General features: G+C 42.5%; 12 protein-coding genes and 4 long non-coding RNA genes across 23 annotated transcripts in view; 5 read left to right on the plus strand and 11 right to left on the minus strand.

The window, feature by feature from the left end:
* Window positions 1-14,792: 14,792 nt before the first annotated feature.
* LOC133145530 (uncharacterized) lies at window positions 14,793-17,306 on the minus strand. The gene is made up of 3 exons (XR_009710927.1): window positions 17,159-17,306; window positions 16,930-17,000; window positions 14,793-16,348 (listed from the first exon to the last, which is right to left on the minus strand). It is a non-coding gene; the product is annotated as an uncharacterized LOC133145530 (long non-coding RNA).
* Window positions 17,307-24,506: 7,200 nt separating this feature from the next.
* Window positions 24,507-28,853, minus strand: fam3c (FAM3 metabolism regulating signaling molecule C). 3 transcript variants are annotated; one of them, XM_061268872.1, is made up of 10 exons: window positions 28,735-28,853; window positions 28,225-28,261; window positions 28,017-28,121; window positions 26,747-26,773; window positions 26,546-26,666; window positions 26,351-26,409; window positions 25,734-25,784; window positions 25,324-25,408; window positions 25,123-25,249; window positions 24,507-24,913 (listed from the first exon to the last, which is right to left on the minus strand). In XM_061268872.1, the coding sequence occupies exons 2-10, from the start codon at window positions 28,238-28,240 to the stop codon at window positions 24,824-24,826; spliced, it is 681 nt and encodes a 226-aa protein (XP_061124856.1). In that variant the 5' UTR covers window positions 28,241-28,261; window positions 28,735-28,853; the 3' UTR covers window positions 24,507-24,823. The 3 variants fall into 3 exon arrangements, with proteins under 3 accessions (XP_061124856.1, XP_061124854.1, XP_061124855.1); XM_061268870.1 differs by having other exon boundaries at window positions 25,120-25,249; XM_061268871.1 differs by lacking the exon at window positions 28,735-28,853 and adding an exon at window positions 28,594-28,683 and having other exon boundaries at window positions 25,120-25,249.
* A 306-nt stretch (window positions 28,854-29,159) lies between these two features.
* Window positions 29,160-39,040, minus strand: si:dkey-159a18.1 (sortilin). Of its 2 annotated transcripts, none has more exons than XM_061268868.1 (20): window positions 38,650-39,040; window positions 37,823-37,885; window positions 37,669-37,745; window positions 37,511-37,607; window positions 35,297-35,464; window positions 35,085-35,199; window positions 34,930-34,989; window positions 34,684-34,820; window positions 34,527-34,610; window positions 33,282-33,342; window positions 31,861-32,013; window positions 31,689-31,786; window positions 31,529-31,628; window positions 31,296-31,470; window positions 30,889-31,082; window positions 30,625-30,817; window positions 29,856-30,120; window positions 29,689-29,795; window positions 29,484-29,601; window positions 29,160-29,397 (listed from the first exon to the last, which is right to left on the minus strand). In XM_061268868.1, exons 1-20 carry the CDS (start codon window positions 38,836-38,838, stop codon window positions 29,380-29,382), a joined length of 2,472 nt encoding a protein of 823 aa, XP_061124852.1. In that variant the 5' UTR covers window positions 38,839-39,040; the 3' UTR covers window positions 29,160-29,379. The 2 variants fall into 2 exon arrangements, with proteins under 2 accessions (XP_061124852.1, XP_061124853.1); XM_061268869.1 differs by having other exon boundaries at window positions 34,930-34,976; window positions 35,085-35,158; window positions 38,650-39,036.
* Window positions 39,041-39,765: 725 nt separating this feature from the next.
* On the minus strand, window positions 39,766-41,477 carry LOC133145583 (uncharacterized). 2 transcript variants are annotated; one of them, XR_009710940.1, is made up of 2 exons: window positions 41,265-41,477; window positions 39,766-40,378 (listed from the first exon to the last, which is right to left on the minus strand). It is a non-coding gene; the product is annotated as an uncharacterized LOC133145583 (long non-coding RNA). The 2 variants fall into 2 exon arrangements; XR_009710939.1 differs by lacking the exon at window positions 41,265-41,477 and adding an exon at window positions 40,917-41,258.
* Window positions 41,478-50,545: 9,068 nt separating this feature from the next.
* On the plus strand, window positions 50,546-61,939 carry impdh1b (IMP (inosine 5'-monophosphate) dehydrogenase 1b). Of its 3 annotated transcripts, none has more exons than XM_061268829.1 (16): window positions 50,546-50,727; window positions 52,191-52,289; window positions 52,393-52,464; window positions 54,486-54,534; window positions 56,533-56,634; window positions 56,709-56,783; window positions 56,870-57,076; window positions 57,148-57,235; window positions 57,295-57,494; window positions 57,587-57,677; window positions 58,103-58,198; window positions 58,361-58,504; window positions 59,784-59,928; window positions 60,017-60,160; window positions 60,239-60,322; window positions 60,982-61,939. In XM_061268829.1, the coding sequence occupies exons 2-16, from the start codon at window positions 52,192-52,194 to the stop codon at window positions 61,001-61,003; spliced, it is 1,617 nt and encodes a 538-aa protein (XP_061124813.1). In that variant the 5' UTR covers window positions 50,546-50,727; window position 52,191; the 3' UTR covers window positions 61,004-61,939. The 3 variants fall into 3 exon arrangements, with proteins under 3 accessions (XP_061124813.1, XP_061124814.1, XP_061124815.1); XM_061268830.1 differs by having other exon boundaries at window positions 52,396-52,464; XM_061268831.1 differs by lacking the exon at window positions 52,393-52,464.
* Window positions 61,940-62,004: 65 nt separating this feature from the next.
* Window positions 62,005-72,475, minus strand: prrt4b (proline rich transmembrane protein 4b). Of its 2 annotated transcripts, XM_061268826.1 has the most exons (5): window positions 72,369-72,475; window positions 68,400-69,201; window positions 66,455-66,535; window positions 66,257-66,343; window positions 62,005-64,392 (listed from the first exon to the last, which is right to left on the minus strand). In XM_061268826.1, exons 2-5 carry the CDS (start codon window positions 69,154-69,156, stop codon window positions 62,435-62,437), a joined length of 2,883 nt encoding a protein of 960 aa, XP_061124810.1. In that variant the 5' UTR covers window positions 69,157-69,201; window positions 72,369-72,475; the 3' UTR covers window positions 62,005-62,434. The 2 variants fall into 2 exon arrangements, with proteins under 2 accessions (XP_061124810.1, XP_061124811.1); XM_061268827.1 differs by lacking the exon at window positions 66,455-66,535.
* Window positions 72,476-75,090: 2,615 nt separating this feature from the next.
* LOC133145658 (uncharacterized) lies at window positions 75,091-79,476 on the plus strand. Its single transcript, XM_061269304.1, has 3 exons — window positions 75,091-75,330; window positions 75,492-76,015; window positions 78,837-79,476. The coding sequence occupies exons 1-3, from the start codon at window positions 75,305-75,307 to the stop codon at window positions 79,205-79,207; spliced, it is 921 nt and encodes a 306-aa protein (XP_061125288.1). The 5' UTR covers window positions 75,091-75,304; the 3' UTR covers window positions 79,208-79,476.
* A 96,721-nt stretch (window positions 79,477-176,197) lies between these two features.
* Window positions 176,198-179,895, minus strand: LOC133145098 (uncharacterized). Its single transcript, XR_009710822.1, has 3 exons — window positions 179,755-179,895; window positions 178,545-179,641; window positions 176,198-178,323 (listed from the first exon to the last, which is right to left on the minus strand). It is a non-coding gene; the product is annotated as an uncharacterized LOC133145098 (long non-coding RNA).
* A 7,565-nt stretch (window positions 179,896-187,460) lies between these two features.
* Window positions 187,461-298,764, minus strand: snd1 (staphylococcal nuclease and tudor domain containing 1). The gene is made up of 24 exons (XM_061268199.1): window positions 298,526-298,764; window positions 297,249-297,398; window positions 296,323-296,443; window positions 296,029-296,110; window positions 294,163-294,323; window positions 293,066-293,157; window positions 292,540-292,698; window positions 292,341-292,447; window positions 292,090-292,180; window positions 287,747-287,851; window positions 282,587-282,688; window positions 276,547-276,647; window positions 275,833-275,943; window positions 274,873-274,945; window positions 271,794-271,935; window positions 261,950-262,059; window positions 227,856-228,044; window positions 210,911-211,052; window positions 205,141-205,264; window positions 204,918-204,987; window positions 201,595-201,708; window positions 198,441-198,644; window positions 189,468-189,512; window positions 187,461-188,150 (listed from the first exon to the last, which is right to left on the minus strand). Exons 1-24 carry the CDS (start codon window positions 298,598-298,600, stop codon window positions 188,085-188,087), a joined length of 2,736 nt encoding a protein of 911 aa, XP_061124183.1. The 5' UTR covers window positions 298,601-298,764; the 3' UTR covers window positions 187,461-188,084.
* On the plus strand, window positions 200,013-209,634 carry LOC133145099 (uncharacterized). Its single transcript, XR_009710823.1, has 3 exons — window positions 200,013-200,884; window positions 201,018-201,092; window positions 208,235-209,634. It is a non-coding gene; the product is annotated as an uncharacterized LOC133145099 (long non-coding RNA).
* On the plus strand, window positions 244,205-249,227 carry lrrc4.1 (leucine rich repeat containing 4.1). Its single transcript, XM_061269153.1, has one exon. The coding sequence runs from the start codon at window positions 246,038-246,040 to the stop codon at window positions 248,864-248,866; it is 2,829 nt and encodes a 942-aa protein (XP_061125137.1). The 5' UTR covers window positions 244,205-246,037; the 3' UTR covers window positions 248,867-249,227.
* A 3,517-nt stretch (window positions 298,765-302,281) lies between the features above and the next one.
* hgfa (hepatocyte growth factor a) lies at window positions 302,282-324,590 on the minus strand. Its single transcript, XM_061269122.1, has 19 exons — window positions 324,338-324,590; window positions 322,245-322,407; window positions 322,046-322,158; window positions 321,534-321,648; window positions 318,280-318,422; window positions 318,081-318,201; window positions 317,883-318,001; window positions 315,918-316,089; window positions 315,609-315,742; window positions 314,385-314,478; window positions 313,154-313,293; window positions 311,671-311,700; window positions 311,460-311,592; window positions 311,308-311,382; window positions 310,184-310,321; window positions 309,988-310,094; window positions 309,782-309,915; window positions 307,656-309,432; window positions 302,282-307,312 (listed from the first exon to the last, which is right to left on the minus strand). Exons 1-18 carry the CDS (start codon window positions 324,399-324,401, stop codon window positions 309,256-309,258), a joined length of 2,172 nt encoding a protein of 723 aa, XP_061125106.1. The 5' UTR covers window positions 324,402-324,590; the 3' UTR covers window positions 302,282-307,312; window positions 307,656-309,255.
* pax4 (paired box 4) lies at window positions 304,270-307,597 on the plus strand. The gene is made up of 10 exons (XM_061269123.1): window positions 304,270-304,399; window positions 304,484-304,614; window positions 305,348-305,563; window positions 305,642-305,723; window positions 305,805-305,903; window positions 305,965-306,047; window positions 306,116-306,164; window positions 306,226-306,269; window positions 306,939-306,996; window positions 307,187-307,597. Exons 1-10 carry the CDS (start codon window positions 304,318-304,320, stop codon window positions 307,297-307,299), a joined length of 957 nt encoding a protein of 318 aa, XP_061125107.1. The 5' UTR covers window positions 304,270-304,317; the 3' UTR covers window positions 307,300-307,597.
* Window positions 324,591-334,142: 9,552 nt separating the features above from the next.
* cacna2d1a (calcium channel, voltage-dependent, alpha 2/delta subunit 1a) lies at window positions 334,143-384,849 on the minus strand. The gene is made up of 38 exons (XM_061268835.1): window positions 384,577-384,849; window positions 375,532-375,613; window positions 373,853-373,969; window positions 369,133-369,192; window positions 368,759-368,794; window positions 368,039-368,162; window positions 364,594-364,725; window positions 364,252-364,321; window positions 364,127-364,177; window positions 363,127-363,226; window positions 361,413-361,571; window positions 360,451-360,555; window positions 360,290-360,368; window positions 360,174-360,223; window positions 359,979-360,068; window positions 359,120-359,182; window positions 356,892-356,975; window positions 356,199-356,273; window positions 356,037-356,108; window positions 355,888-355,959; window positions 355,756-355,817; window positions 355,529-355,605; window positions 352,470-352,530; window positions 352,264-352,370; window positions 349,515-349,599; window positions 349,381-349,443; window positions 348,723-348,835; window positions 348,534-348,605; window positions 348,191-348,258; window positions 348,087-348,125; window positions 347,923-347,994; window positions 341,345-341,494; window positions 339,941-339,993; window positions 339,110-339,165; window positions 338,888-339,014; window positions 338,011-338,123; window positions 337,840-337,922; window positions 334,143-335,888 (listed from the first exon to the last, which is right to left on the minus strand). Exons 1-38 carry the CDS (start codon window positions 384,654-384,656, stop codon window positions 335,766-335,768), a joined length of 3,225 nt encoding a protein of 1,074 aa, XP_061124819.1. The 5' UTR covers window positions 384,657-384,849; the 3' UTR covers window positions 334,143-335,765.
* A 3,649-nt stretch (window positions 384,850-388,498) lies between these two features.
* pcloa (piccolo presynaptic cytomatrix protein a) lies at window positions 388,499-419,965 on the minus strand. The gene is made up of 26 exons (XM_061268547.1): window positions 419,537-419,965; window positions 417,202-418,387; window positions 416,131-417,123; window positions 412,649-412,834; window positions 406,668-410,631; window positions 404,854-406,367; window positions 401,961-404,019; window positions 400,905-400,952; window positions 400,345-400,427; window positions 400,185-400,260; window positions 399,335-399,460; window positions 396,356-396,464; window positions 396,209-396,273; window positions 395,963-396,150; window positions 395,838-395,888; window positions 395,616-395,746; window positions 395,264-395,290; window positions 394,748-394,841; window positions 394,382-394,453; window positions 394,054-394,306; window positions 392,269-392,436; window positions 391,790-391,931; window positions 391,638-391,693; window positions 391,432-391,566; window positions 390,878-391,023; window positions 388,499-390,814 (listed from the first exon to the last, which is right to left on the minus strand). The coding sequence occupies exons 1-26, from the start codon at window positions 419,749-419,751 to the stop codon at window positions 390,671-390,673; spliced, it is 12,231 nt and encodes a 4,076-aa protein (XP_061124531.1). The 5' UTR covers window positions 419,752-419,965; the 3' UTR covers window positions 388,499-390,670.
* Window positions 419,966-425,054: 5,089 nt separating this feature from the next.
* Window positions 425,055-425,130, minus strand: part of sema3aa (sema domain, immunoglobulin domain (Ig), short basic domain, secreted, (semaphorin) 3Aa) — a 24,821-nt gene continuing 24,745 nt past the window's right edge. Inside the window, exon 17 of the mRNA XM_061268543.1 lies at window positions 425,055-425,130. This exon is cut by the window's right edge and continues 1,858 nt beyond it. The gene's annotated coding sequence lies outside the window, so the exon portion shown is untranslated.

Raw genomic sequence — 425,130 nt, forward strand, 5'->3', positions numbered from 1 at the left:
TCATTACTAGAATTGCAAATTGTCTTCACTTTTAATAATGTCTTTTTTTTTTAAATATTTGACCAGTTTTTACTCGTCTAATTTGAAAACGAGTTATATTTGTCAGTTTGATTTGTAGCTTTTACTGCATATAATATGAGGTGCTCATACATTTATTTGGGTTGACGGTCATAATGGCCCTCCGAAATAAGCTATGACTACAATGCGGCCCGGGAAATAAAAAGTTTGACACCCATGTTGTAGTGTATTAAAAGTTGGTTGATCACCAAATTTGCTTGGGATTGGGGAAAAAAAGTGTTGAATCGGTCATAGAAGTGTAAAAAGAAGTTAACATATATTAACTTTAATGACAAGTCAGTTCTTGGGTGCTTCAAATGTGTTCAAGAATATTCTTCTGAGCAGTACGGTTTGTAGAACTTCTTATGCCCCCGTGCATTTCCATTCCAATAGCTCCTAAATTTGTTTTCCCCGTTACAAAAAAGTCTCATATATGGCAGCAAGTTTTTGAGACTGGTAAAAAATCTCTGACATGTGAATAAATTAGTTAGCCATTATTGATTGTTCCTCATAAAAACGATATAATGTCTAAACTAAATGACATAAAACTGCGACTACAATGCTGCTACTACTGTACGTAACGTTGTCAAAATTAACCGATTAATCGTCAAGTATTTTATTGTCAAATCCTTTTACTAAACTACTAAACTATCCATTACAGCCATTTCTTTACCTTTGAATGGTCTAAATCTTCTGTCAGCCTCTCAACAGCAATTATTCATCAATGTTTGCATTCATTTATGTAAACAAACAGCTTATCGTTTAAAAAAAACATCTGCCTTTACCACAGAAAAAAATAACTGCACCAGTAACTGATTAAGTTTCAAAAATTTTGTTGAGTACATAAATCACTTATGTGATCGTTTAATTTTGATTTACTTGTTTTTATCAATAAACAATACCATACAAATAACAATAAATAGTGGAAAACAGCTTTGTGATACACTTGTAAAATAAGATTTTATCCGATCAATTTTAATAAATATTTTTAACCTGATTTATCCATCAGTTGATTGGTCAACAGAGATGTAAACTCTGATGAAGGCGGAAGATCCCGCCGAAACATGTCAGGTAAATAAACCTAAAACAAATTGTTTGATATAGAAGAACCAGAGAAGTAATTGAAAAAGAAAAAACAAGATGAACCTAGTACAACTACAGAGATGTAAACCGTTTGTGTCTCTTTATAGCTCATAATATCACTATTCACACAGAGAGCTTTACCGTGTCACTTTTCAATTGTTTGCTTGGCCAATCGGTGCTGTCATGTTGCAATGATGTCAGCCAAGACCGTGGCTGGTTTTATCATACAAGGCCTAAACTTTACAACCATATTTTCAGGTCAGGTCATTCAAGTGAGACAAAAACAGGAAGAGAGGGGTCCAGTGAGTGACATCACTCTTCCTGTACTCTGACACCGGAAGGGTCTTGAGACTCGAGACTGGCAAGGGGTCAACCAAAACGACGTATCCAGGCATGAAAATCGTGTTGTTGGGCGAAAGTAGAGAATCAGTGGAAAAATACAACCAGAAGCTCCGCCTTGTTTGCTGCAAACAGTTATGGTGACCTGGCTGAGTGCTCTCTGCAATCAGTGTGCAATCAATTGGAGCACTCACTGCCCGGGCCCTCATGCTCTGAAAGTCTCATGTCCTGCAAAATGTGAACATCTAATATAAAGCAGAACATTTTTCATCAGAACACAACATGGCTAGCTTATAAATGTGATAAGTAGTGGCATAACACTTCCAACGCATTGACTCACTGACTCACTCTGTGTTGTTTGTGACGACACTGACGACTGCTCACCTCATTGCAAGTTCACACATGTGCTCACCCCCACGCACAACAACATGCCCGCAGTCACAGTTTCGCCCGAGGGTTTGGGAGAGTAAGCACACCTGGAAAATTCGCTTCCATAATGTTGTCTAACCTTTGATGGATCATAAATCAGTTAATGTGGGTTTGCTGTTTCACGCTATAGCTATGTTCCACCCCGAAAGTTAGATTGGTCAATAATTTGTTAAAAAAAATAATATCCACACGTGGACTAAAAGTATACATTTGTGAAAACAAATACTGAATTTAACATATTGTAAAGTTTCGGTGTATGTAATGTTGTGATGGAAAAATGAAACTTCAACTTTGCTTCATGAACCAGTTGTATTTTTTGACTCCTCAAGCTCGCACTTTCTGTTCAACATTTAAACCAATAATGTCACCTAGTAGATAAAAAACACAACAAGTTCATGAAGCAAATTTGAAGCTTCATTGTCCATTCACTACAATTGAATGTTTCCATACGCCACAGTTGCTAACTGTTCCAAATGCAGACCATTTTCTATAGTGTACAATTTTATTGTAATGATCTGAGAACCTCTGGACTGGTTCCATGAGGACCTGGTAAACTTTTTGTCGTAACATTGACAGATCATAAGAAAAATCGTTGTGATTTTTCATGCTGCCCACACATTCCACCCAGCAAGTTCTTATTTTTACAGCATTGCAAGCATTGTTTTCGTTGCTAAAGGGTTTTCAAGACACCAAAAAAAACGAGCCTTACTTTCCAACCTTCTGCTTTACAGTTCTACTTTAATGTTCTGTGTAACTCAGCATATTTTCCATGAACACCATTTCAAAGCCTTTCTTTGATGTAAACAAAGCATACTCACTTCCAGATGACCATTTTTACAAACTCCTACACAATTTGCCAGAGTTATGGGGAAACAAGACTCACAAACACAACTTTGGGAATCTTTCATTGCGATCTCATAGTGGATACTTAAATCAAAAAGATCCAAAACAGAAAACATCAGTGGGAGTAATTATTAAAACTGGAACGTTATTTCATTTTTGATCTTTGGGCAAATAGTGAACCACCAAGGTGACTACGAGGTCGTCAATGCGCAAGGGTGGGGCGTCCTAACTTTTAGCTCAGTTGCACTCATGAATGGAGGCTTTTAACTCCAAACCGCACGTGAGCGACAGAAAGGGAAAGAATGTCGGCTGCTTAATGACTGCACAGGAGGGGCGAGGCGTACTTTTTTCCACCAAAACACCGGTGGTGCGGAGGTTTATATGTGCATGCTCAGACACAACAGAGTTGCCACACAAAGGCTAAGCTAACGTGCCCATTCACGATACGAGACTAAACAAACGGGCTGCAAATGAAAACATAATGCAAACTTCTGGAATCCTCTAAGATGATCATCTTTGTGTTGAATTGATAAAATAGTCACTAATAGCGCTAACCACATCAGTTTCCGCGCTTCCTAAAGATTATATGATCATTTTAAAAACATCCCTAACAAAAAAGGAGCGACGTGAAATGGATGTGCGGAAAACACAAGTGACCTCAGCTGGCCGGGAGTTCACGGGCGTTGACTCACTTGACATCATATACAAATATTACCTTTGGATTTTCATTGCTTGATTCATAACTCTGAACTATGGTCGTCTTTTTTGTTTGTTTTGTTTTTAAGTTAACCCTCCGTCTATGTTTGTATATCTATAGCGACGACAAAGCATTATCTCGAGCTTGGTTCAGAAGGAAAATTTTCTTCCCAGCACTGTTAGGTGAAATACAGGCATGAACTGGTGACATTTTTGTTTACTAAAGGTCAAGTTACGTCATCTCTATGTCACCATCTAGTAGGGGTGTAACGATTCATCGATACACATCGATTAATCGATATAATGCTCTACGATTTGTTGGCATTGATGCTAAACGTAAACATCGATATATATCGCCCGTTTTTTACCTCGGACATTAGACGCGACTATTTTGAAATCCAGTTCATTGTTGCTTGCTTCCTTTTTCCGGGAGCAGTGCGCGGCGTGTTGTGTTGTGAGCAGAGCAGGCACGTGAAAGGGGAGCCGACAACTACGCGGCTCCTGGGCTGGTTCTATGGCTAGTGTCCAAGAAGACGAGGAAATTCGCTCCCCTTTGGGCTTCAAGTCATTCGTTTGGAACCACTTTGTAATTTCCTAAATAAAGAGTTTGCAGTACCTTGTTGATTTTGCGTATGAATTGTTATAAATCAGGATATTGTTCTATATTGATCGTAGAGCACTATATCGTGATGTATCGTGAATGAATCACAGCGGGCTTTAAGATATCGGCAAATATCGTATCGTGATTCTTTGTATCGATATGATATCGTATCGTGACAAAACCCGCGATTTACACCCCTACCATCTAGTGTTACAGTTTAGCTTAGCTTACCGCCGTATACCCCCGACTGGCGATTTTCCTGTACTGTGTTAATATAAATATGCAGGTTTTTTTGCTAAGACATCGGCCAAAAGTTCAGTTTTTTGAGACATGGTCATTAATTCTTTTTGTGGTATCTTACACTGGCATTAATTTAAGGTGCAAGCTAACCAGAGAAGCGATGCAAAACGAACACGGGAATGTGTATAAAGCATTTTCAAGATGGCTAATGCTAATTCCCGTCAGTCCTTCACTTTGTAGTTCAGTTGCAAGAGATTACCGCAGTGGCACATTGCACGTTCCCTGTCACGCTTTGACTTCCATGCAGCGGAAAGGCAAAATTTAGTCACCCTCACACACACTGAGATATAAATGCGTAAGATTTGATGAATATTACATGGTGCGCTTCTCCCACTTCTATCTGGGACAGACTCTTGGCACATGTCACCACAAAGTGAACAGCAATGTCGGCGTAGAGATGAACGCCACATGATATGCACTGCCTTGAGTGAATGTTTAACTCGCTCCGGCTTATTTTTAGCTGAGCTGAAACCGACACGCGGTGAGGGACGGTCTGAGCGTCCACAATTCAAGTAGAGTCGACTTTCACCTTTTGTGTGAATCTGCTCTGCAGATTGTCTCACATTAAAAAAGGAGTAAAAGGAGATTAGATAAAAAAGATATAAATGCTTCTCAATCTTTATCAAACAATCTCAGTGGCGTCATTCAAGGTCTTCACTCATGGCAAGGATTTATTTATCAGAGTGAATTAATTACAAAAAATATGACTATGACTCTTACATGTTGTCTGGCGTGATACATTGAAGCCAAAATGAAATAATAAAATAATTTGAACTCATTCACTGCCTGTGTATATATGTATATACATCTGAATATGTCTGTCTGTCCAGATAGCTAGCTAGCTAGCTAGCTAGCTAGAAAGATAGATAGATAGATAGATAGATAGATAGATAGATAGATAGATAGATAGATAGATAGATAGATAGATAGATAGATAGATAGATAGATAGATAGATAGATAGATAGATAGATAGATAGATAGATAGATAGATAGATAGATAGATAGATAGATAGATAATGAGATTAATATTGTACTGTTTAATTTAAAATATGCTTATATTATAGTCAAACATGTTTTTAATCCTAAAGTCAATATATACACTCCAGGCAAAATGTGCTACAGTACATACTGCAAATGGAAGGCCAAACATTTGATTACATTTTGTTCCATTGGGTCAGTTACAGTGTTTTTTTTTGTTTTGTTTTTTAATGGATACAGGCTGTGCAGTCTTAAGATCTCTTTACTGTCTTGTGTTCCCTGGAATTCTGTTTAACTGCCAAAATGAGTCTATAAAACAATGTCAAAGACTGATAGATGGTGTATGCTGATCTTATCTTTTATGCAGATAAGACTTCTTATTTCTTTTTTTTTTTTTTAATCAAAGGACACAGTCACAATGCTGCCTTTGAACATAACATTTTAAGCTCCACCCCCTTTGGAGAGAAAGATCCACAGAGTTCTGGAACGTGCTTTTCAATGACGGCACGCCCTCCAGTACGTGACGCATGCTACAAACTGCCTTCAAAACAGCTGGGGAATCATACCAGGCAGTCCTCGCCCACCCCAGCTGCCGTTTACAATCCAAAACCGAGCTGAGCGGGCAGTACTTGCCTGTCGTGCACATCAGCGGAAATAAACACACTTTCAGAGTCCTTAGGTGTCTTCTCCTTGTGGCGCCTTGACCACCGTGAAAAGTTGTCTTAAGTTGGTACTGTGTGTACTTGCGTGGGAAGTATGAGTCACAATGAGTTTGTCAGCGCAGTTTTCTTAAATTATAACGCAATGATTTCTCTTGTAGGAAATAGGAACGGGCGATATATATCTCTTGTTGAAAGTGCACATTTTGGTACTGCTCAACACATTCAAATGCAGAATGGTCTCTTCCACTTAAGAGGAATAAACACTTCCCCTCAAATAGAAGTCTGTTTTGTTTATCCTCGTCCCCTTCAGTAATTGTGTTTTAAGTACATTTACAGACAAGAGGCTACCGTTTTTTTCCGTGTATAGTGCGCCCCCATGTATAGTACGCACCCCTAAAAATGGCATGCTGATGCTGGAAAAAAGCTTGTACCCATGTATAATACGCACCGAATTTTTATGAATTTAAAAAAAAAAAAAATTTTTTTTTTTTTTTTTTTTTTTTTTTTTTTTTTTTTAAGTCCCAATGATCGTCACACACGCAGGGAGGCAATGGGTCCCATTTTTATAGTCTTTGGTATAGTCTTAACTAGGCTGGATGTAATTTTTTTTGTTGGCGTTGATTTCTCCGACTGCCCGTAAACGCACCACCGCGCTCCGTGCGCATGGAGCGTGTTTGAAGTGAACAGCAGAGAAGAAAGGAACAAGGCAAAGTGTTGTGAAATAAAATATTACCTGTAATACGGATTTAGGTAGAGAACTGAACTCTCGCTCTTTATATAGCTGACGTGTCTTGCTCATCCGTTCTGCGCATCTGTAATGGCGGCCTCCGTATGATATCCGGTTTGCGTGTGTGCGAGAGCGAGAGAGAGCGAGAGAGAGAGCGTGCGAGAGAACGCTCAACCGTAGCGCGCCGCCGACCGCCCAACTGCACCGGGCTGGCCGATTATTGTGACAGAGCCGTCGCTGAAATTTAGAAGATATTTTTAAAGTCCTGATGTACTTTCTAAAATGTAAGTGGACCTCAGTGCGCACTGCGCAGGGAGCTTAATTTGGTGCGGTCGCGCAACCGCAGCGCGCCGGGCGCTCACTGTCGCATTGCTTAAAGAGCGCCTTTGTGTTTTAGGATGAACAGCAGAGACCAAAGGAACAAGGCAAAGTGTTGTGAAATGAAATATTACCTGTAATACGCATTTTGTTATTTGCTGATTGAAACTGCTAATTAAACTGTGAATTGAAACTAATAGGAAGAAAACAACTCTCGCTCTTTATATAGCTGACGTGTCTTGCGCATCCGTTCTGTGCATTTTATTTCACAACACTTTGCCTTTCTTGTCTGCTGTTCACTTCAAACACGCTCCATGCGACCGCAATGCTCTCGTATCAGACGCTTACTCGATCACCTGCTCGTTTGCTGTCCCGTGCGCGCACGAAGCGCGGTGGTGCGTTTACGGGCAGTCGGAGAAATCAACGCCAACAAAAAAAATTACATCCAGCCTAGTTAAGACCATACCAAAGACTATAAAAATGGGACCCATTGCCTCCCTGCGTGTGTGACGATTATTGGGACTTAAAAAAAAAAAAAAAAAAAAAATTAAAAAAAAAAAAATTTTTTTTTTTTTTTTTTTTTTGTACCCATGTATAATGCGCACCCCGGATTTTAGGACAATAAATTAGTAAAATTTTGCGCACTATACACGGAAAAAAACGGTAAAACAAAATTACCATTTTCTGCAATTACCGTATTTTCCGAACTATAAGGCACACCGGACTATAAGGTGCACCTTCAATAAATGGCCCATTTTAAAACTTTGTCCATATATAAGACGCACCGGACTATAAGGCGCACCATTAATGCATTAATTTTCTGAGACACTCCTGTATAGGGGACGACCTTTCGCACCGACATTCCACGAACCATTACCATTGTGAATGAACTTGTAAATATGTAACTATATCCTTGACTATATCCTTTGCAGATAGGTTGATATTGCAAATGAGAATCTGTTGTCAATTGCACTACCAGAAAAGTTAAAGATTAAAATAACAACAAATTACCAATTTTATGAAAGTTGAAAGAATTTTTTATTAGATGTATTAAGTTTGTTTTATTGTTGTTATTGTTGTATGAATAAGAAGAGTAATATTGGTGTTTGTGACTGCAGTAAACAGGCCAGGTTGCATTTAATCCAAATCAAATCATTCTCCATTTTATCTTTTTTATTTCAACTTCAAATGCAACAAATTACTTTATAATCACAAAATAATGATCCATATTCTTTTTGAGTCATGATTCATAGTCTTCAGCGGGCCACTTATGATTGATTTTATGACACAATGCTTCGGGCCAGTTTAAATTTAGACGCGAGCCGCATTTGGCCCGTGGGCCGGAATTTGGACCATATATAAGGCGCACTGGACTATAAGGTCGGCTTTTGAGAACATTTTAGGTTTTTAGGTGCGCCTTATAGTCCGGAAAATACGGTAATTGTTAAAATATGCCCTTGAGTTTACAGGGCCAAGCAGTGTCTTTTTTCTTTCTTTCGAGACACGCCAACCACAATAAAGAAGACTGTCTCGAGTCACGGGACATGCCTAGACTTGTCAGAGGTGCTGCAGTGGGCCTGTGTCAAGATAATGAAGCTCATAAAAAGCTCCAGTTTTTCTTTTTTTCTTTTTCTTGCAACCTTTAAGATAATAATTGGATAAAGGAATTGAAATATGGCGTTGGTTTGTGGCTCCTTTGAGGTGTGTGTATGTGTGTGGGTGGAAAGCGGGTGTCGATATAGCACATGTTGTCATGGTGATGTCCACAGACTGAACACACCATGAATTAGGTTACGTATGGACATAGTGCCTCATATTGAGAATAAATAATTGCATTTGTTCAACAACAGATGGTGCAAAGACTCAGAAGATAAGATAATTGTACCAAAACAGAAGCCTGAGGAATGTCCAATTTGGAAAAGGCAAAATATCAAAGTGTTGATACATTGCGTATCATCACGTAACATAAAACACCACAGCAAAAATGTATAAATGTAAAATGATTGGCTTCCAATTTGATTCTGTTCTAAAAACGAATGTGAATTAATCGTTTTTAATCGGAGCAGTCGATGGGGAATAAATTTGCTTTACACTGTCCATGTCACTTATAACACTAACTTGAAGTCTGCTGCTGCGATGTTTGCACTGGTCTGTGTCATGCCATCGCATTCATCTGATATTCTCGCCATATGGCTGTCGAGACTCGCAGGGCTGCGGCGACAAAGACGCATAATCTGTACTTGTCAGCACGGGGCCCGTATAGAAGCTATGGAATGACATACGACATTAACAACAAACTGTTCCCCCCAGCTCTTATTATAATCCACATTCTTACAGGCCCCGCCCACATGGCAATATCTAAACTAAATGAATTAGAGGCGGTAGCTGCACTCAGGAAATTGAAAGGCTGCAGGGTGGGGGGAGGCTGTACAGGTACCGGAAAAGAAAAGACGGAACTAGATATCCATCAGGGTTAGAGAGGAAAATGGTAGACATTTATTCCTCAATTAACTGACTTTAATTGAGGAATGTTTTTTTGAGGGCTTTAAAAATAATGTTATCTGAATTTTAACCTACTCTGTCATTGGCTTCAAGTTTGAAATCCAAACAAACTCTGAATTTTAATACCCTTCTCTTTCTGTGATGAGCCGCGTATCTATTTTTATTCAACTGTAATTTATTTATTGCCATCCTGGGGCAGTTGACTTGCGTGTTTACTTTTCAATTCAATTTCTGGCACTCAATCCTCTACCCGTCAGCAATGTCTCCACTTAGACGAAAGGTGACAGAGAACGTCAATTGGCTTTGGGAAAGCTGTTGGCATCTCGCACAGCACTGTTGGAAGCCAAAATGGCCTCTTGAAGGACAGTCCGATAACATCTCTACAGGGGGCACCGCTTTGCTGTTTATCAGTCATCAGATAAGATGCAAAGAGATTGCCGTGTTTACCCAATGTTTTTTTTAAAATGGCTTTCTTGAAGCTTTTCTGTCGCAGAGTGACAGAAGCCAATATTATGCATGGAGGGTAAAAAGTCGGTGGACGGATGTTACGAGTGACCTTGCCTTTGTGTATTAGGCTAAAAATGGTTCCAGGCTAAGAATGGTTGTATGAGGTTGTTTATTTAAAAAAAAAAAAAAATTCTGTTTAATACGGTCTTTTGACAAACATTATACTCCAGACTTTAAACTCAACAATATAAAAACATTTTTTTACCATTTTTGCCATTTATAATGCGCAAAATTTAACTAATTTATTGTCCTAAAATCTGGGGTGCGCATTATACATGGGTACAAAAAAAAAAAAAATCTTTTTTTTTTATTTATTCATTTTTAAATCCGGATATCATACGGAGGCCGCCATTACAGATGCGCTTTCTTCTCTGCTGTTCACTTCAGACACGCTCCATACGAACACAATGCTCTCGTATCAGACGCTTGCTCGATCACCTGCTCGTTTGCTGTCACAATGTACCCTACACAAATCCGAAACATTTCTTCGGTATTGAGTATGCTTGCGCATGCGCAGTGATACTGACCGGAAGAATAACATCCGGTTGTTCCCAAAGATGATCTTTTTTCTGAAATAATTTTACGTTCACGGACTTAAGTAGGAGTCAAAATTTGGGTGCGTATTATACATGGGTACAGGCTTTTTTCCAGCATCGACATGCCATTTTTAGGGTGCGTATTATACATGGGGGCGCATTATACACGGAAAAAAACGGTATGCTTCCTAAGTCTTCCTTTTTGCACATGCAATTGAGGCCACACGGGTGGCTGAATTTACAGCCTCAATTTTAAAGACACATGACAAAGAAGCCAGACGCACATTGGAGTCTAGCCTAAATCCATCGTCACCTCGTAAGAACAGAGCTCCTCGGTCAGCCGTCTGTATTTATGAGAGGGTAATTCCTAGCGCGACATACTAAGTCGCCCCTCCCCTCTTCCCCTAAAAGCTACACTTTGAAGATTAACAATCTACTTTTGCTACCCTGACTTGTTCTTTTTCGGAATCTTTTTAGTCATGTTTGTTCCACCACGTGTATGTATGAAGGTTGGCTTGTCGATGATCAAAGGTTGGTCTGAGTGTAATTGGTCGAGGCATCGGCATCCGAGCGTTTCCGTCTTTGATGGTGAGAAGTGGAGTGTAAAAAAAAAAATCCCTGTCCCGCCTCTTCCTCACTGCAAAGTTAATTTGTTTATTCCCCCCATGGCAAAATAAGACGGCAAGACTTGGATTTGCAACACCAGAGCAGGAAGATGACGACACAATGACGGCAAGTTAAAGTAGCATTTTTGAGGCGCCATTCAAATCTTTGGCCCTGAGGATGTCCAAGACCATCTCAGAAATATGCTTGATGATGACACAACTAAATGATCACACTCGGAAGCCATCCATCTTGTCAAAAACGTCCTTCAGAATTACTGCCAGCCTCATTAATATGAGCATTAGCCAAAGCAGGCTTCAAGGCGCCATCAAGAAAACATATGGGCCAGGGTCGTATTCAATGCGTAATTTTTGAGTGCTGCGACATTGATGAATATGCTGGGAATGAACATAGGAGGAAGCCACAAAAGGGGAGCTGAGAAATTACAGTAGATTGAAGTAAACTGAAAGATGAGCCTCATTTGAATAGCGGGGCACTTCTGGAGAGGAATTATTCAATGCGTGCAGTGCTGCCAGGAAATGGGAGACAACGAAAAATGGAAGGGGCCCGTCCTACTTGGAAAGAGAATTGAGATTCTAATTGGGTAAAGAAAATAAGACAGGCTTCTTTGCTAGCATGTGGCTAATTCAAACCAGACGCTAATGCTACATTTGTAAGCCATATGCCGCTGGAAGCTTTTAAGGGCTGACTTCAGAATGTTACAGGACTCCAACAAAACATCGCCGTGTTATGCGCTAGTACTTGGATAAATCTGACTATCAGCATTTATTTTCGACTTCTCTGTGGATTTGTTTACAAGCAGAAGTTTGGAATGACGCTCTAGCACGCGTCACCATCTCCAACTTCCTGATTTTTCTGTAACGCCGCATCAGCGGAATACACACGAATCTGCTGTCCAACAAAATGAAACGATCATCTGACCGGACGGCAACTCAAATCCATCTGTCCCGTGAACTTCAAATTTGCTCGCCATGTTGCTATGGTTTTCCATTCTTACTCTCCTTGTGGAATACTTAATGAATATGTAATTAAATGTCACAGTTCTTACACGGCGGGAGATTAATAGTTGGCAAATCGAACAAATATTAACCAGGGGAACCTGCATTGATGTATAGCGGAGGCCCAAGGGACTGTCTACGTCTTTGTTCTGTTTGATGGATATAGCAATGAGATGGGAACTGCAGGAGGGTCTTTAATCTTCAAATATGACTGCGCATCAGCCATATTGCTCTTGAAGGCAAGCAGCGATGTACATAAATACATCACATCAATAGACGCGTCTTCTGCCATGACATAGAAATCCCGTCGGGGCCCAAGCATGAAATCATAAGTAAAGCAGGTTTACACCACCAATATTTCATGCAATGTTTGCCTCAAACAAAAACAAACAGTTGGATCGGTTCTAATCCCTCAGATTGCAAAATTAGCTCGGGATTTGCCGGGTGGGTGGGTTGTTCGCACTGAAGAGATCTTGCGGCATCCTTTGCAGTAATAGAATCTACTGCTAGATCAAAGTCAGGGAACTGGAGATCACATGGTAGAGTAAAATTTTAAAACTCTGCCAAAGCCAAACAACACCCATGTGGATCATCACAACTGTGTTGAAGCCAAAGTATTTTTTGTTACCATGCTAATAGCACACATTGGTTTACATGTAGGACGTCATCCGCAACACATCAATATCAAAGTAGTCTCCAGATAAGATCCTGAAAAAGGATCTTCATTCCCCCTCCTCCTGCTTCAATTTGCTTCCATCTGGGAAATAACGGACCGAGTACAGAGCGCCATGATGTCATCAAGTCGATCAATGGTGCCGCGGGGGCCGACTCGATGCGCTTTCTGCTAAACGTATTAGCGTCATACCTCAACGCAAATCTCTCGGGTTGAAAGCCAGTGTCTGCTTTCGAGCTGGTGTTGAGCGCTTCTAATAGAAGAGTATTCGGTACAAGTGTCACTATAGCGATCACAAGCTTCCAGGCTAAGTCAACACAGGCCGCGTCAATAATTGGATGCACTTTTGTAAGAAGAGTTTCTGTCAAATTTTGGATTGTGTTTCTATGAATCTGTGACATCATCACCAGTATACCCCTCCAAGCATGCTTTTTAATGACTTCAACATTAAATTGTGTCAAGTCCATGCCTCAGTAGCGCCTTCTGGAGTGTTAAAATATAATAGTACCGTTTTTTTCCGTGTATAGTGCGCAAAATTTTACTAATTTATTGTCCTAAAATCCGGGGTGCGCATTATACATGGGTACAAAAAAAAAAAAAAAAAAAAAATTTTTTTTTTTTTAATTTTTTTTTTTTTTTTTTTTTTAAGTCCCAATAATCGTCACACACGCAGGGAGGCAATGGGTCCCATTTTTATAGTCTTTGGTATGGTCTTAACTAGGCTGGATGTAATTTTTTTTGTTGGCGTTGATTTCTCCGACTGCCCGTAAACGCACCACCGCGCTTCGTGCGCGCACGGGACAGCAAACGAGCAGGTGATCGAGCAAGCGTCTGATACGAGAGCATTGCGGTCGCATGGAGCGTGTTTGAAGTGAACAGCAGACAAGAAAGGCAAAGTGTTGTGAAATAAAATGCACAGAACGGATGCGCAAGACACGTCAGCTATATAAAGAGCGAGAGTTGTTTTCTTCCTATTAGTTTCAATTCACAGTTTAATTAGCAGTTTCAATCAGCAAATAACAAAATGCGTATTACAGGTAATATTTCATTTCACAACACTTTGCCTTGTTCCTTTGGTCTCTGCTGTTCATCCTAAAACACAAAGGCGCTCTTTAAGCAATGCGACAGTGAGCGCCCGGCGCGCTGCGGTTGCGCGACCGCACCAAATTAAGCTCCCTGCGCAGTGCGCACTGAGGTCCACTTAAATTTTAGAAAGTACATCAGGACTTTAAAAATATCTTCTAAATTTCAGCGACGGCTCTGTCACAATAATCGGCCAGCCCGGTGCAGTTGGGCGGTCGGCGGCGCGCTACGGTTGAGCGTTCTCTCGCACGCTCTCTCTCTCGCTCTCTCTCGCTCTCGCACACACGCAAACCGGATATCATACGGAGGCCGCCATTACAGATGCGCAGAACGGATGAGCAAGACACGTCAGCTATATAAAGAGCGAGAGTTCAGTTCTCTACCTAAATCCGTATTACAGGTAATATTTTATTTCACAACACTTTGCCTTGTTCCTTTCTTCTCTGCTGTTCACTTCAAACACGCTCCATGCGCACGGAGCGCGGTGGTGCGTTTACGGGCAGTCGGAGAAATCAACGCCAACAAAAAAAATTACATCCAGCCTAGTTAAGACTATACCAAAGACTATAAAAATGGGACCCATTGCCTCCCTGCGTGTGTGACGATCATTGGGACTTAAAAAAAAAAAAAAATAAAAAAAAAAAAAATTTTTTTTTTTTTTTTAAATTCATAAAAATTCGGTGCGTATTATACATGGGTACAAGCTTTTTTCCAGCATCAGCATGCCATTTTTAGGGGTGCGTACTATACATGGGGGCGCACTATACACGGAAAAAAACGGTAGTCAATTATCCATCCATCCATCCATCCATCCATCCATCCATCCATCCATCCATCCAATCACCCACCCAAACCCATCAAACCCATGCACCCATCATCTCAGGGTGTGGGCGGACTTGGGCAGCAAATTCTGATAACTTGCCATAGAACCAAGAAACTTGTAATAACTCAGCTACACAAGGTCAGAGCTTGAATCAACGCCTTCTTTGTTTGTGAACTTCATCGACGTTTTTCTGGGCTCTATACAGTCCATGAGCTGTAACTTTCACAATCCCTGCCATGAGTATATCTGCTCACGGGCACGCAAAGGTTTAAGAGTTGGAATGATACTAGCGCTGACCTCAGAAATCTTATGAATAAGTGATAAAGCCATCACAGGGCCAGACATCAGGGACTAGTGGGAGGATAGAATCCTTAGCATGCTCACTGCTTGTTCTTTAAAAACAGTCAACTCTTTTTTTTTTTCACTTTTATCGTGCGAACTCAAATATTAACAACAATGTCAAAACCTGCATGTCAATTTTTGAGATAAAGCCAAAAAACTGTTGAAAAGATCTAAAAACCAAAAAGTAGCTGTATATCATGCGTTGGTGGCTTTATGTAACATGCTGTGGGCTTTAGATGCTGAAACTATGACTGGAAGCAAACCAAGGTTGAGAGTGGAACCAAAAATGCCAGACATATTACGGTAGAGCAGAGTCTATCCACATCCCAAAGTCAAATAGAGTGTCACGACTGAAGGTATAAAAGTGGGGAGGGTGCGGGGGTCTGGTTCAGGGAATCTGGAATTTACACTGATAGAAACAGACGACAGCCATGACCTGTCAACCTGTCCTGTGTGTGTATGAGAATGAATGTGAATGTCTCTTCTTGGATCCCCAGGGGTCATAAGGGATCTTCTCAATCAATGGGTCACACTTCATTAAAGCTAATTACATGTCGGAGACCAATTTAGAGGTGACCTTCATGCTAAGTGTGACACACACACATACCCACACACAAAATCATAGTCTTATGTTAGCATGTTAGCTTTCTATGTGGTTAGTTATTACAACAATTTCACTTTATTGTGTGGTAAATAAATACCAGGGTCTACTATCACAACATTCTTGCGGCAACTCGGTATGAGAGGGAGCTTCAGTTATTTATCTAGATTAGCCGCCGAGCCACACACACTTTCAGAAGGATTCCTTGGAGTTAGTGCTTGCTAATATCATTTGTTCTTTTAGCAACCACATACACAGATCTCTTCGGGGTAGGTCAATAAGTGCGTCGGGCATGGGTAGGGATAGAACTCAATTGACCTACATTGCAGACATAATCAACAATGGCCGTTTGACGAGTGTCCACACACACACACACACACACAAGTCCTTGTCATTGCACAACAAAATGTACGACAACCTAACATGCATCTGTCTCGCCGTCATAATAGCCAGCTTGTTATTAGCCGGCTAGCCCCGCCCCCTGCCAGGCAACTCACAGAGGGCTCAAAGAGGCCCTTTTATTTGTGTGCGGTGCCAAACAAAGCTGGCACAGAGCGGGAACGGAGTGGGCGCGTGGGAAAAGCGTGGCTGCTCTCGTGATCCAACACAATGCGCTTGAAAAGCCCTGCGGACACAAAATGCGATGAGTGAAAAGTCACTTTTGTGTTTATTGCTTTGGAGAGCAATGGATGAGCTACTATATAAATGATGTCATGGCAATGCCGAAAATGTCCTAATGGTCAAATCCAGTTATCCAGGTGAAAATATATTGGGTTTCTGTAAAATATCCAAACATTTGTGTCTGATTGTTCCCAACTGAGAAACTGTCTGCAACTGTGTTTGTTATGCATCCTCAGGTCATGATGAGAAAATGAAGCTTCAAATGTGCTTCATAAAATTCGTATTATGTAACTCCTCTAGATGGCAATTTCTGTTCGACACAATCTCTGTTGTACACTGACTTGCCATTTCTTAAACCATTTGCAATTTCTTAAACCCCCTATTTAAAGTAACAGTGCCATCTAGGGGAGTCAAAAAAACAGCTGGTTTATGAAGCACATTTGAAGCTTCATTTTTAAGTTGAGGACCTCAGGCTTTCCATCGGCCTAACTGATTAGCTCTCCTCTGTGATTTTCTACAGCACATTACACATAACACTGCACATAACACTTAACATGTGATCCGTAACTTACACAGCAAACTTACCATAAAATGTTTGGTTTCTCACAAGTAAGTCTCAAGTCATAAGCTTGAAATCTCAAGCAATTCTCAAGTCACTGTGAAAAAAATGAAAAATAAGACCAGTCACCAAATTTCAATCAAAATAAGTCATAAAATCTTGCTTAATCACAGCATATGTTGGCGTGATAATCAAATATTTCATGCTACAAAAAGTACATTATCCCAAAAAATATTCTACCAATCTTGACTTCACCTCATTCTGTGTTGCCTTCGTCAACATATGAGCTCTTTCCGAAGCCAAGTAGGACATGAACGAAGTTGAACATAGAGCTTATTCATCAACGTGGCTCTTACAGGGCCTTGCGATTTGGCCTTCTAACATCTGTACCAACTGTCCTCTGGATGACATACACAGATATGCACCAACTGTGTTTGGTTGCCTCATGGGCACTTGCTTCCTCAAACTTTTCCGAAACCATGCACAAGCTGTCTTCTCCGAGCAAAACAACACTTGATCGAAAGGAGAAGTTGTGCTTCCTCACTGTCACCAGACAAAAAATCATATATATATAAAAAAAAAATAGCTACACGTGCTATCCTTAAGCAAGAACAATGGACAAGTCAGATAGCAGAACTGAAAACATTTCTCTCACATCTGTGCTCAATCTCTAGATCCTCTCTTGGTACTCCCCTCAATAACAACCTGATTTCTCAACACAATTTACACCTCACCCCCCAAGGACACTCTGAGATTTTACATACATTAAGCCCTCGGATCGTCACTCAATACATTCGCTTGTGAATGCAGCGCAAGTGCGATCCTTGGGGAGAGTGGATCGTGAGTGAGTTGTCGCGTGTATTATACTTGCATTAACCGCTGAAGAAGGCGAGACAAATCCAGCATGCAAATTATTCTCAAAATAACACGCAAAAGTAATTCCTTAGACTTTTTATCTGTATATTTAACCCCCAGTGGATTTATATTGATTGCTGCACAAAATAAGCATTAAGGGCAGTGTTGAGTAATATTTCCGGTAATTAACTTGCTACGCTAGCTACGTGCGGATAGTTTTATCTCCGGCAATTGAATGGCATGCCTTAAAGAGCAATTAACTACAACAAGATTAATTCCTCCAATAATGTTGAATAGGAGGTGGCAAGAAGTGAAGACGGATGGCAGCATGTTGAGAAAAGCAGACCCGAGATTTATCGGGTATCGACAGTTTGGTCGTTAGCTTTAGCTTTAGGAACTGACGATTCTTTTCCAGGAAATGGAGTTTTTTTTACCAAAACCTTCTTGTGTATTCCAGAGATAAAGGAAAAGACAAACTAGGACCACGTTCTTAGTGTTGTAACACGAATCCTCCTGCAGAGGGGACCAATTATTTTAGTAATTGAGTTATTGTTTCGAGTCATTTTTTATGCTAAAAACTATCCCAGTCTTATGATTTCAGTCTCTTAAAGGTAAGAATTTTCGGAATTTGATAACCCTTCATTAAACCAGACTTATTTTTTTTTTTGTGTGTTTAATCAAAGCAAACATTTAGTTTTAATAATGACAATGACATCAATCATTTTGGGATATTTCTCAACTGTAGTTTTTAAGACACTTTTACGCAAATTATGTTGGATCCGATTATTTCATTAATGGAATAATTGATTAAATAATCGTTTTTAAAAAAATCTTTGATAGTGACAGTCCTAATAACATCACTTAAAAACAAACAAGCACATTGAAGCCTAAAACCTTTTGGAGGTTTGTATTCATTACAACAGTCATTTGGACCTGAAACTTTCTGTCTAAAAAAGGACAGATTATTAATGTAGGTATTTAAATTTAAGGGATTTACGTTTCAGTACTTGACAAAGGAATACGACTTTATTAATCAATTGATCATTTAAAAAGAGTGGATTCTTTCGCCTTCATTAAATAAACACTTGTGAAAATGGACACCATCCAATAAAATAAGTCACTGCAAAACTGCTTGCCGTCCTGTCTTGTATGCTATAATTATCAGCTTACTCGTGTGCAATACCAGAGATGCCAGATATCTGAGAAAATGACAGGCTTGAATACAATACGGCATATTAAAAGTAAATAGAGACGGCTTGTTTCTTTTGCCTTGTGGTGCCTGGCCTTTCTAGAAGAGCCGTGGGTGGGCGCTTTGTCTTCTTTACTTACCATACTGCTACTGTGTCTAGTAGACCCTGCATTGACAATGACAAAGGATATTCCAAAAGACGGTTTTGGATAAGAATCTGCTTAGTGATTCTGATGCTGTTACGTGGTTGTTGCCTTGACTGAAGAACAAAGTGTTTGTGCTTGAATGCCGTTGAGTATGCTAGAATTATCAGTCCACTGACAACACTGATGCCAGATATGTGAAACAACCACAGGCATCAATATAAAGTGGCACATTAAAGTTAAATATAATAGTGATGGGAAAATGAAGCTTCAAATTTGCTTCATGAAACAGTTGTATTATTGAGTCCTCTAGATCAGAAGTCCCCAACCTTTTTAGCACCATGGCTTGGTATGCAGTGCGCAATTTATTATTTTGGATAATAAGATAGGTTTCAATAGCTGTCTAGTATACTCCAATTATCAGCACGCTGATGCACATCGCTGGAGCGTGAGAATAGATAGCTAAAAAATGAGAGGCTTTATTATGAGGAGGCATTCGCAAGGTAATGATCGATGATTCGCCCCGTTTGGACAGGCTGCGGGGGCGTCGTCCTTGTGTTGAATATTACTCGCATGGTTCCAGCCCAGTTGCTTGTGTTTGCTCCATCCATAATGAGATTTACTCTTGATTGAATTTGAGGATTTCTCGCGGAGGCCGTCTCGGCCTACAGCCGAATGAAGCTGCTCAGAGAAGAGGGCTTGGGTGGTAGCCGAGCAGTTTCAGGTTGCAACACAGCTCACGTAACACATTTGTTATAAGGGGTGAGGGATCAGGGAAGTTATATTGTGTGCAGGAACAAACAGAGGTGTGTGTGTGCACAAAGATTAAAAACAGATAAAAATGAAGGTCAGGCATTCAGGAACAGGTTTTGACATACCCCGACAAAACATCTAGCTCATATTCTTAACACAACTCCACACCCACTGACATATTTTTTGCTCACTGTGTTGTTTTGCCACAAGCCACGCCCCCTTCCTCAGATCACCTGCTGTCAGAGGATTCTCATTGGTAAACTTTGTCTTAGATGGCGACACCCTCTAAAAGTTCACTGACCTCTATGTTTACAAACTATTGACGCACAATTTGGGGTGAGAATTTGTTGAAATCTTGTTGAAATTTGTTTGTGTTATGACTCAAACCCTTGCTAAGTTTCTTTATTGTCATTATCAGAATGCCAAATTTGCCAAATATTTTTCATCTCCCGAAGCCACTTTCATTTGGCAGCATAAACCTTAGGTAGACATGATTATCAAAAGTAGACCCACAAAAATCTCAAGACGCCATGCCTGAAAAGACACTTAAAGTCTGTTTAGTTTCAAGCAGCTAATTTGACCCTTAGCCCCCAAAGCCAGTTTCATGTAGCAACAGGAAACCTAGTTGGCATGTCTAACATGTGTAGACCCACAAAAGAAACCTCAGGAATTGAAGCCGCAACAGAAGCTGGAGGTCAGCCATTTTGCTTGCTTCAACTTTAGGGAGAAGTTTGACCATTGTGCTTTGCAGAGAATTTGTCCGATTGCTACCAGATTTGCAGCTAGATAACCGTTTTCATTTTTGTGATTGTGTGTGGGTGGAACACGATAACATAATTAACCAGATTTTGGCTAAGTTCCTAAGACTACACCTCCTGACACTGTATAGGTGCAATAACAGTCATACATATATACAGTGATCCCTCGCTACTTCACGTTTCGTTTATCGCGGCTTCACTACATCGTGGATCTTTTTTTTACAAATTAGAAAAAACATTTAAAAGTCAAAACAAAACTTCTAAATTGAGGAAACATGTATCTAACTTTTAGGACAATGTAGTATGGCTCTAAATGTTTGTTTACATTCATTTAGAAGTCCGTTTTCGCGTGTTAGCACGATCGCGAATTAGCTTCTTTCCGCTAACTCGTTAGTACTTCTTGTTGGTGACCGCACTTCGCGGATTTCACTTATCTAACCAATTATCCGCGATAAACGAGGGATTACTGTACATATATTAGGAGAAGGCATACACTTGTGTTGATCCAACTTGGTAGCACACCTGCAGCCTTTCATGGAAGCAAACATACACACCAAACAGCCTCACATTTGTACAGAGGCAGGGGGAAGTGAAACATACCATAAACTATAATGTATAGTCCACTCGGCAAATGGTAAAATAACACAAATTCTATTAGTGTTTTTCTCGCCCATGGAAAGTCAATCCAGCATTATAGCCCTGACACGCATGCGTCCCCAAAGAAAATACAGCCTTATGTAATTTGCTACTTTTAAACAGTCATAAAACATACTGCACACACATCCTGCAGTTTGCTTCTAGTTATTTTATATGAAAGAGCTACTACTAACAGTTTTTATTTGAGTAATTTATATTGCCTTCACAATAAAGGCATTCTATTCTATTGAATGTGATATTTAATATACTCATGTTCATAGAGAAAAAACATGTTTTGTTTTTTATTCTCAGGAATTATTTATATCTTTTTATTGGTGTCTGGTAAGTGCTACCAACAAAAATGGGTCAAAACAACGTGAACATTCTTTATAAGCCTGCCAGACTGATCTTTGGTGACATTTCCACCATGTACTACCATGTTGTGCTAGGCTGCTTGTCTAGACTGTTTCATAATGAATGGAGCCCACTTTGGTGGTCGCTACGTGTGCTCCGGATTAAAATCAGTCCCAATTTACACTTTAACCAAACTATGGTGAGTTACTTTTTGCCCTTGAACTCACCATGACAATATTAGTCGTTAGCAATGATGTAACGTTTTCTTGGACTTGAACTTCCTGGAATACTATGTCTTAGTAGTTGTGTACTCGTGTCTGGCTGAATGTCTTTATCTTTATGAATACTTGCATATTATGTGTGAAGCAAACCATATGATCAGATATTGATCAGGCTGAGTGTTTGGCTGTCTGCGCTGAGGTCAGCAGGCTCTTCCCACAGATCCTACACTGTGTAAACACAGCTTTTCGTTTGTCTACTTCGGAGTGTGTGTGTGTCTTTGTTGGGGGAGGCAATTACAGGATTGTGAGTTTGGGATGGAAGGCATGGGCATGGAGGTTATTAAGAAGAGAGACTGTAAAAAATGGGGTTTTAAGTTACCCGACTGGAAAAAAATGTTACTTTGTGAAGATAAACACGAGGGTGGGACTCGGTATAACGGTCCGCTATCAGATGAAGGGCAGATTAGGGGAGCGGTTACGTGGATTTAAATGTGGTAACCGCCAATGTTTATGTTAGCAAAGGGAGAAAATGGATGGCAGGTGTGTTTTGGGAACCAAAACAGTGTAAAGTTGCTGTAATTAAGTCCAAAAAGTAGACTTAACACAAACATAAGTATAGAAGCAGTTTAGAGACAAATAGAAGAAACAATTTTCCAGAAGAAAAAAAGAGATTATTAGAGATTATTATTATTATTAACTAATCTAATAATTAGAAGTATTTTTTTTTCTTGAAAATGTTATCAAACATATTTTTTAAGTAAAATCTAATATTTTTCACAATACTAGGCCAAAAATGGCTCTTCATTTAATGTAGTTTTTTAAAGCAAAAAATTTGTCCTGTTAGTTTTCTGAAAAAAAATTGCAATTGATCCTCCAAAAAGCAATTTTACAAGAAAAATAAATCATATCATATCGATTTTATTTTTGTATCCCAGTAGTCAGGATTTAAAGAGAAAAGAATCACACAACAAAATTTCTAATTTTCCTTAGTAAAGTATTTTTTTTTCATGAAAATGTTATGAAACATCTTTTTTACGTAAAATGTAATCTTTTTCATAATTTTCGGCCATAAATGGCTTTTCATTTAATGTAATTTTTTAAAGCCAAAAATGAGTCCTGTTAGTTTTCTGAAAAAAATTGCAATTGATCCTCCCAAAAGTAATTTTACAAGGAAAAAAATCATATATCGAGTTAATTTTGTATCCCAGTAGTCAGAATTGAAAGAAAAAAGAATCACACAACTAAATTTCTAATTTACATTTTCAAGAACCAAAAGACACTCTAATAGGAATGAAAGCAAGTAATCATATTAGATGAACGTCCAAATTCTAAAATAATTAAACGTTTTGCAGCGAAATCGCAGAAAAAAAACAGCACAACAACAGAGTTGAGGCGTTTTTTTCCCCCCCAGGTAGTATCAGAAGGTCAAAAAGCGGGTTGTGTATGATCACAACATGCATGCTTTGCAACCTTGACGTCTTCTAAGAGCTTTTTATGTTTGGGGAACTTCCTGTTCTAAATGCACCCAAACACTGATGACATCATTTGCCTTGTCTTGGCAACCTTCAAAGACCCAACAGACACCTCTGGCCAAAAGATGTACTACAAAAATAAAGTCTAAATTAGAGATAGAAAATAATTAAAAATGATGTGGAATAATGTTACTAACAATAAACTGGTGTTGAAATTTAATTTGTTTAGAAATGCTCTTAGCAAAGAGTGTAGATGTTTGCTGGCAGGTGTGGAAGATTGTTTTGGTCCAGTTGCTCTAGAGTAGGATTAAGTTCGCCCTTCAGGTCAGAGTTCAGAGGTGAGGGTTCAAATCTTGGTTATGTGACAGCCGTCTTTCTTTAGCAGACAGAGAGGAGGAAGGAAAAAGCGCCATGGTCTTTGTGTGTTCGCTTTGCCCTCACATGGCACATCATTAGAGCATGATGCAAGCAGAGATGTTCATCCATAATGCATCACCAAGTGTCTTATGTAAGGCCACTTGCGCTTGTATACTCTACATGTGATCGCTCTCAAGAGATATACTTTCAAACAAAAACTTGTTGATGTGGACCGGTTTTTGTTGTGCGTGCGGCTCCGGTTGGATTTTGAATTTAATTGGGATATTCCGCATAAAATATTAAATCGTCTTCATTTGAACTCATTTACCTATCAAACTGCCCCCACGGGTATATTGTCTCTACCCTAAAAATATATATATTGTAGTTAGGTGTGATATCTTCTTAGAAACGTGATTAATGGTTGGAAATGGCGACATTATGACCAAAGCTAAGAGATAAATGCTACTTCGGCGACCCCTCACGGTCAAATGATAAAGAAAGCGCTTACTTATGCAGCATCCAGTCAAGTCGCTTTACTGCCACCTAGCGACATCTCGAGGTATCACATAGCAGTTTACAAAATTAGGAACATTGAACATTAAACGTAAACAAACTGATGTGAAAGGGGTTCATTTAAATTTTTTAAACGGGAAAAATAATTTAGTAGGCCTGGGTGTCATTCATTGTCAATTGGAGCTTCTGTGGCTTTTTTTTCTAAACCGTTTGTAAGTAAAGCTGGTGTGGAAATTTACCTAAGCGTACATGGCAATTACATCTACATAAATATCTAATCATGTGTTTAAAGTGTAACAACCAAGTTCCAAAAGTTCTAGATTAATCATCAACCGTTAAGAAAACAATCCAACAATAACAAACCAGATTTATTATTATATCCATTGAACTCTCCGCAACAAAATATATTTACATAGTTCACAGTGAAGTTGGTACATTTTGGTTCAGGGTGAAGGCGAGTTAGCAGGCAACACAGACAGTGCAACAATAATAATAACAATAATACAACTGGATTAAGGTATGACGGTATTCCAGCAGATAAATCCCTTGTTATCAATGAGCTCCACTTGCATGTTCTCACCACGAGCCCTTTAGAAGATTGTTGGTGGTAAACAGTCTGATGGGATGGCAAAAAAAGGCGGGATGGTTCAAGAAGGTTGAAGACGAGGGTCAGTCCTCCCTTCGAGGCACGCAGCCTTCCATCTCTAGGACTTCAGGCCAGCCCTCGAACTTGTTGGTGTCTGCGCTGTTTTTGATGTGCTGCAACAAACATGGCAAACGAATGTTTAGGCTTCTGACTGGCTAAAATAAAAAATCACAATTAGCGATTGCTATGCTGTGGAATATATTTAATTATTCTAAATTAGTTTTATGGGACTCTAGTTTTTCTCTCTGAGACCAGAGTCCATCTAAATTTGTTTTCCCAACATCAAGACAAGCTTTGGCTAAACAGATTGTCCACACACTACCTGCTCAAATGGACTCTTAGTCTTGATCCCTTTCCCGCCAACAAAGATCCAGTTATCCCGGAATCCCAGGTTGTTAATAGCCGAGCTTCCCAAGTCCGCAATCAACTTCCGAGCTTCATCGTTGAGCCTAAAAAAAAAAACGAAATCAATTATCAATTAAAGGTTGGGATTCATGGATGTGAATACAGTTGATGTCCCTACTTGGTGGAGGGATCGTCGAAGGAAGCCATCATGACCACCGTCCCATCCTCAATTCCCTTCAGGAACTGAATGAGGGGTGCCACATCTAGGATGAAATGTGACACACTATTCTGTGCTCATGTTTTCATCTCTGAGGTTTCAAAATTAATCGATTACTCGACAGGCAATCAATTATAAAATTAACTATTTTAATAATCAATTAGTCATTGTGTAACTTAAGTGTCCAAATCCTCCGATTTCAGCCTCTCAACAATAATTATTCTCTGACTTATGTAGTCATGAAAACAAACTTTGTGAAAGCAGACTTTTTATCTTTTGTATTTATTTGCTATTTACAATCAATAGAATAATCAATTCTAAAAATATTCGATCGTGACAGTCCTACTGTGAAGTAGTAATATGATGCTCACTTCCTGCCCACATGTCGAAGAAGTCTGTTTTATTCAGCTGGCCAGTTCTTCCTGTGTAACAAGAAATAATTAGTTCAACCAAACTGTTACATCATAATGAATCCCATAAGAAGAACAAGACAGTCTCAAGATGCCTTGTTTGAAAATAAATAGGAAGATAAATATATAGGAATACCCACAGGAGATTTTGTCTAATTGCTAGACAGTTGGATAGCGCAAATAAATAATATTTTCATTTTTGCCATTGCGTGTTGTCGAAAGATGGTGGCAAAATTGAGCGACTTGTAAAACATAACATCTTACCAAGTCAAGGCCAGAACTTGAACAAACATCATAAAATTTGGTTGTTATGTGTAGACACACAAAGAAAGGTTAAAAGAAGCCTTGCCCAAGAAGACAAACATCTGCCATTTTGGATTAATGCAGCCATTTTGGCAGTGAAGATGGATGGCTCGCCATTCAACAGGAAACTCTTAATCAGTAAACTAACCAAGGTCAGATTGTAAGTTAACAATCTGTTTTATGAAAACCATCCCGTGAAGAGAATCGAAAAGTGAATGCAATCCATCGCTGTCGCCGGCATTATTTTGTATTCAAACATGAAGCTGTGGCATTACCGTTGACGAGGGCAATGTTAATTCCTCGTCCCACGTTGTTCTTCACGGCGCTCATGAGCCTAAAAAGAACAAGGTAGATGAGATATCAGATGTGTGTTTTGTTTCTCGGTAGTATTTGACTTCCTCATTCCAACACCTTCATCAAACACATAGTATTGCATTTACAATCAAATGAAGTCATAAAAGGTCACCTACATTTTGTCCTCCAGGCACATTTTGGGCCCAACCACGCTGGCTGCACCACTCGCCATCTTGAAGGCAAACTGACCGGCAGGACACGGCTTGGAAAGTCCACACTTGTGCCCAACTCGTTTGGCTGTTGGCCAATGCAGATTTTCCCTCAGATTTTTTGAGTGATCAAATGGTTGGCATTCAAACCACACAAAATATACTTACAGCCATCTTCCAAGGGACCCGATTTGCCTAAAAGACAAAAAACAAGACGTGCAAACAAGACATGGTGAATTTTCAGAATTTCTGAATTTCTTTTTCCGAATTTGGGGATAGCACACCAAATTGATGAATAACTCGTTATGAATTCAGAAGTGATTGTTTTTGTCAAATATTAAATTTAGTTTAAAAAGGTGATTGGTAATAAAAAATGCTTGAAATCTCTCAGTGCTTTTAAAAGTGAAGACAATTTACAAAATGAATACACAGTTTGCTTTTGTGGACCGCATAAATTGATGTGGCGGGGCCTGCTCTGGCTCTCAAGCCTTGACTTTGAAACCTCTGCATTATACTGGCCAGTGGAAAACTATCAGAGAGACTTAAGGAGATGCCTACTCATATACTTGAGTTTATTTTAGTTTTATATTTAATGTTAGTTACAATTATTCTAATGTTCAAACTAAAATGTATACCGTATTTTCCGGACTATAAGGCGCACCTAAAAACCTAAAATCTTCTCAAAAGCCGACAGTGCGCCTTATAGTCCAGTGCGCCTTATATATGGACTAAATTCCTAAATTCAAACTGGCCCTAAGCATTGTGTCATGAAATCAAGCATAAGTGGCCTGCTGAAGACTATGAATTATGAATCAAAAAGACTGCGGATCATTATTTTGTGATTATAAAGTCATTTGTTGCATCTGAAGTTGAAATAAAAAAGATAAAATGGAGAATGATTTGATTTGGGTTAAAATCTGACATGACGCATTAATGGTGCGCCTTATAGTCCGGTGCGGCTTATATAAGGATTAAGTTTTAAAATGGGCCATTCATTGAAGCTGCGCCTTATAGTCCGGTGCACCTTATAGTCCGGAAAATACGGTACTTAATGTTATTAATTCCGCAATAATTATGTTTCACTGTGTAAATAGCATATAATGCATAAGTGTACATTTATGGTGAACAAAACAACTACTGGTGAAAGCCCTTGATTTTTAGTTGTGGTCACTTGAGCTGCTTTACCTTTCTCCACATTGATGTTACTAGTCTAGCCATCAATTTCATTACAAAAGTCAGATAAAAAAAAAACACAGCTTGCCTGGTCGACTTTGCATTTGGGATGAAATACATAACTGATGCTACTACAGTCTATACTGGTGAGAGGGGCGGCCAGCAAATTTAAGGGGGTGGCAATTTTCACCCCTGGCCCCCTCTTTGGGGCGCTACTGGATCTGAGCATTTTGCATCCCCAGCTTCTCTGCTCCTCATCACTTACCCATCACGCTTCCCAGCCGGAACTCCATCCTTATCTCCAGCAGCTGGAACGCCAGATAGATGCCCACGATGAACGCGGAGATGAGTGCTGCCAACTTCAAAATACCTGGGGATAGAAAGAACCACGTTTGAGAGTTTCTTTTGTCAGTGTCCCTTGTCGGAATGTCGGAAATCATAGATTTTATTTTTCATTAAACTTGGGGGTTTACCTCCAGTTCGCACCATATTCAGTCAACTTCAGCCACCCTGAAACATCCCAAAAAAAGAATCGTTATAAAAATATTAATACTTAGCATCTAGTTTCTATAATTTTTTAAGGATCACTTCCTGTTGGCAAGCTGCTACCAAAAGTATAATCATTATAGAAATATTAATATTTAGCAGCATCTAGTTTTTAAATTGTTTTTTAACATCACTTCCTGTTGGCGAGCTGCTACCAAAAGTTGGTCCTCTTTCGGAGTGCCACTTGATTTCTACTAATTTCATTTAAAACACAAACAGTATATCTTCACGAATTTGAACTTATTAATATAGTTCTTAAATAATGTTTATTTGATATATTACTAACATGTTGGTACCTTAGAAAAGAATAGACGCGACCTCGTAACGTTCGTTCAAAGGACTCTCGTCGACGTTAATTAACAGTGCAATTAAAAGTGATATTTGCAAGTCTGATCAAATGACAATTGCGGAAATTTGATTAATTTTGTTTGTCTTACCAGTTTTACAAATAACGGCGGTGACAAGCAGACATTCCGGGTGTCGAATCCAGAAGTGACATCAGAGCTGCTTATTCCAACAAGCGCTCACACTTGACCCACCCCCCAAAAAAAGAAGCGTAGGTGGCAACGGGAAATACTAGACGTGTGTTTACTTTTTTTTTTTAAATAAATAAAAATAAACAAGCCTAGAGGTTGTTGCGATAAATGTGGTAAGATAATAGGTGGCTTACTTGTTTGAAAGTTGTTGTTTTTGTTTTTTATTGCTATAGTGAGACATCACACTTAAGAGATGATCTTTTTTTTACTTCCGGAATTCTTCTTCTTTGTTCAGTCAAGAGGTCTGCTACCCTGTAGCGACCTCACTTGGTACTTTCACCAAACAACAAGCAATGCTTTCAAACAAAGAATAAAGAAACGGCCCGTTTTTCTTTATATTATAACTTATATTGTGCATTATTTATTTAATAATAATAAAAAACATTATAAAACAAGAGTAGCATCCACATGTAATGATATCCAAATGAAACATGCACAAATCAAGGCTGGAGCGAAGTATATCAAGAAAATGAATGTCAATAAATAAAGTTATTTCATTTTGTCACAGCTCTTTAAATCCACTCTAGTGTCAGTCCAAAATGGGTTTCATTGCAGAAGATTTTGCTGGAAAAAAGACATCATTTTCATTCTAAATCATTTTAAAATTCCAACAAAAAAAATGTGCATTATTTAATGCGAGTGATGATTACATTATCTGAATCCCGAGGACAGGCCGTTCCATTGCTGCTGTTGGCACATTCAAGGTCCCATGTGGCTGCATTGTGATCATCTTGAATCTGGAGGTTGGAGAAGCGATACTCTGGTGCCCTGCAGGGTGGCAGTGTGAAACAATAGTCAGCAGAAATGCTCTGAAAATCTTTGAACGTGTTCCGAATGTACAACCGCTTAGCTCACCTGTACTGGTAAACTCCTCTTCTGATGGCAACCAGAGCAGAAACAATAGCGGCTAGGACGATGATGCCTGCGCCAGCGCACACCAATATCAGCACCATCCTCTCTTGCTGGAAACACAATAAAAGGTATAAAGGTCTTTTGAGTTTTTGGATTTCAAAGCTACTCACCGGTGTATCAAAGTGTGTCACTGGTGCAGTGGGATGTGGGGCAGCTGAATCAAGATTGGGTTTGACACCGCAAGGTCTGATGACAGTCTGGACCGCTAACTGAGAAGAAAATCCCCCCTCACAGCGGTCACTCGGGACCTTGCGATAGCCCGTCGTCAGTAGCTCATCCTCTTCTCCATTCAAGCACATTTCCAAGGTTTTGTTGTGCAGGTCAGGCTGTCGTACACACTCTGATGTGTTCTCGTGATGCTGATAGCCGTAGTCACTGTTTCAAAGGGTAACTTGTTAAAAAGGTGACAAAACTAATCGATTAATCGACACCAAATCGATTATCAAATTAATCGCCTCGTATTTTAATAATCAAGTCATTGCTTAGAGCCATTTTCAACTAAAGATTGTCCAAATCTTTTGATATCAGGTTCTCAAAAGTAATAATTCTGTAATTTCTCAAGTCCTTCATGAAAGGAGACTGGTTTATCATTTGTGTTTACTCAAAAGAAGACATTTGCATCTCCATTTACTGCTTGTGTAATATTGCTTAACTGTTTTTTAATCACTAAATAATACGAAATAAACAAATAATTGTTAATAAACACTTATCGGGAGAGGGACGATGAGTTTTTATTCGCAAATCGCAAATAAAATTATACCTGATTATTCAAATAATCGATGGACTAATCGATAGAATAATCTATTTTAAAAATATTCGATCGTGACAGCCCTAGTTTGCTACTGAATGAATCCATATGTTGCGATTTGATGTCCTCACCACAAAAAATCTTCTTTGGTGCACAGACAGGGACTTTCGTTCTTTATCGTGACATAGCCGCGACCGTTCCGACACACGGCTTGTTTCTTCCGTCTCCGGTATATTTCCTTGACACCCAAGATGCAGCCATCCCTCTCCAAAGCACCTCCCATTGTTGAGTGCGCCAACCACTCCTCATAATCTTGATCATCACCTTAAGGAATGATATCAGAATCTCAAGTCAGGGAGAATCAGCGTAAGAGTTAAGTTAATATTTCCACCCACACTCTCTTGTGATGAGGCTCTGGAAGTCGATGGTAATCGCCACCCACATGGGCTGGTTATCATCCTCGGGACGAAAGCCCCATACGCTGACGCTCATGGCCTTGGTACCTGGCTCAGAAGCCAGGCCAGCGAAGAAGAGGGGCTGCTCAGTGAAGTTGTACGACTTCCAGCATTGGCCTTCGTCTGTTGAGAACCTGAGGCACAACCAGAAATGTTTATCTCAAGAGGTGTGAATACAATACGAGTATCGCCACTTGGAAGCTGGTTTAGAACCTGCAGACAATAAAAAAGACCACAATAATGAAACCTTTTGGGAACCGATGTTGGGGACCTGCCAACTAAAATGGAATTGAGTTTGTGGATGACCAACAAGACCAGAGGTCAACAACAATAAGCCTGTTTCGTACTTGATCGTCTTGACTTTTCCATCACGTCGGGCCTCCACAGCTACAATGAGGCCGCCAGAATCCAGTATACTGTAATGGTGGGGACCCCTCAGCGTGCCCCTCCAGTTGTAACCCCCATCAGACGAGACAAACACATCTGGATACTGCCATGATGACAGGCAGTCACCCACAGAACCTAAACCACAAGAGAGTTATACATACACCTGTATCAGAAATAAAATTGTGATTGTTACCATGTGCGATGACCAGGCCGACAGCAGTGGGGTCGGACATGAGAAGCATTGGAACGATGTGATTAATGCGACTATGTTCTCCGTGAATATGAAGGTTGCACTGTGAAAAACAGTGATAGGTTAGACAAATATAAATGCAAATGAACCGCATTCAACGCACATTCTTCACTTCCTCGCCACATTCCACATTCAACGGTTTGGAAATCCGATGCCACGTTCCTCCCCGATTGAATGAAATGACAGATCTGATTCGCCCATCTGAAACAGCAAATGAAAACAAATCAAATCTCTGACACCGCGTCCAACACGACACCGGAACCGACCCGCCTTACCTTTGTCCAGTTTGTTGGTGAGGTACACGCCGCGGAGTGATGTGATGTTTCGGAAATCGCTTTTTCGTTGCCCGTCGAACAAGTGGCGCTCAAGGGATTTGGAGAAAAGGATGCCACGGTCATCTGATGTGTACATGGTCCCAAAGTAGGTGTCTACGGGAGTTTACAATCGTGTATGATTTTTGTCTGTGTCCTGAAAACCCTTGAGAGTCCAAAGATTTGCCACAATTAACCCCTCAATAGTGTAACATTGCAGTGTGTTTGTCTTAACTCATTCACTGCCAGCCCAGTTAAAATAGATCTTAGACGTCTATAGTCGTCATTGGGAATGAAGGGTCATAAGTCATAAATCTAGCCCAGGGGTCTCAAACTTGAGTCCTCAAATCCGCATATTTGAGAGTTTTATCTCTTTAAACCAGTGCTTCTCAAATAGTGGGGCGCGCCCCCCTTGGGGGGCGCCGTGCTATACCTGGGGGGGCGCGTGTGACCCTGGGGAACAGGCTTTTCTTTTGCAGTACTAGAATAAAGTGTAATTGCGCATCTTCCCAGCAGGGGGCAGTGGCGCTCTCATTGTTACTTCTGTGACGTTTGCGACAGTGCAACATTTTACGATTTACAAGACAAGTTAGGATAGTCACGGTGGGGAGGGGGGGCGCGAAAAGTTTTCTTCTTGCTAGGGGGGGGCGTAACAGAAAATAATTGAGAAGCACTGGTTTAAACACATCTGATCCAATTAATCAGGATCATGAACATTTGAATTAGGTGTTTTTCTAACAACAACTAGTGTAAAGATCATAAATCTAACCTCCATAAAGCGCCACAGTTCGAGAATCCTTGAGCTATTACATCTTGACTTTTGCAAAAGTTAAATAATTGTTACCCGTTTCTAATTGTGTATGTTTAGCTGTTGGTTTAAAACTTTACTAAAAAAATAGATGTCAAGTCATAAATCCGTCATGAAGGACAAGGTCAGCTGAAACAAACCACAAACACATTAAGAGTGTGTTTGTGTGTGTTCTTGTGATACACCCTGATCTCAAAATATGTTTGTCAGCAGGCGCAAGCTAAATCTCCCGCCCACTGCTGGTGACAAAAGATGTAATCTCCCTTGATTTATCTGAAGTCCAGTCAACTTAAAACCAGAATTTTTTTTAAATGAAGGAATTGTGGCTTTTTAGGAGACTGAGGAGATGTTAAGAAGAGTAGGAAAAAGCTTGATGGGAAAGAGAAGGAAAAGAGGTGAAAGGGAATAGTGTCGAGCTGGGCATGGTGTGCGCAAACACGAGTATGATGAAATGATTTGTCAGCAGCAGCCAGAACTCGTGAAACCAGTTCAGTATTTGCTGTTGAGTATTTCCATTACAACAAAGAAAAAACTGTATTTCTGCCAGGTTTTTAGTTATTTTCGTCTTTGTGTTTACCTCCTGGATTGTCCACATGCATAAAGAGCATGTCCTCATCTCCGTCCAAGATAGAGTAAAACTGGAAACACATACAAACGAGGATGGAGGAGGCATGAAAAACGTGTTTGACTCAAATGATATTTTTGGCTTGTCTAATTTATCTATCTATCTATCTATCTATCTATCTATCTATCTATCTATCTATCTATCTATCTATCTATCTATCTATCTATCTATCTATCTATCTATCTATCTATCTATCTATCTATCTATCTATCTATCTATCTATCTATCTATCTATCTATCTATCTATCTATCTATCTATCTATCTATCTATCTATCTATCTATCTATCTATCTATCTATCTATCTATCTATCTATCCATCTATCTATCTTACTCCGCCACTAACTGAGTTGAAAAGGAAAAGGTCATCCTTGGAACTGTGTCATCAGTTTAATCAACAGCTACAAGTAGCTAAATCCGATTAAAAGGTCTGTGATTGTGTTTTAAATCTGCTTTACGTTATTAAATTTCAACAAATTGTGCGAGCTGCATTTGGGAATGTTCCAATGTAGGCACAGCTGAAAAATGTAGGCTAATTGTACCCCTGAACTGAATGAATTTGATTTGTAGATGCTCACATTTGAGAATAAATGGTTTTCATTGAACAACAATGCTATGCTAACGTTGGGTATGCGTGTCCCATTAGCGTCTAGTTTCTAAGACAAGCACTTACCGTAATTTTTGGACTATAAGTCGCACCGGAGTATAAGTCGCACCAGCCATAAAATGCCCAAAAAAGTGGAAAAAAAAACATATATATGTATGTAAGTCGCTCCTGAGTATAAGTCGCCCCCCCACCCAAACTATGAAAAAAAACGCGACTTATAGTCCGAAAATTACGGTACTATGTCAAATTGTCCAAAGTGAACTCAGTAACAAAAGATAATTTCGATTTAAATCAGTAAAAAAGTGTTCTAAAGGCTAGAAATCTATAGGCTAATTCTATCCCAAACACGAGAACCGTAAATAGAGACGTTAAGCTAGTTAGTAGTCATTGGTAGCCAGTATCTTAGTCAAGGAGCATTATCCATTATCTTTAAGATTTATTCATCAAAATAATGTTAGCTGCTAGTAATGTTAGCCTTTTATGCTGAAAGCCTGAATGTGACCTTTTTTTCCGCACTTGGCTTCCTTTTGTTATTCGTAACTGAAACAAGATTATAAATATGGTTTAGTGAGGAAAGTTATGAAATTCTTACCTGTTCTGTGGATGCCGATGGGAGTAGCGCTCGACTGAAGGTGTCTCCTTGGTCGGATGAGAAATACATGACCCTTGGAGATCGCTGGCAGGAAATATAACACAAATGTCATCTGAAAGCATTATCTATAGCAGTGTGTTATTTGAAAATGTTTCACCGTATCTTCCATGACCGAGAAGAAGAGAAAAGCTCCAATGTAGCCAAAACTGTAGACATCTTCGTGGATGACGGTGAATGTCTTCCCGAGGTCTTTGGTCCTTTTCAGCTGCAGATCACCTCTCTCTTCTGCATCCACTACAACAACAGGAGACCAAATTTACTTGATAAATATAATGGAGATTTATTTTTAAAGATCCAGTTGAACTGGATAAATCATTTACAGCTGTAATTTTTGCACTCTTACTTGTGTCTGCTTTGCTGGAACTGAAGAACAAATTGATGCCAGCTCCCCTAAAGAAAGAGTCTAAAAATTAGACTTTCAATATTAACCCAATCTAAAAATGGTGTCTCATGTCTTTGAAACTGTGGTTTTGTGTGCCACATCCTGTTGATTCTCACCATGAGAAAGAATGCACTCCATCATGCACTTTATTCCACGCAGCGCCAAAGTCCAGCGAGAGCCACAGAGCACCCTGGAAGTCAGGAACAGGAACACACTGGTCGTGTTTACCCTCTTCTCCCAAAGGCGTGACATGTCATGAGTGTGCTTGCAATAACATTGTCTGCACTTTAAAAAAAAAAAAAGTAGATCAAACGTGTGTGTGACTCACGTCGATGCTAAGCGCCACCAACAAGTCGGGATTGAGGAAGTGGTAGGTGATAGGCTGAGCCAGGTGGAAGGGGAGCTGAATGAAGCGAAAGGTGGCACCGGCATCTGTTGAGGTGAAAATGATGCCGCCCGGATGGTCCACCACGGGTGTGTCAGCGGTTAATATCACCTGTTTCAGTCATACATACAGTTATGGGAATGGGAGTTTTGAAGACAGAGTTGAAGTACTTGATAGCACTTACCGTTTTTTCCCATGTATAATGCGCCCCCATGTATAATACGCACTAGGGGTGTAACGATACATCGATACACATCGATTAATCGATATAATGCTCTACGATTTATTGGTATCGATGCTAAAGGTAAACATCGATTTATATCGCCGTGTTTGACCTCGGACATTAGACGCGACTTTATTTTGAAATCCAGTTCATTGTTGCTTGCTTCCTCTTTCCGGCGTTGTTGTGTTGTGAGCAGAGCACGCGCGTGAAAGGGGAGGGGACAACTAGTCCGCGGCTCCTGGGCTGGTGCTATGGCTAGTGTCTAAAAAGACGAGGAAATTTGCTCCCCTTTAGGCTTCAAGTCATTCGTTTGGAAGCACTTTGGATTCCAAAGAAAAGATGGCTCAACGGCCAAGACACGTGCAGTTTGTAAATCCTGCCATGCGGTGATCAAATATTCAGGGAGCACAAATCTCGCCGCACATTTAAAGAAAAAACACGACATCAAAGTTCAGTGTTAAAGTAAGCAATTTGTATACTACAATACTCTTGTAATTTCCTAAATAAAGAGTTTGCAGTGCCTTGTTGATTTCGCGTATGAATTGTTATAAATCAGGATATTGTTATATATTTTTTACTAAAAAAAAAAAAAAAATCGATCGTAGAGCACTATATCGCGATATATCGTGAATGAATCGCAGCAGGCTTTAAGATATCGGCAAATATCGTATCGTAGTTCTTTATATCGATATTATATCGTATCGTGAAAAAACCCGCGATTTACACCCCTAATACGCACCCTAAAAATGGCATGTCGATGCTGGAAAAAAGTCTGTACCCATGTATAACACGCACCCAAATTTTGACTCCTATTTAAGTCCGTAAACGTAAAATTATTTCAGAAAAAAGATCATCTTTGGGAACAACCGGATGTTATTCTGCCGGTCAGTATCACTGCGCATGCGCTAGCAAATTCGATAGCGAAGAAATGTTTCGGATTTGTGTAGGGTACATTGTGACAGCAAACGAGCAGGTGATTGAGCAAGCGTCTGATACGAGAGCATTGTGTTCGTATGGAGCGTGTTTGAAGTGAACAGCAGAGAAGAAAGCGCATCTGTAATGACGGCCTCCGTATCATATCCGGATAAAAAAAAAAATAAAAAAAAACGTTTTTTTTTTTTGTACCCATGTATAACGCGCACCCCAGATTTTAGGACAATAAATTGGTTAAATTCTGCGCATTATACATGGAAAAAAACGGTAAATAAAATTGGCAGGCTGGGAGCCATTTTTGTGTGGCTGAAATGGGGCTCTGGGCCAAAGAACCATTGCTAACCAACAAAATAGCAAAGAAGACCGACCAAAGTGTGAAGTATTTCAAAATTGATTAATCGACAACAAATCAATTACCAAATGAATGGCCTTGTATCTTAATTAATCAATTAATTGTTTAGAGATAAACTAAAGATTGTCCAAATTTTCTGATTTCAGATTCTCAAAAGTAATAATACTCTAATTTATCTAGTCCTTCAAGAACGGAGACTTGTTTATCTTTTGTGTTTACTCACAAGAAGAAATTGGCAAACATCTGCTTTCACTTTGGAAAACAATGACCATCACTTTTTCTTGTATGGTATTCCTTTTTTTTTTAAATCACTAAAAAATATCAAATAAAGAAAAATAATCTAAACAGTAATCGGAGCAAAGTGTTTTCAAACGCACTTTAATGCAAGTAAAATTAAATTTGATTATTCAATTAATCAATGGAATAATTGATCAAATAATTTAATATTCAATAGTGACAGTTGTAGTTGTCCTAATATATTCTGAAAACAACAAATACCATTTTCTTTGGAGGAACATTGCCACTGCTAACATGCTAGCATCTACTAGCATTCAGCAGTTAGCACATGACTTTCAACTCACAGAACTTCCGGGATGGCTGATGATGTAGTGGTGTGCATGTGTGTGAGTGTGACTAAAAAAAACCTCACAGAACTTCCTGGTCCAACGCTGACTCCAAACTCCTCTTTGATGAACGTATGGTTGATGTTCTGCGAGATGTCGTGGAAAGACTTGCCGTAATCCGTACTGGAAAGGAAGATAGGATTGAAGAATAATGCATTTGTATGGCATGTTATTTGCAACTCACCTTCGGTAAAGACGCGAGGAGCCACCCTCGAGGAACGTGTCTATGGGAGCGCTGATTGTGGACAACACCAAAATAACCTAGAAAGATACAACTGTGCTTATGATACTGTTGTCCATGTAATTGTATAGTAGTGATGTTTTGTTGCAACACTCACCCCAGTACCATCACCGACCCACGTGAGAATCACATAGGAGCCGTCGTCGCCATTAAAGCCTGTCTGAAAGCGAAACCACACCAAATTAGCTGTCTAACTGCATTTAAAACCTATTTCACTGTATTGGCATTCCTTTACTTTGTATATCATAATTATTGCAAATGCATACAAGTTATTAATTAAATACAAGAAAAGTTTGGGATGAAACAGCAACAAAGATAAAATGAGCAAAGCATGTATTGTACCATACTGAATGGTGATTTCATTATCTATTGATGTATATTGTATGTCAATAAATTAAAATCTTAATTCAATTGTGTATTCAAAAACTGAGACTTGTATACAGTATGACTCAACTTTCTTCGTAAAGCATATATAGAAACAACCCACATACATTCCCTACAGTGAACCTTTTTTAAAATGGCATAACATACACAACAGAAGATCAAAATTATTTTTATGACTGGAATTTGATAGGACTTGAAAGTTTGAGAAGTAGTTTCCATTTTCAATTAATTCATGTAATTTTATAATTTCTAATTAAGCTTGACCAATAACAATATTCCCATTTATTGATATGAGCCTGTGCATGTAAAGTACCAATAAGGGGAAAACCTTGTTTATTTCAAGCATAAAACGGATCAATTTCAAGCTTATTGATTAAATAAGGTAAATTCACACCATTTTACTCGACCCACAATGAAAACCACCAGAAGACCACAAAATAGATCACGACCCTTACCTTGGGAACCACTGCTTTTCAATAATAGGAGACTGTGGACTTTGATTTCATTCGTAAAAAAGAACATGTAAAAGTAACACCTCACCTCGTGTGTGTTGTCGTCCAGAACTCGATGCTCGGCTGGGGTCAGGGTGACTCGGCACGACTCGAAGGCAGGACCCCGGGGAGCCCTCGAGGCACCCGCGGAGGTAGCGGCGCCCCTCCGCGGGCGAGCGCGCGCTTCGGCCCCGAAATGGAGCAGAACGCAGAAAGCCACGATTCGCCTCCAGATCATGACCGGTGCTGTAACCGCTCGGAAGCCCCTGTGGAGGTATCCGCGGGCGGGATGCGTGTCCTCCGAGTGGTCGGGGAGCGGCAAAAGGTGTGGGAGTGGAGAGGGAACGGCTCATTAACATGAAAAGTGCTGCGTCCTCCGCGGTGCAGGTGTTAAAGCCCGCATCTCCCTCACATCGGACTTACGCTGAGGGCCATTTTGCACACAAAGTCCCCGTGTGACCGACCTTAAAGGACACACATGTGGGCTCCACCAGCCGGGGAAGGCATTTTACTTCTTAACACAGTATTAATCGTGAACAATGCACACACGGGACAATTTTAAGCAAATTTCAGGTTTTGTAAACCTCAGTCCCACCTTGATTAGTGGGACTGAGGTTTAGTAGGTGTAGTAGATAAAACGGGCCACACGGGGGTGCTGTTTAGCGACGGGACATTTTAAGTATCCCTATGTATTCATATTCATTTTTAAATATTATCTAGAATGGCTTCAAATAAAGCTATTCGTATAATAGATACGCTAAATAGTCTTTAAAAAGTTCACACTTTTTATTAAATTATTTTCTTGATTTGTTATAATAAAATGAATTACAAATTGCAATTTTTCCAAAACCTGTTTCCGTAATTTACAATAACAGTGACAAATATGTTTAATCGCATCTGCATGGCCTCCGAGAACTAGTTTGCCTTCCACTGCCTTTTATGTTTAAAAATACAATGTTGGTGATGATGTAACGTTTAGACTCCAAAAGAGACAAAGTAAATGTTATTGATAGAACACAGCTGCCATTTGCTTAAGATCCAGCTATCAGACCTCTCTTTGTTTACATCATCATTCAAACAGCACCTATCTATATACAGTTTGAGGTCAAGTTTCTATTGAAAGGATGTTTATATCAGACAAACAATTAATCAAAAGCAAAACGTGTTTGAGAATGAAATCACTTGTTTTGTTCGTGATGCCGGTTTATTCAGATTTCACAAGTTTATACTGTTCACTTTGTTATGCGACAAACTGACAATGTAGATCATCACAGGCGTACATTTTAAAGCTACACACACAAGTAAACCCTTGGCAGGGTTGCCAGCCATTTCAGTTTGCATTAGTTAGGATTGTTTTTTTAAATTATGAGACACACCAAAAGATTTATCCTGAAATCATTCCCCCGTGCTGCTTGCAGCCACTTTATCATCTACATTACAGTACAATTCTGTCTTTGGCTCAGCAATAGTGCATTCCTGTCACATTTTTAAAGCTGCCACAGTTCCACGAAGTGCATCCGTCAGACATTTTTGGCCCTGTCTCATCAGTCCACGTGAAAGGTCACAGAGGCCCCTGCATGATGCTTTAGCGGAGGGCCTCTTTCTGTCTCCAGCATCCAGCGGCGGTCCTGGACATACATCAGGCCACCAAACGAGTCAGCCAGGCTGAAGATGAAGGCGAAGATGGTCATAATGGTCCCGAGGAAGTAGAGCTTCAGAACAGCTGGAACCATGGCCCGAGGTGAGCAACAACAACCCTGTGTTATGGAATATATGATCTACAATACATGAATATCTGTTCCGTCATCAGTCACAGTCAGTTAAATGTTTACAGTGTTTGTAAATGTATGAGGTCAACTGTGTCTAAATAATAAATACAATACAAATGGATCAGAAACAAAACTTTACTGCGTATGTATTTAGAGAAGTCACTTCGGCAGGGGAAAAAAAATATTAATGGTGCGTTTAAAATTTATAGGAAATGCCCCAACTAATGCGTGAAATACACGCTACTTGCTTCATGTAATAACCGATACACGTTTATTGCTTATAAATTTGATACTAAACTCCTTTTATTTGTGTATAAACAAGCACACATTACGTACAAGGTCCCAAATTACATCACGAAACAAGTCAAATTGGCGCTACATAGTCGTCTATGAGAGCACTTGAACGCACCAGCGGCTTGACTGCGCCGTATATGCAAAACGTGGACGTAAATTACAAAAAGGAAAAAAGAACACATTCGCGTGACATTTTAATTCATCTTTAAAACCCAAATGTTTGCGACGGTTTGATGAATTGCGAAGAACTCACTGTGCGTCTTGTTTCTTTACATGCCTGTCGCAAAGGCTGCCGAAGGTTTCCAACAAGAAGCCGAGACCAGCTAAGGTTCTAGCGGGTATTAAGTTATTACAAAATTTAAGTGTCTTTGAATTTGTCTTTTAAATAAAAGTGGTAATTTACTTAAGAGCTGGCTATCTCATTCGCCTGCTCGCATCTCGTTGAGGAGCGTAGAAGAGGGAAGCAGACAGAGGCTATTTCCGGTTCAAGGAGATTTACAATATAATGTATTTTTTTTTTTAACTTAGCACGTCTTTTTGTATCCTTCTCTGACGTATAAAACTAATAATAAACATTATGTAAAATATACACATCACTAACCTTAATGTCGTCGCTCAGTCTTACATGCCTCCAATCCCTCATCCACTTGAGTTGCTGTATCGACTTGTCAGAAGGGGAGTGGTTCCTTATTTGTTCTCATGCAAGTTGTGGACTTTCCCAAAAATGTCAGCTGTGGAAAATACAACCCCACAAACTAACTAGTCATCATTATTCCCTCCGGGTAAGTCCATGGTGTTGTAGAAAACATTTCACTATCCCAAATAAACACTTTTAAAATGCTTCTTCAAGACTTTATTCATCGCATAATACACAGGTGTCAAACTCAAGGCCCAGGGGCCAGATACGGCCCGCCACATCATTTTATGTGGCCCGCGAAGACAAATTGTGCATCAAATTCGTGTCGTTACTAGAATTGCAAATTTAATACTATCATTTTTTTATATATATATGTATATATATATATTTGACCAGTTTTTACTCGTCTGATTTGTAAACAAGTCGTTTGTCAGTTTTGTTTTGTAGCTTTTACTGTATATAATATGAGGTGCTCATACATTTATTTGGGTTGACGGTCATAATGGCCCTCCGAAAGAAGCTATGACTACAATGCGGCCCGTGAAAAAAGTGAGTTTGACACCCCTGTTATGCCATAACAAATACTGTACAAAAATTAACCTGGACTTCTGAAACATCACTTATGTGCATGTTTGGGATAACCCTTTACACAGTTGTCTTCAAAGTTGGTTTGATGCTTTCATGTAATTCACATACTGTACATACAATTAAATGCTCATGTTTATAGTAGAGCCATTATAAATCTAAATTTTAACTATTGTGTCCTAAAAGAGTGTGTCATATTATTTGATGAGCCATGATATCTACTCAGCACAAAGGTATTACTTGCATTGCAACAGTTGAGATGAATTAAAAACAACTCGACAATGTTTCTCTCTGCTTCCTGTCTTTCATAATAACATCAAAAACAGTCAGTGAAGTTTCGCAAGCAGGCTTTGTGAAACTTGTGCCAGAGTTTTTGCTGCAGCAGCTGGAGGATGGCCAAGCATTCAGACTGAAAAAAAGAGAAAATTAAAACCTCGTGTCCTGCATTGGAATGACACAGCAAAAGCAATGCTGGAGCTCAATTTGGATTTAGTAGTTACAGTATCTTTATCTCACATCTCAACATGACTTAAGACCAGTACAGTACCTGAATTAACTGCTGTTTGGTGTAATGACACACATTGTCGGACAGGGAAATATAACAATTATCCACGTATTACTGTTGAAGTCGAGTGAAAAATGCAAATCAGTCTAATAAAGGTAGAATAAAAACATTAAAAATAAAATTAATCTTTCAATTAATTTTTGTTTTGAGTGAAGACCTAATGACTTATTTTAATCTTTAGTTAAAAAGACTTAATTATAGTGAGACAAACATGTTTTTATACAATAATGCTAAGATGTAATTGAAAATTCTGACATTTTGACAATGAACTAAAAATACATTTAATGTAATAATAATTACCGTATTTTCCGCCTTATAAGGCGCACCTAAAAACCTAAATTTTTATCAAAAGTCGACAGTGCGCCTTATAGTCCGGTGCGCCTTATATATGGATTAAAGGGAAATGTACTTTCGGTAGTTTGCAAACACATTTGATTAAGGCTGCGTTAGACACATATAATCATATCAATATAATTTCTAGTAGTAGTGTGGTCGCTTAATAAGTGGAAAGGAATGTGCAGACTACATGAATTAGTTTTCTTCAAAGTATTGTGGAACAGGATGTCCAGAAAGGGAGTATATCTCAAGGCCGATGAGGAACGCGAAAAACAACTCGTCTTTGTGGTCCAGACACCTGTGCTGAGCAGGGGAAAACCCAAACGAGGAGGAGATGACCATCGACCATCGACCAATCACCACACAATATTTTGCATGCTTGAATATTCATATTGTGTTTCTTTAAAACTGGGCAACCCGGAAGAATGTGTCATCTTTTCTGGTCACGAAGGCACACCAGTTTTTGTGTTAAGGACCCAAGACCCAGGCGCCTGTATTAGCTTGCTTTGTCAGGATTAAACAATTGGTAAATTCGGCCTAATTGATCTACTGGTCTTCTCTTTGACAGAACGAACTCGCAAAATTGTTAGGTGCGCCAGTGTGTGGATTAGAACATAGCAATTCTTGTGTTAAGTGTTGATCACAATTTGGAGTCAGATCAATAGCTAAAATCCGTATCCTAACAGGATCAAGTGATGAATTTGTTGATCCATACTGGTTGTACACAGTGCTCTGCCAAAATGTTTTAGTACGTTTTAGTACGACTAGTAAATTACAAGGTCGCATCGCTTCCCAACATTACGGTAACTATAGTCAGGGGGCGTCACCAAATAGCTGTTGTACCCGCGAGGCTATTTCATTTCAAAATAGGCTGCTCCGTTAATGTTTCGAGTAAATCTACGGATCGATATGGAAGGGAAACATAAGTAAGTAGTACCAATGCGTTAGATCGAACTTTAGTCAGTTCCTATCATTTTATAGGAGATCGTTTGAGAAACGCGATTGTTTACACTTTGCTGAGGCTCATGGGAGATTGCGAGCTGGGGCTCATAGGAAATTGCGGATGGCTAATGCTATAACGATAGCTGCTATACGCGCGAGGCTATTTCAGGTCAAAATAGGCTGCTCTGTTAATGTTTCGAGTAAATCTACAGATCGATATGGAAGGGAATACCGCATACCGCAACCCTAGTCAACCTCAGTTTGTTGCAGTAAAGCTTCTATTTTATGCGCCTTATAGTCCGGTGCGCCTTATATATGGACAAAGTTTTAAAATGGGCCGTTCATTGAAGGTGCGCCTTATACCCCGGTGCACTTAATAGGGCGGAAAATACGGTACTAGCTCTTTGAATGTCTGGTGGTCTCATTTAAAAATAGATTTAATATTGTTAACTGAAAAATGTTAATTTTTTAAAAATATATAGTTTTCTAAACATGGTTCTTTTGAGGTATTAATGTTCAGTATGTTTCAGGTGTGTGGTTGTTTTATCTCATTCAATTGAGAACGTGTAATCATGTGAATTATAGAATTTAATATGCTTAACAAGTACTTTTAAACTGTAGAATAACCACACTGCTCAGCCTTTTCATGAGTGATATTTTAATTTACTTTAATGCAAATAAAATTGTATCTGATTATTCGATTAATCGATAGAATAATTGAGAAAAGTATTGCGTTTAAAAATAGTCAATTGTGACAGCGACTTGAATAAATGCTGTAATTAATAATGGAATTTTAAATTCCCCAAAATAGTTCAAAACAAAACACATGAAAGGCGGCACGGTGGCGCACTGGTAAGGAGCTCCGCCTCACAATGAGGAGGGTGTGAGTTTGATTCCACTTCCAGCCCTCCCTGTGTGGAGTTTGCATGTTCTCCCTGTGCCCGCGTGGGTTTTCTCCGGGCACTCCGGTTTCCTCCCACATCCCCAAAACTTGCTTGGTAGGCCGATTGAGCACTCCAAATTGCCCCTAGGTGTGAGTGCGGATGGTTGCTCGCCTCTGAATCAAAGTCAAAGTCAGCTTTATTGTCAATCTCTCCACGTCACAACACACAAAGAGACCGAAATTACGTTATTCTCTATCCCACGGTGACGAGACACATAACACGATAGACATACAAGTACGCGACACAATATAAAAACAAGAAGGCAAAAAATTCAAACAATCAATAGTAAGAGTGATGAATAAATAATAAATAAACAGATAACACAATAAATAAGAGGAGCAAAACGGAGCCAGCAAGCATAGCGCAAAAGTAAAAAACATCATAAACAAAAAGGCACAAACAATAAATAATAAGAGTAATAATAAATAATAAATAAACAGATAACACAACAAATAAGAGCCAGTGTGCATACAGACAGTACAGACAGTAAAAGTACAAGACGCTACGCAGAACGGGGGAGCGAGTTCAGGATCCTAACAGCCTGGAGTACAAAGCTGTTTGAGAGTCTGGTGGTGCGGGAGCGCAGGCTTCTGTACCTCTTCCCAGAGGGCAGAAGCTCGAACAAAGAGTGAGCGGGGTGACTCACATCACTCACAATCGTGGTCGCCTTGCGGGTGAGATGGGAGGTGTAAATGTCCTTCAAGGAGGGGAGCGAAGCACCAGCAATCTTACCAGCCGTGTTCACCATGCGCTGCAGGGCCTTCAAGTTGTAGTCAGTGCAGCCGCCACCCCAAACAGCAATACAGCTGGAGAGGACGCTCTCAATGGTGCCGCGGTAAAATGCAGTCATGACGGCCGGAGGAGCGCTCGCTCGCCTGAGTTTCCGCAGGAAGTACAGGCGGCGCTTTCTTTGCCAGTGATGCGGTGTTGGTGGACCAGGAGAGATCCTCACTGATGTGCACCCCCAGGAACTTGGCGCTGCTCACTCTCTCCACCACAGCACCGTCGATGGTCAGCGGCAGGTGTTGGGTGTGACCCTTCCGGAAGTCGACAACAATCTCCTTGGTCTTGTCGACGTTCAGCAGGAGGTTGTTGTCCCTGCACCACGTGGTCAGAAGGTCAACCTCCAGCCTGTATTGAGTTTCGTCTCCCTTGGTGATGAGACCCACCAGAGTCGTGTCGTCAGCAAACTTCACGATACGGTTGTCGCTGTAGGTTGCAGTGCAGTCATGCGTCAGGAGGGTGAAGAGCAGCGGACTGAGCACGCAGCCTTGGGGGGCCCCTGTGCTCAGCGTGATGCTGGCGGAGATTTTGTCGCCAACACGTACTACCTGTGGCCTCTGACAGAGGAAGTCCAGTAGCCAGTTGCAGAGGTAGGTACTGAGGCCCAGCGCGTCAAGTTTGCTGATGAGGCGTTGTGGCACAATGGTGTTGAAGGCAGAACTGAAGTCCACAAACAGCAATCTCACATACGAGTCCCTCCTCTCCAGGTGGGTGAGGGCCGAGTGGAGGGCAGAGCAGATGGCATCCTCAGAAGACCGTTTGGCTCGGTACGCAAACTGGAAGGGGTCGATGGTGGGGGGGAGAACGGATCGGATGTGCTCCATGACAAGCCGCTCAAAGCACTTCATGATGATGGGCGTGAGTGCTACGGGGCGGTAGTCATTGAAGCAGGACGGAGCGGGTTTCTTCGGCACAGGTACAATGGTGGCAGCTTTGAAACACGACGGGACGATGGCCTGCTGCAGGGAAGTGTTAAAGATGTCCGTGAAGACATCCGTCAGCTCACCAGCGCAGTCCTTCAGCGCCCGACCCGGGATGTTGTCAGGGCCCGCCGCCTTACGGATGTTGATAGCGGCAAGCGCCCTCCTCACGCTGTCGGCGGAGAGGCACAGGGGCAGCTCGTGTGAAGGGGGAGTGGCCTTTAGCGGGCAAGTGCTGTTCTGAGCGTCGAAGCGAGCAAAGAAGCGGTTGAGGTCATTGAGCAGACGGACGTCGCCTTCACAGCTCTGCGGTGCGGGCTTGTAATCCGTGATGGTCTGAATGCCTTGCCAAAGGCTCCGTGCGTCCCTGCTGTCCTTGAAGTGGGCGGTAATTTTGCACGAGAACGCCCTCTTTGCTTCTTTGATGCCCCGGGACAGGTCGGCCCTCGCAGTCCTCAAGCCAGCCTCATCCCCTGCTCTAAAGGCTTTGTCCCTGGCCCTCAGCAGCCTGAAGACAGCCCCTGTCAGCCATGGCTTCCGGTTAGCCCGAGTGACGATGGATTTTGAGAGAGTCACATCGTCAATGCACTTCCTGATGTAGGAGGAAACAGAGTCAGTATACTCCTCAATGTCTGTCCGATCGTCGCAAGTGGCAGCCCTCCTAAACATGTCCCAGTCAGTAGAGCCAAAGCAGTCACGCAGTGCATCAGAGGCACCCTCAGGCCACACCCGTACCTGCTTGCGAACCGGCCTGGACGCTCTCACCATTTGTCTGTATGCGGGCAAAAGCATAACAGTGATATGGTCAGAAAGTCCAAGATGGGGGAGGGGGGCGGCTTTGAAAGCTCCTTTATGCGAAGAGTAGACCCGGTCCAGGAAGCTGTCGCCACGCGTAGGAAAATTAACATGCTGGTGAAGCCTCGGAAAAACAGACTTCAGGTTAGCATGATTAAAATCCCCAGCGAAGATGGTGAAACCGTCAGGGTGCGCTGTCTCTTGTTCACTGACAGCCTGGTACAGTTCACTAAGAGCCGTGGTCCTGTCGCCTTCGATGTTGGAAGGCGGGATGTAAACCGCGACTAGCAGAATCGCGGTAAATTCCCTTGGCAGGTAAAAAGGACGGCACTTAATGATCACGAACTCCGCCAGTGGCGAGCAGTGCTTGCATACCACCACAGAGTCCCGGCACCATTCGTCACGGATGTAGACGCATATTCCACCTCCACGAGATTTCCCCCCTTGTACAATGGCCCGGTCCGCCCGATAGCACGCTAGCCGCTCCAGGTGTACGGCAGAGTCCGGAATGTTGACAGTCAACCATGCCCAGCGATTTGCTAGAAACTAGGGGTGTAAATCGCGGGTTTTGTCACGATACGATATAATATCGATACAAAGAACTACGATACGATATTTGCCGATATCCTAAAGCCTGCTGCGATTCATTCACGATATATCGCGATATAGTGCTCTACGATCGATTTTTTTTTAAAATAAAAAATATAGAACAATAACCTGATTTATAACAATTCATACGCAAAATCAACAAGGTACTGCAAACTCTTTATTTAGGAAATTACAAGAGTATTGTAGTATACAAAGTGCTTATTTTAACACTGAACTTTGATGTCGTGTTTTTTCTTTAAATGTGCGGCGAGATTTGTGCTCCCTGAATATTTGATCACCGCATGGCAGGATTTACAAACTGCACGTGTCTTGTCCGTTGAGCCATCTTTTCTTTGGAATCCAAAGTGCTTCCAAACGAATGACTTGAAGCCTAAAGGGGAGCAGATTTCCTCGTCTTTTTGGACACTAGCCATTAGGGGTGTAAATCGCGGGTTTCGTCACGATACGATATAATATCGATATAAAGAACTACGATACGATATTTGCCGATATCTTAAAGCCTGCTGCGATTCATTCACGATATATCGCGATATAGTGCTCTACGATCGATTTTTTTTTTTAAATAAAAAATATAGAACAATATCCTGATTTACAACAATTCATACGCAAAATCAACAAGGTACTGCAAACTCTTTATTTAGGAAATTACAAGAGTATTGTAGTATACAAATTGCTTACTTTAACACTGAACTTTGATGTCGTGTTTTTTCTTTAAATGTGCTGCGAGATTTGTGCTCCCTGAATATTTGATCACCGCGTGGCAGGATTTACAAACTGCACGTGTCTTGTCCGTTGAGCCATCTTTTCTTTGGAATCCATAGTGCTTCCAAACGAATGACTTGAAGCCTAAAGGGGAGCAAATTTCCTCGTCTCTTTGGACACTAGCCATAGCACCAGCCCAGGAGCCGCGTACTAGTTGTCGACTCCCCCTTTCACGCGCGTGCTCTGCTCACAACACAACAACGCCGGGCGCACTGCTCCCGGAGAGAGGAAGCAAGCAACAATGAACTGGATTTCAAAATAAAGTCGCGTCTAATGTCCGAGGTCAAACACGGCGATATAAATCGATGTTTACCTTTAGCATCGATGCCAATAAATCGTAGAGTATTATATCGATTAATCGAAGTGTATCGATGTATCGTTACACCCCTACTAGAAACCGGTTCAGGGTGTCCCCCGCCTACTGCCCGATGACTGCTGTGATAAGCTCCAGCACGCCCGCGACCCCCGAAAATGAATGGATGGATGTAATATTATTTTTTTTATCTCCAGTTTTGAATGAGCCCACTGTGTACAGTTCTAAAAAGGTTCGTTGGCATGGCTCCCTCCTCGTGACCGCGTCCACACTGCCGCACACATGACGGCCATTAGAACAAATTCATAGCGTGCACTCGCTTTCATTGAGGCCGGCTGGTCCCCCATTTCGTTTGCATGTGACGCCCTGCCTTTTCATGTCACGTGACATGAAAGGTAGGTCTTGTACGTTAGCATGTGGTGAAGGGCTTTAAGAGGATTTTCCATCTTAACTGTCACTGTCACCTGGTAGTAGTTAGTTACAATAACTGACAATGCCGAGGTTGCACATGTCTGTTGTTTGAAGGTTGAACATGAAGGCCACTCGGGGGGGGGAGGGTCATGTGACTGAATATAGGCATCACTGTATAAAAAAGGTTCGCCGTGAAATCCTCTTTGTCTGGATTAGATGGTTTCACACTCTCCTGTCCCGCTCTCTCTGCTCCAGGGCCTGCAGGCTTTGCTTTGTCCCGCTTCCCCATCACGGCGACTGCCAACTCCGGCCGGTGACGTGGCGCTTGGTTTAACATTACCACGGTGACACCCGCTCTCCGGGAGAATCTCCTTGGCGACGCCCCCCACCGACACGCCTGTTGTCTCTTTTCAAGCCAGGTGCATCCTGTGAGTCCTCGCTGCATGGGAACATCTCCCGCTGCTGCCAGATAAGCATATTTGAACAACAACTTTCAAGGTTCTCACGCATGGTCTTCTAAATGTAGCCAACACTTGGAAAGGGAGCCAAACATCCATCTTGAAGTGGGGATGGACATCTACGAGGGCCAACAGGTGGATCGGAGGAGGATGCCGGGAGACGCGCACACCAGAGGGGACCACTACGTCCGGCACGAGACGGCGGCGCAGCGCTACAGCGCTACCCGCATCCTGGCGGGGCTGGGCCCGGAAAGGTAGGACATTCCGATCCGAGGTTGCATGGTTCCAAGACCACTCCGATAATAGCTGCCCTCGCTTTAGCGCCTGGTGCTAGTACAAACAAGAATAAGCGCAAGCTTTTAAAAATAGGGCTCTACTGGATCACCGTGGGGCAATCCCGAGCGGGCTCGCAAAAGGAACCACTGAGCCGTATGGCCCGTGACCCACTTTCCGCCACTCAAATCAAATCCCTACCTCCTAGTCACCTAATGCACTAGTCAATTCTAACTATTTGAACAATGTTAAGAGTTTGGTGGCCAACTTTTGGGTTAGGTTATGCCAAGACTGTGGACTAATACATATTTCTTGTCTTCCCATATACAAGCGTTATTTCTCTATGTGGTGACCTATTTCTGCCTTCTCTGTATCCATTATTGTCAACTTTTAACAAGTGGAACACATAAAAAAAAGCAACTCCACACATTAAAAGTACCTTTTTAAAGGTACAATGTGTAGAATGTTTTGAGTTTTCAGTGTTCGTTCATTTTAAAAACCTACAATTCATTTCAATAATATGCACGTGTACATCAGCGAACGCCGTGACGTCACACATGAGCAGTGAAAGGGGATGTAACGAGGCGGCGTCTCCTTCCCTGGCTACATAGTCACCAACCCTGCACCGTGGCACTGAGCAGAGTCGAACACTCAGGTTTTGCCGTGCTTTTTTTGTTTTTGTTTTAAATCTCACGAGCCACGGTCGACGTGTCTGCTCTCATTTCTTAGAGGTAAAGTCACGCCGCCGTTAGCATGCCTATTAGCATCCTCACTACAACCAGCTGTCACATTTCACTACGAAGCCGGGAGATCGCATTACAACTTTAGGTTAACTCAGAACGAACCGGCGATTGGCAACCGGTTAAACAATTTTCCACCAACAGTTTAATTAACACGGGCGAGTTGACACCAGTGGACATGCTCACACTCGCCTGGCATGTTGCTAAAGCTAACCGCTAACTCTCGCTCCACATGTATCCTTATCCGCCGGTGCATGTGCTAAAAGTTTCCACTTTCACCATCACATGTGACGATTAGTTCTAAGATTCCAGTTGTGCAAATGACTGCCAATGATAGTAAGAATGAAATGTTGGCACCAGAGTATTTTTATTTACTGTTATGCTTGTAAGATTGTCAATATACAGTGCGATCACTAAAAATATTATGAATGTTTCGCTATATTATTGTATTTAATTGCCATACCTGTTTTCTATAACTGCCTTACGCTCACTTCAGCAAGTATTAACGTTCTAAATGTATCCCTTGCGTCACCCTCCACGCTGGCTTCACGACGACTTAACTTTACGCATCGAAACAGCGAACTCGCTTTAAAACCACACCAAAAATAGCGGTACCCCTCTCCTCTGTGAAATAATTTGCTTCCAATTACAGTCAAATGTTATCGTATGTTAAGTAAATAGACCTGTCCGTCAATTCGGCCTGGATATTGGTACGATTTTAAATCGTCATCTCTCGCTATGTAGCCTTTTGAAGAGCACGTTCCGGAGAAAGATGTTTTATGTTGACTCGCCTGCTAAGTAGGTCACGAGGCTATTTAATAAGTGTCATTAAAATCGAACTTGACGTTAAACAAACTAACATACTGCTACTTAGTGTAATTATAATGTCGAGATATTTTTGACGTTGTCACGTCGGGGTCCCGCGTCGCGACTGGAACGCTGTAATGTTGACATTCCCCTTTCTTATATCTTCGGGTCAAAATGTGTTTATTATACGTATGACATCATCAAGCGACGGTGGGTGCTCGACGTTTGTGTTTGTTTGTTATCAATTGACTGTTTGCCTCAAGATGTTTCTACGGCTGCCTCAAAACCTCTCAAAGGGGTACAGTTTTCAGGTTTTGTTCTGGAATGATTTATTTGTATACATCTTGTTGGCTGTCATAGGCATGCTATATAGATGTACAACCGATCAAACGTTGGAAGGAAATAGCCAAGGGAAGTAGTGCAATATTATAGGTGATCTATAAGTAATCACTAATAGAAATTACAAAATGAGGCCAATATCGTCAGAGTATGATAACATTTCAGCTCATTATGAGGCTTGTGTAGATATAGCCAATCAGGAGTTGGAGAAAGTAGTCGAGGTAAAAGGCACCGTAACAGAAAATTAGAAGTCAACATGCCCACTCGCATAGTGAGTTATATTTACTTTTACTTGTGTTCTATTACAGCATGGCAGATTACTTAATCAGCGGCGGCACCGGCTACGTCCCGGAGGATGGACTCTCGGCGCAGCAGCTCTTCTCCATCGGCGATGGCCTCACATACAAGTAAGACGTCAACCTCTTCCCCCTCCACCTTGCTTTTGGAAAGGCACACAATTGCACGCGTCATCACGTAGCGCTTTGTAATGGGCAACACGTTCTGAACCAGCAGATGTGACCAACACTCGGACGGTCAAACGGCTGAAGAGCTATGCTCTAAAGGAGAAGGGTTGACTTACAAGTGAGTAGAACAAGTCAGTTTCAAACTGCATACGGAATTATCATGATTGTCCTGATTCAAAGGGAAAAAGAAGAGAGCAGTTCGTTAAGGTCAATCACATCGTGACAACATGCTGAACGAAAGCGCAGATCTTATCAGGAATCAGATGTCGTGGGATGAGCAATGCTATACAGTGGAACCTCTGAAGTCAGAACAAATGACACTTTCTTGGAAAAGTTGAAAGAAAATGGAGTTCCCAGGAGGTCAGCAGATCAGGCTGGACTTGACTGCTCAGAACAAATAATTATTGATGCTAATGTAATTCAAATGTAGCTATAATCATTAGTGGACCAGCACAGGGGTGTCTAAAATATGGCCTAGGGGCTAGTTGTGGACCACAGTCCATTTTTAAGTGGGCTGCGGCATTTACTAAAAATGACTTTTGCTGCTCATAAATGATACAAATATTTTTTATATATAGTTTTTATATTTTAAGACAAGAGGCAAATTAGGTATTTACAACTGAACTAGTGCCATCGTTAATTATTTGCCTTAGAGAATGTTCATGCAGAAGATTTTACCAAAATATATCAACAAATTAAATAAATGAATTAAAAAAAGTTTTACAAAAAGGAAATTAAAGTAAAAAGTTGCATCCTTTGATTTTTCTGGATATGGATCTCGGAGGGAAAGGTTTTAACACGTCTAGAGAGAATAAGATGAGCCGTTTCCTGTCCACCCACCTCTTTTGCTTTTTTTAGTTTAGGAAGATTGTGTTTTGAAATGACATTTAGGAGGTTCCACTGTGCTTGTTAACTGTCATTGTGCAAATGCTCTATGCATTGCCTGTTGTACTTAATTATTTTTCCTCACTCTATTGATACTTGTCACACCTCTAGTTAGCATCCTGGCGTCCATCCAATATGGCAAATTTACAAGTCACATTTTATGACATAAGGCAAATAATTCCAATTAACTACCATGTGACTGATTTTTAAGAACGTGTTCCCCATTCACGACTTAATCGCGCGCATCACGGTCTTCCCCAAGGCTGCTCACATGACGATCTCAATTGAAATCATGTGAAGGGCAGGAGAGAACGGCGTGCTTCCCAAAAGTGCGTGACCTAGGGGCTCAGCGTCAAATTCCAGCCGTTCCAGTCCAAAGATTATCAGAAAGAGTCTCTGGCCGACAAGTCGTTGTAAAACCTTAAAATGGAGGTTTGTGTCCTAAAATGGCCTCCGGGAGATCATGCACTCAATGCCCTCTGAACTGCAAATCCCTTGGCGTGCCATAAATTCAAATATTTGTTCTTTAGGCCTTTTTGGCTATAACTAAATACTGGCTTCTTGACTCGAAACTAGACTGTGAATTTTGATATTTTTATGGTCCACACAGTTCACGTTGTACTGTAGATATTTAAAATGGGCAAACCGGCTTTTTCCTTTAAGCTAGGCCGCCGCTTTCACACAGCATTGTGAAAATCAAGACAACAGGGCACATTCCACGTGTCCTCATTGTTTCATTGACAAACTCATGATTTCAAGCAAGTTTGTTTACTGTGTCAGAGCTTAACTTAGCACTGGTGGCTCATTGCTAACAGATGCTTTTCTGGAATTCCTGCTGGCCTCCACACGGATATTTGTGGGCGTGTGTGTGTGTGTGGGGGGGGGCAAACATAACCGTTCAACCGTCTGTTTTTGGGGACAGTTAAAAAAAAAAAAAAAAAAAAAAAAGCTGATAAGTAATGTTAAGTGGTTAACTGGAAGTTAAGAGGAAAAAATATTTCTGACGTGAGGTAACATTTTGAGTCAAGTTACTCACTCTTTTTTAAGTTTAATTGGCACATCACAGAAATGAAAATGTAAATGAAAAAAAATAGTAAATGTGAACAGTGAAAACAAATTGCTGACTCGTAGGCACTCACTTCATTCTAATGATTCTGCCAAGACTATTTTTTCCCCTGAAGTTTTGGATATCACTCCCGCTTTCCTGTCTCATATTAGCCTCTGATTTTCTCCGTTTTTTTTGTTGTCTTTCAGTGACTTCCTGATTCTGCCCGGCTTCATCGACTTCACCTCAGACGAAGTGGTGAGTACGTTATGTCGGCGAAGGCGCGGCCTTATTCTCTAGTCGAGATGCACGTCTACGATGCCAAACCTCAGACCTGACTGCCAAATCGAAATAGCTTTGTTTATGAGATTTTCCACATTTGACGCCGCTCCCTTCAGCCTCGGTTGCTCATCTCACCCACCTCTCCCAGATGGTTGGCTATTGAGTAGATAATCCCCGAGGGGGGGATTTCTTTTCTGAGACAGCAAATATCCTTTCCCATGCTTTGTTCATCTCGTAGGGATTAAAAATGTACAAATGAGAGGAATAGCAAATTGACATTTATTTCATGAAATTTTAATGAAAACTGCTATATTGTGATAAAAAGGCCTTTTTCAGAAATTACGCATCATTTTGCAGAAATGGTATCAGCTTTTGCAGAAATGGTATCAGCTTTTGGTATTGGTGACTAACCACTCAACAACAAGTACTCATATCGGTCTTAGTAAAGTGGTATCGAACATCGCTATTTGAAACCATCTTGTTAAAAGTAAGCAATTAAAATACGTAACATTAAGCAAGAAAATTAATATGCATTTGATTGATAAACAAAATAATTAAGTGTATGAAATTGCCGTTGAAATAATACAAATTATTTCTATGTAGTAAGCAGAAAACTGATTTTTCATAAATACATATTAACTCGTGTAGATAAACCACACAATTCAATTGTAAAAATTTATTATTAAATAGTTATAAACGAAATCATAATTATAAAAAATATTGTTAAATAACAAAAATTAAATATTCGTGTACCACTTTATTTCAAGTGGAAAATAATGCAAGTATATTTTTATTAAAAAAAAAAAAAAAAGAATCCTGATTCAAATTTACCCCCAAAAAAATAAAATAATGGGTAATTCCACGGTTGGGTACCAAAGGGGTGTAGTGCTGCATGTTGATTGGCTGACAGACATTCTTTGCTTCCAGCTTACTGCGTTAACATCCTCTTACTTGCTTTTTTTATTTATAGATGTTTCACCTTTCGGTTGTTGCTCTATCGCGGCTTCACAGTCCCAGTCTTGTGTGTCCCAATTTGGCCTTTTTACAGTTTGCCCATTCATGCTTTGCAAGCAAAATTAAGTCCACATTTGGCTCTAAGTAGACCCCTGCTGCAGCCTGGACCGAGGTGTTACAGAGGCCATGTGTGTGTATGGTGTGCAAGTGTGTGTGGATGTTCACATATCCCCATCTCCCAGCTGGAATCTTACAGCTCAGTGAGTGTTCTCTAAATAGAAGTCTGAGGTGGCTTTTTTTTTCCGCCCTTGTCACCTTCATTGTGTGAGAAAAGCTCCCACTTGCTGCTTCACGCCTGTTTAATTCAACCTTTTCCCATGGGCCAGGAATGTTATTATTGTCACGCGGATACATTCCCCTGTGGGAACCAAGTATCATCATTGTTAGTAACGTCTGAACTTGGACTGAAAAAAGACGAGTTGGTTCATTCAGCTCTTGTTCCAAATTGGAAAAGCCGCCCTCTTGTGGCTGATGTGCACAACACATGGCTAGTGGTAATCTACTATTTGAACACGTATTTATTATTTTTTTTACATGAAATATTAATTTATTTTACAGTTTAAAAAATATTAATTATTTCTTGGCTCAGGGGCTTATGGTTCATCTCATTTTCCAATTGTGTGTAGTTTAAAAAAAAAAAGATTGTACGTTTGGTTTGTATTAGTTATTTATTATTTTGCTTGTCACGGCTTGGCTCATTGAAATAAACAATTTCTTGTATTTTTCTTAACCATATACTTATTAGTTGATTGACTAATTTAAGAAAAAATGAACAGTTTTTCATTTAGTAATAAATCAATTCAATCAATTCCTAATCGGATCTTGATTTTTGTTTTCCTATATAATTGATTTTTATTAATTTATGTTGTGCATTATGCATGCTTCCTTTTTAATGGCTTTGTTTAATTCAACTCTTTAGGATATCATTAGTTCAAGTTGTATAAATTTGATTCCTGTTAGGATTTAACGTCAGCGCTGACCAAGAAGATCACATTGAAGGCCCCTCTCATCTCCTCCCCCATGGACACCGTCACAGAGTCAGCAATGGCAATTGCAATGGCGGTAAGATATAGATCTGTATGGCCGCTTTAATTATTGTGATTATTCCATTTTAAAGCATCGTATTAATGTCATAGCTAATGGGAGGCATTGGCTTCATCCACCACAATTGCACACCCGAATTCCAAGCCAACGAGGTTCGCAAGGTCAAGGTATGCCAGCATTAACATCAACACAGTGGTTAATATATATATATATATTTTAATTCATATTTTCTATACATCTGATCATATTTCAGAGGTTTGAGCAAGGTTTCATCACAGACCCAGTGGTAATGAGTCCACACCAGACAGTCAGTGACGTGCTTGAAGCCAAAATGCGCCACGGTTTCTCGGGCATCCCCGTCACCGAAACGGGCAAAATGGGCGGGAAGCTGGTCGGCATCGTCACCTCTAGAGATATCGACTTCCTGTCGGAGAAGGATCACACCAAGCCCCTGGCGGAGGTTTGTGATCCGGGGAGATACGTATATTGAATATGAAAATATTTCTGAATTTTCTTCTTGTGCTGTTTAAGGTAATGACAAAGAGGGAGGAGCTGGTCGTCGCTCCGGCCGGTGTCACGCTAAAAGAAGCTAATGACATTCTGCAGCGCAGCAAAAAAGGTAAAAACGTCAAACTTAGTTTGTTTTCATTTGATGATGATGATGTCACTGTAAACCAGGCAAGCTCCCCATTGTGAACGACAACGACGAGCTGGTGGCCATCATCGCCAGGACGGATCTGAAGAAGAACCGAGACTACCCGCTGGCCTCCAAAGATTCGCGCAAGCAGCTGCTCTGCGGCGCCGCCATTGGTACCCGCGATGATGACAAGTACAGGCTGGACCTTCTGGTGCAGGCGGGTGTGGATGTGGTGGTGTTGGTGGGTCATTTTACTATACTTTATAAAAAAATCCTCACTCATTGTCACATAGTATTATTATTATTTTTTTTAAGTAAATATTTTCCTTTCAGGACTCGTCACAAGGCAACTCAGTGTTTCAGATCAACATGATCAACTACATCAAGCAGAAATATCCAGAATTGCAAGTGGCGGGAGGAAACGGTAAACCCCTGAATCAATCAATCAATCAATCAATCAATGATCAATAAACAAACGAACATAACTGCAGGTTAAGCCAGTGTTACATTTCCTTAATGTTGGTAGTTAGATTTAGTTGTTTAACCCTTAGATTATTAAAATCCTGTAAAACAACGATCCAATGGTTAAATTGTATGTATAATCTATGATAGAATTTGCAAAATGTTGTCTAATATAATTAATTATAGCTTCCATTTTTATCTAAGTATTTTTTTATTTTTATCTGCAAATGCTCTTACTGACTAAACATGGGCCATTTTTAGCCTTTGTTTTTCAACAATGGTCGTTAAAAAAAAAGAAAAATGCAAGTCAGGCCAAATCAATACTGTTTTGGCCTACACACCGTAGGTTGCTCATCTTTTGCTAAAATGGCCCCATTTCCTTCTCAGTGGTAACAGCGGCGCAAGCCAAGAATCTGATCGATGCCGGCGTGGACGCACTGCGAGTGGGTATGGGCTGCGGCTCCATCTGCATCACGCAGGAAGGTACTCATCTGGCCTTGTTCTCATGGTTGCCAGTGGTAACCGCAGCCCAGAGAGTCCCCTTGGTCACACCGGTTATCTTCCTGTTCTGGGTTGCCAAGGCAATGTCTGTTTCAATTATCAGCATCTGTTTGTCTTGATTCACTGCTATGTCGACGTTTGCAGTTATGGCGTGCGGGCGGCCTCAAGGGACCTCGGTGTACAAGGTTGCTGAATACGCAAGGCGCTTCGGCGTGCCGGTCATTGCTGACGGCGGCATTCAGACGGTGGGGCATGTAGTCAAGGCACTCTCATTGGGAGCGTCCACCGGTAAGAATATCCACAAAACAATATAATTTATTCTTTTACCACCACATTTATGACATACTAGACAGAAAGTAATGACACAAAATCAGGATGAGATAATTTTGAAGAAATTGTCAGTTATGCCAGATCATCCAAGCAAAGTTATCAAATTCAAGACTCATTTGTTTGACAAAGACAGGAAATAACATAAGACCGTGGGAAAGAAAGGGGAGACCCACAAAAATAATCTCTTGTAATAATATTGGACAAATTTTAAGAAATCATACCAAATACAGGTGTCAAGATTAATTGACTACTAATTGATTATGATCACCTCTTATATTTATAATCGTTTAGAGCCATTTTGAACTGTCTCGAATTCTCTAATCCTTCATGAAAGCAGACAAATTTGTCTTTTGCATTTTATCAAAAAAATACATTTGCAAACCTCTCTGCTTACTTTGGAAAACAATGACTAATCCTCCTTGTGTGATATTGCTTGATTGTTTTTTAGTTGTTTTTTAAATCACTAACTAATACCAAGTAAGCAAAAAATAATTGGTCTATAAACAGTCATCGGGAAACTTTTTTTTTTTGATGCACTTTAATGCAAAAAAAATTGTATCCGGGTACTGTATTTGATTACCGTTTTTTTCCATGTATAATGCGCCCTCATGTATAATACGCAACCTAAAAATGGCATGTTGATGCTGGAAAAAAGCCTGTACCCATGTATAATACGCACCCAAATTTTGACTCCTACTTAAGTCCGTGAACGTAAAATTATTTCAGAAAAAAGATCATCTTTGGGAACAACCGGATGTTATTCTGCCGGTCAGTATCACTGCGCATGCGCTAGCAAACTCGATAGCGAAGAAATGTTTCGGATTTGTGTCGGGTACATTGTGACAGCAAACGAGCAGGTGATCGAGCAAGCGTCTGATACGAGACCATTGTGTTCGTATGGAGCGTGTTTGAAGTGAACAGCAGAGAAGAAAGCGCATCTGTAATGGCGGCCTCCGCATGATATCCTGATTTTAAAAAAAAAAAAAAAAAAAAAAATTTTTTTTTTTTTTTGTACTCATGTATAATGAGCACCCCAGATTTTAGGACAATAAATTAGTTAAATTTTGCGCATTATACATGGAAAAAAACGGTAATCGAATTAGTGATTGTGACAGCCCTAAAACCAAATCATCCTAGCATAGTCTAGACGAGTCTAGCGCATGTCAAGCTCATGTTCTGGATGTGTTTGGCAAAGCACGTCCTATCTTCTTAATTCCCCCGTCTTTTCCCGCCACAGTCATGATGGGCTCCCTGCTGGCAGCGACCACTGAGGCTCCCGGTGAGTACTTCTTCTCGGACGGCGTGCGACTCAAAAAGTACCGCGGCATGGGTTCTCTCGATGCCATGGAGAAAAACACCAGCAGCCAGAAACGTTACTTCAGGTGCGCTTGTATTATGTTATATTACAATGCAAGTGGGAGGTGGAGAACTGACGAATCGTTTTGTTTTTCTCTCCCTCCAACATATCAGTGAGGGCGACTCTGTGAAGGTGGCACAAGGCGTGTCAGGCTCCGTGCAGGACAAAGGTTCCATCCACAAATTTGTACCGTACCTCATAGCAGGTATCCAACATGGGTGTCAGGACATCGGCGCCAAGAGTCTCTCGGTTCTCCGGTGAGAACAGCGTCAGTTCTTTTTCCCCACTGATAATTTAAGTAGCGGTTGCTAAACACGTATTTGCTGTGTTGTCAGCTCCATGATGTACTCCGGAGAGCTCAAGTTTGAGAAGAGAACCATGTCGGCACAGGTGGAAGGAGGCGTTCATGGACTTCATTCGTAAGTAGCATCTTTTCCGCCATTAGAAACTTTGAGCATGCTTTATGCCTAACTATTTAAATTTTAAAAATAAGATTTTTATTTTACTCATGAAACAGACAGAAGTCAATCCACATTTTGAGTGAATACGTTAAATGAAATGACACGAGAAGGTGGCAAAAACAAATAAGGTGTGCTTTTAAAATAATTTTAGAAAAGTTCTGGGACAGTCCCAAATTCTGTGTTAAGCTGAAGGTCTCTATCTGGCTATCCAAAATCTGGAAATAATTTAAAACAATTGTGCTGTATTTGAAAATTATGACCAGTAAAAATAATCCTGAGCACTTCTTTTGTGCCAAATAATTCTAGGATGGTCTCGAGGGAAAAAAAAAAAGCTTAATTTGGGCACTTTGTCATTTCCAGTACCAAATAAAAATGAAATAAAAATATGATGTTGGTCCGACCAGCATGTCTTTGAGCCTTTGGGTTGTCAACCAAAATAGACTTCTCACCATTTCAGCATGCTCAGTAATAGCAACACTCAAAAGCTTGAACAAAATGGCAGACTGTGTGGAGTCCAGCATGCGCTTGAGTGGGTTTTAATGCAGCAGCTCACCGTTAAACAAAATGGATACCACCATCCGGCACTAATTGTGTTTCCTTTTGTTTCACCTCAACAGTTACGAGAAGCGTCTTTACTGAGCTGCGGATGGGCCACCGTACCACCTTATTCAAAAAGAAAGTGACCAAACGTTTAAAAGACAAAGAAAACGTTGGGGGGGCGGGGGGGGTTTACACGCAACAAGCGGCACATCAGGGTTTCCAGATGTTTACGGTACTACGTTTGTCGTCGTTTATGCTTTTACGGGGTAAGCTCTCTTTGTTTACTTTGGAACCTCGGAGAGCCGCCTCCAATCAGCACAGTCAATCATTCACGAGCCTAAATATCACACAACGGGACCAAAAATTGAATCTAATCAGGTATGTTTCCACGAGTAAGTTTGATGTCAAAGCTGTACAGTTTCTTCGAGGTTTTGGATGGAGCGATGAAGGCTTTTTGATATGCATGTTTTTTTTTTTTTTAATTATTATTCCGCTTTGTTGGACCTGCATACGTACTGCCAAGTATATTTATACGTCCTCTTTTTGCAACGTCAAAACCGAAAAAGGAACCAGCCTGTTACCTTGTGTTATGCTTATCCTGTGGGTTTTTTTTTTTAACGACTTGTCATTTTTACCACAAAATTGCCTTGGCAAGTAGACAGGACACCCTTACAAAACAACTTGCTGCGCTTGTATCGCTGTGTTTTGTTGTGTTAAGTATATGATGTGGCCTTATACTAAGGCCATCACCGTTTTTACCAAAAGTACTTCACCCAGTGTTTGGTTGGCTTGACTAACAAAGTCTTGTAATCGAAAGCGTAGATGAAGATATAAGTTTAGACCTGCCCACATACAGACAGTATGACATGTTTTTTCTTCTTATTCTTTATCGTCCAAAATGGAGAAGACTACGTTAATGAAGCATTTGGTTTCTGGGAGATGACCTGGTTATCATTTAAAAAGCGCTGCAGACGGCAAACAGAAAAGCTGCTTTACTGTTCAATTTGGTGAAAAGAAATAAAGAGATTAAACTTTGCTAGTTCGCTGTCTTATTGGGAAACAAAACCACAGACATTTGTTTACAAATAAGATTTATTAGTGTGTATGCATTTCGCATATATAAATTAGTAAGCAGAGGATTGCAGTTCATGTATAAATATTTAAAGGAATGGCCAGCAGAGGACGCAGTTTACTCACTTTTGTGCTGAACTTCAGCAGGTTTCTTTTTTAAGTGCTTGCTAATACACAAATGCAGTAATACATAACCATCATTAAGTTAGGTATGTTATTGTGACTATTCTTTACAATTTTCTTTTGTCTTATTAGGCAGAAAAAGTGTAAAACTTAAGAACTACTCGTTGTTTTTGGACATTTTGGCACTTAAACCTGCATTGACATTCGCTAATGACCTTCTAAGGAAGCTCCTATTAAATGTGTTGTTTGGCAGCTTTCATTTACCCCATGCACTTGTAAAGCTGCCATCCTAAAAAAACCTTGACCGTTCCTCATGAAGTCCCCACATCAAGTCCATCACAAATCAATGGTCTCACTGCAGATACTGAGAGCATCAATTTGTCTGCAAGCGCTCATAAACTCCTCCTGCACCGATCGGTCGGCCTCAGATGACATATCCAGGTCCAGGCTCTCCTGCGAGGCGGCGCCCAGCGTTTGGTAGTGCTTCTGCGAGTTGCTCTGCTGCCGAATTTGTGCTTCTGGACTTTGACAGAGGACCAGTGATGAGTTCCCAATGGAGGCTCGATACGGGGAGCTGGACGAGGAACTCCCCCTCCAGCGCTCTGGAGACGAGCAACTGGAAGAGGACAGGGATGGAGATGGAGGACCCCGGACAAAAATCTTTCCTGCTTTTGATATGTCTGTGCAAGAGGAGGTCCGGTATAGGGCGGGATCATCTGAGAGGGGATGACAGAGGCCGGGAAGTGCGGAGTGGTTGTTAACGGATAAGTCGCTACTCTCCGTGGGCCTGGTTGTGCTAAAGAGGCTCATGGGAAAAAGCGCCTCGCCAAAGAGCGCCTCGTCGATGCTGCGACGTAGATTGATGGGTGAAGGCGGCCTCAGGTCTGTTGTAGAGTCACTCGTGAAGGAGGATCCACCTGACGGCTCTCCACCACCAAGATTCTGCGAGTCCTTGATGTCAGAATTTACTTCAAGATCTCGATAGGCCAGCGCCCTGTTGCTATGGTACAGGAAGTCCAGCCCATTTAGACTGCTAGACAACCTATCGTCCATCAGTGTGTAGAGAGGAAGGCTCTCTGTCTCGCCAAGGCCGACCGTGTCCACAATGGCAAGTTTCTCCTGCTGGCCGAAGCTCCACTGGCAGTTACCTGGCAGGATTACTGCTTTAGATGCCAGCAGTTCAGTCCAACAGCTTCCGGTTGACGGTAGCTGATCAGAGCAGTAGACGGGTAGCGCCACTACCAGCGCCAGGGTGAGGCAAACACCCAGTTCACACAGTCTGCAGCTGAATTGAAAAGCCCACCAGCACCACGGGCGGAAGACTTCTTCTCCCCCGGTGACCCCCGTAGCATTGAGGATAGCGTACAGCTGAAGTCCCGCGCAGGCCAAACAAAACAATGCAGATAAAAAAACCGTAACGGCTGCGCGATCCCAGTCGCGGCTCTCGGCGAACGGGCAACGATTGTAGCGCTCGGCTGGGGTGGGAGAAGTGTTGTTCAGGTGGTAGATGTGCTTGGAGTCTGCTCGCACGTAGACGTAGAATACAAAATAAGCGATGGACAGGAAGGTGGCAAGGGCTACAAAAGCTCCCCGGGAGATGAGCGACAGGAACAGGCAAAGCGAAGGTTTCTGCTGGTAGAACCTCAGAAGGGTTCCTGGACCGAAGGCAGCAGCAAAGTGCAAGGCAACCAAACAGGCTAAGAAGCAGGGTCTTTGAAAGGCAGAGTAGGACAGCTGCATCCTTGAGCGCATGGAAAGCAGAAGGAAAACCAAGCCGAATGCCGCCGTCAGGCAAGGGAACGGTGCCTCGTAGAGCATCAACAAAGCCGCGGTGGACGGCAAGCGGTCCTGGTGGCCGTATGCGTCGTATAATAGCGAGAAGGATCTGGTACCCCCGGCGGCCAGTAGAAACAGACTGACCAGACCAAAATAGCCACAACCAGATGGACACCTCAAAGGCAAGCAGAGAAGGTTTAGGGCTGATGCTAGCGTTAGCATCGCAAAGATGCAACCGGCGCCATACACGTGCGCCTCCCATGCTAGGCCCCAGGCTGCCATGGCGCTGTTCCAGTCCGTGTATAACGGAACCAACATGAGAGGAGACGAGAATACAGAAGTGCTGCTCGATTGGTTTGTGCTCGTGTTGGTCTTCATGTCCGAAGACGTCGATTCCCAGTCCCCCGAGAAGTTGCAGGCCCCGGGTTGTTCTTTATTGCAGTCTGGAAGGAACGTGACAGCCCCAGTCGTCAGGTTTGACACCCAGGCCTCTGTTTGAAGTTTTTGTGAACTCTCCACTGTAGTAACAAACAAAAACAAATACAAAAATTGGTATTTTTGACTCCCAATTAAGATATTCCTGCTACCACCCCATCAAGAAACATCGAGAACTACAAGAGAATCATTGCAGTCACGTATTCGGGCTCATCCGTCAATTTTGCTGCAGGCTTATCGTAGACCATTGGTGTCAAACTCATTTTTTTCGCGGGCCGCATTGTAGTCATAGCTTTTTTCGGAGGGCCATTATGACTGTCAACCCAAATAAATGTATGAGCACCTCATATTATATACAATAAAAGCTGCAAAACAAACTGACAAATAACTCGTTTTCAAATCATACGAGTAAAAAGTGGTCAAATATTAAATAAAAAGATATTTTTAAAAGTGAAGACGATTTGCAATTCTAGTAATGACACAAATTTGATGCACAATTTGTCTTCGCGGGCCACATAAAATGATGTGGCGGGCCGTATCTGGGCCCCGGGCCTGAGTTTGACACCCGTGTCGTAGACGATCAAAAACCAGACTCTCTTAATGGACCTCAGACCTCGAGCGTGATAACCCGGCAATACAGGCAATCTCGTTGTTTTGCAGGAAATGTGCACACTGCGTCAAAATAGATCCACAAAGCATGGAGAATACATTAGAGCTCAGATGTCGGCATAGCAGACAAACCCACTAATTGCTTCCCATAATAGCTGTGAGGCGGTTTCACACCTTTTTATTGGATATTTTTTCCCCACCCCTTCCTTTCTGGTCCCCTTAATTTGGTCATTTTGTTTTTGTTCACATGAGCCGCAGCCTTTAAATGGGACACTCCTTTAGGAGGGATTTTTTTTTTAACTGGGACAAGTGTTCTGCCCATCATGTATAACTTCCTCCAGGCACCAAAAAAAAAAAAAAGCCTGCTTTTATCGTACTTCAATGACGGAGCATTTTAGCTAGCAGTCGGCTTGTAACGTTTTGCCTCGTTTTAAGACTCTGGATTAAAGCAGCAGGTTGTAATGTAAATGTCAAAATGGAGGAAATATGACTCTGGGTGCCGCAGTTGGAATTTATTAGTCTGTTGCGGGAGCTTACGTACATTGTCGTTTTTTGCCGGATTAAAAACATGTTCTGAATGTCAGTGCCGCTGTGATGTCATCCGGCCTGAGCAGATAAAGAAGGTGTGGCTCGGAAATGTGTCGCTCCATGTTTGCTTTCCAGGGCGATCGGGATGCCACCCAAGCAATCAAGGCGTGGGTGGAAAACCTGACACTCGCGTCAATGTACGTCTAAGCTGACGGTCTAGCCCGGGTTTGGTGGACCACAGAAGAAGGACAGATTGCAGAATTTAAGTTCTGCTTTGTGCCGCTAGGTCATGTGACATTCCTTTGGGAGAAACTCGGTCATATCTGCAGTGCTCGGTTTGAAAACCCAACGACAGACTGCGGTATCTCTTCGAGTCCCAGCTGTTCACAAATCCACCTGCTGAGGCCACAAAAGCTTTGGACTGTAAAAGTCATCTTCACAACTTGTCAACAAGATTAGTTTCTCTAAAACAAGTGGCACATTTAACATCTATTTGTGGAGAAATCACATTTGCTATTCTGGAGCGAGCAGTTGAAGTGGGTTACAGCTGCTCCTGTGAACTGGGCCACATATTTCACCAGAGATCAATTTTCATCATGTCGTAACCCGTGAGGGAAATAGCAAGACAATAATGGCAGCGGCTCTTTTATTAGACAGCGCTTTCTCCATCGTATATTGTTGATGGTGTTAAATGAAGCGGTCTTCGCTGACGATTTGAAATGAGAAGATTCAACCTGCTGTCAATTAACAGATTGGACGGAATACTTGTGCGGTTTAAGGGATAGGCGAGAAGCATAAGTCTTAGCTTACCGGTTTCTCCTGGTTGAGACGCTGTTAGTGGCGATGAAACGTCCGTTGTATAACCGTACGGGGCCGCATCTTTCTCATCCGCCTTAGCTGTGAAGAAAGGAGCGGGTTAAGCGCTGGGTGGTTTCAGAGTGAAGACAGAAAATAATTGTTGAACACTACGCTGCACTTGGAGTGGAAGGACTGTGTATCTTAACCTACTTCTGTCAAATGGGTCATTCTGGCCTCCACTTTTATGCAGCCAGTCATCCATGGTGCGTGTGTGGTGTGGATCTCCGTAGTCTAATTGAATTGATGTTTCAATGGCAGTGCGCCGTGATGTCACAGTTTTAAACCATGTAAAAAAACAAAAAAAAAAAAAAAGCAATTTTCTACAGCAATTGGTCAGGCTGAAATTCAGGCGAAAATAGTATATATGTATATGCATGTATATATAAATGTGTGTATACTATGTATATATATATATATATATATATACGTACATATGTAGGTATGTGTATATATATACGTACATATGTAGGTATGTGTATATATATACACGTACATATGTGTATTTATGTGTGTATATATACATACGTATGTATGTACGTATATATATATATATATATGACTATAGACCTGTCGCACTGACATCTGTGGTCATATATATATATATATGTATATATGTGTATATATATATACATATATATATATATATGTATATATATATATATATATATATATGTGTATATATATATATATGTATGTATATGTATATATATGTATGTATATGTATATGTATATGTATATATATATCACAAAAAAGATCTAATGTATTGCCATATAAATAAAAGTGCGGTAACATTTGCCTGGCTATCACTTTTCACATTTTTTGTACACTAGCAATTAAATAAAATATTCACTTTAAATCACTATAAATACAGACACAACAACTTCTCGTTTATAGTCACACAAAATTGACCAAACTATCAAAATTACATGTACAAATGCAATATACAGTCATTTTTGTTAACAGTGAAAATGTATGCTTCTATTTTTAACGTCTGTCTGCATCTACCTGTGTCATTTTACCACTGTAATGGCTCTCAGCCAGTCCAGTGTCCTGTCCATGTGGTTTAAGCTAAAACGTCTCAACTGCTTGTCTTTAGCCACCCTTCAAATCTTAACCAAGTTTTCGAAATGAACGCAGACAGCATGGGGACGTCTTCGGGCAATGCTTGTACTATTAGCAACCTCTTGTATCATTATAAGCTCTGGTATGACAGTTTTCTGCTGCAAGAAGGCTCCGCCTTGTCAAAACTCTTCAGCTTTCAAAGTAGCCACGGGAGCTTAGCAGTTGTCAGGATTTGTACAAAGCTGACAAAAAGGCAGAGGGGAGGAGTGGGGAGCAGGTTCACTGTTCAGCTTTGGTGAACAGCGTCTGGCGAGCGTACGGTCCCAGCGGAGCTATGGATGTTTTCGCTGAGTGTGCGCTCAGAATACTGATACGTTAGCGTATCTGGGGTGGTCCCCTCCCCATCGAGGAACATGTAGTGACATTCCGGTTTGGTGTTTCTTTGGCGTTATGCCCTGGGACTAATGCATCCCAATGTCAGATCAAGGTATCTAACCCGTCTTAATTTTGGTAACACCAGTGGACAGATCTGCCAATCACAGGATCCCACCATCCCAATTTTAATCTTTTGATTGGTAATTGACTAAAGCCTCCCCCCCCTCCCCACAGGCTTGGATTAATGACGGATCATCTTGCAGACTAACCTCTAACCTGACATGACGGATGTGTCTGTTCCTGGAGGAGGGTCTTATCTTGATTACCACAGGTGGGGGAGGGGTTTTCGAGAACAGAGAGGATGTTTCCTCAATGTCACTTTCAAGCTTTCCCCTTTCAGGCAATCTATGAAAACAAACCTGGATCTGATACTTTTTTTTTCTTTGGCTGAGACATTTAAGATTTTCTTTTGATGCTGAATTCCAGACTTTCATCAATTTCATGTAGACTTGTATCGATTAGATCTTTGACATGCCAGAAATGCCCAATGATCGACCCGACCTCTGTGTCACTCGACTATTGAACATATGTCTGTCTGTGATCGATCCCTTCAGCCCAATCAATCCCGCTACAATCGATTTGTTTGACTTTGTTTACCTTCTGCTTTCAGGGCAGTAATCTTTCCACTGGCAGTGGTGGTGGTGGTGGTCCCCAAACTGGTGCTCTGAGTGGGTTGACTTTCTGCTGAGTCTTGTGCTTTCACCGAAGTGGTGTCAGGGGACGTCGTGGTTGGGTTGTTTGTGATTCCCATTCGAGTGTTCGTTGTTGTCTTGATGGGTGCAACTGTGTTTTCCGGTGCCATTGTTGTAGACAGTTTCTGTAAAAACTCATTTGTGTCAGAAGGATGGTGTCTCTGTGTTCCATTTTGTCCTAGCGTGCTTGAGCTGGTGGGACTCTGAGTATTTCTGATATGTGTTGTAACGGTTGCAACAAGAGTTTCTTTGTCATTTCTGCTGCGTGGAGAATGTGATGTTCCTGCTGGAAGACTTTCCGTCATTATCTCAGTTACGCCGGTTAGGAGCTGAGCAGAAGTCGTGGGAAGTTCAGAGGCTTCAGATATGATCCCATCTCCAGACCCGGATTGATCGATTGGGCCTGACAGGTCATGGCCGGTTGTGTTCAATTCTGTGGGCTGACTTTTACCCCCAACAGGATAAAAAGGCAGACGAAACGGCAGTGAAGGAAGAGACGGGAGCTTTGGCAGACTCCACCAGTACGAACTGGATTTCTTTTGAGATGGCTTTTCTCTGGAAGGTGTCGGTCCCCAGAGGCCCTCTTCATCAGCTGAGGCCTGCTCGTGAAGCAGAATTAGACACCAGAAGCACAAGGCCAAAGTCCGGTGGAGTCGAAGCATGCTGTCGTTGGTTCCTTGTAAAACGATTACATGTTGAAAAACGACCTAAAAAAAAACAGAAACCAACAAGACATGTGTGAGATGAACATTTTTGGAAGGCCACATCAATTTATTTGCCAACCCCCTTGGAGCGACTGATGGACTTTGCAGGTCCTAAAACTTTCTACCGCCGAAAAACACTCAAGTATTTCGGATTCCTTCAATTAGTGGTTTCCTTTGAGATGCTAAGGTCATTATTTACATTACACTGTTAGACTTCCATCAAAATAAAATGAGGGCGTGCTTGTACAGCTCAAGTACAGCTAAGGAACCTTGGTTTTCTTTGGCGGTTGAAAGTCACTGGACTGTTGCCTCAGTGAAAAGATGAGGGGACCAAAGGAATTCCCCCCCCTGCGAGAACAACAACCTGAAGCCCCCTCCCTTAAACCTCCGGCTCACCCTTTCTCTTGCTCCCACCCCGCTGGCTCTAAATCTCTTGTGTGTGTTTATATGGGAGAAAAAACGCCAATATTCCACCGTAACAAAATTAATTCCACATTAGTGGAGCTAGAAATCTTTAATCCGGACCACAGCGTGACTACAGAGGAAGGCGGCGGAGGGTGGGGAGAGGGGCGTGTCAAACTCATGCTTCCCACACACGCCCTACTTTTAGAATCTGATTTGTACAGCATTAAAGCCAACCTAGATGCTTTTCAGTGCAAGTTGTAACACGCAAGCAGTCCACCTACACGGCTTTGGAAGACTTTCATGCGCGTAAAAGTCGTACAGATGAACGTCTGGCGGGGGGATCTTGCCATCATGCGCCCACACACACTGTTCTCCAGTGCGCCCACACAAACACACTTGAATTTTAGATCGGAGATGATAGCTGGGAAGATGTAATTTTGAGTTTTAGGCAGGTAATTTAGCTTCACATCGTTTAGCCATTATTTACATGCTTGAGCCTAGCTGTTATTTATTTATTTATTTTAAACCCAGTTTCACTTTGACTTCGCATCACCTTGCATGTGTATCGGATGAACTCATGTCGGATGCAGGATCCTTTTTAATTTTCAGATTTCTCAATACATGGTGTTCACTTTTATTTCCCAGTTGCACCTCTGCACTTTATGAGTTCTCCTTCTCCATCCCAGCTTTTTGCTTTCCCTTGTAGTTTCCCATCTCTCTCTAGTTGTGTCATTAGCGCTGTTATTAGGTTTTTGGTTGCTCTTTTGCATGTTAAGACTGTCCTTCAAAATATTTTAGCTTGGCTGTTTTCCACAGTTAGATGCTAACTTTTTTTCATGTCAACTCTTCTGCTTAACTTGTTATTGTTAGCTTTAGCCAAATACAGCCCTGACAGATTTCCTCAATATTTTCAATTTGCTGTCTCTCTTTTATTACTGCAATGTTTTATTAGCATAATCACTCCTGCTAAGCTAATTGGTTATCCCCCAAGAACTCCAAAATAGCGTTGTCTCCATTCCCTTATGGCCAATCACCTTCTAGCTTCGCGTTCCAAATCTGTCTCAAAACTTGACGTGAAATTCTTTATATACTGCATTTTAGAACCTTGAACTTGTTTACGGTTAAGTGGCAAGCTAGCTGTGTTGGGCTATAATGCTAAACTAGTTATCATCATGCTACCTGATGCTCGCACCACTTGAAAAATAAAAATTACATTTGTTTTTACACAGAAATGTTAAATATTGTAATAAGATACGGGAATTGCTCCATAGTAGCAGCAATCTAATTGGCTAGCTACTAACCATCAACAACCCCCTAAACAACACCGCAGTGTGCCATTATTCGGCCTTTTAACTTGTCACATCATCCAATACTACTCCCTAAATCAAGGCATTGTCTGCTTTGACAGGCAACAGAGCAAATGGAAAGGAGCCATAAAAAGAGCGCAGCCAGTGAGAATTTACAGGCCTCCCTTCCATTATGGTGTAATGCTGCTCAACCAAGCAGAGCAGAAGCAGAAGAAGGTACGGCAGAAGGGTTCAAGCAAATCATTGACATGCCGTTGTCGAATTCTCAGTCCACGAGAGTCAACTGTACCACAATCTGCCTTATTGTCTTTTACGTTTGCTGCCAGAGTTGCTTTCATTAAGTGTGTAAACACTCCCCACTAGGCTTTCCAATGTCTCGGCTATCTAAATGAACCCGACCGCAAACAATACTTTGCTGATAATAATAGAGTGGGTAGAGCTTGCAAGAATGGAGGTACCACAGGATTAAGGACACCATGCCTGACTTTTGAAATGATTCTTTTTTTTACATTTTACGAGTCTTGCTGAAAATGTTTGATGGGGTTGAGGTCAGAGTTCAAATCAGCATGCTGTATGCTCTTGAAACAGATAAAGTCCATTTTACCCAGATGTTCCAAGAACTATCCAATGGTCCAAAAAATAATCTTGCTTAGACTTGAGTCCAGTCTACCCTTTCCGATCATTAAAAAAAAAACTGGCAACATCAGCGCCAATGTCTGAAGCCAGCGTCAAAGACTCTGGATCTTCGGCCATTGCACAATGGTCAACAAATTACAGTTCTGATACTATAGTATAATCTGGCAGGTTACCCAATTGAGATCAGCCCCTCAGTCCCTCATCTGTACTTTACATTCTGGTGGCTTTACACTTTGGATACTATGCCATAACTTGGCAAATACTTGGGTGGAAACCAACCCCCGCCATCCCACAGTGATACCACATCAGACCTTACGAACCGAAGATGTTTCATATCCGATACATCAGCAACCGTAGAATCGTTTGCCAACAAAATGAGCAACTAGTGGTTTTCCAAACAGACAAGATACAAGCCGCTCAATAGTTCCGGCGCGTCATTGACCATGACCGGGAGTCTCATCTCGAAATAGGCGGCAGCGTGATGTCACGCGTTGTCGCGTGCCACTACCTTGTCTTAAAGAGCATTGAAAGAAGATTAATTCCCTAAGTGATGTAATTTGTCACCTCCAATAAATGCCCACACCTTCAACTCCTAAAATCCCCAAACCTGTTGATTTTCCTCAAAGCTGTCAATCACTGCACCGCCTCTAATAAATGCAGCGATGGCTGAAACAAACCCCGGCGGACTCTCTCCAGACGCTCCGATTGCTCCGGATGCTAATCCCGGGGATTTGAGCACCTTGCTGCGTCTCGCTGCAAGTCACTGCCTTGCCAACAAGCCAAACACCTTCTCGCAATAGAACGCTTGCTTGAGTGGCTTACCTCCAGATGTTTGGGAGAAGCTGCAGAATTCCCAAAGCACCTTCGCGGTGTGTTAGTGTGCGCTCGCGCGCTGCAGGAGAGGCTCCGTCGTCGTGTGTCAGTGTAAATCCGATTGCACGGACTTGTAACCTCCCTCCCTCCCTCCCTCCCTCCCTTTCCATCCTCAACCCTCCCCTCCTTTCCCTCTCAGCACATCACAATGACGCTCGGTCACACCTCGGTAAGCAAATTGTTCATTTGCTGAAGGTCGTTATTAGGGATGAAAATAATGACAACAAATGGGTATAGACGTCTCAAGTCGATTTCTGTTCATATGTTTAAAGCAGAAATTTGAAACATTATTTTTTATTCCTATGTTTTGTTTAATGGCCTCCAAATTGAACACAAATCCCCATCAAAAATAATATAAGATTACTGTTGCCATATCAATTGTTTTCTTAAGAGTACAGATCTGAACGTGGTAGCTCAACTGTATATGCATATTTTGAAATAGTGGATTTATTATATTTATAAGCAGAAAATATCCAATAATTAAAGTTCTTTTAGAGCTACAAAATATTTACAGATGACAAGACTTTTACTCATGGGTGTTGGAATACCTTAACAATAATAGACCGTAGTACAATTAATAAAATAATAATGTTGGTTAATTCATTTTAATAATTTGAGGGTTTTTCTCACCAAGGAAACCAAACTCATTAGTAGCTTCTTAGGTCATCAATACAAAAATATACAATAGGACATTTACAGTATAATTAAAATAATGATGTCATTGTTTGTTGCGCATCAATCATAATTTCAATATCCACCTGTTCACCTGCTTTATGGCATATTTTGCTCATTTACCATGAATGTTGTGAGTGAACTGTAGTAACCGCCGTTTGCACGTCTCACATCCTCCATGTGATCTGCTGGAATGTCCCAAATATAGGAACAATCGCTTGAAACCACACCAGGGAAGCATAATTTCCTGAGTGGGTGCTCTTCCACCGCCCCCTCCCCCCCCTTGCCCCTGCCCCCCGCTCACCAATCAGCTCATCACAAGCTTAATAACATCTTTGACCTTGACTCTCCTTGCTATTCTAAACACGGGTACTTTTATCATGGAAATTCTTTTATTACCACAATTCCATTTAAAGATTTGGCAACGTGTGGCATCACCACTTTAGTTTTACATCTTTTTCTTGACATTCTATGTCAATGACAATAACAAAACACTCAAATAAAATGGCCATTGTTTCGTTACATTTCTTTGTGAATGATACTTGAATAGTCACAAAAAAAACCGGACTTTTTATGTCGTATTGACAAAATGATGAGTTTATCATTTTTTTGTAGAATGCTAGCTGTAACGACTAGATTAACATTGCCTGGACGTTTTGTGACATATTCCCAATGTTTTATAGAGTAATATGAGAATGGTCATGACAAGGGAATGTTTTTGTCACTCATTGCTGTTGATTTTTTGTTTGTTTCTACATTTCTTAAGAAATTAACCTACCTATCATAAAAAGTACTCATTTATTTATAGGCATACTATTAAATTATGACTAAATAATTATTTGAATCTTGGACTTTCCATGCACCCTAGTGTGCACTTTGCCACATATTCCTGTTTTATCAATTGACTGTTAAATCTCTTGGCTTGATTTCGGGCCTCTTTGTCCTTAGTCCAGTCCGACCGGCGGTCCTAACGCAATCTCTTGAGGACGTACAAAAAGTTGCATGAATGTGTGTGCGTGTGTGTGCATGTATATCCCGCTTTAGCGTGACAATAGCAGAGAAAGTTCCATTGTTTTTCCACTCTGTCCTGGAAAGTGTGATTCTTTTTATAGCATCATAATGGTCGCAACATATTTTGTTGTTCTACTAGGAAGTCCAACTTAACAATGTTTTTGAGTAGTTTGCACTGCATCATGTTTAATTAGCTATGTCAAATAGCATCTATGTAATTAGATGCCCGGTCATTAGGTGCCTCCTGCCTCCATTTGCCCTCTTCACTGGAACAATCAGGCGTCACACAAACAATAGCAAAAGGAAAAGCCCAGGGTGGAGTTGTGGCGGCAGGGTCCCCAACTTCTGAGGAGGGGGGTCCAAAACGGAGTGGAAAGTATTGTGTGTCTTCCGGAAATGATCTTCCTCATACTTGTGATTGGTCAGATGGCTTTCATGTTAAGTTTTAGGGTTGATATTAGCGCCCTCTGTCGCTATGCCATGATCTTGACGAGATGTAAATACAAAATCAATAAATTAAATGTACTTTTTTTTTTTTTTGTATTCGAAAAGGTCATAAATTTTTGTATTTGTATTTTTTAAATTTTAATTATAGTTATTGCTTTATATAATGCACGTAAAAGGCCGTTTTAGTCCAGTTTCAACCCAATATCTTTATTTTACAAATGTATTTAATAATTTTTAAAATAAATGTCTACTAATATTCTCCAATCCGAGATTATAATGGCCACAAATCCGTAAAAATCCGACCTCTTCCAGATTTGGCGTTACTCTCTCGCCACCATGCGGCCAACTGTCGAACTGCAGTCACCTGACGGTGCCGCCGTCCAGCCAGTTCAGTCCTTTTTGACCTTCCCGTTTCTGTATTTAGACTAAGGCAGCCACAACTTGTCCCGCGGGTTTATCTCAACTATAAATAAATTGATACGGGAGGATAAATACAGGACATGTAGGATGAAAGCGTCGTCCAATTCAAACGCTTCAGACCTTTCTTAACTGCGCAAGTGTTCAATTTGAGTCCACGCTTGCGCAGTAGCTCTCTTTTTGGTCACACCGAGCGTGGTAGCAATAGCGCGCATGCGTGTGTGTTGGGGGGGTTGTAGGGGTGTCACCGGTACAGTTTCCATCCCGGTTGCAATTTTCCGTCCTTCAGCTGGACACGACAAGCCGGCACCAGCAGGTAGCTCTGAACCGGAACCACCATGGGCAACCTGCAGCTCACCACTGGGTAATATATATGTTTTTAACTTTGCATACATAATATCTCTTTTTATATAGATGTATTCAGTTCGTTTTGTGCACTGCTCTTAAATAGGTCATGCTGACATTATACAATGTTGCATTGTAATCCAGTCATGCATGTTTTAATTCTGTTGTTTTCCCATAAAGGCTGTTTACAACCGGGGCGCCCCCACCTCAACCTGACAGCAGGTTCACCAGCAGACCCATCAGTAGAGGCATCACCTACTACCAAGCGTGTCACCCTTCGTCTACTTCCTCCGCTACCCATGACCCACTTCACGCCACTCTTTCATCACGAGCCTCACCGTCACCCCGGCCCCTCCTCCTCTTCTTCTCGTGGCTTGGGGCCCACCCGGGTGCGGCGGCCAAGTATTTTGACGCCTTCCTGGTGCGGGGTATGGACGTGCTGCTGGTGCAGAGTGGTGTCATGCACTTTCTGTGGCCCCGCTGGGGACAGAACTACGCGCTGGAGGTTTTGAAGGTCCTGGATAGGCCCGAGTTTTCAGGACGCCCCTTTCTGGTGTACGCCTCATCAATCGGGGGCTACACCTTCACGCAGGTGCTGGTCCACGTGGCGCACGGGCACGCCAAGCATGCAACTCTGCCTCACCGGGTTGTGGGGCACATCTACGACAGCCTGGTCGCTGGAACCCTGGAGCACATGGCAACAGGTGAGCAAGGGCCCGCTGCAGATCAGGTTAGGTGACCATCCAGTGTCAGAGTCAGACACACGCAAAATATTCTGTACCCTTTGCTATTGGCAAAGCAGGATCCTATTGATTTTTTGGTGCCTTGGAGAACAGGGCAACAGGGGAACTGGGGTCCACCGGGGATCAGGTGACTCAGTGCTCCTTTTGAACAAGGACCTGCTGGGGATTAGGTCACTCACAAGTTGACCTACTGCTATCCATGTGAAACACAAAACAGTCTGAGTGTTTTTGTGATTATGGTTGTCATTTTAGCCAAGTTTATTTTTTGCTTTGACTTGTGAAACTGTTTGCCATAACTGCTTTTTGAGCGTTTAGCTTCATGCTAATACAATGGGAAACATCATTGATGGGCTAGCGAATAGCATGAGTGTCATAGTTTTAAAAGCCTTTAAGTAATGGGTGTTTGGACACAAATAGTGGAGCAGCACATGTAGACAGACAATGTAACACTTCACGTGGATATGTCCTTTATCCTCTGTGAAGAATTAATCATAATATACTATTCAATAAATTAGAAAAATATGGGATAAGGGGATTAGTATTAGACTGGATAAAGGATTATCTGCGAGAACGGCAACAGTATGTAAAGTTGGGTAATCACTGTTCTGGATATTTGGAAATAGCTTGTGGTGTTCCACAAGGGTCAGTTTTAGGCCCTAAATTATTTATTTTGTATATAAATGACATGTGCAAAGTCTCTAAATAACTAAAACTTGTCAATTTTGGAGATGACACAAATATCTTTTGTTCAGGTGATAACATCCAACAAGTGAACAACAACAACTGAATGAGGAAATGAAAAAAAATAGTAGAAATAGTAGTAGAATAGTAGAAAGCCACACATTAAAAACGTAAATTCTAAGATTTCAAGAAGCATGGCAGTCATAAACTACAAAGCAAAATAATTAAGTCAAAGTCAAAAAGTCAAAGTCAGCTTTATTGTCAATCTCTTCACATGTCAAGACACACAAAGAAACCGAAATTACATTTTCTCTATCCCACGGTGACGAGACATATTACACGATAGACATACAAGTAAACGACACAATATAAAAACAAGAAGGCACAAACAATAAATAATAAGAATGATGAATAAATAATAAATAAACAGATAACGCAATAAATAAGAGGAGCAAAACGAAGCCTATGTGCATACAGCAGACAGTAAGCATAGCGCAAAAGTACAGGACGCTACGCAGAAAGGGGAAGCGAGTTCAGGATCCTAACAGCCTGGAGTATGAAGCTGTTGTTGAGTCTGGTGGTGCGGGAGCGCAGGCTCCTGTACCTCTTCCCAGAGGGCAGAAGCTCAAACAAAGAGTGAGCGGGGTGACTCACATCACTCACAATCGTGGTCGCCTTGCGGGTGAGATGGGAGATGTAAATGTCTTTCAAGGAGGGGAGTGAAGCACCAATAATCTTACCAGCCGTGTTCACTATGCGCTGCAGGGCCTTCAAGTTGTAGTCAGTGCAGCCGCCACCCCAAACAGCAATACAGCTGGAGAGGACGCTTTCAATGGTGCCACGGTAAAATGTTGTCATTACTGGATTATCATTCACTTCGTACACTTTATTGTTCTCTTGTCTTGCCCTATTTGCATTACTGTGCTGTTTGGGGGAATACTTCACTACAGCCACTTATCATTCTGCAGAAAAGAGCAATAAGGACAATTCATAAAGTCAACTACCGTAATTTTCGGACTATAAGTCGCGTTTTTTTTCATAGTTCGGGTGGGGGGGGGGTGGTGGGCGACTTATACTCAGGAGCGATTTATATACATATATATGTTTTTTTTTTCACTTTTTGGGGCATTTTATGGCTGGTGCGACTTATACTCCGGTGCAACTTATAGTCTGAAAATTACGGTACTTGGAACACACAAATCCACTTTTCATAGAATCCAAACTATTGAAATTCACTGACATCTTATCAAACAGCAATCATCATGTATAGGGCAAAAGCAAAACAACTACCAGACAATATCCAAAACTTATTTAGGAATCGGGAGGGAGGTTATAAGTTAAGGGGGAATCACAACTTCAAAATCTTAAACATAAGAACAACCTTAAAAAGTTTCTGTATAACTATAACCGGGGTCAAACTATGGAACAATCTAAGTGAGGAACTCAAGCAAAGTCCAAATATCCACCAGTTTAAAAGAATGTATAAAAATATGTTGTTTAGCGGGTACAAAGGCTAAAAGTGCCAAAGGGCTACACACAAGTAAAAATGAAACAGAACAATAAGTGTGAAAGTGTGTCTACTTGTGTTCTATTGTAGAATTACAGTATATGTTGAATCGTTGGTTTAATGGATAAAGTGAGAAAGGGGGAGGAATCTAAAAAGCTATGCTTCCTCCTACTCCTTTTTGAGCATTTTTTATTGATTTATTTACTAATGTATTATTATTATTATTATTAATTAATTAATTTAATTAATTTATTTCTATTTGTTGGTTTATTCTTTTGTTTGTTTGTTGTATGGACTTATGTGGCACTTTAGAGTGTGATTTGTTTTTTGTTTTTTTTGTTTTTCTTTTTTGTTTTGGATGTTCGAAATAAAGATATCAATCAATCAATTTAGTCAATCAATTTAATCAATCAATCAATCAATCAATCAATCAATCAATCAATCAAGATTATCTAATATTGCTGTGGGCTAATGAGGATCTTTTAGAATCTAGAATTTAGATAGTATATGCGATATTTGTTGGCTGGCTAAACAAAACTAATGAAAACAAGAATGGAACTGATTGTGATTGATGACATTATTCTATGTTCCCAGGCTTGGGGAGGACTCTGGTTCCCTTCCTGGAGCGTGTCATCAAAAGAACGGCCATGTTATATTTCTGGCTCTTCAAAGGCAGCACGGCCGATGTGTACCAGCGCGCCGTCCGGGTGTTTGCCAGCAGCCCCGTCACGGCCCCAGCGCTCTTCTTCTCCAGCGAAGACGACCCCCTGTGCGATGCTGACGCCCTGGTGGCCATCGTGGCCGGGTGGCGACGCAGAGGCATGACCGTTTACAGCAGAAAATGGGAGGTGTCCAAGCACGCCGCACACATGCGTTACCACCCGGAGGAATATCGACACACGCTAGAGGCCTTCTTGGACTCTCTGCCTTTGAGCCCGTCTCCTCACAGCACAAATTTACATTAAATATTTTATTACATCCATCCATCATCCATCCAGCCATCCCATTAATTCATCCATCCATTTTCTATCCTTCTTATCTATATATGCACAATTTAGTAAGAAATATGATCGATTTGTTTGTTATTGGAGCTACTGGTATGAAAACACCATAGTGGGTTTGGCAATAAATAAAAAAAAATTGGTTTTGATGCTTTATTGACATTGATATTTCAGAAATTTTCCGTTGAAATTTCATATGTACATTTGGTTCTATTAAATTTTATTAACATGAATATTTTTTATTTTGTACCTGTTTTATTTTAATATGTATTTAGATTATTCCTTTGAAATTTTAATAACATTATGTATTTTCAATACTATTATATATTTATATTTATATATTTATACATTTATATATACTTTAAATATATAAATATTTGCATATTTATATTTATTATTATTTAATGTTTAATTTCAATTTACATAATTTTGCATTTCTATTTACATCTCGAATTTATAGTGGGGTGTACAGTTCATTCTAAATTGAATTACAATTTTATAACAATGCACACATAGGCTTAATATAATCAATTATACATTAAATATACCTTATGAAATTGTATTCCCTCAACAGTGCTTGATTGTTCCTGGTTGCAGATCTCAATTTGTCCACAAGAGAGCACTACTCCCCTATGCTTGCTAACACTTTTTTTTCTCCCGTGTTTTAAAGTCAAATATATATTTACATTTCCATGAAAGAACATGTTTAATAGAAACACCAAAACAAATATAAGAACCGGATTGAAATATGAGTAAAACAATCCCAGCTGTTGCTCCTCTTGGGCGGACAACAAGGGACACCATATGGCGCTCGCTTGAATAGTATATAAGAAATGCTCTATTTTGTTTGTACTCCTCCAATGCAGTGAACCTGCGACCCACATCCCGATCAGGCAATGTTCCATTACCCCGAGCCAAAGGCAGTGTGTGTGTTTGTGTGTGTGTGGTGATAATCTATCGCAAGGTCAAAGTATGACAAAGACCAAAACAAACACTGTTCATGTTCTTGTAAGCAAATGTTTAATGACCATTGCAAGGTTAAAACTACCCTCTGCTTTTTATGATTGATCAAATACCCAGTTGCATACGTTTTGTTGTTTTTTTACACCGACGCTATGGTCCTGCGAAGATACTTTTTGGGGTAAGGGCTTCCTGGCTACTGCTTTAGGAACAGCAAGCCCAGACCGCAAAAAGACCCACACAGGACAAACTTGATCCCCTCTCGCTCTTCTGGATCCTCACTGCTGCCACCACCTGGACAGGTACAGTAGAAGTGCATTTCAGTGAATATACAGAAAACAGTGAGTTGCTTTGAGTGAGGTTAGTTACAATTACGTTTTTCAGGTCTGGAATTATATTTGGTCATGTTTATTGTGGTATTGAGTACATTATCAGACAGGGAAGCATTTTTTAAAACTTGGTTCATAATTGGGATTATATGTAATAGCAGGCATTGAGTATTTTATTTTATAATCTTTATCAAACATGTAATTATATTTGGTATCTCCTTTATTGCCTAACGTCAAACTTTATTTGGATATGGAGCCGTTTTAGCTCTTTATCGGAACCAGATTTAGTATTAGCGCTTAATCTGATTCAGACCTTTGTTGGGTGTAGAACCATATTTGGGAACAGTTTTTGTCTGTAGTCAGGGATGAAATAGTGAAATAGTTCTTTATTGGCTAACTTAAGACGTTGAACCATATTTGGTAACACAATTAATTAAATGATTATCACTTAACTGCTTTTTTTGGGGGGGGGGTGCATGTGATAATCTATCAGTTAAAAGAACTTTATTGGACATAATTTAGCCCTGGAAAGTTTTATGGGGGGGGGGGGGGGGTAAATAGTAATAGTAAATATAATGAAATATTTTATATAATACAGTGATCCCTTGCTACTTCGCGTTTCGTTTATCGCGGCTGCACTACATCGCAGATTATTTTCCAAATTAAAAATACATTTAAAAGTCAAAATAAAACTTCTGAATTGAGGAAACGTGTGTCTAACATTAAGGACAACGTAGTATTGCTCCAAATGTTCATTTACATTCCTTTAGAAGTCCGTTTTGGCGTGTTAGCACGATCGCGAATTAGCATTTTTCCGCTAACTTGTTAGCCTGCCCAGTACTTCTTGTTGGTGACCGTACTTCACGGATTTCACTTATATATATTTTTGGAACCAATTATCCGCGACAAACAAGGGATTACTGTATATAATAATATATTTATCATAGTAAATAGTCCCTTCTCAGGTAATAGAGAACGTTATAAGAATTGGGAATGTTTTTGGAAACATGCATTTATTCGAGATGTAGATTTTTGCACAAATATGTTGATTAAACACTCACCAGCTACTCCAATAGATACCTGCCCATTGCTTTAGCTGTTTCTCATAGTATGTTTACGTAAGACAAAATATTAGGGACACCGCAACGATAAAACTACTGCAACTAATACCTTGAAAAAAAAGCACACGTGAAGGGCATGACGGAGCGCCTTTCTCCGCATGTGTGGCCGTGACGTCACGCCGAGGCACCCGCGACACTTACCTCACCATTTGCGTCATACGTGAGGGAGGGGGGGGGGGGTTATGCAGCGAGGAATGGCGGGTGGTGGTTATACTGTCATAGCCTAATCTCTTCTCTGTATATTTCTTCATCTAAATATCGACTATCGAGAACATGTTGCCGGGAGAGCTCGTCCACGTACGGGCGTGCACGCGCGTTGCCGGGCGTGCTCGTCCACGTACGTATTACGCGCACGACGTGAGCTGTCCACGGTGCTGACCAACGGCGGTGAACGCCCCGAAAACAAACAACCACGCGTGACACAATGTGGAAATGTACGAGCGTGCGTGTGTATGCGTGCGCGTGCACTTGTTGCCTTCACGTAACGTCCACGCGCGAACGTTCACGTGAGTGCACGGTGAAACAAACACAATCTTCGTGCAGTTTTGACGGGAATGGGAAAGATGCTCACCCTGCATGTGGTCACCAGTGTTGCAGCGTCCAAAAAAAGAAAAAAAATCCCTGGAAGAATTTTGAGCGGTACCCATTTACGTGCAGCAGTGAGGGTGCATGCGCCCCACCACCACCACCAACGCGACCACCACTCCTGCGCTCACATAGCCGACAGTTCGCTATCATGTTTCATCTTCTTCATCCTCGTCATCTTCTTCGATGAAATATGAAAAAGAAAGAAAGAAAGCTTCGGACTCTCAATTCCTCCAGTCTGCTGCTGCTTCTTCTTGCTGGTGACCTGCATTGACGTCATTGCGTCATTAGGTTTCCCCTGGAAACACGGGAGAGCTAAAAATAGCAACACATTAATTCAAACCCCGGGCTGAGAGAGAGAGAGAGAGAGAGAGAGAGAGAGAGAGAGAGAGAGAGAGAGAGAGAGAGAGAGAGAGAGAGAGAGAGAGAGAGAGAGAGAGAGAGAGAGAGAGAGAGAGAGAGAGAGAGAGAGAGAGAGAGAGAGAGAGAGAGAGGGAGAGGGTGGTGGGGGTCTCATTTTGGAGGCTATTCTTTCATTATGACAAATTATTTTTAAATATGAGTTGAATCTTTTACTGTTTCATTTGTGTTCCTTTTTTGTTTCAACTTGTAAAGCATGAATGCACGTTGCAGCACTATGTAAACTATTTAAAACATAAATAAAAACATAAAAACCCATAAATATGTGAACTACGTTTTTAAAAAAATAATTCCCCTCCTCATTGGTATTTTATATTTGTGTTATATTTCTTAAATACTTTTTATTTTGGAGCCACGCATATTTTAAAAATATAATGCTGTCTAGAATTTACAGATTTACTTTTTAGTCAACGATCTCCCTCGTGCGGTACAGAAATGTACTATCAAGTTGTCACAAACTACCCGAAAGTGAGGTATCGATTCCTTTTCCAAAGAAATGTAACAATAGGTGACGTTATGTAAATAAACTATTTGCACATAGTATCATTTTTTTGTTCAATGTATGTGTACGCATTATTTTATAGCATTTGTGACTCCACACGTCTTTAATTGTTGGTACGTGGACCTCAAATCACCTCATTTCGCTTGTCGCCATTGGAAGGTAAGCTTGCCAAAATGCATTAATAATCATAATAATTGTGTCCCGTGTGTAGCGGTGCTGGATAATGATGCATTTTACTTCACTTAATGAGATTGTTAAAGTATATAAACTATGACATCCTTTTAGTACGGTTCGGCGTGTTCGTAATGACCTGTACGGCTCAATATGTTACGTCACACCCGCGGGGAAAAGGTGTTTTAATTAAATGTAAACAGAGAAAAAATGCGTTTTCCCCTTATATTCTACTTCTATGTGGCTAAAATTAGGCTATCCTGACAATTAGGTGATAATGACGTGTTTGGGATGTGTTTTGACGTGCTCACTGGCTCGAAGGCAGCGCTGCACCACTCACGCCGTCTGCTGGCCAAAGATGGCAACTACACGTAAATTGCTCTCATTTTGCACCTTTTATGATGATGCAGTAAGTAAGTTTCAACTGGTGACTCGGGACCCGTAAGTGGACCATTTTGAGTGGTGGTAAAAAATAAACAAATAAATAAATAAATGAAGACATAGATTGTTACAACGGTTATTGTTACATTTCTCTGCATCCTCGATTGATGTTACACAAATTAGTGCCAAAATAAATGTTGTGGTCATATCTTATGCAATTATCATATTTAATGTTTTTGTACATAGTCGTGTTCATCCTATTTCTGAAGAAGCTGCTCCGAGACTCACATGTGTAGTTGTTTAAAAATGTGCTTTACATGTTTTTTTTAATGATACATTTCTCAGAAAATGAGTTGTGACTTGAACTAAGGAATATTTCAGTCAGTTTAAGTGTTTTTAATGTGTCTAAAGCAAATGCAAAGGGTAAAATATTTAAAAAATACAAGGTCTCTATATCAGATTTTCACATATAATACGTATTGATTTCAATTACCTCGGGGGTTATTGTTAAGAGTCCTTTAAAAGGCTTGGTGACATTCTTAGCTATTATTATGATTGGTGTGAACGCTAAAGAGCTTTTTGCTGCATGTGGTCCTCCTCTTAGTCTCCTATTCCCAATCAAAACCTCTCAGTTTTACATTTATAAATAAACAACCCCCTTCCCTTCCCTTCATTCTCCTTTGGAATTGAAATGAGAGTAAAGATCTGAGACTAAACGAAGGTAAAGGTGGTGCCATGAGCAGAAACAGCCTTGCTTCCATTGCTCAAGCGTCCCTTATTTAAAAACGACCACCAGGGGGCAGGAGTGCTCAGGAGTGTACTTTAGTTTCCCCTCTCACCTCTTCCACCCCACCACCTCAGTCTTCACTGTGACTGCTTGGAGACAAACTGTACAGTACACCGAGACACAGGAATGATGATTTCCTTTGGGGTGGTGTAGAAATGATTACATCACACATTCTGCTTGTTCCCTCTGACATCACACCTGGAACAATGTCTTTCTGATCATTTGTCCCTGGAAGCTAACTCTTAGCTCATGTGTTAGCGTTATTTCCAAAAGGTACAGAGTCTTAGTTAAAAAAATTTAAGGGGCTGGACCCGGACCTTGGAAATTGAATGCTTACGGTGCACAACTTTATCTTCAAGGCTCTTTGCCCTCGACTTTTTGATTTTTTTAATCGTTAATTATTTCCTGCTAATTGCATGGATAAGAAGAGGACGAGGGTGGAAAGGAGGTCCCATGGGTCTAAATCCAATGAGTGTGTGTGTGTTAGATGCCAACACGGGCAAGGAGAAGCACAAATTGAAAGTCAAGGCTTGATTGTGGTTGTTGAACCGTACGACTATTTCCATTACAATTAAAAAAAAAGTGGTCATAGCCCAGCGACGCCCTTGTGAAACGTTAGTTCGAAAGGTGACTCTTTTAGAAATAATATTAAAGCCATTTACTCACTGTTGTTTTTTTTTTTTTAGAAAGGCATGAATGTTGTGAGTGTAATGAATGAACGAATATTGTAATTTCCCACACTAGCTGGTCTTTGAACGGCCCATGCGATAAGAACTTCAAAATCAATCAATAAAAATCTGGAAATGTTCCTAACAAGATTCCTGATTTGTTTCCCTACGATGATCGATATACCTTTGAGCAAGACAGCCAACCAGCAACAAGCAAATTTTGTAGCTCTGTCTTGGGCTGAAACAAATTAATTGATTCAATCAGATAATTCGATTCAATAATTAGCGGAAGAAAAATCCAACCAGAAGAAAACTAACAAGACCATTCGTACACCAATTACCGATGGCCACAAATCAGTTAACAGCCAGCCAATTCTACGCTCTCATTCGCTGATGCTCACGTCACTCACCAAGCCAGGCTCCGCCTTCTACACACTCGCACGTCACAGTAAAATACGTGTTTTTTTTACTCAATTTGAACAAATATAGTAGCTGCACCTCACATGTTCTTGTGTTTAATAAAAAGCTAAATCAAATTTTATTTGATTAATTGAGTCGAATAGCGGATAATTGCTAGAGCTGGAGTTTTGCCAATGTGTGGTATCTCAAAAAGAATATCCAGTTTCTAAATGGTTTTCTAATTTATTTTATTTCAGGAAAAAAAAAGCATAAAGTTTCTTGTCATGTTAGCTTTGGGGTACAAACTCTACTGGCTAATATTTTAGTATTCCAAGCGAGTTTAGCATCCGAAAATGGGCCGACGCTGTTTTTCTTAAATAGTTGATGCAGCAAGACAAAAAGAGTGTTCCGGTTGCCTTGGTAAGTGACATTTTTAGGTCAGGACATAAGTGTGTGCTTTGTTTACAAGGACTGGTTGCAGGGCACTGAAGCGCAGATGTTAAATAAAAAATAAATAAATATATTTGCTCATGTTGCGCATCACTTGAGTAAGTTTGTGCCTTTCGGTCTCAACTACATTCTGCCACAAAAATCTTGTGATTCTTATAAACGGCTTATTTAATTGATGGCACATACATTAAAACACACACATAAAAAAACCCCAACCATTGTGGTTTCAAACATTTGCCACCCAAAGGATTACATTCCATTTATGCATACTGAGTGACGGTAGGATTAATATTATCACTCTTGTCCAATTACTCTTGTCCAACTTCCATATGCAACCCTGCGTTTTCCATCTTGTTCATTTGTGAGGTTTACCTAATGAAGTGAAGGATGGCGCGTAATCGTGGATTCCTCTAGGCGAGTCCTCCAAATGGAAGGCCTTCAACTCCCCCAACCTCCCCGCCCCGCCCTTTCTGTCCTCCCCGCCCCTCAGCGGCGATCAATATGTCTTGTCGCTGCGCGAGTCGCTCAACGCTCGCTTATCTGGGTTCTATTAATATGCAGACAGAATGACACACAGAAGCGGCAGCCGGAGAGCCGACAGTTCATTTCCCCCTTTAGCCCCGGGCCAGCCAGTGGGGAAAACGAGGAAGTTTCAAAGGGTGAAAGGTCGACGTACAAAACAGCTGCTAGTGTAGCCTAATTGTTAGCTCAGACAAGAAGATCTCCAGCTATCTGTAGCTTACTTTTTTGTATGCTAATCTTGGGTTTGTATGAATTTCTTATAAATTTCTTATAAATCTTATGGTCTAGTAATTAGTAACAATTCGAAATAGTAGTCAGTGTTAGCAAAAAGCAGTTAGTGTTAGCAAAAAACCATTCAGGCTTCTGAACACAGGCACATCCCAATCAAAGAGGGTGTGCATACTTGTGCAACCGCATTTTTCTTTTTTGTTTTAAATAAAAAGAAAAGAAAAAAAACAATTGAGTTGTGCAGGTTAAGTGAGGTTTTGAATGGTTTATTTCTTTGAGGAAAATAAATTACAACTAATCAAATTTGCAAGCAAGTAGAGCTGCTTGATTATGAAAAACATTTGAATCATGATTATTTTATATGTGTTGACAAAGATCGTATATTAATGCATATTAATAATCAATTTTTTACAATTACGCCAATCTGTAAGAGTGTAATAATCGTAATTATAATTGAGTTTCGATTAATTCCACAGCCCTAGTCCAAAAAGCATGTACACTATTTTGTCATCTTGGTCTCCAACCGCAATAGCACTCAGCATAATCGCCATCATCCCGACCTGACAAATACCTCCGAGGTGGCCGTCCTGCGTGCTTCTGTCGATAGCCGTCAGCGGAATAATGGGGAGAATGATGCATCCCCCCTCCCCTACCCTCGGCGCCGTACGATGGTTTCCGCAGAGAAGCGTCCTAATGAGCTTGCCGTTTATGATAACGCGCAGCCCAAAGTGATGGCGAAACATAATCATCAATGCAGTCATCCTTGGAGGAAATCCAAAGCGTCGCATTGATCCTTTTCACGGGGCGCGAGCTGTCTGAAGGCACGTAATGGATGGTTCATCTTTCTATTGAGGACTTTTTGTTGCACATTTAGTGAAATATCTCACCGGCTATGGAATTGTTGGCGCATCTTGGAACGCTTATAACCACTTTCACGTATAGAAAACAATCTGTCGTTCCGAAATGTCCAGCCTAATAACCTCATATTCATAGACTAACCTTTTACATCATGGACACCAATTAACTTTATGTGCGCTAGTTGGAATTGACAAAGGTAAACAATTTGGCCTAGGCTGATGATTTCAACTTTTTTTCGGAGCTATGAAAAAATGCAGCAAAAGTGGAAACAAGCGCTTTCATTGTTTTTATTATTATTATATTTTTACTCAACCGCAGATGCGGCGGAAACACCTTTTAGGCGTATCAAGCAAAAAGTTTTGGCATATTGTATCGTCGCATACCTGGAGATTAGAACCTGGGAAGAACCAAACCAGCTTTTTACACCAAATACAAGTACCGTTTTTTTCCGTGTATAGTGCGCAAAATTTAACGAATTTATTGTCCTAAAATCTGGGGTGCGCATTATACATGGGTACAAAAAATGTTAAATTTTTTTTTTTTTTTTTAGAAAACAAAACCAACAACAGGACTGACCGACAAAGTCGTGGAACAAAAAGACAGGGTGACATTACCAAAGACAGGAACAGAAACCAAACAGACATCATGACAGTAACACATGCAATGATCCGACGGTGAGCGAGGGGCAGACAGGACTTAAATACAAAACACGTTACATCGATTGAGGTGACACAGGAAGAGAGGGGCGACGCGAACAGAAACTATGGCAACCTAGACACATAGCAAAACTGGGGACGAGACGTGACAAATGTCCCTCGAAATGAAACTTGAAATCACCAAGTTTTGGTTTCCAAGGGTGTTTTTATTCCTCTTCAACGTCTCTCCCATACAGAGCCGCCTTTTTCACGTCCGCACGCCTCTTTCCCGTGCGCGCACGGAGCGTGGTGGTGCGTTTATGGGCAGTCGGAGAAATCAACGGCAACAAAAAAAATTACATCCAGCCTAGTTAAGACCATACCAAAGACTATGAAAATGGGACCCATTGCCTCCCTGTGTGTGTGACGATCATTGGGACTTAAAAAAAAAAAAAAAAAAAAATTCATAAAAAAAAATTCATAAAAATTGGGTGCGTATGTGGTTAGGTGGCACCCATGCTGACAGCGGCTATCTGGATTCTCGTGGGCCAATTCAGGATGGGGGAACTGCAGCTCAACCTCCTCGAAGACACTGCCAGGACAATTGAGGGCTCCTTCGGCAGCCCTCTGCTATGACATGGACATCCACTTTTTATTTAATTGAGCCCTCTCTGCATCCATTTCAACCTGGTGATCCTGAAAGGGGGATCCTTCCATCTGTGGTCCCTTCTCAAGGTTTCTCATTTTCCCCTGCTAGGGTTTTTTAAGTTTTTCCTTGCCCTTTTGGGAGCTTAAGATCAGGGGATGCTTTGAGAATAATTGTCAATTTCTGTCTATGTGAAGCCCTTTGAGACTGCTTGTGATTTAGGGCTATACAAATAAACTTGACTTGACTTGACGTATTATACATGGGTACAGGCTTTTTTCCAGCATCAGCATGCCATTTTTAGGGTGCGTATTATACATGGTGGCGCACTATACACGGAAAAAAACGGTACTTTCGTTTTGTTACTACCCGATACTGACTACCAATTCCTGTTTTAGTTGTTCTAGGTTCATCTTGATTTTTCTTTTCAATTACTTCACTGGTTCTTCTATATCAAACAAATTGTTTTAGGCTTTATTTACCTGACATGTTTCGGCGGGTTCTCCCGCCTTCATCAGAGTGTCACTGATGTGTTTGTGACGCGTCTTTACCAGCTGATGGATGAAGGCGTGGCTCACCTGTCAGATTTGACAGGTGAGTCAATCCCTCTGCTGTCAGTTCACCTTTCCAAAATGCTGTTCCAGGTTGTAGAGAGCATAAATAATAAAACCAGTACTAGGACTCACGGATCAACACTGCAAAAACACGAAACAACTCGCCACAGAACTCACACACATAAAAGTACAGAAAGATGAAATGTTCATATCACATGACGTCATTTCACTCTTCACAAAAACGCCCACACAGCCCACCATACACATAGTACATGACAGACTATCAGTAGACAGGACACTCAAGAAACGCACAAATCTAACAGCACAGGACATCACCCAACTGCTTTATTTCATCACCACCTCCACATACTTTCAATACAGAAACACAATCTACAAGCAAAAAGAGGAATTCCCCACGGGAGACCCTCTTTCTGCCATCAAGTGCAATTTTTTTTATGGAGGATTTAGAACAGTAGGCACTCTTAACAGCCCCGGACACATACAAACCCACGCTATGGAGATGTTAGGTCAACACCATTCTAGAAATAACAAAAACAGGACATACACTACACATCACAGACCATCTCAACACCATAGACCCCACCGGCAACATCATATTCACTCATGAAGAAGAAACAGATCGATTTATTGCCTTTTTAGACATCAACATAGACCACACAGACAGCGGTGACATAAAAACAAAAGTACACAGAAAACCCACACACACCGACCAATACCTCCTCTGGACATCAGAACATCTCACTATACACAAATTGTCAGTTGTCAGAACACTATACGAATGCACAACAATAATCACAGGTCCGGAGGACATAACACAGGAAGAAAAATACATACATCACGCACTCAAACAGTGTCAGTATTTACAATGGGCAATAACCAACGGTGCAGAACAGGTAAAAAAAAAAAAAAAACACAGGAAGAAAGAAAGAAACAAACATGTAAACAAGAACCCAGCGGAATGGTGACCTTGCCGTATGTGAGAGGAATTATGGAACGCATCAAAAGAGCCATGAAAAAATACAACATAAGCACGCCTATCAAACCACATACAACACTCCGTCAGATACTGGTCCAAGACAGAATCAACCCGGAAAATAAATGCAATTGTATTTACAGAATTGCATTATTCCATGCAAATCATGCATCGGGAGACAGGGAGGAACTTCATCACAAGAAAAACAGAACACAAGAAGGAGACAGCAACAAAACAAACAAGAGCAATAAAACTACAAGCAGAACAGGAACACTACAAGTCAGCCATTACCGAGCACTGTAAAAGAGAAAACCACATCATGGACTGGGAAAAGGCCAGAGTCATCCGCACTGAAGAAAACAAACATCAGCGTTGGATCAGGGAGGCCATTGAGATCCGCAAGCGGGGCTCGAGGACCATCAACAGGGACGAGGGAGCCTACATGCTCTCTACAACCTTCCTATTCTTGCGTCGCCTTGACTGGATCCGCCGATCTACCTGCCAGGTCCATGGCCTCTTCAAGGGTCTGAGGGCCCTCGTAGGACACCATCTCGTCCTTGATATACTCCGCGAGTCCGTGGAGGAAGGTGCCGACGAGCGCCGGGGTGTTCCAGTCGCTCCCACGCGCCACCGTCTGGAACAGGGGTCTCCAACTCCGGTCCTCAAGGGCGCCAATCCAGCCTGTTTTAGGTGCAGCCCTACAACAACACACCTGATTCAAATGATCAGCTCATCAGCAAGCTCTATTGAGGCTGATAGCGATGCTGATTATTTGAATCAGGTGTGTTGTTGTAGGGCTGCACCTAAAACAGGCTGGATTGGCGCCCTTGAGGACCGGAGTTGGTGACCCCTGGTCTGGAACTTGATAGCGTACTGGGCGACGGATCTGCTGCCTTGGTGCAGCGTGATGAGTTCCTTGGAGGAGTCTTCCAAGTCAAACACGCGCAGGATCTCAGCTGCGAAGGCATCGAACGATGAACAGGCGGGTCCCTGCCGCTCATATTCTGCCGTTCCCCACAGCCATGCCTCGCCCGTAAGGTGAGTGAGTACAAAACCCACCTTGGCTGGTTCTGTGGCGAACGTGACGGGCTGGAGGTTAAACAAGACGCGGCAGTTTGTCAAAAAGGCCCGGACGTACATGGGATCACCGTCGAACCTCTCGAGGTTGCTGACTCTGGGCTCCGGGACGTCCATGAGCTGCCTGGGCGCCGGGGCAGGACGGGGAATGGAGGTAACGGCGGGCTGATCGGTGGGGCCGAGTGGAACGGTCGTGGACAGGCCTCCCGCAGATTGGGTCGCAGCAGCCAGAGGAGCCGTCTTTAAAGGGCCTTGAGAGCTTCTACCAGTTCTTGGTGGAGCTGATGGTGCTGCAGGAGCTGCTGCCGGACGATTTTTGTTAATGTTGCCATCTCCTCTGTGATCTTGCTAAGGTCCCACTCCGTGTAGGTCAGGCGGTCCAGGGCTGAGGGACCGTGCGCTGGTCGCATATTTGGTCAGTTTGTTCTGTCACGGAACAGAGACAGGACGACCAAGTGCAACACGATCCTTTATTGAAAAAGGGGGAAAGGGGAAGTGGAACGCTGGGCTTGTGGTCTGGCGTGGCTGAGCAGCAGAGGACAGCGCGTAGTCAGGTGGCGATCAGAAGCGTGGTCAAAGGATGAGCAAGTAGTCGGGACAGGCGGCGATCAAGGCGTGGTCGGTCAGTTTACAGAAGCAGTTGGCAACAGAGCTCGTTCAGGGGACAAAAAGGTAGTGGTGTCACGGGCAGGGTAAGTAGACCAACTGACAACCATTGGCAGAATACACAGAAGTTAAGTAGGGGACCTAATGAGCTGTAGCAAGTGCTGGCAATTCCTTGATTGGGGCTTGGCTGGAAGTCAGGTAACGCAGGAACGTGACATACAGTAATGTTTATCTGCTTTGGTGCTGCTAGTTTGGTTATTAACGTGGTTCAAATGGGCTCGAAATTTAGCTTTCCAATCGTCATGTCTTGAAAATGGTGTTTAATCGTTTTGCAAAGATATTCAAGGTATTTGATGCGACTATGTTAAAAAGTCTCGCGAGCTAGCATCTTCCATAAAATCCTTTTTTTTTATTCTCTCTCCCATACTGCTCTCCCTCCTCCCCCTTTCACCCCCTCTTCCTACTCTCCTGTTATAAACACAAACATTTTGGGCGCCGAGATAGTCGGCCGTCAGCGGGAATCATTTCGATGCTAATTTAACCGACGTCGCCGATAACCAAATTCACTCTGAGGGGACGCACGAGCGCTCGTCATCTTCACAGCTCTATTTGCTTTCATCCCTTTTTTTGATCCTTCCCAAAGCCGGCCACACTCGGATTTGAATCCAACCGCATTCCGCACACACCCATGCATACACAAGCATATTTTTCTTCGACAAAAAGGCAAATATTGTACAGCTGTTGCTGAAACACATCACAGCTCACGTGAGTATGCATAGGCACATAAATGATTAGTTGGAGTCGCTGTGTCCCCTCACGCGGGTCACGTACCAGGCGAGGAAGATGGACGTATGCATCAACTGCAAAAGAGCGTTACATCGATACACTTTCATCTTTAATGTCTTTGTGCGGGGAGGAGGAGAGAGAGCGGGATTGTGGGGGAATCCTCTGCATTGCAGCAGAGAGGCGGACTCCTATGGACGCAATGCACTTTACGTTTCAGTCGTACTTTGAGCCTCAAAAAATCTGCATTTTACTTATACATCTTACACAAACTGCCAAAATGGACTGATCAAACTGCAATGTCAAAATTCAAAACAGCAAATCTAATGAGACGCTAGCTCTAAAGTGGACTTTTATTGCCTCTCCCAGCTGAAGTTTGCTGTCAAATCAAACATCAAACCAAGACGGTTACATGCTGGGGATAGTCGAAAGTTAGCTTAATGCTAACTGATAATGGGAAACCCCAAAGATGTGCTCACAAATAGCATCCATGTTACAGGGCGCAACCCCTAAAGAAATAGATACTTGAAAACAAAGAGTGGAGCAACACATGTAAACAGGTAATTACTCACGGACATATATTCTTTATCAACTGCGAAGAATGACTAATATTACTGTATGTCTGTGTTATATTGCCCCCAGCTGGCCAAAGCGCACACAACAGAGGGCGCTAAATGGCAAATAAGCAAGGAATGTTTTTAAAATATTTTTCAAAATTCCAAAGTTTAGAACTTTTTTTTCCCATAGTTGCACTTTGACACTTAACTTTTGAAATGATTTTCCACTAAATTCTTGAAACTTTATGATTAAACCCTTTGGAACGAAACAGAACTTACAAAACACTACGACAAAATAATTAATTTGTTTACTAATCGCAATTTGAGCGCAAGCCATTTAATTTTCGTATTCACTTATTCATGTAATGCTCTGAGGACGTTTTCCTACTAAATACAGTGCCGAAGATGCAAATTCAGCTATTTTGCAGTCTTCCCCATAGTGTCAACCTGTATTTGCCTCGATGAGGAAATTGTGTCCACACAGTACAACACACACACACGCACACACACACACACACACACACACACACACACACACACACACACACGGTTGGGTTCACGTACCTTTCCTGCTCTCTCTTCCGCCTCTCACACTTTCGCCTCGGAGACCTTTTCCCGCCCCTGTCTTCTCCTTTTCCCATCATTACTCTACTTCTTGATACCTTTTGCCACTCCTGCTTCCGTTCCATCCCCCTCCCCGGAGGCTCCGTCTCCACGGTCGGGATCAGAGGCCGCCAGCACTCGATATCTCCCACCTTGTCAGGCCCTTTTATTGATCTCTCAGCCGGCGTCGAAGTGAAACCGGCATTTGTTTGTGATGTGTCTGTTGAGTGTTGCACACTAATCGATGAGGTATGATCATCATTTGTGTGTCGATGTGTCGGCGCCCTGTTGGCTTGACCCTTCCCGATTCACATTGGCGAATTCTCACGTTCCCCGATGGCCGTCTCAGATGCGTGTTAGTAACCTCCCCCCCCCCCCGAAAAAAACTGTTAAATAGCAATCGTGCTGTGTCATGCCATGCACTGCAGAAATCGTCCACTGGGGACAAAGGACTTCACCCATCACTTCAAATTACAACTTTAAGCATGACTTTATCTTTTTTGGTGCTGTTGTTTACTTAAATCTCAAGGTTATTTGGGAGCAACTTGATTTATTTACCATTAGCTTGTTTTTCTGTGTGTCCCCCCCCCCCCCCCCAACCCGTCTCCTGTCTGCCCTTAATGCTTTCAAGGCCGCTGAGTTGGCATGTGTCCTCTACACTTTTAGCACAACTTCCGGTGACACTGCTTGTACAGTGTGTGCGTGTGTGTGTTTGTGCGTTTGTGTTGACCTAGCTGTCCACGTACGAAGCAGGCAACGCGCAACGCTGGCCATTTGGCCGTAGGCTTCCGTTTGATGTACATTGTCATTGTCAAGACTCCTCAGTGGACACACACACACGTACACAACACACAAACACACACACACGCACATTAAGCCGAGTGTGCAGACAAAAGTGTCGGTGCAGTGCATTTGGGCCACCAGCCTGCACACCCATGCATTCAAAGTGCAAAAAGAAGGGGATGTTCTGACACAACACATTTGCCAGATGACTCTGGAGTCTCCTTGAAGAATCTTCTCGTCGTCTCGGTGGTCCGTCAAACCGCTGATGCACACGCATGCGCAACTCTCACTTTTGTTTGTTTGTGGAACATTACTTAGGACACGACATGGAGTAAAAATTCTAATAATCTTTTTTTTTTTTATATATAGATGATTAATCTGAAACTCACCATTTCACAAAACATGTTCGGTGTCTGAAGATATTTACAGTAAAATGTGAATTTTTTAAATTAAATATAACTAACCTGACTTGTCATTTTCTCGCAATTTTTTTTTAACCATAGTAGTTATAAAAGTCTTCTTTGTTTGTGCCTGCATGACTGAATTATACTGACCCCGGTGACAGATTTGTGCACACATAAGGTATTGCAAAGAACTTATAATGATGCACTGATTTACTGTTTAATTATCTACATTCTACTTGATAGTTATTTTTAAAAAGTGCTATTTCCTTTTGGGAGGAGGCTGCAACAGATTATTAGCATTTGCATTCATTTCAGAATTAAAACAAATGTTTAATATTTTAATTTATTTTTCAAAATATTTTTAACTATTTTAAATACTATTTTAATTAAATGGGATATTTCAATATATTATGTCCAGTATTTATACAAAGTACAGTGCAGCCTCGGTTTTCGAACAAAAAATTCGAGATGTTTTTGCTTCGGATGTCGGACGAAATTTCGGTTGTCGAACCTCGCGAAATGAGCCGAGAGGACCTGCATGCCAACTGAATCCGTTCGTTATTACATTCTCGTTACTCTGAAATTAAGCTCCCTGCGCACTGAGGTCCACTTAAATTTTGGAAAGTACATCAGGACTTTTAAAATATTTTCTAAATTTCTCTGTCACAATAATGCGACCAGCGCGGCGCGGTTGCACGTTCGGCGGTGCGCTGCAATTGCGCGATCGGACATAATCCGCAAATGAAAAAATGCTTTAAAAAGGCGTTTTTTTTTGCTTGGAACGGATTAAATTATTTTCCATTATTTGTAATGGGGAAACATGAGTCGGAATTCGAACGATTCACTTCTCGAACAGCCTTCTGGGACGGATTGTGGTCGTAAACCGAGGCTCCACTGTCTATCACAAATACATTTGTCAATATGCTAAATTTCCAAAGCAAATGTGACAATCATAGACTTAAGGAAAGTAATTTCCTGATAACTATTAAGAAAAACAATAGCAAATGTTTTTATTCACATTCACTACCTTATATTGCTTGTTTTTTTTCAGCATACAATCTCACGCCAGTCATCCGCGGGGGTCGTTTTGAAAGCAACCTTGAGTTCCTGGCAAAGGTATATGAATGACATCATTTTACAAAATGATTCATCCGATTCGTAAAGAAGCAATGTATAAGCTGCACAAAAAGAGACAAACTGTGAGTAATGAATGCAAAGTGGACTCTTGGTTGTGTAACGTTTCTGCACAGTGTGTGCAATCCATTCTGTGTTCCACGTTCCTGCCTCGGGGGTGCGCTCCTTTTCATTAGGAAGAGGGAGGGTGCAAATCCGTCTCAATTCTCCCATCAGGCCGTTCCTCACTGTCTCCCACTTGAAGAAAAGGATGTTGCTGCGATGAGCAGCGTTGCCAATTTGGCGTCTGCGCCCCGCCAACCCGTCTCTCCATTGTCCACTTGAAAAGTCAAAATCATCCCCTTCAGTGTTGACAATTGAAATGACGAATTGCGCCGGCTGTGATTGTGGTTGCCATGGCATGCTGCATTTCCACCTGGGAGCCAATCAGAATTCAAATGGCAATGAAACTGTGTCACTGGGGTGAGCCGCCAAATATGGGTGTGGCTTATCAAAGTTAAGCCAGTTTTCAATGCCAAACACAGACACTCACACGTCGCCAATTTAACAGATGTTACATAACTACAACGCTGTTGAAAACACCCTCCTCTGGAGACTAATGGAAGGCGCAATTACAGGAATGGAAGTTGGCTTCTGATGGCATAAACAAAGCTATAAATTTGTCAACCATCACCTCATCGCTCGTTCCCGCCGCGCACCGCTCCCCGGACATCCTCTGAGCCATGGAAAAATTCTCGCTCCACTGCGTCGTCCTCTCCTGCCCCCAAATTTTCCATCCGAGCTTGGAGGCTATTGTTCGCGAATAGCAGCGGCAACCTCTCCCCCGGCATCAAAATTTTAAGGCTAAAGGGATTGTGCGCGTCCTCTGCCTCATGTGTTTTTATGCCCACCGGATGTTTACTTCAAGCTCCGAGTGCTCGCTAGGCTAAGTCCGCCATTTGAGCGGCAGCTACTGCCAAGCTGCTTGTGCTAAGCACACTGCGCCGAAAGACGGAAAGTCAACAGCTCAATGCTAACCCGCATGGCCAAGAAGCTCCTGAATTGATCCACAAGGTGCACACCTGATGGTCTCATTCAAATACAGTGGTACAAGTTATGAGCTGGCAATTGGTCAATTTCTTTCATGCTTTGTTTTGCGAGACTACATTTTGTCTTGCAGTGTTTCAAGTGAAGCTACTGGTGAGCCACGCATGTATATCGAAATATAGTGGTACTAACCGGCCTATATTCTTTATCCTCTGTGTAGAATGACTAAAGGTTCCAGAGAGGTTCTGTGTATCTACTATAGGTACCTGTACAGTAGTGATGGGAAAATAAAAGTTCAAACTTGTTTTATAAATCAGTTGTATTTTTCGACTCCTGTAGATGACACTTCCTGTTCAACATTGGACTGACTTGCCATTTGTTAAAGCTCTTATTTAAACCAAAAGTGCCATCTAGAGGAGAAAAAATACAACTGGTTCATGAACCAATTTTGAGGCTTCATTTTCCTATCGCTCCAGGTGGCTAAGAAAAGTAGACACAGCATGTCAATGATGTCAAGTGGGTTTGGTCAAGGAAGTCAAGCCACAACTGTATCCGGAGTTTTTAGGTGTTGCATCTTTTATCTTCGTTGACTTTGTTTGGGCTCTCTTACACACATTTGCAGCTTAGTACACGGGGAGATTGCTACTTGCATGTCATTTGACTTGTGGATGAATTATGTCAAAAGTCCTATCCCCCACAACCGTTTGTGAGCCAGCTGTGACGGCGCGCTAATGACGCTGAGAAAGCACGCTGTCAGCACATCCTCTAAGCCGCCAGGGCTGCCGGATCACGCTTACATAACAGAACTGGCCTTGTCGAGCACTCGTCGTTATTAGAGGGCAAAATGACAGAAAAGAGGACAGATAGAAGAGGAGAGGTTCCGGAATGAAGTCAACATATGCTCGCTAAACCCCCACCCACCCACTTTGACGTATAATTTTCTCACTGATCCATTTTCTACTGCTTAGACCGTTCACCTGAATGCTGCATTACACCGTAAATTAAAATGTGCTGCCTAAGAGACGTCCAGTCAGGGATTTTCCATGTTGGGCTGGCCCTAGTATCATAGAGCACCCTAATTAAGCCAATCGCTAATTAAGGCCAATTAGAGGATTAATGAACATGTCGGGTGAGCGCAGGGGAGAGACCTCCCATTCGCTTCAACTACCCGCAGGCGTTCCGTCCTGGCTGGTGTTTCGGCGTGTCCTCTAAGACTTGTCCAAAAGTGAGGTTTCTTTGAAACAATCTCCATCTAATCTCCATTACTCACAAGGCAAGCTCACATGGGACGCCAGGAGCGTAGGAAATGATAATACGGGCGCCCTCCAAACGGCTCGCTGGCCTTGTAAAACAAAGTCGTCCGACTTAAAACATTATGAGGGCTGCAGCACATCGCAGCAAGGCGCTTTAAAAACGCAAAGCTGCCGAGCCAGCTTTCAGGAAACGCAGCCGTGTGGCTCTCTTATTTGTTATTGCAAAGGGGCGTAAACAAAACACTCCCAGGGTCCGCCCGTAAAATATTCTGAGATGCCTTCGAATATACTTGAGAGCAACAAAAAGGATTTTCTGTCTTTTTCACAAGGTGAATGAAATCTTCATCTTCATCAACCCCTCCTCCCGTCTCGCTCTGCTGTCATGTCTCCCACCGGCATCCCCGCGGTGCTCAGTGCTCCGCAGTCAGCTCCTTTGCCGTGTCGTATTTATACGCCTCTAAAACTCTAAGTACGTCTTCGCCAGACTCACTGCTGCACTATGCTATGCTGCTGTCACAGCAGTAAGTCTGGAAGGCTCCGGAAAGAAATAAGCAGTGCCGAACAGCCTCGAGGATGGCAATGGGCTTTCATCTATATTGCGCGTTTCTACCTTCGAGAGACTCAAAGCGCTTTGACATTTTCTCCTCATTCACTTACTGACACAGGAGCAAATGGGGGTTCACTATTTTGCTCGATGTGAATATACATAGCAACAATTCACACGGGTCAAAGTATTCGACAACGTTCGCTTCAAACTAGTGATGGGAAATGAAGCTTCAAATTTGAACCACGAAGCAGTTGTATGTTTTGACTCCTGTAGATGGCTGTCTCTGTTCAGCATTGGACTGAAAGTACACTGACTGGACATTTCTTAAACTTCTGTTTTCAAACCAACACTGCCACCTAGAGGAGTAAAAAAAAAGTGGTTCATGAAACAAATCTGAAGCTTCATTTTCCCACCATGACTTCAAACCAACATAGCTGACTTACTGGGCACTGAAAAGCAACAGTTCTTGAGACTCCTCTGTGGGTCTGGCTATAACAAACGTTTTCTGATTTAATCTGAGTTATTTACAGTAGTTTTCAGACTATAAAACGCACCAAATCATATGGAGCAGTTTTCGTCAATTGTCGGAAATTTCCATTGTGTTGTAAGGTGCATGGAAGGGAAACTTTAGTCAACGTCAATTCGACATCCATATGTAAAGTGCACCTGAGTAAATTTTGAGTAGATTACGGGATTTTTTATTACACTTGATAATCCCCAAAATATGGGAGTGGTGGCAAAGACTTTTTTCCAGAGGTTGCTATTGAGAGAGCTTTGGGGGCTTGGTTAATGTCTGTATAGATTCTTTGCCATCATTAATCAAGTAATCTACAAAAGTTTACTTGAGCCAATGGACTCCTGTATTTTTTTGTAATTTTGTAACAACGTTAAAAAATAATTGAACTAATTTGTTAAAACGCAGGTCGGTCTTGAAGTCCTGGGCGATCTCCCTGATCTGCTTCAAAGCTGTAATTAACTTCCTGTATGTTTTCCAGCATGAGTCCTAGAAGCTCTTCTGTGTGTCTGCTCATGATGAACATGTACGCGTTTTTTATTTATTAATATTTTTAATTAAGACAAAACAACAACCCAATATTAATATTTTATTCAGATTTGCATCAAAAACATCTAATGCCGTCAATTTCTTCCATGTTTTACAGCATTCAGGGTTCCATGGGACTTTGACCTTGCTTCGTTATACAAGCGTCCTCTCCGGTTTTACAAAGAAATCCTCATTTATATTCAGCATTTGCCGACGCGCTGCGTACTCCCTGACAAGCTTCTATGAGCTCTCCACGCCGCACGCAGCAGGAAGCCATCACCCCATGGGCGTGCACACTGCAGCGGCGTGAAGAGGGGGAGGTGGATGCACTTTCACTTTGGAGAGTGACTGCGCTATGACTGTGACGGAGACAACAAGAAGAAAAATGTGGTCGTTTTTAAGAATCAAGAGACATGGCGACGCAATGTGTTGTTTCCGCTCATTTCCTGACAGGGGCAGCAGAGATGCAGATCTCAGATGGTTACTGTTTGCACACACGAGTGTTTCTCACTTCAGTTTTGCCGACCTGGCCCAGTAGCTGTCGGTGCCCCCCCCTCCGTGAAATGCCGTTCCGGGCCATCTCGGGTGTTTAATAGGCGACGTTGTCAGTGAGCAGGTGATCTGCGCTGACAGTGCCGAGTAGGAACCAAGGCTAATTGGCACACACTGACTGGAGACCAAGTGTGGTCGCTACTTCTTTGTCTACAATCTTAAATCGATATCAAGTCGGGTGCAACACTGTCTTTCTTCTGTTTGAAATCATTTGCTGCGGCGCCCCAGCCATCACCGGCGTTAATTTAATTTAGTCCGAGCATGACATCAGCAGTCCAAATTCCTCGATTGCTGCATTCCGTGCTCTCTGGCCTTGATCAATATTTTAGCGGACGCATTACGCAAGCGTGCTAATGTGCTGTGTAAGTGTGCAAATGTGCCCGTGCTTGACATTTGGCTGAAATGTCTTTCATGCTGACACAGCCACAGAGGAGTGGCGCTCCCCACAGCTAGCCAGACCACACATAGCCCCCCCACACCCACCCGGAGACCATGACCGCTATGACGCATCAGTGCGTGCCCGCTGACAGAAGACGTCACGAGGATCATCGAGAGCACTTTGTGCCCTCTCTGCATCCATTTCAACCTGGTGATCCTGAAAGGGGGATCCTTCCATCTGTGGTCCCTTCTCAAGGTTTCTCATTTTCCCCCGGTAGTTTTTTTTTTGGAGTTTTTCCTTGCCCTTTTGGGAGCTTAAGATCAGGGGATGCTTTGAGAATAATTGTCAGTTTCTGTCTATGTGAAGCCCTTTGAGACTGCTTGTGATTTAGGGCTATACAAATAAACTTGACTTGACTTGACTTGGGGGGGGATCTTCCACCCTGGCAGACCATGTCTGTCACTACAGGTGAGTCACTCGCCTGCGAGGCCTGCTGTGGAATCAGTGCGCACAATCGTAAGTGAATCGTTTAAAAAAGTCAACTGAATACATTTAACGATTTTCAAATACTGCCTGAAAAAAACACAAATACCATCCATCCATTTTCTATACCGCCTTTTGTCGGCCCGCTACCAAATTTTAACCGCCTATACATTGTGTCGCAGTAGAATAGTGAGGAAAGTACGTCACTGTTTATTGCATGTCAATTTGACCTGGATTAATGCCAGGGTTGTTTGTCCCACGGATTGCCTCTATTCAATACTGGATGGTTCAAATCTCCTTCGCCTCTCAATTTCCTCCAAGCCCCGAGGATAATGAATGTAGCCTGTAGCCTGCGTACCGCCAGGCAATTAGTAAATAATGAACTCACTTGCTTTCTTTCCCGCTTAATTAAGTCCCCCCCTCCCCTGACAAACAGCCTCGGCTAGCCTCTTGATCAACTCCCCCACCGTGCATGCGCGATCCACTGAGGTTCCTCCATTTGAGGCCGCGTGGTCTCGACAGACCTCCCGGCAGTGCATTACTGTGCCCTTAATTGTTAGCATCACGCTAATCTGAGCCCCGAGAGCCTTGTAGTCGATAAGCAGTCAGCGCCAAAGAAACATCAGAGTGTGGCAGCTTGTATTTACTCGGGCAACGGCCAGTTTGGCTTTCTCGATCTATCGAGTCAACGAGTACCAGACGTGAACTTTTTGGTTATCTGGGTTTCGCTCGGACAGATGGCATCTCACTTTTAACATTTTGCAAGTGGGAAAAAAAATTAGTCGTGTATCTGAAATGTAAATATGTCTTAATCAATAGTTATATTGATTAGATGCCACGGAGGCTTATTGATTTTACGACATGTCAGCAGAGAATGCTTCCTTTGTCCTGCCTAGACGAGTTGCAATACAAAGAAGGAAAATGTTAGCTGTGGTACCATTTGGAGATTGGAGATTCTAAATGCCGTCCTTTTTTCTTTGATCTCCTTAGTAGAAATCAGACGTTTGTTGTGGGACGATTTTGAACTTCAAAATACAAACTTCACAGCACTTTGTACGTTACAATGTTTTCTGCTTAAAGTTCTTGCAGTAGAAGTCGTAGGAAGTTTGGTGCGTTAGTTTTTTTTAAAATGTTTTCTGCCTCAACGGGTGGGTAGCAGTCGTTTTGCGTCATGCCATTTTGAACTAACAAACAATCCTCTAAGTTGTTAATATTGCAATACGCTGTCTAGCTCCAACTCCTAAATTTTCTGCCTGGACGGGCAGCAGTACAAAATAAAGGAAATGCTGCAGTATTGTATTCCTGGATAGAATCCAAAGTATGCAAAACACAATAAAATGTGATACCGTTGAATGTAAAAAAAAAAAAAAAAAGTTAACAGTTGTATGTATTGTTGTATTGTATTTTGCTGCCTAAACGGGCTGCGGGAGTAATATTTGTTTTCCCTCCAGCACTTGATAAAAAATATGCAATAACATTTCTGACTCCATTCATGTCATCTGAATGTATTCTTATGTGTCGGGTGTCGTGTAGCCGCCCTGCGAGACGTGAGCGGGTCGAGTTGAGGCCAAATGGAGGGAAGATCAATTCCCTGCATTCGTCTTCATTAAGACTTCCCCTCTGGTGGGGGGGTTTGGAGAATTCTGAGGAGGCAAAAACCTTCCAAACTATCACGGGGCGAGACGCCAATTGGGTGTCAAAACGTCAAAAGGGTAACGCCGCCTTTGCCTCTTGTTTCTCTTCCGACCCCCCCCGCACCACTCTTAGCCTCCCAGCAGCACAGCCCATTTTCTGCCACTTTCAATTACGGGTTTCCAGGCTTGCGCTAACAAGCCTTGGAAGGTGCGTCATGCCATAGAAGTGCGCTAAGGGGGGGAAAAGTTTCTATCGAAATAATCAAGGTATTACTCAGTCAAGTTGTAGTTTCCTTTTCACACTTTTAAATTCAGACACAGACTTTATGTGACTTTTGTCATTTACATGACATTTATTAACCAATTATTTTCTTTATTTGGTATTATTTAATGATTTGAAAAAAAAAACCTGAACAAAAGTTAAGCAATATCATGTAAGATTGAGGGTCAAGGTAAAAGTAGATGTTTGCTTTGAGATAAATCTGCTTTCATGAAGGATGAGAAAAATCACAGAATTATTAGAATTTCACAATCTGTAGATAAAAAGTCTCTAAATTACTCGATTGTTAAAATGAGGGGGATCATTTGATAATCGATTTGCTGTCGATTAATCTATCAGTTTTGACACTTCTAATAACAAACCAATGGAATAAAACACAATAAACTGAATTCATTCATGGTGTTATAATTCAGCACATGAATGAGTGAATTCCAGTTGAGTTCATGTTTGTTGTCGCTAGTCCCGGCTCAACGTTGCCATGTAAGCAGGAAGTTTATCTTGCTATGATAAACTCAAGTATTTATTGCGTCATCTACATTTTTGCGCTGCGCTACTCAGATTATGCGCCAGTGGATTGAAGAATGGCGGGAAGGTGACTTCAGCCTGTAAGCAAATTGGATGGTTTCTTTTTCTACCTCTTTCTTTCTCACACACACACACACACACACACACACACACACACACACACACACACACACACACACACACACACACACACACACACACACACACACACACACACACACACACACACACACACACACACACACACACACACACACACACACACACACACACACTTATCCATCCTTTTCTCGTTTGATTCTCCGCTTATCCATCCATCCATCCATGCATCCATCCATGCATCCATCCATGCATCCATCCATGCATCCATCCATGCATCCACGTATCCATCCATCCATCCATCCATCCATCCATCCATCCATCCATCCATCCATCCATCCATCCATCCATCCATCCATCCATCCATCCATCCATCCATCCATCCATGCATCCATTCATCCATCCATCCATCCATCCATCCATCCATCCATCCATCCATCCATCCATCCTTTCCCTTATCAAGCTTCGGCTGTGTTCTCCAGTGTTCTGCGCTGACATTAAGCCGCTTAGTGCTCGTCTGGTGGTGGCGGATGCCGAGTTTTACTGTCATTCCCTATAAACAGGTACTTTGTGAGTCGCAGCCTCTGCGACTGCATTCCGCTGCGCGCGCCGTTGTGATTTATGTGCCCACAGCCCTGCTAACATAATGCACGCAGCATTGCGGGCAGCTCTCCAAGCGCACAATCTGAGCCCATGAATTATTCTCCCGTCGTCGCGTATACGCTCTACGTATTTTGTCTTTTTGCCATTACGGTGCCGTTGTCGTCTTTTTCGTCTGCCTTGTAATTTAGACCACGGGAACTTAAAATAAGTTCATTACCGGATGACACAAAATTGCATGTGCCTGAGGAGTAATAAAAAGAGCCACAACTTTAAATCGATAAATCTTGGACAATGTCAAAGGATTTGGCGGGCGTGTTAGTGAAGCAGATGGATTCATTTTCTACTTAAATGATTTCAACTCAATGTGTATTGTCAAGTTTATTTATTTATTTGTATAGCCCTAAATCACAATAGAATTGTCATTTATAAGTAATCCGTTTTGCCCAAAATTGACTGTAACCGCAGCAAATTAGTTACGCCTGAATTAATTTCGCCCTCTGCTGTCTGTGTAGTATAGACATAACTTGACATGATCAACAAAACTTGATCACGAGAGGTATCAAATAAGTCCCAGGACTTGGTCACAAATATATATTTCAGAGCCAAACTACACTTTTTGTCCTTCATTGTTGGCCATACGATCAACCAGCACTAGAGTTGTCAAAATTTGTTGTCGATTAATCGATCAACAACCAATCGATTATCAAATAATCGTTTTGAGTAATCGAGTAATCGTTTTGAGGCTTTTTTTTAATCTAAATACTGTCCAAATCTCCTGATTTCAGTCTCTCCAAATTAATGCTCAGATTTCTCTAGTCCTTGATGAAAGATTGATTTATCTTGAAATAAACTTTACCGCAAGTAAAATTTGATCATATTAGTATTCAATAAAACAATTGATAGAATCATTGATTCCAAAAATATTTGATACAGTCCTAACCAGCATGTCTTCAAAAATTTCATGCGGCGTATGTTTTTTTTCCAAGGTGGAAAAACGAGGTTGCAGGATCTGAAATCTCAAACTGTTCTGACCTCGCTTGTGTATTTCAATCAAAATCTTTAAGATTCATACGGCGGCCCGTTTAGGCAGCTAACTACATATATTATTTCACATGAAAGCCGATTACGATGCGACTCCATATTACCAATTCTCTTTGCTATCTCGTCTTTTGTCGTCTTTTCTTGCCTGGAGCTGGTTGAGTGTATGCTAAAGCTAAGCCTTGGGTGTGGATGTATAGCTCCTGCTTTTGCATTTTTAATTCCATCTGATGTGGAGCCGGGGGATTTGGCTGGCTCCTCTATGCCTCTCGCGCATGTGCCTTTGGAGTTGACCTTAGAACGTCTTCGCGTGCGCCGATTGCCTCCGGGTGGTTGCATTGATGCTGGCTGGCACCCCGATGAAAGCCACCAGGGGCAGCTGAACACTCAGCATTAAATGCTAAACATAATGATGTCACGTTTGGCATTTCCTATTACTGTTCACTCGCATTGTGACTTTTGCTTGTTTTCATTTTCCCCCTATCCCATCATTGCTAGTGTTCATTTGATCAGGCTTGCTGTTATTGTGACCAACAGCTTTGCCGTCAGGCTCCCGCAGAGCGCCGTCTCACGTGGATATTAGATCTGTCCATCATAGCGTTCCAAGTAATTCAGTTCGATTCTGTGAACCGCAAGAGTCTTATCCAGTCTTTACGGTACATTCTGTGTCTTTTAGTCCATACCTCTTACCTACTTGCTAGAATATTTAGAAAGGAACCAGGGAGAACTTCTCTGTCGAGTCCTTAAGTGGTGCATGACTGCAGACCTCGCCACAGGCGTGAAACAATTGCCAATGCTGGACGGAGAAAACAAGACGGTCAGTAATTTCAATCCACCGTTTTATAGATGAATGTCCCGTATTTTCTGGACTATAAATCGCTACTTTTTGCATAACTTTATGGTTTATAGTCCAGTTTATCTATGGCTTTTTTATGATATTGTAAGATAATTTGTTTTGGTAATACATGTAATAGAAATGAGGATATTTCATTTAAAACACCTGCCGCTTATAGTCCGGTGCGGCTTATATATGAACAAAACAGAATTTCCCCGGATTTTAGCTGGTGCGGTTTATAGTCCAGAAATTATGATCTTTTTTTTCTACTCCTGTTGCCAGTTGACACTCATACGATTGTGCGCAATCGCCCGAGCGCCTTGATGCAAACTCTGACGCGGGCTTTTTAACAATCCGCACTGTTGACCAGCTGAGGAATCGAGCCAGATGGTTTTACGTTGTTCCCAACAAAAGGGAGCCTATTAGCATTAGCGGGCTAATCTAGTTGCAGATACAGCTGGCGGATCATCAGGGGACGGACAAACAGATGCTGAGAGTTACCCAACCAGGGACGGGTACTTGACGTCAAAGCGACCACATGTACACTTTAGGAGGGTGACTTATTGGAGTTACAATCAGTCCTGGCGCTTGATCAGAAAATAATCTAACCACTATTTACTTAATGGAATGTTTTCATTAGTAGTGTGTAAAAAAGTAAAAAAATAATAGCTGGCCTTTAAAATTTTAATTTGGTGGTGTTTTTCACGGTTGCTAACTTGAGCACTTGCTTACTTCCGCCTCCAGCTCCTTTCTCAGAAGCTTCAAATTTGCTTCATGAACCACTTTTTTGACTCCTTAAGTGTTGGTTTGAATACAGAGGTTTAAGAAATGGCAAGTCAGTATACGATTCTGCACCTAAAGGAGTCACAACATCCAACAACTGCTTCATGATGCAAATTTGAAGCTTCATTTTCCATATCACTAGAGAACATACTAAATCAAGCGTATCGGCACATTAGGGTGTTTTGCGTCTTCGCCAGACTTTGAAGGTTAAGGTGAATCCAGAAACCTGTTGGTTTTAGGTCACAATTTTCTTGACCAGGAAGTATATAAACCCTTAGCAAGTAGGAGGAGCTCTTTTTGACATTATCAAAAAGTAAAGTACTTAACGACCCCCCGCGCCACACGTCTTACCAGCATCTCGTAAGCCCTTCAAAGCGGCGCAAAAGGCAAATTCGGCCAATAAAATCAGAATATGAAAGGACGTTGCAGAGGAGGTGATAAAGCTTGAAAAGGCCAGTCGCGTAAAATGAGTGAGTTTGCCATTGCACTCAGGCATTACACCCTCAAAGGCTCCTTAATTCTCCATTGCCGCACAGTCGCGCCATCTCCGCTCGCTTGTTGCCATTTATTTGCCGTCGCTTGTCAGCCCCCGTTGCCATTATGTCTCTGAAATATACTCAAGTGCAACAATACAGGCTGATTTACGGGACAACGTGGATTAAAGAAACGAGGAATGAGCAAACGATTTGAAGAGAGTAGATTAGCGGCTATATTTATCAAAGGCGGAGCAACGTTCGATGGATTGCAGATTAAAAATGACAATGTACTTCATAATATTTGATTTATTCATCCAGGTGTCTGCCTCGGTATGTTTCTATATCCTCTCGTCTGCTTACCCGCTAATCCCATAAAGCCTTCGCCAGCTTTGTTGGCTTCCGTTACGCCCGTCCCCTCCAGTTTACATGAACATATGCACAAACCACGCCCGGCCGAGCACATCATCCGACCTGCCCCTACGCCGCAATCCCAGAGGATGCCTACGTGACCTTGTCCCTGAACTCACGCTGACCTTTTCTTTATCCCCCACCCCCCCACTATTCCTATCCCGTATTCCTCTGAGAGAGTTTCTGTCAACCCCAGCCACCCAAAGTCGCTCCTTTCATCAGTCGTGTTTGCATCCACAGGTGGGAAATTAGTGGCGCTCCGTCTCCGTCGAAGCCATTATTCTCACATCGTTTGCTTTTGCTAAAAACAGATGGCATGTGGAAAAGTCACAAGGAGACAAAGTTTTATCATATCGCCTACGCGCCGAGACGTGATAAAAGGTCGTATCATCATGTGACATTTTACGCCAAAGTAGAGCAAGACGAATCTATATTTCTACATCAAAGTGTCTCAGATTTGTCAAGGTATGCTCTTGATCGATCAGTAAACGACTTTTCGTACAATCTGATGTTGATATGCTGGGAAACAAGAACCTTACTCATAGAGACTTATTTCATCACAGCCAATGCTGTAATATAAAACAAATACTTGACATTTTTTGGATTGCAATTGGAAAGTGGCAAAATTTGAATGGTGTAATGTCAGTGACACATTGTGGAATACTAGTTTAGCATATCAAGGTCTTCTTGCATAGCCGTGATTTTCCACATCCTTTGAGTTCCACATCCTTTTGCTTTGACTTGATCTCACAATCCAATTTCCTCCATCTGTGATTTTTTCTTTTGATACCTCTCTGAGGCACCGAGGGCCTTTTGGTCCTTCAAACTTCACTCGTGAAAGATGTTGACATTTTGGTAATACGCCACAATTGTTGATCCGTGTCAGCACTTTGACCTTGTTGTGTCTGCAGGGACTTCTCATCTCGATCCATCTGTATGAGCAAAATTTGTTCCGTTCCCCCTGTCTGTGTAGAACTGCAGTGGAATGGATTCCGGGGTGAACTTTTTCGGGTCAGCAACTCTATTAGGAACTTATGATTTCTTTTTGCGAGTAGATTTAATGATCTGCGCCTCCTTGAATGGATCTCATCTTCTTGCTGATGAATGCCCGGCGTGATCACAGTGCGAGAAGGCTGAGGCCAAAGTGCAAAGAGAACCTGGCACCGTAATGGCGGTCATTTGTCGCCGCCACATTGGCCCGGGAATTGAATACGTTCATCAGGTGGAAGAGAAACGGCTTTATTTAAAGCGAAATCCCTTCTGAGTCACGGTGAACGTATCATAGACTAAGTGTAGCTATAGGCCACGTTCGTGAAGGTAATTATGTAGCAGTCTGTGTGTTGTACCATCTTACGCTAATTTAGATAATTGTTACTTAAACACTCTATTCAGGCGCAAATAATCGGACGTTGTAATAAGTGTACAATCATTGGTATACAATTAACCAATCAACGAGCAACCACAAGGTCCTGAACGCCAATATCCTTCAGAAAGGAGAACATATACTTCCTCAAGCCATGTTTGGATCTGCCCTAGGGATGTTCGATACCACTTTTTTTCAGACCCATACCAGTACTCAATTCTTAAGTGGTCTCCGATACCGGTACCAAACACCAATATCAATAGTGACTCGGACTTTTGATGCATGGATTCACAATTTTTTTTCTTTTATAACAATAAAAGACGTAAGCTTGATAACAGTATCGATACCTGGTATCGGTACTTGCCCATCCCTAATCTGTACCTGCTCGTTCACCTTGGGAATCAGCCACCACTTGCACTTTTGTGTCTTTCACATCCAATTTGGAAAATGGTCCAAAAACCTGCTTGGCTTTCCCAATGAACACAAACTCATCTTGTAACCTGCACATTCTAGTCATCAAACTTACATTTGCTCAATCCATCTATCTTATGTTCAAATGGTGCCTAAATAATATCTAGCGTCATGGAGTCATGTCCCATTTTAAGTGACACATTTTTTCCCGATATGAAAGGTCACAGAGTGTCATGCAGTCTTATCAGATCCATTTTCTTTGAGAAAAAAGCAGCGGGGAGATAATGACGCAGGTGTCTGCATTGTCAATCAATATTCCCGGCAAGCTTCTTTTTCGTGCCTACTGCCTCGATGCTTGACCTTCACGAGTTGGGAACCCCCTCCCCCCCCCCCCCACACACACACGTTCAGAATGAATGCGCTGATGGGTTGCATGCTTGAGGGAGTCATAAATTTATACCCTCAGTCAGCACCACCGAAGGACGCCACTTTGACCAGTTAGGTCCCTCTAGAATTGGTTAATAGAGTCTGTTGCGTTGAATCCCAATGTCCCTTTCTATAGGCGCCACCAGAAAATGAGTTGCATGAAAATGGACGAGATGTCCGTTTTAGTTTTTGACATTGTAACACATTTAAGTACTTTTTGGATTTTTATACCATGATGACATTCATAATTTATTTTGTACAAAAATCCACAAGCGCAATGCGCAAAATTCAAATTTAATACGGCTTGTTTAATTTACACAAATCTGCACTTTGAACAGTTTTTTTTTTGCTGGAGCAGCAAACCAATCATCATCCGCTTTAATCAATTTCCAATCACTTTAAAAGGGAAAAAAAAGATGTATTTATTGATCCAAAGCACAAAAATCAATAGAAGAGGTGGGTAGTACTGCGCCTAAGCAGCCGTGTACTTACCGCAATCCGAGCCTGCGAACACACAATTCACTTTAATGGCGACGTGGACGAGTTTTAGAGTCTGCTGAATGGCTACGATGATTCCACAGGTAATTGGTGTTTTTTTTATACCTCCTGTCCTGTCCAATAAGCAGTTATTTTAAAAAAATGCATCCGTCGTACTTGAGCCCTCAAGGGGATCCATACTGAAGTTTGGTGGTGCCATCCAACAATACATTCTTGGCTGAGACGACATTACACGTCACGTGCATGAACCCACCCCCAGCTTGTCAAACACAAGTTGCAAACAAAAGCTAATTTAATCAGGCCGCATGGATTTGCAAAGCCTTACACGGAGAATCTCACTCTAATCCATTTGCGTCACTTTATGTAAGTGTCCACATGGTCACATCCGCATTACGCACGATCCTTTTGTGTGAATGCTAAAACACTTTCCCTGGACTGAAATTTGGATTTCCCGGCCAAAAATCTCACTGAAGTAAAGAGAGAAGGGGGTGTAAGCAGGTGGTGTGAAGAAAGTTTTCCTGCTATGACAGTTTTTTTGAAATGGATGATTTTTATGTGCTTTTTCATCCATCTGTGCACTCCCTTAACCTGACATTTGAGTGGAAAATCTGAAGGCTTTGGTCCGCTGAATGGCAACAACCTTCTCAAGGCTCTCGCTCTCTCTTCCCGAGCTTTACTTCAATATCCACAGTTGGGGTCATAAAAAATTTTTTTGAAGGTTATACAATCTTTTCCTTCCTCCTAGTTTTCCATTTGTCTTTACTGCCTTGTGATCCTTACTACATTTAAAGACTTTTCAGATATCTTATGCAATCTGCCCTTGATTTCCAAAAAGTAGCTGATTTGTACAGTACTTGTAACAAAAGGAAGGTATTCGCACTTTTTCCACCACAATATAAAATGATATGAAATTTCTTGCTTCACAGTTATAAATTCTGTGAATGCGAATCAGTCAACTTACTTTTAAAGAGGCAATTTGGAGAGAATTGAGTTGAATATCTTGTAAAAGCAATGTAAGCACAATAATTCACAATCAGACTTGGGGGGGGGTGAGGAATATTTTTTATGCATCATATTAGAGCTGTCACAATCCAATGTTTTCAGATTATCGATTATTCTATCGATTAATCGGATAAAATTAAATTTTGCATGAGTGTCTTTCAAAACCTTTTTCTCATTTACCGTAATTTTCGGACTATAAATCGCACCGGAGTATAAATCGCACCAGCCATAAAATGCCCAAAAAAGTGAGGAAAAACCCCATATAGATGTATATAAGTCACTCCTGAGTATAAGTCAACCCCCCCCCACCCAAAGTATGAAAAAAAACACCACTTATAGTCCGAAAATGACGGTACTCTTTATTAACCAATTATTCATTTGGTATTGTTTGGTGATTAAAAAAAGATTTAAACAAATTTTTAAACTAATTCAGTTATTTGTGCAGTGATTGTTTTCCTATGTAAACGCAGATGTTTGGAAATGTCGTGTTTTGGTTAAACATGAAAGAAATCTGTTTTCATGAATGATTAAAAAAAATAATGAAGGATTACTGTTGAGAGGCTGACATTAAAGGATTTGGATCATTTTAAATTAAACAATGACTTGAAATGGATGATTTTCATTCAATGACTATGAATGATGACTCGAATACTAAAATAGTGAATTTAATAATTGATTCGTTGTCGATTCATCTATTAATTCTGACAGTTCTACATTATTATATACATTTCAATTCCAGTCAGATTTTTGTTCAAACTCCTAAATTCCAAATGTATCATAATGTCAAAGGAAAAAGCCATAAAGACACATTTGGGATGCTCAGGAGCCAACGGAGAGCAAGGACGCAGCCTGTAATTACACCACTGACTGGGCTGCTCTCTAAAGCAGGGAGTACTGTTGTTCCTGGGAGAATAGTGCGTCCTCATCCATGCTTTTGTGTATGTTGTGAGAAAGCAGATAAAACCAATTGCGGTGTGTACCGAGGCACAGAAGTCCATTTACAGAAGGAATTGAAAGTGGTTTCGCTGTCCGGCGTCGCAATGTCTCCTGTTTGTGCAAACAGATCATATTTCGCACACAGAGTGAGTAGTTTGCCATCGGGCCTTTTGGATGCCTTGTGCAAATAAAACACAATTGCAACCAATAACGTCGGTTGTGAGATAAGCGCCAGGACGTACTCGATAGTCTCTGTGGTGAACATAATCAGAACTAGTTGCAGGCAATAGTTAATAAATAGAAAGTGTCACAGCACATGTTATGGTCCAATCTGGCCTTTGTGATAGAAATGGTCAAACCACTGCCACTATTTCCAACAAGCAATTGTGATTTGTCTCCGTTTTCCATCAGGCATGACATTTTTGTTTGTTTCCTGTATCGATTCATGTAGCACTGCAGGGACCCACTCCACCGATTCATGATTGATGCGCTCATCTATGGTTGGTTTATATTCATAATATTTATGGCATGTGATCTCTGAGTGGTTTTATATATAAGCAAGATTCAGACTGAAGATGTTTTTCAATACTTGAGATTTTAGAGAGGATTCCTGTGCCCCCTTTCCCTAAATAGTAGCCATTTCCATGTTGGGAATATTAGACCCTCGCTGTGTGTAATGACTATCGATTGCTGTTGCGGCTGAGCGAGTCGAGTGTGAGTCGTGCCAAGCTTGTCCCGCCTCGAGATGTGAGGCCCCTCGTGTTTTTATTGACATCGGAGCAGAATCGAATCGAAGCGGGTGTGGCGTCACACCTGCTGCACCATGGATGTTCCCGGCATTGTCTGTAATTTGATTGCCCGAAAGGAAACATGTTCAATTAGCGGCGGATGATCAAATTGTGGTTTTTAACACAAGTCTTGCTGTGTGTAGCGACATTGCCTCTGGCTTCCGCAAAGTTCACTTTAAGAGGCTTGTCTTTGGATTTGTCCTGGTGTTTCAGACCAGCTACCATTTTCTTGTCCTAGCTTTGTTTGTAATTTGTTTATGTACTTATTATCCGCACAATTATGTATCGTAGTGGCTGCCATGGTTGCACACCAGGGTGGCAAAGTGAGCATGAAAGCTTTGAAATGAATGGCCGCTTGCCCGAGTATGATTAATTGCTTAATGGAGAATGGCAAATGTAGGACAGAGTAATTAAGAGACGTTTGACTAATATTGGATGCTATGAAGTTTCCATGTTTGGTCCCAGCTGTGGAACTTTGCGAGGAAGATAGATTGGCAAATACGGTGTTACATAATCTCAGAAATCCAAAGGGTATCGTTTGCAATCCGTGTCCTTGAAGCGTTAGGATATTAACATGGGTGCTGTCATAACAGTAGTAAGGATTTAACCCCCCCCCCCCCCATCATGTTCCATCAAATAATGCTTAAAACATGAGGATACATTTGGGAATATTTGAACATGTACAAATTCCTGATGTTCGGCTAAGTATGGAGATTCTGTCTTGCAATCATCTATTTTCTTCTGCTTATCAGTTCGGGTCGCAAAGGCAGCAGCTCAAGAAGGGAAGGGCAGACTTCAATGCTGATCCATCATGTCTCGATTGTCTTCCCGGGGCCTCCTTCCAGTGGGTCATCCCTCGAGTATCTCACCAGGGAAGAGTCTCGGAAGCATCCTAACCAGATCCCCAACCCACCTCACGAGTCTCTTGTCGAATCGAATAGTGATGGGCGAAAATGAAGCTTCAAATTTGCTTCATGAACTAGTTGTATTTTTGAGTCCTCTAAATAGCACTGCTAGTTGAAATTAAGGGTTTGTCAGTTTACTTTCAGCCCAACGTTGAACAGAAAGTGCCACTTAGAGGATTAAAAAAATACAACCGGTTCATGAAGCAAATTTGAAGCTTCATTTTTCCATTGCTGCTGTCGATGTGGAAGTATTGTGGCTCTACTCTGACTCCCTTCCCCAAGCCTACCTATAAAGAAGACCCCTTACAACCTGTGACAGAAACTAATTACTTTTCAGTGTCAGCATTCCAATGCTATCCACCATCAACATGGTCTCATGAAACCTCAACGTCCACTTGGATTTTATACTGATGACTTTCACCAACAAATGGAGAGCGAACGTTTCCCATATATCTGGAAAAGGGCGGTAACTCGACTGGAGAGAATCTTAGCCCAATAAGTGCAAAATGCTGTCAATATATCAACCCTCCAGTTGAAATGATTGAAACATGTCACTTCAACTAGAAACTATTTTCGTGATGTGCATTATGAAGGTATTGGATGCCCCTCACAATCATAGGCTCACTATAAATAATCGAACCTATTCCGGATAGAAGATATGATGGAAGCATTTGCTCTTGCGGTTGTAATGAACGTTTCCCGTTTCTTGTCATTTCCTGCGATGTTTATGGCCCTTGGCGAATTTTGCCCATAATACAAATATGTCTTTCACCCACGTATCAGGGACCATCAGTTGTTAATATTCACATCATTCCATATGCCGAGGAGATACAAAAGTCAAGTAAAGAAAAAAAATGGGAGATAGGGAGTAGTGAGGTGAGGCGAAATAATATTTCCATCAGCGGGACAGCTCATAAATATTATAATTGTATGGTTATAGAAAAGCAGTGCAGGTGGTGGTGGCGGTCAGTGATTGACTTTACCTACCTCACCATTTGAATCAACGGCACACCGACGACAAGAAGTGATGATTCCTCCTAGCTACTTGCCCCCCCCCCTCCAAAAACCAAGAAAATGTCATCAATTGCAGTATCCTGGGAGTCCAGTCGCTCTTCCTTGGCCGTCTCCACTTTTAATGTGGCTTTAATTTGCGCCGAGACCCCCTCAAGTGTTGGGGGGGAGCCTCGGGCATAAGTGATTCCTTAAATGAAGCACCAATCACCTAATAGCCTCCCAATTCCCGCCACTCAGCGTGCTATCGGCCCAATCAGGACACCGCTGGGATGGAGACGCTTGACTTTGCTGGCGTCAGTCGTCTACTGCTTCCGTCAGCCAGAATTTTCTTTTTCTTCCATGACCCAGTCACCATTGACGGCTTTTCTGGCTCACCAAGCGGGTCAAATTGATAAAACCGAAGTCTTAAGGTCGATTCAACTGTAGCAAATGAATTGAGATTAGAGATTTTACAGATAAAATACGATCTTAAAGAGCAGGAGACAAACGTATTATAAGTCAGACTAGACTAAACTTTGAGAAAGAAAAAGCACTTGAAAAGCTGCAGACGTGATTGTCTGACTGACTGCTCATTGCGATTCTTTATGCTCTTTGATATTTTCTATCCATATTTAAATTTCCCCATATTCTGAAGCACTCCGTGTCAAGGTTTGAAAAATGTCCCAAAACAACCTTTGTTTGCATACATTGACAAATTTAGCAACCCATTAGGTGAGGATTTTATGCCTTTAAATACATCTTTAGAAATCTTAAATTGCATCAATTGCTTTCTCATTGTTTAAGATCTCAAGGCTCGACCGTCAATCATTTTTTTGACTCGTGATGATATAAATCTATTATACGCGTATCGAGTCAATACACAGATATTTCATATTCATGACTACGGGCTTGAAGAAATCTGCATATCTGAATGTTGCATGACAATTACTGTCTTACATAAGCAAACAGACTTTGTCCAATCCATTCGACATTTGTTGGAACTTACCGAAACCTCGCGCGACCTATCGTCAAATTACTGCCTCTGAAATGACCGTCAGATTAATCAGCGGGACTTCAATCAAAAGTCCCTGGGGGTTATTGCAGCAGTCTTGTAATATATTGCACCATTTTTGCAAGTGCAAATTGCCCACAAACAGAGATACAAAAAAAACCAAAAAAAACATGGAAAGCGGTCATCATTAAGTCCTGCAGGGATTTTTCAGGGACATGTCAGTTAAATTCCTGAATAGGAGTTATGTGTCCCCTTGCTTTTATCACTTGTGGCATAAAAATATATGCGTGATGTCCAAAAAGGAAGTTGTGGCATGCGTCCCGTGTATATTTACGACTTCACCCTTGGTTGAAACGGTGAGATGTTTCAACCTGTCCTTGCCGTCGTAAATTATCAGTAGTGATGGAAAATGAAGCTTCAAATTTGCATCATGAAGCAGTTGTATGTTTTGATCTTGTAGGCGGCTGACTCTGTGCAGCATCGGACTGAAAGTCTACTGACTTGCCATTTCTAAAGACTCTGTATTCAAAGCAACATTGCCACCTTGAGGAGTACAAAAATACAACAAATGGTTCATGAAGCAAATTTGAAGCTTCATTTTCTCATCACTTCCCCAAACGAAAAAATTCAGTCGTCATGGGGCTGTCCAAACTCGTATCGGCAAATCCCATCATACTTCAATGGAAAACACTTTCATAGTCTTTACTCTGAGACAGGGGTGGGCAAACTTTTTGACTTGCGGGCCGAATTGGGTTCTAAATTTTGACCGGGGGGCTGAACCAGGAGCAGATGGATCTAGTGTTTGTGTGAAGTAATATAAATGACAAGTAAAGGTCATTGCATCAAAGGTTTTTACTTTTAGTATTTTCCATCACTTCAGCGCCTGCAGGTTAGATTTATGAAATATGTTTATCTAATGAGGCAAAATCACATCCAACGGCAAACATTCTGACCAAATTCATCATCTTGATTGAATCAGTGAAAGAATACATCTAAATAAAGTAATAAAGAAATCAATAGTATTGTTGGTTTCCCTTTTTTGCTAGTGCATCATAGTCTGGAGTAAAATCTGTTGTGGTAATTCTTAGGATAGAGCCGAGGTGTCGGTCCGTTAACCTAGATCTGTGACGGGCTTTGTTGACGTTCATGTGGCTGAACGTCACGTCCCGTACGTCGAGCCAAATTGTCCACTCTTTTTTAACATTTGCCACTCAGTGTCCACCTTTCTTCGGGCCACTCATTTTAATGGAAGGATTCCAGGGGAAGGTTTGTGGGTGGCATTAGCGTAAAACTGTATCTGAAAACAAATTACGAGAATATTGACGTCACAGGAAATTCGGCACTGATAGATGAAATTACTACGTACTACTGAGTACGCACACGCACTTGTGAGTCAAACAGACACACTTTCTGTTGATTTCATTGAAGAAAAACTCATTTTTCCAACGTGTTTGAAATATTCTACACTCACTTGCTATTTTGCGTTTCTTCGGTGCAGCCATTTCTGGGGACTCGCCGTAAAAGTTTTTCTTTGCTCTATTTCATTTGTGTGGCGGGCTCCATCTAGTGTTGAAACAAAAGAAGTGCAACAGAGTTGAGCTAAAGCTTCTTGTGCGGGGGCTATATTCAATTATGTTTTCAGAATTTGCTGCGGGCCAATAAAAACTGGACCGCGGGCCGCAGTTTGCCCGCGGGCCTTAGTTTGGACACCCCTGCTCTGAGGAAACCACCGATTAATGATAGTTTGGCCAGGTCCATTCTCAACTTTGCCTCGAATCTGCATGCTAACTTGTCTTTTTTCCCGAAGGCTCAATAAAAATCCAATCATCGTCGCGGCTGCTGAAATATCGTAATCATCTCCGTCTACTTCTGCTGCCATGCGACTGTTTTTTTATTCCGCCACTAAAGGAGCATTTGGAAATTGATGTTTCAAACCAGGCAGGTCCTTCCCTATTTAAGCCTTCGCATTATCTAATCGCCGCTTGATTTTCGGGGGGCATATCTAAGTGGAATCAAATAATCTTTGGAGCTCTCGCAATACCTCAAACATTAAGATTCTGCATTAGGGGGTCTGAGTGGACTACTAATGTGCCGGCAATTGAGATCTTAAGTGTCCTTTCACAGTTTAATCAAATTGATAAGGCGGACGACTGCAAGGGCAATCTGACTGTCCTCTGCGTGGAGAGATCTTCAGCTGCGGACTATCGGTGTCGCTCCACCTTTCTGTCGAGGTAAATCAATTACACTTTAATTACTTGGATGGATTGTAGCCTTTGGCAGTGAGGCAACCATACCATGAACCCTAATAACCTTAAGATATTTCGACATAACTGCCATACATTATAGATTTGCTTTGTGTCCTAAAATCATAACAAATCATATCATATGCATATTGAATTCATTCAAATTCATGCAGACTGTACCACTGAACTGAAAATTTTGGGGGGGCAAGTAAAAGATTTAGGGGTGCACATTTTAAATTAATCTGCTAAGTAAAAATTGATCCCGCTCATTTTTACTATATTATTGATAAATTGGCTCGCGGTTGGAGAAGAAATTTGTCAGCGACAAAAAAAATTCAACAATAGTAATTATATATTTTAAAAAACCATCTAACTTATTGCGATGCTGTTTGTCCTGCATATCATTTTAAATCTGTAAAAAATTATTAGGCCTACTCACATAATAAAGTGTAAGACCTAGTCACCTAGTTGTTATTGGTGACATTGACCTTTATATCCGCATTTCAACACCGGTGGATTTGCACAACAGTATATTTTTTTCACACTTAACGAAGCGTAGAAATTATATACAGAATGTTTAATAGCGATTTTTGTGTGTTTATTTAAAAAGATAATTAAGTTGCCTATTCTTCATCTAATGCAGGGATGTCTTTTTTGTCGCGGGCCATGTCATAGTTATGGTCTCTCTCGTGGGACCAATAATACTATCTTATATTATATCACATACACATAACAGAATCCAGCATAAAAAACTTTTTTTTTTTCATTTTGAAAGTGGGGTTTAAAAAAATATTGCAATACCTCACTGTTTATAAAAGATAAGACAATTTACAATTTTGGTATTTTTAACAAGAAACATTGAGTTGACATACAAGTTGCCTTTGCGGGCCACATGAAATGATGTGACGGGCAGGATCTGGCCCCCGGGACTTGAGTTTAACATCTGAAATCTAATGGCTCCTTCACCCAAGCTCCTTTTAGTTATAAAATGAAAACCAGAACCATTTTTTGGTCAGTTCAGCGTTTGACCTGAAACCAACCAAATTGCATCCGAGCATACCTGCAACAGAATCGTGACCACCTTCCCCATCCATTTGCAAAACTGAATATTGAATATATGATCCCCTACCTATCTTAATTAACGATGATTTAGAAGTTTCTTCCATTTTACTGTCTCTCGTTTCCTTCTCTCTGAAGATGACACATTTTTATTATCAACAGTTGGTCCCAGCCCACCCTCTGCTATCTTTCTATCCCCGTTTGGATTCCATCAGAGGTGCCGCAAGCCTCTGATCATACGTCTCTGGCTGCTGTTTGCTGCGATAAAGCCGCCAGAGATCAAAGTCAGAGTTTACGTTATGACGACGGGAGAAAAAGATGACGAGGTACAGGAGAGGAAAAGGCACTGTGGATTTGGTTAAACGAAATGTCGACACTTTACGTGAACTCTCTTTTTCTTCCGGTGGAGATTTTGTTACACGCCTACCCAACCTGGATTAAGTAAACAAGACTTCAATTGCTCTGCTCAAACATTGCTGGAAGTACTCTCGCCGGACTCTTGGGAGCTAAACCAAGAGCTGCATCAGAGGCTATGCCTTAATGTGGTTGCTTTCTCTTAGTTTCTCAAACCATGAAGGACAGTGATGTGCCTCACTTTTCTTCTGGCCCAGTGCTAAAACCCCCCTAGGTAAACGTCAGACGGACCGCCGAGACTCATTGAAGCTCAGCCAACAGTGTATACAAAGAGAGAAAAAGAAGAAAAATCTCTCTAGCTCGCCCGCAAATGGAGTTTGACAGAATAAAAAGAAGCGACCTCCAGATGCCTCATCCAAATGAGCACCGAGCAAGAAAGAATTGAAATTTGTCACCGATTGTATTGCGGCTTCCAGACAGGTTTATGTGAAAGGAACGGATTGCAGAGGCCATACTGTAACTCTGGCAATTCCCTCTCTCCCCATCGCTTATTTGCCTTTTCTCCTCGGTCCAGCCTCTCATTTGTTCTCCTTTCTTTCACGCTCTCTTGTGTTCATTCTTATGCTTTTTTTTATTGTCCATTTCCTCAATGACACTGCTTTAATGAGCTTTTCCTACACTGTCTCTCGAAAGCCAATCTCTTTACCGCCATCTCGGTGGGATTTTCTTCCAATGCGCTGATAACTGCTGCTACTTTCCCCCCCCCCCCCCTGTTACAGTATGTTAACCTCTGTGGAACTTATCACTTGTTTCACTTTTTATTCTGGCAGCTTTTGTTGGTGTTCCTAGCTGTAATGTGTTAAATGGACACCGGTGCCGAGAGGCAATTTATGACTTAGAGCAACATTTTCAACTGGTTTTGTCCAAGGGACCATCATTAAAACCAAGAACTCTGGGACCACTGCCTTGGTGGAATATTTTTTTTAATTTTGTACCAAAGACGATAGACCTGTACAGGCTATTTATTTGCATCTGTCAATTTCGAGAATCTCAGCTACATTTGACATAATTTGGATGGGTAAATGATTCACAAAATTAGTTGGGAAATAAATCAAATCTAAATAATTACACAATTGTATTTTTTAGAAATGTTACAATTATTTTCCATTTCCAATTTCGCGGACCATCTGCGATACCACCACGGACCACTAGAGGGCTTCTGACCACAAGTTGACAATTCCTGATTTAGACAACGATGCAGGGTTTGATTTTGGGAACTGTAGTCACAAGACAACCCCGAGATGGGCAGGAAGCGAACGACGGGTGTCTCGACAAATCTGATCACCTTTTAGATTTGATAAACTCGCATGCTTGTTTATCCACTTCTCCCTCCCGGAGGTATTGATAAGAGGATCTATTATTTACAAGATGGCAGTTTTAACAAGCAAACACGTTTGGGTTTAACCGGCTCTAACAGGGATCAGATGGATAGGGTGGAGTGTCATTGATGCTAATCAGAGCTTTGCAGCTGCTTCCTGTGGATACGGAAGGATGCGTTGGACTTGATGGCGAGTTTAAATCACCCTCTTCTTCGGTCCCCTTAGAGCAGGGTCTTGTGAAGCTAATAATAATTTGTTTTCTTCTTGGGGTAACTTTCATGTAATTTTAGCTGTAGGGGAAACACTCGTAGTCACAAAGTCCAAAGTCCACGACACTCTCCAAAGTTGGTTTGTAAGAGAGAGCCAAGCTGGAATCGAACTTGAGTTCATTGAGCCTCGCAGCATGGTGCGTGGATGTGACAGTGACATCAGATGGGGGGTAAAACCTTTTTTTTTAGGCGAGGAATGTCTGCTTGTTTCCTCCGGGAGAAGATGGCTGTGTCAGAAGAAGTCAGTCAGAGACAGAAGTCACTTGATCCATCAACACGCGAGTGGGCGGTAAGTACAAGTGCATGTGCTTGTATGTGTCATAGCGCGTGCAACTTGCGCATCGGCGGCGCAGTGTGAGTTTTGACAGTAACAATGTCAGAGCCTTACAAACTGCCAGACGGCGATAGAGAGAAGTAGGAATCGGAATCTCTGCAAAGCTGCTATAACTCAATCATGTCTTCAACCGTGATCCATGTATGCCTCCTTTTCCCAGCTGACACTTCTCTTCTTGTCAGTCTTCTCGGTCTGGGATCGGGTCAGCCAAGTTCACACTCACCCAGCAAATGCTGGATTGTGTCCATTAATTTGTTCAACGCGTTAGTCAGTCTTTTTATATTCTTTCTATCCTTCCTAGAATAAGGGTGCTACGCTGACATTCATTGTTGTCAAGGTGCTACGGTTTAATGGGGAAATTTTCCACAATGGCACCATAGACTTGGTTGAGATTAATAGGCGACCCAGTGCCTGCAAAGAAGTGACTTTACCATAACAATGGCGACTATCTATCAGCAACGCAGTCCAATTGCATGTTACTATGAAATAGTCCATTACAGGCAACAAAGAAATCGTGGCGCCGCGCTGCCATCCCGATGCCTTTCCTGTCCTCGCTTCTTGCTCTAAGATAGAACCACGTCAAATGCAAGGACAGCGGCGTTCGTCGGAATTGCTCGTCACACGCTGGCAGATTACAGCGCCGGGTCGGGAAATGTAATGGAGTTGTTCATCCTAGCGTATTAGTAGGCTTGCACGTGACCTCCAAAACTCGTGCGAACACGAGCAACCTTTGACTAACTGGTCTGTTTTTTTCTGCTGTTCCATTGAATAGATTTATAGATGATAGATTTACTAGAATAGTATTTTTTTTTGTAGGGTTGTAAAGACTCGTCATCAGCTTCTTTCATATTGCTTAGCTAAGCCTGTGTTTTACTAGCCCGCTGTCTTGATACTGAGCGGTGAGTCGAAGTGGACCTGCAAATTCGCTTCCTCCTGTCATAATTTTCCGAAGCGTAACCAATACAAATGGCGGAAAGCCTTGTTGAAATGTGAATGTAAAAAAACGCAACGATTGTGTTAAGAACATCTTGGCTTAGCATAAATATGTGTAAAGAAAATGCAGACGAACAAAAAGTAGCAGATGAGTCGCATGTGTGCCAACCAGACTCACCAACATCGCCGCTTCTTCCAAATAATTGCTTTCTGCCTCTTTTTATGTGTTTGGATCTAAAACCGGAGAAGTGACTCTTTTATAGTCCAACAAATCTCTCCAGTCCTTTTCCATTTTGGTCTCTTCTCCTCATATCGCTTACCAGGTTCTTTCAAACAGTTCCCATTCTGTCGACATCTATCTGTGTTCACGTCTGTGTTCACCATCTATCTCATAATCTCTCTGCTTTGTAGCCATTTCACAAACATGCAAATGTAGAAGGCCTTTTTAAAGCATCCGAATCCCCGGGGATCGTTTCGCTGCCTGTGCGCAACATCCATCTCGCTAAACGCGGACGCCCGACGTAATTAGAATGTTGCTGGAACAAGTGAAGTCCTTGAACCTCCACCTTTCCTTCTTCCTTTTCCCTGTTGCCATGGCGCTCTAGGCAACTGGGTCCAACATGTGGCGAGCCACCCGCCGCCGCGCTCCATTACAGCTCGAGAGCTGCTGCTGCTGGTTTTTGCACCCTCTCCCGTTTTACTCTTGAGAGAAGGTGTGTCGTGATTTTTCCTCCTTGACATCAAACCCCACATCAGTACTCGTGCCAGCGGTTGTCTTAACCGCATCAGGAGGTGAAAGGTAACCCCTGCATTTTGAGCCAGGCGGGGATCTCAATCCACTTACTGTAGCTGTGAACAGAATAAAGATGTTTCACAGGGAAACATCCACGGCTTTTAGGCAGACAGCCACATTGGTATTTGTTGGATTCTTTTGATTTTCTGGTTTTAATGAGCACCACTAAATGAAAGGAATTTCAATTAACTTGTATATTTACAAGGGAAGGCAATGCGATCTGCCATTGACCCCAGTTGGGGTCTGTTGGGATTTTTTTCTGAAAAGGACTAATTACTTTTTAATGCTGATGATATTCTTCTTGGCGATGGGTGGTACAAACTCTTGTTTACTGCGGTATCCAACAACTTTCTTGGAAACTCTGTGACAATATTTTCATCTTCTGCTGTGTTTCTGGTCAAACCAATGACAACGGTTCAATCATCTTACAGTTGTTAAACTCATCTACTGCCAGCCCAGTGCAAAGTTATGTTAAGTCTATTCTCGTCATTAGGATGAGTGGATTAGTTAAGAGATCCCGGTCTTCATATCTTTATGACACCGGTGTCAAAGTCAAGGCCGGGGGGCCAGATACGGCCCGCCACATCATTTTAGGTGGCCCGCAAAGACAAATTGTGCATCGAATTCATGTCAATTCCAAAATTTCAAATCATTTCCACTTTAAAAAAACTAAGATATTGTTCACAATATTTATTATTATATTGGGTTGACAATTTTAATGGCCCTATAAAGCAAACTATGACTATGATGCAGCCTGCGACGAAAATAAATTTGACATCCCTGCTTTAAGATAAGACACACTGCTTTGTTCCTCTCGCTGTAATCTGCTTCGACCATGTCGTTGTTGTTCTCTCTAAAGCGGCATCCGATTATTACAAGGATGCTTATGCATTCTGGCAATAACCTTTCACGCTCACAGCCCAGGTCAGGCTTTCCACTTGAGTTACTTTGGACGTGTTTCATGGCTAAGGCTTGGACTCTCCATCACTGGCTGGAGGCTGTTGAGAAACCTGCCAAAGTTCCTGCATAGGACGCCCAGACCGGAGAATCTGGGCACAAGGCTCCACTTGGCACGAGGTAACTGAGAGCGGTAAGCACTTTGGATATTTCTCTCTCCCACTGCAATAAGAACCTCAAATTGAAGCATTAGAGTGGAGAGATTTGGAAAATGTTGGTGTTTGGGTGCTACCAACTTTTCGATGCCAGTGCTGAAAACCACAACGGATTGCTGCCACTGCACACAAAGTTGGGGACCTGTCGAGGATGAAAACAATGTGAAGTTCCTAAATCAAACCAGCTGACATGAGTAGTTTTTGGCTATCAAACAATTTGGACATAGAGCTTTGTTGGAAGAGTTTAGGCAAAGTTTTTGTGTACAGTGCCCAAAGACCCACTCGAGCAATCTTCGAGCAAGTGAAAGCTGTTGTAAGTGGGAAAAACCATATTTCTTTCCATTTTCACTTGTTGTGCGTGTAATGCCTTTGTCCATAAAAAAAAAAAAAAAAAAGTCAGCCGACGGGCGGTTACCAAAGGTGGTGAAAATGGCTGCTGGTGTGCAGGCCTCATTAAATTCTAAATGTTTCTTTTATTGCTCAACGAGAGCTCTAAACACAGAGGCTTTTTTGCCGGCACCATCCAATCACAAGCCTCACTGAGCTCTCACGCCGCTGCCAGGTGTAGGCGATCCATCTGATGACCGCAGAGGTCAAAGGTTTGACACAAGAACGTCGTCCTTGGCATCTCAATTTAACCCCCCCCCCACCTCATGTTTAATTCACCGCTCCCCCTGCGGCATCCCTCGATACAGACGCCAATCACTGCAGCCGGAATGTCTGCAGACGCCGGGTTGAAATAGTCATTGTTATTGGACAGATCTGTTAAATTGACATGGATGGCTTCTGCTGGCCCATTCCCCGAGGGCGGGTAAACTGTAAAAGACAAGACCAAATTCAATTCTGATAATCAAATCTGTGCGGCGTCTGTAATTTTTATTCATTGGAGCAGCATGAGAGTATTTTTTTATTCCCAGAGAAAGAAAGACACTTTATTCACTCCCCCCCCCCCCAAAAAAAAAGAGCCGGTATTGCGGCCAGGTACAGTCATCTCACCGCTTGCCTTCCTCTGGCACTTTAGCTCTCAATGCACCGCGCTCATAAACCTCACTCTCCCAATTTACTTTCCCTTTATGAGCCATTACCATGTCACGTTAGCTTTAGGCGAAGTGAAAAGAAAAGTTTTTGCTTCTTTGCTCCTGCAGTATCTGACACAAATCAAATGTCTGACTTACCCAGGCTCTCTTATCTGTGCCTTAAGTAAAGACAACTCACTTTATATGTTAAAACCGCTGCCGTAAGTAAAAGCAAGGCACTGTACACTTTTATTTACAGAAAGAAGCACGGTGAAGAATGAAAAGCATTGAGTCTGAAGACCATCTTTTATTCCTCCCGTTTTATTTGTGGTTATCATTTCCACTGCTTTCGCAAATCGGGAAAAAAAGGCAGGAAATTTTGCAGCCCTTGTTTCATGAACAACCTGAAAATGTAGCATAAACCTGTTCTTAATGAGTAGACCACAAAAAAGTCAAAAGAACCCATGCCCAGGGTACATGGAAGCTGCCATTTTATTTTGGAGCGGACGTTTGAGGGTGTTGTGACCCCCACCTCTCATGATGTTAATTGAGAAACGGTGGACCATGGCTGTGGAGGCGTGAAGGTTGGGAATTGGTGTGAGTGGGGACAAAGGGGCGCGAGGACATGCACACAAGCTCAAAACTAACTGAACACTCAAAACCACAGATACACAACATCACGGCACACACAAAATGGAGTTCTCTGACTCATGAGTTGGAGCCTTTTCCACTTGTCCACCACACTGAGGACAATGGCACAAAACACACTAGGACCTGTCTACAAGACATGAGACACCACAAACACAACTTAACACACCTCAACACAACTGACCACTTCCCATCTCTCCCAAATGTAAACCAGACAGTAAATTGGTGAACAGTAAATTCGTGAACATTTTAGTTTTCACCATCGTTTGTGGGTGTAGCATGACAGCATGTGACTTGTGAGGTTTATTGCTCAACATTTACGTTTCATCACGTGAAACATACCTGCCGCTGCTACTGTGCTCCAGAATGTTTGTGAATGTTCCACCCAACATTGATTTAATTATATTTAAACAGGTAGTGAAGTTTGCCAGTGACTAATCGTAGTCACCTTGATTAATGATATTTGTGTAGCGGCGGGCGGAAATTAGCCAGAAAGTGTTTTGTGTGTCTCTGTACACGTGCAGAGTTGACTTCAGGCTTTGTTTTTTCAGAACTGGGAGTTCTCCAGTTGGGTGCGGAGGGATAGACCTACCCGCCCCAATCATGGCGCAATCTGTTTGCATCACTGATCTCTGGAAAAACAGCCCATGAATCATCATTAGTTATGATGATAATTATTCACATTGCAGCACAGCAATCCTCCCCTCGGGTGTCAAAAATGTTGCAGATCATGTTTGTTTGCTGTCATATAACAAAATGGCAGCACCAAGTCTATTGAATTTATTGCAGCCCTTTAACCTTCACTGTTTGTATTCAATTTGTCTTAAAACCACATTACACTGACATGTAAATGAGCGTCTGATACGTACAAGCCCCTGACAAATAAGTTCACCGTGTTGATTAAGCCCATCAGAGGCATGCAAATGAGGGGAATGCAAAGCCGACTATGGGCCAAACTGGAAAAATGGAGTTTGAACAACAATGATGATGCCGTTCCTCCCATTTCCACAAGGGGGAGAGACATACAATTGGATTTCTCAAAACAAGTGAATGCCATTACTTCTCTGGTTCTTCTATATCAAACAATTTGTTTTAGGTTCAGACCTCACACTCTGATGAAGGCGGAAGAACCCGCCGAAACATGTCAGGTAAATAAACCTAAAACAAATGGTTTGATATAGAAGAACCAGAGAAGTAATTGAAAAAGAAAAAACAAGATGAACCTAGTACAACTAAGTGAATGCCATATTTATCTTAACACTGTTGCATTTTAACTCATAATTTCAAGCTACTTCGTCGCTGCTGGCTCAACATAATACGGTACGACAAGACTTAATATAGTCGGAAATGTGTCGGAAAGCTTCTTATGAGGTTGCCTTCACGATGGCATGTGAAACCGATTCATTATTCATGTTCCGCATGTCTTTACAAGCATCTGCTTCTATGTTGTCATTCTTAGTCTTTGGAGAAAAATAAAAACGGCCATACTGTGAGCACAAGCCATTTTCTAAACATGTAATGCTGCGGCGTATGTTCGGCAAGCTGTATGGATGAGTACGATCGTTGCTGCTGTGTGAATTAGCAATGGTTACGCTCAAATGATCCTCCCAGAGAGAGGGCGACACATGCCACCTCGTCTGCCATGCTGAGATAAGGAGATGTCATTTTCCCCCCTAATGTTCCACCTATTAGTTATTAATGGAGGCACAGTGAAAATAAGCTAGTGATTCCAGGAATTGCCTATCGTGTCCCAGCCGCTCAAAAAAGCAGTATGAAGACATGAAATCCATGTTCCTGCGTTCTTCAAAAGTGGTTATATTCCAGAACGCTTGACGTAGACGGAACTGGCTATGCAAAGCAGCCCTTTTGTGTCCTCATCCCAAGAGGCCACCATCCCTGAACAATCTTTTGAATGAGTCCCGCTTTGTGGTGCCACGATGGACCGCCATATCTGTGCGTTTCTGCTCGCCTGCCTTTTCTTATCGGACGCTCTCACACCTGCGGTGGTCCGCCAACGTCAAAGGACCCCAGACGGACAGGATGGATGTAGATAACCTTTAAATAGAAAAAGATGGAAAAAAAATGTGGTTCGACCAAAGAGGACACCAGAGACTACTGGGGATTGTGGTGATGGGTTGGCAGACGTGGCATTTTGTGTTACAAAAGGAATATAGACATCTGGCTTTTTAACAGGTACTATAGTGAGATACCTAAAGAGATATTTTTTCACGTTAGGATTGGTAAGTAAGTTGTGGAGATGTTAAAAATGCAAAGTGTCCCTTATGGTTCTGTTTTTAGTAGTGTTCCGAAATGAAGCTTCAAATTTGCCTCATGTAGCAGTTGTATGTTTTGACTCTTCCGACTCTGCAGCATTGGACGGAAAGTATACTGACATGCCATCTCTTGAAACCTGTGTATCCAAACCAACACTGCCACCCAAAGGAGTAAAAAAATATAGAACAAGAGGTTCATGAAGCAAATTTGAAGCTTTATTTTCCCATGACTAATTTTTAGATAAGCATAAGCAGACATCAGAACACTCATTTTGAGACACAGCCGAGTCAAAATAGGAACAAACATGATGGCAAGTAAATTGTGGCGATGCCACCAAAGGGTTAAAGGTGTCCAAGGAAAAAGTCCAAGGAAGGACTGTGTGAAGCTGCCTTGTCAATATCAATAGACCATATCTCCTAGAAACCGCAAAAATACTTTAGAATACACCTGGCCAAGTATGTTGTACCAAAGAGTAGCCGAGACATGGTCTCATCAAAATTCTAACTCAAACATTGGAACTTTAAAAGTGGATAGTAAAAAGGTTTAATTAATTAAAGCTGAGTCTGAAGGGATTGGAAGCAAAAGAGCTAAAAGGCACTAGCATTTTAAAAATGTAACGGCCAGCGTTGAAGCGCCCTTTTTGGCTTCTGCAGCAGGAGGTGCAGACAGAGCATCATAAATTCTCATTGAGGAGGTTGCCGCGCCGACAGCCCTGGAATGAAGCGTTCAATCGAAACAACAGCACGGTGTGTTGTGTCTACTGCCGTTACTCCAAAAATCGCGCACAACAAATGCAAATGCTCATTTGAACAACCAGTTGTTTATCCAAAAATATCACATGTAAATCTGCAGCAACGTTTATTTATTTTCATGGAATGGCGTCCAATTAAGCTAGTTCCACCCAAGCTTAGTTTAAATAATCACTAAGTCCAAATAAATAGACCAGGACACACTGATCAAATCGTTATAGAAATGTACCGTAATCTTTGGACTATAAGTCGTGTTTTTTTTCATAGTTTGGGTGGGGGGGCGACTTATACTCAGGAACGACTTATAGATGTTTTTTTTCACAAATTTTTACTTGAACATTAACACATCACTTACTTACAAGTGTAGTTGACCACTTCACATGTTATTTTTAGTATAGTTGATCACTTCACGTGCTTTGATATCTTTATCCTGAACATATTCAAAACATGAAAAAAATAGAGAAAAAATCAAATAAAGTAATTAACCTCTGGACGTCCTCTGTCACCAGGATGACATAAAGGACGAGAATTTGATCGATGGATTTAATGATTTGGAGTGACACAAATGGTTTGATAATATTGTTGTTTATGTGATAGTTATTTAAAATATAGTTTATATATTGTTGTATGGGCCTGTGGAATAATTTGAACTGCGGCGCGGCACACGGCATTGTTGACAAAGGACGATCGATGGATTTAATGAATTGGAGTGACACAGATGGTTTTATAAACGTGTTATTTATGCAATAGTTTTTTTAAAATAACTGAATGTTACGTCAGGCCCGTTTTCAGCTCCTTGTTTGTGTTTGTCACGTTAGCATACCGTATCGTTTAGCCTGTTGTTGCTCGTTCATGTCTGTCCTTGGTGTTGGATTTTGTCGAATAAATTGCCCCCCAAAATGCGACTTATACTCCAGAGCGACTTATATATGTTTTTTTTCACATTTTTGGGCATTTTATGGCTGGTGCGACTTATAGTCCGAAAATTACGGTATTATTTGTTTTTTTTCTTTTTTTAAATGGCTGCCATCTATAAACTAATATGTTGATAATTCCCTCAGTGCAGCAGGTATGTCTTAGACCGTAATGCTTATTCATTAGCACTCAGACCAGCATCAGGAAGCAGCGCGTAGTACCGAGCCACAGCTTGTGACGAGCGTGGCCGCCAGATGATTCGGAGAAGCTGATGAGGTCGACGTGTAGAACCTTGTAGCAAACTTGTCAAGTGTATGCTAGGCTCAAAGGAGGTAAGGGGGGGGGGGCAGAGCGGGCCGCTGGAGGAAAGTGATGAAAGCGTCCGGGAGGCAAAAAAGACTTTGAGTTCAAGTACTAATGAACGAGTGGAAACGTGTCGCAGTGCATGTCAATGCATCATTGCATCCATTACCTTGGATGAGGTTCTTTTGACTTTGGTCACCTCAGTTGCGTAGCCAAGCCGGGGCGAGCCGGGGCGGCGCCCCGGTCAGGATTCCCTGCGCCCCGGTTGAAAATTCGATTCTTCATTTTCATGCCATTTATTTCTTTCGGTCTTGCGCGAATGTGCTTGCACTATTCTATGTGCGTGATGTTATCCATTCACCGTTTGCCTCGCGGGCCCGGATGTTGTTTTAGCGATCAGCGAACGGCATGGGTGATGTTCGATTTTTTTTCCTGTGGGCGCGCGCCCCTACTGGAAAAATTCCTGGCTACGCCTTTGCGTCACCTGGTCATCAATTCAGAAACCGACCACGAATAATTTGTCTTGCCTTCTTTGCATTTGAGCAGAAAACAGTTTGAGTAATACTCAAGCTGTCTCCAACTGTAACGTGGCGGATTAAGGCAAAGTCGCTCGGCGGCCACAAGCAGCTCATGCGAGCGAGTCCTTGGTGCCGCCGGGGAAGACCGCACACGCTGCCAAAGCTCCCAACATGTGATACGTGGATTATTTAAACACCAGGAAAAAAAAGCTGCTTTTACCCAATTGATTTACTTGACAATAGCAAATGCCAAGAACAAATCTCGTTTGTAGAGAGCAACCTGGCCACTTGACAAACCATTTAGTCGATTCCCAGCCTTGTTTTTGCCTCAAAAACTCTTGTTTTCCGCACCGCAACTCCATTTCCTGGCAATCGCGGCTGAATTAAAAGGAATAAAAGACACGCATGCCAATATAATATCATCGCTCATGGGATTCATTCGCAACTGATCATGTCGCTCGCTTGGCAAAGGGTCAGCCAATTTTCTAACTTCCAAATAAACAAGAGACGTAATTGACTTTGCCGACTTGGCAGCAGACAAACAAGTTGGAGCGGACAAATTTAAAAGACGCCGCGGATTGTAGTAAAACAGTCAACGATTAACCGGGAATAAAATGACAAACAGATGGCGCTTGTCAACCCGCAGTGACCGCCATTAAGAGACGCTGCAAAATCCTCACGCTCACTAAAAGCCCATATTAATTCTCATATTTGCTCAATGAACCAGTCCGCTTCAGACGCGCCTCCATCAATATCACTTCTACCTTTCCCTCGAGGCGCCGCCATATTGGATCTTAACGATGCCTGCACCTGCGCGGGTGGCAGCTTCCCGCTCTGGACCGGCGCCATCGCTCATCATGGTGCTGGCACTCAGACTGGCAGGCTTGACCGGCCGGCATCTGTTTAGGGTTAGTTCGGGCCCTGACACCGAAGGGGCCGTCTGCCTGCGGCGATTTATTACCGGGCACGTTGTTTCTTCCCCTGCTGTGGAAAAAAATGTAGACTGGGTGCAGGGTTAATCAGAACTGATGTGCAGGTAGTCCTTGGGGGGGGATTTGGTCCCTTTAAGTGTTGTGTTGTCGGAAGCTGAGTGAAATAGGAACACGAGGGAACCGCCAGGAAGTTGACACGAGCAAAGAATTTGAGTGTTACCCACCGCTGCCATCTTTCCGTCTACCAGGAAGCTCCGTGTGGGACGCCTTGGAACATCTGGCTGCATTAGCTCGACCTTCCCCTTAGTGCTCGAGGACTTTCTCTCATCGGTGCTCTCTTTATCGCACTGAAACATCATCCTTTCTCTGGGAGTCCATCTGTTATTCTTTCAGGCCATTACAATTATGAATTGGCCATTTATTAATAGTAAAACTACCCACACTGGGACCAGGTGGGGTTATGATGTGATAACATCATTTGCAGTTAGCCTTGATCCTGTGAGATTTTACATAATTTTACTGTCAGGTCTGGGAGTGACATAGTTCTCACCGTAGTTGTCAAATGATGTGAACGAATTACCCGGCTTGCAGTTGTGTTAGCAAACAAGAAAGGTAAATTTTCATTTCTAGATGAAAGGACTGTCAGTCACATTGGAAAAAGCATCGCATGAGAACAGGACGTGCCTCGTGTGTTCTCAGAGTGTAAGTGAGCGCTTCAGCTCAAGTATAAAAATAGAATCGGTAGTTTTTATCCTTGTCCGGTTGGATGACATTTATGGCTGCGTCTCATTGTGTTCTTGGTGACATCTTTCAGTTTTCTCAGTTTGTCATGAGGAGTCAACGGTCGCCAGTCAGATATTTTACTTCTTGCCAACTTTCCCAGAGTTTTACCTCTCTTACTCTCAAGTCGTTCCCGGTTTCCTTCAATACAAGACTGAAGTTGAATTTTGCTGACACGGCACGCGGAGAGTCCTGCCAAGACTATAGGACATCCCACTCCAATACAGCTCCATCACTCTCATCCAAGCTGCTTCTCTACCTAGACTGGACCTGGCACGTGGGAGGCTGAAGGAATTGAATATACCATGTTGAATGGTCCTGCTTTTCTCTGTTATCTCCACCTGCCCGGAACGCAGCGTTTAAGATAAAGGATGGCCTGCCCTCCTCTCTCATGAAGATGGATCAGCTCCCACTGGAAGGTTATTCTGACCGGGCCTCTGCTTTCAGATTCTGGAGGAAGAAAAGGATGCCTGGAAACCAAGACCATTCCCACAAAGGCGTAGGCGAGTGTGTCGTTTGTGAAATTAACACAAAGTTAACGTGTGAGTACACTGGTCCTGACAAGACGGGTGTGAAAGTGAGGAACGCTAATTGCCCCGCCCCCCCGCTGCTTGATGTAGCAGTACCCAAAATCTCCACACTCCCTGACGTGGATGACATCCAAAAGGACGCTCATACTTGTTTTGCTATTGGTGAAAGTGTAGATTTGTATTGAATTCGTGTTTACCCGACTCTACAAATTTACAGCACTGGGCCATCCTCCATTAATTAGAAAAGTGCATCAGCAAGATTAACGCGACCGATAATGAAGTTGAGCTGATGAGGGAGGCAACATGCAACTCGCTGGATAAATGGTTATTACCGCCAGCGAGATTTAAAGACGCCAAGCCATAACAAATCCATGCGAGTCCCGCTTTGTGTTACAGCATGTGGCGAGTACAGTCACCATCTGTGTATGAGTGTGCGTGTGTCATCCTGGCACAATATGAGCCAGGACACACCAACTGGAGCAACGAAGAGCACAGATGAGCTTTGGAAGGTTTTTGGGAAAACTCAGATCCCTCTGCAAGATGTTTTATATTTGATATTGCCTCAGTGGCAAAACAAAATTAAATGACTTCTTTGCCATTTTCCTACACAGAGAGATTAGATATATCAGGGGTCACCAACTCCGGTCCTAACCAGCTTGTTTTAGGTGCAGCACACCTAATTCAAATGATCAGCTCATCAGAAAGCCTGATACTGATGATTTGAATCAGGTGACTTGACTTGTTGGCGCGAGGATGCATCCAAAACAGGTTGGACGGAGGCCAAGTTCTACGTTGATAATTGTAGTTAGTAACTACTAGTTACTGCACTCATTTTCCTCTTCTGTCTGCTTTCAAAAGTAATTTGACTGCATCCCAAAACAATTCCCCTTTGGAGAGTACGAAGTAATTAGAGTGTGGGTGCTTGTGAGCGTGTCATGACTCATACATTAATCTATCATTTTGCCGTCTCTTTTTGTCCCTCTTGCAAAGACGATTTGAGTGCGCATTTTAGAATCTGTATTGCACCCGCGAGAAGCCGGCAAAAATAATCGCTGCTTGTGAGCGATTCCTTTCAGTCTAGACGAGACCAGACTTACTTTCTTAACTAAGTTAAAGATTTTTAGTCCTTATTGACTTTCAATTTGGATATCTCTGTGATACAATCTCTGTGATGTTTCTACCAGCTGCCATCAAGTGACCTTTTGTTTTCCAAGATAGTCTAATTTAGAAAGGCAATCATGCCACTAGAAGCTTCTCTACTTTCCCACTAAAAAGTTCCTGTTTCTCTTCCCATGCCCTTTTGCTGCTCTGCTTTACATGCAAATGCTCACGTTATCCCGGTAGCCTCTTACGCACTGGTGCAGAACCTTCATCGACATTGATCTTGCCGCTTTATCTGCTCTGTGCTCCGTCCTTCTCCCTCTCATGCCGCCTAATGAACTCGCCAGCGCCTAATGCAGCCCCCTCCACGCTCATACCAATGAGCGTCAGCCCGCACCGCTGCCATTACCTTTTGATGTAGTCAAGCTAAGGTATGCACAGGTAGAGGCTAGGATAAAGGGTCTCAAGGCGGCGTGATTGGCAGACACATTTAAAGCTGCTTATTAAGTTCATATCAGCCTGATGGGTACAGCTTAGCCAGGGCTCCATTCTGGGGGATTCAGCAACCTTGTGTGAAGGGAATACCTCATCATAATAGCCAGTTTTCTCTTGAAATCGAGAATTCGAATTGTATGGCGTAGAAATGCGATTTATGTTTATCGTTAATCTGCTAACCTTTGCGACTAATTTGGTTAGCTAGCCACAATTTGCTTCTATTAGACATTGCCTTATGAGGACTCGCTCACCATAATCTCAATATTCCCCTGATTGTCAGTCATGTGGCAATCTAAATGTAAGAGGCTTGAAAGAGTCTCTTCACCTCGTGCTAAAGATGATTAGCATGACGTTAGAGGGGATGGCTATTTTCCGAAATGATCTGGTATTGCCCACGTAGATCTACAGCGTACAGTGTATCTACGCCGTTTGTTACAAATCAGTCAGTGGCTCTCTAAAAACCAGTTTGTCATATTTCGAAAGGAACCATGTGCTTGTGGACCTTCATTTCTCATCATTGTTCACGATTGATATGTTGGAGAGAGTCCATCCTGATTGGTCATAATTACGTTGAAGAAATGCACGTGGCTGGTACACCGTTCCAAAAGCATCCATTTATTTTCTCCTACTTATTCCATTCTGAATTTGAGTGAGAGGTTGGGAAAATCCAGGCCTGGTCTGTGCTTTTATTACCGTTTTTTTCCGTGTATAGTGCGCAAAATTTAACGAATTTATTGTCCTAAAATCTAGGGTGCGCATTATACATGGGTACAAAAAGATTTAATTTTTTTTTTTTTTTTTTAATTTTTTTTTTTTTTTTTTTTTTTTTTTAGAAAACAAAACCAACAACAGGACTGACCGACAAAGTCGTGGAACAAAAAGACAGGGTGACATTACCAAAGACAGGAACAGAATGACAGTAACACATGCAATGATCCGACGGTGAGCGAAGGGCAGACAGGACTTAAATACAAAACACGTTACATCGATTGAGGTGACACAGGAAGAGAGGGGCGACGCGAACAGAAACTATGGCAACCTAGACACATAGCAAAACTGGGGACGAGACGTGACAAATGTCCCTCGAAATGAAACTTGAAATCACCAAGTTTTGGTTTCCAGGGTGTTTTTATTCCTCTTCAACGTCTCTCCCATACAGAGCCGCCTTTTTCACGTCCGCACGCCTCTTTCCCGTGCGCGCACGGAGCGCGGTGGTGCGTTTATGGGCAGTCGGAGAAATCAACGCCAACAAAAAAAATTACATCCAGCCTAGTTAAGACCATACCAAAGACTATAAAAATGGGACCCATTGCCTCCCTGCGTGTGTGTGACGATCATTGGGACTTAAAAAAAAAAAAAAAAAAAATTCATAAAAATTGGGTGCGTATTATACATGGGTACAGGCTTTTTTCCAGCATCAGCATGCCATTTTTAGGGTGCGTATTATACATGGGGGCGCACTATACACGGAAAAAAACGGTAGTCCTCCTCTGGTGGCAGTTCCGTTTCTCCCCCAGCAGGTAGCGTTCCCACAGCACAGGCTAGCAATTTGGAGACTGCTCATTCGCGTAAACCTGATTCTAGCGGGCCAGAGGTGCTCCCTGGGGAAAGAGGATCAAGTTGACTTAGCAGATTTAGCCTGAAATGGAGTCGGAATCTGAAATAGATGTCCGTGACCTTCACCTTGATGATTCCAGCCAGCTGAGGGTGATGGGCATAATTGAGGCCAATGGGCAGGAAGGTGAGTGAGACCTCGTCGCTAAGCTAGTGACACACTGTAATAACTACATATCCCTACCGTCATCCCTCTCCTGCTTCAACTGACACAAAGTCAGTGTCCGCTTTCCCGAGTCTGTTAAGCACCTGGATACACGTCGATTATAGCTGACATGTTGCAATTAGCTGCATTCACTGCCGCTGATGGAGAAGGCCGTTTAGTTACCGTCACCCGTTAACCTGATCACACAAACAATTGATCCGTGTTCACAAACATTACCGGCCACTCCGTAACTGTTCTGCATGATGGGTTTCCTGCCTCCGGGCATTCCCATTTTTATCAGACTGCCTCATCAATCCATCTCCGACCTTCCTCCTTTCCATCCTCTACTCTGTCCCTTTCGTTTTTTTAAATACAAGCGTCGATGGAATGGAAAAGCCTTTGATAACTACAAGGAAGTTCGTTTGTGTACTTTTGTGAGAAGGGATGAGAGAGGATTATTTACCTTCTTCCTTTTTACTTTCGATTGCTTCATTATAAAACTTCCCTGATTTTACGGATGAATGACAAAATCCTTGAAAAGAGGACTTACCGTTTTTTTCCGTGTATAGTGCGCCCCCATGTATAGTACGCACCCCTAACAATGGCATGCTGATGCTGGAAAAAAGCTTGTACCCATGTATAATACGCACCCAATTTTTATGAATTTTTTTAAAAAAAATTTTAATTTTTTTTTTTTTTTTTTTTAAAGTCCCAAAGATCGTCACACACGCAGGGAGGCAATGGGTCCCATTTTTAAAGTCTTTGGTATGGTCTTAACTAGGCTGGATGTCATTTTTTTTGTTGGCGTTGATTTCTCCGACTGCCCCTAAACGCACCACCGCGCTCCGTGCGCACACGGCGGCTCTGTATGGGAGAGACGTTGAAGAGGAATAAAAACACCCTTGGAAACCAAAACTTGCCCCTCGTCGTGACTCGGAGCCGCAACAAATGTTTCGGATTTGTGTAGGGTACATTGTGACAGACGGCAAACTAGCAGGTGATCGAGCGAGCGTCTGATACAAGAGCATTGCGGTCGTATGGAGCGTGTTTGAAATGAACAGCAGAGACGAAAGGAACAAGGCAAAGTGTTGTGAAATAAAATATTACCTGTAATACGCATTTTGTTATTTGCTGATTGAAACTGCTAATTAAACTGTGAATTGAAACTAATAGGTGGAGAACTGAACTCTCGCTCTTTATATAGCTGACGTGTCTTGCGCAACCGTTCTGCGCATCTGTAATGGCGGCCTCCGTATGACGTCCGGTCCGCGATGGAGATTAAAAAACAAACAATATTTGACAATAACACACCATCGAGGATTGCACCATCGCATCAAACGATGTGTCGTCAATTATGAATTTTACTAAGTGTGTTGGGCAGGATGGCTGAATGCGATGCGCGATTGACAACAAACAAGAAGAAAGGTGAGTTTTATTTCGGGGGAGATTTGTCATGTCTCGTCCCCAGTTTTGCTATGTGTCTAGGTTGCCATAGTTTCTGTTCGTGTCACCCCGCTCTTCCTGTGTCACCTCAATCGATGTAACGTGTTTTGTATTTAAGTCCTGTCTGCCCCTCGCTCACCGTTGGATCATTGCATGTGTTACTGTCATTCTGTTCCTGTCTTTGGTAATGTCACCCTGTCTTTTTGTTCCACGACTTTGTCGGTCAGTCCTGTTGTTGGTTTTGTTGTACCATGACTTTATTTAAAAAAAAAAAATAAAAAAATTAAAAAAATAAAAAATTTAAAAAAAATTTTCTTTGTACCCATGTATAATACGCACCCCAGATTTTAGGACAATAAATTAGTAAAATATTGCGCACTATACACGGAAAAAAACGGTAATAGCCTTATTCCTCGGACTTCAAATGACTGAGATTCTTATCAATGTGGCTTAGTCAGCTCAGCCGTTTTACAACTAAAATGCGTAAGCCAGTAAAAGTCAAATGCCATTTGTATGAAAATGTTTCTGGTGCAGGAGGTCATAGGAAAATGTCGGGATGAATCACTTGTTAAGCAAACAAATCTTTTTGTTCAGATGGATACGCTTGAGCTATTGTTACAGTCTCTCTGTGCGATCATATTTTTTGTGTGAGGCTTTTACACAAATGGTGTCACCGCGTTGCGTTTTCCAGCTGCATATTTCATGCCCCCTGTTTGCTGAGCTCTTTAATTCTTATCCTTGCCGTATCTATTGCTTCTGTGATAAGGATCCAATCTTCCCCACAGGGATCATTAGTGTTTAATCTAATCTCATCAAATACCGCAGTTTAGAAACAAGGTATTTAGTCCTAAACGCCTGCAGGCTCATCAAATGTTTTCCAATTGTAATAGGCAACGTGAATAAATACCATAAGAGCAGCGTGTTTAGCGCTTTTGCCAATCGAGGATGGCAAACATTGTTTTCCGTTGTCACCATAAATTCCGATCCCGCTGCTGCCGTCCTAGATTCTCTGGTTTTCACGTAAAGTAAAAGTCATTCTACCACCGAGAAGCAGAATGGGAGAAAGGTTGAGATGGAGATAACTGGTGGATAAAGACTGGCTGAAAGTGATGCAGGACATACACAAAGGGAGACTGATAGAAACATATATAGTGGGTATAGGGAGGCAAAGATAAGACGGGGAGATTGATGCTGAGCGTGAAGAAAGCGGTAAGGAACAAAGCCGGGCGCGAGGAGGAGGCAATCAAAAAAGAAGGGTGCGGGACCGTGGTTGGTTCAGAAACATGAGGGGGGGCAGCGGTGGGGAGTTAGCTGGGTGATTTATAGGTAGGTGGCCGGCCGCTCAAAGTCAAGAAGCTTTATTCATTTCTTTCCTAATCTGGCTCGCGTCAACCAGACTCGCTTAAGGTGATGGGCATCGAGGTGGGACTGCGTGACCGCCAGCTCAAAGGTGATGAGGCCATCATGCACCAGCTAGCTTGGTAAGGTTACGATGTTCTATGTGACTTTTTTTTAAAGCTCAATCATTCCCCTTGTTCCCGTTCTGGTTTCTCTTATATACAGTATTTTGCCAGTTGCTAAGCTACAATAGTGTGTCCCCTGACACAAATCATCTGATTCCCTACTGAGCTCGGAAAAAAGCCAAGAAAACACCTTCTACCTCAATATCGAAGATACTTATCATGCAGTGAGGGAGGCCTATTGTTTCGTGTCACTCTCCTTCCACTGTATGAAATTCACTCTCTGAATGAGGCAAATTTGTTACATGGTAGAACATCTGACATATGATTGCCTGTTGTTCTCTTTCCCCCTGAGATAAAGATGTGGGACAAAACTTGAAATCCTGCTCTGGAATCAAATAAGCTTACCACACTGGGGTTGCCAATTTCCAAAATGTCTTCCGACGGGTTGAACTAGCTCGTGGTCATGGCTAACGTATATATTTTCTTGTGCGTTACCCTTAAAGTGGATCCAAACCAATTTGTGTCAAGAGTGCATCTCCGAACACTCTGGATGTTGGCGCTTGAAACAGAAGAACGGCGTGATTGCACCTGAGACGTGAGAGGGAAATAGAAAAGAATGGCAGATAATCACAGTGGAGATAGAGCCGTGATCGGTGGGAAAGGGAAACCGGGTTAGTGGTTGGAGTGTATGGATTGTCTTTTGACTTGTCGACACCAGAGAATTTTTTCTTGTCCCCTTGCCTCATTTGTCTTTTTGCACCCGATCATGAGTGGTGAGCATATTCTGGTGGATGACAAATGGATGTCATTGGCGCTCAGTCACGGCACCTGCGATTGCCCCTCGGAAGGAACACAAACTTTAGCATCTGCGTGGTTCGACTTTCCCAAAGATATCTGGCGAGTCAACAAATAAACAATACTTTGAACTTTGACTTGAAGGTTCAATGTGAAGGCAGCCAACCCTGAAGGCCAGCACAAACATTCTTTTGAGTACTACAGCATTTTATTTGGATTCCTGGTTCCAAGATACACATTTTCATTCCAAGTGATTACTCATCAAAATTAATTAAGCACAATCTAGCAATTTCCTTGTTATTGGAATAGCCTTTGAAATACAGTCATGACTCGTGAGTTTTGGCTTTACAGCTAATTATCGCCGTGGCTTTTGGATGAGCCAAAACAATACCGCAATGTCTTTTATGTTATTGTTCGAGTGCAGCTCATTATGCATTACATTTTAGGCCTCTATTGTCGCTGTGTAACACAATTAATGAACGGAAATTGCTTTAACACATGACCTATGGTGGCACCGGGACGGAACATATATGTCTCGTCATATCTTAACCTTAAAATGAATTCTTGCAGTCCTTTTTAAGAGTAAGCTGTTTATAATGTTAAGTCTAATGTATGTTCTTGTTCTTATTCTTCGGATATGGTCATTGTTCCGGCGGAATGTTTTTCCACCTACTTTGTCAGCATTCGCCGGCGTGCTTTTTATCATTTCCAAATTGCGTCTGGAGTATCTTGTGCCGTCGAGAAGCTCGGTAATGAGCATGGATTCTTTTCCTAGGCGGCGGCGGTGGCGATGGCGGTGGTAATGAATCTGAGTTGTATTTGTGTTAACAATGGATTTGAGGACGGGGGAACAAAGAAGAAGCAAACAGCAACTTTAGTTTTTGCACTCATTATTATTTTGGGGGGTGGGGGGGAGGCTATGGGTATGACCTTATTAAGCACATCAATTGGGATGACAACAATCGCCGCACACACACGTCTTGCTTCCCGCAAAATGGGAGACGCGGAGCAACCGGTGCATTTCCTGCATGTCAAGCACTAAATGTCATCTCATCTTGAGGAGGTAAGCGCCCTAAATGGCATCGTGGCATCATTTACATCCTCTGCAAGAAATGCGCATGCTTATTTTTAGCCCCCCGCATTTGGATGCTTGGTGTGTTTACTGTTAGCGGCAGCTCTTCTTTTTCTGGGTCACAGATGAAATATGATGCTTTTCAATTCAATCTTAGCCCTTTTAATAGTGATTCACCAAATTGGAAGAGAGAAGTGCCAGGCATCGAGGCAAAAGCAATGCCAAAAGAATTAAAGTAATTAATGTGTAAAATTTGACCTTGATCAGCAATTTCTGTTTGACCATCGGTGAATGGCTGCGAGTAATCACACGGGTCGGCATCAGTTGGAACAAACCTCGAGTCAATTTTTATACCACTAAGGCACCACTAGTTCCGCCCATTTCAATGTTTCTGGTCACCAACAGGGGTGTGGATTTCTTTCTGCTCCCATATCACACAAAGTTTTGACCATCACTCCAAAGAACCCAGTACCACCCCCCAGCACTTTATAAGCTCCGCCCCCAATCATAACAACCCCAATCAGAAATGTGCCGTTTTGGTATACCGAAGTAACTGGCCTTATTCACCCTTATTTTTAAATGCATGCTTCAGAAATATTACCACCACAAGGATTACGAGCATTCGTGTCATATTTTGAGACATATTATTGTCAACGTGGGGACCCCAGAAGTGGAGGGGTAGGGGGGGGGGGGGCTCCCAGCCCATTCCATTAGTTTCCTCGGCACCAGCGCAAACATGGCGCACCTCCTCCTGCAGTGCACCCACATGCTATAACGTAACCGCCATGGCTATCGCTCGTCTCATCGCTTACACTCTGCTCCCATTCAATCAGGAGCCCGTCACCGCCTCCGAGGGGGCTGCAGATAAAATTCTCATTATCTTAGCGCACAGAATTAAAGGGACGCTGGCAGAAAGGGTGGGCGCAAGCATGCGCTTGCAAGGGGAGCTCATGAAGATGTTCCAAACTGTTACCGTGGGAACAGTTTCCAACTCTCTCAAGGACAGTGTGCTTCGAATATATCTAGCAGTGGGCAATAGCTCTTGTGTTTGCTTATTACCTCACCAGGTGGAAAAAAAAACCCTGAGCCTATCTTCCAGCCGTGAGCACACAGAGACTGTAGAACTTTAAAATGAATTCCTCATTTATTTTTCAGTCAGCCTACACTAGATCCTAATGGAGGCAATAACCCAGCAACGGATTAACGTTTATAATCTGCATCATCGCCACCTAGTAGACTGGAATGGATAACATGTCCCTGGGATATTTTTAAGCCTTGGCGGAGGTCTACTGCCATTATTCAATATACATTTGTCATCTGCGCTATCTCTAAATAGTAGTGTGCATGAAAAGAGCAAAGATCAGAAAGATCTGTTAGTGTTGGGAACGTCGCCAGGGGAAATTTCTTTAGTGCATGAAGAGCCCATTGTTTATTCATGCCTCCTAAATTGAAGCGTGTGCATCCTTGAATTCTCCCGCCTCTTGTGTCTAACCAACGGTGAAGGAAGTTCCTCTAGGCCACCTGCAGTTACTAGCATCAAATAGCTACCATAATGAATCAATTGGATCAGAAGTGACCTCAAACCCTGTCTTTCGTCTCTTTGCGGTGGATTGACACATCCCTGGATGTGGCTTTTTTTGACCACGCCTTTTTTTCCTCTCACAACGTGCTATTGACCGCTTTCATTTACGCCGCCTATCGATGCCTCACCTGTTTCCATCTGGCGTCACTTCTTATTTGTTAATATGCGCCACACCGATCGCTCCATTCCACGCTGTTTTTTTTTTCCACTTGAGTGTTCAATCAATGGCTGACTGCTGCGGCCCGGTGGCAGCGCCTTCAAGAGGTGTTAGGCGATGAAAATGTTTATTGGAATAACATAATACGATTAGGCTTTGCAAACCTGGCCGGAATTAAAACGACATGCTTATGACGGACACCGGCTCTGCCCTGTGATGAGAAAGAATCTAATAAATCAGCGTAATTTAAAAGCATTGGTCTCTCCCGCCGGGATGCCGAGGACTCTAAAATATTTGTGGCACAACCGCAAGGACAAACGCTTTCTTTGGCACACGATGCTCAAGCCCTCCTCCTGCGCCTCTATTCATTAAAACACAAGTAGGTCACCTACAAAATGGCCGCCCCTTGGCCACCCTCGCCGTCCCCTATTCCTGTCAGCATATGTTCCTCTCGGGCCTCCGCCAACAAGAGCCTCGGTGATATTACACTCCGGCGAGGCACCCTGAAGACAGGCAGCCGGCCGGGAGATTTATTGCCGCTGTCTTTGAGGCTGCTTTTGCTCGCAGTCCATTTTCTGGTGGGCACCCGTTTTAATTACCCTAATCAGATCCTGGAAAGAGTAGAGGGACAGCATCACTAAAGATACATAATGACAGCAAAAAAAAGGAAAAACAAGACTCCGGGGAGTCTCGGCTTGTTTAGTCCGTGGCCACAATTTGTCCAATTTGTTTTGTTTTGTTGTGGAGTGACTCAGTCAGCGTGTCACTGTATACATGCATGTGTGTGTGTGTTTGTGATATCCCGAAGCATTAACCCAATTGGAGGGTCCAATTGGGCCAAACATGGCGCATTTTTGTTTTTGTTTTGTCTGTCCTCATTTTTGGAGCTCCTAGCTTATTCTTTATCATTTCATACATTCATCAATATGAATTAGTAGCCTGTAGTTGCACTATCCAGTGTTCAGGCTAAACTTTAGCTGAGGGCTTATTAAACTTTTTCAACATGGGGTTCTGTTTTAGCTTCGCCCCCAAGAAGCAAGACAACTGAAAAGATGTAAAGCAGTTTGATGATTCAGTACTTCAGCCTTGCCATGTTTTCATCAATTGAAAGAGATCTTTGAATTCGCTGTACAGGATTTGTACAATTTTGGCATTTTTGTGGTTGTCCTAGGAATGTAGCTCGTTATCGTAGCATACATATAACAATAGATACTATATAAATACGTGCAAGTCACACACTTCATCTGCGCAATGTTAATAGAAGGTATAGTAGTATTTCTATGCATAGATGCCATGAGAGTTAACCTAAATCTTTCTCCCGGAAAAGAAAAACTTGCTCACGCGCCCGCGCATAATCCCCGCACCCCCGCGTGCATATGCTGAACATTAACGCAGAGATTTAGCGTAGCCCCTGCCGGGCCGCCGTCAAGTTCCTCGCCGACCCACAAACATGTATATGGATAAGATGGCGTTGCGGCTCATTTGCATAAAGGATGATAGCAGCGGTGTAGCGTTAGCGTGATTTGTGATGCGTGCGTGCTTTGCTTTGTACCACACGCCACAGCGCTCATTCTCAACTTGCTGCCTCTAATTATGCTGCAAAACGTGAAGATCGTAGCTTAATTATCTGACTCTAAAAGCGGTATTATTAGCCGCTCTGAAACGGCCATGTTTCTTGACAACACACTCGTTGGCCTCCATACAATACATCTTATTTTCTGATAATCTTTCCCACTCATGTAGCTACACATGGCAACCAAAATATTAGGAACCACCCTCAGTATGATACATGACAGGGAAGCTTTACCGTCCGTCACTCGTCTTTAGAGACTGAGAGGCTGAAGTGCGTGTGGGTGTGCGCGTATGCGTTACACAGTGGCAGGGTTTGATTTCTACTTTGGCTGTATTGATTTTGTCAGTGTTCCAAGGGCACATCTCACCTCAGTAGCTCAGCAAAGGAAAACCCTGTCTTGTACCCTCCTCCTCTTTTCTGGCAACCAGAATTTCTGTCATCATACACGGTTAGCAGAATGTTCATGTAGCACTTAATATGTTCCTTGTTGGTGTAAGTCAAACCTCTCGTGAAATATTAAATTATGGTTTCTGTATTGTCTTAATAGATCTCAATCCTTTTTTTGACATGTAAGCAAACCTGACGGGCAGTGTTTGAAACAAATGAGAACATTGTAAATGATTAAAAAATATACCTTACCATTAAGCTGAATGTATTGGTAATAAGTGGAAGCTCTGTGTTAGTTTCTCTTCAATTTTCTTGATCCTAAGCTCAACTGCTTCTGTCTCATCATTACACTCCAAATTAGGTTTGTCATTCTTTTTTGCGAGTTTGTGGGCTTCCATTCTTGCTACAAGTGGTTTGACTTGTGTACATAGGTTGAATGGACCTGAACTGTAAAATCAAACTTCTTTCAGTCTGTTCGATTCAATATTTTTTGATCCGTTGTTTGGACGCTGCTGATTTAATTGACGATATGACTAGCATTGGACACAGTTTCTGTTCTCATGTGTTTCTATGAACAGCAATACCAGGAAGCACACTCAACCTTGTGATTCCTAAGGCAACAGATGAGCTCTGAGGACAACAAATGTAATGAAAGTGTGGTGCCATTGTCCTCGCTCTATCTCCCCTCACTTGGTCGGTTTCGCCGCTATTGTGTGTAGGGGTCCACTATGACAACTGGCTTGCTGTCACGCCACTTTGCCTTCGATGTGGTTCACATGTTGATAGAATGTCCTCATTGCGAGGCGTTTTTTTTGGCATTTATTTCTCACAATGCTCCTAATCTTTATCTCGACGATCTTCATTGTTTTGTTTTTTAAACACGATCTTTTTCTACTCTTGACTAGGGCTGTCAATATAAACTATTTTTCTAATTCATCATTCTGTTAATTTACTCTATCAATTAATCAAATAATTGGACGCAATTTTAGTTTGCATGACAGTGTATTACAAAATAAATTTTCTCTCTGACTCTATTTGGTATCAATTCGTGATGAAAAGAACGAAACGATGCGTAAATAACTAAGACACACAAGATGGATGAATGTACTCAACAAACATGATTCAGTTATTGGTGCGGTTATAGTTTTCTGTAGGAGATCCAAATTCCAGGTCTTTGTGTGTTTCCTCCTGGTAAAATCCCATCGATAAGAAAAATGTCAAATTGAATATTAGAGCACAAATGTCAAAGGATGTTTCAATTATGTCCAAAATGACGATTTAGGGCTGTTTACGTGGGCAGTTCACCTTTCTACAGGATTACACCAAACACCATTTTATGTCTGTTCGCTTCCCAGCTCCATCCTGCTTCCTATCGTTGGAGCTAATTGGACACCTGGGAAGACGCACCATCGCGCGGTAGAATGAGAAATGCGAATTGAGCGAGACCGAGCAGCGACAGGTCATTCGGTAAAGATGATGTTGGTATAATTGCCCATTTGAGGCTGATGTGAGCCGGAATAGGCCGACACTTCACTTAGTACACCTGTATTTTGGTTAGCATCACAAATAGTGAAGCTAACAACCACCATAATAAACATACTGTATTGTGTATTGGCTCTTTTATAGCACGTGATTAGCAGAGCAAAAGTATCGCTTTCTAAATAGATATCCACACGGCCAAGCTGGAATTTACCCAAGATCAATAGTACTCCATGGCCGTGCGCTTCGGATACCTTTTGACCTTTTACGTCTGTTTAAACTTTGCAGTGGATTCTTGCATGAGGTGCACTGCGACTCGCCAATTCACTCTGGAGACACGCTCTTCATCTGTCGGCCCACTCCATAATTTATAGCGCTTGTCACGGCGACGGGCGTCCGACGTGAGGTCCGCGGAGGATCGATAGCCGGCGACTGAAGTCGAGCCAGCGCGCTACTGCTCAAGTCCCGTGGGAAATAGAAGAGGCAAATAAAGTTTGTCAGGGTGCTTTAATCAAAATGTCATCGCTGCTCTATCCGCAGTAAAAATCTTAAAATTACGAGTATATGTGTCACTCACCAACCTTTGGGTACATTTCAAGACAAATCAAGATTTTTGGAAGTGTACTTATGTATGTATGTATGTATGTATGTATGTATGTATGTATGTATTTATTATTTGTATTTGTTCATTGAATAAATACATTTATTATATGTATTTATTATTTGCATTTATTTATTAAATAAATACATTTATTTATTTAGTGAATGAATAAATAATTATAATTATAATAATTTAATTATATTATAATAATTATTTTACTTATTTATCATTTGTATTTATTTATTAAATAAATACATTTAGCTTATTTATTTATTTAGAGAATGAATGAATAATCTATCTACCGTAATTTTCAGACTATAAATCACGTTTTTTTCATAGTTTGGGTGGGGGGGCGATTTATAATGAGGAGCAATTTATATGTGAATTTTTTCAAAAAAATTCCCAAAAAAAAGGTGAAACCGCGATAAATGAACCGCGATGTACCAAGGGATTACTGTAATTTGAATTTCAAGTGACGTCAGCAGCGCGGCGCGGCGTGGCGGTTGTTTACAAAAAGGACAAAGATTGATCACGGGGTGACAAAGATGATGAAGGGCCCCACGTACTACCGGCATCATTAGCGGCTTTGTTTCTAAGTGACATGGAGGACGAAGAGTTTGAAGTTTGGAGTGACACAGAAGGTTTGAAAAAGTATTATGGCTTTTACGCACGTCCGGTCCTACTCTATGGAGCTCTCTTTTACCTCCGTGGCTAGAAGTCGGGGGCCGGCGCTCGGCCGGGTGGCACAGATGGTTTGATAATATTATTGCTTATTTAATAGTTATTTGATATCTAATTTCTATACCGTTATATGAGCCTGTGGAATATTTTGAAGTGCAAGCGCCGTCAGCGGCGCCCACCCATTGTTGACAAAGGACGATCGATGGATTTAATAAATTGGAGTGACACAGATGGTTTTATAAACGTGTTATTTATGTAATAGTTTTTTTTAATAACTCTGAATGTTACGTCAGGCCCGTTCTCAGCTCTTCGTTTGTGTTTGTCACGTTAGCATACCTATCGTTTAGCCTGTTGTTGCTCGTTCATGTCTGTTCTTGGTGTTGGATTTTGTTGAATAAATTTCCCCCCAAAACGCGATTTATACTCCGGAGCGATTTATCCTTTTTTTTTTTCACGTTATTGTGCATTTTATGGCTAATGCGACCTATATTCCCGAGCGACTTTTAGTCCGAAAATTACGGTATCTATCTAATCTAATCTATCTATTTATCTAACTACCGTAATTTTCGGACTATAAATCGCATTTTTTTCATAGTTTGGGTGGGGGGGCGATTTATACTCACGAGCGACTTATATACATATATATGTTTTTTTTTACTTTTTTTGGGCATTTTATGGCTGGTGCGATTTATACTCCGGTGCGATTTATAGTCCGAAAATTACGGTAATCTATATCTATCCTAATCTAATACAATGGAGCCTCGTCTTTCGAACACAATCCGTTCCAGAAGGCTTATTAGGCACTATTGTGACAGAGCGGTCGCTAAAATTTAGAAAATATTTTTAAAGTTCTAATGTACTTTCCAAAATTTAAGTGGACCTCAGTGCGCAGGGAGCTTAATTTGGTCCGATCGCGCAACCGCAGCGCGCCAGGCGCTCAGTGTCGAATTGCTTCAGGAGGGTCTTTGGCGTTTTAGGATGGCTTTACTGCTCCCACTTGCTTCCTTTGGAGATATGATTAGAGTTGATGCAAACCTTAGAGCAGGGGTGCGCAATAAGTCGATCACGATCGACCGGTCGATCGCCAAGCCACTATTGATTTATTTATTTTTTTGCACTTGACACGTGTACAAACAACGGCGCTAACAACACAACACAAACACGCTAGCTCGCGAGTTCCAATTGTCAGAACCCCGTTTTTTCTCTTAAACTTAAGAAAAGGTATACAAATGAGTGGGGCAGCTGGCCATAGTAAGAAGTATCACTTTCATAGGGAATGGGAGGAGGACTTTTGTGTACTGTAACTCTTCAAAGCTTGGCTCTGCTGGCTGAGGTGTTTGCACAGGCACATTGTTGAAAAATGCATGAAAAAGCCCCAAGTACTGGCATCGTATTTCTTTTGTTTACTGGTTGGAGGTAAAAGGTAGCGTAACGCTGCAGGAGTGGACTGATTTAATGATAGCAAGATAAAGCAAAGTTAAAAACAAAGCATTGGCCGCTCGTCTTTCATACTTTTTGTTTACTGACAGATTGTTTCCTGCCTTTTCTCAAGTCCCTTTTGCCTGAAAAATACATTTCTGTCTAGCAGCTTTACCAGGTTTAATCTTATCAGTTTCTGAAGTTTGCTTGTTCAAAAATTGAGCTCTATTCTTTCCTCAAATGACAACTGCGCATATTCTAAGCTGCCAAGTATGCGAGTTCGACTTACTCAATTTAAACATTGGACATGACTGTGGCGTTGAAATGTCCAACTTCATTGGCAGAAAAACTGATATTGATGTGGCTTTTTTTTCATTCCTCTGGTGATTAATTAATTCATTTATCAGCGCTTGGATTCATTCCATGGACGTGTTTCCCTTTAATTGACAGTGATCGCTCAAACAGGAGGCCGCTAGTGGGAGCTGTGCCGAGGCAGGAGGATGTGGATCGGTGGTCACCTGACATTTTTTTTAGCCAGTTTCTGGGCCTTCTCTTGTGAGAATGCAACCATGTCTTGTCTTACACACTTGAAGCCTGCTTTTGACGTCCTCTTCCTCTTGTTAGCTTGCTCTGGTGTCTTGCTAAGCGTGACCAGCCCTCATCTTCACCCTGTTCCCCTGCCTGCCATGCCTGAGTGGTTCCCTGCATTCCCATTTGCTCCATCAGCCTACTTTGTCAAGACTTGACTGGACATCAGTGCTGAAATTCCTTAGGTATCATCTGCAGTGTTGGCGGCCATTTTAAATAATTCGTAATCTCATACGTAGTCAGACTACAGTTGTTTTACCCTCAAGGAACTCTGATCTTGTAGATAATTTCTTTATTATCAGTAAATTAACTAAGTTAATGTTTCAAGGTAAATGTGGCAACACTGAACGTCTCTTAGCATTGCACAGAAAACAACTGTTTCAAAAATATTTGCTGCAAGCTAACACTAAATCCAAAATGGTGCCCATGCGACTGACGGCCTCTTGCCCACAGTTGTTTGGGAATCTGCTCCAGGATAAGCCATAGAAAATATAGAATGCCAAATGTTTGGATTCTTACCACTCCCAAGTGAGGACTGTTTTCATGGTTGGTTAGTTAGCAGGATAACACAACACAATAGATTTCCACGCAACTTGGTGGTCCCAGATGGAAGAATCCATTTTGTTGTTTCCGCATTTTGCCGTTTGACGCCCAGCAAGAAAATATATTCTTGTCTACAGTGACTTCATGTTGTTGGGCCAAGGAGGTACCCATTAACCTGCAACAAATGTGGTTGGCCAAACTCTTGAGTTCCTTGAGGTCAATGGAACGTTCACGTCATTCATACTACCAGGAATATTTTCTTCTTTTGCTATAGAGTTCTAAAATCATAGTTTGTCAAAAAAACTTTGCCACCAATGTAAAACATGCTCTTCACAGAAACCTTTAACCACTTTTGATACCAGAGACTGTGTTGATGTCCCAGACTGTAAGTTTAACAGGTTTGCTGACCTCACTGAAACGGCAGCTGGCAACAGTCTGGAAAGATGTACATCCAACGTTGCCCGTGGCCTGACCTTGTCTTGGCACCCACAGCGCTCATGCCATCCCATCCGCCGTACTCGACTCCCCTTGACCCACTAAATCTGCGGAGGCAGCACTAATGCAGAGTGAAGGACTCTGATGTCTTCACTCGCTTTCACGGGAGAGGTTCGGTAGCCATGTGGAGCAACTGTTAACATGCTGAGTCAATCTATTGCACCTGAAGAATGTTCCATTAACAAGTGACATCACGCTCATGTGATTGATCCCTTGTGTAACACAAACTCTTTCAGATCCGATTACAGTATTTGTCATTTTGTGACAATACATTTAAAGAAATGGCTCTTGAAAAAACAAAAAACTTAAAAGACTTCCACTGGACCAGAGAATTTCATTCTTTGTTCATTACGCTCATGCTCGGGAAAAAAAATATATTTCATGCATGACAAGCTCCTGCAAATGATATTATGTTTATATTTCATCTGTTTGTGGCATCTGCGTGGATCATAATGACGAATAGCTCCTTACAAATGCCACGACTCGCCGATTCTCCGGGCTAAGTAACGGATTTTATTTTTTCTTCCATCCGCGGTTGTCAGTTTGCTGGCTTTGATCGGACCCAATTGTTTGGAGATGTGGATGTTTGTTTCTTCCGGCGACAAACTCATCTTGACAGTGTTTACTGCTGACTGAAATGTGGCTGTGAAGACGTCCCACATTGTAATGAGGCAGTAAAGGTTTGACGCTAAACAAAAAAAAAAAATCACGTTCTATGTCTCTCATCTATTACCGTATTGGCCCGAATATAAGACGGCGCCGATTATAAGACGACCCCATCTTTTTCTCAAGTTTGAAAGAAGACTTTTTGAACACCAAATTAAATTTTTATACAGAAAATAATTACATCTGAAACAAATGATTATAACAATATATTTGAGAGAAAAAGCATGTTATTTTGCCTCATTCAAATCATGCGAAAACTGTCTATCACATCTTAATACCTGAACGTTTAAATATGTAAACTAAAGTGCAATCACATTTGTAAATCAATGGCTTCTGGTTTTTGAAAAGTAAATAAACCAATCTACTGTGATAAAACAACAACATTTCAATAACTGCATTAACCATTAAAGTGAAGTCTAACTATAACTGTAGTTTTGAAACAAATCTGAATAAGGAAAAACATTGCAATAAAATAATGCAAACTGCTACCGCTATTGTTGGTGAGCCTGAGGACTGTATAGGGGGTTGGCTTGGATAGTTTTGCTCTTTTCGCCCCCCGGGTGTCGGTCAGAACACAGGAGGGAAGACGTGGTTCAGTTTTGATTGCTTTACTGAATTATTGGCAAAAAATAATAATGAATAACCATAAATGAAATACACTCGGCAACACACCAAACATCGATCGAGACAGCAAAATACATTTGCTGGCTACCGTTAGTCGCCGTGCCGCTGCGTAACGGCCACTCGTACGATGCGAGGCAAACTCAAAGGAGCACAAAGCAAACCGCGATCGGACAACACGATCACAGCAACATACTCAGTCGATACCAGCAACCTTTAACTTACCGCTGCACACAAGTGAAAATGGGTATAATGTCCAGACCCCGAATATAAGACGACCCCCACTTTTTCAGTCTTATTTCAATGCAAAAAAACTCGTCTTATATTCGGGCCAATACGGTATATTCTATATGGGAACCTTGTATGACTTGGTACCATTCACTTTTACTTTACACCCGTGTTACCCTATTCTTTTTTTCTGACCGCATGGTAGAAAAATCTTTTTTGGTAGGTCATCAGTGAATATCGTTTCAATTCACTTGATTTGCTGACCTCAGTTGAATTAAGATGCAGCAAACCTTGCTGATGAGAGCTCATTAACTGCCGGCAGAGTTCAAATTAACTTTTGACGTCTATACCCGTCAATGGTAGTGAATGAGTCAAAACACTCACCTTCACGGGTCAGTCAAGACTGAAAGGTGCCCATCAATCTATAGAAGAAAGACTAACTATGTCTGATTCTTCTTCCACCATTATCGTATTTTGAAAGTTGTGGCGCCAGGTGTCGATTAATTGAACAGGTGGCTCTCATTGATACCGTCGGGGTCAATAAGGTCTATGCTTACTGACTCTAATGATGCCACATATCATCTGCATCGGTCTTCTGAGGGTTTTGGATTGACGATTTGTAACCATGGCCGCTTCATCAGGCTAATCCAGCACCATTGATTCAGCCTTCATATTGCTTTGAGTTACCAAAGAGCTCCCAAAAGACCAGAGGTCATGAGTTTTAAGCCCAGCACGCAAATAAAGATCTCAGCTAGCCGACATTTAAAATAAAAAAAAAATAAAAAAATCCAAGATCAGATGTCACTCTTTATATCAGAGTCCAACAGGCCTGGCCATCTCTAAATAGATATACAAGCTAATCTCACCGCAGGTGTCGTCTCGTTTTGTCTGTTCTCGCCCTCACACCGGGCTGTTTATCTGACCTCAGCCCTCCGAGGTGCCGTTTACGCCACGGGAGGTGTTTATCGACCAGCAAAGTGATTCCAAAAAGACACTCGGCTTGTTCATTAAAAGTTCCAGACTCCTCCGTCTGAGAGACGATGGGAAGAAAAACATACTGCGGGGCAGATATTATCCGAGTCTTGATGGTGTTCCGTTTGATTGAATTCCCTTTGACAATCTTCCGTCGGTCCTGTTCGGATCCCCGACGGTCCAAGATTTGTTTCCCTCGCGATTGTGTTGGTGGGTTATTTGATCAGCTTTGTTAACACGCTGCAAATAAGGATGTTGAATGTTAAAAGGCTGTCAGTGGCCTACATAGCCGCTTCTGCTGGAGGTAGACCCGAGTTGTACCGTTTTTTTCCGTGTATAGTGCGCCCCCATGTATAGTACGCACCCCTAAAAATGGCATGCTGATGCTGGAAAAAAGCTTGTACCCATGTATAATACGCACCCAATTTTTATGAATTTTTAAAAAAAAATTTTTTTTTTTTTTTTTTTTTAAGTCCCAATGATCGTCACACACGCAGGGAGGCAATGGGTCCCATTTTTATAGTCTTTGGTATGGTCTTAACTAGGCTGGATGTAATTTTTTTTGTTGGCGTTGATTTCTCCGACTGCCCGTAAACGCACCACCGCGCTCCGTGCGCACACGGGAAAGAGGCGGCTCTGTATGGGAGAGACGTTGAAGAGGAATAAAAACACCCTTGGAAACCAAAACTTGCCCCTCGTCGTGACTCGGAGCCGCAACAAATGTTTCGGATTTGTGTAGGGTACATTGTGACAGACAGCAAACTAGCAGGTGATCGAGCGAGCGTCTGATACAAGAGCATTGCGGTCGTATGGAGCGTGTTTGAAGTGAACAGCAGAGACAAAAGGAACAAGGCAAAGTGTTGTGAAATAAAATATTACCTGTAATACGGATTTAGGTAGAGAACTGAACTCTCACTCTTTATATAGCTGACGTGTCTTGCGCATCCGTTCTGCGCATCTGTAATGGCGGCCTCCGTATGATATCCGGTTTGCGTGTGTGCGCGTGTGCGAGAGCGAGAGAGAGCGAGAGAGAGAGCGTGAGAGAGAACGCTCAACCGTAGCACGCCGCCGACCGCCCAACTGCACCGCGCTGGTAGCATTATTGTGACAGAGCCGTCGCTGAAATTTAGAAGATATTTTTAAAGTCCTGATGTACTTTCTAAAATTTAAGTGGACCTCAGTGCGCACCGCGCAGGGAGCTTAATTTGGTGCGGTCGCGCAACCGCAGCGCGCCGGGCGCTCACTGTCGCATTGCTTAAAGAGCGCCTTTGTGTTTTAGGATGAACAGCAGAGACCAAAGGAACAAGGCAAAGTGTTGTGAAATAAAATTTTACCTGTAATATGCATTTTGTTATTTGCTGATTGAAACTGCTAATTAAACTGTGAATTGAAACTAATAGGAAGAAAACAACTCTCGCTCTTAATATAGCTGATGTGTCTTGCGCATCCGTTCTGCGCATCTGTAATGGCGGCCTCCGTATGACGTCCGGTCCGCAATGGAGATTAAAAAACAAACAATATTTCACAATAACACACCATCAAGGATTGCACCATCGCATCAAACGATGTGTCGTCAATTATGAATTTTACTAAGTGTGTTGGACAGGATGGCTGAATGCGATGCGCGATTGACAACAAACAAGAAGAAAGGTGATTTCAAGTTTTATTTCGGGGGAGATTTGTCATGTCTCGTCCCCAGTTTTGCTATGTGTCTAGGTTGCCATAGTTTCTGTTCGCGTCGCCCCTCTCTTCCTGTGTCACCTCAATCGATGTAACGTGTTTTGTATTTAAGTCCTGTCTGCCCCTCGCTCACCGTTGGATCATGTGTTACTGTCATTCTGTTCCTGTCTTTGGTAATGTCACCCTGTCTTTTTGTTCCACGACTTTGTCGGTCAGTCCTGTTGTTGGTTTTGTTGTACCATGACTTTCTTTAAAAAAAAAAAATAATTAAAAAAAAAAAAAAAAATTTTTTTTTTCTTTGTACCCATGTATAATACGCACCCCAGATTTTAGGACAATAAATTAGGTAAATTTTGCGCACTATACACGGAAAAAAACGGTATTTTCATTTGTTTTTATCATCCAGTCTGAACTGAGAATGTGGAATTAATCGGAATTCGATTACAATGAGGATTATTCCAGTCAACGATTCCAAACTTGGCATGATCGTAAAAAACAATCATCCAGTTTTTAATAAAAGAAAAATCAATTTCCTGTTTGGTTATACAAACAGTATTTGAATTCATTTAATTGAATTCACAGATTTTTTTTAGAAAAAACAAACGTGATACGTTTTGTTGTTCCATGAAGATCTTATATAATTATAGTATTTAAAAAATATATTTTTCTTAATATTTTTACATTTAACCATTTAAATGTTTTGTACCAATAAATAAATGATTGTGTGGTAATAGAAAATTTAATTATGACCAAAATAACGATTATTATTTTTCTCCACGACCACAACTTTCATGATAAGGATATTCGTTTGCACCAATTTGCTTGGAAATTTTAAAAGCCTCCAGATGCCGTCAAATTGTTGTTTCCACACTGGCAGTACTTCAAACCACCTCTCGAGATTAGCGCACAGATTGGCCAAGGGTCTGAAATGGTGTGGATTTATCAATAAAGCTGTCGGGCTTCGATTGACCTGGCCGGGTGTGCTCCGGCATTAATCAGACCCCAGGCATCAATCTGGAGGTGCCCGCTGACACGTTGACCCAAACAAGGTTGGTCAAACTCTTGGCCTGAACAAGACACAAGCATACCACTCATCATCCTGAAAGCTGACCAGGTAGGAGAATGGATGATGTCCAGGAGTGGAGGGACTTCCTGTCATGGTTTCTGTGCTGCTGGTAATTATGGATAGTGGTCTAGGCCATCCGTCAGGGACAAGCGGCCGGGCAGATTGATACCAGCGAAGGAGCCCGGTCCTGTTATTTTCATCCCCTCTCCTGCGCTTAAGCTCCTCAGGATGTGATTTGGGAAATGGCGAAGCCACTCATCCATCAATTTCTCGCTTGTTTGGTTCCCAGTGGAAAAGCAGCAACAGAAGCAGCGCGACACCCCGAGCGCTCCAAAATTCTAAAGGCCGTTTTGCACAATGGTCAAGAACTGAAAACCAAATTCGAAGCAATTTAAAAGGTGGAACAAGAGTAGAACCACTGTGGCAAACATTTAAAATGTAGATTACAGGGAAAGGTAGTCGCTGATGATGCAAGAGTAGCGTGGGAGGTGAGTAATGACTGTGCTTTTAATTAGAAAATAATAACCACTCGCAATTTCCTTTACTTAATTACAATCAGCACACTGGCATGTATTAACTTCCTCTTTCTTTCATCGGTTGGATTCTGACCGAGATGACATCTGTCAGCCGCGTTAAGCTTCTTACCTGTTAAAAACCGGAGAAACAATTTCAAAAAGTCAGAAACTTTGGCAGCGTTTTGATGAGCATATGAGAGCTTACCCATCTGCTCGTGGCCACAGATGTTTGGTCGCCACGGCAACAGGTTACCCGCAAAAGATTCGATGTGTTTGTCGAGCGGGCTTAGTCTAATCTTCTGATTCCAAGTTATTTTCACTTTTGATGAGATGCTTGTTTACCTAATTTACGACGCACCTTTCGTCCCGGAGTATTAATTTCCGCGACGCTTTCCTGGCAGAGACCTTGAAGGCTCACCATGCTCTTTCCCTCTGTCGAACGTCCTCTATGTCCTTGTCAGGACTGCTGGATTGATGACCACGACAATTATAAGACAGTCAATCAACGACTCGCACATGAGGAGCCGGCCCGAGATGCATCTCATGAATATTGAATGTGCGTTTCTGCCACAGCCATTAAAGCCGCTTTGCACAAATATTGCACGGCGGAATTGTTGTGACATCGCCTTGTCATTTGTCACACCCCTGTATTTTGGACGTCTTTCTCTCAATCAACTCGACTAAGGGAGGTAAAAAAAAACAAGTATTCATACGTCACAAACATTGGCTTTGGAATGCAGAACTGTTGATGGACAAGCGTTGATTTCAGTTTATTCTTGCTGCTGCCTTTTGCCTGTGTTGATTCTGTAATGATTTGGATGTCAGCATTTGTCGATGAACAAGACCTCGCAAGATGTTTCGAGGGAAAACCTGTACGAAGATGGTTTCAAGATCACATTTTCATGTCTGGCACTGTGTGCATATCAAATCATTGGGTAGGACATAACATTTTATGCACTGCGAAAAGTATGTATATCAAATCCATACCCATCGGTAAATCGTCGTCAAACACATCGGAATCTAGTCTTCCCCAACCACGTTATATCAAACCCATCGATTTGATATGCTTGTATCAAGACCCACCGAACTAAATCACGCACATCAATTTGGAAAAATTTTAATAGAACACCCGAAAAATTTATTAATAATTAAATGTATTAATAACAAATATATTAACAATTCAAGGAAAAAATATTCCTCAACCAGATCAACTCATACCCGTTAATTGTGTATGCTTATCGTCAAGCAAATCACTTCTCGACTTTTATTGCTATTGGAAACATTTTGTGATTAATTTAAAGTGCCTAGTGGCAGAGTGTTGGTTTCAATTCCAAAGACGTTTAGCTCTATTTGCATAGCGTTAGCATGCAGGCACACTCTCTGTTTAAAACATTGTCAGCGGTCACCCAGCTCAGTGAAGGAATGCCTTTAGGCGCTTGAGTGGAAAGAAAGAAATGTGTGAATGTCGCCATACCCCCTCTCGCATTTTTCGTTTCATTTAGCACCTCAATCATTTCCAGTCGCTTTAAATCCAAATGTGTGCTCACAGAAGCGGTGCTATATATCAATACCGGACTGGTCATCTCACCTGCAAAGGAGCTAAATATACTGTAGGGCTTTTTTTAAAAAATTTATTGAGTTGAGGTTATTTCCCGTTGGCTATTTTTCCCCAGCGAGGAAGCTAGTGCAGGGATCCGCTTCATGAAATCTGCATTTAGATTGAACACAAGTCGAATCCTTCCTGTAAGCCTTCAAATGCTCGTCTTGTGATCCTAAACTGCATCCTTGATGATGTTTGGCTGCTCGAGCGCCAAATGAAGGAAGTCGGATGATGATGTCAGGTGTAGTGAGAGAGTCCGTAGAGGCCAGCGGGTGATGCTGGATCCGCGGGTCAGCAAAAATGGTTTTTAATAGGCCTGACTGAGGAAAAGTTGCTCTTCCAACAGCAGTGGGTTCTTGAAGTTTGCCAACATTGCACTTTAATTGCAAAAAAGAATATTCTGGAGCTACTTCCTGCAAAAGCTATCTTTGAGAAGCCCTTCATTTATCACTGCGCTTATTTTCCGGAATCACCTACCATGGAACTAGCACCCATATATTCAAATATGATATATTTTAAATCAGGAATGTCACTATTGAATGTTTTCAGTATAGATTATTCTAGCTCTTATTCCATCAATTAATCGAATAATCGGCTAAAATGTTATGTAAATAAAAATTAAACGATTAACGTACTCACCAAACATTTTGAAATTGATTCAGTTACTGGTGCGATTATTGTTTTCCGTAGTCGATGCAGACGTCTTGTTTTATAAAACACAAAATATTCATGAATGATTACAAACATTTATGAATAATTGCAGAGGCTGACATTAGAAGATTTGGACCATTCTAAGTAAAAAAAAATGTTTTAAACAAATACTCGAGTATTAAAATAGTTGTAGATTAATATTGTAATCAATTATTTGTCACCTAATCAATTAATTTTAACAGCTCTATTTCATATCTATTCATTATATCAATGAAAAAAAAGTTTTATTAAAAATAGTTGTCGATTAATATTTTAATCAATTATTTGTCACATAAGCAATTAATTTTAACAGCTATATTTCATATTTATTCATTATATCAATTTATAAAAAAAAATGTCTTTTCCACAGGGTAGCTGTTCTCATCGTCTGCACTGTAGTATCTGTGACTTCCATCGGTCCAAGATCTCCCATGCCAGTCACTTGAGTGTCATAAATTATGGAGAGCCACCCTTCCCACATTTAGAGTTTGTTCCGAGTCGACTTATGCAAACAGCGTCGGGGTGACTGACTAATGATGCATTTTGAAGTAACTCCGCTATAGCTAGGGCTAGTATTTGCCACTCTCACCTCATTAATAAAAGAAAAACAAGCACGCACTGGGACTTAATGTATAGAGACCATTTTGGTTATGATTATGCAAATCCGCCGTGAACGCCAGTGATAAAATTACAAGCGGGTTTAAGTGCCACTAATCAATAACGGAGATGCGGTTTTAGGAACTCGCCCGTGCACCGCTTCATTGGTGATACGGCACAGTGGTCTGTCATTCATTTTCATTAAATTCACTAAGTGAAGCCGACATCTGCTGTATTAAAAATGTAATTATCAGAATACATAAATATATAATTGCCACGACCTGCATAATTGATGCGCGCTAATGCAAAATGGGGAAGGTGCGAATCTCCACTTAGCAGGCACATGAACAATAGGTGGGCTCCAGAGTGATAATTGAGCCGACATGTGATTCCCAGGCTTGGGAAAATGTTAATCACACAAGACCGATCCTTCATTAGCCGCCTTATCCATAAAACGCCGTTCACCGAACTAGCTAGCGGTGAGGGATAGCTCCGCCGCTACGCCTATCGCATGTTCCCTGTCGCGGGGATTTGAGAGGAATGACTTCACCTGGGAAGCGAAATGGCCGCTCAGGCACGCGCTGGGCAAAAAATCTAATTATCTTTATGGTGATGAATACGTTCGCCGATGCGCAATACATCGCGCGGCGGCTCAGAAGCGATGCGTCCATGTGTCTTAGTAACCGGATCCGGCTGCTTATCAATTAATCATCCCTTTCATTCAACTTATATCACGCCATGCATATGATGGAAGCGTTTCTAAAAAGAGTCAGGGAAGCATGTATGTTTGAGTACTCTATAGGAGACTATCCTTCAGTCGCTCGACCGTTTCCCGCTTACTGTGAGTTTTCCGGCATGATCCGAGTAGCCAGTCAGGAGGCCGGCGAGCTGCGACGCATCAAGCCGCATTATCCCAAAACTATCCCCCAAGGCTCAGCAGTGTCGGAAGCCCGTCCGCGAGAAGGCCTCATTTTTCATCAGGTGACACATCCCCAACCCCATTCCGAGCCCGCCCCCCAACTGCTACAATTGCTTCAAATCCTATTTGTGCTCTCAGTGCAAAATATTGATATGATGATATATGGTGGTATATTGTGTCGTTATCACATTATTGCTACCGTGGCTGTCTGTTTGCTCACCGCATGACAAGTAAAACTGAATCTTTTTGTCAATACTTGGAAACGACCAATGGAAACAAACGCCTTTTCCAGTTTCATCAATATCACAAGTAGATTGGATGGTTTTTGTGGGTGACTTCCCAGTTTTAGAAGTTGCAGTGTATTATATTAAGTCAGACATAATCCCTGTATGGTTAACATATGGTCAACGAATTGTGAGTTTCTTTCCCATTAAGTGTGTCTTCCTCTTCGTATACATTGTGCTCTCCCCTCCACAATCCAAACCCTGTGGGACACCATTGTTGGCGGTACTTTTCATACTCTGACCAATGCTCCCAATTATCTCTGTGTCTTAATTAAGCCTTGTTACCACACAACGGCCATCCCTGGAGTTGCTTTTCCTAGTCCAATTCCACTGCAGTTATCCTCACTTGCAATGGGATGAATAGCTAATTAGCAGCTAACAGATTTCTCCCAGCGTCAAGCAAATCAAACTGTAATTAAAACTACCTATGGGCAAGGCAAGGCAAGGCGAGGTAGCTTTATTTACATAGCACATATACATACACCCCCCACACACACTGTATGTGTGTGCCATCAATATGGATCAGTGTGTTGTCAGCGCACTTGTCCACACTTGATGATTTCTTATTTTTGAGCTCATCGATCGCCTTGATGAAACCGCGCCCATGTCTGTGCTACATGCAAGTTTATTAGCCAGTGTTGGCTGTGTGCGTGTAGCGCTCTCTCTGGGCGTCTGATTGACAGCAAATCGCCTCCCAAGGCAGAAAATCCATGGCCTTCCTTGCCCCGGCTTTTACTGACTGCTGTCTTTCCCACACTTGATTTATTGTCATGCTAATTTCCTTGCTGTGGCGTTATCAGCCGCCAAGAGGGTCAGCGTCAGCAATCATCTTTGACCAGTCTGGGCGTTAAAATGGACGCAATTATATTTTTTCCTATACCTGTACAGGCAACAGGTTTCAAGTTAAATCTTACAAACTTTTTTAAGTTCATAATGATGCAGTTCCTACGGGGATTTAGTTTTTTTTTTTTTTTTTTACCGATACCAATCCTCATACCAATTATTAGTGGTTAAGGATAACGGACATTCTAAGATGACATTAATTTGCAATAAAAAGGAAAATTTTGGCATCAATCTTTTTAAATAATACAAACCCAACACTTAAATTAATTTAAATGCCAAAAGGACACGTTATTTCTTTCACTTCAGTTTGTTTTTTTAAACAAAAGTTCCAAAACAAAAATTGCAGTGAGTTCCAAGGGTCATCTTTTTTTTTTTTTCTACACACCCTTGCTTGAAGTTTAAAAAATGAAAATCAGCATCTCTCTTCTTTAGGTCAGCAAAATTGCTTGAAAGGTTAACTGCATCTGAGGGAAAATACCCCAATTTTAAACTGGTCACTTGCCAGCCATTGGAAGAATAAAAGGGCAGATGCCAATAATCATCAAAATGCCATATATCAACCCTGATAATCGGTCGATTATCAACCTGGAATGGCAGTTAAGAGCTATGATTAAAAAATCCACAGTTTTTCTATGGCGTAAAATCTTCCAAAATATATGAACATTAACTTGGTGTTTTTCTGCTTTTTGGTCAGATACCATGGTGCTTGGTGTATCGTAACCAATGCTGCTTACTAAAGACAACAACCCTTTAGGCTGCCTCTTCAAACGGCATGCCTAAGATGGAAAGCCATAACTGTCCTGAGCAGTGTGCCGTGAAGTCATGATTCATGTTAGGATGGCGCACCGTGCTGTCGGTGTGGTTCCTGGATAAGAACATCAACGCTTTGAAGTGTGGACTCGATTGGGGCTCCCTCTCTTCCTATCGTCGTCCCTCGTGTCAGTCTTGCAGCAGGTCTGATGTGCGTGGCTGACACATGACAATCTCATTTCCATCCAGGCGTGCTTCCTCGCAGGCGGAGGGCCTTCGCCGTGCAGTGTCACATTAAATCCCAGCCGGTGAGACGGGAATGGCAAGGTGACAGTGCAACCCATTCACCGGCATCATTATCTCCACAGTTGACACCCTCGGATAGAAATGCGGCGGCGCCGCGTAAATTTTAGCAAGGCGTGATCCTCGCGGCGTCCCCGACCGCTCTTCCTTCTGACACTCGGCCCGATTCGCTCGACGGCTTTAAAGTGACGCCAGCTCGACAGCGGAGACGGCGAGACTCGCACTGACTCGGATCAATCAAATCCAAACGATGATGAAGAGTCTGACTGCCGCGACGATGATCAATACCTGCGGCCTGCTGCATACATTGTTGCCTACCACAGCATTTCTGATGTTCAACCACTGGAATGGATGAATTGTCGATCCGGGAGTCCAGCTTTGAAAGACTGAGATGAGCCCCTATGTATTTAGTGGCCGTGAAGCCAATATCTGATGTAACTTGGGACCCGCCTGCCACGTGAAAGCAGGCCGTAAATAGCATCGCATACTCAACAATGTGTGGCACTCAACAACCCCAGCGCTTCCCAGAATATCGGTAGACAATTACCCCAAGGAGAGTGTCCCCCACCTTTCATTTTGCGTTTAGCTGATGAGATTTTGGCAGGACGCCGAGGAATAAGAGGAAAGCTCAAGCCCCGTCCAATTACGGCACGGCTGAATAGCTTTGGAAGGCCCTCATGATGGCGATGCCGGGGTGGCGGCTTGTTTGAATGGAAGTGCCGGGAGAAAAGGGGAAAATGAATTATTGATTGTAATTACACAGGTCTGTGATTCCATTCACTGCTGCGGGTGTGTGTGTGTGTGTGTGTGCGTGTGTGTCTGTGTGTGTCTGTGTGTGTCACCTGTTTATGGGATGCGCTTCGCTCATGCCTGAAGTTGTTAACACGGACTATTTAGTTTGCATCACAGCTCAGGATTTTGGGAATAAAAAGCCTTAATAGGGCACTGAAATACTGAATAGCCACTTATGGTTAAAATAGTAGCGAATATACCGTACAACTTCAGCTAGCCTTAAATAATCTTTAAAATAATCGAGAACACGGGTAGTTTTGGCCCGCAAAAGAATCCCAAGAAACTGTAATAAAATAAAAAGGGGAAATGTTTGGAATTGTCCTTTGTGGCAAAGAACAATTGGGGTCCTGGTACATTAAAGCCACACATTCCTAAAAGTTTCAAAAGCACTTGAGAATTCTAAAATAATTGCCCCCTTTTCCCCGAAACTTCATAAAAGCTGAAATATTTTTCTCGCCCTTACTTCTCTGGTCCTGTTATAATATGTAGCACAATGTCATGAATATTTCACTCAAGTTGATCCACAGACACAATTCCCATCCCAACGTTCCCCAATGCAATCATTATACAAAATAAGTGACAACAAGTGACAATGCATAGAACACATTTGCATCCCTCTCAAAAAATTCCCACTGACTAACTTGCCACATGTTACACAATCTTAAATTATAATTGCGTTAAAAATACCAGACAAAGACTCCGTGGAATTGTTTCAAGAGCACACACTTAAAAGTAACATCGTTAAACAGACATTAAAATAATAAAACTTAGAAAAAACAGACTCATTGTGAATATTGATGAGATGCGGTGCACATTGCAGCGACGCTACGTGCTCGTTTACAGCTACACAAAGTCCATCTTTTGGGATCTGCTTGTGGAACTTTGGTATAAACAAGAGAGCCAAAAAGCAACAACAAAAGACTGAGTCAATCACTATAAAGTGCCTTTGAGAAACCCTCACTCCCCCCCAAAAAAGTTGAGATTTTCCATTGAGCATATTCATTGTCATAGATGCAAAGTTGTCAGCATAATGTGTTGTCTGTGTGATATTGGCACTATACATTTAACTTCAAGTAGACGTGAGCGTGCTGACAGGGTGGACATTTTTGGCTAATGTTAGCATTTGTAGCAAGGTGACTGTGTACAGGTTAAAATATTTTTGGGCCAATTTACTGAAGTGGTTTTATATCTATTGATATTTCACATCGACAGTTTAGTTTGTGCAAATGTGATATGAGGAAAATTCCAAACAATGTTTTCAAATATTTTATATTGCAATCAATAATGTTTCAGCTGCCATTGATGAAAAAAAAAAAAAGTAATGTCACTGAGAACATCAGAATATTTCTTGAATGGCCTCCCACCCTGTAATGACAGGGAGATAAGCAAAATTCTCTGTATGATTATATAGTATTATATATTTTTATACTATTATATTAGAGTAGAATGTACATGATTGAAATGACTTGTTTCATATTTATTTATTTTTTTAATTTTCAATTTTTTTTTATTTAAATTAAATTTATTTTTTTTAAAAATATTGAATTTTCTGTGACCAATAGAACCATATAAAAATATTTTTGTATTATTTGATCACTTTTTACACACTGTAAATGGCAGCAAATTTTCTGAAGGACATAAAATCACAAACATCCCATTTTAAAATATATTTACATATATACAATGACCAAAACATTATTGTACCTATGTTATATAGTATGTGCAAATTTTTGTTTTTCCAAAGTTTACTTTTATAGCTGACAGTAATTCCAATTGAGCACTGGAGCAAAGGCATTTCATAAGCACCTGTTGAAATTTGCTTGGTGGGGAGCCTGCAGACAAACAACAAAAGCAGCAATACCTGTTCCCCACCTCAACATGAAGGGGAAAAAGAAGAGCGCAAAAAAAAAAAATCAACAATAGAAAACAATTAATACATCAGTTGGGAGATCTGATGAAAAAAAAAAAGAAAACAACATCTTTAACCTAATGGAGAAACTTTGAAAAATCAAGCAGAAAGAAGAAAAAGGAGAAACCAAAACAAAATGGCAGAAGAAGCATGTATTGTGTTATAAAGCACATCCGATAGTGGATGTGATGTGTCCCATATTTACTGTGCCGCAGCAATATTGTAGCATTTCCCGGGCCGGGAAGATGAGGGGGAGGGCGACCATTATTTTCCATGGAGTACATGTTGAATTTTGCTGAATAGGCTTTATGTTGTCAGATTGAATGCCTCCTTATTGTTTCTCCATCATCTTTTAGACACCTCAATTCCCCATGGAGAGAGAGATTGTGTATTGTGTGTATTAAAAGATAAAGCCCCCCCCCCCCCCACATACGCACACACACACTCCAAGCAGTGTGCTTACATGCCTCCCCTTTCCCTGTCTTTTCCATCTCCTCCCCCCCAAAATTCAATCTTGGTCACTGGAAGGCAGCAACCATTTTTTTTTGACAACGGCTGCAATAAATTTATTAACCGTCAAGATGGCTGCTATCTGTCCCAGTTTCATGTTATTGACTGATTCATGGCTTTCATTTGTCTGTTTTTACGTCCGTCTACTCATGTGACAATAACAGCTGAGTGATGGACTCCAACATGCCTGTTTGAGCAATGATGACGACAGGCTTGGGAAAATAAGAGTTCCCGCTGCGGCTTGCATGGGGTTATTAGAAAGGTTTTAATTGGAATTTTATAGAAATTGATTCAGTTTTCCACATCAAATACTCACCTACCGCTAATATTTGGTTTTGGTCCAACAAAAAGCTTCAAAATTTGCTGATTTACTTATTTGTTGTTGTTTTATACAGCTCTACATCAAATCTTATTTTTTATTTAAAAAATGCCCTTCTAAAGCTGTTTTAAAGAAATCAGAAACCCATAAATTAACAGCAAATAGGTAAAAATATAAAGTAGCGAGTATTTTATATTGCAAAACAATATTGTTGAAAAGGAAACGAAAATATTTCAGTCAACTAAAATACCGTTTTTTTCCGTGTATAGTGCGCCCCCATGTATAATACGCACCCTAAAAATGGCATGCTGATGCTGGAAAAAAGCCTGTACCCATGTATAATACGCACCCAATTTTTATGATTTTTTTTTTTTTATGAAATTTCTTTTTTTTTTTTTTTTTTTTAAGTCCCAATGATCGTCACACACGCAGGGAGGCAATGGGTCCCATTTTTATAGTCTTTGGTATGGTCTTAACTAGGCTGGATGTAATTTCTTTTGTTGGCGTTGATTTCTCCGACTGCCCATAAACGCACCACCGCGCTCCGTGCGCGCACGGGAAAGAGGCGTGCGGACATGAAAAAGGCGGCTCTGTATGGGAGAGACGTTGAAGAGGAATAAAAACACCCTTGGAAACCAAAACTTGGTGATTTCAAGTTTCATTTCGAGGGACATTTGTCACGTCTCGTCCCCAGTTTTGCTATATGTCTAGGTTGCCATAGTTTCTGTTCGCGTCACCCCTCTCTTCCTGTGTCACCTCAATCGATGTAACGTGTTTTGTATTTAAGTCCTGTCTGCCCCTCGCTCACCGTCGGATCATTGCATGTGTTACTGTCTGTTTGCTTTCTGTTCCTGTCTTTGGTAATGTCACCCTGTCTTTTTGTTCCACGACTTTGTCGGTCAGTCCTGTTGTTGGTTTTGTTTTCTAAAAAAAAAATAAAAAAATAAAAATTACATTTTTTTTTTGTACCCATGTATAATGCGCACCCCAGATTTTAGGACAATAAATTCGTTAAATTTTGCGCACTATACACGGAAAAAAACGGTATGTATTCCAAAGTGTCATCAAAGAAAATTAATGTGACGAAGCAAAAATGTTATATATTTAATATAATAAATATGTATGCTTTAAGTGCGCTTTGAGGTTGCCAGAAAATAAAACATGATTCCCATTTCTGTATAATTAACAAGCGTCACCATCTCCTCACAGTACATATGCGTCGTCAGACATTTTTAATGCGTGTGCCAAGTGTGCTCTCAACTGCACAGGTGCTGTCTGACGTGCGAACGGCACATCGCCCGTAATACGTACGCTCACCATCCAAACAGCAACATTGTGCAAATTGACTTGTTAGGTAAGCAGCGTTCCTGCAGATGTTTGAAATTAAAAACCACTCATGTTCTCTGAGGGCCCAACATCTGCGGGAAAAAAGAATTCATCTGGTTGACAGCTGCGTAACGTCAATTACGAAAGTATCGGTGAAGCTACTCGATGCGAGAGTTGTTAGAAGAACCAGGCCGTACGTGAAAATAAATAAATAGAAAAAAGAGAAAAACCAACAGGGACCAAGTGGATGACAGATGAGATGGATGGAGAGAAACTTGGAGATATTGGAGGAGCTCTGCCGATCATTTCCCTAAGGCGCGTCGCGTCACGTTCACATCCACCGACGCTAATGGGAATTCCCGGAAGACACAGGCTTTCGTCTGAGCAGACTTTGTTTTCCCTCAAAGTCCAAATATACCGTGTGTTCCATCATACCAAATATCACATCTCGCTGAATCTTGTTATCAGCAGAGCAAAATAGATTGTGAGAACATTATATTGTTAGTTACTCCCAGCAAAGTTGCTTGTCGGTATGGTAAGGCTTTGAAAGTAGTTTTTTCAAACCAGATATATTTGTTGAAATTTGCCTTTCGAGTCAGGATTGAGGTTTCAAAGGATAGTTTCTGAGGTTTGGTTTTCAAATTAAGGTTAAGTTTCAGACCTGGTTCGGGCTTTCGAGCAAAGTTTTGGATTTTAGATTAGAGATTCAAAGCCTGGTTTGGCTTTCTTGATTTCTCTGTGGCGGTCGTCATTCTCATCACCTTTCTTTGGTCTTTTCACAATTTTCCCGTCATGAAGTCGTCATGGAGACGCGTTGACCCGCCACTGTCACTTCTGTAGCCATGGCGGCCCGATCGTTCGATCGACACGCCGGTGTCATGACTGACACAGGGGACAAGTGACGGCTGACACGGATCGCGGACCGCGCACATTTACGCAAGTGTCGCTCATCACAGGAGCCTTTTTCAAAGCCGCCTTTTTTCCACGGCCCATTTGCTCCCGCCTCTCCCCTGACGGATTTTTCTGGAAGGGGAACAGCAGACAAGCACAGGCGCAAAATTGGGTTGAAATGATATCAGCCTTGACTTGCTCTCGGAAGAGCTCTGACATTTGGAGCATGTCTGGCGGGGCACTCGGTGCGGCGCTGAGTCACGCCCTTATTTGGACGCGCTCCCGGCGCAAGGTTTTTCCCCTGAGTGAGTGCGAGTTGACGCAGCTCATGAACATCATGTTTTGTGAGAAATGAAGTCCAAGCGGTTCAGGACGTGATGAGGTTTTTAGGTTAAGGTTTCAAACATGGCTTTCAAGGGTAGGGTTTTAATTTTGGGTGGTTAAGGTTTCAAAATAGGGCTTCAAGATAGTTGATATCTGGGCAGCTTGAGTTGCCGTCCCATTTTGTGTAAAGTAAATTCATAATCGCCCTGTGAAACCCTTGGGTGTTTTGCCGAGGTCAACAAATTGAAGATGTGCCTCCCCCGCCGAAATGACAGATGGCTCCAGCTGAGCGCAAACTGCTGACGACGCGTGACGTGACAGAGGAGTGCACGAGGACGACGAGATGCCATCGTAGATCCATTAGTGGCATCTCGGGGTCCTTCGAATCGATGCGGTTCCCATCCCTGCTTCGGCCCTTCGCGAACATCCGCTCGCTGCCGACGACACAAGGGCAAGTGCACACCCGCAAGGTTACCAAATAAATTATGCACTGAGGGACAAACACATAGCTGAAGTGCATTATATGAGTTGACACCTTGCCACATTAATTAGCACTTAAACGAGAATTGCTGAGGATTTCATTTGTAGGATGTACTGAAGTTTATTTGCAAAGCCGTTAACTACAAAAGAGTCTCACAGGCCCACTATTTGCAAAGATCAATGACATCCTCTAATCTAAACTAGAAACCGCAAGTAGACTCAAACGCCAAATCTTCCCAGTTACCCCCTCAGACGGGGGGGTGGGGCGGTAAAACAGGCCATTGTCCGGGTGTTCAATTATGTATGGCATCACCAGCCCCGCCCCTTCCCCACCTCCGCCGCCGCCCTTGACACCTCACCTGGATCTTCTAGCCCTGCTCCGCGTGAATATTTATTCTAAAGGTCTTGTGGAAAGAGATAACGCACAGGAAGTGTACTGTCGATAGATTACGGCTTCATAGGAGGAGTGTGCAGCCATCTGTTAGCGACGTTGGCATGTAACATTTATTGTTTGGTTGGGCAACTGCTGGTGTGTGTGTTTTAACTGCAGGCTAGTGTAGCAGCATGTTGCCTTATTTATTCATAAATTGACACTGCGTGCCAAGTATGCACCCTACTTTTTTCCTCTCTGCTTGACTCCATGTCTTAACACGAGCATATGGAATCATGACAGGCAGGAATGGCAGAACTTGAAATCAATAAATTGTGAGCTACAGTATATGACATTACGTGGTAGTGCCTTGAGATACAAATCGAATTCATTACACCTTACACCAAGCACGCAGATCTCAAATCCTCATTCTCCACTGGAATGAATGGAAGTGCCATTAATATGTTCCAACCCACCACCCAAAAACATTTTTTCTATAAACCATGTGGTAGTTACGTCATTAAATCCAATATAAAGAATTAAACAGTTTGAGAATCATGTTTTAAGTAACAAACATCGTTACGACCTTGAGCAAACCTTAGATGCGCTACCCTCGTAAACACATGTTTGCCGCTCAGTGAGATAAGCAATGGTTCTTTAGAAACATCATTCAAACTCAATAGTGCTTTTGTGAAACGGAATACTTTAAATCAACCTATCCAAATCAATCGGCAACTGAAAATGTTTACACGACTCAGAAAAAAGTCCTTTCATACTCAGCAAGACTAGCGATTGACGTCACTTGAAAAAATTGAAGCCGTAACCTAATGACGTTTTTCCGTAAAGGTTATACAGAGACCATATAAAGGTTAGATGCTTTGACCTTTGGAAGTGGCCCAGAATCAAGTCTGGACCAAAATCAGAAGAATCATAGATGCTGCAAGATGTATGAGGTGGCTAAATGTGAACTGGTTAGCGATTTGTTCCTACAACTAGTTGAAGCTCAACCGCCAAATTCTAATTGAGTCATTATTCCTGTCAGTCAACCCGAATCTGTCAGCCGGCTGTCAAATCCACAGTCATTCAACCTCCTCATGCGACAGACACCCTGTTCTAAATCCCCCAAAGGCACGGCAGCTCTTTTATATATTATACAACTATTAAAGCGCACAGCATCTGAATTATTTACCGACTTTTATGCGATGCTCCCGGGCGGAGGAGGTCTTTTATATCACTGTTGTTATATATTTTTTCCTTGCGCAGCATATCTCACCCCGTGCTGAGTATACTGTACCCCATATACTCTATTAGTCTTAATCTACGCTGTTAGCATCGAGCTAATTATATCCCCCACTCAGGAAGTAGATGTCAACACGGATGCTAATGGCTTTCTGTACAACACGCTTGTTGTCTTTGCTGCTTGTCAGGTGTGGATGCAAGTCATTATCGCAGCTAATCACCCCGCAAGAAACTATCAGTCATCAGTATCCCGAGTACCGCTGACGTGTAAAAAGGTTTTAATGGACGTGGAATTATAGGCTGCTTGCAAATACGACGTCTGCGGTTTTAGCATGAGGAATTAGTTGGCGTTTTGCCGTTGTCAAGTTATTATTAGTGGTGTCTGTAAGGGTATCTAAATTTGCTAAAATAATGGATCAAGAAAAAAAAAATCAAGGTATTTTTTACAATAAATAAAATGTGAGTTTAGGTTAATCTCAATTAAATATTTTAATTGCTTGACAGCAGTAGTTATGTCTTTGAAGGACAAAGTGTCGTCGCTACAATATTGCTATTCACCAACATCAGAAGGAAATCTAGAATGAAACGGTAAACAAGGCCCAATTGATTAATTGATCCAAGGAGTCCCAGTCAGTGTGTTCAGAGGGCAGTCAGTACTGGAGTGGACAAACGAAATACGATTGACTTTGATCTTTGTTTTGTTTTTTTTCCCATTAAGGTCGTCTTTCAATCGGGTGACCATGAAAGCGCCACGACTGCCTGAAAAAGCAGCACTTCATCAGCAGCATGGAGATGAGAGATGAATGTATTCAACCTGATCTGTATTCATGTCCTCATTTGCATCCTCCTCTTCCTCTGCCTCACACTGTTTGTTTTATTGCAAATTTAACTCTTCCTTGTTGGGAAGTGATAAGTTTAATCTTTACAGGCAGCCCAGGCAGGCATTGGAGGACATCACTGAAGGTTACAAAAAATAGAATGAGCCAATATTATTAGTTGAGTTGGTAAACAAAAGAAATGTCCTTTCAACAACATGAATATCGTTAAAAAAAAATCACTGAGGCCTTCAAATGAAACCTCGCGACCTGAGTCAAGAGTGAATAAAACATCACCGCAGCTAAAGCACGTCAGAAAAAGAAGTTGGTTTTGCTTTTGTGTGGATTCCGTAATCTCACAGCCATGAAATATTTCCACTTTCCAAACAAGCCCAGAGGTTCAATTATGAAGTCAGGGAAGAAGTGCTTTGACAAATCTGTCCTTGAAAGTATTTATCCGCTATGTCGTTTCCTTTTTTTTTTTTTGTACAATTCAGCCGAGTCCACAATGTGGCATTGATTGTCTGGCCTGATCCTCTTTTTCATGCCTGATGAGAAACTACGGCTTCTTAAGTGAAAGTTTCAACCTCAAGACTAGTTTTGTTTTACACTGTCCTCGTGGAGAATCAATAGACTTTGAGCCAAATGTCAACATTGGTTAGCGGGATAGCGGCAGGCGCAAGAGATAGGCCCGCATTGATTCCTTATGTAAGGCGCACGGTGACATTACGCTTCTTTATCTTCGGATGGAGAAGTCTCGGGGAAAAGGGCATTCCGATTCTTTTACCTTTACGGAAGAACTTTGGGGAGTGCTTTACCTTCCTCTCTAACTTCTCGCCCTTATCCCTGTGTCCTCCAACTCCGGATTTATCGATCGCTTGGCCAGATCAGAGCAGTGCTCACGAGCGGCGGCGTGCTGCCTTTGATCGACTATTAAGGAGCTGATTTTTTCACGTGTTCCGCCTCGTGCTGTAGGACGCGCTTAGCACTTATCCCTGGAGCCGCTTGCTGTTTGGACCTTCGACATACTTCTGAACCAATTCAATTGACTTTCAAAAAGAAACGCATCGAAACATTTTTTTCTGACTATGTCAATCAACATTAGATTAGTCAGTCATGTAAATTACCTGTTGGCTTTCCATAGTGAAAGCAGGACTTTGGATCATTTTGCAGATTAGCAGAGATGAAAGCCAAATCCATGAATTTCTCACCACTGACAATTGATCCCTGGTTCTTCACTCTTTCTGGAATTGTCACATGAGCACAATAGTGATGGGCAAATGAAGCTTTAAATTTGCTTCATGAAGCGGTTGGTGTATTTTTCTATTGGTTTAAAAAGTACCGTATTTTCCGCCCTATAAGGCGCACCGGGGTATAAGGCGCACCTTCAATGAACGGCCCATTTTAAAACGTTGTCCATATATAAGGCGCACCGGCCTATAAGGCGCATAAAATAGAAGCTTTACTGCAACAAACTGAGGTTGACTAGGGTTGCGGTCTGCACCCACTAGCCAATAACCAACGAGCCCTCTGTAAACAATCGCGTTTCTCAAACAATCTCCTATAAAATGATTGGAACTGACTAAAGTTCAATCTAACGCATTGGTACTACTTACCTATGTTTCCCTTCCATATCGATCCGTAGATTTACTCGAAACATTAACAGCGCGGCCTATTTTGACATGAAATAGCCTCGCGCGTATAGCAGCTATCGTTATGGCATTAGCCATCCGCGATTTCCTATGAGCCTCAGCTCGCAATCTCCCATGAGCCTCAGCAAAGTGTAAACAATCGCGTCTCTCAAACGAGCTCCTATAAAATGATCAGAACTGACCAAAGTTCGATCTAACGCATTTGTACTACTTACCTACGATTCCCTTCCATATCAATCCGTAGAATTACTCGAAACATGAACAGAGCAGCCTATTTTGACATGAAATAGCCTCGGGCGTATAGCAGCTATCGTTATAGCATTAGCCATCCGCAAAAACCAATGACCCTCAGCTTGCAATCTCCCATGAGCCTCAGCAAAGTGTAAACAAACAATCGCGTCTCTCAAACGAGCTCCGATAAAATGATCAGAACTGACCAAAGTTCGATCTAACGCATTGGTACTACTTACCTACGATTCCCTTCCATATCAATCCGTAGAATTACTCGAAACATGAACAGAGCAGCCTATTTTGACATGAAATAGCCTCGCGCGTATAGCAGCTATCGTTATAGCATTAGCCATCCGCAAAAACCAATGACCCTCAGCTGGCAATCTCCCATGAGCCTCAGCAAAGTGTAAACAAACAATCGCGTCTCTCAAACGAGCTCCTATAAAATGATCAGAACTGACTAAAGTTCGATCTAACGCATTGGTACTACTTACCTATGTTTCCCTTCCATATCGATCCATAGATTTACTCGAAACATTAACAGAGCAGCCTATTTTTACATGAAATAGCCTCGCGCGTATAGCAGCTATCGTTATAGCATTAGCCATCCGCAAAAAAACATGAGCCTCGGCTCGCAATCTCCCATGAGCCTCAGCAAAGTGTAAACAATCGCGTCTCTCAAACGATCTCCTATAAAATGATCAGAACTGACTAAAGTTCGATCTAACGCATTGGTACTACTTACCTATGTTTCCCTTCCATATCGATCCGTAGATTTACTCGAAACATTAACGGAGCAGCCTATTTTGAAATGAAATAGCCTCGCGGGTACAACAGCTATTCGGTGACGCCCCCTGACTACAGTTACCGTAATGCTGGGAAGCGATGCGACCTTGTAATTTACTAGTCGTACTAAAACGTACTAAAACATTTTGGCAGAGCACTGTGTACAACCAGTATGGATCAACAAATTCATCACTTGATCCATATATAAGGCGCACCGGGCTATAAGGCGCACTGTTGACTTTTGATAAAAATTTAGGTTTTTAGGTGCGCCTTATAGGGCGGAAAATACGGTAGTTGAAGAAATAGAAAGTCACTTTCAGCCCAATGTTGAACAAAGCTAGAAGAGTTAAAAATAGTGTTGATGAAGCAAATTCAAAGCTTCATTTCACCATCACTACAGCATAACATTAAGCTCAACTTTGTTGTGACAAAAGGCACATTATTTGTTTTCTTGCCAGGGTGGCCATTAACAATTTGTCACAAGTCACCATGCTAAGAAGGAACTTCATAGGGTATTTTATTGTTCAGTTCCCAGTCAATCGTAGTTCGTCTTCAGCAACAATACCAGAACCGCATTTATTTTGGAAGATTAATCAATTTTTTTGTTCACAATGTTGTCTATTGTGATTTTACGTATTATCTTATGTGCAATTTATTTGAGATCAAGTCAAGCTACTCTACAAAATTTTAGAACGTGTACTCCTTTTGAACCGCAGCAAGATATTTCTGCGGTCGTTTCTGTCGCATTCCACCCGCCATCTTAGCCAGTACTGAGTCTCCTTTTCTATCAAGTCCTAATAAATTGCCCTAAATTGAGACAATCGTTCCTGTGGTCCAACCCCACGAGCTAGTTTGGAACTGAGCTGTAATAGGCCATTTGTTGGTCGGCCTTCATGCCTGGTTAATGTGTTTCTTTGCCAAGGTGAGCCGGACAGAAGTATCAATTAGCCTGCAGTTGTTGGCGGCAGTGACGCGTGACAGTTTTCATCAGCTTGCTGCTGATGTTCTACATGAGTCGAGGAGCACGCGCTGCTGCTTATTGCCTAGCTGCGGTTAATTGACGGCATCTCAAGTGCCGTCGTCAAGTAGCTTCTCTGCTCCATCTTCGTCTTGCTGCAACATTTTGTTATTACAATTTTTTTATGAACGTCTAAGAGGTGTGAGTGAGCTGTGATTGATAAATTACGCCTTGCCGGTGGCAATTTAGATAAAATGCCTGCTACTTGGAGGGCTAGATGAAGGTCTGATTGAGACTTTTGGAGCTCGTGTTTGCTGTTAGTAGACATTATACTTTATAATAAGAGACTAGGCCTAGTTTGAAAAGAAATACAATTTGTAATTATGACATAATGGATTGTAAGGTTGATTTGGATTTATTTGACTGGTTCCACATTGACTGACAGAATTGGCAGAAATCACAAACGAGTGAAAATACAACACTATTACGCTGATTGCAGTTGTAATTACCGTCATTTTTGGACTATAAAATAAGATGCGCCAGCTAAAATTCGAGGAAAATCCTGTTTTGTTCATATATAAACCGCACTGGACTATGAGAGACAGGTGTTTTAATGTTTGATTTCCATATAAGAGAATATGCACAAATAATACAATATTATAAAAATCACAAAAAAAACTGTTGATAAGCCGCACCGAACTATAAGCCGCAGGGTTCAAAGCGTGTGCAAAAAGTAGCGATTTGGTATTCTGATTTTGTGTTCCATAGCTCATGTTAAAGGAACATCATTGCTAGTTTTTAGTTTCATTGTTTTTATTGTGCTTTTTTTTACTTCTGCCACAGCTTGACCTTTTTAATGACATCACATCTTGTAAGACAAATTTTAAAAGTAAACAACTTCAAATGGATGTAGAAGGACATGACTTAGAAAGACACAATGACTCAAACAGTCACTTCACATTCTGTAGGTTAACATTCTTGACTCCCTCGCCCACTTGCATGTGTCACTGCTGCTTTAATAAATGTTCCACAGATGAGTCCAATAGTCATATGCGTCACTTGCTGCTGTGTGATGTGTCGGATTTGTCTCTTTCTCAAAAACATGACACGTTCTGCACTTGTACAAGGACTTGTGTCGTGACGCAAAGAGAAAACCAAAAATAGTTCCGTTCAGTCACATGCCTTGTGGATAAATGGACCCTATTGCACAAAGCCGATTATTTTATGGTCTTTGTGTTCTCTACAAGTGTGTACACAAGGTCGTCACCAGCTTTGATTGATAATGTTTGTAAGCCCGAGAAAGTGTGTAAAAGTATCTAATTTCCTGTCCTGCCTCTGCAATCTGGCCTTGGTCTTCTCCACTGGAGCGTCTCCATTTGGGGTGGTGGTCAAATTTCGTCGTCATGCAGTTAAAATCTCTCAAACATGAAATTACCAACGTGCGCTGGAGTGAGTTTGTCGACTGCGAAGGAGTCAGGAGGAGAGGGAGGCGCGCCTCCGTTGACTTGACTTCAGTCTCATTATCCCGGGGCCTGGTTTATTTTTTTTCCTCTTTCCATCCGGTGACATTAAAGAGTCCCCAAAGTCAAGTGGGAAATTCAATTAAAGCCAATTTAATTGAGCAATTAAGTAAGATGACAGCAGGGCCGGCTATAATTGGATGATTGCAGATGAGATTATGTGCTATATTTATTTATTTTTCCATGAATATATACATTGCTTCCGCTGAATCATGCTACGGTTTTGCTACTTTAAAGAGTAATAAATAAAAGGTTTACAGAGTAATAAATATATATAAAAACTATTAAACTATGATGTTTCTTGATAGACTCCCTGTACAGTGTGCCAAAATGCGTAATATGACATGTTGAGACTCGAGTAAGAATAGTGCAATGTTTACCGTGATACTAAAAGACAGGTTTATCAGAAGTGGAAAGCACTTTTCGATTGGAGCGTACTCTCGCGCTGGCTCCTTTGCCAGGCAAGTGGGCAGATGTGATCTGGGCGGACAGAGCTGGAAGCCAGCCCGTGTTTTTGAGTTAAAAGGGCAGTGGGCGCATAACGCTGGCGCGGCGCACTATCAGGGTCTCTATAATCTCTTGCGCTGCACTGTCATCATGGCCAGGGTCACGGTCCACTCTGGAGAAGGAGAGCCGAGCTGACAGGTCTGACACCGTTGGGCTGGGCCCGGTCGGGCTGCGGGCCAGGCGGGCACAAGGACGAATGACATATTGCAGCGTAGCATTAGCATTTTGACTCTGGCAGCTCAACTTTCTAGAATGTATGCATCATCATTCATACGCTGAGTTGGATGCATGTGTCGGAATTAATTGAAAAATAATGAACAACGATTTTAAGAACAAAAGTGCCAACGAAGTGTAAAGTTGATGAGCCCACGGGTCAGGCAGCGGCGATATCCTCGTGACAGGGCGAGGCCTTTGGCTCTCCAAGGTCGGCTTGTATTTCCCACACGAAGACAGCGCAAGTTGGTTGATTACCGAAGACATAGGATGTACCTGCGAGCACAAAAATGCACGTACATGCAAACATACTTAAGAATACTAGATAAAAACAATCTAATTTGAGTTAAAAATTAGACTGACCAAGGAATTAGCATGGAAACTTGTAGATGTAACTGGTTTGACCAAACTTTGGCACGTATATTTTTGTTGCGAAACAATTTTTAATCCAGCAGTTCCAAGGGCGTACACACGCGCAGACGTGTACATACACTCACCCATGTCTGCATGTACATGTATGTTCATGATGGTGATGACCTGATATCATGCTTTTTTTCCATGGGAAGCATAGATGCAACTTGACTTGATCCAGCGTTGCCTGAAGAACAAGATGGTGGTGCAGCATAAGGGGTTTGACTTGTCTACACGCTGGTCCAAACTCTTCACACAACTTAGAAGTGACACGTTATTGTCATCAAACTAGTAAAATGACTTGTACTCTGAAGAAGAATTAAAAACAGATTACGATGGATGTGGTTGGCTGTCTATTCAGAAGTGTGGTTGGCAAAGAGCAACAACTCGTACATTTACCATATATTTATTTTCCTCCATATAATTCCCTCAAGAGAAATTTCAAACGCCTGTAGAAGAATGACTAAATACAAATAATAAATGTTACTTTCGCCTCCAATTGATTTTGATGAATCCACATTATTTGGCATATTAAATAATGAACACCTCTAATGTAGCATATTTACACCATATTTAATTGTCAACGCTTTCGTGTAGATTAACGGCGGATGTCTTTTAAAATGTGTTTATTAGTCTTATCTGTGCAAACTCCAGAGTGTCAGTGCGTTTGCGCTGCGCTCACACTGGCAGACATCCAATACAAATCAGATTTTTCCCTCCATAATTACAAGGCCCAATTCCCCTCAGAAGCTATCCGATTCCAAAGTTTTTTTTTTCTTCTATTTACACTACTGTGATAATTTTGATTCACATCCTAATTGTGCCACTGTAGACATGCAATGGCTCATCTTGATGATTCTCAACACATCGAGATCTAAAGTGAAATTAAAACGAGTTGAAAGTTGGAAGAACTGGGGTGTACCTATTATTTTGAACATTTTGCACACCTCGTTTGGTACACCTACAAAAAGAGAATAGAAGAACCCTGCATAATTGGAACACGTAATGCATCCATGCTTAAATATTTGACACATACTTTTTTGTATCAGCATCTTCATTCTGTTTGTATGTCGACTTCTTTCACTTTCTGTCATCTTATGGACAACATGGTGCTTAATCTCCGAGCTGAGAAGCATCATATTTAATCCTAATGCGTCCAAGGTGACCCTGGACACATATTGGCCTGGCGTATGGAGGGATGTTTTTTTTTTTTAGTTACGTAATTTATTCATTCTTATCATAAAAAACATTGTGTTGCAACACAGAAATGCGGAAAGAGGACAAAAATGGATGCACCTGCAGCAGCTGCGTCGGGCAGAATACGCTGACCGGATTTCGCGGATGTGATTTGTCGGAATAACAAATAGCATCATCTCAATGGTCGCTTTGGCCCTCTGCAGGTAAAGCGATTGATTAGCCACAGCAAGTTGAGCTTTGATGGTATGGTGGCCTTCTGGGGGCCATTGATTGATTTGGAAGTAGGACAGCATTTTCATGAGCGACTATTGATATGTATGCCGCAACCATCGTTCGCCTGCTGCACCATAAATCCAAAATCAGATTTTTCATACTTCATAGCTGTTGCATTAAATTATGTCAACAAAGAAAGTTGTGAAAACAAAAACATGCACTCGCAGGATGTCATGTGCATGCCAAAGATGTAGGAGGCGCCATTGCATGAAATGGTGTCTATCAGGTAACTGGAAGCGTGAAGAAGTAAAGAAATGTATTTTTACAAGTAATGCATTTGTATTTTTGGGAAAAAACACAATGTCCATGAATAAAAAAAAACGTAAAGGAGATACCAATGCATTTGTAATCAATCGCCGTAAATTCAAATAAGAATATATATATTAATTTTCAAATTTAACAAAAATGAAATTAAGTAACAATGTTAGAAGGGATTCAAATTAATATATATATATTCTAAAAACGGAGAAAATATCTAATGTGTTTCTTGGAAAAAAAAAAGTTAAAAAGTAACTGATAAAAATGTTTTAAAAATATTAAAATATAAATAAATAAAAATGTCCTTAAGCATAAATAAAATGAAATTATTTTGTGTTAAAAAAAAATGATCGCACCACGTTTCATCTAGAAATAGGTTTAGCATCAATTAAACTGACTCCAATTTTCCAATAAAAGATTGTTACAAATGATTTAGCTTTAGTAAATGAATGCACTAGCTCTCGTCTCCGCGACAGCACACTGATAGGGACGGCACGCTCAGCACTGTGTGACGATGTAATTCTCACATGCCTCTGTGAGTCCGTACATGCCGTCACATTAATTTGTCGAATTAAATGCGGCCGCCATCCGTGACGCTTTGGCGGCTTTGTGAGCGAGTCAAAGAGCGCTAACGAGTTCGCTATTTGTCGTCAACAAACGGTGCTCTAATTGAACCGCTTTTTCAAACAAACTGCTTCATTCAATCATTGGATTTGCGTGCTCTTATCCTCCATGTCGACAGGATAATTAACTAAATTACCAGTTGGAGGCATTCCGCTTTTCTCATATGAATTTAAGCTTGAACTGCATATGCTAACATTCCCACATAGACATTATGTTTTGTTTTAGTCATTCAATTTATACTCAAAAGTGGAAATTGGTTTATTTTAGACTTTTACACAATTCAGAAAATATGCTGCCCCCCTGTGGTTTGGAGGAGTAAATGTGTCGTGTTTCGTTTATAATGCCACTTACGTATTTATTTTCCCAGACATTGTGTGAAATGATTTGGGGCTTGTTTCTTTTTATTTACTTTTTATATAACGCGGAATCATATCAAAATGCTGATCATATATTTCAATGTGTTTTTTATTTATTTATTTTAAATACTTTGAAATTCATTCATGTAGTTTTAAATATAGAAATACATTACATTTGTGGAGTGGAGGCTGACATATCCGTACAGTGATTGCTGGTTGTCATGGTAATCAGTGCTGAGCACGTTTTTTTTCCCTTTATTTCTAGCCTGTGGGTGTTAATTAATTATGCAGTGTCAGCCATTACCCTTCATTTACAATTAAATTTGTATCTAATGGCCAACATACATGGATTCTATACCATATTGTACACAGAGAACGGAAAGTGGCCGCCATTTCCCTGCACTAACCCTCAGCCGCACTTGCTAAAGGTCAACCCACTGAAAGTGTGGCAAGCCGTAGTATGGCAGCATAAAGCCCATCATACACTTTTTTTTCTTTCCTTTTTATGAACATGTCATCTCTGCAGTCGTTCATGTCACAGAGGTGTCTACTCAAATCCAACAAGAACAAGATGGGGACCTTGACGAGTGGGGACGGAAAAAGACAGATGAATTAAATAGAATTATCTATAAAAAAAAAAAAAAGGAAACAATACCTTGACAGGACAGTCTTGCTCCTGATGAGATGGATAAAAACAACAATTGTCAAGATGAAATAATAAAATTAAAGAGCTGAATTGATTTGTTTTAGAATTGTTAAGACTTAAAACATTACCCTAAAAAAGGAGCAACTGACCCACCACCGCTCTGATGCTATTTCTTCTCCAATCATACATGCTCCATGCTAATTTCTAACATCTGTTAGCATCCTTCTTCTCGATTATCACAAGTTATTTAAAAACAACAACAAAAAGAACAGGCGTGATAATGGCATGACACCGTTTTTCACTTGATTCAGAAATTTTTAACTGTGGGTGGGGAATTTGAGTGCAATTGTGAGGAAGAAACCAAAAATGTTGCGATTAACTTCACGTGGTTTCCTCATAATATTTGAATAAAATTAAATATTATCCATTCATTTTGTGATCAGGGATTTCTGTTTTTCCGTTTGTTGGCCAAGCACCCCTCGTCCCCCGTTGCATACAAGCCACTGTCATGACAACAACAAACACATCCGAGCAAGCAATCCCAACCACCACCACCACCCCGAGGCAAAAACACATTTGATTTGCAAACAGTATTCAAGGCTCAATGTACACCATGGCGCCGCTGTGCTCGCTTTCGGGCGCTTCCAGCTAAGACATCTGCTGCCAGCGTGGAGGAACAGATTTAGTGGGGAGTAGGGGGGTTACACTCACCAGGGTCATCATCTTTGTCACTATGGAGAAGGGGGAAAAAAACAAACAAAATAAATCAATGAATCTTGCGTGACTTCAACTTAAAAGAAGAACCCCCTGTGACTGCTGTTGCTTCATCCAGCCCTGGAGGACGCCTGCATGCGTACGACCGGCGGGTTCCACCTTCAGTGTCTCACACACACACACGCTGACACGTACAGTTGTGCATGCTGTGCACAAGCCGTGGACCAAATTCGCATGCTAGCTGATGGCAACCGGTCACGTGGCGGTCAAGTGTGTGTGCTAGAAAAAAATTCAAATCCAATCATGACGACAAAATCCACTTGTTTGTGTCCATATGTCGCCATAGTGTCTTATTTTATACCAGGATGCTTTTGTGGAAGAACATTTCTCTTGCATAAAGCATTTATTTTCCTTGAAAAAAAAATGTGCCCAGTCTTTGCAGTGTTTTTATTTTTTTTGTATGTGTAAGCACAAAGCAGTGAAGCAGGGGTCATAAAGCAAACCAAATAAAAACATCAACAGCAAGTGTTATAAAAAGCCAAAAAAATATGACCCATCCTCAACCCATCTTTTTTCCCCGAGTACAGTCGAGACTTCAGATGAGTTTGATTCAATCTGTGACTACACTGATAACATAAAACACTTCTTAAATCATTTCCCCCCATTGAAATGAATGGAGGTGCTTTTAATTCATTCTGGCATTGAAAAAAACTGTTTATAATGTAATTATAATGGGAAAAAGCACTTTATAAATCTATTGTACTAGTACTTGTAAGTAAATTAAACTGATTTACCACATTTTTGTTTCATTTCAATGGACATTGTGTTTCGCAATCAACGCTACTTTTGATCCTATGGACAACCAATTGTCTGGCAGCACTTGGATCCAGTCGAACAGAGGCGTCTGCCCAAGCGCCTGATTAAAAAAGAAGCTTCCTAATTAGCTGCAAATAGAATGTCAGACAGGAAAACGCGCAAGCCGGCCTACTGGATAAACACTCCATGGATGGTGTAACGTCTGTTAGCCGGGAACACTTTGCCGGGCTGATGGTTTTGGCGGGCCCGGCGGCTAATTAGTGGAGGCAGATGAGAACACGACTAGCTCGTGTTCACGAAGTAATGACCGACGAGGAGCTTTCTTCCGGACCGGTCGCCGACACCTTGAACTTTAAACGCACTCACTGATCTTCCTGTTTGACGTGTCAAACGGCTACTTGCCCCTCGGGGGGAATGGCGTGCAAAAAGTGGCGGGCGTGTCCTTGGAGGATAATAAGGGCAAGATAACCTATCTCCACGGTAATCGAGGTGCCCGGCATCCTTTTAGCTGCGAGGCACCAGCAACATTTGATTTTGTTCTATTGATTTTCAGTTGGCGGAGACGTCAAATTAGCTGCATTCAGACGGTCGCCATAAGAACAGAACAGAAGAAAAAAAAAAAAATCGTGGAACATATCTAACATCTCCAGCGTAACCACGGCAACGTGTAGCTGGACTCTTTGTGCCAGACAGCGCGAGAACACACGGCACCCATTCCTGCCCGAGGAGACCGCACTGGCATGAGCAACTCCATGAATTTCATAGTGTATACATTATAGCATTGTAGCTTTAGCGTCTTTATTATTCACAGCTAATATATGCTTTAAGTCAAGATGTATTGTGTTGTCACCACTCTACCAGTCACCATTTTGAAACTAGCGATAATTATTTTCACCCAGTTGTAGATTTTCCTCAGGGTAGCTCACATCAGCACACTATCATTTGTATTCATAATTATTAAATCAAGAGTTCACATCGTCTTTGTAATCATTTTGTTTGTGTGTTGCCCTTGGCCTCCACGGCTCAGTGTCTCATTAAACGCTTTGCGGGATTTTGTGCTTTAATGAGCAAGCAACATCGCTGCTAATCGATATTTATTAATTACTGCCGGCGGGGGAAAAAAAAATCTCTTGGAGAAGGAAGAGCTCGCGCACGTTAGATCAGTAGCAAGAAAGTCGGACTGTTGGATTACAGCCTCCATTGATTTTAAAACACAAATTCCTCAATCGTGTAATGTATTGTTACCATGGCAACCAAATCACTGAACCACAAATGCAATTTGAAAACCTGACGCGAGATAGTGGCTCATTCCTAACTAGCCACCAAACTTGTAACTAGCCAATTATCGGGTTTGGAATGTTTTTCTTGTTTTGCACGTCTGACACGATTGATATATTTATGAAAGATAAGCTCGTTCATGGCGACCGAATTTCAGCCCAGCTGTTAAGAAAGGCAATTAGTGGCACTTAAAAGTGGTTAAAAGTGCTCAGCCTGTTTACTGCCAGCGCAGCTTTGTACACAAGATAGCCGCCCAAATTTGCATATGCTAATGCTAGTTAATTAGCTACGCTCCACCGGGTATTCCGTATTCGCTCTCACTTGGGCTTTTTTTCCCTCTTTTTTCTTGGATGACAAAGAGCAAGAATTCAATCAATCATGTAAAGGCTAATACATGCGCGACTAATGGCAAGGGGACAACTTTTAATGCCATGACAAGACCCCTGCCATCAATTGTATTATTGGAAGTCAGATATTAAAAGCGCCCCCGCCACATACACATGATCGCTGCGGTTGACCGCGAAATTAAGTTAAGCATCAGCCGGACCCTCAGGCGAACATGTTGGCTGTTTGACTTCAACGTGAGTTTGACGTGTACAACGAACCCATCAACTTGCCTTGTTATCCCATTAACGCCTACAAAACACAGTGATGGCAGAAAAAGGCGGGAATATAAAAATCAGTCGCTACTGTTTCATAATTTTGTGTCTGAAGTACATTTAAAAAAAAAACACTTGTAATTATTCATTTAATATAGCTGTGAGGGTTGCTAGGGAAACAGACAGTTGCAAAGGGGCGGGGCAGTCGCGCATGCCAATGTGCACCTGTCGCCATGGAGATTGACGATTCAAAGCTGTGGCTGGAGATGTGGCAGCGATTACTGCCGCTCTTTATGTTTAAAGGAATAAAAAAAAAAACTAATGATGCTTAATAATCATTGATAATGTGTTTTGCATGCTTTGTAAGAAATTTAAGCCACAAAATTTCTACACCAACATGACTTATTTATTCTCCCTCATTGACACACAATACAAATATTCTTAACAATAATATTACAAATGATTATGAACTATATCAATCTTTTATTAAAACAGTTTTATTACATCATGGCACGTTGAACATATTTATGGAATGTCGAGAGCAATGCTTGTTCTTGAGAAATAGTCCAATTGCAAAGGCCACCGATTGATAACATCGTTTTCTTTCTAAATTCCTCACGTCTGTTACTATACACAAAGACCCATCTATTAGCATTAAACATGCTAACATGGTAATTTCAGCTACCGAGCCATTTGCTTCAAGAAAGAATTATACATGACGGCTAATTATATATATAGTCTTATTATTCCACTTGACCATGAAGTCAATGTAATTCGGACGTCATGTTAATTTGTGAAATAAAGACAAGTTTTCCTGCTGCCTTACGTTAAATAGCAAACGTGTATTTAATGAAGGGACTTTTGAAGGAGTGGGTGTTTCACACAGAGTGGGACAAAGTGTGAACATTAGTTTTTTCACAGTTACGCTTAGTTTGGTATTTTTGACGATTGCAAAACTTTTAAAAAACACATGATGATTTAATTCACTGTTAGGTTCTATTTTTTTATATGGGGCAGTGATTGGGAACTGTGAATACTACCAAGCAACAAATATAAGGTGATCAAGAATGGGAATCTAAGCTATGCTGCCGATTTATGTTTCTGCTATTGTTTACATTACATCGAGGATTCTCACCTCATATTTGATTTGGCTGTCTCTTGAGAGCACCTGGAAAGGAAAGAGCATGGGATCAGGGAGGGATGCTAACATGCTAATCAGATGTAGCTTGTTTTATTGGACGTACCTGTGATGCGATGTTGCCTTCGCTGACAACTGGCAGCAGCAGTAGTAGAACGGTAAACAAGGCAGTGACGACGCCATCGCAATAAGTTCTTTTTTGTGTGTAATTTCAAAATCAATTTTGAGGCTTTGAATGCAAAGCTGAAAAATTAGTAACATAACACAAATTAACATCTTTTTCAAACGCACCAACAATATAGTCATAACTTGTGTGTGACGCATGGCCACAATGCAACATGAAATTAAAGTTAATTAAGTTAAACAAAGTTCTGAAGTCAAATTATGAAAATAAAGTGTCATTCTGAACAATATGGTGGGGCGCTTAAAAAAAGAATTGATTTTAAATTAAAAAAATATATATCAATAGAAAATAATTTACTAGTCAGAGTAGAGACCAAAATGAAGACCGAAATAAAAAAATTGAGCGATAGGAGTATAGAAATGTAATGAAGGTGCAAAAATAAAATAACGCAAAGAAAGTTAGGGCTAAAACTACAGTAATATTCATAACGCAAAATAGTAAATTAAAGAGACAAAATTAAAACCCCAAATAAACCAAGTGTTACGGTGAGCCTACCTCACTTTTATTTTTGCGCTAGTTTAAGGCCAAAGCGTTGTAAACATGCCAAGGCAGCCGCTCGTTGATGTAGTGCTTCACATAAAGCTGCATCGGCGAGCTAGCCCCATTGGTGCGTTGAGCGCGGCCGTCCGTCTGCCTCGTCGCCGTCATGGCGGCATTCATGAATTATGCCGTTAAGTGAGCTGCTTTACGCCAACTGCGCTTAGCGTTCATTTCAGGCGAAACGGCGCATTTACTTCTACGAGGGCTCGTATTAAATGTTTATGAGTGCCTCCGCGCGGACGTGTTTTATTTATATTTTATTGTTTTGGCCTGTAATGATAATTCAGTGGTTATGCTGCCACGCTGCGAGATTTACACGCAATCCTTTTTATAAATAAACGAAAAAAAAACATTCCAAAATAAAGAGGGGGGGAAAGGGGTCATTTAGTTGTTTTTATTGAGTTTTTTTCATAGAAGTGAGGAGACAAATGCGAGACAGAAAAGATGGCTTGCCCGCCAATGTCGCTACAGAATGAAGAGAGAAGATGGGAGAAAAGCCGCTGCATGGTGTCACTAGTTTTGACAACGACAAAAAAAATCGGCATCGCACGTTTACACTCCAAGACAAACAAAGACGCCCTTTTTGTCCTTTTATTTCCTCGCTAAATTCATTGACATCGAGGTTCATTGGGGGAGCAAAGTTGTTATCGCAAGAAAAAACACAGATAAAAAGAAACTGAACATTTGTCCTTGAAGAAAAGCAGTGATTGGAGGAGAGGCCGTCGCTCAAACGCCTCGGAATTATCAAATAGCGCGGGAAGTGAGCGCAAACGACACTAGCGTGCTTTTTTCTCTCCATGATATTCACAATTTAAAAAGATAAGACTGAGCGCATTTTTTTTTTTTTCATAATTCATTTGTCCAGTGTGTCCCCCCCCACACACACACACACCTTTGCACCGCTCCCCCCAATATGTCCAAGTTAGTCTTTGGAATGGCGTTGATTGGATGGTCGATTTTTGTCGTTTTTTGTTTTTGTGAAAATTCTTATGTCGCATCGACGTTAGCGCCTGTAGCCAAATTCTTCGGCGTCGTCGGCGCGGAAGTCTCCGTAGCGCCAAATGTTGAGCTGGTGAAAAAACAAGTCACATTTCATTTGACCATTTCATAGACCAGTACACACACCAAATTATAACATCTATTCGGGGATATTTCATTTTTTTTCTTCAGATGTTTCTTTTTCTGGTCTGCTTGGCTGTTATTGCCGTGATTCATAGCTAATTAGCGCCTGTGCTAATTAGCACCAGTTATTAGAAGAGGAATCAATGAGCCGTTTGCAGTGTGCATTTTTTTTTTTTTAACGTTTACCCCCCCTCGCCCCCCCAACATAGTCTAGCGCTTCCCCCTACGGTAAGCAAAGACAGCGGCACCCCCACCTCCATCGAGCACCAGTCATTGGGATTGCGCCAGGAGGTGGCGGCAGTGAGACTTCACTTTGGAAATGAACCAAAGAATAAGTACACTACAAAATGGCAACACGTTATAAAGAAGTCTGTTCTGAGCAGTTTAACTATTATTTATTGTATAGTTTTTACTCTGACATTATATAATAAAATATTTATGATTAATGATTTTTTAGTGTGTAATAAAAATGGCACAAGTATTGATCCTGGTTATCTGATCATATTTTATATATAGTTTCGTGATTTTTTAAAATATATGTTTTTAATATTTTTTATACATATGTAAAACATGTACTAAGACTGATTATTTTATTACCGTATTACATAAATTGCAGAGGTGGATGAGGTTTTGTTTGTTTGGGCTCAAATCTGACCTCAAATTTTAATCATAAATACAGTATGTATAAAAAAAACATCAGATTTAATTTTTTTTAAACGCATTTGACCTGTGTTTTAGAATATGAAAAACTACCATAATTGCATTTTTTTATTATTTTAAATATACTAGATATTTTACAAATATTTATTTTAATAATCTGTCAAAAGTTTTTTTTTTCTTAAATCCTCCATTATTTAAAAATTGAAGATCTAATTTTAGAGTCATATTTGGTGCTATAATCAGTACGTTTGTGTTAAATAACTATGTGTGTGTGTGTTTGTGTGTGCGTGCAAATGAGTTTCCAATTTTTGGTACACAATCAAACAAACACCATTGCATTCCACGTTGTGTTTTCTCTTCCCCGAGGAACAGTATGTCACCTTGTGTCACGCTTGTTCCAGTTTCTATCTCCACCATGCACATTGTCACACTATGGACTGGCGCTAACTACTGCAACCCATATGGGGCTGTGTCGCATAGTGAAGAAAAATGAAGCCTGGGGGAGGACAGGAGACACCGCCCGTGCGTGCGTGTAACAGTAATTAGCATTAGCATATTAATTGTGGAACAGTTCTAATGTAGATTCTAAGCAGGCTGGACTCACCCTGGCACTCTTGGCAGATTCTTGACTGTTCAGGTATTCCTTTACCTGCGGGCAGAAGAGAGGGAATGCATCATACGTTAAAAAAATTGGGGTTGGCAAAATGGATAGTATTGAAAATAAGGCTTCAAAACATTCAATGGGATACTTACACATTCCAATAGTGTTATGTTTGATTGATAATACTATCAAGTATCATGTGATCTATTCACGATCAAATACTCCGCATCACCTGCAACCGATGGGAGCCGGTTGCCGTTAGCGACGCTAACTGAAGTGCCTTCAAAGAAGCGCCACAAAATACAAATGTTTAAAAGAAAAATAACTCCAGCGTGTACACAAGGCTCTTGGAATATTTCTAATTATGTGCACGGCGGGAGGACGGTGTTCCAGTGCCGCCGCTGCCGCAACCGTTTAGTGTGAAAGGAATTGTTTGCGAGAGCGGGAATAAAAGAAAAAGATAAAGAAGACGAAGCAGTGTGGAGCATATTGACTGCTTCTGCTAGAGCAGCCTTTTAGCCTCGCTCAATGAAGCGCTCATGAGTAATAGGGAGGAAAAATAAAGGGGGGGTTAGCGAGTTAGCCTTTGAGCAGACGCGATCTTCGTCACGAGGAAGAGTCGTAAAGAACACAAGGTTTGTTGTACTTCTTGTCGAATGATAACAGTGAAAACAGTGGCGCTCTACACGTTACTAAAATGGCTTGCAATTTAGCTCCGCCCATCTGTCTCGTATACACACATCAAATAGAATTGCACGCCAACCTCCTATGTCTGTTATTGAGGTTTTTTTTTTGTCAGTCTACTCATGTCTACCAAATTTAGTGTTCATAAATGTAACTGGCTTCAGGGGCTGTGAATATTTAAAAAAAAAATTAGCCGAGTTATTACTGGTTATCAAACTTTGATGCCATGTTGCACCCAAAAAAAACCTTGAAGGCTATTTTGCATCAGTCTATGAGGTTTAACTTCGGTGGCAATCTTTGAGGAGTTGGTCATGCAAATTGTCCCAAACCATATGAAATGGTCTCTTCAAACTGAGATGGACTTCCTGTGTCATTTGATTTTCTTTTGTGGAGCTACTCCGGATAGACATACTACTGTCTTCATCATCTATTTATGCGCGTTTTGGTTTTGTTTGTTTGTTGTGAGGACATATTTCCAGAGTGAGAAGACCTGATAGGACAAACTACCCCCCACAATGAAAGAATTGTCGCTCCTGCTTAATGGAGGCGTTGTGCGTCTTATTATAGCAGCAGATGCGCTGGCATAGGCGCTGCACACTCTACACGGCGCTAACATCTGGTGCTCTTGTTCTCGGACTCGAGTGTTGCAGCGGCTGCGCGAGTCATCCGTCAAATCAGACTAAAAGAGATTTGTGGGGAGGTTGGCGGGGGGGATGTAGTCTTCGGGCCAGATGTCGTCGTAAAAGAAAAGAGCGAAGCAAGCACAATGAGCGCTGATGATTCCGCCGCCGTCTTCTATCCACCGACGTCAAGGACGGCCTTTCCAGTTACCGACAACTCAGAGAACCCCGCGGTGGACCGTTTTTCTCCTTTCAACGCGTTTCTAAAGCAGGCAAAATTGACAAAGGCGCTAAAGAAGGGCTAATCTGGAAATGACGTAAACAGAAAAGTTCATGCAAGTGCTCCTTTGTGACTAGGTTGAAGGGCCTTCAATTGAGGCAGAACGGAACAACAATATTGTGCAAAAGATTGCCAACAAAGAAAGAATTCATTCGAAGGTTGAGAAGAACTAATGAAGACTTTCAGTTGACGACGGAGAGAGAATTATGGAAACGTCGGGTCAAAGTCGACCCCTCAATAACGTCTCGCATTTTTGCAGAAATGATAAAATCACTAGGTAAAAGCATTTCTACGAACAATGTTGGAATTCAAGTGAAGTTTTGAAATTTCTTAAAAGTCTGGACAAGTGGAAGGCAAACTGTATACTTTTGCAAACGTCGGAAGTGCAATCGTTCCTGCAACCCGAGTGACAGACGCTGCAATTATGAGAGAGAGCTCGGCGAACTTGCCAAGCTAGCTGTTCGCCGAGCTGGCCGGCCGCCTCGCGCCGCATGCAGGTGGCGTTCTAAAGAGTGACAAATCAGCAGCGGCTTTTTGAGAGGTTGTGCCCGATCTGGTGCGTAGGATTCGACCCGGCCCGCTTGAAAAACATTGCAAAGAAAAACACTATGCGAAAGCAGATTTTGTTAGTGACTAATCAAAGTCACGGCACTGGGAAGCCACTCGGCCATGAAGGGAACAACGTCGCGTGTCGGGCCTTGCTCATTAACAGCGATGATGATAAGACGATCCGGCTGCCAGACTCGAGCAGTCCATCTCCAACCAACCAAATAAAACAAGCCCCGCCGCCGCTATTTCCCTTTTCCTTTTTTGGTTGCTTTTTTATCATTGTCCGTCTGACAATGCCTGTAGTTGAAATGGTTTGGAGTTGGCGTGTTGTCGGCACTCCCTGGGAGAGGTTCTGTCATTCAACATGGCAGCCGCATTAATACTGCAAGACCTGCGGCGGGGATTTTGGGCAGAGGAGAAGTCTCCTCGGGCAAATGCTTTGATATCAGCTGACCACAGCAATGTGTTAGAACCTCCATTTTAATAGACGGATGAGCCAGGATGCCATTTTACATCACAAACAACTTGTGTTTTGTTTTTTCCTTTTTACTGTAGTATTTGAGGTGCCCTGACGGGGCCTTGGTGTTCCTCCCAGCGAGGCTGTTGGGGGGGGATCAGGCGCTGTGCTGGGAATGCGCCATGACAAGCCCACCAGCATGTGCTCACACAAAGAAGGGGGGGGGGGGGGGGGGAGACAAATGAGAGGGAACATTCTAGACTAGGCTCCCACCCCCCTCGGGGGCACTGTGAAAATAAAAACACACAAATACGGAAGGCAGACATTTTACATGCTGCTGTGTCTTTTTTTCCTCATTTCTTTTTCAGCAAGGTCATAAAAATAAAGTTTCCTAACAGTGACCCTGAGGAAGTAAAGTGATTTTGAATTTTCTCAGATATCTTCCTATTTAATAACCATTTCTTATATAAATCTGTATCTTCAATATAATGAATTGGTTGATTCAGTCGCTCTACTTGAGTGCAATAGCATAAGATGGAGGCCGTGAAGCATTTCCACCCGATTTGAGACCGCCTCTTGGGCAGATCTTCCAGATGTTGCATGCCTCTATGTTCAATTGTCTGATCTCTTTGCAAAGATAACTCACGTTATTTTACCTGCAAAATTTACTGCAGGAATTTGCCACCAAAAATTTTCTTTGTTCCCAAAACAGGCCATCAGGAGATAAACTTTGGACATCCCTGCTACGTGTTTGACTTCCAGATGTGCATCCCCTCAACCGTGTGTGTGTGTGTGTGTGTGTGTGTGTGTGTGTGTGTGTGTGTGTGTGTGTGAGAAAAGTGGAAAGGGTCAGGGAGGACATGTCCGAAGGGTCTTTGGGGACAGAATGGTGTGAGCAGTCAATAGCAGGCAAGCAGAAAATGTCCATTAAAAGGCCCCCTGCATCTCTAACTCTGGCTTGTAAATTAGGTATTGAGCCATTGGTGGAAAGCGGTCATGCTGTCCGACATCCATGACACTCAGTGTCTGTGTGTGCGTGTTTGGTGACAGGATGGAGGGGAGCGAGGGGGGTGGTCTTGATGAGCTGTGACAGGCACTGGGGTTGAACAGCGAGGGCAGCGACCTGAAAGCCTGTCAATTGGTGTTCCGGAAACAGCTAAAAGCCATTTATAGATGACATGCGAGGGTGGGTGTCGGTTGGGAGCAATCGTGATCCGCATAACCCCGAATTTAACTCAAAGTGCACAAGTTTTAATACCAGGTTATTCCGACATTGGGGTCAATGCATGCGGAAGCAACAGGTGGCGCTCAAAGCTTAAGGCCTATTTTGCCAAATAGAGGCTGGAAGAACGCCATGTCTGGTAAAGGCACAGTATATTGCGCAAAAATCCGAACGACTTGGAAACTAAAAAGGGATGGACAAAAGAAATAACCTTTTTTTTTTTTTTTTTGGTTAAAATACCAAGTTAAGATTCATTTGGGAAAAGCCAACCTGCCTTATAAAAAGATCCAAATTCCCATGTGACAAGCAGCACATTCCAACTGTGATTAATGGAAGGCGGCATCCCTGGAGGCATCCTGGCATATGCGTGCATCCCCTTTTCCTCTCATTTCCTGTATGGATTCCACACGTGTGCTTAACACTTACCACCACCACCACTCTCCCTACTCTGTTGTTCCATCCTGCCACCAGCCATGAGTGCAATCATGCCGCGTCGGGACTTCCCTGATACGCCGGGGACTCGGCGATGAAGAAACAAGTCGGACAAATGGCGGGGCGGGATGCTCTTTCTGGCCCCTCAAAGCTATTCACACGAATAGCCAAGTGTGAATATGTAACATTTCCCAAGGCGCTAACTTGCTAATGCTATGCCGACTATCAGCTTTCTTAATAGACATATTCACACATTTGGATGAGTTGTACATTAATATACTCGATCTGTATATGTTCACGCCGGAAACATCTCGATCAATGCGGCAAGGTCCTTTGTTCAACATGATTGATGATAACTGAGAGGAGGACCTCTGCGTCTTTGTATCGGATTAACAATTAGCACGGAGAGAATCATTAGCTTGTAGCACTAATGAACTTTTGTTTGCGCTAACAGCGGTCAGCGGAGTCAAGAGGTGGAATTTGTTATTTCGTTTACGAGGATCTAAAAGAAATTGCGTGGCTGCTCGGTACAATATTATCAATAAAAGTAATTACATATAAAACGGCATACACAAATAAAATTTAACCAAGCAGATGCTAGCGGAAATAGCGCGGGCTACGACGAGCAGGGGAACAACCAGGAAGGGTTTGCCGACTAATGGCACATTTTTATTGTCCATTATGACACTAATTTCGCTTTATTTGAGATTTATTTCATCTTTATTCTCCATTGGTAAACTTCTCAACTACTTATGTTAAAATCGTACACATTGCTGATGACTACGACTAAAGGGCCCGACAGGCATCTTTCTATTTTAGTCGACAGAGCCAAGACAATTTAAGGATAGCTCAGTACATTCAGTGTGCCAGAGTGAGTGGATTCATTATGCCTGTCTCAGGTCGGGCAAAGAAAAAAAAAAAAAAATGGGACAAACTTAACAACTCCAGTTGCCAAGTTGACTTTGCATATTCAAAAAGGAGAAAAGTTTCTTTCCTCATTTGGCTTATCGAGTTTGGGTCACCGCTAGTTTTTTTTCCCGTCGATGCTCTAACACCCCAGAGAAAAATCAATGCGCACTAACACTTGGAATTTAATCTACGGGAACGAAATAGCATTTTATAAATAAAAACAGCAGCTGCCACAGGAGAGAGAGCGGATCAATTATATGCTTAACGTAGCTCCAAATCTACTAGATAATCACATATATTTTTTATTATGGAGACAATCAATAGCAAAATCGCTTTATAAAACTTAAAGAAAAAAGCTAATTAACTGAAGAAGCACATAATGAAGAAGTAAATTGAGCAAGATTCCCTAAGTTGGCTAACATTAAATAGATGTAGATGGCTATATTTTTCCCGCCCATTGACACCGCTCACCCAGATCCATATTTTTTAAGACTGCATTTGAAACTGAAGAGGCCCCCGGCTGACCAAATGAGCCCATTTTCATTTGTTTTACATGCAGTATTGTTTTCTGACCATTTGATGCGAAGGGATTCCCCAATATGCACACCAACAAATATAGATTGACTGTATCCACACTTTGACATCGCTCAGCAAGATTGCTTTTTGTTTTGAGGAGTGGCTCTGAGCCTCAGTAATGAACCCAGATGATGAGTAGTAGCCTCTCATATAAAGCAGCTGGTTTTACAAGACACAGCATGTTGGGCACTGTGCTGCTGATGCACCAAAACAAGCAAGAGCTAGCCAGGTGTAATGTGCGCTGCGTCAAACAGTGTTACGGCGGCATAAAAAGGGAATAGCGTCCATCTGCTCCGAGTGTCACGCGGCAGGTGCGCAACGACGACGCATGCCAGATGCGGGCAGGATTAATCTTTACATTAGACGGCCTGCATCTGCTGTACAGTCCGTGAACGCTAATCACGTGTATGGGACATGAGTGCTAGCGACTCGACGCGCTGATTTGTGATTTTGGAGCACAGCGGCATATTTATACGGTAATCCCGCACTTTATGGGGCGCACACCTCTGGGTCAGGAATATGACGCTTTTGTGGACACGGGTCGTTTCAGAAAAAGGACTGTTTATCCTTTGCTTCCAGATCGCATTTGACGTACTTGTCCATATGGCGGACAAGCGGCGTTAACCTTGAGCGCGGCCGCGACTCGACTGGCGAGCGGCGTTCGGGCGCGACGGCTAAACGGCGGCACCCATCTGTTACGCAATGTTTAGCACGACACATTACGACGTTGTCGTACTTCGGGTAATGAGCGAAGACCAGAGACAAATGACAAAAGTCACCCGAGATGAGTCTCAAGAGAGTTTGGGAGGAGTTTGCTTGGATAGCATGAAAAGCAAGGTTTTTAGCGTTTTATTATTGTGGTTAGGTGAGATCTGTTCAGTTGGATCAGTACATTTTCACATTTTTTAAAATAATTTTTCAGATTATACACGAGTGACTAGGGGTGTAAATCGCGGGTTTTGTCACGATACGATAAAATATCGATACAAAGAACTACAATACGATATTTGCCGATATCTTAAAGCCTGCTGCGATTCATTCACGATATATCGCGATATAGTGCTCTACGATCTATATTGTTTTTTTAATAAAAAATATAGAACAATATCCTGATTTATAACAATTCATACGCAAAATCAACAAGGCACTGCAAACTCTTTATTTAGGAAATTACAAGAGTATTGCAGTATACAAAGTGCTTATTTTAACACTGAACTTTGATGACGTGTTTTTTCTTTAAATGTGCGGCGAGATTTGTGCTCCCTGAATATTTGATCGCCGCATGGCAGGATTTACAAACTGCACGTGTCTTGTCGGTTGAGCCATCTTTTCTTTGGAATCCAAAGTGCTTCCAAACGAATGACTTGAAGCCTAAAGGGGAGCAAATTTTCTCGTCTTTTTAGACACTAGCCATAGCACCAGCCCAGGAGCCGCGTACTAGTTGTCGACTCCCCTTTCACGTGCCTGCTCTGCTCACAACACAACAACGCCGGGCGCACTGCTCCCGGAAAGAGGAAGCAAGCAACAATGAACTGGATTTCAAAATAAAGTTGCGTCTAATGTCCGAGGTCAAACACGCCGATATAAGTCGATGTTTACGTTTAGCATCGATGCCAATAAATCGTAGAGCATTATATCGATTAATCGATGTGTATTGATGTATCGTTACACCCCTACGAGTGACAAATGTTCACAGATTTGTGCAACTCCTGGTCAGACTCTGTTCCTGTCCATATCTGTTGTGTTTTCCTTTCTTGTTTTCCAAAAACATTCAAACATGTCTTGGGCAATTATGGTATTATGCGAACTAGGAATGGGTAAGTGTCAGTAGCTATGCTGATCCCAGCCTTCTTTCAATTCCTTAAATTAACAATACATTAGATTTGTCATTAATGTGTCCAATTTATTCAGTATTTTGTAGTCTTTAAATCATTTTGATCACATTTTTACTAACCGGTATTGTCATATCAAACATCGTATTTTGTTTTGTTACCCGCAGTCAATGTACAAACTTTCCTTCCTCCCCAATTCTAACCAACTGTAACGGTGAAAATACAGAAGATTGTTGCCGTTGTACCGAGAGCAGAGGAAATAAACAAACCTTATCAGTGTGTTTTTATTAACTTTCCCTCTAGTGGGAGTCAGCGATGGCCAGCGGGTGTTGTACATCATCCGTGGGATTGACTCGTACTCCATTTTAAAGCTTTCAAGTAGCATCATCTTCGTTTTTTGCGCCCGTACAAAATGAGCGAGATCTTCTTTGGAGCCGGGAAGCGGGGCGGAATTACGAGCAGCGTGGCTTACTTGCAAGTACGTCGGCAACGCTGCAGCTTGTTAAAACCTTTTCCGGATTGGAATATGGTTGAGGGGGAAGGGGGTGGGTGAAACGTCGGATGGAATGCAGAAACCGACGCGGAATACTAAAGGGAAAGCATTAAATGCAACCAAAGCAAGCGGCTCAGCTTATTAGACCGAGTTTTCCGTCCTTTGTCTATTAAGTCCATTACCTCCAGACCACATCGTGATCCTCTGGCACCTCTTTAGCGCCAAGAGGTCGAAACAAGGCACTTCAGTACACGTGGGGCCGATTATTCGTCAAAACTCATCAGTCATAACCGTATACGTTTGAGCGTTTACGAGCAATTAAGACGCCAGCGGACATATATCTCCGTGAGCTCGGCCGTTTACATTTTTAACTAAGTGGCAGAGTGACTGATATTGGCGAGCATTTGCCGGCTGTAATTGCAGACATGTAATTTTTCTTTATGTTAATATACCAGAGTGGGTCCATGGGGGAAATTATTTTAACGACCAGAAAAGTCAATGGGCAACATGGCGGCGCTGTGAGAAAATGTCTGCGGCAAGTCCTTTCTGATATGAAATAATAATGGCGTGGATGGAAATGTGCTCGTTATCGAACCGGCAACACTTAAGAACTCAAGGGGCCAATTTGCAAATGGTGGTTGCATATGGTATTGATTTATGCAGAATAAATAATGTGTGCGGCCGTAAATGGCAAAGGTAAAAACAATCAGCAAACATCGGCCATTAGGCTATTATTTTGAGCAATGTTTGAAGAGCCATGATTGGCTGATATAATCAGCCGGACGATTAACCGGCTGGGCCCTACTCATTAATAATTGTAAACTCTCCTTTTGGCAGTTAACTACGACATTGTACGAAAAAAATCAACCCATACAGCCTAGAGATAATCCACAAAGTCAAAACACGAGCTTGCGACACTGACCATCTTTTGCAGGTGCTTCTCTTTGCGTGCATCTACCATGACCAGACCCTCCTTGACCAGGCCAAGGCCAACGTCGTCCTTGGTGTCGCCAAACTGTATTGTGACGTGAGGGCAGGTGACGCCAGAGTACTCCACGTTGAGCAGGCACTGGCTGTTGTGGATGTCGCGCACCACGCAGTCCACCACGTCAGCCCGGGCATCTTCCTACAAAAACGGACGAGTCGAATTCAGAAATAATGCCGTGTTCAACCAACACGACTCAGAAGTTAAAACAAAAATGACATTTTGTCAAGCAGATGCTAAATTTAATAACAATCTTCAAAAGTAATTAGAAACTTCTCCCAAGCATTTTAAAAAGGTTGGGCAGTTTGAGCTAATTTCTGTTTGATCATATTTTAATGTATATTTTTGGCTCATCATGCTAACTAATCAATGATAGCTAAATCAAAAACACTGGAAAACAAAAAGAAAAATCAGAGCCATCGCCACTTTAAGCCCATCAATCTCCTCCCTCCCCTCCTGCCCTGGTCTTGTCTCCATGGCAACCCCTTTCCAGCAAACTGCCCTTGGATGTGTGTTTGTGTGTGTGTGTGTGTGTGTGGGGGGGGGGGGGGGGGCATTTCTGAATGTGCACTCAGATATTTGATTAAGTAAAAGATAACGAGTCCTTCTGAAAAGTGTGACAGTGTAAATGACAGCAATCAACAATCAAAATGGACACATTGAGTTGTACCTAAACAAGTGTCCAGCGTGACCATTTTTTTTTTTGTTGATTTGGTTCTCGTGCTACAGCTTCCTTAGTTTGTTTTGATTTATTTTTCAAAATCATTTTAGATCTGATAGAAATTCAACCTTCTAATCAACTGTTGGATATTATATCTAAATAACTGTTGGAACTGTTGGTTATTAAGGATGTTTGAGTTTGTGCTGTTTCAGAATGCACTCAAAAGTCAAACAAAAACAACCAACTAGTTTAAGCAACGTTTACCAAAAGTTCGTTTGAATGTTTGAGTAAAGGCTAATACCAAAGTATTAAGAGGCTTGTTTATGCAAAGTTCTTTCAGCTTTTTAACGGCTTGTTTTTCCTCCGTAGGTTGCCATGGTGGTTACACAAAAGTGTCTTTTTCACTTGAACTCAAATGAACTGAAACGAAGTGTTCCTTTGGTTACATCAGTATGTAGAAGCTAAAAATAGTAAAGCACAGATAAGGATGTCAAATACTTTTCTAATAGTTATTTTGGAGGCTGACTGGAATGCTGGATGACTTTTTGACTCCCATTTCAGGGGGAAATTTCTCTTTCCTGTCAACGACGGAATGTCTCTAACTCGTTCAAATCGAAAGAGTCCCAATTAAAGCACTTGTTGATGCTTGATGGTCTCAGCCGTTCTAATGTGCAAATGTTTTCATGACATTCAGAGTGCTCAAGTTAAAAATCCTCTTAAAAGCCAGAATGTCGTTGACTTTAATCGCTAATTAATTGACATTTTGTGTTTGTTGTAGAACTTTCACTTGGTTTGATTCATGGAGTCAGTGCGACTTAGCAGTGCGGCTTTGACAAGGCTGTCTTATTTAAAGAAAATAATAATCATTGATTTTGTAGTACGTCAGCGAGCTACTTTGATAAATTAACCGAGCTGAGTGCAGCCGGTCAACAGAGTCAGCGTTGTCGCGGCAACAATGCCCGGCGTCGCTGACTTTTCAAAAGGTGACTGCTTTTATTTCTGTCCAAAAGCAACAGCTGGAGAGAGTGATGTTTATTTGCCGCGAGGCGTGAACTCTCCGCACCCGGGAAATGGACGCCTGAGTGTACGCCTTTGCGGAGGTGAGGGTCGCACAAGAAGATAAGGTGGGTGCGATTTGGCCAGCTGAGAGCGACTGTCAGCTTGCAAGTGTGTGTGTGTGTTTGCAGTCTAGGTGACGCCTGTGAGCGCTGCAACAGATGGGCCACTTTAGCCGTCAGCATGCTTCAACACTCAACACACACAAAGACACCAAGTGACCAAGCACATTTTGGATACATACACCATGTTTATAATTATGCAAATGAGACTTTTTTTTGCCCACATTTTTATAGTCTATCCTAATGGCCTCATCAAGTCATTAAAAGTTACAACATAATCAGAATGTTTTTAAACAAACCTTTCTGTGATAACAGATTTTTTTTGTTCTGAAATTAAAAACATCTAAACAGGTCAAGTTAGATTCTAACATTGGGGCTTTCTTTGAGAGCAGCTTGGAGAATTTTGCATCCGTTTTTCTTTTTTCTTTCAATGTTTTACCAGGTAAGCCAATTGAGAACACTTTCTCATTTACAATGGTGACCTGAAGGCAAAGTGTGTGAAGTGTCTTCCCCAAAGACACAACGACATGTGACTGACAGAGCTGGGATCGAACCGCCAACCCTCCAGTTACCACTCTACTGCCTGAGCCACAGCCGCCACAGTCCGTTGAACTTGTTAATTTTTAGACAATATCTGCTTGAATCATTTGTTTTGTATTAATGGTTAATGTTTGGTTATTTGTCAAAGTTTGTATTTGAAAAATAAATGTTAGTGACTTTTTTTCTTTTTTTTAGATTTATTGGTACACAAATTAACCTACCACAACAAATGGAACAAAAGTACCGAAGATTGGTGCCAATGAGTCCCAGGTACTGTGAATCAGAACCCAATCGGTTCAAATGTGAATGTGACCCCCAGAATCTACAGACAACATTCTGATTGATACTACAATTGTGAATTTATCTGAAAATCCAGAGAAAACTGGTTACTTTGATTTTATATTTATATTCTTAAATACATTTTTTAAAATATGCAAAAACAATTAATAAAGCAATATTTTTATGGATAAATAATTATAACAAATTGAATTTGAAAATTAAAAATAATATAGAATATTAAGATAGGTTAAATAAAAATGATACCAATACTGAAAGATGTTTATGTATTGACGGGTATAATAAATGAGAAGTGGTTTGGAAAGACAGAAATATAAAATAAACAAAAAAATACATTCATAAACATGATCCTCCTCAACCTTGCGTGTCTTGTTCAAATTTGAGCGTGTTGAATTGTGTTTGTACACACTCAATGTCAAATGGATTTGGTTATGCTGTTCCGCCCCAAAACAGAACATCTATTTTTGTTACTTACGTCCTGCGGCACCTGGATGTAGGCGAGGGTGTACTCTGTAGCCTGTGCCGGCAGCGTTCTGGTGCTGAAGGCGGGCGGGATGGTGGCGAGGCGGGTGGACGACACGGTTTCTCTCTGGCAACGACACATATTGATTGTGTTTATTATCGTCATTTGTGTCAAGCTTCCAATTCGGGGCCGGGTGTCAGCTGGGGGTACACGAGGCTTTGGCAGCTGCCGGAGAGCCCGGAGTCAAAAAGCCGACGCGCGCCAGTCAAATACACGCTGAGACAATACGGCAGCCGTGACAATTAGCCCTGATTGCTGTGATTATGCCTCTGAATAAAGACATTTGAGTAATAAATGAGGCAGAGCTGTGAAAATAACTTTTTTGTGTCTGTGTGTGTGTGGGAGGGGGGGTATGATCCCCCCTCCCCACAATGGAAATGGCATGTTGCAAATGATGACAATTAGTAGCTCACGCTGTGTGTTTTTTTAGTCACTAGCAATTTGAATTTAGTTCTCCAAAAAAGTTGAATTTTAAGTGATATCTTCTACAGGACTGTCTCAGAAAATTTGAATATTGTGATGAAGTTCTTTATTTTCTAAAATGCAATTTAAAAAAAAAAAGTGTCATACATTCTGGATTCATTACAAATCAACTGAAATATTGCAAGTCTTTTATTATTTTATTAATGCTGATTATGGGTTACATTTTAAGAAAACTCAAAAATCCTATCTTAATCCACTAATCCATAGTGAACACGGCTGGTAAGATTATTGGTGCTTCGCTCCCCTCCTTGAAGGACATTTACACCTCCCATCTCACCCGCAAGGCGACCATGATTGTGAGTGATTGAGTCACCCCGCTCACTCTTTGTTTGAGCTTCTGCCCTCTGGGAAGAGGTACAGAAGCCTGCGCTCCCGCACCACCAGACTCTCCAACAGCTTCATACTCCAGGCTGTTAGGATCCTGAACTCGCCCCCCCTTTCTGCATAGCGTCCTGTACTTTGCGCTATGCTTACTGTCTGCTGTACGCACACTGGCTCAGTTTTGCTCCTCTTATTTATTGGGTTATTTGTTTATTATTTATTCATCACTCATTTTATTTATTGTTTGTGCCTTCTTGTTTCTATTTTGTGTCGTCTACTTGTATGTTTATTGTGTACTGTGTCTCGTCACCGTGGGATGGAGGAAACGGAATTTCGGTTTCTTTGTGTGTCTTGACATATGAAGGGGTTGACAATAAAGCTGACTTTGACTTTAAAATCTTAGAATATTTCCTCAGATCAAGTAAAAAAAATATTTATAACAGCAAAACAAAATCAAACATTTGAAAATGTTTATTACTGCACTCAGTACTTGGTTGGGAATCCTTTTGCACGGATTACTGCGTCAATGCGGCGTGGCATGTAGGCAATCAGCCTGTGGCTGAGGTGTTGCCCAGGATGCTTCAATAGCGGCCTTTAGCTCATTTGCATTGTTGGGTCTGGTGTCTTTCAGCTTCTTCACAATACCCCACAAATTCTCTATGGGGTTCAGGTCAAGGGAATTGGCAGGCCAATCAAGGACAGTAATGCCATGGTCAGTACACCATTTACTGGTGGTTTTAGCACTTTGGGCAGGTGCTAGATCATGCTGGGAAATGAAATCATCATCTCCATAGAGCTTTTCAGCAGATGGAAGCATGTAGTGTTCTAAAATCTGCATTTACTCTGAACTTGATGAAACACAGTGGACCAACACCAGCAGCTGACATGGCTCCCCAGACCATCGCTGACTGTGGTAACTTCACACTGGATTTCAAGCAACTTGGATTTTGCTCCTCTCTAGCCTTTCTCCAGACTCTGGTGCCTTGACTTCCAAATGAAGTACAAAACTTGCTTTCTGAAAAGAGGACTTTGGACCACTCTGCAACTGTCCAGTGCTTCTTTTTCATAGCCCAAGTCAGACGCTCATTCCGTTGTCTTGAGTTGAGATGTGGCTTGACCATGGGAATACGGTTATTGTAGCCCATTTCCCGGACACGTCTGTGAACAGTGGCTTTTGATACCTGCACTCCAGCTTTAGTCCACTGTCTTTAAAGCTCCACCAAATTCTGAAAGTGACTCTTCTTCACAATGCTGTTAAGGCTGCAGTCAGCTCTCTTGGTTGTGCAGCATTTCCTGCCACATTTACCCCTTCCAACAGACTTTTTGTGGATGTGCTTTGAAACTGCACTCTGTGAACAGCTTGCTCTTTGAGAAATTTATTTTTGTGTCTTACCCTCCTGATGGAGGGTGTCAATGAAGGTCCTCTGGACAGCAGTCAGATCAGTAGTCTTCCCCATACTTGTGATTTAGTTTACTGAACCAAGCTGAGTGTTTTTCAAGGCTCAGGAGTTAATTAGATGATTCAAGTGATTAGTTGAATACCCTACTAGTATACTTTTTCATGATAGTCTAATATTTTCAGATAGGATATTTGAGTTTTTTTAAGCTGTATGCCATAATCAGCAATATCAAATAATAAAAGGTTTGCAATAATTTAGTTGATTTGTAATGAATCCAGAATGTATGACATTTTTGTTTTTTTAATTGCATTTCAGAAAATAAAGAACTTTATCACAATATTCTAATTTTCTGACACAGTCTTGTATACAGATACAGAATTCTATGGACGCATTCCCGTATATTGCAGCTCAAAGCAACACGAGCAAATGTTTTACCAATCAATGAGCTCCTAAAATAAATAAATGCTTGAATTCTCTTAAATGGGCGACATGAGCAAGATAAGATAGCACAGTGTGACGAAAAAGTCTGTCCGAAAAAGCGCGCCGCTCCTTTAACGAGGCGCGTATATTAGACTAACGCAATCAAGTGCACTCTAGAGTCGAGGGAGAACACCTTCAACGTTCGCTACCAATCAAGCGCCTTCAGATTTATTGACGTCGTTTTAGAGACTCGCACGGCTGTTGTAAATGTGTCTCTTTTGAAGGGAAAAGAGGAGACAAAAGCCCTTTGTCTCAGTGGACAGACACAAGGTGATGCCCCAATGCATTGTGGGAAGTGACCCAGAGCACACTGGATAACACACGAGGAAGAAGTACCTTGGGTGATGCCATAAAAGTGCACTGGTTCGCGAAACGAGTCACACCCAGCCATAATTCAGGAATGAGGTTTTAGAATTATCTCAGTTTTCCAATACAACCATTGCGCCAAGCATAGCATAGCATAGCATAGCATAGCATAGCATAGCATAGCATAGCATAGCATAGCATAGCAACTGCTGCTCTGCCCGACTTTATGTTCATGGAAAACTCAAATCAAAGCGGTCCAACTCACTACTGTTTTCCGTCACTTACGTTGCCGTAGTCGATGTAGAAGACGTGCACTTTTGCCGCCGACTCTACTTTCTCCACTCGGGCTCTGTACCTGCAGGGGATAATATTTCTGTCATTATTCTGTTCGCGTCGCAATTGCATGTTTTCCACCTGGAGACAACTTTGGTTATTATATTGCAACCACAAACGCATGAGCAGATTAGAGCGGTCCATAGTGAAGTCCTGCTTTGATTCCGACACCTACCATTCACCATCGGCGAACTTGGCTATGCAGAATTCGCCCCGGCGTGGAGCGTAGGCTCCTTCTACGGGGGGCTGGGTGGCGAGCTCTGCTCGCATGCTCTCCATCAGACTCTCCAGCTGGCTTCCTAGCAGGGCACAAAGTGATCAACAAGAGAGAGATGTTGGGTGAAGCTATTTCGGTTCAATCATAGGGTAATTTATCAGGATTTCAAGAAAACCGGGAAGGCGAGCCCTTCAAGAGGGTCCAGCAACCTACCGAGACAAGGTCCCAAAATAGCTCAAAACCAATTTGCTCGGAACACTGAAGCAGCGAAAAAAAAATCTGGAGTTTTGGTATTCTGCTCATACTCAATGATTGCATGTGGTTGGAAAGTGTGTCGAGTCTGCAGATGCATGAATCAAAGATGCTTGTTAGCCAAAGAGCCTCAATGTCAGAATACAGACATAATATTGGATAAGTTCCTTTGGAAAAGGCGCCCGAGTCGCAGATGTAAACACATGGCAAGTTGCATGGCAATCAGTCTTGCATTACTCCCACATTGCGTTTCTTAAATCTGGCGGGTTAATGATATGCGCCCTCATTTCAATCTGCCCCCAGGTTACCTTCGCAAACGCAATGTTTGTTTTTGGAAGACGCACCCAGCGCATTTGCTTGGGTCATTTGCGGCGACCGCGTGTCGTCATTAACACCTTGAGCGGGGAGCGTATGTAAATAGTTACAGCAGGGTTATCTTCGTCAAGACAGGCGGCATAATTTTATTAACTTCAATCGTGGCTTTGCAAGGCTCGGGAGCCATTTTGGAGAGCGCGGATACGTCAACGATTTACAAAATGGCGTCAATCTTTTTGACGTATCTAGTTCCGCTTTGTGTCCAAAGAGACGGGGATACATGAACCTTGAGAGAATGCTATTGGTTCTATTTATGTAAATGACAAAGCACGTCCAGATGAAGAATAAAATGGACAACACAGAACTCAGTTTTGGGATAAAACTACAAAGCAAAAATATAATACAGTAATCCCTCGTTTATCGCGGATAATTGGTTCCAAAAACCACCACGAAGTACGGTGACCAACAAGCATTTGGAGCAATCGGCCGACTTCCTCACATGCTTCCTCAATTTAGAAGTTTTATTTGGACTTTTTAATTGTTTTTTAATTTGGAAAGAAATCCGCAATGTAGTGAAGCCGCGATAAACGAAACGCAAAGTAGTGAGGGACCACTGTATAATAATTCCATTATAATTCACCAAGCTCGTAAATTGGGGCATGGACTCAACTTTCTACATTGACTTCTGAGTGAGTTTACAGCGTCTAACGCCACCTCGGGGCCATAAATAGCTGGCGCCTTGGCCGCCAGCGCTAACGTGATTATTACAGCTTGGAGTGATGCAGTCAAAGGCCGCTGACAAGCGTCGCCATGGTTCGCCGCCTTTAACGAGACGATTTATGACCCCTCGCGTGCTTCTGGAGATTCACTCCGGCCACTTCCCGAGTCAAGTCCTGTCACGTCTGCTCCCAACATAAATCCATCACGGTCAATGTCTCAGAGATATTCAGCGCCTTCAAACCAAACATGGATACCCTTGATTGGGAAAATGTGAAGGACTCCTGCTAATTAGAACACAGATAATTGTTGCATTATTATCTGTGTTCTCCCACACCGTCTGTTGTCTTCCGGGTTAGAGCACGCTGGCGTCAGATTTGTTGACTGCCGCTTCTGTCCCGGACCGTGTCCGTTACTTGTTTTTCGTTTTCCCGTTTTCAGTGCACCCGTCTCTTCTTTTATTTTTCTCGTGTCTTCCGTCCACCTCACATCCCCGCAGCTCCGCTCTCACCTATCTGTCTCCTCTACCAACTACGTTAGCCAGCTAGCCAACAGCCAACTGGACAAAACCACCACCGGACCCTCCTGCCTCCCGACTCGGAGCCTGTGGCCGCCTGCTGCGGACTCGACGGCAGCTCTGGCCCGGCTCTCTGGCCTTCCGTCCGGCGTCCGCGGGGGACGGGCTCCACTCCCTGCGGGCTCGCCAACCGTGGCTCTGCTGTGTGCCGCCGTGGTGCGTTGGGGCCTGCCGTTCGAGCGGGTGCAGTCGAGGTCGACTGGCATCACCATCTGGTCCACTGCTCCGTCCACACGAGGCTGGGATCCTTCGCCGTCGCACATCTGTCCGGCATTTCCCCGATGGCTCACCCATCTCCTCTTTTTGGACTACCAACCCCCCGTCACCCCCACCTCCCGTACTGGCAACCTCAACAACCTCCGCTCCCGCCCCTCCTGCTCCTCCATCCATCCACTTTGCACTGCTGACCGATGTCCTGTTAACTATAACCTACTGTCTCTCTCCCCCGCCCCCCCCCTTCCACTCTTTTCTTTTTATTTTTTATTCCATGTAAGCGTCTTTGGGTTATTGAAAAGCGCTATATAAATTGAATGTATTATTATTATTATAATTAGCCGGGGAGTGAGATTTGTTGCTGTTGAAATATATAAAAAAAACGACTAAAATAAAAAAATCTTTTGGTCTTTCAACCCTAAACAGGATCGATTAGGCTTTCCCGGCTGGCTCCATCCTGTCGAATGCGTGTTTTCTGACATAAAGAACCCTCAAACCTGGTTGCCTCTTGGCTCGCATTATTCACACTTCCGCCTTCTACGCAGAGCAGCTGTTCATCACCTAATGAAGACCCCCCCTCTCCCCTCCCCCAACGGCCCTTCCTCTTCCAGGCAGGTCGCTCTTCAAAGCCTGAAACCCCTTTCCCCATCTTTTTTTAATCTCGACTGTTGACTTGGAATATATCTCAGGCGTTATGCGGCGGGCGATTCATCAATGGGGAAGCGGCGAGCCTGTTGCTCTTTTGGCCTTATGTCTTATCGGGATTATTTACCTGCTTTGGCTTTAATGACTTTCATACATGGCGCTTAATAGAATCCCACGCAGCCTTGGGATGTGCGGAAAAAGGCCACGGGAGCTACCCCGCTCTCTCTGCAAGGATGTTACGCTTAGATCTCGAGCTATAATTACATTATTTTTCTCTCTCAATGTGACAAACTGAAATGTTTGCATTTGTCTGTCTTATGTTTGCATTTTTAGGGTGAGAAGTTCGGTCATCCGGGAGAAGCTCGGAGTAGAGTCGATACTCCTCCACGTTGAGAGGAGCCAGATGAGGTGGCTCGGGCATCTCATCAGGATGCCTCCTGGACGCCTCCCTGGGGAGGTGTTCCGGGCATGTCCCACCGGTAGGAGACCTCGGGGACGACCCAGGACGCGCTGGAGAGACTATGTCTCTCAGCTGGCCTGGGAACGCCTTGGGATCCCCCGGGATGAGCTAGACGAAGTGGCTGGGGAGAGGGAAGTCTGGGAGTCCCTCCTGAAGCTGCTACCCCCGCGACCCGACCCCGGATAAGCGGAAGAAGATGGATGGATGTTTGCATTTTTTTTTTTTAAATCACCGCTGGATTAATTTGCCTGGAGCCAACATTGGCCATCAAACATTGATCATGTGATCGCTACTAAGCTGTTGTTGCAGCGCAAATTGTCACGATTGAGCTTGATCCTCCTTAGCGGGATGCTCGCTCGTTTAATTAGAACGCGCTTATTCTCTAAGTCAACATTCACTCAACTACGAGGACTACGACTTGGTCTCTTTGATAAACAGCTGATGTGGCATCCAATATTCAGACTGCAGGCACACACACCATGCCGCTAAATACTTAATGGGCTATATTTAGCACATTATTGTTGTTGTGTTTTTTTAATGAGGTTGGCAGCGGAAAAGTGGGAGTTTCTATTTGCCGGTCGCATTTGCTTGGAGTGGCCCGTGTCTTTGGAGTGCGCAAGGTCGCAGAGATCTATGCGGGTCCCCCACTCCAGACAGTAATTACATATAGCCTACAGAGAGAGAGGCCAACGCCGAGGGAAGAAGACAAAAAATAACTCGGGCGGGGTTGGAATGGTGTGATAGCCCTTTGAAGGGGAGATAATGTGTGTGGGGAAAGTGAGACAATGCCAGATAAATGAGTACATTAACAGATAAAGAGCCGTCCAATGAAGTGAGGATTAAGGCGCGCAATCCCTCACGCTGGCTGGCGATTTGGCAAAGAAGAAGAAAAAAAAAACGCTCCAAACGTGAAATTAATCACTTATCGAGCGCGTGTAAAGATAGCCATGCATGAAGAAAGCTGCACTTATGAGTTATTAAAAGGGGAATAATTAAAATGGGAAAATGGGAGGGTTGGGTTCAAGAGCCGAGTTCGCATGACCCGCTGAGGGGATAAAATGGGAATTTTCTCGAAGTCATTTGACAATCGCTAGGAAGATGAAAGTGCTGAGGTTATTTGGTGGGTCTGCACGTGCCCGCTCAAGTGCAAAAACAGCTGTGAGGCCTTTTCAGTTTTTCTTTATCAAGCCTGCACAACACAGTGATGGAGCTCGGTAGAATTTTTAAATCAAGCCCCTAAATCCTTTTTAAGTTTGTAACATAAAATTTTGTAGACATGCGAGTAGACCCACAAAAAAAGACATTTTGGTTTCAGGTGTCCATTTTAGGGGTCACTAGAATTTTTTGTGGGTAGAGCCTGGTGGCAAATTTTGATGACTCTCCCCAAAACGGGGATATCTGAAAACAAGTCTCTGCCGAGTGCCACGTCACCGTTCCGTAACGTAATTACAGTACGGTGCTCGGCTGCCGTGATTCTACAACAACACTTTGATGTGCTCTTCAAGGGCTTGCTATGACTTAATGCGGCTTTGAGCGAGCGTCAGCGAAAACGAAAGCGACCGAGAGAGAAGGAAGGACGGCGGGAGGGGAGGCAGGGCCAGTTCCCCGATGGGGTTTACGCTCTCGGACAGAATCTCGAGGACAAGTCAGTCTTTGAAGGACTTAAAATGGCTGCTTTAAACCAAAATGGCGGACTTCCAGGGCCTTTTGGAATACAGCCTCTGGACTTTTTTGTAGGTCTACTGATAGACAAATTTCATTAGAATAATTTCCAACATTTCTGTAATTTCAAGTCAGCCTTGATAATATAAAGAAAAAATTCAAGCGTGCTCAGGAGCTACTCGGTAAAACACTGCTTGATCATAGAAAATGTTTTAATGAGTTTGATACTACTATTCGTAACGAGTTATTAAATCCATGGGCCTCGTGGCAAATGACGCTGAGGGCGTCAGCCGCTCACTTCAATTGGAATAGCAGGTACTGCAGGTGGTCCTGGTTTTTATCCTCGTGTTTACACCTGGAGGGGGAGCGGAAGGTCGGGCTAGCTGTGTTAGCCGCAGGCACGACTGGGGGCCTTTCAACCTCCTCGTCGGGGCCTACAGCAAGATGATGAAAAGATGATCAGTCGCATGTTTGCGCTCTCAACCCATTGGCTTTGTAAAAGTGAGCAAATAATACTTAGCCTGAGTTTGTTGTCACTTGTGGCGGGTGCTACTCATCTAGAATTATCCGGGGAGGGGCGGTACGGAGAGGCTTTTTGGGTGAGGATGCGAGGGGGTTGGGGGGTCTTACTGAGCACAACACACCAGGAGATGTATTACGTGCCCATTCATTCATGTGGAAACATACATCAGCCGGTGTGGGTGTGCATCCAAGCGGGAGCAGCAGGGACTGTTAGTTCTCCAGTCGCAAGCGACGGGGTGATGGATTCCTGTCATTGCATCGCGATAACAACAAGCGGCATGTCTATGGCTGCGGGAAATTGGGGCTCTTTAACTTGGCCTGGTGTTTAAAGGCGAATAAAAATAAATGGAGGAGGAGGGACGTACCTGTCTCTACGTCTTGGGTGTACAAGTGGAGCATGTCGGTGATTTCCGTGACGTAGACGGGCTTGTATTTAGCCACGCGCTCTTTCTCCTCGGACACGTGCACAACTTCCTCCTTGGGCTTCTCCTCGTAGTTGGCCCACACCTACAACACACGAGACTCCACATCACACACAAGTCGGTGTCGGCGTTGCAAGAATGAGAGAGATTAAAATGGCATGAAAAGATGAAGGAGATTACATTCTCCATCATGTCGGAAGAGACGTGGGTGTAATGAATCGATTAATCGTTTCATTGATTCCTAAGAATTGTCATTCGTGTGGGATCGGTTGAGTCAAAATGGAGTGCTTATCATATGAATAAATATGTCTTACAAGACATCAAGTCATATCCAAATGGATGTATTATTATGCATGTCCTTCAATAAGTCAGAATTATACAAAAAGTGATGTTTTGTGACATAAAAACAATAAATGGAAAACAGTACATATACATAAAAATGCCATAACATGGTTCCTTGCTAGTCATTAAAATGTCTTCATGCAGAAAAACACCTGCGTACACTAAAGATAGCGCCAAACATTTTGTCAATGAAAAAAATGTCTTAGTATATACATCATTAAAAAATGTCATCATCAAACATGTCAGAATGATGTCTTGCAATAATACATGAGGGAGTACCTAATATTGTGGACATTTAATCACACAGCATAACAAACAAATAACACTTTGTTTCTGCGTTAGTGGAAAAACAAGAGTAGCCTTATTTTGATGGAAGTGTGTGTGTGTGTTTTATGTTACGATTGAGTGTAAGCAGGTTCCATTCTTCCCGCATTGAGGTTACGTCTCTTTTGGCTTCCCAGAGAGAAACGGGAGGGCAGGAGGCTCATTAGGAAGAAGTGCTTCGCCGGCGGCCACGTATCAAACCGCACAGATGCCAACTGATGTGTGTGTGTGTTTACTGTACAAAGAAACCAAGGTGGCGGGTGCTTGTTAAGGCAGAATGCAGCCGTTGTGTACTCATCTTTAAGAGCAGTAAAGCATGTGAACACACACAAAAGGTGAAGGGGAAAAAGGATGAAAGCGAGCTAATCATTTTTCCGAACTGTATTCGCGCTCTCTCTCCTTTTTAAAATATTACAGCAGACGGGTGATTTTTTTTTTTTAACAAGAATGAAACCACCGCCAAGGAGCTGCCCTGCCACCCCGAGCAGACGACGCAACCTTTCTTTGGCGTGATTATTGCAGCGCAAACGAGGCAACGCTAAAGTTTGGAGTTTTCCATTTTTTTTTGTAAGCCTTCTGGCTAATGATAGATGGGGCCGCGACGAACAATTAAAATCAATTATTCATTCCTCATCGTTGGTGGAGGTGTCGCAACCCTGGAACAGGGAGGAAGGGGTTAATTAAGACGGGGAAAAATGTGGCCATGCGTTGTAAACTCAGAGATCAACAATGAAGACTTTGATGCGGTCGAGAAGACAGGTAGCCGTGATAGACTAACTTTGGATGAATTCCCGAAGTGTCGGCTATGTGTGGCAAAGATTAGGCCGGGTCACCATTCATTAACCTGCTGACCATCACTAGGGCTGCTCAGGTGGGTGGGATATTACTGAAAGTTGTTCGGGCAAATTAATGAATGGAAGATCACGAAAAGACGATAATAGACACGAATGCAAAAAAAAAAAAAAAAAATCACTATCACATATTTTTAGAATCGATTATTCCATTGATTAATAAAATAATCACATACAATTGTATTTGCATTAAGATATATTAAAAACATTGACAATAATTACTGTTTATTAACCAATTTTTGTTTATTTGGTATTATTTAGCGATTTGAAAAAAACAACACAAAGTTAATATGACGTAAAAAAGAAAAGGATTGTTTTCCAAAGCAGATGTTAGCAAATATCTTGGTGAGACACAAAGACAAATCAGTCTGTTTTCATGAAGCACAAGAGAAATCAGAGAATTACTTTTGCCATCTTGAAATCAGAAAACTTTGACACTCTTTAGTCTCTAAAAGATTACTTGATTATTAAAATGTGAGGCAAATAATTTGATGAATTTGTTTTCAATTAATTGATTCATTTTTACCCCTAAACTACAGTATGCCACATACTTCTTAATGATAGCCTTTCATACAATAAGCCACCTTCAAAAGTATTGGAACAGCATTGTCACTTTCTTTCTGTTGCATACTGAAGACTTATTTGGGTTTCATATTAAAAGATAAAATAGTAGAAAAGTCCAGTTTTTATATTATGAAGTGTTTTAAAGTTACATTAAAAACGTGCTTTGGACTGTCCTGGGAGTGAATCACGAGAACCGCTGCGGTGTGCACACACACGCACACAAACACACACTGCCCAGGGCTGATGACCTTCCGTGAGCAGCCAACCATCCAGTTTGTTCCACTCGAATGCAGGTATATGACTGCTGCTCTGCAACTGCAGCCAGATGCTCCAGCCCAGCCAACGGCTGAGACACACCAGCATGCAGAGACGACGGACAAAACCAGAGTGACAAAAAGCGCTACTAACAGAGGCCGCTCAGCTCGCCCTTCGGAAACTCCCGAATGACCCCAGCTTTTATTTTGACGTCCGACGCAGCCATTTTGACAGCAAAGCAGGCGTTCTTTTGGGTTTAATCATCTCTGCCGCCGAGGACGCGCTAATCTCACACCTCCGATGCCAGACTTTAGCACTTTTCAACAGCAGGGATGCCATCAAAGCCAACAGATGAACCTATTTTTTTTTGTCCAACGTGTTAAGTTATTATGACAACCTTTAAAGTGAACGAGCACTTTCTTTTTCTCACTAACTTAGGGAAAGGCCTCTTAAGTGATGACTCATTTTTAAGTGCTAAAATGAGGGGTGGGAGAGGGACCGTTAATAACAGTTAGCGATTGATAGTAGGACGTAATTTTGATTTTGTTAGTACCGTAATTTTCTGACTCGAAGTCGCTCCGGAGTATAAGTCGCACCAGCCATAAAATGCCCAAAAAAGTGGAAAAAAAACACAAGTCGCTCCGGAGTATAAGTCGCATTTTGGGGGGCAATTTATTCGTCAAAATCCAACACCAAGAACAGACATGAACGAGCAACAACAGGCTAAACGATACGGTATGCTAACGTGACAAACACAAACGAGGAGCTGAGAACGGGCCTGACGTAACATTCAGTTATTTAAAAAAAACTATTACATAAATAACACGTTTATAAAACCATCTGTGTCACTCCAATTCATCAAATCAATCGAAAATCAATGTGCCGCGCCGCAGTTCAAATTATTCCACAGACCCATACAACGATATATAAACTACATTTTAAATAAGTATCACATAAACATCAATATTATCAAACCATGTGTGTCACTCCAAATCATTAAATCCATCGATCAAATTTCTCGTCCTTTATGTCATCCTGGTGACAGAGGACATGTCCAGAGGATATTGCGCTTTAAAGTGTTAATTACTTTATTTGATTTTTTCTCTCTATTTTTCATGTTTTGAATATGTTCAAGATAAAGATATCAAAGCATGTGAAGTGATCAACTATACTAAAAATAACATGTGAAGTGGTCAACTATACTTGTAAGTGATGTGTCAATGATAAAGTAAAAATTAGTGAAAAAAACCATATAAGTCGACCCTAAGTATAAGTCGCCCCCCCCCCCCCCACCCAAACTATGAAAAAAAAACTGCGACTTATAGTTCGAAAATTACGGTATTAAGGCCAATGAAAACGTTTTGTACAGCCAAATGTTATGAAATGTCAGCACAATAAAATTAAAGTTCCTCGTTAGCGTGAACCGCATTGTGGCGAAAGAAAAGGTTAGGGGGAAAAAAAATTATTGAAGTTCAAGTAATGTGTTTTACGTTTCTATTTTCAATTTATTTGAACTGCAGTGATGATTGATGCCCTATGAGGAAAGCCGATGTTATGAAATATATTCAATCTAACATTAAAACTAAGAATTTGTCACAAGTATGGTCTCACAACTTTTTTGTTGGCTTTTTATTATCAAGATGCTGCTATGATGTGATTTGTCATCGTAACATCAATCTCAGACAGGCCATGAAAGAGACGCACTATTTATCATGTTTTATTTATTATCAAGTTATCATTGAGGCACACCTTAAGTTGCCATTAAAACCACAGTTTTCCATGAAGCCATATAAGAAAAGCAGCACCTACCAAATGTGAACAAACCAACATGAATTTCGCTAGTTATTGAAGTTAAAGTTCAGTACTTTTTAGCTTTTTACGATTCAGAATTTTGTAGTTGGTCTCGGAGGCTTCACAAAGTTACTAAAGAGGTGCAACCCTCTGGAGAAGCAAGTCAACGACAAAAGGGGTCCAAGTGCAAATTTGCCGATTGATGGTGAGCAAGGACGCCTTGAAAGGCGAGCACAGGTGTAGCGAAAACACCGTCGCAGATGGGTGAGCCAACGCCAGACGGAGGAAGGTGGAGGCCACTTTGAACGCTGATTAAAAGGCGTGTGTCACTTCAATCAGTGTGTGTGAGTGTGTGTTTGTGGTCTGCTGAGACGAATCCAAAAGTAAAAAAAATAATAAATGAATACAAATTAAGTGCAAGAACAATCACAGAAAGGCCAACTGGAGCTTCCAAGTTCAACGTCCAAATGGAACATGTTGTATTGTTATGAATAATCACCCACTTCAAAATAAGAACGTGTCTCTCTAAAAGAACACCACATGGTCCTTCTGAATCAGTCGACGGTGGCAATCTTGGAATCGAGGGGGTCCGCACAACGCCACATCATACAGACGGCGTTGGAACTAGCACGCTCGCCATAGTCAATTCATTAGCCGATCGCGCTTTGAGAACAATTGAAATCAATATGAGCATGTTATTCATAAGAGTGCCCTTTGTAAATCAATTTAGACCCTATTATCTCCCTAATGAAACCTCGGTGGAAAGAATGGTTCATTAATTCACTGGATGACACTTTTCTTTCTTTCGGTTTCTTCCCCGTCCACTCGTCGCTTTTTTGGGGGGGGTCTATAAAACACAGCAAGGAGGCAGATGAAACGAATTTGATTGGTTTATAAAGTAAGAAGAGGTTCTTTCACACTGCCGAGTTGCTTTTCTGTAGAAATGACACGACACCAACGCAAGGGACCAAGTCGACCGGGGAATTTTATATCAGAGCTGTAAAAAGAGAATGGAGGCCGCCTGTGTGTAAGGTCATTTTTTGTTGGATTCGGTTCACAATTTGCAGAGGGTGGAGACACTTATTGTCAGTATAACCTGACTGTAGTAGACGAGTGAAATGATCTCTGGGGAGAAAAGGCGACATAAAATGGACATTTTTACTCATCACCTCTTTGATTTTTAATTAATTGTACATTCCGAAATTGGGTGATTTGCAAGAATTGGGATTAGCTAGCTTCTTGTTCAATCAGTTTTAATGGTGTAAAATGGGGTCCGATGTGACGCAAGGCCAAACACGAAAAACGCAGCTGCCGCACAATAGCGCCAGTAGACGAGCTGTAAAACAATAAATAAAAATTGAATGCCGCGCTGTTCGAACACATTGCACACTGTGATTTTCCAGGGCCACTTGGTTTACCATGACATGACTTTACAGACTATTGAGCAAAAGTGGAACGAGCTAGCGTGACGCACAATGCAAAAAAGCAATTTTGACGCAAATTGTGCGAGACCAGAGACCTAAAGGAACTGAAATGCCAAATGCCTACTTAATACAAGAATGGAGATAAGACGCAAAGGAAATTTACCAGAAGGGGCTATACAAGATGTGGTCTGATTATGTCTCGAGTGAAACAGCATGTGGCTTATTATTCAAGGTTATTTTCAATTGTATGTTTGTGATCAGAATCAGGAAGCCGCTTGTGCTAGTCAGAAGACTGATTGTACGATTTGCTTGAACTTGTAACATAGCCTGATCTTATAGCCTGAGTGTCAAAAAGAGGCAAACCCTTTGGCACCCGTGCCCCACCAATTTCCCTGCTGGCAGAAATGTTCACTTTCCAGAAGGCCTTGGTAGGGTAAGTACCACCCGGCTGCGGTTACTTAACAGATGAATTATGCATTGAAGTCGCGCAGGGTTGACGGATGAATGACGAGGCAGGCGTAAGGTGTAAGGGAGCCGGAGAGAAGTGGTCGTACAAAAGACAAGATGCTCCCCTCGCTGTCATATCGCGGCCAGCAGATGTTCTCGCCGTCAAAGCCCAGCTTACGCGGCTAATATGAGCACAGCCCCACACCGCCTCTCGCATATGAGAATCCGCACAATAAATTGAAGGTTCTTAACCGACCCGGGGCGATCGCAACTAGCTACACTTTCCAAATTGACACAAATTGATCCACTTTGACATGTTGGTGGGCTTTTGGGAGCGCGTGCGGCTATTCTTAGCGGCACCTGGCTGCCGGAATTCTCGCGTACGCCGAAAGAGGGCATGGTGTTGCCGTGGAAACAGAACATGTTGCTGCATATGTAATTGGGGCGAGGGGCTCATGCAAACTTAACACCTGTGACGACGTCCTCAAAGGCACCGCGCAAACAACAACAACACCGACTGGTATGCAAAACCAACCTGGAAGGTTGTGGGTTCAAACCCCGGCCGGGTCATACCAAAGACTATAAAAATGGGACCCATTGCCTCCCTGCTTGGCACTCAGCATTAAGGGTTGGAATTGGGGGCTTAGATCACCAAATGAATGCTGCTGCTGCTCACTGCTCCCCTCTCCCCCAGGGGATGGATCAAAATCACACGGGGATGGGTTAAATGCAGAGGACAAATTTCACCACACGCAGATGTGTGTGTGATGATTATTGGGACTTTTAAACTTTTTAATTAAAAAAAAAAAAACAGGTTGACAAACCCTGGAGCCGAGTTGCTCGGGCATATGGCGCCTTGTTTCAGTTGGGACTATGTTGGTTGTGACCTTTGACAATAGATTGTGTCATTTTAAAAGATAACTCAGGCCTTGACTTCAGAAAACCAATTAAAAAGTTTATCCATAGACATAAGTTTTGCCCATCTGTTCTTATTAGCCTCAACTTAATTCAAACTCAAAAGAACAAAATGTGTTATTCGTCTGGCATAAGTGATCCGCTAGTTTATTATTTCAATTGCGTAGAATTTCTTGAATGAATGTAAAGCATAGAGCTTTAAAAATCCATAAGAGATCCTGCCCACTACAATCTCCTTCAGGCAAAATATGTCAAATTTGTCAACAAAAGAAAATTGGTAGGTCGTTTGGGATCCACAGAAACTGTAAAAATATCTGCTGGTTATTTGTCATCTGCTATTAATAGAGCGTGAATGTGGCTTAAGATTTCAGACAGACTGAATAGTGTTGCTTGTTCAGGATATTGTTTCAGGCTTATGGCGAGGGCTGTCACAATGGACTATTTTTAAAATGGATTATTCCATCGATTAATCAAACACAATTTTATTTCCATTCAATTCCATTCAATTCATATATTTAAAAAAACCAAAAACTGATTCCTCTTTATAAGCCAATTATTTTGTTTATTTGGGAATATTTTGTGATTAAGAAATAACTAAAAGGTAAAGCAATTGACGCAAGAAAGATTGACGGTCATTGTTTTGCAACGTAAAAGCAGATGTTTCCAATATCATTCAATTAAATACAATAGATAAATACATCTGCTTTCATGGAGGACAAGAGAAATCAGAGAATTACTTTTGAGAGCCTGACATCAGAAGCTTTGGAGAGTCTTTATTCAAAAATTGCCCGTGCACAAATACTTCAAAATATGAGGTGATTAAACTGATAATCGGTTAGTTGTCGATTAAGTGAATTTTGATGTAACAAGTTTAGTTTATTTAAGGATTATTTTATTTTATTTGCAAGGCATGCGGCACTTCATTTTCTTCCTTTGATATTTTGGGGTTTTTGTTCTTGACAACCACTACGATTTGTTCAGCTTGAGTCTCAGTTTGGACTGTGGAGCCACTAGATGATTTCTTTTTGTCTACCCATGTCTACCTTAACAAACGGATGGCAAGCCGAATGCGATTCGGTCCCAAAGCAAACGTGGCCACCTGGTTAAGTATTAGCCACGGGTTTCAAGCGGATCCATCATCCAAGAGAGAGCGATCTCTCGGAATAAGAAAGAGGACAACCTCAAAGCCACTACGTGCAAGTATGCAATTTAAGGCCCAAACATCAACTTTTTAATTAACAGGGCACTCTTGCTCCCAGGTTGCCGTGGTGTTGCCATGACAACTGCCTTTACAGGATGCTGTTATCTGTCTCGCATGCACACGCGCTTGCTCTTTGGTCGTTTCTTTTCTTTTCCCGAGGACAACTCCTGATCATTTTTCTTTCTGATCACACCTTCCGAGAAGAAAACGGGAGGCAGTAGAAGATGAGGGTGGGATTAGTGGGACGGCAGGCATGCGGGACAGAGGCCCAGAGGTTAATGCCGATCTGGCGGCGGCAACCAAAGTGAATGGGGACAGGACGCTGGGGGTGGAATTGGTAGAAAATAACACCACATCAGATGTTCAGAACCCGAAATTGCTTTCCCCATCTGGGGTGATGGTGTCTGTGTGAGAATCGCAAAGTTTTGGCGCAGCCACTCCGCCAACCAATTAACATCTTTGTAAAGCCAGAATGCAGTTGGGGGTTCACACAGCCAACTGAAACGGAGAACAAAGACTCCATTGCCCCAAATTGGCCAGTTCTGGCTTTTTTTTTTTTTTATACAAGAGCTTTTTATGCCAACGGTCAAGACACTAATGTAGTGTTTGATCTGATGAATGCTCATGACGACAAGTCATTTTAAAGACAAAACTGCCCAAACCAGGAAAATTTGGAATTGCAGACAAGTCGAGGGTTGGTTTATGTAACGGTCGCTCCCCAAGGCTTGAGGGCAAGAAGAGAGACTCTGTAAAATGCACCAAAACACACACACAGCAAAGTGTTCTCTCTTTCTGACGACTTGGTGTTTTTTAGCACTCCATCCAGCCCAGTAGCCGGAACAAAGTGAAAGTAGACTGACCTCAATATGAAAGGACATTTGAGGAGAGGGGGGAACAGAAATGTCCCTCTAACATGAATGTTCTCTCGGAATTATGTCAAGATCTACGATGACGTTCGCACGTTTGACGGACGACCTTCAGGCCTCTAATCAATTGCACGGATTTATCTTGCCCTTATTGCTCTGTAAAGTTGACAAGCCTTCAAACAAGCACCCATCCATTTTCTATTAAGGGGGGTTCGCCTCGTGCGGCGTGCTCGCGTTCTAACAAGGTCACCACATGATGATCCTTGAGGTTTTCGTTTCACGGCCACAAGCGTTAACGAAGCGGTCGGTTGCGGGAATGAGAGAGAGAAAAAAAAAAAAGAAACTTCACGCTGATTAATACTCTGCGGACGTCTTTTGATTTGGGCTCAGTAATAGGACAGTGTGGGGCGGGCACTTCTTCCAATTAGGGTTTAATTCACTTTAGCGACTTGACGGCTCATCCCAAAACCAAAGAGGACATGACTGTAGTATATGCAAAAAATATAAATAAATGAAACGCCGAGAGACTAGCTCGTCGAGTTGCGTTTTTATTTTGGTAGAAAGTCTGCTGTTTCATTCACGACTTCTTAAAACTCCTCGTTTCTAATTCTTTGTTTCTAACTCAGATTGACAAACCTACCAAATTTCATGTAGCCAAGCCAAACTGCCTACAGTGACAAAGATACAAACCTCCAAGAGGCACCGCGCCAAATTCTGGGGTTCAAGCTCGGTCATTTCCAAGAAAGAGAAAGGAAGCCCTAAACGTTGACGAGACTGAGCAATTTCAAGAAGGCCCTAATGAATCAAAGCACTTAGCATTCACTTCACATTTGAGAGCATGGGAGGTGAACGGCACGAATGATAAATAGGAGGGATGAGTGTGAAACGGGAAATTTGGGAGTCAGACTGGAGGGAAGATGATGTAGAGTCACGGGGAAAGCGATTACTGTGGGAGAGAAGAGAAGGCAGGAAAGAAAAAAAAAAAAACCGAGGTGCATTGTGGGAGAGTGGGACGATCGAGGGGGTAATAAAGACAACTGATGAGGCGCTAGAATGCCTCTGCTGCCCCAAAGAACCTACCTGGAGAGTGGACGATGAGCCACTTAGCATTCCAACAAGGTCCACAACTAATGAGCACAATAAATAGGCCGAGGTTCGAGGATGATCACAAGCCTTGAGAGCATTTTCAAAGTGGTGCCCTTCAGAAGCAAATGCTTAACATTCTATTAGAATGAGAAAGGCAAAGAATCCACCCATCCTCCACTTTGCTCACATGGAGAAGCGTTAAAGAACCGCTAGCAGGCACACTAAAAAATGTCCAAGACGGTGTAAATGTCCAACTTGTCTGGAGAACAAACCGGCTGCTCGAATCTTTCGCTTACACCTCTGCGTTAAACAAGAGCGATTAAAGAAAGACATCCGCAGCCTTGACGGGTCGATGGCAAGAATACAGAAATGCCAATATTCAGACATCCTCATATCAAGTCCGAAAACGGACGTGGAGTCGTCCGCCAATCAAGCGCCTGGTCATTCACCACCAACAAAAGGCCAACTGGATAAAAGGGCTCAATAAAACGTAATGCCCTAACAAAAAGTAAGAAATTATATTGGATTGGGACCACTGACAAGTAGTAAGCATTTATAGGCCACTCATTGATATGATAACTAGACTTTATTATACATATTTGCCCATCTTCTATTGCCTCATTTCTATTGGCTTCACACTCCCGAGAGAAACAAATAATCAGCGAACGTGATTTCCATCGATGAATGTCCTTCACACTCGCCTTTATCGAAAGAGATGGGAGGAAATTGGGTTAAGACCCAGGAGGCAACTTTTGTGTTTTGCAGACGGAGAAGGTGACGAGGCTCGGCGTGTGTCATATAGCATCATGTTCCCTGGCGCTCTTTCACCTCTCTCATTCTTCTGCATCCCTAGCGCAGAAGGGGCGATAAGGGCCCGAGGCATTTCCGCACTAATGGCGCCCGCAAATCTGCCCCTGAGGACCTCCGCCAAGGAGTCGGCGCAAAAGGCCAAGGACACGGCGGTGATGCACGAGATGAAAAGGAGACGGTAATATGATGAGGATTCCAAGTAGCCTTCCGTGTCTTCCTGGGAATGCTTCTCCTTGTGGCTGGGTGAGTTCCGCAGATGACACAGTCCAAGTCAGCGTGTAATTCTCCAACTTGTGCCCATGCATAATTCAGCCCGTCACTGCTGCCTCATCCTGCGCGCCTCCCTGCAAGTTGCAGTCGCCCCTTGATCACAGGAACATCACCCTGGACGGCGCTCGGCAGGTGATTGCCATGTGAGCATGCGATGGCGAGCCGACGTGGGGGGAGAAAGAGGATAAATATGTGGGGAAGAAGCAGAGGCTGGGGTACACACATCACTGCGTCCCGCTGATCTGCTTCTCTGTCTTCCTGTCACCGCCCGAGGCGTCGAGGGTCCGGCATGCCGTCTACACGGGAGTGGCGGCCCCCAAGAGAGCGTCCGCACATGCTCCGAGTAGCTTTGAGTAAGCAGGAAAGAGACAGCTCGAATGGTGTGAGCACTCTGGAATTCAGATTATGTAATCCATACGAAAACGCCTCAGTCAGCTTTTTTTGCTTTTGTGTGGTCAGTGGTTCATTTCGTCAAGACATGGCACACACGCAAAAGACATTGCAGGACAGCAAATAGACGGCAATGTAAAGACTGCCGATCCTCGCTGTGTTTTTTTCCCGGAGAGGTCGAACGCGGGTGCGGGTCACCTTGTTCATTGTGACCACCCTGCTGCGGGCAATGACGTCTCCTCGCTGCGATCCCGATGTCCTTTCACTCGGCCCCCGCAAAAAGTCTGCAACCTCCATCTTGCGAGGTCACGGAGAGACTTTGTTACTATTCCGAGTACAAGGGAAATTTTAAACTATATTGTGTTAGTAGGGCCCATAAAAATATAGAGACAATCAATATGAAAGTGGCCAAAATAGCGGAGTTGAAGTGTGTGTATTGATTAAAATGTAAGGAAAAAATAAACAAGAGGCAAACTTCCTTTATGTTAGCAAAGCTGAGTAAGACTTTTTAGTGGGTTTTCTTATGATAGACATACCTGACAAATTTGATGTTGCCAAGTTTTTAAAGGGGGGTTCCATCCACAATTTTCCTGCATGCTAGGCACTAAGAATCCAATCTCTGTAGGCCAAACACAACTCAAGCAACTCAGACGTAAATGCCCTTCATTTGTGCGTGACTGACCGGAGAATGCAAGCGTTATTATTCCTTCCACTATAACAAAAAAAGGAGTCGAGTGGGACGGAGGAAAAAATTGCAACCCTGAAAGCATTTCTGTGGCTCGGGGGCATAAAGCAGCAGCAGCGAGCGTTGTATTAATAGAAAAGAGACTGTCATCCGTGGAAAACAAACAAGGCGACTTGTAGGAGATCCTCCATGAACGGTTTACCTTGTGCGTGCCACAAACATGAGGCAAACGATTGTCGAATGAGTCCAGGTAAAACACCGAGGTAATCAGATGCCACCTGACCGAGCGATACTGTAGTGCGGAGTGGCTGAAGTTACAACACAAGCCCATTAGGTCGAATGAAAGGCCCAATATCTGGATTTCTGCTAAGCCAGGTGCGTGATGTGATGGCCGCGATGGTTTTTGACAGAATGACAATGTGGTACGCAGAAGCTTTGTGTCGTAGCTGCTGAGCATGGACAGGGAATTCTCCCAAATGAGCCGCTACCAGGCAGATAAGCGTCGCTAAACTGGCCAATTAATCGGCACTTGGTATCGGCGACTACTCAAGATTTTAGTAGTCTTACAGGTGTATCAGTCTGAAAAATAAAGTGGTATCGAACATCCCTTGTAAAAATTACATAAGAAATTTGAGGTTTCTAATTAATTTATTTCTGCTGAGGGAATTCCTGAAATATTTTATATTTATATATTTTTTATTTATAAATGTATTTCTGTTGAGGGAATTCCGAAATATTTTATATTTCTAATTTGTTTTATAATTTTTTTATTTATAAATTTATATATACTTAACATTAATATTTTTAAACATATCGCGATATACTGTGACGTGAATTCATCCTTCCAACTCTGTGGCAACCGTTTGGGGAAAGCCAACAAGCATTCTCAAACAATCCTCGACTTCTACGACTAAATTGGCTTCAAAAGTGTGACGATTTTAAAGCATTAATGAAGTCTGTCATGTCGGTATTGCCACCCTGGATTGCCTCCAAAGAAGCGAGCTGAAAGGCACTGCCAAGGACGCATCGCCGTATTCAATGTCAAAACAAGGCTGCTTTGACGGCGGGCAGTGATGGATGGCTCAAGTATGGGGAGAGGCAGCGGCGGACAGGATCCGAGCTTTATGATTCCTGAAAAGATGAACAAAAATACACTCTGACCGTATTGCTCGAGGACCCCCTTGTGGGATCCCGACAGCAAAAGGGGGCGCAAAGGCCACGGTACCAAGCATTAATCCGGTTAGTGGGGATGGATTCAAAGATGATTAGTCGGTGGGGGAACGGAAATAAAAAGCCAGCGTAAGGATGTGAGAACAATGAATAGACGAAAAGAACTCAGCGAGGAGTACGAAGACGTGGCAATGAAAAGACGAGCGTCCCGTAACATGTAATGTCTTCAACGCGGGCTGTCATATCCTCTTTTGCTTCCTTCTCTACCTCCTCCTCTTTTCCAAACTGGCCCAATGGAGTGTGTTAATCTCCTTCAAGGTTGGGTAATTACAGCAGAAAAAGCCCTTGCTCAACAGAAAGCGCATTCAGGTTATTATTGAGAGCCCCCCCCTCCTATTGTTGATTTACCTATTCATAATTAGGACACTCCAATTACCAGCCCGTTTCCTTCCTCTGGCCGCTTTGCTTTAATTAGATTGCTTTGCTTTCAAGCCGCAATATTGACGAAACAAAGCAGTATCAAATAGCTTGACTGAGCGGGAGAGCAGAGGTTAAACTCTGCATTAAACTAACGCAACATTGTATCGTTGAGAAGAAAAAAAATCTTCCTTACAAATTTCAGCACGATGTATTGATTATTGTATTGCAGTGTATTGTTTACTTTTAATTGCGTATGCTAAAAAAAATCTTCCTTACAAATTTCAATACGATGTGTATTTCTGTATTTTTTTTTTCCAACATTTTTGTTTTTCTTTTAATTGTGTACCGTAAATTCCTGACTATAAGCCGCACCGGACTATAAGCCGCACCAGCTAAAATTGGGGGATATTTTAGTTTTTTTCTTATATAAGCCGCACCGGACTCTAAGCCGCAGGTGCACACGCATTTTTTCACAAAGAAAGACCGTTCACGGAAAGCGTTTTTAAAGTTTTAATGACATACTTTATCATGTCTTTCTAAACATTGCCTGTGACGAAGGGTTTAGAGCCCTTTGACGCAGGTCACCTAGCGTGCATTCCTACTAAAACTCATAATAGTCACAAGCAAGATACCGCAGTGTATAAAAGTGATCAAGTCATCACAAGAATCACGGAAAAAAAATCCTTATATAAGCCGCACCTGACTATAAGCCGCAGGGTTCAAAATTTTGGAAAAAAGTCGCGGCTTACAGTCCGGAATTTACGGTATGCTATTTTATGTTTGAATGGCAAAGTTGAGTGCCTTGAAAGGCAACTTATAAATAAAATGTATTATTATTTTGTCGACATACAACGCTTATTGTTTTTGCTTCACATGGGGAAAACTTCCTGTGTCCATATATGGTTCAACTCGTTTTTTTTCCCCACCAATCAATATTGGTCTGTCCCTACATGGTGTTATTGCTACAAATTATAAACCAATTTAAAGCTTTCACAGAAAATCTATTAAACTTTGACACTGGATTTTTTTTTCTGTAAAACTGCTTTTTTACCTCATAACTAGAAGGTCTGGATTTTTTTTTATTTTTATAATGACCCATTGTACCGACTATCGCTGCTGTTTACATTCTGAGTTGCAGCTATTGTACCGTACACATTTGTATCGTTATAACTCCTCTTGCTGATCATTGATAAGCTCCAGGGGTTTTTCCTGCATATAATTCACTCCACCGACTCTTGCTGCTGTTCCCCGTTTGCATCCTGATACTGTATATTTACTGCATAAACAAGTTCGCCATTACCAAGGCTAAGTCAATTCTATTCTATTGGTAAGTCCTGAAGCAACACGCGTATCCATAAACAAAGGCAGAGGTGCTTAACTTAAATCTTGAGGAACCAACTGTGCACAGGGCTAGTGTAGTGACAAGTATCCGAAATAAATTTTCAGCTGACACCCGAGAAATACAAATATGCTGAGCCGTCCTCTTTGGAAAGCTTCATTTGGAGCACAATCACTTTGTCCCACTGGTCTAATTGTAGTAAAACCTCATTGACTCCAACCAAACTAAGCAGTTTTGGGTTCCGGATGCAACTGCAGTCAGTCTGATCCTCCCCCTGTTGGCGTGGTGCTAACTCCCCATTGAACGGCAAAATTTTCATTACTGGATCCGCCTCGACATTTCATTGCGACAACCTCGTTTTCTCGGAGGGTAGCCTGACACAGCATGTTACCACAGCCGGAGGGACGCAACTAAAGAGCCGAGGCGATAAGAGGAAAGAAAAGGAGGCAGGAAGCCGCACCAGCCGCTACACCAAGACAAAGGCCAACCGTGACTTCAAACGAGGAAATAAAAGCAAACATCTCAGCTTTTTTTTTTTTGTTCTCCAGGAGGTCTCAACGGGTTAATTAGAGCACACAGACTCCCATCTCAGCTGCCTGCAAGTTGCAAACTATGCATTAACAACACACCCACCAGCGCGCACAAAACAAACAACTCGGGGCAGGGCTCGGACTGTGCGACATCAAACAAGATCACCGTCTGTCTGGCTCGCTGCTCTCAGGTTAGCTCAAGTCACAAAGCTGGCGGTCAAAGTCAAGCCGGCTCAACTCGGCGCGAGCGGAGGGCGGTCGGGTGTTGTCATTGGAGGTGTCGCCGGCCAGCCTTCCTGCGGCGGTGAGATTAAAGATGGCAGCGGCTGTATCTGGCAGAAATGTTTTTTTTTTTTCATTTGGAGACGACTGGACAAAAGCTCAAAAGCTTGTTAACTGGTGCACCTTGCCATTGCTTAGAGAAACATCCACGATACAAAGTGAAAAGAAAAGACCATTGGAGGTCTGCCCCCAAGTTCTTGTTAACGTAGATCTAACGTAACTTGTTAACGTAACGTAGACGCAAGACAAATCTAACGTCGAACATGATGCTTTGAAAAAAATTGATATAATTTTAGGGATAGAAAAACAAGGAAGTATGTATGTAGGTTACAGCCACAATATCGCAGTGACAAGGCAAAACGAACAAAAATGCTAACTTGCGCATAAAGCAGAGCAAAAAGACAACCATTCTGAGATCAATATTCGAATTTTGTGGGACACCCCCTCCCAGGGACCTGAACCATGAGTGTTGTTAAACAATAAAAAAGATCTATTGTTTGTCTCTTTTATGCAGCCAAATGTGTTTATTTCTTAAATTTATGAAGGCTGTTCCTGGCTGACGTAGGGTGTAGCGTACAGAAATTATTTTACGGTTTCCGGTCTGTCTTAGCGAGTCGATTTTCTCTCCATTAGTTGGCATACAATTTTTTACACAATATTAGTTAAGCTATGATTTAATGCGCTTCCAGCTGTAAATCTGTGAAAAGTGTACTCAATCACCCAAGTACCTAATGAGGGTGCTAAACACGCTAGCTGGGTCAACCTTAGGGTTAGCTTAGCAATTAAAAAAAAAATAGCTGAGCATAGCTTGTAGCTTAATCGCTGCTTATTGGTCTTAGGTGCAACGCCACAACAAACAAGCTTTAATGACTCTTATGCCAACATTTTCTAAAATAATAAACCGGTGAATTAAAATTGGCACACACCTTCTCCTTCCTCTGCCGGCACCCTTCCTCGGCCGTCACCAGCGTTTTGTAGTAGTTGCTTCGCTCGGCCGTGAAGTGGACCTTGGAGAGGGCGTTCTCTACCAACGCCACCGACAGGTTGACGCCTTCGATGTGCAGCCAGCCGATGAAGTTGCCCGCTTTGTCCATGTTCTCCACTTCCACCTCCACCTGGAACCCAACAGGGAGGAAAACATTGTGAAGAGATCTACAGCGCAGATTAGGTTTGAGGTGTCATTACAAGGAATCAATCTCGAAGGGGTTGGCAGTGTTCCTCATTGGAGCTTGCCATTGATTCTCTAATATGGATTTTGCCGCTGTGCTTTGTCATCACCAAAATGAACCTTTTGTTCGCAACATCTGCTGATATTTAGGGGTCAAAGCATGAGCAGCATGGAATTATTGTGGCATATGCGGTGTTTTTCGCAACGTAACTGCTCCGCAATTAGCCACTTGCAACTCATAACAAAATTTGTGCCTATTCAGACCAATTATCTATTCATTTGCCTTCGACCAGTAATGGGCGAATGAGTGGAAACAGCACAAAAAAAAAAGATTGGTTTTTTTTCCTGCAGTCAGCGAGAAAGCCAGAGGGCAGGTGCGTCGGCGAGATAGGAGGCCGAGTCCAGCGATTAGGAGCGCCGCCGGTTAATGCCGTGGCCACGGGGGAAATCTGCCAAGAATTAAGTTTGTAAACTGCTCGGCCTCGTCCGCCGCTCCCAGAAAAAAAAAAGTTTATTTAACGCAGGCATAATCTGAGGCATCAAACTTGACAGCGTGGCAATTTCATTCGGGAATCGCTCGGCTTTTCTGATCCGGGTCAGATCACCTCAACAGACATCAAAGAATTGAAAGCGTACTCAAGCCTTATCGACCTATGAATATTTCTGTACTCCCCCTCCACTATGAAGACTCTTCAGCACTCTGGGCGCAGTGGCAGTTACATAACTAGGCCATTAGGAATGAACTCGTCCACAGAGCGCCGTCAAACGGGGGTATTGGGGGGGATTGAAGGCAAGAAAAGGTTACCGGCTAAAGGCTAAAAGATGGAAAGGGGAATAGACAAAGAAAATGATTAGTAGCCGTATGTTATGCCATGTAGCCTAGCATAAGCGCCAAAAGCGGGTTTTACCATAAAGGGGTACTTTCTTAATTCATCTTGCCTTTTAATAGCTAAATATAACAGCGAGGAAGTCGCGAGGCGGCCTAGAAACTGCTTTGACTGGAGCCCAGATGGCTCCCAGTAGAGGCCCACTCCGTCGAGCCAAGATGGCTCCCGTCGGAACCCAAATGGGCTTCGGTAATCTCATAAATGCCGGGATTGTGTCGACACGGCGGATGGAAATGAGGCGACAGGGGGGACAAAAAAAGAAGAATACACACAAAGTTGGAAGTCTGCGAGTGTGTGCACAATATCGTACCAGAGCTCAACCGGAGCCCCAAGGTCATTGTTCAAAACGGTGGTTGATTTAATTCACTTAACTCTTTGGAAGTGAATGAAAATAAAAAAGTGAATGAATAAATAAAAAAAAACTGCAGTGGGTGACACCTGGTCAGAGCCAAAAGTTGCACTAAAACAAATTGAAAGCATGCAGCGGGATTGCATTTCAGAAATTAGTGTTGTTCACCCACAAACAAAAGTACAGCTGGGCCTTGAGATACGACTAACCCGGATAACAAATTTGGTTTCGGTTGAATGACTTTCTCTACTGCCCCTAGTGGCCAGAATATGCATGCCAGAAGGAACAGCACAATGAATGGAATTAAACAATTAAATTATGATGCTGATCGTTTCTTTACATGGAACCACTGCGCTGCATGTCCTACTTAGCTTGCAAAACCAAACCAACAGTGTGCGTATAGAGACATACAAGCCCAGGCTTCTGTTAAATGAGACATTTTTAGCCCTGCAGCAGCACGCGCCATCGCAGCCTTGATCAGATTTCAACCCAAATCAATATCTTGTAAAGGTGTCGCTTGCTGCGAGGAGATAATTAATCAAAGCTCAACCGCAAACAAAATCAAACTGTCCGAGGCGATGGATGAACGGGGGTGGGGTTGCTGAAGGGGGGAGGGTAGAAATCAATTAATGCCTGACTATGAAATCAAACGTGATTTTTTTCCAGATAGGGAAGACCGATTTTGGCTCCAAAGTTGGAGTCAATTGGTACCAGAGTGCTCCTTCTACATTTTCCAACATGGGCCGAAAAGGCTCCAGAGTACAGCAAGTGCGAGCCAAAATGGATGCTTGAAACCAAAATGGATGACTTGTACAATTCCGAGTGTGCGTCCTTGAGATTTTTTCATCTTATGAAATAAACGAACGCCGCATTTTGTGTTGAAACTGACTGTGAGGCTTGTATATTCTTTCCTCTTTTTTTTTTTTTGAAGACCTGAAAAGGTTAACCGTCACAATCAGAGGTCTACAAATACAAATCACCGGTGAGCTACACATGAATGAATCAAACAAACCACCATTGATGCTTAATGGCATTGACCGGGAATGTCAAGACCCTGTTAATGGAGCTTGTAATTAAAAAAAAAATCTTGGCTGGTAAAATGAGGTCTGTTCAACTATGTTGTTACCGCATAGTACGGCAAAAGTTGCCATGACAATTTAAGTCAGGTGGATTTCCACGGATACAAATTTCAGAATCGGAGAGATTTTCATTCCTCACAATTTGGAGGAGGGATGTTTACCTAACTCAGCCAAAAATGGGAAAAGCACGTAGCTGCTACCATGATTCTGCCTGCCAAAGAACAAACATCACAAGAAATAAAATAGGCAAGAGCCTTCAATGGAGGCGCCGAGGAGTCTTTGTGATGCCAAATGACCCGTGTGATCTTAATTTTCTCACCTTCTTCCTGCCTTCGCCAAAGCAAAATGACGAATAGTCCTCATAGGAGGCGGCCGCTGAGATCAGTGACAAAGACTAATGGGAGACCTCTTGGCAATATCGAGATTCAGCGTCAGTCGGATCGATACATAGTTTTTTTTTTGTTTTTGTTTTTTTGGGGGGCAGTTCATTAAAACGTAAACAAACATTACGGTAGGAATTTAAAATTCCAGGAGGGTTTCAAAAAAGGGGACAACCTTTGTCAGCAAACTAAATCATGCTAAATCTTTTTGGAAATGACTTTATGGATCCTAGATGAAATGAAATGAATGAACGGAAGCGACTGCTCAGGGCCTGGAGAGCCTGGTTATTAAAATCAATAACAGCAATAACTACAATTCCCGCTCAGTTTTTCTCTCGCTCGTTTGCCCTCCCGCCCAGAATGGTGGCAACATAGTATGTAGGTCGATGATTATTGAGCTACATTTGTAATGTAATAATATTAAATAATTCCTCTTAAGTGGTTTCAGGTTGAGGAAGCACAAATGGGAATTGGGCTGTGGGTGATTTGAGACTACTGTGATTGAAGCAAGAAAATGAACGGACTTTTCTTAGTATTTGTCTTGAATTTTTCCAGAGATTCAAAATTCATCGATTAATTGACAAGTAAGTAGTCCAATAAGTAGTCCAATTATTGTTCAGAGATATTTTTTCCCTTAGGACTGTCCGAATCCTCTAATGGCAGCTTTTCAACAGTAATTTTTGTTTTTGAAGTCATTCATGAAAACAAATCTTTTGTGTTTAATCAAAACAAAACATCTGCTTTTATTTTGCAAAATAATTTCTGCACCAAAAGTTGAATTAGTTTGAAAGGGTCATAATAATCATTATACAAAATTTAATAAGGTGAATCTCATGGACAAATTTTCTATTTGTCAATGCTGGAAAAATAATATTTACAAAAAAAAAAAAAAGCTTTCACAGGATTGAGATGTGGTGACAAAACATTCACCAGAGTTGACATTCAAGTGTTACCTTTCGCCGCTTTGTCAACCTTGCGGCGGTACGCATTCATATCAACTACAAGAGCTCCGGTTTTTGCGCTCACGCTCCACTTGCCGCCGCTCTACGAATCAAATTAAGATTTCATAATGGAATTTTAAATATTCATGCCTCCGTTGCCGCCGTGACAAAAGTGCGCCCGAGATAGCCCGATCCTACGTGGGGTGTATTAAACCACGCTCAACGGGATTACAAGCAAGCCGTCTGGAAAAATGTCTGTACATCGGCTGGTTATTCAGTCTCCGCTGACCACATTGGAGAGAAAATGAGGCAAAAGAAGGGGGAAGGGGCGGGGCAGTCGCGGCAAGGCCGTAATCATTCGTCTCCGCCTCTTTGCTTCATCCCCTTTCACCAGTTGACGCGGCAAATGGCATCGCCAGCCCGTGTCACTCAAAGAGCCATTTCTGTTCTCCCGGACTGTCTGCGCTGACAGATTGAGAGAATGAGGCAAACGGTCGTAGCAGAGACAGAGGCATTTTTCAACATGCCTTTTTTTTTGGGTCAATTTATGTGCGCTTGTCAAAAGCGGCGTGAGATGCGCACTTGCCGCGCAGTTCAACTTGAGAATGCAAGCTAGTGAAGAGACACAAATTCGAGTGTCTTCGTGCTTTAAGCTTTGGGTGGGAATCACGGAGTAGCAGAATCACACTACACGGTATTGCGATATTTTGCAAACATCGCTTAGCAGTCCAACAGATTACGAAAATAGCTCTTAGCGTTTTTACGATGACCAAAACCATTAACCAATAATGGGCCCTTTCTCAACTACCGTAATTTTCGGACTATAAATCGCGTTTTTTTTCCATAGTTTGGGTGGGGGGGCGACTTATACTCAGGAGCGACTTATATGGTTTTTTTTTTCAAAAATTAAAAAAAAAAAAAAAAAAAAAGGTGACACCGCGATAAACGAACCGCAATGTAATTACTGTAATTTGAATTTCAAGTGACGACAGCAGCTCAACGTCGCGTCAGCAGCAGCTCGTCGAGTCAATCCGACGTCAAGGCGCACGCGCGGCGATGTTGACAAAGGACGAGGAATTTGATCGATGGATTTAATGATTTAGAGTGCACAGATGGTTTGATAACATTATTGCTTATATAATATTTATTTGATATATAATTTATATATCGTTATATGGGCCTGTGGAATATTTTGAAGTGCAAGAGCCGTCAGCGGCGCGCCCGCATTGTTGACAAAGGACGATTGATGGATTTAATGAATTGGAGTGACGCAGATGGTTTTATTAATGTGTTATTTATTTAATAGTTTTTTGAAAAACTCAAAATCTCAGCTCTTAGTTTGTGTTTATGTCACGTTAGCATACCTATCGTTTAGCCTGTTGTTGCTCGTTCATGACTGTTCTTGGTGTTGGATTTTGTCGAATAAATTGCCCCCCAAAATGCGATTTATACTCCGGAGCGACTTATTTAATTTTTTTTTCGCTTTTTGGGGCATTTTATGGCTGGTGCGATTTATACTCCGGTGCGACTTTTAGTCCGAAAATTACGGTAGTGCATTTCCCCTCATTTATGAATCGCACTTTGACAGCCTGATACGGTTACAACTGTGAGTGGGCGAACGTGCAACATGAACCGTGACGCCATGAAACAAATGAACCTTGCTTCAGCAACAACAGGTGGTCAGGGCGGCCAAGACGAAAATGATCCGATTGCAGACGGGGGCAGATGTTATTGTGTCATTCCTACTTAGCGGCCGCCGAGTAAACAGAGTTAGTCTGTTGCCGGATAGCAAATTACAATTGGGTGGCAAATACCATTTCACCTCTAGTTGCCTTTTCTCTCGACCGCGGGCGGCCCCCAAGACATTTTTATGAATCTGTGTGGCATCAGATGCGAGAGCGCAAATTAAATTGGACTCGGGCCGAAAATGAGTGTGCATGCGTGCGTTCTCATCTTTTCCAATGAATTTCACCCATCAAAATGGAGCGCTGTAATGTGGCGTGTCGACGCGGTCAAAGAGGCTTAAACATCAGTGCTTTATTTGCGGTCTGTTACTTGGTTGGGGTGGTCTGGGAATTTCAAACCATCGTAAAAAGATCACGTTTTTCTTTTTGGTAAGAGCCTTTTCGAAGGGGTTTTGCTTTTGTCCTCATTTGCCCTCATCTTGGCGCCCTAAATGCCCGCCATAATCCAGATGCCGCTAATCAGTGCTAACTTGGAGAGGACACGAAGGATTAACGCTGGAACAGGGCGAAAGGACAAAAAGACAAAAGAAGGGCAACCATAAGGCGGAAAAACTTGTTCGTAACGATCGTGACAATGGATATTTGTCGCGTTTTACAACATATGAATGAATTTACTGGCCTTGACCTTCGCCACGGAGGTAGCTGTGATTTCAAAAAGCTTTTTTTTAGGCAGGGGTGTATTCTTTTGTCATTCTGGGCACTGGATAGAGATATGGGAGTATAATAGCGAGATAAACAAAGCATTGAAGATTGCAGAGCACCTGCACTCAAGAGGTAGCCGTAATTAAATGATCTGTATCCGAGTGTATCACTGATTACGCTTGATTCATTTGGCAGATGCACTTTTAACGGTATCCTCCGCTAAGATATGACTATTGTGTGGAACAATAGGTAGAACTCCCTTGAAAACAGGCGGCAGATTCAATTACCCCAACTATAGCCACAGGCAGACAACACTAGTAGCGGATTATGCAGGTACAAGCTTACAACAATTTGCCGGCCGCACTTCCTGCGCCGATATCCGATGAGACACCTTTTTTTAATTAAGTCGATGCCTTCGCCCACGGGCTGTTGTCTTGTGGCGTTTTCAGCTATACGCTCAACTGAGGCTTCCTTCAAACAAAACTCAAGTGACTGACTGAGTAGCATTTATTTTGTTGTTGTCAACAAACGGGACAAACAAATGGCATCCCTGCGGACTGACAAGTCATCCGCAGGCTAAAACACACATTAGAAGGCACGTCTGCACGGTTTCACTATTCGTGAGTGGTGGGCGAAGAAAAAAAAAAAATATATATATATATATATATACACACATTTCCACACACACCCCCATATATATATAAAAAATTCCCCTCTCACCCTCCGCGGGTGGTCTCCCACTCCAAGCTCGGGTCCTCTACCAGAGGCCTGGGAGCTTGAGGGTTCTGCGCAGTATTTTGGCTGTTCCTAGCACTGCACTCTTCTGGACTGAGATGTCTGATGTTGTTCCTGGAATCTGCTGTAGCCACTCCTCCAGTTTGGGGGTCACTGCCCCAAGTGCCCCAATGACCACGGGCACCACCGAGGCCTTCACTTTCCAGGCCTTCTCAAGCTCTTCTTTGAGGCCCTGGTATTTCTCTAGCTTCTCAAGTTCTTTTTTCCTGATGTTGCCATCGCTTGGTATTGCTACATCCACTATCACGGCCTTCTTCTGTTGTTTATCCACCACCACAATGTCCGGTTGGTTCGCCATCACCTTCTTGTCAGTCTGGATCTGGAAGTCCCACAGGATCTTGGCTCGCCCATTCTCTGTCACCTTAGGGGGTGCTTCCCACTTTGAACTTGGGGCTTCCAGTCCATACTCTGCACAGATGTTCCTGTACACTATGCCAGCCACTTGGTTATGACGTTCCATGTATGCTTTCCCTGCTAGCATCTTACACCCTGCTGTTATGTGCTGGACTGTCTCAGGGGCCTCTTTGCACAGCCTGCACCTTGGGTCTTGTCTGGTGTGGTAGATCTTGACCTCTATTGCTCTGGTGTTCAGAGCCTGTTCCTGTGCAGCCATGATGAGTGCCTCTGTGCTGTCCTTCAGTCCAGCTTTTTCCAGCCATTGGTAGGATTTCTTGATGTCAGCCACTTCACTTATCTGTCGATGGTACATCCCATGTAGGGGTTTGTCCTCCCATGATGGTGTCTCTAGCCACTCCTCCTCTGTTTGCCATTGTCTGAGACATTCACTGAGCACGACATCAACTCGGGCCTTTTCCTTGATGTACTCATGGATCTTGGCTGTTTCATCCCGAACAGTGCCTCTCACACTCAGTAGTCCTCGGCCTCCTTCTTTGCGGCTAGTGTACAGTCTCAGGGTGCTGGACTTAGGGTGGAACCCTCCGTGCATGGTTAGGAGCTTCCGTGTCTTGACATCTGTGGTCTGAGTCTCTTCCTTTGGCCATCTTATTATTCCTGCAGGGTATCTGATGACTGGCAGGGCGTAGCTGTTTATTGACCGGATCTTGTTCTTGCCATTTAGCTGACTTCTGAGGACTTGCCTTACTCGTTGTAGGTATTTGGCTGTGGCTCCTCTCCTTGTGGCTTCATCGAGGTTGCCATTTGCTTGTTGGATACCAAGGTACTTGTAGCTGTCCTCAATGTCTGTTATTGTTCCTTCTGGGAGTGAGACCCCATCTGTATGGACTACCTTCCCTCTCTTTGTCACCATGCGACCGCACTTCTCTAGTCCGAATGACATTCCAATGTCTGTGCTGTAGATCCTGGTTGTGTGGATCAGTGAATCGATGTCTCGCTCGCTCTTGGCATACAACTTTATGTCATCCATGTATAGGAGGTGACTGATGGTGGCCCCATTTTTGAGTCGGTATCCGTAGCCAGTCTTGTTGATTATTTGGCTGAGGGGGTTCAGACCTATGCAGAACAGCAGTGGGGACAGAGCATCTCCTTGGTATATGCCACATTTGATGGAGACTTGTGCAATTGGCTTGTAATTGGCCTCAAGGGTTGTTTTCCACAGTCCCATCGAGTTTGCAATGAAGGCTCTCAGGTTCCTGTTGATGTTGTACAGTTCCAAGCATTCAGTGATCCATGAGTGTGGCATGGAGTCGTAGGCTTTCTTGTAATCAATCCAGGCAGTGCACAGGTTGGTGTGTCGAGTCTTGCAGTCTCGGGCGACTGTTCCGTCAACCAGCAGCTGGTGTTTGGCTCCTCTGGTATTACTGCCTATGCCTTTCTGTGTTGTGCTCATGTATTGAGCCATGTGCACACTTATCTTAGCCGCTATGATGCCTGACATGATCTTCCATGTTGTAGGGAGACAGGTTATTGGCCGATAGTTGGATGGGACTGTACCCTTCGTGGGATCCTTCAGGATCAGGATTGTGCGTCCTTCAGTTAACCATTCGGGGTGAGTTCCAACTTTTAGTAGCTGGTTCATTTGTTCTGCTAGGCGCTCATGGAGTGCAGTGAGCTTCTTAATCCAGTAGGCATGGATCATATCTGGCCCGGGTGCTGTCCAGTTCTTCATACCTGAGACTCTCTCTTGGATGTCTGTCACAGTGATGGTAACTGGGTTCTGCTCAGGGTGGTTGCTGTGGTCTTCTCTTAGAGAGACTAGCCATTGTGCCTCCCTGTTGTGTGATGTGTTCTTCTCCCATATGCCCTTCCAGTATTGCACAGTCTCCAGTCTTGGTGGGTCTGCTCTGCTGTTGTTACCCTGCCATTGAGAGTACACTTTTCCTGGTTGGGTTGTGAAGAGCCTGTTTATTCGCCTGGCTTCACTTTCTCTTGTGTATCTCTTTAGGCGGCTGGACAGGGCTAGGAGCCTCTGTTTGGCAGTCTCCAGTGCTTCAGGTACGTTCATCTGGCTGTACTTCTTGGGTGCTGGTTTATATATATATATATAAACCATATATATATATAAACCATATATATATATAAACCATATATATATATAAACCATATATATATATATATATATATATATATATATATATATATATATATATATATATATGGTTGCCTATATATATATTAGGGGTGTAACGATTCATCGATACACATCGATGAATCGATATAATGCTCTACGATTTATTGGCATCGATGCTAAAGGTAAACATCGATTTATATCGCCATGTTTGACCTCGGACATTAGACGCGACTTTATTTTGAAATCCAGTTCATTGTTGCTTGCTTCCTCTTTCCGGGAGCAGTGCGCGGCGTTGTTGTGTTGTGAGCAGAGCAGGCACATGAAAGGGGAGCCGACAACTACGCGGCTCCTGGGCTGGTGCTATGGCTAGTGTCCAAGAAGACGAGGAAATCCTCTCCCCCTTGGGCTTCAAGTCATTCGTTTGGAAGCACTTTGGATTCCAAAGAAAAGATGGCTCAACGGACAATTAAAATTATTGTAAATAAATAGTTCAGTAATGCACTTTAAAGTTAATGGTATTACAAAAAAAGAAAGAATATTCATTTTTCTTTACTTATGAGAAAAAATATAGGAATTTGTTAAAGTTTAGTGTTAAAATAAGCACTTTGTATACTACAATACTCTTGTAATTTCCTAAATAAAGAGTTTGCAGTACCTTGTTGATTTTGCGTATGAATTGTTATAAATCAGGATATTGTTCTATATTTTTTATTTAAAAATAAATAAATAAAAAATAAAAATATTGATCGTGGAGCACTATATTGTGATGTATCGTGAATGAATCACAGCAGGCTTTAAGATATCGGCAAATATCGTATCGCGGACCTTTGTATCGATATATCGTATCGTGACAATACCCGCGATTTACACCCCTAACATATATATACCCCGCGATTTACACCCCTAACATATATATACAAGTGAATTGTTGCCCACCTCAAATAACCGCAATGTTCCCACTAAATACCGTGGCTCCGAGCAGTCTCGCAAGAGTCCATTAACTTGCAGAAAAGTGGGTATCAGTGGGGGAAAAAAAGCTCCAGGTAAGGCGCTGGGCACTTTTACACTCGATGGCTCCTTTTAATGTGTTATTGCATTTGAATAGATTTCAAACAGAGTGAACGCAGCCATTTCCCTGCCATCAATTGACCAAAAAACTATTGTCAAACTCGATTGCCAGTACATGAGTAGACATTTTGACAGCAACCAACACAGGAAACTAACTTGTGCACTCGTCTAATTAACATAAAAAACGCTCGTTAAATCTGCAGTTTGCATGTCAAGGAGGGTTTGATTACGTCATAAACTAACATTTGCTCATGAGGAACACAATCTAGAATGCAGCAGTGAATGTTTCTCTTCTTGAGTTGACAAACACCCCCCCGCCCAAAAAAACAACCTAAAATAATGTGGTTGCAAAAGTGTGCACACTCTCCAAATGGGTTGGGGCTATGTTTAAAATTATTCACCAAACACATTCAAATGTATGATAGCCAGGACACCTCAGATTAACCTTGAATAACATTCAGATGGTCCAGACATGACATCCGAGCAAAAGCCTAAATATTTTGTGCGCACATTGACTGCTATTTTGAACTGTTCTGAATTCCTTCCTTGTCCATGGGCTGTTATGACCGAGAAGTTCAAGCTTAATTTCATCCGACAGAAACAAAATCTCCCAAATACATGCAGGAATGTGTTGCTTCAAGGACTGAACTTCCAGAAACTTGTCAAGAGAGCTAGAGACCTCATCTTGGAGAGCCAGGAAAACAGCCAAGACCACGATTAATCACGATTGATCATGATTAAAACACCTTGAAAATTTTAAACCTGTCATTGAAGCCACGGCTAAACCAAAAATTGGCAGTGGACTGTAGCCTGGTTATGACTTTTGTATAGCAATAGCCGACACCTCTCCACTCAATCCGTGTGTATTCACCCACACAAACACATGTTGTCCAGTGCACAGGTACTCGGGAGAAGTCAATCGACATTAGACCCCGCCGCTCTCCTTAGCAACGGCGTGGGAAGGCCGCCTTTGATGGAACACGCTGCTGTATTATTGACTTTAATTTAGAAAGTGCTGCCTGCTGCTTTTTCCCCCCGTTTTTCCTCTTCCCACCATAACCCGGACCGAGCATGCAACCCTGCCACAAACCTACCTCCGGAGGGGATACACCTGATTGCACTGCTACAGAAAACACACTCAAGCAAAGAGACCTCTGAGTTAAAGGTTTGTAGAGGTTTTTAAAGGCACGCTGTGAATTCTCACCACAATTCATTTGCCGTTTCTTGTTGTCGGCCTGCGCCAACCAGTTGACGGCAGCATCCATCCACAGCATCGACTTTAATGAAGGTATTTAAGAGTTAAGGCATGTTCTGTCCTTGTAGGTATCGATGATTTAGGTGTTTCCTACCCTTGAGTCAAAACGGACACATACTTAACAGTCTACCCGCGAGTCAATTTGAAGGAAGAAAAAAAAGCCCAACATATCACCTTCACAAGAAGGGTAAAGGCAGATGAAGTTGGGAGAAGGAAAAAAAAAAAAAATCAACCCCTGGAAGAGGCATAAAAATGGCCGATGCGCAGTCCATTACTCAGGGACAACATTGGCCGGCGAGAAGGAAATAAACGTCAACGCGTGCTGACTTTATGCACACATAGTAAATAGCAAATTCTTACACATGACAAGTCCCCTGCTAAAATGAAGGTGACCAGCATGTACCTTACCTTTACTTCAATTGAGAAAGCAGAATGTAAAATTGCCTATTAGGAACAAATCTCACCGCAACAACAAAAATTGAAGTGTAGCTGGAAATGTGATATTATTTTTTAGAATTATATGCTTCAGATTTTGTTGGAACAGATGGGGGAAGCTGCCCTGACCTTAACCCCATCAACCAAGCACCTTTGAGTACAGAGCTTTAATTCAGTCACCAGGTCGATGTATAGGCCTCGGTCAGACTAATCCCAGTGCGACGTGAAGCGCGAGCGAGATTTTTCTGGATTAGTCGTTTGGACGCAACAGCATCGCAAAGGCGGTGACTTCCGATAAGCTTTGAAAGGATGCTTGGAGGTCAGACGGATAACAGTAAGGTTTCTATTCAAATGTGCCACAATGGCTTTATTGGAGATATTTGATAAAGAATATCTTGAAGGTATCGCAGTTTGCTTTTAAGAGCTTTAAACGGCTGATCTGATTACCTGCAGATACTCCGTTGTAAGACTACTTACTTACAGTGCCAGGACTCATCTATCAAGTCTACAAACTGTTTAAGTCGGCCAGATGACGACATCAAGGCGAATGACATTTTTTGTACCCTTTGTTGCCTAAAATCAAAAGTCACAATGCTGTCGGGACATAGAAGAAGAGAAGAAGCAGCAGGCTATCTCTACAAAGATGGCATCTTATCCGGCACCTCCAAAAGATTTAAACCTCCCGCTCCCATGATTTACTGTGTTTTACCTGCGGATTGCCTGGCAACAGAGACATCCATTTTCTCTGACATGTCAGTTCGCAACGCAACATTGTGATAAACGCATGTACAAAGATGTACAATGAATTTTAATGTGGCTAGTACAGGAACGAGAACGACAACTTTTTGGTGTGTGTGTGTGTGTGTCTGTGTGTGTATCGGCTCAAAACGGGGCACTCGTGTCGCCTTGATAGGGTTAAGGACTGCTAACGAAGCAGCGCCTTTTCTTCTGCTTCCAGCTAACGCAGCGCTACGGCTAATCCCGGCTCTGGCAGCCGCTAGGAACACAGCTCGACATAATGAAGCCCATTAGTCTGGAGACAATGGCAGCTCGCTAAAGCTCAAACATTGAATAACGCGGAATGAGATGCAAAGGAAACACTCATCCTTTTGCCTTCAACTGTCAAGACCTCATGCTGCCCTCGTTTGAGAGACTACAAATATGCTGAATGTTTTAATTTAAGAGTGAAAGTCAATTACAAAAAGGGAATGAGTTCAAGGTTTGTCTCACAAACCTGGCCAGACGGACGTTGCTAATATGCACTTATGGCCCAATATTAATCTCTAGAAAAGCTGCTGCTTGATTAAACTTGTGTGGCGCTTATGAAATGATATCACAAACGGGGAAGCTGTTTAAACTGTGACTGGTGTGTGTGTGTGTCTGTAATCTCTTAGCGTATTAATTCCTAGAAATGAAGATGAAAACGGGATGGACTATAATCTTTTTTTTTTTTGCCTGAAGGTCAGCGTCATTGAGTTGCACGTGTGTGTTTCAGTGGCTTAAAATAATATTGCATCAGCGCGGGCGGCGTAATCAAGCACTGGGACATTACAGGCCACTTAAAAGGCCATTCGAGTCGGTGCAAAAACTTCATAATCGTCCAAGACGTGGACGGAAATAGTGTGCCTCGTTTCCCCGCTGAATAAAAACTGTTTTAGGCAGCAAGTTCAAGGCAGGGTGATTACACTGTTTATTTGCTCAACACCACTTACGAATGACACCTCGACACGGTCGCTTGAATTTCCATATAAAAGAGCTACGGTGAAAATTGCGGCATAGCTGCCGAAACGGGAATTACAATGGACATGGTGGAAGAAAACCATGAAAGATTGGTGCAGTGCATAAGCAGCGTATAGAAGTCTCAAAACTTTCTAAGAGAAGTGTACCACATGCAGGACTCGCCTATGGACTCGCGCGGTGACTCCTTGATTACAATTCGTCCTAAAATGCAGATATACATTCCACTAATCTGATTGTCATTGGCGCTATGGCACACCGCAGGCCTTTTAATCCAAATGAAACTAGTGACACGCACACATATGCAAACGGACACAGGCTGCTGACCTACATGTGACTGGCCAAAGCCCAGATTTGCCAGCACTTGCCGCAGGGGGTGTTGGGTACGGTTTGTATACTCCCGTCCAAAGACCGCGACCGATAAAGCCACGCCAAAGTAGGTCGCGCGATACCCCCAAACCACATCCGGTGCCCTCCGGTTCTAGAGAGGCTCAAAAGAGCCTTTGGGTAGGCAAAGGGCATCGGGAGGCTGGCATTATGGTGTGAAGGTCCCACATATCTGACAGCTCATCGGGTCACCACCAGTCGGTCGGTCCTGGAGGTACGGCCTGACAACACTTGTCTCGTCAACGCCAAGTGTGAGTTTTACTGTGAACATATGGGGCCCGACTGTGTGACCTCGCTTCCTGGCTGCCGTTCCCCGTGCATGTGTACTTTACACTGGCACAATCTAAAGCGGCGGATCGACGCTCTAAATCTAACAGTATGTAAATTTGCCTTGGCTCGCGTTCTGCCTGTATTCCAGGTGAACGTTGTTCACTCAGGAAAAGTGATTTTACTTGGGTCGCCGCCCAGCCCCCGCACTCTGGGTCAAACTCTGGCTCTCTAACCCCCAAAGGTTGACCACATTAAAGTTTGACAGGCCATAAACTGGTTTCATGTAGCCACTGAGCAAGGAGATACCAGGAGAATCATTGAATCTTTGGACTGGATTGACTCATTCGCGGTCACCTGCTCACCAAGATGTGAAATACGACACAGACAAAGCAACTTGTCATCTACAACCAAACACATCTGCGACTTAATAGCCTAACGTCCCATTTTAGATCAGGCAATCAATGAGGAAGATGCAGTTACACAGCATCGCACGGGGCAGTCCTGCGAGGGGGAATCCCATTTCGGAGAGGAAGGCTTCACCTTAACGCAGGAATATCCCTTCTGCATACTCGTGCGAAAGCAATGTGCTCGATTGAAGCCCATTGGTATTCAATTGCGGTGAAGTAAAGAAGAAAGTCGGTGGGTGTATAATGCCGGTGGGTGTGTGCTTGTTGCGCCGGTGGGAATAGTGCACTGCGCTACAGGCGCTATGACCTTTTATGCCTGCCGTGCTTGCTCTTCCTCTCTTTTCCTTCTCCCGCTTTCACACGCTTATCTGCTAGCTCACACACACACACACACACATCCAGTAGCGCTGTCACAGCAAGCTTTAGCGACCATCAATTACCCACGAAGCTTCCCGGTTTAATGGACATGGGGCATGTACAAATCATCGGCGATATCGAAGTGATGGGACAGTAGGGTGCATTTGTTTTAGGCTATACTAACACAGGGGGGCGGAGTGGTAGAGCATGTCCCATTTCCTGCCAATTGCCTTCTTGAAAATGACCTTTTGTGGGATTGCAAGGTTTTGCTTCGGTCCAGGCGTTTAACCGCCATACATTTTGGAGGCTTTAATAGGTTTTGGAGACTAACTGCACGGACATGTAGTGACAAAAACATGACGTCAACGGGAAGCGCAACAGAGACGGACGGATTGGAAGCTTAGCAATTGGGTCTTCATAGGACCTGCAAGTTTCAACCTTGTGGGCTCTGGGAGTCCAAAAAAGGGTCTCAAGCTAAATATATGGCCTCCGTGATGAGGTATGGGAAATTGAATTAAATGCCTTGCTACTAGTATCACGAGTGACACAGTGAACGTTGAAAGGTGAGCCTGACAGCAAAGAAATACGAGGGTGACCTCAGGTGACGAGTCTTGGAGAGGGGAATAATCGTAGCTATACGCATATGGAACAATCTCCGGTAGCACAATGCGTCAGCACTCCATTCATGTTCTGCTAGTTTTCCCACTACAGAACAAAATGTGAAGGGCAAGACGGCATTCTTTTAATTTACCTCTTTACTCATTGTTGCTTCTTTAAATACCCTTAGGCCAGGCGACGAGAGCGCATTTCAAATAAAGAGTGCAGCGGGACAACAGGAGAAAACTGGTTTTTCAAGAGTTGCATCTCTAAATAAGGTCTGAGTGCTTTGAGCTCACCCAACTACCTCAGGACACTGCAGAGAGAGCGAGAACAAGAGCGAGAGAGAAAATGAGAGTGCACGAGAGAGAGAGTGAATGAGTAGATAGAGAGAGAGAGAGAGAGAGAGAGAAGAGAGAGGCAGAGACAGAGAGCGCAAGATCCAAGCTCGCTCACTCTCTCCCTTTAGCTGCTACAACGGATCCTTTCCACATCGACGCTACTGTTAACGTCACGCCTGTGAGCCCTGCTTGCACCCTGCGCTTGCCTTGGCTGCCTTGCTGATCTCTCCACCGGGCGGACGCAGCGTCGGAAAGGAAGCGCTGATCGGCGCCACAAGAGGAGCGGGGGTTTCAGAAGAAGAAAAAAAAACAAGAGAAAAGAGAGGACCAGAAAGGAAAAGGATAAAAGAACAGAGAAAGGAGAAACTGCGCACCACCCCTCCTTCTTCTAAACTCACCCCCCCACTCTCGATCAACACCACTACCACTCCTCTCCCCTCCTCTCCTACTTCTACCCTCCATCCCGCTCCCCCCCTCCCTTCTCTGAAGAAATTGACGGATTATTGGGAAGTGCGCGGGAGGCAGGCTGCAGCTGCTGCTGTGTGCGCTTGGCAAGGATGAAGCGCGTGCGTCCGCAATTTGCCGCACGGCCGCAGTGTGCGGCAACTTGACGAGAGGGAATGAGGGGATAAGGACGGCGGGAAAAAGCCGGGAGCCGCGCCGAGTCTTTGCAACCCCTGCCGAGTGCGCAGGAAAAGAGAGGAGGAAAAAAATCCAAGTGGACACGACGCCACATTGAGGATGAAAAGGTAGAAGAGCTGTCAGACTGACCAACCAACCAAATGATTGACCACTGAAAAGTGGGCACAGGAATATAAAGGAGGAGGAGGAGGAGGAGGAGGAGGGTGGGGGCTTCTTTTTTTTTTTTTTTACCCCCCGGATTGTCAATCTCACCTCCGGAGCGCCGCAAACAAAAAGAAAAGAACACTGGAAACAGGGACTGTGTAATTCCTTTTCAACCTTTTTATTTGGTCCTAATCTGACTATTTTGGACAATTGTGTACCACGACCAGTGCTATGGAAACCAGGATAAGGTGTCTATCGAGGGGATCAACTGTCGGATTCCAAGGACAAGCGAGGCAAGAGGAGCTGACTGCCAGAAGCCAGCAGTGGAGCATTGCTTCTTTGGAAGCCTGAGTGGATTCCTATGTACAATTTTTTTTTTCTTTTTGTTGTTGTTGTTGTTGCTCGAGAGACAAACGCTCATCATAAAGGGCCTTCAAATCTTTCGAATTGGATGTATGGATTTACAAAAGGGCTCATCCTGGTTTAGCAGGGCAGTTGTTAAAAGGCTTTACGTTGCTGCTCGGGGAAATACGTGCATCTCAAGTGAGTGCCACAGCTCTTTGTGAGGGGAAGCTATATGTCTCAGTTGAAGGACCTGTATTGTTAACTTGAGGTAGGTGTCTAGTGTTTCAACCCCTCTTTGCATCAGTTTGCGACACCCTATCTTCTCGACTTGTGTCTTTGTAATATGGCTTTTGCTTGCTTAATTGACCACCGTGTCCTTTTCATCCATGTTGCAATTCAGCCAGCACCCTCGACCCACTCCCCTCACTTGTGAGCACAGATCATGAGAATACATTGTTAACTCAAGATAAGTGTCAAAAAGTGTCATTATATCAAAATGTCCCCTTTCCTTCTTCAATCTCTTTAATCCTTTTGACTCTGGTCTCGGAAAAACTAAAGTCAAGTCAACCATCTCATCTTCCTGTGCCCAAACCCTCCGCTCCCCACACACACCACCACCACCAGCCCCCCAGATGATGCTGAATTATGAATGTGCCACATCATGAGTCTCCTGGGGAGGGTAGCTGCGCATCGTGCCAGGAAAACCGCTCTACTCTGTGTAGTGTTCCTGATGGCACGGGCATGGAGCAGCGCCTCCCTGGCCTTAGGGGCGGCAGCCTCTCAAGGACCCCAGGGCTGTCCCCCACAGTGCTCTTGCAGTAATCAGCAAGGGAAGGTGGTGTGCACCCGACGGGGCCTCACTCGCGTGCCCCCGGGCATACCGGCCAACACGCGACACCTCAATCTGATGGAAAACGCCATCGAGGCGGTGCAGGCTGACTCATTTCGCCACCTGCACCACCTTGAGGTGCTCCAGCTTGGGCGGAATGCCATTCGGCAGATTGAGGTGGGCGCGTTCAATGGACTTACCAGCCTCAACACTCTAGAGCTGTTTGACAACCGGCTGACGGTGGTACCCAGTGGGGCCTTTGAGTACCTGTCCAAACTAAGGGAACTGTGGCTGAGGAACAACCCCATTGAGAGCATTCCTTCCTACGCCTTTAACCGGGTGCCCTCCCTGATGCGACTGGACCTTGGCGAGTTGCGGAAACTGGAGTACATCTCAGAAGGAGCTTTCGAAGGCCTACAAAATCTCAAGTACCTCAACTTGGGCATGTGCAACATCAAGGGGGAGATGCCAAACATGAGTCCCCTTAAGGGTCTGGAGGATCTGGAGATCTCTGAAAATCACTTCCCCGTGATAAAGCCGAGCTCCTTTAAAGGCCTGAACTCACTGAAAAAGCTATGGGTGATGAACTCACAGATAACCGTGATAGAACGCAATGCCTTTGAAGACTTACCGTCACTGGTGGAGCTTAATCTGGCCCATAATAACCTGAGCGCCGTGCCCCATGATCTGTTCTCCCCGCTCAGGTACTTGGTGGAGCTCCATCTCCACCATAATCCTTGGAACTGTGGCTGTGATGCTGTATGGTTAGCACGCTGGTTGAGGGAATACATACCTACAAACTCTACTTGCTGTGGACGATGCCATTTGCCTGCCAACATGAGGGGTCGGCAGCTTGTGGAGGTAGAGCAAGGAGAGGGGGCTGCAACCCAGTGTTCGGCACCGTTCATTGCAGACGCACCAAGGGATTTTAACATCTCGGCTGGGAGGGTGGCTGAGCTTCGCTGTCGCACGGCCCAGATGTCTTCAGTACGCTGGCTCCTACCCAACGGGACTATACTGACTCACGCCTCGAGTCATCTGAGGATATCTGTACTCACCGATGGCACCTTACATTTTTCAAATGTCCTGGCTGTTGACACTGGCACATACACCTGCATGGTATCCAATGCAGCTGGGAAGTCCAACGCGTCGGCGTACCTCAACGTGAGTGCGGCCGAGCTCAACACCTCCAACTTGAGCTACTTCACAACTGTGACAGTGGAGGTCTTGGGGCCGACCACAGAGATGCCCAAACCCAAGAAGACGACGACGACATCTGCTTCTACTGCGGTGGCTGGCGTAGCGGGAGGAGGACTGGGCCTTGGAACGACCACCACAACTGCCTCACCCTCCGTCTTTCAGCCAGTGTTCATCTCCACACCAACTGTGTTGCTGCAAAGCACAGACAGCCCACCTGGTGCAGCCAAGCCATCTGCAGTGCCCGGACTCAAAGGGGCCACCGGCAAGCCTGGCAAGTCCGGCCCCAGTCTGGATGAGGTCATGAAAACCACCAAGATCATAATCGGCTGCTTCGTGGCAGTAACGCTGTTGGCTGCCGTGATGCTCATTGCCTTCTACAAACTGAGAAAGCGCCACCAGCAGAGGAGCACCGTGGCGGCTGCTCGCACCGTGGAGATCATCCAGGTCGACGAGGAGGACCTTCCGCCACCAGCTTCTGCGGCTCAAGAGACAGCTCTGACTCTACCCGAAATAAGAGACCGTAATAGCATACACAAGATGGACTATCTCAGTCACAAGACGGACTATAGCTACCACAAACCCAAGGCCGAATACATACCTCAGCCTGATTTCACCCTTCACAAGCCAAAAGCAGAGTACACAACGTACAAGCCACACATGGATTTCCATGGTCACAAGTCGGTCCAAGACTATAGCACTTGCAAATCTACGCCAGATTTTAGCCTCCACAGACAAAAGCCTGACTACAGCCCATTCAGACAGGACTACAACACTCACAAATCCAAAGCTGAAAACAGTCCATTCAAACCAGACTTTGGGACTCACCCAAAGACAAGGTCAGACTACAGCCCTTTCAAATCAGACTACAGCACTCATCCAAGGCAAAAGAGAGATTACAGTACCCAACCAAAATCCAAACACGATTACAGCCCATTAAGGTCAGACTACAACACTCAGCATAAACACAAGGTTGAATATAGTAGCCCGTTCAAGCACGACTTTGGTACTCATCCGAGACCTAAACCGGATTACAGTCCATATAAACCTGGCTACAGCACTCAGCCAAAACCCAAAATGGACTACAGTGTCCAGAAATGTAAACCTGACAGCAACTACAAAACCAAGGACCCTTACAATGCTTTCAAGACCGACTTCAGCCCGCACAAAGCGGACTTCAGCGCCTTTAAATCGGAGTTCAGTCCCCATGCTCAGAGACCCAAAATGGATTACAGTCCACATAGGGGGGACTACAGTCCTCATAAAATGGACTTCAGCACCATGAAGCCAAAATACAACACCTATAAACCGGGTGGTCACGGGGCCAAATGGACAGAGAACAACGTGGGGAACTCTTTGCCTCGAACCTTGCCCAGCACCATCACGACAATGGCTGAGCCCTTTGTCATTAAAACTCACACCAAGGAGAAAGTACAGGAGACTCAGATTTGAAAAAAAGGTTTAGACATCCCACCCTTATGCCCCAGTTATTGCCCATAAAGCCACACCCCCTATCCTGACCCCACTAAAATCATGCAATAGAATGCACAATGAAAAAAGAAGGGACAGAAACGTCTATTTTGTACAGAGCAGACGCAAAGACTGACAAGTTCTTGTTGTACATGCTTATAAATAAATATATATATATGGACACGTTGAAACTACCATGGGCTGGTGACAGAGAAACGTATATTAAAAAGAAAATGAAACTATTTTCTAACTTGTAACTTCTATTTAAAATAATGTTGTTTAAGAAACTGTCTTGACTTTGACAAATGAGGGTAGTGTTGTTTAAAAAAAAAAAAAAGGGGGGGGGGGGGGTTGGGCATTCTGTGTGATTTTTACACCGTGCTACAGAGAATGCAGTGATACGAGGAAATATTTATACAGAAAAAAAAAGTCCTTTCTTTAACAAAAACCTTAAAAAAAACAAAAAGGTCAGCGTTGATCTTTACAGGTTCATCTTGTAAAAGCACCAAGAATTTGTACCGTGCCAAATGTTATAAATGCAATAAAAAGATTTTTTGTAAGAAACACACAACCTAATTTGCTGAAGTTTCCTGTTCTCCTGTCGGTGTTACTGTAAAGATCAGCCAATTGCTGTTAGATACTGCAGCAAGATGCAGCGCTATTGCCTTTAACCCCGTGCGTGCTGAATGACTCAGATGTCCGACATGCTGCTTTTCCCTTCCCTTTTACTACGCTGGACATTACAGCTTGACGCCACAGTGCTAGATCATGCCAGTTCAATGGAACCCTACATTGACATCATTAAAGGTGAACGAATGGCAATCATAACAACAATAAGCGCATTGTTCACCCCGACCACTGATGAAGCAAACCTCTTCCGGGGTGAGAGATTTACGAGCTGATGTAATCGCACGTCAAAGAGTAAAAAGGTGATAAATTCGGGTGAAATAGCGATAGTGAAGACCTCATCTCGGCCGGAAAATATAGATCGTCATTTCCCTTTTCATTGCGCTGCCAGCTGTTGTGGCTTCATCAATCAGCATGATGGTGGTGGGGGGCGCTTAGGTCTCACCGTTAACTGGGCATTCTTCATTTCTGACACGATTGCCCCTCTTTATCATAACTTGGCTACGCAGATTAGCGTCTGACAAAGAGCAATAACATGCAACATATGTGGCAGTGCGCAGTTTGTCTTATCACTTGCAAAATAACAGCAAGGTAATGGCTACACGCCTACTTAAAAAATACACGGAATACAACAACGATTAACAACCAGTGTTTTAGGTCCAAATACTTTTTTTCCTTTGATATCTAATATCCGAGCGCATCCTGGTTCATTTTCTAGAACATCAAAAGTATTTTTATTTTTGTACAATGAATGTTTGGACACGCGTGCTTTCTATGTACTCAAAGAAAAACAGAGAACTTCAAAACTCCTCCTTGTGACACATCTGAAAGCTTAATTGTCAACAAATGTTGAAAATCAGGAGAAAGTAAAATGGAAGAAGCATCTATGCGACAAGACTGGTGGGGGCAAGTTTAGATAATTGGACTGACAAGTGGTGGAAAAATGTGTGTGTGTGGGGGGGGGGGGGGGGTTCGTACCTGCAGTCTCGCCTGTCTTTTTATAATCTGAGAAAAAGAGTTTAGTGGTTATCTTAGTGGCGATTAATGATGTCCCGAGAGAGGGAGAGTGATGCGAGTGTTAGTGTGGAATGGCACTTGAACTCGGGAGTTTGTGTTCTCGTCTTTTGTCAGAATGGGGGGAAAAAACAGGAAGGAACTGGATGTTCCTGCGCAGGAAGGCTTGTGGCGTCAGCAGAGGACCGTGTGATAATAACTCCGAGGGGGTCTGCTTTAATACCAAAGGGCTGCGGCTTAATTAGTACCTTGTCAGATGTGAGTTCCACTTCCTACTAATAATTGTCATTGGACTGTGGGGAGAAAGAGATTGGGGGGGTAAACCCACCGCAGTGCAGCATCCGCTCACTCGCTCGCTCGACCCGACAAAAATCACTTAGTGACATTGACGGAGGCTTTGCTCGCCGTTTCTGGCTTTGTGTTGGTGAGTCAGCCTGCGTTTGAAATATTTGCGTGCGTTTTGCAAACGCCATGAGAGAAAGCCGGTCAGCGTTTCCCTAGGGGGGGGGGGGTGATTTGAAAAACACAAAAACAACATTATCAAATGTGTTACGAGGCTGACATACCCAAGTAAAATATTTGATTCGTTTATGGACATGTATTGGTCTCAAACTGGTAATGTTACCATACATGACAATGTGCAAATTGCGCATTCCGGCTCATGAGAGCGTGACGTTCTCTCGTGTGTGTGCTATAAAAGGCCTCGTCATACTCATCAGTCAACGCGGCCGCGGGGTCATCCGTCAGCCAATGGGCTCGGCCGTTACTGAAGGGCACGTCTCCTTGGGAAACGCTCCGCTCCATCTCTCCCTCCTGTTTCTTTTTTTTCTCCCCCTACCCATCTTCCCATCCCCTGCTCGTCCAGTCTGTTTTTAAGCAGTCATGAAAGAAGAAGTAAATAGAGGATGTATAAAGTTACATAAAGATAAAAGCTCAAAGAACAAAAAGGTGATTTATTAAAAAACAAAACATACAAAAAAAAACTGGTGCAGCAAAAAGGGAGAGCAGCAGCACAGGGAAAGGGAAGTGAGCGGCGCAAATGTGATGCAAGAGTGCCAGCTACAGATGGAACGGGGGATATGAACGCCAGGGCCATGTGGCCGCCACGGGAGGAGGAGGACGGCGAGGGGGGGGGGGGGGGGTGGGGTCAGTGCGGGACATGAAAATGAACTGCTGATAGCAGTAATGGAAATGACCATTGGGACTAGTTAAGGAGTGGGAGGCGGGGGGGGGCTCAGAGAGTATATGAGAGTTTGAGGCGTGAGGTCAGCACAAATTTGGCGTGGGGGGGCAGGGGGCGCAATTACTGGCAAAATGCACACGTGCACGTGTGCGCTTTCTTTGAGTGGGCGACTCCATTTTACAGGTTGCACACCAATAACGAACAGGAATTAAAAAAAAATTAATGGTACCCGAGCACCTAACATGGGGTGGGCCACAAAAGTGCAACGGTAATTATTATTTTTTGGTTACTTTTAACACGATGGGATTTAATAGGTTACAAATGTTTTTAAAGGGTGTAGCATGGGAATTGCTGAAGAGCGTGTGTTGTGTTGTTTAAAAAGTCTGATTAAGGCGAAGTTGAAACAATGACATTGACGTAAGCAAGTCAGAAAGATCAACAGTGTCACTCATGAGACTTTAAATATTGGTATTGTTAAATATTTAAACGCTGTCTTCTAAGTTGCCATGCAAATTCAGAACGTCTGTAACTCAACAAGCCAGCAACCGCCCAAAACAAGCATCTTGACAATTAGTCCAACAGTCGGCACGCGGCTCCAAAGTACGTTTCAGCGAGCGCACACGTACACTGTGACTGGCCAGTCTGCTCGTGCAGGCTATTCTGAGGAGGCCTGCGAGCATGTTGCCGAATGAGTCAACATGAGTCAGGGCCAGCCGCTTTGGTCCTCATGTCAAAAACCAAGACTTTCACGATAATTCCACGTCGAGATATTGCTTCATACAATCGTGTCATTTTGTACAACTATACCAACATACATAGCCGTACCTTGGCCAATCCATTTCAAATCCAAAATTTGAGAAGCAAAGACAGTCATCTAACAGCAAGCAGCAGCTTGGCAGTGAACAATTCTTCAAAGAAGAGGTTTCAAGCTATTTACGATCAAACTAAATGTACAAATTGTGTAAATGTACTGACTATGTTAACAGTCACGTGTATTTAAATCATTCCCATAACTTTGCCTTTGGTAGCTTAGTGCTGACACACGACGCCATAGGTGAGCTAGCAAAACCGGTGTCTGTGTTTAAGCAACAAATATTTTAACATAAGCAGTAGTAACATTTGTAAATATATCTATCTTCTACTACTACTACTATTGAGGGGCTGTGGCCTTCTTACATTTATGTCTGTATTATAATGACGAATGAGGGGAAAAATGAATTAACCATGTTGCAGAACCTGTCTAATTCTTTATGTTATGTACTTCCATTCAATTAATAGATGTTTCTTAACCAACTTTTTTTTCATTTAATTAATAGATTTTTTTTATCAAATTTTTTTTCTTTCATCTGGTCGTCACGGGAATCTGTATGACTGAAGACTTAATGCTACGTTTACAAGGGAAATCATCACCCGTGTTTTAGCAGACGATGGGGGGTGAGGCGGGAGGGGAGGGCTTTGGTCCTGGGTAATCCTCGCTTTTTACGAGGGCGTCCGGCAGGTCGAGACTGAGTTTGCATCGTAAATCACGTCTGGGGCGAGAGGGAGAGAGCGGCAAATGGGGCATATGTGAGGAAGTGAGAGGGTATCGCTGATTAAGATCAAACACGCCAGCCAGTGGGGTCAAAGTTATTGGTTTTAAACTACATGGCATTTATTTTTAAATTTATTGCCCAGCGCAAATAATAACTGGGCTAGGAATACAGGACTGAGACGGCTTCAGATTATTGAAGTCATTTTTGTGCCACTAAAAAGAAAAAAAAAAACGTGCATTTATCTTTGGTCAGTAACAAAGGAATGTGTTTGTGGGGAGGAAAATAAGGAGATTGGTTTTCCGTCAAGTAAGCTGCGAGAGTTTTCGACGGGAGGGGTGGGGATTTCATCTTTTCTCAGCGAGGAATAAATGTCTGGCTGTAGACATTTGGGGGATTGAGCAGGGGTGGAATTGGGGTGATAAAATGGTTCCCTGCATTGCTGCAGACGTTGAAGAAAAAGGCAGCAGGGACCTAATACAGAAAAACAAGGACTGAAAAAGAATTAAAGCTGCGCGTTATTTATGATTTTCCATATGAGCAGGGCCAAGCAACTGGAGGGCATGGGGAAAAAAAAGTGTGAAATATTGACACTTTGCAGAGCTTGGAATTGTCACGAGGCGCCAGTCGGTCTTGAAAAAAGTTGACCGTGCCTATGCCGTGCTATGCTGAGCACGCCGCCGCGTGATGAAAGCAATGTCAAGATGAAAGCTGTGTGGATCACTCGCAAATTTTCATGTTGGGGCAGAAAATTATTCAAGCGCTGCTGCAATCGTGGGCTTATGTAAATAAGGACGGCATCAAGGTTGAGCGAGTTGTCAAATCAATGTTATTTCCTCTTAAGTAGCATCTGAGTGAGGGTGTTGCCTTTGATACATTATTGATACCACTGGATACAAACATCTGTGATGCATCATCGTATGTCCAATATATCAATCACCGTAACAAATTTTGTGCGTTAATGCCGTGAGTTACTTCGATATTCAATAATTTTCTGTATTTGGAATGAAACAGACGTTCGGCAGATTAAGACAGGGACGACGCTAAAAGTTTCATCAGTGAAAACCTCAGAGGAACTTCTGCATCAATGAGGGAGCAACGGGATGGGAGGGGAAAAAAACGGCAAAGACTTATTAGATGTCTTAAATCCGATATGGAAGGAAATATTAAAAGCAAAGGGAGGGAGGGAATCAATTATATTTCTTAAGACTGGAAGTAATCCGGAAAGATCCGGGCAAAATGGTTGGCCTTTCTTTCAGGAAATGATTTGTGAAGTTTTTGAGGTGTGACGTGAAGCATTTCAGTAAAAAAAAAAAGGAACCTCCTGAAATTTTTAGAAATGCTTACCTAATGAATGAATTACCCGTCAACACAAAGCAACTCAGCTGTGAAGCAAGCAGTGGTTAACCGACACGGTTACTTTCCAGCAATATATACAGCTAATATTTTAAGTTCGTAAAAGACAATGTTGCAAGTGAACATTGCATGACTCGGTAAAAACAAAATACACGGAGTCCTGAAATGACCCTTTAAAGCAGCCCCCGAGGCCACGTTGTGTCTGCAGTGAGCCGTGGCCCGTTTTTCCCCAAGTATAAAAGCACACTTTCTTTGAACGAGCCAATTTTCCTGAAGGGACAAGCGCTCCGTCGGGGCGAGCCGGCACGGAGCAGATGATTTTATAAAGACGTCGACACGGAAAGCGGAATCAACGGTTTTGCATGGAGAGTAGACTTGGCAAGCGCTCGGTCTCCCACTCGTTTGGCAACACGGGCACAAACTGTTTGCTCACAGCGGTACATGCGTCCATTAGCATTGTTCCAGGAGATAACTTGCTGTGCCCCGCTTTGAGTGTCACTTCTCCGCCAAAAGTGACGAAACCAAGGTACGAGGTGGCAGACGGAGACAAATACGGTGGCAAATGTATGGAAGCAAGTAGGGATACCAAAATGAAGATAACTAGCTGCAACATAACTTAATCAAACACATCACTGACCAGTTTTATCACGTCATTCGGTGGCTCTACAGTTGCTAAAAACATAATCCTAGCTTGTTTACACTCGTTTGAACTTGGTATGCCTCCGAATATCGGAGAAATTTGGAATATAACAAAACTATTCATTTTGTCCACATTATCAGTTTTTTGGGATATTGATGGTGGGGTCCTATGCTCACCATGGAAGCAAGTGTGTCAGGTTTTTAGGAGCTTTACAACCAGCGGGCATCTTGGAAGAAGCATGATAAGCTTTGCAAAAACCTTGGCTGGTGTTGAATCAAACAGCCCGGCCAGATGTTTCAAATTTTGCCGGAACGTCGGAACCAAATTGAGCCAACGTGTCAACTGATGAAAGCGACGACGATTACAACAATTAAATGTGGCTCTTTGCAGAAAAGCAAAGAAAACGTTGGCTTTGAAAAGATTTGAGCCGGCAACCAAAAGCTTTTCAAGACAGCTCCCGCCAGCGTTTTATGGAACCAGCCGAGAGTGTTTTCAAAGAAAGCACATGCGCATCTTTCCAGTCAGTTGCCCACTGCTGCCATTGTCATTATCTGAATTCAAAGCTCACAGCCCAATCCCCTGACGTGTTTTTTTATCCCGATAAGATTTCGCCAGGCTCGTCCTTCCTTTTATACACCCGACTCTCCTTTGGCAAAAACACGGGAGAAAAAGGGCCTGGGAGGTTGCGGGCCGAGGACGGGGAGTCGCTCATAGCTGACGGAGCAGATAGCCGCCACGTCTTGTAAAGAAATGGAAGGAGATGCTGAGATGGGCTAAGCTGGTCAAGGATTAACGCCTTTAAAATCTTTGCTCGTCACAGACTTCATTTTTATTTATTCTTATCTGTCAAGCTGGCGAGTGCGCAGAGATAATACAAAGTATGAAAAACATGCAAGCGAAAGGGTTAGGATTGGAAGACGTAATGGGGTGGAGGGTCAGTGGGGGGGTTTCTCGGTTTAACAGCGGCCGGATGCTGATAAGTATAAAAAAAATAACAAAGGCCCGCCATTTAATATTGAAAAACCAACAAGCTGTTTTCACAAGATAGTCACTAAGCAGTTGTTTTGCATTTCCATTGTCGCATTGCATGAACTACAGCTAAGGCCAGCCTAGATCTAATTGTGTTGAGTTGAGTTTCCAAACTTTTTTCCACGGAGAACCAAATTCAGAAAAAAGGGAAATAAAGAGGGAGCTACCGGCGCTAGTACTCAATGGAAAGATTTATGGTCACTGATTTCCAATGTAAAAGCAGATGTTCACAAAAATCAGTCCGCTTAAATGAAGGAATAGACAAATCCGAGAATTATTACTTGAGAGCCTGAAATCAGAAGATTTGGACAATCTTTCATTTCAAAATGTCTCAACAATTACTCGATTCGAAAACTACCAGGCAATTAATTCGATAATCGGTTCGTTGCCGATTAATTGATTAATTTAAAAGACTCTAATTCTGATGGCGATTTGTTTAAAAAAAGATTTAATAAGTGTAGAATAATGCTTAGTCAATAAATTTGGTGCGTCAAATATCCATTTAATCCACAGACTAGATTGTTGAGCAAGGCATCAAGTACAGAGAAATTATGATTCAATACATTCAATCTGTCTACATATCAATCACTTGACCCATCTTCAGTTGTGAATTAGGTCTAAATTGTCTATAATACTTCAGCCCAGAACAGCATTTCTTCATACAAATGAGTTCAATAAAACACCACGCTCCACTGTCAGAACCCAATTCAATACGTGCATTTCTACCGACAATGACAGAGGAGTCAAATAAGGCAAAAGAACTCGGGGTTAAAAGAGAGTCGACTGCTACGGGTGACCTGGCGAATCAAGTGCAGCACGAGAGGCATATGCATTATTATTCTGTGGCCCTAATTGACGGCAAAGCGTACCGCAATGCCCTTCAGGTAGGAGGGAAGAGTGCTGAGAGGATTCGGCTGGTCCCCAGGCGGCAAGTGACCGTGTCTTTGAACTGTTTGCAAAGTGTATGCTTATCAAGAGTGGCTGGCCAAGTTGCCATTCCATCACACACCCCAACGCAAACACACACTTGAAGCGCAAGGTCGTCCTCGTAAACGAGTCGGGGCAATAAAGCGGTAAGCGGGTTTCTCCCTTCGCTCTCATCTCGCCATCTCTATTCAGGCCCATCCATCTCTCCGCCGCCGTAATGGCATGAATGCAGTTATGTGGGTCGCCCTTTTCGCACCTCCGGGCTATAATTCACCATTTTCAAGGGTTACCCCCCCCCCCCACCACTACCCCCCTCACCCCCCTCTACTATTGCAAAACCAAAACCTAAGATAAGACAATCTCCGGCGGGAATCAGATGGTCAGTCCTGTTCGCCATAAAAGCTATTTACGCTCATAAAATGGCTTTAATATTTCCTCGGTTGCAGTTTTTTTTAAAAGGTCGTTATCTCGGGATACGTGGGATACATCTCCAGGCAGAGGAGCATTTTTCATTTGTTGGGGATGACCAGGATTCAACAGTGGGTGGAATGATGAATGGCTCATAAAGCAACAACAACACGACTGCGTGGAACACAAATATGATTCAACAAAGATTAACCGTACAGCCTGTAATTAATCTTGGAGAGAGGTTTTACAGAGTAAAACTGGCCTTTACACGGAGAGCTTTACATACTGTCCAAACTGGTCAAGCTGTTGATCCATGTTTATGAATGCGCTAGGGCGCCTCGTCTCCGTGGCCATAAAGCAGCAGTAATCTATGATATGAGGCTGTCTGCTGTCTGCACTGGTGGTTTGTTTAACTACAGAGTGTGGTGTGGAAAAAAGGACCCAGGGGGGCCGCTTGCTGTACCCCCCGCCCCCCCAACCATTCCACCACCCGTCTGTCTTGTTTCACTGGGCAGGAAACCACAGCATACATTATTCAACATCTTCCTCGGATGCACATTTTGCATGCTGATGGGTAGCATACGACGGGGGTGGTGGGAAAGGAGTGAAAAACACAAGCACTTGCAGGAAAGGTCGTTACGATGAAAGAGACACCACCAACACCTGTCGAGTTGCGGCAGTCGCATAATCGGCCTCGTGCCAAAATAAGTCCGGATCGGAATGGGAATCGATGAGAGCGCATGGATGCTGTCCCGTGGCGCACAAAAAGGCAAAATAAGAGAAGCAAAAGACGCTTGAATGATTCACATCAGTGCGAATCAGGAGAATGAATTGAAAGTGAATTGATTGCCGTTGCACTGCCCGCGTGATGGTTGAAGCGATTGACTCTAAATAATTATACACTTGAAGAGGTCAATTAAGATCGGAAAATCCTGCTGATTGGACGGGAAGTTCAAGAAAGCTACGCTCGAGTCATGAACGGCCCTTCAAAGCTGGAAGACTACAGCCACCGCTTCCAGTACATCTGATGCCCAGAACTGACGTTTCTGCACCAAAAACAGAGGTAAGGGGTGCACATCCTGCAATATCTTGATAGATGATTATTTAACTAAAAAACATTTCCACACATCCTAGTACGCAAGACATCCAGACTACCAGAAAATGGAAAAAGTACAGAAGCTTTGATTTTGATATCTTCCTCAGTCGTGGTTCCAAAATCAACTAATTGACAAGGAATCATTATCAACTTAATCGACAACTAAATCATTTGATTATTAATTTAGAAACATTTTTACCTTCTAAACATCAAATAATCTAATGTTTCTCTCTCAACGGTAATTATGCATTGACTTTTTTTTTTTTAGTCATTCCTGTCATTCTTTAGTCATTCCCGACAACACTCTTTTGTGAAATTTGTAAACGCACTAGTAACTGAAAAGGATGCCAAATGCCTTCTGGCATCACCAACAGTACAACATGAAGCCCTTTTGTGTGATATTGAGTGTTATTCAATTGTTTTTATCACTATAAATACCCAATAAACAGTAAATGGGGGGGAAACGGTTTTGTGATATACCTTCATGATAAAATAATATTATATCATATTATTACTCGATAGAATAATCGATCCTAAGAATATTCGATAGCGACAGCCCTAGTTCCATGTAATTATCGCAAACTCCTTTGGTTTTTGATATGAACCCCACAAAACTGAATTTCTGATCATACGTTGTCTCGGTACAATAAAATAAATGGGTTGCTTGTGTCTCAAAGGGCATCCGGCGCAAAAACTGTGCCAAACAAATCATACAAGTGACTCGCTGTAGACTGATGGGACAAGCTGATAATCGCAACAACTTCAAGAGCCAACAGATGATCAGACCATTGCGGATTTGATAAGAAGGGAGTACTCAAGCATAAAATCATCCAGATTATGTGTGTAACAAGGCTGTCAAGACTACTGTCATGTGATGGATTTGTTGCAATCGGCAAAAAGAGAGCAAAGAAGTAAAGGCAGACTCAGATTCCATCGCCTGACTCTAGTTACATAACAATGATGCCACCCCAATACTGTCGACCTCGCGAACGTCTCGGTCTCGACTCGTTAAGAATGCAGCACCAGTGCATTGAGAGTCGTTTTAAGGCCGGCTTCCGCTTTTTACGAATGCAACAGGACATGAGTGATTGTGCTTCGTCTGGAGCTGACTCATCCTAGAGAAAACACTTTTGACGAGAAAAAAAGACAAAACAACAACATCCCCCTCAGAGGTTAGGTTTTGAAGTCATAACTGGGGAGTACTGAGGGAAAACAAAAATCAACAAAGGCTCGGTTTGTCTGGGAAGGGGGAGGGGGTGCAGGTGAGAGAAATTGAACAGAAGATGGAAGAAAAAGCAAAAGGGAATGTCTGGGGAGTGATGCTATTACAATGTTGCCGACACACCACTGCAGGAAAACAACACCACACACACACGCGCGCACACACACGCGCGCACACACACGCAGACACACACAGAATGGCAAAAAAAAAGTCACAAGGTGAGGGATTAAAGGAAGATCAAAACGGTGAGCAAAATCTGTGGCAAGAAAGACATCGCAACGAGGCGGATAGAGTTTCTGTTTATCAAGTTTAAATGGAGGCAAAGCGGATCACACCTTCAGCCAGCTCCACATAAGTGGATCGGTAAATTGCAGAGATTTCGAAGCGTTGAATCAACATGGCATCAAGCGGACAAAAAGTCATTGATGACGCCTGTTGCTTTGATGAATGCCGCCAAATATCATTCATGAGAAAACGCACGCAATCAAACGCCATTCAGAGATTAATCCTTATGCGCGTCACATCCAGCAACTGGCAATCGAATCTCTGCAAGGATGGATCAAGGACATGGACCGGTTTCTTCTCAGTGTGCTGCATTAGATATTTATTTGACGCAGGGACTTCTTCACTCGGCCCTCATTAGCGGCACCTACTGCACCTCCTCTCACCTCTGTCCTTCCTTTTCCGCCTTCAAGGATCTTTTAAAGGCGGGGATGTTAGCAGTGGGCAGAGGCTTCTATTTTGGTCAGTTGAGAAAAAACAAACTTGGAGCAAGGTTGTTTAACCATCAGAAAATGACTACAGTTTCTTTGGCTTCGGATGGGGAGTCAGTGGCCCTTCGTTTTCATAAGGTTGTTTTAAATTGCGCACACCGTCTCTACGACATTAGAAAACTCAGCTCTGAATTAAGCTCAACTACAGAAATCCTGGGATCCAATCGTTTTATCACTGATCAGGCCCCAGAGTGGACCCTGACCTGAAGAAAGTCATTCCCTGAGGTGACCAGGAAAACGTTACACTTGGGGTTACTCTTTGAATAGAAAGCAGGAGATATGCATCAGTTAGCCTGTTAGCATTACCAACACGAACGATGCGTCCTGTTGTCACGTCGAACGGACAAGGTCTGCATAATCGCCAAGGCAACAAGGCTTTCTTTATCAAACTGTGTGCAACCCCCTAGCCGCCCCCCCCCACCCCACCAAAAACATTTCCATTACAATTAAACACCAAAGGACATGAGTGTCAGCCACCGACACAAAAAGGCCCTTTAAAAGCCGAGATAGCAATGAAGAGTGTGTGTGGGGGGGAGAGATTGTGTGTGTGTGGCCTGAGCAAGTAAGCGGTGGCGGGATTATAGCTAGCTCCCCAATCGTGGCTATGGTCCATTCGCCGCTTCCTATGAAAAAGCCATTAGCATATGAATGAACGGGCGCACAGTGGATGGAGTTTTCTTAAGCCTGAACGCACTGATCCGCAACCAGGTGAGCCGAGAACACACTGGAAGGGAATTTCAGTCGAGAAGAAGGTTGCCGCTCGTTGCTATTTTATTGAAGGTCGGACACGTCAAGCTTTAAGCGCCTGTAAGATTCGTCGACGCTGCCCCACTTCCTTTGTTTATCCATTTTTCCATTTGCTTTGCTTAAATAACCCCAGTTTCCGTTTACTGGGGTTTTTTTTGCCTTCTTTTGCAACTCGCGTATATTTTATTGCCGCTGTTCGTGTTTTTTATGCGCGGGCGGTTTGTTTTTCTATTTTCAAATCGATAAGCCCGTGATTATAAAGTGAGTTAAACCTCGGTTGTTTGCTCGTTTTTTGAAATACGCCACTTGGCTAAATTGGATTTTTGACATGGTGGCGTGCACAACAAAACAAGAGCAGAAGGGCTTTTTTTTTTTTTTTTAGTCCAAGCGGGGCCTCTCCGCAGTAATAAAAGTAAAATAGACATTGGTCACACATCATTGCGCCAAAATACACTCTCAGACAGAATGGCGGGTTTTAGCACCAACACTGAGAAAGCGGGGTGGTGGCTCTTACCTCTCTTTGCATCACCAGCTCTTTGGTGAACAGCATGGCCTCATCACTGAAAGGCTCCGCTACCTGCATGCCGCCTGGAGTGTTCCTGGAACTGCGTGGACACTCGATACCTGGGATACACATACAACAAAACCGCCGCTGGATATACGTAGATCCTGTTTATTTGCTAGAAATAGACATTCTGGAAAGGGGGGGGGGGCTGTTGGGTGTCTGTCAGGATAATAACGAGGTGACATGGTTTGAAAAAATGATTCAGGGCATCGAACTTACACGGCAGAGAGAAAGTGGGCAACTCCAAACTCCGAAATAATCCTGACAACAAGATCGCTTGCCTCAATTTCGTGGTTCTTGAATTATTCATCGGGAATCGAGCAAGCACTTTGCGACGTACTGCGATCCGTGGTGAGATCCCGGTTCCCAGGTCTCGGTTCTTGTCGACTGAAGTGATTTTTCGCTCACACCACGTTAGACTTGAAAACATGGCAGTCGGTTACAAGAAACATTGAAGGACCTAGCCGGCCGGACAGGGCAGAGCTATGTTGTGTTCGTTTGGATCAATGTCAAAAATGCATCCATCCATTTACATTGATCTGTAATAGTGCCTTCTCTCCCAAATTCTTTTCCATCCTGAAATTTTAGGCTCGTGCATTTTCAACTTCACGGAAGCTCCAGATCAATATACCTTTCCGCCCATTCATCCGATTCAAAGGCTTTTTGTTAAAGTGAACTGAAAGCCTGCCAGGCTGACTATGCGCCACCGGTTATGTCATTAACAAGACTGCGGGCGGGCGGCCAAAAAAACACGGGACTGGCGGCAACGTGGCGACTTTATAGAGTGCGCCAACTTTACTGGCTGGAATTTTTGTTAATAATGGCATAACAGAACACGAAGCATTTTACACACAAAACACCCACCCACCACAACTTGGGATCCAGACATAGAAGGTAGAAGGTGTGACCCAAATTGTTTAACTCCGATTAAGATTTTTTTCTTAAATAGCTCGCTAGTAATATACTAAGCTCCTCCCCACAGAGCACCGGTTGCCTTGGTGACATTTATTATTACATAACTCCCACCTGTCACCGAGCCAAACATCTGGCTCAGACAACTGCTGATTCATCTTATGTGACCCCCAGAGAAAGAAGACCTACACTGATGACAAGAGACACACACATACACACACAAGCGCCCCCCCCCTCGAGCGTACATGTCAATCCACCAAGCGACACATCAATCATCAGATGTGGTCTGGGAGGACGTTTGGAGTGGCTGCTTAACCCTGGTGTTCGGGTTTCTGGGACCCGTTTTCAGTTTTTAATCAAAAGAAAAAATGAATTATAACTTTTTTTTCCTCTTAACCAAATTTTCTTATACCTTCTGCCATTCGCAAATAAGGGGCATAACACTATCGATATGGCTTTACCAGTGTGGTTCTATCACAACTGATCAAGATGGTCAACAGATAAGCTGTTGAGAGGGTCTTGCAATGGAATATTTAGGGGACAGAAGCTTATCATGAGTAGAGGTTTTCGAATGTGAAAATCACATTTAGGAAAATTCAGTTTGCCCAGAAGAAGAGGATGCATACCAATTAGTACCAAAACAAAGACAAAGAGCCCATCAGCAGCCAGCACCAGGACCAGAATAAAAACACTTTTGTCATCTGGATGGCACTGAATACAGAGTGGAATGGGGAGAAACCCCATAGAAGACGCCTCTTTCCCAAGGAGCGGGTGATACCTCAAACAGTGCCGCATCTGCCGAGCCTGAAATAAGTGCGTGATGCTGTGGCAGTAAATGTCTGAGCATTTATGTCTTGCCAGAAAGGTGTTAGTAATATTTCTGATTGTTTTGTTATTCTAAGTCATATGCAGTGCATGCGGCAAATGTGAATATATATGCAACACGTGCACAATAAAAATAGTAACGTATTTTTCGGACTAAAAGTCGCTCCGGAATATAGGTCGCGTTGGCCATAAAATACACAATGATGTGAAAAAAAACATAAGTCGCTCCGGACCATAAGTCGCATTTTGGGAGAAATTTATTCGACAAAATCCAACACCAAGAACAGACATGAATGAGCAACAACAGGCTAAATGACAGGTATGCTAACGTGACACAAACACAAACGAAGAGCTGAGAACGGGCCGGACGTAACATTCAGAGTTATTCAAATAACTATTACATAAATAACACGTTTATAAAACCATCTGTGTCACTCCAATTCATTAAATCCATCAATCGTCTTTTATGTCAACAATGTCGGGTGCACGCAGCTGACGGCGGTTGCATTTCAAAATATTCCACAGGCCCATATAACAATATATAAAAGATATATCAAATAACTACTATATAAGCAATAATACTATCAAACCATCTGTGTCACTCCAAATCATTAAATCCATCGATCGTCCTTTATGTCAACAATGCAGGCCGGGTGCGCTTCAAACTATTCCAAAGGCCCAAATAACGATATATAAATTATATATAAAATAACTATTATATAAGCAATAATATCAAACCACCTGTGTCACTCCAAATCATTAAATCCATTGATCAAATCTCTCGTCTTTTGACAACAACGCCACGCGTCAGCCTCGTCGTTATTCCACAGATCTAGTATATCTATATTGTAGCGTTAACAAAGTACAAGGAAAGACGTGGGTATGGTAAACGGCTCCAACCCTAACCCTAACAAAACAAGAGTTTAACGAGCCAACAACTACTGAACTGTAACGATAAAAACATATACAAGTTGCTACACGAAATAAAATATATTAAATAATTATAACATAAATAGTTCACCGCCACACGGCCCCAAGCACCGGTGTCGACTTCCAGGCGTGTGGCGGCGCGGACTTCCATCCCCGGAGGTGGCACTTCCAGCCACGGAGGTGGAAGAGAGCTCCATAGAATAGGACCGGGCGTGCATAAAAGCCATATCCGAGCCCCATCCACCGTCCCCGGACAGCCACCCGGCCGAGCGCCGGCCCCCGGCTTCCATCCACGGAGGTGAAAGAGAACTCCGTAGAGTAGGACCGGGCGTGCGTAAAAGCCATGTCCGAGCCCCATCCACCGTCCCCAGACAGCCACTCGGCCGAGCGCCGGCCCCCGACTTCCATCCACGGAGGTGAAAGAGAGTTCCGTACAGTAGGACCGGGCGTGCGTAAAAGTCATAACAGTTTTTCAAACCTTCTGTGTCACTGCAAATCATTAAATCCTTCAAACTCTTCGTCCTCCGTGTCACTTACAAAGCCGCTAATGATGCCGGTAGTACGTGGGGCCCTTCGTCATCTTTGTCATCCTGTGATCGAATCTTTGTCTTTTATGTAAACAACTGCCGCGCCACTAACGTCACTTGAAATTCAAATTACAGTAATCCCTTGCTACATCGCGGTTTCACTTTTTTTTTTTAAATTTTGAAAATTTGTGAAAACATTCACATCCAAGTCGCTCCTCAGTATGTCGCACCGCCCCGCCCACCCTAACTATGAAAAAAACGCGATTTATAGTCCGAAAAATACGGTAGGTGAAACGCAGTAACGCGCTCCCGGCTTAAATTAAAAGCCCTTATTTAAACCAACAGTGCAATGTAGAGGAGTTAAAAAATACAACTGGTTCATGACGCAAATTTGAAGCTTCATTTTCACATCACGTGAAAATTCAGACAGTAGAGCAAGTTTTACTTCGCAACATGAAAGTTGGAAAACATGTCTAGAGGGTAAACCAAAATTTGTAATCCATCCATCCCCAACCCCACCCATACACTCAACCCACCCATACACCCATCCATCCATCCATCCATCCACCCATCCATAATTTCGTCATATTCAAAGAGATTATAAAGCCATTAAGTTTTTGCCACATTTTTTGCTTCAACTAAATAGACATTTTGCCGTACCTCCTTCCTTGACGAGTGTGAGCAGGCTGAAAAGTGGCGATTATTTCACTTAAGATTCGTGACGACAGAACAATTATGAGACGCCTTTGACCCCAATTAACACCATGAAGCAGTCAAATTAGTCTCAACACAGAGATCAAACTAGCGTTTCATATTCCAGACGTTTGGTTTGGCGTGCGGCGCACAAAGAAGAATTAGGGAAAAAAGACAAATTGCTCAAAGCGGCATGCTGTGCGGTGGCATCTCGCTGATACAGTAAACTCTGGTGTTCCGACTGACGGCTGCCTCATCCATTTTGACAGATTGCTGCTCCACATACCTTTCAAAGTGCCCTCCATCTGCCAAGGTCTCAAAATAAACAAATAAATAAATAGATGAATAACCGCCACGTAAAAGTTTCCGGGGGCAGTCATACCTGAGATACTTCGGCACGGCCGTAGTGCTTCTCTTTACCGCGGCACGCGTTGCTTTTATCTGCCGGCCTATCCTCTCTGCTTCACAGGTTCTTACTTCACCTTTTCCCCTTTCATCCGGGCTCAGAATTGCCCCTTCCTGTGCGAATAGCCTCCCACAAGGGCCTGTCAGAACTTTACGGAGCCTTTCAAGGAGTAGCGGGCACGACAAAAAGCAAAGGTGACTTGGAAGTTACCTTCAAGTCCAGCCTCTCCCGACTTGAAACAACAGCTTTAGGCAATAGGACGCTTTGAGGTGTCTCTGTAAGTGTTAAATGACTAGAAAGAAGTTAGCGGCTTCAAAGACCAGTCGACGCTAATCAGCAATAGATCTCTGTGTTGCCTGGACAGCCTCCCACAGCCTTGTTATAGATCATTGGGGGAAAAGAAAACGTTTGGCCATGACTGAATGCAGCATGAAAGGAACACTAATGAAAGAATACGACTAACGCAGACCTGTTTTGACAGCAGCCTGCTGTGAATGCATCTGTATTACACAAAAACCTCAACGTGATGACGAAGAGGGGGCTGCAAGTTGACATTTTGCCTTGAAAACAAATGAACGGGGCACTAATGGCTGCATGCAGAGGTGTCAAACCACTAATAGGAATGGAAGCTATAAATAAACAGAGCAGGAAAGAAGTTCATTTGTAGCACTCTGGGCTAATCTACGCTAATGTGTATATTAAAGACAAGGCTTGTTGTCTCATTTCTTCAAATCGACTTTCATGCTTCAATAGGCTTCTCAACATTTTGCTAATAACCTTTGCCTTGATATCAAATCCAAAGTACGTGAGTATACTTAGCACAGTCTTATTAGCAGACGATGTAAAATGATGCTCGCATGCAGATTTTGCATTGGCGAGGGTCTCCGCCGTTTCATCTTGCGGCAGGCGGCGCACAAAATGTAATTAAAAAACTATCAGCAGCTCGCAAAGACAATCAGTAGCAAATGACAAAAGTAATTAATACATACACGACACAGTTGCGCGCAATTAGGCCAACCGCCGATGTTTGTCCGGAAATATGAGCCATTTCTTCAAGTGGAAAGTTTCTTGGAAAAACATTAACGCATCATCATCTGCAATGGGAAGCAAAAGGAGATGGGCGCAAATCATTGCGGGGGTGCTGAAATGTATGGCCTTTATTGTAAAGTGCCAACGTACAGCGTATGCATTTTACCCTTTCGCCGGCCTTCCCTTGACTTCATACTATTTTCCTTACAACGCACTCACCGGGCACAGTCGTGTGCACCAGTAGCCGAGAAGGTCAAACGATGGTGTTTTTCAATGTGTCCTTGGGTTGACATTTTTCTCAAGCTGGGTTTTGATAGTATATTCAATTCTCTAAATTTGGTCCGTATTACATATGGGTTTTTTTTCAAGTTCATGTCCCCAAATCAACACGTGTTGATCAATCCAATTTCTAAATTTTGTATTTTCTCATTAGGACAACAGCAATGTAATGCCCTGCCAGGAGTCAAATTTCCAAAATAAAAGCATACAGAGTAATCACAGTTTCGACACATTTTTATTGGCCACATGGTGCCTTATTAAGCTGCCGCACTTACCGTAGTTTTGAGTTGAGTTTGGGTGGCGGGGCGACTTATAATAAGGCGCGACTTATGTTTTTTTTTTTTTTTTTTTAATGTTCAAAAAAAATTTAAAAAGAAGGGGAAAAAAAATAGTGACACCGCGATAAACGAACCGCAATGTAGCAAGGGATTACTGTAATTTGAATTTCAGGCGACGTCAGCTGCGCGACGCGGCGCAGCGGTTGTTTACATAAAGGACAAAGATTGACTGGACGGAGCTCTCTTTCACTTCCGTGGATTGAAGTCGGGGGCCGGCGCTCGGCTGGGTGGCTGTCTAAGGACGGTGGATGGGGCTCGGACAATGCTTTTACGCACGCCCGGTCCTACTCTACCGAGCTGTCTTTCACCTCCGTGGATGGAAGTCGAGGGCCGGCGCTCGGCCGGGTGGCTGTCCGGGGATGGTAGATGGGGCTTGGTCATGGGTTTTACCCATGCCCGGTCCTATTCTATGGAGCTCTCTTCCACTTCCGTAGCTGGAAGTCCACGCCGCCACACGCCTGGACGTTCGTTTTGTTAAATAAAGAGCCGTTTACCAAACCCACGTCTTTCCTTGAACTTTGTTAACGCTACAATATAGTTATATAGTAGATTTGTGGAATAACGACGAGGCTGACGTCAGGGCGCACGCGCGGCGTTGTTGGCAAAGGACGAGGAATTTGATCGATGGATTTAATGATTTAGAGTGCACAGATGGTTTGATAACATTATTGCTTATATAATAGTTATTTGATATATAATTTATATATTGTTATATGGGCCTGTGGAATATTTGACACAGAGGGTTTTATTAACGTGTTATTTATGTAATAGTTTTTTGAATAACTCTGAATTTTACGTCAGGGCCGTTCTCAGCTCTTAGTTTGTGTTTGTCACATTAGCATACCTATCGTTTAGCCTGTTGTTGCTTGTTCATGACTGTTCTTGGTGTTGGATTTTGTCCAATAAATTGCCCCCCAAAATGCGACTTATACTCCGGAGCGACTTATAGTCCGAAAACTACGGTAGTAAACAAGCACAAAATACATACCGTAATTTTCAGACTATAAGTCGCGTTTCTTTTCATAGTTTGGGTGGGGGGGCGACTTATACTCAGGAGCGACCTTTTTTTCACAAATTTTTACTTGATCAACACATCACTTACAAGTATGTATACATGTGACCACTTCACATGTTATTTTTAGTATACCATTTTTTTCCGTGTATAGTGCGCCCCCATGTATAATACGCACCCTAAAAATGGCATGCTGATGCTGGAAAAAAGCCTGTACCCATGTATAATACGCACCCAATTTTTATGATTTTTTTTTTATGAATTTTTCTTTTTTTTTTTTTTTCCAAGTTTCAATGATAGTCTCACACGCAGGGAGGCAATGGGTCCCATTTTTATAGTCTTTGGTATGGTCTTAACTAGGCTGGATGTAATTTTTTTTGTTGGCGTTGATTTCTCCGACTGCCCATAAACGCACCACCGCGCTCCGTGCGCGCACGGGAAAGAGGCGTGCGGACGTGAAAAAGCCGGCTCTGTATGGGAGAGACGTTGAAGAGGAATAAAAACACCCTTGGAAACCAAAACTTGGTGATTTCAAGTTTCATTTCGAGGGACATTTGTCACGTCTCGTCCCCAGTTTTGCTATGTGTCTAGGTTGCCATAGTTTCTGTTCGCGTCGCCCCTCTCTTCCTGTGTCACCTCAATCGATGTAACGTGTTTTGTAGTCCTGTCTGCCCCTCGCTCACCGTCGGATCATTGCATGTGTTACTGTCATGATGTCTGTTTGCTTTCTGTTCCTGTCTTTGGTAATGTCACCCTGTCTTTTTGTTCCACGACTTTGTCGGTCAGTCCTGTTGTTGGTTTTGTTTTCTTAAAAAAAAAAAAAAAAAAAAAAAAAATTTAAAAATTTTTTGTACCCATGTATAATACGCACCGCAGATTTTAGGACAATAAATTCCTTAAATTTTGCGCACTATACACGGAAAAAAACGGTAGTTGATCACTTCACATGCTCTGATATCTTTATCTTGAAAATATTCAAAACATGAAAAATAGAGAGAAAAAATCAAATAAAGTATTTAACACTTTAAAGCGCCATATCCTCTGGACATGTCCTCTGTCACCAGGATGACATAAAGGACGAGAAATTTGATCGATGGATTTAATGATTCGGAGTGACACAAATGGTTTGATAATATTGTTGTTTATGTGATAGTAATTTAAAATATAGTTTATATATCGTTGTATGGGCCTGTGGAATAATTAGAACTGCGGCGCGGCACACGGCATTGTTGACAAAGGACGATCGATGGATTTAATATATTGGAGTGACACAGATGGTTTTATAAACGTGTTATTTATGTAATAGTTTTTTTTAAATAACTGAATGTTACGTCAGGCCCGTTCTCAGCTCCTCGTTTGTGTTTGTCACGTTAGCATACCGTATCGTTTAGCCTGTTGTTGCTCGTTCATGTCTGTTCTTGGTGTTGGATTTTGTCAAATAAATTGCCCCCCAAAATGCGACTTATACTCCGGAGCGACTTATATATGTTTTTTCTTTCACATATTTGGGCATTTTATGGCTGGTGCGACTTATACTCCGGAGTAGAGATGCACCGATCCGATATCTGGATCGGATATCGGCCCCGATATCAACAAAATAGATGGATCGGGTATCGGAAAATGCAGCCGATCTGTGAGCCGATACTTTCCTTAATCTATTGGGACGCGGGCTACGTCATACGTCAGCAGCACGTGTGCCGCATGCCACGAGAGTTTTCTAAACAAACGCAAACATGGAGCGAACGTTCGCTTCTCTTCCCCGGGTTGCTAAGCGGACGTCAAACCCTGCGCGTTCGCTTCTCTTCGGGTTGCTAATGGGACGTCAAAGGCTGTGCGTTCGCTTCTCTCCCGAATGGGGGTGGGGGGTGGGGGTGGAGGCTAATCGGATGTCAAACGCTGCGTGTTCGCTTCTCTTCCGGGGGAGTGTTAATGGGACGTCAAACGCTTTGTGTGGCGGGCTCCATCTAGTGTGGAAACTGAGAAGCTGAGCTCAAGCTTCTTGTGCGGGCCATATTCAATTATGTTTTCAGAATTTGCTGCGGGCCAATAAAAACTGGACCGTTAGTTTGGACACCCCTAATTTAGAGCAAAGAACTGTGTAGTCTGCCTGATGCCATTGCCTTTGGTCTTTTCTGTTCCACATGTAGAGTTATGTAGCTTGTTAAGTCAACCATAATATCGGATCGGTATCGGGTATTGACCGATACGCAAAGCCACGGCATCGGTATCGGTATCGAAGCTGAAAAAGTCGGATCGGTGCATCTCTACTCCGGAGCGATTTATAGTCAGAAAATTACGGTACTTGGCGTGTTTGACTACTACGGAGAATGGAGACGGGTTCTTACAGCGTTGTGTTTTCAGAGTAATCAAACACCACTGCCTGTTGGAGCCCAATTTTGCTTTAGCTACCGGTCTAGTCCACCAAAAAGACTCAAGTGTGCTGGAAAGTGCCAACTTTCTACGATTTTTTTTCCCAGTGGGTTTTTATTCTCTCGTGGTTCTACTATTGTTGATAGACATGTTTACCAACATAAAATAAGCGATGCTGGAAAGTGTTTCAGGGGCTGACTGTTCTTATAATTAAGATGGGGAGAGGCTGAATGTTCAAACAATTCAGTTGGGGAGAGACAATTTTCAAACACACAGACAAAAGGACTGGGTTTCTTCCAGTGGTTGAGGCTCTTGCTAGTCTAATCATGCCTATCAAAATTCATGTAGCTATAATGAAACGGCTTTGGGGGCTGAAAAAATATATAAAAACAAACACTCTGCCGGAGGCGCATGGACGTGAATGAAAACTCTCGTGCGTGCGTAAATTGGTGCTCGGTTTGTGTGTACGCACCAGCGAGCAGGAAGGTGATGAGGCAAGTCTCTTTGGGCATGTACAGCTTCAGGCGAGAGCCACTGAAGACGTACTCGACCACCGCTTCCGAGCGTCCGGCCCGTTGCAGGAAGGGCAGGAACTGCTTGGCTTTCTGCGTTTCCTGGCGGATGAAAGAACGCAAGGCTGGGATTTGAGATGAAAAATAATTCCGCTGATTTATACAGCTGGTTAAAGGTACAACCAATATTAAATGTGAAGTCAGTCTAGCAACAAACAAGCAAAGGAAAAGCAGTCGAGTGTTGGTCGTAGTAAATAGGAGAACTTTTCAACTTTTTATCAAAAGCAACCGAAATAGACAAGACAGACGACACTGGCAACGACGGGGGACGTGCAGGCTTTTTTTGTTGTTGTTGTTGTTCTAGACATCTTTAAATCTTAGTCAGGCCTAATGAGGTCGACTTCTCAGTGACACGTCTGCAAGCTCATGCAATCCAAAGTAATTCCCAATCCTGCCTCTATCTCAGTCTGCAACAGTGACTCACATGGCTTTTTTTTTGGCAATGCCCGGGCCAAAATTACACGGAGAGAGAGGAGAGTGGGGAAGTGATGTGTATTCATGCAGGGCAGGCGAGAGGGGCTAGGAATCATAAACACTAAAAAATTATTTATTATGTGCCCACTGCAGGCAATAAGCATGTAGGCACAACAGACCAGTGAGTCACGGCCCGGTAGACTGTTTTTCTGTGTTTGTGTACGCTGTAGAGTAGCCGAAGGAATGGGAGCAAATTCTCAGAGGTAAGGGTGTTGGCGTTCAAATAAGGAAGCTCAAAAAATATTTGAGCAGTTTTATATTTGAGTGACTGCAAAGTTCGAGCAAAATTTTTGTTTTGCCCTCAGTAAATCTCTTGTCATCCAGTGTTGCTGATGCACTGGATGAGATTCTCAAGTGGATTTAAGTGGCAAGCAGAAACAGACATAATTGCGTCATCAGTGTAAGAATGACATATGTTATGCTGTCGCATAATGGAACTAAGTGGGAGCATGTGTCAATTAAAACAGGAGAGGGCCGGGAATGGATCCCTGGGGAACACCAAATGGAACGTTGCAGGATATGATATCAATGAGAAAAACTGAAAATGAAAAGCAGATACGCGCAGTTGCCATGCGATGATGTCATGCTATAGCTACTGCAGCTAGCGCTACAGCGCTATCCCGCCGAGCCTGACAAGCCAGGTCAGTCTGTAGCGTTCCCGCAATGCTGGGTGGGAGCGTAGCTAAGGAGGCACAAGAGTCCCCCGCCTGAACTGCACCCACTGCAGTCCAAAGTAGCCGCTCGAGTGGGAGCCCAGCGATGCAAGCGCTCTCTTGTTCACGCCGACACAATCACCGTGGTGCGTGGGAAGGGACGTAGCCTAGCTCGGCACATGATAGGAGAGATCATTACGCAACCTTTAGGAGGTACGAGGTGAGTCAAGTGCTTTATCCACTCTGCTGAGTCTCACACGTTTGGTGTGCACAAAGAACGCCTGCTCTATTTGAGGACGCCACCCACTCCATGTATATAATCTCTAAACTGACGTATAGGGAGTGTGTGTGATTCTGTGTGTGAGTGTGTGTGGGCTTCGAGAGATGGAAAGAAGGGGAGAAAGCGGACTTGTACTGATTGCTATTTTTGGTCCTTTTTTCGAGCTGCCCGTTACACTCGCTTAGCTATTATCGGCTAATGACGGCTACATTGTATCAACCAGATGAAACGTCCGCTACCTTGATTCATGAGTGAGCAAATTTGTGAATATTTCAAACTAAGAGCGCATGATTGGTTGTTTTTCTGCTTAATTTTGCAAGCCACAATTCAAGCATGAGGGGGGAAAGGTAATTAAGGTAGTGTGGTAGAGTAATGCCCTCACATGAAAGCAAGCCAAAATCACGGCAGTTTGAGTCATTTATAAAACACACAAAACCAGAAAACTCACAAGCAGCTGCTGTAGGCCACTACTCGTGCCCAGATGCTCAACTCAGCCAGAGCACACACACATTCAACAAAAATACTAGATCGTACACACAGTGGGTGCATTTGATATGAAAAAAATATATATATTTTATAACACTCCCTTTTATTATGCTATATTGTCTTTGTTAAACAAATAAAATTATTTGATAGTGTTGCCAGCTTGCCTAACGAATTAAACTCTTATGTGAAGGTACCACTGTATATTGCTTTGGTCTTCCATTATTAAAGCTAATTAATTATTGAGCAGCGGCTACACCACCGGCCGCAATTACTCAAGGCACATTGACTTAGCATGGCGGCTTAAGTTGTGTTGGCCGCCGATGAGGCGGGACTGTTTTCACGCCGACAGCATCGTGCCATGCCATTTGCAATGGACTACGAGTTTGCACTGAACAAATATGGCAAAAATACAGCTAAAGTACCCGAAGTTATGCAAAAAAGACGGGAGCCTAATTAATTTGCCCAAATGTCTCTCGAGTGGCCACGAGTACGATGTACAAGAGCGCTCAAGTGACAGAGACAATGAGGCGCTAATGTTCCCAAAGTTCAATTTAGAGTCTTTGGCGGCTTGGACTATTAAAGTGGTTCATTAAAATGTATAAGGCTTGCCTCTGCGACACGTGTCGAGGCATACTGGCCACTCCAGTAACTGTAAATCTGAGTAAAAAGGTTCAGGTTTCTGTCGGTTGGGTGGGATTTTGTCATAGTTGTGGCATAGGCTCTGATTGGAAGATGGGTTGGAAGCATTATTTACTTTCTGCATTAAAGGTCAAATGAACCCAAACTAAAATTGCCATACCAGAGGAGTAGAGCGAGACATTTTAGTGATTTTGCACAAAAATTCGGGAAGAGCAACAAAATAACCGAGTGGAGTCCCAACTCCCCATTAATTGTTCTCATCATTGCACACTGTGTTCTGGCTTGCCCTCCACCAACGCTACCCTATCATCGAGTCTGGCAAATGTGAACAGCTGCAACGGTGCACTGGGAGTTAATAAGAGATTTCCTGACTTCCTAATAACCAGACGATGCTTTAGGGTGTATTTTGGGGTGGAGGTCCATGCAAAGTTGTTTAGAAAGACCTACCCCAGAGATATCTGCCACTCTGTGAATGGGAACCTCCTTCTTGCTGTGCAGCCCCTTCCCGTTCTTGATGGCCCTGCAATCAAACCAAAAACATGAAGCCAACATGTCCATTTTTAAGTCTTTTTTTTTTTTTTTTTTCATGGGTTTTACCACCCCTAACTGGAAGCGGATGGTGAGTTCAAGAAGTCACTCAGCTTGGTGTCTCTAACCTATGATTGCAGCTTTTTCTCAGTGGGCTATTTAGTTTTTTTGCAGTCTCAATTTCAACATAATGGCGACTGTTTTATTAAACGCCTCAAGAGCAGGAAACGGTAGCAGTTGGCCGCTTTTGCTCTTGTGCGCTACATACCATGTATGTGTTTAATCGCCGGCAGGGAGAGAGGGAGGGAAGTTCCTTGAAGGCACTAAAAATACAAGCAAGCCTAAAGACAGAAACCTATCATCAGCTCTAATAAGACCCCTGCCGGGGGGAGGGAGAGATTAAGGGAGAGCAGGAGCGGAAAAAGGGAAGGCCAAAGAAGGACAGAAAAGCAACGTGCAAGAGGAGAGAAAAGGAAGGAAGGAAGCAACGGCAGAGAGAGGGAGCGGACTATAAAAGGAAGCTGCATCGCTCTACCTATACCCAGATCTTAATCTATGGCACAGTAATAAAGCTTGCAATAAATCTCCCCACTGCACCTCCGTATAATTATATTCATAGCAGCTGTATAAAGGGAGCCAGTAGTCGGGCACACGAGTGTGTATATGCGTGTTCCGAAATATACCAAACGCTTCCCGGGGAAACAACAAAAAAATGATCGGTTGTGACGTGCAACTAAAATAAAACACTGGAAAGCCATTTTAGATGGGGGACGGGGAGGGGGGGAATAAGCCCCAAGGTTAAAGTCAATTTCATTCAACATCCCGATTGTCAAGGTCACAGAGATTGTTTGCAAAACACAATTAAGGGTGGTTGCTCACCGGGCCTCCGCGGCAAGGAGCTCGTCGTAGTGCGAGGAGCGCTGGTCGTCGTCCTGTCGGTACCTGATAACCGTGGCCAGGCCTTTGCTGACCAGAGCTTCTGCGATGTTACTGTGGGCAACAAGGAGGCATAAGTATCCAGACATTTGGAGGTAGATTCTACTTAATCCCCAAATATGCGTTTCTCCAAGATTGTGTGCTCTCTTTGGCATTATAGCCCAGGTAGAGCGGATCAAAATTAATCGATTAATCGAAAACTGTTTATGATCGTTTTACCTTAGAATTGTCCAAATGTGAACCTCTCAACTATAATTTTGGGGTACTTATAGTATTCATTCATGAAAACAGATTATCTTTTGTGTTGAATCAAAACAAGATGTCTGATAGTTTGGTGAGTAAGACATAAACCAACTATGTGTTAGTTGTTTTTAATCACTAAACAAAAATAACAATCAACAAAAAATGGAGGCAAATGGTTTTGTAACGCGTTAATGCAAAAGTAAAAAAAATACTTAAATTAAGGGGGCAAGAATGAAAGGATTTCAAGGTTAAACACGTGCTAGTAATCACAGTGATTACAGTCAAACACCGTTTGAGTCTGCTTTCTTGCAGATCCCACCCCATAACAAATGTAACGACCATTTTTACACACGCAAAATGGCGTCATTATGCGCTGGGTGGGAATCCTGCTGCCTGTGGGTTACTTAAACTCACATTCCACCGATGGTGACTGTGGCACAGGTGCGCTCTGAGAAGGCAGGGGTGTTTTCGCCTGGGCCGGTTGCTGCTCTGATGTAGTCCACTGTCACGTTGACCTAAAAAAAAAATGAATGGATGAGATATTCAACTAAAAAGTACCCATAGGAAGCACAATTTAAAGTGATAGTCATTTTAGAGGGGGGGGGGGGGTTCTCAAGGTCACCCCCAGTCAGTGTGCATCATGTCAGACATGAGTGCAGCGCTCCCAAGAGGATGATTGCGAGTGTGTGGGTGGGCACAAGTCGGGAAGCCACACTACTCGGGCACCGCGTTCTCCCGAGACCAATTCAAACACCCAAGAGATTCGCTTTTGTCACATGAGCCGCGTGGAGCGCTTTCACTACGTGATACAAGTTCGCCGCTTAAAAGTACCGTGTGTTTCGAGAGAATCCAATCACAAGGTGCAATCAGACCGATCAAAGGAAGCTCATTTAAACAGTTTCACGCCGACCCGGTGGGATCGTAATGAAGACGTCAACTTAAGAGCGTCGGGCAGTGATCATCCAGTGTTCATTTTAATTGACTATTATTATTATTTTTTAAAAGGTTTGTTTTTTGTTTTTTTCTGGTAATAAGTTCAATTGTGGTGTCTAATGAAATCGCTCTTCAGTGGAGCATGGCAGCTCATCCCGCAGTAATGAACTCATTATGCTTAACTTTGGATCTTGGCTGATGGCGTGCAAGGTAAAAAAAAAAAAAAAAAAGAAAAAAAAAAAGGTAAGGGGTGGGCGAACATGAGGGTAGCTTGTGCATTTTTACCCATAAAATCCTGACAAGCCCTTGGGTTATTAAATAAGATAATTTTGTGCTTATGTGTGTGTGGAAAAAAAAAACTTCAATTGGCAGCCATTGTGGAATAAGGCTTATTTTCACGTCATAGATTCATTTAAGCGTTTCATTATTATGTGAGGCAATTAAGACAAAAGCTTTCTATGTTGCGTCCGTGCTGGTCTTTGAATTTAAATGGGCGCGCGTGGCCAGGCATGTGTAATTGAAAAAAAGAAACGATCTAATGAGACATGCGTACGATGAGGTGGGGGGTGAATAAAAAGTTGCGATACGTACTAAAAGCCAAATATAAGGTGGGGTAACAATGGCACATTGGTAAGCTAGTAGTCCGTAAAACAGGATGTGAAAACTATCAAATAGATTTTAGATCCGCTTTTGTTATCCAATCATTTCATGCTGTATATTTAATTATGTGAAGACAATTGACTTGTGTAAATTTTTTTTTCCCCAAAATGTCAACTTCTGCCATTTTAAAAAATTGACTGACTAATTTCTGTACTCATTCAACACAAAGAAATTAGAAGAAAAAACAAAAAGAATGCCACTGAATCTCTTAAGCGTTAATAACAAAAACGTGCGAAGGAGTGGGCGAAAAACTGAATGCTAAAACGTGCTAAGTAGAGAAGACAGGTGTGCCAAGACTATTATTCAATTTATCATCCAGACAAATAACATCCTCGTCCTATCATCACTTATCCTCTCATCAGGTCATTAAGCAAAAGAAATCAATAGCGGGAGTGGACGTATGAATTTAACGTGACATTTGGTGTTTACGTTCTGATTGAATATAACCAATCTCAGTGAAGAGAGAAAGGCGACGGTTATACTTTCAATTCTTTTTCCATATTCACACGAAGCGCTAACATTGCTAACGCGCGAGCAGCTGCACGGAACAGAAGCCACTTTGGAGCCCGCAGGATTATACGAATGTGCTCAAGCCTGATAAGTGGCTTAATGCAACATCTCCTTTGGACTTTTTTTTTTTTTTTTTTTGCTGTTGTTGCGGCGGCTGAGACCAAGGCATGCACAACAAGCACTACTTATAAAGTTAGCCAAATGGATCTTTTTGGGATTATGCCACCATGCAAACACAGCTGTTTCGGATCAGACATGGATACATCGTATGTACACACACACGCGTGAGAACCAAATGACAGGGAATGGAAATTACAGTACCTTGTATCTTACCTAAAATGTAACATAAGAGTATGTGACAACTCGCTGCACGCTCAATGATTCATCATCACAAACAATCAGCTTCGGGCAACAACAACAAAATATTTTAAGGGCACCACAACCATAGTACTATTATTTTTATTCTTACTATTCTAGGCTGTTTTGTCTGTTTTCCTCCACAGGTTTATTTTATTATTATTATTATTATTATTATTATTATTATTATTATTATTATTATTATTATTCATACAGTAAAGGTTTTTAAGAGCTATTTAAAGATTTTATTTTGTCAATTTCTGCCGCTTCACAGAAAAGGGAACCAGAAAAAGTGTCATATAGGCACTAACACACAACAAGACTTATTATTTTAGTGTTATTAGCAACATTAAGATGATACTTAAAACACCGCCAGTAGCGTTAAGTTCATTTTTTTTATAATGAATTCAAAAACAAGCCGTCCACTTTGGAGGTTCTACTAAGATTTTTTCGATACAAAATATACGCTAATCATCCTCAGAAATCAAACCTGGGCCCCACATTGCTGAAAGCAAAATTTAATATGCAAATGACACGTTACTGATAAGAGATGAAAATCACGGCGGTTTCCTTACAGAGACGATGAATAGCAGCTTTAATGACGAGCGAGCAAGCGGCGCTTTATTCTGCTGAAGTCGAGCCGCGCGCTGGCGCGGCTTGGAGCTTTAGCGCGCTGCTACCCATACTTTAATGCTGAGTAATGTCCTGGAGGGTTTAGTAGAGCTTGTTTTCTCAGCGCTGCACTCTGAGCTTAAGACGGGTAATACGACGACGAACAGGGGAAATGTGCCAAGTCAACCTTGCGACTGTAGATTTTTTTTGCCTCAGAAGGTGACTCTCATTGTCCAAGAATAGGTCAAAGCTAATTATCTTTGGCCATAAAAATAGATTCAACACAGAGCTGTTCTCCGTCTGTTCTCCGTGAGGCTTAGCGCTTCAGAGACACTGTGACAGCAAGTGGGTCGACTAAACTCCCCAAAACGCAAAGCGGTATGCTCTTGCACCCACCTCCGCCTGACGCGACTCCCAAGTAGGTCAAGGTAGCGCAGATGAACATGAAAGCCTCCGGGGGTTAAGTCGTTACGCTGGAAAATAAACACGCTCCCAAAAGCAGGCAAGTGATGGTTTAATCCATACTAATTCTTTTCCGGTTGCCAAGGCCACCAAGGAGGCTGCCACCTTAAAAAAGATTCAGGTTTTTTTGCACTTTAAAAATAAAACATAAAAAGTGTCATTTTTGCTGCTCAAGTTATAAAGAGAGGTGTTAAGATATACAGTCAAACCTTGAGAAGTAAATCGGTCGAATTCCAAATCTATTTTTCCCATTACAAATTATGGGAAAAAAAATGTAATCCATTCCAAGACTAAAAAAACACCTTTTTTAAGCAATTTTTCATTTGCACATTTTTGTCCAATCGCTCAACTGCAGCGCACCGCCGAACGCGGCACTGTAGCGCGTCGCCGACCGCGCAACTGCACCGCGCTGGTTGCATTAAAGTGACAGAGCCGTCGCTGAAATTTAGAAAATATTTTTAAAGTCCTGATGTACTTTCCAAAATTTTAGTGGACCTAAGTGCGCAGGGAGCTTAATTTGGTCCGATTGCGCAACTCCAGCGCGCCGGGCGCACACTGTCGCATTGTTTTAAGAGCGTCCTCAAAGTAACGAAAATACAATAACAACGAACGGAGTCAGTCGGCATCCGGATCGCGCGGTCGAGTTTTCTCGGGTCCTCTCGGCTCATCTCGCGAGTTTCGACCTCCGAATCTTTGTTCAACGACCGAAGCAAAAACATCTAGAAATTTTCGTTCGAATTCCCATTTGTTCGAGAACCAGGACGTTCGAAGGTTTGACTGTATATGATATATATCAAAACAAGCCTTGTTCCTTAAAGAGGAAGTCACCCATTTTGTTTTCTTTACATTAATATGTTGTGTGATCTAAACACAGCATTCCTGTCCTAATTGCCTTCTTTGGAAATACGAGTTAAGATTTTACTCATTACAGGGTCGGTCATTTTGCCACTTGCTGTCGATTCAAAATGATATCACAATTGCCGGTCTCAGGTCACAAACAATCATGACCCAGTTTCAGAAAACTGGTGAACTGTGATTGGTTGCGACGTGAGACCTGGCAAGTGCGATGTCATCTTCAGTTGACAACGAGTGGCAAAATGGCCGCCCCTTGAGATAGATAAAAACTAATGAATTTTGCCTGTTGAATTCAAATTCCGTGTTTTTGATGAATGAAACTAGTTGGGCTGCACAGAAGCTATTACAAAAGAATTGGGGGTTGACTCCCACTTTAAAACACTGGCATTTGTATAACGATTGTCCAAAGCGTCAAGCTATTGATTTAGCAGCGTATAGAAAAAAAAAAGGGCTCTCCAATTAAACATCAGTAGCAAAAGACACTTGGAGAGAACTCGTCATTGGCCTTTTAAAAGTGGATGAAGCTTTCGAAGCCTGCTGTTTACGTCAGTGTTGACGCCGCAAATTGTAGTGCCATCTTGTATTTTGGTTTCACACCTTTAAAAGCAAATTAGTTCATCCTAACCCACGCATGCCTCCATTATTCCCCTGACACAATGGTTACCCCAAAAAAGTCATTGTTCAAAGCCATCTTGCATCTCCATTTTAACGACGATGATTAAATACGACAGATGAGAGGAAATGAATGATCAAAGTGAACTAATGTGGCAGTTTTGTAAAGGTAAACGGGGGGCACTTTGTGGTTGGTGTGGCAATTCTAGTCAAACCGCGGTGGGTGCGTAAGCGCAAGTCTCAAGTGCTCTTTAGCTCAGCGGCAGCGGCGTGCTGGTGAGTAAATGACGGCAGTGCCCCTGAGGTCTACGGGCTCGGCAGATCAATAGACACGAGTGGGGCAAATCAACACTCCTTGTTTGAAAGGGTGCGCCCGAGACTTCCACTGCGCTACGATTACTTACCATTCACACAATCATGTTGCTGAGACTTTCAGATTTACAGCGGAGGGGGACTTTGAGCCGCCGTTTGGAGCTAATGTGTTGTTTTCCATTACAAGAACAGTGCCAAATTGGGGCGCGAGTACCTTCCTCAAGGGGGTGCGTGTGATTTTAAAGTGTAATGGTCGGACTGGTACAATTATAATCGCATGCTAATAAAGCGAAGCGGTCCGCCGGCTGTGTCAGGTGTGAAAATAGTTTGGGAAAGCCTGTTGTAGGAAGTCAAATATGGGGACAAATGATAACGCGAGCCATTAATCTATGACTGGGATTCTGTTAATTGTGGTGTGAAAGGCCTTATAAGTGGTGCACAGAATCAAAAGTCTTAAAAGAATAAATATTTACAGACTACGCTAGCTGAAAACAACTGCAAAATCGTGCTGGACTGGAGATGTTGCACTCGGCTTTGTGAGATGAATATAAATGTTAAAATTTTTGGCAAAGGCTGCGCTTGAAAATCACTAAGGGCAGAGTTAAAAAAGGGTTTCAAGGACATAGATTCTAAAACTCCAGGAGGTGCGTGGGCGCACAAGTGCAATGGCAACCTGGTATGGCATAAAAAATGACATTTACAGTCCAAACTCACTGAAATGGGCAATATTGATTTGTGGAGCACAAAGTCTGAAGGTACAACGAAGGCGTGCGTTACACCGGAGGGGGTGCACCTGCTGTGCCTTGATGTCGAAGGGGGTGCGTGGCTTCCAATTTTTGGATAGGGCTGTTGTTGGAAGGCACAAAGGCAACAAGAAGAGCCAATTAAAAAGATGTCAGTATATCGTAGTGCAGGCTCCCACCAGGGTGGGGGAGGGGGGGTGCAGGAGTAAAATTGAATTGGCAGCCTGTTCTAAAAATGACATTTACAGCCCAAATTGACTGAAATTAATTTGTGGGACACAAAGTCTGAAGTCTGAACAAAAGACAGTTGTGGAACACGAAGGACGTGCGCCAGCTGAGTTACGTATGCTGTTTGTTCATTGGCCACGTGTGCGACAAAGAGAGCTTTAACAAATCACCTTTTTCCCGATGAGTTTCTTCCTGAGGAACTCGCGAGCTTCGAACATGTAGGGGATGTCGTAGAGCGGACGGAATCGCTTGTCTTTGTCCTTGTTCTTCTCCTGAATGGAAGGAGGAAGGGAAGAAAAAAAAAATCATGAATGAGGAGAATACGCAGAATAATACGGCGAATAATAAGCTCGGCTGCGCATACTCTCGCTACTGCTACACAATAACTTGCCACAAAACACTCGCCCACGCTCTGACACAAGCGCCGCAAATAGAAGCCATTTGCATTTTGAAAAGAAGGACGGGGTTTGCTGCGTAAAAAAAAGACAAAGGCATGCGCTCGGTGACAGGTGCTTTTTTTTGGAGAGGCGGGAATTGAAAAAGAAATAAAGAAATGACAATGGTGCAGCTGGAGAAGAAAGGCGGGAGCTAAGGAAGACACAATGAACGCATGGTGGACAACTTCCTGATTTTTTTTTTTGATTGTTTCTAAGAACTTTGCCGTTGTTAAGTCTCACAAAGAGAAACTGGCAGCATCCAAATGAACACAGCCATGTGCGCAATATTGTGAAGATTTGAATAATTCCCCTTAATGTCTATAATAGAACGTAATTATGAGCACCGCCATTGAAATGCGTTTTTTTTTTTTTTTTTTTTTTTTAAATCAAAAATGATTTATTTGTTTCTAATTTCCTTTTCACATTTGGGATGTTAATTTTCTTTTAATACTTGCATGTTCTTACTTTTTATTGCACTTTAATGAAAACACACACGCTACACATGAAAACTGTAATTTGGTATTTCCAATATTAGTTCAAAACCAGTTTAATCTGATCCATATCTGCTGATAAAAACATTCACCGCTATATTTCCCTCATGTTTGTAGACACATTTTGGTTTTGGTTTAATTTGCTCTTATTTTTTACTTTGCTTTCATTACATGTTAATAAAAATCCACACATCACACACTGACACTCAACTTTGCAGTCACATCATGCCAAGGTATAATCTCATCTGATCCAGATTTGCAAATGTGTCAACTATGACAATAATTATATATTGACAATTTTTACTTTGCTAAGTTTTAATATTAGAATACATTTTTATTTTTGGGATTTTATTGAGTTAGAAACTGAATTTGTTCCATGAACCCATTAGTAACTTGAACTGTTCATAAATCAAGATAATGCTTCCCACTGAAATGGATGGAAATGCAATTAATTTATTCCAGTCCCAAAACAAAGTTATAGTTACCGGTAATAACTCGAGGTTCCACTGTAAACGGTGTTTTAGCAATAATACTCTTGGGTCACTTTGACCTGGTGAAATTTTACTGAAAGTGCCTGAAATGAAAGGATCCCAATAAGCATCTTATGAACTTCATTACGAACCATTTCCGCAAATCCAGTAATAACCCAATCATCTCGAGACCTTGCAATTCAATGCGGATCATTTTTTAAATTATTTCTTTAATTGACTTGCTTTAAAAAGGGTCAGTTTGACCCACTGCACCCACGATGGGTTGACAAAAGGAGAAATACTACACTATGGTAGCTCAGAACAATCTCTATTTGTTAATAGAAAGCCAATTTTTTTGCTCAGTAGATTTAATTGCAGCCTTCAAGATAATTCTGCGCATCCTGAATAGGCTGGACAGTGAGAACACCAAACAAGCGGCTAACTTCAACAGGGAAGTAAAAAGGATAGAGGGACGCAAAAGAAAAGAAAAAATCATTTCTGGACTAATAAGCTGTTTTGCGGCAGAAAGGCAGCCGTGTCACCGAGGGCTGTAAATGTCAGCACTCTAAGCCAATTAGGCGCAGGGAGCCAGAGATTCGGGGTGGGGGGTGCCAAAAGGTAGCGCTTCTCCATCTTTTAGAAGGTTAATGGCAAGCGGCGCGAGAGGTTTGGAGGCGGCGGTGACAGAAGACATGAAAATGAAGAGAGTGAGAGAGAGAGAGAGAGAGAGAGAGACACGTTGGACGAAGCTGTCGCCATTCAAGTAGCCTAGTTATTAGTATAATAATTATGGTGATGTCAAGGTCAGGAGGTGTTTCCAAATGAATGACATCAAGCTAGTCTAGTCCAACATATGTTACTCCCAAAACTGTAATATTTAACATGAAGTACTCTATGGAGATTAAATTGCGAAATCAAAATTTAAAATTAGTGGTGCTGTGACAATCAGCCACATGCTGCTTTACCTAAAATATTTGCACACCCCGCCCCCCCCCAAAATCATTGCAAACTTTGACAACGAGCCCAGACGGGAGATAAAAGTGACAACGGTGGCGTGGTGAAATTACCGTGACGAGACTAAGTCTGAGCGCATCACCCGTAAACCGAGCTAAAGCCGCCCGGGGAAGGCCGGCAGGGGAGAGCGGCGGCAGGGGGCAGGGGCGGAGTCTCGGCTCGTGTGTCTCAAAGCGTGACCCAGTAACAGCAGTTTGCGCTGGCTGTCCTGCGGTGGAAGCTCTCGTTCTATTTGGGGTAAATTCCCTTCGCCCCAAATTAGGCGCACTGCTCAGGAATGGTCTTTGACTCCCGTAGAGAAAGAAAGAGAGAGAGAGGGGGGGGGGGGTTTGAGGCATGACGCTGGCTGGATGATACAGCGGCAATGTGCGCAAGCTTTCCGAACATCAAAGGCGGAGGCATGACTCAGGGAGGATTGACGTTGGGAGGAGAATGCGCACGTGTTTTTTGCACGTTTTGTCCATTTGGGGCTCTCACTTTCTTTTTTTCCCAGCCATTTGAGTGCATTGAATGACGAAGAGAGAATTTGCCTCAAAACTAAACAAATAAATAGAAATCTCCTCGAAAAACATCATTCGATCCCACCCTGAGCCAAACGTATGCTAATGCAATCTTGCGAGATTTCAAACCCACACAGGGGTTAATCCAAAATGATGTCATCGCTTTAAATACAAGATTGCAGTTCAAAGTTCAAAACAAGTGAAGTTCGAGCCCAATTACGTGCATTGCGTTGTCAGCTAATGCTAATGGAAAGTGGCAAGAGACAAAACAAAGCATAAAAAATAATAATGGTGCACCAGTGACTCAGGATTTGGGCAGCGCTCCCTCCCTCCCCCCATCCAGTGTCATCTTCGTTCCAAATTAAGGGGTCAAGACATGTCACGGCAGGCCGGGGGTGCGCTGTAGGCGCACACATGTCGTGGCAGGATGCTCGGATTAAGAGGGACGGGGGGTGGGGGTGGGGGGCAGAAGTGTGGAAGGGTAGGAGTGGGGTGCGTTTAGGGCAGAAATAGCTACACGCTGCTTAAATTGCTTTAGTACCTTCATGTTTTATTATCCAGAGACCAAATATTCTGCATGTTGATTTTGCTCTTTCAGGGTGAATTTGACTTGTTATGTATGTTGTTTAAGCCTCGGAGGCGGTCTAAAGAAATTTGAGGGTTTGGGCTGACTGGTAGAGTGTGAGTTTTATATAGTGATGCAGTACGTCCTTAACCTTACTTTAAAAAGCTCATAGGTACAAAAACACAGCATGCAAGCGAGTGGACAAGAGCTAACAATGAGTCACTTGTTTGGTACTGGTACTTTTGTCCCTCTTCACTCTTTTTTTGACTCAGCTTCTACAAGGAAAGAAACTAAAAAAATATATATTAAAAAAGGAAAAAGAAAAAAAGGGGAAGAAGGGGAAAGACTTCCAGCTGGAAATGACTGTGCCGTTGCGCTAATAGTGAGAGGAAACATGCCATGTGTTAGTCTTACAACAATTACTGTAATCATCGCAAAAGGGGAGGGGCGGAGGAGCGGGTGGTCGCGGGGGCTTGAAAAGAAAGCAAAAGGCGAGGTCGGAGGGGCTGTCACACTCCATCAGTCCACGGCTAACATAGCGTTTGGCCTCGCTAACTCTGCTAAAGTACACACAAAGCACAGGAATATGCCTGCAGAATGCTCAGAAGTACCCCCCCCCAAAAAAGGTTTTGGTGGGAAGCAGAAGACACTCTTGCCTCATTCAATTCTTTTGGGTGAAAATATCTTCGCTGCGACTTAAGCAGCATGTCTCAGGTTTTCGGCCATCTGCCCGTGCCAGCTCACTGTCGATGGCCAACGCGGTGTCAAAAGTGGCAGTGCGGCCGAGAAACGCACCTGCCGCGACCTCTCGCTCACCTCCAACCCGCCGGCGAGCGTCCGTCCGTCAGCGCGGCGTCTAACAAGGCTAACGGGCCGTAAATGTGTTGACTTTTACGAGTACACTGTGCTTTCGGCTCGCCTGGAAGGGTTTGACTATTGGCAATCTGAAAGGGACTCAACGATACATATGCGACATGCATCAAATAAATATCAGTAATAGGCTCATTGCTGTCAGATAACTCTCCTCATCCGAGGGGCTGCCGAGCCATCGCGTCGCTGCACCGCTGCCATGGCGACGGCGAGTCGAACCAAGCAGACGGCAGGCGGGGGTCCTCGCTAAAAAAGCTCAGCCTGACTCTATTTGAAAAGTGCCACCAACCATTGAGTGACCAACAAGTGAGTGCCTTCGAGGAATCAAATTCAGATATATGCTCCCAAACTGTCTATAAGAAAGAAGAAAAGGCGCCATCGCTAGAGTCGAACTTCCAAAAAGGAAAACAATTCTGTGAGAGCTTTCAGGGTGACTTCAAGCAGGGAGTGCATGACATAATTCTCCACAAAAAAAAAAGGTCTTATTCTTGTTTGTCTTATGAGAAGCAATGCAGTGACTCACTGAAAGCGCTTTCATTTACAGACAGCAACTCCACAAATAAGTTATCCCACACTACTGTTATTATTGGCAAGAGACATTTCATTATATTTTTTTGCTGGCCTTTTTATTGACACCGGGGGTTTTTTTTGCGTCAGAGCACCTTGGTTACGACGAAGGTTGCCATGCGAGGTAACCAAGCAATATGAGTAGAGTTTGAATCTTAAGCTTCGCCTCGCTCTCTGCAGTGCTGCAAATGCTGGGCGTGTGCCAGCGGCGCCTCGGGGTGTGCCACCGGGTGGTCACGAAGGGTTCCCGCGGGCATTTCAACAAGGTTGTCGAGAGCCTTTAACCTTCCTGTTATATTTACCGCCTTCGTTTCTATGGTATGCCAAAAATGTTCAAAGGAAAACCACTAATGACATTAAAGTCTGTCGGCAACAGAAAACCAACATTAGCATGCAATTTTGTGTTTTGCACGTACCTCGCCCTCGATCCTGGGGGGCCGAATGCTGGACAGGTGAATGGTCTTATACTCTCCCGAGTTCAACTTGACCATGATGGCGTCGGCGTTGACAACCTGCATCACCTGCGAATGAGGAAGAGCGTTAAATAAAACAGAGTGATTTAGGAGGGAATGTCCCTTGTCAGTGAGGTTTGAAGGACGGGGCGAGGATGCCGCGTGATCCGAGGGAGAAGACGAGAGATTTAAAACACAAGCTGTCAAGAGATTGGTCGGCAGAGCGTTACACTGCTGTTGCAACCCCGAGCAGACGGCCATATTTTACGGAAATATCCGCGAGTTTGGCTAAGGACACAGATTGCTGATCTGATTGTGTTGCCCACTAAAATAAGTCACTGTCTCGACACTCTTGCGTTTGGGAAGCGGGCAAGAGACGCTACAGCAGATTTTGACACTCATCAGAAATAGCACAACAAAAAGAAACAAGCCAAACTCTGGACTTAGCTTCAAAGGCTAATTAGCACAAAAAAAGAACCTCCCCAAACTCTTGACTCAATTAAAATACAAGTTGGGTCCATTGTTACACTTTGCGAGCGGGCGGGTCAGCTACGTCGGTCCAAAATATCATTATCTTACTACTCGCGCGCAGCATTAGCATAACTCGTCGCACGGGGACTCGTGTGCCCGGCGACCAAATATCTTGAGTCATACAAGTCTGCTGGGGAAAATTATGCAAATCTCCTGAGATGAAAAGTCATCATTTAAAGTCATGAATACTAATGAAGTGGTGTGTAAAGAAAACTCGAGTTCTATAGGAAAAAATATATATTGGAAAGGCTTCCCCATGCTTGGACAGATTTGGGTTTAGCTCACAGAGGAGGTAGAACTCGTCTCGTGACGAGGACAGTACAAACAAGCCGGTGGGTCAAAACGAGCGCCACAAAAAGCCTCTCGTATCTTTATCAGAATCAATGTCATAATGGAAATGTTGCGAAAATAATTCAACGTTGAGGGCCATTTGAGATCATGTGTGTGGTTGTATGCTGTTAAGCTTAAAATGTCCACCCCGTCATACATAATGAAATAAATTGATTTAAAAATATTTTGGAAATTTGAACAGTAAACTTGCTGAGCCAAGGTCCACCATGTAACTCAACATCTCAATGGCACCTTATTGTGATATTGATACAGGTACAGGGGCAGAAAAAAACCCAACAAGAAAAAAAAACACTATCTGCGACTGAAAACATAAAAAAAAAAAAAAACATTAAAAACACAGCGCAAGCTCAACAGGAGCTTCATTTTTCATTCCAATAGTCACGCCCAACACCCAGCAGGGATCAGGAATTAAACTGGGCCCAGTGGCCGATAATACATCACATGCTTATCAGTGAGCCTACACAAGGTCACTGGGCGGCCCACGCACGTAAATAAGGCATTTAGCGGCTAATTAGAGGAAGGGGGGGTGGGGAGAAATTCAAAGCAACGCCCCGAATAGCGGGAGCAAAGATGGAGGATGGCGCCGTGTCATCGGATATGACAAAGATGGTGGGTCGTTGGAGGGTGTGGTGTGGGGGGGTAACTTGGTGTGACTCATGGCTTCAAGTCGGTGGGGCTTTAAGAGGTGGCACTCTACTGCCACCTACTGCCCGCCACTGTGCAAGTCATCAGCAGTGGCCAAGATCTGTCACAGCATAGTGAGATAGTATTTTTAACCCACAGGGTGGCAGAAGAAGAAAAAAAAAAAAGAGACAAGAGGAATAGAGACTTACTCATTTCTGGCAGCGTTTCCATCAAAACTACCCTGAGAGGTGACTCGTCACCGAAAAGAAATATACAAAAAATAGTTTATGATGCTGCAGCTAAATAAACGGGCCGTGTGAGTTTTCCAGCCTGCAGCATATGAGAAAATTGCGGCGAGTAAATCATGGGAATGACGTGACAAGTGGAGCTGCTCCAGTTTGAGATAAAATACTTGAACATGCTTAATGTCACTTCAAGGTGAAGTTTACCGTCAAACTAATCTTTCAGTCCGCTTGCCGAATGCTAACACACAATAGGATTCACTCGTTTTTTTTCGTCTGCATTGCGATATTATACTACCCTCCAGTGGCCAAGTTGCACACATCAGAGGAGCTGCCACAGATTAATCATGCTGCTGAGATGAAAGATGACAAATCCACACTGGTTCTCCCTTAAATATCTGTAGGTTTTCAAAGGGTGAGCAGTTTTGCTGTATCCTTCCATTTTATACTCGCTGAAATACTATTAGTACAGTTAAGAACTGTTACGGGGGAGGAAAACGAGGCAGGATGTATTATCAAGTGTCACGTCTTCTCCCCAGCCATGAAAGATGAGTAAAAAGCCTTTTACGCCACATCATTTTCACTCTATCACCTTGGATTTTTTTTTTTTTTACTGGGGGTGGGAAGGGTAGGACTTTCGGGACATGGCCTACATCCAGTCCCGAATAAAAAAAAAATGAAGAGGCGTCAGCAGGATTGACTTGTGGGGATTGGACCTTCTATGGACCGCCACTATCTCACCATCAGTCAAGTAATGGGAAGTGAAAAGCGGAGAGGAACGAGACAGATGGATGGCTGGACGGCCATACACCGGGGACAGATGGCACATATCTGGCGATCAGTGTGCTTTTTTCATAAGTCAGTTGGGGAAAAAGAAAAAAATACAATTATTTGATCAAATAATTCTGTTCATTGATGAGCTCCGGATGAGCACTTTGGTGTTCTCCGAGCGACGCCGCGCTGATTACAAAAACTTTGACTTGTTCCTTTCCCCTGCACCAAATATTGCCCGGCATATGCCCGGCCCGTCTTTTCGGGAGATCTGAGAGACAATATGAATGTTTCATTCCGCCTCTTTTGGTGTGCATTCATTAAGCGAGCTCCCTTGATCGCCAGCTTTTATGTAAGCCTCGGGCAAGCCGTGAATTTAATCAGCATGGTATAAAAAAAAGTCTGGAGGGAAATTGGGGGGTTTAATATTTTTATACTCTTCTACTGCATGTGAAAAGAATTAAGGCAGTAATGAGGGCTGAGATGTTGTGGAAATGTACAATATTATCTTACAGCGACGGCACTGTCCATCTGACTCCATTGAAGCTAATAAGTGCTGACAAGGAGGAGCTCATATCCTCTGCATTGAGGACGTCGTCTCCCTCTCTAAGGCCCCGGCCAATAACCTCCAAAGCTAATATGTGGCTGTCTTTTAGCAGGATGAGCCAGCGCTTTTGGGCCTAATTGGACGGGAGACCCTTTCAAGGTGGCCGATGACCGTCCAGTTTGTTTATGGTGAGAGGAGAAAACAAGCGTCGGGGGAACGCAATGGGGTCAGCTTTTCTTTTACCTTGGTGACGCTTCTAAAAGGTAATCAAGTCTTGCGTTTGAAACAGAGCGTTGCTGCGGCGTCGGCTTTTAGGACGAGAGAGGAATGTTCTTCACTCAACTTTAAGGTTAAAGCATTGTCGTGTCTCCAGTTCAAGCGCAGGGCAACAGGGTTCGAATTGTTTAGGATTTTCCATTATACTGTAATTTTTCTTCATTTTTTAACTGTTTATTTTTCAAAAAAATTCTTTTAGTTTTGTTTGAAATTAGGTTTTTTTATGTGTTTAAAGGTTAGTCCCTGAAAATTACAATAACTGTAAATTACTATTTCATATAATTATAGTTATAACATTTCAATTGTATTTCTTTATGAAAAAATACTGCATTTCATTCATTTTGTTTGGATTTACGATGTTTCTATGTTTATTTATTTTTAACAAATATTACTGTTTTCACACTTATCTATAAAAACGGACAGGACGTGTCAAGTAGAAAATATAAAACTATGGACAATTTCACGCACTTATTTATTTTACAAATAGATGCGAATCTTGAGTCTATTCATTTCAAAACTGATTAACCAATCGGAAGTTTTAAAACTAGCTTGGGAGCAGATCTGACTCTTCCTTTCCTTGCCGAGCCTCTCGGCGTTTTGTCGCCCCAATATTGAAATTCTATGTTGTCGACCAAAACGAGTGAAAATAGGCAAAAGATATTTTTGTGGACCTCTTCTGTTCAGCATCGATAACTATACTGCTGAGTTGCAGAAGGAAAAGCCGAGAGGCGAAGTTCGCGTGCAGATTAATTTCCGGCATTAAACTGTCTAGTCAGCTCATGCGTTTATTTTTTGTAATTTTTGACTGCATCGCACACTTAATTTTAAAGCTTTGAGTTTGGTAAGAATAGGTTTTGACGACGACTCATTGCGGTGTTTATCACGGTGTTTTTTTTTTCTTTTTCGTGTGATATCCTAAAAAGCATAGATTCCAGTTGACAGCGACAAAATACTTAATGCCTCACCTTGGCCACAAATTGTCTGTCCTTCTGGTCCATATTGGCTGTGGGCGCCACATAGTCCTTCCAGATGCGCACTTTGCGCTCTTTAGCAGATCTGGACACACACAAAAAAAAAGGAAGCGTGTAAGACGGCCGACAATCAAACAAAAAGGCTATAAAGAGACCCTCAGTCATTTTTGCTATGGAAGTGATGACCGATTGTTAGCTCACGAACATGACTCCCAAAATAGATCTCGACAATGTGTTTTTAGTACCGTTCAGCAGCTCTGAGTTTCTCGGCACCCTGGGTGTAGACGGCCATGGACCAGTCCACGCAACGGGCAAAGCCTTCCTTCAGCAGCAATTCGGTGATGTTGCCATTCTGGAAGGAAGGGTGAGGAGTAATTGCTGTGATTGAATGGATATTTGTCGGCATCGCTGCCAGGTCGGGTGCAAATTGTTCTCCTCTCTTACCGGGTGTAAGATAGTTCCAATGATGATCTGGTTAGGGCAACTCTCCAGGATGATTTGCACGTCGCGCTGTAGCAGCCGTGACTCAGTGAAGAACTTGGCCTCAGCGGCAAAGGACTCCGGGGACTCTGTGCCGTCCGCTTCTCGCTTGAACGTGGGACACTGCGGGACGCGAAAGCAAAAAAAAATAAAGAAATAATCTTTGTGCATTTGCCTGGTTTGCTCCAGCAAACTTCTTGGATGTCACCTTGACAGGATGCAAAAACAATGAGCATTTCAGCCGCCAGCATGAAGTATAAAATCTTCAAGTGGCAGATGAGTAAGATTATCTCAAGTGGTTGCAGCTCAGTCGAAAAATGAGATTGATGGTGAAATGTTGCCAAACAGATAAGACATGGCGGCGGAACAAAGAAAGACAAACGATCAACAGAAGTGATCTTTCATCGCCCCCTTTTTTTTTATATATATATATATCTTCCCATAACAAGCCTCAGATGAGCATTTTTTATTTGGATCAGTGAAGTGTTACCTTGACTCCAGACAGCATGACAGTGACCAGGTAGTAGTCGGGCAGAAGCAGGGCACGCACGACACTGCCGTCACGCACATGCTCGATGATGGCTGAGGGAGTGAGGACAGAGGCACAGGTATCTTTAGATAATGTTGTGTTTTCTCATGACAGCATTCAATGAACAAATATCAATTGCATATATATAATCTAAATTGGACAGAATGAAAAAAAATATACTATGTTGTCGAGGCCTATGTGTATATTAGATTAAAAAATATTTAAAATGCTTAGGAATCAATAGAAATTACAAATTTTTATTAATTTCCAAATAAAAAGTAAAAAATGAAAATATTGATAAATAAATGACTACTTTGAATTAATTTAGTCATGATCCTAATAGTAGTAAACAGATTCCCTCAGATAGCAAACGAATCATCTCAGAACAATCCATAAAATACATTTTTAATTAAAAATAAACTTGAATTGTGGAATAAATTAAATATTAACTATTGCGTAACAAAAATAATTACTGAAAGACACTCAATACATTTGTTTATACAGTAGAAGTAAAAAAATTTGAAAAATGAAAACTAGGTAATATCAATGATCGCACTTAAGGGAGAATTTTTAAAAATTTAAGATCAATGAGTCACTTGTGTGAGGCTAAAAAATTAGCATATTTTAATGAGAAAAACAAATCTGCTTGCTAAAACAGCACTGCAATTAAGCCACGTGCTAAACTGCTAAAACGTGTCATTAAACGAATAAATAAAGAAAAATCTCATGTTGTTCAACAAGGTCTTATGTTTGCATGTATTAAAAAGCCAGCAGGATGAGAGTCACCTGTGTGAAAGTCAATTTGCTCTTAAATGGCACTTTAACGTTTGGAGCACCATCTTTGCAGCATCGAAGGGCAATGAAGAGTCTCTTTTTCTTGCTCATTAGCTGGCCGACTCACAAGCCGTTGAAATGAGCTGAACGCTGTTAACGGCACTGAGCGCCACACTGAACATCTCTGAAGGTTGATCTGGCAGGGCACGCCGTTACACGACAACCTAAAGAGAATCTCCCGAGTCCCACAACCCAAAGAAAAAAAAAAACACGGGATTGCATACCGTTGACGGGCTTCTGGTGCAGGGAGTCCACAAAGTTGCGGGGGTTCTCGATGGTGTATTTGAGATCGCGGATGGTGTGCGCGCCGCCGCCTTCGGTCCATATGCCCTTTCTGGATGCTTTGGCCTGATCCTCTAAATCACACAGCCGCACCTGATCCAGACTAGAAGAAGAAACGTGCAATTGGTGTGACGTCAGGCGTGACACTCGAAAGACATTTTGGGCCAAGTGCAACAGCTAATTACTACTTTGCTACAGAAGAAAGAAAAAAGTTCCAATTCTGAATTACAACAAAACAATTATGCAACACACAAAACAAAAAAATGCTCTGGGAAAATTGAAACAACTTCAATTAAAATACCGTTTTTTTTCCATGTATAATGCGCCCCCATGTATAATACGCACCCTAAAAATGGCATGTTGATGCTGGAAAAAAGCCTGTGCCCATGTATAATACGCACCCAAATTTTGACTCCTACTTAAGTCCGTAAACGTAAAATTATTTCAGAAAAAAGATCATCCTTGGGAACAACCGGATGTTATTCTGCCGGTCATTATCACTGCGCATGCGCTAGCAAACTCGATAGCGAAGAAATGTTTCAGATTTGTGTAGGGTACATTGTGAAAGCAAACGAGCAGGTGATCGAGCAAGCGTCTGATACGAGAGCATTGTGTTCGTATGGAGCGTGTTTGAAGTGAACAGCAGAGAAGAAAGCGCATCTGTAATGGCGGCCTCCGTATCATATCCGGATTTAAAAAAATAAAAATAAATAAATAAATAAAATGGGGGGTTTATTTTGTACCCATGGAAAATGGGCACCCCAGATTTTAGGACAATAAATTAGTTAGATTTTGCGCATTATGCATGGAAAAAAACGGTAACTAAAAATACATACATGAAACAGATGGCTGAATGGATGGATGGCAAAATGACAAAATAAAAAATATAAATTTAGAAAAGGAACACAAAAAATTACAATGTATGGAATGCAATATTCATTCATACAATTAATGATGGAAAATAAGATTTCTCATAAAATATTTATAAAATAAAATATATAATAAAATAGATATAAAAAATATACACATAAAATAAAACAATAAAATTCATACGGTATAATTTAAATAGAAAAAAATAACAAAAAGCAGTTAAAAATCAAATGTATAAATTCAAACAAAAAATAAAATATATCGTAAAGTACATGGAAACATTCAGAAAATAAACATATCTAAGAAAACACTAAATATACAATGTCTACTTCCTAGTTCCTACAACCTCATCTCTCATTTCGACAGAACCACACCACGGAAAAAGGCTTCCGTGATTGTAACTCCTGCGCATCATACTTGGAGCCATTCCAAATGTTGCTAATCACCACGGCCAAATTGAACCATTTACATGCACGGGTGCGTCAAAACGACCAGTAGCTATTTCCTCCTAAGATGACAGTCAGCTTGTGAACACATGTTGGCCTCCAATGGGCAACGCAATCATCATAATCTTAATTATCCTCCCATAATCATCATTGGACAAAGTCACACTGGATAACTTACTGATGGAGCCACTGGGGTGAAACTCGGTCAGTATTTAGGTGTGCTTCGTCATTGGTCTCGTGACTTTAAGGTCTAATGTGGGGGAATCAGCTTTGACAGGAAGAACACTGCTGCCACCCTTTGGACATTGCTGATACTACCTGAGTCTCAACTTTTTCTCCCCAACAGTAGCATTTGGTTTGATTGGTGTGTTTGTTTCACGACTGCCCGAAACACGACTATTGCCTGCCAGCCACTGCAAGGATCTATGAGGTTCTCTTTTCAAATATGTTCACAAGCTTCAAGCCAGTTTTAAATTAGGAACGCCGTCTTACTTGTTGCCTCTGATTCCTTCTCGTCTCACCGTGGCGAGGCCCTCGTTCACCAGCGACTCGGCGATGCTCTCGCCCGTTGTGTCTGCACAAGGAAAAAGACTCCTGTTACGAGAGCGGGGACTTTGTCTTCAAAAATTAAATCAAATATGACCATAGAGATTAATCGAAATTGCACAACCCGTTCCGACCTTCCAAAAACGTAGGTTACTTTTTTTTTCTTCAACATAGTGCTTTATATGAAAACTATTTTGAGTACTTAAATTTTACCAGTGGAAACACAGTCAGCGTACCAACCTTTTCCCAGGTAGACCATGCCGTACTCGCGGCCCAATGGAGTCTTGATCTCCACGGTGAAGCACACCTCTTTGCCAATCAGCTTCTTGCGCAGGAACTCTCTGGCTTGAAAGGCCCACGGCTGCATCGAGCAACAAAAGAGAAATAAGAAGATGGAGACGCTAATCCTAATGTGAAACAGAGTCAGCAAAGACCAAAGTCTTTTCTTTTTTTTTTAATCCATTTAATTTTGCTTAGGGACTAGTTTTACATGTACACTTTTATGCTCACCATTACTGTGAAGGGATTCAATTAATACCATGATATGAATTTCAGGCAGTGCTGGCTAGGCACAATATGGCGGGGAGACAAAAAAGACATTTGCATTTTTATTGTTTACTTCTATTAGTATGACATTTATCACAGTTTTGGTCAATAATTTAGATTTTTACATATGGATTATGTATAATTTATGATTGACATTTTTAGTTTTATAATTTTTCATTTCATTTGTAGTTTGGGTTTATTATATGTTAAGTTTGAATTTCTGTTAAAGTAATGCTTCTTTATTTTAGTTTTATTACACATCTGTCCAATATAGTTTATCACATTTATAATTGCTTATTGTTAGAAGTTTTGAAAGTTGTTTTGACTTTCCTTTAGTTGCATAACACAATGAGTTTTCTTTATTATGCTTTTTTTCCCACACACAGTGATTAAAATCCCCTTAAAAGAATGTTAAAATATCACAACAGAGCAAGAAAGTTTTCACAAAGGTGAGTGACCCTGTAGCAATTAGATCAACAGTTTTTAACTGAAATCAACTCTGAAGTCAACCGACGCAATTGATCGCAATTATGCGGTTCAACTTCCTCCCACAAACACCGCCACGCCCAAAACAAAAGTGCTATCTTGAGACACATGTCAAACAAACAAAAGCAACACACCTCATCGGGTGTGTCCTTGGTGTCAGGCTGGCTTTGGGCCGCTCGCCGAGCCAGGGCACCTGCTCGGATGTTGCTGAGATTGATCTGGCGCTCCGGAGGTGGGCCGCCGCGAGGCTGACCGCGCACAATGATGGCGCACCCTGACAGCACCTGGATAAAAATGAACAAAACCTTAACAACCATGAAAATAGCGAGAGACAATGGATACAGAGCTGTCAAATGTCTGCCAGTTGCTATGGCGACAACTGGCCCGAGGGAGATGTTGGCTTTTGACAACCTTGGCATTTGTGTGGATCTGTGCAAATAGCTTATCTGGGGGGGGGATGTTGATCTAAGATGAGAGCGATAACTACAAAGAGAAAAAAAAATTCACACCATTTAACAAAATGCTAATTAATCCTGGGCATGGACTGAAAATTGATATTCAGAAGAGAATAGACTTTTAATTGAGTCACAATCGAGCGCTAGACTTGTGATTAGTGACCATACAAAATAAAAAATACTTGTCTTTAAATGTGAACACATGTGAAGAGATATTTTGCCAACGGTAGTCCAACTTCTGAGTCTTCTGATGTTCAGGTAGCGTAACTTTCATTAGAGTTTTTAATCAGCAAAACACAGGAACTATGCACCAGTAAGCGAGTGAGCGCATGATGATGATGTGCTTGAAAACAGTAGCTACGTGTCAGTCCAGTGGACGGGGGTAACGGGGGGGGGGGTTCCGAACATACGAACCCTTTAAAAAATAACAGTACTTTAAGCAATATCCGAACAGAAAAGGATTTAAAAGTTACACGAGTTTCTTTACAGCAACGAACTTGGAACGACAACTCCGAAGTTCAAAGTTCACGTCCCAGTCGTCCAGTCAACACTCGGGACAGCGTTAGCAACCAACCCCCTCCCCCTCACCCCCATCAAGATAACCGCTATTTAGCTGGGAAAGCTCACATCTGTCGCCCAACTAGTCCATTTTCCAAGTTGAAAATCCTACACAGCGGCAGCCGAACTTTCATGTCACTCGCCACGTTGCGCGTACGCAAGTTGGGGGGGGGGGGGGGGGGGGACAATACATGCACGTTCCAAACGTCATTTGGCAGCAGTACATTTTGCAGCGTGCTAATATAAGTTGCTAGCTCCAGCGCACTTTAGATGACACACTCCGTTCGTAAGACATTAATTGTCCGATGTCACAGCTAAATCCTAACTGTGATTTACTAGAAATCACGTCGCAGAAGCTAGCTGGCTAACTAGCGCCCACACATGAGGGGGGCTCTTACCATCTTAACTATCCCTCGCTGGAGCCCAGCAGAGGGAGCGGAAGCTGTCTGAGCAGGAGCAGAAACAGATGCCATGTCCAGCGGTTTAGAGGTTTGCGTGAGGCCGTAAGACAGAGAGGGGCAGACCGGGTAAAAGGAACCTGGGACACTGGAGGAGTGACTGCTCTATAGAAAGCCAAGCGAAAAAAGGCTGCGCGTTGGTCAACACACATGTAGTACCGGAAGAAGACCGTGACACGCACATACGTCATTTTAGCTACTCGAGCTATTTCCGTTCGTGAATGAATGGGAATGAACGGGGCAGGCTCGTGGCCGCGCAAGCGAATCAAATAAAGCACTTCCGGGTCACTACGTGAGACACGTCAGCACAGCTTGAAACGATTGTTTTCTTTTGATTTTCATTTACAAACAATATTGTTTTTGTTTATGTTCTTTTAAATCCGTATGACTACCAATTTGTTTTGATTCAGTTATAATTTGCATTTTCCAATGTCTCGTCAGGGGTGTGGGGTCATGATTGACAGCTTCCTCAGATTTGTCTCGTTCGTGTTGTGTAGTAAAGATGTATTTATAAAAATATAGTTTGTAATATTTATAAGATGGTCCTATTGCAACTTCTAACTTTTTCGTCAAATACACGAAACCGTTTTTTTTTGTTTTTTTTTAAACATTTGGGAGCGTATGTATCGCCGGTGACATCTACTGGTAAATCTTATTAACTACACTTGTAAAACAACGCTGACTTGTTTTACTCAAATCATACATCATAGCCATGTGATAATGAAGCAAATAAATTTGTATGACAGAAATATATTATAAAATGCACACAAATAAAACTATTTTTAAAAAATTGAAATTAGTTGTTTGTTTAATAGTACTAATATATTGCTCGACTTCATTATTCAACGTACAAAAATTTTGTTTCAGATTAAATCATCGAGTGTGAAATGTGAATATGCCAAATAGTCAATAGTATAAAACGATTAATAATATAAGACGTTTTATTCATGAATAAATAGCCCTTAATAGAAAATCCCAAAATGAAAATTCAAAATGAAACACGGTTTTAGGAGATCCTTCACAAAAACTTTTTTCGAGACACTTTAGAAAATTGTATATATTTTTAAATTGCATGGATAATACCAGTGAATCATTTTGAATGCTTCTCCCACTTTGTTTTTAATCAAATGTTAAGCAAGCAAGTTCCAAATCTATAGCCAGTCAAGTTTATCTGAATAAAGAAATAACATGGATTAAAGGCAACACATTTATAATATAGTCTTCAAAAATTACCGTTAGAATTGCATTTAGAAGAGAAACAAATGCTTTCAATTTCCCTCAATTCAAGATGGCGGCGCGTGCACACCCAGCGACCTCTCTCTGTCCCGCCCGAACGGTGTTTTGTTCGTTTAATGAGTGTTTGTCCGGCAGTTTTATATGTTCGTCTCGTCGTACTGAGTCGTGCTACAAGTACAGCAGGCAGGTTCTGCTCGACATCGGCGAAAGCGAGTTTTGTGGCATTCAGGACTTTGATGCGGGGAGATTAAAGGAGCTCGGACTGCTCCGTCCTGAAGCGTCGCCGGACTCGCCTGCTATTCCTCCCCAGGTTAGGAAGCGTCGGAAGCGGTGTGCGAGGAGGCTGAAGAGGGGCAAGCGCGGGGGCGTCCGGGCCAGGCTGGCGGCCAACCCGGCTCGTGCCTTCCATTCTTCTGGCGAATGTCCGATCGCTGAACAACAAAATGGATTACATTCGCCTACTGAGATCTACGAACCGGACAGTGCGTAACTGCTGTGTGCTCGTGTTCACTGAGACTTGGTTGACCGTCAACATTCCGGACTCTGCTGTACATCTGGAGGGGCTAGCGTGCTATCGGGCGGACCGGGCCATTGTACAAGGGGGAAAATCTCGAGGAGGTGGAATACGTGTCTACATCCGTGACGAATGGTACCGGGACTCTGTAGTGGTATGAAAGTACTGCTCAACAGACGGCGCACCCTGACGGTTTCACCATCTTCGCTGGGGATTTTAATCATGCTAACCTGAAGTCTGGTTTTCCGAGGCTTCACCAGCATGTTAATTTTCCAACCTGGTCTACTCTTCACATAAAGGAGCCCCCCTACCCCATCTTGGACTTTCTGACCATATCATTGTTATGCCGCATACAGACAAATGGTAAGATGATTGGTGCGTCACTCCCCTCCTTGAAGGACATTCACACCTCCCATCTCACCCGCAAGGCGACCACGATTGTGAGTGATGTGAGTCACCCCGCTCACTCTTTGTTCGATCTTCTGCCCTCTGGGAAGAGGTACAGGAGCCTGCGCTCCCGCACCACCAGACTCACCAACCGCTTCATACTCCAGGCTGTTAGGATCCTGAACTCTCTCCCCCCTTCTGCGTAGGGTCCTGTACTTTGCGCTATGCGTTATCTGTTGATTATTTATTCATCACTCTTATTATTCATTGTTTGTGCCTTCTTGTTTTTATTTTGTGTTGTTTGCTTGTATGTATGTCGTGTACTTTGTCTTGTCACCGTAGGATAGTGGAAACGTAATTTCGATTTCTTTGTGTGTCTTGGCATGTGAAGAGATTGACAATAAAGCGGACTTTGACTTTGAACTTGATATTCATCCTTTGGACCAATAGATCATAATAGGCTTTGATTGGTGTGTTTATTCCATTAACCCACTACCAGCTGTAATTACTCAAATTAGCCACAAGACGACAGCATTGCAACAAATTCTCAGTTTAGCCCTTTCTCTCAAGTGAATTTTCTCATCCGAAGACAGCATCACGACTCAATATGACCATAAACACGTTTTGATATAATTATTTATAACACATACCAAAATGTGTGATAAAGAGAATGTGTTACGTTTGCTTTATTAGAGGAAACACAATATAAATTAAAAATATATATACTGACCGTTAGGAACAAAGCATGCACCTCCAGAGCGCGCTCATAAAGATGCTCACGTTATATAATTATTGTGTTTATTTTTACGGTTAGCAGTGGTGTACTAGTGCACTGTAAACTCAAGTGCATTTTCTAATATTTTGGCTGTATTAGAACCGAAAGGAAAGTTGTACAACCCTGCAAAGCACAAATACAATAAAAAGTTTGTTTGAACATTTGAACTCATTATAGTTTGGCTCATCAAAACAAACAAGCAACTTTCAGAACCATAGACAGCTCCAATGCATTTATAACAAGCTGCTTCGGTGTCTGAACAGATTTTAATTATGGGAATGTCAAGTTATCTGTCATGGGATCATACAACACTCAAGGGACATCTCTAAATAATATATCATTTTTTTGCGTGATATGTTTTTACGTTTTCATACAAAATCACTGGTGCCATCAAATAAAACCATTCTACAAATATATAAAATGTGATGGTGGGTTATATGCAAGATAAAAGACAGCCAGGGCTAAAACTCTCAATAATAATCCAAATATTGATCAGGTAAGAACACGACCACTATGACTTCTGATATGGATCTCAAATTAATGTGTCTTTTGCGTACAGCTGTAAAAATATATGGTAATTTCTTTTTTGGACAGTTTTCACCGTTTTCTTTGGTTACGACATTGAGAATGAGCACATTAAATGTCATTATTTTCAAACATTTACTGAAACGGTAATTGACGTCACTTTGGAGTAGCTCACAAAGCAAGCATGACAATTCTGAGAAAGACGTTATTTGTCCCATAAAATAGACTATTATGAAATAAACACATGACTCAAATCGTGTTTCTATTAAAAGTGTGTTTATTATTATTATTATTAAAAACGATGCTGAGAAAAGGAACGCACTCTCCTTTTACGCACAATTCTCCCGGGGTGGTGCGCGCGCATCGGCCTCCTTTTCCTCGCCTTTTACGCGGCCGATTTTGACTAATTTCACATCGTTTCCGTGTCACAATCGACATGAATTTACGTGTAAAACAGCCCAAACAACGACATAGGATGCGTCGTTCGACCATCTTGCATTTTGGGACGGTAACAGTGGAGCCCCCTCAAAGTCGAACAGTCCAATCCTACCTGAAATTTACGCACAGGAGAGGCGCGGCTTTCCTAATCAAACTGCGACGCGTGCGTGGGATTTCGCGTGTGCACGCGGCACGCTATAAAAGTTGATAAATCAATGACAGCGTGTAATCAAAGAAATGGCCGACCTGATTGGAGGTGCGCTGGTTGGCAAGGAGATCCACACGGGCTCGGATCCATTCCACGCACACACACGGACGGTGCGTCCACTCATAGGTGGTTAATGTATAATTTGCGCCATATGGTTCTACTTTTTTTTTTTTTTTAATCACCACGCACTTCCATCTGTGTGGACCCAACTAATGATATTCAATTAGTCACCAAACAAGGCCCCCCCAAAGTCTCGTCACCACTGCGCCACGCGTGATTTTTTTTTCTCCCCCCCGAACGGTCCGCGGCGCGCATGCATGTACTAATATTTGCTCGTCAAATATTTCCCTTGGGGACGTTTACAGCGCATTTTATCTTGCGGGCAGCGTGAGGAACATCTGTGAGGGTGATTTTGGGCCCCCCACGAGCAAGGTGCCCTCGCGCGTTTGGCCCTCCTCCGTCCCGATTTGTTGACGTTCGCAGGGAAAATGTAATAAAGGCACTCCGGGATGGATTTACGAGTGATCAAAAGCACTTTACCATATGGCACTCGTCCTTGGGGCACATTTCCAAATGTTTGCTTTATGGAAATTCCCCTCCTGCTGCTGCTTCTTCATCTCCGCACACTTGAACGCAGCACGTGGGAAAAAGATGCAGGGGTCATGTGACCAACCACCCATGAAAGAAGTTTAACATTTCATGACGCTGAAATCTTGGAATATTTCACTTTCCTCCATTTTCATGTGTCATAGGTACGGGATGAAATTCATTTTTCCAACAAACATGAAGGCATCATTTGCGTATTTTGGTTATACCTGTAATTAAGGTATTTTAAACATTTTTAAAATTCATTTCACTTTCATTTTATGGTTGCATTAAACCTAGGGAACAGGTTGAAAGCTAACATAGAAAAAAAACGTTCTCAAAAGTGCCAATAAATTTGAACTGTTCATGAATGAAAGCAGATTACCAAACAATTCAATGCACAATGGGCACCATTTGGATTACTTTTGAGAAACATGTCTGCCATTATTTAGAAAAAGTTCAATGGGGACAAGTGCTTGTCATATTAGATAAAAAGTTTTTTTTTAATACAATGAATCACAATGGGGCGCCCGTTGAGGACTTTTAATGCACGAGACAAAAAAAAGTATCAACATAAAATCTTGTGTAATCCTTATTTTGTGTTCCTAAAAACAAGTTGCGAGAGGGAAAAATGTTGCTTATATAAAAAGCACTGCCGGGAATATAAACTCATAGTGCTCAATAAAAGTTAATTTTGATACATTTAATTGTGCATTTGCATGTTGTCCAAAATAAACTGAAGGATATTTCTGTGCTTCCTTGTGGTTGAAAGTTTATTTAACTCATCAGACCAAGATGGAAATTGACATTAGTAATGGCATATTTGCATTTTGGATTTATTTTTAAAAGCACTGACAGGAATTAAAAATAATAATAATATTGTTTGTGCTCCCTTCCTTATTTAGTGACATGACAAGACTGGGAACAAGATGAAAGTTGACATTTTTGTTCTTATTTGAAGAAAGCATGTAATCTAATATAAAGGCCTCTGGCTCCAGATTGAAATAGCCAATATTGACATTTCAGGTTCTCCCACGTCACGCACACGCTGAGCTATAAATAAGATGAGGAGGCGGCTAGAGCACCACGAATCACCTGCACCTCCAAGCGGGATGTGCGGGACGCATTTGGAGCAGGCAAATCCAGGTCAGCTATACTTTGGGTCATTTTGAGAAGGTGATTTACTAGGGAGTTGATTGTTGTTTGTGTTTTTTTGGGGGGGGAGAACAGGAGGTGGAAGTGTCAATCAATTAGGTGGGACGTTCCTTAACGGCAGACCTCTCCCGGACGCCAAGAGGCGGAAAATGGTGGAGCTGGCCTCAGAGGGGGTGCGACCAAGTCAGATCTCCAGGATCCTGAGGGTATTTGGAGCAGGGCAAGAATAATTTGGGATTTTTCATTCTGATTATTTTTTACTGTTATTTGAGCCTTTTTAATTGAGTTGTTTTATTTTATTTTTCACAGCAAGTTTTTTTTTTGTATTAGTTTTAGCTTTTGCCAAATGCAAGATTATTTATTTTAAGTATTGTGTAAGAAAGTAAATTACAATTCTTAAACAAATTTTAAATCTATCTTCTGTATGAATTAAAGTAATACCAAATTAACTACATTTAAAATGAGCTCATATGCTCATGTATGACAATCATCAACTGACAGCTATATTTGTAGCAATTTTAGTTAATTTCACTTCTTCATTTTTATGTTTTAAAAAGCATTTTTGTCTTATCATTCAATTTCATTTAAGGTATTTTCTTAGTTTTTCAAGTAACAGTCGTGCCTTGAATTGAGAACATCCTTTATGAATTTTGTGACAAAAAAATGGACACTATCTGCCAATAGGTAGCGGCAGAGAACCTCACGACATCTGGCCACTATTAGTTCATGTTACTTCACTTATCAGTTCATGTTACTTCACAGTGAACATACAAGTTTGCCAAATCTATGAATTGACATTATGAAATAGAACGTTATAATTTTGCTTCAATTCCTTGGGCATTGCCAAAACTTAAATGTTGGGTCACTTGTATCTCAAGGCGCCACTGTTATTTATTTTCCCGAATTTTGCCGAAAATGTTACACGGGTATCTTTTTCAGGTGTCCACAGGCTGCGTGAGTAAGATCCTGAGCCGATACCGTCTCACCGGCCTCGTCCAACCCAAGACGATAGGCGGAAGCCGGCCGCGGCTCCTCACACCTAGCGTCATCACCGCTATCGTCCGACACAAGCGGTACAATCCGACCATTTTTGCCTGGGAGATTAGGAAGAGTTTGCTGGATACCAAAAGCTGCAATGCCTCCAGGGTTCCCAGCGTAAGTCAAAGCTTGGAATTTTTATTAATTTTCTTCTTGAAGGACATTTAGCCGCATTTTAATGTTTCATTTCATAAGGTGTCGTCCATAAACCGGATTTTAAGAAGGATCCCATTGGAGGAGGCATCATGGAGCGATCCACACTATAGGGCTGAACATAGTAAGTTCTAATAGTTTGGAATTTCACCATCTTATCAGTATCGATCGCATTTCACATGAGTTTACCTAATTTTGGGGGCAGGCACAACCAGAGAAGAAGCCATGGTGACCAATCCCAAAGGTGCCCACCAGAGAATCCGGACCACCTTCACTCCTGAGCAGAGCAAAGTCTTGGAAGAAGGTGGCAATAAATTACAAAATTCGAGTCACAATGAATGAATTTTTTTTTTTTTGTACTGCAGAGTTTTCTCATAACCAGTACGCCGACGTGTACACCAGAGAGAAACTCTCAGCCCGGATCCGACTTCCCGAGGACACTATCAAGGTAGGGGAAGAAACTGTTCTAGGTAAATCGCTAATTCCAAAATGAACTTGCTATGTCTCCATTCCAAGGTGTGGTTCTCAAACAGACGGGCCAAGTGGAGGAGGGAAGTCCAACAATGTAAGTTTGTTGAATATCAATGGAAACTTGTGAGGACACTCAAGTATTTTGTCCTTCCCAGCTGCTGTAGATCCAAAAGTGCAAGGAAGCATCCAAACTTCACAGGTAATACCTCACACTATAAAAATATGCTGGTTTGTTACCATTAACCATTCACTTGGTAGCTGTGGATTCCCACCAGCTTGGGTTACTTTTACCCAAGGTTGGGTTAAAAAAAATCTACCAAGTAGATTGGGTTGAAGATTGGATTTGGGCAGGCTGGACCTTGTCATCATTTTGGACAGCTTTGTCATACAATTCAATAAATTCAATTTAGTAATGTAACATTTTTTGAAGAAAAAAATAAAAACGTTTGACGCTCTACTTGGCTCAAGTTGACCCAGTTTTGATTTGTTTTGTACAAAAAATAAAGTTGTTTTAAAGCAAAAGAAAATTGGGTCAAATTGACCCACGTAATGGGTCGGACCAATTTTGTACCAAAATTGGGTTATTTTCAACCCATCGGTTTTGAATGCAGTGATAGCATGGGAGCCAATTTCGCTGTAACTTTAACTAATCGGTAAATAGCTGGATCAAAATGACCGAAATTGTGTAAAAAAGCAACCGACCATATTTTGGAAGTTATTTCTTGAATCCCCAAAATTAGGTCAACTGCATAACCCACCAAACTGTGTTGTTGGGCTGGTCTGTTTTTCAGCCAATTTGTGTTATTTCTGACCCAAATGTTCATTACATACACTGTAGAAATATTCATGCTGCTTATTATGCTGGCAGATGACCACAGGACCTTCGTACTACAGCACATATCAGATGTTCCCCGGTGGTTACTCAGGTTTGTAAAGTTCAGTTTAGCACTAAATTGTGATTTAAGATAGTAGGGATAATGCCAACTGCAAATTAAAAAAAAATTGAAATACCAACCATAAAGTATTATTGTATTGCTACATAGATGCTATATTAATATGAAGCTACTAACAGTCCACACCATGCCACTAACCTTTGTTGGAAAAATCGGCCCTCAGGTTTTGGGTGGTCCACGTGCATCTCCGTCCCGCAGCTTGATCAGCAGCATCCCAAAGGCTCTTCTATGTTGACCCACTACCATCACAGCGCACAAGATAAGGCCTGGACTTAACCTGGAGCACCACCTACAGGAGGAACACAGATCACACCAATCTGCCTCAATGATTTCAATAAAAAGTTATTATTGCATTTTTGGCTTGATTTCTCGACAGTCACAGATAAACTGCTACTTTTTGAAAGAATTCCTATTTATTGACACAAGTGATGGTAATAAACCACGATTGGACGACTGGACGAGCGCGTCAACGGCGCGTTTAACATCCAGAAAGACGGTAACCGCCAATCATAACGCCACGGATCATAAGCAGAAGTAGATGACATGTCCACATGCTTGTGCTAAGGAAATGATCTGTGACCATTTTTAATGTTCGTGTAGTCATCCCAAGAATAAAAAAAAAAAAGTATTACCTGGAATCCACTCTCATATTTCTTGTAGTAATCTTGAAGTTCCCTTCAACAAGACAGAAGAAATACGATTAGTACAGCTATTGTCATTTATTAAATCATACGAGCGATAGGCGATTGTGTTGCATGGCACAATTTGTTTCCTTTTTTCTTTTTTTTATTAAAATGGGAATAACAAAGTGGAACAAAACACAAAACCAAAAAGTCATAGGGCCAAAAATAGCAGCTTTTATAAAAAATAAATTCAGCCAGTTGCTGTGATGTTAAAAAATATCATGTGATATTTACAAAATTTTACACTGGGCTATGTACAACGTCGGGCAATTAAATAAGAGTTAGTAAAAAAAATGAACACTTAAAAAAATGTGTTTCTTATTTGGATCGAGACACAGTCAGTTGAGGAAACTGTTATTAGGGGCTTACCGATATGGATATTTTAACGCCGATGCAGATTCTGACTTTCGGGATTAAATTAAGTGATTGATTAATTAAAAATATATCATGAATAAAATCTCTTTTTCCTTCCTCTTTTACAAAAGAATAAAAATAATTACAGGCAGGGCTTTTGACTGATTTACATAATTTTTTCCGTCAATATTTGTTAAATTTTACAGAGAGAATAATCAGCTGATTATTTTTGCCAATTTTTTTGGTAGAGTGAACATTCTAATGTCATTATATTTTTCTTATGTTTCAAAGTGTTAATATGTGTATAATAAAAAAATTGCAAAATTCTGATTGACTTTTGCGATTTTAAGAGGAAAAATCGGCCGACCAGATCGGTTGCGCCCTAATTGTTGCTGATACATTTAAAAACCACATATATTTTAAATGTTCTGAATTGCTTTTTGCATAGATGACATATTCAACTCAATTCCTTCAAATGCTCCATCACATGAAAAATCGATCCAGATGTTGTAAATAGTAAATAGTCCAAACCTAAACCAAAGAAATGACGAATAACCATTTAACTGACAAAGTTTCCAGCCAGAAACGTCTTCATTTAGCCAGGAAACCATCAGCCTCTTTTTGTGTGTATGTGCTCATCTGGTCTTAATTAATTCCAAAACCATTTGGACCGCAGTCGACAATAAATATAGTCAAGCTACCTCTTCTCTTTTTTAAATATATCAAACATCATTAGCGGCAAAAGGAAGCGATGGGAAGGGAAGTTGGATCTATGAGACCCATAAACTCGCGTTCGAATATCCGTCCCGTTATGTACATAAGGCTTCACTTTGCATGAAAGAGAAGAATAACCGATTGACCGCACACAGCCCACCAGGGGCCACGGCAGTTCCCTCCAGAAAGCGGAGGCATGTTTGCCTTGGCGAGGGCCGCCGCTCGCTCATGCTACAAGCATTAGCACGAGAACCTCGGAGCTTGACAGCAGCATCCAACCGCACGCCGAAGCTTCTTGTCCCTTACGGACCACCGTCCGAGTATTCAAGTAAATTCCAGGAGACGATTCTTAGTCACGGTTCGCTTCACACAATCTTCATTTGCTTAGTGGAGATTCCATTTGGTAGTCAGTGATTGTTTTCCCTGAAAAAAATAACTCCTCCTTGCAAAGTTTTCTTTTTTTTTCTCCAGGCCTGCTCGGTCAGTTCGTGTCCGGGCCGGGGTAAAGCTTGAAGACTTTGTAAATCCACTGTGAGTAGAACGCCACGTTGACGAAGAGTGCCGGCCGTGACGATGCACACTTGGTGCGCTGGATGCTCACACCCACCACCACACGGCGTTCCTGCTCCTGGCACACCAGCGGACCACCATTGTCTTTCTGGAGAAAGGGGAAAAAAACAAATCAGTAAAATATGAATTAGACTACCAAGAGACAGATGTTATTTTGTCCACTTGGGGTCACTATCCTCTTGTTTTGCTGTAGCGTCAGTCAGATTTTGGGTGCATGGCTTTAAAGGCGGGGCCTTGCCCGGTGAGTGATGTGGGTGTCAGCAAATGAGATAGTAGAGTTGAGCTGTTAACCTAAGACTTAGGTCCTAAGTGAAATGAATGTCTTCACGTTCATGCTTCTAAGAATCCCATCTGCTTTGGAGCATTATGTAAAATGAATTTGCATGAATCTGCTTTATGAAATCTGCCTAGCAACAAGCAAGTTAACACTCCCTTACTTCGCACACGCCTTCTCCTCTTTTGCCTCCGGCACAAATCCTTCTTCCTCCAGCGTCCCCCTTAATCCGCGAACATTTGTCGTCGTCCACCATCGGCATGGTCACGGCGTTCAACGCCCGTTCCCGTTCCTTATCTGCATAGCACAGCGATTGTGGGAAGGCTTCAGTTTTTGAATGCGAGTGAAAGCAAAACAAAAACAAACTACCTCTGGTTTCGCCCCATCCGTACATGGTGCAGTTGGTGCCCTCGGCGATGTGACATTCTTTGACGGGAAGATGAATGGTGGTGGCTCCCTCCGACACGGGCGCGGGTCTAGAACACGCATCAATCATAGTTAGTCATGCCGCGTGGCTTGACAATGGAGCTAAGGGCGCTCACTTGGAGGAATGTTGGCAACTCACTTGGCCAGTTTCAGCATGACCAGGTTGGATCCCTCCGGGCCGCAGATAAGGCGAGATATTTTAAGTCTGGGGTGACGCGACGACTCGTTCAGGTGGCGTAATCCCACCTGTACGCTGTATTCCCTCAGGTCGGGAACGCTGGCAAACACATTCAAGAAGAAAAAATATATATTTTAAAGCACATTATAAAGAAAGAACCACAAGGCCTGGATTTATATAAAAAAAGACAGATTAATTAATTGGACACAACAATTAAAATTCATGACATTAAAGCAATGAGCTGTATTCAAATTAATTTGTCAAAGAAACCAATTAAATAAATTAATAAATAATACAGTGAGTATATTCATTCAATTAATAATAAAATAACATTTTACTCTGTATAATTATATCATTTTATATCAAAATTTAAACAAAACTCATTATTTTTATGACTTACATCAATTAATTAATATGAAAGTACATATCAATTAATACTATACATTGAATTTATAAATAAAAATACACAAAGAACAGTGAATTATTTCTGTCAGACAACAATAAAACTAATTAAATGCATTAATAAATTCAATAACTACTGTACATTAAATCAACTATTATAAATTAAGTGAAATAAGAAATCAAATAAAATGTATAACTTTCAAAAACGAATTCGATAAACACATTAAATCAGTTAACTATACATTCGATAAAGGAATAAATAATAAAATTAATTAATTCAATCAATAGTTGTACTAAGTTCATTTTGTTTTTCCTTTTTAATCACTTCACTGGGCGGAAGTACACGGCGAAACATGTCAGGTAATGCACCTAAAATAATTTGTTTGAGATAAAAGCGGTTCAGAAAATGGTTGGATGGATAAAAGAACCAGTTAATTCAATCAAGTCGATAAACACTAAATTATATTAATAAATCAATCCCAAAAATAAAGTTTGCAAATCAAGCATCAAAAGTGTAAATGATGTAATACAGGTGAACAGAATACGTGACTTAAATTTTTTTTCTTCGTATATATACATATATACACACCACCAATGGTTTACAAAAACTACCCTGTACTAAAAATTGGTTGACATTTGCCCCCATTAAAGCCTAGTAAACGGGATTCGTCAAAAGTTCGTACCAGGATGTGAAGCACTGCTGGTCCGTCAACACCCAATCTTCTCTGATCAAAGAACCTCCACACATATGGATCTTTCTGGAACAACAGCAGGAAACAACACAAGATTATTTAACTCACGGGAAGTTGAAAACAACAACAGCAAAGCCTCTCACTCTCTCTGGATGCTGACAACCCAGCTCCCATCCGCCCCTCGCACGTGGTGGCCCCCGACGATGCGAGTGGTGATGTGGACAAAGCATGAGATCTTGGGCACGGTCGGTGCTGGACCGGGTGGCGTTTGCGTCGCTGGATGTCACCAGATAAGAGAGGCACATCACCACATGGGCTGCGGCAAGCCGGTGGAAAGCGGGTCAAACTACTCACCGTTTGGAGGTGTGGCTGTTGTGGAATCACCTGAACAAAGCAAACAAAGCAGAGCATGTATTTCCAAGCAATTTTTATTAAATACATTTCTACCACAAAAAATTAACTATTTCATTTGTTTTATTTATTCATGTATTCATTACTCACAGTGTACATATGATTTATATCTATTATACGATAAATAGTAAATACTTAATATTTATATTTATTTATCGTATATATTAATTTTTCTACATGAAAATTCACTGTGAACCAAGAAAGCTTTATTGTTTAAAGTTGGTCTGCGTTGCAGTCCCGTCCCTTTCTTAATTTCGGTTTCAATTGTGTCCTCTGAAGGTCGCTGTTTCGATTTCTTCAACAAAAATCTCGTTAGACAGAAGTTCACGACTGATGTGCAAATTTACTTTCAGACTTGTTTAGTTTTGTCGCCAATAGGTGTGATCGTGGAACTAATTCCAAATCCAAGCAATAAATTAATTACGATGATTGATGTTGTCTGCTACTCAGATGAGTTTCTCTGTCAGTCGGACTGACAAGCAGCAGTGTTGCGCGCTACATTGTTAACATTCTTGGCAGCGAGCGGGGTGTACAGTGTACTTGGCTAGCGGACTGTAAACATCAGGAGGCTGGCAGAGCTTTACACATCGCGCACACAACGAGAACTTCTGGTTTCCCAGAAGAAGCCTCGCAGCACAAGATGCTACTTGTTACACTGGCGGCGTATCTGCTTTCTCTGATAATTAGCCAGGTGGCCGAAAGGTGTCAAAACGCACCCGACACCTGCTTGCTCTTTATTTTTCGCACATTCCTAACATTCCCAAACACAATCCCGGCAACAGAGGCCTTGTGTGCTTTTTGGGACCCAATGTGCTGATCGAGCACAGATCAAACGCTTGGCACCTGGTCCAAAAAAGCGGATTTGTGGGCAAAACGCAAAGCCGGCCCTTGAGGCCCTGCCGAAGTTCCCACGTCGTCCGTTCTAATCAAGCCCGATGACATCACTGACCTTTCCCTTAGTTACGGTTGCTAAGGCGGCCAAGCTTTCCAAGCTGACATGAGAGATACGGCAGCGTGCCTGCGAAGGTTACGGTCATGCGCCGTGTCAAAGTGACAAGGAAATAATGCAAAACAAATCAAGATGGACGCCAAGGCACTTCAGATTGCAGAGCAAGTCAACCATCAACAAAGAAAGGACAGCAGGCGTAAGACCGCTTTGCATCATAGACACCAGAGAACATGTTGCGAGCACTAGCACCAAGCTAACTTAGGTGGCCAAAGACAGAAAGTAGGCAACATATTAGCGGCCTAACGTTCGCATTTTGATGACTAGCTAACACGTCAGTAGCAGTGAGCTGAAGGAACAGGCAAAAATTTTCCTTTCAGCCTCGCCAAATGTGTAGTTCTGTGTTGCCGCATGATTGAGGGGTTTGCATTTTAAAGGCTAATTAACGTCAACACAAATAAGGATGTGCCATCCACTCACAGGGTTTCAATTTGCAGTAATCCCAAGCCAGGCGAGTGTTCGGGTCAGTGTAGCACCACGGGCCATGTTTGTCCCGGTCAGGATTTCGGCAGTAGTTCTTGTCCAGCCCTACATGGGATAGTGTAGAGTGAGAATCCCCGCTGTAAAACACACAAATATAGATGCTCATGTTCTGTTTGTTATTTGGCAAACAGTGGATATCACAAAACACACACACTGCACGCTGAGCGGCCACCGTGGGGCACAAAAGTCGCATTTCAATGACTGCGGCGCGCCCGTACAAGGAAACGGCGGGTTTGGCCAACAGCGCTCATGGGACTTTGAAAGTATGCGCTCTCAGACCGCCAGGAGCCACGTCTTCCACGGTTCGCACTTGGAGGAATTCCCATCCAAGGAGCGCGCGAACCCTGTTCTCGCGGGTCTCCTGAAAAGCCATTACTGGATGGGACCGACACACACATACACACGCTCACGGAAGCACGGCAATTTGTCAAGAGGTGAAGATAATTTCACTTCCCAGGAGGATGTTAAACAAGCCGTGGTGCTTTTTTCCTTCCCGGGACGACCCCTCACCTCAAGCCGGGCTAGACTGGCTGGCGAGGGGCGCTGATTGGCTTTGATCTGCAGCCCCACGCCAAGCACTTCCCGCGGGTCAGGGGTCTGCTCTGGAACATGTCCATCTTCCCGTGCCGTTTTGGCTTTTAAAATTCCTGTAAATTAAGCCATTCCAACCTGGAAGCGTCAGGAATAATAATTGGGCTTAGCAGTGACCCCTGAGGAACCCCTAATTTCCTCCGATTTATTTTTTTGCTGTTTGTTTTCAAGGCTTAGCTCCATTCATATGAAAGGGATTTTCACATGGACAGAAAAAGGGGGGGACTTGTCCACTTGTCAACAAACACTCATCAGTTAGCAGCGAAGAATGTTCCTCCCTCTCTCGAGGAAACATTCCCAGTGTTTCGCCGCTTATGTTGGCTCTGAAATAAGCAATAGATTTGCACAAATGTAACGGGCACATGGCTAGCCTTGTTAGCTTAGCTGGCCAAATACTTATACCATAAAATTTGGGTTCACGAGCTAAGCGCTCCATTGACTATGGGGTCGGTTGATTATCTCAAATTTTTCTAAACATTCCTTCAATTGTTAAATCATAATGAGCTTCTATAAAGCATGCATTCAGAGAGCAAAAAAAAAAATCACAAAATAAATCAATAACTGCCACTTTTCTCACCTGTTGATGTGAAGGGACCAATTGGCGCAAGGAATCCCTGAGCGCGTGACAGCTAAGGTGCCCCGGTACGCCTCCCCGTTGTCCTCGTAGCATTCTACGGAAGAAGAAAACTTTGTTATTTCAAGTACATTTTCCTTCCCAGGGGGCCGGCAATCGGGCTTTCTCCTACAACGCCTAATTGCAATCAGCGAACGCGAGTGTGTGGGCTCATTCGTGAGGCGTGCTGTGCTCGTTTTTAAAAGTCCGCCGAGTGTTCTCAAAGGCAATAAAACATTTGAAATGGGATCAGAGCACGTGTGGTCTGCTTCAACAGAAAGCAGACAAACATGGGAAGTGACAGCGCTATCAAAAGTGTGTTGCTTTAGGCCTTCTGGGAAAAGGCTCCTCTTAGGCTGCGTTCAAGAATCCTGGGAAATTTGCAAAAACATGGAATTCCATGGTGTGGAACTAACTAAAGTATCACAACAGCATGTCCGACGATCGCCAACACAAGGTATCGATATTAGCGGATTTTTAGCAAAAAAAAAAAATGCTAATGAGAACGTATTGTAATATCCCACAAAAGGTCAAGGAAAGACAAAGCCTTTACTGAACACATTTAAGAAAAATATTCTACGTAATATTAATAACCACATTCATAAATGAGCTGTCACTCAACAAGCAAACTAGCTAATGGTTAGCCATTTCATTAAAATCCACAAACTGAGGAAAATAGTGTGGAATAAGACATACTATATCTCTAAAAAAAATCAGCTAGCGATAATCATCCATCCATCGATTTTCCAAACCGCTTAGTCCCCACGGGGGTCGCGGGTGTGAAGTGCTCAATCGGCCTAATAAGCATGTCTTTGGGATGTTGGAGGAAACCGGAGTGCCTGGAGAAAACCCACGGAGGTCCGGGGGAGAACATGCAAACTCCACACGGGGAGGGCCGGAAGTGGAATCGAACCCACACCCTCCTAACTGCGAGGCGGACGTGCTACCCAGTGCATCACCGAGCCGCCCGCTGGCGATAATCAAATCATTCTAAAATTTTCGCTTCAGCCCATAAAGAATTTAAACGAAGCATTAATGTATACACAAGATTTTTTTTTTTGCTTTCAATTTATGATACAACATGGAAATATTTTCAAGTTTTTTTAGAAGTGAATTTTTTTCCAGATTCCTCGCACATGTCAGCACGTGGCGGACACGTTGTAAGCGCTTTGCTCGAGAGTGATTTACCAGTTTTCTTGGCTGCCTGGGCGTCACACCTGGGGATATGCGTGCAGTTGGCTCTGCGCTGATTGGAATCGCTGGTGAAGCACCATGGGTACTCTGACCCGTCTGGGTTGCGACAGAAATTGTCACGCAGGTCCCTAAGAGAGACAAAAGCAAACATAATGACAGTATACAAAAAGACCATCATTTATCTGTTTGGCGTGGCAACAGTCAGAATAAAAAGACCCTTGAGAGAGAGAGAGGCTTAGCTGAATCCAAGATGTCAGGCCAAGGGGTGAGGAGGGGGGGGGGGGACGAGGGCGCATTACTCACTTGCATTTGAAGTTGTCTGGAAGAAAGAAGTGCTGGTGGGGAAACTGCGAGTCCCAGCGCTGACACGTCACCCCTTCAGGAGTTACGTTCATGGTGCCGCGGTACTCTCGACCCTTTCCGCGGACGCACCACATCGTGGCGTTCACATCTGGATCCTCCCTGGAGTCAGACTCTTAAAGAAAAGAAAACAAGAAAAAGGAAGATATTAATCCTGACAAGAATGTGCCATGTTTAAGATGGAGACAGATGATCAAAAACAGTAGCAACCCCCAACCCCCCACCCCACCACTGTTCTGTTTATTCATAACACTGACAGACGCCTTGCATTCTTCCACACCGGGACATCCGCAACAAGACCTTAACTCAAAATCTAGTTCATATTAAATATTCATGATATTTGGGGAATTTCTAGCATTAGTATCGCATTTGTTTATAGCACAGTGTGGCCACTGTTATCATTTCAGTAGCGAGCCAATCTTTCTCACTTGGGAATCCACAATAACAAGAAGACATTTAACCCTTAAGGAGGTCCCTTAAATGTTCAACTGCAAAGACTTTTGTTTCATAAATAATTGACGTCGACACAAATACATAGTACACACTTTTATACTTATACAGAAAAACCGTAGCGAGGCCAAAAAGTGTCCTTTTCATATTAAATCGTAAATGTCACAGGAAATGTTCGTGTTTTGTTTTAAGAAAACACAAATGTTACATTTATGACATCCAACACTTTGAATCTTCCCATTGTGGGAATCTTTTGCTTTGAAAGCATCCTAACAACGAAACGATCCTAAACACATTCAGGTGGAATTCTTCCCCCGGGATTTCTGTCTGTTTCTTTAGCCTTTGACAAATGAGACGAGAGAAGATGAAGGAGGCGAGGTTGTGTTTGGGGAGGAAAAAAAAAAAGGATTCTTGATGTAACGCATCCCAGGCAGCAGCACAGGTCGGTGGTTTTTATCTGTGCGAGGGCCGCCATTGAGGGATGCACACATCTGGCCACAACGCCCCACCCTGCCTGTAAATCATTAGACGCACTGTAAAGTCAATGCATATGGACAGAAACAAAAAAAGGATGCTCGCCTTTTGTCTGTTAGCATATTTCACTGAAACTAATTCCGAGGAATCTTTGTGTTGCGAATGTTCCCATGACTCCACGGGCTCATCTTAAGGTCAATGTGATACAATTTTCTAATGCCACAAACCTTTTGCTGGTGTTATTGCAAAGATTTTCACAGTCTAAAGCAAAATGGCAAAATAAAAATGTCTAATAAAAAAAAAAGGAAATGTACTTCATCTTCAAAATGTACTCGCAAACAACTACCTAAACAATTAAAGGATTTAGGTTTATATTTTACATAATCCCACTAGCTAGCAAACTAGCTGACTAGTAAATTTTCCAATTTTATAATGAAACCAACCAATTAAAACTTTGACATTACAACTAGTAGAAAAACTCCATAGAGATGAAGAGATGTGCTCAATTTTATGTAGGTTTGCTATCTACCTTACAAGTTAAAACATTTTTAAAAAGCCAATTATTTAGACTAGCCATTAGCCAAGTAGCTACGAATAAAACTATAACACCTAAAATGTGAACTCCACTGTACTACCCGTCCATGACAAGCCAGTTTTTAGCATGACTATGCTAACGAGCTAGCAAGACTCTAAACAGTTCCCTTGTCCAATAAAACAAGAGGGCTCAACTCACCACAACAAAACATTCAAATTGAGAAAACAAACATACTAACACCACTTAAACAGTCAAAACCAGCAAAGAACCAGCAATACTTTCCGTCGCCATTAATCCACAAGACCCAAAACCATCGTCTCCCCATTGTCATTAGCGCTCACTGATCTCCTAATACCTTGCTAACAGCAGCTATTTGCAGACTTGAATCTGGCCAAGATGAATTGTCGACAAAGCGCGGAGGAGGATCCGGGAGTGAGCGGAGCCCTTACCACACATGGTGATGTTGCAGTACTCCCAGGGAGTCTTTGGATCCATGGTGTGGCACCACGGACGGAGGCGATTGTCCGGATTGCGACAGTAGTTATCTGTCAAGCCTTTGTCCCTGTACCTGACCAGGAGATGAATGGCAGAGGTTAAAAACTGCAAAACCAACAGCGACTATTTTTTGTCGATATTTGTTGACTGACTTTTTGGGCTGGAATTTGTGTTTGTGGGGTCTGGTGGAGTCCCATCGTTGGCACTCCTTGCCGCTCTCGGTATGGTCAACTTTGCCCCGGTATTCCTCACCGTTACACGTCATGCACACGTCTGCGGACATCATTGAACCGCACATTTATTTATGGTTAAAACACAAGCCCGTATCACTTCTCATTTGGTGCGTCTTACCCTCCGAACACTGCGGCACGCCACACTCCTCGGCCCGTACGTTGGGATCGGTGGTATAGCACCACGGACCACCGGGGTCGTTGTTGGGATTCCGGCAGAAGTTCTCCCTCAAGTCTTGCGTTGGGTACCGATCAGGATAAAACCTACAAAAGGGAAGTCGACAAAACAACTGTAAGCTTCTAAAATAAATTTCAGGAAGCCGCTGGGTCAGTGTATACATGAGGGTGTTCCGCTCTCGCTACCTAGCAAAATAAATCCAAATCCCATTTGCATGAAAGCCGTGGCTACAAGATTAAAAACTGTTGCAATCGAATGCAAAATTGGTCATTGATACTCCATTGCTTAATGAGCGCTACCTGGTGCTCTCTCATGTGTGAAGGAGGCTGACAGGACCAGGAGCAAACCAGCAGCGTAGAACGTGATGTGATTGATCACCCACCGTGACACGCATTTGCGTGTGCCCCTTAAAAATAATCCCCACTTCAGTTAACTGGGCGTATTTAAGGAGCCGTTAAAGAACAAGGGTTAGGTGTCAAACCGGGATCTTAATGTTTACGGAACTCTGTCTTCTCATAGGATATCTTCAATCTTTTAACAATGCCAAATATGGATACACCTTGTCCAGATGTGTGGTGGAGCTTAACAGGATCAGGAACTGCCAGCACAGACCGCCAAGTGATAGCTCAGCCAACGTGACCCGGATTGCACCTTTTTGCATGCAGCCTCAAATGTAATCCCCCTTCTGACGAGTGAGCGTGGTCAAGCCACAGTGAAAGAGCAGAAACCAGAAACGGGCTTGCGGAAACAACATTTTACATGGACAAGGTGTGGAAATCAGGATATTTTGACGATCCGGACTGACCGTGAACTTCTAATACAAAAAAAAACAGCAAAAGTCTACGGATTTTTCCAGCCTGTCAGCAGGTTGTCCGAACACTCTACCCTCAGCGATGACTCCTTTCCTGGGGGACTTTACTCTAACCCTGCTCCCCCTCCCCTTTCATGCTCCGGGGCTTACATAAAGCTCCGACACTAATGCACGACATCATTCAACCCAAAACAAGGAGAGACGCGATGGGGAAAAAAAACAACCAAAAAAAAACCGCCACTAAAATTTCACCCCTGTTTAGCGACGCGGCACCAGAACCCAAAACATCTGCTTTGTGTTAAACCTCTTTATAATGTCAATATTTTTATGTCATACTCAAGTATATAATAAATTGTATTACAAGGTAATACACGGTACCCCACACAAAAGAGGTCGCATGTGGTGAGGAGTCCATAAAAGCCTGCCGCATTAAGCGCGAGTTAGCCGTAATGATGTTGCGCTAACAGATGTTAGCCAGTTACGCCTTCAATTTATCTGGCTGCCAGAGTTGGTTCACATTCGACATACGCTATGTTTCTATGCGCACATACTTTCTTTGAACGCACTGGCAAGGCACGACCAAAGCGATGCATGCCTGCAAAAGCCACTACGGGTAATATTTACGACTTAAGGTACGGTATACTTCATAAAGTCGGGCCTCTGGAGTAGTAAAACAAGTTGTGACTCTGAAAATGACAGCTGAGAATGACACTGAAGAAGATCGATGTATGGGTTTTTACTTGTAGCTTCTATGACACATTTTTGAAACGTTAGCGTGTTTACCTTGTGAGACGAATGTAAAAAGGCTTACGTGAAAAATGCCACTTGGAATTTTGGATAAGATGAAATCCAGGTTAGCACATACATTTAGCATTGCTAACTAATTCTGACAAATTCATCCAGTATTAAGGTTTAGAACTGTAGCATTTTGGCTAACATTGTTATGTTCATATTTAAAATGCAAATTCAGTAATATTTGTCATTGTAAGACGGCTGATTTTGGACAGTTACGAATGTTCAATACGGGTCATTTTTAGGTGCTGACCACCTGGCGTCCATGTGAATTTGCTGAGTTATATGACCAGCGTTATGAACAGGCAGAGAAATATTTCACCCTCCATGTAGCGCTGGGCGTCAACATGCACTTCCTCAGACAACATGGTTCAATTCCCAAGGTCCAAAGGACATTCCTGGAGGGAAACATTGCGAGAAATCACCCCTGTTTGCCGTTGTGTCTGATCAAGCATGAAGAAAATATGTCGGGAGCTTTGACGCGGCGGTGCAGCGGAAGGTTAGGTCGCCCTCGACGGCACTAAATCCCGTCAAAATCAGAGGCGCTGTGTCTGATTACCATCTGGAGGGATCGCTGACTAAAAGAATTTACGTTTCATTGAGGGGAACCTATCTCCGGGTTGGCGAGCTCAGCTAACAAATGTCGTTTAATGTCATTTTTATTTAGCAGCACTTCAAAACACTGTCTCCCTGCGGCACGGGATTAATGAACACTGCTAATGAGAAGTTGGCACCGAACCATCTCTAACGCAAATAAACTTAAGCGTACATCACATGGCAGAAGGGAAAACATGAAGACTTTCTCATTGTCCATTGCGCAATGAAATTTTGTTGAGGACGCCTCAGCCCATTGACGCAAACAATGAAAAGACAAAGAGAACATTTATGAAAGCAAGTTATTAAACTATTACAACAGTAATAAAAAAAAAGCACACGAGTGTCTGTATAAAACGTTTGGTACATCGATAAATGGTGAGAAAAGAGGGAGCCAGTTTTTAACCCATAGTGAGCGCTCAAGAATTGTTTTAGTGCCATCATGGTCAAATTAACATAGCAAGAGGACGCAACAGTAAACCAAGACGACAGATTGATGGGCTATGCGGTTAGCATTAGCCTGCTAGCCCTTGTTTGTGAGATTTGAAGATCGAAAGAGGCTGCCAAAGATGCAATGATGTTGGCAGATGGATTTTGTATGGAAAAGATTCTTAGAATTTTCCGCTAACATTAGCTTGCTAGCGCTCTAGAATCAAGGATGAGCATTATGAATGTCAGAATTTTGACTGTAAAAAAGGAACAAGTTACGATTTTTTATAAGCTTTTTTTACAACTCCGAATGTTCGTCACATTTGGAGTTGTAAAAAAAATGGAAAAACTCCTGACTGGCAAAATAAATTCGCATCTATGAGGTGCGGATCGGCTCTACCTTGTGGTGGCATTGAGAATTACAGCCTATTTATTAATTTCACGAAAAAAAGCAGTAAATAAATAATGATTTTTCTCCCCAACTCTCAAAGATTTTGGTATTTGCCTGCAGGCACAAATTTAGCCGTGACTTTCCGACATTTTGAAGGTATAAAAGGGAGGGAGTACTTACGTGTGTTCATTGATGTTATTATCAGACCAGGCTTGACACGTTATGTTCGACTTGGTCCAAGACCTCCTCCCTCTGTAGTTGTCCTTGGGTCCCATGATACACTCCCTTATGTAATCTGAACAGAGTGGAGTAAAAACCACTTAAGAGTCCCTTCATATTGCATTGTCCTTATATTCTGGACGATTTTCCCGAACATATTTTGCCATTGACCATATTTGGTCAATTAGAGCTTTTTATCTTCTGCCCACAACAGCTCTCAGGGTTCATTAAATGTCACCAGGGTTGCTGGTAAGGGGGAGTTTCCGCCAAATTCTCAAGCACTAGATTCCACAGGCCGCACGGCGCTACGACTGTAAACAAAGATACTTTACGGGCTTGTTTACGCGTCACTGCCGAGTGTCCTTTTCAAACGCGTTTGTTGTGACAACATGCTCTTCTACATGTGTTGGTGTGTTTCCCAAAACGCAAAGAGTCGTGAATTAACGTCACGTTGAAGGAGCCAGATTGTTTACCTTTCTTTTCATACAGCGTGAAGTTGGCGCCGGCCTGCTTCTGTGCGCCGTGGCTGAACCGGTCGAAGGGGAGCAAGTGGCATTTCCTGTTGTGTTTGTGGAAGTTGAAGGCCCTGCACACAGGAAGATGTTAGAAGATGAACGCCTGATTTAAAAAGAAAACGAAAACGGACCATGACTAGAAGTGCCGGACTATCACCTGCAGTTGAAGTGCTTCTTGACTTTCTTGCACTTGTGGGCGCAATGTTCCTGCGAGCGACTGTTGCGCACCACGGGAGACTGCGGGCACTCGGCACAGACCAGCAGGTGGTTGTCAGACTTTTCATAGCGTTGCAAAGACTGTCTGCTCTTTCGACAGTCACCTGATGGGAGAAAGACTGCAATCACGTTTCTAAACGTATCACCCAAAACGTTTTTTACAACAATTTTGCTTCACTTCATTAAAACTATCATAAGTCGGGATGGTTTTTTGACACCCCGCAAAAATAAAAGTTTAACAGTAACCTGTAAACGGCATATCAACTTTTTTTTGTTTTTAGCAGTATTGACGAGAATATGAAGAAGAAACTTTCAAAGTTTTATTTGTGTAATTTTTCAAAAACAATCAACTCATTCACTGCCATTGACGGCTATAGACGTCATAAATTGAAAAGGCCACTTTATCAGATTATTTGCAACTAGTAGCAAATTTACAATTTTTATTTTAGACAAAGGTGAACTTTTATTCAAAATTGTATAATTGTTAACTCTAAATTGTTATACTCCCTCGCAGAGTTTCGCTCGAAAGTCTAAAACGCTTTCCAAATGTTGGATGATAGTCAAATTCGACCAAAACACTTTAAAATGATTAAAATGAAATAAATCTTGCATGCATTCCGATTTCAGATCAAAGCAAAACATTTATGAAAACCGTCCAATTTTTGGCCCCAACTCTTTTAAATTCCGACCAAATTTACCGTTTCTGGAACAAAATTCTTTGTTAAAATGTGAGAAGGAGTCAATTTGGAAGCTATTATAGTACTTAGCATGATGTATTCCCTCGTAAAATCTTGCGAGGAGACATGGCACGAGTAAACGCCGTAAAAGTGACAAGCAACTTGAAACACTGCCATCGCTCTCGCTTCATTCCGAAGGCCTCGGTTTTTCAGCCGCATGAAGAGAAGCAGCGTAAAGACAACGTGTGGAGATGAGGGGGTTCACAAGGAGGACACCGCCATAATTTAAAAGCCCAAATCCTCCCGTGTTCATTTCCACCTGCCGAGCGGCTCCACCTTGTATAGAAACCGGGCTTTGGTTACAACGTGCGCTCGTTTCACTTTACAAGCGACACGAGCGGTGGTAGCAAAGACGCTTAGAATTTTTTTTTTTTTTACTTTTGACGTGCTATTAATGTTTGGGCTCGAGTGCAGCACATCTGGCACTCATCACAGTGTTGTTGCAGTCCTCGTGTCTGGCCAGGCCCGCTCAATTAGATTTCACTTAAGCTCTTCCTCACACTCGGCAAAGGTCTAAAATGCACTTTGCTGTGAGCGAATCGCATGGATCGTTGAGGGTGGGCTGCGCTGGGGCCAATAAATGGTGGGACCGATACAGCTGTTATCAATGATGTCAATTATGATTCCATTCCAGTGGGATTCAAGAGAACATTAAATCTTGAAATATGAAGGGCAGCCATAGTGATTTACAGAATATATTTTTTATATAATTGATGTCCACAAAAAACTTACCAATTTTTTATCAAGTATTTTCTAGATGAAAATATTTTATATATGATACAGTCTACAGACTAAAAATTATATCCCCATTACACCAAAATGTCTTTCATCAGGTTTAAGATCGGCAAAAATTACCCTGGTTAAATTACAGCGCCACCTGTTGCTTTGGTATGTACTTGACAGCCGACAAGTGGATCGTGATTTTATTTAAGGGAGCGATTTTCTGCTTTTATGTAAGAAATGAGAGCATCCTCATCTATTCTAAACTTTAGTGCTGCAATGCAAATTATGCTGGCATGCAATGATAAATAAAAGGAAATAAGAAGGCCTCTTGATTTGACTCAAATATTAAATCTTTGTGCCAAACACTCATTAATTGCTCCAAAAACAAACTCTCACTTTTAAAGTCATCAAATGTCATGCTGCACTGGTGCGTCAGTCAACGCAAAAGTCCACTGGAAAAACCGCTGATTTAACACTTTCAGTACACTTTTAAAGATCACATCGATACACGCGCGCAGGAAAACACACGCGGGGAGGCGAGCATATAGTTGCCCATGATTCGGCATCATCTTACCTGCATCCAGCAGGCTGAGCAGCGCGCACACCAGCGCCTGGTAAATCCATACGTGCGTCCTCATGGTGGACTTGAGCGGGATATGCGTGGGCAGCTTCTTGCGCGGAGTGAGACACACTTCGGGATGCTCCAATGTAACGTCCTGCGTGGCCGACGTCCGCCCAAAGACTCGCTGGTAGCGTCCACGCGCGTCCACGGTTCAACCCGCCCACTTCACCAGACTTTTTCTACCAGAGGCGCCTGTCTGGAGCGCGAGTCAAGCGCATTGACGTGCATGCTGGCTCAAGCGCTGTCCGGTGCTTGCTTTCAAAATAAAACCAATTTTCGGTTTAAGAAAAGTCACGAGAAATATTCGTGTTCATTTCTTATTTCAGTTTTTTTTTTTTTTTTAATTGTTAGGGGAAAAAATAGAAAATAAATATTTTTAACTTAAATCTAGTTTGGTGATAACATATTTTGTCACATGAACATATGCTGTACTGTACATACGACTTGATACCAACTATACCCAATAAAATAGACATACCGTTTTTTTCCATGTATAATGCGCCCCCATGTATAATACGCACCCTAAAAATGGCATGTTGATGCTGGAAAAAAGCCTGACCCATGTATAATACGCACCCAAATTTTGACTCCTACTTAAGTCCGTAAACGTAAAATTATTTCAGAAAAAAGATCATCTTTGGGAACAACCGGATGTTATTCTGTCGGTCAGTATCACTGCGCATGCTCTAGCAAACTCGATAGCGAAGAAATGTTTCGGATTTGTGTAGGGTACATTGTGACAGCAAACGACCAGGTGATCGAGCAAGCGTCTGATACGAGAGCATTGTGTTCGTATGGAGCGTGTTTGAAGTGAACAGCAGAGAAGAAAGCGCATCTGTAATGGCGGCCTCCGTATTATATCCGGATAAAAAAAAAAAAGAATTGTACCCATGTATAATGTGCACCCCAGATTTTAGGACAATAAATTTGTTACATTTTGCGCATTATACATAGAAAAAAAACGGTAATACATTTTGTATATTTTTTGTAAAATCTTTTTTGGTAGATCTCCCTACCCGTGTTGCCATGGAAAGATTGATTTTGTTTTTTGCTAAATTGTATTGCCATGTAGTCTCTTTATCCTCCAATGTACCTATTTCAACATTACCTTCCAGATGAAGGGTGACTAACATGCTTTTAACCGCCATGCATGAGAGCACTTGATGGATTTCAGTTTAAGAAATAAAAAAAGACTTTGAATACACATTGCAATTCTAATCATGCATACAAATATGATGGATGATATAGGTACTTTGCAGTTTGTCCTGCAGCTGATTTACAAGCCAGATAAAACGCAAATGAATCTCAACGTGTCACTTGTTGACATACTTTGCTGTAAGTTGGTAGGAAATCTGAGCGCTCGAACTTCTTCAGACGAGTACCCGACGCCAAAAAAACGGGATAATTGTAAGAGCAGGATCCCGCGTGCGTTCGTCCCCGTTGCCTCACTTTGGCTGCCGCGGAAAAACAGATGGGATTCTTGGCGGGCCGTGCCAAAGACCACTTGGCACAAAACACCGAGATCCTCAGCCAGTTGCAAAACGCCTTCAGGTACCGAAGCACATAAGCAGGAAATGCTCAAAAACAAACTTTCACTTCCAATCAATCATCGTAGTACGAACGTTTTGGGATTTCTACCCGGTTTAGCGCTATATGAATACATCATAGACATAAAAGTGTGGCACATCATCTTAAAGGGGGTATTCTGGTGGGCCAGTAAAGGGTATGTTTAGGGTTAGGGTCAGCTGGAAGTGATCCAGTTCAGGTACCAGCATACGGGACTTTTGTTGGGCCCTCACCCGAACTTGACAGGAAATCCACACTTGAGCCGTTAATGGCCGGCAGTCTTAGGACCCTCCAGAGAGCAAGAGAGAGACCGGCGTGGTGGAGGAATGGTTGGAGGCAAATGCCAGACGCCCTGGTAAGGGCTCATTAAGACGTGTGCAGGTCATTTGGGCTTTTCTGCCTTTTGGTCGGCATGTGTGTCGGAAAGTACCGGCAGGTGTAGAGGCATGCTCACATCACATCTGTCAATCAGCTTCAAGAAGAAATCCAGACACGCAAAAACATCTTTTTTGGTGCGCCTGCCAACTCTTTGAAGTACAGCTAGCTCCAACATCCACCATTTCAGGTAGATACGTTAAGTCTTGATGCCTGATTATGCATTCATTGGGGGTGAAGGTGCTGGAGGCGGGAGTGATTCTTTCCAAACATACCAAAGCGAGGGGAGTATTAGCTTCCACCGATTGTAGTCCCATTCGAGACCCCCCAAGTCTCCAAAACGTCAGTCATTCTATATATACTTGGTAGGGTTAAGCGCTAGGTTAACAAGTCCGTTTTGACGCAAATGCGAACAAACTCCCCAGATGAGTTTGTGCTAATTTGCCGTCAACCTGAGCGACAATTCCAAAGATCTTTATCCTTTTGTTTTGTGGCTGATTATTCCCCAGAGATTCTGGACTGTTGGACAATGCGCTGGTACCCTCAAAGGTTCTGCTTTGCTAGCCTTGACATTTTCACAGAAGAACCTGTCAAGTCCTGATCCTGGGAATGATTATTTTCGACTCCAATAGTTACGGTACAGGAATCAAGACCGTACCTTGAAGGATAGATCAAGACCACTACATAGACATTCCGCTCGTCCTCCCAACATACCAACGATTAAAAGCCTTAACGAGACAAAACAAAATTGCAAAGTGTCATCCTTTGAACGATCCTTCAAAGGGGATCAGTTTTCCTCAGATGTTAGAGATTCTGCCTCGCTGGGGAGTTCCCACATTTGACCCACAGTGTCACCATTAACGACGCCGAAGCCGGACTTTACCCGTCTAATTATTTTACACCCCAGCTGGCCGGCACACCCGCTCCGTTGCCCCACACTCTCGCACATGAAGGAGGCTAATCACCGGTGTGATCTCCCGCTTTTCACCTCTGACCCGCCCAACACTAGAATAACAAGGTCCACCCCTGCAGCCTCGCAGCCCCTCAACAATTTTCCCCCCAATTAGGAGAGTGCCTTTCCCATTCCAGATGACAGATGAGCGGTCAGGGGGCCGGGGCGTCAGACCTCCTTTGCTTAGCTTCTCCCGGTGCCCGCGGAAGGGATGAAACAGGAGGACATCCCGGGCCCTGGGGAGCCATTTTAGAGGAGATGGAAGTCCTGTTGACGTAGATAAACGACTGTCTGAGCGGAGCAGCGAGACGGGGGGCAGCAAACGTGAATACATCGGGGTGCGGCGGCAGATGGAAAAGAAATTGCATGGAAGGAAAATGGAAACTGCGATGTTCCGTATTAGGAAGCAGGTAGAGAAATCAAGTGCGGGCTCCAACGGCCGGAGGACAACTGCGACAGGGACGGGGAGATAAGGCCTAAGGCCATTTTCTTCCGCCTGCAATAAAAGCCGAGGCGCACTCCAATGAATCAAGGCGTCGGGGGCTTTCCTCTCTCTGTTGTGTGTTATGTCCACCGCTAATGGCCAGCAGATGTGGACGTATTTCACAAGTGCGTCTTTGGAAAACATTCCCGCACATAAATCCAATTAGGTCGCATGAGCGAGCTGGTGAGACGGTAGAGTGTGAGCAGCGACCGCCCAAACAGCTGACTTAAATAATCCCATTTTTCCACAGGTAGAAGGTTCGCGGCACTCCCTGTAGGTTTTAGTCTGGTAACTTATTTGGGTTTGTCTGGTAGTAGTGCCTAGATGATAATCTTTGACAGAGTGCAGGTTCTTTTTTCGGGAGATCCAAGTGAAGTGTTTCATCCTTTGTGGAACAGCAGATAACCTGTAACGGGATGCATTCTGGAGAACCGCCCATAAATCCTGCAATGCACTTGAGCTTGAAGCAACAAACCTTACTGTATATGTTATAGCGCGTCCTCTGGGAGGCGTTAATCGCTCATCCAAAGTCAGTCATGAAGTTCCTGATAGTGTAAATCCATGTTTGGACAAGAGTGGAGTATGAGAGCCAGGTGATCTCTGCCCTCGGTCTGGGATTTCAATAAAGCTTGTTGGGGTGAGATAAAACGCTGCTGAGCCATGCGGCCGTCAGGAATGCACAAAATAAGAAGTGATGCATGCAACATGTTGGCCAAAGTTGGTCGAGAGCGAGCAAAGTCTCAGAAGCCATCGGCCTGGACTGGCCTCTGGGGGAAGGGGGGGGGTCGACCTCTAGAATTCTATGGTGGATGCCAAGACCTCCTTTTCGAGGTTCTGCTTCTACTTTATGGCCCCGCGAGCAACTTGAGGAGCAGAGAGTGGAGTGAAGGGACGGCTTTGTATATTTCACAACGTTTGGACGTACATGAAATGAAAATCAAAATGACCTGCATTGAAAGAAAGCACACACACAAAAAAAAAACAGGCCACGAAAGTCCCGATGGACTCTTTAAGATAACCTGGCAGGCCGGGCGAGATTCAGATTCAGGGGCTGGTGAGTACGAAACCTTCATAGTCAATCAGTCACTTCTGTTTGTTGGGTTTGCTGGCTATGCTTTGGTGGTTCCATTTTCAAACTTAAGTAAGGGAACCAAAGACCATACTGCTTTTTGATAGCTTTTCTAAGGGCCTACCGTCTCGGGTTCTAGCTCAACACCTCGGGCAAGGTCATTTTCTTTCCGACAAGGGAAAAGAAACTCACCTGGAGCTCTGGTGGCTATGATATGAGCGAAAGCAGCTCGACCCATCCTACACACAGCCCTGGAAACACAAGCCAGATCAAGGACTTACTCTTCCTTACTCGCTTCAAAAGCCGATGACAAAGTTCACTTCCTGAACAAAACTGATACATGAGCAAACACGTACTTTATCTCACAATGATTCCAGAGATGTCAGGCAACACGAGGGCCAGAGTAAACCGCCCCTGACCCTCTGGCTTGCCAGACTCAATCAAGTGCAGGGGACTTTTCTCAAGGCAGCGACAAGTCGGGAATACTCTGAGAACAAAATAAGACAAATGGACTTTGAAAGAAGTTTGGCAGAGTGTTCTGCAAAAAAAAAGTTGCCCTGAGGATTGTTGATGTGAAATCCAGCGCTTAAGCAAACACACTGCTTGCCAGCTCATAAAAAAAGATGGATTATTCTTTTTTTTTTTGGTTCATATTTCTGCTGGCATGTGTGAGATAAAAACAGTCACGGGTGCACTCCAGCCTGATCTGACCTGGAGTCAGCGCTCAACCACGGCCTACTGTACATTCAACAGGCGCTATTAGCGTAGCAGCTGCTTGTCTGGCAGCATGTTCGCCGCTAACTAGCTCCACGTGTGCACGGACACACCACCACACACACGCTTGAATCTCCTGGCTTGAGTGTCACAGCGTGAGTGCGGCCGTCTTGCGAGCTTTTATGGACAAGGGTGGGGCACGGGGAGGTGAACGTCCACATTGGGAGGGGGCGAGGGAGTCCCGCCAGGTGCTAATAGATTTCCTGCAGCTTTGAAACGCTGGCTTGCGCCGGCGACTCGCAACAGAGTCGGGTTTCATCTGCAGGCCAATTGCACCGGACCAACGTTTGACTTCGCCGTCGACAACACACCTACGCCTGAGCGGCTAGTGAAATGTATTCCAGTGAAAACAGTAATAATGACTCCACTGTCTGCCTGGCTGGCGAGCTTTTGGGTGATTCACGCTCTTGTTTTGCGCGCCGGGGCAAAATAAAATCAGCCCCGGGATGTTACGCGAAGGGACTTGGCAAGTGCATCAACTGTGTTCAGAATCAGCACTCAGATCCGGTCTGCTGGTGAGATGATTGGCTTCTAAGTGAGTCACTTTACAAGTTCATCTCTCGTGTTGCTATTTAGGGACATTGAAGACATAAAAGAAAATCGCACATGGTTAGTTGTACTTCTTTGGTGCAGCTGCTCATCCAGACGCAAGTGTCGTGTCAAGAGATGCTTAGGCGAGTCAACCATTTTGTTATTGTAGCACACATGCAGCTTTGAAACACTTTCAAAAGACTATATAAGCATTTATGGTAAAAGTCCGGGATTTTTTTTTTTTTTGATAAACGATTAAGGCTAACGAGACTAAAGAGGTGAAACATTGGCTATGCTGTTCGACCGATACCTTAATGATACCCTAATAATACCTTATAGCAGCTTTATTTTTTGCTTATACATTCGCTTTGACCTTTGACTTCATAAGTGTGATAATTCAAAATCCTCTTGGCTTTGAATGCGGCACTTCATATTGGGTCTATTTTGGGGGGGGTCACTCTTTGCAACCATTCAGCTAAAATGTTAGCACATTGCTAATGTGCTACAAGCATGATCTCAGCACTTTTCAAAGAGAGTTGGATTTGAATCAACATTAGCTCATATAAAGAGATAATGATATGACAACAACTACTACGATTAACATTCGTTAGCAGAGGCTAATTAGCATTGCCCTTCTTCTATCATGCAAAATCCCAAACTATCATAGCTTAATTTAAGTCATGGGTCCCTAAGGACTTTTTGTTGTGTGGCTCCAGTAATTAAACACACAATTTGATGTCAGTTTTTGAGTTAAATTATTTTTTAGGATCCTGAAAGCTTTAGCTGCCTTACTGCTAAATTGGGGAGCTGACTAAGACGTTAGCTGCACATATAGTGGCCCCTATTGGCCTGGAGTGTTACATTTGGATTCAGAGACGTACAAATTGTGCCTTTGATCATGGCTATGATAAATACCAAATCCCCCAAAGATCCCAAAAGGCATTCCACATGTTAGTAAACAGCAGGTGATTTTAGTGAGTCAAAAGCCACATCAAATAACGGTGCTGTTCTCTACATGGATCCAAGTTTTTCCCCCCATTAATAACCAGTGACTCCACACGAAGTTTTATCTTTTTTGTGGAAAAAAACAGCAAAACCTTGCAATGATTAAAATCAACGTGTAGTAAAGTCGAAAAAGTCTCGGGGCTACCTGGAATGCCAAACTTTTACTTTTGCCCCACTCCTGCCCCCATTTGTGGTAACGTGATAGCCCGAGACCAAAACAAAAAGATAAGCACGCAAAGACATCCCAGAGCCTTGGGGGGCAGACCTTTTTGAGTGAACGTGTCGCAGCGATAAAACATATTCTAAACATAGCAATCTCAGCTTGGCGTAACAAAAAAAAAAGGGGGACAACCCTCTCAGGACGCGAGACTATCACAAGATATTTATTACCCCACTTGTGATTGGCTTTTGAGGGCGAGCCAAAGAAATGCCTGCAGCGAGGTGTTCTCGCTAAACTCATTATACACTCGCACCACTTGACAATATGGAACAATAGCAAGGAGGTCTCTTTCTTTGCCTGAAAAAAATAATAAAGCAATAGCGCCAAGACAAATAATCAAATGCGTCATTTCCGTCATACCAAGGCTACGTACTCAATTTCAGCCATTACAAAGTGATCCATATCAATCAATTTTTATCTGGATCACAGTTAGAATGTAGTTCATTTGTTTTTAGGTCCCACTGAGAGAGTTCAACCGAATTTAACTTTTGGAGCAATTACTATTTCCCCCCACAAATGACCTGAATTCTAGGATCGAGAAAAATCACTGTCACTCTGTCAAACTAAAACAACAATGCTAAATCCAATCCTAATTGTCAAGGGTTATTTTACAAAATGATCTCAATCCAGATTAAAAATCAAGATTAAATAAATACCTTCTTCCAAGGTTCATACAAAAGCTATGAGATACATACACACAATACAAATCCGTTTAGGATTTTCTAAAAAGGGATCTGGACCCAGATGCTTGATTCGGATCAAAATCAAGTTAATCAAATTCTCTTTTTGGCTGTTATAAAGTAACACACCAAATTTAATCCAATTGATCAAGATTCAGAACCTTGATTCTCAATCCAAAAATCATCCAGATCTCGATTCGAAATGCAGCTCCTAATACAAGCAATTCAGTTTTTCATTTAATCCAGGCCTTTCTGCTGTGCGTGTAAAGATGTCTGAGCACGACATAATTTACATCTGATGGAACGATTACGCAGCATGCAAAAATAAACATGGCGCTCATAATGAGAGCACAGCAAATGCAATCACTTACATAATAAACCTTTTATATTTACTGAAGGGGACGTTCCCTGCGGGAGGCCGGGCCAGATATCCATCAGAGGCGGACTTGGGATAACAATCCCAAGCACAACAACGGCGACCTCTCGGCATAAACCGAACGAGGAGTCTCGTTGCCAGACGCAAAATCCAGAGCCGCAAGCCTCAGCCCACCCCGGGCAGGAAATCCAGCATGTGCTGTTGACATCGCAACTCATCCGCGGAAGACGAGGAATAACACTTTAGGAAAAGTCAGAAAAGAAGTCCAAGAGAAGCGTGGAAGGAAGGAAAAAGTGCGACCAGTAAATCTGTCAGTCTTTATGATTGTGCGCAAGCAGGGGTGGGCAATGTATGACTTTGAATTTGGTACGGTCCAACAAAACTTAAAAATGAACTTTCATATTTAAAAAAGAAACTTATCATATTGTCATTTAAAGCATTTCATGTTGGACATTGATGACAGAAACAATACATTTTTCTTTTTAAATTAAGAGCAAATTAATTGGAACAATTCGTGGAATCACGGCCATTTTGTTCATTTAAAAAATACAACTGGTCCCCAAATTCCACAATTTAATATTACTAATTACCGTTTTTTTCCATGTATAATGCGCAAAATTTAACTAATTTATTGTCCTAAAATCTGGGGTGCGCATTATACATGGGTACAAAAAAAATAAAAAAAAATTTGTTTTGTTTTTTTAAATCCGACTATGATACGGAGGCCGCCATTACAGATGCGCTTTCTTCTCTGCTGTTCACTTCAAACACGCTCCATACGAACACAATGCTCTCGTATCAGACGCATGCTAGATCACCTGCTCGTTTGCTGTCACAATGTACCCTACACAAATCCGAAACATTTCTTCGCTATTGAGTATGCTAGCGCACGCGCAGTGATACTGACCGGGAGAATAACATCCGGTTGTTCCCAAAGATGATCTTTCTTCTGAAATAATTTTATGTTCACGGACTTAAGTAGGAGTCAAAATTTAGGTGCGTATTATACATGGGTACAGGCTTTTTTCCAGCATCAACATGCCATTTTTAGGGTGCGTTTTATACATGGGGGCACATTATACATGGAAAAAAACGGTAGTTACAATTTGACCTGATGCGCTTAGTCTTTAGCCAAGTACTTTCCCACAAACAAGCCAGAAATAACATCAATGATTTTGCAATAGCTATCTTCAAGAGTTGTATCTTCATTTTCACTCAATGCCCTGTAAAAGAATGTAAATTTTCTACAAAATCCTTCGCCATACTGTGTTTGGACTTTATTTTGTATAATATGATGTAATTTCACAATGATTAGTCTCCAAGCAGTCATTTGGCAGCTGCTACCAAGACAAAAATGGCTATTATTTCATTATAAGACGTCGTAATTGGCTACTTTTTAGAATGTCCCCGTTGATTGTATTTCTTTCTACTCTCAGCATGTCGCTCCATTTTTAACATCCGCCATAAAAGGGTAAAGTAACACTTTTTATTTTTGGGGGGAGCCGCAGCTGCAGTCGCGTGCAAAGCGGACGTCGCTAACGATTAGAATTCATCATGGCTTGCTCAACGAGCCAGAGGAGACACCGGTGATAATTTATGGAGACGTTTGTGGGTGAAATCCAACATGGTGTTGTCGTTGACTGCCTGTCAAGAGTGCGGTCATGTGATCCATTGGGAGGGGAGAGGAGGGGGGGGGGGTTGAAGAACTGCCATGGAGGAAGCAAATTGTTGTCATAAAATTTTATTCTGAATATTTGAACATGGATGAACACACGTTTTGATCAGAACTTTGGTTTTGTACTATATATATTTTGTTTTTTTTACAAGTTCCACTTAAGTGTAACATTTTAAAGCACGATCAAGGGAGAGGGAGACTATGTCCACATGATTAAAAGTATTTCAAAATTTTTATTTGGTTTTCAATTTTCAGTCACTTTAAATTGACTTAAAAGAATTTTGCGCATGCACTGTTTTGTTGTTGATTGTTGATGGGGGTTAGCTGTACAACAAAACGTGGACCACCAGTATAGCAGTGAAACAAAAATTTTAAAATACCCATGTACATGTAGACAGTCTTTAAAAAAAACGGGACTTGGTGGACCCGATGCTAACACACAACACACTCACAGACACAAACACACGCCAACCCGTAAGATTTCTGCGACCTGTACGGAATCGGAACCACTTCATATCACGTTAATTATTCCCGAGGGGACAGCATTGGATTTTAGCACGTTAACTTAAAAAAATGTATGGGGAGGGGGGGGGGGGGGGGGGGGGGGTTCCACGCTTTTGGTAGCACACTGCTGCAGTAGGTGCTAGAAATTGGGATATGAATTGTAATGCAAAAAAACTGCAGATGCTGCCTCCTCAAGGGAAAACAAAGGCAGTAACAGCTGATCATCGCGCGATACTTGACATTAACTTGCATAAATTCGTAAAAGGAGAGAATTCGATTATGGCACTTGGTTTTTTTTCCCCTCTCCCCGTTAGTAAATGACAACCACGTTGTTAGTTCCACGAAGAGCACGATGTTATGGTTGGATTATAAAGTGCAACAATTGCTAGCGTGACGGAGGAGTCTCTCTACGCCGAAGCAGACGAAAATAGCGATAAAAACGATCAAATATGAAAGTGGAAGGGTTAGCATCAAAATGTACTTTGTAGCTTTAGTTCTCAAATCATCAGTTACACGGTGCGTTGGACAATAAAACCCTTTACAAAATCGGATCTTGAGCCCAGACCTACTGCGATAATAAAACGCTCAATTTGTATTCGATTTGTTGTTAGTTCTGCAGAGATGTAAGCAAAGAAAAGACAACAAGGTGGACTTCAGTAGTTGTACACACAAAGTGCAGATAGTCGTCTCAGAAGTACATGGCACTAGAGAGTTTTCAGTCAGGTTTGTCCTGATTGGTTGACGCGCACTCATGGCAGTTTTTGATCCAAGAATTCCAGACATAAGGAAAACTAGGATTCGGTTTTGACGAAGAGCACAGAATAAACAAGTTCCGGAGACACTGGCAGGTGTGAGGAAGAATCCAGACATAAAAGATTATCCGCAGGGCAAAAGTTGGTGGCGGCGCTGTTTTTCTTGCCTTCAACCAACAAGCAGACCACTAGATTAAAAACAAACTGTTTGCTAGCTTCTGGCAGTGTTGATTAAAAAAAAAAAAAAAAACTCAAGCTCCTCAACAAAATCTGATAAGGCAGCCCCACTTACAAAAACAATGACGCCAGCAATCAAAGTCCTCTTCAGGTGGGTTTTTTGCAGAAAAATTTTGAAAGCTCTTCTCGTTCGTCATTCCAGAGGCATGCTGGTAGAGATGGTGGTGGGGAAAAAACAGGTCAGGACAGGATGGTGTAATGTCCGCAGCCACTCAGAACCCAGAGAAGCACCAACTGAAGAGCAAAGGTGAGCCACAGCGAGGGACTCAAGCTGGATGCCCCACCACAGTCAGGGTCCTCCTCCTGGAGTTCCGACAAGGGGGACAACGTCAGCGCGGGTTAGCGACGTTGGGTCGGTCAGCTGACTTTGGAGGTCAACTCTCACTAAGACAAAGACTACAGCTAAGATTTCTGATGACGCTAATTTCTTTTTTAATCAAAAGTTACTTTTGGCTTCGTCCGTCGCTCAACTTGTCATCGTAAGAAAACTGATAGTCTCCATTATTTTGTTAAGATAACAGAAATGCTAAATTGTGGGGCACTGATACAAAATGTAAATCGCAGTGATGGCAAATATCACCTTTTCATCTAAATTCACACTCAATTCAAATCAAAACACAATTGTGTTGAGGGCAGATGCAACATTTTTGTTATTGGTCAGATGCCAGACACAAGAGCGTTGGCAATTGTTCCAATGCTCCAAAGTGCTGTATCAGAGCAAGCATCGGAGGATTACGATACACGAGGAAACATGCTGGTAGTTCAAAGCTGGGCAAGAAGACGGGGAAAACATCAGCAGGGAAGGCAGGAGAATTGAAAGCAGATGCCGGCAGAACAAGTACATAAGTAGGTGGCAGGTGCGGACCGACAAGACATAAACCAAAAAATAGTGGAAAAGGCCCAAAAAAGATATACGATTTGAGGTGGAACATGACAGCAAGAAAAGACGGACTGACCCGGCAAAGCACACGAACAGTGGCGGCAGTAACACGAGCAGCGAGGACGTCGACGGGGAGCCAGCGCTACGACGGCACAGGGCCTCGTCCTAAGCGGCAGGCCAATCACAGAGCGCAAACCAAGAGAATACATCATGCACCAAAGCGCTCGGAAGAAAACCAGATTTAGTGGAAAGCAATGCAGGTTAATAATAACAAAACACGACATTCAATCCCATGTTTTGCTGAGCAAGTCCACGCAGCAGCCACGAAATACAAGCCCAAAAAAAAAACCCCACTGTTTCGAGGCATTAGTAATGTATACGTATGTATATTACCGGAAAATATCAGGAAATAATTTGGTTCAGTAAGGCGGTAATGGCATTAGCGACCAAGTGCTAATTAAAGTAAAAAAATGTAAAATCCTAACGCTTTTGCGACAAACTGAAATGTCAGCGCCAACAAGATTGGCAATTAACATTTTGAAAAAAAAAATCTAATGTCATCGAAAATGCTAAATTGAAACCATTCTAGCTAATTTATGGGGACGAATGTGCACCAGTTTAGCAAACTAGCATATGTTAGTTCGCAAAATTCTAAAACAAGAAAGAGTTCTGATTAATAAAATGTTTGAAAGACTTTAAAAAAGATCCAAACTTTCTTTCACAGTCGAGCTAGTAACCACATTATTGGTCAATGCTTTGCGTTTATGTTGAGCTACATGTGAGTAAAATATAACATTATAAATAATCAAAAATGCCAAAGTGTAAAATGAAAGACTATTTTGTGTCAACACTATCACAGTGAATGTTGTTAGTCACCTGAATGTTGTTAGTCACTTAATAAAGCTGGTTTTGATTCTGATGTTAGCTGACAAACAAGAATGGGACAACAAAGCTGCAAGGCGCTCCTGATGCAATTGAAGCATGAAACACCATACAAGGCAAGCCATTTGTTTGGAAACAAGCATCCGAGCTGCGATTATCTGTTTATTTATTATTTATTATTACTCTTATTATTTATTGTTTGTGCTTTTTTTGTTTATGATGTTTTTTACTTTTGCGCTATGCTTGCTGGCTCCGTTTTGCTCCTCTTATTTATTGTGTTATCTGTTTATTTATTATTTATTCATCACTCTTACTATTGATTGTTTGAATTTCTGCCTTCTTGTTTTTATATTGTGTCGTGTACTTGTATGTCTATCGTTTTATGTGTCTCGTCACCGTGGGATAGAGAAAAACGTAATTTCGGTCTCTTTGTGTGTTGTGACATGTGGAGAGATTGACAATAAAGCTGACTTTGACTTTGATAAGACTCACGTGTTCGTTATTATCAAAGCACACCGCAGGTCCTTTCCTGTAGCGAGGTTTCTGAGCCACCTTGCAAGGATCAGGACCGTTAGCTAAAAGAGCCTTGTCAGGAATGTCAACCAAAGTCTGGGATTTACAGTAGTTCCACTAGATAGTTTCGAAAGGTCGGCGGAAGGATACACTGCTGTTCATCCTGTATGAGCGGTTTGGTATCGCAGGACGAGCAGGTGAGTTTGGCGTCAGCAATGATGAAAACCAGGTTGGTGTTGGGAAGCTTCTCAGCATGGTACAGTCTGAAAGCACAAATTTGAATTTTGTACAAACAAATGTGTATTTTGCAGTAGTTGTAAAAATCGGCAAAAACAATCCTAACATCATATTATGCGGAAAAAAAGTATATTTAATGTTTTGTAGATTGATTTGTATTTTTATGCAAATATATTTACAATCATTTTCCAAGAAAATAAATGAAAAACATACTTTAAGAAAGGTGTTACAGTTTTACATTTTTGATACTGAAATAGTTATACTTTTCTAAAAATAAAAAAAAACAGATGATGGGACATTTGACATCTTAAAGCGATTGCGACTCTTAGTTTATGGCCCCACCCAAAAGACAGGAAGTGACATCTCATGATTCATCGAACAAAAATCGGAATTCGCAACAAATCATACATACAGTAACGAGAAGAGATTATTTTTTATGGCTTTCCATCCCAAAGGGAGAAAAACGCAACCCCCCATAAATACTCATGTCAGGGGTGCACAAATGATTTTCTCTGCTTTTTTTATGGCGCTCGTTAAGCGGAAACGTGTGCGGCTAACGCGCAGGAACGCCGCAACGCATGTGGGGCAGGCACTCCATTAGGCGGCACGAGGGGGCTTTAAAATGGCATGCGCACATGCAAAAGAGACGACGGGGCAGGCAGGGGGCGGCGACGTGCCAGGACGGTGGTCCACACAGTTGACTTCACCTTCATGGCATGTGATTTTTTTTTTTTTTTTAAAACAAGCACAGCGTCGTCGGTGACTTTGCTTGAAATGCAATTTTTCTTACCTGGAGCAGTTGCCACAGTCGACCGTTCCTCGGAAGGCGACGTCGTCTGTCTCAAAGTAGTACTGGGTTTGCTCCGTGATGCACACTTCTTTATGGACGATGTCAGACATGTCCTCCTCCATGTCAGCTGAGGCCCAATTTTTTTAGATCATGTATTAGGTTTTGATTTGCACCCTCAGAGAAGTGGGACCTAAATTTAAGGCGGACGAGGAAGAGATTTACCTGCATGTAGGAAATTTGGGAATGTGATGCTAACCAGCAACTGTTGCAGGATTGACCTGTGAGCAGATACAATTGTAGTTTTAAGAAAAAAAAGATGAAATTGTAAGTTGCCATTTGCAGAAAATAAAGTTAGAATTTTATGAAAATGGTTGGAAAAAAGGCCTGTTCAAAAGAATCATGCTGTTTATCAAAGAAGGTGATTTTAAACAAAGCACAATATGTACAACAAATATTTTGCAAAACATTTTTACATAAAAAGTCCGAATGCTACAATAAAATGTCGGAAAAGTACTAAAAATTATGCAAAAAAAGCAAAAATATATATTTTCATTTTACTAAAAAAAATCCTTATTCCAAAAAAGTTCATCTATTCAATTTATTACAAAAAAAAAACAGTAACCAGAAATGATGCACTAGTGAAAAACATTTTGCAAAAAAATGTACGCAAAAAGTATCGTTACAAAAAAATGTATTTGGTCTTTTTTACACAAATACATTTTCTGAGAAAAATTCAAATGTAGATATATTCTAATGACAAACCAGCTTAAAATTCAAATCAAATTCCAGCAAAATTTATGATTTTGTGAATAATGTTACAATTATAATCTTTTTAGAATTTGAAAGGTTTTCAATAGCAAAATATTTTGTAGTACAAACGTCAGAAAGAAGACAAAATGGTGTGCTTAAAAGCTGTAGTGTTAACCCCATCAAGAAATTGAGGCCACAGCCTTTTTTCTATTACGATTAAAAAATGTATGTGCCCTTTAATTATTGTATTTCCCAAGAATATACTTTTCAAGATAAAGGCACAGGCTACATAAAAGGACTCACCAGGCTGCAGCAGTGGCCCACCAGCCTACGTTCAAAATATCACCAATGGAAGGCTGTGAAGAGCAAAAGCGGTGCAAGTTAACAGATAACAAAAAGCAACAACATGAGGTTTGAATCAAAGGCCTGTTGACCATGTTGTTTGGATTACAGCTAGCACGCGAGGACCTTGTTGTGGTCAATCGGTCATGTAGCGTTCAAGATACGCATGCTGAGTCACACGCCGAGTAAACGTGTTGACTTTGATCACATGGGTGATTATACGTGAACGATGCTGCTCAATCGTGGGCTGTGTCGGGAATTTGGAAGGTAATCAACTATAAAGCTTACCGCAACGACCAACTAATTATTTGTCTTTTAGTGGAGGTGAAACTTTTACAAGAAGTTGCGTCGAGTTTTTATATCAACGTGACACAAGAAGTTTATATGGCAACACAAAAACTAAGCTACTGGAGAGTACAAGCGTGGGTTTGTTTGTTCTTTCATGTTTTTAACTGCAATTAATGGTCGTGGAAAGCTGGCATGTAACAAAAAAATCTAAGTACTTTCACGCTAAAATTGTAATTTACGATAAAACGATCTAAATGATATGTGGAAAAAGTAATAATTTAACTTCAAAGCTTTCATGTTTTGGAAAAAAAAAACACTAATACTTTTATGCTAAAGTTGTAATTTCCATTAAAAAGATCTAAATGATACGGGACAAAAGTAATAATTTAAAATCAGTTTCAAATTAAGAAAAAGTCTTCATGTGTTTTTTTTGCGTAAAAAGACATTTCATTCTAAAAGTTCTTATCTTAAAGAAAACATGTTACATTTTTGCCTGAGGTAATCTGACACAAAAAGGTTGTCAATGTGGAAAAACAGCTCAATATATCATTAAAGTGGTTACATTAAAAAAATATTATTTTTAATCAAGGTGTAATTTTATGAAAAAGAGAAAAAGTCAGCATTTGCTAAGGACCTTGGCACATTTCCATGACATTCAAGGATATTTCCTGTGATTTCACAACCTTCCCCAATTTGTGTTTTCCTCAACATGAGGCATATTGGGGGGGGGGACTTGGGAGGTTTCCCAAGTTCAGCAAAAAAACAAAAAAAATGGCAGGGTGATGAAAAACAGCGCTTGCCGCTTGGCGTGTCGGCCGAGCATGCGAGACCACCTAATCCTGTTAGCGTTACGACAACTCCCACTCCGACGCTTTTGCTGGACCTCTGCTTCCCTTCTCATCTGCGCTATGGCGATTTATGGCTCCCCTGCGTTTTCTTGTGTGTGTGTTTTTGTGTGTGTGAGCAAGCAGGTATGTCTGCTTTATCTGTTGCTATCACTATGCAGCATGTCAGGATGCATGTATCAAAATGTGTTAACAGACACACGAGGATGGGTTGCTGGATTTCGTGACTCACCACGTAAACAGATCGCAGGCCCGCCGCCTTGGTCTCCTTCACGGGATCGCACAGCGACTGGTAGTCGTAGGAATTTTTCAAGGTGTACAACGACGAGTTGACCAGGGTGACCATCAGGATTGGGTCAATCACTCCGAAAAAGCGACCGATCTGAGGGATGCGAAGTTTTTGCAAATGTAAAAAATGATGTGTAAAAAATAAAGTGATAGTTTTAAAAAACAAATTATTTGGTACGAAAAAATACATCATTTGAAATGAGAATAAGATTATTCCAGAAAAAATATTTTTGGGGCCTGGCCGGGCACAGCCCGAAAAGCCCTCTTCCCATGGGCTCACCACCTGTGGGAGGGGCCAAAGGGGTCAGGTGCAGTGTAAGCTGGGCGGAGGCCAAAGGCAGGGACCTTGGCGGTCTGATCCCCGGCTGCAGAGGTTGGCTCTTGGGACATGGAATGTCACTTCTCTGGCTGGAAAGGAGCCTGAGCTGGTGTGCGAGGCAGAAAAGTTCCGACTAGACATAGTCGGACTTGCCTCCACGCACAGTTTGGATTCCGGTACAAGCCCTGTCGAGAAGGGCTGGACTCTCTTCCAGTCTGGAGTTGCCCACGGTGAGAGGCTTCGAGCAGGTGTGGGTATACTTATTGCCCCCCGGCTGGGCGCCTGCACATTGGGGTTCACCCCGGTGAACGAGAGGGTAGCCTCCCTTCGCCTTCGGGTGGGGGGACGGGTCCTGACTGTTGTTTGTGTCTATGCACCAAACGGCAGCTCAGAGTACCCACCCTTCTTGGAGTCCCTGGAGGAAATGCTGGAGAGGGCTAAATCTGGGGACTCCATCATTCTACTGGGTGACTTCACTGCTCACGTGGGCAATGACAGTCAGACCTGGAAGGGCGTGATTGGGAGGAACGGCCCCCACGATATGAACCCGAGCGGTGTTCTATTATTGGACTTCTGTGCTCGACACGGATTTTCTATAATGAACACCATGTTCAAACATAAGGATGTCCATGTGTGCACTTGGCACCATGACACCCTAAGCCGCAGTTCGGTGATGGACTTTGTAGTCGTGTCATCGGATTTGTGGCCGCATGTTTTGGACACTCGGGCGAAGAGAGGGGCGGAGCTGTCAACTGATCACCACCTGGTGGTGGGTTGGCTCCGATGGTGGGGGAAGATGCCGGTCCGACCTGGCAGACCCAAACACTCTGTGAGGGTCTGCTGGGAAAATTTGCCGGAATCCCCTGTCAGGAAGAGCTTCAACTCCCACCTCCGGCAGAGCTTTTCCCATGTCCCGGGGGAGGCGGGTGACATTGAGTCCGAGTGGACCATGTTCCGCGCCTCCATTGTTGAGGCGGCCGACCGGAGCTGTGGCCGTAAGGTCGTTGGTGCCTGTCGTGGCGGCAATCCCCGAACCCGCTGGTGGACACCGGTGGTAAGGGATGCCGTCAAGCTGAAGGAGTCCTATCGGGCCGTTTTGACCTGCGGGACTCCGGAGGCAGCTGACAGGTACCGGATGGCCAAGCGGAACGCGGCTTCTGCGGTTGCTGAGGCAAAAACCCGGGCGTGGGAGGAGTTTGGCAAGGCCATGGAGAATGACTTCCGGACGGCTTCGAGGAAATTCTGGTCCACCATCCGGCGTCTCAGGAGGGGGAAGCAGTGCAACGTCAACACTTTTTACAGTGGAGATGGTGTGCTGCTGACCTCGACTCGGGACGTCGTGAGTCGGTGGGGAGAATACTTCGAAGACCTCCTCAATTCCACCTACACCCCTTCCATTGTGGAAGCAGGGCCTGGGGACTCTGAGGCGGACTCTCCAATCTCTGGGGTTGAAGTCACTGAGGTAGTTAAAAAACTCCTCGGTGGCAAGGCCCCGGGGGTGGATGAGATCCGCCCGGAGTTCTTAAGGGCTCTGGATGTTGTGGGGCTGTCATGGCTGACACACCTCTACAACATTGCGTGGACATCGGGGACAGTGCCTCTGGATTGGCAGACTGGGGTGGTGGTACCCTTCTTTAAGAAGGGGGACCGGAGGGTGTGTTCCAATTACAGGGGAATCACACTCCTCAGCCTCCCTGGTAAGGTCTATTCAGGGGTGCTGGAGAGGAGGGTCCGTCGGGAGGTCGAACCTCGGATTGAGGAGGAGCAGTGTGGCTTTCGTCCTGGCCGTGGAACAGTGGACCAGCTCTACACCCTCAGCAGGATCCTCGAGGGTGCATGGGAGTCCGCCCAACCAGTCCACATGTGTTTTGTGGACTTGGAGAAGGCGTTTGACAGTGTCCCTCGGGAGGTTCCGTGGAGGGTGCTTCGGGAGTACGGGGTGCCGAGCCAACTCATAAGGGCGGTTTGGTCCCTGTATCACCGATGCCAGAGTTTGGTCCGCGTTTCCGGCAGTAAGTCGGATTCGTTCCCAGTGAGGGTTGGACTCCGCCAAGGCCCTTGATCACCGATTCTGTTCATAATTTTTATGGACAGAATTTCTAGGCGTGGAGCGGTTCGTAGCCGAGTGTGAAGCGGTCGGGATGAGGGTCAGCACCTCCAAATCCGAGTAGAGTCGCTACTCCTCCACGTTGAGAGGAGCCAGATGAGGTGGCTCGGGCATCTCATCAGGATGCCACCTGAACGCCTCCCTAGGGAGGTGTTCCGGGCATGTCCCACCGGTAGGAGACCCCGGGGACGACCCAGGACGCGCTGGAGAGACTATGTCTCCCAGCTGGCCTGGGAACGCCTTGGGATCCCCCGGGATGAGCTGGATGAAGTGGCTGAGGAGAGGGAAGTCTGGGAGTCCCTCCTGAAGCTGCTGCCCCCACGACCTGACCCCGGATAAGCGGAAGATGGATGGATGGATATTTTTATATTAAAAAACTAAGAAAACGTAATTCTATGCTAATCAAGTTGAAATTTTACATTTGCTCAAAAAAAATCCCCCAGTTTTATTTTTCACGAAGTGTTTTTCTTCTGGCTTTTGAATGACTAACCAACTTGTCAGGGGTTAGAGTGCCACCTGGTGTCTTGGCATGCACATTTTGTTCGACGTGAGGAATAAAATTAAAACGAGCAAACTTAGTGACACGTTACAAAAAAAGTAGGAATATTCTGAGAAGAAAAATGCACGAGTTTTCCCATAAAGTTGCAATTTTATGCAAACAAAATTATAGAGAAACATTTCACAACATTGCAGAATTATTTTGCCCCCCCCCTTGTCTGGAAATGACTTCTTCTGATTGGCTAAAAAGATTATGTTCGATTACCATATTTGTCGGACTATAAGTCGCGGTATTTTTCATAGTTTGGGTGGGGGGGCGACATACTGAGGAGCGACTTATAGGTGAATTTTTTCATAAATTTTCAAAAAAAACAAAAAACTAAAAAGTGGAACCGCAATGTAGCAAGGGATTACTGTAATTTGAATTTCAAGCTACGTCGGCAGCGCGGCGCAGCGGTTGTTTACAAAAAGGACAAAGATTAGATTTCAGGATGACGAAGATGACGAAGGGCCCCACGTACTACCGGCATCATTAGCGGCTTTGTTTGTAAGTGACACGGAGGACGAAGAGTTTGAAGGATTTAATGATTTGGAGTGACACAGAAGGTGTGAAAAACTATTATGGCTTTTACGCACGCCCGGTGCTACTCTACGGAGCTCTCTTTCACCTCCGTGGATGGAAGTCAGGGGCCGGCGCTCGGCTGGGTGGCTGTCCGGTGACGGTGGATGGGGCTTGGAGATGGCTTTTCGCACACCCGGTCCTACTCTACGGAGCTCTCTTTCACTTCCGTGGATGGAAGCCGGGGGCCGGTGCTCGGCCGGGTGGCTGTCCGGGGACGGTGGATGGGACTCGGACATGGCTTTTACGCACGCCCGGTCTTATTCTATGGAGCTCTCTTCCACCTCCATGTCTGGAAGTGCCACCTCCGGGGATGGAAGTCCACGCCGCCACACACCTGGAAGTTGACGCCGGTGCTTGGGGCCGTGTGGTGGTGAACTATTCATGTTATAGTTATTTGATATATTTTATTTCGTGTAGCAACTTGTTACAGTTCAGTAGTTGTTGGCTCGTTGAACTCTTGTTTTGTTAAATAAAGAGCCGTTCACCAAACCCACGTCTTTCTTTGTTCTTTGTTAACTAACAATATAGTTATATACTAGATCTGCGGAGTAACGACAAGGCTGACGTCAGGGCGCACGTGCGGCGTTGTTGACAAAGGACGAGGAATTTGATTGATGGATTTAATGATTTGGAGTGCCACAGATGGTTTGATAATATTATTGCTTATATAATAGTTATTTGATATCTAATTTATATATCGTTATATGGGCCGTTGTTGACAAAGGACGATCGATGGATTTAATGAATTGCAGTGACACAGATGGTTTTATAAACGTGTTATTTATGTAATAGTTGTTTGAATAACTCTGAATGTTACGTCAGGCCTGTTCTCAGCTCTTCGTTTGTGTTTGTCACGTTAGCAAACCTATGGTTTAGCCTGTTGTTGCTCGTTCATGTCTGTTCTTGGTGTTGGATTTTGTCCAATAAATTTCCCCCAAAATGCGACTTATACTCCGGAGCGACTTATATATGTTTTTTTTCACGTTATTGTGCATTTTAAGGCTAATGCGACCTATATTCCGGAGCGACTTTTAGTCCGAAAAATATGGTATAGAGCAGGGGTCCCCAAACTTTTTCCTGTGAGGGCCACATAACCTTTCCCTTCTCTGATGGCGGGCCGGTGGCAGTTTGTAACAGAAAAAGTGTGACGATCGTAGGGGAGCTTAAAAAAATTATTGTTTTCCAGAAAGCCACACATAACCAAATAACGGTTATTTAATAACCCTTTCCAGGTTCTTTACAGAAAAAAAGTCAGGAAACAAATAATAACACTATTAATGAAATAAATAATAACTAAACCCTCTCTGAGTTCTTCACAGAAAAAACAGGAAATAAATAACTAAATAACTCTCTCTGGGTTCTTCATAGAAAAAAAACCATGGAACATTAACTTTCTGTTGTGCCATGCACAATCTTAACAGATAAAAGTTCAGCTCAGTTGTCAGAGCAGAACCTCTCTGACACATATGAGCAGTCTCTTAAAGTTCTTGTGTTCCTTCCTTATAATCCTTTTGTAGGTTCCAGTAGGCTTGTAGATACTGCTGTCTTTTTTGTTAAAGTTTGATAGTGCGTCATAGTCTGGAGTAAAATTTGTTGTGGCAATTCTTAGGCGAGATCCGAGGTGTTGGTCCGTTTACCTCGATCTGTGACGGGTAGATGTTGACGTTCATGTGGCTGAACGTCACGTCGCGTACGTCGAGCCAAATTGGCAACTCTTTTAAACGCTCGGCACTGTTCACCCTGCTTTACTTGGGCGACATTTTAACGGAAGGATTCCAGGGGAAGGTTTGTGGGTGGCTTTAGCGCAAAACTGCATCTGAAAGCTCAGCGCGCAAATTACAAGAATGCTGTCGTCACAGCCCACGCTCTAAATTCGGGACTGATACAAATAGAGCGCGAGTGCGCCATGTCCGTACACGCACTTGTGAGTGTGCACCGAGCTTTCTGACACGGCTTCCGGTAGTAAATGCGCAGGCGAGCGCTTCCCCATCTACTGGGGAAACGCAGTCATTGCAGGCAAAATGAGCAAAAAAAAAAAAAAAAAAAGTTTAATAATACAATTTATTCAGGGTTGGCGGGCCGGATTAAACGGTCCCGCGGGCCGTATCCGGCCCGCGGGCCGTAGTTTGGTGACCCCTGGTATAGAGTGTCACCTGAAAAGCAAATGCCCAATAGACTTTGGTGTAATCCTGTAAACAAGACCCCTAAACGTCTTTTCCTAAATCAGTCTCGCACGTGTGCGACACGTCCAGTGAATGAACAGTCGGTGCCCTGTTGGCCCGCAGACTCCCCGAGGACTACCCGGGTGAAAAAAAAAGGGAGCGGGTCACGCATAAAGAGGCGGAGAAAAGTACACTAGACGTCCCCGCTGGATATACGACGAAGGGGCATAAACGAGGCCTCAACTTTTAGTGCTGCTGCCAAACTTCAGAGGAGGCCTGATTTATCCAGCGCACGCCCAGCGCTGATTAGCTAGCACATGAAAAAACATTTAGGCAAACCGCAGCGGGGGTCCCGACTCACCTTTTAGCTGTTTAAGAAAAGTCCATTGGCGCAGAGTGTGGTTTCGCATGTCAACAAATTGGGTCAATTGTGCTGGAGTGCTTTGTTTATTTACAGATTTTTCTTTCTTTGGGCAGGTGGATTTTGTATCACTCTCTGTATTCATCTATCAAACACCCACAACTGAATAAATAAATAAATAATGAATAAATTAATTTTCATCTTTACATGGTGCTTCAAAAAGTATGGTACATTTATCTTCTTCGATTTAACTGCATCGTTTTTTAAGCATCTTGAGTTTCAAATCAACATTCGAATTTCAATGGCCTTCTTGCTTTATTTTGGCCCCTTTTTTTTAACATGGGTATGTTGTTTTAAGTGTTTCTAATGTTCTAACAATGTTATTTTTGACACGGTTGTGTGTTTTCACATACATAAAAAAAACGTTTTCGACATGGAAGAGCAATAGCAGACCTGATTGATGTATTCATCCCGATTGGACATAACCAGGAAGCCACCGTCATCCAGGATGACGCAGTCCACATACTGGAATCACACAGAGACACAGAGAAAACAAAACCTGAAGCCAAGAGGCATGAAAATAAAAATAACAATAATACCTGAAAAAAAAATCTCACCATATCGTTCCGTTGGCAGCCGCAGATCTCATCTGTGCACTGTAATGAAAAAAAAAGACTTTAGCGTCACATATTTGCATGTTTGTGGCGCAGATGTAACTCACGTTGGTCCTCAGCGTTGTGTTGATGAAGCTCACCATCCAGGCGCTGACGTCCAACTTGACGCCGACCACTGGGGATCAGAAACAACAAAAAACCCAGACACCCTCCATCATGCCGGACCCTGGCGTCAACTTTACTCTCTGAACCGACGAGAGCGGGAACACAGAAAACTTGGCCGAGGATCACAGAGAGAGCGGACAGGTTGATGTGTGGTTTGTGTGTGCGTGTCACAGGAAGGTGACAAAGTGTGTGACGGGCGTCTGCGTCAAGCATCTTAAGTGTGAGTGTGTTGACACGTAAGCTTGACAGATTGCAATTTTTGTTTGGTTTTTAGCATGTTCTTACCCGCCGGCTTGAGGAGCTTGTTGTCGATCTTGAGGTTAAGAGCTCTGCTCACGAGGACCGAGTCGTCGCTCACTACCACAAGGAGGACAAAAAGCCACATTGGTCAAGGACAGATGCGTAGGACAATCCATTAGGTACACCTTAGCGGTATATATAACACATGTGAAAACGGAGTTGGCGTGTACTCACTGTTGTCTTTGAGGTATGGCGTTGGCGTAAAGATGTACAGGTCATTGTCCAAACTTCGTTTGTAGAAGCTCGACTCGTACGTCTCTGCCTCCTCCCTCCAGCTCAAGCCAGCGCTGAATCGACAAATCGAACCTCAATTAAGCGATTTACTAAGCTATGAAAAGACTGGTCATAATTTAAAGTTTAGTTGGTGTGCTCATCAGGTTTCTATTAAAGTCCCCAAATCTATATTTTTTGACAACTATCTCTTTGGGCATACCTCAGGGATCTGTTTTAGAGCTACTCTGCTTCTCACTAAGCACCATCGCTTATGCAATTACAGGACAAAAATAAGCATTTATGCAGACCGGATCCTCTCGATTTGTTTTGGATTCAAAGGGTGGCCCTTGGGGATGCGCATTGGAAGAAACAAGTCAAGGTCAAAAACTGCATTGCAAGTGGGAAATGGTTGAGAACAGCAGGGATCTACATCCTATCTGATCGCGGAAAAGTCAGGAGATAAGCGATGTAAGGGCCAGCGTACTGGGGATTCAATGATTCCAAGAATGGGATGATGGACAATTGATGGATACATGGTGGAAAATGTCATTACCCACCACCTACATCTAGTGGCGTATGTTATGCAGTATGGTGGAGTGATCTTCTCTCTGTCTATTACCTTTTAGGGTAGACTCGGGTAATCCCTCCGTCGGTGGCAACAAATCTGGCAGTGACTCCAGGCCTAGAAAACACAAAGTTACGCAAATCCCGCAGAGCTGAAATGATATGTATGATATTTTTTACTACACTCACTGCAACTTATTCTCCTTCCAGATCTTGATGAGATCTGAAGTGATGCCAGCGTCCAGGAGCAATCGGTTCACCAGCTCCACGTTACCTAAAGAGCAAAAACAGCATCAGCCACATCTGCCAGAGCCATTTGCGCCTGTCTGCTGACAGATCAAAAATTTGTCAAACGTAATGTATTTGATTGTCCATCTTTGTGGAGACGGTAGGGAGAAATGTTGTAAGTTTTGGTTTTGGGAACCTAATGGCCTGGAACGTAACGGCTATCTGCAGGAATGTGTTAAATAAATGCATGGCGTGTATAGATAGCCAACATGGAATGAAATATGATGTGTGGAAAAAAAAAAAAGATGGAAAAGCAATAAAATAAAGTCAGAAAGAAAAATTAATGTGAGTATATGTGATATGAGAAGGGACAGGGGGGAAAAAAGCTGGGAATCATTTTCTATATTTACACAGTGACTTTTGCTGAAGGCAATTCTGATTAGCAGATGACCTAATCAATGACACAAGCCAGAAACGATGATAGGGTTTACATTTTCTCGCTATAAAAAGCTCCGGGTTGTTAAACCTCAAAACATAAAGGAGCCGTGGAGGAATAAAGGAAAGAAAGGCAAAACAAGAGCGCGCGAGGAGCCCGCCAAGCTGCGGGCGTAACAAATTATTTGCGAGACCTCCGACGAGACCACATGACAAACATAACAGGCGATAAAGTCTGTGTTTTTTTTTTGGGGGGGGTTGTTGTTTGCCAAGGCGCTTAGAAGCCTCCGCACCAGTCCATAAACATGGAGTCTCGCTGATGCACGGCCGCCACCTCATGCGAGCCTTCTAACGCAGCACACACATCAGAGAACAGCTGCTCTAACACTTTATTCCGAGGCCCTCCGCCACCCCTTTGCCCGCGATGGTTTTCATTACAAGGCCTTTATTGAAGGCAGCCCAGGAATTCCTAATGTACTCTGACTTCTTCGCCACTGCGGTGGCTTAAGCGGGCAAAGCCGGCGCCCCCCCCCACCCTCCTATTAAACTCGCAGCTAATAACGGTGAAAGTAATCACTTAATGGAGTGAGAGGTTTTATTGGCAGCGTGTTTGGAGGGCCGAACTGCGACAATACCGACAAACAAGGCGACGCGGACGCGAGCGGTCATTAATGTGGTGGTCAGATGTCCCGCTGGCCCCTGATTTGGATTTTACGGCCCCGGCTCGTGCTCTCGGCCTGCCGCGTCCTGCTCTTTGTCACAAAACACACAGTAATTGGACTGTGTCGGGCGGCCATATAGGTGAAGCGTGTGTGTGTGTGTGTCACATCTAAGCCAACGGGCTTCACACATGTGCACTCAGGCGTGTGATGGTCAGACTTATGGAGTTAGCGTCAGACGGGCAACACGAGGGAGGTGTTGGTGGTTCCACTTTACAAAAGCTTTGACTGGTCATGCACAGCCAACCATACAACCAGACCACTGGGATATAAAGGGGGAGGGCAGGAAGGCTCAGGGGATGGGTCCTCGACATGCTTGAACCAGATGTCTCACCTGGACCTATTTTATAGTAAAACGACATTACAAGTTTGGGACTTATCAACTGGAGGGATAAGACTCATAATTGTATTTGTAATTGAAGTTAATCAGATTGTATCATCATTAAAGTGAATCCTAATTTGGCTAAATTGAGTTTTATTGTATGGTAAATGGAGGAAATCATATTGTACTGTGATAAATACAAAGTAGTATCATAATTACTATACATGGTACCATAAGTGCAGTAAATTTGATTTTAATTTAAATAAATCAAATAAATCAAATTAACCAATCATTATTTTTGATAATCAATTATTCATTTAGATAATTTTTTTTAATTGAAAATTGTCCAAATCCTTTATATACTCCTTTTATATCAGGGGTGTCAAACTCTTTTTTTTGGCGGGCCGCATTGTAGTCATAGCTTCTGTCGGAGGGCCATTATGACTGTCAACCCAAATGAATGTATGAGCACCTCACATTATAAACAGGAAAAGCAACAAAATAAACTGACAAATAACTCGTTTTCAAATCAGACAACTAAAAACTGGACAAATATTAAAAAAATATATTATTATTTTTTATTGTATTATTATTATTATTAAAAGTGAAGACAATTTGCAATTCTAGTAATGACACGAATTTGATGCCTTCACGGGCCACATAAAATGATGTGGCGGGCCGTATCTGGTCCTCGGTCCCTTGAGTTTGACACCTGTGTTTTATATACTCCCGATTTGTTGCTCTCCATGACAGGAGAATTATTTTTTGTGTTGACTCAAAATAAACATTTCCTCTTCCTTTGGAAAACAATGATTAACATTTTACCTATTTTCCGATATGTTTTGGACTAATCCATTAAATGAATGATCATTTGCATTCTGCATTGTTAATTTGACAGAATGCCCTGTTGTTAAATAAAGGGATATATATACATATTTTTTTTATCCGTTTCACCGATTAATAGACAAATTGACCAATTATTTAATTATCAAAATGATTGTGAGTTGAAGTAAATTGTCCTGTATGATAATTGGAGTGAAATTTGTCCTATGGGACTTCTCTCAAAAGAACACAATTATGGTTTAAGTGTGTCCCTATACTTTTGCCTATACAGTATACTTTTGCAAGAATCCGTGGTGGGAACACAGCAGAATCAGCACATTTCACGCTTATTTTTCTCTGGCCACCCGGGACACGAGGTTATTGATGGCGCCCGTCAAGCCTCCACACTCACACATCGGATTGTTTGGCGTCTTGGTGTCGATGTAGTTGTTGAACTCCATGAGGAACTCCGTGTTACTGTTGTCGTTGTCGGGCGGCTTCAGGTCCTTGCAGTACACCCTGCGAAACGGCGGCGAGGGTCATTAAGGAGACGGAAACCCGAGACGGTGGAGAAATAAATGTCATGTCAATTAAAAAATGAAACGCGCTCCATCTTACCTTGGCGCGATGAACGTATAGCCGTATTCGTCAAACTTGTCCGCCAACAAGCTCTCGGAAACTGGTGAAAGGAGGGAAATATTACAACGGTGGCAGAATTTTGGAACGAGCGGTGTCGTCTTTTTGAAGACTCAGCAGAAATATGTAAATACAAAAACATTCCAAATATGAATGATGTAATTTCTGGAGATTTGGGGTGTGAATGCTCAAGAGCTGATGCGCCTTCATTGAATTGTTGGGTGAATCTTTCGAACTTTTTTGAAATGTGGCAAAGCTCTTCATCGTTCACACGGTGATGAAAGCACATACTAAATGAATGTCTTCAAACTGGGCCTGACAAAAGTAAGAAATAAATGAAAAGACTGTACTTGCCATCTTTTCCTGCAGTGGAAGGAGAGGAGGAGGAGAAGAACCGAGAGGGAAGAGAAAAGGGTACTGGGTGAAACCACGGTGGGGTCAAAGATCACACAATATTTTATTCACAGACATAGTCCTGAATAGAAATATTGCAAAGGCGTAAAATGTTTTTTAAGCAGCGAGTGTATTAGCATTACGATAACCGCATGTCAAGTTTTCATGGCGACAGCGGCCAATCTTTTGCTCTCTCTGATCATGGACGAGTAATTGCAGCCATGTGTCCTTTCCTAGCCGTCCCGCTCTCTCTCATCCGGCGCCACGATGGATTGGTGACGAGTGACGACTGAATACATTTAGTCTGAAGACGGGAATCTTCACACCCAACCGCGGATGTTGATTGAGGTATGAATTCAATCATGTTGTGGGCGAGGGCCAATTATTTTCCCTTCAAACTTCTTTTGAGGCATACTGTCACTAAAAGCAACAAAATTAGAACAAGAGAGTTTTGGGGAATGGCTTTCATTCAATTTGTGGTTGGGCTACACCCCAGAATTGTCCTTGAAATCTTCATTGTTTCGCCTTTTTGGCACTTTGTTGCATCATTTTTGGGAAGGCCTTTTGGTGTTCTCATATTGCTTCACTACATTGCGCAATCTACGGTGAGGCTTGCTGCTCACTGCCTCACCTGAGGTCTGTTTGTATTTGAATCGGAAGAGGAAATACTCCCATTCATCAATCTTGACTCAGGTTTAGCAATTACAATTTTAGTTAGGCACTGAAACAACTTTAACTTATTTTTCGTCATATTTTGGACACTTTGTTTTTCAACTTAAAGGACATAAACTTGTCCCAATTAAACATTTCAATGGATTTCTGTTCCTCATAAAAGCCAATGAATGTAATTACAGGTGATTGAAGGAAAGAGTTTCTCCTTTAAGCATTCACCTCTGAGTAACGCAAACATCCGATTCTCCAGTGCTGCGTCTAGCACTAAAACCACAACTGAAGGCCAGCGGAACAGGTGGGGTGGGGGGTGGGGGGGTTTTAAGACACGCAACGTGTGTGTGTGGGCAGCGCTCGCATGCGAAGTCAAGCAGACGCCGGCCTCGCTACGCACTGTCATTATTAATCACCGGAAAAGGTTGTTGAATTGAAGAAGTAAAAAAAAAAAGAAACTGGATGGAGGTCAGAGGGAGAATACTTGCCCAGAAATGCTGCAGGCATCCCAACACATCACAGGGTCAGGAGATGAGAAGCAGGTCAGGAAGAGGGAGGAGAGGAGAGTGGGAAAGGCATAACATCAGGGTTACACAATATTTTATTCAAGAAGAATAAGAATATTGAAGACACACGTGAAAACAAAACCAGCAAGTAAATAACATCCAGATGAAAGCAACAGATGCACAGTAAGAGACCATTTTTACTCTAATGTATTCCAGTGAATGAATGCTTTGTTCTTTTCCAATTCCAACGTGTACAAAAATCAAACTCGAGTAGATAGAATAGAAATACTGTTTCAAAAAATAGCACTTTAACATTTTAGAAACATACGGTAATAAAATAATTAAACTGTAATTTAACAATTCACAGCCACATTTTCTGCTGTCATTCAATGGACATGGTGGCACCCCGTTCATGCTCAACTAAGCCACCTGAGGGCAGTATAAATAAAACTTACCTAAGCCTCAATAATATTAGTTGTTCTTCGCAGAGGATAAAGAATTAATTAATTATGGTATTTGTGACTCTTACTATTATGTTTTTATTTAGTTTGTCAGTTAACTTCAACTGGATGTGGAAATAAACAGTTCAGAGCTTTTTTTTCCTTTTAAGTATGGTTCACTATCTGCCCAAACTGCTACTTGTTGGGAAGCGAGTCAAGTGGTGTGGCGTACGGACTGAAAAGCTGTAGAATTTACAACACCCTCTTTTCTCTCTCCAATACTGTGCTGACGCCAAAAGTGCCAATAAGCAGATTTAGACCGAGTCAAATAGGTGATGAAAGGGGAGGAGATGGAATGCTGCCGCATTGAGAAGGATTATCAAAGTCGAGCGCGTCTTAAGAAACTGTTGTCGGTTGATTTTGGCAACAATCGGACAGGAATTCTAGGAAGATCCAATGGGATAAAAAGCTTTTCCAGAATAATAAAAACGTAAGGTGTGGACGTACACCACTCGAGCCCTTCTGTTTAGGCTGCTTGGTGTGCTAAGTAGATGCAAACTGGTGTTGAATGATTTTTAAAAACAGTAAAACATCTTCCCTTCACAATTGTAATTTAATATTTTTTTCAAGGTCGTGTACACAAACAATAAATTAATTTGTATTACAATAACCAGTTTATACATAAATGTTTTTATAGGTTTTAAAAAAAGATGAATTGTTCACCTCTAGTGCAAACTGTCATTTGTGTAACACTACACAAGCAGTGAGTGATTTTCACTGCGGGTATGAAAGGAGACACGCTTGTCTGCAACTTTGAACCCTCACCACAAGTTAGCGTGTGCTGCCAACAGCCAAACACGAGGCGACACATATACAGTGTGTGTGCAAGTGATGGATAGCGACTATAGCGACTCCGCCGCCTTACATGGCGAGCGGTAACGTCAGCGTTTTTTCCGTCGTTAACGCGCCGGCCGCCGCTACGTGTGTGATCTCGTCAGGCGTGAAGTGTGTGTGAATGAGTGGAAAATAGAAGACTTACATTTTGCTTGGGTGATGGTGTCGCCGATGGTGGCACGGATGTAATATGAGCTGTAGTCGGGCAGCACCAACGCCAAACTGACATACACGACAAAACCTCATATTAAAATTATGTCATTTAACTTTTTCACCGCCAGCCCAGTTAAAATTGAGTTTTGACGTCTATAGCCGTCAATGGAAGTGAATGAGTTAAATACAGAATTGACTTTTGTGCTGCTGTGTTGTTACCTGTAGTCTGTATCCTTCACCGGCGCAAAAGTGTACGTTCTCCGGCCCATGTCAATGTAACGCTTATGAAGGCAACACAAGTTAAAACGTTGAACAGAGTGACATCATGCAATTTATGAGAAAGAAAATTACCTCATCTTGTGATTTGACCAGAGCAGATATGGGGTAAGTCCCAGTGAGGCCTTCAATCATTTTCTGTCTGATCTGGAAACATAGATATGATATGGAAAATACGCATTTAAAGCCTCTAAGAATGACTGAGGCATCATGTAATTCGATACCTCCACTTTGACATCATTCTCCAGCTCAGCATCTAAAAAGTCCAACGTCACGGGCTCGTGGAACTCGGCCGTCTGCTCAAAAAGGTCCAAAAATTAGAGTTATTAGTTAATACTAACCTGTGTCCAAAATCCACCAGAAACTTCAGCCGGAAGAGGACATACCGGTGGCTGAAGGTTGGGATGGAGCAGCACATAGCCATTGGGGTCGATGGCAAAGTAGTAGCCGTTTGGTCCAAACTGCTCGAGAAAGAGTTACGCGACACTTTATTAGGGACGCCCCAGTTCCAATAGTGGGAGACAACCACATAAAACCAACAAAAGATGGTGAGAAACACTATTTTTGTCGAAATCTATCTCCTCAATTCACTTCAACATAGTTCCTTTGTACCCAGACGCCGCAAGATGATGGCAAAGGACTCCTTTTGTCCAAATGAAACTCCTCAACTCACTTCAATGTGTCATCAATTAATCAACTCAGTTCAACCAAAAGGCTACAAAAGGCCAGCAATGCGCTGCTTTATTCTAAAAAAACGCTCCTGAAAGACTTCAATATATTTGCTTGGTATCAAGTCACCACAAGAGGGCAACAAAGCATGATTTTTGTCAAAATGAAGCTCTAAATTTACTTCAAGAAAGTTCATTAGCAGCAAGATGCTTTTTTAGTCTAAATGAAGCCATTTAATTGACTTTCAGTTTATTCAAGATGCCACATGATAGTATTAAAGTAATACTATTATTGCATTGACGGGAAAAAAAACAAAAAAAATTGAATATGGGGCAATTACAAAATAAATGTCAATTAAAAGCAGCCTTTTATCATTTCATACGGTGTACCTAATGTTTTGACTGTCTTACAGTAAAACGTGGCGTGAGCCTCTTGATGTCCTCCAAGGAAACGTCGATGGCCATGACGCCCAAGATGAGCTGGTTCTGAGATTTCTGATGTATTCAAAACAGAAAATAAACAAGTCAAGACCCTCAATGCAATGGGGATAATTACGACGCTCCTCCGAGTCCTCCTTTCGAGGAAATGAGCTGCAATCGAAATCTGGAAAGTTTCATTCCCAAAAGCCTAACATGCCGCCATGAGTCAGCGCCGAGGTATTTGCAGCCAAGCGGCAGCGGAAAGTAACCTGGCGCGTAAACTCATCTTGACCCACTTTAGTCGCGGCGTCATTTGTCTCTGGCTGAGCCGCGGGTTTGATCCCCCTCCCCGTCCTGCGCTTCTGACCTTGATAGCGGGAGAACGCGCGGGGGAGAAGTGAGGAAACGTCAAGGACGAGTTAAAAACGTTCCCCCGAGTCTGAGTATTGCGTGTACTGGATGTAATGAAAATGACACTCATCCACTACAAGACTGTTGGCGGATGTTGAAAGCTTGATTTTCAGCATTTTTACAACAATTGCTTTTTTTGGAAACACACCATTGCATAAAAGTCAAGTCATGTCTTAACGTTTTCTTGTTCTAAATATGCCGAATGTGACTGCTCATCTCTCCACCTTTATAGACTATAATTCATTCAGCCCCCAAAAATGCATTTTGTCTCTTAGCATTAGTAGCATGATCGTTGTTAAAGTCAGACGTGAAACGAATCCATGAATATAAACTTGTCGGTTAGCAATTGTACTTTTTTTTCCCCCCAGGAACACGATGTACTGTAATCAGAATCTGCAAAAAACATACCGGTACAATAAGACAAGTGAGAATGCTTCTTTTGCTGATTTCAGAAATTATTCTGATGGAGACCTAAAGTACAATTAGCATTAATGGTTATATCTTTATTATAGCATTTATTTATCCATCCACCCATTTTCTGTACCGCTTAGTCCGCACGGGGGTCGCGGGCGTGCTGGAGCCTACCCCAGCTGTCATCGGGCAGTAGGCGGGGGACACCCTGAACCGGTTGCCAGCCAATCGGAGGGCACAAAGAGACAAACAACCATACGCACTCCCACTCACACCTAGGGACAATTTTGGAGTGCTCAATCGGGCTACCAAGCATGTTTTTGGGATGTGGGAGGAAACCGGAGTGCCCGGAGAAAACCCACGCGGGCCCGGGGAGAACATGCAAACTCCACACAGGGAGGGCCGGAGGTGGAATCGAACCCGCACCCTCCTAACTGTGAGGCAGACGTGCTACCCAGTGCTCCACCGAACCGCTAGCATTTATACAGTAAAATTATATTTATAATAAAGTGTAAATGTGTGTCTCAGCATGTATATATTATTTAAATTATGAAATTTAATAGTACAAGCAAAAATGCTTGTTACAAAACACTTGTTTATAAAAAAAAAAAAAAAAAAAAAAGACTTAACAGCAGTAGAGTGAATGCTCTCTGAAAATACATTTTCTAATTGCGACCTATAGTAAAACGAGAAAAACAATTCAACCCGACATATGATGAATGCTCATCTAGGATTTATAGACACATACTTAGAGAACAAAATTTAAATCACCCCGCTCACTCTTTGTTCGAGCTTCTGCCCTCTGGAAAGAGGTACAGAAGCCTGCGCTCCCGCACCACCAGACTCTCAAACAGCTTCATACTCCAGGCTGTTAGGTTCCTGAACTCGCTCCCCCGTTCTGCGTAGCGTCCTGTACTTTTACTGTCTGTGCTGTCTGTATGCACACTGGCTCTTATTGTTGTGTTATCTGTTTATTTATTATTTATTATTACTCTTATTATTTATTGTTTGTGCCTTTTTGTTTATGATGTTTTTTACTTTTTGCGCTATGCTTGCTGGCTCCGTTTTGCTCCTCTTATTTATTGTGTTATCTGTTTATTTATTATTTATTCATCACTCTTACTATTGATTGTTTGAATTTTTGCCTTCTTGTTTTTATGTTGTGTCGCGTACTTGTATGTCTATTGTGTTATGTGTCTCGTCACCGTGGGATAGAGAAAAACGTAATTTCGGTCTCTTTGTGTGTTGTGACATGTGGAGAGATTGACAATAAAGCTGACTTTGACTTTGACTTTGAAATTCCCTGCATACAATGTGTTTTAAAAAGATGTAGAAGTAAACACTTGAGGAGCGTGAATGCTCGTCTCTCAGCATCACTCCAATAGAAAACAGCTTACCTTGGATCCTGTGTTGGTCTTGTTGAAGACGGGTAGGGTTCCAGTGATGACGAGTCCCAGCTCCTGTTGAACAAGTTCAAGTTACACAACGCATACACAAAAAACCCAAACGGTTCTCAGCATGGTGAGTGTTAAGTCATAAAAAAAGAAAAAAGGAGCTGCTTGTCCCAGTAACAAAGCCCAGAGACATTTTGTGTCAGCGTCTTATCAGTCCAAAGGGATGGGGCGTCCATCTTGGTTGGGCGCGTTCTTATCGGTGCTGTCGCTTTAACAGCACAATATGGCTCGCAGGGGCGTGAAAAATGTTTTGAATGCGTTGAAATAAAAAGTTCATCCATCAATCAGGTCAGGCGTCCGATTGGCGGCGGGTTGAGAGGAAGTTGAGCCAGATAACAAACAGCAAATATTTGCACTTTTAAAAATGGATATTTTGTTTTTCTCCCCATAATGGTCCTGCTCTGTGTAATTCCCACATCTGTCTTCTGTCATTTCACAGCACCCACTAATTTATGGTTGATTTCATCCATTTAGGGCCAATTTGGAATACAAATGCTGGGGGGGGGGTTTAAACTAGTAGCAAGTTGCACAAACGGGATGCAAAAATAAGGAAGTGAATAAAGTACCATCCGATTCAACAAAATAAATAAAATATAAAATATCATTAAATAAAAATACTGAAAAATAAAATAAAAAATAATCTAAAATAATTTGAATTTTTTTAAAAATAATATGTAGATACTAAATGTTAAATAAAATAAGTATTACTATTATTATTATAATATATCAATTAATTTGATTTATTATTACAAATGCTTCTCTCAGTCGGTACTTATCGTATGTTTAAGACGGCAGGTGTTACCAGTGCATCCTGGTAGACGTTGGTCCATTGGACCTGCTTGGCCTTGCGGTCTGCTTTGACCATGGGCCTGCCCAAAACATCCAGATACTCCTGCAAAATAAACAAGTACATAAATAAACAACTTTTTCATATGACATGCGCTGAACCCTAGTGGCCATAAAAGAGCCACATTTACAAGATCGCGTCTTTCTTTACCTGAGTGTTTAACCTGATGGCCCCAATGGACGGAATCTCATAGTAGTAACCTGAGAACAAATGAGCGCGATTAGGACAAATTTTGGTCAAAATTCACACAGGGTGTGTCATGATACCTTTGTTAGTGCACGCCATCCACTGAATGGGCCCTTTGTCGTAATTGTGTTGACCCACTGAGAATGTGAAGATGCGCACCTATGTGGAGACAGAAGGGGCAAACATTGTCATGTTGGATGGTAAAAACATTTTTGAAAAGTGGACTTTTGCCGTCACCCACGGCTTGTTTGGGGTTGTACGTCTTGAAAATCTCCTCGGCACGCTCCTCGCCTCCGTCAGTGAACAGCATGATGATCTTGTTGCAGTTGGCCCGGGAGACGTTCATCTGCAAGAAAAGGTTTTAGCCACAAGAGGGCAACAGACACTCACCTAAGCAACATCACACCCTAAGCAGTAGAGAATTTGGTGGAAAATGGAAAATAAAGTATGGAGGGAAAAAAAAAAAAAAAAGTGTGGTTAAGTATTTAGTTACGTTTTAAAGATTCTTCTAACTGCTTAACGTGACTTTAATGCTCAATACAATAAACAATCTTAAAAAAATAAACTAAAAATAAAATATGCATTAGACAAACTAAATAAAAATAATATGTCAAAAATTAACTAAATCAAAATGAATAAATGTAAAATCTAATTTAAATGTAGTTCATTAAAATAAAAACAAGTAAAACAATCGGAATAAATATAAATAAAATCCTACATAAAAAGATCAAATGAAACAAATTGAAATTAAATGTATTGATTTTTAACTAATGCACTAAGGTAGAAATATAAATTAATACAGGGAGTGTGCAAATTAAAATTAGGTACAGTAAAATTAATTAAAAATTTAATAAATAAAATTAATGAATAGATTACAAATTTTAAATTTCAGAAAACGTATCCTAACATAAAAATATAATTAAATAATTTAAGAAATACAAAATATTGAAAACCTCCAAAATTGTATTAAACAATATTTTACTTTACTACATATATCACTAGAAAATTAAATAAAACAGACTAACAAAAATTAAAAACAACAGTCCTGAAGGTAAAAAACTAGCATCAAATTAAATCCCGATCGAATCCAGATTACCCAGTTAACTCGCATTTCACTTGGAAAATACACATTAGACCTCGTCCAACTAGCTCGGAATTTGCCATGTTTATGTCGAATCTTCAATGAGACGTTTGCGTGCCCACCTGTGCGAGCTGCTTGAAGGCCAACTCGAAGCCACGCCTATAGTTGGTGGTCCCCTTAGCGGTGATGCTTTGCACGGCATCCTTGAGGATGCGCTTGTTGCGCACGTTGGCCTGCACCAGGTTCTCGAAGCAGGCGGCGTAATTGGCCTTGTCGTTGAACTGCCGTTGGAGGTGGAGAGGAGGGGGAGAGACAAGGAGAAGGAAGGCGGGATGACGAAGGGACGCGGAGGAGACGGACCGGCACATATTTGTTGCGGAAATATGTGGCGGGGCTCCATCATGCACAATGACATCAAATATCTCCAGAAAGAGAAAATTTATGACATATCGGCTCTGCGTTTGTCATAAAATAAGGTGGTGAGGTGAAGGTTTACAGACCGAAGGAGGCTAAATGAGCAGAAGGAAGGATAGAGAGGAGAAGAGGAAGGCAAAATAACACAAATATTGATTACGGAACACTCAAACAGTCAGTTCCATAACAACCTTGGTACGAGCTATGAATGGCGGTGAGATTATGTTGCAATTTCACTGCATCATCTTGAGAGGTGTTCTTAATATTCTGGTCAGTGTGTTCAACAGTGAGTTCAACTATTACAAGTCAGTATGATAGTAATCCCTCTGACAATAGAAACTAAATAAAAAGAAATTGTGGCTAGCAAACTAATTAAATTTTGAATTCTCATTATTTTATTTTACGTTCAAGTGTAATTTGGAACATGTCAAAATAATACAATTCAATAGACAATATTTTATTCGTTGCTTTCCTTTAAATAAGTGAATACATTGGCATCATACTTTCCATGCGCACACACGTACGCACGCATGCATGCAATTATGATGGCTTGCGGTAGGTTGAAAAAGAAAAAAAAAAGCATCAATATCGTGATTGGGATTCTGACTAACTGCATTAGTTTGAAAAGCTCTTAACTGATTTGAAGGCCCTACCCCCCTCTCTTCCCCCCCTTCTCTCTCTCCACCCTCTCTCTCCCTCGATTTGAAGCCTCTCTCTCTCCCCCCTCTCTCTCTCCCCTCTCTCTCTCTCCCCGCCTCTCTCTCTCCCCCCGTCTCCCCCCGTCTCCCCCTCTCCCTCTCTCTCTCTCTCTCTCTCTCTCTCTCCCTCCCCCTCCCCCTCTCCCTCTCCCTCTCCCTCTCCCTCTCCCTCTCCCTCTCCCTCTCCCTCTCCCTCTCGCACACACGCACGCACGCATATACAAACAAACGGCTCCATCAAGGAAGAGTGAAGCAAATTGTGATCAATGGCTCCTTTAAAGCGCAAATGGATATAAATGTAATTGGCGGGGCGACACAGAGGGGATTTGCAGATCTATTTTCATGCGTATTCCCATTCCAAGGATACGCCGTATTTCCAGCATCACAGGAAGTGTGAGTGAATCACTTTAAATGATGAATATTCCCGGTGTCAGTAAAAGCATCTGCGCCAGATCTGTACGTTTCTTACATTGGAAGCACATGAGGCGGGGTCTTCAATTTGTTAAATGTGTCACGCGAGCATATGTTGGGCCAATTCAACGCCATTACATAAGGTAGCCTCGACACACACACATAAAGGTCCAAACTGTGATCGAAAGTTACATAATCCGAAAGACACAGGTTGCAATGATACTTTAATTCACAGACACCCACGTCACTCACCAAACTAGGCTACGCCTTTTAAAGGCATACGCACACAAAATCACTAGGGTGGAGTACTCACATAGACGACGTTGACGTAATCGTCGTCCGCCAGCGTCTCCAGCATCTTGCTGACTGACGTTCGGATCAGCTTGAGGGTCAGGCCCGACACGCTGCCACTCCTGCAGAAAGTTGGCAGCGCATTTTATATTTATTATTAGTATTTGCATTTATTGCCACATCATAAAGATACTTACAGTGGAAAATATGATATCGCAGATTAGCATGGAGCTTTTATTCAAAATGGTTTGAGTTAGTGGTCTTGGTATTGAAATTTGAAGATTTTTAGGTGATTCACAAAGAATGTACAAAGGTAATAAAAGCATGGAAAAAATATGTAATAAAAATTTGAGTAAGAGGCAGAAATACATATGTATATTTTCAAATAATCTTACTTTTTTTTAAATGTTCTCAATTAAAACCTATAATAATTTATGTGTAGGCAAATATGGCTGGTGATATGCAGAGAATGGAAAAGATGGATAAAGCTAGCCTTATAATGTTCAAAAATTATACATAAATTATTAAGCAAATACTATTGATGAAAAAAAGTTTCAATTTATTTTTAAATCTATTTCTGGTAATGTTTTAAAATGTAGAAAAAGAAACATTTATGTCGGCAGAGTGAGAAACTAAGTTCAGCAACAAAGACAAAAAGTGGATTACTTTTGAAAAGAAATGAGAAATGTAGAAAATACCTCTTTTGCTTAATTTGATCTCATTTAAAAACAAATATGTCAATCAGACTACATTTCATTTGCTATATATATAGCAAAAACTGTTTGTTTTGGTACTCTGTGACTTTCAGGCTTGGCAGAGGTCTTTGCTCCCAATGCTGTCTGTTGTACAAAAATAACCTGGCATTTTACATGAGGGCCTTTTTTTTTCAAGCGTGGACTGTAAATGGCCAAGTCGTCCTCGGGGCTCGCCGGGAGGTTGATGCGGGGTCAACGGTCAAAGGGTCTCGGCACACGGCGCTTATTCCAGCTGAGTGTGTGTTGAATCATAAACTTTTCACTCACGCGTCCACCAGGATCAGCATGTCTTTGGGCGACGCCGCCCCCTGGATGTACCTGCCGGGTAATGGCACGACAATGACACAGGGGTTTTGGATCCAGCGTAACGGCATGTGTAAATCTGCACCCACCACGGCCGCCTGCGTACGTCGTAGAGGTCGATTTTATTGGCCGATTTGCTTGAGTCGATCCAGGGAGAAGCTGCGTTTTGACAGAAACAAACAGTCATTTAGTTTCCAGCGGGCCCTTGAGGTGCTGCCGTGCTAGTTAGCTGACATCTTTATCTTTTGAGGCCACAATTTAAAAGTAAAAGGCAGCGGCAAGGAAAAAAGCGTCGGGTTTTGACACTGTCAGAATGTGAGTCATTGTTGCCAAAAGTCACAAGACGGACGTGCGTGCTTGTCACTAACGCGATGACGCACAATGCACACTATCGTTTTTGTAGACAACTTTGCCACGGTCAAGTAACGAACCTGGGAAGTAACGAGCCAATCCGGTGGCAGAACCAAACACCTGCCAAAGGAGCGTGGAGTCTTCTTCTTTGTTGCTCCGGAAGACATCCTCCAAGGCCTCTGTCCAGTTGAGTTCATTCAAAATGATGGTGGCTGTAAAACACACAAAAGACAACCTTAAAATCTTTCGGCTCTGCTTGAGGATGAAGGTGGTTGTCTTCCACAAACTACACTAACACAAACAACACCAAAAAAAATCATTTTCAAAATGATGCTGGCTTTAATCCACTCACACACATAAAGTTGATAAAATAGCCCCTAAAATAAACTTGACAGATGGTTTTGTCACAAGTGGTGAGCAAGCGTTCACTGCGGCCATTTCATTTTGAAAGCGAGAATTTATATCGTTGACACCTAGTCTGGTTCAGCAGCAGCGGGCTATAAATTGCCCCAACAATATCATCTTTTTCCATCCAAGCCTCCTCTCCATGGGGAATCCTCCCTCCTTGCCATCGTGAAGCCCTGCAGCCGACTTGACTTTCCATGCTTTGTACGGTATGAAGACGCTCCAGGCCCCTCCTTCGAGCCCAGTGTGCATCCCAAGGGAGATAAATGCTCACAATTTGGATTCTCACACGCCTCCCTCAGGACAAATGTGCTCAGTCTCAAACAAGATGACTACAATATACCGACGAATTCCACCTGTAGTAATGTTGGTGAATTTCACTTTCAAATTTTTGTTGCTTAATGGTCAAAAAGTATCAACACAGAATCAAATAAATTAAATTGTTCATAGTGATAAACTACAACTGAGGTCAACAAGAGGGGGACGCCAGTCTATCATCACCCACACTGCGCCGCTGACACCAATTAAGTGGCGGCGAGAGAAGTGGCGAAAGGTGGCCGACTGTCACGTCTGCTTGCTGACAACAGCTGCCAGTCGCCACGATGACTCTACTGTACGTCGCCGCCAACTCTGTGTTAAAAAGCCTGTCACATGACCTTAAATCCAGTTGGAAGAAAAACGACTTTGCTACGAGCCAAAATGTGTCCATTGGATGATTAGGTCATCATGGAGAACATTCAAGTCTTTGCAAGGACAAAATGGACAACACAAAATGGACAAAAGTATTGGGAATCCATTTTCTTTTCCACACTCTGACCATTTCATCCCGCTATGTTAGTGAAAAAAAAAAATCTAGCAGAAGTTTTGAGACACACCTTTAATTGAAATGTGGTCAAAAATCAGGTGACAATCTTTTTTAATTGGACAAAAGTATTTGGGTAGGCTTGAGTTTGTCGCCACATGCGGTCATAAATAAAGCCAGGCATGGATTGAAAAAAATAAAAATAAAAACATGTGACAAAAGTATTTGAACACACTACTCAACCTGTCACCTCCAGAAGGTGTCCTGATATTTTTGGCCACAGCCACAAATGAAATGGGACACGGTAGAAGGGGGATTTCCACGCCGCAAGCCGGGCCGCAGCGAGGAGACTCGAGAACACACGGTGGCGGCGTGGTGATACCGCAGCACGTCACCGCCGCGCGTCCGCCACGGCCTGACAGGTGCCACACAGTGTCGGCGCAAACGGGCATCAGATATGCGGCCGCGGGGGCCGCCGAGGCTCTCCTTTCACGCCGCGCGTCCATGCCGATCTGCCTAATGAGCGGAGAGGGCAGAGGACGGGCGCCGTGCGAGGATCGTGACATGCACACGCTGTGATTCATGGCGTGAGAGGCGAGATGGATCCCTCTCGCTGGAATGGATCAAGAGGGAAAATAGAATCCAATCAAGCCTGACTAATGTGGGATAAGAAGGAATATTAGTCGCGAGGGGGGGTCAAATTCATCTCCTCTATTAATAGCCATGATTGGAGAAGATGATTAGCCGAGGAGATGTGGGGAAAAAGGATGAAAGAGGCGACATTTGTATAAAAAAAAAAAAAAAAGAAAGGCGACAAGGACGCCAGTCGGGTCCAGACTAAATCGTCGTAAATCCAGTTAGCGGACGTCTTTGTGACACTGATGCCATGAAAACGCTAGCTCGCCTCAGCAGTGTCAAGATGGCTGCCTGTCCCTTGAGAGGGAATAAGTGAAGGGGAAAAAACGCAACTACGCCCAAACCTCGCCGAGTATGACAAAGAGATGCTATCTGGTAAAAGGTAAACAGGCGAGTTACGCTAAATGCTAATCAGAGATGGGGACTCGAGTCACTGTGACTTGGACTCGAGTCGACTCGAGTCACTGTGACTTGGACTCGAGTCGACTCGAGTCGCTGTTTTGATGACTTGTGACTTGACTTGACAAAAAATGGAAAAAACTTGAGACTCAACTTGGATTTGGAAGTTAAAGACTCGGGACTTGACTTCACTTTAGACACGATAACTTGAATGACTTCAGTGTTTTTTAGTTTTAGTTTCAGTTTGAAAATAAATTAATAATACATTTAAAAAAATAATATCGATAACACGGTAGGTGCGCAGGCTGAGAATGGCGTTGTCAGGATTGGATCACTACCATGTCAATCAATCAGTCGTGCCCTCTCTACCTACCGAACGTGTTTATTGGAGAATCACGGCCCTTTATATCAGACAAGCGCAAACATGTCAGCGGGAGCGGTACCGCGGGTCATCACCTTCGGCTATCGCAATTACTTTTATGACGGCAAAAGACGGACAGCACAGCGCGAGATATGAAACAAAAACATTTCGGACAGCCAGACGACAACTTCAAACTTTGTCCTTCATTTGAAGAGCCATTCTGCCAAGTAACTGCTTTTCATTTATCTAAATAGGTGTGTGTATATAGCTTTAATGCAATGAATATGATGATGAAACTGAATTAAGTAAATATGATTTAAGGGTGTATTTTACTGAATATCAGTAATTACAGTGCAAATCCAAATTATTGTCATATTTTTTTAAACAGGTTAGACACATTGGACAATGATGGTTACTTAAAGTTACTGATATCTTGTCTTTTCACTACTAAGATCAGATTCTGCGGGTAAAATTGCAATAATAAGGTGACTTGACTTGGACTTGACCTATTCAAGGACTTGACTTGGACTTGACCTATTTAAGGACTTGGCTTGCCCAAGAAAAAAATGACTTGGGACTTACTTGAGACTTGAAGGTTAAGACTTGAGACTTACTTGAGCCTTGCACATGTGTGACTTGGTCCCATCTCTGATACTAATTATCACGAAAAAGAAACAAGTGAAATTATTTACCAAAAAAAAAGGAAAAATGCTAAATGCTAAAAACAGAACTGAAAATGGCAGTTGAGTTCAGCTACATCCAGAGACCATAGATTTGAACAGAGGTGGGTGGATATGACACAGCCCTTTTAAGCTGCGTGCCTCCAGTGATGCTAAGCTAGGAGGGGCAAAGGCGCATTACAGCGCATGACCTAAGAGTGGATGACAAGAAAACTGATAACACATCACACGTCGACACTTACAGCCCTCGTATATGTCGGTGGGGATGTGGACGGCAGTGGTGTTGTACGAGACCAGACGCTGGAAGACGTTGTCCACGTGGAAGTCCTCGGGAACGTAGCGGTTCTTCTTCTCCGTCTGATTGAGCTATGCCAAGGACGACATGGCAAAAGTTGGAAAATGCTGCTGTACAGGTTTAAATCCTTTTCGGGTGTGTGGTGTAGTCCCGGTTAGTCAAAACATGTCTAAGGCTGATTGTTTTTAAAAGTTGCAAATTTCTCCATGGAGTCTGGCCATCTAACATTAGTTCCTGAGTATATGAACACTACAAAATGTCATTTTTGTCTTTCCATTCTTATTGCATGATTTCCAGAAGCAAATTTCTTCAAGCTTCTGATTGGCTACAATTACATAATTATAGTTTATAGCATCAACTGTTGCTTTATGACAAGCGCCTTACAGATCAATATTGAGAAAACTAAATGTGAGAGTGTCGAAGGTGTGTGTTCTGTCAGTCAAATACAGAGTGACAGGAGTGCACTGTGGGAGCACGCGCTGCTTTCCCACAGCGACAGCGCACGGGAATGAGATGCCGATCCCCGCTTATCGAAGGCGACAGATGACGTCTGAGGCCACGAGGGGAGGAGGGGCGGGCAAGTGGAGTGTGCTCTTGACGCATGAATGCGAGTAAAAGTTCATCAAATACTCAATAAATCCACAAAATACTTCACTGTTGTACTCACGTCGTCTTTGGCGTTGTAGTAGACGATTTTGTCAGGCTGCCGGAAAAAAGGGAGTCAAGTAGGAAATGAGGGTTAGAACAAAATATGCATTACATTTGCAATCGTATTACGACAGACAAATTATAAGCAGAAAAATCCTTTTCACTCATGACAATTGCAGATAATTGACTTTTAATGGTAAATGCCTGCTTAGCCTGAAAATGGAGTGTTTTTTTTTTTTAATGCTAATAAGCTCAACGGTAAAATGGGGGACAAAATATCATGTTACCATTTAAAGTGGCAGTAACAAGGCCAGAGGCTTGACAATTGCATATTGAAATGAAAATACAACACAACATGCTGTCAATGTATTGGCAATGACTTCAATAACTCACCTCACTGTTGACTTGCCATTCGTGACGCATTTGTAAGTCTTCCGCCCTTGATGCCAGCCTCTAAACACAGAAAAATTCATGTACCGTAATTTTCGGACTGTAAGTCGCGTTTTTTTTCATAGTTTGGGTGGGGGGGCGACTTATACTCAGGAGCGACTTATATATGTTTTTTTTCACAAATCTTTACTTGATCATTAATTCACGTTATTTTTAGTATAGTTGATCACTTCACATGCTTTGATATCTTTATCTTGAACATATTCAAAACATGAAAAATAGAGAGAAAAAATTAAATAAAGTAATTAACACTTTAAAGCGCAATATCCTCTGGACATGTCCTCTGTCACCAGGATGACATAAAGGACGAGAAATTTGATCGATGGATTTAATGATTTGGAGTGACACAAATGGTTTGATACTATTGTTGTTTATGTGATAGTTATTTATAATATAGTTTATATATCGTTGTATAGGCCTGTGGAATAATTTGAACTGCGGCGCGGCACACGGCATTGTTGACAAAGGACGATTGATAAAAGACGAGAAATTTGATCGATGGATTTAATGATTTGGAGTGACACAAATGGTTTGATAATATTGTTGTTTATGTGATAGTTATTTAAAATATAGTTTATACATCGTTGTATGGGCCTGTGGAATAATTTGAACTGCGACGCGGCACACGGCATTGTTGACAAAGGACGATCTATGGATTTAATGAATTGGAGTGACACAGATGGTTTTATAAACGTGTTATTTATGTAGTTTTTTTTAAATAACTGTTACGATAGGCCCGTTCTCAGATCCTCGTTTGTGTTTGTCACGTTAGCATACCGTATCGTTTAGCCTGTTGTTGCTCGTTCATGTCTGTTCTTGGTGTTGGATTTTGTCGAATAAATTGCCCCCCAAAATGCGACTTATACTCCGGAGAGACCTATATATGTTTTTTTTCACATTTTTGGCCATTTTATCGCTGGTGCGACTTATGCTCCGGAGCGACTTATAGTCCGAAAATTACGGTAAGTGTAGTAATTTGGATGAGTTCTTGTACTGGCCAATGAGTACATGCTATTATTAACCCTCCCTCCTCCTCCTCCCTGTACACCCATTGTACTCGGTCCCGTATTCGGGCATAATGACTTGGTTAATAGGTTTATAATGCGCCCATCTTTTAATCTGTACCCGGTCCACAAAGGCGGCGTACTATTAATTTCCCACGGGATGCACTGAAATCCCGAGCCAACTGGTGGCTTGAATGCTACGCAAGACTCAAGGCCATTTGTAACGGAAGTGAGTTTAAAAAGAATACATTTTGCAATAGACGGGTGGAAATGAAGATTATGAATTATGCAATCAGCCGTGGAATTTAACCGGACATCCAGGACGATCACGGCGTCCCATTGTGACTCGACAGACCACAAACACGAAACCCTTGAGCATTTTTTTCTTTTTTTTCTTTCCCTCATTCATTAAGCCAGTGTTCCACTTACATGTCAAATTACTCGACTAGTGAATAATAATAAAGTAAGCAGGAAAAAAAAAAAAAACGCCTCCTCAATGGAAGTTGCATAATTCATTAGCAGTGAGGCGACATGTGTGGCACGTTTAAGTGACGTTTGGGCTAAGTTGGTCACCCGTTCAAAGTTAACGCTGGCACGAGCGCAAACAACTTTGCCTCTTGGCTACGTTGGGCTCTTTGTGCTAAAAATGCTAAATTGTACTTCTCCGAGAAGACAAGTGAGACATTGCAACTAGAAAACACTCCCACACCAAACATACGCGCAAGCTATAGCTGATTAGCAGGCAAGATGCACTGATGTGACTTCTCGACACAACCACGAAGCGACTCGGATCGGCTGTTGGTTCTACTTCCAACGAAAATTGTGAAAATATTATTTGAAAAAAAAGAAATAACCACATCACTTTGAATGTCTGCTAGCTTGATGCTAACACACAATACAATCTCCGGGCTAACAAACATGTTGACATAATACAGTACTATAGCAATACTGAGTTATACGTTCTTACTAAAATACTTGCATTCTTACTGAATACTAAAATAATAATCTTTATAAAAAAATAATATTACTGCAGCTTAAGTGTGAAACTCTTCACTTGTGTGCGCATGACTGTGTATTATGCTGCTTCCTGGTGGCCAATGTTGGGCTGGGAGGAATTGCTAAATTAAAAATCGATTAATCAGTCGATTTTGTCAAATAATCGATGAAGAGGATATAAAAAAAAAACATTTTGTTTTCCATTCTTTTATTCAAATGTGGGACATCATTTCAAATTAATTGTGCAAAAAAAATATGATTGAGTTCATGCTTTGCTCCATAACATACAAATACAAAAATTATCTAAATGATTAATTGGTTATTAAAAATAATTGTTGGTTAATTTAATCATAAATTAGTTGTTGATTAATCAATTAATTGTTACACCTCTATTCATTACCCTTAATTTCAACGAGGAAAGATTTTTTGTATATTAAAGTTGTTTTATATTGGATTGTCGTAGCAAATTCTCAAACTGCACGTCAAATCCATCCATCCGCCCATTTTCTGTACCGCTTAGTCCCCACGGGGGTCGCGGGCGTGCTGGAGCCTATCCCAGCAGTCATCGGGCAGTAGGCGGGGGACACCCTGAACCGGTTGCCAGCCAATCGCAGGGCACACAGAGACAAACAACCATTTGCACTCGCACTCACACCTAGGGACAATTTGGAGTCTTCAATTGGCCTCCCAAGCATGTTTTTGGGATGTGGGAGGAAACCAGAGTGCCCGGAGAAAACCCACGTGGGCCCGGGGAGAACATGCAAACTTCACACAGGGAGGGCTGGAGGTGGAATCGACCCGCACCCTCTTAACTGTGAGGCGGACGTGCTACCCAGTCCGCCACCGAGCCGCCGCACGTCGAATCAATAACGCTAATTGAAGTTGATACTGTCTTTCATAATAATGCATGGATCTTTTGTGCATGATAAAATCTGACCATCTTTATTGTAATACATATTAATGTATTGCTTTAGTTTGTAAAAAAAGTATACACGGAAAAAGGACCTTGAAAATATAATCACATATTAAATCACAACTGCAATATTGCGATTGTTTTTCTAACTTGTTCGAGTTGTGTTTTGTGTGGGGTTTTTTTGCTGCCTGGCAGGAATCCAACCGACTCTTGCTACTACACTACCGTGCTCGCTTGTTTTCTGCCTCTCCCAAAGGTATCGCCTCGCAAGCAAACACAACCCCTGCACCCGTCTGTACTTCAAAGCGCCCCCCCCCCAAACAGCTGCCACCTGCCTGTCGATGCGCAGGTAGGGGAGGGGGGAGGGGCTCAGGAGACCAAACCTCAAGCATCTGCTGTTGTTGTGACTGGCAACATGATAATCACATCTCTCTTGTGCGACACGGTAGTTTAGTCGTGTTTGTGTACGCGTACGGCGCTTGTGATGTAGGCGTTCTAATGGCTAACGACTCACGGCACGCCGACGGGTGTCAGCCTAACGCACGCACATCAGGGATCGGCGACTTGGCTGTAATTACGCGCCACTACACAACGCACAGCTGAAAGGGCCATTACTCAAGTGACACCCTAATGAACACTGCAAAGATTCGCCGAGCAACTTTTCGCTGGTGATTAACCGCCGAGGGAGGATTCGGCGTGTTTATGACGCTGGGTTGCCTAGCGACGGACGGTGTTGTCATGGTAACCCGCTGCATCCGTGGGTTTAAAAAAAACACAAAAAAAACGCAGGGATTCTCTTGGCCTGGCAACCTGCACGTCGGAAATGAAGAGGCGTTCCATCAATGGCGAGCCGCACCGAGAATAAGAGAGGACACCGACTGTGGCCCGGCCTGTGGTGGGAGGCCAAAGGCTTTTTCGGCTCGAGTGCCAGCACTAATGCAATACCAGACCTTAAAATAACCCCGATGATTATTCAAAGAGCCCCGTCTTTGTCTGACATCCTCTCAGGCTGTTTGTCTGTCTGTCCCGGTTTGCGTAGGCGCTCTCGGCAGCCAATGCGAAACTGGTGGACGAAGTTCGCTCAAGGTGAACGCAACAGGAATTCAAGTGGTCACTTGTAGATAATAACCTTCAGCTTGCCTCAAAGACAAAAGTAAGATGGTAAATGAGTCTCAATTACAGGACTATGACCACTTGCCTCTTTTGGGGTAAAAAAACAAACAAAACACAGACCTATTCCATCGGGAGATGTCAACCGCAGGGGCCGTCAATTTGGATAAGAGTGACTCGTCAATAATAAACGAGAACAGTCGCAGGAGTCAGAGGTGGCCTAGATATCCGTGTGCGGGTCCAAGTGGATTAAGGTCAAAGCGATGAAACAAAATGGCCTTAGAAGGGTGTCGGTGTGTTTGAGCACATTCATAATGAACAAGGTCGATACCAATCTTGGGAATTAACGATAGGCCAGAGAAGTGGTTAAGATGACAGTGGGTGACAAAAACGGAATCATTGGGGGACATTTGAAACAAAATGAAAAAAAAAAAACAGCATCTAATTATAGCTTTATTGCTTCATCAAAATGTAATTGTCGCCAAAGCGCTCAACTGGATTGACGGGTGTAATTGATGAGAAGGTATCCATGGAAACAGGGTAAGGGGTGCTTTAATTGGGTATCCCTCTGGCGTTTGGTCGTGAGTCAAATCTCACCGAGCACCGAAACAAGCAACATTTTGATGGCACTACCTCTCACCTCGAGGGCTTTGGAGCGGCTTTCCAGCAATCCCTCGATGTTCCTGGCGGCCGTGGACACGAGCTCCTCCACGCGGTTGGTCTCCACGCTGAAGTGCGTTTTATGTTTTTCGTAGATCTGGTGACATAACAATGGCAGATGTTAAGATTTTTTTTATTTTTTTTTTGCTCAACAGTTAGCATCTTGAATTTGTAGTTTTACAAACGCAAATTTTTAGTTTTGATTTTCAGAGTTACCGTATTATCGCCCAAGGCGACGATTAATAGAGAACACTTTTTGTCCGATCGCCAAGGGGCACTGAAATGGGCGATAATATGTATATTTTCCTTATGTAGTATGCAATACCTGCATCTCACTGGTGTTCTTAACACTAGAACAGCAGCTGTTTTGATCTACCTCTAACAGCGGGGTGCGTCAATTGACGCTCCATCGATGCGACACGTTACCGTCGCACATCACATGTTGCGTACGTCATGTTATCGCGATCGTCTGGTTTGAGCGCACGCCCCGATAACGTAATTGTGTGAGGAAATTGTAGCGGAGTGACGAGTGTAATTGTATCATAGTTTATGGAGGAAAAACTATTTAAAAGGGACATTCGACGTGCTGTCAAATCAGTCATATTTGAACTTGCGCAATGACGTCGGCATGCGGTCGCGGAGGAAAACATAAGTTTTGGGGGGGATTTTTAGCAGCATAGGCGATAATTAGAGGTATCAATGTTTTTTATTGATGTCATCGCTAACACACACTGGGCGATTATTAGAATATGGGCGATAATTAGAATAAATACGGTATTTCGTTTTAGTGGTTTCTTCTACTAACACAGACACACACAGATCCCCTTTTTGAGGGTTCAACCATACTGGAAGTTTCTTTCATTGCTGACCAACAAAAAAAGGTGGCGGCAGTTCACGAAGGCAAATGCATGTATTGGTTCTTCCATCCGGGTGGTGAACAATATGAAAAACCACCGCCACAGCAGAATTTGCGATGTTATACCTCGGACTGAAACTATTTACTCCTTTATGTATTTTTCTAGGACCAGTTTTAGTTGGGTTTGATGCCATTTCGAGTAATGCAGACATCAGAGTGTTTTTTGTGGCTATTTGCCTTCTCAAATGGTACCACCAAATGGACATGAAATTGAACCCAAAAAAAAAAAAGCTGATATTTTGTGTTTGGCACTCATCATAGTTGTCACAAAAAGTTGGTTATGTCACATTAGTTCGGGTGAGATGACAGTTTTTCTTTTAATCCAATTTCTTCATTTTTTACAGAAGGCGTCGAGGGACTTGGGCAGCCTCCAAACAATTTTTGGAAGAACTTCCTGATCTTTCGGCCAAATTTAAATTCACATTCAAACCGCCCCTTTTTCAACTTGCTGAACAAGTTTAATGCAGTATTAAAAAGAATCAATTCCAATGAAAGTTTGACATGATTTTTCTTGGAAGCGACACGCGATTGCAAGAGTACACTATTATTAGTATTAGCTCGTCAATCAGTGCAGTCTACAAGGATGAGATGAGGTAAAGTGCAGCATTAGCGCTAATGAGAAACGTCTATATATAGAGTTGTGGTAGAATGCATATGAGTGAAGGTCGCTCAAAGAGAGCTGAAGGATGATTAACATAGATATTCACTTTTTTCTTTGCCTGACTTTGATTGATGCGACTCACCTGAGTGAGACTCTGAATGCTGCTGGCCTTATCCATTAGCGTGGTCAAGTCCTTTTGCATTTGATCCACCCATTCTTTAATCCTGAGGACACATCAAGCACACTCAATTAGTTTCCTCACGCCATGACAGTGTACAGTAGGCTAGCATGTATTGAAGGAGTAGCGTGAAATAACAATGTTTAGCCAAGTGAATGGGTTACACGTGCATTAAGGCGAGAGCTATTCATAGATGGCAGTGTGACTGTCACGCCCCAGGGGTGACGGGATGCCGCGGCCGCGTAATGTATTCTTCTCAAAAGAAATGAGAGGACACACAGATCTAAGCCTTCCCAAAAAGCATAAGAGGGTAAAAGCATCAGAAGGTGTTGTGTTTGGGGAAAAAAAACTTAAGTCCACCATGAGAACTGCTGGCTTGAAATAAAAACATTTATGATGACACACCTGGCATAAACCATTACCATGTGCTCTGATATCTGTTAGCTTAGGTTGTTAGCATTCACCATGCCACCTGCTGGCTAAAAGTCTTAGGATGAACTGCTAAACTTTGTAGTGCTAACTATGAGAACTGCTACCCAAAGATGGGAGTGATTTTTTTGAGAAATGCTAGCTACAAATATTACAGTTAACTATTAGAACGGCTCAATAAATATATTAGCAATCCATGTGTGCGCTGCTAGCTAAAACTTTCACATGGGAGATTTTTTTAGGATTCACTCTGAGAACTACCAACAAAATAATATATTACAATTCACCATAAGACCTGTTAGCTAAAAATATGAGCACTCTTTTTTTTTTTTAGAATTGCTAGCTAAAAATATTAGCATTCAACAGCATACCAATAGCATTACTATCAGAATTACTAACTTCAAATATTACCATTTCCTATGACAGCTGCTGGCTAAACATTAGCATCCACAATGAGAACATACTGAATGTACCCTATGAAATGTTAAAAGGAATTATTCATAATTGTAAAATTGTAATTATTAATATACATGTTTTGCCTATATTGCAACATAGAAAACATGCAGGACACTGGCCCTCGAGGACCGGAATTGCCCACCCCTGCAATAGACCATGCAAATATGCCAACAGATCTCTCTTCGCTTTTGACTAACAAAGTTGATAAAGAATACACGAGTGACTCCATAATGAAAATTAACCTCGTCTCCCGTCCACATAATGAGTGCCAGTCTTTTGACCTGCCATGTTGGGGAGGGGGCTTTGACTGACCGTGTATCTTATTTAAAGCAAATACGGTGTAACGCGAGCCGGCCATTTTTAGCCTTGCAGGGTGGACAGCTGCTTGCTGCCGAGGGCAGATATAGGATGGACAGTTCTGTCAGCACATAATTCCCAAACAGTGTCACGGTGGAATTATGTCAGGGTTCAGATGTCAAATTCCCATGTTTTGGTATAAATAGTGAACAGTTTTGGGACTCGGGAAAACATAAAAGTTGAGTGTTGTAATGCTAAATGTAACATCTCAAAGCACTTGTTTATTTTAACAGGCTCAATCCAGAGTGGACTAATTAGCCACTTCCCTAAATAACCATCAACGCCGCTAGCTTGTGCAACAACGGGATGTGTGACTTCCCTGGTGGACGCTGATTGTTGCGAGAGTGCACAAAAGGAAACCGTTTGGCTTTTAACAAGAATTTCCTCAGCTCTTTTTCCGCCTGCCCCCGTCGGTGGAATTTCTTCCTAGGCGAGATCGGGACGGTGACAATGTGGGAAAGAATGGACCTAGCGGCTACGTCTGTATGAAAGTTACATGTCCTTCACCAAACCGTTAACACTAACCCCTAACCCTTTTAAGGTAATGAGGTGGGTGTGGCTAATTAGTGTATGGGTATTACGTAACGAACTTGAGGAAAGGTACGACAACGACAATCTGCACTGCACTGCACTTTGTCGGACTTCGATCTTGGGGGTTTTTTCCACGTACGTGACATATAAAAGTTGATCGAAACATTTTCCAAGGTTCACCCACAGAATACAGGACTCGACTGGTTCCACCACCACGACCTCAGCAGCCCGGTTTATGGACAGGTCGGTAGCGATTTACCCGATTCGTAAACATCCCCCAGCCCGACAGAATGAACACGGTATTGATCTTTCAAAAGCTAGATGGCACATCACTGTGCGCCATCTTGTTTCTAAGATGACAAAAACCATCTAATGGCTCAATATCTTATCTAGGGATTTCCACTCAAACAACCTCATACTCCGAGTCCAGTGCTTTTGATGTCATGGAGCCGGTAAACTATTTTTATGTTCCCGGCAGGTCCTGTGGGGGACGGTCTGAAACCTGAAATCCTCGTATGATAGTTCTAATTGAGATGCTTCATCAGTTGTTGGAGAGTGATGGGGATGAAAGTAGCAGTCACTTAGGGAATTGCTAAAAAGAGCTCAGACCAAAAGGCATCCAATTTGGGGGAGACAAAAACACGGTATTTGTTTTCTACCAATGGGACCTTTTCATTTAATAAGAGTCCATATAATTAAAGCCAATTTTAGCAAGATAAAACCCCCAAAAATACCATAAAAAGCTGCCATGTATCACCATGGGACAAGCAACTACATCTACCTTTTGTATTAAGGTCAATAACACCGTAATTGCCGCCTTTGTAAACGTCTCACGGCCTTGTTATCTTCCCAGATGGAAAACAAATGATGATCAGCCGAAGCGGAGGAGCCAAGCCTAAGCTAAAACCAGACGGTTCCTATCATTTAAGGAACAAAAGGGTGTGTGGGCGGCTGTCTGGGGAGAAGGTACAGTGACCAACCTACCTTCAAATATCAAGGCATTAGGTCACCTGGCTCAGCGCGTACCCAATAGATTCAAGATAATACACGCCGTACAAAATGTCCTCGGTTGTGAACCTTAAAGGCCAGACTAAAGGCTAGTATCCATAGCAAGCACCCTGCTTGTTTTGGATTGGGATACAAGGCGTTTAACTCACTGCCATTGACGGCTATGAACGTCAAAGATCCATTGTAACTGGGCTGGCAGTGAATGAGTTCTGTCAAATGTGAAAAGTGCCTCTGTGTTATCTTTTCAGGCCTGCAGTCATTTTTGGCTTCGCTCTGCAACATATACAAAAACACACCATTCCTGCCCATGAGCATAATTGTAGAACCCACCAACCCAGTCTACCTCCTTTTTGGTCAAAATGTCCAATTCACGCCATGACTACACGTTAGTGCAGTGATGTGGACTTGTCCCCTGATGTTCGAGCACTGGTATTAAACGCTACTAACGCTCCATTAAGGGAAACTCTCGGCGAAGCCATCACACACCGTCAAGAGCGCCACTTTTCTGTTGCACACCCTACGAGCACCTCAGAGAAATTTTAAGCACTTAACGCCTCGAGTGCCTGACAAGATGCCTTAATGGGATGTGCTTGAGCAGATATTAGGTGATAATAGCCTTTATTTACTCAAAGGATCTTTTATGGGGAAGCGACATGAAACGTCTGAAGACATTTTCAGGGACAAACCGTGGGCATGCTGTTTAAATAAAATTTTGAAAGACAATGTCCTTTTTTTGTTTAATTTTTCGCAAAGAATGGATATTGCTGTAATGTTCAAAAGCAGCTGTTAAGAAAAACTATAAGCTATTTTGTTTTGAACTGTGACTATTAACCACAGTGCATATACAATAGTAACTAATGTTAATTAAAATGTGACTTAGTTTTTGTTTAGAGAAAACAAAAACAGGTAGTAGCACTTAACTAAAGGTAAAGCTACCGTCATTTACCCATTTTTAATGTTTTAATGTGAGACAGTGCCTTATATAAATTCATTTTAAAGTTATTTGACAGTTTCTCGTGATAAGATGTTACCACAATTATTATTTAAAACATTGATGAATACTTAATATATGTAATTATTGCCCAAAGTGGTACTAGCAAGTCAGGTGAGCTACGTGTGTTATTGTTTTTAAGAGTGACGATCAATCACTTTGTAGAAATCTTAAGTGTTACTAAAACAGCATTTAAAGGTTTAATTATCAATAGCAAAAATAGGTGCTCATTACCAAAAGCTGAACTCAACAAACAGTAAGGCAAGTTACCGTTTTTTTCCATGTATAATGCGCAAAATTTAACAAATTTATTTTCCTAAAATCTGGGGTGCGCATTATACATGGGTACAAAAAAAAGGAAAACCCTTTTTTTTTTTTTTTTTTTTAAATCTGGATATGATACGGAGGCCGCCATTACAGATGCGCTTTCTTCTCTGCTGCTGCTTCAAACACGCTCCATACGAACACAATGCTCTCGTATCAGATGCTTGCTCGATCACCTGCTCGTTTGCTGTCACAATGTACCCTACACAAATCCGAAACATTTCTTCGCTATCGAGTTTGCTAGCGCATGCGCAGTGATACTGACCGGCAGAATAACATCCAGTTGTTCCCAAAGATGATCTTTTTTCTGAAATAATTTATGTTTACGGACTTAAGTAGGAGTCAAAATTTCGGTGCGTATTATACATGGGTACAGGCTTTTTTCTAGCATCAACATGCCATTTTTAGGGTGTGTATTATACATGGGGGCGCATCATACATGGAAAAAAACGGTACATGTTTTATTATTTTCAAATGGGATGACCACAATCACTTACCGTAATTTTCGGACAATAAGTCGCAGTTTTTTTTCATAGTTTGGGTGGGGGACGATTTATAATAAGGAGCGACTTATGTGGGGGTTTTTCAAAACATTTCTCAAAAAGCGCAATAAACAAACCGCAATGTAGCAAGGGGTTATTGTAATTTGAATTTCAAGTGACGTCAGCAGCACGACGCGGCGTGGCGGTTGTTTACAAAAAGGACAAAGATTGCTCACGGGATGACGAAGATGACGAAGGGACCCACGTACTACCGGCATCATTAACAGCTTTGTTTCTAAGTGACACGGAGGACGAAGAGTTTGAAGGATTTAAGGATTTAGAGTGACACAGAAGGTTTGAAAAACTATTATGGCTTTTACGCACGCCCGGTCCTACTCTACGGAGCTCTCGTTCACCTCCGTGGATTAAAGTCGGGGGCCGGCGCTCGGCCGGGTGGCTGTCCGGGGATGGTGGATGGGGCTCGGTCATGGCTTTTACGCATGCCCGGTCCTATTCTATGGATCTCTCTTCCACCTCCGTGGCTGGAAGTCCATGCCGCCACGCGCTTGGAAGTTTGTTTTGTTAAATAAAGAGACGTTTACCAAACCCACATCTTTCCTTGTACTTTGTTAACGCTACAATATAGTTATATAGTAGATCTGTGGAATGACAACGAGGGTGACGTCAGGGCGCATGCGCGGCGTTGTTGACAAAGGACGAGGAATTTGATTGATGGATTTAATGATTTAGAGTGCACAGATGGTTTGATAATATTATTGCTTATATAATAGTTATTTATATAGTCTATAGTCTAATTTATATATCGTTATATGAGCCTGTGGAATATTTTGAAATGCAAGCGCCGTCAGCGGCGCGCACCCATTGTTGACAAAGGACGATCGATGGATTTAATGAATTGGAGTGACACAGATAGTTTTATTAACGTGTTATTTATGTAATAGTTTTCTGAATAACTCTGAATTTTACGTCAGGGCCGTTTTCAGCTCTTAGTTTGTGTTTATGTCACGTTAGCATACCTATCGTTTAGCCTGTTGTTGCTCGTTCATGACTGTTCTTGGTGTTGGATTTTGTCGAATAAATTGCCCCCCAAAATGCGACTTATACTCCGGAGCGACTTGTATATGTTTTTTTTTCACGTTATTGGGCATTTTTTCTCTTTTTTGAGCATTTTATGGCTGATGGGACTTTTAGTCAGAAAGTTACGGTACTTAATATATGTTTTTAGATTGAAATGACAGTGTTAAGTGTTACTAAATCAATTTTTTTTTTTTCTAACAGTAAATTTCATGACAAAACCAAACAGAGCAGCTTCCTGGATCATCTACATGTATGACATCAAACCATCCCACTGTACTACGACGACATACTCGCAAATAGAAACCTCGTGGTGCTTTATATGCGGGTATACAGATGTGCTTCCTGCCATCCAAACAGCTGTTAGCCATTCCCCAAGTTGCCTTGGTAACGGAGCAGTGGAAAAATTCCCAGCGCACGGCGAGGGGACGTGAGGTACGCACGTGGCTTGCTTCCCATAAAAACCTGCCATGAGAAACTTTTTCGGCATACGACATCCAGCCACCCCTGCAAGGCCGGGATCTCGCTGACGCCCCCCTTCCTCAAAGACTGGCGCTCTTCTAAATAAATCCCACCAGGTTGAGACGGAGGGCAGAGGGGATTTAAGAGGGGGTGTGAGAAAGTCCATGAATGACTTTCAGTTGCATTTCTTTCCCTGCGACAAGTCGAATGAAGCTTGTAATGGCCACACAAAAAAAACAATAAAGTAACTGCTTGGGATCATCTTACGGTCGACTTTGTGTCGCCGTGTTCATCGTGCGACTCCACCCCTGTGCAATGTTGTGTTCATATAAAGTGCCTCCTCACATTAAATTGGAGATTGCCAAAGACAAGACAGCGAGCAGAGAGGCATGGGCTCTTTAGCTGAGCATGAAATCGAGTTAGCCTTAAAAAAAAAAAAGTGGGGAGGGGGTGAGTGGGAGAAAGGGCAGAGAGATCTGATTTGGAGCACCGATCAATACACGACAGTGTGCACAACACAAAGATAGGCGACTGTCTCGTCTTCTGTCATGTGTCCTCATTTCCCGGCCTACTGTGTGAATGATCTGTGGCACTGGGACTTTTCAGAGTGGATGAAGTTAACACATCTGCCCCCAGGCAAGAGAAGAAAACGGATGACAGAAGATGGACAGGAAACCGGGATGATGCACTGTGCCGAACACAACACACGTCAACAAGAGGGATGCTGCCTTTTTGTGTGTGATACGTGACAGGTGTAAACACCTACTTCACACACAAGATTACTATGAAAAAGTCATCTCCCGATTAATTAATTAAAAATTATTGTGCGTTATTTAACAAAATATTATGAGCAGATACTATTTTTGTTCATTCAGGGTCCCCACTGTAGCATCTGTGACTTTGAATGTGTACGGCTTTGCAGGGCCTGGTCTGGTGAGTGACATGGGTGTCAGTGAATGAAATTGTAAGAGTTGATGGGCTCTTAACTGGCAAAACTTCCTTTTTATGTGTTTGCTTTCTGATCATTTTGGTCAACTAAGTGATATTAGGGTAGGCTTTATCAAAGATATGCTAGCTCGTGTTGCCAGAAATTTTGCTTCAGGGTTTCTTTGTAATCAAATTATTCATTATGGTTTGATTCATTGGTGCAGCTCCAGACATATTATGGAAACAATATACAGTAGTGGTCACAACAAAACTCACAATCTCATAAAAGTCAAAAGAAGAGCTGCATCACGAATACTCTTTATATCCAAATAGACTACCATTAGCATTTTATCAATTACTTTCTTGAACCTGGCTTACATGTTTTGTCAAGCTGCTACCAAAAAATGTAAATATCAGAGTTATAAATAATAATAAAAATAACACAAGCGGTGAGTGCGCACCTTGCACGACTGAGCCACGGATCAATCCACTTAGCGAAATATACTCTGCAAGTCTGACATCATCGCGCTCGGGCCATTAGGCTGAGTGCCACGGTGGCTCACCACCACTAGCGATGAGGAAAAGGGCGGGACGGGACAAGGAAGAAGAACAAGGGCGGTGATGGCTTGGAATCATCCGGAACATGTCTTTTTTTCTAAACCTGTTGATTTGGCTTTATCAGTTCTATGATCAATCACAGCAGCAAGACACACTCAGATGAGTTTGATAAGTGAGTGAATTTTGTTTATATTCCACTTGCTGTGGGTGGAGTCGTATCCCAATAGTTTTGTCCACAAATTTGCAGTTGTTTGTGTTGTGGTAAAAGACACACCTGCGCACTCATATTTAGGTTTGTGGGTCAAAATACACAAAACTCAAGATACATTGACACTCATACACAGCCATAGACACAGCAGGGGCGGAGCTATGTGGTCGCCAGGCATGAGTCATGTCCACTCTCAGATACTCATTGGCCACCCTTCATCTAACATTTTGACACCTGTGACTTTCCTGTTATTTTTCACAAGGATGCAGTATTCTTAGATCCCTATACCCTCTAACACAAATTATAATAACTATATTTGAAGAAAAATTGAAATTGAAAAACTACAATTGATTTGAATGCTCACTTAAAGAATCTGTCATCCACAGTCATGGTTTCATTAAATAAAATGTGCACATACATTATTACATATTACATATCTTGGTCAATACATTTGTAACATTCCAACATAAGAAAGTAAAAAGCAACATTTAGAATTAAGAAATAAAATATTTAGTCATTGTCTTTTTTAGATATTATTCGAACGAATGGGCCATCAAACGTAGTGATCCACCGATCAGTGCATGAGGGTCTGGCATTATTTAAGCTCAGCAAAATGTTGCTTTTTAATGAGACTTGATTCTGCTTGTATTATGAGTGTGTTGTGAAAAGTTCTGGATACGTGTTAATTTTACTTCACCTTGACTGTGGATGGTCTGATTAACAAAGTTACAGAGAGGGGTCAGGTGAATGCTGAAGTATACATCTGTGCATATATGCATGCTGGTGGCTAACACTCCGATTTTTTTTTGGTCACCCTGGCCACCCCATTTAAAAAATTCTGGCTACGCCCCTGACACAGTGCCTTTCTGTCTGTCAGTTTGTTTATGCGTTCATCAGAAAAACAGAGGCACGCTTGTGGTTTTTTTTTAAAATAATAATACAGTGTTTATCTGTTTGTGGGTCCAAATTAACACACTCATCACCAGAATATTACGTGTAGACAAAGTTCTCACACACCAATATAGCCATGCATGATCACCCCGGTGCAGAAAATAGCGCCCCCCCCCCCCCAAAAAAAATCTGATTTCACAAGTTGGGTGTCCTCCCACCACGATGACATGTATTGCCTCCTTCCGGTGAGAATTTATAGACAAAAACCAACATCTCACTTTAGTACTCACATGTGCTCGTTGGGGAACTGACCAGTAGACACGCAGGACACGCTGGAGAGTAGCAAAAGTACGCACAGGCAGTAATCCATCGCGGGGAACGCTGAAAACAAAACAAAACCAAGAAGGGGAAATTAAAAAATGAAAGCAGCTCCACAAATCCACGTCGTCGCGTGTCCTGCCTTGCTGCACTCGTCCGTCAAACGTGTGCTCACACAAACGCGAGACAAATCTCTCCACACAGACCGCCCCCGACTCCCACAGTTGATGCTCGTGGGCATTCCCCCCCTTCTTTTTTTAGTGTTACACTGTAAGAAATACGGGACGGTGGGCGGGGACATGTGGTATATTAATAGTCACTTTAAACATTACAACCCCCCCCCAAAAATAAAAACATTTCAACTAAAAAAGTAGAATCAACTTTGACTTTTCAAAAGCTAAACTAAGCTATGCTAGAAAAAAAAGCTAAGCTAAGATAAATACCATGGCATATTAGGAAAATACCAAAACAGCTTTTTAAATAATTTTAACCCTTTAAATCGGTACATTTATCTATATAATAACCTCAAACAAAAGTAATATATTGTAAAACATTTTAAGACAACTAAATCACTTTCGTTTTTTTCCGACTTTCTCTTTCTGGGCGTTCACCTGTTCAGCAAACTCAATCAAGCCTTGACTCCACCCATCTGTCCAGGGAATCGCCCATCTTTCGTCGTCCTAGCAACGCCTGTACGCATGCGCCATCTCTACGGCACAGCCAAGCCACACCACCGTTGTTGCTTTAAATTTAAAGGGTTAAAAGTATGAGTTCTGATCAAGAAAAGAAAGTCAAAATAAAGTCAGTTACATAAGGGCAGCGGTCAGCGGTTAGTGCCAGTAAAATTGACCTTTTTGATGGTTTTAAATGTGAGCAAAGGCTATCCAGCACTTTGGGATCATTTTAGGAGTCACTGCGGAAAAATGTCAACGAGTACTTTTAGAGTGCATCCCGGGTCACGTCTTGTCATATCAAATTGAATTATTGGCCCAAAATAACCTCAATGTGATTTCTCGGCATCAAGCTTAGTAGAAATAGACTGATGCATGCATTCAAATTAGGGGCACGGTGGCCAGCGAGAATCTCGAGAAAATGTTTGAATTTTACTCCTTAAACCGTGTGACAAAAAACTAAGATTAAAATTTCGAAAAAATATACAGTGATCCCTCGCTACTTCGCGTTTCGTTTATCGCGGCTTCACTACATCGCGGATTTTTTTTTCCAAATTAAAAACATATTTAAAAGTCAAAGTAAAACTTCTCTAAATGAGGAAACATATCTAACCTTTAGGACAATGTAGTATTGCTCCAAATGTTCGTTTACATTCCTTTAGAAGTCTGTTTTCGCTTGTTAGCACGATCGCGAATTAGCATCTTACCGCTAACTCGTTAGCCTGCCCAGTACTTCTTGTTGTTGACCGTACTTCGCGGATTTCACTTATCGCGGGTGGTTTTTAGAACCAATTATCCGCGATAAACGAGGGATTACTGTATATATATTTTGAAAAAAATTGTCTCCTTTCAAATGGACTGTGATTTAAATATCGTCAACGTAAAAAGTGATTCCCTTTATTTGAATTAGAAAAAAGTAACCACAACAGTCAACATCTTTTTCTGCATCTGATTCACTCACGTTTTATGTTCAGATTCTGTCTGGTTTGACTCATCGCATGTGACACTCTCAGTGTTGACTTGATCGCTATCAGACACGGACATTTTGGAGGTCATCTTGAAAAAAAATATTTTAAAAAGCCAGATTTCAGCTTCTGGTCTGTCGCGGTGTCGCTTCGTTGACATGTAAGCAATAGCAAGCTCGTGTGTGTGATATGACGTCTCGTATCAGGACGGAGTTGGCCTCACTCGGCCCTCGCTTGGTCCTGCCTGCTGACTGATCGCATTACGGTGAGGCCGAGCCATGTTGTCAGGAGCAGAAAGTTCGGGTCGGCCGGCAGCATCCAGTGACAGAAAGCCGGCTCACGGGCGGAATCGGAGGCGATTGGACGTGAAGGCTTAGTGCCATCCTCAATGCTAGCTTGCGGATATTAAAACTATAAGCATCAGTTGGCGTCCATTTTGGATCCAATGCCAAAAAAAAGACATGCCTGGTTGATTCTTGTCATTATGATCTTAAACACGAAAGAAAATCCTCAGTGTTTCCATCGTGTTTATCTGTTCTTTAAGCCACTGTTACATTCTCAAGTAGCGTCTTTGAAGGCAATGGAGAACAAACATCTTTAGAAGTGCAGATCAGAAGAATCAATCAGAAAGAAAGAAGCTAGGATGAATGACAACATAGCAGACATCAAAGAAAAGACTGAACAGAAAGGTTCTTTGATCCAGTCATGACTGTTGTATTTCCAGATCTCAATCTCAAAAATGACCTTCGAAGACTGGAATATGCTAATCTTTTGGAGTTCGGTCCCCCAAGTAAAGGTCATTTGATGGAATATCAATTGGTGGCTTGGATTCATGGCGGCAAAGCCCAACAGGTGTTGGTTGACACATAAAGCATTTTTCGAGGTCTCAAAGAAATGAACATACACATGAAGTACTTTCACCCTCTGCTGGTAGAACTCTAGAAGTGTGCTCTGGAAATACTGTTTGGTCCACGAGGGCAGCTCCCGGTGATGATCCAGAATCCTCTTTTTTAGTTTGCTTCTTACTTCTATTTGGAAGAGCTTTCATGGGTCACAGATCAATCAGTAGTCCAAGGTGAACCTATGTTGGGTTCCACATCCAAACCACTTGGCACCATCTTCTGGTCAAATCCTGTTACTTCATCTCTGTATAATTAAAAGAGCAGCTGTGGAACACTCACCTAATCTTTGAATTGGAGAGAAATCTTACCCTAACACTAAAGACTGCCTATAAACACCTGGAATATCTCTAACCCTGAATCCTTGGAAGAACTTCTAACCTTACCTGTAAATCCCTGATAAAAATCAAATCTTACCCAAAGCCTCTGAAGAACTTAAATCACTAACTTGTGAAGTGAATTGTATAATCTTCTTATCCTACCTCACAAAAAACTCTAAAACCTGCAGAACTCTGTAGTCTACTTCTGATCATCAGAAACTACCTCTAAACTACTCCCCTGCCCTAACCCCTGACTATCTGGAGAACCTTAAACCCTACCCAAATCCTCTAGACAACTTGAAAACCTATTCTACAATCCACTAAAAACGCAACCTCTAATTTTATGAAGGTCTTTAAAACATACCTCTAGTCCTCAGAAAAAAATGAAATCCTACCCCTATGACTCATAAGAACCATGAAAAAAGTCTAATCCTCTGTAGAGCACATAACCTACTTTCCATTCTTGAATAAATCTGTAACTCTACTCTTCAACTTCAAAATGTTTTTAATAATAGTTTCTAATCCAATCTAACTACCTGGACCACCCGAACCAAATCCTCTCCAAAACCCATCTTGAAACACTACCCTAATTCTGTAAAGGGTCTCTCACACAGCCTGTGGTTCTCAGAAGATCTTCAAATCCTATCTCTCCTCAGAAAAACCTGTAATCCTGTACCTATGACTCTGAAAAACCTCTAACAAAGTCTATCCCTCTATCTTGAACCGTACTCTTAAACCTTACAAGAATTTAGAACCCTAATCCCTCAATATCTGGAGAACCTAAAACCCTGCGCAAAAACTCTAAGGGAACTGCCTTAATTAAAAACTCCCGCAATCCTCTGAAAAACTTAAAATCATACTCCTTTTCACCCATTCAAACTATCTCAAGAACCTAAAACCCAAATCCTACAAAGACCCTAAAACCTCAAAGTTACCCGAAGAACAGTCATCCGTCGAACCAAAAACCCTTCAACACTATTGTTCTTAACACCATCCCCCAGCATGACCCCGGCCCTAAAAAAATAACAACGCAACAAGCCCTCATTTGTACTCATATTTAATATTTAGACATGGGGCGGGCGACAGCCATTTTTTTTTACATCACAATTTGCATAATTCATCAATACCTCCTGTATACAATCACAAAACCATGACAGTATAGATAGATTTTTTTTTCTCTGTTTACTTACAAGTGGAGGGGGGAAAGAATTGGATGGTCATCTTTGTACAGTCAGCATATATTATTAATAAATACCCTCGCCCTCACCCATAACATTTTGTTCTAGATCCTTCTCTACATGTCACTTTCTCTTTTTCTAAATGTATTCATAATCATAATCTGGACACAAAAATAGTATGAGCCATCAACATGCAACATCCAGTGTGAACACAATGACGATTCTCCTGCGACTACTCGAGCTGTCCAAGTGTGTGTGTGCGCGCGTGTGTGTGCGCTCTTAGTAAACACTTTACGGTATTGACCGGGAGAAAATCAAGTGACTGCACACACTGGTCTTTTTTTCCCCTCTTTTTTTGTTGTCCATTAAAAGACCTATTGCTCCCGAAGCCTGTATGACGTATTTACACGCTTAAAGGTTTGTGTGTGTGTTTGTGTTGATATTCCTAAAGACAGACCAAATGACATGCATTGAATTGAAATGAATTATAATTGCACACTTTCGGTGACCTTAAAATCAAGAAGTCTCTTTTTGGTCATTGCAGGAAATTAAGCGAGAAAATGCAGGGAGGCGTTTTTTTTTTTTTATCAGATTTCTCTGTAACCGGGAAAAATTCTCTGAGTTTCAGGCCTTTGGAACTTAACTTTGTAGACAACCACTACAAATATGCGTATCAAAGAAGCACACCCAATATGTATTGTAAACATGAACCGTCACACGGGGAGGAAATTATTGTAAAGTTTAAATAAATAAATAAATAAATAAACAAACAAACAAATAAATAAATACATGTAATTTTTTGTCATCCTTTCGACCACTGTTGTTGAAAAATTTAGATATGGCACACAAAAAAATGGTCCTACGGGCAATAAGTAAAAACTTCGTGCCAGTAAATAAGAAATAAATGTCAGGATGAAATTTGGTATTTCAGTCATTCACAGTTGGGAAATCAATAATTCACTACATATAAATAATACCATTAAATGGCGACGAATATGTCAATAAAATAATAAATATAAATAAATGTCATTAATATTAAAAATAAATATATACAAATTCATCTATCATCCATAACCTGAACCCCTTATCCTATACTATAAAATGATGATATAACATTAAATCGCAATAAATAACATATTTAAAAAAAAAAGACAGAATAAATAAAAACAACGATAAAAATGTGTCACGCTTTCACATATTAAACTTTCTTTTCAGGACAACGGAGACGTGGTTGCCGTGGTTACTTGTCATGGTTGCATAGAAAACAAATTTCCTACTTACCAAAAAAACCAAAACAACAAGAACAACATTTCCGGAACACTATGCGTAATATGTTAGCAGTGGCTCAAACCATTAAATCTGAACTTTTTTTTTTTCCGACGTTAAATCGCTTTTACATTCGAGGAGGAAAAGACACACAACTGTAAATTGTCTGTAGGGGAACTTAACAATCGTCACAATCAATCAAGACTTGATTGTCTGTGATAAAAATCAATATATATGTGTGTGTGTGTGTGTGTGTGTGTGTATGTGTATATATATATATATATATATATATATATATATATATATATATATATATATATTGTATTCCATATATTTCATGCCAGCTAGGACATTTTATGTACAATAACAATATATGTGGCACCAGTTACTCCAATTTCATACAAAGCAATATTCTTAAATAAATAATGATAGAAGTCTGTTTGCTCAAGTGAAAGAAGGTCCCCGAAGTAGAATGCTAGGTAGTGCGTGTTGGATATATGACGTCCCGTTCTTGCGCACATGAAGAACCGATAAAAATTTTACGTTTCCTTCTAATAGAAAAATAAATCAGAGTCCTCATTGAGTCAAATGCTTTCAAAGGGAGTGAGTGAGCATCGACTGTACATGTGTGTCCCTGTATTTCATGTGTGGATTAAGATGAGTGTTTTGTACCTGCTTGCTTGCGTGGTCCACTTCCTGCTCCTGTAAGTGGAATAAGTGAATTTACCCCCGCTCCCCCCCTTGGGTTATCAAATGGTACGTTCCACCTAGGAGTGGATCTGCGCGCTGCTGGCGAGCAGTTTGTGCCAGCTGACCACACGCTTGCGCAGGTCCACCTTGTCCAGCCACACGTAGGCCTCGCCGATCAGCGTCTTCTTCATGAACTTGCCGCCGTTGGATACTAAGAAAAGCTGGGAAGGAAAGCGGCTTCGTTAAAGCCTTTTGTTTTTAAAATGGCAGACGGCGCTGTTTACCTGAAGGGAGTGCCCGGCCGGGTTCATGCAGAAGCGGAAGGTCTCGTTGAAGGAGGGCTCGCGGTCGTGGCGGCACACGCGCGTCTTCTTCTTGATGATGCGCTTCTGTGTGGCGATGTTCACCACATACAGCTTCACGTAGAGGTCTGCACAGGGTCAATATTTTGAATTTTCAGCTTTTTTTTTTTTTTTAAATGGCAAAATTAAATGAAATTAAGGCACACTAAATAAATAAATGTACATTTTTTAATTGGCTTCAATAAAATATGATAAATATTTATATTATTTCATATTTTATTGTTAAAAGCACCAGCGTTGTCTTCAGTAATAATAATTATCATAGTAATATTCATAAATACAAAAATAAATACATAAGCAATAAAGGTTACTTTATTGACAATAATTGATTAAAACACCCACTAATGAAAGAAATTGTGAAATACAATATTTTATAAAGTAATTAACTTTACTGGCATTTGGATTAAATTTTGAGAATAATCTGATTTGCTACTTTGCTGGAATGTCGCAAAAGAAATGCACCACAAAAAATTTACCAGGCAGGTGATCTGCAGTCTTGAACTTGTAGGTGATATTGCGACACTGCAGAATCTCCAGGACCAGGTGGTCTCCCTCCGTCCTCACTTCTTTCTTCAGCGCAATCTTGATCTCACCCATCACCTGTGACTTACCTGCACCAAAATAAATAAATAAATAAATATTTATATAATGTATAAATAACTCAACCAGAAATGAATCTTACCGTCAGAATCTCCCATGGAGGATTTTATCCCATCGGTGCCATTTGGAATTTTCCCACTGAACAGAGAAACATCAATGAATGAAAAATAAAATGTTTTTATTATAAATATGAATAACAAATCTTTTTTTTTTGAGTGAAAGCATGTGACTCACAATCGGGGCACCTGGAAGATGGCGCTATCCACCTCGTTCATCTCCGCTTCCTCGTCCAGCAAGCTGTAGGCGCTGCCGCTCAGGCCGCTGTCCAGCGAGGCCGCTGTCATGGGGGCATCGCCTGACCTGTAGCTGGCGCGAGCTACGGAACACAGTCACACCGTGAGCCAAATATCGTCCAGGAGGAGGACAGCGACACTGGACGGACAAACTGGTGATGAAAAGCACGCTAATGAAACATGGACGACAGACAACACGCGTTATGTAATGCACATGAGATCAATTAAGACATCATTAGTCTGGGTTATATTTGTTTTGCTGAGCAGTATCCATGGCGACGGCACACTGACTCACGAAAAAAAGTGTGCGTCTCGCTGCATGGATCTCAGCCCGCCGTCCTCTTTGGTTTCCCTGCGGGTTAGTAGCATCCTCTCACACCACAGGGAAGGGAGGGGAGGGTTGTTTTGTTTTTAGCTCACCTCGGGCAACGTAGGGCCTCTCCTCCGACACAGCTTTCCTGAGGGTCAGGTGACGACCTTCCGTTCTCCTCCCATCGGCCAGTGACGGCAAGGCGGGCAGGTAATCGGATTGGCCTCTCTGAATGGTGAGCACACCGACTACACTGTGTCTCTGGTGGCCTGGTAGGCCTGGAGGTGGTCGTTTTGGATGTGGGGGAGGGAGGGGGCGTTGTTTGGGGGGGCAAGGGTGGTCCAACCAGAGGATACAATGTTCGAAGATGGGAAGAGGAGGAAGATGGAGATTTGAGAGAGAGCTCTCTTCAAGTCCGCTTGTCTGTCAATCACATGCACATGGGTGTGCGGCTGCTGCAGAGGTGCGTTGTGGGTCCCGGAGTTTTTTTCAAATGAATTAAAAAAAAAAGAAAAGAGGGGGCTACATGCACAGCCTTCAGGAGGAGCCGCAGATATGTTTTTAGTTAAAAAACAAGACTCAGGAAGGGGAATTCTTCTGAAGTTCTCATTAAAGTTCAAATATATATCTATATATACGTATATGTTTGTGTGTGTGTGTGTGTGTGTGTGTGTGTGTGTGTGTGTGTGTGTATATATATATATATATATATATATATATATATGATTAAAAAATTTAAGGGGTTTATGGCGCTACAATTGGTCAAGGTGTCTCTGAAAATTCTGGCGTCCTCTAGTGGCGCGTTTCTGGAGGTGACAATTGTGAGGTGCCAAATCACAACTGAAGTGAACTTGGGGGAGGTCAAAAAATAAAATAAAAGATAAGAGTCAAACTGAAATAAAAAAGCCTGATGAGTGCGAGGCGGCCATGCTGCGGTGGCGTTTATTTGCGCCTTGGTTTACTTGGCTGGAGGCGTTGCGGCGGTTGTGGCGGTTGTTGCTGCTGCGTCGGCCTTGTGTCAGCCATTGTTGTTGTTGTTGCTATGGCAACGCCTTGGCCGCTCCCAGCACCGCCATCCTGATGGCGTTGTTGCATGCTTTTGGAGGAACGCGGGCGAGGTTGCGGCACGTGTCCGCGGCTGGGGCTTTGGTTCTGGCCCTCAGACGGGGACGGCTTCGACCTGCCAGGGCTACTGTGACATTTCTCGAGAGGGGGCATCTGCGTGTCTAAAACAATGACATTAACCAAATTAACAAAAATAAAAAAAAGTTGCCTAAACGGGCTATGGTGCGAGACCAATAAGAACTGACTTGTTTGCTGCCTAAACGGGCTGTGGTCCAGGGCCGTTTTGTAGAAACTGAGATTATTTAGAACTGTATTTATTATTCCAAGGACTAACTGACAGTTGTTTTAAAATGAATAATTTATGTAAACTAAAAAAATTGATTAGATTTAGGATCCCCGATTTGTTTGCTGCCTAAATGGGCAAAAACCCTGAAGGATTCAACGTTTGTTTTAAAAAAAGTCATTTTCAAAACAGGCAGCAACTTTGAAAGATTTAAATTTAGTATAAAAACCTTAATTGCTTCATCCTAAAAGAAACTAAAAAAAAAAAAATACAAATCAGAGACACAATACAGGGCCAACTTATCTGTCGCCTAACCGGGTTGTGGATAATTTTAAATTGATTTTCATTGATTGCATCGAGGAGGTTACCAAAACAGGTTGTCCGCTGCCAGACAATTTTGAAGTAAAAGCGGAACTAAAGCGAGGCCTCAGAGCTGAGTGACCATGGCAACCAAGAGGACAGACCATGGGAAAGCAAAAAAGCATGACGCTGAAGCTACGATGATAGGAGTGCAAACATCAAGCAGGAGGCGTGAGTTAGCGGGAACACGCGTTTCTCCTACCCTTTGCCGGATCGGGAAAGATGCCGTGACTTCGGCTCTTGATCACCGATGATTTGGGAGAGTCCTGCTCGTGGGCGGAGCCAGCGGTTTTAGGGGACGAATGCTGCGAGGTGGTTTTGGAAGAGCCGTGACGGCTCTGGTGGGAGCGGCGGTGGTGCTCCCCCTCCGTCTGCGCCTTCAGGGGGAGCCACCGAGGGACGTTGTCCAGCTGGCCCGTGTTGGACAGGTCGATGAGGACCTGGACATCCATTGTAGACTCAAGTGATGAAACTGAAAAGGAAAATAGGAAGCAACTGGAGGGATAATTACTTACCTCTCCAAGGAAATCATTGGAGGAACATTTGTCGTAATCCCACACGCTCACCTCCAGCGTCTTTTTCCGCAACTGAACGCAAACAGTAAGAATTAGAAAACTGGCTAGCAAAGATTAAGCAGTTCTAAATTCTGATGACGTTGTAATGCATTAAAGCAACCACTAGGTGGCACAATTAATGCAGAATTTATCCATTTTAAAGCCTTGAAGTCTTGAGGTCAATTGGAACAGACAGCAAATTCAGGCCTGACTTGTTTTCTGCTAAACGGGCATGTACGAGACTATAGACAATATTTAATGTTTGTTTAAGTGGTTTTGTTACGACTAGTAAATCTTGAAGCAAACATTAGGGAAGACATTTTCTACCTGCTCCAGGTGGATGTTCTTATAGATGACTGTCTGGTTCCACTCAGGGTTCAGGCTCTTGCCTGCAGGTTTGGACCTCCTCTTGTTTTCAGCACTGGTGGGCGGGGAGGGACACAACATCCGTTTCATGACTTGCACATTAAAAAAAAACAATAGCGCGACAAAACCCATGTGAAACTAGGGGCGGACGAGAGGTGAGAATGGACGAGATGCACATCATTAGGGAACTTGCACAAATGTGGCGTGCGTCAATGGCAGGGTTGGAAACGAGACGGCACCTTTCGATCCGGTCAGTTGCTAAAAGCTAATGCTAAAATACGATTACCAAAAATCCTTTAGCACGTTAGCGTGGAAAAGTTTGTTGTTCTTTGTTGGAGTGGAGGGTTAGTTTGGTTAGGACAAGGGTGACCTATATTTGATCAGAATGAGCAGGACCACATTGTATTTGTTTATTCATTTTTTACCTTCACCAAACTGACAACCAAGAAAACACAAATATAATTGTCAATCACATACCTGGCGTTCTGGACAACCATGACCTGACTGAGAGGGGGGAGGGGGTCCAGCATGCATTAAATATAGAGAACATACAAAAAAAAAAATCAATAGTCAGAGGGAGTGATTGTGTGACGTGTGGGGGTTGGGGTCTAGTTTCAGTGTCAAGAGGGAAGTGGGGGCATGGCACACTGGCCATTTTATTAGGGACACCGGCACCAATGAGACCCAATACAACAGTGCACTAACAATGAAAATGGCGCTCGTATTGCAGCGTTATTGATTTTTTTTTAACACCTCGTCTGGTGGCCGAAATACAAAAGGATAATTTGCTTTATTCTACAAGCCTGGTTGAAAAGATATTTGGACTCACCCTCGTCCCGGCAAGAGGTACACCTTAACAAAGGGGTCCGAGTAGCCGTTGTTGTCGCGCGGCGCTAGGTTGCGCGCCTGCAAGACGTGCACGATCAGGTTGCCCAGCTGCTTGTCGTAGTGGATTTGAAGCTGCGGACAGAAGAAGCATGATAGGTGTTTGTTTTTTTATGGAAATGATGGACTGTGAGAGTTTGCCTTCAAATAACTAGATGTGACTGACCTGTATGTCCCCAGTAATTGGGTGTGACGGGGTCTTGCTCCCATCCGTGGCCTGGAAGGGAAGAAAAGCTGCTAAGATATGCAGAAAGAAAGACAAAGAAAGCGTCGCCGGCTCGAGGCACTCGCCTTGCTACCGTGCCGTTTCTTGCTGACCGACGGTGAGCCCGGCTGGGCGGGGCTGGAGGTGGCCGAGGCGGTCGCCGTAAGGCTGGTGGAGGAGGCGGTGGAGGACGGGGCCTGCTGCTGGGATACCTTCTGCAGCTCGGCCGCCAGCTGTTTTGGGTCCACGCCTGGAGATCTGGGTGGCCTGTCACCTAGAAGAATCAAATAGTCATGCATCTAATTTTGACCGCATGGCCGACAACAACTTACTTTTGCTTGGCTCCTGGAAATCCAGGTGCTCGGAATCTTCGGATTCTGCCAACATGTTGAGATCTCTGACATGTAAAGAAGACCAACGTTAAGAACAGTAACAGAACCAAGACAACAAAACGATTTAACATCAGAGGTTGTGCTTACAGTCGGACACACAATTCGGCCTCGCTGCACGAGTGGCCGACGAGCCCTTGCACCTCTTCGTAGGTTTTTCCTGTCAGCAGAGTGCCGTTCCATTCCAGGACTTGCATTCCTGTTGTAAAAGAAACCGATTTAGGGGGGTTTGGGGATTATTTTATAATATCACCTCATTTTTATGGGAAGAACACACTGCAAAAACTGGTCTTAAAAGAATTCAAATACTCAAATATTTTCTTCGCAATATTTATTTTCTTTTTTATTTTCTTTATATAGTCTATGCGTCCCCAATAATCCAAACACGGCGTTCTAATTAATATTGCGTGTATGGGATATCAATTAAGCGGTAAAATCCACTAGTTTTTATCCATCTTAGGCGGCGGCCATTTTGCCACTTGTGGCCTGAAAATGACATCACAGTTGTTCAATCGTGTCACATGACCAAACAAAGCGAAGGGAAAAAACAGGTGAGTAGTGACTGGTGGTTATTTAAACACTGTGGTGTCATTTTCAGTCGACAGCAAGTGACAAAATGGCCGCCCCCTGCTATAAATGGATTTTGCTGCTTAATTCATATTCCACATATGCAATGTTTACACTAGAGGGGGAGCACAGAACATATTTTTATAATGGGAATTTTTTCTCCTCTTGGCAGAAAAATCACAAGCACATTTTGTCTTGATTTGAATTTTTTTTAATCATGGTGAGATTTGAATTTTAGCAGCAATCCAGCAGGACGTTGAACACAACCCAAACCCACAGCAATGAAAACACAACCAAGTGCAAAGACACTTCACACTATTGTTGCCGTCGCTCACACATCACAGCACGGGCAAAGCCAGGCTGTCAAGACTTACACGGCCTGAAGCAGCTCATCAACAGCGTCCTCTGCTTACGTCTCACTGCATGTATTGCACAAAAATTAGCACAGCAAATACATTTTTTGTCAATTTGGCACCTCACGTTGCTAGTGGAGGCAGAGCACAAGTGTGTAAAGGTCTGAACTTTTTAGATTCAGATGTCAGGGACTTGTAATGATTAGTATTATCATTATTATCTGTTGAGCTAAAGCAGGGAAATGGGTTTCCTCCAAAATGCTGAGAACAACTACAATTCCCAGAGTGCATCAGCAGGAACAAATCAACTGCACTTCTGCCACTGATTGGGAGCACCTGAGGAGCAGGAAGGATTCTCATTTTAAGTACCGTATTTTCCGGACTATAAGGCGCACCGGACTATAAGGCGCACCTTCAATGAATGGCCCATTTAAAAACTTAATCCTTATATAAGGCGCACCGGACTATAAGGCGTACCATTCATGCATCTTGTCAGATTTTTAATCCAAATCAAATCATTCTCCATTTTATCTTTTTTATTTCAACTTCAGATGCAACAAATGACTTTATAATGACAAAATAATGATCCATAGTCTTTTTGATTCATGATTCATAGTCTTCAGCAGACCACTTATGCTTGATTTTATGACACAATGCTTCGGGCCAGTTTGAATTTAGGAATTTAGTCCATATAAAAGGCGCACTGGACTATAAGGCGCACTGTCGGCTTTTGAGAAGATTTTAGGTTTTTAGGTGCGCCTTATAGTCCGGAAAATACGGTAGCTTCAGAAAGAAGCTGGACAAAAAAAAAAAAAAGAGAAGCACTTGGAAAAACTTGGATACACTCTACGATTTAGTACAAAGACGCCAATGGTTGGTGAAACATTTTATTTACCCTTAAGGTGTTTGGAATGTTGTAATTATTACATTGTAATACATTTATGTTTGACTCCTGTGTTCGATTATGTGATACAAATTATGTTAGAGCATTTAAACGCTGCTAAAATTGAAGTTCAACTAAGTCATTCAATTGTATTTTTGACTTAAGATGTTTATTTTCTTTCAGGTGCACAACCTCTTGAAAGGTCAACCAATCAACAAGTGAAGCCAACCACTGAGAAACCAAAAGATGGTAGGCAATAAAAAAAATTCTGAGTTGGTCTTGTGTCCTTTGGGTGTGAGGAGGACTTGACATTATCATTAAGTGTGTTAAGGGCAGGGGTGAGCAAACTTGGGTTCCCAATGGCCAAATTAAAGGTTGGACGCATCGTTTGTTGATCGGTTAAAAAAGATTTTTTTTTTTTATTTTACAATAGAAATAATGATTATTAATTGTGTGTGTTTTTTTTTTTTTTTTTTAATTAACTCACACTGCCACCCAAATTGAAGTTTCAAGTCTATTCTCGTCAATGGCAGCGAATGAATTAATCTATTAATAGTAAAGCAATGATTTAATTGAAAAACGGTTTAGTATTTTTTATTAGTTACAATACATAAAACCAAATTGAGATAAAGAATACAAAACAAAATTAAACTATTTCTCTTCTAATGATAATTTAATGAACTGCTTTTAAGAGGAAATGAATACATTTAAACAATAAATTTAATTCTGTTAATTTGATGAATTAATGAGATTTTTTTTGGTTTCAGTATGTACAAATCAAGAAATAAATACATTTATTCATAGCAAACAACGTTTGGAAGTTTTAGTCAAGTAACTTTTCTGTCACAGCAAAGGGCGAGATCATCTTGCAAGACGGTCACTGAGCATAATTTCTTTTCTAACGAGAATTTAATGAACTGCTTTTAAGAGGAAATGAATACATTTAAACAATAACATTTTATTCCGTTAATTTGATGAATTAATGAGATGAGATTTTTTGTTTTCAATATGTACAAATCAAGAAATAAATACATTTATTCATAGCAAACACACATTTGGAAGTTTTGGTCAAGTGACTTTTCTGTCACAGCAAAGGGTGAGATCATCTTGCAAGATGTTCGCTGAGCAATCTTTTCATGTTTGGGCCTTCCTCATGTAAATGATCAGTAGGCCGGATTAAAGATTTGATAGTATTTGTCCCAGAGGTCATATTTTCACCACCTCTGGATTATTTAGGCTGAGAATGTTGGGATACAAAGCGCTCACCTTCCAGGATCTTCCCCGTTTGTTCCGCGGCTCCACCAGGTAGAATTTTAGCAACATAGGCGCCGATCTCTCCGTTACCACCAGGCACCTCTTTTCCACCGACAACACGGATACCAAGTCCGTTCCCTGGCAAACACAAAAGATATCACAAAACCTCTCTTAAATGATCCATGTGTTAATTACGTAATGCTGAGTGTGCAGCCCTGTGCCATTTGGAGAACGGCAATGGCTGCCGGGCGTGGAGGCGATCCAAACGGAAAGCGACGCCAAGAAACTGAATGTCTGCTTCACGTTTTAAGCGAACTGACAAAGGATAATCACGGGCGAAAATGCTTGCCAGTTTGTTTCAAAGATGGGAGTCCAAAAAAGCCATGTGGTGCATTTGTCACACTGATCCAAACCTGGTTCCGGTTTGAGGATCATTCAGACTGCAAAACAAAACGGGCCAAGATATTAACTTAGCCCACGGCTCCCTTGGGTAGCATTTGAAATTAATATACTGTAATTTTAAGAGCCAGCAACCCTCGCCATATTGAAAATGGTTTAATAATCACCAATTAGTTTTTCCTATTCTTGCTAATTAACTTACGTGGGTAAGAATGTTTACCTAATGAAAATTTGGTTGTATCTTTTGGTTAATTGATCGTAATTTTATATCAATTTATTGGGATTTTAAAAAAGATATCATACAGTTAATGTGTAAAATTGAATTAGATTTGTCGAGGTGTTTTTTTCTGCCACTAGATAGCAATCCTGTTTCATGTTGGACAGTACATTTTTCTTTTTAAAATTTAAAGTAAATTGCAACGTGAAGCAATTTGTGGACTTTCATTAAGTCGAACTATTTTACCTGACACACTGCGGTCTTTCGGATCTCTCTTCAGCTTGACCCTGAGGTGAGGGAAGGGGTAGTACGGACCTTTACCCTGTGGCCCACACATAAATAAAATCCGTTATACAGATTCAAAGGTACAACTGGCTTTTTTTTTTTTCTTTTCAGGGGGTGTCACCTGTCTCTTGTCATGTCCATTTTCCGGCCGTCCATCTCTGGGTTTGTCGAACCAGTCGGTCTCCTCTCGTCTTAGGTGGTAAGCTTCAGTGACAAAAAAATAAAGGTACTCTAAGAACATCACACCAGTAAGGATTTCTTCAAATAAATGCATGCTATTTATGGGAAGGTAACATCAGCTTGTGAATGGCAATACAAGAGCCCGGCGTCCATGTTGAATTATTCATGTTTTATGTTAAAAAGGGTGAAAAGCGATGAAGGGTGTTTTTTTTTTTTTTTTTTCTCTCCTACTGTTATTACAAAATGGAGTAGAGGAATGAAATTTGACAGCGACAGTATGGTTAATTAAGAGAATGCATAGTGTTTTTTAAACCTCCATGACAGTAAATGTTGGGTTTGTATCATTAGTTTTTTTCTTTCCATTTTTTAAAAAAATATATGCATGTGCTAAGAAATACATTTGAAATCTTCCCAACATTTAATCATCAAATGTGAATGATTGTGCAGTTGTCGTGTGGGTTAGTTAATGTTATGCTTATATGTCGTGAACTAATACTCTACCATTGGCTGAATGGTCTCGGTTCAAAGGCATCAGGGAATCACTTAGGGCTGCAATCAAGGCAAACGGGTTTACACGGCAAAATGGCGGAATCCATAGCAAATAGATCAACGTCCTTATGAAGTCAAGAAGACTCAAACCTGAGAGCATTAGTGTTTTAAGCTAACACACAGTCTGCTTTGAGCTAAGCAGACTTTCAAAAGAATATTCTTAATGTAGAAGACATACAAAAAATACATGTTTTAGTATTTCCCTCAATACATTTCTACCAATTAAAACCTACTAAAAATAAAAATTATCAAATAAAATTAATTAAAAACACTATAGAGGCTGATAAAACTTCAAAAAGTACACAAAGCAGAAAAATATGCATGCAAGTATTGACAATGATACATGCAGAAATTAAAGTTTTATATTTATTAGTGCTTCAAAGAGACATGCATTTCAAACACACACACAAAATCCAGCACATTTATCTAACAACTCTAATGCTTCTATTTATTTTTCTCTCAAAGGTGTTACCTGCTAGGTGGACTGTTCTATAAAGTCTATGTCTACTAAATGCTATCAACGGCTTTGTATTCAAACTCCAAGAATGTAAATTAAACCAATAGTGACGCATTTCTAAGATGTAGGAGGCGCTTGCCAGTTCACTGAAGGGTAACGTAATGCTGCGGGATTAACTCAGAGGGACTATGAAAATATTCCTACACTGTCCAACATTTTATTTCAAAGTGTCAAAAAGACAAAAATGAGTATACATCTACAAAATATCCATTAGTTCGATCCCTATGAGGAGAACACCGCCCACACAGTCACACAAAGTTATGCCAACACATTACATAATATCGGAAGCACAGACAGAAGCACAGGCATGGAGAAGGCCGCATGCCTTCGATGACAGAGAACAAGATGTGCGACATTTTGATAAGAGTGACACCACAAAGAAGAAGCAACAAATACATGCAGATCTTCACGAGACCTCCACAGAGTGGCAGCCAAGGCATGCGAGAGGAAATCATAGACAGGAACAGAAAAACAATGGTTCTGTTTTTTACCTTCGCTATCTGACATGGTACCCTGAAGGTCATCCATCAGGACATAAGTCCTACCCCTGCTCGGTTCCTCCCTGATGTGTTGCTGCTGCGTTTCCTGCAAGGAAAGGCAGGAACCAAACTGGTCCCGGGAGTCGGCTGAGATGGGCGGCAGAGGTCCTGCCGAGGCGCGGGCCATGCCCATCGGCTCTCCGACGGGGCTCAACGGACTTTCTTCCTCGGAGTTCTGGGCCACGATGGGGATTCTGCCACGGCCGCTTTGCACAAGGGGGAGGCTGGTGGGTTTAGTACGACCAGAGGGGGTTTGGAAGCTGTCCGTAGAGGCTTCGCCGTCCCCTTTGAGTCTCAACGAGGAGCTAGAAGGGTCTCTTTTGATGGACAGGTCTAAACCATAGCAAGATGTAGGCCTGGATGACGGTCTTGAGCGACTGCCACTTGGGTAAGCAGAGTCCAGTCCCAAACTCTGGCCCAGGTTTAGCGAACCAGCCAAGTTGGCCCCCAAGGTGGACCCCAAGTATTTTTGCTGCTCTGCAATATTCTTACGGAGACCAAAGGTAATCTCATCCTGCATGAGTCGACTGGATCTTGGGGATCCACCTGTAGACCCCAGGTAGCTCGTATAGTCCACATCCAAACCTCTGCTTTCTGTAATTGAGGAATACTTGGAGATTTTAGGTTCAAGTAATGGAGTCTTGTGTTTTTGATAAAGCACTGATGCTGGGAGTTGTTTCGCTGCCTGCTTCTCGAGAGTCAGCCGACTCATGCTGTACTTGTCTGTCTTTGGATAGTGCCTTTGGGAATAACTGGAGATGCTGGAGCTTGGGGTATAGTAGTGCTGAGAGAGGCCTGTCAGAGGGTCTAAGCTTTCCGTCCCACCGGTGCTTCTTCTGAACTCCTGCTTGAGCTGCTGCTTCAAGAGCTTCAGTTCGTAAGGTTCCTCCATTGGATCTTCTTCATCGGGAGTTTTACCGTAAGAATGCAGTCTGGAGGTGGATCCAAGATAGTCAGTTGATCCTAGATCAGCAGCGCTCCGTTGGAGAAGCTTTTCGGCTTTGGCCAGCTCTCTTTCGGCAAGACTGTAAGAGGACGACAATCCAGAGGAGCTCTTAGCGAGTTCGGCCGCATCTTCCAAGAGCAAGTAACTCCGAGGTGTGTGGTGATCGATATCCGAGTAGTAGGGATCGGCGACGGCGGACATGGGACTATCTGCTATACTTCCCACATCCAAAGCTCTGAGATCGAGGTGGTTGCCATATTTGTCATATTTGACGCCGAGGTAGGGCGACGATGTGGGATCAGGTTGGCGATTAATGACATCATACTTGGTGGCATCTAGTTCGGAGAGAAGAGCGGCTTGCCTGGCAGCTTTCTGCTGCAACAGGAGCATCTGCTGGTAACTTTGCTGTTGGGAGCTGGTGAGCGAGGGCACAGACGAGTACAAAGAATGTGACTGGTAAGACTGGGGGGTCTGATAGAGGGACTGCTGGTATTGACTTTGAGGGTACTGGTACTGCGAGTATTTTCCATATTCATGTTTGGTTTGAGGTGGGACGAAGTCATCCAATTCTGACTGAGGAGCTGTCCTGGGACGTTCCAGACCGTGGCTTTCAATTTCCTCGTCCTCACCGTCACCATGGTTCCCTCTGGTCTCTCGGATATTGCTAACCTCACTGTCTGACATATAATCTCTGTCTTCAGCCACTCCCTGCAAATACGCTCGTTCTCTCTTCTCCCGCTCTTTCAGAAGGGCGCCTTTCCTCCGATTAATCCCCATCTCCAAGTACCTCAGCTTGGCGTCAATTTCCTTCTCCTCCTCGTCAAGCTCCGCCTGCCTTTTGCGCAGTTTGGATGACTCCCGTTCCACCAAATCGAGCTCGCGATCTATGTCTTGAAGGATTTTGGCACGCGCCATGTTTGAATTACGGCACATTCTCCGGCGAGCAGAACCGGTGTTATGGGCTGTCTGGCCACTGGTGGAGGACTCCTCTTCTGATGGGGGATTTGGCAGAGTCCTCTTGACCTTCTTTTGAGTGCCAGTAGGTGTTCCACCAGAGCCCTTCTCCTGCAAAACAAAAAAGCAGGCACAACGATCTTACATCACATTAATGCAAGATGTTGGAGGGGAAGATATTCGTTTGATGGCGTGGGAAGAAAGCAGAGGTTTGGGGGCATTCCAGATTAAAATACAAGAAGACCACCGTGGCACGTAATCACTGTAAAACGGACTTTGCTCTCTGACAAAGATCCTCAATGCCTAAAACACGTTAAAAATGAATGGATCAAGTTAATGTACCTTGCACAATGTCAATTTAATAAATAGGAACTGTTAATTTGTATAATAAAGAAACAAATTGGTCATTTATTAAGTCACTTATTTTTTTTAGTCATAATTGCTCTTAAATCAAGCAAAAATATTTTTCATCTATAAATTTGATTATTCTATAGACTTTTCAGAAGAATACTAAAATATTCAATAGATGAGGCCTTACAACTCCCTGGTTATATTTCATGTATCATAAATCATATTTTTATTGTTTAATTAAACCCTTGCATCTGTTCTCAGGGAGTAACCCACGAAAAAATATATTCTTCAAAATTACAAAATTTCTCCTCGGTAATTAATTCACATGGGAGATTTCACTGAATATATTTCTGCAAGCTCAGCATATTCTTTCTGCACTTTTTATGTATGAGATAGTCAACGATGCGGTACCCAAGCATAGATCTGACTTTCAAACCAAATGTAAGCCGGGGGGGGAAAAAAAGACGTTTGGCGCGACAGCTGTGGCTTGTAACATTTATTTATTACATCAGAAATGCTAAATGCTAACTAGCATTTCTTCAGAAATGCTAAATGCTAACTAGCATTGCTTTAGAAAAAAAAAAGTGTACTCACGGTATCGCCATACTGGGTTCCAGACGTTGCCCTTTCTTCTCCATTTGGACTAATAGATTTGGGGTCAGACATGGATCTCTGCATGGATTTTGTTCCTCTGGGACTTCCGGGATCTGGGCTTCCCCTGAGCTTTTGAGGGCTTTTATCACCCAGTGACTTATCATAAGATACAAATTCGAGTGATTTACTTGGGGAAATACACGGCGACAAGGGAGAATAGAGCACGTTAGGAGATTTAGGGGACGTTTGAAGCGTGGAGGATTCAGCTTTGAGGTGCGGAGACAAACCCATCTCCAAAGGCGTGGGTCGTTTCTTTGGCGAGGTTCTTTCCGAGTCAGACAGTTCCATTCTCGTGTCCATCCTGATGTTTCCGTCTGTATCCGTTTGGATAGAAATCTCAGTGTGCGCTTGTAGAGACATGTTGGCGTGCCCTCCCCTGTCGCCTCGTGCAGTACGTGGTCGGTTCTGCCGGCTTCTCTGCGCCTCCCACTCGTCTTGATCTTCATCATCTGTTTGCACGCAGCTGTCGACGCTCTTTTTGGCACTTTTCTTTTTCCTCCCCGCTGTGTAAGCTTTACTGACAGTCTCGTCCTCTTCGTCTGTTTGGCAACCACTATCTGTGATCTTTCGTGACAGCACGGTGCCATCGGGGCCCAAAACGATGGCCTCTTGGATGCCATTCCCGAGGACCTCGCCACCTGGATACATCTGACGAAGTTTTTGCTCTTCCAGCTGCATTCGGAGTTGCTCTTGGAGTCTTTGAATTTGCTCAAGCTGCTGTTGTTGCTGAGCGTAGGTTTCCTTTTGCATCATGAGGTGAACTTGCCTTTCCTCTTCCTGCTGGGTCAAAATTTGCTGCTTCATGACCTGTAGCTCTTCCAATTCCTTCTGTACCAGCAGTTGCTCTTGCTCACGAAAACGTTGAATCTCCTGACGCTCCCATTCCAGCTCCTCGGCGAGACGCTGCTGTTTGAGTTTTTCCATCTCAAGCCTTTCGCGCTCCGCCTGATACTGGCCATCCCCTGGGACCATAGGTGACGAAAGAGCCTCCAGGGATGCTGCTATTGCCTCAAGGGATTCATCCGTGTAGTCAAGAGATAAAGAAGTGGTCGATGTGGTGACGGCATTACCAGACCCGTCCTCCTTGGATATCTCCAGGTTGAGAGGAACCTCAGCTTGCTCATCTGCCATCGTAATTGAAACAGTAGACAGGAAACTGTGGGATCGCGTCAGTGGCAAATTCTGGATTTCCGACAATGACGGCATGGTGTCACTTGTATGCATACTTGACTGGGTGTTGTATGATGTACAAAAAATCGATCCGGGTTGGGTTGTTATTGCATATGTAGATGGAATTGGTGCAGCGACGGAGGAATAAACCACGCCATTGGAGGACCTCAGCACACTACTCGTACCAAAGAGAGTACCAACACCACTTGTGACTCTTGCTTGGCAATAAGGGGGGATTGTTGTTCCCGCGTGTGCCCCTTTTTTGGAGTAGTCCACCGCGTCTCCTGTTCAGAAAAAAACAAATCAGTTGAGCTCATATGATCCAGTTGATAAAGTAAATGTAAGTGCATCAATGCCATTCCTTACCCAAATTATAAAGTGATGGAAAAAAGGGGACACAAAAATCCAAAGTATAAACAAGACGTACAGCATGCAGGCACAAAAAAAAATCACAACAAAATGAAAAAAAGAAAAATCACTTCCATGCAAAAAAAAAAAAAAAAAAGGAACATGCTAGCCTTGGATGAGAGGTAGCATTTCAAAATGGCATTTAAGCGACAGGTCTGCAATGTCACTGCACTGACCTGCATCGGAAATCTTTGCGGAAGAAAGATCTACGGCACCGTCTGTGGTGCCAGTGAAATTATAGCTGTTCTTACTCTTGTAAAAAAATAGGCCGGCTTCTGCCAGGTTGGTGTCCGACATTGAGGGTTTGATTCCGCCGAAGCCCCTGGCGCCGTATGACGATCGACCGAATTGGTAATGGTCATCGCGATATCCAAAACGGTCTTCGGGCAGAGGAGTTGTGGGCTGCTGTGACGTGCAGCTTCCTGCAAATGGGAGCTTGTAGACAACATCACAGCACACTGCTCTTTTCCCCGCAGTCAGATCGACCGGTTTGCCGTCATCCTCCGTGATGACAGTTGTGAGAACCTCTGTCGAAATGGCGTCCATGGATACCAGAGTATTGAATGCTTTTGCCGTGCTCAGGTCAACAGCTCCTGCCACAGATGTTGTACTTGTCGTTAATCCGTTAGCAACGCAACCGGCAATGGTGCTGGGTGCCATGGTTACAGGTGGTGTTTGGAATGTTCCACCACCAGTTGAGCCAACTGTGAGATTTATGGGGATCTCGCCAGAGTGAGTGGGAGGCTGATAATCCACTGACCGGTATACAATTTGAGAGACGGGTTCAAATGCTTTATTTTTTGTTAGCTGCAGTGGGGCTGAAGATGTTTGAGAGGTTTCTAAACTGTCACATCTCTGGATTGTAGCAGAACACGTCACTATGGTGATGCTGTCAGTCATGATTGAGAAAGTGGAGGATTCAGAACTGAGGTTTACAACAGCTGACTGTACAGCACTGCTTTGGCGACTGACATCAGCTGCTAAAGGCTGTCTGGACTCCGGGCCAGCAGACAGATCCACTCCATTTATATGTGAGGCTGCCTCGGGCTTCATAGTCCTCAGATCCACCACCTCACAAGGCAAGGCTGCCTGTCCATTCTGGACAGGCAATTGGGTCTTTGGTTTCTCCAATGATACTGGGATACCAGTTGCCCTCGGAACTGGCACAGGTGGTGGCGTCCGTTCATGAACAACAGAGACGGTGGTTCTTTGGACCTCTGTGGTAACCACTTGAGAGATTAGATTCGGCAAGACCACGGGAGGGTCAGCGGAGGCCGACACGGCCTCGATGATGTGACACGAAGTCGAAACGTGTTTTTCCGGTCCGCATATCTCTTGGTTCTCGATGGATTCAGTCACTCTGGTGTAAGCCAGAGGCACCCTAGTTGTATGAGGTGGTGGTGACTGCTGATATGAAAGTGGTTGAGCCTGTGATTGGTGATAACTAGCTTGATGGGTAGTTGATGCTGGGCCAGTATCAGAGGGGGCTTGGGTTGAAAGACTGTCTACCGGAGAGCTTGGCTGAGACGGGAGTGTGATAACCACATAGGTATCTCTGTTTCTTGCATATCTCGGAGAAGAAGGAGACTTTGGCGAGGATTGAAAGATCTTGCTCTCAGAAGGGCTAAGGTTCAAAGCAATTTCATTGGACCCTGTGGGAAGCACAGTAGGTCTTGGCGGATGCGAGGAATGAGCAGGGGAGGACGGCTGCGAGCAAGGCTTCGGTGCAATGGGTGGTTTGCCGCCATGTCTGTGGCTTTCGCCGATACCTGCCGGAATGCAGGGCTTTGGAGGAACGGGAGGCGGGACATGAGGTTTGTATGTTGGCGTTATTGATTGTTTCGAAGTCGTGGTCACTGTCTCCGGCCTGACTGACACGGTTGAAGTCTGGGGTGGTAGCGGAACTGGAGGTTTCCTGGGAAAGACTGTCGGTTTTTGTGGGGTCGGGGGAGGCAATGGTGACTCAAGGGGTGTATCTGCTTTTTCCTGAGAATTAGCCCTGCGCAAGACACTTGGCTTCGGGGGGATTAGTGGGGCAGTTGAAACGATGCTCGGGGTACCATGTGCATACTGGGGGACAGTAGGCAAGACGGTAAAATTTGCAGTTACAGGAGCAGATGTAATTGGAATTGCACTTGATAGGTCTACAATATCAGTCTGGGGTGATGTGACTGGGGGGAGTGTTTTCTGGTCTAAGGCGGAGGGCGGAGATGTAGTTTCCACAGTTGTTGATTTGACCATTTCCTCCTCCTTTTTAATACTTTCTTCGTCGGAGGACAATTCTCCTGAGGAACACTGCGTGACTTGTAGGTCTGGGATTGGGTAGAGAGCCCTTCGAGATGAAGTGGTCTCTGTTTCTTGATCTTGCGGAGTCGGACTTGCTCCAGGACTCAAGACCTTTTTCATGAGTTCCTGGTATGCACTTTCGGCATCTAACAAAGGTTTTCCATCTTTTCCCAAAGTTACTGTCGCGACGTTGGGAATGGTATTCTCAGCGGGCTGTAACACGATATCTGGGTTAGTACTTTCAGTTTTTTGTTGTATGTTTTGGTATTCCTGTTCGAGTTTCATAAATTCTTTCCTTTTCTTAATCATGTCTTCATAAACTTCATCTGGGGATCTCAGTTTCTTGGGCTGGCTAGGAACGCTGATCTTTTCTGCCTCTCCAAGATCATCTGTTGAATTATCCATGACAGATGCATAATCTTCAATAAGCATACTTCCATAAAGAGCCGTCTTTCCTGGATCGAACTCAACATTTTCAGCGGTAGGAGATTTAGACCTCAATATTATCTCCTCATATGCTTCATCAGCAGATCTGAGGGTTTTTTGCTGTGATTTGTCAATGTTTTTATCTTCTGTTGGAGAATGTAGGGCCACCGATACGGGAAGTTGATATGTTTTCTGAACCGCTGCAATCTTTGCAGCGTGAATTTCAAACCCTTCAGGATCTGAATCGATACTTGGGGAGAAATCAGAGCAGGATGATCGTCTGATTTCTTCCATTTCTGCCTCTTGCCTAAGTTCTTCTGTGGGTGAGGCATCTTCAATCGGTGAAAGGTTACTTGGGGGAGTCATTGAACGGTCGCGCCTCCGCTGTCCTCGAACCTCTTCTTTGTCTCGCTTTGCCTTTTTACCGGCTCCTCGTTGCTTCTCCTGCTCCCTGAGTAGCTCTTCCTCTTCCCGCAACTCTTCCTCCTCTGAAGAGTCTTCTATCGTCGGCAGCATTTGTCCAGGTTGTCTGTGTTTAGCTTTTCTGTGCTGCTTGCTCTCGCTGGAACGAACGTGGCCGGGACTACTGTCGCTGTCTTCATCCAGTGAGGACAAGGACGTTGGCGATGTGCCTGGCGTAAAACTGGATGCGTGTAGACTGGATGACCCCTCCCCTTTTGAACGATCATCTGGTGAATCAGTCAAACATTCCATCTCGGGCTCGATGTCAACTTGAGTTACACACACGGGGCTGCTGGTTGTGTTCAATTGCATGGTTTGAAATTTGCGAACGGCAGTACCTCTTTGACAATCGTCTTTGAGCTCTGGTGGATCAACTTTGACGACTTGAGCTTTCTCCAGAGAGATTTGAAGCTCTTCATCATCAGTGGGACTTATGGAGTTTTTCTTGGATAACCGCTTGGCTTTTCCTGATGCACTCTTCGCTGCAGACTCTGTTTTCTTCTGTTCCATTTTTTTCCTCTCTTCTTGTCTGATCTTTTGACGAATTAGATTCTCCTCATCGGATGGCGAGGCGTCCTCATTTTCGCTCATTTCTATGATCTGTTTGCGGATGAATTCCTCATCATCCCCTGACATGGGACTCTCTTTGCTAAAACTTTCACTGCTATCATCCAGAGAGTCCATCCTGACGTCTAGCGGCACCAGTAGCTTTTTCTTTGTGCTACTTTTGTTCACATCTCTGTCGTCTTCCGAGCAGGGCGAGTCGGGAGAGAGGGGAAGCACCTCGAGTTTACGTCTGGTCTTTAGTGTGTCCGTTTGTTTCTCTTCATCGCCCTTTACTTGCGCTTCAAGAATGGGCAGGACTGTGCTTTCCAGCTTGGCCAGGTCTGAGGGGCTGGTCGGACTCCCCACCTTGGTGGCACTTTCAGGTTGTTTCAGTTCTTTCAGGGTCTCCAACTTCTCCACCTGTTGGATTTAATCACGATAATGGAATAAGTTTAGAAAGGTACAGCCTTGATGTGTACCGTGTACAATACTACCACACAGAACAACTACTGTAGACTTTCCATTGACTAAGCTAAATATTGGTCACCTCAGGCTTTGTATCTTCACCAAACTGCTCGCCCTGAAGGTCAGGTGGGGGCTCGCTTTTCTCCTTCGAATTACCATCGTCATTCATTTCTGTGGTCTGCTCACAAACTACAGCATTTGGGATTTGGGGTTCGGCTATGAGGGCTGACGCTGCTACTCTAGACAGGTTGCTATTTTCAGAATTTGATATGAAAGTAGTTTCCTGGATGTTGTCTGTGTCAGGTAATGAGCCAAGCCTATTTTTGTTTGCATCTTTTTCACAGTTGGAGTCTTTTTCCCCGTTGAATTTGTCGAGTTGCTGCTCCTCACTGCTCGATTTTGTGTCTACGGGGATCTCAAGAGCCTCTGGGGTTATTTGTGTTTGATTCTGAACGTGCTCTTTGGTTTTGACTTTATCTTGCTCATCCGAATCTGCCCCCGCCATTTTGTCTGACTCTTGTTCTTTCTGCAAAATATTCATTGGTGGCTGCTGCTCCTCTTTTGGCATTACAATCTCAGATTCATCTAGAGCTTTTTTTGTCTCTGTTGACTTCTCAGGGGACAAGGCTGTTTGAACACGGTTCTCGTGAACAGGAGGTGGCTTATCAGTTGTTCCTGGGTCGGTCTGTTTAAGAATTACTTCACCGTGGCTGTCCCCGAGATTGTTTTTTGCACTTTCCAATTCCTTTTTATCAATTGCACAAATGTTTTCAGTTTCAATAGACGATTGTTCTAAAACTACCTCTGTCCCAGTAAGAGGTTTCTGCTCTTCCTGTTCTTCAACAGGATTTATCGTGTCAGCTTTCACCTCCGAAACTCTATTTTCAAGAAATGTTCCCTCTTCAAAGCTAACACCATCACACTTTATCTCACCATCCATCTCTTTGTTTTCAATCGTTTGTCTTTCGACGCCCGTCACCTCAGGAGTGTTTTTTAGTGTTTCTAACTCTGCTGAATTTTCGCCACTAACTTCAACAGATACTTCCTGATCAGCAGTTTTATCTGAACCGTTACTCAATGCTTTTTCAACCAATGTGTCATTTGATGGGAAAGGATTTGATTCTGTTATACCCGTAGTTTCTTGTGCTTTCTCTACAAGTTTGTGTTCCAACAAATCAGCCCGAGTTGTCTGCTCAAGAGTTGAGTCTGACTGATTTGTAACTGACGTCACAGGGTGTTCTATGCATTTTGATGCATCTGACTGTATTTCAAGTTCTGGGCACTTAATTACAGGTTCTGGGCCCTTAATTTCAGGTATTGGTGGTATATTTTCATCAACTTCAACAGAAGGATGAGAAGCATCCTCTTTGACTATACATGTCTCTTCTATTGGTTCAGTCATTACACCTTCAACCTCAGTTTTAGGAGTAGTTGTGCTGTCTACTGTCTGATTTGGTGCCTCTGTTGAATGTTCACTTCCTATTTCTTTGGTCATTGGGGATTCTGCTCCTGAATTAAATTGAGGAGTAATTTCCTGTGTGACTGAGGCAGGTTCAGGCTGTAGTGAATGGATTTCACTTTCTATCAAGGGGGCTACACTCTCAATAACAGTGCAATCTTTGTTTTTTTCTTCAACGGACACCTCATTAAAACCGGAGCTAACTACAGGGAGGTTTTCTACTACCTTTTCCTCAATTGACTCACTGACAATATGTGGTTGATACTCATCTGACCCCGTCACTGTGTTGGCATCATTCAAGCTACCCTGCTGCAGCTGCTCAATTGCTGGTATTTCCTGTTCTATTTTGCCGGAGCTCTCTTGCTGCTGCTCTTGAATTTCAACTACAATGGGAGCTGCACTTTCAAAGACGTTTTGAGAATGAACGACAAGTTCAGGAATGTGCTCGGTTGGTTGTGATTGATCAGAAGTACCAACAGCATCATGTGATGTTGGTGCAGGTGTGGCCGCTACCTTGGTTTCGGGGGCGGATGGGGTTTGGTCTGCTGCTGCTGATTCTACGACAATGGGTTTACTATCTACAGCAGCAGGGGTGGGGGTGGAGGAGGGAGCAGGAGCAGGCGCTGGCTTCTTCGGGGAAACCGTGTCGTCCAGCTGACTGGCTCGTTTCGTCTGGCAGTTGAGGCAAAGCCATTCGGTCTGAAATGGAAATGACAGAAATCTGATCATCGTCTATGAAACTCTACTCAAGATTCAAAGAAACATCAACCTCCTTTAAACCTACACAGTCATTTTCCACGGGTATTGACCTCAGCACCCACGGGAGCTCGTGACGACAGCAATGACACATGCGGAGCTTTGATAAGAAGCGTGACGAGTCATTCTATCTCCCCGGATCAGCACTGAATCGTTCCGAGTGCCAGACTATCTCAACTAAAACAAAGTACGGTGAAGGTCAATGCAGCTTAATCTAGACGAAGGATCCGGTGTCGGTTTTACCTGTCCAAATTTAGATCGAAGCTGGCATGGAGACAGGAAGGGTGTGACTGATGGATGGAGGATGAGAAAAATATTTAATATTTAAAATACTGCTTGGGAGCAAAACTGTGGGTGTCTCTACGTGCTCGATTTTACAATGCAGTTTTTATCTGCAGATCGATGGCCTTTGGGTTCAGAACCATACAGGCCAAGAGGGAAGATAAAATTTTACATTGTCATCAACAACTCTCTCACACCATCACCGATGTAATCTTTATTGTGTCCTTACTGCAGTATCTCACTACCCACTCAATTCAGCTAAAATGAGCGTCTTAAAAAAACGACATTGGCCAAAAAAGATCTTAACACTAATAAATGCGGTAAATTTATGGATGTGACAAAAAGCTAATGTAATTCTGAGCTGATTGATGCAAGTCCAATGTGTATGTTGTGTAAAGGAGGCCATTAAAGAGATGGCGATGTTATTACCATAATTTGTTAATAAGGGTTGATCAGGAGGATAAAATGGTTTTGGACTTCGTGTGATGTGGCCCTCTTAAATATTTTCTCCCATTTCCGCCTGAGCGGATGTCGCAGCTTGCGCTGCCCAAAGGTGCCGTTGACGTGACTCACAAGCTTTTTGAGTCACGAGTCAGATGGTGCACACTGCCGTCCAGATCCTTTCTGACATCCCATCGTCTTTATCGTGTATACTCCTCCACCCCACGTTAGCGTCTTAGCTGTCGTCACTGATGACAGCTCAAAAAGAATCATAGGAAAGAATTCAGTCGATTTCTGTGCACAGTTTTTCCTCACTGATGCAGTTTTTCTTCCTCTCGTGTAGGATGATGTGCCAGACAATCCGTCCACGCAACAAACTTACTGTTTCCACTCTGGGAGCGCTGCCATCGTGGCTAAGTGCATTGGGGAAGGGGGAGGGGAGCAAGCAAGCGGAGTCGGTCAGGATGTAAACACAACAGGCTGTGCTAACGAAACATGACCGGTGCCAAAAAAATTGGTGTATTTTACAAAGCACAGCCCTTCTGCCTCAATAGCACTAAAGGTTCTATCTGCTAAATACATTTAAAGGCACATTCGCGAATAATCTCGGGGGGGACATTAGAGGACGTGTATGTGTTTTGAAAAGCGAGCTGACCTGAAATTGCTTTTGTGGCAGCTTACTATTTTTATACATGTGGGCCTCCGGGGCATGTGAGGGGAGTGCTGTGAGGCAGTCTGTGGAGAAACGATGGGCGGGGTGGGGCATCGCAGATGCAGGGCAACCTTGATTGAATGTGAAAAAAAGTTGAATCGAAAAAATTGATGGATTGTTCTTCCGGTCTTCCACGAGTATCGATAGGGATTACAAGCACCTGACCGGAGGATCAAGTCTCAATAAAAATAACAGGATTCCTGTTGGCCTCTAAATCCTTTTAGGAAACTGGGATTAAGCCTCTGGCCGCCCACGTGGACCCCTTTTCATTGTTTCCCAGCCGACGCCCATCTGTGAAGTCGACGAGCGTGTTTCAGGCAGCATTGTCTGATATATACGTATGGCGTCACGTCTTTGTGACTCATCTGGAGCAGGAACGCGGCGGCCTAGATCGGAGTGTAACAGCGTCACCCGTTCCGTCGACGCAATTACTGATGTTCGGCTGACTGATTGCACGGCTCGTCTCCTCGTTACATTTGCAATTAAAGCCTCGTGCTAAATGTGATGGAAATTCAACTTTCTTCCGACAGCACTGACTGAAAACGTGGACACCTTGATGCTTTGTGTTTCGATAAAGATAATGGAGTGAATACAAGGGAATTGATTTCCCGGGGAGGTCATTTCCAGTTAGTCTTAAAGCTCTCGGGAATACTCAGAAGATTACAGATATGAGTGACGAAATCTCACTCCGGATAACGACGACGCAATTACATGACATCAGGATTGCTGACAAATATTTTGATGATTTTTCGCATACAAGGACCAAGAGTCACCTTTTTTTGGAATGGGTTCAGAATTCGGATTTCAAGCTTAAATTAGTGATTCAGTAAATCGTTGTCGATAGCAGGCTTATTTCTTGATAAGGTCGTTTTACAATCAGGAACTAGAAATTAGAAGAATACAAAAATACTGTTAATTACATGCAATATTAAGGAAAATTGCTATTTTGGAATATATATGTCTTTAGAATTATCTGTCATTGTTTTTTAGGGGGATATTTTATGTAAAGTATTTGTGGTATCGGTACTTGGTATCGGTGACTACTGTGACTACAATCAGGAAGTAGAAATCAGAAGAATAGAAAGATACTGTTAATTACAGGAAAATTGCTATATTGGGTTGAATATGTCTTCTGTTATTGTTTAGTGGTATCCGTACTTGGTATCGGTGACTAATTCAGAATCGAACATGACTACTTTCAAGACATTCAGACAAAGATTCAGGTTATTCGGGTATCAGTTTTGGGTTTCTAAAAAAGGTTTCAATCCAGGGCTGAGGATTTGAATGCTTTGATATACAGTCCTGCCTTGGATTGCTATAAACAAAAGGTGAAGGATATCAGAATCCTTCCATTCATCAGTATGCGTGCGTCCCTTGACGGACACCCTGATACAGACGAGAAGGATTGCTATGCAAGAAACAGCCAACGTCAGCATGTTTTTGGACTGGATGCCACAAAAAGCACTCGAGCGAAAACCCTTTTTGGCCTGCGTTCTTTCAACATGCTGATGCGCCGCCATCGTGTTCCATCTGGTCTTGGCGAGCCGACACACAATGTGGAACCGTGAGGGGAAGCGGGTCAAAGGCGTTTGGTTTCCGTGTCACTATCCGCTCAGCTCAATGGATAAAAATTCTACGATAGTTGTGTTTAACCGCACACGAAGGCATTATTTGCTCTCTGGGTTGTGTTGAGCATTTTGAGTGCTTCTTAATGGCTAGATAACCATTTAAACAAGCTTGTTTGTCTTATGACCTCACTTTCCTCTCTGTGGTGTTAACGGTAGTGTTTGTGAGTGTTTCTTACCTCTCCTAAATGGGGAGTGGGGTTGAATCCACAAAGATTGCACACACTCGTCTTACAGTCAGTGCAGAGACTGTAGTTTGGCGCTTCTGATGTCCCCACATTCAGCTCCGCCTTGCAAAGAGGACAGCTTTCCTTAGTTTGGGAGGCTAAGTCCAAGCTGGATTCTCGCGCAACGGATTTGGTCCTTGGTGGTTTTCTGAATTTGGCCGGTGGGGTGTCAGGAGCAGAATCCGAATCAGGGGGAGAGCCCGGAGCAGAGAATGGAGAGTCGGGCGGGGAGCCAGGGCCGGAACCGGGTTCAGAGTCTGGCGGTGACCCCGGTGGAGAATTGTCTGGTTTCTCTTCCTCACCGGTGACGAGATTGGTGGCCGAGTTGAGGAGGGATGAGCCGAAGCTGAACATCTGCGAGGCGGTGGCGGGAGGTTTTGCCGCTTCTGATAATCCACTGAATCCTCCGAACAGCTTCCCGGCGACAGACTCCTCCTGCTTTGGAGCCGCCTGTGCTTGGGGCTTGGATGAGTCCATCAATCCACCAAAACCGCCAAATAGTTTTCCAGTGACAGACTCAGCAGCTTGTGTGGAAGCAGCAGCCGGCTTGACTGAATCGGTCAAGCCTCCAAAACTGATGCCTCCCAACCCACCGAAGAAACTAGACTCCTGCTTGGCCTTAGCCGGTGACTGCTGGGGGCTGGCCTTCTGTTGAATGGGGCGGCCGGTCTTGGGATCGATCTTGGGGGAGCCTCCCAATGAGGAGCCTGGAGAAAGCGGCCCTGGAGAGCTAGCACCTGGAGATTTCTGCCTTGGCGTGGTTGGGGGCGTCAAACCTTGGTCGGTGGTGCTTTGCTGCTTGATGAGCAGCTTGCTGGGTTTTCCTGAAGCCTGTTTCTGTGGCGAGGGCGGGGCCGAGCCTTGTTTGGGTTTTGTCATACCCGGGGGGTCCATGCCTCCCATTGCTCGTTCCATCTGGCAGTTTAGACACAACCATTCTTTACCCTGTGTGGCATAAGAGAGAGGCTTTTGTTAGAAGATACATACTTTATGCTTAATACCGTGCTAAAACAAAACTCTTACTGCTGAGTCCGGGGGACTGAATCCACAAAGGCTGCAGACCTGGTTCTTACACTCAGTACAATGACTGTAATTTGGCGGGTCCTTAGATCCAGTATTCAACTGGGTAGTCTTACACAGTGGACAAAGCCCCCCGGCGGGCTTTGCGGCACTCTGTTGACTCTTGACAGCATCTCCGGGTCCAGCCCCAGGCTGCGTTGGTCCTTGCTGTTTGGGTCCAGGCTTGCCAGGTTCTTTTTGCTGCAGAGGACCACTTTGACCCTCTCTAGGTGCTTGTTGGCCTGGTGGACCTTGACCTTGTCTGGGACCCTGCTGACCAGGTGGTCCTTGACCTTGTTTGGGTCCCTGCTGACCTGGTGGTCCTTGCCCTTGTCTGGGACCCTGCTGACCTGGTGGTCCTTGACCTTGTCTGGGACCCTGCTGACTTGGTGGTGGTCCTTGACCTTGTCTGGGACCCTGCTGACTTGGTGGTGGTCCTTGACCTTGTCTGGGACCCTGCTGACCTGGTGGTCCTTGACCTTGTCTGGGACCCTGTTGACCTGGTGGTCCTTGACCCTGTTTGGGTCCCTGATGACCTGGTGTTCCTTGACCTGGTCTAGGTGCTTGCTGTCCAGGAGGCCCTTGTCCTGGCTGCCCCTGGCCTTGTCTGGGAGCCTGTCCAGGAGGTCCCTGAGCTGATTTGGGTCCTGGGCTTGCTTGTCCTTGCGCAGGTTTTGGCCCCTGACCAGAAGGACCTTGACTCTGTCTTTGGGGCCCCCCTTGTGGTGAACCCTTTGGACCTGATCCTTGTTGAGGGCCTTTGCCTGGTGGCTTCCCTCCCTGATTGGTACCAGGTGCAGCTCCTTCCTCCTCCTCCCCAAACAGCCCAAACTTGGGCATGTTGACAGAGTCGCCCATGGAGGATATAGAGGAGGACACTGAGGAGGTCATGGATGACATGGCACTGAGGGGGTTGGCCCCACTGAGAAAGCTGGAGCCAAACATGCCGGATGACTTGCTTTCAGAGTCTTTGGGCTCCTGCCGGAATCGGGACTCAAAAAGATTGAGTGATGAGGGACTGCGCCCTGTGGCAGGCCTGCTGGGGGTACTCTGGTTGAAGGCGTCTACCGTGCGACTCTTACTGAGGCCGGCCGGGGCCCTGGCGGTTCCCGGTTGCTGGGATCGCTGCTGGACACCAGATTCCGACGGTCTTGGGGAGATAAAAAGAAAGGTTTGTTCTTAATAAAGATATTGTTCGGGGATATTGTTCACATTTAGCGTAGCGCTAGTGTTGTAGTAATAATGCGCGTTAATAATAGCGGCCATTTCAACATGGATATGTAGCATGTCGTCGCCGTGGGCTAGCGCTAACAAGTGAACACGGCTGAATGACAGAGAGTGTACATCACGGAGATGAAGAGGCGGCTTTGTTAGCTGAGGCAAGAGGGAACCAATTTCCACGCGCTGCGAGGAGCAAATTGTTTGTGGTATTCATTATGCAATATATCGGCCTACATTGCCGTGTAGTATTGTCAGACTGTTACAGTAAGGCACAATCCAGCGCTGCTCATTTCAGCACCATGGACAGGGAAAACCAGACAGATGCTTCAAATTAAAGGAGGGAAGTCTGAGTGGGAAGTGACATTCACACTGTGCTTCTATTTTTAGTCGTTAATATTGATGGACCCCGACTATCCTTGTTTGCTACCCAACATAACATATTTCAATTAGGGTTGATTAAAAGATCGGTATCAAGCATTTTAATGCTTTTAGTTATCATTTGTAGTCTCCAAGCCCCTCCCACTCTTTAGCCACACGCCATTAAAATCCAATCTGGACAAATTCATTAGCAGATCAGTCTAATTGACAACATTAACGTGGATACAAGCGACCATTTTGTGTTGTCATTCGTGACAAAAACAGACAACAAAACTGGATGGTGGTTTTTCTTTTTTACCCAACAGGCCTTTCGATCATTTGGCACAAATGCTGGGGGTGTGTCTCTTTCTCTCTTGATGTGACATAAACAATCCGGATAGTATCCTTTTCAACGGCTCTGTGCGAGTATTTACGCGTGCATCCGTGTAGAAAAAAAAAATGCAGCATCGACACACAGCTCCACACAGGCTGCTGAATGCGTGTCGTCACATAGAAAGGATAAAGAGGCGTTTTTATGCATTGCTGATAAGCCATGAAAATTGGCTTTAATAATGAGATCACGTCTGGGTGGATTACAAAAATGGGCGTGAGCTCTCTGCTCTCAGCCTCAACACTTTACTCGGTTAGGGTGGATATTTTTGTTTATATATACATATTTTGAAAAAGCAAGATTGGTAGCAAGAGTAATACTAAGCCCTGCCTTCGTGCTGCCGCGGCACCCCCGGGCTGCCTGCCCTGCGCCCTTGACATCACCGCGGCGAGCTGCTTCCGCTGCTCCTCGCTCAGCTCCGCCAGGTTCACCGGATCCCCGCCAGGGACTCGCACGAAGCCCCCGGCCCCGTCGGGTGCCAGCCCCTCGGGTAGCCCTTGCAGCGGGCCTTCGCCTCCTCCTTCCAGGCTCGCCTCGTTCCCCATGATGCAACCCCTCCCGAGTCCGTCCTGGATCGATGCGTCGCCGCGACCCGAGCCCCTTACTGGCGCCGCGGGTTTTAGCTCCGAAATGCGCAGCGGAAACGGCCTGGTTGCATCTCACACGGGTTTTATCCGTTTAATGGCTATTTTTCCACCAAGAGCTGCCGTTCCACTGAGGTTTGGTGCCTGCTGCGTAGAGCATCTCTGCAGCTTTACACACCAGTCATCAGCTCTCCGCGACTGGGGGTCTTCCGTTTCACTCCCTCCACAGCCTCCAATTATGACATCCGGATATTTTTCCAAAATAAAATCTCAATTAAGTCTCATTCCTGCCTATTTCACAACGTGTTTGCGTCATATACATTAAAGAAATAAATAGTAAACACATTAAATAAATTTTGAATTCTATAGTCCATGAAAAGGGTGACACGATCACATTTACAATGCAATATAGAGACCGCTTCCGCATTCTTCATAAAAACAAAAATAACTTGACGCTCTCAGTGCTGACTGCGCATGCGCCGTCTTTGACAGGTGAACTGGATTCTTCAGTGGAGCAAAATGTGTCGTTAAAGGGGAATTACCCACACAAATGCGTTAGATTGAGGTCCATTATTGTCACAGTTTGGACAGCACGGTAAAATACTTCAATATAAAATCTCTGTGTGTGCAAAAAAAGATGATATAATAAGAGCAGGTGAAGTGTGATAAAGCAAGATGTCCAAAAGGAGAGCATATCCACAGTAGAGATAATAAACAGTAGCTGTGGAGAATGACTCATATTACGAATAATAATTCACTGCCTTGGCTTGTTTCTTTGGCAATTAAATGTCATTGGTTGAAATGATAAAAATATATTTATGTGCAGTGCAATTGTGATTAATTCCTGGTCTCCATTGAAAATGAGACTCCTTTCATCACACGGTAAGAGCAATAATAAAATAATGTGTTGCAATTGTATTTTACATGCAAAGAGGATTACAGCCGAACACAACACAACACAACGCGTCAGCTTGACTAAGCGTCAAGCGGATGTGTTGCGACACGGCACAGAAAAAACCCCGAATTTGCTTCATGCGTGCGTGTGTGTGTGTGTGCGTGTGTGTGCGTGTTTGCGTGTGTGTGCGTGTCGCTGCAGGACACATGTGTCCTCTATGCATGGAAGCAATACAGCACCCTCAAGAGCCTTGGAAAGAGGCTTGACTGGCTGATCATGTATATTTTCTTTATCCTCTTCCAAAAGCAAAAAATACTGCATTTCTTTTTTCAGTTGTGACCATAGTCTTTATTTATGTCCAGATATACATTACACTGCCCCCTAGTGGCTAAGGCTGTATGTTTCTATAAATTACAATTACTGTAGAGTGCTACGATCGATTCGACTGTTCTCCAAATGTACTTAGGCCAAAAAAAAAAAAAACACATTGAACCATATCAAGCATCTAACTGCTAAGACTCAGTATTGTGTGTGTGTTTGTAAGTCCATGCAACATGACTCTAGTAACCAGATAGCAAACAGTACACACCGTTCATTAAATTTGAATAGCTCAAATGTGACAAAGAAAAAAACTGCAGGGTTCAAATATAAGCTTTTGCAAACCAAATGTTTTAGATAGCCTAAATATGACAAAGAAAAAAAACTGCAGAGTTCAAACATAAGCTTTTGCAAACCAAATATTTTCAAATGATAAAATCAAAGTGTTGCAATTTCAAAGTTACATACCTGGGACTCACAACAGGCGTATATCCTTGCGGCGTCTGCCGGGACAGTGTGCGAGCGATCACTGCCGCATTCCCGCTGAGCCTCACTCATCCCGCTTAGCGCCTAATTCCGCCCCCGGCTTCACCCGCCACTGTCCGTCCCTAAAAATAAAGTGACGTTAGGAAGGAAGCTCCACACAGCAGCAAAGTCAACAGCGGCATGTGAACAGGAAGTTGTACTGAGGTGTTGCTAATCCTCTTTTATGGTCTAAGGCCTGATCTGTTTTCCTGTACACTCACTGTAGTCATTTCTTTACTGACTGTCAACTTGCTGTACCATACCGGTATATATATTTGTAATTTTTTGCTTGTGAATTCAAATTGAATTCAAATTGTCTTCACTTTTAATAACCTATTGCTACTGGGACATTACAATTAAAATATTGTGAATTTCTCAGGAACTTTTGAGTGAATCACATTTTTCTTTGTATTGATGCAGTCGTGATACTTTTGGGAAAAAAATAAAATATAGTTACAGTAAATATCTCCTCCTCCACACTGACTCACTGTTATCGGATGAGCTGCCATTTGATTGGCGAATCCAAAAGAGAGGACACACTAAAAAAGAAATGAATGAAAGAGTGAGTGACACACCATCTTTCCCTCCCCCTCCCCTTCTGAAAATTCATGAATTATTAATGCCACCTACCTGTTGTCACCCCTTGGAGTGCGTCATCGCCATGCATCTTGGGCTCTTTAGCGGATTCCGCGAGGGACGTGACGCCAGTGACTCACAAACCTGCGAGGGCACAAACATGCACATTGTGACGCGAAGAACTACCGTTTTTTTCCATGTATAATGCGCCCCCATGTATAATACGCACCCTAAAAATGGCATGTTGATGCTGGAAAAAAGCCTGTACCCATGTATAATACGCACCCAAATTTTGACTCCTACTTAAGTCCGTAAACGTAAAATTATTTCAGAAAAAAGATCATCTTTGGGAACAACCGGATGTTATTCTGCCGGTCAGTATCACTGCGCATGCGCTAGCAAACTCGATAGCGAAGAAATGTTTCGGATTTGTGTAGGGTACATTGTGACAGCAATCGAGCTGGTGATCGAGCAAGCGTCTGATACGAGAGCATTGCGTTCGTATGGAGCGTGTTTGAAGTGAACAGCAGAGAAGAAAGCGCATCTGTAATGGCGGCCTCCGTATGATATCCAGATTAAAAAAAAATAATAATAAATAAATAAATAAAATAATAAATAAAAATTTGTACCCATGTATAATGCGCACCCCAGATTTTAGGACAATAAATTAGTTAAATTTTGCGCATTATACATGGAAAAAAACTAACTGCATTCAAATGATAAAATAACAATTGACTCTGTAGTGCTTGAAGAAAACCTTTACACTTGTTTAAGATGTCATCTTCCATCCAACCCCCATTGGTTGCTATGACAGCAGCTGCCACTCACCTGCAGGGCTCCTAATGAGGCACATCACTAGGCATCGGACTCCCTGTGATGTCAGTTTTGGTCATTAGATATTACGTTTAGAAGCAGTTATTAAAAATTGAAAAAACGACTCGACTGAATTTAGTTTTGATATACAAATACAGAATACAAAAAACATTGAAATACTGCTTGTTTCTCCTCATTTGTTGTTTGAAAAGAGTACGTAAAAGACATAATAGTTTGAGTTTCATTTCTTAACTCTCGAACAATTATCGAACACAGCACGAGACACAAATTATATAGGCTTGTATAATTAGTTTTGGATTCCGAAGGTCATCACTGGCAACATTTCTCATCATGACCAGGAGATGGCGACAGTGTGGTTTCTGCAGTTATGTGACTAAATGCTTAAGAGGTAAGAGATTTTGAATTTTATGACCTTTCTTTCTTTCTTTCTTTCTTTCTTTCTTTCTTTCTTTCTTTCTTTCTTTCTTTCTTTCTTTCTTTCTTTCTTTCTTTCTTTCTTTCTTTCTTTCTTTCTTTCTTTCTTTCTTTCTTTCTTTCTTTCTTTCTTTCTTTCTTTCTTTCTTTCTTTCTTTCTTTCTTTCTTTCTTTCTTTCTTTCTTTCTTTCTTTCTTTCTTTCAGTATCTCTACATACACACGACCGCCATCTCCTGGTCAATATGAGAAGTGGTGCCAGTGATAATATCCGGTAATCCAAAACAAATACTTTTGTCTCGTGCTATATTGTATTTTTGTTTTAGAAACAAAAATTGAAAATCAAACTGTTATTAGTCTTTTACTTACTTTTTCCCAGACAACAAATGAGAGAATCAAGCTGTTCAACTTTGCTATTTCTATTTTAAAATCAAAATCAAATAACGAATCGTTTTTTCTACTTCTAAACGTAATGTTGAATGACCAAAAGAGTCACAGACCCAGTTCATCATGCCTGGAACTTGGAGTCAGTTTACTTTAATAAAGAAAACTACCTCATGCTGCTCAAGGGCGGTTGCCATGGCAGCAGGAACAGTTTATCCACAAGTGCCAATCTTTGCCCGTTTGCGCCACTTGAATCCTTTTAGCACAGACCAAGCATTAATATAGTAAGTGATGTCAAGGGAACTGTGGCTATTTTTGTTTTCAAAAAAAATCTTACCACTTTGTTTTCCACTGAATTGGCCGCGTCACACATGTTCATGCAGCACTGACCTCCAAATTTCCTACCACTCAGTCACAATGATATCAAATAATGTACATACACGAGCCAACTATCCAAATGCATTACAATTAAATAAAGAAGAAATGTTTTTCACAAAGGCGGCTCGGTGGCGCACTGGCGGGGTAGCACGTCCGCCTCACAGTTAGGAGGGTGCGGGTTCGATTCCACCTCCGGCCCTCCCTGTGTGGCGTTTGCATGTTCTCCCCGGGCCTGCGTGGGTTTTCTCCGGGCACTCCGGTTTCCTCCCACATCCCAAAAACATGCTTGGTAGGCCGATTGAAGACTCCAAATTGTCCCTAGGTATGAGTGCGAGTGCAAATGGTTGTTTGTCTCTGTGTGCCCTGCGATTGTCTGGCAACCGATTCAGGGTGTCCCCCGCCTACTGCCCGATGACGGCTGGGATAGGCTCCAGCACCCCCGTGGGGACTAAGCGGTTCAGAAAATGGATGGATGGATGGATGTTTTTCACAATTTCCTCTAGAGTCTGGAGGGAATTGTGAATAACATTCTGGAATCTGGACTATTTTCTTCTTCTGCGCTGGAAAATCTGCCACCATCCATCCATCCATCCATCCATCCATCCATCCATCCATCCATCCATCCATCCATCTATTCTATCTCAGGGGTCTCAAACTCCAGTCCTCGGGGTCCTCATTCCTACATGTTTTCCAAGTTTCCCTCGTTAAACACATCTGATTCAAATGATCAGTTTATCCTCACGTTCTGCAGGAGCCTGATAATTTGGAGTTTTGGACAGTTGCAGGCACCGTACTGCAATTGTCTCATGTAGCCGCAAGAGGGCGACATCGCATTAGACTCTTGTGTTAAAGAGAGAATTCCAACCACGGTTTAAACAATACTAACACTAACCTGGCTTCCATCATTCATGTTTGGTATAAGAGAAAAAAACAGACACTTCGTTTGTAACAGAGATGTTTATTCAGACAACCGAATGCATGCCATAAAGAATTGTGTTACAGCAGCTGCAGTCACGTT

Source organism: Syngnathus typhle, linkage group LG21 (genome assembly GCF_033458585.1).
Source record: "Syngnathus typhle isolate RoL2023-S1 ecotype Sweden linkage group LG21, RoL_Styp_1.0, whole genome shotgun sequence".
NCBI classification, from domain to species: domain Eukaryota; kingdom Metazoa; phylum Chordata; class Actinopteri; order Syngnathiformes; family Syngnathidae; genus Syngnathus; species Syngnathus typhle.

What these genes read in the sequence shown, in the direction of transcription:
- fam3c (XM_061268870.1), bottom strand. An exon ending in ATGTGCCTGGAGGACAAAAT is followed by an intron (nt 26,410 to 26,545) that starts GTAGGTGACCTT and finishes TGTTCTTTTTAG; the next exon opens with GCTCATGAGCGCCGTGAAGA. An exon ending in AGAGTCCATTTGAGCAGGTA is followed by an intron (nt 24,914 to 25,119) that starts GTGTGTGGACAA and finishes TGTTTGTTGCAG; the next exon opens with CACATCAAAAACAGCGCAGA.
- si:dkey-159a18.1 (XM_061268868.1), bottom strand. Translation starts at nt 38,838, where the DNA reads ATGATCTGGAGGCGAATCGTGGCTTTCTGCGTTCTGCTCCATTTCGGG. An exon ending in GTGGCGAGGAAGTGAAGAAT is followed by an intron (nt 31,629 to 31,688) that starts GTGCGTTGAATG and finishes TGTTTTTCACAG; the next exon opens with TGCAACCTTCATATTCACGG. An exon ending in GGAAAAGTCAAGACGATCAA is followed by an intron (nt 31,083 to 31,295) that starts GTACGAAACAGG and finishes GTTGTGCCTCAG; the next exon opens with GTTCTCAACAGACGAAGGCC.
- impdh1b (XM_061268829.1), top strand. Translation starts at nt 52,192, where the DNA reads ATGGCAGATTACTTAATCAGCGGCGGCACCGGCTACGTCCCGGAGGAT. An exon ending in GCAAGTGGCGGGAGGAAACG is followed by an intron (nt 57,678 to 58,102) that starts GTAAACCCCTGA and finishes TTTCCTTCTCAG; the next exon opens with TGGTAACAGCGGCGCAAGCC. An exon ending in CATCTGCATCACGCAGGAAG is followed by an intron (nt 58,199 to 58,360) that starts GTACTCATCTGG and finishes CGACGTTTGCAG; the next exon opens with TTATGGCGTGCGGGCGGCCT.
- prrt4b (XM_061268826.1), bottom strand. Translation starts at nt 69,156, where the DNA reads ATGCTTCGACTCCACCGGACTTTGGCCTTGTGCTTCTGGTGTCTAATT. An exon ending in TACTGCCCTGAAAGCAGAAG is followed by an intron (nt 66,536 to 68,399) that starts GTAAACAAAGTC and finishes CAATTCAATTAG; the next exon opens with ACTACGGAGATCCACACCAC. An exon ending in GTCTCAACCAGGAGAAACCG is followed by an intron (nt 64,393 to 66,256) that starts GTAAGCTAAGAC and finishes TTGTTACTACAG; the next exon opens with TGGAGAGTTCACAAAAACTT.
- LOC133145658 (XM_061269304.1), top strand. Translation starts at nt 75,305, where the DNA reads ATGGGCAACCTGCAGCTCACCACTGG. An exon ending in AACCTGCAGCTCACCACTGG is followed by an intron (nt 75,331 to 75,491) that starts GTAATATATATG and finishes TTTCCCATAAAG; the next exon opens with GCTGTTTACAACCGGGGCGC. An exon ending in CCTGGAGCACATGGCAACAG is followed by an intron (nt 76,016 to 78,836) that starts GTGAGCAAGGGC and finishes CTATGTTCCCAG; the next exon opens with GCTTGGGGAGGACTCTGGTT.
- lrrc4.1 (XM_061269153.1), top strand. Translation starts at nt 246,038, where the DNA reads ATGTGCCACATCATGAGTCTCCTGGGGAGGGTAGCTGCGCATCGTGCC.
- snd1 (XM_061268199.1), bottom strand. Translation starts at nt 298,600, where the DNA reads ATGGCATCTGTTTCTGCTCCTGCTCAGACAGCTTCCGCTCCCTCTGCT. An exon ending in AGCGAGGGATAGTTAAGATG is followed by an intron (nt 297,399 to 298,525) that starts GTAAGAGCCCCC and finishes ATTTTTATCCAG; the next exon opens with GTGCTGTCAGGGTGCGCCAT. An exon ending in AAGTTCGCCGATGGTGAATG is followed by an intron (nt 204,988 to 205,140) that starts GTAGGTGTCGGA and finishes TATCCCCTGCAG; the next exon opens with GTACAGAGCCCGAGTGGAGA.
- pax4 (XM_061269123.1), top strand. Translation starts at nt 304,318, where the DNA reads ATGAGGAGGCGGCTAGAGCACCACGAATCACCTGCACCTCCAAGCGGG. An exon ending in TTCCCGAGGACACTATCAAG is followed by an intron (nt 306,048 to 306,115) that starts GTAGGGGAAGAA and finishes CTCCATTCCAAG; the next exon opens with GTGTGGTTCTCAAACAGACG. An exon ending in GAAGCATCCAAACTTCACAG is followed by an intron (nt 306,270 to 306,938) that starts GTAATACCTCAC and finishes TTATGCTGGCAG; the next exon opens with ATGACCACAGGACCTTCGTA.
- hgfa (XM_061269122.1), bottom strand. Translation starts at nt 324,401, where the DNA reads ATGAGGACGCACGTATGGATTTACCAGGCGCTGGTGTGCGCGCTGCTC. An exon ending in CGTGCCGCAGTGTTCGGAGG is followed by an intron (nt 318,202 to 318,279) that starts GTAAGACGCACC and finishes TGATGTCCGCAG; the next exon opens with ACGTGTGCATGACGTGTAAC. An exon ending in CCAGGCAGCCAAGAAAACTG is followed by an intron (nt 314,479 to 315,608) that starts GTAAATCACTCT and finishes CTTCTTCCGTAG; the next exon opens with AATGCTACGAGGACAACGGG.
- cacna2d1a (XM_061268835.1), bottom strand. Translation starts at nt 384,656, where the DNA reads ATGGATTACTGCCTGTGCGTACTTTTGCTACTCTCCAGCGTGTCCTGC. An exon ending in ACGTCTACCAGGATGCACTG is followed by an intron (nt 359,183 to 359,978) that starts GTAACACCTGCC and finishes CTTGTTCAACAG; the next exon opens with GAGCTGGGACTCGTCATCAC. An exon ending in AGACCAACACAGGATCCAAG is followed by an intron (nt 356,976 to 359,119) that starts GTAAGCTGTTTT and finishes TGAATACATCAG; the next exon opens with AAATCTCAGAACCAGCTCAT.
- pcloa (XM_061268547.1), bottom strand. Translation starts at nt 419,751, where the DNA reads ATGGGGAACGAGGCGAGCCTGGAAGGAGGAGGCGAAGGCCCGCTGCAA. An exon ending in ATGGTTGTCCAGAACGCCAG is followed by an intron (nt 394,842 to 395,263) that starts GTATGTGATTGA and finishes CCCGCCCACCAG; the next exon opens with TGCTGAAAACAAGAGGAGGT. An exon ending in AAAGGGTAGGAGAAACGCGT is followed by an intron (nt 392,437 to 394,053) that starts GTTCCCGCTAAC and finishes GACCACCTCCAG; the next exon opens with GCCTACCAGGCCACCAGAGA.